Source organism: Anolis carolinensis, chromosome 4, assembly GCF_035594765.1.
Source record: "Anolis carolinensis isolate JA03-04 chromosome 4, rAnoCar3.1.pri, whole genome shotgun sequence".
In the NCBI taxonomy this organism is placed as follows: Eukaryota; Metazoa; Chordata; class Lepidosauria; order Squamata; family Dactyloidae; genus Anolis; species Anolis carolinensis.
Window position 1 is genome coordinate 182778936 of NC_085844.1, and position 463546 is coordinate 183242481.

The following is a 463546-nucleotide window of genomic DNA, read 5'->3' on the forward strand; positions in this document are numbered from 1 at the left end:
CTAAGTGCATGTTTTGGTGGTGATAGTTTAAAATGTTGAAGTGCAACATACTTCTTGGTTAGATTGCTTCCTTGCATATGGAGCTGCCATATAGCTACCTATTTGGGACACAAACTACAGTAGAGTCTCATTTATCCAATATAAACCGGCTGGCAGAATGTTGGATAAGCGAATATGTTGGATAATAAGGAGGGATTAAGGAAAAGCCTATTAAACATCAAATTAGGTTATGATTTTACAAATTAAGCACCAAAACATCATGTTATACAACAAATTTGACAGAAAAAGTAGTCCAATACGCAGTAATGCTATGTAGTAATTACTGTATTTCCGAATTTAGCACCAAAATATCACGATGTTTTGAAAACATTGACTACAAAAATGCATTGGATAATCCAGAACATTGGATAAGTGAGACTCTACTGTATTGAGAAAGTTATATTCTTTCCCCTATGTAAATGCTGCAGTGGCAGCACATACACTTTTAAAAATGTACCTGTTACACATAGCAATCTAATACCACTTTTCAATTTATTCTACAAAATCCCTGGAGTTGCTGTTTAAACTTCCTAAACAACAACATTACTATTGTCTGGGTTGTGAGTTTTCCGGGCTGTATGGCCATGTTCCAGAAGCATTCTCTCCTGATGTTTCACTCACATCTATGGCAGGCATCCTCAGAGATTGTGAGGTATATTGGAAACTCAGCAAGGGAAGTTTATATTACTATTGTCTGCCAGAAGCCTCCAGTGCTGAAGTTTGGAGCAGTGCATGACAATCCTAATGAATTCTAAGTATTTTGGCAAACTACAACTCCCAGAATTATGTTATATGCAGCAGCAAGACTTAAAGTGGTGTCAGCCTATTATAACTATGTCATGTTGGCAAACATACTTTATACAACAATCCATACATTCCAGTGCTACATTCCTTACAAATAGCTCCATCATCCTGCCTCTGCTTCCCAAAGCACTTTGTACGGTATCTATTGGAACAGAGCTTTCCAAACATTTCATGTTGGTAACACCTTTTTAGACATGCATCATTTTGTGACAGTAAATCAGTTTCACTAGCAAACCAGAGGTTAAGCCAGAGTTTTCCAAACCTATAATGTTGGTGACATACTTTTTAGATAGGCATCCTTTTGTGGCACAGCAATTCAGGTTTACTGGCAAACCAGAGGTTAAGCCATCCCCTTTAAAAAGATACAGACATAGACATAAATTGTAATAATTGAATATATGGAGGCACAATATATCGCATGAAAACTTTTCATTAATTTTTTTTTAATCTGATGTATTGCTTTTTGAGAAACTCAGCTGTTTCTCATTACATTTGCATGACACTCCTACACACTGCAGCCAAAAGTTCTGGGTTAAACCAACCCTGCATAAGACATACAGTTTGGAACGCTCAGTATTAAGAGTATCTTTTGATTAAAAATGTCACATTGAAATTTGAGGAATTAGAAATTCCATCTGAGCATATCTCACTATGCAATTTAGTTGCAGTTCCACACATCTTCAATTACTAAAAATGAAAGTATAAAACTAGTAATTTAAAAATCAGAACTTTTCTTAAAAAAACAAACAAAAGAAGACATTGTAGAGCTAATTTAGACCTTTACAGCATCATAGAGGCAAGAGAGTGCTTTTTGATATGTGAATTTTTATTTAAATGTGTACTGTGAACAATGCAGTGATGCAAATGTGTGTCAAGGTTGAGTTGGGTGAGTTGTAAGGAATTAAATCACAACTTAAAATATTCCATCCTTGTTTTAATTGGGTAGTTGGTCCAGATGATTCATGCTATATAGTATTCGATATTGTGGTAACAACAGGCAGTGTTCCCATTCCCTGCCAGTTACCAGCAACCTTTTCCTGTTAGCTTTTTCATTCCTAGTGATGTGGCATTAAATGAAAACAAGTGCAAGCAGTCATTACAAAGGAACAAAATGTGTGTATATAGATATATGCCTTCATTCACCTGCTGACTTATGGCAAAACCATGAATTTCACAAGATTTTCTTAGGAAAGGGGGGAAAAGGTTTGTCATTCCTCCAGCATCTGGTATTCTTTGGTGGTTTCCCGATCCAAATACTAAACAGGGCTTGATTCAGCTTTGCGTTCAATATGAAAAGGACTTTGGTACCTTCAGAGCATTTAGACTAAGTTCCTTGTCGTTGTACAAGATGGCACACCCACAAGTATTATTAGACGACACGGCTGGAATCACTGGGGTGTTGTGTGGTTTCAGGATGTATGGCCATGTTCTACGTAGTAGCATTTTCTCCTGGCATTTCACCTGCATCTGTGGCTGGCATCTAGACTGCTTTCTGCTTTGTTTGTAACAAATAATGTAACCAGCATTAGTGTAGCTGGGTTTATATCGTTTTTGAGAAAAAAAGATATACGTACACTTAACTGCTTTCTTGAGCATGAATAATGCCCCTATTTTATTTGAGCTAGATAAGTTTGGAACAATTTGCGTAGAACAAATATTTCCTTGCATAGGTAAGTACCCATAGGATAACAACATTTGTCATAAAGTTCATTTACATTATATAATCCAATAAGTGGGAACATAAAATGGGAAATCATTTGGTTGTTTGCTGTCTTTAGATATCTTTTTATTACACTTGCTTACGTTTCTGCCCACACATAATTTGCATTATATTATTTCCTTATTATAGAAGGAAGGTGTAAATTCCTTCTATAACAGTTCTCTATGGTTCACTTACAAACAGCCTTTTTAGGTTACAGTAGAACATTGTAGCCTAATTTGAATTAGCAGAACAAAAATCATGATAAATGCCTGTCAAACCTAATAAGAATCCCACAGACAAAGAGACTTGTAGCACAATAACAACTGACAGGAGTTAACACTTTTCTTTGTGATGGCCTACCTGGATTGCAACTCCCAAATAACATATATCCATTGAATCAATTGTTGAATAACGAGTTAACCATTATGTATTTCCTACTAATTCAATGATTTTAATAAGATTCACACCAAATATGGTTTCATAGATTGAAGTCTTCCATCGAAAACTCAAAAATTATACCGCCTTGGTAAGAAGATAAACATAGGAAGTTAGAATCTATTGGGTGCATTTGCTGATGGAACAATCTGTTTCATCAGCAGATTCAGGAGATGTAATTCATCACATGGCACTCACATGTCTCACAAAATGTTCTCTTCCTCCTTGCCTTCTACCAGCCACCCATGCGATAAGAAACTCTGATCTAGAGAGTTGGCCAGTAAATATTGGAGGCAGATGGGGATCCTCCCATCCTAGAATCACTGATCACATCAGCAGATGGATCCTGTCCTAGCTACTGAAAAAGTGAATTCACTACTTTCATTGGTAAGCTCTCTACCTTGTTTTAAAAACTCATCCTGTATGTCATTCAGTGTCATGTTTGCAAAAGGGTGTGTTCATTTCCCACAATACTATTTCTTCACTCCAAGCATTATGGCATTGCTTTGTACCCAGTGCAAACAGACGTTGAAAGGCAAGAATTGTCCCAGCAGGTGAAAAGGGAGATAAGGAATTGAAATGTAACAGCTTAAAAATGACTCAACACCTAACAATGCTTACAACTGATGCCTGGATAAGATGGCTACTAATCTCATTAGCAAGGTCAAGGGCACAGAAACTACAGTTTCTGACTACTGACTGCAATTCTCCACAATGTAAAAAGAGGCCATGATTTATGAATGATTGAATTACTGTAATAAGGACTCAAAAGCTATGCTTTGATGAAGCAGAGTTGTCAGTTAGCAAGATTTGATTCAGTAGTTAAAATAGACATCATAAAATCATAGAGTTGCAAGGGGCCATCTTGGGCCATCCAGTCCAACCCCCTGCCAAGAAGCAGGAAAATCTAATTCAAAGTACCCCCGACAGATGGCCATCCAGCCTCTGCTTAAAAGCCTCCAAAGAAGGAGCCTCCACCATAATCCGGGGCAGAGAGTTCCACTGCCAAACAGCTCTCGCAGTGAAGAAGTTCTTCCTCATGTTCAGATGGAATCTCTTTTCCTGTAGTTTGAAGCCATTGTTCCGTGTCCTAGTCTGCAGGGCAGCAGCAAACAAGCTTGCTCCCTCCTCCCTCTGACTTCCCCTCACATATTTATACATGGCTATCACGTCTCCTCTCAGCCTTCTCTTCTGCAGGCTGAACATGCCCAGCTCTTTAAGCCACTCCTCATAGAGCTTATTCTCCAGACCCTTAATCATTTTAGTAGCCCTCCTCTGGACACTTTCCAGCTTGTCAACATCTCCCTTCAATTGCGGTGCCCAGAATTGAACACCTTATTCCAGGTGTGGTTTGACCAAGGCAGAATAGAGGGGGAGCATGACTTCCCTTGATCTAGACACTATACTCCTATTTATGCAGGCCAAAATCCCATTGGCTTTTTTTGCCGCCACATCACATTGTAGGCTCATGTTTAACTTGCTGTCCACGAGGACTCCAATATCTTCTTCATACATACTGCTGTCGAGCCAGGTGTAAGGCAGGTAATACTATTTAAAAAATCAAAATGCAATATAACTATGGTTCTCAAAATTTGGTACCAGAAGCCCCATCCAGTTTGGCCAATGAATTCTGTGAAATGAAAACCAAAACATCTAGAGGACCAACATTTGAGGACCGTTATACTACACTATACTTGAGAACCATCATACTACACCACCATGGCACAAAATCAATTTGTTGTCATTAACTGTTGTCAAAATGACTTCAACTTACAGTGACCCTATGAATGGGAGACTTGCAAGTCACCCTGTCAACAGGCCTCCGATTACAATTACTAATTCCAACTGATCTATTAAATCAATGGAACTTGTTTTTGTTAACTGCCATCTTCAACCTATGGCAGCCCCAAAATGAGAGACCTCCAAGTCACCGTATCATCAGTAGCCCAGCCTAGGTCTTGTAGACTCAGTAGCATGGCTTTCTTGATTGAGTCTTCCATCTGGAATGCAGTCTTCCTTTCCCCCCCCCCCCCCCGACTATCTTCTAATTTGCCAGGCATCGTTGTCTTTTTAATGAGCTATCTCACTTATACAGTAGGTTCTGGTAAACTTCTCAAGGAAGGGTGTTTGAACCTGTCAAATTGGTCCACTGGGGAGTGAAAGGAATATAATTGAATATAGAAGCTGTGGATAAATATAACACTGTAACATGATTTTTGTTTCTGGGTTATAGATGTCATTTCCTATATGGTTCCATAATAAAAACAAAGTTTGTCAAACTGTAAAAACAAAAGGTTAAAAACGGCAGTTACAAAAACAAAGTTTCTGGAGTATAACTACTTTCAAAGTAAATACCACACAGTTAATTACTTGAGTTACTTACACAAACCAGGAACAAAAAATTGTCAAATTTTGTTACATAGTGTAATTAAAGGATGATTTTTACCACCAAAGTAACAACATCAATAGCACAGCAACAACAACATAAAGGAAAAATCCATGTGGCCTCTTAGAATATGTGGCTGTGCCCCAACCCTGCTAATTTTACTAGTTTTTACAATTATTAGTTTTACCTTTAGCTTTACTAGTCCAGCCTTCAGTTTTTGGTAGAATTGTTTTGATTGTTCCTTCAATGCACTCTAGTCAACATGTGTACAAAGAGCTAGAACATCTACTGATATTTACATTTTGGGGGTGTACCCTATACATTCCTATATCTTAAAGATATACTAGTCTTTGCATGTTGTGGGATTGCTGAAAGCACCAGAGATAAGTCAGTAAAAGTTAACTAACACCAAACCAAAGGGGGGCCAGGGATGCAAATCCTCTAACCTTGCTTATGTTTTGGACTGCAAGTCCCAGCAGCCCCAGGCAGCATACCGATGGTGGGAATTTCCCAGTCTTGTACTTCAACATCTGCAGGACCTTGCGATTCCTATACTTAGGTTAAAATGCTGATGTGTTGAGTGCAACATACCCTTTTACATTAAGTCATGAACATCTTTAAATGTTCCAGCCATTATGTGTATGCCATAGGCAAGGGGACCTTTAGTGGGAACGGTGGAAAGTGTTGTGGCTTCTCATAGTACTCAATTTCCATTTAGCCAGATTGCTCTAATTTTCACTATCAGTTGGCCAAACAACAGTTCTGGCCCTCCTTCCAACCTTTGATTGCCCTGCCTCTGCAACGTCACAACAAAACTCACACCCTTATCTCGGAGCGTTGGACTTAATGGTCCATGAGGCCACTTCCAGCTTTATGAACTGGCCTTGAGCTCTCTGAAAGTTAGGGGAAATATAATAAGAAAATACCATAGAAGTGGGTGGGAAAGTGGATTAATTGATATAACACATAGAAGAGAACATATCAGCTTTCACTAATGTCAACTTTGCAGATAATTGCACATCCTTTGTGAATTATTACTTACTTATGTGAATTATTAGACTTGAGATGGACTTGAGAGTCCAGAGCAGCTTTTCCCAACCTGGCACAGGACTAATGATTAAGACGACTGGGAATAATGGGAGTTTTAATTCAAACACAGCTAGAAGGCACTACATTGGGAAAGGCTGCTTTAGAGCAATATTTATGCAATTTCTTAAAAAGTGAACCAGGACTTTAAAATTAAAATACATTAAAATACATTTTTACAAAGAGGAATGGCTATTGATGGAGAAGTCTCAGGGGAGTGCTTTGCATAGTCTCAGTACTGTCCTACCTCCCATCCTGAGCTTGGACCCACTTCATTTACTTCTACACTGCCCTATCTCAGGATCTGATCTGAGATAATCTGTTTATCCCAGATAATCTGCAAGTGGAGACTCATATAATCCAGTTCAAAGCAGATAACCTGAGAGCTGATCCTGGGATATAAGGACAGTGCAGAAGGGGCTTTAATTAAACGAGTATTTCATTATTAAATAGAACTGAGACAGCGAAGAAAATGCTGTGGAGGACAACTTCCCCCTTCTAACCAAGATAATAAAATATGCAAAACAAGCAACAACATGGAAATGTGCACAATTAATTCTGCATCAAAATTAGCTGGTTATTTATTTATTTATTACAAATGGAGGTAGATACAGAAATGCTGCTTTGTTCTGATGTGATAAATCTGACTACTGAATCCTGCCGGTCAACACACTATTTCTTCTCTACCTTTTTTAACAATTATTTTCTAAACGGCAAGAATCTTATCTTTCCAAGAACAGCATAACATCAAACCCAATTAATCCTGTTCTCTTGAGCTTTTAAAAATAGTTAATTTTGTGTTTATGATCCTGCAACTCTTAGCCATAGCCTTTTTAATTAGTAACTTTTTCCAGGTTACTCATAAACCCAGCACAGTGAAGGGCCCTATTGTGGCTTCTTTATGTGAGTATGAGGGTCTGTTTCCTTGTACTAAATAAAACCCAGCAGGGGGCTGAAGAAAGTTGATGGGGGGATTTTCACGGGGCATTGGTAATTTGTGAATCAAATTTAAGGAATCAGTTCCTTTAATTACTTCACATTCAAGTCCCCTAAGAGCTTGTTAGAACTATATCAGAGCTTAATTAAATGGAATTCAATTATACCATGTAAGGAAAGTTTGCATAACTGTAATTGACTCGTTAACAACAAACACAGCAGCCACATATACATTCTGTGAGTTCACGTGTAATGTATAGAAATGTACAATCTGGTAAATTGTAAATACGTAATTAAATAGCAAATAAAACAACAAAACGAAGGATTATAGTCTTATGTTTTAAGTTATTTTAACTTTTGTAAGATGTGTTATTATAGTGTGATTTTATTGTGTTACTGTTTTTATTGATGTAATACTGTTTTGGGCTTGTCCCAGTGTAAGCCGCCCTGAGTTCTTCAGGAGATGGAGTGGGTATAAATTTATTATTATTATTATTATTATTATTATTATTATTATTTTATTTTATTTTATTTTATTTTTATTATTATGACACAGCAAACAAGATAGATATTCTGGATTTCATATCACAAAATCACAAGTCGAACACTTCCCAAGTGTCTAGGACTGTGTGATGTATTTTCGGATGATGCGTGCAGATCCCAGCAGGGTGGCCTTTTGCAGTTGGCAGATCGTAATTTTGTCAATGTCTATTCTTTCCAAATGCCGGCTGAGATCTTTTGGCACAGCACCCAGTGTGGGGGGGCTTAACAACTCCAATGATGACTGAGGGCTGTGCTGGCGGTAGTGTAACTACCGGCAGGTCCAACCAAGCCAGAGAGGCCTCAGCTGAGGAGCAGAATTAAGAGCACCTAACCCATTAGCATTATGGAGAATCAAATCAAAGTCTATACTGGCTCGGTCGTCGCCCAGGATAAAAAGGACCGCGGTGGATGCTGCTGATTCTGGACATCCATCGACAAGTGAGCTACGGAATCAAAATACAAATGAACAGTCACAGAAGCGGCAAAAATATACAATGCCAGAAAACCGCACAATTATTATTATTATTATTATTATTATTATTATTATTATTATTATTATTATTATGCTTTTGGAAACTGGGAATAATAGTACTGTAGTTTTTGCTTGCTCTCTCGGTCTGTATACACACACGCACACACATATACGTGTGCACACACCTTTCAAGGATATTTAAGACAACCTCATTAATTAAACAGGGTTTTCTCAGGCAAAAGATGGTTTGGCCAGTTTCTTCTTCTGATACATAGCGTATAGCACCTGGCATTCATTTATCATCTTCTATCAAAGTACGAATACTCAAAATCTGAAATTGCTGGAGAAGAAGGGAACCAATTGGTCGGAACAATGCTTTCCTTCTCTGGCCTCCTCCATGATCACTTGACTCACACCCTACATGCTCCTGCTTTGTTCCTCTTGGGAGGCAGGTCCTTGGAAGGAGAACAGAGAAAGTGAGCTTGCTGAGTTCCACTGCTTTCTCCTTTCATTCTTCTCCTTTCGCTTAACTCACCCAAGGCTTCTGCCCATAATGTTTTGCTTGAAAGCTTGGGGCACTCCAGTAAATTCAGTTGGGCAGACTTCAAGTTGGAATTGATAGAAATAAGCTAGTACCCCAAAAAAGAAATTTCATGCTAAAAGCCCTGAGGAACCATGGGGTTGCAAAGGCATTACTGCTATGTGGGGCAAAGAATCCTATTTAGCTCCGCTATAGGTTAAGAGCATAAGGACCTTGCTGGTTTAGACCAATGGATCATTACAATTGATATTCTGGATTCTTCAAAGCTTCAGGAATCTTTCCAGTTCCACACTACCTCTTGAATAGTCATATTTGTAAAAAGACATTGCAAAACGTCCTCTGCTTTCTTGTATGCCAGGAAGATATTGGCCACGGCTTCAAAGTATCATGTTACCAACAAGTTATTTCCTTTTTGCAATTGCAAAAGTTTAGATAAGTTACATTACAACTGAAACTAGATGAGGAGTAATGTTATTCCTTTCAATATTTAATTCTTGTTCCACAGGTTGAGTATCCCTTATCCTAAATGCTTAGAAACTCCAGTTTTCTCGGACTTTGGAATACCGGTATTTGCAGATACATACATAATGAGATATCTTGGAGATGGGATCCAAGTCTAAAAGTAAAATACATTCATTGTGTTGTCAAAGGCTTTCATGGCCAGAATCACTGAGTTGCTGTGAGTTTTTCGGGCTGCATGTCTGTGTTCTAGTAGCATTCTTTCCTGACGTTTCACCTGCATCTGTGGCAAGCATCATGGCCATACAACCCGAAAACCTCACAGCAACCCAAATTGATTCATGCTTCACAGGCAACTCATATATGAAGCTAATTTTGAACACAATATTTTTGATCACTTATGCAAGGGTTTGTGTACAGTGAAGCAACAAAAAGCAAAGGTATCACTATCTTAGCCACCCATATGGGTAGTTTTGGAGTATTTTGGATTTTGGAATTCTGAATAAGGGATACTCAGCCTTAGGTCTGCTCTGTAGTACTTTAGTGAAAACAAAGTAACATGTGGCTTGCTTTGAGTTTTTTGGGCTGCATGGCCATGTTCCAGTAGCATTCTTTCCTGACGTTTTGCCTGCAACTATAGCAGGCATCCTCAGAAGTTTGTTCAGAGGTAACACTTGCTCAAAGTAACACTTGTTCCTGAACAATAAAATCACTTCCTACAAAGTAAGTACCTTATATACTCGAGTATAAGCCGACCCAAATATAAGCCGAGGCACCTAATTTTACCACAAAAACTGGAAAAACATTGACTCCAGTATAAGCCGAGAGTGGTAAATTTCAGAAATAAAAATAGATACCAATAAAATTACACTAATTGAGGCATCAGAAGGTGAAATGTTTTTGAATATTTACATAAAGCTCAAATTTAAGATAAGATTGTCCAACTCTGATCAAATAATTATTCTCATCTTCTTCAATATAAATGTGCTTATGTATCCTTTTAATAATAATAGAGTAAAATAATACATGTAATAATAATAATAATAATAATAATAATAATAATAATAAATACAGGAAAATAATACAAATAATAAATAAAGCAAAATAATAAATGCAATAATAATAATAATATCCGAGTGAAATAATAAATGTATTAATAATAATAAAAATAGAGTGGGTATAAGCTGACCCAAATATAAGCCAACCAGGACCCTCACCCGAGTATAAGCCAAGGGGGGCTTTTTCAGTCTTTAAAAAAGGGCTGAAAAACTAGGCTTATACTCGAGTATATACAGTAATTTCTGTTAGTGAACATTCCATCTCCAGTTGATCACTGTGAACCTTAGGACAGCAATTGCCCCGTCCTGTTGAAGCCTACCAAAACTGGAAAGATACTGCACTTGTGGGAAGCAGGAGCAATTCTTATTGTTGCGGATTAATGATGATAAATGGAAGCTCTTACGTGTGCCTGTGATCCAGAGTCACCCGCAGAACAATAACATGCTACTCAGGTTTGCAGAACAAACTTGCAGGAACTTTATTGATTCCAAGAGATCAAAAAACAGTAGTATTTACAATGGTCCCTCTGATCACTTACAGAAGTCCAGATTCATAAATAGTCCTTTCTCAGTCCACAGATCTGCTTCAGAGAAGAATACAGTTCTGGCTCTTCTCCCCCTTTTCCCAGCAGCAAACAGGCCTCAAATAGCAAGGCCTCTCTGAGTAAACTTCTCTTTTTCCAGCAGTACTCAGCACTGAAAAAACTTGTTCAAACTGATTCTACAGCAGCAGAACAGGAACAGTATCTAATCAATCGCCAGGTCTTTGCAGGCTCAGCCAATCGGCTTCATGCACATGCTAATGACAGAAGTTGAAACATGTGTCTCTCTTTTTTTAAAGAAAGACTTTAAGTTATATGTCTATTTTCCAGATTCCTCTTCCAGATTGTTTAAATCTCACAACCTTCTTCAATTCTCCATGAGCAATTTCTATTTCAGTAGATTATTATACGTACTGTATGTGTAACTTTAAAAACTAGAGGTTGAGTTTGTTCATGTTCTCCTTATCCCCTTTCCCTTGTATTATATCATTCAGGCTGTGGTGTTGCAAACACGGACTTCCTTGTTTACTGTCATTCTTATGAAAGCAGATCTGATGGAAGTGTTTAAATCATACTGTGAAGATTACCAGACTTCTTTCCATTTGCTTTGTTAAATCTAAAGTAATTCAGATGCCTCCCATCAACCCACTCTTCCTCGCCAAGTACTTTACGCATATTTTAATGTCATATGAAAACATCTTTAAAGCCACTCCTGATCCTTAAAATCACCAGGGTGATATACTAATGTTATTAAACCAAGAAATATACCAGGAATGTGTAATGGAAAGAAAAACAAAAGTAGCAAACCCAGTACATCAGTCAGCATCAGACAATTAAAATGTTTGGGCAAATAAAAAGGATTTGACCTGGCACTGAAATTATTATTACAATCATGTTTATTTATACCCCACTTTTTCTCTTCACAAGGAGACTCAAAGCTTCTTACATTAGGCATTTCAATATAATATACAAATCTATAAACATTAAAACAGAATTAAATATCATTGATATTAAAAATATTCAGTTAAAATCAATGAAAACATATCCCAAACTAAAAAAACAGCAGTTTTTATCCAATTGTACCCCCATTAAGAACATATTCCAAAGTTGGGATGTTAAAACCAAATATCTTTCTCCTTTGGTAGCAGAAAAGTTTTGGTCATGAGTATGTTCTAACAATCTTAAGATATGAAAACGTTCCAATGAGGGTGCTCTCTCATGTGCTTCGGTTTCAAGTCACCCATAGCTTTAAAAATTAGGCTTTTAAATTGGTCCCAGAAAAATGATCTGTACAAGGCAGTTGCCAAAAAGTATTTACCAGTTGAGTATTCCTTATCTGAAATGCTTGGGCACCGAAGTGTTTTGAATTTTCTTTAAAAAAATGTTGGAATATATCTAGATTTCTTGGAAATGGGTTCAAGTCTAAATATGAAATTCATTTTTAGTTCACATATAACTTATATACCCAGTGAGTTTGAAGGCACAGAGTAACAACAACCCCACACCATTCTCATCAGCCATGCAGAATATGGCTGTCTCAGACCAATGGCATAATCCACTCAGATCTCCCAAGTACTCCAGTGGATCTCAGCAGATTATGTCGTTGTCTGATATCTTGGATACCAAACAAGATGCTTCTTAAATCATCCCTGCTCCCCACATAACTGGAAGGGGGTTCAAGCAGCTAAAAATCAATGCAAGGCCAGTGAGAGGGCATTGGTCATTGCAGAGAGTGGGGGAGAATATAAACAGCATCAGTAAGACTCACACAGTTATAAGATAGATTTACATCTGTGTATGACACTAACTGGATGCCATCCATTGCCCACTTCTTCTACATACGTCAATTACATATAGCTCCATTCTGAGACTTTTTAAGACAGTGAAAGGCAGAGGACCCTTCCACACAGCCATACAACAAACCCAGAATATCAAGGCAGAAAATCTAATGATTTCTGTTTTGAACTGGGTTATCTGAGTCCACACTGCCATATATTCCAGTGTGGAATTTTATTCAGCTGTGTGAAAGGGGCCTCAGACAGCATGTTTATTGGAGGCCCCTTCTAGTGGCTTCCTTTCCCAGTATGTTTTTATGGAGCTCAGATTAGTAGATTTCTAAAAGAAATTGATGATCTACTCAATTCACACTTATCAAGAATCAGCTACTGTATTAGGATCAGTCAGGGTCTGTTTATCACTTGAGAAACAGCTGACTGCCATTTCCTTTCCTTCTCCTGTGTGATCCTCAGTGCAATAGTCAGAAGTAGGACCCCTGGCACAATTTCTCCTCACGCCTGAAATCACTCATATAAAGAGATGAGGCAAGAACATCAATCAGCTGCTTCTTAAGTTCAAAGAAACAAACAGCATTGCTTACAGTTTGCTGCTGACTGGTAAATGGCGACTGAAGGATCTTTACAATGCCTATGTAGCCCTTAAACTAGTGGCTATGAATTCTGAACAGTCAGAGGTGCATAGCAGAGTCTGGCCGATGATTCTGTGATACGGCAACAATGCAAAAAAAAATGTCATTGTTAAGTCAGCCATTCTATATGTAACCTCTTGCCATCCCCTCTTCTCTTGGAGATGGGAGTGCCCTGTGAATTGTTCACATAACAGTTCCAACTTTGGAAGGAAAAAGGCAGAAGTAAAAGCTTGTGAATAACCAAAACAGCGAGAGTGAAACTTGCAAATACGGAGGGTCAACTGTAGGTTGTTGAGTTTATGTTTTTATGATATATGTTTGATGTATTAGTTCAGTGTAACTGAAATGTATTTTATGTTGTTTATTTTATTTCTGTGTTATTAGGCTCGGTCCCCATGTAAGCCGTCCCAAGTCCCTTTGGGGAGATGGGGTGGGATATAAGAATAAAGTTATGATATACCGTATACATTAAAAAAATTAAGGCAGGTCATACACACACACACACCTATCCAGCTGGCTTTTGTACAAAGAAAGGAGGAGGGTGCCATCTTGGCCATTGCCTTGGGCAGCAAAATGTTTTAGCTGCCCCTGCATGGATTTTATGTTGATCAGTCCTTGTTCACATTAATCCACATTCACATTATCTGCTTTGAGTTGGAATATATGAGTCTACACTTCCATATAATCCAGTTCAAAGCAGATAATCTCAAATTTATATGGCAGTGTGAAGGAGCCTCAGTTTTGATCTGTGAAATGTTGGAGAGTATGTGGAAGGCACCACAAAATGCCAGATAGTCCAACCTCCTGCCAATGCTCAAACTTCTACAGGTCAAGTTCAATATGCTTGGCTTGTCAATGGAAGGGATGGCAGATGCATTAACCATGATTACAGAAGATTACAGATCTCTTTGAAACTAGCAATGGGAAAGCCCATCAAAGAAATGATAGTCCTATCAAACACATTTCTCTGAACCAGGGGAAAGCTAATAGTGGAAATATGATGAGATAATAGTGAGTTCATGAAACTGAAGGTCATGAGCTTAACAAGGGAGATTCTGCTTATGCAATGCAAAGGCTGAAGGGCATGAGAAGGGCCAGTATCCAATACATCCCTGTCATTGGGAAAGAGGAAGTGAGTGCAATCAAAGGTTTCAGCGGTTACTAAAATTAGCAAGTTGGAGTGAGAGCATAGCACTCCACCCTGAACTGTCACATGTATCCAAGGTAAAGTTTATTTTTTTAAAAAGCTGAAAGGAACTGTGGACTTGGTGGGATGCATGGGAATTGTATATGATGAGCACCATCAGCTCCCTAATCTCTCCCAGTTACTTAAAATTAGAAAAATAATTAGTCTGTGTGCCTGCATAATGGTTTGGGATAGAGGAACATTTTAGTGAGTTTATGTGATGGATTAATAGTGTGGACAAGTGTACATTTGAGAACAGAAAAAAAACTTGGCTTTTTAAAGGGCATTGTAGAAGGCAATTGGGAGCCAGTGTGGCATATAATTTGCGGACTATGAGTTTAGAGGCCAGGATTCGAATCCCTATTTGGTCATGAAAATTCATTGGGTGATCTTAGACAAGTCAAACTCAGCCTCAGAGGAAGACAATGGCAACCCCACTCTGAACAAATCTTACCAAGAAAACTCTGGAGATGGTTCCAACCAATAGAAGGCAGTTGTTCTGGACCAACAGGAAGAAGAAAAGGCTCTGGGATTTACAGGATCAGTGACTTGGCAGCAGCATGTGGGGCCTTCTCCTCCTTCTCTTTCTGTGTGCCACATAAGTCTGTTTTCCCCAGTACCTCCCCTCCTTTACCAAGGGAAAACACTTATGTCACACACAGCAATAAAAGCCTGATGACATTAAAATGTGGTAACTTGCTAGTGGAAGGAAAACAAGGATGAGGCTATGCTGCCCACCTTAGATAAGGAGTTCCAAAGTGTGGGAGCAACCAGCAAGAGGGCAATCTCCCTTATTCCCACCAAACAATCATAAGACTTTTTTTCATGTCAGTAGTGACTTGAGAAACTGCAATTTGCTTCTGGTGTGAGAGAATTGGCCAATTGCAAGGACGTTGCCCAGGGGACGCCCAGATTTTTTGATATTTTACTATCCTTGTGGGAGGCTTCTCATGTCCCCGCATGGGGAACTGGAGCAGACAGATGGAATTCATCCGCATTCTCTTGGATTCAAACCAGCAACCTTCAGGTCAGCAACTCAACCTTCAAGTCAGCAGTCCTGCTGGCACAAGGATTTTACCCATTGCGCCACCAGGGGCTCATGAGATGAGGGTGGGACAGAGAAAAGAGCTTTTTCAGATGATCTTTCAGCTCTAATCAGCTCATAAAACTTCTTCACTGCTATGAATTACTGGGAGAATTAAGGTCTAGTCCATTGTTTATGCATATCTCAGCTTGAAAGAGAACAAAATAAATCCAAAGTAAAATCTAAAGAAAATTAATAGACTGGGCAGAAGCAGATCTGTGATGTGATTCAATCACTACAAATAGCAAATGGGACCTGCTTATGAGGTTGAGTGCTGCAAGCTAAATGAAGCATAGAGTTATAGGGTAAGAGAATTTTGCAAAGTTAATTTTTTGGATCACAATGAATCCTTCAGATGATATGGCCAGTGATCATACTAGTTGGGAGATTCTGAGCAATGTGAGTGTCTATCTAGTTTTTATAAGGCACTATATAATAATGTCAGACACACCTTCAGAAAACAGACTTGTGACAACAGATCATTTTTTCTTTCTTTCCTGGAATCTTTAAGGCTACTGACACAGAGGAGTCTCCTTGACCTTCAAAGAGGTTTTGTGTTCCTCATCATAGTGTAAACATCTTGTATACCTTTAACTGGATGGGAGGGGTAAAGTATAGAGCTATCCCGCTCAAATCTCTTGGATAGTCCCCTTGACACTTTTTTAGTACTCCCAGGAAGCCACATCTGACAGCATTATGAAGATGACAACATTCTGTTAAGTGCAGGACCTTTTTTCTTCCACTTTAACAAAGTTTTTTTGTTCTTTCTAATGCAGTTATAGTTGCCATAAAGTAATTTTACCCACAATATTTTAATAATGTTGTGCATGAAACAAAGTGTGTGTGCATTGAACCAACAGAAGACAAAAGTGTAATTATCTCACTATACATTTCAGAATTTGAAGAATTTCAAATGCCAGAATAACAGCTGAAGGATACTCAACTACATATATTATGAACTGAGAGAGAGAGAGAGAGAGAGAGAGAGAGAGAGAGAGAGAGAGAGAGAGAGAGAGAGAGAATGAGCTCCAAACTCCCACTGGAAGGGAAATGATTAACCTATGCTGTTGTGCATCTTGAGAAAGCACAACTCATTGGAAAAGATAGTCATGCAGAGCACACTCCTCTAAACTATCAACTCTTATCATTATGTCTGGAATTGCTCCGAAATAGAATGCCTTCAAATTTAGAATTGCACCACATAAGCAAAATCCATCCTAAAAATTTGGGGGGGAGGGGACAGGAAGATGGGTCCCTGTGCTTAAGCATTTAATGGTAAATCCGGCACTGCCAGCATACCTTGCAAAGCAAGAAAACAAGGATGTAGCAATGAGCTAGAACTTTCAAGTATCATCTAATTTTACCCTAAAGTGTGCTTGAAATCAATGGGACAAGCAAGTCCCAATCAGCAAAGCTAAGTAATTTGACAGGCATGACTAACTTTTTTAGGGTCAGAGAAAGAAACCCCAGCTTATAAATCTATTCACAGTTTGTAGTGATGGCCAGTACAAGGTTAGAAATGGCTTAAGCGTGGAACTGCTTAGAGTTATTAATTAACTGTGCTGAAATAAAACAAGTAGAATGTCAACTGTTTCCTCCAGCACATACTGTAATTTGTCCTTTTGCTGCTTTCCTTTGGCTGCTTGCCCATGCCTATGCAAATGTTACCTTGTTGTTCGTTTTCATAACATAAAACCATAGTATTAAATAACTTCCTTTTAAGATATTAGAGAAAAGGCAGGCTTTGCTTTTTTGTTAGCTAGCTGCTGCTTCCTTTTATTTCGTTTAGATTTCAGGAGTTCTTTTGTCTTCACTAAGCATGAAACATGATGCACCCGTATTGACACTTACCTCTTGCACAAGTGATTAACAACAATGCAAAAGCTTAGGACAACAGTGGTAATTGCAGCCATGTGATTCTGCAAACACACCACCAGGTTCCTTTCCATGGAAACCCACAGTTAATAGGTACCACATCATTGCTCCCACCTGCTAGTCAACATTTCTGTGTTGCTTGTCAGTGCAAACACAGCCAAAAACTCATAAAACCCCTAATGTTTCCATGTGTGTATGTCAGGATTTATAGGAAAAGCTTCTATTTTAAACAATAGCCAAATACATTTGTTTGTTTTTCTTTAAAAATGGGAGTGGGGGGTTACATGGGGCTTCAGAGCAGTATATTTTAGGTATTGCTCTATTCCACTTTAATTGTCATGGCAACATTGAAGTCTGGAGTTTTCTGAGGCCCAAGAACTCTCTTGATGAAAATTCTAAATGCCCCCCTGAACTACAAATCCCAGGATTCTTTATTATGTGGTATAATGTGATAGGGTCCCAACAATTATAAAGAAGGCAGGAATGAAAGAAATTGTGTGATCTAGCCCTGCCTGAGTTAAATGGCTGATGTGGAGGATAGCCTATTATCACAAGGCAGGGAAATCAATCATTTTTTGTTGATGTCTTGTTTACATTTATTATGTATTACTATGTGCGCATACCAACTATTATGCAGTTTTGTGGGAATAATAATTGTCTTGCACTTTGGAGGGCCTCTCTTTCCTTCTCATCTCTGTGTGTCTATCTTCAAGTCACCTGTCATCTTATAGTGACTCCATGATTTCCATAGGATTTTCTTAAATGCAAGTAATGCTCAGAGCTAGTTTTGCCATTTCCTTTATCTAAAATATAGCCTGCAACACCTGTTTTTGTCGGCACTCTCCCACTCAAGTACTGACCAAGGCTGACCCTGCCAGGCTCCCAAAATCAAATGGATTCTGGTGCGCTGAGGGTATTTAGGCATCTCTCATTCACACAAATGAATGCAATCAGAGCTTTTGGCATTCTCTCTAGATAAAGCAGAGATCTAAGTTGTTTAGCAGCAGAGATGGAAGTGCACCAAGTGGTATTTTTATACTGTTCTCTAGGTCCTACTTGCCAGTGACCAGCAGCCAATGGTTCAGGTACTTGCACCAGAACAGGGATGATCATTTTGTGTAATGATGCCATAGCATAGACCATTGCGGGCCTATATGACACTAGGTAAATAAACCAAGAGTAACAACAAAAACAACAATTCCCTCTAGAAAAAGGCTGTTGTAAAGGAGGTGGAAAGAAACCAGTTTTTGGTAAACTGTCATTGAGATGAACTTGATTCTTCTAGGTTAGGCATGGCTAAACTTTGGCCTTCCAGATGTTTTGGACTTTAACTCCCAGAAATCCCAGCCAGTGTACCGGCTGTTAGGAATTGTAGGAGTTGAAGTCCAAAACACCTGGAGGACCAAAGTTTTCCCATGCTTGTTCTAGGCATTCCAACTCTGTAGTCAGCTGGATTAGGTTTCCTAAATGCCACTTTTGCTTGTGATAATCCAGCCTTCTTTTACCTGTGGTTAAAGATGTTGGATGCAAAACCATCAATATTTCTCTTCTAGCTTGTTATTAGCTTAGGCAAACAGCTTTGAATGTAAACAAGGCTCTCTCTTTTTAACAGACTATTTTATTTTCTTAATACGTTGGACCCATAGCTGGACTAAACATTCTCCATCCCTGCACACATCCCTAGCTCTTGAAACACGAATCACAGTTTATATACCTTTGTAGACCCTGTCTTACATCTGACTTGAGTAGGCTGGTAAATGGAGATTTTAGGAGCTGTCACCCAGAAAGGAAACAGCTTGGGAACTAGCATAATAAAGAAAAGACTGGATTCTGAACAGTAAGAAACTGATAGCTCAGACCTCACTGATCATCTCCTCATGCAGGTAGAATTGCCTTAGTGAACCATTTATCCAGCTCCATGTCTTCCTTCATGATCTTCTTGTATGTTCCACTGCCTTCCATTTTTAGAGTGTGTTTCTCTGCAGTAGGATGGTGCCTGTGTACACACTCACCATGCAGAAACCTCATTATGCAAGTTTCTAAGATGTGTGGCGAGACAGCCAGACCGCCTCCATGAAGGATTGAGAATGATGCAACAGAGGTGGTGAAAGTGGCTAGCATATTTTCACTTGTTTGAGGAGGGAGGGGTGGAAATATGTACTTCTTTAAGTGTGACATTCAAGAACGGCAAGTCCCAGAGTACCAACTGGACGTTTCCAATGTGCAGCCAGGGGGATGGCTGAACACAACGATATCCAGAGACATTGAGATCACAGGACAGTGAAGTTGATGTAACTGATAAGATGCTTGAGTGAGTTTGGCCTCTGATCTCCAGAAAACATAACAAACTGACAATGGGTTACAGAAAGTCCACAGAGGGCATTTGTCACCTTTACAGAAGTAACACACATTTTTATCTGTCACTTCTGGTCAGAAATACAAATTGGGCAACCGGAAACATAAAACATTTAACAAAGGGGAGTGAAGTCTCCAAATTTCTGTAGTAGGGAAGAGGAAATGGACATGCTACAAATATATACCTGAACCCCAGATTCATACTCAGGCTCAATTCATCTAGTGGCTTATACGGCCAGCATTACATTAAAATATTTTCTTTAACTACCAGTTTTCAGAAGTCCCCAGAGGGAATACAGATCTAATTCTTAGAAGTCTTTCAAAACCATTTCCCCTAGACATAATTTTAATGGCCAGCATACATTAATATGAATGCCTAAAACACACACTTATCCTATGTTATCCCAAATTCACCCAATTCCTCTTTTTTCTTTTTGGTTTCTTTTTTTCTTTTTAGTTCCTTTCTTTGTAATCATGCTTTAAAATATACAATAAAAATTATTAAAACTTTTCATCAAGTAACACCTGCTACAAAAGCATTCTGCCCAATAGACTTGTTTTTCTTTAAAGGGAAACAAATGTATAGGTCTGTTTGTTCTAGCAAAAAGTACACAGCCAACCCTCTGAAAGTCAATCACATTTAGAGGAAGAACTGGATGCAAATGCAACAAGTAAATAAGTGAGTTCGTGGTTAAACTATTTGTGCAGTCCTTTCATGCATATGCCAAAGGCACATTTGCTTTGGCTTCAAAAGCTGTTTTTGACAAGTGATCGAACTGAATTATATCTTGTATCATCATGTCCAAGGCAGTAGGTGGCTTGTAACATCCATCCATCCATCTTAGGAAGAAGGGATGAGCTATAACAAGAATGTACCTGAACATTGTGGTTCAGCAAACAGATTATACAGACAACAGAAGTTATTTATAGGGTTGGCTCCTACTAGTAAGTGGAGTCACGATTAGTATGCTATGGGTAGCATGCTATGTGTAACCACAAACTGGTATAATTCAGTATGCCCCAAACACTCAAAATTATGTTTCAAAATAATATTGAAAAAATGTCTGTGCAATAGATTCACCAATAGTGTTTACTAGTGGTGTGCTTTTGTATGGAATTGCTATTCATTTTGTGTAGTTTCATTCGTTTTGTCTCATTTTCGTATTTATTCCCACTAACGAATATGGGGCACCTATACAAACAGAATTTTTGTCTGGCTTACGAAAAAACTAAAATTTTTCAGACCATTGACTGGAATGGAAGGGCTTCCAAGCCCCCCTCCCCCCCCCCCCCCCCGCTTGGCATTGGAGGGCATTTTGACCCCTTTTAGCCCACCAACTTTTAAAACGTTTGGGTCTTCCCCAGAGTACTATTGTTATTAATAATACTATTATTATTAACACCCATTGGCACACATCAGCTGTCATGGGGAAGTACCCCTCTCTCAGACTCAGCTTAGGGTCCCAGAGTAACTAACTATCGTTATTAATATGAATATGATTATTAAGACCCATTGGTACACATCCGACAAAATGGGGAGGCGAGGCACTCCTCTCCCAAGCTCAGCTTAGGGTCCTGGAGTAATTATCATTATTAATATGAATATACATCCAGGAGGAGGAGGAAGAAGACAAGTAGCGGGGGGCAGCGTAGCCCCCAAACAAAGTTTGCATGCTGCCCCTACTGCTGTTGCTGGCGATCCTCCTCCTCTTCTTCCTCAGAAGGCTGGCCATCCAGGAGGAGGAGGAGGAGGAGGAGGAGGAGGAGGAGGAGGAGGAGGAGGAGGAGGAGGAGGACAAGGGGCAGGGGCAGCCAGCCCCCAAGCGAGTAATGGGAAAGCAGCCCTCTGTCAGTTCCTGCTTATTGTTACGGGGGCAAAACAAAAGGAAAATGAAAGCAAGCACGATGACTTGCAGCTTTCATTTTCGTGTTGCCTCATGTTTCCTATGAAAATGTTGTCATTTGTTTTGTGTAGATGAACGGTCGAAACGAAATGATAGCACGAAGGAAATGAAGTAAATATTTTTGCGCACATCTCTAGTGTTTATTAGAGCCCTCCCACAACACCAAAGGGAATAGGCAGGCAATATAACACCAAATAACTACTATGGTAAATCAAGCCAAGCACTACCTGGCCAAGTCTCCTGTTTCCAGCTAAAACACCCATCAAAGAAACAGGCCAAAAAGGTGACATCCATTCCCAGTACTCGCCTGGGGCTCAGCACTGATATGAAAAGTATAATTTAGCTTTCTTATCCAAATTCTTTCCATAGCTTAAAGCTATTAAGAGATGCTATGCAGTAATATATTTTGCCTTTCCTACTGCATGCAGTGGAGTAAGATGGCGCAGTGGGTTAAACCACTGAGCTGCTGAACTTGCTGACTGAAAGGTTGGCAGTTCAAATCCGGGGAGCAGAGTGAGCTCCCAGTGTTCGCCACAGCTTCTGCCAACTTAGCAGTTCAAAAACATGCAAATGTGAGTAGTTCAATAGGTACCACTTCTGCGGAAAGGTAATGGCGCTCCATCCAGTCATGCCGGCCACATGACCTAGGAGGTGTCTATGGACAACACTGGCTCTTCAGCTTAGAAATGGAGATGAGCACCAACCCCCAGAGTTGGACACGACTAGACTTAATGTCAGGGGAAAACCTTTACCTTTACTACTGAATGCAGCATACTCATGACAGAAACATCTATATCTATAAAAGAGTGATGGAATCCTGGCGAACAACAAAACAACAAAACTAAAGGCCCCCCAACCTCAAAATTTGACAACACAACCCATCATCCATGCCTCCAGGTTGATACAACAAAAAGAAAAGAAAAATAAAGTCCTAATTAGAGGGAGAGGAATAATTGTTTTTATCCAATTGCTGCCAGTTAGAAGGCTAAGCTCCACCCACTTGGTCTCCTAGCAGCCTACTCAGCCCGGGGACAGGCAGAGTTAGGCCTCACATAGGCCTCTTCCACACTGCCTATAAAATACAGATTATCAGATTTTAACTGGATTGTATGGCAGTGTAGACTCAAGGCCCTTCCTGTGATGAACCATGGGCCTTGTAGTCCTGCTCAGGACATTGTAATCCCTGATGAAGATGAAAACTTGGGTTTTTTACCTTCCCAGTCTGAACTGGATTCCTCTCAGCCAGATCCTTCCCAGGCAGATCTGGAAACCTTGCACCTGCAAGAAAGTTGTGCCCCAGAAGTATGTCAAACAACCCCAGAGCCTACTTCTCCCGTGTTCTTGCGCCGGGAGTTTTGTAAACAACAGAGAAGTTTGGATTCAGCTTCGCGCAGGAGTGCGAGGATAGCAGCTAAGAATGTTGCCAATTAACATTGGTTCTCGTGAGAATCTTTAAGGAGTTTAACATCTGGTCTCAGAGTTTAGCTTTCGTTTCTGATTCCCAGAGAACCGCTTTGGTGAGAAAGTTGGACTCTATATAGGTGTTTTGCCCGCGTAGCAACTTCGCGGAGTCAATTCGTCAGCCTACGGAGCGAGTTGTGTCTGGACAGCGCGCTCCGATTCAAGCCTCGCTCTTGCTCAAGCCTTGCCTTGCTATCCAGCCTTCGCCTTGCTTTCCAGCCTTGTTTACCTGCGGACCTTGCCTTGTTTCCCAGGACCAATCCTTGCCTTGTTTCACGGATTTTACCAAGTTATTCCACGGACCTTGTTCTTGTTCTTAGTTACCTTGTTCCACGTTCAAGCCTTGTTTCAAGTATCAAGTTATTTCCTAGCCACGTTCAAGTTTTATGGACTAAAGGACCTTGTCATCTCCCCTCACTTTGCTTGGCAAAGTGAGTGTTTCGGTTATTGGATTACAACTTTGGACCTTAATATTTCATATTGGACATTAATTCCTTGGACTAATTTTGACCTTTCCTGAAAGGTCTGCTTCTGGACTATCTTTTACATTTGCTTTTATTAACTTTATATATTCCTTCAATAAAGATATTAGATAGATTCTGGCCTCTGTGTATGGTTATTGGTGCCTCTGCCGCCTGGGTCGTGACAGTTTGACTCCGCCACCCATAAGCACCAACTAACCGAGGCCAGGATGTCTACCGGAGCCGCGCCGGCTGGACAGCCGCTCAGCTACACCATCAGCAAGGACGAAGTGGACCGCATCCGTGACAGACTCAACGCGCAGGATGGAGAAATAAAAGGGTTGAGGGAGCGCGGAGTTCGCCTCCCGGCCATGGCGTTGCCTACCAAGTTTTCTGGAGAAGCTGCTAAGGTTCATGTTTTCCGCCGCCAATGTCAAGCTTATCTAGAGGCCCGTGATGCCGAGTTTCCCCAAGAAGACATCAAGGTGGCGTGGGTCTACAGTCTTCTAGACGGACCAGCGGCTAGCTGGGCGACGGCCCTGTTTGATCAAGCCTCCCCCCACCTAAGTTCAGCACAACGCTTCTTGGATCACCTTAAGGAGACCTGGGGAATCGAGGACAATTTGGAGGCAGCCGGTCACAAACTCCGGCGCCTCCTTCAAGGAGACAGACCCATGTCTCAGTACATAGCCGAGTTCCGCGTGCTGGCCCACAACACCGGCTGGAACGATGTAGCCCTCAGAGGACAATTTCGGGAGGGTCTCAACATTGAAATGCTGGAAGAAATCTCCAAGGTGGATCCCCCCCAGACCCTCGAGGCACTCATTGATCAATGTTTACGGGCTGAAGTCATGATTGCCAACAGGAAACAATGGGTTCGAGGCCAGGGCGGTAGAGCCGGGGCAAAACCCCCCGCTCCCGCCAGTGTTCAGCCACGTCCGGTGTGGAGACCCCCGCCGCCAACCCCATACCCCAGAGGAGGCGAGGAGGTGCCGATGCAGTTGGGCAATGTGCGTCCCAGACTAGATGCCGCCGAGAAGGCCCGTCGTCAACGCTTGAACCTCTGCTGGTACTGCGGGAACGGGGGCCACTTCGCCAGAGAGTGCCCAGCCAAAGGGAAGCCTGCCGCCCGTCTTGCGGCGGCGTCCTCCACGGAGTCGAAGGCGTCTGAGCCGACTGGCACACAGCCGGCGGGGGAAGCCAACGACCGGGTGTAGAGAGGCTCGCCAACCCGGTCAAAAAATCCATCCAAGAGCCGCCAACCGGGGTCCTGTTCCTTCTCGTGGTCACATTATGGTCAGCAAAAAGGGGACCCGTCATGATCCACGCCATGATAGACTCTGGAGCTACCAACAATTTCATCGATAGAGAGTATGCCGACTCTCTGGGATTACAATATCATGATTTCAAGAATGCCCGTGTGGTGCAAGCCATAGACGGCCGTCCCCTCAAGACGGGCCCCGTAAGCCAGTGGTCGGAACCCACCAGGATGTGGATAAGGGAACATATGGAAGAGATTTCCTTCTTTGTTACCGAGGTTCCCCATTTCCCTGTGATTTTGGGAATTCCATGGCTGACACTCCACGACCCTAACATCTCCTGGTCCAACAGAGAACTGCAGTTTGCTTCACCGTACTGCCAAAACCATTGCCTCGTAGCCAAGGTATGCCATGCCACAGACTCCGAGCCCATCATCACCTTGCCAAAGAAGTACTCCGAGTATTGGGATGTATTCAATGAGAAAGAAGCCGAAAAATTACCCCCACATAGACCTTATGACTGTGCCATTGACTTGGTGGAGGGGGCCCCGATCCCGCGAGGGCATCTCTACTCCCTGACTGAACCAGAGCAAGAAGCTCTCAGGGAATTCTTAGAGACAAACCTTCGCAAGGGGTTCATCAGACCCTCTCAATCCCCAGCCGCCTCCCCAGTGATGTTTGTGAAGAAGAAGTCAGGGGAATTACGCTTGGTGGTGGACTACAGAGCATTGAACAATATCACCAAGCGGAACAGCTATCCCCTGCCCTTAATCTCGGATCTACTGGACCGACTTCGAGGAGCCAAGGTCTACACCAAGCTGGATCTTCGGGGGGCTTATAATCTAGTTCGCATCAGAGAAGGGGACGAGTGGAAGACCGCCTTCCAGACTAAATTCGGATTATTCGAGTCCCGAGTTATGAATTTCGGTTTATGCGGAGCTCCCGCAACGTTCCAGCATTTTGTCAACGATATTTTTCAGGACTATCTAGACAGATTCTTGATAATCTACCTGGACGATTTTTTGGTGTTCTCCAGATCACAATCAGAACATGAGAACCACGTCAAAATGGTGTTGCAACGACTGCGGGATCATGGACTTTATGCCAAGCTAGAAAAATGCGCTTTTGATCTACAAGAGGTAGATTTCCTTGGCTACCGCATCTCGCCTCTAGGGCTTTCCATGGATCCAGCCAAAGTTTCAGCAGTATTGGAATGGCGGGCGCCAACTAACAAGAAAGAGGTGCAGCGTTTCTTGGGGTTCGCGAACTACTACCGCAAGTTCATTCCAGATTTTGCCCGCTGGTCCGACCCCATCACTAGCTGCATCCGTGGAAAGCAGCCTTTCCGCTGGACTGATCAAGCAGAGAAAGGGTTCCAGCAACTGAAGAAACTATTCACCTCCCAGCCAATTCTACAGCACCCAAATCCTGGAACCCCTTTTGTGGTGCAAGCGGACGCCTCTGATGTGGCAATTGGGGCTGTACTCTTACAACCGGTGGGAGATCACCTCCACCCCTGTGCCTTTTATTCTCGTCAACTAACCACACCAGAGAGGAATTACACCATTTGGGAAAAAGAACTACTGGCCATAAAGGCAGCCTTTGAAACTTGGAGACATTGGCTAGAAGGGGCCAAATTCCCCATTGAAGTCCACACTGATCATCGTAATCTAGAACATCTAAGAACTGCCCGCAAACTAAATCAGAGGCAGCAACGTTGGGCTTTATTCTTTGAACGTTTCAACTTCCAGATCCATTATGTGACCCCAGCTCAAACCAAGCAAGCAGACGCCCTGTCACGTAAACCGGAATACGCTGCAGGACGCAAGGAGACCTTTGAATCCCAACTGCTACAACCTGAGAACTTTGCCACGCTCACAGTGGGGAACACCAAATCCAGTCCCATTGGTTCAACTTCCCCTACTCCAGGACCCATCTGTGCTCAAGAAATCAGGGCTAGTCAGCAAGCAGATGCCTGGGCGCAGGACCAACTTCGCCAAGGTCTGCATTTTCCCTTTTCGCTTAAAGATGGGCTGCTCTGCTATAGAAATCATGTTTATATCCCACCCGGACCGGGCAGGGAAAAAGCGCTTCGTCTGTGTCATGACTGCAAACCAGCAGGACACTTCGGACTATTTAAAACCATGCATTTGATCCTAAGAGATTTTTGGTGGCCCAAGATCCGCAAGGATGTGGAAAAATATGTCAACACCTGCCCAGTATGCCAGCGCTCCAAGATACGAAGGGAGAAGCCCTCAGGGCTTTTGCACCCCCTTCCTACCCCATCTCGCCCATGGGAAATAATTTCCGCGGATTTCATCACTGACCTACCACCTTCCTGTGGATTCACCACGATCTTAGTGGTGGTGGACCTATTCACCAAGTTAGCCCATTTCATTCCCTGCGAAGGCCTCCCCACGGCCAAAGGAACTGCGGATCTATTTCTTCAGCATGTTTTCAGACTACATGGATTGCCCAAGAGTTTAGTCACAGACCGTGGATCTCAATTCACCTCTCGTTTTTGGAAGGCACTACAAAAACTACTGGGCATAGACTCTCGCTTATCTTCAGCTCATCATCCCCAAACAGATGGGCAAACGGAGCGCACCAATGCCACTTTGGAGCAGTATCTTCGCTGTTATGTAAACTACCAACAGGACAATTGGGCTTCTCTGTTACCACTGTCTGAGTTTGCCTACAATAATGGAGTTCAAGCTTCTACAAAAGAAACGCCGTTCTTTGCAAACTACGGTTTCCATCCACGTTTCTTTCCCCCTGTCATTGAAACTTCAGAAGTTCCCGCAGCAGAGGATTGGCTGCAGGAACTCACAGCGGTGCAACAACTTTTGCTCCAGCAACTGGACCAAGCCAAGGAGGACTATAAACGCCACGCTGACAAACACCGCCAGCCGGGCCCCGAAATCAAGGTAGGAGATCGGGTTTTTCTGTCCACTCGCTTTCTGCCCTCCCACCGCCCATGCCGGAAGTTAGATGCCCGCTTCATTGGCCCCTATCCAGTGGTGGCGCAATTAAACCCCGTGACTTTCAAACTCCAACTTCCGCGTTCAATGCGCATTCACCCAGTGTTTCACCGTTCCCTGCTCCTTCCGGCGGATGGTGTGCGTCCTGATACAGACCAACCGGCCCCCCCTCCTGTTTTGATGAATGGGGAGGAGGAGTTCGAGGTTGAGGACATTTTGGATTCTCGCTTTCATCGCCGCCGCCTACAATATCTCATTGACTGGGTGGGTTTTGGGCCTGAGGAACGCTCTTGGGAAGACGCCTCCACAGTCCATGCTCCTGATCTAACCCGTCGCTTCCATCTGACCTATCCCACCAAACCGCGACCTCGCGCCTCGGGGAGAGGACCCCAGTTTGGGAGGGGCCCTGAGGAGGGGGATAGTGTGATGAACCATGGGCCTTGTAGTCCTGCTCAGGACATTGTAATCCCTGATGAAGATGAAAACTTGGGTTTTTTACCTTCCCAGTCTGAACTGGATTCCTCTCAGCCAGATCCTTCCCAGGCAGATCTGGAAACCTTGCACCTGCAAGAAAGTTGTGCCCCAGAAGTATGTCAAACAACCCCAGAGCCTACTTCTCCCGTGTTCTTGCGCCGGGAGTTTTGTAAACAACAGAGAAGTTTGGATTCAGCTTCGCGCAGGAGTGCGAGGATAGCAGCTAAGAATGTTGCCAATTAACATTGGTTCTCGTGAGAATCTTTAAGGAGTTTAACATCTGGTCTCAGAGTTTAGCTTTCGTTTCTGATTCCCAGAGAACCGCTTTGGTGAGAAAGTTGGACTCTATATAGGTGTTTTGCCCGCGTAGCAACTTCGCGGAGTCAATTCGTCAGCCTACGGAGCGAGTTGTGTCTGGACAGCGCGCTCCGATTCAAGCCTCGCTCTTGCTCAAGCCTTGCCTTGCTATCCAGCCTTCGCCTTGCTTTCCAGCCTTGTTTACCTGCGGACCTTGCCTTGTTTCCCAGGACCAATCCTTGCCTTGTTTCACGGATTTTACCAAGTTATTCCACGGACCTTGTTCTTGTTCTTAGTTACCTTGTTCCACGTTCAAGCCTTGTTTCAAGTATCAAGTTATTTCCTAGCCACGTTCAAGTTTTATGGACTAAAGGACCTTGTCATCTCCCCTCACTTTGCTTGGCAAAGTGAGTGTTTCGGTTATTGGATTACAACTTTGGACCTTAATATTTCATATTGGACATTAATTCCTTGGACTAATTTTGACCTTTCCTGAAAGGTCTGCTTCTGGACTATCTTTTACATTTGCTTTTATTAACTTTATATATTCCTTCAATAAAGATATTAGATAGATTCTGGCCTCTGTGTATGGTTATTGGTGCCTCTGCCGCCTGGGTCGTGACACTTCCACACAGCTATATAATCCATTTAGAATCTCATATTATCTCCTTTGAAGTGGATTATCTTGACTCCACACTGCCATATAATCCACTTCAGTGTGCATTTTATCCAGCTGTGTACAAGGGGCCTCATATAATCCAGTTCTAAGCAGATAATATAAGATTATAAATATACAGTAGAGTCTCACTTATCCAACATAAACAGGCCGGCAGAATGTTGGATAAGTGAATATGTTGGATAATAACAAGTGATTCAGGAAAAGCTGATTAAACATCAAATTAGGTAATCATTATACAAATTAAGCACCAAAACATCATGTTATACAACAAATTTGACAGAAAAAGTAGTTCCATGCACAGTAATACTATGTACTAATTACTGTATTTACAAATTTATCACCAAAATATCACAATGAATTTAAAACACTGACTACAAAAACATTGACTACTAAAAGGCAAACTGCGTTGAATAATCCAGAACATTGGATAAGCGAATGTTGGATAAGTGAGATTCTACTGTAATATGAAATAATTACTGTGGTAGAATAATACAGAACAATATAATTTCTAAAACCAGTACAGTAAATAAAGAACAACACTCTCAAACCAGGGAAATTGGGAATTCCACAAAGGAAACAATCAGGACTAGCTAACACCCCCGAAGAAAGGATTCTACCAGAAAGGAAGCCGAGAAAGGAGTGAAACAGTGTGTATTACCAAAGTCATTATTATTACTATTATTATTATTATTATTATTATTATTATTATTATTATTATTATTATGTTGCTGTGCACCATGAAAATGAATACAATCTGGCTCCAAGTATTCACAAACACTAAAATCAGAATATATAAAAATTACTGTGGTATAATAAAACAGAACAATACAATCTCTAAAATCAGAACACTAAATAAAGAACAACAGTATGAAAACAGGGGAATTCCACACAGGAAACAATCAGGCCCAGCTAACACCTCCCAACAAAGTATCCCCATCACCAAAGTCTGGCAAATCCTGTTTTCTGAGGGCCACAGACAGTAGAAACACATAAAATATCGCAAAGAACACCACTCTGAAAACAAGGGAATTCCAGACAGGAAACAATCAGGGCCAGTTAACACCTCCCAACAAAAAATTCACTCAGTGAGGAAACAGCCAGACTTTAAAGCTACAAGGCCATTACATGCTAATCATTTTCCCTAATTGCAGCATTCATACTTGCCTCCAACAGGGAAAAAAACAATCAGAAATATTGTATATTCACAACCTTTACAAAATATCCCCTGATGGCGCAGCGTGTTAAAGTGCTTAGCTGCTGAACTTCTGGACCGAAAGGTCGCAGGTTTGAATTGGAGGAGTGGAGAGAGCCCCCACTGTTAGCCCCAGCTTCTGCCAACCCTAAAGTTCAAAAACATGCAAATGAGAGTACATGAATAGGTACTGCTCCGGCGGGAAGGTAACGGTGCTCCATGTAGTCATGCCACATGACCTTGGAGGAGTCTACAGACAACGCCAGCTCTTCGGCTTAGAAATGGAGATGAGCACCAACCCCCAGAGTCGGACATGACTGGACTTAATGTCAGGGGAAAACCTTTACCCTTTACCTTAACTACCACCAATTCCTCAATACTTTATTTCCCATACCACCATACTTCGCCACAGCAATGTGTGGCCGGGCACAGCTAATTATTTATAATAAAGTAAGAAAAGACCTACAATACTCCTAAACAGTACTTACTGTTGCCAAATGCTGAAAAGAATTCACAAGTAATCCTTCAAAATCACACTAGTACATAGTTTAGACATCCAGATGAAACAATAACATTACTTATTAAACATAAACACAAAGCTTGCTTTTCAAAAGTGCTGGCTCTAATCCACATTTTTTCCATGCATCACAGGTAAAGAATCAGATTTTTAGGGCAGTGGTAAAATCTGTCCCTTTGAAGGGCTATTGAGTCATGGGAAGAATATTTGAAACACCACAATCAATGATGGCTGGCATTTAAGTCAAATGTGGGTGGAGATGGCAATGTGAAAATGGTCTGATTACATCTTGGGAAGTAAATGTAAAAGAAAAGACTAGTTTGGATTCAGTAACCATTCCAAAAGCAATTGTTTATGTCCATACTGCTTGATGTAGTGAGCATTGATCAACAAATACAGTACAATGCCCACATCCATAAGACCTGAAATTTCACCTACCTGTAGATGTCAAAATATGTCCTTATTAGAATTTTTCTAGGTCCTTTGGGAAATTCTATGGTATGCTTCTGCCGAAGTTACCATAGATTCACTCTAGAGGACCTAGCAAATTTCTAGACAGAATATCTCTCTAGGAATTTTCTAGGTCTTCCAGGGTAACTCTATAGTGACTTCCAGGGGAAGTCATTCATTTAATATGGTTTGCTATTATTCATGGTTTCCTGTTTCCATGGTAAGAATGCATCAGGGGCTGATACCACACCCCTCAGTATACAACATTTGTAAAAGTCTCTAATGAAGAAGTTCCTTTTTACAAAGGCTTTTTTTGTCAGTCCAGAACCTCCCTTTCATTCTCATCCTCTGTCTATCTAGAACAGAATTTTCCAAACATTTCATATAGGTGATACTTTTTAGACATGCATAATTTTGCAAAAGTAATTCAGTTTTTTTTTTTTGGAGCCCCAATGGCGAAGTGTGTTAAAGCACTGAGCTGCAGAACTTGCAGACCAAAAGATCCCAGGTTCAAATCCTGGGAGCGGAGTGAGCGGCCGCTGTTAGCTCCAGCTTCTGCCAACCTAGCAGTTCGAAAACATGCCAATGTGAGTAGATCAGTAGGTACCACTCTGGCGGGAAGGTAACAGCGCTCCATGCAGTCATGCCGGCCACATGACCTTGGAGGTGTCTACGGACAACGCCAGCTCTTCGGCTTAGAAATGAAGATGAGCACCAACCCCCAGAGTCAGACATGACTGGACTTAACGTCAGGGGAAAATCTTTACCTTTTTTTAAATTCAGTTTTACTAGCAAACTTGAGATTAAAGAAATACACTTATATAAATTGTAATAACAAAATGTATGGGGGCACAATGTATCTCATGCAAACTTTCCATTCATATTTTAAAAAAATATTATCATCATCATGAGCAATCAGGTATGGCTGGGTATAATTGTCTTCCAGAGATAGAGTCTTGGCAGTGGACCCACAAATGACTGTGAAGACTTATTCTGGATCCACATGGTATTTCATTATAAGGACATCAATTTCCAGATGGAAGGTGATTACAACCAGGGTTTGCTTGACATGCCTTTCTCTTGGCACATTTCTTCCTTTTGCTCTGTATTTATACCTCTTCAAAATCCATAGCCCTATTGATAACAGCTGACCTTCAGTTACAACACTTGAGTGCCAGAGCTTTTCCAGATCTTGGTGTTTATACCACATTTTAGGTTAGATTTTTTTTTGTTTAGATTTGTAAAATAATATACATTCCTAAGATTTTTGTCATTTATGAGTAACAATTTGTAAATATATGGAAGAATTTTTAAAATGCATAAAATAAATAAAATAACTACTTAACATTTTAATGAGACTTATGAATTTAATGGAACACAGCTTTTTTTAGGGGTATTGCTTATTTTGTATAGACTCAGAAGCATGGAGACACATAGGCTTGCAACAGCATGCCTACAGTAAACAATACAATAAAGCTTGACCTTAGAAAGAATGGGATTCTACTTTAGTCAGTCTTACTGTGGCTGACTGTCCTTACCTAAGTCTGGCAAGATAAACAACAACTGATTCCAGAAACTCTTCCTAAGCTGCAGGACTTGCAAAATACACAAGGTAATTGGAGATAGGCCCATTTCATCAATTTCCATCATCATTTGAAAAGCTCAAATATATACATTTCTACAACAAAATGGGAATAAGAAAAGCTGAAGCTGGTTACATAATAAATTATCCTTGCATGCATTTTGGAAGAAGCCTTCAAGGGATCTCTACAGGTTGGAAATGTTTTTGTTTACTTATGCAAGTCTTAATAATAATAATAATAATAATAATAATAATAATAATAATAATAATAATACTTTATTTATACCCTGCCACCATCTCCCCGTGGGGACTCGGGGCGGCTTACATGGGGCAGAGGCCCAAACAACATAGAACAAAACATAGGCAACATAATACAAATCACACTATAAAAAGATAAAACAGTAATACAATATCAATTAAAACAAAAATACAGGATAAAAAATTGCATTTAAAACACATAAATGATAAAATCGTAATAAAAACGGGATAGATTATTAAAAGCCCTCTGGGGCTGATTAATTAATGACTGTATCTCCAAAGGCCTGCCGAAACATCCTGATATAGTCTTACCTGATATAGTTATTACATTCCGTATGTGCATACTGTCAGTTTTAGAATGAAGCTTTGCTGAAACATATTGAACTGCTCTTCTTGTTTGTGGTGTAGAGACTTAGCTATTCTTTCCATGATATTTCTGCCTTTGACATTAATTTTTTTTATTAAAGAAGTCATGTCCAACAATACATTGACTATGTCAAATTGAAGTGTACCTGTACAGATCACAAACCACACAGAGAGTATCAAATGGCCAAGGCATGTTGAGACCTGAGGCACAGCATTGTCTTTTGCTCAGGTGCACAGCAGATCTCTGCAGCATATTTCTCAATAAGATTAGCAAGAGCACTCTTCTTGACAGGAATTTAAAGTATAAATTATTCCTAGCAATACCTTCAAACATACTTCCTGTTTCTTGCAAGTCACAGTCATCAAATGAAACACCAGACCTTTCTCCTACTCTACAAACATATAAAGTAAGTTTCCTGGAAATTTCAGAAGCCGGCACTCAGAGGGGAAAACCTATCTGATTTCCACACATTTTCATAGCAAAAAGTAGCCACTTCAACACAGCCAAGAAGTACGTGGCCTGACCTTGAGCCAAGAAGCACATGGCCTGACCTTTTGGAATTACCTAGTTCTATTTGTTGTGAAAACAGCTTTCTTGAATAAGGAGAGCAACTTTTACAGGAACCAACACAGATTCAACTAGAATAGGCACCTCCCTTGACATGAGAATTTATAACCAGCACAAAAAAGAATTCTGCTTTGGATTTTGATTTTTGAAAATGATGTTGTTGCTCTATTTTGTTATCAGTGGATGTACCTGCACCACACAATTATAGCATGTCGATACCACTGCATGTTGCATTCCATGGAAATCTCGATTTCTAGTTTGTGATCAGCGAGTTAGATTTCTGTATGAGAAAGCTCTCGTATCATCCAAGTGAGTGCAATTGAGAATTCTATGTACATCACGAAATTACAAATCCCAGAATCCCATAGATGGAAGAGTAACTTTTGAAGTGGAATCAAACTAATATGATTTTGCAGTGTTCATATAGTTAACCAAGGTGAAATCCCCACAGCACCCCATTCTCCCACCCGTCACCCTATTTTCATTTCATTGGATAATCTCACCTTCTCTTGGATGTGACTTAATTTTAGTGTTTGCCAGAAGCAATGCAGACTATTTTTGTAGTGACAACACAGTCTGTGTGTGTGTGTGTGTGTGTGTGTGTGTGTATGTGTGTATGTGCGTGTGTACATGCCTGCAAGTCATCTTGTTGCCAGTTCCTTTCTCAGAAATACAGTCTACAGAACCAGGGAGAAGTTAACAGGATGTGTCTTAGTTCACACAGGTCTTCTAACCATCCATGTAAAATATATTGACATGAATAACCAGTCTTACTTCTTATTGACCAGGGATTCTCTCTGAAGCAAAAGTTTATATATTATATATTATAGTATGTATTTGTATGTGGTTTTAATTTGTTTATTTTATCTGTTTGAGGATGTTGGTTATATTTGCATTTTATTTTGTTTACTGTTTGTTCTTCAGGCTTGGCCCCATGTTAGCCACCCTGAGTCCCTGTGGAGAGATGGAGGCGGGATAGAAAAATAAAGTATCATCATCATCATCATCATCATCATCATCATCATCATCATCATCATCATCATCATCATCATTATTATATGGGCCAGGCCAGTGGCAGATGGATGGAAAGTGCTTGTGTGAACTAATTCACAGTGCCAATAAAGAAAGAAAGAAAAGAACAATTTTCCTCTTCTTCATTCACACAGTTGTTTCAGATTTCAACCACCAAAAGGACAAAATAAAAGGTCAGATCAAAGTGCATGATGACTAGGTATTCCATAAAGTGCCTGGCCAAGTGTTCCAAGGTTACCTAAGATGGCGTTAGGGGTAGGATAAGGTGGGACCAGAGGTAAAGTGCAAAAATAGCAGCATAGTTGTCGAGGGGTCTGTAGTGTCTGTTTAATTGAAAGCACGCTGAAAGAACCATGTCTTAAGTTGTTTAATAAAAGCAGGCAGGGTCGGGGCCAGCCTAATCTCCCTGGGGAGGGAGTTCCAGAGCCGAGGGGCCATCACAGAAAAGGCTCTCTCCCCCGTCCCCACCAACCAAACCTGTGATGTTGGAGGGAACGAGAAGAGAGCCTCCCCAGAAGATCAAAGAGATTGTGCGGGCTCATAGGGGGAAAGGGGGACCCAAGGTGTCCATTCCATGGGCCTCTTCTTGTACCATACATGCCACTATATTACAGTGAAACTACCAGAAATTTGACAAAACCAGAGACTATAAAAAAAAAACCCCACCAACAACAAAAACAATAGCACATTCAGACAAAATCACATTATTTGAAGCATCATTATAGTTAGGTAATAGTGACAGCTTTGACCAACAACCATCTGCATTAGAAGGTTGAAAAGATAAAGAAGCATTGAGCTTTAGCCTTGTATGTATATTGAGACAATACATGTAAGCCAGGCTTATGGAAATTGTTTTTGTGGTTATATCTAACTAAGGATATAAGGATACACCACATAGAAAAATTATAGACAGTCATTCTGGTGTTACTCGGTGTGGTTCGTACCCCTAGTGACCCCACTGCAATGGTAAATCCTCCTCTGAACAAATCTTGCCAGGAAAACTATAATGGGGTGATCATTAGTTGGAGTTGACTTGAATTCACACAGCAACAACAAACCTGTTTCTCTGAGGAAAGGGGTGATTTGGCTTTTGTACAGAACGGTGTATACCATGTGAGTTCTCAATTGCAGTCTTAAACATTATATAGCCCAGACAAAGGTTTACTAACTCCATAAGAACTAGGTCATAGTTTGCAAAGATTGCTGTAACTACAGCATTTGTAGAAAGTGTTGCTGTAGGTCAAAAAAGAATGATAATTAAACACATATAGTTGGCCAGTCCACATTTTGCTTGTGTTCATTGTGTCCTCATGCTTTGGTATGGTCAAAACAAGGATGCATAAAAATACAAACTATATTTTATCTGCTGACTCTTAATAAAAAACAGAGTGGAGGAAAAGAATGGCTATGATTGGTCTATTAAAGTCATTGGCACAATATGGACTTCGGAATTTTTCCTGTGGTCAGTATCTCTATCCCTGCATTTGTATGAAAGGCTATTGAGTTTCATTTGAATTTCAAATACCACATCTAAATTAAATGATAAATGAGCTCAGAGTCTTATTATTTTATTTTTTAAACTAATTACAATTTTACTGGGTCATTCCATCAGGGTAACATACAAGTTTCTTTGGGTGCATGTCTAATTCAGACGCATACACAGAATAGTGTTTGTGCTTAAACACCTAAGATAATAATATGTTTCATGATATCAGACTTAAGATTTCCCCAAGATCTCATGTCATGTAACAATTCAGACATAGCAGATACAACAAGAAACAGATGAAATATATACCAATGTATTATGTTGTACCACTGTGTGTGTGGTGGTGGGGGCGGGCAGGGGCTCTCATAATCCTACCTCTTTTTGAGTTTTATATATATAGCATCAGAAGTTCACAAAAGAGATAGGATTCTGAGAGCCCCTGGCCATCCTCTTCTGTACTTAAAATGTCCCAGAGGGACCTCAAATGCAACGCAAGGGGTACAACCTCCCAATTACCACTGGGAGTTAAATGAGAACTCCAACCTAGAACTGTAGAATCATAGCCTTGGAAGACTCCACAAAGGCCACCCAGTCCAATCCTTTGCCATGCACAATCAAAACACCCCTGACAGATATATATTCAGCCTCTGCTAAAAACAATCTCCAGAGAAGGAGACTCCACCACACTCAGAAGTAGCACATTCCACTGTTAAACAAACTCTTATGATCATCTTGCCATCCCTGTGCTGCATACATACAAAACTCTACTCTAACAATCATTAGAAGGGCTGATATCTTTCCCATCAGCATCTTTTCTTTTTCTAAGAAAGAGTTGGCAATGGAAATTGGACTACAGTATACTAAATATTAGCAAAGTGGGCCGTGGTTGGGCAATGGGTTGAACCCTTGTGCTGCTGAAATGCTGACCCGAAGGTTGGCTGAATCCACGAGATGGGGTGAGCTCCTGTCTGTCAACCTAGCAGTTCGGAAACATGTCAATGTGAGTAGATAAATAGGTACTGCTTCTGCGGAAAAAAGCAAGACGCTTCAAGCAATCTTGCCAGCCACATCTCAACTTGAAAATGGAGAAAAGCACCTCTCCGGAGCTAGAGATGAGCACCACGTCCAGAAAGCTGGAAATGAAAGGAGAAACCTTGCCTTTGCTTGTATGTCTCACTGTATTTGACTGTAAAGGCATTGAATGTTTGCCTATGTAAAATGTTGTAATCCACTGAATCCCCTAAGGGAGAAGGGCGGAATATAAATAAAGTGTATTATTATTATGCAGGACCAGAAAACTGGTGAGCACATTTTCATTATATTATTTCTGATGAGGGAAAGACCAACTCAAGATGGCAATGAAAGCTTCAAAAGGAGCTGGGGTAGGGCTGTACTTTGCCCATCCCTGACCTATTTTAAATTATAAATTATACATAGGAAGTACCCTGATCTCCTAAAGATAAGCACTTAGTTGCATTCATAATGTGCTAATTATTTCTCAGCAAAAAGACTTCCATATAGGATCCCACATACAGCTGGCTTTCCCAGAAGCGTTGGGACCAGTTAGCATTACTTGTGAAGATGCCCCAAGAATCCACTTTATTCTCCCAGGGTCCCACTTTTGAATGTTAATGTAATACAGAATAGAGGAGAACCATGATCAAAACCATAATTAATTAGTGCATAATGTGGCTCTCATTATCCAAACACTGAAATCGAAATATGGTTTCTGTAGCATCACTCATGAGGACACATTCAGTCCCCAATGTGAGAAAAATGGATAAAATGTAAATTCCAAGACTAAATTCTATAGATTAAATTCCTAACTGGCCGACTCTCCATCTATTATGGCCCCAATTGGCTTTTTAAAACAACAATCTCACCAACATGGTGATTATTCAAAGTTGCTTTTTGCCTATAGCTGTGTGGTATTTAATAACAAGAAATTTGAAAAATTACATTTTGAACTACAACATTCCAAATCCCCCTGCTCAGCATGCAGCTTCATAAAACCATGCAGTTCTTTCCATTTACTTCTTGAGGGACCATTTTTTAAAACTGTGAACTCTCAGTTAACTGGCACTGATGGGGAATAGCAGATGCCGAATAAAAGTAACTTCTGGTTGCTTTAGAGTTACTATTAAAGAGGCTAAGCTAATACTATACCACGTACTACGCCATACCATAAATTCTGTATTGATCTGATATTAATATTACAGGCAAATTGAGATAAATAAAGACAAACCTTACTCAATTAATTTATTACAAACCTTACTCAATTAATTTACTGCATTATATGTGTATTTTAATTTTAATTTACATTATTATTCCTTCAATGTTTTTGCTGGTTGCTTGGGAGTTCTGGTTGCTTGAGTTCTGGTTAATTGAGTCTACTACAACTTCTTTAGCAGAGGCAATGAATGGTGATTTTAGATATAGTTTCATCCTTTTGGCTAGTTGTTCCCCAATGAGCTACTAAAATTCCCTTGGGCAGAGCAGAGCTTTTACTGAAGGACAAAATAGCTTTCTCTGCTGTGGTGAAAGACATTGATATCCAAAAGATATAATTAAAAGTAGCTTTTATTGTAATAGATAAGATTGTGCAAACAATGATTTGATAGTAAAATTGCAACCTCAAAGAGTAAAAAAAAATAGAAGTCTGGGCCAACATACAATACAATCCATAATAAAAGGGGTTCTGTTCCAATAGAGCCAGCTCAACCAGACACCCGTACAGACTCTGGCGAGTCAAAAGGAGCATTGGAGGGTGGGGAAAGAAATAGGGGAATATGTTACTATACATACTGACTAGCAGAATGGGATTTGCCATGCAGTGACTCTTTACAGCTATGCACCAATCCCAGGAGCAAACAAAAGCTTGTGATCTTTGCTTATCTTCTGTGTTTTTCCAGCATTTGTATTAGGTGGAAAGGTGGTGCTGATTCCCTTCTATACCGCATGGAGACAGGATTATTTTGCCATAGCCTTTCAAAAGCTTTGAGCAGCATTTTGGACTGTTTACCCTCCTAGGGAGGTCTCGTACGTCTCTCTGGATGAAAAGTATCAAAGCCAGCAGGGAAAATCCCTCAATTTTTAAAGTGGCAAGGGTCACTGTTTTTAAAAGCAGAAATGCTGTCAGTTTTTCTGTTTTTCAGTCTTTGAGTCAATCTTCTTGGCTTTGGACATAAGAACCCTTCACATTACAAAACAATTCCTATCAAATCACTTTCCCTTCATTTTTGTACACACTAGAGATTCCAGTTTGGTACAGTTAAATCATGTGACACACTTTGTGCCCAAGAAATGTTCAATTTGTTGTGGACACAGGTTAAGGAAAGGTTGCTATGAATGGCATCCTCTTGCCTCCTGGCAAGATAGCCTCATAGCACTCTAACCCAGTCATTTCTCATCTAAGCGACAGTAGATGTACATTGCCACGGCCATTGCTGCAATCTGGAAAGGAAGGAAAATGGGAGGACAAAATTAGTATCTACAACTACTACAACATTGTGTAGTGTTCTGGGTATTGGACTAGATCTCGGGGAGACAAGGGTTCAAATCTGTGCTCAGACATTTAATACCACTGAATTAACCTGGGCAGTTTTGTATTATCATCAAATTTGCAGATGATACAAAACATGGAGGGGTAGGTAACACACTGGAAGACAGGAAAAGAATTCAAAAGAATATCGTTAAACTAAAAAATTGGCCTGGAATAAAAAGAGAAAATACAACAGAAAAAATGCAAAATTCTGCATTTAGGCAAAAAAAAAATCCCTCACAACAAATGCACAAGTATAAGTGGGTGGGTGGGTGGAAGGGGAGATACTAGGGATACCTTAGCCATGCCTTAAAGCTGAAAAGCTTTTCAATGCTAATCAAGGTGATTAGTTGCAACATTCACTCTTGCCTCCAACATACAAAAGTTCTTTCTCCCACCCTGGACCTTCCACAGATATATAAACCTCCCTTGCCTAGTTTCAAATATACCTGACAACCTCTGAGGATGCCTGCCATAGATGTGGGCGAAATGTCAGGAGAACATGGCCATACAGTCTGGAAAACTCACAGCAACCCACTACCTTAGTGCCTAGGGCCTACAACAATTTACTAAAAAAAATGAACTAAAATGATAGGAATTTGGGGGGGGGGGGGGGGGAACAAAAAAATGAAAACAAGTATATTTTTGACTTCCAATTTTCAATGGGAGTACATGTTTTAAGGTCCACAGTTTTTGGAATTAATCTGTCTATCCCTGATGGTACATTGGGACAAGATGCGGAGTCAAATACAAGAACTCCTAGGGCCTATGAAAAGATTAATGCCATCCCAGGGATACTTGACTCAATAGTATGACATGTGAAAAGGACCTTGGGATTATCATATATTCTTCATGCTCTATCACAAGAGTGGGACCATTCAAGGGCCACATAGATTGTGAACAAAGGAAGGAAAGGAAAAACAGAAGAGACTGAAAGTCAACTTGTGATCTGAAAAAAATGGGGTAAATGTCAACTTATTTGAAAGGCAAACAACCAATCAGGGTGGCTTTTTTCTTGGCCAATTAGGGAATTTGGAGAGGTCAGCTGGAAAACAGCTTGGGAACACAAGTGTTCCTTTGAAGAAAGCTACCACATTAACTTTACCAAGAGTGCAAGAGGAACCTGATATTTAGTAGGAAGTAAGTAAATTAGCTCTTGCTTCATGTTCTCATAAATTTAGAACAGAAGAGGGTCATTCCCACAAAGGTCTCATCATCCTGACTAAGACAGATGGAATCAAGACTCAAAACCAGTGGTTCTCAGCCTGTGGGTCCCCAGGTGTTTTTGTCTACAACTCCCAGAAATCCCAGCCCGTTTACCAGCTGTTAGGATTTTTGGGAGTTGAAGGCCAAAACATCTGGGAACCCACTGGTTGAAAACCACTGCTCTAGACCCTACTAAGTCATAAAAAGTGGCATATAAATCTAAGTCTAAGGTTCAATATTCCTGTAGCATGCAACCAAAAAAATGGCAGGCTTATTGGATTGTTATCTTTTAGTGTTGAAAATATCCTGGTGCATTTCATCCTTGGTCATAGATTGCTGCACATGAATATTTTTGATGGTCATTAGGGCATATCAACAAAAATTGATCAGTTCTAAAGATACAACATACCTCCAGTGCACAGATCCCAGCTGCTACTCCACCCACAACACCAGCATTCTTACGTATTTCAGATAACAACTGGGGGAAACAGCCCTAAAGTGGGTTTTGTTTTTAAAAAGAAAAAAGATATTTCTATTACACTTGTGGTCCACAATCAAATAAGAAATTGGCAATCATATTGTATGAAATTCCTCAAGGAAGGAAAAGCAGTTATCTAGCTGGCCCTAGTCGATTTCTGTTTTTAATATCTATCATCTATCTATCTATCTATCTATCTATCTATCTATCTATCTATCTATCTATCTATCTATCTATCTATCATCTTGACAAAATTCAGGTGAGATGTATGGGAGAAAAGGGAAATATATTATCTGCATAGAGAACTGTAGAGATCTCCATGTATTAGCAATAGAAAAGCTTCTTAAAATAAATTAAAACCTCTAAAACTCTCTCAAGGAGATTGGTAGGTGCAGTCCATAATTAATGTTTCAATGCTCTCTTTGGACAGATTACAGGAAGTAAACTCATTTTTAACAGTCACAATAAAATAAAATAGTTTTGTAGCAATAAATGTGAAGGCACATAAAGACAAATCTTTAACTGGAGGAAAACTCATCACCATGGATCTGAATAAATCTTTAATAAAATAAGGGTGAGATGTTAGGAACATGTTTATTCTCTTTCTGTCAGGAACTCTACATGGGTGTGTTTGGCTTGGACTGGTGGCAATAATTAGAAGGTTTTAAAATCCTTCCACATTACGTACTGAAGCAGACAAAAACATTGTGGCTAAATGAAACCACAGGTAAAGACCTTGTGAATCTGGGGGTCAAACTATATTCTATCTCATATATATTTGACTGGGTTTTTTTTTTGCTAGTTCTGGGAGTCAGGTCCTCTATCCATTAGTTCCTTTTGTTGTGAAGAATACAGCTCATGAAGATCCCATAGTGCAAAGATGCAGCAATGCATTGATAGTTTATTTTAAATATCTATATCCACCCTTTAACAAAATTCTCAGGGTGGATCTTGGCTAGCAAGATTAAAATACATTTTGGGGTATTTTCACCACAGCACGTAAGGGGCATGAGTTCTCTGTAAAATCCTTCTGCACTTAGGAGATTCGATATAGGAAGTTGCTCCTCACTTCCTTCTACCCAGAAGAGGGGAGTCCCTGGAAGTTGTTTTAGACCAGAAGGAAAAGTACAATTTCAACAGAAGCACTATTAACCCTTCTGAAGACAGATCCCTTTGTAAAACACAGGCTGGATACAAGAGTTAGCAAGGCAATACAAGTGATAACCCTGATTTCCCAACCCTTCCCAGTGCCACCCAATAGATAATATGAGAGAGGTTTTGTTTTCTTACCGGCACACTGCTTTTCTCGGCTTCAGCTTCATTACAGGGGTCCTTTTCACAGCAGTATGATGGGTATTCATGTTTCTGGGACATGTAGTAGGAATTATCAAAGTCTGTGTAATTTGATAGACCACAGCACTTCAGCTGGAGAGGAAAAATTGGAATGGTCAAGAAGATGTGTACACATCATGTAGCATTTCATCCTTCTTTGCAAAAGGGGAATTACTGTAGTAATGTCCTACCAGGAAAGCTGTTTTGTGGGAAAGAACAGATACTCCATAAGCTGCAATACAATTCCATCTATTACTCAGCAAATGAGGACCTGCTGTGCATGGGAGAAGTCCCCAAAACTCTGGAGAGCTATTGCTGGTCAGTGCTGAAAATACTGAGCTACGTGGACAAACGGGCTGGCTTAATTTAAGGCTGCATAAGGGATGACTTAGTGTAAGGCATCTAACTATAACTATTACATTAGAATTTAGTATCAAAATAAAAACAACAATTGACATCAAGTTAATGAGTTATAATAGCTTAAGTCTAACTTATATTATCATAGCTCGCTTATCTGGTCATTGCAGAGGATGGAAAATGTTTATTAACTACAAAATGACCAATCTCCATCCACAAACTACTTTTTGTTTGACAGAACACACAGACACAAAATAGCCATTTCTATGTGGAGAGCATAAGATTTTCAGAGATATATCCAACTGTTTTTCCCATAAGGAAATCATCTTCACAGACTTCCTAAGAACCACTAGATATTTCTGCAGATGCCTATTGTAGTGCATCCAGCCAAAGGAAACTAGCTGCCTGTCTCTCCACCGATCCCCACTCTCCAACATCATGGAAATGGCTATGTCGGAGTCGGGGTTTGCATCATCCAAAAGTAGGATTGAGGGGGTAGCGGTGGGAATGTACCTACAGAAAATTGGCTGTATCCCACTCGTATGTCTCCCATTGCAGGATTCAAACCTTTCTAAATAAAGCTTCAGTTCATTACTGAACAGCAACTTTAAAAGTAGCAGAACAGCTTCCTTCAATGATGGGGACCCTTAGAACAAATATGGATAGTGCAGTAATAGGAACTGTACAGATGCTGTTAAACTGAAACTCCCATCATCCTTAAGCAGCCTAATCAAATATGAGGGATGCTGGAAATTGCCGTCCAATAAAATCCAGAGGACATAAGATTCACACTCTTGGCATAGTAGAGCATCACTATGCCATTTCTGTAGAAACCTTTATGTATAAACCAGTGTTGCAAAAACAAAACAAAACTGCTGCTTTATTGTTTTGAATAACCCCAAACTATTCAATAGCCCAACATACAACATACATCTTTCATTGTGGCATTCCATACAGTAGTAATGTCCGCGCTTTTTCCATATTCGTTTTTCAATAGCTGTGTCACTGTTCCTTGCAATATAGTCTCTGCCTGGAAATAAGGAACACAGGAGGGATTATGGAAAAGAATGTATCAGTATCTCTCATTATCAATTAAGAATATTTAAGATTATACACCTGTTTTCATTATTTCAATAACTGTTATATTCTTCTTATATTTGCTCCACTCTTGAAATGCCCTTTCAGTTGAAATCAAGACTCTCAAGAGACTGGTATGAATCTGTCAACTTCACAGTTCTATTTGCACTATAGCATTGTTCAATGAAAATATTAGATTCTCAAGGTCACTTGATTCACCTATGTGCTCCATTTGTTAAAATCAGACCACTCCCACAGCATGTGGAAAGCATGGGAGCAAACAGAGCTGCCTCTGTAACCTTTCCAGTGACATTCAGGAGCAAGGGTTGCATACACACATACTGTACCCTGCTCTCTCATGAGAAACTGCTCTTCCTGTGAGGAACCTACACAGACTGCAATGTGACATTTTTCAGAAAAATCAAGAAGTGAAACAGGCCCACATTTTGCTGACAAAGGACAAAAAAGTGCCATATCTCTCGAAATCTTTTTTGGAAGATGGGGAGTTTGCCACATTCAGAATGTGAGTCTAACATTTCTTAGCAAGGGCTTTACCAGCTCCATCATTTCAATAAATATCATAGATTTATTCTGGAATCTTATGCATCTTTACAGTGAGTTCAAATAAAGTTATACACATACTTTGTCTCTGGCTACAATATTCACAGCCAGGTCCACTTTTGGCACTGGAGCCAGGCTAGGAGAAAAATGCCTGAAAATGTTCATGGTCCAATGTTATCACCAGACCTGGTCACATTTCATCCATGTATGAACATGGTTGTATAGTCCTATCTTGCTGGGCAGTTAGGCAACAGATAGAAGAAAAGCACATAAAGTTGCAAGATGTAGCTCCTTAGCAAAGGATTCGAACTAATCATCATCATCATTATCATCATTATTTCATTTTATCCCGCATTTCTCCCTAATCTGAGATGGAAACATAAATAGGACATAGGGAGAGATCTCAAAAACAGCATGTGGTCTGTAAGCCACCATTTCTCCATTCCTGTTCTCATGGATTAGTAAAAACACCTTTTATTTGGGATACACTGATCTGCCCAAAAGAGCCGGTAATGAAATTCAAACCTCAAAATACATAAAGTGCTAAGGTTTCTGCATCTCTTTCTTAAGTGATGAAAAACAGGTTAGTGTTTTAGTCTTAGCTAAACAATCCTTTCAGTGGGGATTACTGAAACACATAACTATGGTTATTGTATTTTTAAAAAAGTTTCCTTATATCTTTGCTTTATATGTATATATGACTAGACAGTCACATGATTAGTCACCCTGGGTAATTTAATAAAGGCAAAGAAAAATGAACTATACACATATATTTTTAGAAAACATCACTGCTCCTCCGTCACTAATTTCTAGAAAGACAAAGGGCCTGAAGGAAAGTTTTACCCCCTTACTGAACTAGAAGTCCACAACCCATTAAATCAATAACATTACAGAAAGTATTTACTTGGGCTAACAAAGTTCCCAAACGTGACACACAAAGAACATTTAAACATGGCAGTGTAAATTAGTTTTAAATGCAAACCTTTCCTGGCTGCAAATCACAGCTACTTTGAAACTAGACTCTTGGTCTAGTCATTAGTTTTATCTTGTGTAGACCAGACCAGAAGCGCTGAATTAACTAGTCATTTTCATTCAGTTGGGTGTATTCTAAAGGTGGAAGAGTGAGGGCTACAAATGAAAGGTGGCATTAATTACAATTACATAAATTTCACAAGTGAGATGGGGGTGATTACACCATAGAAGAAGAAGCATGCTACATCACATATATCTAAATAATTGAATGTATTTCATGTTACTTACAAGTGATGTGTAGACCAAAGCCACCACTGCAGCAGCAACTTCAACAATGAATATTATCAGGACAATTGAGAAGAACTAAGGGAAAGCAGAGAGAGAGAGAAGACACTTTACTTACTCTACAAAGTATTGATACAAAACTAAGACAAAAATTGGTCAGATACAGTTGGTCAAATATACCCCATAAATGTCCTTTGATGCTGGAGGATAGAGGACTATAAGTCTGTATGAAGTTTTTGCAATTATGGCAAAAAAAGCACATTATAACAGGGATTTCCATAACTGTGCTACTAAGGACTTCCCTTCCTAGACTTTTTCTACAGGACAGATAACATCAAGTCTCCTCTTTCGATCCTTTATTCTATTTCCACAGCATGTTTTGCTTGGACTTTTGATATTTCACTGCAAGGAAAATATTTACATCTCTGTCCATTTGCTTTCTTATACACTGAACTGATCTATTTCAGGCAATTTGAGAGTAATTTACATAAGTATAACTTCCTCATTCCTCAGTGGACTAACACAAACCTAATAGCAATAAGAGGCAGGGAGACATTAAGTATTGCCGTAATGCTACTGAAAACAGGTGATGCTCTGCTCACATGGGCTTCTGAAGAATTCGGAAAACAAGTCATAGGTTTCAGATGCTGCATCATTGGTTTCACACTCTACCACAAAACGGCCAAATATTGCCAACAAGCTTGTATCTCTCCTTGTGTGGAAGTTATGCAAATAAGAAACAGGATTACCATCTTGCAACGCTAGCTGAAGGCTAGCAGCAGTGTGGCACTATTATATGATATGAAAAAATGTATAGTGGTTTGAGTATTGGGGCTAGGACTGGGAAGACCCAGTTTCCAATCCTGGGTTAGCCTTGAAGCTCAATAGCTCACAGCCGCTCAGCCTACCTCAAAGGAGGATGAAAACCTTGAGGAGACAACCCATCTACATCGGATTGAGCTTTTCAAGGGAGATGTAGGATATAAATGTATTAACACACACGCATATACAGTGAGTAATTTGATCCAATTGTCCCTCCTCTATCATCCTTCTCTACCATCCTTCACTAGGAAGACAACTGGGCATGTTTACTTCAGACAAAGAGGCACAAACTGCTTTGGATTTGGATTTTACCGTCATCAGAAGGCACTTGCTCTCTTTCTGAGCTCCACAGCATCCCAAGAAGCCCAACAGAAACAGGACAGCTCCAATGGCTATGAGCAGGTAGCCCACATTCACAAACTGTAAGACGCTGGAGGATAGCGGGCCAAACATGTTGAGGAAGGAACTACTGTCAACACTGACCCAGATTCCAATGCCCAGTAGTACGCCTCCACCAATCTGCAGGGGGAAAGGGGGAGGAAAAAGAACATTATTTCCAACGAATGGTACTAGAAACAAACATGATTACAGGAAGTCCCCAAGTTATGAACAACATACATACAAATTCAACTTCAGAACAAACCTAAATAAGGTAAGTTGGAATAGGTACATTTTTTAAGTTTAACTCCATCCTATATATATTCATTTCTCTATTTATATATAAGCTTTGGATGACACAGAAAATGATTAACACCCCTGTAGTATTTGTTTTGCTGTCTGTGCACCTGTTCAGAAGATTTCACCTCAATTTCTGTCCCTGTGATAAATGGATTTTGAAAAAATGGCTTGTGGAAACAAGAATTGGTGAGAAAGCTTCAGTGGAGACACATTTTCCCCATGATAACTCTTCTAGGGGTGAATTTCCCTTCCAAGAGACAGATTTCTCTCACTTCCTATTGTCTCACTCCCATTCTTAACTAGGAGTCAGATGTTTGCAACTCAAAGACTGCCTGTTTTATTATTTGGCTGAAGGCTTGGCAATCCCACTGTCCCACAGCACTGTGCAAGTTATTTGGGGATTCTGTAGTCCAAAAAGTATCATTTTTAAACATTCCTTTAACTCATATCCATACATCCACGTGACCAACCAGCCTACTAACTCCATATCATGTCAGAAAGATGTCTGAAAGCTTCCCAAGCCTATGTAAACCCTCCAACCCCTTTTAAAGTCAAAGATTTTAACTGTAAACAGGTTTTTTTGAAAAAATGTCAACTGCATAGACCAAGGTGAGATCTTTCAGGTTTTTAAGAATGGCATCAACACTTGTACAAATTACTATTTTCTATCAAACTATTAACAGGCATAGCTTTGAAGCTGGATGACATATAGGATTTTAAAAATAATAAAAACACAGAGGATCCTGAATCTGACTGATTATGATTTTTAAAATTGTGCACATGGGGGTATCTATTTTGTTTCCCCGCAAAGTTTCAGGAGACAAATTTCAATTGGGAAAATCAGTACAGGCAAAGGTGGTGTTGGTTGTTTTACATTTTATGGTCTAAAATAACTGAGGCCTATTACAGGTTGAGCATCCCATATCCAGAAATTTGAAATTGTCCATAAGATTATAGTGACACCTTTGCCTTCTGTTGGCTCAATGTATACAAACCTTATATCATGAACAGACATACTTTAAAATAGTGTATACAATTATCTCCAGGCTATATGTATATATTTTAAGCATGGGAACTTCTATATAACTCTAAGACATGTTTTACTGCATCTAGGAAAATATAGTGTCTTCCATGATAGCAGGACAAACAATCTGCTCCAGGATTTAGTCAATGCTGTAAAGACATTATCCAAAGGAGGTGGACCCTGTTACTCAAAATAGGTTCAGCATCTTGGATAGATTGTCACGTTTGGCCTTGATTCCAAAGTGAATTCCTTGCCCTACTGAGACAGAAGCTCCTTCCATTGCAAGTGTAGAAAAGTCCATAGAAGCCCTGTACCTTTTGGTTTCTAGAGTTCAAAACAGATAAAACAGAAGTGTGGCGAAAGATACAAATGTTCATCCTTTGCCTGATGCTTATTTGCATTTTATAAAGGAGTGCTCGCATAGGTGCTCTGGAGGAGTTCTATAGAAATGCACAACTACAGCATGATTTCCATGTTTCATGCAAATGTGGGGCTGATACATTTTTTAAAAAAGTATCAGTTGCAAGAGATAAAAATACAGAAGCATCTTTAAGTGTGGCTCAGTGGACTGGGGCTTAGCAGGAAATGTAAGCAGTTGTGTGCTTCAAAACTGAGTGGCACACTTGAACTCCTTCAAGTCCTACGGTAATTTTACTGTGCATATCAAAATCTTAGCCATGTTATGTCTCAATTACCTCACTCCATTTGACTTTATCCATATTATCGTGAGGTACAACTATCTTTTGTTCTTTACCAGTAACCTCATTTTCTTCATACATGCATTTTGGTATTAATTTACAGACAACTAGAATGATTACTCAAATTCATGAAATATCTTGGTTCTCTAAAGTTATTTGCGATTTGGTTAAAAAAAGATCACCGCCCACTCATATCTTGAATAGGCTTTTGTAATGAAAACTGGATATCCTCCCTAGCTCAATTTCAGTATTAAGTATCATTGCTAAGAAATCCCAGTTGGAACACATTAGACTCTTTCGCCTCTAAGAAAGAAAATGTGGTTCCACCCAATGGTGAATGATGGCCGAGTTGAAGATCAGAATATAATATATTGGGAAACTGCCACTGAAGTAAACAGTTCTATTTCTGAACAATGGTAGCCCTGTTGAGAATGATATGCAGCTACATTCAAAGATTACATTACCATTCTGGAATAGTTTACTTTAAAAAGTGAGAATATTAATTGCTCAACACAGCCCTGTGCCCAAACCTCACATAAACTAGAGACAAACAACAGAAACAGATCACTTCCTCCATGTTTAACAAGAAAGTATGGAGAGAAAATGTTCAACTAGATAGCATCAAGAAAAACGAAGTAAGACAATCAGATCCTAACTCTATCATTGAATCCTCTTACGAGTAATCTTATATCCAATTATCCATTCACTTGTTGAGGTAAGCGTCACTCAACTCAGTGAGACTTCTGAAAAGATCTTGCACTGTTATTAGTATAAACAGAAACAGCCTTGCATTCTTGGTTGTAGAGGCACATGTTATTCCACATTTCAAAGCAGACTGTTAAACACAGAAAGCAAGTGTGTATTTTTAAAAGCTCTATGGACAAAGGGATTTCAGCAGGTGAAAATTCACATATCTGCAGAGCTACATGTGCTTAGCTGTCAGGACCCAGGCTGCAGAGCACCAATAACCATACACAGAGGCCAGAATCTATCTAATATCTTTATTGAGGAAATATATAAAGTTAATAAAAGCAAGTGTAGAAAATAGTTCAGAAGTAGACCTTTCAGGAAAGGTCAAAATTAGTCCAAGAAAACAATGTCCAATATGAAATATTAAGGTCCAAAGTTGTAATCCAATAACCGAAACACTCACTTTGCCAAGCAAAGTGAGGGGAATTGACAAGGTCCTTTAGTCCATGAAGCTTAATGCAAGGCTAGGAAGCAAACTAGATTCTTGGCAAACAAGGCTTGATTCAAGGCAACAAGAAGCGAGGAGCAATAACTGGGTCCGTGGGAAATCCGTGGCGAGGTCCGGGGAACAAGGCAGGGCTGGAACGAGAACAAGGTCCTGGAAACTGGAGTAGCGTAGTCCACACACAATCTACTCCCGAAGCTGACGAATTGACTCCGCAAGGAACCCTTTGTGGGCAAGCATCTATATAGGATCTTGTTTTCCCGCCAAAGCAGACTTTCTCTGGGGAACAAGAACCGAAACCTAAACTGTCCAGATGCAGGACTCCTTAAACTTTCCCAAGGGAAGTAGACTTAATCTTCTAATTGTCTGGCAGCTATCCGGGCGCTTCGGCGAGTCGCCTCCCGCGCGTGTCTATCTTGATTATAATAAAGGCGGCGCGAAAATGTGGGAGATTTCTCCTCAAGGCTTGTTTGTCTGACTTCTTGTGGGCAAACATCCTGCAGCTGCAAGGGCTCCAAATCTGGCAGAAACGGTGGGAAACCCAAGTTTTCCTCTTCATCTGCCACAACAGTACTAGGAACGGGACTACATGGCCCATAAGTCATCACATTAGCCAAGACTTTCTGTTTAACACTATAATTAGATGCACAGAGAGGACCTGTCTTCCTTTGTCCTAGGCCAACATAATACTTCCCCACCACCACCCTCAAACATATGGATAAAAACTGCAGCCTAAAAAAATGCAATAAAAATGTGAGAGGTAATTGGTAGCCTCCCTTGCCAGCAGAATACTGAAAATGCCCTGGCTGAATTTTGGAAAAGTTATCCAAGATACAGAAATCCTTTCCACAAAAAAGATTCAGAACCTCTGACACTTCTATCAAAATTCACACTGAAATACAGAGCAGATTCAACATTCTACTACCACTAGACATTGTCATGACAGGTGAAAGATTTCCAGTGGGATACAAGGACTCGAAATGGTCCAATTCTCATTTCACTTAAAAGTTTTATTAGAAGCTGCCCGGAGTTTCAGTCCAGTCATGAGATTATTTTTTTAAAAGTGAACAACGGCATTACAAAGAGGGACAAAGTAATTATCCTTGACCACAGGTGCCAGCTTTGTTTGCCCTCAAACAAAAGAGCAAGGCAGGCATCGCCCATACAAATATGCAGGTGCCAAGCCGGAAATAGAAGCACTGTGAATAAGGCAGTCTACCATCAGGAGCCATCTTCATAGCTTTCTTCTTTTCCCTTTCAACAGCAAGGTTCTAGACATTGTAGAACCTAAAATATCAGGTGAAATAAGCAGGCACAATCCTGCTTATTTGCTTTATGAAATTCAGTCTGTCCTGGCCTTTCAGTCCTTTTAGACTATGTATGAGAAGAGAGCCAATGTGGTATAATGGTTTGAGCATTGGACTATGACTCTGGAGATCTCTGTTCAGCCTGGAAACCTCCCGGTGACCTTGGGAGAGTCACTCACTCTCAGACACAGAAAACTCAACTATAAGCTCACTTTTGGGTCACCATAAGTTAGAAACAACTTGAGGCCACCCAACAGCAAGAACAAAAACACAGCAATGACTGACATTATCACTGTCCGGCAAAGGATTCACCAAATTCATTTTAAAGACAGCCCCCACATACTTTTCTAGAGGCTCTTCTTTCCAAGTCTAAATGTATTTGCTGCCCCCTTTGAAAACAACATAGAAATTCAGCATAGCTACAATTTTAGGTAAAAATGCTCCTGCCCCAACCAATAAAATAAAATAGTAACAGGGTCATGACATGCATGATTTTTCAAACCCAAGAGTTTTTAATAGATATTTTTACTCCTCATGAGTTTGTAAAGACTTGTAAACAGAAGAATATCCAGCTAATGCATGCAAATCAAGTTCTTCTCATTACAACCATATTGAAAAGGTGGAACTATGGTTGAGAACTGAGAGGTGACAATCCTGTTGGGTATCTCAGTGTTGGTAGAACCATATTGGGTGTGACGAGATGGATATTGCAATAACCCTGCTGTGTTGTCCGGTTTACAGTACCTAGTCTCTTCTGTATGTTTGGTTGTCAGAGAAATGCAAAGGAGATTGTTCTAAAATTGCCAGCAACATATATGAAATTAAATGAAAAACTAAAGAAAGTGAACAGAGCTGGGAAATAACAGAGCTTCAGCTCATTGTAGAAACACATTGCCTGGGTTCCATATTTACTTCCTGAGAAATCATGTCATGTAGTGCATCTGGGTAGCCACATAACAATGTAGGATCAGGAGAGCCATGCTAGTTCAAATATATACCTATCGAACTAATTAAAGATAGCTGGAGTACACTTCAAGTGTTCATTTTGTGTGAACCTCCACATGTAAGGAATGTGTAACATCTTTCATCCCACCTTCAGTACAAAAACATTCAAAACCTAGATCATTTATAAGTCTGAGATCTTACAATAAAAGACAAGACTTAAATATACAGGTTGAGCATCCCTCAGCCAGACTTTTGAAATACATCAAATTGTAAAACGTCTACATGAAAAGCTGAGATAGTGACATCGGTGCTGAGGTAACTAACCTCTCGAGGTTCGGATCTGCGGGGGTGCTTTGGGGCCTTGCGTCCCTTCTCGCCTCAATCCACGAGAAGAGGGGAGCAACCATTTTGGCATTTGTTCGCTGGGAGCACTCAGCAAACACGACTTGCCGCCATCATGGCTCACCACATATCTCCAGAATATTTAATTATACAAATACAGGTATTCAAAAATCCAAAAGAATCTGAAATCCAAAATGCTTTGATCCCAAACATTTCAAATAAGGGATGATCAAGCTGTATAAAATACAGTTGTGCTTATAGAAAGGTCTGTCCATATGACTGAAAAGCCACATCATAATAGAATTCCCTATCATATGGATACAGCCCTTCAGAGCCTGCCTCCTTTCCATTACATTGCAGAGTCAATTAACCCACCTTGGGTAAATAGTCTTCTTCTGGGATGATCATGTTAATTTTTAATAGCCAGAACTCATTAAAACAGAACTCTGTGATCTCCATGCTTGACGGCATTGACTAGGAAACACAGTTAAATACATTGCAGCCCTCAACTATTGACTCAACCATATTCACTTTTATGTACATGGAGGTTTCAAATCAATCTTCCTCAACTTGGCATCATTTAGGTGTTTGGACCACAATAGCTACCAACTCACAGCCACATAGCCAATAGTCAAGTTGTAACTTATAACAAGAGTGGCTCATTGGGGGGGGGGGGGGGGTAATGCTACAGCTTACTAACAGCTTCTTTGGCATTAGTTCAACTAATCTAAATTTATGGCACATTTAAAGAGCTAAATGTAATCTGTTCAGTTTTCCTCCTTTAAGATATATCTGTGCCAAAGAAATAAATTCAAACTAGACTTCCTTGAGAGAACGATCATAAGTAGAGCATTTTACTGTGCTGCTTGTGAAACCATATTGACAGGCCAGGCATGAAACCAATTACACCACCCACAGAAACCATAAAACCCACTCTGCCTGTCTTGAAAGAGAGAAGGAAGAGGAACACATGTACATTCCAGTGAGAACATTGGCTTGCACCATGATTGTACTTAGGTTACCTACTGCCATTTTGTGGCGTTGGCCAGCATTTGCATGAAGGCACACCTGCCATCAGGGTTAATAATCCCAGGAGAACCTTGTGGCACTCCTTCTATTCATCCCATGGGTGTGGCAGCTCCAATGAGTAATCAGCGGCACAGAGGACATTCTCTAGAAGTCAACCCTAGCATTAACAGACTGCTCCATGTTATTAAGTAAACATTTAATCCATGAGAAGCTGTAATATGTGTAGGTGGGCAGACCTCAGTTTCACTGAACATGCTGCACAAGAAGTTACAGCATATTTCTCCCAGCTGATGCTTTGAGAAGCATTGTTGTTGTTATGTTATATAAATGATGGTGATGATGATAATAACACTTTTCTCTAAAAAGATTCAAAGTGGTGAACAGTGGTAAAAACAATAAAATGTACAATTTAAAAACTAAAACATCACACTTGAATTAAACCTAGTAATTAAAACCAATAAAAGCATCAAAACTAATGTTTCTAAACATGACCATGCATGTGATTCCGGCCATGAAAGCCTTTAACAACACAATCCAGTGATTCCAGCCATGAAAGCCTTTAACAACACAATCCAGTGATTCCAGCCATGAAAGCCTTTAACAACACACTAATTTAAAATACATAGTAGCCCCACATAATACACAAGGGACCCATTCCAAGACCCACTGTATAATATGCCTTTTTTTTTTTTGCTATGTTGTCAAAGGCTTTCATGGCTGGAATCACAGCATTGTTGTGAGTTTTCTGGGCTGTCCATAGGGATCACCAAACGCAATGCCCAAACACGAATCAAGGAACATGAAAGGCACTGCAGACTGACTCAACCAGAGAAGTCAGCCATAGCAGAGCACTTGAGGAACCAACCTGGACACAGCATGTTATTTGAGAACACAGAAATGATGGACCACTCTCAGAACCACCATGTCAGACTACACAGAGAAGCCATTGAAATCCACAAGCATGTGGACAATTTCAACAGAAAGGAAGAAACCATAAAATTGAACAAAATCTGGCTACCAGTATTTTTAAAAACTCTAAAATCAGAGCAGTAAAAAAGGAACAACACTCTGAAAATGGAGGAATTCCAGACATGAATCAATCAGGGGCAGCTAACCCCTCCTAACAAAGGATTTCCCCAGGCAGGAAGAAGCCAGGACATGAAGCTGGCAAGGTCATTAATGCTAATCAAGGTGATTTATTGCAACATTAACACTGGCCTCAAGCAGACAAGAGTTCTTTCTCCCACTCTGCACCTTCCACAGATATATAAACCTTCCTTTCCTAGTTTCCAATATACCTCACAACCTCTGAGAATGCCTGCCATAGATGTGGGTGTAACGTCAGGAGATAATGCTTCTGGAACATGGCCATACACTCCGGAAAACTCACAACAACCCTGCTTTTTTGCAGTTCATGATTTTGAACTCTATTTTTCTAACTGAAATAAATGGTGGTGACTGGCTTGGGCTTTTGGCTGAAGCATACCATAGAATCATGCAGGAGGACCTAGAGATGCCAAGAGAAGTGTTTGCTTAGGCTTCCAGAGTCAACACCCAGCAGAACTTTCAGTGAAAACTGAATAAATTGTGCTGGAGGCCTGGAGAAAATGCTTTTCTAGGCATCACTCAGTACCCTTGCTTGATTCTAGAGAAGTGATTCTATTCTCAACCTGTGAGTCCCCAGATGTTTTGGCCTTCAATTCCCAGAAATCCTAACCATTGGTAACTGGCTGGGATTTCTGGGAGTTGTAGGCCAAAACACCTGGGGACCCACAGGTTGAAAACCACTGTTCTATAGCATTCAGAACTCATTGTGGATAATGTATTCTATGATACTCAAAGCATGTAACAACAACCGTGTTCAATGAGCTCACGTAATAAACTAGATTTCCATGTACTAGTGGCAATGTAGAATCAAGAGGGACCAGCAGGTTATCTAATGCAACATCTGGGCTGTTGTTGTATGTCTTTCGGGCTGTGTGGCCATGTTCCAGAAGCATTCTCTCCTGACATTTCGCCCAGATCCCGGCCATGAAAGCCTTCGACAACACATCTGGGCTGTTGTTTTTAAGCAAATTTGACTATACAGAACTGTGTTGGAAGTGTTAAATCTTTTCCATGCTTATTTCCCCCAACCTTACAAACAACTGTTTACTAGAACACAGAAAACATCTGGGGACCCACAGGTTGAGAACCACTGCTCAGTAGGGATTTACAGAAAAGATTATAAAGAAAGACACATTTGAGTGTAAACACACAGCACGCATTGACATATTGTATCCCCAAGAATAAATAACTGTTCCTGTAAGATCTGTCCTTGAATTAGGACAATCCAAGAAGAAATTATGTTTAGGATTGTAGCCTAAATGACAAAGTTTCATAAAATATGCAAACACACTAAAGCTATGTTACCTCTGAAGATTGGAAGATGCTCTGGATAGTATGTTACATCAGGTATACTTTTACAAGGGCATCAGCCTACTTCATGGTCAATACTAAGGAAATAAGTACTTACCACTATGGCTAGATTAAATAAAACCATCATGACCTTCAAGAAAGTGAAACAACTCATCTTGGTATCTGTAAAGAATTTAAGAAGAATGTTAAATTGCTATTCAAGATATTTTACATAGCTGAGCCCAATTCACATTGTATACTTGAGCACAGAGTTTAGTTTATGAGTGAAGCCTCCATAATTTTACTAGAAACAATCATTGTGAAACTCCATATAGTTTTGCTTCCTAGTATGTATGTTTTGCACTACAGGCAGTTTTTTTGGGCCATCATTGATACCATATGAGCAGAAGCAAATAACAAACTTAAAGAAGTGAGGGATGGTATATGTTGTATAATAGCCCCCAAATCCTCTAAACCAGAGTTTCTCAAACTGTGCTCCTCCAGATGTTTTGGACTTCAGCTCCCACAATTCCTAACAGCCGATAAGATGGCTGGGGTTTCTGGGAGCTGGAGTCCAAAACACCTGGAGGAGCCCAGTTTGAGAAATACTGCTCTAAACAAACTAAAATGCTATTCCTTTTGCAACTAAGTATTCCTTGTAAACAAACAAATCAGTAATGTTCCCCCCTTACCTATACAGCAATATAAACTTGATTTCGACTTCTGTTTGTCTTCATCATCACATTAGGACTTCAATAATTGTCCCTAAGAGTTCTAAAACCTGGAAATAGCCAATGCCATTTACTCAGAGGAATAGTGGAAACTCTGCTGAAAGGAGAAACACCTGCTCGTGAGAGGGGTCTGAAACAGACCTACAACCAGAAAAGTTTGCTCCCCACACACATCTCTTTGAGAGAAGTAGCCAAAAGACACCAGCGCCCATGGGGATTGGTAGCTGCCGGAAAAATGCTGTTTCTGGTTGTTTTGTGAATTACTATTAAAAATATACCAAATACAATACTCTATACTATACAATACCATACCATCAATTATGTATTGACTTGATATTAATATTTAAATATAATTATTAAAAGCAAATAAAACAAACTTGATGTAACACAGTGATACTGTGCTACAAGAACAACTTTGTCAATGCAGTATTTTTTCTTGGAATGTTTTGCCAGTTGCTTGAAAGTTCTGGTCACTTGGGTTCCAGTTAACTGAGAATCTACTGAACTTGGTATTCCAGAATCCTATACCATTCGCATAGAAGTCTGGTTTTTATTACTGTATGTTCTACCTATGTTTGAAATATCTCATCCAACTATGGCAAAAAATAAAAAAAATTCAAGAAAAGGTCTGACTTCTCTATTATAGAGCACTCTCCAGATTTGAATAAAAATCTCAGAGAGGAATAAATGGAAAAACAAATTACCCTTAACCAAACTTTTATGTAAACTAAAAAGGGGACACTACACAACTTGTGTCTTGTCCACTCACAAGTTTAAGTCAAAAGCTTGGTTTCAGCACATCACATGAAGTAGATTATAATGCCTTAAAACTCATACTATAATAAATTTGTCTATCTTGTAACTAATATAGAACTTTAAAAAGAACTTAACAAATATCAAAGCTTTCCTTTAACAGAGGCAGGATCTTTAAAGGAAACAAACACAGAAGACTCACCTGTAAAGGCAACAACCTATGCCAGAAACAAGGTGAATGGTAATCCTTATGACTTTGCAGTGAGCAAGAAGTCGGTCTTTTAAATTGCCCAGTCAGCCTATAAGAAACTTCCCACCCTCAAGCCAATCAAATCTCTTTAAGGGCAAAGGCTATGTTTTTAAAAAGGCAAGAATAACAGAAGCCTTATTAGAGCACCATTCTTTATTCTGTACTGCTCTCTAGTGGCTATGTTTGAATATTCTCTCATGACTTTCCTCTTTTTTTCATAAGCAGTGAGCACACAGAAAACCCATAGTATCCACTGTGGTTTGGTCCCAGGACACTGTGGATACCAAAATTAATAATTGCCCAAGTCCCATTATATACCATTATGTAGTGAAACTGTGTTTGCTTTTTGAATTTTTAAAAATAAAATTCAAACTATGGTTAGTTACAAAATCACAGCATTGGAAGAGACCACAAGGGACATGTAGTCCAACTCGTGGATTATGTGGGGATGCATAATTCATGGTTTATGACTTATGCATCAGTACTGTGAAAACATGAAAGCTCGGGGGTACATAGCTTTGAATCTCTGAAATCTCAAAGTTACACCATTTTATGTGTTGTCGAAGGCTTTCATGGCCGGGATCACAGGGTTGTTGTATGTCTTTCGGGCTGTGTGGCCATGTTCCAGAAGTATTCTCTCCTAATGTTTCGCCCACATCTATGGCACGCATCTTTAGAGTTTGTGAGGTCTATTGGAAACTAGGCAAGTGGGGTTTATATATCTGTGGAATAACATCCAGGGTGGGAGAAGGAACTCTTGTCTGTTGGAGGTCAGTGTGAATGTTCAAATTAATCATCTTGATTAGCATTGAAAAGCTAAAGGTTCTGAGGATGCCTGCCATAGATGTGGGTGAAACGTCAGGAGAGAATACTTCTGGAACATGGCCACACAGCCCGAAAGACATACAACAACCCTGTTATACCGTTTTTACATTATAAAAAGCAAAACAAGATATAAAAGGAGAACAAGTATGAAGATTAGCACGGCACAAATTGGAAGGAGTCACTTCCCTGCAGCTGCAGTAATGTCAATGCAAATCACATTCAAAAATGCATTGGGCAGTAAGACGAGGGACTAGGCAGGTGTGCTTCCATCTCAGGCAAGATACAATGGCAAAAGTCATTTTAGTAGGTGTGTGTGTGATAAAGTCCTTGGAGATGTGCAAATGGCAGCAGAAAACTGCAAAAATGAAACAACTGAATTATTTTGCCCAAACGCCAAGGATTCTTTTCTCTCAGAAGATAAAATACCAATGAATATTCTTTGCATCTTTAATTCAAACTAATGGAAGAAAGCAGATTTTGTGGTCATTCCAAAGTGAATCAAAACCATTTACCTGGGACTGTAAACTGTGCTTTCTTCCTTTCACTTTCCCAGCTTTGCCATGGATGTTTCTCAATGTTAAACAGCGGTCCTGCAGCTTTCTTCGAACCTACAAAAAATCCCATCTCTGTGGAAAACAAGACAGTTGGTCATTCTTGATTCTCTGCAGCGATATTAGGCTACAATGTCATAAGCTTCAACCAGAATCAGGCCCAGAATCGGGGGGGGGGGGGAGGCTGAGGCTGAGTGAGCGAGGATCTACCCTAGCAAACCTTTTGTATCGTTATCCCAATACCCCCATGCATATGTGATATATTGAGCATGGTGATCAGATCATGATATGAATAAACATAACAGTTTAAATAATAAATGTAAGGCCTTCTCTTCTTCACCCTGAGAATTTGGGGGGGGGGGGGGCTGAAGCCCCTCAAGCCCCCCCCCCCCTCCACTACATGCCTGCCCAGAATGGTCATGGATTATAAGCATTCTAAAAAGCCTGGCTGCATATCCCTTTTCTTAAAGTAGATATGAATGGGGGGTTTTTTTGATGTCGGGAGAATAACAGAAGGGAGGATGGAAAGGAAGATGGACAAAAAAGCTATTTGCAGAACTCACGGCCATGAACAGGTTCCGGGTGGATTTTAAATTAGGCTGATTATTAATGCTTTGTATGATCACGTGGATGGGGTATTTAAAAGGTAGCAGAATCAATGTTTCAGTAGTTTCTACTATTTGGATACCAAATCTGCAGGATGCTTCAGACCCAACATATCACCAAGGCAATCCCTAACATCCTTGCAAGCTCCCTGAATAAATATTCTTCCTATATGAATTCCCAGTAACAGGAGACAAATGTCATATGGATAGCTGTGTATTTAACAAAGTCAAGGTCTCCATCTAGTCCTACAACACTTGCCTCTCAGACATAATTGAATCAGATTTTCCCAACCACCCATTGAAGTCAACAGTACAGTTACTTTGTGTCAATATTTTAAGCACAATTTATTCAAAAACGTAGGAGTCCAGAACAAATTGAAGGAATAGATTGACCATGATATGCTGTGTTTAGAACATGCAAATATTGCCATCAAGAGAATCTCTCAGGTAGAAAAGCAACGCACAGCATTTTTGTCAGTCTTTCTCTCAGGCCCTATCTACACTGTCCTATAATTCAGTTTGAAACTGCATTATATGGTCAGTGTAGATAACTGCATTATATGAGCCTACACTGACCATATAATTCAATTTGAAACTGCATTATTTGGTAGTATAGATGAGACCTCAAAAGCCAACATCATGTAACTGAAGGTTTTCCTTGGATAAGCTACCTAATCTCGTCTCATATTGATCCAGATGTTCATACTTATCTGTTGTCTCCTGATGTGTGTGTTTTGCTCTTGATGACTCTCTCTCTCTCTCTCTCTCTCTCTCTCTGAATTTAAATGTATCCCTTGTTTCTGCTAGATTATGCTTTTGCCACATTCATGATTTCCTGTCTCACCACAAGAAATTTCATCTGCGTAGAGAAACCACACACACAGACCTCAGAGTATTAACTCTTTCTTTGAAAAATCTCAGACTTCAAAGCTATCACTTCGTGTTGTACGTGTCCATTTGCATCTTTACATTTTCAAAGCTTTCCTAAAATATAGTCTCAAATATCTGCCCAAACCTCTTCTCTATTTGTTCAGATTTCTAAATACCATAAAATGGAGTTATACAAACCCTTTAACTTCCATAGGCATTCTGGTAACTATGCACCCACTTTTACCTTTAGTTTTCCATCCTAAGTCCAGGGTCCTTCACCTCTTTATAGTACTGGGTTTGGAAAACTTGCCTTTGTCACCTGAAAATATTTAGTCCATAGGTTCTATCTGCCCCTGATGGTGCAGTGGGTTAAACCCTTGTGCCGGCAAGACTGATGACTTGAAGGTTGGGTTGCTGACCTGAAGGTTGCCGATTTGAATCCAACCCAGGGAGAGTGTGGATGAGCTCCCTCTGTCAGCTCCAGTTCCATGTGGGGACATGAGAAAAGCCTCCCACAAGGATGGTAAAAACATCAAAACATCCAGGCATGCTTTGTGCAATGTCCTTGCAGATGGCCAATTCTCTCACACCAGAAGCGACTTGCAGTTTCTCAAGTCACTCCTGACACGAAAAACAAAATCTGCATCATGCATGCTGAAGTTTGAAATACAGGACAGGAGAGATGAATGATCCCTGATACTTCCCAGTTCAATGATAGCTATTTGATTCAATATGATTATTGTCAAGAGCTTCTTTTGGTCTAAGGCCAAATTATATTGTGTTACAAAAATTTGAAAAAAAAAGTGTTTTGAAAGTGTTATTACTGTTTAATTGTGCAGTAGTTACTTTGTTATACTCCAGAAACTTGTTTTTGTGGCTCCCACAAACTATGTTGAATTGGTTGAGACTCTGTGAGATATTCATTCAAAAACTAGAGCAAAATGTGTTGTAGGATATCCCACAAAAGCAAAGTTTTTGCAGTTTAATAAACTTTTCCATTTTTAAGGATAGAACCAATTAGGAAATGACATTTATAACACAGGAACAAAAACATAATGTTACATAGTGTTATTTGAGACATTATTCTTGTTTTTCAACAAGCATTCCATTGGGCACATTTATTTTGGGAAAAGGCAGTAGTGAGGTAGTTCTAGTAAGCTATATTTTCAGTGACAACAAGAAGCCAACTTGAATTGGGTTTGGCCCAGGCAGAGTTAAAAATTCCTGATATGCAAGGTTAACAACCAGGAAGCAACTAATAATACATTTACGTAACAGCTAAATACCAAATGAAAATATTGATTTCACTTATGTATTTCTCCATAAACAGAAGATCGTCTCCACAATAACATCTTTTCCACAGTGATATTTTCCATGACAGGAGCAACTTGAGAAACTGCAAGTCGATTCTGGTGTGGGAGAATTGGCCGTCTGCAATGTTGCTGCCCAGGGGACGCCCAGATGGTTTGATGTTTTACCTCTCATGTGCCCAGATGGGGAGCTGGAACTGACAATGGGAGCTCATCTCCAGATTCAAACCGGTAACCTTCAGGTCAGCAACCCAACCTTCAGGTTAGCAGTCCTGCCTGCACAAGGGTTTAACCCATTGCGCCATTGTGAGCTCCTGTGGTCCACAGTGATTACAACTATACTTTTTCAAATATATAAGCCTTCAATGCTTCTCTAATGCAATCATATTGCTTTTCTATAAGGTACAGTTATTTATAACCCTTCTTTTAATATGAAATACATATTTTACGTGTCCTTTTAATTCTAGGCATAAGCTTTTATAGTGAAGCTGCTGCTTTCTCAAACAAAAGAGTAAAACATTAGGCAGGATACCTACATAATCAACTTTCTCGCCATTCAATTGCAGGTTTTAAAGTTATTAAGATTAGGAACATATGTGGGAATCCCACTACTCACCCGCCCAGCTGACCCAGCTCATCTCTTCCAGTGGTAGGAGATATCTCCTCTGCTGCCCGTGGGCATAGATTACTTTTGTCAAGACTACCTCCTTCCAGCCTTTTAAACCAGTGCCTGACTTTTACTCCAGCTTTTACTTTCTGTTTACTTATATGCTTGTTTAATATCCTTGGAAATTAGCAGTTGCATTCCTGCGCAATGCTTTCTTGATGATAGTACCCTTCAATAAAGATGGCAGAAACTTTCTGTGGTGTGGTGGAGGCTCCTTCTTTGGAGGCTTTTAAGTAGACGCTGAATGGCCATCTGTCGGGAGTGCTTTGAATGCGATTTCCTGCTTCTCGGCAGGGGGTTGGAGTGGATGGCCCATGAGGTCTTTTCCAATTCTATGATTCTATAAATCACCAACCTCCCCACCACTACCACCACTTCTCATCAAATGATCCAGATTTAGTATTTGAAAATCTAGGGGTGCAAATTTCCTACTAAATGATGTAGGCAGTTGTATCTGAAGCACCAAGGATGGAAGAGAATTCTGCAGCTGTTTTCTAATACCTTTGGATGGAAAGGAAGTAATTCTTCAGTGTCACAAATGGAATGTCATATTATCCCTGGCAAGCTTGATACATGATTATTGCTATAACAATATTTTTCAGGAAGAAATGTAGGCAGGATATTCTACCTTTCTCTTTGGGAATGTTAGGAGCTTAGAAGAGTGACTTATAAAAATACAGTGTTCCCTCACTTATCGTTGGGGTTAGGTTCCAGGACCACCCGCAATAAGTGAAAATCTGCAAAGTAGGGACACTATATTTATTTTAATATTGATACATTATTGTAGTAGTTATACACTATTTTAAGTCTTTATCAACCAATCGTGTGTTGATAAATCGCCTCCTTCTCCTCCCATTGTCGCTTGGCTCCTTTTCTCTCCCTTTGGCTTCTCCTTCTTCCCTTCCTTAGGCTGTAAATTGTAATTTTTATGATTTATAATAGTCTTTTAGAGTTTATTGAAAAACCGCAAAACAGCGAATCCGTGAAAAGTGAACCGTGAAGTAGTGAGGAACACTGTATAACAAATTAGATAACTACACTTTTGCAGATCAGGCAGCTACTATGATGGGACCAGGATGGGATGGAGATTCAACTACTCACCTACCAACTCATGCCTTCTGACACAGGCAGCTACCAATGGTCAAAAACAAAGTTTCCAAGGAAACTGCCTCTTTCTTCAGCATTTAAAACCCAAACCTGTATTATAGTTTTGCTTTTTCTTGCCATTTGCTTATACTACAGTTTCATTTTCGTCAGAAATGATAACAGTATTACAGCAGTGAGTGATATCAACACTAGTGATTCTACTGAGCAATGTTTGCTTTCCTATTAGTTCATGCAGTGGCCTCTATCTCTGTGTCCACACATGAGCAAGCGGGTGTGTATCTAAAATTGTCCACACGGGTGGATGAGATAAATGCCTTAAAGAGTAGGCAAAGAATATGAATCCAGTCTGAAATCTTGTGGCTGCCTCCTGCTGAATTCCGGGGCTTGTAGTTTAGTGAGACCCAGGACCTCTCTGCCTAAGCCAGTGGTTCTCAACCCGTGGGTCCCCAGATGTTTTGGCTTTCAACTCCCAGAAATCATAACAGCTGGTAAACTTTCTGGGAGTTGTAGGCCAAAACACCTGGGGACCCACAGGTTGAGAACCACTGGCCTAAGCATTTCAAAGGCCCCTCCCTTAAACTACAAGCTCCAGAATTCTGCAGGAGGCAGCCACAGGACTTCCGAGGGGATGCATACGCTTTGCCTACTCTTTAAGCTCTAGGACCTCTTCACACGGACCTTTTGGGCTATGTGGTTGTGCTGGCAATTGCTGGTGAAAGGGAAGGCATGTGGGACAGCAAACTACACTTTCCTCCCTGTAGTGGAAAATAAAGCACCTTTCGGTGCTTCCCCTCAACTTTGGGAGAAATGTAAGCAGGGCCTGTTGTGTGTCGTGTGATGGCGCATGACAGGCCCCGTCCTTGCCGCTCATAAAAGTGACAAAATGGGGCAAAAATGCCCCATGTGAAGAGGTCCCTAGTGTGATAGTGAGTCCTCGTGCACTATATTCATATACAGTAGAGTCTCACTTATCCAACATAAACGGGTCGGCAGAATGTTGGATAAGCGAATATGTTGGATAATAAGGAGGGATTAAGGAAAAGCCTATTAAACATCAAATTAGGTTATGATTTTACAAATTAAGCACCAAAACATCATGTTATGCAGCAAATTTGATAGAAAAAGTAGTTCAATACGCAGTAATGCTATGTAGTAATTACTGTATTTATGAATTTAGCACCAAAATATCACGTTGTATTGAAAACATTGACTACACAAATGCGTTGGATAATCCAGAACGTTGGATAAGCGAGTGTTGGATAAGTGAGACTCTACTGTACTAAGCAAATGTTTTCTATTTATATTGGTTGTTAAAATATTTACAGCCCATCCTACAATCAAAAATTTCAGGGCAGCTTACAATAAAATCAATTTAAAACAATACACAATAATAAGTTTAAAAGAGGGAAGAAAAGGAAGAACACGTAAGTTGCGAATGTGGACTAGACATAAGGAATAATATAAACTGATTATATTTCCAAATAGACATTTAGCAAGTGTGGCTGGTGAGGACGAGAGAGGGGGCAACCGCCCCTCCTCCATTGCTCAACTAAAACCCTGCTCTGCACTTTATCCACTCCCTGGCCCTATGATACTCTCTGGTGCACAAGTTTTTACCTACCCCTTATAATTGGCCATGTCTACCGAAGTCCTGTTTACTGGTACTTGATTCCTTGATGGAGTATATTGATTTGGATTTGTAATTTTGTGTCTATTTTTAATAGAATTGTTCTGGTTCTGTCTTACAATGTTGTTTTTTATGTTTGCTATGTTTTAAACTTTGTTATATGGTGTCTTTGACAATTGAATGTTTTTTATATTCATGTTGGAAACCGCCCTGAGTCGTCTCGAGGAGATGGAGTGGTATATAAATTAAGTTTTATTACTGTTGTTATTGTTGTTGTTGTTCTTGTTATTGATATCTATAAAATACATGTATTGTAATGTAAAGTTTAGGCACTGACATCTTTTGGCTAATACATGACAATGGTAAATGTTTATTTTTGGGTTTAAGCCTTTTAGCATGAAGGAATCAACCATACTGGTTATTGGTTAAATTTTATGTTTACATAATATCATCTAAAATATGTATGGCTATAAATATCAATAATTTTCTAAAGTAAAATGTAAACATTGCAATATAACCAACTAGAAAAAGGTAACTACAGAACACATAATTAAGTATGCAGATTTTCTTCCCTAAACTAATGTAATGATGTACAGTATAGTCCATACATGCCTGGAGGTCACCAAGTTGCTAAGGGATGTTTGTGAGTTAATATTTTATCAAATGTCCAAAACCAGGGATGGGAATGATACATTCCTTCCATGCTGTTGGATTGCAGCTCCCACTATTCATCAATTGGCTATGTTAATTCGTTTTGTAAATGGTGTGGTTTCAATTTATTAACATGTCACTACCAGACAATGTTGTTGTGAATTATTGATAGTCTGTAAACTGGTTTGCATGATAAAAATCCTCAAAAAGTAACCTTGATGGGAACTTTCTATTCATTTCCAGCAGATGGCACTGACCATCAAACTGGCAGAAACTTTTTAAAAAGTAGGTAATTTCTTCAAAAGATTGAGAACCAATTTTTTTTATTTTACATAAATAAGAAAGAAGGAATAACAACACTTGTGGAATTTGAAATCTGAGTTTTATTGTTTGATTTTTAGTAGAAGTTTAAATTCAGTTAACTAGTAATGAGAGTATTGGTTGACTCATAAATGTATGGCAAAGGAAATGATACTAGTTCAGGCCTTGGTGGTGGTGTTATCAGTTTGTAAAATGTTCATTGTTTTGTGTTATGTACCGTAACAACTGTACGTTGTTATGGTATGGAAATAAAAAATTATATATTTTTAAAAAATAATAATGAGAAGTTTTCTGTAGTTTTTGATTGCTGGTGGTGGCAAGAAACAATTTGTAATATGTTTCAGTATGTGGAGATTTGGTGGGCATAATAGTGATTATCTCACTGTGGGTTAGGCTATTGTTTTATTTGTTGTTTGTATGCTTCTCTCTTTTTTTATTTAACATGTTGTGTTTGTTCTGTAGTTATTACCAAAACACAATAAAATATTTTTAAAGTGGGGGCAGCTATGGCTTTTTCTTTTTTCTTTTAGAGTAATTGCAAGAGCCTGATATTATTCAGGACCATAGTGGAAGGTGGATGTTGCTGTGTGCCTTCAAGCTGTTTCCGATTTATGGCAAACCCTGTCATAGAATATTATTGACAAGATTTGTCCAGAGGAGGGTTGCCCTTGCCTTCCTCCAAGGCTGGGAAGGTATGGCTTGCCCAAGGTCATATAATGGGCTTCCGTGGCCAAGTGGGGATTCGAACCCTGGTCTGTCAAATTCATAACCCAATGCTCATAACTCAGGCTGACTTGGTATAGCAGGACGTAGGGGACTTTATCACTTTACCTTTCACTGTGATCCCAATCGAAATCAAATGATCCCCAGACCTTGAGATTTATTGCCACCAAGTGATGTATCATTTGTTTTGTGATAACAACTGCTGGTTATTCGGCTCTGAGATCAGTACATTCAAAAACTGATTTAAAATCATAGCTGTTGATCTGCTGCTGATAACGACAATAAACACACAATTGAATTAAATGCAATTTGCTTGTCTCAAATATAGATTTGAGCATGATAGAATTTAGGAGAGTAGCAGACAATGTGACTGAAAAGCCAAACAGATTCCAATATAGAATCCTATTCAAAGAGTAATGAACAGAATAGTTATTATTTCTTACTTATTTATTTGTAGGCTCCTTTTCTCCCGGAATAGAATCCAAGGCGGCCTCCAAACAATTAAAATTCACAATATTTTTAAAGTAAATAAAACAATTTGAAAACATTTGAAATGTATATAAACATTTTTTAAAAAGTAAAACAGCACCATAAAAAGATATTCTGCTTACATGTTATAAGCCTGCTTCAATAGCAGTGTTTTCTCCTGCTGGAGAAAGCATGGCAGGAAGGTGACCAGTCTAGCCTTCCATGGAAGAAGTTCCAGAAAATGGGAGCAGCCAGCTCCTACCAATCGAGCTCAAGAGGGCAGTGGCACAGGGAGAAGTCTCTGTTCAGATAACATCAGTGTCATGATAAGTTCTTAAAGAGAGTTATCAGCCTTCAAAGATCCTGGACACAATCCATATAGACTGAAACCAACACTTTGAATTGTGCCTGGAAATGAGTTGGCAGCCAAGTGGGCTGTTGCAACAGAGGAATAGTAACCTGGCCAGCGCAGCTGACATTCTTTATACCAGATGACGTTTCTGAGCATTTGTCACAGGCAGTCCCACATACAGCACACACCAAGGCCAGATCTGACTTAATAAAAATGTTACAGCTCACTAGGGTATTTTACTTTTGGGTGCAATTTTGACAGTTTCTCTGAGATGAAAGAAATGGCAACTCCCAAATTTAATAATTCTTTAAGGAACATTACTCCTCCCTTCAAACCCGTTGATTATATTGAAAAGACAAAGCATTATTTTAAGACTGTGATTGGAAATGTAAGTATATGCAAGAAATCATTATTATTGTGACTAAATATTTCTCAACAATAATAACCTGGAGATTTCCCCTATCATGTCCATCTGATTTTCAGCTGGGGTATGCAAATGAAGAACATTTTCTTTATAAAGAGATGGAATGTACCTGTTGAGTGGGAAACTATTAGCCTTGGCGAGTTTCTTATTCCTTGTTGTAGGCCAGTCATTTGTTAGACAATCACAGTAAACAGAGCCTGGCCATGGGCAACTCAACAATCAGCATTTTTGCAACTGTTTTCCAAGAAGCAGAAATGGACAGAACAGCTGACCATGAGATCTGGTTTTGATATATCAGCCTACACAAATAAATGTATGTCGTATCAATTACGCAGAGACAGGAAAACCCAGAATTTGAAGTTATAAGAAGGCGCAAAGTAACCAGTCTATATCAGGTCCATGGACTAAAGCCTGTATTCCTTTGTGAGGATATTAATCTCAGTTGATCTCCCTGCATTTATTTTAGAGTAAAGAAAATAACACATGGCTGTCACCTGTATCAGTTAGGAAAACTACAGATCTTTTGATTTATCAGTCAATGCTAGCTGATACTGTAGAGACCCAATGATGTTTTGGGGTCAACCCATCATGATGGGTTCCTTTAGGAAAGAAAGGTCTCTTTTATATTAGGAATGGAGGAAAAACTGTACTCAGATGGAAAATAGCCTATTGGTTTTCCGATGGCATATTATTATGTTAGCTTTCCTTTAATGTTTCCCAGGAACAGGCAGCTAGCCATCTGTGGTTTTTGGATCTCTGGCATCAACCAGGTTTCACTGGATTTTGGAAGGATATTTGGATTTTAGATTATCTTTTTCTAGCCTTGGTCTGAGAAAACATCTGCTGAGAAAGAAATCCAACTGCTGAGCTGGACTGTAAAATCAAAACATAAAAAAGCAAACCAGAGGCTGGTAGGACAGCCAACTTGTAAAATAAAAGACCTTTATTGATAGTCACATCTCAGATTTTGGAAAATGTTTGTATTTCCCATTGACTGAATGTGAATTTAATGTCAGCTTAAATGACTATCTAAAAAATAGCCAGTTTTTAACAGAGACTGGTTATTAAGGTTTTTGTGCACCATTTTGATATCATGCAACCAGAATTTTACTTGAGTAGGTCAAAGGATGGAATTATCCTTGGATCAAAACCAAAAGAAGCAATTATTCCATTGATTTTATAGGAAAGGACGTGAAAGATCAACATATAGAAACTATTTAATCACTACAATCCTGAGAGTAGGCTTTTCCTTCTACCATCAGCTAAATTTAGATGGATCAGGCTATTATATTTTTTCCTTTCACACAAAATCACTTTTTCTCTTTCCTCATTTTAAAGAGGAGTTCTTTTCATTTTTGAGTAGTCTCTGAGGGGTGAGGGCACAGAGAACAATGGATTCATCAGAAGAGACTCCAGACAGAAACAGAGACACTGTTTTGAAAACACAGGCACAAAATGAATAGACCTAATGTGTTCCCACTAGTCCTGAATGTCGGCATTTCTGTGGTGAAAATTCAGCCAAAGGAAAATGGATCCAGCACAAATGTTAATTAGAAGAATTCAAAGGAAAGAGGATATTAAAACAGAGCTTAGCCGAAGAGAGAAACAATTACATTTTTCAACAATGAGTGACTGGGAATGGATAAAGGGTAGAACAAAGAGATACATTAAGAGAAGATAAATGGCAGCTAGTTTGCATTTTCTGGCCAAAAAGGAAAAAAATGATTCTACCAGATGAGGATTTTATTGCGCAATCCCCATGCTTTAGCCACATAATTTTATAGGGGTTCCAAATGAGAACTTGGCGGCTTTCCTTTTTTGGACTAGCCATGTTGGTTGAAGGATTCTGGGAATGGTAGCCCAATCAAATAACATTTCCATGTTCTTCAATTTTTGATCCTCCACTCTTTCTGTACCTTTGCTTTACCAGAAAAGAATCTGCTGAGGATAAAAAGACCAAGTAGTTTTACAATATCATTTTGATTGGTAATGTTGAACTTATAAAAGCTACTATAGTGCCCCAGTACATCCATGGTATAGCTAGCTGGACTTCTGGGATTTGAAATATGAAAAGTGGCTGCAGTTTTTCATCTGGAAGCACTCAGAATGTTGAAGAAGCTCAACACATTTGAATCTGCAAGAGGCCAGGATCAAGGTCACATTTGACAAATTTTCCATTAGTTATTAACCTCATTTTGGTGTCTTGACTATTGAGCTTCTTTTGTGTTTATGAAATGTCTGTTCTCTGGACAGCAGTTTGAGGTAAGCAAAAAGTCAGGAACCTTAAACTCAGAACCAAAAGGCAACTGAAGGATACAGATATCAGTGCTCATCTCGACTAACCCTTCCTGATTGACCAAGATGGATAGGTATGTTTACTCCAGTGCCTGAGGATACTCAACCTGGGTTCATATACACCAACAGCCTTGTCCCGATTAATACATTGCCATCCTACTTTTTCAGCAGTTTTTAAAATGTCCCAGATTCTCATATCCCTCCCACTGTCTTCACCTTATTTCAGTTGCTTCTGATGGAGTTCAAAGTGCAAAAATAATTTCCACTCTATTAACCCAGCAAGGTGGGTGTGAAGTCTTGGCCTTCCCAATAAGCTCAGCATCACCCAGCTGGTGTGTTCATCTTCTTGGGTCATTTTTACCATCTAAACTATTTTGCAATGTAGAATCATAGAATACTAGAGTTAGAAGGGAAAGCACAATCAAAGTATCCCTGACAGATAACCATCCATCTTCTGTTTAAAAGCTTCCAAGGAAGGAACTTCCAACACACTCCAAGGAAAAGAGCTCCATTATTGAACTCAAATCAGAGATTCCTGGTGTCATTTAAGGTCAAAAATTGTTCATTGTTTATTATTTTATTGCCAGGAGTGGGGAGAGATGCTTGCGGGATTTTCTTTTATGTGCCAAAATAACATAGATTTTGGAAGCCTACAAATGAAAACACTCCAGAATGGCAAATTACTTTAGGAATGTTTACAATAGAGGACTCATGCTTCCCCCCCCCCCCCCCTTTCAATAATTTTTTTCTCACTGCAGGAGAATGGTGGTGGCACTTCTAAACTGATTTATGGGCATTCCAATCTATAGAACATCTTTCTGGATGCATTTATAGAGAATAAACATGACTTTATTGTTACTTCACTGAGAACTTAGTCCAAAAGTAAAATATTAAATGAAAAATGGCAACTGTGTATGTTTGTGTATGTGTGCATGTGATGTGAGAGAGAGACCAAGTATGAATGAAAGAGATTTATGTCCTGCCAAGTCTAGCTTTGACTGTCAATCTCCTGCTAATGTTGGCAGGTATTGCAGGTACATTGTAACCACCACCTGTCAAAGAATTAAATTTAGTTGAACACTAAAATTCTATGTGGATGTCGATAGTTTTACAGTTTTGTAAGAGGCATTCTCAGACACTGGAAAACAGGGACCACGCAGGAGTAAAATCCTTCATGCTGTTGCTATATGTCCTCATGGCTTGCCAGGTATTGTCAACCTGCTTCCAGTGCTTCTTCTGATTTTGCAATGTTTGAATAGAAATACAAGGAAGCTGCTGCAAAACTCAGGTGGGTTTAACTAGCACATCAATTATCTGCAATATGGCCAATTTCACTGTGATTTATAGTTGTTTTTCTGTACATTCATGCCGCATCAATCCAAACTTAGTGGTTAATAAGCAAAGCAGGACACTGGGTTCCTCAGACTGGAACACAAATCAGGCAGGGAGAATAGCCTACATAAAAACTCTCTTTCTGATTGGCCTAGAATAAAAAAAACACAGAGAACAGTATTAATCTAACACAAATATTGTTAAAGCAAAATAGAATATATGCAGCCCCATTTTCAATAAACATTCTGGGAAAGTGAGACTTGATTTTCAGTAAGGCAAAACACATGAACACTGACAGTACACATACAATCCAATATGAACTGACATTTTGCACATTCATCAAAAACCTAGTCTTATGATGATCTATTCCTGCGGTTCTCAATGTGATGTCCATGGGCAACTTCATTGGCACTGCAAAACTGTCTGTTACCCCTGATACAAAAACAAAATAAATATACAAGTGAACCTCTGCAAAGAGATGCGCTAGCCTCCAACACTAGCTCTTTTCCCTAAAAGTGTTCATAAAAATAAAAATGGTGTGTGGCTTCAGCAAAACCCTTGAATAGTCATCATAGAAGAGGGGTTTTGTGTTTTGGAGCTCAGATTCCAACTTGTGCAGGGGCTTTTAGGGAAATTATGTTTCATCTAGCCTCATCAGTTTGGCTTTGAGGAACTGATGTTTTCTGAAAAGCTACCATGGTAGCCATTCTGAATGTTTCTCAAGTATCAAGAGACCCTGATGTGAAGAATCATGAGCTGGTGGGAATGTTCACACATGTGGTTGTATGCAAAAAAGGTGGAGGAGGAGAGAGGGAGGAGCAGCAGCATTTTCTAGGCAAGGAACATGATTTTCTGTACAAAATGACTGTGTGAATTTTGCATAGAGTAACTTCCAAATTGCAAATAGTTTTTTAAAATGGCACAGCTTCTTTGGAGAAAAAAGTTAGTGAAGTGTTACATCCTTTGATTTCCTTTTTGCTTCCCAGAAAACCCATGGGACTCTGTTCTAAATTTGGATAACCGCTGGTGAAGGTGAATTTTAAACTTTCTCTCCAGGCCATTTCTTCCTAACATTCACCCTAAGGCTAGAAATCAGGGCAAAGGAACTTTCTTATGCCAATAAAATTTGGTGTGAAGCAGATGTTCCAACTATACCCCTCACTCAAGTCCATTCACAAACATAATTTCTTTGCCTTCACTTCCATAGTGTGATGATAGTGCAATTTTTCACTTTCTCTGCCCTAAACCAGGTGTCTGTTCCCTGCTCGAGCTGAATGCAATTTGAGTTCAAATATAGTATTCCCTAATGGAAAAATCCATAAGTGTAATAAATAGTTCTTAATTGGTAAATCTTATGAGTGATAGGTGTTCCAGCTGGATTACTTTCTGCACATTTTAAAGACTAAACTTAACCATCTGCTTATCCTGTAGAATATGAATTGAATTCACAGAGCCATGGATTTTCTACTGAACAGCTTTGTGATGAACCTATGACATCTTTATGAGGAAAAGGGCAGTGACAGAAGCAACACTTTATTACTGGGATATAAAAATCAAACCAGAAATTGCTTGTAGTACAGCTTGATCTGACTCGATATTGCTCTTGTTCAACATTTCTCCAGCACGCACCTCTGGCTTTCTGAAGGGTAGTGTTATTTTAATTAATCTGCAAACCAAATTTTAAGAAGTACATGCAGAATTTGGAAAAAATTATGTGTCAGGATCACAGTCTCCAGGATGCTTTGAATATGTTTGTTTATTTATTTATTTACAGCATTTCTACCCTGCTTTTCTCACCCAAGGGGACTCAAGGTGGCTGAAAACTTCTAGAAGTTGTCTGGAAATTGTAATGCAAAAAAACCCAAAACAACAAACAAAATCAACTACATCCCTAAATTTTTGGTGCATGCCTGCATCAAAGTGACATTCAAAAATCCAACTCTTTCCCACAGTATTTTAGGACAATGATTTAATGTAATCACGAACTAAAATATACATCAACATTAATGCATAGTAAGAATACTAACATGTGATAGGAAAGTGGTTATGATTTCAAGGTAATTTGTCCTTTTGTGTTCTGCTTAGTGAACTCCAGATTTAAAATATGTTAGAAATCAAGAGTTAAAAAGTCATTTGTCTATGTAACAAACAGGAAACTATTAAATATACAGGACTGAAATTTGTGTCTGGGCTTAGAGCCAGCCAACCAAAACAAGAAACAAGAAATTATATCCAGCTGGATTCCTGCAATGTACTAAACTCCAGCATGGCTTTTCCTGAAACAAAAAAAAAAAAAAAAGGGGGGGGGGGGGTAAATGCAATATTAATTTCTCCAAGAGAAAAAAATTCCCATAGAAGAGGGTCAGGAAGCCAATCCAAGTGTCATTGACTTCCCAAAGCAATTATTATATTCCTCCATTGAGTGAGATCCAGCTAAACATCTGGGAGATGGCATCAGGAAAGTGTTGCTCTAATGGATCATGCCACATGAAGATACTAGCTGTTTGTAACCTGGAATGAATAGGAAGACTGTGTATTTAATGTTGCTATTATGTACCTTCAAGTCATTTATATAATGGAACTTTCTGGGGTTGATAGCATGTGATTCACCCAAAGTCACCCATGGTTTCCATGCAAGAGTAGAGAATTGAACTGTGATCTCCAGAGTCACGCTCTAATGCTCAAATCTGAGTCCAAACTGCCAAATAATCCAGTTCAATGTGGATTTTATACAACTATGTGGAAGGAGTCTTAGGGCCCTTCTTCACAACCATATAACCCAGAACATCAAAGCAGAAAACCCAACAATACCTTCTTTGAACTGGGATGTCTGAGTCTTCATTGCCATATATCCCAGTTCAAAGCAGATATGTGGGATTTTATTTAGCTGTGTGGAAGGGGCCTAAGACAAAGAATGCTCAGAGGTGATTTTGCCAATTGCTTCCTTTGAAGTATTGCCTATGGCACCTGTTGCTTTACTAAGTAGGGGGGTGACCATGCTTAGGATAGGATCTCATGCCTTTTGAGTGATAAGGTTCTTCCTTCTTTGCCTTCAGAATTATTTTGTGAAAACAGGACATTTGCAACTTCATCAAAGATTATAAATAATAATTTGCTTGCTGAGTATTTATATTTGGTGGGGTGCAAATATCCAGTATTTACAGAAATTATTTGTACCAGTCATATACATTAAAAAGAAAAGTGTCTGTGTGTGCACATTCAAAAATAGATGGGTGAATCCATGTCAAACAGTTTTGTCTATGTGTAATCCCCATTAATTAATTGGAAGGTCACTGCAACTTATTTATTATCTCTACAACCTGCTGATATGGATTAGCAGTTCCTACCTGGTTTCATAGATTTGTCATTGGTGCTTTATGGCCAAGAGTACTGAAAGCTGCTATAATAAATGATTGCATCCTTTGCTTTGACATCACAGACCTTGCTGGAGTACAATACAGAGAGAAAAACGGGTCTTAAAAAACAACAAATTGCTTTGGCTTAGAAGTGAATTACATTTGTAAACAATAAAAAGTGGAATTTTATTTTCTCCAGAAAAGTTTTAAAGTACTTATACTGAAGACATTCTAAAAATATATATTGTTGTAAGAATAAACTGCTTTTAATAACATAGAAATTGATTGATTGATTTATCCACCAAGAATAAGGAACTAGCTAATCAGTCCAGTCATCTCAGGGGCATGAGTGAAGTCAAATCAGCAAATAATGGAAACAATTTAGCTCTGAATCACATCAGCCTCTGAAAATGGTGCCCTTTTATGGCACCTCGAAATCCATCACACTTGTGAAGCCATTTGCAGCCATATGGAAGGGAATGTCAGCAACACTGAGTTGCGTCACTGCCAGATAAGGTTCATGGCTTATTCCTGTGACTGATTGTCGAGTTTTGGGAGGAGGGGGGAAGAATTTGTCCTGTAATCTCTTCTATAAAGGTATTTCTATACCCATCAGTCACACACCAGACTCAAAACTGCATCAGAGGGTGAAATGCGAAGATGTTACATATAAACAAGCTATAAAGAAGATACTATTTGCTTCATTTTTAGAGCGAGGAACATTTTGATTAATGTTTTCATTAGTGTTACATACAACTGAATTGTGTTTTTTAGGAATGAAAACTGTTGCATTAGGAAGAATCCTAACATACCAAGAACTAAGCTGTGCTTTGTATGCTTGGAGAGACAATAGTTAAATTGACTGAAATTACTCTTGGCCCTGCTCGCTTAGTCTGACTCATGTGTATGTCCCCACTCTATGACCACATTTTAAAGAATTCAGGTCCCATGACAAAAGAGTTTCCAAGGCCCTATTTCTGGACAAAATAGCAGTATCTACTACAAAATGGCCCTTGGCAGGAACTTATATTTATTTATTATTTTATTTGCTCTATTTCTACCCCGCCTTTCTCTATTCCGAAGGGGACCCAAGGCGACTTACATGGAGGCAATTATTCAATGCCTTAAAACATATAATACAGACATTAAAATTAAATTAGATTTTAAAAAGGCATATTCAACATTTAAAAACATTATATTGCATTAAAGTCACGCCATCCATAGTCATAGTCCAAACCTTTCCAACTTCTATGATGTGCAACCAGAGTATTTAACACCACCAACTAAACTTTCAAGACGTGATAAAATGGAGGCCGTTGCAAGTCTATAGCAGTGGTTCTCAACCTGTGGGTCCCCTGGTGTTTTGGCCTTCAACTCCCAGAAATCCTAAGAGCTGGTAAACTGGTTGGGATTTCTGGGAGTTGTAGTCCAAAACACCTGGGGGCCCAAAGGTTGAGAACCACTGCTCTATAGGGACAGGCACACCTGTGTTTAAAGAACCAAGGAGTCTTTTATGATCATCACAGGGAATACTGGAATGGGTTTTCTTTTGCGGTGTGTGCAAATATTTGTCCAAAAAAATTTCTTTTGACTACCAGGAATGTATTTGGGTCAAAAGAGGGTGGATCAGGCCACAAGAACGATATCTGATACTCTGGAATGATATTTCTTGGTCAAACCATGCTTTGAGGTTTTCTTACCCAGGTTGCTTGGGTACTAATTTTTGCTGAACACCAAGCACCACTCTGAAAAGAAGGCCTCCAGATGCATGTTTACGGATGACATCATGACTCTTTTAAAGAGGTTAGAGAACTATTCTCCAATTTTATTAATATGGTAGATTCTGAGAAAACTAAGAGGAAGTCACAAAGACAACACTATCAAAACATTTATGCCTATATAGAAATGTGTCAGTTTGTTCAACATCAACACTCACAATTGGGTACACATAATAAATATTCCTCTCATTGTATTATATGCAAATACATATTCCAAAATCAAGTCTCAAGCATGTCAGATAAGGAATATTCAACCTGTATATTGAATAAATACTGGGATCAGAGGGTTGTGTCGATACTGAGAGCCATGCACATTTGTAAATTTCAGGAGCATAGCAGAGACTGCTAGACTTTTTTTAAATGAAGAACTACTGATTCAGAACAGGAAACAACGAAGTACATTACAAAAATTGCTGTATAAACACATTAAAGCAATCAGTAGATGGCCACTAGTAATGTGATATATTTGTCAAGTAAATTATTAATTTCTACCTGTGAACATAATTTCATGAATATATATTGGAAGTGCTTTTTATCAATATGTCTTATTTGCCTCTCAGGTTTAATGTGTGTATGTGTTTTGTTTAAGTTTAATACAAATATTATGTTTGTATTAAAAATTACAATAAAATTCATTTTGGAAAAAGAGCCATGAATGTCAGGGCATATCACTGCTTTTGCTGCACTTTCCGGTCTATGTGAGAATTATGTTTGTAGCCCAGAGTATTATGACCAAAATGGCAAAAAAAATCTGGAAGCCAAGCCCTATGAGGAGCAGCTTAGGAAGCTACCCTGTTTCCCCTAAAATAAGACATCCCCAGAAAATAAGACCTAGTAGAGGTTTTGCTGAATTGCTAAATATAAGGCCTCCCCCGAAAGTAAGACCTAGCAAAGTTTTTGTTTCGAAGCATGCCCGCCAAACAGAACACCAGAGCATGCAGGATCGGTAAACATAAACCATAAATTGTTATACGTGGAAATAATGGTAGTAACAAGAAATTATTGACAGGATTCACAGTTTGTCTGGTTATGCTGGTTTGTGATGACAACTATTGTACAGTATATAATAAATGTTAATATTTTTGTTCAACAATAAATGTGAATTCTTCTTCATGGAAAAATAAGACATCCCCTGAAAATAAGACTTAGAGCATCTTTGGGAGCAAAATATTAATATAAGACACTGTCTTATTTTCGGGGAAACACGGTATGCTTGTTTGGCTTAGAAAAGAGAAGGTTAAGAGAGGGCATGATAGATAGCTACATTTAAATATTGAAAGAATGTCACATTTAAGATGGAGTCAGTTTGTTTTCTGCTGCTCCAGGGACTGGGACACAATTTTAAACTGCAGAAAAGAAGATTCACCCTAAACATTAGACAAAATTTCTGACAGTAAGGACTGTTCACCAGTGGAAGAGGCTTCCTCATTGGGAGATGGAGTCTTTTTCTCAAGGGGGTTTTAAACAGACACTGGATGGCCATCTGTTGGGAGTGCTTTGATTGTGTGTTCCTGGATATCAGGGGGCTGGATTGGATGGCCTTTGTGGTGTCCTCCAACTCTATGATTTTATGAGTCTGTTAAGGGTTGAGAGCATTCAGCTTTCCAGATGCTGATGACCTTTTGCTCCTATCATGCCACACCATTTGTCAGGCTGGCTAGGGCTGATAGCAACTGGAGTTCAATAGTATCATGGGCCCTAAATTCCTCAACCCTGTATTAATTCCCCACCTATTTTGTTAGAGAAAGCTCTTATTTGTTGAAATTACTTTGAATTAGATTTTGTGATCACTGCTCTGTGCAACCACAACAGAAAAACTGGTGGTGTAAATGGGTTGTCAACACTGCTTACTCACCTGGCTAAATAATTAACAGTCCCATCCCTAACTTTTGTCCCTTAAGGAGAATAGGATTTCTAGAAATAAAATCCACCTCTGCTATTATGAATACCTGCTCTGAGATTGTGATACATGTGGTTGCTATGATACATTGAATGTTCCTCAGAAGTTTAATTATCAAGCCAGACCCCTGGGTAATTTCATCCCATAGTGGTACACTCAGCTGTAGTGGAGAACAGTAATAAATAAGTGGCAACTTTAGCATCTCCTTGCCATTAAGGAAGAGAAAAGGGGCTCTCTACAAATCAGATGAAGTGCTGTAAAGGTCAATTTGCTCAATTATCTCAAAGCGAGGGGAGAAGGGAACAAAACTACAACTAGTCTAGGAGGTTATAAGAGCAACTTCATATCATATTTCCTATTAATATTAAAAGTAACATGCACTCCTCCCCACATCATTGAGTAAATAAATAATCACCAAAATAGAAAAATTAGGTTATTTTTCTGGATGTTATTGGTTCTTGCAGATTTCAGGAAGGCAGCAGTGGCTGAGGGCAGGTAATCCATCCCTGGTTTTGATAGCCTTAAAGGAACTCTCCAAGATGCTGGAGATGTTTTGGGGATATGGTTTTGTACCTTGGAGGAGTCTAGACTCAAACCTAGGATGCATTCACACTGAGCTACCCAGTCAATTTTTAACTATGAATCTTAAAGGCGCATGCCTTGTCTATATTTTAATCTGTGTTCTGTGTATTTTAATACGTGTATTTTATAGAAGGCAATAAAAATGCCCTAAATAAATAATCTGACTCATACTTGATGTCTGTGGACTCTGAAGCCACTCAGCATTGAGGGAGATATATTCTGCATGAGCTCAGAAGACTTCAAAAGGCATGCCACAGCTGTCCTATTGAGCACTGGAACCAATTAAACCCTGTTTCTGTTGAGTCACTTTTCACTGGACAGTTATGTAAGCCATGCCGGGCAAGAGAGAGGGCAGAGGTACACAGGGCATGCCATGGGCGACCGCATACTCCCATATCACTAGGTTTTAATATTCATGTTAGCTTGTGTGTGTGTGTGTGTGTGTGTGTTTTTTTTTTGTCATCTCTGAAGCAAAACCCATCCTACCATCCCTAATGCTCCATAAATATTAGAGAATCACAAACAGGGTGACAAACCAGTTCATGTGCCCATTATAAAACTACATGCTGAAAAATATAAAATGTCATTGCACAAAGCTCTTCTTGCCTACAGCCAGACAGGGTGTCCCCTCCTTCTTTTCCAGGGAAAGGCAATTAGTATTATTCTACAGCTTGTTCTGATTCACATAGTGAAAGTTAAGTTGGCAGAAACACAAGTCCCGGTTGCTTGGAGTTGAATGGCTGCCTTTGTTTTAACCCTCACCCTGTGAATAGCATAGGCTTCTTGGTTAATTTTGCATACTTGGATACAAAAATTTTAGAAAACTTATTGTGTTCTTCTAAGGGTGCTACAAACAAAGAGGAATAGTGTAGGGAAGGAGAGGATAGCAGCAATCTATTGTATAAGATGCAACATAGTTGTGTATTAAATTAAAGTTTTTTAAAAAGAAAAGAAAAGAATAGATGTTCTTGAAACTTTGGTACACATCAAAATATGTAAAAATGGTGGCAACATAAGACACACAGAGAGCAAAAAATTGGAATCATGCTTGGGGGCAACACATGTCCAATGGGTTAGCCTTGTTGGAAAGGAAAAGGGAGCAGTAAAGAAATGTCTACATTTGTGTGGCAAGCCCTGGGCAATGACAGAGCTGAGGCTTGATCCGACTTGTTTTCCTTTTACTATACGAACCAGCACTCCAGCACTGAGGAGGACTGTGGGAACATCCCCTTTGTAGCCAGTGAGTTTCTTTCACGCAATACACTTATAGCGCTTTGATACACTTTAACTGCCTACAAAATCCTGGTATTTGTAGTTTTGTGAAGATTCTTTGAATTAGTTTTCAGAGAACGATCACACTTCGCCAAAGTACATATGATGGTGTGGTCTGAAAGGAGATGCATCTACATGTAGAATTAATGCAGTTAGACTGAACTGTCATGTCTCAACATTATGGAATCATAAGAATTGCAGTTCTACAAGGTTTTTCACCCTTTCTGCTAAAAAGTTCTGGTGCCTCACTGAACTCCCATGATTTCATAGCACTAAGCCGCACTGTGATGTCAAACTGCATCACCGTTTTTAATCTAATGTTTTTAATCTAATGTTTATTGCCAATTTTGTTACATGATTTTGCTGTATTTTGTGTTTTATATTGATTGGAAGTGTTATTAATTGTTTATATAACTCCCAGAAATCCCAGCCAGTTTACTAGTTGTTAGGATTTCTGGGAGTTGAAGGCCAAAACATCTGGGGACCCACGGCTGAGAACCACTGATCTAACATGATCCTGTTAGGTCCTACCCAGCCTTTTAAAAAAATCTTGGCATCCTGATATGCAGGATCATAGCCAGAAAAAAAATGGGTGGTGGTGGGGGGGGGGGGGTTGAAACTTTTTTTTGGCAAATCATGAAGAGTAGTTCCTTAACGCAAAATAATTTAGAAATCAGGCTCCATGGATAAACTTCAGTGGACACCCAAGACAGATACACTTCAGTGGACACTCATGGGGATTTGGTTAATCAGTGAAAATTCATGAGTAAACAAGATTTTTTTTTAAATGAAATTTTGTCTAAATCCTTGTCTACAGTCCTGCTGGTATGGCAAGGCACCAAAGAGTTCTGTACCAGCCTCAAGCCCTCTCCCAACTAGCCCTCTTCTCAAAAAAGATCGGGCAAACTTGGACTACTAGGACTTCCCGAGCCTCTTAAACAAGCTTTTTTTTCTGCTGCTTTGATGGTAGTCAGTGATGGCGTGGTGCTCGCTTTAACGTGCCTTTTGGGTTTGTGAAAACATACCTGCGGCAAGTAGTCGAACTGAATTCCGACCTGTCTGACGATATGAGCCTTCCACATACACACATACACCTTGAAACAGTTCAAGCACAGACACACAGATGGGTGGACTCTAAACCTGAGCTAGAAAAAGTCTAGATGCCATCGTTGTTTCTTTCCACCAAGTCCCCTCCTCCAGGCTGCTGGGCAAAGCGGTTTTGCCAACAGAAAGCAGCCGATGATGCCATCTTTCCATGGGCAGCCCTGAAGCTGGTGTTGCTTTTTAATAAAGACTGTTGTATCCGACGAGATGCCCTTCTTGCCGGCTCTGCTCTCCCTTTATCTGCCCCCCCCCAAAGACTCTGGCTCTTAGGTAGCTGCCCCAGACCTCTTCTGAGTCTGCCAGCCCTCGTCTTCTCCTCCCACCGCCGCTTTTGCCTTGCCAGCCTGCTCCTCTCCCACTGCAGAGAGCGATCGTCCAGGCGGCCAGGAGGAGGAGTGCCTGCTGAGTCTGACATCACCCTCTCAATCCCATACAGCAGTGGAAGGGGAGTGGAGAAAGTGGAGAAAGGAGGCGCGGAGGCGGGGGAGGATGGCACGGGCGCCCAGTGCCCACTGCCTTGGAAAGGGATAGGGAGAGACAGCTGGACCCTGGCAACTTTCAGCCTCGCCCCCTTCTCCTCCCTTCCCAGGCGCCCCCTTGTCTCCCCTTCCCACTGCCTTGGTTGCAAACGGGACCTCCGCTGCGTAAAAAGGGGTTTGTGCTGCGCGCCTTGCCTCCACCCTCTGCCCTGCGCGCTCCCCTTCCCTCGGGGTTGCAGCGGGGATCCAGTCCATGCAGCGTCGCTTTCGAGGAAGTCTGCTGAGGGGAGTCTTTTGGAAACATTTCCCTAGAAGAGAGCAGGACAAAGACATCGTTCCCCCTGACTTTCTCTCTTGATGCAACTTGCTTTGGAATCCAGCGCCTGGGGAGAAGAGAGCGTCTGTGGTGAGTGATGCTGAGCAAGTCCTGAGTGCTGGGGCTAGGAGAGCGCAGGCTGCTGCCTTGACTGGAGCCCTGGATTCAGATGGATTTTATCATTTAATATAAGGAATGCCATTTTACTATGCTACTGTATATAATGGAACATAAGTATCCACGAATTTGGTATCTGCAAGGATCCTAAAACCAAATCCCAGCAGATACCAAAAGTACCACCTTACCACTCCCATTCCAGTTTCAAGTGTAAGCTTTAGTCTCCTGGGATCTTAAGAGCTGGAAGGGACCACAAGGGCCATCTAGTCCAACAGGAGCTGCAGTGTTAGGATTGTGGGAGTTGAAGTCCAGAACATCCGGAGGGCAGAAGTTTGCCCATGCTTGGGTTAAAACCTTGTGCTGGCCGAACTGCTGACATGAAGGTTGGGTTGCTGACCTGAAAGTTGCCGGTTCGAAACAAGACAGGGTGAGCTCCAGTCTGTCAGCTCAAGCTTGCAAGGATATGAGAGAAGCCTCCCAGCTAACACATCCAGCGTCCTCCTGGCAACATCTCTGTAGATGGCCAATTCTTTTACACCAGAAGTGACTTGCAGTTCTCAAGTCACTTCAAATCTAGTCCAACCCCTGGGCATGTAGGAAAAGCACAATCAAAGCACACTGAGATAGATGGCCATCCAGTCTCTGCTTAAAAACCTCCAAAGAAGGGGCCTCCACTCTGAGGCAGTGATTTCCACTGTTGAACAGTTCTTACAGTCAGGAAGTTCTTCCCAACATAGTAAGATGTTCCTGTGTCGTGGCTTGTCCACATGGACTCTTGGGCTGCATATTAATCTCATGGCGATGCTGAATACATGAGTGTATTGTATGGGTCACCTGGCTTTTCTGCTTCAGTATTCCTCTGCCCTTGGGGAATTGTGGGTTGTTCTTTCAAAACCCTTGTGGTCAAGAAAGGCATGAGAAATTATTTGGACCAAGAAAAGTATGAGAGATGACTTGGATCATTATGGGTTTGCCAAATGGCCAGGGACAGAAAGAATTGTTGTGAGGATACCTTCTTTTTATGATTTCAAGACCCTCCATGGGCTGGCACATGGGGTACAACTTTACACACCAGGGAATGGGAAACATCTCAGTTGCTACTATTCTGCACATAAAGGCACAGTTGCAGAGGCAGTTGAGAAGCTGGCAATCATGCCTCCATAGGGAAGTATTAATGCCACTGTCTTACTCTTGCAGCAAAGGAAACTTCTGAGACATCTGCTGCTAATAAACTGGAAGCTGAAACAGAGGGAAGAAGAGAGAGACGACCTGCCCAGCTTCATGATGGATTGTTGCTCAGCAAGTACAGTTGAACTGGTCCTTGCAAAGTTAATAATGACAGGCTGATGGCTTGGGCATATCTCATTGCACAAATATAAATTGTCTTCTGAAGTTGTAACTGGGAGACGTTGAGGAAGGTCCGGTGCAATTTCAGCTCTTTGCTCTACACACTACTCCAGTACTCCCCTTTTTCCATGCCCATGTGAATGTACACAGAGCTAGCAAGCTTGGTATATAATTGAGGAGCCTTGGGATATTCTTGCCATGGCCTCGGCAGATGGGCTGCAGTACCGAGCTCTCTATGAATATAAGAAGCATCGGGAAGAAGACCTGGCTCTCTCTCCGGGGGACTTGCTGACAGTCAACAGAGCTGGGTTTGTGTGTATGGACTACAAAGAAGGTGAAGAGAGGAACCCCAAAGGCTGGCTGAATGGCTTTAATGAACGTACCAAGGAGCAAGGAGATTTCCCAGGGACCTATGTAGAAAACCTGGGCCCCGTGAGGATCATGACCCCCACCCCAAAGCCCCGGCCCCTGCCTCCAACACCTTCCAAACAACTGAGGGGTGAGTCTGTATATTTGTAATATGATTTCTGAGTGAGCCCCCAAATTATAGTAATTGTTGTTCTTTTGCTATGAGTTTTCCAGGCTGTATGGCCATGTTCCAGAAGCATTCTCTCCTGACATTTCACCTGCATCTATGGCAGGCATCCTCAGAGGTTGTGAGATCTGTTGGAACCTAGGCAAGTGGGGTTTATATATCTGTGGAATGTTCAGAGTGAGAGAAAGAATTCTTGTCTGTTTGAGGCAAGTGTGAATGTTGCACTTGATCACCTTGATTAGCATTGAATAGTCATGTAGCTTCAAGGTCTGGCTGCTTACTGCCTGTGGGAATCCTTTGTTGGGAGGTGTTTGCTGGCCCTGCTTGTTTCCTGTCTGGAATTCCTGCTTTCAGAGTGTTGTTCTTTATTTACTCTCCTGATTTTGGAGTTTTGTTTAATACTGGTAGCCAGATTTTGTTCATTGTTATGGCTTACTCCTTTCTGTTGAAATTGTCCACATGCTTGTGAATTTCAATGGCTTCTCTGTGTAGTCTGACATGGTAGTTGTTAGAGTGGTCCAGCATTTCTCACAACCTCTGAGGATGCTTGCTATAGATGCAGGTGAAACATCAGGAGAAAATGTTTCTGGAACATGGCCATACAGCCCAGAAAACTCACAGCAACCCAGTAATTCCAGCCATGAAAGCCTTTGACAACATATTGGTGCTGTGTGACTTCGCTATTTTGAATATAGTTAAGGCAAGCCTTACACAGAATGTTCTTGGTTAAATAATTGTTCAGAGGATATTTGCTTTTGTCTTCTTATGAGGCCAAGAGAGTATGACTTGCCCAAGGTCACTCAAGGCCTTTCCACATAGCCATATAACCAACAATTTCAAGGCAGAAAATCCCACAATATCTGCTTTGAACTGGGTTATCTGAGTCCACACTGCCATATATTCTAGTTCAAAGCAGATAATGTGGGATCCCAGTCAGTTTCCCAGGCCCTGCAGGGGTTCAGACCCTGGCCTCTGGAGTTGTAGTTCAACGCTCAAAGCACTACACTATGCTGGCTCTCAAATCGTAATAGCTTCCCAGAACTGTGGCAGCATTTCCTAACTGTGTCTTTGCACAGCAACCAAACTGGGAGCTATGCTCTCTGATTGGCTGGCCTCAAGCTGAGCACTGACGTTCATAGGACTTTCTCAAGCTCTGCTCTCACTATCTGTGCATCATCACTCCACTGAAAAGGAAAGAAATACATGTGTCCCATTCCCCCCCCCCCGCCCCAACCAAACATTCCCATTAAAATGTAAAATGCAGGTTTTGCTTCTAAAGCAGAGCTCTCTGGAAAACTATGGAGTTGTACAATTTATAGACTGTGTGGTTTGAGACCGACGTGTTCCCCCAGAGCATGCTGTGTGCAAACCACTGGAGAATTAAGGCTGGGGTTGGGAACATAATGGGCCAGATTTCCAGCTAGTTGTTTGTGTGTGTGTGTGTGTGTGTGTGTGTGTGTGTGTGTGCAAGGTAATCATTTACATATGAGCAAGTCGGTCTGGCTAGCCAGACATGTGGCTGTGTGTGCTGATGGCTGGGAACAGAGTGTTTATTCTAGGATGGGGTTCAGTGGGGAGAGGATTATGAAGCCATTTCTGGAGTTTGTTTCTATGAAGAAACAAAAATACTGTTGACATTTGGAAATGTTTCATCTCTTCAGATGACGTGCATAAAGAAAGGCCTGCTGCTGATTAAGAGAAAGCCCAGTAGTGTATCCTCTTCTTTTTCTAAAGTTCAGCAGAGATCCTTAAGGCCACTTGGAAAGGCATAATGAACACACACACACACACACACATGCCTACACTGCTCTCAGTGGGGCAGCGGGTTAAACCATTGAGCTGCTGAGCTTGCTGACCAAAAAGTCGGCAGTTCGAATCTGGAGAGCAGGGTCAGCTTCTGCCAACCTAGCAGTTTGAAACAAAACATACAAATGTGAGTAGATTGATAGGTATCGCTCCAGTGGAAAGGTAACGGTGCTCCATGCAGTCATGCCAGCCACATAACCTTGGAGTTGTCTATGGACAATGCCGGCTCTTCAGCTTAGAAACTGAGAGGAGCACCAACTCCCAGAGTCAGACACGACTAGACTTAATGTCAGAAGAAAACCTTTACCTTTACCTTTCACTGCTTCATAGCAGAGTGCTACTGCAGGCAGTTTTGCCAGAAGGCAGGCACATTTGCCTTTGAGACAACAGGCTCAAATATAGCTCAGTTGTACCCCCATTGCATATATTTGGGGGGGGGGGGTAACAGGGTCTTGTAACACCTTAAAAACTAAGATTGCAACTACACTGTAAGTTCATGGAACCACTTTAACTGTTGTTAAATAAAACACACTCTGCCAAATCATGCTGCTGTGTGAATTAAAGAGCTTCAAGTACATCAAGCAAACTTGGGGGAAAGTCTGAGCCAAACTCTTCAATGTGTTTCAGGAAGCCCTAAATCTAAAGCAGATCATACAATGAAATCAGTCCCGATGCAAAACATATTCTAGAAACCTGCTCATGCTTTAAAGTTTGGAATGAAAAGTAACAGATTTCCAGATCACTTCCCAAAGCAAACCTATCATAAGGTTTTCCTGCCATGATTTTGTTATGTGATTTCAGTTCTGTTAAAACCATGGATTCAAGACCCGGAGTGCCAATCTTCCAGAGAAGACACAGGCAGGTTGAAGACAATATCAGGAGCTTTAGTCTCAGTGACTACAGAGGATGTCAGTGGGGATAGCCATGAAAGAACTGACATGCCACCATAGTGAACCCAGAGCATTTTTTTTTCATTTTGACAGCTATTCAAGAAACCCTCACCAGCTCCTGATTAGCTGAGAAACTGTCCAGCTAGGATCCATATCCTGAGTCACTCAGGACTCAGTCCAACATCATTGCTGGTTGACTTTTCATGGTGGCTGGAAATTTAATATACTGTCATTGCAGTATTTGAAGTGTCAATAGGTTTATTAATCAGCCTGAGAGGGGTTTGATCAGAAAGGAACGTGGTGTAGCAATCACCAATGGGTCCATGATGGGCTTAATGGTTGGGCTCTGGTAGACACAATGGGGTTAGTCCAAAGAACTCAATGGACACTTGAAGGTGATGACCATTTCAATGGGTGTCGTGAGAGTGAGGCTGGCTGGAGGCATGGAAGATGGATCTTCCCACTGATACTCCTGATCATATCTGGGGAAACAAAAAAAAAGAGACCCAAGACTTCTGGTGCAAGTTTCATTATGTGCTCCCCTTATGTCTTCCAGTTTGTTGTAAAGGGATTATGGAGATTTTAAAGGATTGTTTCCTCGGATCCGACAGGGTGTTAGACAACATTCCAAAGTCTATTCATAAAAAGATTACTGCAGAGCAAAGGTGTACACACTTGCTGTATGTCAAATAGATCTGCATCTATAGATGTATATATTTTATATACTTCATAATTTTGGAGGATCTGATTATTCGATGACAATTTATTCTGAGGAGATTTACCAAGAGGAAAGGGGATGGGTGTAAACTAAAGTAGTAGAGTCGTGAATTGCTACAGGTACTTTGTGCATGATCATACCAAAAGATAGCTTCTAAATCAGGCAAAGAGAAACTAAGGTCTGCGGGCCAGACACGACCCTCTGGGTGCTTATGCCTGGCCCTCCTAATTTTCCCTGTCCTCTGGGCATAAGGACACAGCAGCTCACCGTGTCCTTATGCCAAAAAGATGGGGAAGGAAGGCATGTAGTGGCTGGGAGCCCTCCGGAGAACTCTCAGCTACTATATGTCTTCTTTGGGCCCTCCTCTCGGCATAAGGATGGGGTGAGTGGCCCTACCCTTATGTTGGGAGGATGGTCCCAGGAAGGCAGGCAGCAGCTGAGAGGGTTCTGGAGCCCTCTCAACTGTTGTCTGTCTCGCCGTCCTTCTAGCATAAGGACAGGGCAGTTCGCCCCATCCTTATGCTGACAGGATCGCCTGAGGATCAGGGGGGAGGATGGGGGCAGTCGTTGCATGTCTCACATTCCTCCCAGGAGAATGGCTTGAGGATGACCCACCCCAGGCCTACAAGGCAAATAAAATTGTCAATTCCTGTTCAAAATGTTCTAATTAATTGATTATTTTCCTTGTGATACAATTATATAATTACACAGTTTCTTCCAAATAGAAGGCCGTGCTGTAATTGCATAATTGCAACCCACCAAACAGTACAATTCTGCAATTAAAACAAAATTTAAAATACAAAATAAAACCTAATGAATGGAGTAAAAGGAACATTGCTCCTGTCCACCTTAATATCCTCTTTGTTCAGACATCAGTAGGGGAGTAACTTCATCCTGCTTCTGAATAGGAAACTTGTTCCACATGACTGTTTGGATATGGGAACTGCAGCAGAATGAAATGATTGCATCAAACATAGTTGATAGTTGAACAGCTGTGGTAATGGTGCCATTGATGGAGTTTTCCTGTCACTGTGTGTTGATTTAACACCTATGGTGAATGCCAAATGAGCTAATACAGGTTGAACTCCCTTATCCAAAATTCCAAATCCCCAAATCATCCAAATTGTCCACATGGATGCCAGACAGTGACACTTTTGCATTTGATGGTTAAATGTACACAAACTTTGTTTTATGCACAAAATTATTTAAAATATTGTATAAATTACCTTCAAGTAATGTGTATATAATACATCAATGAATTTTGTGTTTTGACATGGATTCCATCTTCAAGATATCTCATTATGTACATATACGCAATTACAAGTATTGCAACAAAAATAAAACAAAAATCCAAAACCCAAAATTGTACTGGTCCCAAGTATTTCAGATAAGGAATACTCAACCTGTATCATCCTTCAATGTATTTTACTTTATGTCCTTGAACCGTGTCATCAGACACAAACTGTTTCCTTTCATAGGTTACAGTGCACTTTTTACAAAGCCCTTCTTGCCTTATTTAAAAATGACCTTGCTGCATATGTACATTGCTTTAAACTGCTATTATGTTAGGAATATATATATATATACTAGCTGTGCCCGGCCACGCGTTGCTGTGGCGAAGTATGGTGGTATGGGAAATAAAGTATTGAGGAATTGGTGATACTTAAGGTAAAGGGTAAAGCTTTTCCCCTGACGTTAAGTCCAGTCATGTCCGACTCTGGGGGTTGGTGCTCATCTCCATTTCTAAGCCGAAGAGCCGGCATTGTCCGTAGACTCCTCCAAGGTCATGTGGCCATAGGCATGACTGCATGGAGCGTCGTTACCTTCCCGCCGGAGCCATACCTATTGATCTACTCTCATTTGCATGTTTTCAAACTTCTGGGTTGGCAGAAGCTGAGGCTTTAGATAATCTGTGGAAGAGGCCTAAGTGAAGCCTAACTCTGCCTGTCCCCTGGGCTGAGTCGATTGCTAGGAGACCAAGTGGGCGGAGCTTAGACTTCTAACTGGCAGCAATTGGAAAAAAACCATTATTCCTCTCCCTCTAATTAGGACTTGATTTTTCTTTTCTTTTTGTTGTATCAACCTAGAGGCGTGGATGATGGGTTGTGTTGTTAAATTTCGAGGTTGGGGGGCCTGTAGTTTTGTTGTTTTGTCCGCTGCCCTGATGCCATCACACACACACACACACACACACACACACACACACACACACACACACACATATATATATATATATATATATATATATATATATATGTTTAATGTTGGTGTTACTGTGGCAGAAGTGGGTGTTTTTCACACCTGGCATGGACATCTAATAGATTCATTGCCCGTTGGATCTCATCCCATGAGAAATGTAAGACTGCCAAAAAGTATTTTGTAGTATTCAGAGAAAGCTGTTTCCTAATCCGAATCTAAGTGGACCCATTTGTTAAAATGCTATCTGGGCAGCACGTTTCTTCCTCACCAATTCCAGTGCCCTGGTGAGTGGAAATCAGCCAATAAAGGACTAGGAATTTGTCTAGATAGAAAATGAAGGTTCCCGAGCTGTCATGTTGGCATGAATTGTGCAAACCGGTCACTTGTAGCAAAAAGTTTTGATGCTGTTTGCAGCATTTGCCAATTGCATCATATCAAAGAGAACACAGTTCCTTAGTTTGCAGTCAGGGAGAGCAGTTCTTTCTCATTAATAAGACATCATTAAGGGAAAGATCTGGCTGCCTATTTGCTTTGAATGTATGTCCCAGGTCAGCTTGTTGGCCAGGAAACAAAGTGGGGGAGTGTCTAAATGTGACATGAATACAAACCTCTATACTGCAGATTCCTTGATTAGCCAACTACAAAGCCTGGCCATAGACAGAGCAGCCAAGCAGGTCCTGCCTCTTGTGATCTTTACTCTCCTGGTGAACAATAGAAGCAACAACAAACAGATGTGTACCAGCTCCCAGGTATCTCTGAGGATCATCCTCTAAGGCAGTGGTTCTCAACCTGTGGGTCCCCAGATGTTTTGGCATTCAACTCCCAAAAATCCTAACAGCTGGTAAGAGCCATCAAGGAGAGACAAGGAAACCCATAAGCAAGTCACACACTCTCAGCTTCACAGAAAGGCAAAGGCAACCCCCTCTGAACAAATCTTGCCAGGAAAAACTTGTAATAGGTTCATCTTGGGGTTACCAGGAGTCAGAAATGATTTGAAGCAAACAACAAAAAACTAAGGAGAGTTCCCTTTTTGTGACTGACTCCTCATTGTGAAATGCCTGCCACAAGCTATTAAACTGGTACAGCGATAAGGGGAGGGAATTACTCTGATTATTGACATGCTGAGGTTGCTACTTCTAACAATTTTAAGGGGAATCCACTTTTGTTTGAAGCTGGCAGAACTTTACTGTTCCTCCCAGTGGACAGGAAAAGTGTATTTGACTTTATTGTAAGAAAGATGCATACAAATTAAGCCCCAATGTCATAAAAATTATTCTCACTTATTTGCCTTGCTTGTGTGCCTTAACAGTATTATGACATACAGAAATGTGATTTTTTTTTTAAAAAAAATTATTTGTTGCATAAAATATATTTGGAATTTTTTTTATAAATCTATTAATCCTGGGCTGCAGTTAAAGCACAGGATGAATCTCTAGGAAGACAGCAAACCCTGAATTTGGCTGGAAATCCCCTAAGAATAAATTGGAGTACATTGTCATATCTGACTCCAGATTTTATTAAGTGGAGCTCACTGGTGCTACAAAAGAGTCAATATTGTTTCAAATGAACTGTATGATAAAAGGCGCCAACTTACTTCCTGCTAAAACATCAAAGTTATTTACAGTTTACAATATTTGCTGCTCGCTGTAATCTACACTAGGAAAGAGTGGTGTCTATGGGATGAGCAATTAATTTGAGATGAATGGCTTTCTAATAGCAGTAAATGTGTGTATATGGCTTAAGCTCCTCCTCTTCCCGAGAAATTAATGGAAACATGGGCTATCATTCTAAATTTAATTTTCCTTTATAGTTCTGTTGAGATGATATGGGTGTTGTCACACTGGAAAGCCCCTTCCCCTTTGGCACTTACTTTGGCATTTCTGTGAAAGGGCTGAAAAACATATATTCTCCAAGCTGCTTTGAGTCTCCTTGTGGAGAGAAAAAGAAGGATGATATTATTATTATTATTATTATTATTATTAATAATAATAATAATAATAATAATAAGAGTGTTCTTGAGGTTGTCACAGCAGAAGAAAACCATGATCTTCCCTTTCTCTTTATGACATCAATTAACTGGTTGATCAGAGGAGTGACTTCATAGTACTTTGCAAAGATGTCACTTTTATTTGCTTGCCCATAAGTATTTTAATTCCACAAATAAATTTTCTTTTCATTCCTCACATTTCTAGCATTGTGGTAACTTGAAATATTGGTTAAAATTTAGAAATTCACAAAGATAAGGGGCAGGCAAAATTACCAAGGGAATGTGAACCCAACCAAAGTAACAGTTCTAGGTGTTAACAATGTTCAGCGCCTCATTTTCTATAATCATAGAAGTTTGGAGCTAAAAGAAAATTTCATTGGAGGGGGCATGTTTTATCAATGCCCTCATATCTACAGCCCTGATTGATGGCATCATAGGAGGCATGCAACTGGGTTTACCAGTGTGGCTGGTACTAGTTGATGACTCCAGCGACAACAGAATGGTAATTCATCCTGCGTTTTAATATAACATTTAAAGGGAGCTGTTCCAGGTGCTGAAATTTATCTCTCAAATGGGTGAAATGAATTAGATAGGCCCTTCTGGACTAAAATACAGAGCAGATTCAGCCACCACTGATTCAGGCAGAATAATACAGGAAAGGGTGATGCTGAAGTAATAGTGGACCATAGAGAAGAGAATGGGAAAAGAACAGCCCCAGAATGTACATAATTGTCTTTATAATAAAGATGTAACCTACTGCTAAAATCTTTGCTTTTAAGGTGAAAATAAGACTGGAAACATTTAGTTCAGCATTACTGCTAGGATTCTTCTGAAGCAAAGAACACAGACTGAAAGTCCTGTCAGTCCTATCCAGCTAAATAATGTTTTGATGAATTTGCTTATCAGCTGAATGAGAACTAGTTGAGCTGTCTCCTCCATCCAACATTGAGGCAGATTTTCCACTTTTTCTTAAAGCAGTGCTTCAAGCTGTAGCTGCCATTAGACCCACTACTAGCAAGACAATATGTAGATAACTGGAAAGCCTGTAGCTATGACTGTGCCATCACAAGCTCCCATCCCATATGTACATGGCCCCAACATGAAGAACCTCAAGAGCTGTTGGAATATATGAACCACTATAGTTCCCTAGAGAGATGTGGTTGTAATTGTAGTTCTACCATATCTTATTCAAGGGCTGAATGCATCTGACCTATTTTCCATGTTGGACCACACAATCGGTTGCATATTCTTGAGAAACAAGGAAGGATGCTATAAATAGATAGATGTTCCTAATAGCCTAAATGGTATTTTAGTTATGAAAGAAGTGGCTCCTTACAAGTGCATCCAAAACTAAAGAATCACACATTGAAGTACTTTCATTACTATTTGTGCCTCCCTAGAATGGACATTGTCTTGCTGTGTTTGGGATTCCTGCTCTTTTAAAAGACTTCAAAGTACAGTAGAGTCTCACTTATCCAACATTCGCTTATCCAATGTTCTGGATTATCCAACGCATTTTTGTAGTCAATGTTTTCAATATATCCTGATTTTTGGGTGCTAAATTCATAAATACAGTAATTACTACATAGCATTACTGCGTATTGAACTACTTTTTCTGTCAAACTTGTTGCATAACATGATGTTTTGGTGCTTAATTTGTAAAATCATAACCTATGTTTAATAATATGTTTAATAAGCTTCTCCTTCATCTCTCCTTATTATCCAACATATTCGCTTATCCAACGTTCTGCCGGCCCGTTTATGTTGGATAAGTGAGACTCTACTGTAGCTATTATAACAGTAGGACAGGTGGTAGTCAGATGAACACATTGGTAGCTGAAAGGATATCTGGACAAATAGGTTTTCCCTTCCATCTGATATTTGCCCTGCTTCTAGGCTTCTACTTCCATGTTTTCCATCATCCCACTACTCTTGCTACTTTATCAACAGATTTTGCACTCCTTAATCCATACAAGTCCTCTGTTCATTGGCTTCTTTGCCCTCTGTTATTTCTCTACAGTATTAGCTGTCCCAGCCATGAACCATATTCTTGTAATTTGCTTTTGTTATTTTTCTTCTAAAATATTAAGAAGCAAATGCAGACAGAATAAAAAATAATTTATAACCAATGTCTAGTTCCTATTCTGTGGTCACATTCCCTCCAGTTTTGTCAATGAAAAGATCAGCAATGTATGAAGTTGAGCAGCCCCACAAAGAAAGTATCTATCAGGGGATTGTGATATGACTCATAGTCAATATTCCCAGAACATCTTTTCACAGTTTTCATACAAGTGAAGTGATAGTGTTTAACCAGACAGAGAGCACTTTTCCATTAAAATACCCTTAGTAATTATAGATTTTAATTATGATATTATAAAATTATAATTATGAGAATATAACAGGCAGAAATACCCTAAAGACACTAGATACCATCTGATTTTGGAAGCTAAGCATGGTCAGTCCTGGTTAGTATCTGGATGGGGACTGTTAACAAATACCTGATGCTGTAGGTGATATTTCAGAGGAAAGAACTTGCCACACCGCCTCTAACATTTCCTTGCTTTTGAAATGGATGGGGTTAGCATAACATAACAGGTGACTTGAAGGCACACATATACAGATTATCTAAGATTATGGGGCAGGAATAACATAGGTTATATAGTGTGATATCCGTGCATCAGGATGTGATTTCGTCAATGTAAAGTACAGATGAGCTGTGCATCAAAAAACAAACAAACCATAAACTAAAACAGCAATTGTTTGGAAAAGCCTTTGTGTACTATTAATGTCCTGCTTGAGGAGAATTTTTAATATGCATTCTCCTGCTTAAATTTTTGTCAAGATCAACCTTGCCATGAGACAGAAGAGAGCAGCTTTCTTCTCAAAGAGCTGTACTTCCAGTACCAGTGCTTAACTTCAAAAGTAAATGCAATTCTAGGTTGCATCAGTAGGAGAATAGTGTCTAGATTGAGGGATGTATGGTACCACTCTATTCTGCTTTGGTCAGACCTTTCCTGGAATACTGTGTCTGGTTATGAGCACCACAAATTCAAGAAGGATATTTACAAACTGGAAGATGTCCAAAGAAAGTGACCAAAATAATCAGAGGTCTGGAGGCCAAGCCCTATGAGAAGTGGCTTAGGGAACTGGATATGCTTAGTCTGGAGAAGAAAAGGTTGAAAGGAGACATGATAGCTATGGTTAAATATTTTAAAAGATGACATACTGAAGATGGAAGACAGGATACAGAGCTCCAGGACACAGAGCAATAAATTGAAGCCTTGGGGAATACGATTCCACCTAAACATTAGGAAAACTTTGTGATGGTAATTGCTATTCAGCTGTGGAGTATGGTGCCTCAGAATGTGGTGGAGTCTTCTTCTTTGGAGGCTTTTAAACAGAAGCTGAAGGCTATTTGTTGAGATTGGTTTGATGGTTTATTCCTGCATGACAGGGTGTTAGACTGGATTTCCCTTGTAAATGCATGATTCTATGAACTGTGATAAAGGAGATCAACTGTTGAATTATAGAGAGGATGGCTTGAGTAAGAGGAACATAACAAGTCCAAGGCATTTTGCTGTCCTAGGCAAAGTGGCAACATAATCCTTCATATCCTAAGCTAAGGTGCATAGACACGTTTTTTGGCACAGGAGGAAGAAATTCCTTCAAGCAACTCTTCAGTAGAAATGTAAACAAATAACAATGCGTTCTCTTTTCACAATGCCCTGAAATCTGCTGACTGAGGGGGCTGACTTACTCTTCTGAATACTAAGGCCATCCCTGGAAGGGAAAATTCAGCTCATTTCACCCATCTATTTCCCCCTTCTTTTTCCTGGCTCTTTTTTTTTTTTTTTGATGATGATGATTTGAACACCCTCCCTCAACCTCACGCCATCCAGATGTTTTGATAATATTCGTGCATTGAAGAAGAATACTTAAATATGTATAGCTACCGATTTGCAAATAATTTGACCCTGAAGGTTTATATAAAACCCATATTTTAACTTGGCACCAAAGTGAATCAATTGATATGAACTAATCACTACCAGTTGGGATCAATACCAATTGGACCTACAAAATCTAGTTCTACCATCAAGGAGCAATGATAAGAAAGGTCCTATGCAAGGCGTGGGCAAACTTGCCTGAAGAAAGGCAAACACAGGAAACCGAGAAACACTCAAGGGGTGGGGATAGGTTTAGGTTTTCATCAACTTCCTTTCTGTGGATGAAAGGCTGAAAATTATTCCTACTGAATAGAGAACATGTGTTCTCCAGTTCCTCTGTAGCCACATAGGCATCTGCTCTGAGAAGCATGCTACATTTAAAATGGACTATTTAATTACTGAATGAAAAGTTTTGGGGCTATGTTTTAATAGACTTGCATTACATTGCAGGGAGGCTTAATAGGGCAGTAATGTACTGCAAAGACCAGGAGGTTTTGCTTCTCCCTGGGAAATTAAGCCAAAAATATATATTCAGCAGACTGAGGGGTTTGTTCCAACTTGGTAGAGCCATCATTGATGACCCCTGCCTTTTCTGTTGGGGTCAGTGAGTTCTTTATAACAAACGTTATTGGAAGAATTGATACTTTTCATTGCATCTGATTGACAGAACTTGAGGGGGAAAATATTTAGACTACAATTTCTATGGCAGTTAGAGTCAGGGTCTTATGTCAAAAGGTCAGTATAAAGACCAGTGAAGCAGCATGAGCAAGCAATTACACAGCTCTCCGTATCCATGGATTCTGCATCCACAGATTCAACTATCCACAGCTTTTAAATATCTTTCTGAATCCAAAACACAGAAACAAATATTATTTTATACTGCCATTGTATATAATGGGATAAAAGCATGGACAGATTTTGGTATCCACAAGGGATGCTGGAACTAAAAGCTCTGCAATCTGTGCAGATATCAAGGATCCACTGTGTATGGAATAAAAGGCAATTGTTTATAGCAGAGGGTTGTTGTGTGTTTTCTGGGCTGTATGGCCATGTTCCAGAAGCATTCTCTCCTGACGTTTCACCCACATCTCTGGTAGGCATCCTCAGAGGTTATTGGGTATATTGTTTATTGTGAGGTATATTGTTTATAGCAGAGTTTCTCAAACTGTGCGCCTCCAAATGTTTTGGACTTCAACTCCCACAATTCCTAACAGTTGGTAAGCTGACTGGGATTTCCGCGAACGGAACTCCAAAACATCTGAAGGACCACAGTTTGAGAAACACTGGTTTATAGCAACAACTTTACATTGAAGTATTGTTCAGGATTTTGTGTTCTTGTGTTTGCATGAGTTTAGCGCAGTTTTAAGAGAAGTAGATTTTAGTTGGCTTACCTTGAGTAGAAAAAAAGAGTTTGGAATGTATTATTAATGGATTAATAGTAAGGAGTATTTACTTTTAAAGTGTTTGGATTGAATAAATAAAAAAGTTATTTGTAGAAAATGAATTAGCTATCACAATATGGCTCGAGAAACATGCTGCCTCCCGGGGGCAAAAATACACCATATCACTCAGAGGCTCAGCAGGCTCCTAAAGCCCCATCACCCTCCCCACCTTATGTTGATTCATGTAGGTACCAATGACACCGCTAGGCATACTTTTCAAAAGATCACAAATGATTTTCGAGCTCTGGGAACAAAGCTAAAACTGTATAATGTACATGTGATCTTTTCATCCCTCCTCCCCATTGTAGGACACGGCTCTACAAGGACCGGAAAAATAGTACAGGTCAATAACTGGCTCAGAAAATGGTGCCAAGAGGAGCATTTTGGCTTCCTTGACCATGGTCTACTCTTCCAGGAGGATGGCCTATTGGCAAGTGATGGGGTGCATCTCACACAAGCAGGAAAACATCTTTTTGCACACAGACTCACAAACCTCATCAGGCGCACTTTAAACTAGATCCACTGAGGGAAGGGAACAACAGCCTGGCAAACACTATATTACCCACGACCACAGGGAACCGCCAAAAGGCTAAACGGAGGGCTGCACAAACACAGCAAGGACCAAGTACGGAGAGCACAATAATCCCAAATAAATAGCTCAAGAGGAGGTCACAGGGGCTTACATGTCTTTACACCAACGCTCAGAGCATGGGAAATAAGCAAGACGAACTCCAACTCTTAGCACAGCACCACACATACGATGTCATAGGCATCACTGAAACCTGGTGGGATGACTCCCATCACTGGAATGTAGCCATTGAGGGCTATAATCTCTTTCACAGAAATAGAACAAAAGAGAGAGGAGGGGGAGTAGCTTTATATGTCAAAAACAGTTACGTTGCAGAAGAAATGCAAGACTGTAATCCGGGAAACCAGCTTGAAAGCATCTGGATAAGAATCAAGGGAACCGGGACTCAAAAAGATCTTGTGTCTACTACAGACCTCCGAGTCAGGATGAAGGACTTGATGAAGCCTTCTGTCAACAGCTGACCAAACAGGCACAAAGAAGAGATATAGTAGTCATGGGCGATTTCAATTATTCCGATATCTGCTGGAAAACAAACTCAGCCAAGAGTACAAAGTCCAACAAATTCCTCACTTGCCTTGCAGACAATTTTATGGTCCAGAAGGTAGAAGAGGCAACAAGAGGATCAGCAATTCTTGATCTAATCTTAACAAATGTGGAAGACCTGATCAATACAGTTGAAGTGGTTGGATCCTTAGGGGCAAGTGACCATGTGCTCCTGGAGTTTGCAATACAAAGGAATGCTGAAACTAAGACAAGTCAAACACGCATTCTCGACTTTAAGAGAGCTGACTTCCAAAAAATGAAGGAATTACTGAGCGGCATTCCATGGACGCCAATATTAAAAAACAAGGGAGTTAAGGATGGATGGGAGTTTTTCAAAAGTGAAATACTCAAGGCGCAAATGCAAACAGTGCCAACAAAGAAGAAAAATAAGACAAGTGCAAAGAAGCCAGAATGGATGTCCAAAGAACTTCTAACTGAGCTAAAGCTCAAAAGTGACATGCACAAGAAGTGGAAAAGGGGAGAAATCTCCAAAGAAGAATTCAAACGTATAGCCAACACCTGTAGGGAAAAGGTTCGCAAGGCTAAAGCCCAAAATGAGCTCAGGCTTGCCAGGGACATAAAAAACAACAAAAAAGGCTTTTTTGCTTACGTTGGTAGAAAAAGGAAGAAAAAGGAGGCGATAGGGCCTCTGCAAGGAGAAGATGGGGTGATGGCGACAGGGGACAGGGAAAAGGCAGAACTGCTCAATGCCTTCTTTGCCTCGGTCTTCTCACAAAAAGAAAGCCATCTTCAACCTCAGCAACATGGAATGGACGAAGGATTGGGGGAAATCCAACCCCAAATAGGGAAACAAGCTGTCCAGGAACACCTGGCCTCTCTAAATGAATTCAAGTCCCCAGGGCCAGATCAGCTACATCCAAGAGTATTGAAGGAATTAGCGGAAGTTATTTCAGAACCATTAGCAATTATCTTCGAGAGTTCTTGGAGAACGGGAGAAGTCCCAGCAGATTGGAGGAGGGCGAATGTGGTCCCTATCTTCAAGAAGGGAAAAAAGAACGACCCAAACAATTACCGTCCGGTCAGCTTCACATCGATACCAGGCAAGATTCTGGAAAAGATCATCAAGGAAGTGGTCTGCGAACACTTAGAAACAAATGCGGTCATTGCTAATAGTCAACACGGATTTACCAAAAACAAGTCATGCCAAACTAATCTGATCTCTTTTTTCGATAGAGTTACGAGTTGGGTCGATACAGGGAATGCTGTGGATGTAGCCTACCTGGATTTCAGTAAGGCCTTCGACAAAGTCCCCCACGACCTTCTGGCAAATAAACTAGTAAAATGTGGGCTAGACAAAACTACGGTTAGGTGGATCTGCAATTGGCTAAGCGAACGAACCCAAAGGGTGCTCACCAATGCGTCATCTTCATCATGGAAAGAAGTGACAAGTGGAGTGCCGCAGGGCTCCGTCCTGGGCCCGGTTCTGTTCAACATCTTTATTAACGACTTAGACGAAGGGTTAGAAGGCACGATCATCAAGTTTGCAGACGACACAAAACTGGGAGGGATAGCTAACACTCCAGAAGACAGGAGCAGAATTCAAAACGATCTTGACAGACTAGAGAGATGGGCCGAAACTAACAAAATGAAGTTCAACTGGGACAAATGCAAGATACTTCATTTCGGCAGAAAAAATGGAAATCAAAGATACAGAATGGGGGACGCCTGGCTTGACAGCAGTGTGTGCGAAAAAGACCTTGGAGTCCTCGTGGACAACAAGTTAAACATGAGCCAACAATGTGATGCAGCAGCTAAAAAAGCCAATGGGATTCTGGCCTGCATCAATAGGGATATAGCGTCTAGATCCAGGGAAGTCATGCTCCCCCTTTATTCTGCCTTGGTCAGACCACACCTGGAATACTGCGTCCAATTCTGGGCACCACAGTTGAAGGGAGATGTTGACAAGCTAGAAAGCGTCCAGAGGAGGGCGACTAAAATGATTAAGGGTCTGGAGAACAAGCCCTATGAGGAGCGGCTTAAAGAGCTTGTCATGTTTAGCCTGCAGAAGAGAAGGCTGAGAGGAGACATGATAGCCATGTACAAATACGTGAAGGGAAGTCATAGGGAGGAGGGAGCAAGCTTGTTTTCTGCTGCCCTGCAGATGAGGACACGGAACAATGGCTTCAAACTACAGGAAAGGAGATTCCACCTGAACATCAGGAAGAACTTCCTCACTGTGAGGGCTGTTCGACAGTGGAACTCTCTCCCCCGGGCTGTGGTGGAGGCTCCTTCCTTGGAGGCTTTTAAGCAGAGGCTGGATGGCCATCTGTCAGGGGTGCTTTGAATGCGATTTCCTGCTTCTTGGCAGGGGGTTGGACTGGATGGTCCATGAGGTCTCTTCCAACTCTACTATTCTATGATTCTATATAATACACTATATACATTAGAGATAGAAAATACGCCTGCAGTTTGTTGTGTTTCATGTAAATGGTATTTTGTACCCCTGCTTCAAAATACTTTTGATCTTATATTAAAAAATGTTGATACTTTCTCTTATACTTCTAGAAGCGCTTAAATAAATATATAGTGGACCTCCTCATTTGTGGGTTTAATTTTTGCGAATTTGATTATTCACTGGTTTGTCCTCTCCAGGAATCTCTAGGTTCTCCAGTGTGACTCTACGTAGTCAATTCCCACCCAGAGTTGATTATAGAGTCATACTGAAGGAACTAGAGATCATTAGAGAGAAAACCTCTCTAGGCATTTGAGGTCCTCTAGCATGATTCTATGATCAACAAACATTGGAGGCATTTTATTTGCATTTTTCTCACTTTTGTGGAGGCCTTACACCTCTAACGTCAGAAAAGTGGAAACCTACTGTATTTCCATAATTGTTGGACACAACTACAACAAACAGTTCAGGCATTTTAAGAATTGTGTCTTTCTGGGCTCCTGCTTCCATTGCTTTTAAACATGTGACTACTTGTGTTTGTGCAACCCATCTGGAGGACTCCTGGTGAGGAAGAACCAATTAATTGAATGAATGTCTTGTTAATCTTCCTTCAAGAGGGCAGGGATAGGCAACTGTGACTCTCCAGATGTTTTTGTACTATAATTCTCATAAATCCACATCCTTAATGCCTAAATTGACTCAGGGTGTTGGGAGCTTTAGGCCAAAAATTTCCTCTATCCTCTGGAGGAAGGTTTTACATCTTTATCTACCTTATAGATTAGAAGTGGAAATCAAGCATCCCTTCATATATTGTTAGATTAAATCTCTCAGCATTCCTTGCCACTGGCTATGTTGGATAGAGGTTCTAGTAATTATAGTCCAGCAGCACCTGAAAGACTACATAATTTCCACCCCAGTTTAGACTTTTTTGGTTGCTGTCACAGTGGTCAAACTATGGCTATTGTATTGTGGCCATATCATGGGATAATACTGATTATTGGAAAAAAGAAAGTAATGCTTGCTAAATTTAAAATGAATAGGAAATGAGGAAGACCACCTTACAGATGAATTGATTCAGTAAAGGCAACAATGACCCTTAGTCTGCAAGACCTGTGCGAACTTGTTGATGACCAAAGCCTTTTAAGGCTTTTCAGTCATGGGATGGTGAATAAGTTGAAGTAGACTTGATGATAATTATTATTGTTGTTTACAACTACTTTGCTTTCTGGTATTTGGAGTTAATAAAAAAATGAAAGAAATTTCAAGTACCAGGAAGGGAATTGCAGTCATAGCAATTCAAGTGTGAGTTACTGTTGTGTCTAACAATAGCTATTTAATGATTCTTCAAAGGCATCCAGGGATATGTGCCACATGACAGAATATATCCCTGCATGGTTTTTTATGATTCTCTTAGCAACATCACTTTCAGTTTTGATTACTGCTAGTCGAACATCTCCTGCCAGTCAAATGTGTAGAATTGGTAGTTAAAATGCATGCTTGGTAGTTATGTGTCCTTTGTGAATCTTAGGAAATCCCAATATGCTTTCTCAGATGTCATTAAGAAATCCATATTGGCATAAAATAATTCTCAGTGGTAAACTGCAATCGTATGACCTCAAATACACTGAATTATATAGCTAGAAGTCAATAGCTTGCTGTTATGATTGAGCCTCATGGCTCTGTTACTGACAGACGTGGGCGTAAGACTCCTCGAGAGTCAGATACTCTCGAGGAGCGAGAGAGAAAAAGACTGCGAGACATATTTGCAGCACCATCTGACGAGGAGTCTTTCGAAGGGTTTACGGAGAGAATGGAGGAGGGGCTGGTTAGCTCAGAGGAGGATGAGATGGATTGGACTCGGGTAAGGGAGGAAGTGGGTGCCACTGGCCATGATGGGACAGAAGATGAATGGGGACCTTCAGGATTAGACCCATGGTTTAGCTGGAGGGATGGGACGGGATCCACAGCTGGAGATGCTGTTGGGCGTAGTCAGAGGTGTTCCAGCTCTGACGAGGAAAGTGATGAGGAAACGCCCGGGTTAAGGAGGACAGCTGACAGTGATGAAGATTTGTAACTGGCATAAAATGGGGCTTGGGAGCAATTGCAAATTGCGTTGGGCAAGGTAATCTGGGCAAACGCTTGGGATCCGTGTGTGTGTGGGACGCTTCCCTGAAGACTTGTGTGCTTTCCTGTGCTGTGACGTAAGTTGATTGGAATCCAGGGTCAGACGGCGGGAGGGATTGTGTGGGCATTTGTTTGTGCAAACCTGTGCTTACTCTTATTAGCTTGACCCTCCGTCGTCTTCTTGACGGACGCCATCTCCTGCTTTGAGAACTCGGACTGAACTGACCACGGCTTGTCTTCCCCCCTTCTTGGACTTGGAAAAACTACAAACGTCTGCTTCTGGCTTTGATCTACGGAACGGAACTGGTCTACTCAACTGCTACAATCCTTGGCTGTTTTACTCGTGTTGGAGATCCTGTCTGCTGTGTGTGTGGGGGAGCGACGCAAGTTACTCTAAGCACAGTGTTGGCAGCAGAGAGGAATCTGCTGCCAATTAGTTGCATTCTTTGTATCTTTTGTTCCTTGGCTTTCGTTTCGTTTATACCCAGGCTGACGCAAGCAGTTTGTTTTTACCCGGATTAAACTCCGGTTTAATCCGGTTTATCTTTTGAACATTTACTTTTGCCCCTTTTTGCTCCTAAAGGCAAAAACTGCCTGGCCCTTGTGTTTTACGGGCATTTTTTGAGTTCTGTAATCTAATAAACTCTGTTACTTTGAATCTTGTGGCGTTCTGTCCTTGACAGATTGCCCAACGCCCATAAAAAGTTTATTGCAGCAATAAACCCGTCAGGAAGACGATGGATGAGTTACGGGCCAAAGTAGACCAATTGCAAACGGCTTTTACCGTTAGCCAAACAGCTCAGGCTGTGAAAGGACATGTTTTGACTCCTGAACGCTTTGACGGAACCAGGTGCAAGTTGCCAACCTTTTTGGCACAAGTGGAGCTTTATTTTTCTCAGCTCAGTGCTCATGCTTTTCCTACAGACACTAGCAAGGTGGCCTTTATTTTGAGTTTGTTGACCGGTCCCGCAGGACAATGGGCCACTAATTTAATTTTGGGAAATGACCCAGTCAAGGACAATTTGAATAATTTCAAAAAGTTGTTAACTGATACTTTTGGGGATCCTCTCCGCACGGAGAACGCTGGGTGGGCTCTGTATCGGTTGAAACAGGGAAAGGGGACTGTTTTGGATTACTTAAATAAGTTTAACCTGTATCGCCACCAGCTGGATTGGGGGGAAAATGCATTCATGCTTTTATTTACTGCCGGGTTAAGTGATATGCTCCAGGATGAATTAGCACGCTTGGAGCCGGCTGAAAGCTGGGACGCCTTAGTAGCTAAGGTGCTGCGTTTAGACGCAAGGTTCGAGGCTCGTAAACACTCAAAAGCAATGTGTGCGCCACCCATGCATGTAACCAGGGCACCTGTGGTGATGGGGGAAGAGCCCATGGAGCTTGGGGCCTTTAAAAAGCTGTCTACAGAGGAAAAGGGCCGTAGGAGGCAGCTGGGCTTGTGTTTGTACTGTGGGAATGCTGGGCATTTTGCCAAAAATTGTAATGTGAAACCTTCCCAGCTTTCGGGAAAAGGCCAGCCCTAGTGCGACGTGAGTCCAACGCACTAGGGCTCCTCAAGCAGTCAACTGAGGGGAGGAAGCATGTTTTCGTACCCATTACATTATCTGTTGGGGGAAGGGAACTTGTTTCTACTTTGGCACTGCTGGACTCAGGAGCTACGGTCTCCTATGTAGATATTGAGTTTGCTAAGAAGCATGGCATTCCTAGAGTGCGCAAGGCATGCGACGTGTGGGTGGAAGGAGCAGATGGGAGACTGCTGGAGACTGGGGTGGTTAACCATGAAACCTCAGCAGTAACGTGGGAGGTGCAGGGAGTAACGGGAACGTTTGTGTGGGATATTACGAGCTTGCCTAGATATGATGTGATCCTGGGGATGGATTGGCTAGCTGTAGTAAACCCACAAGTAGATTGGGCAACACGTAAAGTGATCTTAAAGAGGCAGGATTGTTGCACTCTAAATGTTACTCATTCTGATATGGAGGGAGTGCCTGCTGAGTATGGGGAGTTCTCGGATGTATTTTGTAAAAGAGAAGCGGACAAATTACCACCGCACAGGCCATATGATTGCGCCATCAAGTTGGCAGAAGGTGCGAAACTGCCAGCAGGGAGGCTGTATGCCTTGACTGTACCGGAAAGGCAAGCTTTGCGGGAGTTTCTAGATGAAAATTTAGCCAAGGGGTTTATTCGCCCATCTAGTTCTCCAACTGCGGCACCAGTATTCTTTGTAGCCAAAAAGACTGGGGAACTTAGGCTGGTCTGTGACTATCGGATCCTAAACAAATACACCATTCGGGATAGGTACCCGCTCCCTTTAATCTCGGAACTGTTATCAAGGGTGCAAGGGGCTAAGGTCTTTACCAAGCTTGACCTGCGGGGGGCCTATAACTTAATCCGTATACGGGAAGGGGATGAATGGAAGACGGCATTTAACACGTGTTTCGGATGCCACGAGTTCCGAGTCATGCCTTTTGGGCTTTGTAATGCTCCTGCGGTATTCCAGAGGTTCATGAACGATGTGTTCAGGGACCTAATTGATCAATTTTTAGTGATTTATTTGGATGATATCTTGATTTTTTCTAAGGACGAGAAAGAACATCGTCAACATGTCAAGCAGGTTCTGCACCGACTGCGGGCTAATGGGCTTTTCGCCAAGGCTTCCAAGTGCGTCTTTCATGTGCCTGAAGTGGAGTTCCTAGGTCATGTAGTGTCAGGTAGGGAACTTAAAATGGACCCACATAAGGTTGACGCCGTCAACTCATGGCAGGAGCTGAAGACTAAGAAGGATGTACAAAGGTTCTTGGGTTTCGCTAATTACTACCGGGAGTTTATTCCGAATTTTGCAAAGCTCACGGTACCTTTGACGCAGCTTCTGCGCAAGAAACAGCCATTTGTGTGGGGGCGGGAAGCTCACGAGGCGTTTCTACAACTAAAGTCTAGTTTTCAATCGGACAACATACTAACCCATCCTGATGTTGACAGACCGTTCGTGGTAGAAGCGGACGCTTCTAGCTACGCGTTGGGGGCTGTATTGTCTCAGAAGGATTCCTCAGGGACCTTGCGTCCCTGTGGATTTTACTCGCGGCAACTAACACCCTTCGAGCAGAACTATACCATATGGGAGAAGGAGTTGTTGGCGATTAAGGTGGCGTTTGAGGTGTGGCGGCACTGGCTTGAAGGGGCACGGCACCAGATCGTGGTCAGATCTGATCACAAGAACTTAGAGCACTTGCAAACAGCAAAGAAGTTAAACCAGCGTCAAATCCGCTGGGCTTTGTTTTTCTCCAGGTTTAACTTCAAGGTGCAGTTCGTGGAGGGGAAGGCAAACTTGCGGGCCGATGCTTTATCCCGCAAGCCGGAATTTAAGACCAATGAGCAGGTAGTATGTCAGACCATCTTGCCTACTGCCTCTCTGTGTGTTGTAGATAATGAGCTTGGGTTACATGACCAGATCCTTGAGGCTCAGAAGGATGATGTGTGGACTCAGGAGCAACTGATGCTGCTCTCTGCAGGTAACCGTACCATACTGCCGCATCTCCAGGATCAAGACGGGGTATTGGTGCGTAGGGGGCAGGTTTACGTACCAGTGGGGGCCCTCAGGTTGGAGGTGATTAGAGCCCACCATGACGAACCCATGGCTGGGCACTTTGGCAGGTTCAAGACCGTACAGCTTATCACCAGGAGCTACTGGTGGCCAAAGATGCGGCAAGACATTCTGCGCTTTTGTGACAGCTGCGCCGTTTGTCAGCAGAGTAAGACGCCTGTTGGGCGCCCTAGAGGGTTGTTATCGTCTTTACCTGTTCCGGAGAGGCCATGGCAAATCATTTCCATGGATTTTATTTCAGATTTGCCTAAGTCTGGGGGTTACACTTGTATTTGGGTGGTGGTGGATTTATTTAGTAAACTGGCTCATTTTATTCCTTGTTCAACCATTCCGGCGGCCCCTACGTTGGCCTTACTATTTACAAAGCACATCTATCGTTTGCACGGAGCACCCGAGGTGATTATTTCAGATAGGGCTCCGCAATTTGTGTCACGCTTTTGGAAACACTTCCATGAGTGTTTGGGGACTAAGTTAAACGTGTCTTCAGCTTTCCATCCGCAAACGGATGGACAGTCGGAACGGGTTAATGGGCTCTTAGAGCAGTATCTGCGTTGTTTTTGTTTAGATCAACCCACGGCTTGGGTAAAGTGGTTACCGGTGGCGGAATTTGCTTACAACAATGCGGTGCACACGTCTAGTCAGCATACGCCATTTGAGCTAACTTATGGTTTTCACCCACGGGGAGGTGTGGCGCCGTCGACCAATGTGGTCTCTTCGGACCCTGTGTACCGCTCTTCGGAAATGGCTGCATTGCATGATGTTGCCCGTCGCTTACTGTTGGAAGCTAAGGCAACGCAGAAGACTCAGGCTGACCGCCACAGGCAGGCAGGGGAGGAGTTGGAAGAAGGGGATTTGGTGTGGTTATCTTCCAAACATATTAAACAGGCTGGGGGAAAGTTTGCGCCTCGGTATTTGGGTCCCTTTCCTATCGTTAAAAAGATTTCTTCTGTTGCGTTTCGTTTGCGTTTACCGTCTAGTTTAAAGATCCATCCAGTCTTTCATCGTTCGCTGTTGAAACTTGATACCTCTAGTCGTCGTGGTGCTATAGCGGAGGGTATCACTGCCACTTCTCCGCCATCGGGGGAGGAGGCCTTTGTGAGAGGGGATAGTGTTATGATTGAGCCTCATGGCTCTGTTACTGACAGACGTGGGCGTAAGACTCCTCGAGAGTCAGATACTCTCGAGGAGCGAGAGAGAAAAAGACTGCGAGACATATTTGCAGCACCATCTGACGAGGAGTCTTTCGAAGGGTTTACGGAGAGAATGGAGGAGGGGCTGGTTAGCTCAGAGGAGGATGAGATGGATTGGACTCGGGTAAGGGAGGAAGTGGGTGCCACTGGCCATGATGGGACAGAAGATGAATGGGGACCTTCAGGATTAGACCCATGGTTTAGCTGGAGGGATGGGACGGGATCCACAGCTGGAGATGCTGTTGGGCGTAGTCAGAGGTGTTCCAGCTCTGACGAGGAAAGTGATGAGGAAACGCCCGGGTTAAGGAGGACAGCTGACAGTGATGAAGATTTGTAACTGGCATAAAATGGGGCTTGGGAGCAATTGCAAATTGCGTTGGGCAAGGTAATCTGGGCAAACGCTTGGGATCCGTGTGTGTGTGGGACGCTTCCCTGAAGACTTGTGTGCTTTCCTGTGCTGTGACGTAAGTTGATTGGAATCCAGGGTCAGACGGCGGGAGGGATTGTGTGGGCATTTGTTTGTGCAAACCTGTGCTTACTCTTATTAGCTTGACCCTCCGTCGTCTTCTTGACGGACGCCATCTCCTGCTTTGAGAACTCGGACTGAACTGACCACGGCTTGTCTTCCCCCCTTCTTGGACTTGGAAAAACTACAAACGTCTGCTTCTGGCTTTGATCTACGGAACGGAACTGGTCTACTCAACTGCTACAATCCTTGGCTGTTTTACTCGTGTTGGAGATCCTGTCTGCTGTGTGTGTGGGGGAGCGACGCAAGTTACTCTAAGCACAGTGTTGGCAGCAGAGAGGAATCTGCTGCCAATTAGTTGCATTCTTTGTATCTTTTGTTCCTTGGCTTTCGTTTCGTTTATACCCAGGCTGACGCAAGCAGTTTGTTTTTACCCGGATTAAACTCCGGTTTAATCCGGTTTATCTTTTGAACATTTACTTTTGCCCCTTTTTGCTCCTAAAGGCAAAAACTGCCTGGCCCTTGTGTTTTACGGGCATTTTTTGAGTTCTGTAATCTAATAAACTCTGTTACTTTGAATCTTGTGGCGTTCTGTCCTTGACACTTGCTGAGCTCTCATTTTCTCTCAAGTTACACAAGAATACTCCAGTGGCTCTATGGCATCAGAACTAATTGATAATATAACTTTTTAACACCAGTTGTATTCAGTGTCTAAATTCACTAGTAGTAAATGCAGGGTAGATGCCTGGATAATTTCTCAGACCTTTCTACCCATTTTTATAATAGTAGTAAAAATGTGTGTGGTTGTCTAAATATCCCAGAGACAATAGATCCTATCTGATCTAGGAAGCTGAGCCGGACTAGGGCTGGACAATACTTGAAAGCATAGCATAGGCTATATTCAGAGGAAGCTGATGGTACTTCTGAATACTTATTTATGAAAACTCTAGTTATATGGTTACCATAGACAATTTGAAGGAACATAAATTAATAAGCAATATAAAACCACTCTTTGGAAAAAATTGATTCTTCTAAATATCCTAAAGGCATTATGTTATGTCTGATCTTGGAAGTTAAGTAGAGCCAGCCCCAGTTAGTACTTGGATGGAAAACTGCCAAAGAATACTAGGTGCTGTAGGGGAGATTTCATAAAAAATGAACTGGCATTAGGAGCTCAGCAGCTTCCCCAGAATTTGCTGAAATTCACGTTCTGCCTTAGCATGCAATCACCAGAGACAACAAAGAGTCTTGTGACATACTAAACATGGATACATTTTATTTGGCATAATCTTTTGCAAATTCCAGACCACTATTGTATACAGTGGAATCAAGACCATGGAAGGTTATGCCAAATAAAACGTGTCCGTGTATTTAAGGTAGCAGAAGAACTCTTTGTTTATGTTGCTGCACATCACACAATCTGTCCTCTCCTTCACCTCTCAATCTACAGGAAGCTTTTGTTCCAGTAAAAACTTCAAATTCACGTGGTGCCAATGACAAGCAGTGAGCCTTTGTGGTAGGAATGCTCCTTAGAACAGAATTGGTGCTTCATCTTTGTTATTGAAAAATGTTGGGAGAGAAGGACATGCTTGAAAATTCTTGTCTTTGATGGCGTTGTCACTTTATATCAAATACCATGTGGCATCTGGAAGCATTAGAAGTCAAAGGGCTTCAGGTGGTCTCCCTTCTTTCCCATGTATATATTTTCCATGGCTGCACATCCCTTTATCTTTTTATTCCCCACCAGAATGTAGTCGTCATATAAAAGCAGATCCCTTCAAGCCTTCAAATGCATTGAAATGTTCCACAGAGATATTCCCAATGTTGTTTTCTCTATCCATGCAGTACCAGTGATTCTCAAATAATGGGTCAGAATGTATTTAAGTGTCAACAACTAGAAAAAGGTGGTTAAATGATACATTGCATTATTTGTGGAAACTGTGCCTTTTTTGTGTCTATGCAAAAGTATACCCAGCAATACAAATTCCTGGCATCTCAGATATGGATCAGAGAAAAAACAAGCAGAAAAGGATAGTCAGTAAAGGACTTAAATCCAACCCAATGTATGTTTACTCTCATATCCCACTGTATTCCCTTTAGCTTATTTACAAATGAGAATGCTGAAGAGTTATATTGCTGTCTGACCTTCGTACTATTTTTGGCTCTATTTTATTATTCAAATATTTATTATTATTACATTTGGGAGAGCAGGTCCTCCCTAGACAGGAAATAAAACACAAGTTTAAAAAACCACAGTAAGGTAATCAAACCTTAACAGTAATACATTATTAAATATATATACTACAGTCAAACAAGAGCAGTCTAAGTGTGGCCCACAAACTGTATGCAGCCCCTAGATCCACATATGCCCCTGCCAGTACTCAACCCCATCTTTGATTTAAAACATTTAAATAATGTTTGAGTATTGTATTGTATTTTTAACCAGAAATTTTCAAGGAGAGCTCTCCAAAACAATCAAACTCAGCTTCACAGCATTCCCAATACCTCTATTTTCATTGGGTGAATGAAATGGTGACAGAAAGTATTGCAACATAACTTTCTCACTGCTTTGGGAAAGACATCAATGGACACAAAGGTATATGGCAGCACCGTCATAAATAGCGTGACCAATGGTGAAGAAAGCAGAAGTGGAAAATCGGTGCCAGCCCTAGTGCAGGTTGCCCATCCTCTACATCAGGCATGGGCAAACTTTGGCCCTCCAAGTGTTTTGGACTTCAACTCCCTACCAGCTGTTAGGAATTGTGGGAGTTGAAGTCCAAAATACCTGGAGGGCCGAAGTTTGCCCATGCCTGCTCTACATTAAAACAATGCAACAAATGTAGAAAGAAAATGCCATGTTAACCAGACAGCAACATGGCACTGTAAACACATTGATCAAAAACAATTTGAACCAAGTGACTTTTTGATACATTTAGACATGTTATGTTTGATTCACGCATCCCATATGAGGAAGTTCTATAATGCAGAATCCACAAATATTATGAACCTGTCCATATCCCCAGTCCTGGTCTTAATGATTTTAAGGCAGGCCAGTGAGTAGAGCATTTGCTAGTTTTGTATAGGCAAGTTCATCTAGGTGGAGATAGTCCTCAAAGCATTGAGTACTTTAAAGTCTGAAGCCCAGCATGTAGATCTGGAAATGTCCCAGTAAGCAGTGCTGCTACTATGGTATTAGTGTAATATGTGTGTTCTTGTTCTCTGGCCCCAATGAAGATGAAAGCAAAATTCTGTATCCTGATAAAGTTTCATCTTTTCTCCAAAGCATCCCCCATAGAGAGCACAGCATAGCAGCCTAATTAGTAGCCTAAAAGGTGTCTGATTGCTAAGCATGGAAGCTCTATCTGACAAAGAGATGTTGTAGAACCTTAGAGACTAACTGAGCGAGTGAATTTCATGGTACAAACTTCATTACTAATGAGGTTAGTAGTGTAACTGAAAACTCCATGCATCTAAGAGAGTAAACTAAAGGTGCATATACACTATAGAATTAATGCAGTTTGACATTGTAACAGAGGCATCAACACCCGGTAGCAGAGAAGAGTAATAACTCTGACTCCTATGGTCTACTTTATTCCTAGGAGTCCATCCACACTACACTGTAAAACAGCGGTTCTCAACCTGTGGGTCCCCAGATGTTTTGGGCCCACAACTCCCAGAAATTCCAGCCAGTTTACCAGCTGTTAGGATATCTGGGAGTTGAAGGCCAAAATATCTGGGGACCCACAGGTTGAGAACCACTGCTGTAGAATGAATGCTATTTGATACCACTTTAATGGCCGTGGCTCAATGCTGTGGAATCCTGGGAGTCAGAATTTTGTAAGATCTTTAACTTGCTCTCTCAAACTACAAATCTCAGGATTCCATAGCATTGAGCCATGACAGTTATAGTGATATCAAACTACATTAATTCTAGATGAAACCTTAGTTTCCCTTACTCCTGCGCTTGAGAAAGAAGACTTATTCCACAAAAATGCACGTTATAATCTTTGTTGTCTCATTCTCTAACTTGTGATTACATCCTTTTACACATTGATACTTCACACTAACGTCTTTGATTTCTATCCGGCAAAGTTGGTCATTTGTAGTACTAAGTGTTCAGAAATTGGCACTCTCTCTAGGTGAAATACAGCAAAAAATTGAAATCCCATGTTCTGTAAAGAAGAGCAGCAGAAAGGGTGTTTTCATTGCTCTAAATGGTTTTGGTTTCAGTCACTGTGCCTGGGCCTCCTGCAATAGACTGGCAGGCAAAATCTCCCTTCAGCTGCTGCCTCTTCCTTACTCTGGAGGCAAAGTGCTCTTGGCAGCTTCCCTGCTTATCCAGCTGTTCCTGGAAAAGGTGTGAAGAGAAGCATCTCTGTCCATTTAGCCCACAGTAGGAGGGAGGGGGAAACAGTCAATGAAACTAAAGAATACAAACAAACTTGACCTAGGTTTGACAGGCAGTTTCATGAGAGGGAGTTGTTTCCAACAACATAATAAATGGACATCTCCAAATCTAAGCTAGCACTTGCCTAAGGCACATGGAAAACTATTGCTAAGTATGCTTTGGCCACATAATGAGAGGACAGGAAAGTTTGGAGAAGATAATGATTCTGGGGAAAATGGAAGGGAAAAGGAAGAGGGGCTGACCAAGGGCAAGATGGATGGATGGTATCCTTGAAGTGACTGGCTTTGATCTTGAAGGAGCTGGGGGTGGTGATGGCCGACAGGAAGCTCTGACATGGGCTGGTCCATGTGGTCACAAAGAGTCAGAAGCGACTGAACAAACAAACAAACAACAACAAAGTGGATGATGACAATGAGAGATTGAAATTGGCTCAAATTTCTTGCATGTTACAACTACCTACTGGCTGAGATTTGGCCACAGCTTTGTTTCAAAATCAGAAGAGGAAGTTGCTCAATGTTCCAGAGATCAGGAGGATGGAGCATTTTTTTCTCCGACTTGTTTAGGCACATATTAATCTGATGGAAGTCTGAGTCTGCATTTACTTTCTCTTACTGGTGAATTAGGAACCATGTGGCTTTCCATGTGTTGATGGACCAAGGTTCCTATTAAGCCTAGCTATATTGCCAGAGGTGAGGCCTCGCTGAAATTCCAGTCCACTCATATCCTAATGTCTGTAGGATAAGATGTTCCCCAGTCTTGACTCAAGAAGATAAAACACTCTTTAAACACCAATAAAACTATACATTGAAATGACATAATAAGTAAATGATGACGATACCTTACTAATTCCCACATTTTGGAGTCCCATCAGTAACCTGAGTAGACTGTAACATCAGTAGACTGTGATATTAATGATAATAATGCAAAAGCAAGATTTAAGGAGCAGTGCATCCTGATACTCAGTATGTGAAATTTCTGTGCCATGAAAATTGAAGTAAATTGTGGAGTAGAAATTCAATATTAAACTTTTAAAAGTATTCTAATGTGCTTCTCCCCATGAGAGGACAAATACATTATAAGGCTCTAAAACGTGCAGTTACGGTGTTGGACTACAACTCTGGAGACCAAGGTTCAGTTCCCCACTTAGCCATGAAAACCCACTAGGTGACTTGGGCAAATTACAGACTCTTAGCTCCAGAAAGCCTCATGATAGGTTCAGCTTATAGCCAACATGATTAGAATACCTTATATGAGAATACCATATATGTTTATTAATCTAAGCATGACAGTAAAACTGCATAGTTCTAGACTAATCTAAAATTCGCTGAATGCAAGATTTTATAACTAACTTTTAAAAGCACAGCAATTTGACTCAAATTCTGCTTTCTCCCAATTTCATTTTGCAAAAGTAAGCTATAGTACACTTAAAAAAAGAAAAATGTAGAACTGTTCTGGGACTGATTGGAATCACATGTTTATTGAGCTGTACATTAATAATGAAAATTATGCCTCAAAAGAGGTGATGATATCTGTGCAAGATAACAGTCACTGGTGCTAGGCAACGGTAGCTTTTCCTTGCTTCAACTGAATTATGTTGAACATTTGCAGAACCAGTTTTTCCCCCTGAAAAGTCTCCTCTAGACATAAAAAGTGTGTTGGCATTGAGGAGCAGATGCTTGACTCTTATGTTATTATACCTCTTTTCATTCCTTGTTCACACTATACTTATAATTCAACTATGTGGTTGATCTCTTTCTCTCATCCTCTTTGACTGGCATGTCTCTACAATTTGTTTCTACATGTAACTCATAATTTTCAAACATTTCACATTTGGTTTAGGACTCTTAATATATAACAAAATTAATTTAATTTTTTTCCAGAGATACCGATGCCGGGCTGACTAGCACCAAGTATCTCTGGCAAGTGAGGGACTGTACTGCTTCTGGGTCAGAGTTGTGAAACAACTGGAATGAGGAAAATGGGACTTAAACTTATATCTTTGTCTCTTTGTTCTTGACAGGGTCTCCTGGGCAGAAGGAGCTTGTTGATCAGATAAATATCCCAGAACAAGCACCACTGGTTGTAATGAGGCTTGTGGACGCTTTAGAGAAAGAAGGTAATAAGCAACTTTCTGCTGATATCATGCCTCCCACTTTCCTGTCCCATCCTTTGGCATTCTAAGCATCAGACAAGTATATATTCTGACTGAATATCTGTCCAGAACACAGAGTGCATATCTGATACGTAACAGAAAGGGACACCTTCACTAAAGTGAGATGTGGATGAAATAAAAGCACCAGTTTGTAGGACTCCCCTCCCTGTTTCTTTGGACCCTTCCACACAGCCATATAACTCGGAATTTCAAGACAGAAAATCCTACAATATCTGCTTTGAACTCAGAGTCCACACTGCCATATATTCCAGTTCAAAGCAGAAAATGTGTGATTTTATTCAGCTGTGTGGAAGAGGCCTTTAACATGAGAGCCATAAAGCAGACTGACAAAAGGCAGTACTTTTTCTCTCTAAGTCATAATCATTTCTACAACATGTATTGATCACCATGAACTTAGACACCTTTAATGGAAGAATTGAAAGAAATATAGGGAAGTTAAAGATATCAGCAACTGCCAAGAATGGTGTTATGTATTGCCTGCAGGATCAAAGGCAATAAGAGTCTGTATACTAGTTGTTGGGGAATGCTACCATAAGGGTGCTAGTGTGCTCCTATTCTGCATTGGTCTTCCCATCAGCAGCTAGTTATAAAGTGAGCACAAATCATCCTTTGGGCTTTGCTCAAGGATCATTATGTACAAGGACATAGTAAAATGGCATTCCTTATATTAAATGATGAATAGCTCAAGTGTTGGAGCAAGCTTGAGAAACCATGAAATTATTAAAGGTAACAGCAGGGTATCACCATAATGAAAACAAAATAAGGTTTCCTTTCTTTATGGATGAAGAACACATGAACATGGAGGGACAAGTGTACTACATAGATATTTTTAGTCTACTTTATCAATGCTCTTTCTCTGTTCTTAGAATTAAAGGGTCAACTCTTCCATGAAACAGAGATAAAGTCATAGTGAAGACCTCATGTAAAATTGTGGAGTGGAAGTTGGTGGGTTGTGCTCTCTCCAGAGGCCTGCTATGATTTTAAGAAGGCCTTATAGCCCTGCGATGGGGATCACTCTCTTTACAGTGCTATATTCCCACAGCAGCAAATGCCGTGATCTCTGAAATAGCCACTGCCCACTCCCTCCCTCTGTAGAGCAAGGATGAGCAACTTTGGGAGGCTAAAGAGTTATACTAGTGAAGCAAGAAAACTTCAGAGAGCTGCACTTTCCATTGCATCTCTCTTGCAAACAAATCAACATTTTGCCATTTTGGGACGATCCCTGGTCATGTCAGAAATGCTGTCCACAACCACTAGAGAAAATTTGGCCGATGGAATTGTGGGTCACAGCCTGCCTATCTATCCCTGCCTTAAAGTGACACATCCAATGAGTAGGCTCTCCAGGGAAATCATCCATCTTCTCCAAGGGAGGGGACTTCTCAGAGTGAGAGGTCTGGTGGACAAGCTTTCTGGAGAGCCATGCTGATTGCAAAAAAAAAAAAAAAGGCAGGTGGCATCGCTCTCATCTCAAGAAAGCTGCTCTGAGCTCCAAATGCCTCACTGAATGGGTTCTTCCTCAAAACAAAGAAGTGCAGGAGAGTTGTATGCGGAATAGCTTGCTGTTGGTGGACGCGATCTCATATTCACTGCTCCTGAAACAACAAAATGTCTTGAGTGAGCCCCAATGCCTAGAAAAGTATGAGCCAAAGGACTAAACAGTGTGCTGTTTTTGTGAAGGTTGCTGAAGTTAACAGTGAGTTGTCATTGACATTTCTTTTTATCATGGCCACACATACATGAAGCAGCCCACTCTTCAGGAAATCTCTAGCAGTAGTCACTCACCGCCTTTCAGATTGTTTGATGATTTAATGACATTTTGGATTTTTAAGATTATCATAAACCATTAAAAGTGCTGTTTCACATTTACAAGTGTAACATTTTGATGCCCCAGTTTGAAAACATCACTATCCATAAATATTGATGTAGTAAGTTAACAGGCAGCCACATTTTATTTGAATGAAGAGTTGTGGCAACTACAAAACATTTTTACTTGTGCAAGCATTAGGGCTTTTGAGGAGAATCACACTGCCGCTTTCTCTTTCTCTTCATTAGAGTCTCCCTCTGATCTTTTTCCATGTATCAAGCCTTTGTCTCCACCCTGTGGTGGGTACCATTCACATTATCTTTTTAATCAAATTCTTTATTGTAGAAATACGAGATTAAGAAAAATGAACCACCCTAGGCACATAATGGGTTATATACATATAATTATATTCATCATGGATTCCAATAACATTTTACAATTGTTTTCTCTGGGCATACATTCCTTCTATAGCTCATATTTTACTTTTCCATTTTCAATTACAGTATTAGCCTTTTTAATGTTTCTGCTCTTCCAAACACTGGACTGCCAATTACACTATGTAACACAATTTTTATTCCTGGGTTATACATTGGTTTTGTCATAAAAACATAGAAGAAAAATATTAAATCGCAAAAAAAATATGTTTTTGCGGAATATCCTGCTGCACATTTTGCTATAGTTTTTCAATGAATATCTCATAAAAGGTAAAGGTAAAGGTTTCCCCTGACATTAAGTCCAGTCGTGACCAACTCTGGGGTTTGGTGCTCATCTCCATTTCTAAGCCGAAGAGCTGGCGTTGTCCATAGACATCTCCAGGTCATGTGACCTGCTGGCCACATGACTGCATGGAGCGCAGTTACCTTCCCGCCAGAACGGTACCTATTGATCTACTCACATTAGCATGTTTTCGAACTGCTAGGTTGGCAGGAGCTGGGGTTAACAGCAGGTGCTCATTCTGCTCCCGGGATTTAAACCTGGGACCTTTCGGTCCGCAAGTTCAGCAGCTCAGCACTTTAACACACTTCGCCACGGGGGCTCCGAATATCTCATAGTCACAATCAATTCAACATAGTTTGTGGCAACCACAAAAACAAAGTTTCTGGTGTATAACAACTACTTTCCAAGCAAGTACCACACAATTAAATGGGAAATAACACTTTCAGACCAGGAACAGAACATCTTTCAAAATTTGTGTAATAGTGTTATTTTTGTAACTATAGTTGTAGTTCTTCAGATAATCTCCTCCATAAAGGAAAATAATTAGCAATGACAATTGAGTTGTGGAACAAAATGTTCTGGCATAGTGTTACTCCTTTGGGGAGTTCTAGGCACCTGCACCATTTCTTAGGATATTCCACTCCATCCTCACTTTCCTTCCTACAGCAAAGCTCAACAATCATTCGATGCCTGCTGAATACATTCAGTAATCAATCATTGGACTTATGGGGAGTCTTTTCCCCTTTGTGTGTGTGTGTGTGTGTGTGTGTGTGTGTGTGTGTGTGTGTAGTATAATCTGCATTTTTTTCATTTCTGCTGGAGGGTTCCCCCCTAAACCCAACTGATAGGGTGGTCCCATTGTGTGTGTACAGACCATTCACACACAGAGAGTGGGCTCACTGTATCTACAGGGGTTCAAATCTGGGATCCCCCACAGAAATTTAAAAAGCAGATGATAATGGCCAATATTGTTAAATAGGAGCAGCAATAATATGCACTCTTCGGCGCATCTGTGTTCATGTCCACATCATTTAGTAATATGGAGCATGACAATCTTTGGTCAGTTGAAATCTCTGTTCTGGAGCCAATAATTCTGGAGGACCCACTGTGGAGGAAGGGGAAGAGAAAGTATGGGGTGGGGAATGACTGTTTTTCAAACATCCACAAACCTAAGAAGTCGTCAGGTTACACCCTCTCATACATTAAGGATACTTTGGCTGCAGAATAATCAGCACTTTGACAGTGAGTGAACTATTATTACTATGCAGATATAAAAGTCTTTTTCTCTGTTTTGTTACATGTCCCCGAATCCCATATAGAGGGTTTTATTTTTATCCTGTTGTTTGTGTGAGAAAGAGAGTTTATGTGAAAAATGTCATGCTCCCTTTATAAATGCATTTCCTAATTTGTGCCTTAATGCACATTATCAAAAATGTTGGTGAAAGATAACCACAGAGTCATACCAGAGGACCTAGAGCAGTGGTTCTCAACCTGGGGTCCCCAGAAGTTTTTGGCCTTCAACTCCCAGAAATCCCAACAGCTGGTAAACTGGCTGGGATTTCTGGGAGTTGTAGGCCAAAAACATCTGAGGACCCACAGGTTGAGAACCACTGACCTAGAGATTCCTGAAGCGATGTTCTCTGAGGTTAAACAAAAGCACTTCTTTATTTAGGGCTTTTTTGTGATGACCATGTTTCCCTAAGCCCTACAAAAGCAGAAGACCTCTTGTATTACTTATATAATATTTATTGTTCATTCAAAAACATTTGACTCCTTATTCATGTTGCATTTGCAGGCTTAGATAGTGAAGCTCTTTACCAAGCCCCTTCAGGATCTTTCTGGGATCCTCAACTAAAACAGTCTCTTCTGACAGGTAAGACAGGACTACAGTATGTTATATAATGTCTTTGTGCTGTTGGAAACAACCAGGAAAGTCATATTTGCAATGGCTTGTTGAATGACTAGAATAATCTCGTAATTGTGTGAGTGCCGGATAGTAAATCATTTTAACCTAGATTTCTAACCTCCAAGGACTGGAGCTGGAAAAGATTTTCAATGAGTGGGGCACCTGGATTGTGAAGATGGGTCAAAGTTATGTTTACTTTAAAGAAGAACCAACAAACTTCATCCCACCAGGTGTTGATGGAGTACAACTCTCAGCATTCCTTGTCATTGCCTATGTTGGCTTGGGCTGGTGGGAGCTAACAACAACCTCTGAAGATCTCTACACATTGCCTAGTCTTGCTTTGAAACACAGTGAACTGTCTGGACCGATGGGCTTTGCTAGCCAAACAAGAGTTTGCTAGGGCTTTTGCAGAGTTCATGTGAGTTGGAAAGCAGCATTTTGAAGTTGGTTGCATTGTTTTAAGAATGTGGCTTTGTTATACCACATGGCCACCTAAAAAGAAGGTAACTCATTGGACATAACAGCAATACAGGTTGAATATTCCTAATCCAAAATGCTTGGGACCAGAAATATTTTGGATTTTGGATCTTTTGGGATTTTGGAATACCAAACATTATTAATATGTACATATATATACAAAGTGAAGTATCTTGGAAGTCGGACTCAAGTCTGAAAACTAAATTTATTTGTCATATACACTATATACATGTAACTTGACAATAATTTTGTACACAATATTTTAAATAATCTTGTGCATTAAGCAAAGTATGTGTGCACCAAACCATCAGAAAGCAAAAGTGTCATAAAATAATAATAATAATAATAATAATAATAATAATAATAATAATAATAATAAACACAATTATTTATATCCTGCCACCATCTCCCCGAAGGGACTCCGGGAGGCTTACATGACACTCCAGGGTGCACATATGACATACATTGGGTAAAAACAGTACAAAAGTATAAAACAAGTCACATAAAATTATAACAATAACCCCTGTCAACACATATAGCATTATCTCAGTGACCCATGTGGAAAATCTCGGATTTTGATATATTTTGAATTTCAATACCGTGTAAAGGATACTCAGTGCAATACTATCCCTCTATCCGCAGGGGATATGGTCATGGATGCATTTTTTTCATGTCAGGAGCGACTTGAGAAACTGAAGAAAATGGATGCATGAAACCATAGATCATATGAAACTCAATTGAAATATGGGACTTCTGGCCAAATAATATCATAGCTATGCTGGAGGACCTAGTAAATGCCTAAGCAGGACATATTTTGTTGGCTGTAGATAAACAAAACTGCATTTAACTAGTGCTGCAGATACAGGAGTTGTACTGTACTTCATTTTAATGTTTTATTATGATTTCAGCAGCTTCCAAATTTTTGGGAATCTCTTTGGATCTCATTCTTGGAGAAAGACAGCACATAAATAATAAAAAACTGTGTCTTTCATGCCCCATAATGGATAAAAAGCAGAGTTCACATATCCTGCAGCACTTTTTGCTCTTTGCAACATCATGATCTTCTTCCATCAAGTATTTATTCCTTATAGTCTTTTTAAATAAAGCTTGCAAAACAAAATCCTTCAAACTATCACCCTCCTGCGCTTTGCATTTTCTGCTAAATTTTTCAACAAAAGAGAGAACTTGGACAGGTTCTTTTTTCAAAGATGACAGCTCCTGATATTCCCAGGGATTCTGAGAGTTTTAACATTCGAAAATATTGAGTCTATGGAGTGGGGTGAGGGTGGAAAGGTGGTGATGTAATGTACTCACAGAAGCTGCCCTGCATATTGTGGACCACCAGATGGCACTGTGGCACCAGGCAGCGTGGCAGCCAGGTCTGTCCCTGTTTGAGGGTGTCAGTAACAATGGGATGCTTCAGAGCAGCCTGCTCCGGCCACTGCACCCCCCTCTTACCTGGGCTGGTTCATCTGTGCTCTATTGCCTTTGAGCAAATGCTGTTTTGCAGCGATGGGGAGGATGCAATGTCAGACTCTCAAGCAGCCAGACTCTCTGACAGCACCAACCCAGAGGCTGTCACGCCAGGACGGGTTGCTATGGAGAGGAATCTGACGGGATATCTATATAAAGAAACATGAGCTCATCCATTCTCAGCAGAACGAAGAAACCGAGTCCCAAGATACCTCATTGTCTGCAGTGAGGCACGCAGCAGCAGCGAAAACGTTCTCACATTCAAGAGGAGACAAAGTGTCTTATCTCATCTGCAAACCAAACCAAACCACACAGGACTTTCCACACTAGACTGGTACTCTTGGAAGCCTCTGTCTCAAGGTGTATTTACACTGTAGAATTAATGCAGTTTGACACCACTTTAACTGCCTTGGCTCAATGCTATGAAATCAGAGTTGTGGTTTTACAAAAGTCTTTGGTGCCTCACCAAACTACAATCCCCATGATTCCATAGCATTGAGCCATAGCAGTTAAAGTGATGACAAACTGCATTAATTCTACAATGTAGATACACCCTGATATGTGGCTTTGGTTATAGGCCTGCCACTAAGATTTTAGAAGGCACTCAAATGTACCTCCCACTCCCCAAACTAAGGGGGCACTCTGTACTTCTTAGGGACCACTGCTCAACATTGGCATAACAATGAAACAATTGTTACATAAAGACATCCACTTAAATTTGAACATTCATTTGAAGGACTGGCATTCTGACTCATTGTTTTTCTTAAACAAGTCTAAAGGTTTCCCCTGATGTTAAGTCCAATCATGACCGACTCTGGGGGTTGGTGCTCATCTACATTTCTAAGCCGAAGAGCCAGCAGTGTCCATAGACATCTCCAGGTCATGTGGCTGGCATGACTGCATGGAGCACCGTTACCCTCCCACTGGAGCGGTATCTATTGATCTACTCACATTTGCATGTTTTCGAATTGCTAGGTTGGCAGGAGCTGGGGCTAACAGTGGGCGCTCATTCCGCTCCTGGGATTTGAACCTGGGACCTTTTGGTCCGCAAGTTCAGCAGCTCAGTGCTTTAACACACTGTGCCACCAAGGGCCCCCCTTAAACAAGTCTAGCCTGCGCAATATAGTGGTTTGAGTATTGAACTAGAACTCTGTAGACCAAGATACAAATCTCCACTTCTCCATGGATAACCCATTGGGTAATCTTGGGCAAGTCATGAAACCAAAGAATAATCTCCTCTGAACAAGTCTTGCCTAGAAAACCCTGTGATAATTTCGCTTTAGGGTCTCCATAAACAGTTTGAAGACACACAGTAACAACAGTTAACAACTGTTTAACAACTGTTTAACAACAGTTAAACTATTTTTGATCTTTTTTCATCCGGCTTTTTGTCCCAACAATTTTGGAGGTACAGGCACAATCCAAAACTCCACAAAGAGTAATAATGAAAAAGAGTGATAATAAAAATACTGATCTCGAACAAACTAAATGCACAGCATGTAGGCTATTCCTTACTGCTTTGCTCCTCCTTTCTAAATGGATGATGAAAAAGAGTATACACCTCATTTATAATAAGCCAGCATAATTCAGAAATTCTAGTTTATTATTGCATGTGAATACAATGTGTCTGGGGTAGCTTATGGGGCACATGCCTCAGTCACATCTCATTTGAATGACATGCTCTGTGTGGAACTAACATTTTAAAAAGGCTCAGAAACTGTAGCTGGTATAAAGCACAATAGCTATTTTGGGGCTGAAGTTGTATACCCTCCAAATGTTGCAGTTTTGCAAGGACAATCCCGATTTGTCCTACTTTTTCAGCTGTTTTTAAATTTTCCCATTTTTCTCTCCTCAGTCCACTTTCTGTCCTTTGTCCTCACCTTGCTTTGGTTGCTAAAAACGGATTGCCAAGTCCAAAAGTACTTCACACGTGACTCCTCAATAGGGAAATGGGAAATGAGCATAGAGTATTGTCCTTCCCAGTAGGCCCAGACAAAAGCAAACTGTGGCAACCTTTCATACCTTGTGTGTTATTCCTCATTAATAACTTTTGTCATTTTGAGCATATTCTGATGTTGCTTGGCCACACCATATTTTGGTTTTCATTTGTGAAATGTAGATGTATGGAGTTGGCTAGACCTGGTTTATATTCATCTTCCTTGTTCATAAGAAAGAGGGTGTAGACTTGTTTTCTGCTGCCTTTAAAACTAGAACTAGGAGCAATGGGTTCAGATGACAGGAAAGGAAATTCCACCTGAACATTAGGAAGAACTTCTTGACCATGTAAGCTGTTCAACAGTGAAACTGTCTGCCTCAGAGTGTGGTGGAAGATGCTTCTTTGGAAAAGTTTAAATAGAGGCTGGATGACCATCTGTCAGGGATGCTTTGATTGTGCTTTTCCTACATGGCAAGGGGTTGGACTAGATGGCCCATGTGGTCTCTTCCAACTCTATTATTCTATGATTCTATTCATATGAAAATCATTTGGGCATCTATATGATTGGTTGACACTTGTCAATACTACCCTCAAGGGAAAATGAAGAAATGTGTTCAAATCACTTAGGATATACTCCCAACACAATGTTTAGAAGCAGCTGGGATAGTTTGTGGGATAATTCCTGCCACTAGATGCTTATAGAAATGTTTTGTTCAAAAATGCCGTGCATGCAACCTGCTTGGCAAGATTATGTGAGCTCTAGTGGTAGTATCATGGACAGTTTGTGGTCTTCAGATAGTGAAAGTTATTTTCATAAATGCTTTCAAAATAATGTAGCCACAAGAATCTGTTAAATTGCAAAGATCTCATGATGAAATTGAGCCCCGGTTTGCTTTTTAATGAAGCTGAATCTGGTTCATTTCAGTTTTGCACAATTTGTGTAGCTGATTTCCACTTTGATATGCAAGGCAACTGAAATAATTAAAGTAGACATGGATGAATCCAATGAATTTTGACCTTGTTAAGTAAGAAAATGAAATGGATTCAGAGAAGGTGAATTGTGTGTGAGCACTCACTCTGAGAGGCAACATGAATTTTCCATGGTCAAATTGGATTCAAAATTATAGGCATCCTTTTTATGGCATCAAAATTTCACTTCTGATCAACCTGTAGGCTTTGCACGGGCAAAACAGCGCCCCCGAATGACTGACACATACTTATTCTCTTTCACACACACACACACTTCTTTTGCAGTAAGAGGACAGCAACATCTTGTGTATAGTTTCACATTTAGCACTTTGAACTATGTGCACAAATTCTTTATTCCAAATAGTTACAAAATAGAATTGTTTGACACGTATTGCTGCAAAATTTACAACAGGTACTGGAGATAGGCCCTATCTACACTGACTATTTAATACAGTTTCAAACTGGTATTGGAGAAAGTAGATTCCCTGTACATAGGATTACATAGGAAATCCTGGAACCAGTAGATATTCCAGTCCTTTGTTCCATCCCCCCCCCCCCCCCGGCTCTCTCTCTTGGATATGCAATCCATTAAAAATGTTTCAAAAGTCATTACAAAATGGGATGGGCTCTGGCACTTCATTTCTAAAGTATCATTAGTGAAAAATTTGTTACTATAATGAGAATAACGAAATTTTGTTACTATTTTGTTATAGTAATTGTGCATAATTACTATAATTGGGTAAATTTCAGGGGTTCCTTTCTCCCTCAGTTTAACAGCTATTGATACTTACTACAATGCTAGAACACAGTTGCCACTGTTAGCGCAGCAAATTTCAGAACGTTTCGCTCATCCATGGATATTTACTACTGTAAGCAAAGTGCCATTTGAGATGTCTGCTATTTGAATTAAATATGTGTTGGTTCTTTGTTGCATCATTCCAAATGACCACTGTTTTGAAAAGTGGAGAAGGTGTAGCTGAACACTGAGAGACAATGGTTTTAAGATGAAAATGAGATAAGTTGTTTTCTCTCAGCTTCATTGTCAGTTTTCTTCCTTCTCAGCCATGTCCCCACAAGATGACTCATCTAGAATTCATGAACCAGCAAAGTGTTTTTGAGCTATAAATCGGCATGAAAATTATGTGTACTGTAAATTCTATAATAATTTGGAGCCCTCAGCCCTACTAGAAAAATTGTGGCATTTGAGAAACCTTGATAATTTTAGTTATTTTAATTGGATAATGATCCTCTGTAACTAGCATTTTGGGAGACGTTCAAGGCACATAGTTGGGCCCTGGTGTGAGCCAAAGTGCCTGGGATATATTTCTGAGCCCTTGCATGAATGAGACTGCCTTATTGTCTCTCTGGAATATGGATTATAATAATTACTCAAGTTTTCTCTGTCTTTAGCAAGGCATTGGTTTGATTCCCTAGGTCCAATCTTACAATGGAACTAGAAAAGATGTTTACACTTGTGGCTGATAATGATATGCGTGTAATTGCAGAACAATTTCACATCCGAGGCACAAAATAAAGATGTCACACACTCTGATAAACAGTATGTGTGTTGCATCTCTTCAGCAATAGCTAGGTGTGAGCCTGGCATTCACAGTTGAGAGGTGGAAGGTGATAACAATAGAAGGAAGTAGCCACTGAATCCTGCATTGCTTAGCAAGAATTTCTGAAATAAAAATGCATGGATAGTTGTAAGTCTCTGGATCTCCAATCAGAATCCTGTTTTACCAAAAGGCATGGTCTAACCAATGTATATATGATTCCTGTTTGTGACAATGTATAAATTTTAATGCTGTGGAGCCTCCAATGGCGTAATGGGTTAAAGCCTTGTAACCTGAAGGTTGGGTTGCTGACCTGAAGGCTGCCAGGTTCGAATCCCACCCGGGGAGAGCGCGGATGAGCTCCCTCTATCAGCTCCAGTTCCATGCGGGGACATGAGAGAAGCCTCCCACAAGGATGGTAAAAACATCAAAAACATCTGGGCATCCCCTGGGCAACGTCCTTGCAGACGGTCAATTCTCTCAGACCAGAAGTGACTCAGGTTACTCCTGACACGAAAAAAAATGCTGTGAAAAAAGGAATCCCATACCTCTTTGTACAATCGCTCACCTTCAATGTACAATAGTCAGGGGAGAGGGGTCACAGGCTGATCCCCTACCTGGATTTCTAATTGATTGCAGTGATCCAAGAAGATCAACTATGATCAACCCAGCCAAATACTTTACAAATTGCTAAACGAGAAAGGCCATGTGTGGGCCTATCACTAGTGCTAGAGAAGAGAAGGAAATGGTGGATTCTTTCATTGTCCAAAACTCACATTAACTTAGCTATGCAGTGCAAAAGGGTAATAGGACACTGGTTTCAAAAAGAAAAGAAAGGGAAGATCTTTTTGTAACTTCTTCCAGTTTCAGGAAGGAAAATAGTTGTGTAAAATTATGGGCCACATTCTCTGATAGAGAAAAAAAATCTTCAAATGTTTCTATAGGATGGAGTTGTATTAGTAACAACATGGCTTCTGTGGTTTGCCTAACATTTTCTCTCCCCTCCTGTGCTTCTTCTTTTAGTAGACTGACAGCAATTTTGCACACAGACACCCACAATGCCTTAAGCAACCAAGTATAATCCTGGGTATATAAAAGTATAAAATATAAAGTATAAAATCACCTCCTGGATGATTGTAATGTGACAGTTGGATGAGACTTCGACCTATGTCCAGGGACCATGGAAAAAGATGGGGTATAGCTCACATTTGCTTTCTTCTTTCTAGAACTGGTGTAAAATGTATTGAACTAGGAAGAAGGAAAACATGAAAAAATAGTTTACAGCATCAAGTGATCATGAAAAAGTTTATTTGTACCAACATTCAATTGCCACTGTTACTGGTCCTGTCAAGCATGGACAAAACTTTGGAAGCTGGTGGCTCTGATATCCAGAAGGCCATGGATCTGCTCTAGATTTTAGTCTGGGTTTAGAGGAGCTCTCCAAGGTGCTAAACCTATTTTGGTGATAGAGTTTGGCATCTTGGGCAGGTCCTTTCAAACCAAAGCCCAGAAGTGATTCATTGCTAAATTTCCATCAGAGCCACCAGCCTCCACTGAGTTGAAGTCCATAATCTATCAGTAATTTATATTAGCCTTTGTGAAATTTGGGGACTCTTGACTGCTATTAACCTTATGATTGGTTTAAGGACTTTAAAGCATTCAGAAGATGTAAGTGTAGGATGTGAAGTACATGAAGGGTATTCTGTTTTCTTTCTACTGAACGTTTTCTCTTCTTTATCATATGTGCCTTTCCAGTATTCCTTTCCACCAGCAGAGCCTAATACAGCACCCCTAATGATCCCCATTGTTCAACAAACAAAATAATATTTTGTGATCTGAATCAAAACTAGCATGTGTTTATGCTAGTTTCAGGATATCCCTCTCTAGTGCATAGTTTGGGAGCTTGTGTGTGACATTACCCTAGCAGATGGCATCTGACCTTGCATTCAAGGGGTGAATGGCTCGGCATCCTATGACATGGTTCCAGAGGTATTTGAGCCCTTGCAGTGATGTAGAGGAACTAGCAGAATATCAGATGGAACTTACAGGAGGAAATGAAAGTTTTAATGAGTGAGTAACGGCTTCCAGAAGCTGGCAAGCAGAGATGAAGTGTAAAATTAGATTGGATGCTGGAGGATGAAAGCCCTGTTCATCTCTGCCTCTTGGGGGCACAACAAGGACAGACTTCATCAACGTGTTGTCTATAAATACTGTCTCTCTTCCCCACTTGGAGATAAGCAGACCAATTTTCCAGACATAAGCAATTTAATAAGAAGCTCTCAGGTTCCATTTGGATGCAGAAGTAAGCTCACAGCCTCGTATATAATACGATAGTAACTTCTTTGAGTGCAATTCAAGTAAGAACAGCAATGGGGTCCAGGGACTATGGTCAAGTCAGTTTTCTGTGGTGCTTGAGCTGATTTTGTTAAATAAGCACAAGCAGAGACATGATGGGAAATTATGTGTTGTCTTTTTCTTTGTCAGAAATGGGGCCACAATGCAGAAGAATGAGTTGAACTAGCCTTTTGCACTTGTACTGTTTCCTCAGTATCATCCACTCTCATTCCAAGATATTATTTACTCTGTAGATAGTAAAATGTATGGACATGCGGGTACAATGTTGGCTTCCATGTCAGTGGGGTATCACAAAAATATGTTCAGATCCTTGAATACATGTTATGTATGTGCATTATATTCAATTACAGGTTTTTCAAAATCCTGCCCCCCGCGCCGCCCCACCCCCCCAAAAAAAATCCAGAACAACTTGGATAAGGGAAACTCAGCACATATTTGGAACTTGCATTAACTGGGCTGGAACAACACAAATGTTGCCAGGTTATTTTGAAAGCTACCCAAGAAGTGCAGGGGGGAAAAAAGCTAACAGCAACATTTGACAGAAAAAGTAGTTCATTACACATTAATACAGTAATTACTACATAGCATTAATGTGCAATGAACTACTTTTTCTGTCAAATTTGTTGTATAACATGATGTTTTGGTGCTTAATTTGTAAAATCATAACCTATTTTGATGTTTAATAGGCTTTTCCTTAAACCCTCCCTATTATCCCACATATTTGCTTATCCAACGTTCTGCCAGCCCGTTTATGTTGGATAAGTACATACTCTACTGTACATACATAATGAGATATCTTAAAGCTAAAACCCAGTCTAAATATAAAATTCATATAAGTTTCATATACAGATTGCATACAGAGCCTGAAGGTAATTTTATACACAATCAAAAGAAAGCAAAAGGGTGACAACTTCAACCTCCCATGTGAACAAAGTTGGATTTCATATTTCAAAATTTCAGATAAGGAATACAGCTTATATTATGAAAGGCCTATTTCTGTCTAAAACTCTAGGGGATCATTGCCCTCAGGTTTAAACTTTCTGTTGTGTCTCATGTACAGGTGAGCATTATTTCTTTTTAAAAAATTCATGATTAACTGTGCCAGGGCTCAGCCAGTTCCCACTGTACTCAGTGGGTTGAATTAAACCTCCCTTAGCCAGTTTTTCTGTAACCAGTTTTTCTGCACACATACACACACCCCAATTGGGTACAAAGAGGGAACTGCCGTAGCCATAAATGTATCCCATGGGGTTGCTATCATAGCCATACTCTCCATTTCATTTCATAGGTGAAAACTAGAAAACATGTCTAGAGCAGCATCAGAGTGTGGTCAAGATGGCAGAAGTTATCCATGAGTAGGAACATTCGCTTGGAGAACCTGCAGCAGGACTAATCCGTTGAGAAACACACACACACATATACAAAGATGTGCATGTGCTACACACACATTTTTTGTATCCCCAAAATATACACACCTTTTAACAGCTAATAGTTCTTATGGCAATTATTTGAAGGTTAGGTAAATTGAAGAATAGATATTATAAGAATGAGTTAATCTGAATTAGAAATTCATTCTAAATTATGATTTGATGTTAGGTGTTTGAATGGTCTTTTCTGCAAAGCTATGCATTGCTTGTGTTATCAAAGCACAAAGTTGCAAACATCACAAAGTTTTTCTTATAATTTTATGAGAATTCTCTGTTAAGGGTGTATACATTTTGGAGTGGTGTGACAAATATCTGGAATGATACATTGTTAAGTATCTATACATTTTTTGGGATGGCCTATATATAGCTAAGGTATGTACAGCTTTTCGGCAATTTGTTGTTTAGTAACTGCTTTATTTAATTAATTGTAGAAGGTTGAGATGAGGCATCTATATTATTTACAAACCTATCTGTACTTCCAGAATGGTAAGGGGAATGGTTTAAAAGAAAGATAATGAAATTTATCTTTGCCTTTGACATGTCATATTGGATGCATGGGGAGAGAACCTTTTTTGGGACACATTCTTGTTATTATTGTGTTATTTGTAGCTTGTGAGTAGCAAGCATTGTAAATTAATAATGTATCACTCATGAAAGCAAATGAATAAGTAACATACTGTGGTTTTTGAATAACATTCAGAGCTCTGATCAGAGGCTGCTGCATCTTTCCAAACTGTCTTTCTTCCTTTTCAACTATGGTACTTTCCTATGGGAAGTCAGCAAAACATCTTCTGTTAGTGACTACCTTATCCCACAACACATCTTTCAAAAGATACTACATATAGGATCCTTTCTGAGATGCATTGTGGGATGAGATCATTCCTCATGGAGCTATAAGATTGTTCTTGCAGCTATTGGGAAACAAAAACAATCTAAAGCAGAGATTGAGAGGATACAAAGCTTTTGAAGGTTTGCAGTCTCTGACCCTCAAAGAGTGCTTCTAATCCATCCAGCTTCTCTCTCACACACACACACACCCGTTTCCCTGTGCTGCCTCTTTCCCTAAAAATGTTTACAGGAAAGGACCTGAGAACATTCTGTGATGCTCTCCTACAAACCATGTTCATTTCTGCCTCTTGGGGGCATGACAAGGATGGACTTCATCAGTAGGCTCGCGCGCGCGTGCACGTGTGTGTGTGTGTGTGTGCACATATGGTGCTTCCCCCACTTGGAGAAAAGTAAACATAAGCAATTTAATGAGATGCTCTCAAGTTCCATTTGGATGTAAAAGCTATGCCACAGTCTATAATCTTGTGCTAACCTCAGTGAATGCAATTCAAGTAAGACTTTTCGAGTCTATTATACATTTCTTTTCCCTTGGGGTAAGGTAAGAAGATGTGGGAAAACTGCATTTCAAAAAGCCTTATGTATCTAACTAGTACTGTAGTATGACAGTGAAAGCTAGCAGTATTGATCAACTGTCTCTTGGGCATTATCTTTGAAACAGCCAGGAGTGTTTTGCAGATGTGTGTGTTTATGCATGTCTGTTCAAATATAATTACAGAAGGCCCTTCACTTTTGTGGGGTTTAGGGAAACAGGACCCCTAAATCCCAATTTTTTTAACCTGAGAGAACACCTCTCTAGGAATCCCTTGATCTTCCAAGGAGAAGGTTAGCACAGAATTGTACTGAAGGAAATGTTCTCTCTGAGATTTCTGTGTCTTCCAGGCAACTCTACAGTTGCTTTCTGGTGGAAGTTGACCATAACATACCCTGAAGGGCCTAGAAATTCCTAAAGAGAGCATATTAATCAAAACCATGAATAATAAAATCTTCACAAATTAAACCTGCATATTTATTTATTTCGTGTCAAAAGAATTGCATAATAAATAGGTTTAAAAATGATAAAATAAAGGAATCACAAACAGCTAAATAATTTTGGACCAAAAGCAGGCAACAGCAATCGCATTGTCCATAGCTTTAAACAACTCCTCCTCCGTGCATGAGGCAAGGCATTGTGGGCAAGCATATATATGAGGAGTTGTTTGTTCAGCTCCACAGTCACACAAGGTGGAAGATTTCTCCAGGTAGTGCCATCTTACCAGGTTGTCTTTTGATCTGCCCACTCCACTTCTCAGTCTGTTTAGGGACTTCCAAGTTGCCCATTCTTGGTTTGCCCCTGGAGGCAGACCCTCATGGGTTTAAAAGCAACCCAAAAGCATTGCATTACTTTTAAACCTGCATATGGTGAAGGACAACAGTATATGCGGGCACAGATTTTACTATGTGTTGTTGTAGTTTAGCCAGATGCTGACTGTGAGTGGATGGTTTTGAGGACTGATGGGAAATGAGGGGATTTTAGAACAGGATTCTGCTGTGGAAAGAGACCAGAGAGGGAAGCAGCTTCTGAACCAGACGATAAGGAGATCCTTTGCCCTAATCATTCCTTAGCAACACAAGATAAGGAACTGCAAGAGAGTGAAGCTTCTCATGAGAGGGAAGTTTCCCCTGGGAACACACCTGTTATTGATAGTAGGAGTCTGAAGCTCAATTCTAGTGGGGGAAGGAGCGAAGCTCCTGAGGTCAAACCAAATTCATGAAAAGACCTTTTAGCCTCAATGCAGATGCTAATGACGTGATTTCATGTCTTGTGGTCCTTAAATAAAAAGGGTGTTTTCATTAAAGGCAGATCAGGCAATGTCACTGAACAAGTGAGGATCTCAAGTCTTGTTTCTAGTTCATGTCTAGTTCAAGATTTGAAGAGTTTGGATGCATAGCATAAGAAGTTTTTATAGTCTGGCTTTTGGATTCATGTTCATGTTTTGGTCCTTGTTTCTCTGGATATACTTTCATGTTAGATTTTGAGATATCTGTACCTTGTTCCCTGAAACAGCTTTGAACTGTTTTGATTATTACCTTTGGATTGTTTTTCTATTGCCAGTTTGGTCTGGCTTATTGCTTGAATGACTATTTTTCCTCATTATCTCTTGGATTTTGTCTTTCCTATTTTCTACAGTGATTTTTCCCTTTTATATGTGTTTTTATCAATAAACTGTTTTACTATTACTTTTGGTTTCCTGGTTGGTCTTGAGGACAAGGTGAACTCCTGCTGAGGTGTTACATATGTTGCCTGGAGGAGCATGTGTGACATCACTAGTATGAGTGAGAAAGGCAAAATTCTGGGCATTTTTGTGTTTTTTTTAATTCTAATCGAATTTTACAATCAGATTATTTAATGTCTTCTTTACTTCAGTGTTACTATGCAGTAACTTCAGAATTTTTTTTAAGGATAATCCAAACAGTGTTTTAGTATTCATTAAAAAGATCTGGAGGAACTGACACAAAGGCAAAATGACACCCATTAGAAGAAAGCATATTACTAGGTATATTTTAAATATGTCATTAGGTACTTATTCACGTGAACACAGTTTCAGTAGTCATTTAGCAACTTTTTATTTTAAAAATGGGGAAAGGGGGAAATTTTAGGATACATTAAAATATCATTTTTTTCAGAAATATGGTAGAGTCTCACTTATCCAACATAAACGGGCCGACAGAATGTTGGATAAGTGAATATGTTGGATAATAGGGAGGGTTTAAGGAAAAGCCTATTAAACATCAAATTAGGTTATGATTTTACAAATTAAGCACCAAAACATCATGTTATACAACAAATTTGACAGAAAAAGTAGTTCAATATGCAGTAATGCTATGTAGTAATTACTGTATTTACGAATTTAGCACCAAAATATATGATGTATTGAAAACACTGACTACAAAAATGCGTTGGATAATCCAGAACGTTGGATAAGTGAGACTCTACTGTATTGATAAAAATTGCATTGATGGGAAAATATGCTCAAAATATAATGATTACTTCATCTCTTGAATATGTCATTGCAGACTTGCATATGTAAAAATTGACATGGATAAATAACTATGTTATCTATCTGCTAACGCTGTTGTCATTTTACAACACGGCAAAGACAATTGGAAGCCTTCCCAACCTGGTGGCTTCCATATGTATTTGGATGTTCCATCTTCCCCAAACATGCTAGCTGTGAATTATAGAAGTTGTAGTCAAACACATATGGAGGATACCAGGCTGAGGAAATCTTGCAAACCAATCTTGTTTGGTTGCTCGGTGTTGGGATAAGTGAAACCAGCACAAAGTGACTCATCCAAATTTTGAAGGATTATGAACCAAAGAGATGCCAAAGGATTCCGACAATAGATCTTGCTGGATTTATTTATGACTCTGATGCTGAGTCATCCTAGCAATGAAACTGAGAGGTAATTAAGTTTGTTCATATTTGCTGAGGAAAAGAAATTGCTGAAGGACCTAAATCTTAGCACACCGGGTGATTTTTGTTTTATTTAATTTATTATATTGTTATTGAGAAGTACTCATACAGTTAAGAAACCATTTTCAATATAGTAAATGCTTAGCATTATTTAAACATTTTTCTTATTCCTATTTCCTTCTGTTTCTGGTGCTTAATTTCTACTACTATGGCATCCAGCAGCTAAATGAATCTATCTTTGTGACACTTTTCTCCACCCTGAAATATGTTCCCTGGAAAGATAAAATCTTGCTGCAATTGGTTTTCATTTAAATGCTCTTTGGTCTATGATTTCTCATTGTCTTTGCTGTAAGTGAGCTGCTCAGTCAAGTGCAGAAGGCGATTACAAGGTGCAGCATCACCAGAGATGTTGGTTGAAAAAGTCCTGAAAAGTCATTTGACCTGTCACAAACTTTCCACTTCGCACTCATTGGCAGCAGTGACATTTTTTGGGGGAGGGATGTGTGTTGTGTGAACCGCAGCAGGTAACATCAACCCTTGGGACACTGCTACTTTGGAAATGAGAAGGGCAGTTTGCCCTTCCCTGAGCCCCTGGGGCATGAAACTCAATGGCAGCCCCATCTCAAAACCCTCCCCAGCTATTCACATAGATTTTGACCCATGCTATCACTAGAAGTTGTTATGTTAGGGTCTGCCCTCACTTACTATGGGCAATCTTGGCCATCTGTACTTGGATTGCAGGTTTGTCAAGGTAAAAACTGGGGCAGGCTTCTTCTGATCATTGGGAAAGGGGAATCTCATGGCCCTTCCAGACCAGCCCTATATAGAATCATAGAATCATAGAATAGTAGAGTTGGAAGAGACCTCATGGGCCATCCAGTCCAACCCCCTGCTAAGAAACAGGAATATCCCAGCATCTGATCCCAGGTTTTCTGCTCCAGACCTAATTATATGGGTTGTCATTGTCAGATGATCTGGGATAAACAAAACACCTGGGATCCTGGCAACTACCCCTGGCATCTACTGTTTGTTGTGCTATCCTCTTGCAAAGTAGTAGTGGCAACGACATAGGACCTTATCAGACACCATCTTTTCTGCATCTTCTCTCCATTTTCAAACACTGGCAAAACGGAGTCCCATGGAGGCCATCTTATAATGCACATCCACGTCTGGTGGCTGCCAATGGGAATCTGTGTTGTCAGCATATGAAAATGAAGAGGAGTCCATTTTCAGAAGTCAGGTGCTACCTGATGCTGGTCAATTGGAGAAAATGTGGAGAAAGTAGGGAAACGAAAGGAAACAATGTGGGATAGGAGGACATGTCAGAAGATGAGGAAAGGTGGTAGGGAGCGCAAGAGAATGGTTCCCTCCACTGTCCCCCACTTTCCCCCTGCCCATCTGATGATATCCTTATACACAGGGCAGGTGGCACTGATTCTGTAAAGCAAAGTGTGTCGTAAAGGGATGGTAGAAAGGCAAGGAATTTTGGTTGTGGTCTTCAGAGGAGGAAAAGCATGACAATTTTTCTTCTTTGTACCGGTCTATCCAAAGTGGCCATTGCACTTTGCCAATTCATAGCCCAAGCAGATAGATTCAAACTAAAGCTCCCTTCCTCCCCGGTGGCTGGCACCTGCCCTAGTGTTATGGCACTGCCATTCTGCCCACTGTGCACCTGATAGAATCCATGCTTTGTAGTATGTGAGGATTTTCCACCCTTGATGTTTAACGTGATCCTCAAGTCTTGAAAGTTTCTATACTGTATTTCTGAGACCCACATTCTGCCCTGATCAAAAGGCTGGTGTCAGTATAGAAATCCCCCTTTGACTTCCCAGAGATCAAACTCAATTTCCTCCAGCCCCCAAAGTTAAGAAAATAAGCCAGGGAACTTTGATCTAGGAGCCCTCCATGTGCATTTCCTTTCCTTATCTTGACTGTTTGAGAGAGAAAAAATTAATACTCTTCCAACCAGCCCCTCCTGTCTGCCACCTACTGCAGCACTGATCTCAGACCCATACATGACTTGTGTAAAGCCACTGAGCTTTTTTCTAATTTCTCTCCCCCCACCACTCCATTTCATTTGCATGGAAGATGCTGGTTGGCTGATGGTGATGTCACCAGGCTGGAGAGTCAATAAGCAATTAACGCTATGGATTTTGCAGTAAAAGCAGTTGAACCGTACACTGCTACTTAAGCCGTTTTCTATTACAGTAATTTACTTTTCAGCTCCCTTTCAACCGAAAGACCCATTTATCAGGCATCTGATGCTGCTTCTCAATCCCAGTAGAGAGGACTCTTGTGAGAATCAGGGAGGGGGAGACCCAGACAGAGACTGCAACGTGGGAAGCCCCCACCTTACCCCAAGACATAACAATTCTAAATTCCAACACAGGAGGATCTCTCAGCTAATGGAAGTGAAGTCTGATGATAAAATACAATAGTTTCTGTCCATCACCACTCCGTGCTTCTGAAGGAAAGGTGATCAGTTCAGCAGCTTTGAGGCAAATGAAATCCAGAAGTTTCCCAAAGGAGAGGAGATCCCATTTTCTGGTCTCTAGGACAGTATAGAGCATTTGGCCCTTCAGAAAACATGTGGCCCATCAGATCCTATTACAATGAATTCTTAGGAATGACTGGACCTGCTGCCTATATAAAAAACCTGGGATGTGAATGCAATAAAGCCAGATCTAGAGGTGAGATCCAGGGTCAAGGAGGTTACACAAAATGGATAGGAGCATTTGAGGATAGTTGGATGGACATCAGCAGAATTAGCTGTGGGCAGACTGACCTCTAGGGTTCTTGAGTAGATCTGGGATGCCCTTCCAGAAATGAAATGAAGAAACTTCTCTTTTATCTTGATTTCAATTTCTGGATCTTGTAGTGCTGGCTTATTAGTGTGTTGCTTCATAAGGCATGCTTAACGTGGCTTGGCTTTATCTTTATATTGTTCCTTGTAGCATCTAAAAATTATGTTTGCTGTGGAGAGCTGTATTATAGAAATTCGAATTACAGGCACTGATTTGTAGAGCTCTTTAAAGCCACCCTGTATCATCCTTTCTCTTTACTTGCAATATACCACAGTAAAGCATGGCAAAGTCCATTCCTTAAAGAGGACTCTTTTGAAAGAGGAACACTGTGCACACATATATAGAAGGTTAACCTTACATAAGTAAATATGTATCAATGCTCATCCTCATGCCTTCACATGCATATAGTAAGTAGTAACTCTATGTGTATGTGTGTGTATAAGCATATGTACTTGAAACAGTGCATTATTATTATTATTATTATTATTATTATTTTAATTGCCTCTGATCTCTAATGGGCATTGATGCACTCATTTGCACAGGCCTGGATGTGCATCAATATGCATGTGCTCATTTACACATCAGTCCCTGTATACAAGCATGCATATATCTTGGGCATGGATACTCTAAGAATAGGCATCCGTCTTATTCACTGGGCTCTCTTAACTCCTTCCCCTCCTCCTGCATTCTCCACCAACATGTTCCTTCTTCGTCTGGCCAATCAGAGTGCTAGGCAACAGATGATATTTTGGGATGAGGGCTTAGATCTACCTAAGCAGCCTCTCAGGGCTCTGCCTGCACAGAGAATTCAACAACTTATCTGAATGCCAAGCTAAGATTAAACAAAATATAAAAAAAAACCTGCCTGCACAATCTCCTTTTATTTCTGCTAAAGGCATGTCACATTCGATTTGATCAGAATAAATTTCCAAACACTGGTGGATATAGATCTGAGAGAAGAGCTCAGGTTTTTGTTTTTTTTTTACTTTGGAGCCTGTTGATTTCACTGGGATAAATAAAAGGATTTTTGTTGTTGTTTTTCTTTGTTTGAGGTTTACCCTCCCCCCTTCAGTGCATTGATATTTTGTTGAATCTCAAAGTGCTCTGCAGATTCCACTTATTTTCACTCCATTTCCCAGCAGTGCTAATTAGCCCCCACTACGGAGACTCTTCTACAAGTTGCTTGCCATTTTCTTCAGTCGATGGACAAGCTGTATTACAAACTGAGGGCAGTTCCCAGAGCTCTGATGACTCTCTTCAGTCTTATCGTGAAAGCTGGCTTATCATCCTATAAGGAATGCTCAGGTTGGCATCAGTTCTGTGCTCCTTTTGAATATAGGGAGGCTGGGAAGGTGAGAATTAGTAGGAGTTGCTGCTTCCTTGCTAGATGAGGCAGTTTTAAATGTAGATGTTAAAAAAGTAATCTGTGATCCTGAACGCTGTCCTCCTTCAAGTTCAGCACCTTGGACAGCTCCATGAAAGTCTGAGAAGTCAGCCATAGTGGAGCACTTGAACCAACCTGGAAACAGCATATTATTTGAGAACACAGAAATGCTGGGCCACTCTAACAACCACCATGTCAGACTACACAGAAAAGCCACTGAAATCCACAAGCATGTGGACAATTTCAACAGAAAGGAGGAAACCACAAAAATGAACAAAATCTGACTGCCAGTATTTTTTAATAAAAACTCTAAAATCAGGACAGTAAATAAAGAACAAACTCAGATAATGGGAATTCCAGACAGGAAATAATCAGGGCCAGCGAACACCTCCCAACAAAGGATTTCCTCCAGGCAAGAAGCAGCCAGGCTTTGAAGTTGCAAGACTATTCAATGCTAATCAAGCTGGCCAATTGCAACATTCACACTTGCCTCAAACAGACAAGAGTTATTTCTCCCACCCTGGACATTCCACAGATATATAAACCCCACTTGCCAAGTTTCCAACAGATCTCACAACTTCTAAGGATTACTGCCATAGATGTGGGTGAAATGTCAGGAGGGACTGCTTCTGGAACATGGCCATACAGCTCAGAAAACTCACAGAAACCCAGCTCTATGAAAGTCTATAGTAAAGCCCAAACCAAAAGTGCATCTAGACAATAGAATTCATGCAGTTTGACACCACTTTAACTGTCATGGCTCAGGGCTATGGAATTATGAAAGTTGTAGTTTTAGAAAGTCTTTAGCCCTCTCTGCCAAATAATACTGGTGTTTGACAAAACTAAAGCTCCTATAATTCCATAGTCTTGAGCCATGTCAATTAAAGTGGTGCCAAACTGCATTAACTCTAAGGTGTAGATCCACACCAACCTACTAAATCCACTGTTTACCCCTGTTGAGAATCTTTAATGGGAGAAATAGTGTATTTTCCAGTCACTAGTACCATCCAGTGAATTTAGTTGGCTGGGTTACAGGGCTGGATTCCCTGTCAGGTGCTCTGATCTAGGACAGTGCATCCCAATCACTTCTCCCACAGGGATTGTAACATTCAAGTGGAAGGAGAAAAATGCCTCAAGGAACAAGTGGTATTTAGCATGAACACTACTGGTTTTGTCCCACACCTGCTAGGAATTATTGGAATCCCAGGGGCACCGGCTGTAGTTTCCAGCTAGAAAGAGAAGCAAAGAATGCAAAAGAGGACAATATTTCATGATCTGCCTGTTCATAGGTAACTTCAAAAAGAGGAGAGGAAGCTGGAAGGGTAAATGGTGGTTACTGTATGTATATTGGAACCAAAACCCTTCATGGACACCAAAGTCCATGGGTGCTCTTGTATAAGATGACAAAATCAGTGTTTGGTTTTTGGATTTAAAATCTTTTCAAGCAATGCCTAGTTGAGCTTGTGGATATAGAATCTGTGGATATGGAGAGCTGGTTGTATATATACATGCATCACTAAATATTTCTGTGAAAAATTTTGTGCCATTTGAAAGTGGGCAGAATGCGGAAAACACCAAGCAACCCACAGCCAGAACAGCCAGTGGTCATATTACCTGGGATATGTAATCTTAAAAAGGAAATTGTAATCTTAAAAAGGAAATTGAACCCATATTACCTGGGATATGTAATCTTAAAAAGGAAATTGTCTAACTCCAGAAGAGGGCTATACTCTGTGCTATAATTAACAAATTGCTATAAAAATTTTTTTAAAAAATTCTGAAAAAGCCAAATATGTGAGCCTTTGTTGTTTATTTTTTGGGTGATTAAGACAGCTACCATTTGGAAACATAGATGTGCTCTCTTCATGAATAATTCATTTTTTTCTGAAATATGGGGATGCATTGAATCATCTTCTTGCACTTCTGAAATATTGCTCCTGCATAATTTCTATGAAGGTTGCAGGATTTCCCGTATTTGTCAGATATGGGAAATCCTGCAGAAACAGTACACTTAACTGAAATTTTGGCTAATGTTTAACTTGAAATCCTGTATAGACAGGAAAATCCCATGCATTTTGTTGTATGTGTTGAAGAACAAAAGTCTATACAAACCTTTCCCCAGGTCCTGAAGCCATTTAAATGGCAATTCAATCTGACTTCATTGGAATGAGTGTGCCCCTCAATACACCTTGAGATATCAGCCCAAGTGAAAGAAAGGAATGCAGGAAAAACAGACCGGGTCCTTTTCACACTATACACTTATAGTGTTATGATTCCACAGTAACTCCCATGCTTCCATACTCTGGAATTCTGGGATTTGCCATTCAGGAGGAAAACTACAAAGCCCAGGATGCCATAGGATGCAGCCATGGCAGTTAAGAGCTGTGGCTGGATAGTGCTAATTGTATAAACTGAAAGGATCCCAAGAAGTTGCAAGTATTGCATTCAGATCAACTGTACCCTGAAGCTTTTGCCCCACTTTACCTCTTGGTAGATCTGGCCTCACTGGACAAGAGCTGCAGGAGAGAAATGTCAACATTTCAGATATTCACTTGGATAAAGTATTTAAAAGCTGCCTTTGTGGGTGTGAACAATCCCACAAGCAGCGAAGTGCCATGTGAGGCAGGCTGCTAAATGCACTTGCTTGTCTTCAGTGTTGTTGGAGAGGGAGAGTGAAATTATAATTGGTACTGTTACAGTGATATGTGGACCAGAGATGAATTAATGGTTGGAGCAGATCCAGCATCTAATTTCATTGCTCTTATCTCCTGAAGAGAGAGAGATAAAGGGAGAGAAAGAGAGTAGGTACATCTGCACACTCCTACACACATGTGCTGGACCCATGTGACATGACAAAGCACAAATGCAATGTGATCCCCCCCCCCCCCCCGTTTTTGCGGAGGAGGGGAACAGGGACCAAGAAATCAGCTTGGAAATTTAAATATATCTTTTGAACAAAAAGGTTGCAGAGCGCATGTCGTTCTCCTTCAAAACATCATGTCGTTCTCCTTCAAAAACATCTTTAAGAGAATGCATAGCTGAATCTTATTCTTAGATCTGCAAAGCTTGCAGGAAGAATATTTAAACTTTAAAATGGCTTGTCCCTTGTGTATGTAAACAGATAGAGGATTGCAGAGAGATAATGACAGGGTTCAAAACAGCACTTCAGATAGATCCTTCTACTGAAGCATTGCTACTATACAGGCCAGCTCTACTGTAATGCAAAGTAATTCAACTGGATCTAGTAGTAGATACTGAAGAACAGCTGAACCTCCTGGTCGTTTTCCTCTCTTGGAAGTAAAGAACCCAATATATTCCATATATTCCTGAAAGGAGAAAGTGACAAATACTGAGTCATTGATAGACATGCTTTTATCTGATGGAGTTCTGAAATTAGTATTCTCTGCCAGACAATTGTCATGTTATAGTTAATTGAAATTAGATAGAGCTTTCTAATGGGGAATTGTAACTATAGACCCCAGAATTCCACTTTTTGGAGGCATAGCAGTTAATCAACAATTTAAATGATATTGAACTGTATTAAGTCTGTAGTGTAGACATGACAGCTGATGTGGTATAGTGCTTGAGGTGTTAGACTAGGACTCCAGAGAACAGTTTTGAATCCATGCTCAGCCATGTCAACCTACTGGGTAGCCATGGGCAGATCACTATCTGTGAGCCTCACAGGAAGGTAAAGCAAACCCACTCTGAACAAATCTTGCCAACAAGATCCCATGGTGTTTAGGGTTGCTGTACACACAAGAAGTAAATACACACTCTTAAGTGTCATGAAAGGTCAGGAAATTGTTTGATGAGGAACAGGAGGAGATGGGCCAGGGAGCAGGCTAGTGAGTGAGAGAAAATAACTTGGTTACTATCTTCAATCTCACAATAATGGGGCTATCTCAGCCATGGGAAAACTTCGGCCCTCCGGGTATTTTGTACTCCTACTGGCTGTTAAATCGTGGGAGTTGAAGTACAAAACATCTGAAGAGCCAAAGTTTGCCCATGTCTGGGCTAGCTGGTTGATTCAATGCTTTGGATGCATGCATAGCCATGATTTTAAAAAAGGGCTTTGCTTCCTTTTCCTAGTTGTAGGGATGATCAGGGAAAGAAAAAGGAAATCACCTTTATATAATTATTTCCCCTATAAGATGTTGCATTATATGATCTTTGCAGCAAGACTGCTATATGCCCAAAAATGGAATAGTAACGACCTCCCAACAAGAGAAGAATGTATTTCAAATACTTTTGTAATGGTAGCTTTGGTCACATTTTCTATTCTGATCAAGGTGAAATCTTTGGATAATTATTTGAAAGATTGCAGACCATTTTTGTCATTCATAAAGAAGAAAGAAGGTATAACAACACTTTCGAGATTTGAGGACTAAGTTTGATTATTTGCTTTTCTCAACAGAAGTTCAAACTTTAGTTTAGTAGTAGTTAAAAATTTCCTGGGCAGTGTTATATAGATGCCTATGGTTGATGGGGTATGCAGTCCATTTTTAATTTGTTTATTGCGGGTGGAGGGGGAGAGATAGAATAGTGACTGCCAGGTATGGGGTTTGGGTATTGGTTATCTTTTTTCTTTTCTTTTTGCTTGTTTATTATTATAGTGTATGTGTCATTAAAACAATAATATTTCCTTAGCTTCCCCCTTTGCCCCACCAGATTATTAGTTTTGCACATATATCTGAATGATTCAGTGGCTTATCCCTGGATGTCAACAAAGAGAATTAATTACAAAACGAAGTCTCAAATCCCATTTAATCCTGTCTGAGATCCATAGTTAGCTTGAATAACAATTCGATTTGTTTTACCCACTGAAAATACTACAAAAGCCCAGGGTCTTATTAGTGCCTTATTGAACTCGACATTGATTTTTTTTTTTTATGAGAAGTAGCCAGTCAGGACAGTTATTGGTCCAGCCGATGGATCTGCTATCTCTTTGTGCATACATTGACCTGCATCCTGCAGTATTTAGCAATCTGCCCAGAAACAGGCTTGAACGTGTAAGAAATAGGTCATGGCTCTTTAAGGATTAAGAAAGGTTCTGGCAGGCCATTGTCTTTTGAGCCGTAAGGGGATATTCCTATTGGTTTTTCTAATAGCCACTGTGGCCAGGCAGAAAAAGGCTGAGATAGAACCATGGTGATAGGTTATAAAGGGTGTGCTGAACGGATTGCCCAGTGATACAATGGATGTGTGCTTAGGCTAGCCTTGATGTTTCATGTGGAACTCACCAATGAGACGGAGCCTGTATATATTATACCTAACACAAAGTGTCTCCTAATAGGCTACGGCATTGTGCGGTGGTGCTTTTGTATTTTATAGTGATTTCTCACAAAAACATCCTTTCTCTTTACTGATGATATTTGGATTATTAACGCATGCATTCTTTTTCACTCTTTGGGTAGCTTTGGACATCTCTTTCCAAACCTTGTTGTCATTGTTGGAACTCTATCACAGCTTTTGTATGTTGCTTTAAAATCCTTCCTGACTTGATCTATCATGCTAGCCTGAACAAAGTTCCATAAAAGTTTCTCTTTAACCTTTGCATTATGTCATTGCTATAAGTGTTTTAGTGCTGATCTTTAGTTACTGTTTAGGCAACCATCCTCAACAAAAGCCATCTTCTCTGGAGGTTGGAGCAGTCACCTTGCACCATCCCAGATGGCACTGCTATACTAGCCTGTCTGGTGGGACACACAGTTATCTTTGAGCTATGCTATTTTTGTAAAGCCATTTTCAATGTTCTTGCATTCACAATTCTTTCACCCACAAGGACATGAAAAACAGACTCCAGCTTAAAGGTTTTGCATTTGTTCAGACCCCAGTCCCGTTTCTGAGCTGCTAGATTGCTTGGGTTTATCTTTGTGAGATCAAACTGAGTAGAATTATTAATTGAGATATTGGACTGCCTGTTTTAAATGATGTGGAACTTAGCCAATTTTTTTCATCATATTTCTTCCATTCATGTTCAGTGTGTTTTTATTAGAACATACATCTTATTAGAATATGCATCTTGGGGAGATAGCAAAGTGTCATTTTTTTCAATCTCTTCCCTTCTCCCAAAGGAGTATATGAGTATGACTAAAATATATGTATTTGAAAAATAGGCAGAAAGAAGATTACACTCATAGGAAAAAATTATGAGGGGAGAAGCATACATTTCCATTCGTGTGTGTGTGTGTGTGTGTGTGTGTGTGTGTATGTGTGTGTGTGTGTGTGTGTGTGTGTGTGTGTGTGTATATATATATATATATATATATATATATATATATATATATATATATATATAAATATAAATCTTGCAACCTAAAATAGAATTTAGTAGACACTGGTGACCTCTCCTTCAATGGAAGGGTGAATCTCCTCTATGGTTTCATCTAAACTTCAGTATCGTGGATAGATTCTTAGAATCATAGAATCATAGAATCATAGAATAGTAGAGTTGGAAGAGACCTCATGGGCCATCCAGTCCAACCCCCTGCCAAGAAGCAGGAAATCGCATTCAAAGCACCCCCGACAGATGGCCATCCAGCCTCTGTTTAAAAGCCTCCAAGGAAGGAGCCTCCACCACAGCCCGGGGGAGAGAGTTCCACTGTTGAACAGCCCTCACAGTGAGGAAGTTCTTCCTGATGTTCAGGTGGAATCTCCTTTCCTGTAGTTTGAAGCCATTGTTCCGTGTCCTAGTCTGCAGGGCAGCAGAAAACAAGCTTGCTCCCTCCTCCCTATGACTTCCCTTCACGTATTTGTACATGGCTATCATGTCTCCTCTCAGCCTTCTCTTCTGCAGGCTAAACATGACAAGCTCTTTAAGCCGCTCCTCATAGGGCTTGTTCTCCAGACCCTTAATCATTTTAGTCGCCCTCCTCTGGACGCTTTCCAGCTTGTCAACATCTCCCTTCAACTGTGGTGCCCGGAATTGGACGCAGTATTCCAGGTGTGGTCTGACCAAGGCAGAATAGAGGGGGAGCATGACTTCCCTGGATCTAGACACTATACCCCTATTGATGCAGGCCAGAATCCCGTTGGCTTTTTTAGCTGCTGCATCACATTGTTGGCTCATGTTTAACTTGTTGTCCATCTTTGAAATTCAGACCAAGAGTACATCTACACTGTACAATTAAAGCAGTTACTTTATCTGCCATGGCTCAATTCTAGAGCTGTAGTTTTACAAGTTATTTAGTCTTGTCTGCCAAAGAGTGCAGGAGCCTCACGAAACTACAACCCCCAAGATTCCATCGCTTTGAGCCATCGTTGTGATTGTTAGCACTTTTTGAAATGGGAGCTACCAAAAATCACTGGAAAAAATGTGGAGAGATTATGAGAATCACAATAAAAGTGAAATTGACAGATTTTCACATATTTAACCTTCAATCTTTGTTGTTGCATGGAGCCTATAATCATGATGCTGGTAGAATTCATAACTTCAGCCCACAAGTTATAAAGGTGATGCATTGACATCTCATAAAGCAACTAGATCAGGTATGGGCAAACTTTCGCCCTCCAGGTATTTTGGATGTTAGTTCCCACAATTCCTAACAGCCGGTAGTCCAAAATACCTGGAGGACCCAAGTTTGCCCATGCCTGATCTAGATCCTTGGATGGAAACTTTATATACAAGCATGCAAAGCTTTAATGCCCAATAGCCTGAAAAAGGGCTTTAGTGTTATAGATAAAACCATAGACCTTCATTCTTTTGAACATTTTCTCTTCTTCTTTTTTTGTGGTTTATCATAGGCCACAATCAAATCTGTTTTTAGGGGTTTGTAACTTTAATCACCTTTGCTACTGACACCGTTAACCAATTTCCCAGCCACAGTGCCAGTAATATTGAACAGATGTCCCATGACTGTGCGCAGGAGCATCTTGGATAGTGATTATGACACCTTGTCACACTTATCCACCTATGATGGCTAGGGGTTCCAATTTCAGTGGGGCAGTGAATCCATTCTGGGATTTCGTCTGCATTTCTGGGATTTAGTCTGCCTTTGCAAGTTGCACATTGTGCATTGTGGCTGTGGATTCTACCATTTTCCTTACAGCCTGTTCAAAAACATGCAAATGTGAGTAAATCAATAGGCACCGCTCCGGCAGGAAAGTAACGGCGCTCCATGCAGTCATGCCGGCCACATGACCTTGGAGGTGTCTACGGATAATGCCGGCTCTTCGGCTTAGAAATGGTGATAAGCACCAACCCCCAGAGTTGGACTTAATGTCAGGGGAAAACCTTTACCCTTCATCTTATGGTGCATTGCACATCCACACACATCCTTATCCTTATCCTCATCCTCCCATTTAGTGCATTGTTTGAACTGTTCAGCTGTGTCTCTTAGTTTTTGGTTTTTTTTAATCAATACATTAAAGATTGAACATTTATCTGTTCTTCATGTACTTTTTCAAAAAATTCTAATTCCTCAAAGTATCTACTCCAATCTTTCAAAAATGTTTCTTTTTGAATCTTTTCCTCAAATACAGAATTTGTCTCCAACAAAAGTATATATATTCCTGCTACCATTATCCCAATGAATGACATAAACTTTTATTCCAACAGTGAACCTTACTTCATCTATCAACTACAACTGTAGACATGAGGCTAATACCTCCCATAGAGGAGTGTGGGAAGTCATCATAATTGCTCTAAAGAGGAGTATGGCTCATCAGTGCAAGTACTATCAGAACAAAGAGAGTTATAAAACAGAGAAGGAGATTTAGCCTTTATAGCAGAATGTGTTTCCTCTGGCAGCTTGTACAACTGATGAAAACAGTTGTTGCAGAATTTACAATTTTAGAATAAGGGGAAAATATTTTACTGTTTTCTGCACAGATGCCTTCTTTGTCCACTTTATGTATTTCTGATTTTACATTCATGGAGGTAGAGGCAGAATCTCAAAAGAAATTATACCTTAGACTTGGATGCAAGAAACAAGATTATGAAGGAATTAGGAGAATATTTTTAAAGATAAAAACATTCAGTGTAAGAGGTTAGTTTTTGACATGAAGTCAGAGCAAAATTACATCATTGACTCAGACTACCCAAAATGCACAAAGCAGGGATGGATATGTATGCAGCTGCTAAGAATTTGTATCATGTATATGTTTTTGGTCTACATAATGGAAATTGAGTATGAACCCTGGAAAGTTTTCGTAGTAGTAGTAGTAGTAGTAGTTGTTGTTGTTGTTGTTGTTGTTACTTACATACTCTTAAACTTTGCCTGCAGGAGTTAGTTCACTGTGTATCCTGTGTCTAGTAGCCAGCATTTTATTTATACCTGCCATGTAAATAAAGCCCAAGTCTATCATGGAAATGCGCTCATCTGTTATATTTGGTGGTGGTGAGAGAAAGGTAAATAAACGGGAGTGCTTTGAACTCATCTCCCAGACACAATGGGGCCAAGAAACACCACTTATGACTCACGCTTTCTCCATCAACAGGGAGATGTTGACAAGCTGGAAAGCGTCCAGAGGAGGGCGACTAAAATGATTAAGGGTCTGGAGAACAAGCCCTATGAGGAGCGGCTTAAAGAGCTGGGCATGTTTAACCTGGAGAAGAGAAGGCTGAGAGGAGACATGATAGCCATGTACAAATACGTGAAGGGAAGTCATAGGGAGGAGGGAGCAAGCTTGTTTTCTGCTGCCCTGCAGACTAGGACACGGAACGGAACAATGGCTTCAAACTACAGGAAAAGAGATTCCACCTGAACCTCAGGAATAACTTCCTCACTGTGAGAGCTGTTCGACAGTGGAACTCTCTCCCCCGGACTGTGGTGGAGGCTCCTTCTTTGGAGGCTTTTAAGCAAAGGCTGGATGGCCATCTGTCGGGGTGCTTTGAATGCGATTTCCTGCTTCTTAGCGGGGGGTTGGACTGGATGGCCCATGAGGTCTCTTCCAACTCTATGATTCTATGATTCTATCTTCTTCCCAGCAGCAGTCTTTCAGCCAGGCTTACTACGTTCTCAGGGACAGAGGTGACATTTGGAAGCATTTGCCTTCTCCCAGTTCAAGTAGGATGACATTAGTATGATTGAGCCCCAGTGTTACCAAAGATGTTACATAGTACAGATGATCTGTGTCAAGATGCCATTCATGAAAAGTTAGGAATTTTTCAATTATATCAATAGGCCTTCCTCTTAATTTCCTGTTTTTATTAAACTTCATGAGTCGAATCAGGCCCTTCGTTTCAGATTGCTTGGTCAAAAGGTTGTATAATATTTCACTTCTAAACAAAGACCAAAACACCTCCAGATCTTCTAATCCCACTCTTGTCACTGAGACCTCTTCTACACTGCCATTAAAAATCCAGTTTATCTGCTTTGAACTGGTTTATCTAGCAGTGTAGACTCTGATAATCCAATTCAAAGCATTTGATGTGGATTATCTGCTTTGATAATCTGGATTATATGGCAGTGTAGAAGGGGACTAAATTGTTATTTGTGTCTTCAAGTCATTTGGAATTTATGGAGGGTCTAAGGTGAACCTATCATGGGGTTTTCTTGACAAGATTTGTTCAGAAGTGTGTTGTCTTTCTCTTCCTCTGAGGCTGAGAGAGTGCGACCTTTCTGAGGTAACCCAGCGACTTTCCAAGTTTGAGTGAGGATTTGAACCTTCATCTTCAGTGTCATCGTCCAACTTTCTAACCACTACACCATGCTGGCCTGAGTTAGCAACAGAATTTTCAAAGCTAATTCTCTGTTCTTACATTTCATAATCCAATAGCCTGATTTCAACTCTTCTGGTCAACTGGGTCCTCAATGGTGTTTTCTAAACATTGCTATCAGGATTAATCTGTCCCAGAGCAGTGCTCCCAATTCCGACAACTCAATAGTCTTTGTGCAAAACTGTCCTCAGCTACTAGATCAAGTCCTGACACATCCTTCTGTATTTTGCTGCTAAGACAAACTTGAGCTGCAAAGCTGGCAAGTTGTCCAAAGCAGATTTTGCACAAGGTCACCTGTTGTCACACAATGAAGCAAAAGGGTTTGGTCAAGGCATAGGAAACTGAAAAGTAGGAAATGCAATGGCAGTTTAAACATGGCAATCCAAAAGAGAGAGAGAGAAGAAATTATGTTTTTTTAACAGTAAAAGTCTGGTTCATTTACTCGTTGACCTGGAAATGCTACAAGTGCAGGGCTGATGGTTTAAGGATTTTTTTCTCATTACACATATAATTCCGAACCTGTTTGAGGGATTTTAGATCCACTATCCCACTGATATGGATGCCAGAAATTGTTACTGTTCAAGACTTTAAGTCCTCTTTTGACACTACACAGAATATAATCGCTATGTCCTACACAGCATTCAAATCTCCAGTTAAAACCTATGTGAGGAGAGAGGGGTGTGCTAATCTTTCCCCTCCATTGCCATTTCTATCACTTGGTACATATGGAGAATGGTAGACAGAATCCCCACCTTTCTGCATTTCTTAGGACCCACCCCTTCTGCAATCCCCCCCCCCTCTGCTTTTCTCCTTCTTTGTCACTCTCTCTGCCCTCTTAGGCCCTTTCCACACAGCTGTATAAAATCCACACTGAACTGGATTATATGGCAGTGTGGACTCAGATAATCCAGTTCAAAGCAGATATTGTGGATTATCTGGGTTATATGGGTGTGTGGAATGCCCCTTAGTTCTTTTGACTGCCTTTTCCCTACTTTCTCTCCCTTTCTACCTGTCTCACAGTCAGAACTTAGAAATAATATATTAAAAGTTAACATAGTTTCTTGTGGGAGCCAGGTTGCTTAGTGGAGTACTTACTCTGCTGAAAACTCAGGATTACTTGACAGGTGGATACTATGCCATAGTCAAGGTGTTACCTTTGGTTTACAAGGACTTACATAGAGTACATCTACATGGTCAAATTAATGTAGTTTGACCACTACTTTAATTGCAATGACTCAATGCCTTGGAACTATGAAAGCGGAAGTTTTACAAGGTCTTTCGCCTTTCCTGCCAAAAAGTGCTGGTGCTTCACCAAACCTCAACTCCCAGGATCCCATAACATTCAACCATGGCAGTTCAAGTGGTGTCATAGCTAAGATCAGTTTGTCCTAAGTTTTGACTGTTCTGTTCTCTACACTCCAGGGCTAAAGGTTCTTCTAATTGTAACTGCCACTTAATAAACCGTATCCTCTTAGGATGCAAACAGAGACCTTCTCTGTGGTGTCAAATGCCATGTAGAAAATTTCTTGTGTGAGATTAGTCTTGCAGTGTTGGATACTATCATGAATGTTTGATGTTGTTGTTTTATCTTTAGCAATTAGGTTTATTCCATCTGTTTTTATTTGTGAACTATCTTGAGATTTTTTTAAAAAAAGAAAGTCCTATAAATGATTAAAATGACATATTTTAACAATAAAATTAAAACATTAAGCATTTTGCACAAAACATAAGGCTCTATGTCACTTTGGAGAACTAAACGTACATCTACATAATGCAGCTTGAAACTAGTTTGAAAAAAACTAGTTTTTCTGCGCATGTGATTAGATTGACAGATCTGGAATTGCTTTGAGGCCAGGAAGGTGGTTCCATGAATCATTGAACCTGGCTTCATACTGCTCTTTGGGGTCCCACCCCCACCCCATTTCTGGGAAAGATATGCATCAGCACGCAAAGGCATAGGAGGTTAAAAGAAAGTGACAGGAGTGGGGGTAATAAATTCTGTGGAGCTGGTTTCACACTGAGCTCTGGGATATAGTGTGACCTGCAGTGAAGCACACATTAGCAGCATATATGTCGCAGCCACCACAGTTTTGAATTGACTTGAAGCTAAATTAAATGGTCAGTGTTGATGGGTCCTTAGTTTGGGAGTGTGTTTGTGCGTGTGTAAATTTTATTCGTGCCATTTTTATATTTCTGAAATGATTTTTAGTTTACCAAACTAATTAAAAAGCAACACATTAATATTGCATTACTTTTTCGTGTCAAGAGTGACTTGAGAAACTGCAAGTCACTTCTGGTGTGAGAAGGATGTTGCCCAGGGGACACCCAGATGTTTTACCATCCTGTGGAAGGCTTCTCTCATGTCCCTGCATGGGAAACTGGAGCTGACAGATGGGAGCTCACCCTGCTCCCTGGATTCGAACCACCAACCTTTCAGTCAGCAGTCCTGCTGGCACAAGGGTTTAACCTGTTGCGCCATCAGGGGCTCCACTGTATTACTGACAAATAGTAAGCAACATTGTGTTTTCGAGCTGTCCTGGTATGGCAGGGTTAATCCTCAGCCATTCCACTGATTTTCTTATTCTGTGGCTGTGAATTAAAGTGGAAAGGACAAAGGTGTGAACAGTTGCCTTTAGTTCTCTATCAGTCCCGATGTTTCCATTTATACCACCTCTTTTGTAGGCATAATCCTAATTTTCTAAATTTCTGTTTTCAGACCACAACTCTTAGGCTGTGGATTATGTGAGTTGGAAAGCAAGTGTTTGGAAGCACATAACTCTGTCCTGAGCAACAAGCATAGGATTCTGATTTATGTCTAACTGAACAGACATAGTTCAAAGGTGGGCTATGTGGGATAAGAGGTAAAGAACCTAAACAGATCTGGGGGATGGGGGGTGGGTAGAGGATTGCAGACAGAATCTGTCTTTAAGCAGATTTGTCTCTGAGCAATGGGAAGGAAATTATGAGTATATTTAATAATGGGAGCGTAGCTGGGAAACAAAAATCCAAATGTGGGCGTCTGTCACATCACAGTGCTGTCTTTGGAGATTCCCCCCCCCCCCCCCACTCTGCAGCTGTTTCTGCTCCTCTGCCACTTTCTGTAACTAAACATCCTCCCAGGTTACTGAAAGTAACGTAGAAGGTTCACAAGCCACCCCTATTTTGCTTGAGTCACAACACCATCCTTGCCTTGGCCTCTGTTTTATTTCATATTGCTGGGGAGGGTTTAATACCATTTCCTGTCTGGCTTGAGTCAGCTGAATTCCATGGCTCACTGCCCCCATTCATCCCATGAAGCAAAGGAAATAGCATTGGAGATGCCTGTTTTCCTGTTCCATTTGCCAGACTTTATTCAGCACAAGCTCCGAGTCCCGATGTGGGCCCTTTGGAAAGACCAGGCAGAAATGGCAATGAATATGTGATGTGTGGGAAACCTGAGTTATCAGGTAGAACCCCCAAAGAGGGATCTATCTGGCTCTTCTGGCTTTATTCAATGAGGTCCCGTGTTCATATAAAATAGTGGGCACATATGGAACACCTAATAAGCCAAAATTCATTCAATTCTGGTTTAATATAGGCAGTTTAACATTGTGCACAACTTGTGAATCTATGATCTTGATTGAGAGAAAGCTTTCTTCTGTAGATTTAGGGATTTAAAGAGGTTTGTATAGGTTCAAATAGTCTGGTCCCAAGCCATATAGGACTTTATAGGTCTAGAGCAACACTTTAAATTGGACCTGGAAACAAATTAGTAACCAGTTTAGCTATTTTAGCAGGGGAGTTATATAGTCCCTATAACTGGCCCCAGTCAGCATTCAGGACCCGCTGCAATATGGGGAAATCTGGGATTGCTGGGCTGGAACTAATAGAACTGGACAGAACTGATATGTCAACAAATTTTAACTTTTGGATTTTTTGCTTGGCATTGAGGTATAGTAATATTTCTGTATGTATCTTGTTATGTGGGGAGGTACATGGCATTTTAAAAAAATGGCAGTCAGGGTGTATTGATTAACTTTTGGATTCGAACGTGCCCTTTCACACTACACAATTATAGTGCTATGATTCCACTTTAACTGCCATTGCTACATCCTATGGAATCCTGGGGCTTGTAGTCTGATATAAAACTAGAACGCTGGTTGAAAATCCTAACCTCTCCCTAAATTGCAAATTCAGGATTCTGCAGGATTGAAACAGATAATCTGAAGTGGAATGATAGTGCTATAATTGTGTAATGTGAAAGAACTCAGAGTTCATGTTTCTCTGTTAAGTATCCCCATGAATCATTTAATTCTCTAAACTTTCTTATAGATTTGCAGAAGGTGGTAAGGCAGTCCCCAAGTTACAAACAAGATAGGTTCTATAGATTTGTTCACATATACACACACAAACACACACTTTGAATAGCACAGGGAAGGGTTAACACCCCTGTGGCATTTGTTTTGTTGTTTGTGCCCTTGTTCAGAAGATCTCACCTCACCTTGTGTCTCTGAGATAATTGGATTTTGAAAAAAGTTGGTTTGTTCTGGAAACAAGGATTGGTGAGAAAGCTTCAGCTGACACACCTTTTCTCCATAACTCTTTCAGGAGTGAATTTCCCTTCCGAGGAGATTTCTCGCACTTCCTGTTGTCTCACTTTTGTTCTTAACTATGAGCCATTTTTCAGTCGAATGTTTGAAACTCGGGGACTACAGTGTTCCCTCACTTATCGCTGGGGTTACGTTCCAGGACCACCCGCGAAAAGTGAAAATCCGAAAAGTTCTATGAACTTAAGCACACGCATGCCTTGTGAGGCGAAAACAAAGCTGCTTCAGCCTCCTTTTCTCTCCCTTTGGCTTCTCCTTCCTTCCTTCCTTCCTTCCTTAGGCTTCTCCTTAGGAAGGAAGTAGAAAGAGGGATTTATAATATTATTTTATGATTTACTGTTTACTATTATTTTAGTGTTTATTTAAAAATAAACGCGAAACAGCAAAGGCGCGGAAAGCGAACCACGAAGTAGTGAGGGAACTATAATATGGTTTGCGTTTAGATATGACAGGGGTCATGTGTTTTATAGCTGTAGCTAGTTTTTAACTTGTTGTATATTTTCTATTGTATTGGAAACACCCCTGTGGAGTATCTTGCATTTGTCCCTGTTGAACTTCATTTTGTTCATTTCGGCCCATCTCTCTAATCTGTTAAGATCATTTTGAAGTCTGTTCCTGTCTTCTGGAGTATGAGCTATCCCTCCCAATTTGGTGTCTTCTGCAAACTTGATGATCATGCCTTCTAACCCTTCATCTAAATCATTACTAAAGATGTTGAACAGAACCAGGCCCAGGACAGAACCCTGCAAAATCCTCAAAACCCCAAACCAAGAAGGTCATGGTTATGTTGGTTGGGGAGTCTAGAAGTTATATTCTAGTATGTAAATTTACCAAGCTCTGGTCTTAATACACTATCTCACCAGGGACCTAATTCACCAACTGTAGACAGCCCAGCTATCTTCTATTCCCTGTCTGCCCAATGAAAAGAAGAATGCATATCTACCATATAAGGATATTGTACAAACTTCTGAGCATGATTTCAACATCAAATAGCCACTATAAAGCACTATAACAGCATTAGGTATTTTATTTATTTATTTATTTATTTATTTATTTACATCACTTTTACCCCGCCTTTCTCTCCGAGGAGACTCAAAGCAGCTTACAGTAAACAGGCAAAAATTCAATGCCTAAAAACAATGTAAAAACAACAATTCATATAAAACAATCTACAAAACAACAGTTCATATAAAACAAGTACCATTACAAAATAAAATCACATTATATAAAATTTTAAGAATGTCCAAGATTAAAATCCATTCATCCAGAATCCTAAAGTCTTCGTACAGGTCATGTAAAGTCCATGTTCTTATTCATTAAAAGCTTGTGTGCACAGCCATGTCTTTAAGGCTTTCCTGAAGCCTAGGAGAATTGGTATCTGCCGTATGTTGCTGGGGAGGGTGTTCCACAGCCGAGGAGCCACCACCGAGAAGGCCCTGTCCCTCGTTCCCACCAGCCTTACCTGCGAGGCTGGTGGGACCGAGAGCAGGGCCTCCCCCGATGATCTAAGAGTTCTAGAAGGCTCATAGGGGGAAATACGTTCGGACAGGTAAGATGGGCCAGAACCATTTAGGGCTTTGTAGGTCAAAACCAGCACTTTGAATTGGGCTCGGTAGCATATCGGCAGCCAGTGGAGCTGGCTCAGCATGGGAGTAGTACGCTCCCTGTAAGCCGCTCCTGTTATTAGTCTGGTTGCCGCCCGTTGTACTAGTTGGAGCTTCCGAGCCGTCTTCAAAGGCAGGCCCATGTAGAGCGCGTTGCAGTAGTCCAAACGAGCTGTAACCAGAGCGTGGACCACCGTGGCCAAGTCAGACCTCCCAAGGAACGGGCGCAGCTGGCGCACAAGGCGGAGTTGTGCAAAGGCTCCCCTGGCCACCGCCGAGACATGGGGCTCCAGGCTCAGCGATGAGTCCAGGAGAACCCCCAGACTGCGAACCTGTGTCTTCAAGGGGAGTGCGACTCCATCCAACACAGGCTGTAACCCTATTCCCTGTTCAGCCCTGCGACTGACCAGGAGGACCTCTGTCTTGTCTGGATTAAGTTTCAATTTGTTCGCCCTCATCCAGTCCGACACAGCGGCCAGACACCGGTTCAGGACCTGAACAGCCTCCTTAGTGACAGGTGGGAAGGAGTGACAGAGCTGGACATCATCTGCGTACAGATGACACCTCACCCCGAAACTCCGGATGATCTCTCCCAGCGGCTTCATGTATATGTTAAACAACATGAGGGACAGTATTGACCCCTACGGGACCCCACAAGTCAATGGTTGTGGGGCCGAGCAGGTGTCCCCCAATGACACCATCTGGGAACGACCCTCCAGGAAGGACCGGAGCCACTGAAGAACAGTGCCCCCGAGACCCGTCCCGGCAAGGCGCCCCAGAAGGATACCATGATCGACGGTATCGAAGGCCGCTGAGAGGTCCAGCAGAACCAGCAGGGACACACTCCCCCTGTCCAGTTCCCGGCGTAGATCATCGACTAAAGCGACCAAGGCTGTCTCAGTACCATGCCCCGGCCTGAAGCCAGACTGCGCCGGATCCAGAAAATCAGTATTCTACCAAGAATGCCTGGAGTTGTGCAGCCACCACACGTTCCATGACCTTGCCCAAGAAGGGGAGATTGGAAATAGGCCGATAGTTCTCCAATTGAGTGGGGTCCAGTGATGGCTTCTTCAACAGCAGTTTGATCACAGCCAATTTAAGGCTCGCTGGAAATATGCCTTCCCGAAGAGAGGCATTCACCACCACCTTCACCCACTCGGCCAATCCCCCTCTGGCTTCTCTGACCAGCCAGGATGGGCAGGGATCTAGGATGCATGTGGTCGCCCTCACCTCTCCAAGCACCTTGTCCACGTCCTCGGGCTGAACCAATTGAAACAAATCCATCAAAATAGGACAAGCAGGTGCACTTGTTACATCCTCGGAGACTGCCGTTAATATGGTGTCAAATCCAGAGCGGATCAAAGCGACTTTGTCCGCAAAGAACTGAGCAAATGCTTCACAGCGGGCTGCTGAGTTGTCAGGGATCCCGTCTTGAGGGAAGGGAATTATTATTATGGATGAACTTCCACTAAGTGGAAGACCAGCATGGATTGCACTAGGCACATAGGCATTTTGGAGATTAAGAATGCTTCATCAGTGCATCTGATTCCTCAAAGAAGAGTCCTGTGGTTATTTCCCAAATATAAGCTGGGGTGTCAGGAGATATCATTATCCATATTCAAACTTCAGGGTAAGTATGGCCCTTTTTGAATAACTTGGGGAAAGGGTCTTTGACATATGTTTACATATATACAAGTTAAATGTTTCAGAATAGCTTGAGAGTGAGATTCAACTTTTAAAAACCCAACTCATGGCAACCCTAATATGAGGGCAGGCAATGCCAGTGAAGGGCCTTGGGTTTTTTCTGGGAAGCCACACATGTTAAAGGCTATGTAACAAAGCCATCTGTTCCAAGCCTTCCCCTTTGAAGGCCCAAAATGTTTTACTAGAAGAAAAGCTGGGGCAGTTTGATTTGATTTTCAGTCATCATAGGTCATAGCCAAAGAGCTGGAGTCAGCTTTAAACAAAGCTGCCCTTAAATCCCAAACAAGGCGGCCAAGCCAACTCTCTGGAATCTGTTGCATGGAGAGTGTAATCAAATCAAATTCATCTGTGCTTAGGGCTTATCTCCTCCCACTACCCTTGGCTATTTTGAGCTGCTCAGGAAAGAGTGCTGCCCTTTTCATCTCTTTGTATGTGTGCGTGGGATTTTTGCCGCTCTTTTGACTCACTTCTTCCAAACTCCGTGGTGTGAAGGATTGCGTTTCTCCTGAGACAGGACAACTAATAACATAAGGTTCTTCTAGAACAGAGGATGTGTTAAGTGTTCGTTGTTCTTATTCAGCCAACCTCTGGATACCTCCAGATCAAATTTTTTTTTTGGGGGGGGGGGGGGGGAGGGGGAGGTTCTGATCCCTACTCTACTGGAAATGTGCACAAGATTTCTAACATTTTGGTTTAGAGCTGTAGAGCAAAAGCAGTCATACAAAATGTGATTGTTTGGACAGATGCTAATGCAGTGTCATCACCAAAGCTGCTACACATATCTTAACTGAAACTACAGCTTGAAATTAACAATAATTTTAATTCATACTTTTAAAAAATTAATTCTCAAGAAAAAGGGCATATGACAGTGCAACCAGTATGGTGGCGGAGTTGCCTGATATCAGAAGCTGGCCCCAATCTCCATTATTTAGGGGTCATCACCAGGCAGGAGATGAGGATGTGAATGCTCCAGTTTTGGTGAACAGGATGCAGGGAAAGAGGAAAGGCATGTGTACAAATCTGTAGCTCAAATAGCATGTGCCTACAATATGTGAGTTTCCATTTATGTATTGCTGAATCTTGAAAAGACTCTTGGTGTCTATGGATTTACTTAGCTTCCTTCATCCCTCTAAGTCATTGTGATGCCAGGTTCTGCTCTGCTCTGCATCCAAGTTCTGGCTAGAGACAAACAGGCTAGAGTATGAGCCTTATCCCATTTCCCTGAGAAGGAACATCATTTCACCCTTTTAGCTAGAGACTTCATCCCACTGAACATGTCAAGTGTTTGGAAGAATAGGTTTACCATACAGCTCAGGCATACTCCATTTTGAAAACAGATGATTTTCCTGCTTCCGTCACATACTATCAAACTATCCATTTTATTCAGAAGTTCTTCGTTTATTTGCCATCAGATTGTAGAGAGTTATTCCCACCCACTGTCCCTCCCTCATTTTCTTTGTGAAGAGAAACACCTCCTCTCCTGGACTATGATTTGTTAATGTGGGATTTGTGTATAGATAGTGTTTAAATGAAATTTGTGTCTTGCCAGTATTGCATACTGATTGCATCATCCAGAGTGTACTATAGTCTGGAAAGAGTTAATTGCTGGGAAGCTGTGATGTCCTTGATGTGCTGGAACTGAGGAATGTCCAGACACAAGTGTGTGTGCAGTGCTGATTGCATCAGATCTGATCTGTTCTGTTCTGAGTTGAGTCGAGTGCTGTCTGCTGAGAAGTCAAGTCCTGTGCCCATTGTCTTCAAGTCTGTTTGTCTTTATTACTGCTTTCAGTAAAACTTTTATATAGTTTTACCATCGGCTCTGGTGACTCTTCATTCAGCGTTCCACTGACTCCATCCAACTGCTGCTGCGCTGCAGAGTAAATTACTCTGACATGATTTTTGTTCCTGGGTCATAAATGTCATTTCCTAATAGGTTCTATCATAAACACATGTAAAAAGTTTATTAAACTTGCAGGAAGGACATCCTGCTATAGCACATTTTACTCTAGTTTCTCAATTATTGAATATCTTGTAGAGTCTCTACAAATTTAACATAGTTTGTGGGCTCAAAAAATGAAGTTTCTGGAGCACAACAACTACTTTCAAAATAAGGACTACACAATTAAACAGGAAAAAACACTTGCAAACTAAGAACATATTATTATTATTATTATTATTATTATTATTATTATTATTATTATTATTATTATTATTAGTATTCAGAGACAGGATGGCCATCTGTCTGGGGTGTTTTGATTGTGCTTTTGCTACATGGCAGAAAGGAGGGGGTTGGACTAGTTGGCCCTTGGAGTCAACCAGAGGAGGAGGAGGAAGGAAGGAGGTGCCCAGAGCCTCTCCCTTTTGCTGCCATTCCAGCTATCCTCTTTTCCCTCTCCCCCCTTTCCTGTATTGGAAGAAGGAAGGAAGAAGGGAAAGAAGGAGAGGAGGTAAAACATGGCACATACAACACAGAGAAGGAAGGAAAGAAAGCCCCCAGAAAGTGCATGTAACAGAAAGGAATACAACATATTGCCGATCTTCCCTCCTTTTTTAGTTAAAGTAGTGGTGGAGCTTTTTTTCTTAAAGGGGCATTTCAGCTCCTCCCACAAATTGCATAGCTGTATCATTTTAAAGCTGAGAACAACAAATACCATCACATGACAGAATTTGCTATTTTGCCCATCTCTATATGGATAATTTGCAAAAAAAGTCACTTGCCAACCAGCTTAGAAAGCATCTGAAAAGATAACCCTTTGCAACCCTTTTTAAACACCAAGATATCTCTACCCTACGCTTGAAGTCTATGTCATGTGATCAACACAGTCGGTTGCCATTTCTTAAGTGGATGGCTCAGTAGTATTTATTTAATATGATGAAGTGGCTGGTTTTAATTTTCAACCATGAAAATATGGTCTATCTGTGTGATGCATGCATTTGAATTACATGTTTTGTGCAGTGGTTAGAACTTTACTTTCAATGGCATTATCAGTGTCTGTCCCTAGGTCTCAGGTTTGGGTTCAAAAACTTCAGGGCCTGGGTCAGTCCTGAACTAGCAATCCTATGGTTAAATGCTATCAATTGACTTAACTACTGGTTCATACTGTGCCAGCTGCTGCCACTGTGATCTCTTGTTGAGGACGTAGAGGGGGATTAAAGAATGAGGTGTATGCAAGGAGAGTGTGTGTTTTGTACTAGAGACTGAAAACATTCATATTTTAACAAAACAATTAAAATTAATTGTTTTGTTACTTTTAAGTAGCCATAACAAATATTATATGGGTCTTGGGTCTGTAATGCAATTTAATAATTTATAAGTTTCCAAGCTATGTGTGAAATAGTTCTAGCAGATCCATTCTGCATACAATACAAACTGAATCATTTGTTTTCTGTATCACATTCCAAAGATAATCTTGATCCTCATTTAACACACTGCCACTGTGGAAACTGTGGGCCTCTATCCATGTGTAGAGTTAATGTGATCTCAGTATCGATTGAATGATTCCAAGCATCATTATGTACTCAAGTGATTGTGAGATTACACCAGTTATACGTCTAGCCACTAGTCACTTGACCCATATACGCTGCTGCACAATTTGGACTTTGACAGTTTTCTAACATTAACTATAATGAGACAGACAGAGAGAGAAGAGAATGGAATTGAGTGTCTACCTTCCATGTGTCAACCATGCATCAAAGACTATAAAATCTAGACATCTGAAAGTTGTCATGAATACTAAGAGAACCCTGAGAATATGTATGTCAGATTATTTTGTTTCTGAAACATAATAATTTTAATAAAGTTATGTCTGTCCAAAACCTGCAGTCAGAGCCAGTATGGTTTTGAGGTTTGGTCCAACAGGAATCTTGTGCTATAAGGTCTGGAGCTATTGTTGCTGATTTGGTCTGACTGGTGTTGATGTCTGACTAATGGATGTTGAGCATGTTGGCAAATCAACTTCTAGATCTTTCACTTAATATTATGATCAATGGAGAATGTCAGAGATGGGAATCTCTGTAAATGTTGAGTTTCTGTCTCAACCTCGTACTGAAAGGGGTATCAACATAGCTGGATAACTATACTATTTCCCCCCAAGAAACATTGATTCATAACATCCATGGGGGCAAAATCCAAAGACAAATAAACTTGTTTTCCTTAAAAAGTAATTAATCTAGGAAATGATATTATCTAATATGCCTCCTGGTAGTTTTTGACTTTGTAGGATCAAGTAAATCTGACTATACTGGTTTGACAGTGAGCATTTCAAACATCAAAGAGCGTCTGTTGATGATTTAAATAGGAAGAAAAACTGCACACACCAAGACATCTTTATTCTGCTCTATTAACTGCTTTTCTAATCCAGCATAGTTTGAATCTTTCTCTTTCAAACATTTGTACAGATCTTTCATAATAAGACTCAGAAAATCAGAGACAGAAACGTTAAACTGGAATATGCAATGACCACTCATGCAAGTTTTGTTTTCCTAAACCCATATAAGCGCTATTGTATACAGTACTGTTTTGAGTTTGACCTGCTTGTTCAAGGTTTGAATGATCTCTGAAGGTGTCCCAGTGTGGGTTTGGGTGAGACAACAACAAAAGTACTAGTTTGCTGATTGAGAAGAGATTTTCTCCTTTAGCAAAGGAGAAGGCAAAGTATCCATTGCATTTTGTTGGCCTTGTGTGGCCCAGTGGCCATTTTCAGACTGGAAATGGAGCGGGGCCTTTTCACTTCTGCCCTTTAAAACAGCAGTAAAAACAGTGGCACTCAGCCATCTCCCTCATGGCAGAATGCTCATTTTTGGATGGAGACCAGAGAAACAAAACTCTTGCAAGCCAGATAGTAGGACAGCTGGGAGGTTTTGGTTATTTAGGATAATCAGAACAGAGGATATTTTGTTTCATGTTTGTAAAATTTTATTGCAGCCTAAAACAGCTCTTTTGGGGCGGAGGAAACCACCAGTGGCAACCAAAAGTTCTCCCTCTGTCATTTTGGGAAGGGATGGTGCCTCTTTAATGAAAACCTATAGTTATATACTGCCTTCCAAAACATCATTAACTTATTATAGATAGCTATAATCTCAATCTGATATCTGCAGGAGACCTGTGGACAGCCAAGGCCAGTAATTGAATGTAGGGAAGAGGAGGCCTCCAAGGTCAATGTTTCTACTCCAGTTGGAAAACTGTGCAGGAACTCTGCTAGCGGGAACCACCTCTGAGTCCACAAAATCTTTGCGGGTGGCTGATGGGTCATTTGATTAATGTGGCACTCAAATGTTGTTGTTGTTGTATTTCAGTATCTATTGGGTGATTTTTAAAAACCCTCCTCCAGCTCAGTTCGGATATAATGGCCAGTGATGATTTGTTAGTTCATGAAAATGACCAGTGGTAGACAGAAGATTATGACAGACTAAACAAAGACTGCATTTAGAGTTGTACTTTCAAGACAGAATTGTGAAAAGTAGAAGTGGAAACATATACGGTATGTCCTCATATGTGAGAATAATACATCCCCAGACTTACCACCTCATCACATGAGGTGAATTTGGCATCCTAGCATACTACCAGGATGTTTCCTCCTCAGAGCCCCCTGCCACCCATCACACAACATACATCAACTTCCAGCATGGCTATGTGGAAGAAGCATCATGACATGGCAGGACACTTCCCTTGGAACACAGAAGACTTCCAGTGTTCCATAGACAACCATGAGGCCAGCGCAGGCTGAAGCTGCATGGCAATGCTCCCCCATGTGGGATGGGAAAGTGCCAGCCATGGGTGAGGTGGGGTGTCGGCCACTGGAATTACCCCGCTGCCCCGTTGATTTGCCACAGAGGGTGGCAAATCGCTCCATGGGACCTCATCCATATGATGAGATCCTTAGTGTGGATACATGATACTACAGATAATAGTGAACCCTAATGAAATGAAAGACTTCTGAGCCCAGAATATAATACAGTTGTCCTGGAGGGTCAAATGCCTAGAGAGGAGATATCTTGTCATATGTAGGCAAATGAAACTGTGAGTACCAGTCCTATGGATTTGGATGTCTTACTGTAGTCTCTGATGTTTATGTGCACAGCAAGGCCAGCCACAGCAAGGCTGTGTGCACCTCATGGCTGCTTTACACTCCCACGCTAAGCCAATGCTTGCTAATGTGATAGAAGCCATCTCCAGAAAGGCTGCCTCTATTGTGAGGCAGAGTGAGCAGTGACTTTGAAAGGTGGCTACCAGGAAGTAGAAGCAGAATGGAGGACACTTGGTTTATCATGTAACCACTAGTTAGACTGCTACCTTCAAGTATTATTGAGGATGCTATTTCAATGCCAGTAGTGGAAAAAGATATAACTTCCAATCTAGTTAGCACTTCTACATGCCAATTTACTGTTGCCTCAAGCGACAATGTGTCTTGAGTTCCTCCTGATTACCAGTGTTAATATAAGTTACAATTGATGTAACTGGATTCTATACATCGGACAGAAAAGGGACCCATCCTGTATTTCACTTGACATGGCAAAAGGTCTCAGGCCAGTTGTGTTTCCTACACAGATATTACTTTCAAGTAGAAAAATTGTAGATAAGCACTCACTTGACTATTTCAGAATGAGTTTACAATTGGGCAATGTACTTGATCATGATTTGAAACAATGACACACACTTGTTACATTTCACAATCTACATATCAATTTTATCCCTGCTTCTATGTGGATGTGCATTCCACACAGTAAATACATGATATTTGAAACACTTCTCAATAATGGATTCATAGTTTGTGGTTCAGTGAACTACAAGCAGAGCTTGGAGAAATTACTTTTTCAGACTAAACATCCCAGAGTTCTCAGGCAACATGGCTACCATTGAACAATTCTGGGATGGACCCTTCAAAAAGGTAACATTTCCAAACTCTGTTCACAAGTGTGAATAAACACAAAATTCTTGGTTTGGGGGTTGGTTTTGGGGGGGGGGGGTTTGTTTTTATTTTTTGCTATTTTACGCTTCCTAATAGCTGTGTAAAGCACATGAATTGCTACTTGAAAATGTGAGATTGCTTGCTTTAGAATGAAATGGAAATAATATTTAAAAAACCAAGTCTTTGCCTTTGAAATACTTCCCCCAAAGCCTTGTTATGAAGAAATATGCAAATGATCCAATTAGTTGAGGGAGGGGGTTCCCCAGGGCTAATAGCCTGAGGCTTGGACCAATTATGAGCAGCTTTACCTAGTTCAGAAGCAGATTGCTGCTGTTTCACCCCATCTAGTCAATTCTCATTAAAGGCAGGACCCAGTGGTGAACTCTCTGCTAGATGAACCACCATTGTGCCATTTCCCCCACCATCGCGGTGGTTCCTGCCTGAAGATTAGGTTGCTATGCAGGGTTGTGGAGTGGGAGGACAGTGGAGGCAGGCTGAGCAATGTAGCATCTCCAGAAGTACTCTTCCCTTAAACTAGAAAGAAAATTCATTAGTCAGCATACATCCTGAATTGTCCACCCACATCGTGCTTGAGATGGACTGGTCAATGTCTTATTACCTTGGCATTTCTCAGGCTAATGGAGAATTCTCTCTTGATCCTGCTGCTTCTGAAGAGTCCAACAGACAAAAAACTCTCCTCTTTGACTGTCTGCTTTTATTCAACTACAAGGACCTGGTGTCACAGCTGGGATGAGAAGCCCCCTCAGAAATAAGTAGGCTGTAGGTTTGAAAGGTTAATAATCCAAGAGGTCAGATTTCATTGCAGCAGGAGTTACATCTATGTCAGAGACCTTGCCTCCAATCACTCCTTCCCCTGTATTAATGGAAGATTATTCTGAAAAGAGATTCATTCAAATTAATTAGGAACATAAGAAATTGTCTTTTATTGGCTTCAGCTATTTGTCCACCTAACCTCCAGTATTGTCTACTCTGACAGTGCATTTTCTATTACCTGCTAGAGATTCTAGGGCTTGAACCTAGGACTCCAGCATACAAAGCTCATATTCTGCCATTGTTTTATGGTACCAAAACCAATTCCTGCTTCTGAATGCAAATATCAGATTTTTCTCCTTTGAAATATACAGCTGTCTGTAAGAACAGATGTCTCAAGAAGAGAAGACTTCCATCATAATTCCAGCAAGTGTTGACGTGTGGTAAAGTGATGGCAGGCAGTATTCTACTGGAAGATATGAAGAGGAGCATTTTGCCCTGAGTTCCCAGTGGGATGAAGTGTACCTAATGACCTAATGTCCTTCAAAGAAACAAGAGCAAAGAGCAAACCTCAAAAGCCCTCTGCCCAGAAAGATGACCTCAGTAGTGATTCTTTTATTTTGACTTCTGAGCCTAGATGTCATAGAATCAGATGAAAGTATGATTCATCATGCTGTCTCTCTAAGTCTGGTTCCAGCAATACTGAAGCCAGGGCCCCGTCAGGTCACCCAATCTGAAAGTCACACCACTGCAGAGACCAGCAGAACAAAATACCTTCTGTACCAAAATGACTTCATGGGTCATCCGTGCTGGCACACTATGAATGCTACCCTTTGTCTTTTGCTTGCTACAAACCAGTGGTTACTGGCAAACACAACCTTAAGGTCAAGGATTGAATAAAGATCTCCAGGGAGCGAAGACAACCCAGGCGGTCCATCTGCTCATCTGGTCTGGGTCAGCTTGGGTCCAATGGCCTGCAATCTAAGTGAATCCATTCCAAACTGCAGAAAGTTCAAGACCACACACAATAGGCCCATAAAATTGGTGGGCAGGAAAAAAATCTGGTTCTAGTCCTCTGCTTCTCAAAGTCAGCTTTTAAGGTGGTTCTTAGTAGCCGTTGTGGAGAGTGGCATTGTGAGCTGCTCATATTCGGCTTCTGTGTGTGTGAAAAAAATGGATTGCCTGGTGCGATCAGAAAGAGGTAGAAAACAATAACAACCACAAAGCAATATTTTCATTTAATAATCTCTTTTTTTTTCTAGCAGGAGGAATGAGCTGATTATTTTCTACTCTGTTCACCCTAAGGAATTCCCCATTATGTGACTGGATAACAAAAGCCGTGCCCAAACTAACTAGTTCCTTGAGAGAGTTCAGGAGGTGTCCTGTGGGCCAATGTTTTTAGATGGGGTAAAATAGATCAGACATTCCAGTCTACACTATTACGCTTAACAGGTGGATCCTGTTGGTCTTTATTTCGTGCATCCAGCAGTAGTCTTTGGAAGGAGAGGAGGAGAAATAAAATGAAGAAAATAGTATTGCTGATATTCTCTGATGGGATATCGAAAGATTATTTCGCTTTCAGTAGTCGTATCACTTGTAACTTGATGATCAGTGATCCAGAGCTGTTTCAGGCAATCTATGGTAATTATTTCAAGTCTAAATTCAGATGAGAAAATGGGAAATTATGTACAAAATGACTACCCAGAGGAGGAAGATAAATAATTGCCACCCATTATTTCCGCATCAGGAGACCTGGTCAAAATTACTGTGCAGAGCAAAGAAAGGCAACATTTCTTCCTCCTCCCACTCTTGTCCAGGGACAAAGAAAAATAGAGATCCCATAATTAAACCTCCTCCCCAGCTACAAGTGGGATGTACAAGAAAGGGGATTAACAGAAAAATAACATGAGTTGTTTTCTCATTATTATCATTTTTTGGCTAAAGTAAAAAGAAGAGAAGCACTCTAAATCAAATATTGAAATCTGAAAAGGGTTCTTTAGATCAACAAGGACTTCCCTGTTCTGAATGCAGAAAACAAGAATCTTTACAGAGTTTCCAGAGCAAAAACATCCAATATAAGGGACGCTGTGAAGTTGTAGAATCAGTATTCTGAAACAGGCAACAGTAGATGTGATCTCTTAGCAGCTAGATCTCCTAAGGATGGGACTTGTATCTCCTACAAGAGGAGATGCTTTATGGTTTGAAGTACATCTGTTCAAATGTTTGCATCAACAGTTAAAGAAGTGATATATGTCTGCCATGTTTTCGACTGTATGCAGATATGCAGATGCCAGGGAGCCAGATACAAAGTAAACTACAACATATGGCCTCAGATTATGGAAGGTCTTTCAATGTTTTCAAACTGTGTATATTAAAAAATTCAAATTTTATATAAAGCTGATTCTTTAAAGACTCAACATATCTTAATCCTAATGCACATTTAGGAACCAGCATTTGGAAGCACCACAGCTATTCCAGTTTGAGATTCCACTTTTCCAGCTGCTTTTAAAAGCTTCTCTCTCCTCCTTGCACTTTCCCTGTTTGTCTTCAGTTGTTGTAAAGTGAGTTCAATGTGAAAAAATAGTTTGCACTCAGTTAGCTGGAAGAAGAGAGGAAGTGCTGCCCTCTCCCATAGACTCAAGCAAAAACAAATTGCTGCAGCTTCTCCTAGTTTGTATGCTCATCCTCTTTAATTAACGTAACCATCTTGACCACACTCTGATGTTGTTAGGCTGCACATGCCTTAGCTTTCAGCTTTGAAATATTGGAGGGTATGCATTATTAGAACCCCATTTGTTGCAGAATGAAGACTGAAAGGTCTAAGAGCAGTGGTGGGGGAAACATGACCTTCCAGGTGTTGTTGGTTTGCCAATCCCATAATCCTTATTCAGTATAGCCAATGGTAAATTCTGTCCAGCATAATTGGAGCAAAAGTTTTCCTTCCCCCTTCTGAAAGGTAGCAAGTCCAAAATGGGCAGAACACCTAATTTCAAGACCTTGATATACAATCCACTCCTATTCTTTCATCTGACAGGTGTAGTATCCCTTTTCTAGACAAACCAGAGTGCAGTGCTGATATTATTTGGTAACCTTATGAAGATCAAAAGCTGCCAGCAAATTAAAACAAAAGAAGCCACATATTCCTCAGTCACTTAGTTTGACCACTGTAAACAGATCAAATCCCAATAGAATAATGAGGTGTTGGCAAGGATTTAACAATAAATTGTAATGCAGGAAACATAGCACACACAGGTGAAAGTTGGTTATAGGAACGGTTTGGTCCTTCTTTCTTTTTTTGATACAACTCAGTTTTATCTTCTAAAAATAACTTTTAAAAAGACTCCTTTTTTAAAAAATCATTTTAATAATAGTTTTTGGCTTTCCAGGGCTGAAACTTTATATGTTCTCCTTGCCCTTTCTACTTCCTTTCTCTATTCCTGTATGTTGTTTTCCAGAGATGGAAGAGAGGAAAGGTCTCTAACTATGATTCCCACCATTCATTTCTTTGGCTGCCATGGATTAGAAAGCAGACTGCCTATTTCCTTCAGGTGGTTTGGTTGTAGTTTAACAAGCTGGAATGCCTGGCTGAAAAGTACAGGGAAGTACTGAGGTCAGAGGAAAGCTGAGGATGGCAACTCACTTTGACCTTAGTGTAAATTGTGTCTCTTTAGTGTGGGACTAATTTGCTTGTGTCCCTTAAGGACTGCCAAAGTAAAATGTAGGCAATAGGATCTGTGTTCCATGTTGAAATTTGTTCATCAAAAGTGGGGAGAAGATCCAGCAGGTTGCTTATTTTCAAATGCTTGTGCAGGTCCACCTTCCACCCGCTTCTTCAGCTCAGTGCTTGGCAGTGTACATAGCTTGCAAAACAAGAAAGAAGGTGGGGCGGAGGAGGAAAAGTACACTGCATTTCCCAAAAGGAAACCTCTAGCCCAGCAGCTGGAGACACTATCTCATAGTCAAAGGTGACCACAAGAGTGACCACAAACCTCATTGCAATGCCTTTGGGAAAATAGCAACCCTTGGCAGGCTTTATGCGCTTGATGGCCCGTGAGAAAACTGGTAGTAGAGACATGTTGGTAATACTGCCCTGGCCAAGTATGGCACAGATTAAATGATACGGTTTTTGATTTGAGTTGATTTCCCAGAACTACGCACAAAATGTCTGAGAGTAGATATTGAAAAACAAAACAAGAAGCTTAGTGTATGCAATCACTTGGCAGAAGGACCAGAACACTAGTACAACCTCCAGCCCATTAAAAAATCTCTCTGAATGTGGGGTAAAACAGTGTCTTTTTACACTTTTTTGCATGTCTCCCTTTTCATGTCTATCTGAAATTATTGTAGCACTGTAGTGGAAATGCCACTTTGGCCATGAACATCATAAAATTGATCTCTGCATGTCTACTTAGAAATAAACTAGAGTAACCCCTGGTGATGGCGCAGTGTGTTAAAGCGTTGAGCTGCTGAACTTGCATACTGAAAGGTCCCAGGTTCAAATCCCAGGAGTGGAATGAGCGCCCGCTGTTAGCCCCAGCTCCTGCCAACCTAGCAGTTCGAAAACATGCAAATGTGAGTAGATCAATAGGTACTGCTCCGGCAGGAATGTAACGGTGCTCCATGCAGTCATGCCGGCCACATGACCTTGGAGGTGTTTATGGACAACGTCGGCTCTTCGGCTTAGAAATGGAGATGAGCACCAACCCCCAGAGTCGGTCATGACTGGACTTAACGTCAGGGGAAAACCTTTACCTTAACCACAACTAAGTCCTATGCATGTCTACTCAGAATTGAAATATATCTCCAAGGTCTGTTAATCTTACTTAGAAGCAATCTACATTTGCAAAGAGCAAGTATCATCAAAGTGGAGTACAGGCAGTTCCCAAGTTACAAACATCTGATTTATAAATGAGCCATAGTTAATAATGGGGGCGAGACAACAGAAAGTGAGAGAAATCTATCCCTAGGAAAAGAAATTAACTCCTGGAAAAGTTAGCATGTTGAAAAGGGCTCTTCACCGAAGCTTTCTCACCAATCCTTTCTCAACATCGAATAATCACAGGGACAGAAAGTGTGATGAAATCTTTTGAACAGGGACACAGACAGCAAAACAAACTTCACGCACGCATATATATGAATGTGTGTGTGTGTGTGTGTGTGTGTGCATGCATGCATGCTGTGGAGTTTGTTTTGCTGTCTGTGCTGTCTGTTCAGTAGATAGATAGATAGATAGATAGATAGATAGATAGATAGATAGATAGATAGACAGACAGACAGACAGACAGACAGACAGACAGACAGACAGACAGATCAGAAGTTACACTGAAAAAATGTTCTTGTTTCGGCCTTCAAACAAATTTAACTTATGAACAAGCCTACAGAACCTATCTTGTTTGTAACTTGGGGACTGCATGTATTTGGGATGAAGAAATTGTTATAAGAAAAGGAAATACAATTTTGTCATTTATCTTTCTGTGGCTCATCCTATTTCATTTCTTATTATATTTGTAGATCACTTTAGTTTGTACACATTTTGGTAAAAATGCTGCAAGAGCCTTATTCAGGTCCGTACACAGTACCACCAAATGGGGTCCATTGGGCTTCTTTTTTTTCTCCTCTTCAAGCCTCAGGAATCTTACAACAGTGCCTCAACAATTCCTCTTCCATTTTCCTCCTCTTCAAAAAGAACTTAAATCTTAACAGAGGTGCCTGAGCTCTTTCCGATATTCTGACACTTTAATGCCTCAGGACTGTTAGCAGCAGTGCCTCCGAGAGCTGTCTCTGAGTTTCTAGCCTTTTAAAACTATTAAGGCTCTTTATTTTGCTCTGAGGAAGTCCCCTCCCCACCAGGACACATTTGGAATGTCAATTTTGTTTCTTAAAACTGGGCACTGCAAATGGGACAACAACAAAAACGCTGTCAAATTTTGAGGTGCCTGCCATAGTTTCCTGAAGTTATGATTGCCCTCCTTTTTCTTTTTCTTTTTTTAGTTCTAGTGAACCTCACCCCATCCCCATCCCAAATTGGAAGTTTTACTTGAAACAGAGCAGTGTGACTTGGTTGTCAACCAAGAAACCACGCTCTGTCAGTTTTTAAGATGTCATATGATGTTCCAGTGAACTATTAAAGAAACAGGCTGGGTTGGATGAAAACTTTATTCCTGTTGAAGGAGAAAACTGATGGAGTTCCACTGAAATCAATAGGGCTTATGTTTTGAGTAGATGCTATGTTTGAACTTGTAGCTGTGATGGTCCTACTATTTGGGCAGGCAGGCACTGCCACTTAACTGCAAAAATCCTTATCAGCTAGCTAACAGAAGGGTAGAAGTATTCTTGCTTTTGCAACCCTAAGGTGAACCTATAATGGGGATTTCTTGGCAAGATTCATTCAGAGAAAATCTGCAGTTGCCTTCCATTGAGGTTTAGAAAATGTGACTTGCTCATTTTCTGTGACCGAGTGGAGATTTGAACCCTGGTCTTCTAGCATTCCAACCCAGCACTCAAACCACATCACAGCTCTTGCAAACTACAAGTGGTTGTTATTGTGTCTAGTAACCTTCTGATTTTGCTTCTGGTGTTGACCAGCCTCATAAATGTCATAAAGAAAATAAACTAAAAGTGGTTGGAAGTCCACTTCTAATTTTGGTTTTATTATACTTTGTGGGAAGGGGGGCGGGTTAAAAAGCCTTTAGAACAGTGGTTCTCAACCTGTGGATCCCCAAGTGTTTTGGCCTACAACTCCCAGAAATCCCAGCCATTTAACCAGCTGTTAAGATTTCTGGGAGTTGAAGGTCAAAACATCTGAGAACCCACAAGTTGAGAACTACAGCTTTGAAGGGTCATCTGGAAGCTCCCAGGAGTGGAAACTATTGGTTTCTACGGGGTGTAGGAGACTGAAGAGGGATTAGGGAACTACAGGAGTACACCCCAAAAATGGCCTTAGGGGCCACATGTATGTATCCCATGTACTACACATTGTCCACCCATACTTTGAACTGTAGTTTACTTAGGCTGTATGTAAATCTGGAACTTCACCCTTTAAATAATGCTATGGGAAGTAGCCTGCTCTTGCCATTCTAGTCCAACATGAGCTCTTTTTTTTTTTTGTATCTAAAAACCTATCATGATGTTTTACCTCTTTAGTTAAGGTTTCATGACTGTGTGGAGATTTCAACCTAGATTTACCAAGCTATAAGCCTTACTTTTAACTATTGAACCAAAGTGGCTCCACTTTGGATTCCACAATTGGTTGTGATAGACTTTGGTTTTAGAAGTGTATTCTATTGAACAAGTGTGGCTACAACCAAAAAATGGTGGGCAATTAATGTGAATATTTGGAATATCATTTCAAAAAGGGAGACGGTTCTGAAATTCATTTTGTAGTCTCTAGTGAGCAAAATTCAGTGGGAACTTTGGTTTTGCCCCTTTACTACAAAGCCACATCATTCTTTGAGGGCAGTTGTTCATCTGAATCTACTCATGGTGTATTCAGACTTCCAAGGAGAAATACTGAGAGGCTACAGTAGACTGGTCTCCCTACCCCCTCCATTGCTGTTTGAAGTTGCAGGAAGGATAGTATGAAATCCAGGCATACACAGCTTCCAAGCAAGAAACAGCCATTATAATTGATTCCTGAAAACCATTTCTGCATAGTAAATGTACTCAATGTGTTTCCCATTTGAAATATACAATTCACATGTCTCACTCATGGTAGTACTTCTGTCACAGCAATATCCTGTTTTCTGAGCATCCAAAGTACAACACATGGCACCAGAGGAAATGTAATACTTTCCATGTTGACATGTTCATTGCTATGGTGCTTGGCTGGAAAAAAATATTGTACTATGGTAGGGTCATGAGCACAGCTTGGGAGTTCCTTTTCTTTCTTTCTTTTTGAATTACAACTAGGATTGCCACATCTCAGGACCGAACTCTTTCCTCCAGTTCTTAGGATGGGAACTAGGGGGGGGGGGGGGGAGTGGGAGAAATCTCAAGCTAAGAGCACTGTTTTGAAAGCTAGGTAGCCCTCCTTTCCCCGCCTCATGTGCATATTCCTTGCTTTTAGATTCAGTATACTTAGCATACTTCTTGAAACCATGGTTGATGTTTAATGTATCATGGTTAATAGCATCACCAGGAGCTTCTTCTTGTGACATTGTCCTTACAAAATCATGAGGCTCCACTTCCTGTGACATCACAAGAAGTTAATCCTAAATTTCAGTTTAAGCATCCATTGATGATATAATGAGTGATAACCAGATGAGTTGCTCATGAAGGAGATTGCCTTATTAAAAGTCTTCTTATTTATAAATACAAGCAATGCTTCACTGGCATTTTATTCAAACATTGGTACATATACAGCTATCCTTCCAGCGTTTTGGGGTGCCCCAAATAACCTAAAAGAACTAAATCCTGTCTGATCTTAGAAGCTATGCAAGCTCAGCTTGGTTAGTACTTGGAAGAGAGACCTCCAATAAATACCAGGTTGTGTAAGCTGTTTTTCAGAGGAAGGAACTGGCAAAACCACCTCTCATCCTTGCCTAAGAAAACCCTATGAAATGCATTGGTCACCATAAGCCGACAGGCGACGTGAAGGCATAGACACACAGTTCTCATATTAAAAATTTAAAAGTTTTCTGGTTTCCAGTAGAGTGAGCACAGCAGAGCATTTAAATATGTGTGAGCACAGAGGACTTCAATCCATAGGCACAGGAATCTGGTTGAATAGAAAAATAGGTTTATTTTTAGGCATCAGTATCAGATGACATGCAAACAAGAATAAAAGAGGGACACTTTTTAAAAATCTAGTGGAAAAGCAAACTTTATTCCCAGACTGGTGAAAAGAAACAAAGCTTGTGTTTCTGAAATTACAAAATGCTAGATGTTGAAAACCCCATTTCCTAGAGCTTTATTTCACATTCTAAGAATTGATGGAAGAAAATCACCTGTAAAATTCTTGGATGCATTAAAAACAGGGAGCCTGGCTGGCCAAACTATGGTATTTGGGATATTGGTCACATTTCTCATACTCCCCCCCCCCCCCCCCCGGACTGTGTGCCATTGAGCTTGAAAGTCCCTAAACTTCTGTCATGTGCTCCCTTTGAGTGGAAATCCCTCTTTTGGGGCAATTGCTTGGACACATAAACTGTTCCATGGAACTGGCGGCCTTGAGGCTGCCTTTTGCGTCACACACCTCTTTTCCAAGGGGTGACATGTAGGACACAGGGAATATAATTAGGTATCCCCTTGGTTTGTGGTCGCTTACCATTTCTAATTGTCAGTTCTTATTTTTAGGCAAATTATAGGCTCTTTTCTAAGGAAAAAGAGACAATCTTATGTTGATGTAATCCTTTTTAAAATATATGACCCCAAAACTACCCATCATAAATATTTTGTTATCTTCAAAATGAGTCAATTTTCTTTTGTATGTGAGGGTCATGAAGCATTTTTAGTATCATGTGATATCTTTAATTGGAGTGGGGTGGGGGTCTTAGTTCTACCTGAAAAAAAAGTTTATAATTAACCTTTGGAAACTTATTATCAGTGACTACATGTTGAAAAGTCCAACTGGCTGGATTTCTTTCTTTCTTTCTCTCCCCCCCCCCTCTCTCTCTTTCTTTCTTTCTTTCTTTCTTTCTTTCTTTCTTTCTTTCTTTCTTTTCCTTCTTTGGCAGCAAGTCGGGAGACTAACGAAAATCAGTAATAGGTTTGGCTATTTGTCTTTTGTTCCATGTGGTTCTCCATTCTATATTGACCCAGGTATAGGGTTAGGGTTAGGGTTAGGGTGAGAGTTGGAGTGGATTTCCAAATGTAATATCTCCTTTCTTCTTTACTTACAAATGTGTGTTTATATGCTTATCCTAATTCTGAAACCTAGGCATTGAAATCAATAGGATACTAAATGTGCCATAGCAGTAGGCACCTCTTATTTTGTTTCTAAAAAGGGTTAATGAATTGTCGCTAATAAGCCTGTGGTATGATCTATACCTGGAGTATAATCTGTTCCTAATCTCCCTAAAAGAAGAAATTGAGGCCGGATCTGAGAGCTTTCTTTCTTTCTAAGCCTCTAGGCATTTCCATATGCTGGTTTCTGTGTAGGGTCCAAAATTCTTCAAATACAGTATTTCAGAGAGAAGGAACGGGTGAATGAATTCCTGTTTTAGTACAGAAGAAAGAATACATTTGTGTGTGATTTAGTGAAATCTGTTTTCTGACGTAACAATCTGAAATCTTATTTCAAAACTAGGTTCCTTCAATACATGCAATGATTTTGTTACTGGAAATGAATTTAGTTTCTTCCCGGGCTCACTGATGACTTTGTGAGATAACTACCTCTTCTTCTTGTTGTTCTTTTTCTATTCAGACATGGCATCAGTTGAATTGGACTCATTTGATGGGCAGACGTTAGCTGCAATGCTTTGGTGCTACCTGAAGGAACTCCCTTGCCCTGTGATCCATCCAGCAATATATAGTGAATTGCTCTTCATAGTTCAAGGTAAATGTCCATTCTGTGTTTCTTACCATATTTTAGAGGAGTTCTATTGCAGACTATTCAAGAGTTCAGTTATGTAATCATTTTAAGGAAATCTTGCGAAGAAAAACCTGATCACATGACTTGCAACATCTGACTCAATCCTATTATTTTCTTTTTTAAAAAGATCTGCAGTCTGGTACTAGTGATATGATTGTGTGTGTTTGAATGAATATGTGTCTGAGGCTGAGCCCATTGTGTTTTTGCGCATTGAAATTGATGCAGCTTTCCATCCATTGCTGCAATAACATTCTGTAAATGCTCTTGGGGAAAGATGCTTCCATGGTGAATATTCCAGTTTTGGAAAATTTTAGGCTGTCTCTGAATTTAAGGCAACTTGGGTCTGAGAAGATCCAAGGATGGCAACAGACATTCCAGAGGAAGTACACATTGTTAACAGTCCCAGAGTTAGGCACAGAAGGAATATACTATGATCCCTTTCCTGGCTAAAAATGGCTTTTCTAATACTCAGGAAATCCAGTCAGGAAGAATAACACACTGGCAAGAATTCTTCACAGTTGTTGCCCAGGATTTGCATATCCTGATGTCTTTTCAGGAAATCATTCTGCACAGAAATGCCTGAGGAATCTTTGCACGATGAAAAGAGCTTTTTTGCACAAAAACACTGATTTTTTTTAAATGCCACCAAATAGCAATATTCTGCACACAAGAAGAACCTTCAACCTCACACACACAAATCTAGCACACTCCTCCCATGAGGTTGTATTTTTGTCCTTTGTACAGAAAAAACAATAATCATTTTTTTAAACCAACCCAAATGTGACCATCCAGGGAAAGCAAACGGGGGCAACAAGCCCACAGTTCTCATGCAAATGTAAAAAAAAAAGTGCATTTGTGTGCTTAATTATTTTCTGAAACATTTTAGGATGTGCAAATATCAGAGGAGACTAATGCAGAAATATTTATTTTCTCAGCAGCAAGAAGACATTTATTTGGAAATTATTTACTCTGACATGTGAAGATGAAATAGTCTAATATGAACACCTGAATGTGGAATTCCTATAGGAAATGTAAGACAGGTGGAAACTCTGGTCCAGAAGATGAAGATCTTCTGCAGAGCTTGGTAAACATGACTGAGGAGTTCTGAAAGTTGTAGTCTTTTGAAAAATGTAATTGTAGATCATCAGAAGTCCTCAGACTCCAGTCACAGTCATCAATCCGCTTATGGAAATCAGTGGTAGAGACAGGCATACAGAGTGTCTTAAGGTCCAGCTTGTATGTGGCATGAAGTCATGTGCATAGTTCATTCAACTTTTAATAAAACAGTAGCAACAATAACAAAAAAACCCTGCTAAACAAACATGAAAGGTTGCAAGTTTTAAATGTAGAGGGTCTACTTTTCCTCTAGGCTTTACTTTCCTAGTTGAAATTGCCTGCTCCCTCTATTTTTTTAACCAGAATGACAAGAAATCAGCATTTGGTTGCCTTTCCTTGGCTACCAAGCCAGAATGGCAGCATTCAGTGCTCTAGATGCTGCTGCCAACAAGTTACTTTAAAATGTGCCAAATGTTCCTGTTTTGCAAGATTTCCTTTCAGGTGCATATTAGATGACTTTTTACATGTGTTCTAAGAACAAAGGAGATGGCCTTGGCAAGCTATTATTCAGTTTGACCCCCCACTTTCCTGCATTGACTCAGTTACAATGTATTGCATCATTCATGCCCTTTAAAAAACATTAAATGGCAAAATTAAAATAGCAAGGTGGAGGTTACATATGCCTCTAGTTCTACATTGTCAATTCAAGATTAATGAAATGCCTGTGCTCCCAAGAAGAAAAGCAGGAATACCAAATGGGTTGCACAAGGTTTGTTTCTAGTTTGTATGTGTGTGTGTGTGTGTGTGTGTGTGTGTCAGGAGCAACTTAAGAAACTGCACATCGTTTCTGGAGTGAGAGAATTGGCCGTCTGCAAGGATGTTGCCCAGGGGATGCCCGGATGTTTTGATGTTTTACCATCCTTGTGGGAGCTGATAGAGGGAGCTCATCCACACTCTCCCTGGGTTGGATTCGATCGGCAAACTTCAGGTCATCAATCCAAACTTCAAGTCAGCAGTTCTGCCAGCACAAGAGTTTAATCCACTGCGCCACTGTGGGCTTCTACTTAGAGCTATGCCTTTTTTGTCATGGGATGGATAGCATGTCACTGGACTCACTTATACCTGTTGCAAGTGGTTTACTAAAGTGGTTGGACATATCCAAGATAATGGTAGCTAGGTCTGGTGGAAATTCTGGGGCCAAAACATAAGACCTGGAGATATCTTGTGATGGACCCTAGTGATGTTACAAGGAGCAGATCCTGTTGATGTCATGAAGCATGAAAAAATAAGCATCAACCACAGAGTACACCAATAAAATTAAAACAAATACCAAGTATAAGTAATGAGCAAAATACAGAGAGATAGAGAGAGTGTGTTCAAGGCAGTGCTCTTATGCTAAGAGTCCTCTGCTGTGCCGTAAAAATAGGAGAAGAGAAGTTTGGGCCTGAAATCTGGGAACTCTAGTAGCAGCAGCCAATGCTCGACCCAATATTAGTCAGTTCTTGTGCCAAAGACAGCTGGGGAGGGTTATGGCCTTGGAAGAAATTACAGTAGGAGACTGGAAACTGTTAAGAGCACTGTCCAAATTCCAGTTCACATTCCTCCTATTCTTAGCAGACAGGGCACATCAGGAGACATGGAGCTGCCTCAAGCACTGAAAAGGATATAAGCTTAGATCGTGCATATTACTCCAGGCCAGAAGCCCAAGTGACTGCCAAGTCCCTGCGATACTGGCCTAGAAAGAAAGTGTTATTGTAATATTTTGGCTGAGCTGCTTGGTAGGTTTCTATTGTAAACGAGTCCTTTTTTGGCTTTATATGGGCATAGAAAAATCTCTGGAGCCGTTTTTTAAAAAGTTTTTAGCCCAGCATATTGGAAGCCCCTCTCGGTTCCTGTGGATCATCTCTCTCTCCCACTCCCTGGCTCTCCCCTTTTGGCCATATGCATAAATATATTTCCATGCTTAGATTTAGATTTTACTGGAATTGCTTGTTGGAACCAACTGGCCAAATTCTTGAAAGTTATAAAAGTTAAAAGAAACAAAACTTGGAAGGGAAGACTTTGATTTCTCAGTTATCAAGTAGAGAATCTCCGCTACTTGATTTCAAAGCCCTTGTAAAACACATGCACTTTTTATTTTAAAGAGGACTATAGGCATAGAATCTCTTGAACATCCCTGCCTTCATCTGTCTTGCCTTAACTCAAACCCAATATAATTAATAACATTCCTGCATAGCATTTTAAAAAACCTAGATAATTTGCCATATAGTTTGCATATATATAAAACCATCTTCTAGTTATGCATATATATTGTCTATCAAACTAGTAGAAGAGCTACTAGCTCACACTGCTGTAATGGAAAAAGCACGCGCCCACCAAACAGATGGCTGATGCCGTTACTTTTGCCAATGCCAGTTGCCTGTGGGAAAGGATGGGGAAGCCTGGATCTTTTCCTTCATCCCTTCTAAACTGGTGACTATCACTTTCAGAAATGATAGTGCCAAGCACTAGCTCAGTTCTCTGTAGTTGGGTCTGATCCAGCAACAGAAACCATTTGTGAGTTACTAAGCACTGGATCTACGATTGTCAACACCATGCTGGCTAGCACCCACCTGAATTCATAGAACAAGAAGCTGGGTTTTGTACACAGACTATACAAGCGTTCCCTGCTCATTCGCCAGCACAGGGACCAAGGTAAGATAAAGGTTTTCCCCTGACATTAAGTCTAGTCATGTCCGACTCTGGGGGTTGGTGCTCATCTCCATTTCTAAGCTGAAGAGCCAGCATTGTCCGTAGGCACCTCCAAGAACATGTGGCCAGCATGACTGCATGGAGTGCTGTTACCTTCCCGCTGGACTGGTACCTATTGATCTACTCACATTTGCATGTTTTCAAATTGCTAGGTTGGCAGAAGCTAAGGCTAACAGCAGGCGCTCATTCCGCTACCCGGATTCGAACCGCCAACCTTTTGGTCTGCAAGTTCAGCAGTTATAATAATAATAATAATAATAATAAATTTATTCTTATATCCCGCCCCATCTCCCCGAGGGGACTCGGGGCGGCTCACAACAATAATAAAAACAGTGACAAATTACACATTGTAAAATCAAACATGAAAAGCAGTCATACAATCAATACATACATCACATGTTAAAAACAAGGAGATAAAACAGTTCTAGGCCGAAATAGAGGGCTTCTGTAGCTTCGTGGCAGAAGTATTCAGCAAGGTATAAATAATCATGGCAGAACACTCTCTAATTAAATTAAATGGGCAGACAAATCAACCCCCAAAAATTAGTCGTCGAAGGCCCTCTGGAAAAGCCAGGTTTTAAGGCTTTTTCGAAAGGCAAGGAGGGTGGGGGCCTGTCTAATCTCCCTCGGGAGTGAGTTCCAGAGACGGGGGGCCACAGCGGAGAAGGCCCTCTCTCTCATCCCCACCAGCCGCAACTGCGAAGGTGGTGGGAGCGAGAGGAGGGCCTCCCCCGAAGAGCGAAGAGATCGTGCAGGTTCATAGTTCAGCGGTTTAACCCGCTGTGCCACAAGGGGTCTCACAGGGACCAAAGCACAGTTAAAAGCCAGAAATAATTGAAAAGCATGTTTTTGTTTTATTTCAGTTTTTTTCAAATTGGTTGAATTTTCATTTGGTTTTATAGTAAGATTCTTGTATCAGTGGAACCTGTACCTGCAGTTTCATTTATTCACATTCCAAAAATATGTCCTCTCTAGGCACTTTCTAGGTCCTCTAGCATAGCTCTATGGTATTCTTGAGCCAGAAGTTCTTCATTTCAATGGGGTTTGGTATTGTCTACACAAAGTCTGGGGACATAATTTCCCTCCCAGATACAGGGGTTGTACTGTATTTTAAAGCGGTTTTTTAAAAAATAATAATAATAAAAGATCAGGCCACATATCAGTTCAAAATGGTTGAAAAAGGGACTGGCAGGATGGGCTGGAGTGAAAAGTTCTCCCTCACCAAATCTCATTGTGGGGAGAATGTAATTCACAGAGAAAAACTGGTTTGAGGGCTTCAAAGCCATCAGAAAATGTGTTTTAGGTATAAAAGATGTCAGAGGATTATCCACATGAGCCATCTGTCTTAAGTGATCTGGTAGCCCCAGTCACAGATGGAGATTTCGGTCACCCCTCTGCGAAGATTGCCTAGATATAAGCTGAAGAACTCCAGATAAAATGCCCTTCCGTGGACACTACAAATCAACTTTAATGAAGCGTGAATATTGGAAACCTGCTTAAATTAAGGCAAGTTCCGTACTTCTCACCTATATCAGCTTAAATCTGATAGGAAGGTTTAATAGTGAGCTTGTTATCTGGAGAAGATTGCCTCCCCTCCTTTCCCTTTGATGTTGGAACTTCTCTAGTTTGAGTTGTTGGAGGGGGAGCAAAAGACAACTAGAACCAAATTAAAAACAGTTTATCAGTATTTGGACCATTCTTTTAGACAAAACCCAAGGCTAAGATAATCTGAACTGTAAAGGATGGTCATTATCAGCCAGCATTTCAAGGGAGATAAATGAGTTGCAATAAGTGAATGGTTTATGGCATTTGCTGCTAGAAAGACCATCTGCACAAGACCAAGCTATTTTCAACAGCAACTAAAGTAAAGGTAAATGTTTTCCCCTGATGTTAAGTCTAATCATGTCCGACTCTGAGGGCTGGTGCTCATCTTTATTTCTAAGCTGAAGAGCCGGTGTTGTTTGTAGACACCTCCAAGGTCATGTGGCTGGTATGACTGCATGGAGTGCCGTTACCTTCCCACCGAAGCAGTACCTATTGATCTATGACTCACATTTGCATGTTTTCAAACTGCTGTATTGGCAGAAGCTGGAGCTAACAGTGGGAGCTCACCCCGCTCTCCAGATTTGAACCACCGACCTTTCAGTCAGCAAGTTCAGCAGCTCAGCAGTTTAATCTGTTGTGCCACCAGGGGCTCTTTCAACAGCAATTACAGGCTGTAATTAATGCCTTCCAGTCCCAAGATGATACAGCTAGAGGTCTTGAAAATGCTTCTTCTTCTTCTTTATTCGTTCAGTCATTTCTGACACTTTGTGATCTCATGGACCAGTCCATGCCAGAGCTCCCTGTCAGCCATCGCTGCACCCAGTTCCTTCAAGGTCAAGCCAGTCTCTTCAAGGATACCATCCATCCATCTCGCCCTTGGTCGACCTCTCTTCCTTTTTCCAACCTTTTTTGGTTATCTTCATTCCCCAATTCTTTGTTCTAACATTGGTTAGGCCCATCCTGATTTTTTTTTTAGAGACTGTGATTGGCTAACTGGAGCCATTTGGATTGGATGGACCTATTTTAAGGCTAGAGAGGCACAAAATTATATCTTCAGACTAGGGGTTATTAGGACCAACTTATTTACTGCTTCTTCTGCTAGAAGAGGTACATCCTCAGTATATTCTGTGTCTGTTCCTGGTTGCTAACCATTTCTATCCCCTTGAGGAGGAACAAAAATGAGACACATATTTCCTGAGAGAAGGGCAGTGGTAATCTCATCACTTCATTGACCAATGATATAACTGTCTCTCATCATTACAGTTTGTTTCATACCACAGACAGCCATTGTTTTCCTACTGCATTCCCAGAGTTTCTCAAAGTCAAAATCCTTTCGCTTGGTTCAGCCAAAACACATCCCTTTGAAACCTGAATTGTGTTCTCCAAATGTTTTAGTGTATAAAAAAAGTAAAGATTTCCCCTGATGTTAAGTCCAGTCATGTCTGACTCTGGGGGTTGGTGCTCATCTCCATTTCTAAGCCGAAGAACCGGCGTTGTCTGTAGACACCTCCAAGGTCATGTGGCCGGCATGACTACATGGAGAGCCGTTACCTTCCCGCCGGAGTGGTACCAATTGAACTACTCACATTGCCATGTTTTCGAACTGCTAGGTTGGCAGGAGCTGGAGCTAACAGCAGCTGCTCACGCCGCTCCCTGGGTTTGAACCTGTGACCTTTCGGTCTCCAGCTCAGTGCTTTAACGCACTTCGTCACTGGGGCTCCCGTTTTAGTGTATGCCTTTGCTAAAATTTGGATACCACCTCTCCCCCTCCTCCACTAAAACCATAAACTTTATTGTAACTAGGATAGTAATATTCTACTTCCTCAAATTCAGGTATCTAATTTGCATATTATTCTAAATAGGTTCCTGAAAGGCATGGATAGACTTATTTCTTGCAGAGCAATTTGACAGAACAGTAGCTCTGCATTTTCCCTGTATCTCAGCTTCTGTGTGGCTGACGCACTTGCTTTCAAAATGAAAAAAGGAAAGAACATTTAGAACATGGACCACTTGACAGTCCCAAAAAGTCCAGGTCAGAACACCTAGAATCCAGATAAAACCCAATGAAGCAAAAAGTATGGCAATTTTAACTGTAGGAGCAAGCGATATGAAAAATATTTATCCCCTGATCGAAGTGCAGCATGATCCCTTAATCTACAAAGGGTACATTTCTGGACATAACATGATTGGTGAAAATCAAAGATAAAAGCAAATCCTATTAAATAAAAGATGTTTGGTGGAAGGATACTATAGAGTCATTCTGGAAGACCTATGAAATGCCTCAACAAGACATCCCTGTAGGCATCGCTACGTCCTCCAGTATGACTTAATGGTCAGTTTCTAGCAGAAGCATATCACAGAGCTTTGCTGAAGACCTAGGAAACATCTAGAGGGACATATTTTGTCAAACGTGGGTAAATGAAACTTCAGATACCAGTCCCATTAATATAGGGGTCGTACCATATAGAGCACACACACACCCTTAAATTATGGGAGATCATCTGACCAAAAACTCGTTGTATAAAAAATAGTTCCAGCTTCAATAGCCTTCATGATACCTGTGTGAGCAAGATGTGATTTTGAATGGAAAACAAACACTTGTTATAACAGAAAGAACCTGTTTCTCCCTTAGTAGTTCAACTTGGTTTGGGTTCTTGCAGGTTGATGTTTCTTATGATGTGCATTGGGGAACAAGGTAAAGATTTTTTTTTTTATAGCTGTGTGTAAGCCAGCTACTTGGAATTGTTATCAAAGACTGTCTCAAGTGAAGAGAAAGTATTCATTAAGGAAGCTGCATGTCTGATAAAGAGCAATAAAGTCTGCTGGGTACAATTACCTAAGAAAAATTGCAGAAAGGAGTGAGAAGAAACAAAGCCAGGCCTGAGAATGTCAGCTTGTAGTCAAGGGTGCAATGGATCAGACAAAACGAAGAAGGTACACTCCTGGGAACCATCACTATTTGTCGCTACTTCTAAATGTCCCCGATAGGCACATAGTTGTCTGGGCAATCATAATGGTATTTCTGCACTTTCAACAGTGAGGAACTTTGGCGCCCATCTGTGATTCAGCATTGAAAGAAACTACATCCTTTCCCCCAACACACAGACCTACTGGTACACCACACAATTCCTGTGATTCTTCTTCTTATTGCTTTCATAGCATTCAGAGTGTGTACTTCATTCAAAAATCTGCTGTGTAGACATTTCCTTTCTATGCATCATATGGTATTTTCCAGAGCATAAAATGTTAGTTTTTGGACAGCAATTTCCAGAATGACTTGGGGATTCTGGTAGTATCATATAAAAAGTACCTTTACAACCTCATGTTTTGATTTTGTGACAAGCTATCATGTTAGTTCAAGTTGGACTACTGGTTTATCTCTTCTTTCATTGATTTTCTGACCTACACATTAGAAGCATCCTTTTAGAGATGAGTTTATATTAGTAAGTTAATGCTTGAGGGCAAATGTGGTGTAACATTATCTGTAAAATATCCCTATAATCATTCACCATGTGGAAATATTCTGTGACGTTTTTGTAATGTGGTAGCTCCTTAAAAAACTAAAACTGGCAGTGGTTCAAGTTAGCATATGGACATCTCCATGACTGAACCCATTGGAATGTAACAAAGCCAATGTAGCAAAGGATTAATGGAGTGTTTGCCATATTACCTAGAGACCAGCAGTTGCCACCTGCTGCACTTGGGCAATGGCTGGTACCTGAGGTAGCCCTTCATTAAAAATAAAATCTGACCCCACAATGGACAACTGGGGTATTGCTACATGAATTTTTCACAATGTCCCTGACACAGTATCCCTGTTATAGGCAGCTAGACCGATTATAGCACTGTTCTTAGTTTTGCTGCTTCAACCTGTCCACTAGCAGGTTAAGATGCACAAGCACACACAGACATATCTTATAACAACACAGAGACCATGGGTTGCCAATCTACAAGGGGACTGACAATAAAATAAGAGAGAATTTAGGGAGTTACCTTTGCTCAGCTGCCTCTCAGTGCTAAAATAGGATGCTGAGGATGGTATTATTGAGATTTTTACCTGGGAATGAAGCTTCAATGCCTTTTACTATTTTAAGATTTAATTATTATAATACATAAAGGGTTTATTTTTTCTAATATTTATATTTTAATGCATTGATATTGTTTTAATTTGCATTGTGTCGTATTTATTGTTAGCTGCCATGAGTCCATATATCAGGAGATAGATAGAATAAGAATAAATTATTATTATTTCTCACATTTATATCCTGCCCTTCTCACCAGAAGGGACTCAGGGCGGCTTACAGAAATAAAGTAAATAAATAAAATAGCAAATAAAGTCAAACCCAATTTTTAAGATAGCTTTTTTGCCAATGACATATTTCAAAATATGCATATCAGCTGACTAAGTTCAAAGCATAACCCATTTTGCTTCTAAACTATGACTGTGTTCGAATCCCCACTTGGCAATGAAACACAGTGGGTGTCCTTCAGCAAGTCACACTTATTGTGCCTCACATTAAGGCAATGGCAAACCTCTTCTGAACAAAATATTGCCAAAAAAATCCTATAATAATGCCACCTTAGGGTCACAGTAGGTTGGGAACAACTTGAAGGCACACCACAATTTCCATGTTAACCTTACCTCCTGAACATTATGAAATTTCCCTTGAGTGATGGAAATGTTTTGCTCAAAAATTACTTGAAAGAGCTTAGTATCATGCCATGTCTATAGTGAAGCTTTCATGGAGGGAAGAGAAAAGTACTGAGTGATCTCAGGCAGGCAAGCCTCAAGCCGCTCTCCTCCCATTGTGGCTCAGCCGATTTGGGTAACTCAAGAATGGCAGGCAAGGCAGGGATTCCCCTTATGCTGGAGGGAGTGGCATCATAGGATCTGGTTTCACCCTTTGGCCCAGTGCTGAGCTCAACCTCTGTGGTCTGGAAAATTAACATTCTAGACGTTCCATTAAAACCTCTTTCCCAGGATGGATGCTGGTTATGGCATGTTCTCTCATGACTATTTCTAAAGAGGCAGATCCTTGGGACCAACTACACATGCAGAAGTTCTATGCAATTTAAGGTGGAAATGCCTCAGTCAGCAAAAAAAGAGGAGATGGGGAAGGATTTGAACACTTAAAGAGGGAGATGTTAAAAGGGCTGAACAAACACACAAACACTTGTCACTCAATTTCTCAGGGTCCCTTTCTCCAAGTCTTCATTCACGTGAGGTAATGCCATGTATAAGGCGAAAACCACATCAGGAGGGAAGCTGTGGTGGAGTAAGCCACAAGCAGGGAGTGGTTCCTATGCCCCTCATTCATACACACCACTCTGCGTAATTAGGGGAATATTGAGTTTAAATCTACACAGAAAATCCCATTGGCAATTCCAGTTTGGCTTTCACTTTATTAAATAAAATTCTATAGTATGCCTTCCCAAAGAATTGCTAGAGGCACCCTCATAACTATCCTTTTTGGGTCCTTGTTTCTATAGGTTTCTCTGTCTCAGAGCAAGAAAGTGTCCATGGTATTACCTAGGGCATCATTTGAAAAGACATGACACATTAGAAAAAATTGTAATCCTTTGGGAAGAAACTAGGAAAATAGAAAGACCCCACTACAAGTGGATAGTGTATATCAAGAAAGTCAAAGCCCTTTGTCCATCCATTGGGGGGCGGGGGGAGCCTTCAGCTCTACCCGGGCGCCTGGTGAGGTCAGAACACTGAGGTTGTGGTGAAGAGCCTTTTTTCTCTCTCTCTCTAAATGCCTTTATTGTATTTCTCCCCTATTCTTTTTCTTTCTTTCTTTTTATCTTATTGTTTTCCCTATATTCGGTTTCTTTCCTATCAGTTATAATTGTTCCCCCATTTTTAATGTAACTCTAAAATTATAAATAAAAATAGGGGGGGAAAGAAAGTCACAGCCCTGGGTGAAATTTGCCTTTCTTTGAATTATACGAGCTGATGGATATTTTTTTAAAATATTACTTTGCATTAAGAAAATGTGCTCATAGAAATACGTCCATCTTTTCCTAATATACTTTAGTATTAGTGACTACTACATTGAATTATTTATATTAGAAAAGTTCTTTGCAGAACTGTGATGACTCATGGGCCTTGTAGTCCTGTTCCTAGTACTATTGTGGCAGACGAAGAGGAAAACATGGGGTTTTCGCCGGTTCAGCAAGAGCCGGAGTCCCTTCACCTGCAGGATGTTGATGTTTGCCCTCAAGAATTCAGCCAAACAGGCCTTGGGCAGCACTCCCCTCCATTTCCCAGGAAGGAATCTTATTCTAGAGACAGAGGAGTTAGGGAAGCTAATCGGAGAAGTCTGAGAATCGCTGCCAAACAACTGGCTGATTAGGTCTGCTTCCCTTGGGAAATTCTAAGGAGTACTGCATCTGGACAGAGTGGGTTTCGCTTCTCGTTCTCTAGGGAAAGAGTTTGTTGGCGGGAAAACGAGACCCAATATAGGTGTTTGGCGCGAGGGATTCTTTGCGGAGTCAATTGATCACCTTTAGGAGAGAGATCGTGTGTGGACTTCGTAACCCCAGTTCCTTGCTTCCCGGATCAAGCTTCAAGCCTTGCCCTGCCTTGCGGTTTTACCACGGACCCTGCTTCATGCTTCATGTTCTGCCTTGTCTCCAGTCACGGACCTAGTCAAGAATCAAGTTTATTTCCAGCCTTGTTGTCAAGCTTCATTGGACTCTAAGACTCTGTTATTTCCCCACACTGTTGCTTGGCAAAGTGTGTGTTTCGGTCAAGTGGATTAAAACTTTGAACTCTAATATCATTTATTGGACAATACATTTTTGGACTATATTTGACCTCATTTGAAAGGTCTGCTTCTGAACTATATTCTTCACTTGTTTTTATTGATTTTATATATTTCTTTAATAAAGATATTAGATAGAGACTGGCCTCTGTGTAAGGTTATTGGTGCCCAGCAGCCAGGGACCTGACAAGAACAGAGCATATGTACGACCCATGTTCCAATAGGACCAGTACCTACCTATATCTAAAAATATGTCCTCTCTAATAATTTTCTGAGTCCTCCAGGCAATTATGTGGCATGATTCCACCAGAAGTTACCCTAGAGTTGCCCAGGAGGACTTGCAAATTCCTAAAGGGGTTAGCATGAATTTCCATGTAATCCTGAAGCAAATTTTAAATTGAATTTACAGTTGGAAATGTTCTCAACATGTAAGAAAAAAAATAAGAAACACATACACATTTTCCCACCTCCAGTATTATCTTTCTTGTGATTCCATAGCTCCCTTTCTGTTTCCTCTCTTCTTTAATATAGTGGTGCTTATGCTATCTGATCAAGGGAACAATTGTTTCACTATATATCAGAGGCCAATGTCATTGATTCTTTTATTTTTCTTGGAAACTCTCCACAAATCAGTAGCCAGTGTGTTGCAAACTCTGGTCCAGGGGCAACCAGTTTGACTAGCACTACATTAATAGATAGTATTCTTTGGATTTTTATGTACTTACAAGATAGAGTTTAGAAAAAATATTTTTCCAGTTATGACTATGAGCTTGGTTCCAAACCATATTGGCAAAAGAAGTCTGGAAGTTGTCCAGAAAGTAACTTTTTCAAGCTCTGCATAAGTATCTCACACCTGCTTCCGTTATCCACTGACCTCCTTTGTTCACATGGCTGGTGGTAATCTTCCCCTTCATTAGAAACATATCTGCTCTATCCCAACCTTTCCCATACTTAACTTTATCACTCAGTATTTTCCCCCCAGAAATCCCATTCTGAATTTCCTTTTGAAGGGTGTGCAGCACGGCCTATCTTGTCCTGTGCACTCCTGTGGAAATCAAAGGGTGTTTTTGTACAAGAAGGGAAAAAAATCTTAATTAGAAAGCAATTAGTTGGGCTTGCTCATTAAATTACTTCAAAGCAGAGCCATCTCTCCCCCCCCTTTCTGCTTTCCCTACACCTCTCAGTCAGAGCGTTCCTAAAATCCCATGGTCGCTGTATGATCTCTGTTGATTTTGGAATGCAAGGAGAATGTCAATGCCTGTAGCAAAGAGTCCAAAAGGGCGTTTCTAACAGAAGCATTTAAAAGTTGTCCTTTGAGGGAATGCAAGTTGCACTGGTATTTTTCTATTTAAAAAATCTCCTATAGAGGTCCTCAGTACTGAAGACAACACACCTGGCCACTGTGACAATGTCTCCCAACTTCACTAGTTTAATGTGCTATATGTGGAGTTGTCCTTGAAAAGAATTTGTAAATTTAATTGGCCCCAAATTCAGTTTTCACCTGGACTTTACCACACAAGAGGATAAGAAGAGCTCAGCTGGATCCTAGCAAAGACCTATTTAGTCTAGCATGCTGCTATCACAGTAGTCAACCCCAACAAGAAACCCATCAGCAGGGCATGAAGGGAATTATTAGACTAGAACTTGGGAGACCAGTTTCAAACCCCTTCTCAGCCATAGAAATCAACTACATGACCCTGAAAGTCATACTCTCTCAACCTCAGAGTAAGACAGTGGAAAATTTACCATTTAACAAACTCTGTAATAGGACAGCTTAGGATCTCCATAGGTCAGAAATGACCCAAAGGCACAACGTAATAAACCCCTACTGTATTGAGAAGCACAATGCCTTTGATATTAGAAGAACAGCCATCATGACTAGTAGCCACTGGTAGTAGTAGCCAAATAGCACCAATTCTGTAATATTTTCACTGGTTTTGAGTCAAATTCAGAATGATTATTTGAGCTTTCAAGATCCTGAACAACTTCACTGTAATCAGGAACAAAGGAACTCATCTTATAAGATCAGACCAATGGTCCATCTAGCCTAAAGAAATCTGAATGAAGGATAATCCTCTCTGTATGTGTTTCAGCAGGTTGAGTGTTCTTGTCTTCTCCATCTTCTTTAGAATTGTCTTTCTGGATTTTTTTTTTACTCTAATGGATTTTAGACAGAAGATAATAGACAAAATAACACACGTTTTTCTACAAGGTGCATTAAAGCCATTTATTTTCCGTTGTTATTTGCCTTCAAGCTGACTATTGTAGGATATTCTTGCCAACATTTATTCAGGGGAGGATTGCTGTTTTCTTTCTCTGCAATATAGCCAAAAGCTTCTTGAATTCCCTGGTGGTTTTTCTTCCAAGCACTAACCAGACCTGACTCTGCTCAGCTTCCAAGAAAAGACAAGATACACCTCTGTGTGTCCAAAAATGCTCTACTTCTCCTTTTATTTGCCTCTCTTTCATCACCATCCATCACTTTCAAAAGTAGTGCATTTACAGTAAATATTTCTGTAAATTTCAACAACGGGATCTTTCTTGTCTGGTCATAGATTCCTTTGAAAAACAAGTACAGCATTGCAAGAATGCTCCCTCTCCAGAACAAGGAAAATTTGGCACCAGTAAGATCTGTGGTGGATTCTCTGGCATTTAGTCCACACAGTGCTTTCCCCTCATAGCTAATATTGAGAGAGAGACCTCCAAGTGGAGATAGCAGAGATAGCAAAAGGCAGGAATGTATTCCACCCCGAGAAACCCTAAAAGAAATATTGTCCCCCTCTGCATCTCTGCCATGACACCCCTTCTGGTCTTTTTGAATGCCTGGGAGAGGAAATGGTGGTGATGTCTTTCTGAGGCACCATTGGTGCTTTCCCCTCTCTGTGGAATGACTCTCAATTTATCCACAGATCATATAAAAATTCATAATTTTGGCCCCAAAACCTGCCCTCGACTTATACATGAGGTCAACTTGTACATGTATATATGGTAGTTAAACAGAGTGGCTGCTGAATTATACTTCAGCACTAGTGATGAACTGCCACAGCAGAGGACAAAAGATTAGTTTTAGGTATGCAGAGCACATACAACTCTGTCCTACATCAAAAGAAAATGGCTATGGTATTCCAAATAGTGGGCTCAGAATTGTTCCCCCCACACAGTTGTTGTACTTCTTACATTACTTTTTAAAAGCAGTGATGTTGGTCACATCATAATCCAAAATTAACATGATATAAATTACTAGCACCATTATTTAGTGCATAATATTCCAGATTCAGATTACTCTGCCCTTCTGTGAAGTTGATGGCTCTTTATTTATTCAATTTATATCACACTTTTCTCACACAAATGAGACATAAGGTTGTCTCCAATTGCAATATAAAAGAAGTAAATGCATGTAGCACATCTAAAAAAAATAAAAAATTAAAAACAACCAGCAAAAGTATTGTTTGCATCACAATGTCAATTTAAATTGTTCCTCATGAATCTTTTGTAGAGATTAGATGGGGAAGGACTATAACTCACTGACAAAAAACATGTTTAAGGTTTGCGCACAGGAGATCGCACGTGGTATCTCCAGCTAAAAAGGGTCATATAGCAGGGGTGGGGAATAATTTTGCCAGAAACCCAGTAGTGTCACTGCCAGTTAAAGCTGACTATACTGGGATTTGATGACTACATCATCTAACTTGATATTAAGTGGTTTCCTATCGGAAGAATGCTATTATTCAAAGGAGAAATTCTCCAGTCACACATCCTAAAGATGTTAAGAGCAAATGACTGCCTCATCAGATGTGCAAAAATACACACTTATTCTTCCAAAGAGACAAGTCTTTAGTCCCTATGGATAGAACAAACATGAATAAAATTTACAAAACATACACTTATAAAGTGTTAGATGGAGCCAGTAAAGGGCAAGTTTGGGGAAGAATCCACTTTTAGCTTTTCATCCAGTTCTGAAATATAATATATATTTCCTGTAAACCCTTTGACCACTATCTTTGTTGTTAACTGCTATCAAACTGACTTTGATTTATGGAGTCCCAGCTATGTCTACACCAGGCAAAATACTCCAGAGTAGTATGTGCCAGAGCTGCCCCAGATACACAATGGGGAGTCCACATATACTGATGTGGAAAAGACTTGAAGCCTTTCTACAGTCCACACAGCTGGCAGGGTTGACAAACATTGACAGTGACACCATGTCCTCTTGGTGGCTGCTGCTACTGTCTCACCAGCCAAAAGCAACTCCCTGGCAGAGACTTTATGGTGGCATCACTTCTCATGTTATCACTAGAAGCAATGTCTCTGCTGGGGAGCTGCTTCTAGTCAGCAAAACAGCAATGGGTCTTTTTGACATGTGGTGGATCGCCCTTATATCCAACCCAATCCAGCTGCCTACACATCAAAAACACCAGAGGTCACTCCAGAGTTTCCTGGAAGCTTCTTCTTGTGTTAGATGTATGACTGGAGGCAGCCTTTCTTTTTCCAGCCATGCATTGTATGGACTGTTCACAGCAGGTTCAAGGTGAGTGCATTTTACGTGGCCTGTGAATGAGGGACCTGCATGTTTGATCCATGAATCTCAGCTCTCCTTCCACCTCTCACAGTTCTCCTAACCCCCCTTTTTGAAGCAAAGCAAAAAAAATTAAAAGCAAAGACATGTAAACATCCACTTTGTTGAAAGTGTGCCAGAAGAAAATGCTCACGACAGGGAAAGGAGACCAAACATTTAGGAAGTTGGGTGACATTTGCATGTGGTTTTATTTTTTAAAAATATATGTTATGTTGTAATTAGTGGGCGGGGGAGGTTGGAAGGAGATTTAGACCTTCCTTAGCTATTGTATGTATGTTTTTAATATTTCTCACGCCCTTTGTATACTGGCTCCAGAGAGTGTTATGTTTCAAGCTCCTTCCTAGTAGCCTCCCACCTGAGGTTCCATGTAAACTGGGCATGTCCCAGCAAAAGACATCTTCAAAATGGCAAGACTCTCAACATATTTTGAACATGAAGGTTGCTATAGCATCTTAAAGGTACAATGATGAAATATGTATTGTTGCTAGGGATTTTTCTTTTCCTTGGCCCCTTTAAATCAAAGGAGCTCCTTGAATCCTTTGCTAGAGGAAAGGTCAGGCACGCAGAGTGTTGCTAATGCTCTAATGAAGGGTGGGGTGGGGCTGAGGGTGCCAGTCAGACATCAAAGAAAGACTTTGCCAGTCCTGGAGAGAAAAGGAAGGGGAGGTGGAAGTGGGTGAGTGGTGCAGAGAGCAATGCAGAACAGCAGCTACACAGCTAGGCCAAGGGCTTTGCTTTCTCCACTACTAAGTGGATTTGCCCAGATCCTATTTGCTGGAGAAATGTGGCCGCGTAGATTTCAGCTCCCCCCTCCCAACCCATAGTGTTTAGAAGAGCTGTCTATGAGTGCTGCTGGGATTTATTTATTCTATTGAAGCAGCTTTTCTGAGATTAATTACTACCCAGCATGGTATCGTGGAGATCACAAACTGGGGTGTGTGTGTGTCTGTTTTCATGTACAGAATAGCAGAGGTGGCAGGGCCATTTACCTTCCATTACTATATGTTCTTGCGCCCAATAACTGGAGATTGACCATCCTTTATCCTGCTTCAGTGCAATTAAAGAATTAATAAATAACAAAGAAAAAGAGCAGAAAAAGAAATAGGGGAGGAGAAGAATTAATATCACTCACATTCTCACCTACCTGAATCTTTGCTTTAAAAAATCAAAATAAAACATTTTCCATTTTGTTCCACAATGTCTCAGTACTGTTGGCTAATAAGTCAGAGCACATTTCAGAAAGTGGTTGTTATTGCTGTTATCATCATCATAATCATCTCTGTTTGCATCCTGCCTTTCTCCCTATAGAGACTCAAAACATCGAACAACCACACAATCTAATAAAAATACAACTATTAAACAACAATTAAAACAAATACAACAATTAAAGAACAATTAAATATTAATGTGTGAATTTAAAGTTGAAATACAATTAAAATACAATGAATGCATCTAAAATTACATTTAAAACTCACAATTCCCCCAAAATCCCACCCACAACCTCCCCAGAAGCATACCCCTCACCCTCCCCCAAATGCCTGATGGCAAAGAAATGTCTTAACTTGCCTGGGAAAGGCAAGCAGGGACGGGGCCATCCTGGTCTCTCTTGAGAGGGAGTTCCACAATCTGGGAGCAGCCTCCGAAAATGCCCTCTCCTTCGTTCCTACCAAGTGCATTTGAGCTGCTGGTGGGACAGAGAGAAGGCTCTCCACAGATGATCGTAGATTTGTAACAGATTCAAAAAGAGATATGTGGTCCTTCAAACAACCTGGACCTAAGCTGGGCCCCATCGTCTCATTTTGGCTCCTTCCAGAGCCCTGAAGGGCCATTCCAGGATGTGCTATCAGCCATTTTGGATGCCCACAATGTTATCCTGTAACTCCTGAGTTTGATTAGCACAAAGCTGAGAATGCATTTCTGCCTTGTTTGTTGATACACACATGCCCCTATGCTGATGTATATGATGTTTGTTGACTCCTGAATCAAACCCTCATTTCTTCCCGCTCCCATGGATTAAACCTGTGCTAAAAGACATCATGCTTTAGAACAGTGTATCCCAAACTGCTCCTCCAGATGTTTCAGCTATTTGGAATTGTGGAAGCTGAAGTCCAAAACATCTGGAGGAGCAGAGTTTGAGAAGCACTGCTTTGGTCCAATACTATCCCTTTAATTTGTCTGTGAGGTTTTCATTTTTTTTTTTTATGTGGCCTTAGGCCCCGTTTAGTCTAGTATTGATCATAAACTAGGTAGTGGGCAGGAGTTTGTATTGATGTTTTTGATATTTAGTCATGGAAACTGCCATTTTCTATCCTTTCTAGCTTGAGACCAAGTGCACTTATGCACTACTACACAGTATGCCTCATATTGCAGGGCGTGGAGTAAAGGATACATGTTCCCCAGCAAAGATAAATGGAGGGGGCGGCAAGTTTAAAAGTGATGCTGCTTTGGAGCAGTCTGGGGGGGCTGAGGTCTGGCTAGTTTGTAGAGATCCTTTGTGGTCATTGCTGCTTCTAATATTGTTGTTGTTGTTGCTGCTTAAATTGAGTTGTGGATTATATTTGATGGTGCATTAGAATTGCATACCAAAACCCATCTGCACTGTTGAGCAGGAGATCCCAGCTGGAGACAGAGGAGGGAGAAGCAACCTTGGCCATGAAAAGACAGATACGAAACTGATGGAAGCCAAAAAGGCTAGTAGGAAGTCCAGTCAGATGGTTGCAGCTTCCCGCTGGCCTTTTTACAGCCACCACTGCTTCGCATTACACTGTTCTAATTAGTCAGACCCCAGACTTTCCAATGTAATATTTTGTGAGATGCTAGAGGTCTCTGCTGTAACTACTTCTCACATCTAATGTTTGACGGGAAGGTGAGAGCCAAGGGCTCTCAGTAGGTTCCTCAATACTATTCGGCCACTAGAAGAAAATGCAGCCCTCCTCCTCACCCATCCTTTCACATCAAAGTGAAAGGAGGGTTGAAGAGAGAAAATTTACCTAGAAGTAAATCCCACTAAATCCAGTGATGTTACTTATACTTACTAGTAGACACAGATAGGATAATTTTTCATAAAGCAGAGGTAACACACAAGTAGTTTGTTAATGATCAAATCCACAAGGGGACTACTGTATCTGTTTGAAAATGGATGATGAATTAAGTGAATTTTTTTTTGTTCAGTTCAAAATATTTTCAGTAGATCAGTCTGAATAAATCTTTGAGCAAACTTTGTATCTCTGGTTAAAATGCACTCTTGGCTTTGCAGCCAGTTCCAGGAAATGCAGCACCAAATGTGGTGAAATATTTATACATTTTATCCCCTACAATGAGATAAAGTGAAGCAGTTGCCTCAAATTGCAAACACTGGGAGTTAGGGAGCAGCGTCATGGTGTTTTTTTTTTTCTGTTTCCAAAGTTACTCTGTTGACTTTAGGGACAATAGAAAGTGTTGCCTTATCACCAGTACTACCATGTTTCCCCAAAAATAAGACAGTGTCTTATATTAATTTTTGCTCCCAAAGATCTCCTAGGTCTTATTTTCAGGTGATGTCTTATTATTCCATGGAAAAGAATTTACATTTATTGTTGAACAAAAAAATGAAAATTCATTATATACTTTATATACATTATATACTTGTTTGTCCCCACAAACAAGCATAACCGGACAAACTTTGAATCCTATCAAGAATTTCTCATTACTACCATTATTTCCATGTGCAACAATCTATGGTATGTACATTTACCAATCCTGCATACTCTGCTATTCTGTTTGGTGGGCATGCTTCCAAACAAAAACCTTGCAGAGGAGGCCTTATATTTAGCAATTCAGCAAAACCTCTATTAGGGCTTATTTTCAGAGGATGTCTTATTTTCGGGAAACAGGGTAGAGAGAGATTCAATTTCTGATTTTTATTTTTATTTTTTGTAGGCAGAATGGGGGAAAGCACCATATTGCCCTTGCAGCAAAATACGTTATAACAACTTCATAGATGTTTTGTGCTCTTGATTCTTCAATTTGGCTCTTTGGATCTGTGGATTCCTTTTTTCCTCTGGGCATCAAATTCCCTTCACATATTATAGCAGATATTTTACCAAAGATTGTTGACAATCTTCAAGCAAAAAAATCAATAAAACTCTGAGTAGCCAAAGCTATGTACTGTAGCTATCAGCCTATGCTGAGCAATATTATGGTGCCACAATGTATATGGGCAACCAAAGTTAGAGCAAGCCTCTCCATTGTGTTAAGATTCTCAGTTCAATCCCACCAGGACTAGCAAAACTGGTTAGGGAGCAGGGCATACAAAAAAGCTCTGTTTTAAGATTCTGGAGAACTGCAAGTCTGAGCTAGAAAAACTAGGTTGCAGTGATTAACATTAGGGAATAAAACTGGAGTATAAGGCAGCATTCTTTATACAGTATAATCATTCGGCAGCTTCCAAGACTGCAGGATGAAAAAAAAATAGGCAGAAATTTAAATCCATGGGATCAGACTTTCTTTTTCCCCTTCTAGAGATTTAGAAAAATCTGATTTCTTATATAGATTTAGAATATATGTTATTTAAGCATGTAGAGTTAAGGAAGTTGTGCTCTTATCTGGACTACTTTAAAATATACATGTTTCAAGCATGTAGAATTAAGGGAGGTTCAACTCCATTAGACAGACATAGATTTATTATTTGGAATTTGGATCACTAAAGCATACATGATGAACAAAAAGAAGTTATTTCTAAAAAGCTCTATAAACCATTGAGGTCAGAAATGTAATTGCTGATGCTGCATGTTCAAACAATTCATTGCATGGACCCAAATTACAGGGGAAACCTAGAGTTGGGAAAAAAGAAAGAAAAGTTAAACCAAGTCTGGAAAAATGATACAAGAGTCCCAACACATTATTTTAATAGAGAGAAATGCTGAGGCTATCCTCATCACAGATACTCATACATTCTTTGACATGAAGTACTCAATATATTATTGTCCTATTCAGCCATTGGGGCCCCTGGTGGCACAGTGTGTAAAAGTGCTGAGCTGCTGAACTTGCGGACCGAACGGTCCCAGGTTCAAATCCCGGGAGCGGAATGAGCTCCCGCTGTTAGCCCCAGCTCCTGCCAACCTAGCAGTTCGAAAACATGCAAATGTGAGTAGATCAATAGGCGGGAAGGTAACGGCATGCAGTCATGCCGGCCACATCACCTTGGAGATGTCTATGGACAATGCCGGCTCTTCGACTTAGAAATGGAGATGAACACCAACCCCCAGAGTCAGACATGACTGGACTTAACATCAGGGGAAAACCTTTACCTTTTACCTATTCAGCCATTATATAAACAGTAATCATCCCAGCACCTGAGCCCTGCTCCCATCATCTTCTCTCTCTTACATCCATTTGTGTGGATGAATGTATACAGAGAATGTTTCTTTGTCCATACATGTGTGTAAATACATGTGTGGGGCCGGGCTGTGGCGCAGCTGTTGAGCAGCTGCCTTAAATCACTCTGACCATGAGGTCATGAGTTCGAGGCCAGCCCGTGGCGGGGTGAGCACCCGTCAATTAAAAATAAAAAATAGCCCCTGCTCGTTGCTGACCTAGCAACCCGAAAGATAGTTGCATCTATCAAGTAGGAGATAAGGTACCACTTATAAAGTGGGGAGGCAAGATTAACTAATTTACGACCTGGAATGAGGAAGTGCCGTCAGTGTGGATGATGAAGCAGCTGCTCCCCCCTGTGGCCAGAATCGAACATCCCCTCAGAAGAAGGTTAACTTGCCTCTGCGTGTGTCTCTCAGTCTCTGTTTGATGTGTTTATGGGCATTGAATGTTTGCCCTATGTGTGTTATAATGTGATCCGCCCTGAGTCCCCTTCGGGGTGAGAAGGGCGGAATATAAATACTGTAAATAAATAAATAAATAAATGGAGACATTCTCATGTGCCACAACAACAGACTAAGGTTCCAGTCTGTATGTGCATCTAACGCCACTACCAGAGTCAATGTTCACCATGAGCACATGAACCAAGAAGGAGCTATGTGACACACATGGTAGCAAGGTGAAACTATTTGGTACAGTCCTTCTCTCTGGTTATGTGTTGATGCTAAGTTCTGTTCATCGTACTTGAACAAGACTTAAGAAGCAGGGCTTGCAAATAGGCAATCTGAGTAGGGTAAGGCATAAAAGACATCATATACCCAAGTTTGGAGCAAGATACCCATATTTACTTGAATCTTATTTGCCATTGAATCTAATGTGCACCTCAGTTTGCAAAACCCTGAAACCAAAAAAGTATTTGCTGCCAAATGTAAAGCACAGCAGCAAAAACTGCACTCTGTAATTTAGCCAAAGAAGGGTGTAGATTACAGTTGCTGCCTACATAGAATTCCTTCTTTAAAATAATGGTGTTGAAATGAGGCTTCCAGCCACGAAAAAGAAAAACTTGGAATTTATCTATGCTATAGAATGAATCCACTTTAATTGCCTTGGTTCAATGCTATAGAATCATGGGGGCTGTAGTTTTACAAGGTTTTGAGCCTTATTTGTCAAAAAAAATGCTGATGCCTTACCAAACTACAAATCACAGAATTGAAAAGAACTGAGCCCTAGCAATTAAATTAGAGATGATAGGGGCTCCAGGTGCTCTTGAAGCAGCTTCCCCTTTTGCTTTGGCTCAGCACTTAAGCATTAGATTCGAGTAAATAGGGCATATCTGTTGAATATCAAACTGATCCAACTTAAATTAATATCAGGGCCGGTCGGAGATAAATTTAAATATTAAGCGGGGGCGCTGAAAAGCGCCCCCCGCCGGCCCCGCCTCCTGCGCCCTGGCCCCGCCTCCCAACCAGCGTGCCCTGGCCCCGCCTCCCGCGCTGCGTGGGAGGCGGGGCCAGGGCACGCTGGGTGGAAGGCGGGGCCAGGGTTGGCCCCGCCTCCCATGCTATTCGCCCTGGCCCCGCCTCCCACGCAGCGTGGGAGGCGCGGCCAGGGTTGGAAAGAGGGAGGCTTCGCCGCCCGGGGAGGGAAGGGGGGATCGCCTCCTCCCCTCCCCGGGCGGCGAAGGAACCAGGCTTCGCCGCCCGGGGAGGGAAGGAGCGATCTCCTCCTCCCCTCCGCGGGCGGCGAAGGAACCAGGCTTCGCCGCCCGGGGAGGGAAGGAGCGATCTCCTCCTCCCCTCCGCGGGCGGCGAAGGAACCAGGCTTCGCCGCCCGGGGAGGGAAGGAGCGATCTCCTCCTCCCCTCCCCGGGCGGCGAAGGAACCAGGCTTCGCCGCCCGGGGAGGGAAGGGGGGATCGCCTCCTCCCCTCCCCGGGCGGCGAAGGAACCAGGCTTCGCCGCCCGGGGAGGGAAGGAGCGATCTCCTCCTCCCCTCCCCGGGCGGCGAAGGAACCAGGCTTCGCCGCCCGGGGAGGGAAGGAGCGATCTCCTCCTCCCCTCCGCGGGCGGCGAAGGAACCAGGCTTCGCCGCCCGGGGAGGGAAGGAGCGATCTCCTCCTCCCCTCCGCGGGCGGCGAAGGAACCAGGCTTCGCCGCCCGGGGAGGGAAGGAGCGATCTCCTCCTCCCCTCCGCGGGCGGCGAAGGAACCAGGCTTCGCCGCCCGGGGAGGGAAGGAGCGATCTCCTCCTCCCCTCCCCGGGCGGCGAAGGAACCAGGCTTCGCCGCCCGGGGAGGGAAGGGGGGATCTCCTCCTCCCCTCCCCGGGCGGCGAAGGAACCAGGCTTCGCCACCCGGGGAGGGAAGGAGCGATCTCCTCCTCCCCTCCGCGGGCGGCGAAGGAACCAGGCTTCGCCGCCCGGGGAGGGAAGGAGCGATCTCCTCCTCCCCTCCGCGGGCGGCGAAGGAACCAGGCTTCGCCGCCCGGGGAGGGAAGGAGCGATCTCCTCCTCCCCTCCGCGGGCGGCGAAGGAACCAGGCTTCGCCGCCCGGGGAGGGAAGGAGCGATCTCCTCCTCCCCTCCCCGGGCGGCGAAGGAACCAGGCTTCGCCGCCCGGGGAGGGAAGAGGGCGAAAGAGGGAGCCACAAGGCCAGGGCGCACTGGTCGGGCGGCGGGGCACCGTCAGAGCGGTGCCCCGCCTCCCTCCCAGCCTGACGGCGCCCCCCGGGACCTGCGCCCGAGGCGGCGGCGTCACTGGCCTTTATGGTGGGGCCGGCCCTGATTAATATCCACAGGAAAAACCATCTAGGTCTCTTTAACACTACACAATTGTAACTATTTGGTATCACTTTAATTATCATAGCCCTGCTCTATGGCATCCTGGGATTTGTAGTTACTCTCCAGAGACCTTTAGTGCCTCACAAAACTACAAATCCCAGCTTTCTATAGAAGGTAGCTATTGAGATTAAAATTAAATCAAAGTATCCTAATCAGGTAATGTAAAAAAAAAAACCTTGGTACCTTGCAGCAAAAATGGAGTATTTTCGGCTCGTGAAAAATTAGCAAATGTTCTATATCATCATCTTTTAGGTTCTAAAGTTTAATGAAGGAAACCTTGGCTCATGAAAGCCAAAGCATTTTGCTCTTTTCCAGCTCCAGCTCTCCTCCTCCTCCTGAATGCAACCAAGCTGCTGTTGCCAGGGCTAAAGAGTAAACTCCTTCTACTTTAGGACCTGTTCTGGTTGAGTGCCAATTTTGTACCTCTTTCTGGGTTTGGGGCCAACTGTAATTGAATATTGCAAATTCAATCACACTTTAAATCTCAATAATAAAGATACAAAATTGGACACCTGTACACTTTCCAAAAAGTTTCATTTATCCAATAAGATGCCAGTGCAGGACTTGATTGAAGGGCTGCTGCTCAGTATTTCTGCAACATTTGGTACAGCCATAAAGCCCTGAATAAAAATAAATATAAAAGCAAATGAAATATAGAAATTTCACTACAAAGAATATTCACTTTTGTTCCTTCCTTAAATAAGCAATTGAACATATTGCTACCTTATTCTAGATGAAAAGAACCTATTCCTTAGCCCTAGCAATGCAATTCCTGTTCCAGCTTCCCTCTTCTTATGAACTCCGCCAGCAAGTACAATTGCTTTCTTAGGGTTTTCCCATCCAATAAGATTTGAATCTGTAATTTTCAGTGACCATGGACTGTTGCACCCAGTTTTAGTAAACTGTGGCAACATGAACACAGAAAAGCTGGAATATATGTGTTCACAGTTTTGCTATTTAATAACCTGAGGTTTGATCATCTGTATTTTTTTATTCATGTCAGGTCTCAGAACCAAACCCCTGTGAATATGGCAGATCTACTATAGCAGAGTTTCTCAAACTGTGCTCCTCCAGATGTTTTGGACTTCAGCTCCCACAATTCCTAACAGCTAGTAAACTGACTAGGATTTCTGGGAGATGAAATTCAAAATACCTGGAGGAGCACAGTTTGAGAAACACTGCACAATAGTCATAAGTGTTACAAGAGCATACCATTGTAAAGAATATTATTACTGTGTTTATTTTTCTTGTCCATTTATTTATTCATTTTATTATTAGTCTGGTTATACTACTGTGGCCTCTTGGTATCTGCTGGGGTTTGGTTCCAGGGCTTCCTCTGGATTCTATTACCACGACAACAAAGTAAAATGATTCCACTTACATAAAATGGCAAGGTTTACTTTTTGCATCTTTAAAAATATATTATCAAGTTGTGGATGTTTGAATCTGTGGATATACTGTAATTATATCCAAATTACTGACTGTAGTTTGAATTTGGGAAGTTCATGGTAACAGTGGAAAAAAACCAATGTCAATGCTGTGATACTGAGTTTCCATCTAATACCACACAAAGCTGGTGGCAATCTCATTTCCTTCAGTGGTGCTACCAGGCAGTGTCAAACTTTGTTTCTCTTTATGTAGAAGTAGTTGTGTAAAGTTTCTAGTGTTATCTTTATATAAATGTTTGTTAGTTTTTCCTCAAGATGGCCTTCTTGAAAAAAATGCCAGTTCTTTTAGATGAACATTAAAAACTTTATGTAGAGATCCAGAAAGCTCACTAATGATGACTTCTTGAGTAAATAATGAGCAACCCTCCAACTGTCCTGATTTGTCAGAAGACAGTCCCACATAATCCTCTGCTTTATCAATTTTCCAGCAGATTTTAAAATGTCCCAGTTACTCTCTGCTCTTATGTCCTCAACTTACTTGAATTCTGCAAACTCAGGTCCCATCTATGCTTCCATATAAGGTGGTTTGAAAGTGCCTTATATGGTCAATGTAGACTTCTATAATGCAGATAACTGCATTGAACTATGAGTCTACACTGACCATATAATGAAGTTTCAAACTGCATTATATGGCAGTGTAGATAGGGCCTGAGTTCAAGGTGCAAAACTAGCAAGGGGGAAATGAAGGGTGAAATTTTGCTCTTCATTGTAGATTCAGCAAAAAAATAAAACTGCTGCATCCTTTCCCAGCTTTTCTGATGTTACTTTGCCACATATTTTCCAGTTTTAATTCAAGCATGAAATATGGGAGGGCAGAAACTAAAGGGCAAGGACACATAGTACAATACATCTGTTTCTCTCCACTAGAGGGAAGCATTACACACATCTTTTCATGGGGACTTGGAAGTATAGCTAACCTATACCTTGGCATACCATCACATGTACACTAGGTGTGATTTGTGCTATAAAAAGAGACTGGTGTTACTAGTGAAGACAATGCAACTTGAACTGTGGAAGGCACTGAGCAGCTTGCATTACAGCATTATACCCGGAAAGATCTAAGCTTTGGGGGGAGGGAACAGCATGACATTTGGTCCTTCCTTATCCCGATGCGGTTCAAAGCCTTTACTTCATCACCACACTGCAAATACCCTTCATGCTCCCTCATGGGCATTTAGGGAGCTGTAATGACCCAGATTTTTCTGGGGCTGGAGCCAATGCACTCCTCGGCTCCCAGCCACATTTATCTTTGATTTGATTCCCGCTTTGTCTGCCTGCTCTTAATTGCAGCTCTGTCTCCTGGAGTTGGGCTGCCTCCCACCCTCTCCCAGCAGTCTTGTTTGATGGGCCCTTGGGTCAGGAGTCCTTCCCCATTGCCTCATTAACAATGCATGGGCCGGCCCATTCCGCATCCCCACAGCCTCGTTAACGAGCCACAGCACCACACCATCAACTCCTGCTGGCTAATTATTATCATCAGCCTCTCATGTTGCAGATGTGGTAGAGCCAGTCGTGGTGGTGGCAGAGTAAACTTTTCCAAGATAAGGGTTTTCTTTTCTTTTTTCCAGAACAGGTGCCAGGAGTAACCCAAGGAGAGTAGCATTTCAGACTACATTCAGAAGACTGAAAGCAATCTGGCTCGTTTGTGAAAAGGCCCTTCAGAAGTACAACAAAGGATTTTCTTAATTAACCTCAAAGAAATTCTGTTCTCAGGGGCCAGCCACTTTAACAGCAGGATGATAAACTTCTGGCTGAAATGCTAAATAGGAAGCAATTTCCCAGTCCTCACTAAACTTGTGTAATAGTTTGCCAATAAGTCATCTTCAATAAGGAGACCGTATGGTATAATGGCTTGGGTGTTGGACTAGGGGTCCTTCTATACAGCCATATAACCCAGAATATCAAGGCAGATAATCCACAATATCTGCTATGAACTGGGATATCTGAATCCACACTGCCATATAATCCAGTTCAAAGCAGATAATGTGGGATTTTATATAGCTGTGTGGAAGGGGCCTCAGACTCTGATGAGCAATGTTCAACTCCATGCCCAGTCATGGAAACCCATTTAGTCACCTTGAGTAAGTCACACTCTCTCAACCTCAGAGGAGGGTATTGGCAAACCCCCTCAGAACAAACCTTGCTCAGAAAACCCCATGAGAACTCTATATGTTGGAATGGCTTGAAGGCACACAAAACACACACACCTAAAACTTCACTATATGTCAGCACTATGCATGAGAGACCTCCAAGGCTATCAATTGTTCTGCTCAGCCTTTGCAAACACAAGGCTGTGTGTGGCTCCCTCAATTTAATCAATACCACTGTAATGCAATCTCCCTCTTTTTCTACTGCCTTCCATTTTTCTCAGGATTGTCATGTTCTTATGTTGCCTCTTCATGTGCTTTGATAAATGTTTTGCTCATACTGCTTTTAAGCAAAAGTACATATCTTACCAAAGTTGTAAAGTAAAAAGAACCCAAATTTTATTATCACAACTCTTTGGATTTTGTATTTAATATCATCCTCATCTTGCGTGAGCAGAAGAGTTGCTGCAAAAATCTGAAGTCCTTATTGCTAGCTGTTCTGGTCTTTTAATATAGAGCAAATGACCACAAGTGAAAGGGTCATGTTGTGCAACAAAATGGTTTTCCGGGACCTGGACCTGGACCTCAGCCCACAGAACAGATTGGCCTCCAAGGACACAGATGGTGGCCATCTCAGCTTTAGCGCCATATATAGCCATCAACTAAATTTTGTGCACATCAAAAATAGATGCATTTGGAGTTACCACAAGATCAAGCAGAATATCCTACATTGAAACCAGAAAGCAATAGCTACAAAAAAAGAACTATTTGTGTCCACCAGGAAAATCAATTCATTGGGAAAAGTTATATTTTTCCACTGTAAAAGCCTGCATTGGTGTGACTATAAACCAAATCGCCAAAGTTTCTACTGGAAACCTGCTTGTCTGTTTATCTATGTATCTTCCACCCGTTCCTTAAATGCTGGTATCCTGAACTTCGCAAGGATTATTTAGAAATTCCCAGGGAAGACCTAAGGAGAGCCATCTGTTCCACTCTGGGGATAAACTTGGATGCTTCCCCATACTGTTGTCTCCAGACTTTGTCGCGTCTGTGGTCCCAAGAGAAGAGGCTTCCTTCTGCTACTTTGTTTAATAGCTTTGGCTGTTCCCATGATTGTAACAAGATGAGTTGTAATGGGTGAGGCAATTGCTCCTTGAGCAAGACAGAAGTCATGAAAAGGATGAATAGGAGATCCATGACACAAACTGAATCAATGTTTGTCATATGTTTAAGTTAGAAATGTGGGGAGATAAACCAGGCTGAGTAGTGTCTAAATTGTGGTACTCCATCTGAGCTTGGCTAAGTCTTAGACCAATAAAATAAACACTAAGATCATCAGGTACCTGGCAGTTTTGCATTTTACCATTTGTAGAGATAATCCCAAATATGCAGTCATAGCTATAACGATTTATGCGAGGTCTTTTAAAACCAGACAATTCTAAAAGGCAAGTTTAAAAAAAATCAAAGCATTCATTTCCGGGTTTTGAATGGTGGACTTTGTGTGCATCTACACTGCAGAATTAATGCAGTTTGATACCACTGTAACCACCATGGTTCAATGCTGTGAAATCATGGAAGTTTTAGTCTCACACAATGTTTAGCCTTCTTTACCAAAGGGTGTTGATTCTCAGTAATCTCCAAATCCCATTATTCCATAGCATTGAGCCATGGCAGTTAAAGTAGTGTTGAACTACAGTGTAGGTGCATCCTGAGTCTGTCATTTGTTTTTATGACCGCAAATGATTAGTTATATAATTTACTAGTTTTGCAGCAAGGGATAAGGAGGAGAGTCAATGTACCATACTGGTTTGAGCATTGGACTAGCACACTGGGAAGCCTGAGTTAAAATCCCCATGTGGCCACGGAAATCCACTAGGAGACCTTGAGCAAGTCACACACCCTCAGGTTCAGAGGATAGCAGAGGCAAATCCCCTTTGAACAAATCTTGCCAAGAAAATTTTATAACAATATCATCATTAATTGGAATCAACTTGGAGGAACATAAAACAGCAAAAATAACTTTTGTGTTTATATTACTAATTCATGTCTTAATTAAATGGTGTTAATTATCATGTAAGAAAATAGAAATCAAAGTTAGTACGTGTTAGAGAATTTCAGGATTTCTCTTGGTTTCATGATGCATGTTTCCATGATGTACATGATAGAATGACACTGATGTGTTGTTCCATCATGTGTATCAGCGGAAACTGCATATTAGTGGGCATCTGTATCCAGAATGTTCTACAAATGAACTGAAAGGAGAACATTCAAGCAGGAGATTATATGGTAACCTCTATTCTAAGAAGTATTAAGAATGGAAATAATATTTGACAATTTTCAAAAAATGGTTGAAAAACATGTTTATTGTGGATTGAAAAAATCTGATGAGAAGAATCCTGGTCTGATGCAGATCTTTGCAGTTCAGGCATAAATCGTACAAATGTGCACATGGTTGTTTTGTGCACACAAAAGCATTTTCTGTTTGAAAAAATATATTAAATGTTGTTTTCTATGCAAACATTGTAATTGGGGATTTAATCTTTGTAAAATTTGTACATTATTGATTTATATAGGAAACAGCAATTTCTGTGCAATAATCATTATTTCTGCATTAAAATATTATTTTCCATGCAAAAAATGCTTTTTTTCTGCACAAAACAACCATGAACAAATTTTGCACAGAAGAGGTCCTGGATCACAAATAGCTTTTTAAAATTGTGGTTTTCAGACTTTAGTGCAGCAAGAAGAAAATTGATGAAATTGCTCACTACCTTTGAGAAGAAAATGAACAATTATTTCCCTAGTTAAGTATGCATTTTTGACTCATAATACATTTCTAAAACTAGATCAGTGGTATCAACCCCTGAAATAAGATGACAAGATGGTTTCTGCATTGTTGGAGGCTACTTGAAAAGGACGGCTGGCAGCCAAAAGCAATGTAGAGTAAAGGAACTAGGGATTGAGGACTCCCATGTTGCATATTGAGATGTGTTATTACAAGTAGACACACTGAGGTCGCCTTCAACTCTTATCCATACTTAAACGTTCTTCTCTCCCACAGAAACACAGACTCTGGAAGAGTGTGGTCAACAAGTAAAGATGGTGCTGGAATCTTCCTGCCTGCCTCAGTGGCACAGACTTCTTTTGCAACATCTGACTAGGCATTTCTGTAAAGTGTGCCAGAACAACACCAAGAATCACCTTACACCTAGGTTACTTGGAGAAGCCTTTTGTGGAGTGCTTTTTAAACCATCCTTATCAAGGTAACACTTCTGGGCCATGTGCCAGACTTTACTATTTGACAGAAATATGGAGGTGAGAGGGTTTGTCTTTATTGTTTTTTCTTCACCTTCCTTTTTTTCTTGAATGAATTGGGCTGCCTAGAACTCAATTTTTTTAAAAAAAAAACTGACCTTATAATAATAAAATCATGATTTTGTTCTGTGTGTGGAGAGAAAAGGAAAGAATGAAAATCATTTCAAATTGTATCTTCTTCGGAAAAATGTCATTTTAGATGGTGAAGCTAAGTCCTTTATCATTTGCCCTGATTCAAAACTTGTTGTGCTTTGGATGAAGGCATTGAATAAGCCATTGTATACTGTCCCATTTGTAATTTAAATATTAACAAAATAATGTAATGTCTCCTGACCTAGCCCCAAATCATAGTTTAGGGCAGTAGTTCCCAACCTTTGGGCCTCCAGGTGTTTTGACCTTCAGCTCCCACAGTTCCTAACAGCTGGTAAGCTGGCTGGGATTTCGGGGAGTTGAAGTCCAAAACACTTTGAGGCCCAAAGATTGGGAACCACTGGTTTAGGGCTACCAGCTAAAGCAGTGGTTCTCCCCCTGTGGGTCCCCAATGTTTTGGCCTACAACTCCCAGAAATCCCAGCCAGTTTACCAGCTGTTAAGATTTCTGGGAGTTGAAGACCAAAACATCTGGGGACCCACAGGTTGAGAACCACTGAGCTAAACCATGGACAGTTTCCCCTTAGCCTTGCATGTTCCAACCCTTTATTCAATGCTGGCTTAGATATGAGAATATCAGAAACCTCTGCTTCTCTTTTAGATACAATGTAGGTCAGTTTCTTATCCAATCCACCAAACTGTGATAAACTTTAACAATGGTTTCTTGAAACAAGCCAGTTTCATTAACCTACATTCAAAGCTCACTTATTTCAAATAAGTCATAGTGAAGTGGAACCACAGTGACACATGACTGATAAAAATGATAAATGAAATGTTCCAACTTCCTTGTACATACTTCAGAAGAGGCAGAAAGGTTATTGCAGAAGCTGCAGGACACTAGGTTGTTCCTATCATGATAACCCATCTTTCTTTGGTTACATGCGGTCACAACTCATTATATTATCTTATGCAAGAATTGTTACCTGAACTGTCTTATTTTCCTGATCCGTTCCTTTTGTATTATGTGACTTAGATGGCAAAGACATTATTATAAAATGTAAAGTAGTTTGTGTAGTTAATGCATCTAGCTAAAATCAACATAAACAAAAATAACCAGAATAGCATGAAGACAAACAAGCATAGGACTGTGGTCACCACTATTAACTTTTGAATTATTTAAGTATTAAACCATGATTAACAATAGATTTAGGAGAATTTCTGGTGATTGTGGTGCTCCTATTGTCATCTATGAAGCAATTGCAATTGCAATATGCTGGCATCCCTGGAAATATCAAAATATGCAGAAATTGGGTGGCTGGCTATGTCATATCTTATCCATGAGTTCATTTAATTCTTGTAACTACCCTTGACATACAGATAGCCTAGATAAGCTTGCCTTAAGTACTGTGTCATTCTTTTTCTAGCATGGAGATGAATCTTGAGCACCATGTGAAGATTATTGAAGCTCTCATTGTAGCTGGTGGAGTGTCTGAGGCCCAGGCAGCACCAGGTAGGAAATTATGGAAAACATGGCAATCTAAAAGACAATGGAATGAGGAAATATGTCTGACTGTATGTTGGCTTTGTGGTCAATAATAAGCAAGGTGAGGACTGGACTTTGTCATGTGGCTGACTGCAACCTATGTTTAATTTACTGTTCTCCTAAGGTAAGTATGTGTGGTGTATCAGTTGAATTTTCAAGTAGTATTAACAAAGAAAGTCTGTGGTGTGGCTACCTCTTGGAGTGAGGAGTTTTCTCCAGCTGCTTGGACCATGTTCAGCTGGATTTCATTGGGTTGCTTTCATGATGATTTGCATTCATAGGATATACTAATTTTAGACAATAATATATACATGAATGTAGCGCAGAATCAGCTTCTATTACACTTAACATGGAATCTAGAAGTTCATAAACTAGAGTTCTGTATCCATTTTGTAAGTAAAGTTACTGTGGTTGTGCAAACAGGGCTTCCAAAATATTTCCTAAGCTTGTTTCATTCACATTTTCATTGCTATTTGTTGGCCGTTCTGATCAGCTGTTACACAAGAGTAATTCTTTGTTCTATCACATTCTCCTTGTTCACTGTGTGATCTTAGCCTATTGGGGATCACATCGCTTCAGTTATGATATAACATATAGTTATAGCTGCCGATGTGACAATATCATGAAGCCAGTTCAGAGTGGTATTTGGGATTTGTTGCCTTGTTCAGAATTAGCCCCAGGGTAGATTAAGTTGTTGGGCATCATGATACCATCACTTTGGTTCCATTGACTTCATTTTTTTTTTCAAAACAAGTAGTCAATGAGGCAATCTTATTTGACTAGGTGATTATGCCAGAAAACCAATTCAGTGTGAATGCAGTCAGACTCAGCACTGTCCACATTCTTAATGTATAAGTAGGGTGGAGGGCTCTAAAAACCTCCAGTTTTGTTTCCAGCTTCCCCAAATATATTGAAAGGAAGGAAAACTGTTCCAAGAAAGCACATATGCACACAGTTTTAGCTTAGTTATAATAAAATGCACTCAAAATCTTTTCAAAACTAAGAACAGATATGCCTCTAAATGCATGAAGTCAAAGAAAATGGGTCTGAGGTCAACTACTGTATTATAAAATATGTCTAACAAGTAGAAGTTAAACAGAATAGATTTATAAAGGGTTTTAAAAAAATATATTGTTTGTTTTTGCAATGCAGTTTCTAGTGTGTTCAACTATCTGGGTCAAGACACTAGAACCAAATAATGAAAAGTCCCAAAAAGCTTTGGGCAGACAATTGTGGTGCAATAACATCCCATTATTTCTATTCACCATGGTTAGTAGTAAGGAACCGTTTTCCAAAAAATGTTGCAGGGAACTGTGGAGTCCCAGGAGTGAAAATCATATGGCCATCCCAAGGGGACTTCAGGTTCCAGCAACCCTGGCCAGCATTAGCCAATGTGGAAGGAGCCTGGACACTGCAGGCCAACAAGATGTGGATCGGCATATGATTCCCATCTCAAATCAACACTATGCAACTGTAGACAAGGCCAAGAGTGTGCTACAGCATGGCAGCTCACAATTACATGATTACAGGAAGGATTGAAAAGACTGTGGGGAAGGATGAGTTGAACTGGAGAACATAGCCAGTTAAACAAGCTTAGTGATTGCACTATTATTTATTTATTTCATGTATATACCACTTTTTTCAATAGCTGGGGGACTCAAAGCGGTTCACAGCAAAGTAAATGGCAAAATTCAATGCCTCACAAAATATAAAATACAACACATAGCTATAAAATAGCATATAACAATAGATTAAAACCAGTAAACTACAAAATACCAAACATAGACAACCTAAAACATAGAACCTTGGACATTGCACCAATCCTGAAGTTATCATGGCTGACTTCATCTCACTCTCCAAATGCTGGCTTAAAAACCACGTTTTAAGTATTTTCCTAAATGTCAGGAGGGAGGGGGCTGATCTGATTTCGCTAGTTATGAGCTAACTATTCAGTCTTCTGTATTGGATCTAGGGCTTCAGAAACCCATAAAGGGCTCTTTTAAACGTCTCTGCATGAATTGAAGTTTGTGTCCCAGGGTGAAGAAAAGTACAAACATTCCCGTGTGTGTGGTTTCCTTAACTGTTTCAATGTGCAGATTGCAAAGCCACAATTGCAACTCGGCCATCAACATAATGATTGGCAGCAACACAATACTGACTGCCCCTATTGTATCCTTATCTGCTGTTGCCATAGTCCCAGGAAGGGAAGGTCTCCTTTCTTTCACACTGGACTGGACAGGACTGAATACTTGCTTTGCAATTGTCAGATTTGCTGAAGTCTCTTGAGGCAGACATGGTCTGTGGTTTTGCAATGATGCTTCGTCCTCTCCAGCTTGCGATCATCATAGAAGGAGAGTCCACCACCCCACTGTCAGTCCTATGCTTGTTTTTCGGCTTTGGTGCTCTCCTTTTTTCCAACACTCCAGGAGGTGATCAGCCTGCCTCAGGCAAGGATGGGGGAGATCCACGTTTGTTTCACCTTCTTGTCTTTGTCCGTGGTTGTTAGCTTGATCGGCAGCACTGCTGGCAGCTGGGGATGGTTTAATTGCTCTTCGGGGAATCACTGAGGTGATGTTACAGGAACGCCTTTGGTGAGGGTTGACTTTGGGAAGAGTCCAACACACCAACAGAGAATGGGAAAGGAAGTTTTGTCGCCGTATTTTCCAGTTCAATGTTTGCTCACATGAGGTTTATTGGCAGGAGGAATGGCTCCTGATCCTGTTTGCATTTATCATTTGATCGGCAAGGTTATGAAGAGGTGGTTCTTGAGGCAGAAGATGGGGCTGAGGACTTTCCCTCATGAGCTCACTATACCTTAAACTGTCCTTGTTGTTTTAAATCTTGTTCTAAAAAAGAGGTTTATCAGTAGATGTGTAGCCTTCAGATAACACCAAGTAAAGTTCCTTCGCCTGCAAATTTCTGATGAGTATTTTTCTCCGGTCAAATAAATTCAAACAGGTGAATTTAGCAAGATGGAACTAAATTGCTTGGAAATAATTAAACAATACAGTAAGACAGAATTTCTTTCTGTGTGTATAGCAGACATTAATTATGAACAATATGTGGTTATCTCTATTTGCAAAAGCAGTAAAATAAGTAGCAGGTAATATTCTGTTACCAGTGGTGGCATTTGGTTGAGTATGTGATATATATGAGTGATTTATTCTTGTTCATTCTGTTTGTGTGCATATTATGAACTTATAATGGAGGCAGGGAAGAATGTAACCACTGTTTTAATAGTTAGTGTTACAGTAGATGGCACTGTGGATGAGCCCTCAGATCAACCATAGCTGTAAACTTTGCTTCTGGAAACCTTATAAATGATTTCACAGAAGGCCAAAAGTGTGGAACTAGGCTGCTTCCTGAGATGGCACCTTTCAAAGGGCATGGTCAAGCTGAAAGTAGAACATAAGTTGGCTCACACCGCTACTGGCATGGCTGTTCCCTTGTAAACTAAAGAGTATTTGATGTCATTGACTTATTTCAAATATTTATATGTGTCTCTTCCAGGAAAAACAGGCCTCAAAGTTATTCCCCATAATCCTCTGCAACATCACAGATTCTGGGACATTCTCAGTTTGTGCTTGGATCGGCTTAATTTGTTCAATCCTACTTGGCCAAAGGCAGCTAAAATTTCTGAGCCAGCTCTGACTAATTCCAACTGTCTAGCAAAAAGTCTACAATTTATCTTGTTGACTCAGCATTGAACCATGAGAAGTTCCTAGTGCTAAGATTACTTAAATCAGAGGTTTGGGTCCATTTTTAACTAGTTTAAGAAGTTGCCTTCATGAGGTTAAGTTAGAACTTATTAATGTGTTGTGTGAATTTACTTGGACAGTTTTATTCTTGGTTCAGTCCCCACTTATTTAAGACATCCCTGTAGTTTTGTGGTGCCTGGAACACTGAAAGGTTCTCCTATAGCCCTGTACAGTTTGCTTAGAGTTCAGGGCTTAGTTGTTAGGGAAAAGAGCTTTGGACATTGGCTCTGTATTGCTACAGATATAGGATGTGCCTATATTAACCCCAAGTGCTGCTAGACTGCACTCTCAGCACTCTTGCCCAGCTTAACCAAAACTGGGAGTTGCAATCCAATATATTGAAGATTGCATGAATAACACCTCCCACCCTAAATGTAGAAATGGCCACAGATATGTATTTTCTAAATGGCTATTTCATAATATGTGAAATTCAGGTCTGCTTCCCTCCCCGCCCCCTTTTTTTAAAGCCTCCTCATCTTGGACTCTATACTCCCCCCCCCCCCCCACACACACACACACAAGCTGGCTTCTTCTTCACTTACTGTTTTCTCATGTTCCTATTTCTCAATTCATTGCATATCCCATGCTGTTTTCCCCAGCTACTTTGCTTTTGGGTACTTTGTCTCTTGGACACTCTGTTTGCTGGGGTTCCTTCACATTTTGGTCTGCATAAGAATTTACTCAGAAAGATGTACAGTCTCTCCCTTCCCTCACAAAAACTGCACTGAAAACATTCTGATATCCTTGTTCCCTAAGTGTTTATGATCATTCCAAGCAGGCCCGTAGCCAGGATTTTGATTTGGGGGAGGGGGCTGAGATTTTGGTTCAGGGGCGGGGGACTGAGTCTGAGTGAGCGAGGATCTACCCTAGCAAACCTTTTGTATGGTTATCCCAATACCCCCATGCAGGCCTGTAGCGAGGGGGGGGGGTTAGGGGTTCACCACCCCCCCCCCCCCCGAAATTTTTCAGGTTATTAAAAAAACTGGTTTACTCATGAATTTTAACTGGTTAACCAAATCCCCATGCTAAATCTATAAGACGCAAAACATTAAGAGTCCCTCCAGGCACTATCTCAAGCAGATATTGACATGTTTGTGGGGGGTGCTAGGGATTCAACCCCCCCCCCCGAAATTTTCAAAAACCACCCCTGAATTTTTTTTCTGGCTACGGCCCTGCCCCCATGCATATGGGATATATTGAGCATGGTGATCAGATCATGATATGAATAAACATAACAGTTTAAATAATAAATGTAAGGCCTTCTCGCGGACCACCCTGAGAATTTGGGGGGCTAATCCCCTCAAGCCGCCCCCCCCTCCCCGCTACATGCCTGATTCCAAGTTATTCCAGAAGCTTGTTGTAAAAAGGCTGCACTGTTATAAAGATGGACCCATTTCTAAAAATACTGTCTTGTAGATGATTTGTTTCTCTCTTTTTAGGAATCAAAATGTAATGTAATATTGTTCTATTTTTGTTATTCGAAATAGAATTAATTATAAATGTTTCTCATTGGAACTCTTCATTTATTTGTTATGTCTATGTTTTAGGTAGTCAATTAAGCTGTTGTAGCAGTAGGATTATATGTATTCTGTATTCATCTCTGATCAACACTCTGGTTGTAGCCTTTTGGATCCACTGAAATTTCTGACCATATTCCAAAAGAATACAACCAAGATGTTTGCTAGTTTGCCTCGCTGAACTACAAATCCTACAACTCCTCAACTGAATGGCAATTCAGTTGATATCAAATTGATATAATTGTGTACTGTGGGAACATCTTTGGTGTATGCTGTTTCCTAAAACATTTGCCTTCCTCCATTTCTCTTCATGGCTTTAAAAAAAACCTATTTTCATTTCACAGTAACCACATCATATACATTAATATATATAAGCCACTGTACCTCTGGAATGAATCTGTCCTCAGGGTCATCCCATTAGTCTGAATGAGGCAGCTGCCTCAGGCATGAGGAGTTAAGGAGCAAGGAGTGGCGATTTGAGGACAGAGCTGCATGTGCATGTGTGGGTGCCATAGGGCCTGACCTGTGCCCCCTTAACTTGCCTGCTGCCCCCCGAGGTAGTGGAGGAGGCTGTCCTGTCAGCAGTGTTCAAATAAGATTCAAATGGCAGTTGGCTTCTGTCCATAGTTGGTAGGAGAGCATCTTGTCTGCCCCAGGCAGCAAAATATCCATTGCTGCTTCTAGACCTCCCTTTCCCCTTCTATTATACGACGAAAGAATATTCTTGGCCAGTATTTCGTGGCAGGGCAAGAAGAGCACGAAACACAGAGTGCCATTTGCTAATTGTCTTCCAAGAGATTTCTCTCTTCCCCCTGTGTTAGTCATCTTTTTGGCATGTAATGAGCACACGTGTTTCTTCTGCTAAATCTTCATATATCAACTCCTGCCACCCTCCAACTTACATTTATTGCTCTTCTCAGAGCTCTCCCCCCTTCACTTATGCAATGTCAGTATGCATTTTTTCTCTTTAATTCAGCCGTGTGTTAGGAAATCATAGTTTCTCTCCACTTTGCTTTTCCCATGTACTCTGTATATTAGGGTAAAAGTTTTCCCCTGACATTAAGTCTAGTTGTGTCTGACTCTGGGGGTTGATACTCATCTCCATTTCTAAGCTGAAGAGTCAGCGTCATTCGTAGATGTGGTCCATAACTGCATGGAACGCCGTTACCTTCCCACCAAAGCGGTACCTGTTGATCTACTCACATTTGCACGCTTTCAAACTGTTAAGTTGACAGAAGCTGGGGCTAACAGCAGGAGCTCACCCCGCTCCCCAGATTCGAACTGCCGGCCTTTTGAACAGCAGGTTCAGTAGCTCAGTAGTTTAACCCATTGCGCCACCGGGATCTCCCACTCTGTATATTACGGAATTCAAAATGGTTGAGAGGCAGCACAAGATTTTAAACAAACTTCCTGCGAATAATATATCTGCAGGAAAATATGCTCAGTTTGGAAACGAAGTATGTGTATGTTTCAGGGATCTATTTAGAGTACGATGTAGATATTGCCAAAATAAACACACACAAAAGAGAAACAAAAAAAAATGGGACAAATGTTTCTTTCCTACTGAAAGTTAGATGTAGAAAAATTTGTTGGGAACACAATTGAAATAAAATGGCATTGCTTGTGAGTAAGAGCTTTTCTCTGAGGGCTTTAAAGAGGAAGCCAGTCAGTCACTTTGTTTGAATGCACCGCTAAATGAGGCTGAACTGTTGGCCTATTGGTCTACCCAGCTCAGTGTAGTCTATGAAGACTAGTGGTGGCCTCCAAAGTTTCAGAGGAGAGTCTGTCCTAGCTGTATCTTGAGAAGCCAGGGATTGAACCTAGCATGTTTTCCAAGTCTGTGGCCAAATGTATACCTTCAACACCTCTGTGGACTGGACAGGTCATAAAATGGCTCAAAAGTATATGTGGGGGCGGGAGTTCAAACAAGAGTTTATCATATATCTACTACTGGTTTTGATTTGGGAGTTGGGAAAGGGAGCCTAGGGTATCTCCCACTTTTTCTGTGCAAAAACCTAAACTTCTGGGGGCATCTAACAGTATCGGGTATTTGGCACAAATACCCGATACGCTCAAATTTGAATACTGGTGGGGTTGGGGAGGGATTGATGTTGTCATTTGGGAGTTATAGTTGCTGGGATTTATAGTTCACTTATAATCAAAGAGCATTCTGAACTCCACCTACAATGCAATTGAACCAAACTTGGCACACAGAACTCCCATGACTAACAGAAAACACTGGAGGGATTTGGTGAGTTTTGGAGTTGTAGTTCACCTACATCCAGCCTTCTTTGCCAAAGGGGTTCCTAAGACCATCAGAAATATGTGTTTACTGTTAGTCTTTGGCAACCCCTTTGACACCCCCTCACAACCCCCTCCCCAGGGGTCCTGACCCCCAAGTTAAGAAATGCTGTGTTGGAGCATGGGACTCATTTGGGGAAGGTAGAAAAACAGCCTGGGGGATCTGTGCAACCTCTAGCCCACATCAATGCTAAACTACATACTGTCTCCTCTATCATGGGGAAGGTGTTTAAATTGTTACACATAGACCATGTCAATATGAAAACTTGATCCAATCCTAATTTTGTTCCCAAATCTCAGATTAGATCTCACTATAATAAGCATTCTTGCAAATATACTTATATAATAAAATATTCCTTTGTCCCAGGTTTCTGGTATCAGTTCTGACATTTAATACATGAGCCATCTAGATTCACCATTGAGTTAATTGTTTCTAAGTCTGCTGCTGACTAATTATGTGGCCTTTCCTTGCTCCTTTAACCTTCTGTACATCACAATTATTTTTTCTAATTTCTATCATATGAGGCTTCACCCCATATTTTTAAAGTTCTTTCAAAACCATGTACAGACATAAGAAGTGCTATATAAAGCTTGTGGTGTTAATATTAGTAGGAGAAGTGGAGGCCTTGGCCACTTCGCCATATCCTGTCCTATTCCCCACATGCATCCTCATCCCACATTAAGCCATGCCTTGTAATTATACCCATGTAAAGCAGTTAAAAATACTTTGCAATAACACAGAGACCTCTGCGCAAATACTATATAAACAGGACTCAAGAGCTGATACAAGGAGAAATGAGAACATGATCTTGCTTTGACACAAGAATAAACTGGCCGCCTTCTGAACACAGATTTGTTCATCCTCTTTTAGAGAGCAGGGGAAAGAGCATTGTTCTGGGTTACTTAATGTCTCCTGCATTTGACCACATGCAATAAATAAGTCATTGGCAGTGCATTCCAACCTTTCGCTGTTACTGCCTTGAGCGGGTCACCGTTTTCCAACCTCAGAGCTCTATTGATGAAATGGTAGTTATAATGAGCAATGTCACAAGACTTTAGGAGGATTGCAAAAGAAGGGAGAGATCACAGCTGATATTTTCCGTTACAAACCATCCCATGCTTTGAGATATGCTGGGGAGATCCTTCTGTCTGTTCCATGCAGGTATATCTTCTCAGTTGTTGCCCGCAGATTCTGGGGCTACCTTTCCAGAGTAGTTAGACTGGCACCCTCCCTACTTTGTCTTCACAGACAAGAAAAGATTTTCTGCTTCGCTAAGTGATAGGACAATTGCTTTTCATGGCAGAGGGTGAACTATGTTCAGATCCCAGGATCACCAGTTAAGAGCTTCAGGTGGCAAGTGTGACAGGAAAGAAATGCTCTCTGTGTACCTTGTGGGGCTGATGTCAGCTAGAATATACAACATTGAACTATAAGTGAAGCAACAGTCTGACCTGGAGCTTGGAACAATTACTTTTACTGCAATTTTCAAGATTCCCACAGTCAAAAAGTACCTTTATTTGAGCTCTAGTAAAACATAGCTTGGTATAACATAGGCTGTCAACATATCTTCTTATGGAATTGTTATAAATTGTTACCTACTTGGGTCTTGAAAAGGGAATTTTGCAGTGAGAAGGAGGCAACACTATCCTTATGTCTAGATGGTAATTTCTAGCCAGATCTTCAACACACCACCACTTCGTATGGGACTTCACCTTTGTATTGTGTCGTCCTGCTCTGCACTTCCTGTTGGGTCACAGGGCCCATTATATATGGTGGCTGCATTTTCACAAAGGTCAGGTATCAAAGGGGTCATCAAATGCTACCTAAAATGTGAAGGGGGATCTCTAGGGCTCCTTGGCAGGTGTTACCAGATGCTATAAGACCCCTGTTGCTTACTGCTATGATGGGACAGGAATTAGTCTTGCAGCCTCAGTCTCCACTGCCCCCCCCCCCCCCCAACACCCTTGTTGGATGTTGCTTGTTTTGGATGTGATTACGTCATTTGTTGTAGTAGTATTAAAGTGGTGGGCTTGCCCATAACTTGATGTCTGACCCCTTTGTCTTAAAGTAACTTCTAAAGAGTTCTCTACTATTCACTGTTTTCACATCATTCTTAATCCAGTCATACCGTCTACTTACCATCCTGAATGATTTCTGTAAATCCGGTGTGAATGAATTGTGATTGCCTTGCTGTTCTGTGCCTTCAAGTCATTTATGATTTATAGTGGCCCTATCATTGGGATTTTGTGGGGCTAAGAGTGTGTGATTCACCCAATGTCATTCCATAGGTTTCCATGGCTGAGCAGCAAATCAAACCTTGGTCTACAAAGTAAAAGTCTAATGCTCAAACCACAACACCATCCTGGCTCTCCTTACTGCAGGAATATTTCACAACTGAACTCATCCTTGTAGTGTCACCACACAATTCCCATGCACCAGCTTTTTCCCAATAGGTTAATTTCTGGCTAAGGAAAACCTCCTGAGACTGTCGCTTCACTACTAGTTGAACTTTGCACAAGAAATGTTCAGTCCATACAGATACCACACACATGTGAATTTGATACATGAACAGAATCAGAGTCATGTGCCACCTTCAGATTAAGTTGATTGCTCAGGCCTGAACCACTTGCAACACAGGGCAAAGGAAGAGCGGAATCTGTGTGTGGAAGAATGGAATAGAAATACCAGCTTATGTAAATGTGGGTGACATCATCCTTTCTCCTGGTGCTATTTAGAGCTACTTTAATTTACTCCCCTTTGCTTTATTATCTTTCCACAAGCTCTTTATCCCCAGCATTTAGCATCTCAATCGGCAAGCGGGAGCCAGCTGCATGATATGGCAGAACGCTTTTTCTCCTGATCCAACAATGCTTGGCTGATAGAATAAAGCACAGAGGAAGATGAAGGAAAGGAGAAGGAAACGTGTACATGTAGCAAGCAGAGAGAGATGGAGCATATTCTGTGGGATCCTGGGGTGCAGTGGAGCTTTGCACCTTGTCATGGCTTTCAGGGCTAAGCACAGTTGCTGTTCTGGATTAACACAAAGTCAGGATTCCCAGAAGTGTTTTTAAGGGGGGAGTTCAACATCAGCAAGCAGGCCATTATTAATTTGCCTACTTGCAGAAGTGAAGGCAAATTACTTTCCCTCTGCATTATCATTGATACTACAGTCCTTATACATAGAGATGTATACAATATGTACTAAGAAGTACTCTCTATATATTCAGTATTATTGACTCCCAAGTAAGTTTGCATACGATAAAGGTCAGGCAACCTTTACTATTTTCAGGAAGGCTGAATGATAATGTTTCTTGGTGTTTGATCATGTAGTATACCTCTGATTGATCGTTTCTAGAGAGACTCGACTCCTTAGGAGTCTTGGCAGTCCAGTTTTGCCAAATATTGTCACAGGGAACTTGGTCCCATCAATATAGTCTTGGGGGCTAGAGTCCCCCTGTCACCACCACCCATTCCAGAGACCAAGCATGAGTACAGAATTTAGATCTACAGTACAACACCTGTACCTGTGGTTTCAGCTACCAGTATGAAACAAAATTATCCAGTATAGCAATTTTCTAAGTAGTTCGGTATGACTTTATGGTAGCTTCTAGCAGAAGCCAAAGATCTGAAAATGTGGCCCTTCCAATGTGCCTTTCACTAATCAGTTTAACATTTTGACTTGGTCTTGTAAGCCCTATTTAATATCTAGCCTTGGCATTTTATCACCAGTCCCATCCCTGGGGTATACTGCACAAGCCTTGGCCTGCCTTTTAGCTTTGACCATATCTACTGGGCTCTGCTGCTGGTATCAGTTGCTGTTGAGTTTATGTTTTTAATGATGGTTTACATGTTTTTATGTGGTTATGCTTTGCAATGTACACATATTTTATGGTGTTGTATTTTAATTTTGTTCCACTGGGCTTGGTCCCCATGTAAGCCGCCCCAAGTTCCTTCGGGGAGATGGGGCGGGATATAGGAATAAAGGTATTATTATTGACACAACGACATAGTATGACACAGCGAACAAGATAGATATGCTGGATTTTGTGTCACAAAATCACAAGTCGAACACTTCCCAAGCGTTTAGGGCTGTGTGATGTATTTTTGGATGATGCGCGCAGATCCCAGTAGGGTGGCCTTTTGCAGTTGACAGATCGTAATTTTGTCAATGTCTATTGTTTCCAAATGCCGGCTGAGATCTTTTGGCACGGCACCCAGTGTGCCGATTACTACTGGGACCACCTGTACTGGTTTCTGCCAATATCTTTGAAGTTCGATCTTTAGGTCCTGATAGTGGCTGAGTATTATTATTATTATTAATATTAATATTAATATTTATTGTATGACACAGCAAACAAGATAGATATGCTGGATTTTGTATTATTATTATTATTATTATTATTATTATTATTATTATTATCAATTGTAATAGAGTTTGTTATTGCCCCCATTTTCCTGAATGTTAGGAAGGTATCTGCCACAAGTATGAGCACCCTGCTGTAGTCCAGTATACAGGGACTGGCTCTATCATTACAGAGTATGCAAATCTCTCTGGTAGTAGATGCTGTGGCAGAGCAATGAGTTGTCAAAGGAAAGAATTGGGTGAGTTATCCAGCCTGCCCCGCACTTTCTAAGTGACCCTTATATCACAAGATTTACTTTCCAATGGCAGTGTTAAAATACACTTCAGTTTTTGCTCAGATTATTTTATGATTTGGTGGTGGGAGACATCTTGTTTGACCTCAGGCCCATCTTAGTTCCCCATACAACAAATACAGCATAGATAAGACAAAACTTTTTTTGCACATTCCAGAAAAAACCTTTCTGCCCATTGCACAATCCAAAATGTGTTTCTTAGACACCAGTCTCTGAAATGGTTTTATAGACAGTAGACATGTTAGACTGCTGGAGCTGAAACAATGAAGCATCTTGTGCAATGTGTCATCTTTAACAGATTTAGTATAGTATAAATTCTCATAGCCCATTTCTTTAGATGAATGGAAAATAGGGGAAATGTGGCCTAAGAGTCATATATGGCCTCTGTTTTTACAGGCTCCAAATTCCTCCAGACAACTCCCAGTTTCACTTTTTCAGATGATCGTTTTATAGTTCAGTGCTGCACTAAACCATCCAAAAGAGGCAAAAAATTCAATATTAACACTGGCTCTTCATAAAACGAATGATGACCATTCACTAATATCAAGCACATCTATAGGTGAGTAATTATTATCCACCAAAGATATTTTCTCAGTTCTGATTACTTTTCTTTTTACTTGTTCCTACATAAAATAACTCACTCCTTTGATTTTGTACCACCTCAAGATTTTCCTCTGAATCTTTATTCAAGATTCAGCTTTATTCATTCTCTAGTTACCTCATCAGATGGCCGCCAAGGTCGTTCCACTTCATAGGGAGGCATGGGTAATCCAGTGCCCGGCTCCAGCTGAGGGTAGCTCCAGATGGGGGAAGTGTAGTGCGCTTCCCCCATACATTACAATGACAACACAGGACCCCTACTGTGTAGCCCTGCCAGCTGGCCCTGTCCTCCTTCACCCACGGAGCCAGCATGGTGTCATGTGATGGAAGCCGACTGGCTCTGTGGGTGACTGCCTAAATCGGCACATGCCACCAAATTTAGCTCCGTGTGATGACATGGTAGGTCTTTATTGGGAGGAAATGTGACAGATACTAGTGTATCCCACAACCAGGTTGATGGGTATTCACAAGCAGAATGTGAGCCATAACCAGTCCCACGCTGCCACCACCAGCACCACATACAAACTCAGGGTGTAGTGGAGAAATAAAACAGACCTTTTAGGACCTCAACACACTAGACCAGTGGTTCTCAACCTGTGGGTCCCCAGGTGTTTTGGCCTACAACTCCCAGAAATCCCAGCCAGTTTATCAGCTGTTAGGCTTTCTGGGAGTTGAAGGCCAAAACTTCTGGAGCCTGTACTTTAAAGGGATCCACAGGTTGAGAAGCACTGCACTAGAGCATGGATCCATTTTAAATCCAGTTTCTGCTTCCTGCAGAATTCTGGAGCCTGTAGTTTAGGGAGTGGGCTTTAAACTGCTCAGCCAAAGGGATCCTGGGTCCACTAAAATACAAACCCCAGATTTCTGCAGGAGGCAGAAACCAGATTTAAAGTGGATCCATGCTCTGCTATGATGAGACTGTTTGTCTTGTTTGTAAAAAAATATATGACATAAGTTTATGTGCATATGCTAAAAACTACATAACATCTTGGGGAGAGGCTTTGTAACATGTGGTCTTCAAAGCAGCGGCAAGAGGGAGAACTACAAACTATAAAATGGAGAACAAACTCAGAGTAACTTAGACAACAAGAGAGGGTTTGGCTAAGACCATAAATAGAAAATAAGATGAGTACACACTACAGTCTTCAAGAAATAGGCAAACTAGCATATTGAACCTAGATGTGCTGAATTTTTTCTGCTAACATTTTCCCTCGGCATTGCTCCTCCACGCTATCTCCATGTCTTTGTGACAAAGAAATCAAGAATGAATATTACAAAGGAAAAGGCTTGGGTAAGAAACTGGCTTGAAAAAGGAAAGCCTAGTTAAAATGGTAAGAAGATCTGCAGTGAGAAAGAAACATAGAAATCCTAGCTTAGAATGATGGAGTTTCCTTTGTATTTGTTCTAATTCTATAATGATGTAGTTTATTCAGAAAACTAGGTGATGAGAGTTCCAGTTCTGCTTTCTCAAACACCTCAATTGCCATCATATTCTATTTTACCACCATTTCAGCCAGGAATATGCACAAAGTATTTTTAAAGGTATGAAGATAAAAATTTGAAATGTTTGAACGCTTACTCCCTTTAGAGTGAAACAAGGAATTCCCTGTGCAGGTAGAAATGTTCTCTTATTCTTTCCATTGAAATTGGCATTAAAGGGCAGGCACATCATCTTAGGAAAAGACAGCTGTGCTAAAAATGACAAACCTGGAGCCACCCCCACTTCTCACAAGATTCTTGCAAGATGCCAGCTAGCTGAATTGTGCCCACACAATTCATACGCTCATGTGCACACATCCCACTTCCCAGAAGAGACCCTGTGATGTAATGGCCACCAGCTTCCCGTCAGCTTCAAAACATACAACAGCTGCTGTTTCACATTAATTTGAATTCAGCAAAACCAGGGAAGAAAGGAGGCTGTGGGATGGGAGGGGAACCGTGACAGATGTGGGCTACTGCTCTCCAAAGAGGCAGCTTTCGGTCAGTATGGGTTTCACAACCTTCCTTGCAGCAGGAAACCCCCATGGTTTTTCCCACCAGGAGTGGTCTCCTTTGCCCTCTTCCTGGAAAAAAAAAATGAAGCTTTCTTTGATGCGAATAAAGGCTCCGTCTAATCCATATTTATTTTGTGGGTACATCTCCACACACTCCGACATTTCACAGATGAAAAACGGAATACATGTGTCCAAGCAACCTCAGAGTGTGGTCAAGATGGCAACAGTTATTAATGAAGAGGGTCACACAAGTTATGAGAGGCTGTAGCAGTTTGTTTTTGCCTGAGTCTTTTGGGAAGAACAAGACTCTACCCCTTCCTCTCCTCCTGTTGAGTGCAAACTATTGTTGTTGTTGTTGTTATTATTATTATTATTATTATTATTATTATTATTATTATTATTATTAATTTCTTTCCCACTTTTCTCCCATGGGTTGGATTCAAAGTGGCATACAAAATTTAAATGCCAATACAAATACATTGGCACACAGAATACATAATCAACTAAGCCATCATATACAAATATAAAAATAACCCAATTTAAACAGTTAAAACTTACAACAGATACCCTTTAAAAATATCCATAATCTACTACCACTAAGGTTATTTATAAAATTAAAAATTATACATCTCCTAAGACATCTCTTTTCAAGGTCAGATCGCAGTTGCCAGGGCCAACAAAGCATTCAATGGGGAAGTTTTACCAGCGGTTATCTGGCAGTGCCTGTTATCATTCGTCTGGGAAGGCCTAGCTCCAAAGAAATGTTTTAATTTGTGAAGGAAAGGCCATTAAGGAGGGGCCAATCTTACCTCTCTAGGAAGGGAGTTCCAGAGCCATGGGGCCACCACCGAAAAGGTCCTCCCTCCCTCTCTCTCTCTTTTCCACCTAAACGTGAGGGGACCAAGAAAAGGGCCTCTCCTGATGATCTCAAGGTTTGAGTGGGTTGTTAGGAGGAGATGCGGTCCCTCAAGTAGGATGGGCCCGAAGTGTTTAGGGCTTTGTAGGCTAAAGCCAGCACCTTGAATTGTGCCTGGAAGCCAATGTAACTGCTTCAGGAGCGGAGTAGTTATTTCTCTAAATCCCGCTCCCGTAAGCAGTCTAGCAGATGATCTTTGGACCAGTTGAAGTTTCTGAACGCTCTTCTGGGACAGCCCCACATAGAGCGTGTTACAGTAATCTAATCTGGATGTGACTAAGGCATCTACTACCATGGCCAGGTTGGGTTTTTCAAGGTATGGGCACAGCTGGTGCACAAGCTATAACTCCTGGCCACTGCCAACACCAGGGCCTCCAGGGTCAGCGCATTTTTTATTTTAAACTCAGTTTGTAGATACCGAGGTAAGCTGAGGTGAATGAGAGGAAAGGGACTGGGACATTTTAAAGGCTGAAAAAGTGGAGTGACAATGAATTAATTATCAATGGTTTTGTCAAATTGGGACATTTAGAGAACATACTCACAATAATTAATGGATAACGAGGTCATGTGTAGTCTTGAGAAAACCTTTACATATAACTGCTTAAAGCTTTCTTTGTTCATACCAACTACTGGAACGTATCTGTAGTTTACTTATTAATGAACTGTCTTCTACTCAGGCTTTCACATAAATGTATGGGTGGCAGAATTAGGAAACCCATTGTAAATACACAGTTTCGAAAGGAATAGCCATGTTAGTCGGTAATAGCAAGAGAAATAAAATGCTCATATATTGTTTTAGAAAATCACCATACACTACAAGGATGAAGCAGATAGTTCCACAGGGTAAATGATATGTGGACCTTCGCTCTCTTTAACCAGAACACATCTTCTCAAACATCCATTAATTTCTCATATAACAGACACAGAGCAGTGTGTCATCAAGGCAATTCTGACTTATTCAATTCAATAGGTACAGCTTTCTCCACCTTAAGGAATTATAATTTCTTGCCATGTGAGTGTTAAATACAAGAACGTTTCAGAAAAAAAGAGGTTGGTAGCTCTAAATCAGCACTATAAGCATGGCTGGAATACACAATTCAAGAGAAAAGCAAGTAGGGATCTTTTTTCTTTTGTAGACCATATGCAGAATAGCATCCCAATAAAACGTATATGAAAAGAGTACATACTGTGCCATATTGCTTTTCCAGATAGCTGGAGGCTCCAAGAATTACATCAAAACCCAAATATAGATGTACATTACAGTGTACATCTGTGAAATGTTACATTAAATTTTACTTTCACACAACTTCCAAGTGGGAAAAAAGTATTTTCTTTGTGAGTGAAACCCTGGGTTGTATTTTTACCACATCACAGTTAAAATTGGTACAGCTGGTGAAGCCAGATAAAATATTGTTATAGGATAGTTTCAGGCCACAGGCCTTGATCTGATGCTCTTTATTTTAGGCAATAATGAAGGAGATTATAGGAATTCATCAGACATGGTAACCAAAATATATTTTAAAGCAGAGATATGCAGGTTCCCCCTGCTGCTCCACTTTACAAATGGCCATCTCATAAGGTCCTATGTCTCCTCTCTCCAAAACCCATTTTGAAGCAGTCCTTGCAACATGGTCATTTCTGCATTATTGGAGAGAGGGAAATAATCTGTGGGGATGCATCTGGATATTTTCTGTAGCTGGGACATGATGCAACAGGATTCTATGAATCTTCAGGAGAGCCTTGTAGATGATGTCTTTGGGGTGTCTCCAGCTTGATGAATCTGTGCTGATTCCCCAGCTTGCCAAAACCATGAAAATGGCTTTGTTGCAAGGCCTGCATTGCTTGAAAAGTGGCTTTGGGGGGATTTTCGTGGTTGTGGGGTTGATAATGAATGCCACCATAATTCACCAGCAGGGTTCTAGTCTGTCACTTTTCTGCATCTTTTAAAGGCAGCAGTTAGCTTTAGACCCCAGAGTCCATCCTAAAAGTATCTCAGTAGCCTTGAGGAAGTGTTCACTTTGCTTGTATCAACAGGCATTCCAAGGGCATTTCAATTCAAATGCCCATCAGAGATTCTGGGGCAGAATCATTTGCTGTTGCATATGAAGCAGACAGAAAATGAAGCAAACAATAGAAAACATACTTCATGTCATAGTGCAAGATAGTAGCCAAGTTTCTCTGTCATACACGCACACATCATCTGGGTAAAGCAGCTACTTTGGCTCCCAGTGCAAACTATGAGGTAGAGCCAAAATCTGGAAAAATCTGCCCAGAACCGAATAGGTTAACTCAAAGATGGTGGCTTTTTCAAGCACTGATAATTTCCTGGGGAAGAAATACCTGTTTAGTCTGCTTTAGAGAGGAAAAACCTGGAGGCATAGGAGCTTTACAAAGTATGCCTTTCTAATATTTTCTCTATTTACAAATATATATGCAAAGCAAAAGTGTAGGCCGGGAAGACAGGATGCCCCAGAGAGCAAAACTGGGCAAACCATCAAAGCCTCACGGCCTGTTCCAGCAAAAAGCTCTTCCTCCTTCGAACTCCCTCTCTGAATTCCTTCCCTCCCTGTCCAAGCTCCAACAATGCTGTTATTCACTCACTTACTCACCCACCCACCCTACCCCCATATGTCTAGTCCTTCCATTGACTTGGAGGGGCGTCATTTCCCAGAAGTTTCAGTGGAGATTTAATTCAAAAATATATCTCCCCCTACCCATCATCTTAACAATTGCTCCTGTTTATGAAACTTTGTCACCCAAGATTATTAACAACCAGCATTCTTCCTAAGAACCATGGTCAGCTATCAAGAAAACTTTTCAGGTCAGGGCTGAGTGAAGGCAATATCTTACAGGTCAGCCATAGGTAAAGGTAAAGGTTTCCCCTGACGTTAAGTCCAGTCATGTCTGACTCTGGGGGTTAGTGCTCATCTCCATTTCTAAGCCGAAGAGCCGGCATTGTCCGTAGACACCTCCAAGGTAATGTGGCCGGCATGACTGCATGGAGCGCCATTACCTTCCTGCCAGAGCGGTACCTATTGATCTACTCACACTGGCATGTTTTAGAACTGCTAGGATGGCAGAAGCTGGAGCTAACAGCGGCTGCTCACGCCGCTCCCGGGGTTTGAACCTGGGACCTTTCGGTCTGCAAGTTCAGCAGTTCAGTGCTTTAACACACTTTGCCACCGGGGCTCCTTTAGGTCAGCCATAGCATGCAGAAAAATAGAAATCCAACCCTCAAGCTATTGCACCATACTAGCTCACTATTTGGCACTGTAGTCCCTGTAAATATTGACTTTCTTCTGCCATTACACAGTTGGTTGTCTTGTATGGATTCTGCATCGGCACAAAAAGTTCTGATCTAAATGGCTGACAAGCAGGCAATAGATCAAAATCTGTTGGTACATTTGCGATTGTGAGGAAAGGAGAAAGAAAGTGGGAGGATTTAAAACCAGCTGAAAGAATAGGATGACAAATTAATTTAAAAAGTCCCTGCCCAACTGGGATGGCTGGTGGGTATGGTATGAGCTAAAATATCTTCCTTGAAATATGGCTTCAGCCTTCCCTTCATGGTGATACTTTGAAAAAACATTTGGACAAATTCAAAAAGAACTTAACCAGTTTAGAAGTGACTAGATAGCAGGCAGCCCTATTCCTAGTTTTCTGGTTTTATAATCCTGAAAGGGTTTGAAGGATTTGCAAAAGGGTAGCGGGACTCTTGCACTGGAAGAGCTATGTTGCAATGGACAGAGGAGGTGTTTCTTCTCATGGACTCTTCCCATTCAAGAAGATAGCTAGATTAAAGATTGCTCTTTCAAAAACACAGCAAAGCTATGGAACCGCAGATGTGGGGTGTAATGACATTAAGCAGCTTTGATGCTTTCTTCCCTCCGCAGCTGCCGCTCTCTTTATCGGCCTGTCCAACTGCCCTCTGTTGACGTCCTGGGGCAGTGGCCAAAACCTTGGCCTGAGATCATAGGCGCGCACGCACACATACCTCACCCGATGCCCTGCCTCTGATCTCAGGAAGTGCTCAGTAGGCTTTGGGAAAGAGATGGAAATATAAACAGGCTGTTACTCCCAAAGCAATGGAGTTGCTAATGCTGAAACGTTTACCTTGTAATACTCCAGAGACATAACTGAAGAGAGAGAGAGAGAGAGAGCTCATGAATGCCCTAACCACTTGGAAAACCTTTCTACAGTTCCAAAAAACACTTTGAATCAGATCTGAGAGATTTTCATGTCCAACGCGTGCTCATGCCTTAATTTGCTCCATCAAGTCACAGTTGGTGTTATTTCCATGCTTTGCTCTGGATTGCAGTGAGCAAGAACATTGCATAGCAGCACGTGGTGACGCAGCATTTATCTTGGCAGCGGAGACATGGGTCGTAGAAGGAAGAAGGGTACATTGTCTGGAACTGTGTGGGGTATGATTAACACTCCCTTAGTGAAAGATGGGGGCCACTTCTACAATGAAGCCTCTTATCTTAATCTTCTTCTGTTTATAACATGCCCTGCCTGCCCCGTGGGTCAGAAATGCCAGTTACATATTCTGAAAACGCATAAACCTAAATAAAATATTAAGTAAGATATTTTGGGCTCTCCCAGTTAAATCTAAAAAAGTGCAAGTTTTTGTGATATAGCTCCATGTTTTGATAGTAGTTGTGGTCTCTGTGTTCACTCATTCCATTCTTTCCTAAGGCTGCTTGAAGCTATTTGTTTGAAAGCAGAATTTATTTTATTGCTAAGGACATGGTTTGCTGAGGTGACACTATGTTGCGATGGGCAAATTTTCTCAATTAAAAAAAATTAAGAATTACAGTGCTGCAAGTACAAAATTGCCATTTCACTAATGCACTGTAGCACTATAATACAGAGTAGCTTTAAAAGGTACAAAGGAAACAATAGAAGAGGAGAGATTTTTTTCTTCTAGTACAGTAGAGTTTCACTTATCCAACATAAATGGGCCGGCAGAATGTTGGATAATTGAAAATGTTGGATAATAAGGAGGGATTAAGGAAAAACCTATTAAACATCAAATTACGATATGATTTTACAAATTAAGCACCAAGACATCATGTTTTAGAACAAACTGACAGAAAAAACAGTTTAACACATGGTAACGGTATGTAGTAATTACTGTATTTACGAATTTAGCACCAAAACATCACAATGTATTGAAAACATTGACTACAAAAACACTGACTACTAAAAGGCAGACTACGTTGGATTCTACAGAACGCTGGATAAGCGAAGGTTGGATAAATTGTTTGTTTTTATTTCTAACCCATATATGACGTAACACAGTCCAAACATAAACGTAGAATGTCAACAGAACATGCAAAAAGTTTGGGTTGGAGTGTGAAGGCAGATTCTTCTGACATCTAAACACTAACCCACATTTAGAGTAGCATGCCATGGCATGTCAAAAGCCCAGCCGATGCCTGAGGTAATCGTTGTAGAAATTCAACCTGTCATTGGCAAAGTTCCAGCAAGAGAGGACATACATCTAGCAGTTTTAAATAGCTACTGCAGACCCAGTGATTGTGATCAATGGTGAGGCTGTAACATCCTTCATCTGTAGTAGGTGACTTCATCACTAGACACTGAGCATGTGCTTGAGGATGAAGTCATACACTCATATTTTATTTTTGGACCACACTATAAGTGATGCTTGCTTGTGTGCAGTTTTCTTTTGATGTTTTCTTTTCTTTTCATGACAAACACAGCTTCTACAGCCCAATTTGCAGGAGAAAATTCTGTGCCGCAGGGAGATCGTTCTTAATTGTTTCCCTCCTGGAGGTTTTTTTCTGCTAAAAATGAGGGAGGGTGCTTTTTCTGGCAGTCATAGGAGAAAAGGTCAGAGTACACACATCTTTTCCTCTCTGGGGGAGGAGAAAAACTAGTGCAGGGAAGTAATCTTAACATAAAAAGCATTGGAAAGAGGAAGGGTTTAGAAATGGCTCCGTGTGGATGATCTTCTACAAATTACATAGCTGCTGTTTGTGAAAAGGAAACATAGGAGGAAACTGCATGTGTGTATTCACATGTGGTTTTGTCAGGAAGAAAAGGATTTTTTCTAAGTAATTTTAAGAGGAATTGTATTTTTGCAGTAAAGGCAGAAGAAATACAAAGAATATATTTACCTGCAGGAAACAGTGGACCATTGTGCTCCAGGCGAGCACTGCTTCCCTTAAGTAAACTCATATAATCATTGATTTGCCTGGCTACATATTTAACCTTTGTTTTCAGTCCTACTTCATGCTTTGGGCAGGCTTTCAACATAGATAAATAGAGCCTGACATATGTATAGCATTTTGTTTTTGTGCAAGGTTGTTCATTTGTTCAGAACACCGAAAAGTAGCTGCTTGCTTACTTACTCTAAGAAATAGTCAATCAACTGTTTGCATAGCAGGTGAGGGAGGAAGCAAAGAGGTGGCTTTGTGATGGCTACAAGGGCCAACCAAACAGCACTTTGCACAGTTGGTTTCTGTTCTAAAGCAAACAAGGTCTTGTTTATCCATTTACTTTGCCAAAAAAGTGATATATCTAACAAAAATGGGGGACTGCAGATCTCACCAGGCTTACCATATAGCATATTGCAAACTTATTCTTTTCTTTCTTATATCATGATATAGTTAAACTTTTGATATCTTAGAACTATGACCCCCCTCGATCTGTGGGTCTCCATGTGTTTTGGCCTACAACTCCTAGAAATTCCAGCCAATTTACCAGATGTTAGGATTTCTGGGAGTTGAAAGCCAAAACATCTGGGGACCCACAGCTTGAGAACCACTGATCTAGAGACTGTCCTCCTATTGATGCAGCCTAGAATCACATTGGAATGTTTAGCCGCTGCATTGCATTACTGAGTCATGTTCAGCTTGTAGACTACTAAGACTCCTAGATCCCTTTCACATGTACTGTTGTCAAGCCAGCTGCCACTCATCCCATATCTGTGCATTTCATTTTTTTCTGCCTAAACGTAGTACCTTGCATTTCTCCATGTTAAATTTCATTTTGTCAGTTTTGGCCCAGCTCTCTAATCCGGTAAGATTATTTTGAATTTTGAGCTATTTGCTCCAGCACATGTGAAATATTACATTTCCTTTTTTGAAATCTGGATGTTGTTCCTGAAATGGCTAGTGGCAATCGATCAGTTAAGTGACAACCTTCAGACTCCAATAGAACTTTGATTGTGTAATTATGAAATATTTCAGGACAACAACATTTCTTTAACAAAAATTGTGACCCTCAAATCTGTGATCCCATGGCCAACAACTGAGATAGCCAGCATAGGCCATTCGGCAGTCTCTTCTGAAATAATCTTACTGTGATCACTACAATTAGCAAAAACTTATTGAAAGCAGGTGAGCCTTTGCCATTTTCCATATGTTTGAAAATCCCAATCCACCTAGTTTAATTAAGTTATCCTAACCACCTCCCCAATTGGCTGGTCAGCCAATCCATTGGCAAACTGTTCCTGACAAATACTTCCACTGAGTGACAGCTGTTCAAATTTCATATATAGTAGGGCTAAACAAATTTAGGCAAGGGATGAATAGGAAAGTGAGCAATATAGAATTACTTTATACTGTTTTTTCTTATACCCTTGGTATCAGAGTTCCCTTGGAGCTTGCATTCCACTTTTTGAGAAAGACTCATTGCCTTCTCAGAGGAAGATATGGAAAGGAGTAGTGATGTGGTATCACAAAGGCATGACACAAATCACAGGCTTTCTCATGAGTTCATAGGCAAGGAATAGAAAGTGGACAATTGTATGAGATCCCTGCTCTGTGTCTCCTCCATGTTTAAAGAGCACATAGAATCATAGAGTTGGAAGAGACCTTGTGGGCCATCCAGTCCAACCCCCTGCCAAGAAGCAGGAAATCACATTCAACTGAAATGTTAAGAAACCTTTGATACTTGTAAGTAAGCCTACTTCATATATATATATTAATAAAGAAAAGTAATCCTGCTGTATCACTTTGCTATATCCCTTGTGTGTGGTGATGGTGGATTGGAATTTGTTGTTGCTCACCTTCTTGTTGTAAATATTATTTCCTCTGCTTGTGAGAAACACAACAGCCTCTCATATTCCCCAGTATTTTTTGTCTTAACTCACCTTTTTAAACCACCTCAAAAGATCTGTGTTTTCAAGTAGCATGGGGCTCATTTTAGATAGCATGGAGCTCATTTATGTGTCTTCCCAACCAAATGAGTTTTATCCATCTGCAGAATCTTTATAACCAAGCATGAAGTTTTACATTATACACAGTATTACTAGTTATTCAGATTTGTAGATTAATATAACATCTCAAAGCATTGTCCATGGAAGTCCCTGAAAGCTTCCTCTGAAGAAGACTTCGCTATTCAGACTGTCTATAATACTAACAAAAAGCAAGTTAGCAAGAAAAAGGTTGTATGGATAAACTTGTTGAAATATAATCAAGAAAATCAAGCATAAATTCAGGCTTAAGAAACAAGGCAAATCTAGCTGTTTATAATGCTGACAAGCATGAATGTTGTAAAGAAAAAACACCTGGGGTGGAAACATCAAGCAGTGAGACTCTGTGCTTCTCTTTTTCCACTCAAAACTGAAACCAGGACCTCACCTTGTATTGTGCAAGCAAACAGGTTGGCAAAAAGGCCAAGAAGAAGACAGGCAGTGAAAGCTAAACATTTCAACTGACACTGCCTTTGTTTTTCACCTTCCTTTTATCTTGGCCAGGGATCTTTTATTTATAACTGGGCGTTAGCTGTGGATTTCTTTCTAACTAATGAGCTCTTCAGCATTGGTTGGATGTAGGCAGGGGCAGTCACATTTGAGATGTCCTTCACAGTTCAGGAAAGAGAGATTTCTCTTTGTAAAGGGGGAGAATGCAGCTATAAAAGGTCTTATTGCCTTGGTCAATGGACTGTGGAAAGGAAGGAAGTTCCTTTTCAACACTTGTTAAGATGAAGGGAAGAGTTTCATACATACCTTGCAAGGAAACAGCTAGAAATCGGTGCTATACTTACTGTTTATTAAAGTCAAATAAATTAGAGGTGCAATCTTAAAAGCATAGCTGCAAAGCTGGTGTCTTGGCCTAACATTAACCCTAGAGGTACATGAAAGGTTAGTGTTTTTAAGCCCCTAATGCAACTGATCAGATGTATTTAGGATTATTTTTTTGCCAGTGGCATTATCTTCAGAATTAAACCACAAATTCAGCTTTTTGGCCTGTTTCCAATAATAGCAATGCTATATTTGTAAACAACAGGTTTTGAGGGTCCAAAAGCAACAGATTAGGAAAACATCAAAAAAAATTTTTTACATATAATAGATTTCGAACATTCGATTCTGGTTCATATAAAATGATGTCCTGTCACGTGAGGAGTGTCACTTAAGTTTCAATGTGTTTGAGTTCCCAGCATGTATGGAATTGAGGAATTGTGTTTGAGGGATAAGTTATAAATATGGGTCCACTCTTTATCAAGATTGAATTGATCATTTTAATAATCTATTGTAGAAGTTTTTTAATCTGCATTTATTCTATATGTTGTTTGGTAATTTTTAGGATTTTTAAAAATAGTTATTAGAAATGCATTTGTTGGTTTGCACCAACTAATTTCAGACAAATAAAACAACATACCTGAGGTTTGGTAGGACTCAGTCTTGGATCCTAACTGAGTAGTTAAAATTTTGGACTCAGTCCTTTAACAACTTTGGTTACATTCTGAATACATCTTTTCATTGCTAGTCATTTATTTGTTTGTTTGTTTATTGTTCTAAAATGCACACTTACAAATTGATTTTGACCATATTTGTAGGATCCATCTACACTAACCATTTAATACAATTTGAAGCTGGAGCAGCTAGGCAACAAACTCTCACAAAAGTGCACAAAAAAGCCTTCATGTGTGTCAGTGATCTGTGGTTTGTGTAATCACCATCCAGACCTCACGCTGGGTTTGAGATTTCCTATGTAATCATCTGTAAAACAAAACCATTTTCTTCAATACTGGTTTGAAACTACGTTAAATGGTCAATGTAGATGGGAGCCATACTCTGATAAGACACTCCTTTGAATTATAGGATGGAAGTTCTCTACCAAAGAATTCCAAGACCCTCCCAAATTACACATCTCAGGATTCAGTAGGATGGAGCAAATTGGAGCTAATGTGGTATAAAAGTGCTATAATTGGCCAATGTAGATACATATCATGCTTCAGAAATGGGAGGGTTGATTTTCATAAATCAGGTGGGAAATCATAGGTGGAAAACCCATGGTATTTGCTAATAATGGTATTTGTGTAACTATTCCATCTTTTGCTTGTTAACTAATGTCTTGTGATAAGAGAAAGGAAGTAAGAATGGGGGAAATCCAAAAAGGGAACAAAGGGAAGAAACCCCCACTAAATTCTGTGGATGAGGCAAAGTAAAACTTGGCAAAAGCAATTGGCGTTTTAGGAGTGGTTTACCTGGAAGATTTCAAAATTATTATTGTTGCTTCTGCACATGGCTTTTTAGGAGATTAATCCCCAACCCTGGCACACTGTTAAGCCATGTTCTCAGCTACTCTTTCTGTTGAACTGGGCACCACCCAAACTGGAGCTGCTCGACTGACCTGCTGCCACTCAGATTAGAATTTTATCCTGCCCCATTCCTGTTCCCAGCATCCTGCCAAAGCCATGCAGTTGGCAGGCTTGTGAGCAGGACTGGAGATCTGGTGGCTTACTGCAATGCCAGGTTTCACTTCTCTGCCTCCATCAAAAATTCTGCAGGCCTGGGATGGGACTTAGAGGAAGTCCTTGGGAGAAAACAAACCACAGGAAAATGAGAGAACATTGTCTTTCTTTGGAAAGACTGAGTTACAGATAGAAACAGAGTTGTCAGATGTTCACCTGGAGATAAGGTGTTTATATGCATGCACAGCAAGGCCCACTGGGTAGTTAGTTGTGCTTTTTAAGTCCTCTGGATGAGATACAAACGCTGGACTTCCTATCTGTTTCTTCAGTTCTCCTGTTGTTGATACCCCTCCTTTGCTTCATTGAAAGTTCTGTAGAATTCATTTCAGTGCCAAAAAATACATATAAAAATAGAGGCATAAGCTCTGAGAGCGTGGTGGCCTAGAGAGCAAAAGTGAGAATTAAGAAGCCATCCACACTGCAGAATTGTAGCAGTTTGATAGCACTTTAACTGCTATCTTCTTCTTCAATCACACAGTCGTTTCTGACTCTTTGTGACCTCATGGACCAGTCCACGCCAGAGCTCCCTGTCGGCCGTCGCCGCTCCCAGCTCCTTCAAGGTCAAGCCAGTCACTTCAAGGATACCATCCATCCATCTTGTCCTGGGTCGGCCTCTCTTCCCTTTTCCTTCCTTTTTCCCCAGCATCATGGTCTTTTCCAAGCTTTCCTGTCTTCTGGTGATGTGGCCAAAATGCTTCATCTTTGCCTCTAATATCCTTCCCTCCAGTGAGCAGCCGGGCATTATTTCCTGGAGGATGGACTGGTTGGATCTTCTTGCGGTCCAAGGCACTCTCAGGATTTTCCTCCAGCACCCAGTTCAAATTCGTCTATCTTCCTTTGCTCAGCCTTCCTTATGGTCCAGCTCTATAACTGCTATAGCTCTGTCCTATAGAATCCTGTGATGTAAAGCTTGTTGTAGAAGCAGAGCTCTGTGACTAGAGACACTCTGGTGCCAGAGCAAAGAGGGTGTCAGGACCCAGGCTACAGAGCACCAATAACCATGCGCGGAGGCCAGATTCTATCTAATATCTTTATTAAAGGAATATATAAAGTCAATAAAAACAAGTGAAGAATATAGTTCAGAAGTAGACCTTTCAGGAAAGGTCAAATATAGTCCAAGAAAACAATGTCCAATATGTGATATTAGAGTCCAAAGTTATAATCCAATAACCGAAACACACACTTTGCAAAAGCAAAGTGTGGGGAAATGACAAGGTCCTTTAGTCCAATGGAGCTTGACAACAAGGCTGGAAGCAAACTAGGTTCTTGGCAAACAAGGCTTGATACGAGGCAACAAGAGGCAAGAAGCAAGAACGAGGTCCGTGGCAAGATCCGGGGACAAGGCAGGCTTGGAACTAGAACAAGGTCCGTGGCAAGGTCCTGGAAGCAGGGAACTGGAGTAGCGTAGTCCACACACGATCTCATTCCCGAAGCTGACGAATTGACTCCGCAAGGATTTCCTTGCGGGTAAACACCTATATAGGATCTTGTTTTCCCGCCAAGGAACATTTTCCCTGGGGAACAAGAAACGAAACCCATACTGTGTCCAGATGCATGACTCCTTAAGATTTCCCAAGGGAAACAGGCTTAATCAGCTAATTGTCTGGCAGCGATTCTGGCGCTTCGGCGATTTGCCTCCCTAGCGCCTCTATCTCGATTATAATTATCCCGGCGAGAGAACGGGGGAGATTTCTGCTCAAGGCTTGTTTGGCTGACTTCTTGTGGGCAAGCATCTTGCAGGTGCAAGGGCTCCAATTCTGGCTGAAACGGTGGGAAACCCAAGTTTTCCTCTTCGTCTGCCACAATAATACTAGGAAGGGGACTACATGGCCCATGAGACATCACAGAGGGAGACAACAAAGACAGTCTCCATCTTGTCTCCTTACTCCAGCTGAAGGCCCCTCCCACCAGTAACATGCTTTGCTAATTTTATATGTGTGTGTGTGTGTGTGTGTGCTCAAAGAGCAAGATGTTTAGTCTTCTCTACCAAGGAGTGTGAGTGCTTCAGCAAATTACAATCCTTGGATTCGGTACCATTGAGCCGTGGTAGTTAAAGTGTGTCAAACTGCATTAGTTCTGCAGTACAGATACATCTTAAAATGATCAATCATGATTAATGATGGTCAAAACCATCTAGCGAAGAATATATTGAGCTGAGCAGTTTTTATTTATTCATTCATTCATTCATTCATTCAAATAGACATACATTTATAAGTGTTTGCTGCATACAATGCAATATTTCCCAGCTATTAGTGTTCCATAATCATTTCTCAGATAATATATTTTCGTTAAGGGGTCACAATCTTCTATTTAATAATACATATAAAGGTATCATAGGTTCCAAAGTAATATCAATTTCTTCCTTGTCTACAGTTTTATAGGTTAATGGCATCACTATTGGCGTGTCACTATTAGGATATCAGAAATGCCCATACAACCCCATCTACCTATTCACAAAGTATATTCTGGGGATCTAAGATGATGCACTCCATAGCAGGAAATATACTAATGCTAAAGGTTTTATGTCAGAATTCACACATGTATTTATTCATTTATGTGATGATTCATGGGCCATGTAGTCCCGTTCCTAGTGCTGTTGTGACAGATGAAGAGGAAAACTTGGGTTTTCCACCATTTCAGCCAGAAAAGGAACTATCCCAGCCAGAAATGGAGCCTTTGCACCTGCAGGAGGTTTGTCTTCCAGAAATCTGCCAAACAAGCCCTGAGTCGAAATCTCCCCCTTTTTCTCGCCGTAATTATTATCTCCAGCAAAAAGGAGTACAACAGGCTAATCGCAGGAGCTTGAGATTTGCAGCAAAGCATTCAGATGATTAAGCCTGCTTCCATGAGAAATTTTAGGGAGTCATACATCTGGACACAGAGATTGACTTTCGTTTCTGATTCCCCAGAGAAGTGTTCTCTGGTGGGAAAACGAGGCCTATTTAGGTTCCTTGCTCCCGAAGGAATCTTGCGGAGTCAATTCGTCAACTACCGGAGCAGCGTGTGTGGACAGCTACTCCTGCTCTCAAGCCTTTGTTCCTGTTCCAAGCCTTCGTTCCCAGCCTTGTTTTCTCCCCGGATCTTGCCTTGTTTCCCGGACCTCGCCAAGTAATTACCACGGATCTTGTTCTAGCTCCTCGTCTCCTTGTTGCCTTGAATCAAGCTTTGTGTTCCAAGAATCAAGTTATTTCTTAGCCTTGCTCAAGTTCATGGACTAAAGGACCTTGTCATCTCCCCTCACTTGCTTGGCAAGTGAGTGTTTCGGTTATTGGATTACAACTTTGGACCTTAATATTTCATATTGGACATTGCTTCTTTGGACTAATTTTGACCTTTCCTGAAAGGTCTGCTTCTGGACTATTTCCTATACTTGTTTTTATTAACTTTATATATTTCCTTAATAAAGATATTAGATAGATTCTGGCCTCTGTGTATGGTTATTGGTGCTCTGCAGCTTGGGTCGTGACAATTTACTATATTTTGATCCCACTCTTCTCACCCCGAAGGGGACTCAGAGGAACTTACAGTTTGGCCACTTCAGTGCCACATTGCAAATACACAGTGCATAAATACAATGCAATACAAATCAAAGCACATTTAACATAAAATACAAGACAAAAATCACACAAAGCATAATAAGGTCCAGAAATAAGATATAAATAAATATTAAGCATTAAAAATATTTAAAACCAATTACAATTATTGTGGAGACTCATCATTTAAATGGTATATTTTGCCAACAAATGCCCTCCAACATTTCACAGATTAAAAACTGTGACATATGTGGCCAAACAATATAGAGTGTAACAATGATAGTTATTAGTGAGGAAAACACCCAAATTAGGAATGACTTTTGCACTTTGCTTTTGCTTTTGAACCTACTGAGAAAAGCAATATTCTGCCCCTTCCCCCTCCCCCCACCTGAGTTAATTGAGTGCAAACTCCTTTTGCACCTTGAGATGGGGCATTTTAAAAGCAGCTGAAAAAGTATGGTGACAAAGGATTAATTAGGACTGTCCTTGCTAAATTGGGACAGTTGGAGAGTGTGCACACGGGGACTGTGCTGATCACTGCTCAGCTAGCAAGGTCACCATGGATGATGTAGTGCCTGCTCCTTCTCCTTGTCTCACTTCATTTATCCTGTTCTCATCCTTGTTTAGTAGATCTGAGTATTAGGGATGTCTCATCTCCTTCATAATTAAGCAGCATTCATTATTACCTCTATATGTATAACTTTTGTGGAAGATAAAGGAGGAAAGGGGGACAATCTCCAGCAAAAATTTATGTCCATCTCTCTTTACTGCCTTGCTCACTTGAAGCATCCGAATGATCTTATGATAATTGCAGTTGCCTTGTTGCCTTAACTCACCCTACTCAGCGAAGCTCAATTAGGGGCTTCCGTGTCATAGATGCTAGGATTACAAGCCCTCTAAGCAGCGTTAATACCCCTGAGTTTGCAAACATGGCTTATTTGCATGGGAAACCTTTTGAGCTGAGGGGCAGCAGCTGTTACGTTTGCCCAAGAAGAAACCAGTGTATCGTTTCTAAAGAGCTGGGCACCATAGTATTCACAAAAACAGCAGTCACTCTGAGTTAGACCTCTTCATCTTGCAGAATTCCTCCATAAAGGCTAGCCTCCTGCCCCTCTTCCTTCCACATTGCCAGGCAAAAGCATTATTTTCCCTATGTTAAAATGAAAGATGTGCACTAGGGATGGAAAGAGTATTTGTAATTATTCATCGCCTGCTTGAAAAATGGGTTTCCCGACAGTCTGGAGACCCCGCTGGGAAAAGGAATAGACCAAGTAGTCAAATGTCCCAAAGTGTTGCAGAGGAATTATTCTGTAGATAAGAAAAAATTAGTTTTTTGTGTACCCATCCCCTCAAACAAAATACCTTCATTTTCTGGGGGGTTTTTTGCACAGAAAGTGAGCTTCCTTTTTTAAAAAAAATATACCATTTTGTACAAAGAAAAGTTGGAGGTGTCCTACAAAAGAAAAAAGGAAATGCTTTTCCATAGAATAATTTCTATGAAACTCTTTGAGACATTTGAATACAGGAGGAGCACTGTGAAAGAATATTCATTTTCTCTTGATGTTGGTAGAAACTATTGTAGTTATTCATGCCCACCTGCAAAGGTGAAATAGTTGAAGATTTACATTCCTAATATACACTCACATGTGGGAATGAGCATACAAACCAATGAACAAAAGAAATGACATTCAGCCAAATAATCACTGAACAACTGAGGATGTCACATATGCAAATATAGTGCACATATAACACCCCATCAGTGTTCCCAAGACAATATACAGAATCTGCAATGTACGTGGATTGCAAAAGATCAACTTATTCATGTGTATCCTATTGCTAATTGTTTGGATAAAGTTACTCAGCTGCTTCGTTGTAGACATTGAATGTTGTTATAATTGCTTCTTCCTCTTTTTCCTAGAGATCCAAAGTGCTATATAAATCATATGTAGAAAAGAAATTCACTAAACTCTCCCAATTGTAGTAATTTGAGGGAAATTCCAAAAGATTATCATACGTAGAATAATATAAGGAAGAATCCTCTACTCTAGTTTGTACCTTCACCAGTTTAATTTTCCAACTAGTGTTTACAGAAAAAGCCATATGAAAAGAGACAGATGGGTGATGATCTATGGGTAAGTTCATAAGATGGGACTGTAAATATGTTTGGGTAGGAAGGTACTCCTGCACAGCAAAAATTACTGGTTCATAGTGGCAAAGTTAATGCAAAAAAGCTCCTAAAACCATAAAAATAAGCAGAGTTTGCAAGTACACTTTTAAAAAGCAACTAGTTCCCATTATAATTCCAAGGCCTTTGAACTATGAGTTGCTATTAGAGATGTGGATTTTTAAATGTTATTTTTACTTTCTCATTGCCCCAAAGTAAAAAATATACTTTTTATTTACTTTAAATATAATTGTTTGCCATCAGCTGCTCATTGTAATATGAAACCCACATCTTTTTAATCCACTCTCCTTATTGTCATCACCTTCAACACCCACAACAGAGCAGGAGACAGCACTTCAGTCATGTGAAATATTTCCTTTGCTCCTCAGTTTGGCACACCTTTGTGTTCATCAAATATCTTTTAAAAAACCAGTTACATTGCAAAAGAACTGAAGTTGTCCACTATTAAACCAAAATCATAATATAATCTTGCTATACCTCAATAACTGGAAATATGTATTAATTGTAGGTTATTAGTGGTCAATAGGTGGCTGTAACAAGTTATATCCAAAAGCTGTAAATGCGTACATGGAAACATGTATAAACAAGGCTTGGCAATCCTCGTATTTGTGAAAACAACCAGCAAGACAGCAAGACTAAGGCCCCTTCCAAATAGCTGAATAAAATCCCACATTTTCTGCTTTGAACTGGAATATATGGCAGTGTGGACTAAAAAGAGAGTTCCAGTAGAGACTAAGATAATACAGTTCAAAGTAGATATTGTGGGATTTTATGCCTTGATATTCTGGGCTATATGGCTGTGTGGAAGGGCCCTAAGAAATACTAGGAAAACTACATTTGTAAAAAAAAATTGGAGTTTATTTATTCATATTTTAATAATTCATTACTAATAATTGAATTGTTTATTGAAACTTGTAACAGTTTTGCCAAATATAAGTAAACATTAGATTGTGGTATCCCATACGTTGCCCTGAAAAAGCTGCAGGGATGTTTTATATTAGAATGCTACATATGACAGCATTCAGTTCTGTCCTTTCCTTGACATGTTCTTTTACTTCCCAAATTGCAAGCCTTGCAGTAACCTAAAACTTCATTTGAACATTTAAAACTACTATTTAGACTTACAGAGAAAGGGGGAGAGCAAAGTTACTTCGGAATGCAAATACTGCAAATATGCGCTACAGATGTGAATTATTTTTCAGTGCCCCACTCTATGCAATGCTAGAAATGTTGGGACTAAAGGAAAATTGCATTAGGAGAGCAGAATTCTTCTTTGTGAAGAGCAATGCCTTCATATCCTCCATCCCCTACCCCCATGATAGCTACACCCCTGGACTGTGTACATTCATTTCTCCCTAACCTTGTTGTGTAAAACTAAACTGTGACAGGACACCTTTACTTCTCGTTGTTTCATTTCACAGAGTCAGTGGGTGGCAATGCAACCAGAGTTTCTGTTCTAGCAGTGCCCCTGCTGTGACTGATAGCCAAGCCTACCTTTGCCTGGGAAAATGCTGCAAGGGAGCCTCTGAAGGATAAATTATTGGTTGTTAATAGTGATTACCACACATATAGCACTTTCATCTCCAGAGCACTTTATGAGCATTCATGAGTACAAGAGAACTGGGTGTCACTGCCCAGGGTGTGGAATACCCTCTGGGGAAAAGGGTAAGATTAGTATCAAGCAGCATGTATGAGTGGCTCTTTGTTTCCCTCTTGGAGTATATCTTACGCAGAAATAATTTGCGCTAACCCCATTGGCTAGACAGCCAGTTATTTTCCCCAAGGGCACAACAGAAAAGGGAGGTTGGAGAAAGGTAGAAATTCCAGTGTTGGGTGTGGGGTATTTTTAGTTGGTTTGTTGTCAGTGGAATAGGAGGTTCCCTCCATGTTTCCAGTGATTTTCTGGTTGAAATGGTAACAAAACTTGTAAAGGTTGTGAAGAGATGTAAAGGTATATGACAGAGATGTGGAAAATTGTGCATGACATGGGGAAAGTGGATAGAGAAATCCATCACCCCCATTCCCGTAATACTAGAACCTGATTGGGGTCATCAAAAGCTGAACAAGCAGAACCAACAATAGTGTAAATTCCCAGGATGTATAAATCCAGGATCCAAGACATCCCAGGATCCAAGAATAGTGTTTATATTGTTGTCTTCAATGTAAAAAAAATCCCAACACCCTCTCTGATTTTAGCCTGGTAAGAGTGTGTACATATACAGTAGTGTAGAATTTATTTATTTATTTATTTATTTATTTCCAACATTTATATCCCGCCCTTCTCACCCGAAGGGACTCAGGGCGGCGTACAAAATTGGCAACAATTCGATGCCTATACATAATTAAAACAGCAATAAAAATCCAATAAAACAATTAAAACAATATAAAAAATATAAAAACATATGATTAAAATCCATTCCTCCAAAAACCTCGTGCTGTAGAATTAATGCAGTCTTACTCCATTTTAGTTGCCATGGCTCAGTGCTATGGAGTCGTGGTTTGGTGAGGCTGCCTCTTTGACAGAGAAAACCAAAAACTTTGTGAAACAACTACCCCTATGACTTCATCGCAGAAACCTATGGCAGATAAAGTGATATCAGACTGCATTAATTCTACACTGTAGATATACCCTGGGAACAGGAAAGCAGCAAAATCACAGACCAGTAGTATTTCATGTGCAGCAAAATAGTTCCATGTTTTATGTCAAATAATTTAAGCACTGCAGAGCACGCAATAATATCTATAGAAGAAATCATTCTTGTTGTTCTCACTCATTCTTGGTAACACACATTCTTGTTAAGACTCATTGTTCTTGCTCTCATCTCCATAGACCCAGGCAACTAAGGAATAGAGCATCTACAGCAAGTCTATGTAAAACTCACCTCAAGCCATGTGAGAGGGGGTGACTTGTGAGGGTTCTAGGTAACCATGAGATGTCTTATCTGTGGGAGCAATGACTCTAGTGAGGGACCCTTCTCACACAAGACACATATAGGCCTGGCTCACATCTGTCTGCTAGTCTTCAGCTCGCCTAGCAAAAATGAAAGCGCTCTTTGAAACACCTGGCATAAAGGTTTTTCAAGATGTAACAGTACAGGGATTTTTTGAGATAGTCAATGATTTATACCAGTGGTGTTACTAGAATTTGTTTCACCCAGTGTGGTAACTCATGGTGTCATCCCCATAGGCCTCCTCCCATACTAGACTGCATCCCAACATTGTAGCTAAAATGCCAAAAAGAGTTGGGCTCTGGAAGCAAAGTCAAAAACTCCACGGGTATAGGCTAGTATGCAAAGGAATGACACAGGTATGTGGATAGATCAAAAAGCAGCGCCAGACTCATGCTAGCACAAAGCAGCTAAAGCCAGTGAAGCCAACCCAGACACAGGCAAAAAGCAGTGCTAGACTTGTGCTAGCACACAGCAGTTGACACCAGTGAGCCCAGAACCCAGAGTCCAGAAACAGTCCAAGGTTCAAACCATCAAAATATATACAGGGAGCAAGCACATCACATAAGATCAGAAATGTAAATCTTCATTAAAAAATTTCCGTAGGCAGAAGCAAATAATTTTTACCTCGTTTCTCTTTGCAGAAAGAAAAACACTGCAAACTGTGCAATGTTCAGCATAAATTCTGTACAACTAAAATGCACATGTGTCAGCTCACCACAGCCGCTCCTGAATGAACACACGAGACTCTTTGTGGTATCACCAGGAACTTTTACTGTAGGAAACATGAACATCAGAAAAGCCAAGAATGGGAGGCTCCGGCCAACCCTCCTTTATATACCCTCCCCCTCATTTGAACAGTCTCTTCCCGCTCAGTAAAACCCCGCGCAAATTCCCCGCCAAGTCCATCAGCCGTTTCTCCTCCGAGTCCTGGGACGCAGGTGTCTTATCAATGTCAGTGACCCTGAAACTCAGAGCCACATCCAGGCTCTAGTAGCAGGGTTCTGACATGGCGTCCTCCTCCCCTTCGTCCTGGAAGGAAAAGATTAAACACAACTATTGTTCTCCGCTGTCCAGAGTCCCTTTATACTTTTTTAACAGGCTGCAATGGAATACCGGGTGTACCTTTCCTAGGTCCTTTGGTAGCCTCAGCTCATAGGTCACTTCGTTTATTCTTTTTGCTACCCTGAATGGCCCTATATAGCGTGGAGCCAATTTCTTGGATGGGAACCCCAATTTCAGGTTTTTAGTGCTCAGCCAAACCAGATCTCCTTCGCCCAATTTGTCCCCCTCTCGGCGCCTACGATCCGCAAAGAGCTTGTACTTCTTTTGTGTTTCCCGCAATGCCTCTACCACGGTTTGCCACCCTTGCTTGATTTTGGCCGGCCATTCCTCGTCGGTCTGGCCCTCCCCTTCCTTCCACTCGGGTAGCCTGGGGAAAGGTGCCACCTCCTGTCCGTATACTATTTCGAATGGGGCACGACCTGTGGCCGAATGTACGGCCCCGTTAAAAGCCATCTCAGCAAACGGAAGAAGGTCCGCCCAATCATCCTGTCTATAATTGGTGTACATCCTTAAGAATTGGCACAGTGTCTGTTGGGTACGTTCGACCCCCCCGTTGGTCGCGGGATGAAAGGCCGAGCTCAGGTTCCTTTCTGCTCCTAACAGCTGTAAGAATTTTCCCCAAAATTTTGCAGTAAATTGGACTCCCCGGTCACTAATTATCTTGTCGGGACACCCATGTAGGCGATATACATGCTTTACATACAAATCAGCAAGTTTTTCAGCTGAAGGAAGTTTTGGCAGAGCCACAAAGTGTGCCTGTTTTGAGAATAGGTCCAATATTGTCCAAATGTATCTGTGGCCTCTGCTGGGGGGTAGTTCGCCTACAAAATCCATGGCTACGCATTCCCATGGCCTCATGGGCTCCACCACCTTCTGCAATAGCCCCTGGGGCTTCCCCGGTGGTGTTTTTCCCTCTGCGCATAATTCACACTGCGTGACGTACCCCCTGGCGTCTTTCCTCATTCCGGGCCACCAGCATTGTTTGGCCAACAGTTTAATAGTCCTGGTGGGGCCTAGATGACCCGCACCCTTGTTATCATGGTACTTCCTTAACATTTCTCGTCTTAAACATTCAGGAATATACAATTTCTTATTTACAAACACCAAATCCCCACACAATTCTCCCTTTTCTTTGTTTGTTTGTAACCATTTGTCCATTCCATACGCTCGCTTCAACTCTTCCTCCCATATTTCTCCTCCCCCCGTGGAAATGGCAGTACGTTTGTTTTCTTTGGCCGCTTGTGCTCGAGTTAGTACTGCCAGGCCCCATTGCTTATCAAGAAAAATACTCCCTTCAGATTCCTGAATTCCTCCCCCGTGCTGAGGCATCCGAGAGAGAGCGTCAGCGAGTATATTATGTTTCCCCTGGAAGAATCTGAGTCTGAAATCAAAACGGCTGAAATATTGGGCCCATCTAATTTGCTTCGCTGATAGTTTACGAGGGGATCTTAGATACTGTAAATTTCTATGGTCAGTCCACACCTCAAACGGTGTTCCACTTCCTTCCAGGAAGTGTCTCCAGCACTCTAGTGCTTTTAGAATCGCTAAGGCTTCTCTCTCCCAAATCGGCCAGTTTTTTTCTGTATCGCTAAACTTTTTTGACAGATAGCCACATGGCTTCAGGTTCCCCCCCTCGTCTTTCTGTAGCAGAACTGCCCCATATGCCCGGTCTGACGCATCGCAATGTAATACAAAGGCTTTAGACATATCAGGGTGCTGTAGGACAGGCTCCTCAGTAAAACGCTTTTTAAGGGCTTCGAAAGCTTCCTGGCATTCTATTGTCCAGGTCAGTTTGGCCCCTGGGGCCTTCACTTTGGCTGTTTCTCCCCTACCTTTAGTCTTTAACAAATCCGTTAATGGCAAAGTGAGGCGCGCAAAGTCCTTGATAAATGTTCTATAGAAGTTTGCGAACCCTAGGAAGGATTGCAGCTGCTTCCGTGTTTTGGGGGCTTCCCACCCCCTCACGTCTTCTACCTTCGCAGGGTCCATCGCCACTCCCTGGGAGGAAATCCTATACCCCAGAAAGTCTATCTGGTCTTTATTGAACTCGCACTTGGCAAGCTTCGCATACAGTTTTGCTTCTCTCAACTTTTGCAGGACTTCCCTGACTAGTTCTATGTGTTGCTCCTTAGTCCGAGATACTAACAATATGTCATCTAAAAAAACAAATACTCCCTTGTACAGCAATGGATGCAACACTTCGTTGATTAATTGCATGAACGCGGCGCCTCCGCCGCACAAACCGAAAGGGAGCACACGATAATTGAATAATCCGAATGCACAGGAGAAGGCCGTCTTCCACCTGTCCTCTGGTTTAATCTGCAATTTATGGTACGCTTCAATTAAGTCCAATTTAGTGAATATCTGTCCCTCCGATAACTGGGCGATCAAGTCCTTCACTAAAGGTAGGGGGTATTTATTTCCAGAACTGATTGCATTCAGGCCCCTGTAGTCAATGCAGAGCCTCAGCGTTTGGTCCTTTTTGCGCCTGAACAACACAGGCGCCCCTAGAGGGGAATTTGAAGGCTCTATGAAACCCCTCGCTAGGTTTTTATCAATGTATTTTCTCAGTTCCTCCTTTTCCTTAGCCGACATTGGGTATATTTTTGCCTTAGGAAGCTCTGCTCCTGGGACTAGCTCTATCTTCACTTCAACTCTCCGCTTCGGTGGGAAACTGTCTGCTTCCTTCTCATCAAATACGTCCACAAAATCCCGATACTCTGGGGGTAATTTATCTGCCAGTTCTGCTATCCTGATAGAGTCTTCCTCCCCCCTTTTCCCCGGCTCCCTTTCCACTTCCTGGCTCCCTCCTTCCAACTTCATCCTGAAGATCATGCTCTTATCCTCCCAGTTGATTTGCGGGTTGGCCTGCCCCAGCCATGGCATGCCTAGTATAACATTATAGCTGGCTATTTGTGATATCACAAATGACACCTTTCCTTCCCAACTCCCTATCTTACACTTTACATCTTCGGCACTGTACTTAGCTAATGATCCCGATGCTGTGGATCCGTCCAACTGCGAAAAAGCTATTGGGGATTCTAGGTTCGTTCTTTCGCATCCCAATCCCTCGGCTAATTCAGGGGAGATGATGTTCCTGGAACATCCACAATCCACAAATGCTTTGCAGGTTGCTTGTTTGCTGCCACTTTCCAGCTGAATGGGGACCACTATCATGGCTTTGTCCTGACTTACCAACCCCCCCGAGTGGTGCCTCATCGGTGGTTCTTCCTCGGCGCGTTTCCCTGCCACGGCTCTTGGTTTGGGCGGGCCTCCGCCTTCCCCTTTTCTCTGCCAGCACTCGGCAGCCCTGTGGCCCAAACGGCCGCACACGAAGCAGCCCCTCCTGCTGGTGCTCACGTTCCCTGTCGGCTCCGTTCTCCTCCCGGCTGGGGTTGATCCCTCCTTCCGGCTCCCCTCTTTCATCTGCGGCCGCTGCTGTAGCCCTCCTCGGTGCCTCCTCGCCTGGGCCAGCGATGTCTCGATGCGCCCCGCCAGCTGAATCCATCCGCGCAGTGTGTCAGGCTCATCACGATGCACCGCCCAGGAGAGGATCTCCCGCCTGAGCCCCTCTTTGAAGAGTTCTATCTTTGTCACTGCAGACCATTCCGGCACCTTTTCAGCGAGGCATTGGAACTCCTCCGCATACTCAGATACCGACCTCTGCCCCTGGGAGACGGTCTTCAACTCCTCCCTCGCCCGGATCTGCTCCAGTGGATCTCGGAAACGGGTCTCCAGGGCCCCCATAAAGCGTCGGAGTGACCCCAGACATGGGTCGCGCCGCGCGTGTAGTTGAACGTACCAGCTGGCCGCTCCCCTCTTCAACACTGCACCAATGGCCCGTACCCGGCTGGATTCCGTTCTAAAAGTGTGGGCATTGTCCTCCATATAGCCCCTCACCGTGGTCAGGAAAAAATCCAGTTCAGAGGACTCTCCCCCAAACTCGATCCTTAGTTCCTCTCGTCTCGGTAGGGGTCCCTGTGGTGGCAATCCCCAATCCTCCGCCCGTCGCAAGCCCCCTCGCGGGCCAGTGGGCCCCGCTGCTGCTTCCCTTTGTCCTGTGCCACGCCCGGCATTCGCCAGGGGCACCAGGGTCTCAGTTGGGAGCGTAGCCGGGATTCTCGGAGGCTTTTCCCCTTCGTCGTCACTCTCCTCCACCCGCGTCAGGCTCGTTTGGATCTTGGGCCGGGCACCGGGCTCCTTTCGCATTTCCCTTCCCTTCGGTGCTGGGAGGTCTGCAAAGCCCTGGCTGCTTCCCATGCTCACGTCCCACATTGAGCTAGCCCGGAGTTCCCTTCCTCGCTCCGGCTCCGCCAAAACCGCCAGGCGCTCCATCGCCCTCGACATCACTGCCAGGGTGGTCTCCATCGCCGACATCCTCTCCTCCAGAAACACCATCTTTTGCGGGCCTGGGGAAGGTGAACCTTCCTCTCCTCCGGTGCTATCTCCCCGCACCACTCCGCGCCTCTGGGTTACCCCATTTGGCTGGGCATAAGCGGTGGATGACGCCAGGGCCGCCAGCTGGTGGAACTCAGCGTCCGTCTCGGGAGTGGCCCTTTCCGACCTTCCTCCTCCGGCGCCCAAGAGCTCTTCATCCTCCACTTGCATGTTACACCTCACCGCTACAGCGGGATGGTGTCCGTATTCTTGGCTTAGTGTCAGCTCACCACAGCCGCTCCTGAATGAACACACGAGACTCTTTGTGGTATCACCAGGAACTTTTACTGTAGGAAACATGAACATCAGAAAAGCCAAGAATGGGAGGCTCCGGCCAACCCTCCTTTATATACCCTCCCCCTCATTTGAACAGTCTCTTCCCGCTCAGTAAAACCCCGCGCAAATTCCCCGCCAAGTCCATCAGCCGTTTCTCCTCCGAGTCCTGGGACGCAGGTGTCTTATCAATGTCAGTGACCCTGAAACTCAGAGCCACATCCAGGCTCTAGTAGCAGGGTTCTGACACACATGGGTTTTTTTTCACAGAAAACGTAATTTTCTAAAAAGAAAATACGTTTCTTTTACAAAAAATAGCATTTTCTACATATAAAACATTATTTTTGTGTTGTGCACAAACATCATTTGCAGTGCACAAATACAGAAAACTGCAGAATTTAATTTTCTGTCTGAACAAAAGACACACACTCAGTCAACTAAGATCAGGTATTTGCAGCTCACTCAGGACTCAGTGGGAGATATTGGCAATTGGTAGTTTCCACGTGAATGAGGTGGTGAAACCACTCTGGGTTTTATTCCAAAGGAATTGTATCTGTTTTAGGAATACAGTTCAGCACCATGGCCAGCTCATTTAAAGTTCAGATTAAAATTTGGGAATTACTTTATCACCCCACTAACATGGAAGCCACCCACTGAGACATTTCATCGTATGGTCTGCATATGGGGAAGACTCTCCTTTCAATGAGATACTTATGCCAAAGAAGAACCATACTCCCAAGAGATCCGCCTTTGCAGATACACACACACATACAGAGTCCCATTCATAGTTTCACTTTTTGACATTACTTGATCCCAATTCAGAATTCAAGCACTGGACTTCTCGGGAAGGGAGCCTATCACTCTTCCCTTAAGGGTCAATGAGCTTCACAATAGTCGGCTTCCCAGTGCCATCTAATAATGGTACCACATTGCCTTTGAGCTTCCCACATCAGAGTCAGACCGATGTGTGAATGTTAATTGGAACAGGACCTGGAACTGGGAACACAGGTTTTACTTTCTCAGCAGTGCACATGCTTATATTCATAATGCAACTGATCCAACTCTCTTTTGAGCATCTTATGTTTAAATGTCATTGATTGTTATAATAGACTGTGCTGGAATCAGTTGATCTCTATTGCAATCCTTAATCATTTTCCTTCATGGTATTGTTATTTGGCCTGTGTGGTGTGGTGTGTGAGTTTGGCATGTTACAATTTGTTTACACAATACATGGATGCACCCACGCTCTCTAATTAATACTTTTTATGAGCTTTGTGAGAATCTTGCTTCTTTTTTTAAAAAAAACAAACCCCAACAGATGTGTTCATTCAGTCAGCTTTGTGTCTCTGATAAGCACCGTTAATTTATTGGGTAGAGCAAATTTTTAAACTCTCTGTTCTTTCAAAAGAGCGTGGCATGTACAAATTCTGAAATATATAAAATGCACCATGCGGTGCACAGCCTGCCGTTTCCCACTCTGCAAGCTATGAAGCATAACATATTGTAGATAATTATATATTTTTCCTAAGAATGTGTAGAGTTAAGGAATATGGTTTACACCAAAGGGAGAAGAGCATCTCCCTCCAATTATCCCAAACTGGCAGAGACAGTCCTGATTAATCCTCAGTCATCCTACATTTTTGGTTGCTTTAAAAATGTCCCAGTTTTTCCCCCTCCTACTCTCACTTTCCTCTTTTGTAATTAGCATATTTCAGTTGGTGCAAAATGCAAAAATAGATTTGCACACAACTCCTTCCCTTTCCAGTTGGCTCAGGCAAAAGCAAACTGCTTCCGTGTTCTCTAGCTTGTGGGTTTTCCCTCATTAATAGCTTTTACCATCTTGACCACAATCTGATACTCTTTGATCACATGCATCCCAATTTTCATCTCTGAAATATTGGGATATGAAACCATTTTAAGCATTTCTTTTAAAGAGAAATGAACCTCTAACGCATTTTGGCCCTGGAATTTGCCTGACTCTGCCAGGTGCTATTCCCATGCCTCTGTATTTCGGGCATGGGCCTTGTTGGGCAGAGATATTATAATTGTGTCTCTGTTTTCATTTAGGACAAGTTGGAAGATATGGCAAAGGCTAACCGCTTATAGTCTGTAGGATCATGTGGTTTTGAAATAAGAGACAACTATCTAAAATAAACCCTTTATTAAAAATAAATAAACAAACGGTCATCTGAATGCCTTCGCACATGGTTGTCTCGTGTTCTTTTCTTGTATGTATCCATTTCTGTAGAGTGCAACATGTGCAGTTTTGAACATGCAGATGTACTTATTTTCTGAACAGCCACGCAATGTGTGCTCAGATCAAGGATTTTTTTTCCTATCCAGGAGTCTTTGATGACTCTTCCAGCCTAGTCCAAGTTGCCTAAAGTAGCTTTAACCACAGGGATTTCCTGTTTTATGACATTCTTCCCACTAAACCAAGAGAAGTGTATTGCAACACTTGCAGCCTTATTTTAGACCCGTCTCTTCATCACTTTCTTGGCACACAGCAGAGATGGTATTTTGGGTCATTGTGTGCCAGCTGTGGTCATTGAAACTCCAACATGATGAAAATCCAGCCCAGTTGCTCTATGCATTATCAATTCAATATATGTTCAGATTGTTTTAGGGTTCTACAACCAATTGTTTTCATGCCAAAAGACAACTCTGTCTTTCTTTAAGGACATGAGGACATTGCTTTCTCTATACTTTCCTTGGTATAATTTTCAATGGTTGAATTATGTCATATAAAAGGATTTGTCCTGAGATTGTCACAAGGATCTGTTCAAGAGTATACTGGCATTGTCCTTCAATGTTACAGTTTTCTTCAGTGCCCTGGATTAGAATGTTGTCTTTATATTTTCCATATTTGAATATTATATTTTTAATAGGTGTAGTCATCCATGCAAACGTGAAATCGGGGTATTATTTTATTTATTAGGTTCTCCTTTAGTACCCTCGTGCCCCTGTGCCATTCTTTCTCCATCACCAAAAAAACCTCTAGGCTGTCTTAACTGAGGTCATGGCTACATCTAGGTCATAGAATTCATGCAATTTGACATCATTTTAATTGCTGTGGCTCAATGCTGTTGAATCATAGGAGGTGTAGTTTTACAAGGATCCTTCTCTGCCAAAGATCCAAAGATTGGTAGTGCCTTGCCAAACTACAAATAACAGGATTCCATATGATTGAGTCATGACAGTTAAAGTAGCATCAAACTGCATGAATTCTAGTCTAGATGTTCTCTAAGTCTCCCACCTAAGGTGCCAAGCCAACCAGGCAGCACCGACCTTGAAGACAGCATAGTAAAGGTAAAGGTTTCCCCTTGACATTGAGTCTAGTTGTGTCCAATTCTAAGCCGAAGAGCTGGCATTGTCCATAGAAGCTTCCAAGATCATGTGGCTGGCACAACTGCATGGAGTGCCGTTACCTTCCAGCCGGAGTGGTACCTATTGATCTACTCACATTTGCATGTTTTTGAACTGCTAGGTTGGCAGAAGCTGGGCTAACAGGGGGAGCTCATCCCACTCCCTGGATTCAAACTACCAACCTTTTGGGCAGCAAGTTCAGCAGCTCAGCAGTTTAATCTGCTGCACTACCGGGGCTCCATTCACAGCATAGGATTGTAGAAATGGGCAAATCCGTAATGTCTTCCAACCTATTCCTTTCTATTTAGCCTCTCAAAATAATAGTAGATAAAGATTATCAACACTACTGTATGCTAAAGCAGAGAGCAAGAAATGCACAAGTCCATACAGTATGTTTCTGGCAAAAGAATATTGTTCACCTATAACCAGTGCTCTATTCTATTGAGCAGACTGTACATTATTTTAGCAGGTGAGGATGTGTGAAGGTTGCTAGGAGAATTAAATACAGTATATGATACAAATTAAATGAATTGCTCAGGGTCATATGTTAGACAATTCCTACAGCTTAATGCATTGTAGAACCTTCCCCTAATTTAACCAGAAGACATCAATTAAACTTCCATATAAATTTCTCATATAGAAAAACAATATTAGAGAATACCCAAAAGGATGATCTAATTCAACTTTGGACTAATGAAAATCCCCTACATTTAAACCATCTCTATCACATTGTCTTCCAGAACCACTGTATCCTTTCAGAACTAAGCAGATATCTACAGTGTTCCTATACAACATCTGGTGGCATATTAAAGGCTCGAACATTTGTTATGGCATAAATCTTCATAAATTCATTAGCTTTTATATCACCATAAGACTGTGTTATTGTTGCTGTATCAAAATAACATAGCTACTTCTTTTAAAATTTGTATAAAATGGAAGATATGTAGTTTCATATATGTTTTTTAAAAAGAGCGAACTACAGCTCATGAAAGTATGTGTGTCTGTATGTGTGCGCACAGAACTGAGCTGATTAAAAGTGGCTACGGCTCACAAATCTAATGGGGATTTGTGAAAATACACTCAATATACAGCCCTATACACATACTTTATGATCATATATAATCATCGCCAAAGGAGATTGTTTCCTAGTGTTCTTGGGTGATTAATTTTGTATCCCACCCATTCTTTTGTAGAGCCAATCTAAAGATACTTCAACCTGAACTTATTATTTCCTGTTCTTCCTTCATTGTTCCTGATGAGTTGAGCTCTTCTTGTTCCAACCAGGCATGTACAACACTTCCCCCAAGAGGGGAACAAACCTTGGCAGGGCTCATGTAATACAACTCTTGACTCTGAATGTCTACTATTCAACATTTCCCTGTGTAAATAGTATTCCTTCCTACCCAGATGCTTAGAATGTTATGCTTGTTGTTTGCACCATATGCAAGCCATTCGGGTAACTAGATTTTAATATATACATGGTATTCATAGTACTTTTTCAAGTATCCAAGTGCAGTCTGCATTTGTCAGTGAACTTAAATGCCCAGACATGTCCATAAGTGAGTGGCCTCACTTTTTATGTTGGCTATCCAGAAGAAGTGTTGTTTTCTTCTCTGGATGCTGTGATTACCAACTCAAAACAAGACAGAAGAATTTGCAAGTTCATCTCCATAAAATTATCAACCATTGTTGAAGATCTACCTTGCCTTTTTATGGTGACACCTCATGCATTGCAAATCCCCATAACATACATTGAGCTACTGTACGAATATGGGTATTCAATTGGCCATTTGTACCGGGGGAGGCAGGGGAGAGGGATAAGGAAATTTGACCTAATTTATTTACTTGGAGGTAAAAACTCTGACAACTCTACCATGCAAATGTAATACTGATGTTCCAAATGGTATGGCATGCCTTGCCATGACAGAGGAAAATTAGCTCTCTTAACAACAGGGGCAGCTAACATCTCTGAACAAAAGATTCCCCCAGGCAGGAAGAAGCCAGGACATGAATCTGGCAAGGACACTAATGCTAATCAAGGTGATTAATTAAAACATTCACATTGGCCTCCAACAGACAAGAGTTCCTTCTCCCACCCTGGACCTTCCACAGATATATAAACCCCCCTTGCCAATATACCTCACAACCTCTGAGGACGCCTGCCTTAGATGTGGGTGAAACGTCAGGAGAGAATGCTTTGAAATATGGCCATACAGCCCAGAAAACACACAGCAACCCTCTCTTACACTGTTTTCCTATTATTTGTCAGAGTGAGTAGTCTCCTTTGTCCTAGAATCTTAATGTTTCCTTTTCATGCATCTAGTGAGAAGATGTGTAAAAGATATGTTGAGGGATTTCCTGACTCACCATAATGAAGAACCTTTCATTCCAGGAAGATTTTGTACTAAATCTATTTGCCAGATATCAAGAGATGAGAAGTATGCAGAACATCAGCCAAATCCTTTTAAACACAGCAGTCACATTGAAGAGAGTAGACAGAAAAAGGTTGGGAGAAAAACTTGTCTTTTCCATAATGTTTGTTGTGAAGGTCAGCTATTCCTTCGGCTTACAAACAGAGGAGATCATTGAACAGATGTATTCCTCTTTTCTCAATGAAGAAAAAACAGTGACTGGAGTGACGGCCAGTAAAGCTCGGGCCCAGGCTGTGGCACAGGCGGGAGAGCAAGCCAACTGCAATTAACTGCAATGAATCACTCTGACCAGGAGGTCATGAGTTCGAGGCCCCTCGGAGCCTATGTTTGTTTGTCTTTGTTCTATGTTAAAAAGGCATTGAATGTTTGCCTATATGTGTAATGTGATCCGCCCTGAGTCCCCTTCGGGGTGAGAAGGGCGGAATATAAATGCTGTAAATAAATAAATAAATATAAGGGAGTTGTGTGCTCTCTGTAGCAAACACCAGTTAACAACCTGGCTGCAGCTCTTTGGGACAACTGACATTTCTGAGCATGTTGAAAGGTAGAGCTCATCTGTATTAATCCAAACTGAATTTACCAAAGTGTGTACCACCATGGGCAGGAGCAATGCCTGCAGGAACATGCACAGTTTGTACACTAGCTTTAACTATGTGAAAACACTCCTGGCCAGTGCTGAAATCTGAATCTCCAGGCTCAGAGCTGAATCCATGAGTATTCCTGTTTTGCAAAACTGCATTTTGAGGGGTACTGAAACCCATTCTGGCACAGGCTGAATCTCTGTCTTTCAATTACCCAGGAGCACTTGTATCTTGTCTTGATTAAGTTTCAGTTTGCTTTGCCCTTATCCAATCCATTAGAGCTGCTAGGCACCAGTTTAGCACAGGAACAGCTTCCATGAAGTTTGGTGGAAAGGAGTAGTTGAGCTGGGTGTCATCAGCATATTGGTGACACCTGACCTCAAAACTCCAGACAACCTCTTCTAGCAGTTTCATGTAGATGCTAAATGTCATGTGGGCAAGACTAAACTCACCAGTCAGTGACAAATGAGCCGAGCAGGAAACCTACAGTACCACCCTCTGAAAGCACCCCTCCAGGAAAGAACAGAGACATTGTAGAATAGTACTTCCAAGCCCCATCCCAGAGATACCATGACTGATGGTCCTGAAAGCTGCTGAGAAATCCAAGAGAACTGACAGTGATAAACATCCCTTGTCCAGTTCCACATAGTCATCCATCAAGGTGACCACAGCAGTCTCGTACCCAGTCCTAAAAACAGACTGAAATGGCTCTAGATAACCCATTTCATCCAGGAGCCCCACGTCAATGCATTTTCTAACAGTAACTGTGGTGACTCTATGCCAGGGGTCCCCAAACTAAGGCCCGGGGGCCACATGCGGCCCATTGAAGCCATTTATCCGGCCCCCGATGCAGTGTCAATGGCTCCCTCCTCTTCCATTGAGGAAGGCGCATGCGGCGCAAGGAAGCAGGGAAAGGCATGTGTCTTTCCCACCTCCTCCCTCGCCTGGTGCGCGCCTTCCAAAGCTTTGCTTGTTTAGAATGGTATTTTAATTATTATTTAATTAATAATTAATTATTAAGGGGTGCTTTGCTTGTGCTTTCGGTGCACAAGGGCAGAAGGGGGCTGGACTAAGTGGCCCAAGGGGTCTCTTCCAACCCTCTTTATTAATTATCATTATTATTATTATTATTATTATCATTATTAACATTGAGGCTGGGTGGCCATCTGTCAGGGGTGCTTTGCTTGTCCTTTTGGTGCACAAAGGCAGGAGGGAGTTGGACTAAATGGCCCAAGGAGTCTCTTCCACCACTATTATTATTATTATTATTACTATTATTATTATTAACATTGAGGCTGGGTGGCCATCTGTCAGGGGTGCTTTGCTTGTGATTTTGGTGCACAAAGGCAGAAGGGGTTGGGACTAAATGGCCCAAGGGGTCTCCTTCCAACCCTCTTTATTATTTTTATTATGATCATGATTATTGTTAACATTGAGGTTGTATTTGTTCCCGTTTGTTTTGTTTTTTACTTCAAAATAAGAGATGTGCAGTGTGCATAGGAATTTGTTTATAGTCTTTTTTTCAACTATAGTCCGGCCCTCCAACGGTCTGAGGGACCGTGAAATGGCCCACAGTTTAAAAAGTTTGGGGGGCCCTGCTCTATGCCATAAAAATGGATCTGCAGCAAAATATAGAGATGAAGAATGACAGAGAAGTAGGTGGCATCTCATGAAGGTAGGTGCGGCATGCCATAACTTAGGTTCACACAGCTACTGACAGGCATTTCAGAGGATACTGAGGTGCATGTGTGAGGGGTTTACCATTTTCCAACTGTAACATATGATTCAGAAGTGAGCACCTGAGAAGAACAGATCTGGCAAATAAATATACATTATCTGTTTCTGAAAGCGGTGTTATAAAGGATAGAGGAAAATGCTGTCATTTGCTGCTCTCAGCACAGGCTAGGATATGCATATGCAATCCCAAGTTGTTCCCCTCCTCTGCTATGTTGATGTAGTCTTTATGTCATGCCAGATGTCTGTGTGTTCTCATGGAATGCACACAGTCTAATAAAAAGTTCCATGTCTAAAATATGTTCTAAAAATATTATGGCACTGCCAGATGTAACCCACCTTAGATTGGGTTGGGATACCATTGGGAGAAAGGACTCATTATTCTCCCACAGACATTTAAATCATTCTTGAAACCAAGTAGTTTTAGATTATCATAGGAGTAAAAGATGAGCTCACACCTCTGGTGCACATTTCAATCCATAATTTACAGAGCATAATGTATAGTTATAAATCTTCCTCTGATTTATTCTGCCAGCAAGTAGAGTAGCTTAAGTCTGCCTGCTCTGATTCAAAAATTTACTTTCCTGAAAATTTTAGGAGGAGGGTTGGATGCCCAACATTGCAAGCCTATTTGTGTCTAAGAAATTGTTCCAGTACACGTAGGATGAAAAAGGCTACATTACTTTTTAGTTCCCTTTAAAGTAATGGATTTTGTGGGTGCCATTGAACCATAACCGTGAAGAAGACAAATTCTTTGTTAGGATTGTCAGGAAAGAAATAATAAGAGAGATGATATCATAATGCCTCAGTACCAATCTATTGTGTAAATAGATTTGGAATATTTAGCAGCTAAAGATAATGTAGAAAAGGATGTCCAAAATTATCAAAAGATTAGATTTTAGTGTTTGGGGCATTTTATCTTAACAAAGGTTGGACACATGATAAAGAAATCTGTAAAACCTTTATGGGTGTAGAGTAAATGGATAGGGAAGCTGTTTTTAATCTCTATGTAAAATGCTAGAATCTGAAAAATCTGAACTAAGATATTTCCTACATGAGTAAGAGCAACTTTTTGTACTGTCTTTTTTTGGACTTCCTATGAGCATTAATTAGGAACTGCAGGAACATATGTTGATGAACTAACTAGGCTTTGGTTTAGTCATCCAGACTTTTCTTACATTCTTACATCCTTTTCATGCAGGTAGTCAAAATCCTATTCAGTTTGTATGAATGTCTTAAAATTGCCAGATTATTTTTCATGCCTTATGAATGGGAGAAAACAATATACGTGTGTGCGCACAATAGGATATTATTTACATATATGAATTCTTGATTCTGGAATGTGAAATATGTGTGTACACACACACATACTCAGACTTGGGGAGGAGCAATTGAATTATCCACCAAAAGGAAACTATCAACATGAGATGCCTTAATTGGGCTTGTGTCTCTTGGCAGAAGCACAGAGGAGCTCCAGCCTGCAGAAAACTGCTTAGAGAGAATTTTCTCTATTTGCACCACTAGTAGATTTTGTCATTTCTTCTTGGTTATGTGTGTATGTCTCACTTTGTGAAATCAAGAATTCAGATGTGTGAATAATATCCCATCACAATTGCCAAATCCGAACATTATCATTCACTTCTCACTCCTCAAAGCTCTCTTAAAAGCTACGTACACACATATGTGCTGGTCTTTTTAAAACCCAGCTACCCATGACTGTTTCTCATAGTTTCCAATAAGCTGAACTGCTGTTATCTAGAATATTGGAACTTGTTTGCTGTAAGTGGGTCTGCTGGTTTCCTGAGTTTGTTTTCTGGAGGCAATTTGGCATTGTTCCTCTGCTAGCTGATTTGTAAAGAGGGAAGGAACAGTTGAAAGTTCCTTGCGGCTGTAGAGCAGATATGAAAGAAAAAGCCTAGGACTGAAATGGTTTTCAAAGGGGGGAGGGAACTCACCTTGCTCTGAGTACCCTAATGAGAAGTATTTTCACTCCCCAATGAGAATTCCAGTGTACCGTTGGGTAAAGAAATGCCTCACATCCACAGGAGTATTTGTGGGTGCAGAAGCAAAGTTATTTCCCAATATCCAAACATGCAGAACCAGGTAATACACATTAACTTGAGACAAAAGATTTGTTCTGATTCTGTCAGCCTCATCCTTACAATACAGTCGACCCTCCATGTTTGTCAGGATTAGAGGTGGAGAATTCCCATAAAAGAAGAAAAATGAAAACAAATCTTTTAGTTCCCAAACCTTAACTCTTAGTGCTGTTGACTGTATTAAACACAAACAAAAAGAGATACAGGGAACAGTACAGTAGAGTCTCACTTATCCAACACTCGCTTATCCAACGTTCTGGATTATCCAACGCATTTTTGTAGTCAATGTTTTCAATACATTGTGATATTTTGGTTCTAAATTCGTAAATACAGTAATTACTAGGTAGCATTACTGCCTATTGAACTACTTTTTCTGTCAAATTCGTTGTTAAACATGATGTTTTGGTGCTTAATTTGTAAAACCATAACCTAATTTGATGTGTAATAAGCTTTTTCTTAATCCCTCTTTATTATCCAACATATTCGCTTATCCAACGTTCTGCCGGCCCGTTTATGTTGGATAAGTGAGACTCTACTGTAAATATGTTTTATGTATTTGTGACTTGCTAATTTTTTTCTTTGCATTTTCTAGTCTATACAAATTGTCTGCAATTTCCTGCAGTAGACCGTTTTTTTTAAAATAATCCGTTTAATTATTGATGCCAAACTCATGAATAATCAAATCCATGAAATTTATCCCCATGTAAGTCAAGGCTCAAATGTTCTGATATTTTTGTCTGATTAAAAAAAAATCTAAGCATAGCATGGAGATGCAACTTAGATATATTGTTTATAATCCTTTAAGTGTCCTCAAATATTGACCCTAGACATCTAATTCTGTATGACTTCTTTTTTTTTTTTTAAAGTGACTCTGAGGGAATAAAATGTCCTTTCTTCCTGGACAAGGGTTACAATCATAATCAGTGGAATTGCGTTAATTACCAGGGGACTACTTATGTCAAGTAAATGGCTAGATTTGCCTTACAGTACATTAGAGCTTGGATTAAAGGCACCGACTAGTTATTTGACTAGAACACCTGTGGTTTAATACCTAGGGTTCACAACTACCATGCACAAAATAGCATTCATATTACATTATTTTTATTGTGCCTATTTCTGTTTGACTCGAGGCATTATGGGGCTGGAGTTATTTTCATCACAGTAATGATGACATGTATTTAATCCAAAAGGTTGTCAGACAGGATGGATGAGTCCTTCTTTAACCAAGAGCATTTCTTTATTGCTGTTCTCATGCAGAATCAGGACTGTTCTGAGAAGCAACACCAAATTCCATTAGCTGGCATATTTGCCAGCTGGATCTAGGTACTCTCTACACATCATCCAACAGTGCACTGGGTTGGAAAAATAACAGTTTCATAAAGTGTTTTAGTTAAATGTTCCATAGACCCCTTATGGGGACTTCAGATAGTTAGTGAACGGACTGTGTTGGAATTGGTTTTGATAACCTCCACCCCCTTGAAACTTTGTGGAATGCCACAGAGTTGGAATGTGCTGACACAAATCTGGCATGGTACATGACAGATATGCGGCAGGCTGCACTGTTGCGCTTGCTGTATCTTGTGCACTGATGATATGTCTAGAAATAACAGCAATTTATGTTCACAGCACAAGCCACCAGACCAGACCAGCTTTCCCTGGGCAATAATTTAGCACTAATCTGAACACAGTTTCCTTTCTGCTACTATGGAAAGAAGTAATGTGGAAATGGGTGGTATCTACAGATACTGCTCTGGGAAAAATTGAAATGAAAGAGAAGTAGACAAGGATGAGGTAGCATCCACCTTTGCCCTAAAATGAAAAACAATTTTGACCAATATAAACTTACAAGTATTTCAATGAGAAGTGTGGAGCTGCTTTTGACTGAAGCAATAGTCAAGTTAATTAGAACTGTTGTTGTGTGCCTTCAAGTCGTTTCAGACTTAGAGTGACCCTAAATTTTAGGGAGGGGGCTGTGGAAATGACATTGGAGGGCTGCTTCTAACCTGTGGACCTTTGTTTGGGGACTCTTGCTCTAAATGCTCAGCTGAAGTTTTAAGCTACCTCAGTGCTATAAACTACAGGAAAATTTCATAAGGACGGAATCAAACTGGTTGACTCCCACATTAGGCAAAAGGTGTGATGTGATTTCAATAAACAAACCAACTTAGGGGGATGCAGAGAGTTTGTTGGGATTTATGATTAATCTGGAGGATGCTTACGTGAGTGAAAAATCCCAGTCATTGTTTCAGTGGCTTTAAATAGCAAATGTATGGATCACATCCTAGAGGAGCCAGAACAAGCCACAGAACAGTTCTTCTGGGATGATCACAGGCTTTCTTTTCATTGAGCATACGAGATGTTTATTTAACCTTCTGGAGGTCTTTACATGGGCTTTAGCTCAGTAGCTGTGCACGTGCTTTGCATGTAGAAAGTCCCAGGTTCTTTAATTAAAGTAGTGAGGTAATAGCAAGTGATAGGAATGACCCTTCAAATGTCTGAAATCTTGGAGGGCCTCGGCTAGACAAAGAATGCTTTAATAGGCTAGATAAACCAGTGGTCTGACCTAGGATAAACATAATCATATGGTTCACATACTGTGAACCCACCCGGCTTAAATAGCTCCATGTGATTCTGAGACCAATGATCTGCACTTTGCCATTTTTGGATTGCGATTCCCACCACTGTCAAGTAACTTCATGTTTGAAGTTTTTCTTTAGCAGTCTAGGGAGTTAACCATAACTGGGCCAGGGAGGACACCGGTCTGGGAAGAGGGGTACATTTAGATTGTAAAATTAATGCAGTTTAACATGACTTCGGTGCTATGGAATCATGGATTTGTTGTTTGTAATGTACCAATACTTTTTGAGTGATGACAGCTAAAGTGGTCTCAAACTGCATACATTCTACTATGTAAATGCACCCTATGCCAATTTTCTATACCATCCACATTATGAACCAAGGTGACACAGACAAACATTTTATCATCATCATCATCATCATGTTTATTTATATCCCACTTTTTCTCTCCACAAGGAGATTTTATCTTAGGCCATCCATTTGTAAAAATGGAGATAACAAGAATGACACCATCTCATAGGGACATTGCTAGGACAAATCATATACAAATCATATGGCATTTTATATACTGAAAAGCCAACTTGGAAAGACATTTTACAAAACCTCCCATCACTTTCACAAATATATCTTCTGAGAATCTAAGAGAAGGCTTTCTTGATAGCTTCTTTAAGGCTTTGGAACATGCCCTTCCATTTGCAAGTGAAATCTTTTCTATTCCAATCAACCAGCTTTTAGAAAATGACTGCAGAGAATACAACATAAATGGTATGTTGTTTTACCTTTTACCTTTTTAATTGGTTTGTTTTAAATGACTTTAATATGATATGTAGTTTATTTGCATTTTAACATTACATTTTTATATGTTGTAACCTATGCCTTTAACCTTTGCTATGATTTGTGCAAGCCTTTTTGACTCCTAGTTTCAGGGAAAAGGCAGCATATAAAATATAGAGGAGATGGTCCTAACCCTGTTTTAGGTACTTGCAACTTGAATCCTACCAACCCCATGAAATGTAAGTCAGATGGAATGAGACCCATTTCTTTGCTGTGCCAGGGCCAATGAATCATGAGTATTGATGCTTATGACTTCACAATCACAAATAATGGCTAATGGTCTGGGTTATTACAGAAAGAAAGAAAAGGGAGGGAGGGAGGAAGCATCTACACTGCTCTATAATCAAGTTTCTGAATCCAGATGATCTACTTTGAAATGGATTAAATGGCAGTGTAGACTCATATAATCCAGTTCAAAGCAGATAATCTGGATTCAGAAACTGGATTATAGGGCAGTGTAGATGGGGTCTATGTTGACCACAAAATAAAATCCAAGGAAAATCCAAAGTATAGGTTTTGATGACATCTTTATTAAACCATGCAAAAATCCCAAAATACACCAAACCAACTTTCAAAGCCTCCTGGATTAATCATTAGGCAAAGAGTTACAGGTCTGCATCTTGTTTGATGTGTTTCATTAAAGCAGTCTTGAGGGAGAAGCCATGAAGTTAGAAAAGTTAGGCCGCACACGTCTATGAGGTGAGCAGGAACAAAGGCAATGAAAGAAGTACAGTGAAAATGGCCTCCATTGACAGCAACAAAACACCTCCTTTTGAGGACTGGGTCTTTCCCTGGCCTGTATGAGATCCCAGGCCACTCTGCAGGCAGTCTCTTAGGAAACTGACAGGTCTGAGGATGAATTTGAGCCCTGTAACAAGCCAGACAAATCAACAGGAACCCAATTAAGATTGCTTCACCTGAGGTTGGGGGAACAACCCTCAGAAAATAAAGTCCCACATCAATCCATTCCCCCTAGGCAAAAATTCTCCTGGTCGGTGGCTAAGTTTAGTATCTGCAAATCCACGTTGCTATTTTTACAATCAGAGTTTTTCAAAAGTGACTTCCTAAACAGTTCCTGACATTGAATCAGGGCTGATAAGAGAGAAACAAAAACTGTGACTTATTTCCCTTGGAGAGTATTCCTCCCAATTAAGCCATGCAGGAAGGGGCAGGGAATTCTTCTCAACACCATTTTGATTCTCCTGGGGGGTGAAAACCTCCCACCACCATCTTGGAAAGGGACAGCTAAATGACTCAGGGATGTTTCACATGCATGTGGGTGCATGGGTCCAAATGTGTCAGGCACACAAAGTTGGCTGAAAAGCAAAGCATAATGTAAAGGACCTCGCCATGGCCTCTTGTTCTTTCTCACTGGGCTGTGCTCCACAAGGAAATCAGAACTATTTGTGGATGATAAAAGAACATGGGGCTGCCAGGAACTGTTTTAAGCAGAATGGGCTGCTTGTAAATCCTTACCCCCTCCCCTTTACTGCAAGCAAATGGGAAAAGCAACTGAGAGGCCAACCAGTATGTATAGGCAGCTGTACACCAAGGGAAGGGAGCTCTCACGTTGTGAGATGTTTCCATATTTGTCTTTAGAAACTGAATATTCTAAATGGGAAGTGATCTTAATGCAACTGTCCTTCTGAAGCGCCCAGCCTTGCATTAAAGGGATTTGAACACATGAGATCTGTGCAAATATCCAGCCAGTGTATGGTCTCCAGAAGGCTACACTAACCACTATCCACCCTGTACAGTAAGATCCCCCTGTCTGCAGATAGAACTTCAAAGCCATTAAATTGGCTCACTTCCAGTCCTAGTGAACCACAGAGTTGCATTGGAGGGCCAAGAGGTTCCTAGGAAAAACCATGGTAACTTCTGGGGGAAGTATACCATAGAGTCATATGGAGGACCTAGCAAATTCCTAGAAAGACTGTTTTTAGGTACAGATAAGTGAAACCATGGATATGGGTTCTACAGTCACTTGCTTGTGCAGGGGCTAATTCCATTCTGCATAATTATACCACAAACCAGACCATCAAATGAAATGAAATAGGCCACAACTTTATTTGATTACATCAAATAAAATTAAACCACTGAGCTGCTGAACTTGCTGACCAAAAGGTTGTTGGTTCAAATCCAGGGAGCAAAGTGAGCTCCCGCTATTAGCCCCAGCTTCTGCCAACCTAGCAGTTCAAAAACATGCAATTCAATAGGTACATGTAGATCAATAGGTACCGCTCATGGGAAGATAACAGCTCTCCATGCTGTCATGCCGCCCACATGACCTTGGAGTTGTCTACAGACAATGTCAGCTCTTTGGCTTAGAAATGGAGATGCACACCAACCCACAGAGTTGGACACAACTAGACTTAATGTCAGGGAAAAACATTTACCTTTATAAATATTATTGGCACCTAAATGGATCTGGTCCAGGGATCAACCAACCTGAATGGCAATTGATGACCCTGTCAATCCGACCCAATGCCAGATCCAACAGAAGACTAATCGGAACTATCTTTGCTAGATCAGGGTATGGAATTATTTTGTATGCTTTGGAAAGTCAAATGTGTTTCTGTAGCAAATAGGCTTGACCTGGGTCCTATATTTTTCTTTCTGATGGCTCAAAATAACATATAACCCATAGTTCAGCTCAGACAATTACCAGCAATTTCTGATATACAGTATCACAAAGATAGAACAAGGATCTCTAGTTTAGACATGTTGTTATGTGCCTTAAAGTTGTTACTTATGGTGACCCTAAGATGACCTTATCAAGGACGTTTCTTAATATAATTAATTCAGGAAGTGTGTTGGCTCTGCTTCCCTCTTAAACTGAGAGAGCATGATGGCCTAAAGCCATCCAGTGGGTTTCCATTGCCAAGCAGGGATTTGAAGCCTGGTGTCAAGAGTCATAATGCCCACTGCCTATATATGCTATTCTTCCATTCCTGAGAAAGATCTCATAGTACAGCTATGTGAATCCCTTGCAGACAATGCACAACAAGTAGGCGATCAAAGTAAGACTCATTGCAATGAGCACATCATATGTGAAGACTTCTGCAAGGAATGTCCAGTGCGGGCATGCTGAAGAAAACTATGGGTTCAACTAACCCAACAAAGCCATTCTCCTGGGATGCTCTCTCTCTCCTTTTAAGAGCAAGGAGGCGATTACTTTTTATACAATCTCTTCTTAACAAAGTCCCGCTAATCCCTCCACTAATCCTTAATGCTCCCTGGAGAACTCAGCAAAATAGGGGAAGCATATTTGCTGTTGCAGAAGAACCCAAGAACTTCCTGGAAGCACAGTAGTATCTCGAAGATACACAGCCATGCTTTAATAAAGGGCTAGATAGTTTTCCCTCCTGCTAATTAAATGGCTCTGGATCATTACAATCCAGCCTGTAATTTAGCTGTTTAGGAAGGCACATGTTGGCACATCAAAGCGGCAAGACCATATTCTTGTAGGGTATTTTGCTGAGCCTTCTTTATTGGGCTGAAACTAAGATGAGAGTTTCAAATCTGGGGCAGATCAAGGTTTGAAAGAGCAGGGGCAAAATGATAGCATTGCTAAAATGACAGAATTCTCTTTCTTCGTGAAATTTCCTGCCAATCCCCAATTTTTTTTATAGCATTGCGGCAACTTACAACTTCTGTTGGGCAATTACAAATAAAGTTAAGCATTCAATTACAAGATGCAGGGGAAGTTATCAGAGGGAAATGAAGACAATAAATACAAGAGGAAAGTTTCATTGGATGGGGAGTCTTATTTGGAGGGGCCATCTCCTCATTTTTCTCTCCCTCCATTGCTCAATCCCTGGAATGCTATTGCTGTTGAGTTAGTCAGGGAAGCCTGCAGGGACTTTTTGGCATGCTTATTTCTATCTGTATGCATGGGTTCTTCTGAGTAAGCATCACACAAACAAAAGGCCAACTTCTATGTCAGCTTCTTCAAGATAACAAAATATAGTCACTACATGCAAAACTGTACCAAATAAGAATGGAAAAGTCAAGAATCTAAAAGATTTGGTGAATGCTGGGAAAAGATCTGTGAAATGGTGAATCAGAGGACACCAGGATTTAACACATAACATTTTTATATATTATGCTGTTAGGTAGTAAGAGTGTGCAATTATTTAATTTCTGAAATAAAAAATACAGGCAATTTATTGTAAAACAATTATAGAGGCCACAGTGGCGCAATGGGTTAAAACCTTGTGTTGCTGAACTGCTGACCTGATGGTTGGCAGTTCGAATCCATGGGATGGGGTGAGCTCCCGCTGTCAGCCCTGCTTCTGCCAACCTAGCAATTTGAAAACATGCAAATGTGAATACATAAATAGGTACTGTTTTGGCAGGAAAAGGCAAAAGACGCTCCAAGCAATCATGTCGGCCACACAACCAAGAGGTGACAACGCAGCCTCCTTGGCTTGGAAATGGAGAAGAGCACCTCCCCAAAAAGCCAGAAATGAGCACCACCTCCAGAAGCCTGAAATGAAAAGAAAAGCCTTTGTCTATGTGTGTCTCATTGTATTGTAACAAGACACTGAATGTTTGTCTGTGTCTGTTTATACTGTAATCCGCTCTGAGTCCCTTTGGGGAGAAGGGCGAAATATAAATAAAGTGTATTATTATTATTATTATTATTATCATCATCATCATCTGATTGTTAATGTTTTTTAAAGCATCCTCTCTTTAGTTATAGACAGCAGAAATTGGGTTGGCGATATCCCCCCTAAACATACATCCTAATTCTGTTCTTTTGTTCACTTTTCTGAAGAACCGCAGCTATCTGACAGAACACTATTAGCACTCTGGTTTGAACAATGTGAAAATTTCACAACCTTTCACTAGATTTCAACTTATATTTTATCTACTTTAAGGGCTTACAGTATGGAGGCACAAAGGTGGGTCTGTCTCTGAGATAGTTACTTAAAATGACTGCCCCTTAAAACTACAAGTTACTTCTGGTAAAGGTTTAGCTTCATGGCTGAGACAGGGAAAACCTGTCCCTCTGTTAATCTCAATCTACTACCTACTGCATTTTAATCTTATCTACACAGTGATTTTTTGTTCATAAGCAAAAAAATATTAGCAATTAAGATAAACTTTGCATGAGATAAGCTGCAAGAGCAAAGCAGAGCTCCTTACAAAACCAGCTTCTGTGGCAGGGCAGCCCACAATGAAATGATAGTCCATCCCTGTGTATACCTACATGGGGCTTTCTCCCAGCTAAGTAACCATAGGGGCATGCCCCAGACTTGAATTGCTTAAAGAGGCCAAAATTGTGTTAAAACCTTTGTTCTTATAGAACATGGAAATATCTAAGAAAGACTAAACACCAGAAAAGTTTGAAAACAGCAAGAATTGCAAAGTATATGCGTTAAAAATAGATTCCACAGCGAGACACTTAGATTCAGATGCCCGGAAATAAAATTTACCTTAAGGTAATTCTTAGCAGAATTTTATTCTCATTGTTTTGTCCCTAAACTCTAAATATAAGGCATATTTCTTAGCCTTGGGGCTCTGGGATTCACTGCCAAGAGTGGTAGCATTGGATCTCTATCTGTCTTTTTCATTCAGGCGGACCTTTGGCAATTGACCTTGCTTGCTATTCAAATAACTGGGTAGGTGCTGTCTTTTTTTATTAGTCTGTTTTTAAATTGTGCCTTTTAATTTTACATTTTAACTACATGTGTAAACTTATATGTGTGTTTAACTGTGTATGTTCTTAATCATAAACTGCCCTGAGTCTCATTTGTAACAAAAAGCAGGATATAAATCGGGTCATTAACAAAGGGTGTTTTTGGAGCATTCAAATACATTTAATGCAGTGTATGAATATTGCTGCTCTTACAGTGGTCCTAGTGCAAGGATTATGGGCTTTTGGATAAGGAGGTGGCACCAGAAACCTCTCTCTTGGATTTTCAGATTTAATGGACAAACAAAGGTCTGCCATCTCAAAGTGCAGTGCTCCAAGTGATAAGTTTATTTTCAAACACTGGTTCTCCATTAGCACTTTGTGTGTGTATGGGTAATATGATATGTCCCATGATGCATCTTGGTTTAAAGATCCTAGGAAACTTTGGTTGGGATACCTAGGATAACTCATGCTCTAATCCACTCTAAATAATTAACTATAACGATAAGGGTTGCTAGTCCAAGGCTACTCCAGGCCCTGAGATTTCTGTGCCAAACTCTGAAACCCAGGGATGTAGCTCCTAGTGATGTCCCTAAGTATTATGCATTAAATTCATAATTGCTCAAAGCTTGTCATTCAAATACACATAAACATATGCACACAGAGAACATGTTACCCCGTTTGGAAATTAAAACAGAAATCTTGATGATCAATGTGAAATGAAGGAATTGTTCCTTCTCACCGACTTAGGGCAATGAAGCTTGTGCTATATTTAATCTAGCCTACCCTATATAATGGAGCCCCCACTGGTGCAGCTCGTTAAACTGCTGAGCTGCTGAACTTGCTGACCAAAAGGTTGGTGGTTCAAATCCGGGGAGTGTGGTGAGCTCCCAGTGTTAGTCCCAGCTTCTGCCAACCTAGCAGTTTGAAAACGTGCAAATGTGAGTAGATCGATAGGTACTACTCCGGTGGGAAGATAACAGCACTCCATGCAGTCATGCCAACCACATGCCAGTGTTGACAATGCCAGCTCTACGGCTTAGATGAGCATCAACCCCCGAAATCGGATATGACTAGACTTAATGCCAGGGGAAAACGTTTACCTTTACCTACCCTATATACTCATGTAAAAACCTAGACATTTTAATCAAAAAATCTACCCCAAAAAACTGAGTTGACTTATCCATGGGGTAGAGTGAGTACTGAACCTTATCTCTGATTTTTTAAAAAGAAGAAAGAACCATTCTCTTCTCGGAGAAGAGTCACAGAAAGCAAGAGATTATCCCTTCCCAGGAGAACCTAAAAATTAATTCTACAGTGTAGATGCACCCATCGACCCCCCCCCCCCCCCACCACACACACACACAGAGTCTTTGCATGGTGCAGAAACAAATCAATTGATGTTGTACATTATAGCAAGCTGCCACTCTACTAAGTGGGCTGGACATTTGCACAAAGCCCGTTGGTCTTGCCCAGAGATAAATCAACAAAAAAAAACCTGGAGACTTAGGGCCAGGCCCTGTGATCTGGCATCCCTAATGACTACAGATTGACATGACCTTTGCTGAGTCTATGATTGCACAAGAAAAAGTTATTCAGGCGAGAGCAATGCCTTCCAGCAGATTCTCCACCCCACCTGCAAACACATAAGCTATGGGAGCAATCAGTAAAATAAAAAACTGACACGAGCAACAGGCTCTTCAGGATCAGAGCATGTGATGGGCAGGCGGTGGATGTAAGGAGCATTTAACCCTTTCCTCCCGACAGCCAATTGGACCTCTAGAAAATTCACAGATTTCCCCTTTGCTAGGTACTCTCTCTGCTCCCAACATAGCCAAGCCTTACTTGGAACGTTTTCTACGTGACCAGCTCAGCTGATTAGGGTTGTGGCTTCTCCCCCTCCCCCCGCCCCTTGCTTTTCTTTCTTCCTTTCTCTGTCTACAGCTAGGCAAGAGAAGTCTGGCTGGCTTGTTGCAAGTTGGGTAAATGCAAGTTTGAAAAAGGAGCTTAATCCCTGGGAGAGAGGTGGATCACATGCTGGCATGATGCCTAATGCCTGTGGGGGAGTCAAAGCAGGACACTAAGAGCAAGGCCAGCGCTGCAAATGCCAGGCTCTCCAAGTCATCATTTAAAGTTGAATGAACAGATGCAAAGGAGGGATGGGCTTTTGTGCCTTTAATGCTTTTGTGCAAGGAATGACTTTTCCCTTACCCACCCCAGTAGCTGTAGCTACTAGTCTGGCATGAGTGAGAAAAGCTATACGGTCAGCTCTCTACATTCGCTGGGGTTAAGGTCACAAGACTCCTAGGAAATAAAAAAAAAGTTGAAACAAAGAAATTATTAATTTTTAAATCTGAAAAAGGCCCGTTCTAGAAATATCTAGATCATCCAGTACAACTTTATGGTCAACATCTGCTGGCCATATGGTCAACATCTGCTGCTTGCCTGGGTCCTCCAGCATTCTCCAAAGCAGTGGCTCCTGACCTTTGGGCCTCCAGGTGTTTTGGACTTCAACTCCCAGAAATCCCAGCCAGCTTACCAGCTGTTAGGAACTGTGAGACCTGAAGTCTAAAACACCTGGAGGCCCAAAGGTTGGGAACCACTGCTCCAAAGTGACATGGGAAAGATGACTACAGGGTCACCTTGGAGTCTACTTTGAGATAAAGCAGGCTATAAATAATAATAATAATAATAATAATAATAATAATAATAATAATAATAATAATAATGTCACACTGGAGTGCCTATAGATTCCTAGAGATAATATTTTACTCAAATCCGTGAATAGCAAAATCCTGAAAAGTCAAAACCACAAATGTGGTGGGCCTACTATATAGCTGAAATCTTTTCCTTTCTGTACACCTATTAAAATAAATTTACTCTCCTTACTTTTTCTTCCTCTTGTTCTTGATATAGCATAGGATAACCTATGGACTGTGACCTAAGCACAACACACAGGAAGTCCTTTTGGCTTCCCATTATCCTTAGTGCTAATCAGCATAATGAGAGATAAGGGATTTTATGTCCTCTCACCAATGATAGTGTCAGGCTTTTTAAAAGTGTGTATTAATATAGAACCTCATTGAAATATGCCTTGAAGGTGCATATTTGGGAGTAGCTTATGAGAATAGGTAGGGGTCCTTTGGGACATCTCAAACTTTCCAGAATATACTGTGTATATGTTTTGTTTGGTTTGTTTATTACATATACATAGACTCCAAAATACTTTTTGCCTTCCAAACTATTGTTTTGTGCCTTCATTTGTTTCCAATGTATGGTGACCCTGGTAAACTCATCATCAGATTTCCTGACAAGATTTGTCCAGAGGTTTGCTATTATTATCTGCTGCGGCTGCCATTTGCCCAAGGCCACGCTGTGGGTTTCCATGGCCAAGTGAGAATTTGAACATTGGTCTTCTGGAGTCCTGCTCCAGCAATCAACCCACTGCAACACACCAGCCTTTGGGTTGGACAAAAGGACAAAAAATGATTCTGTTACCAATGAGAATGTATACCCCCAAAATCTTCATCTGTGGATTGTTTTGGAAGACATAGAGGATACGTTCGCATGACATGATAAGCCACAAAACCACAATAATGCTGCCAGTGCAAATGAATACTGTGCTAGTGGCGCATGATGCTCAGCCTCAGTCTTGCCTTCTTGCAAAGAGAGCTTTGGTTTATTGAATTATCTGGCAGATGACAGTTTCACTCCTGATTTGTTTCCCAACAGATCAGATAAGAACCCAGGATTTATTGCTAGTTCTCTCCTTCTCTAGTCTCTTGGGAGGAACCATACCAACAAAAGGAAATTTCCCATGGCCAGATGACAATCAACCAGGATGGGCAAGTTCATAGAGGCTGCGTTCTAGTTTACGGCCAATGGGACTGATACAGGTAGCGCTACTCAAACTCAATTCTTTTTTTTAAAAAGGAGAAAAGCCCCATAAACAAAATTATTATTGTTGTGTTTATTATGTTTATGGAAAACAAAACACCCCTGAAGCAGCAATTGTTTCTAAAAGTCGTTGGAGGCATGAAAAACTCAAGGACTCCAAGAACAAGCATAAGCATATGCAATACATGTGTTGCATTTTGCCTATGCCAGCAATAAAGCAACAGGAGAGCAAATTCCCCCCCACCTGCTGCAAGAAGGATAATTAAGCAACATGCACCAGCATGTTCCTTGTACATGACAAGCCAGGCCTCCTATGGTTCTCTGACCTGTTCTGTTCCACGGATACACAGAAAGTCGCCTTTAGTTGTATATCTTTCCAGCCTTGATCTTTTATGTGTCACCTCTCAGCCTGCCAGGACCCCCTGGGCAGGGCTTAATGGACAAAATTTGTTGTTGTGTTCCTTTGAGTAATTTCTGATTTATGGCAATCCTAAATTTGCCATTACAGGGATTTCTTGGCAAGATTTGCTCAGAGAGGGATTGCCCTTTCCTTGCTCTGAGGCTGAGACTTGCTCCAAGTCACTCTGTGAGTTTCCACTCTGAGCAGAGATTTGAATCATGATTTCCCAAGGAGAGGTCTCCCAGTCTCTCACTGGGATTTAATGCAGTGTATGTACTGCAGTGTAGATCGGGGCTTAGCCCAGTACTCAAACCACTACACCACACTGGCTCTAGTTGATAAAATACATGTGTAAACTGTTTTGGAAACACAATTTTCCAAACACTGACCACAAATGGTTCTGTAAAATGATTTAAAATCAGAGCAATTTCATGTCAAAGAGCACTGTCTCAGCTGCTTACTGGGAAACTCAAAAGGGGTCAGGCCAGCCTGAAGTCCCTTCCATACATGCCCATAACCCGCAGGTAAACCCAAATAAAACCATAGTAAACTGGGATTTGACACCTTGAAAGATCCGGACCTTAATGGAAGGTCCGGATTGCCGCACCAAGCCAACCATTTAATGCAGTTCAAAGCTAGCTTCAAATTGCAGTGGCTAGTCAACAAACTCCCACAAAAGCATGTGAAAGAAAGCCCTTAATGAGCATTAGTGCTCTGTGGTTCATGTAATCACCCTCTGGACCTTAAACCGGGTGAGCTATCTTCTTAAGAATTTCTTTACTTTTAATTTGTTGTCAAAGGCTTTCATGGCCGGGATCACAGGTATCTCACAACCTCACATACCTCACAACCTCTGAGGATGCCTGCCATAGATGTGGGCGAAACGTCAGGAGAGAATACTTCTGGAACATGGCCATACAGCCCGGAAAACATACAACAACTCTTTATTTTTAGCTGGCTTTCATTTCATCCACATGGCATGTGTCAAGGACAGAGAGATAACTTCGAAATTTGAGCTTTCCAAGACAGTTGTTTGCCAATGACATACCAAGACAAAAAACACCCTATTATCATCATGCACATCAGCACGTGTACCCTGGGCAGTTCATGAAACAAGTAAAAGAATATTAAAATATAAGATATATTTTTTTAAAAAACTCTAAAATAAAGCATGAAAAATATCTTCTCTCTGTTGAAGGAAAAGGCTATCCATTGGCAGCTCAGTTTACAAGATCACAGCACTCCATGCAGTCATGCCAGCCACATGGCCTTGGGGCTTTCTATGGACAACGCTGGCTCTTCAGCTTAGAAATGGAGATGAGCACCAACCCCCAGAGTTGGACACGACTAGACTTCATGTCAGGGGAAAACCTTTACCTTTACTTTACCAGATCAAAGAGAGAGCCTACATGATGACAGCTCAGACTGTGTTTGCTTCAAACACTAGGTGTTTACATGGGTGAATAAAAAGGTCTTCTTCACCTGGCTCCAAAAAGGCCATAAAGATAATGCCAGGAAAGCCAGCCTTACAAGAAATAAGATTCTCTTTCTACCAACCACCAACCTCACTTCACTTTGAAGGACACACAGTATAGGATCACCGAAGATAATATTCAACACCATTATTTGAAATTATCCCATTGCAATATTTCTTCTTAATACTTCATGATAATAAACAGAGTTTCCATGGTCAGAGTTATCTCAGATCATGAGGTTTTTTGGAGCGACACCTGAAAATTTGGGATAATGTGATGTCACAGGGAGTAGACTCTATTGATGTAATAAGGGGAAACTGCCGGGATACAATTTAGTATGACACATTAAGGAACAACCACAATTGCAGAGAGTCTGCCATTCCAATGAGAAGCAAATGGGGAAAATCTATAAATGTTCAAGGCAGTGCTCTCACCTTGAGATTCTCCCTTTCCCTCTGGGGACCAAGGAAAAAGGTCCAAGATTTGAGAACCCATAAACAAGGGGCAAATGAAGTGCAGGCTGCTGGGGGTAGGGGCATGGGATTTCGGGGGGGGGGTGCATTTTTTTAAGCATTTTAATTTAATTTTACTGTATTTTATTTGTATTTTAACTTTTACACTCATTACACAATTTTGAAATATTTAAAATTAGCAATATTTGTCATGTTTTTAAATTCTGTTGTATTGCCTCATGTTAGCCACCTTGAGTCCCTATGGGAAGAAAGTTGGGCTAAAGAAGAAGATGATAATATCATGAGCTGCCAAGTCTTGAAATAATGGTATAAAAGCATTATTTTTGCAGATGTCCTTTGTCGTGCAACATCATTTTTGCAAGGCCATTCTCATTATGTGACTATTAAAGAGAAAACATTACTTTCTAACAATTCATCTGCCTTAGGAAAATGCATTTGCATGACTGGGTCAGCACAAAAGCCCTTCCTAAAATACTTTGACATCATCTAAAATGGGCACAGGTGTATCTATCTATTACTCCTCAATGTTGTTTTTAGCAGTCTGTTTGCCTTGACCATCAAGAAAGTGTCATTTCGGATTAGCTGACAATGATCTCTCCGAACATGCCAGTCTGAATTTGTTTCTAGAAGGTCTGAGCTTTTACAGGAAGTAATAAAGTCACAGCTTTTATTTTTTTAAAAAAATCCTCTGTGAAAAGGTACATCCTAAACCCATATCAGATGTACATTAAGAGCAGAGTCAAGATAGATTGTTGATGAATAATCCCGTCAGGGGCTGCCTAGAAATGGAAATAACCGCGTTGGGTGACTGATCAGCTTGCAGTGCAGCGATGGGGTGATGTCATCATAATGCACTCAGGCAAAGGATAATCTATTCTGCAATTGGCTGAGATGAATTTTTGCTCTGAGATCCTCCTAGCCTGTTGCTGCTTCATTAACCTGCCCAGATTCCTGCTGTCAAATAGTATTGAGTTGATTCAGGAGGGAAAAAAAGGAGGAGGAGGGGGAGTAAGGGACCAGCAGCCGGCTCTTTTAGGACTTGAGACTTTTTCTATTATATTAAGAGAAAGTTAACCCTTAAGCAGGATAGAAAGCTCTGCTTTGCCTAATGCTGGGGCAGTAGCTCTTATTTCCCTGTCTGGAGAATGTAGGGGGCAGCTGCTTATTCTGTGTCTTCATATATTAAAATTCAGAATATTTGGATCATCAGCCGGGTGGCTATGAGTTGCCGTTCAGGTTCTAATGGAAATACAGAAAAAATACAGTTATTTATGTGACCTTAGAAATAAGGACCATACCCTTTTTTTTGTAATTAGAATGGATAGATGCAGAAGAGGGAAGCGGGTGTATGAGATTCCTAGTTCCAAACATTTATGGAAGGGGTAGGAGTCTTCTTTTGTGTCTAGCCACCTGGCCATGGAAACCCATCGGGTGACTTTGCACAAGTCAAACTGTCTCTGTCTCAGGGGGAGGCAAAAAAAGATCTCTCTCTGAGCAAATATTGTAAGAAAACCCTGTGCTAGGTTTGCCCAAGGGTCCCCATGAGTCAGAAATAACCCAAAGGGATAGAAAAACAGCCTTTTAATACAGTATACTGTAATTGATCACTTGTACAGGACTATTTATTTCACTGGATCTGTAAAGCTTGGTAATGGTTCAGCATAATAGTCCACATGGTAGAATGGCCAGAACATATTATCAACTCCCTTTTCAAGGACACTGTTCCACCACCCATCCACCCCCACAAGCTCTATTTAACATAACGTACTGTTGGAGACTGGAGTTTCTGATCAAACTCACCAATAGTTTTACTGGGTGCTGTCCTGAATGCTAGTAGCACCAAAGACTCATTCCTTTGAAACATACTGCATTTGTGGGTTTGGGAAAGTACCGTGGTTTCTGACCATGATGACTTTTTCATGCCTGAAAGGCATGACTGCATATTTCAATTGCTGAATGGTGAGAATGCATGCCTGAAGGAATTAACTTCTAATTTAAATAACAGGAATTGTTGCTTTATTTTTTTAAGTTAGCTGTTCTGTATATTCTCAGAAAATATGTGGTACAGTTTCATACATGATGAAATCAGAGTAGAAATTTCAATGTACCAGGTAAGCATGTACAGTATTATGAGTTTTTGGATCCAGTAACAATTGTGATAAAAACATCAAAAACATCTGGGCGTCCCCAGTTAGGGCAATGTCCTAGTAGACGGCCAATCTCCTGGGGCAATCCCCTGGGCGTCCCCTGGGCAATGTCCTAGTAGACGGCCAATTCTCTCACACCAGAAGTGACTTGCAGTTTCTCAAGTCGCTCCTGACACAGAAAAAAAATCCTCAGAGGTTGTGAGGTATATACATCACAATCTCTAAGGATGCCTGCCATATATGTGGGCGAAACATCAGGAAAGAATGCTTCTGGAACATGGCCATACAACCCTGAAAACACACAACAACCCAGTAGAAGGAAGTGTTTGTCTTCATGCACGTTCTCTCCAGTTGTAATCACTGCTATTTATACAAATGGGGGCTGCAAACAACTTCTCCCATTCCGCTAGGCAGGACTATAAGGTTGGTTTTAATCATTCAGTGCGAGGGAAGGAATGGGAAGTCACAGCCCTTTCCTATTTCCTAATACTCAGAAATGCATATTTGGAAGGTTTTCCCTGGTGAATAACGTGCCTTCTGGCACAATGTATTCATCTGCTTGGTTTGCTTATTTTCCTTGCTATATCCCCAGTGCTTACAGTTTTACAAAGATTGCCCTGCACCTCTGACTCCACTATAGTAATTATTCTGAGCTGAGTTTATTATACCCTCCAACTCAGCTAGATGCACATACACACGCATATGTATCTTTTAAGGCCATCGTTAACTATAATTAGTAGGCTCTGTCATTCATCTACTGCGGTTCACAGTGTGCCTGTAGCCATAGGAATGCATTATCAAACCTGGATAAAGTAAGTTTATTTCAAAACATTCTGGGAAGATATGTTTATTAGATTCTTCACCCCCCATCTCCATGGTCAAACTCCTCACTTCTTTTGCATTTCTTTCTTGAAGGTGTAGCATTGCTTGAAGCTTAGCAAGTCTATGCATAGAATAAGGGGATACAATGTAAGCTTTGCATTGAACACGCTGAAGTGAGTAAGCAGGGTGACCTCATTGTGATGCTCTGTGAGAATATGTACCCATAGATAGCTTCTTGGGTGGGGAGAAGATTTGTGGCTTTGGGCTCGGAAGTAAAGCACTGGAAAGGTTATCCATTAAGAAGTGGTTGCTCTTCATTTATGAGAATTATGCAGGGAACCTAATGAGATCAAAGCAAAGCCTGTTTGCAGGAAGCTTTGGCCTTAGGGAGATTGGAAGGTGTGATGGCCAGCTTAGTGCAAATGTCTACTGATAAGGAGTTATGAATTTCTATCTAGCCTTGCCCTCTGATTACTGAAAGCTGTCTGATCACACTCCAACATATTTCAACCCACACAGGTGCTTTAATATGTGATCCAAAGACAACCTCTGCTTGGATGTCGGAGTACACAATTGTTAGGCTTTTAACTGCTTAAACTGGATGAATTGATTAATGTCTGTTAAACCTTTTGTAGTACATATAATTTCAGCTTAATTTGGCACAAAAGGGGAAAGAAAAATATAAATTAAATAAACTTGACAACATAAAAATCCATCTTGTAAAATCTGCCAAACCTAACCTTTATCATGTATATATTGCCAGCAATCTCTCCTCTCCATTCCTTCAACTATGTGAACTTGTGGCCTTTGTCAATCCTGCATATTCAGGACCACCTGGTGAGCATGTCTTATCCACCTCCACAATCGCAAAGCTGCAGCAGTTAAAATGAACCCAGAGTGACATATTCCCAAGGATCAGAAGAGCTCTTGTCAAAAAATAGGTCCTCCCACACACACCTTCCCTGCCCACCCAAGGCATTTGTCATTGAATCTGTGGCTTTTCAGATGACACGTCCTCCTTGCTGGAGAACTTAACTGAGTTGAAAATGAATTCCGTTTTGGCAGGGCAGGCAAATGATCAGTGGGCAAATGACACCTCTCCAGTCATTTGTCTGATTAGTCAGCCTGTTAATATCCCTTAGAAACACCTCTCAGATGAACTTGCCTATAATGCGATTCAAGGCGCAGAAGGTAAAAATTAGTCCTCGGCTCAGCAGTGGCTAGCTGGAAAGTGGCCAGTTTAGGTCAGCATATTTTAAAGAATGCAAGCAAACTGGAAAAGGATTCAGTAGGGAACAACTAAAATGATACAGAGTTAGCAATAAACATGAAGGGGGGGGGGGGCTGAAGTTAAAGCCACTAGGTATGTTTAGACATCAGAATGGGTCTTAAACCTTGAAAGATACAAAGTAAAGTGGGAAGGGATTGTTTTCATCCCCGTACACTTTACTAGCTTAGATCGTGTAGGTGCAGAAAAAATTGTCATGTTTCACTGAGCCAAAAAGTCATGTGAAAGTCATAGTTTATGTGATGTTTCTCGCCAGTCTTCTGCAACATGGTTTTTAATGGCCTGTCCTCAGCTTTTCTCCTTCACAGCTTGCTCCCTTCTTTCTTTCTCATTCTTTCTCTGCATCATCCCCAAAAATGAGTCAAAGAGGAAAAGAAAACAGCAGTGGGGTTGTCAACAGGATCCACCCCATACCTGAAATCCAAGCATGTCCACTTGCTTCTCTGTGGGGCTAAACTGGGGGTGGGGTGTATTTGCAGAAGGCCCATCCCTGAACTGTTGTTCATCCAACAAGGAAACTATGACCCCATCTACACTGACCATTTAATGCAGTTTCAAACCAGAATTGAAGTAAGTGGTTTTGCAGTGCAGATGGTTACATAGGAAATCCTGGAACCAGTTTGAGGCCTGGATGATGAGTACAGATGTGCATTAAGGGCTTTCTTTCACACACTTTTGTGTGAGTTTGTTGTTTATGTCTAGCCACTGCAGTTTAAAGCTAGGAAGCCTCAAACTTCATTGAATGGTCAGTGTAAATGGGTCCTAAGTCAGGGAAGTCTGAAGAATTAGTATTACAAACTAAGAAAGGACAAGGTTCTCTGGCCCATACTTTCCTCCCCTTCTATACACACACATTTTCTCTTGTAAGGTGTTTTTTTAAAGGCAGTTTCTGTGTTAAACGTCCTGTCGAAGTATGGTAAGAAAGTCTTCGGAAGGAATTTTGGGGTGATGAGGAAAGTGCAAGCAGGGGTGCATTTCATAATCCTTTTGCTATCCTTCTGTACTTTAAATCATGACTTCAACCTACCTGGCTTTTTAAAATCAAGGTTTTCCCCAGTCTAAATTTTCTAAAGGAACTTTCACTGCTGCAATGAATCTGTATAGTGAAATGCTGCTTTTAATTTAGTCAGCAATAATAGTAATAATCTCCTGCTTTTGCAGCTGAGCAAAACCTTTGTTTGCAAATTTCTCCCATTGTCTCTGCTTTTTAACAATTCCAGGAATTGGCCGAGACATTTGATGAAACACCTATTTGCCCCCAAATTTTTCTGTTCACGTCCAAAACATCCAAAGGGAAAACATATTTCCATTTCTCTTTAAAAGAAAACATATTTCCATTTCTCCTTAAAATAAAACCATTCCTCGTCGTATTAATGTCAAGATCTGAAAGAGAAAAACAGTAATGCCAGCTCTGCTTTTTCATGCATTCCCAGCTGGCAGAGAATTGGACCAGCCCAGCCTTGTCCAGCTGTGTCCTGTTCCCACTTTGTTCCTATTGCAAGAATTTAAAAGCATTCAACAGCAGAGGAGATTTGGGAATTGAGAATACACTGCATTCCTGTAACACAGTTGACTCTGCTGAAGGGAATCTTTATCTATATATATAAAAGAGTGATGGCATCAGGGCAGCGGACAAAACAACAAAACTACAGGCCCTACAACCTCGAAAATTGACAACACAACCCATCATCCACGCCTCTAGGTTGATACAACAAAAAGAAAAGAAAAATAAAGTCCTAATTAGAGGGAGAGGAATAATTGTTTTTATCCAATTGCTGCCAGTTGGAAGGCTAAGCTCCGCCCACTTGGTCTCCTAGCAACCCACTCACCCAGAGGACAGGCAGAGTTAGGCCTCACTTAGGCCTCTTCCACACTGCCTATAAAATACAGATTATCTGATCTGCGTTACATGGCAGTGTAGACTCAAGGCCCTTCCACACAGCTATATAACCCATTTATAATCTTATATTATCTGCTTTAACTGGATTATCTGGACTCCACACCTTTACCCTTTACCTTAACTACCATCAATTCCTCAATACTTTATTTCCCAGACCACCATACTTCGCCACAGCAACGCGTGGCCGGGCACAGCTAGTAATCTTATAAATCACTTAGTAGTTTCAAGTCTTGGAACCAGGATTTTATATATATAATGGGCCTAATTCACATATTTCATTCCTGGCATCCCCCAGTATGTTGAGGTAATAATCCCACCACAGCCATGAATGGTTTCATACCCTCCAACATTTCACAGCCTCAAACTGTGACATGTATGGCCAAGCAACCTCAGAGTGAGGTCAAGATGACCAAAGTTATTACAGAAGGTAGAAAGACAAGGTAGGAGAAGCTGCTGCCGTTTGTTTTTGCATGAGTCTACTGAGAAGGACAAGACCCGGTCCTCCTCCTCTCCACGCTCTTCCCCCTTCTGAATTAATTGCATGGCAAATACCTTTGCAGTCAGTTTACAGCAATTTGAGCCAAGGATGAAGGGGGAAAGTTGGAGGAGGAGAGAAACAAAAACATTTTAAAGTAGCAAGTGGGATGCCAGAGGATTGGGATTGTCCTTCCCAAACTAGGACAATAGAAGGGTGTGAGATCACACTTACTCCAGGTAGGAGGTGAAGACAGGCAAGATAGGCACCTTGATATGATAATGTCAGTGGTCAGGAGCTTCCACTTGAATATCACATACCTTGGAGTACCCGGACAAATTGTCACTCTACAACATTGTAGGAAATCAAAATGGAGACTCATAGACCCAGCTATCTAAAATGGTGGGACAAAGCTTAGTATTGAGTGCTACTGAGTAACCCCGGAGCACTAGAGATTCAGCAATGCAACTAGGATACAGGCAGTTTCCGAGTTACAAACATCTGACTTACAAATAACAAGTTAAGAATGGGTGGGAGACAACAGGAAGTAAGGGAAATCTACCCCTCGGAAGGGAAATTTGTTCCTGGAAGAGTTATCATGGGGAAAAGGTGTCTCCACTGAAGCTTTATCACCAATCCTTGTTTCCACAACAAGTCAAATTCTTCTAAATTCAATTATCACAGGAACAGAAAGTGAGGTGAAATCTTCTGAACACGAGCACAGGCAACAAAACAAATGTCACGAGGGTGTTCAGCCTTCCCTGTGCTATCCAAATCATATATTTGTATGGCTGGAGTTACACTTTAAAAATGTACCTGTTCCAACTTACACACAAGTTCAACTTAAGAACAGATCTAGAGAACCTATCTTGGGTTGCTGTGAGTTTTCCAGGCTGTATGGCCATGTTCCAGAAACATTCTCTCCTGATGTTTCACCTACATCTATAGCAGGAGAGAATGCTTCTGGAACATGGCCAAACAGCCCGGAAAACTCACAGCAACCAGTGATTCCAGCCATGAAAGCTTTCGACAACGCATAGAACCTATCTTCTTTGTAATTTGGGGACTGCCTGCCTAGACCTGTGTCTGGCTTGCCCCAAATCACCTAGTTTTCCCCTATGGTGAGATATATTGTATTTCTATTTATACTCTATTGATTTGTTTAAACATGGCCCCCTATATAATGTGTGCAAATTCTATGAAGAGATGCTCAGGTTACATACATTTGAGTTATGCATAGGGAAATGTTCCTCAAACTTCTAAAAGAAACCTTATGATCCTATTGGGCTCAAGATCTAAGAAACTAAGCACGAAGAAAATGCTGCTTTCGGGCATTCTCATGTCATTGTTTTACGGTTTCCTCTCCCACCAGGTTTTTAAAATTATTGTTATTCTAAAGACTGTCTGTATTTCTGTAAAAAAAAGTGCTTTTCTTAATTTCCAAATTTGCTAATACCTCTCCCTTTTAAGGGGATGATGCCATACAGAATGGAATGGAAAGGATATTAGTCTTCCATGCAGTAATGTTCTTGAGTTGTTATGGCCCAGTGTTAGCAATAATTAGACATACGCTAACATCTTGTCCACAGAGTTGATATTGTAAGTACAATGATTAGGGAACACAAAACATGACCTGATTCGAAGATTAGACGCTACTCATTCACAGTCGGTTCTGATCATAGGTTGAAACTTGAAACCTGATACACCAGCTGAGCTGGAACTTCCTCTGAAACCTAGCTGCTGAATGACTGCGTGTGGAATGCTTTTGAGCATGTGCAGAGTGCTGCTCACATTTATATAATGTATTGGTTACATTAACATGTTGCCTTCCGTCCAGTTCGCTTAAAATGGTGTTCTTTTGCAACAACCCTCTGAAGTAGGTCAGGCTGAAACAGGCCACCTAGTGAGTTTCATGATTCAGTGGAACTAGAATATAAATTTCCCAATGTTGCTTGATTTATTGTGTGAGTATGAGGTAAGTAGCTTTTGGGAACAGGGAAAGAATGGAATGATCAAGTGGATGCTGATTAGTGAGTCGTTTGAGGAGATTTGCTTGGAATAGTTGGTGAATGGGAGTTTGAGTGAAAGTTAGCCTAGAATTTGAGAAGAATTCAGTAAGAATAAGTGTTTGAGCCCCCAGCGGTGCAGCAGGTTAAACCACTGAACTGCTGAACATGCAGACCGAAAGGTCGGCAGTTCGAAACCAGGGAGTGGGGTGAGCTCCCGCTGTTAGCCCCAGCTTCTGCAGGTCAAAAACATGAAAATGTGAGTAGATCAATAGCTACCAGTCCAGCAGGAAAATAATGGTGCTCCATGCAGTCATGCTGGCCACATGACCTAGGAGGTGTCTACGGACAACGACACCTCTTCAGCTTAGAAATGGAGATGAGCACCAACCCCCAGAGTTGGACACGACTAGACTTAATGTCAGGGGAAAACCTTTACCTTTTACCTAAGTGTTTGAGAGGGGTCCAATTAAACTAAAGTTGGAATGAAAGAAAGGAGCTTGAGTTGGGAAATAAGCAAGATGAACTCCAACTTTTAGCACAGCACCACACATACAATGTCATAGGCATCACTGAAACCTGGTGGGATGACTCCCATCACTGGAATGTAGCCATTGAGGGCTATAACCACTTTCACAGAAATAGAACAAAGGGGAGAGGAGGGGGAGTAGCTTTATATGTCAAAAACAGTTACGTTGCAGTAGAAATGCAAGACTGTAATCCGGGAAACCAGCTTGAAAGCATCTGGATAAGAATCAAGGGAACCGGGACTCAAAAAGATCTCGTCGTGGGTGTCTACTACAGACCTCCGAGTCAGGATGAAGGACTTGATGAAGCCTTCTGTCAACAGCTGACCAAATAGGCACAAAGAAGAAATATAGTAGTCAAGGGCGATTTCAACTATCTGCTGGAAAACAAACTCGGCCAAGAGTACAAAGTCCAACAAATTCCTCACTTGCCTTGCAGATAATTTTATGGTCCAGAAGGTAGAAGAGGCAACAAGGAGATCGTCTACTCTTGATCTAATCCTAACAAATGTGGAAGACCTGATCAATACAGTTGAAGTGGCCGGATCCTTAGGGGCAAGTGGCCATGTGCTCCTGCAGTTTGCCATACAAAGGAAGGCTGAAACTAAGACAAGTCAAACATGCATTCTGGACTTTAAGAGAGCTGACTTCCAAAAAATGAAGGAAATACTGAGCGGCATTCCATGGACGCCAATATTAAAAGACAAAGGAGTTAAGGATGGATGGGAGTTTTTAAAAAGTGAAATACTCAAGGCACAAATGCAAACAGTGCCAACAAAGAAAAAAAAAAGTGCGAAGAAGCCAGAATGGATGTCCAAAGAACTTCTAACCAGGCTAAGACTTAAAAGAGACATGCACAAGAAGTGGAAAAGGGGAGAAATCACCAAAGAAGAATTCAAACGTATAGCCAACTCCTTTAGGGAAAAGGTGCGCAAGACTAAAGCGCAAAATGAGCTCAGGCTTGCCAGGGACATAAAAAACAACAAAAAAGGCTTTTTTGCTTACGTTGGTAGAAAAAGGAAGAACAAGGAGGCGATAGGGCCTCTACTGATGTACAGTAGAGTCTCACTTATCCAACGTAAACGGGCCGGCAGAACGTTGGATAAGCGAATATGTTGGATAATAAGGAAAGATTAAGAAAAAGCCTATTAAACATCAAATTAGGTTATGATTTTACAAATTAAGCACCAAAACATCATGTTATACAACAAATTTGACAGAAAAGGTAGTTCAATACGCAGTAATGCTATGTAGTAATTACTGTATTTACGAATTTAGCACCAAAATATCACCATGTATTGAAAACATTGACTACAAAAATGCATTGCATAATCCAGAACGTTGGATAAGCGAGTGTTGGATAAGTGAGACTCTACTGTACAAATACGTGAAGGGAAGTTATAGGGAGGAGGGAGCAAGCTTGTTTTCTGCTGCCCTGCAGACTAGGACATGGAACAATGGCTTCAAACTACAGGAAAGGAAATTCCATCTGAACAGGAAGAACTTCCTCACTGTGAGGGCTGTTCGGCAGTGGAACTCTCTGCCCCGGAGTGTGGTGGAGGCTCCTTCTTTGGAGGCTTTTAAGCAGAGTCTGGATGGCCATCTGTCGGGGGGTGCTTTGAACGCGATTTCCTGCTTCTTGCCAGGGGGTTGGACTGGATGGCCTATGAGGTCTCTTCCAACTCTAATATTCTGTAATTCTATGAATGTTTGGTATGGATCTGATTTAACTTGAGAGAGCAGAGTATGGTGTTTTAAATATAATATATAAATAATCTGCTGTTTTATGTTTAATTTTGTAAACATAATTTTATCTTTAGTGGAAACATTATCATTTTGATAGCTTGGTTTCAACCTAGGTGTCCGTGGTGGTTGTATCGAAAGGTGGTGTCCTGTTGGAGACAGTATTAGTATATAGCCCCATAGGAACCTTGACAGCATTTGGACCAGTGACTGCCAAAATCTAGTATTCCAGATGTTTTCAACCAACTCCTAGAATCCTCAGCTGCCTTGGCCTATGATCAGGGATTCTGGAAGCTGAAGTCCAAACCACCTGGAAGACCAGAGTTTGGGAAACACTGATTTAGACTGACCTAACAGTTGGTGCCATACAAGAGGGACAGAAATGAGGGAACACCCTCATACTGAGTGTGAACATGACAGAAGTCTTCAAAATTGGCAGGTTAAGTATAACCCAAACATACACATTTGGTCTCACAGTTGATGGCACTAGTAGGATTCACTGAATGGAAAACTCCGCTCTTGCTGCAGACAGTGTTGAAATCAGGGTGGAACACTCACCATAAAGGGTCAAAACTCCACATTTGGTGCTCAGCTGTGAGACAGCTCTCCCTTTGTGGTAGGCACTATTAGGACATAAGTGAAAGCCCCACAATGTATATAGGCAGCATTGGGGTGTAAGGTGAAGACCCTAATCACCAAACCACATTGGCTCTAACCACTAAACCACACTGACTCAATACCTTTTCCCAGAGTCACCACAGTTAGTTCCCACACTTGTGGAATGATGACCCAGGGAGGAAACCATAGCAGTGTGATAAGTGTATGGTAAACTGCTGCCCAGAGTAATCAGTTGCTGAACTGAGCCATCAGTTATTTCTACCTGCTCACTAATCAGTCTCCCTGGGACTAATATGCAAGATAATTAACCTCCCCCATTCAACGGCTGCTTGTTTTTCACTGTTGTGTGTTTGTTAATCTGTGCTACTTGTAATATAGTCTTTCTTTTTTCTCTTCAAAAATGGGTTGTTGCTGACTACCAGCAGCCCAGTTCTGAAAGGAAGCAACCAGTAACAAATAACACTCTACTGTATTGCTCACAGTACAGTACAACCCCCATATCCACGGGACCAGTACCTGTGGTTTTAGCTACCTGCATCCAACAAAATATATCCTCTTCAGGAATTTTCTAGATCTTCGAGGTGATACTGGTGCTATGCTTCAACCAAAAGTTACCATAGAATCAGCCTGGAGGATTTAGAAAATTCCTAGAGAGCTCTTTGTAGCACGGGGGTTCTTAAATGGAAAATTTCTTAGGGCCCTCCCACACAGCCCTATAACCCAAAATATCAAGGCAGAATAACCCACAACAACAACAATAATAATAATAATAATAATAATAATAATAATAATAATAACTTTATTTGTACCCCGCCACCATCTCCCCAACGGGGACTCGGGGCGGCTTACATGGGGCCATGCCCAAAACAATACAATATAAACAGCATATAAAAGAACAGCACATCACAATACAATAAGCAATACAATAAATAATAATATCCATTGCAAAATAAAACAAGGAGACAATAAAAAACAAGGGCCGACCACATGAACATTAAGTTAAAACTTGGGGTGAGAGAGATATAAAAATAAAAATCACAGCGAACAGGGTCATAAGGAAGTGGGGTATTCTGGAAGATAGATATTAGAGGGAGCAACGGAATAGAAATATAAAATGGTTACTCTCCAAAAGCACAGCGAAAGAGCCATGTTTTCAAGTCTTTCTTGAAGGCTGCTAGTGTGGGGGCTTGCCTAATCTCAGCTGGCAGAGAATTCCATAATCGGGGGGCCACAGCAATATCTGCTTTGAACTGGAATATCAAAGTCCACACTGCCATATATCCCAGTTCAAATCAGAGAATGTGGGATTTTATTCAGCTGTGTGGAAGGAGTCTTACTCCTCTATTTTAATTTTTTTAATCCTCAGTTTCATGCTGTCCAAAATATTAAGAAATTTTAATGAAATCTCATATTTTCGCCAGACATATTAAATAAATACTGTACTGCTCACCCATCCCAAAAGGCCCTGTTGAACTGGCTTGCCATACATACACAAGTTAAATAGGAAGAATCCATCAAAAAGAAAAAGATGGCAACAATTTGGTGGCATGTACAACATAAATTCTAGGGAAATCTAATCCAGAGTAGGTTTCAATGTAGCAATTTTCAAGACTGTAAACTAGAGGAGGATTAGTGATACCCTACTGGTAACACTAAACTGATACCAAGCTCCTGTGTCCCCTGTTCCTTTCATCTACTATTTGCATAAATTATCCATGTTCCCTTTTTTGCCTCCCCCCCAAATCCGCAGTTGTGGTCTACTATAGTAAATGTTAGGATGCCATTGCTCTCTCCTCTGTACATATACAGTAATCCATGGTGCTGTGTTGTATTATATAGATTTTTATCAATGATTCATGTTTGAGTTGACCTGCACAGCTTTCTCTTATCTTTGACTCTCAGAGGGGATGTATATGCCAAGACAGCATTCATTTCATATGAGGAAAAAATGTATGCTATGCTTGGCAGAATTTGCCTAGATATGCATCTGAAACTCGGCTTCTGCTGTCATTAAATAATGATTGTCTGCTCCCTCTAATTTCCTGCTCTCGTGAAAATGTAAGTTCCATAAAGAAATGAAAAATAATCTACACATTGACATTATCTGTCAGATTTATTTATGTTCATGTATATTTCTAATCAGAGCGTTATGGATTTGCAGTATCATCATTGCTTCAAGGTGGCCCAATGGTCCCACCATGCTAGGGATAAATTCAGCATAACCTAATTTAAATCATAGAGTCATGGAGTTGGAAGAAATCACAAGGACCATCCAGTCCAAGCCAATACCACACAGGATGGAAGATATAATCAAAGCACTCAAAACAGGTGACCATCTAGCCTCTGTTTAAAAATTTCCAAAGGTTTTTGAAGAGGTAATTTAGTCAAAAAAAGGTGAGCATTAGAATTGATTAAATACAGCATTTGAAAACATAGACCCTAAAAGTTATGCAAAGAAAATATGTGTTGTGTAATATAATAGGAGTAACTAATGTGTCTTTCTTTCTTTGTGATGCTAATTTTTTAACATTTTCTTTCAATCAATTGTATCAGATGAAGAGAGAGGAGAGTATTTGTTACCCTTAGAAACACATGCCCCTAGTTGAAGAGTTTTTGGAACAACATATTTATAGAAATTGGTAACATTATAGGATTAAACACCACCCCGGATGCTAGGTTAGCATTATTAATGGACACCACAAAGTTGAATTTAGAAATGGAAAAGAAAGAATTGGTGATTATTTTACTCACAGTGGCGAGACTTATAATTGCAAGGAACTGGAAGATAGTAACCAATCTCACACTGGAAGCATGGTATGGGGAGGTATGGAACATAGCCTTAAATGATAAATTATCATAGAATCATAGAATCATAGAATCATAGAATAGTAGAGTTGGAAGAGACCACATGGGCCATCTAGTCCAACCCCCTGCTAAGAAGCAGGAAATCGCATTCAAAGCACCCCCGACAGATGGCCATCCAGCCTCTGCTTAAAAGCCTCCAAGGAAGGAGCCTCCACCACAGCCCCGGGGAGAGAGTTCCACTGTCGAACAGCTCTCACAGTGAGGAAGTTCTTCCTGATGTTCAGGTGGAATCTCCTTTCCTGTATTTTGAAGCCATTGTTCCGTGTCCTAGTCTGCAGGGCAGCAGAAAACAAGCTTGCTCCCTCTTCCCTATGACTTCCCTTCACATATTTGTACATGGCTATCATGTCTCCTCTCAGCCTTCTCTTCTGCAGGCTAAACATGCCCAGCTCTTTAAGCCGCTCCTCATAGGGCTTGTTCTCCAGACCCTTAATCATTTTAGTCGCCCTCCTCTGGACGCTTTCCAGCTTGTCAACATCTCCCTTCAACTGTGGTGCCCAAAATTGGACACAGTATTCCAGGTGTGGTCTGACCAAGGCAGAATAGAGGGGGAGCATAACTTCCCTGGATCTAGACGCTATTCCCCTATTGATGCAGGCCAGAATCCCATTGGCTTTTTTAGCAGCCGCATCACATTGTTGGCTCATGTTTAACTTGTTGTCCACGAGGACTCCAAGGTCTTTTTCGCACACACTGCTGTCAAGCCAGGCGTCCCCCATTCTGTATCTTTGATTTCCATTTTTTCTGCCGAAGTGAAGTATCTTGCATTTGTCCCTGTTGAACTTCATTTTGTTAGTTTTGGCCCATCTCTCTAGTCTGTCAAGATCGTTTTGAATTCTGCTCCTGTCTTCTGGAGTGTTAGCTATCCCTCCCAGTTTTGTGTCGTCTGCAAACTTGATGATCGTGCCTTCTAACCCTTCGTCTAAGTCGTTAATAAAGATGTTGAACAGAACCGGGCCCAGGACAGAGCCCTGCGGCACTCCACTTGTCACTTCTTTCCATGATGAAGATGACACATTGGTGAGCACCCTTTGGGTTCGTTCGCTTAGCCAATTACAGATCCACCTAACCGTAGTTTTGTCTAGCCCACATTTTACTAGTTTGTTTGCCAGAAGGTCGTGGGGGACTTTGTCGAAGGCCTTACTGAAATCCAGGTACACTACATCCACAGCATTCCCTGTATCAACCCAACTCGTAACTCTATCGAAAAAAGAGATCAGATTAGTCTGGCATGACTTGTTTTTGGTAAATCCGTGTTGACTATTAGCAATGACCGCATTTGTTTCTAAGTGGTCGCAGACCACTTCCTTAATGATCTTTTCCAGAATTTTGCCTGGTATTGATGTGAGGCTGACCGGACGGTAATTGTTTGGGTCGTTCTTTTTTCCCTTCTTGAAGATAGGGACCACATTCGCCCTCCTCCAATCTGCTGGGACTTCTCCTGTTCTCCAAGAACTCTCGAAGATAATTGATAATAATATCAGTGGAAATGAAGGTGTTCGGGGGGAAACTAATAGATCTGATTTTGATTTATACTGGTCAGTTTTTATTCAATATGTTCTAGAAAGTGAAGAGGGAAAACAATACAAACTTGTTCATCAGGAATTTTGGATATGACATTTGTTTAATGGTTGACTTATAAATCTTATGGCAAAGGAAATAATACTTGTTCAGACCTTGGTTGTGGGGCAATGTGTTTGTAAAATATTCATTGTTTTGTGTTCTATTTCACTATAAGTTGTCAATGTATGTAAATAAAAAATAATTAATTAAAAAAATAAACACATGCCCTATATTGCTAGTGTTTAGGTTGTTGCTGCTTATAAAATGACAGCATCCCCTTAAAGTCAGCAGGTTTGGGAATTTGCAAAAGTACAAAACAGAGCATTAGAGATTCAGCAGTGCAGCTAGGGCCCCTTCTACACAGCTGCATAAAATCCAGATTGTCTGCTTTGAAATTGATTATATGGCAGTGTAAACTCAGACAATCCAGTTCAAAATTGATAATGTAGATTATCTACCTTGATATTCTGGATTATATGACAGTGTAGAAGGGCCCTTAGATACAAAGTATCGATGCTGGGATAGAGAAATACAGGCAGTTCCCATGTTACGAACACCCAACTTACAAAACAACTCATAGTTAGAAACAGAGATGAGACTACAGGAAATGAGAGAAATCTACCCCTAGAAAAGGAGGTGTTTCCACTGAAGTTTTATCACCAATTCTTGTTTCTACACCAAGCCAAATTTTTAAAAATCCAATTGTCACAGGGATAAAGTGAGGTGAAATCATCTGAACAGTGGCACAGACACCGAAACAAAGAGCACAGAGTTGTTAACCCTTCTCTATGCTATTTCGAACCCTGGTTTCTCTGAGTCCTAGGGTCCATCTAAGCTATAGAATTAATGCAATTTGATTCCACTTTATTCGCTACAGCTCAATGTTATGGGACCCTGGGAGTTGTAGTTTGGTGAGATACCAACACTCTCTAGCAAAAAAAGCTGAAGATTTGTAAAGGTATAACTCCCAGGATTCCACAGCATTGAGCATAGTAGATAAAGTGGTGTTGAAATGCATTGATTCTACAGTGTAGATGCACCCCAAGTCCAACACTCAAACCACTAAATTGCACTGACTTTTTGCTATGGCCAGTTTGCCACCTTAATCTTCTTAAATCATGGAACAAGCCTCAGCCTTTCACTGTAGACCACTGTCTGTTTTTCACATTTATCAATTGGAAACCCATTTTAAACCATGGATTAAGATATAGTGATGCCACAGCCCTTGGACACAAAAAAGTCCACATCATAAAGAACTCTGGGCCATTTCCTGCTTAATAGTGATGGGAAATATTTCATTATACTTTCAGCATTTGGTAGAACTAGAAGGAAAGAATTAGGCTTTGAAGCAGCAACTTTGTTGAACAGTTTGGATGAGCTGCTTCAGACTTATCAGCATTATCAAATGGGATAATGCAGGTGAAAACAGGTGAAGTTTGTGTTCTACTCCAGACTTTGGCTAAGGAAGAGGCTGTTCTCTTTAAAACTAATATCCACACTCCTATCTGAGTTCTCTAACGAACCAAACACGAAAGGCTTCTCTCCTCCTCTTCTCCAGTGAATTGTCTCCCTGTACTTTGTGGTCCAAATGTAATGCCCCATCAAATATTCTTCCCAAAGAACAAAACTCTGCTGGAAGAAATCTATTTGGCTCCATCAAAGGTAAGCCGGGTGCCCTCCAAGGCCCACCTTGACTTTATTTAGTTTGAACTGCTCCAGGGCATGTTGCTGAAACCTTTTGTGTGCCCCCAGTATGAATAGCTCCTCAGTATACTTTTAATTAAAATGACGTAGTTGCAGAAGGCCAGCTAAAATACACCATCTTGTTTGAAAAGGCTTGTCCTTGGAGAGGCAAAACCGATACATTCATCAGCTGGTGCAGACATTGATTTCTTCAGATTGAGAAAATGGACATCAAACAAGTCAGGTACTGGAAAAATATCCTTTGCCATTCTGTATAGATTTGCCTGCTAGAAAATGAAGGACGAAAAGCCTCAGAAAACTATTTGAGAAGTGAACCATTTGGATTACATCATCCAGCATAGGTTTTGAGAGATTTGGGCTACGATCTTATATTTAGTTACCCAAGCAGTAAAGGCAGTTCTACACAGACACTATAATGCAGTTTGAAACCAGGTCAAGAGCAGGTTGTCCACAAAACATGCACCCCAATGTGTGCTGTAGTGCACATCAAGCCAAAAACAGCATGTTAAATTTTTAGATAATGTATTGCAGCAGATCATAGTATATCCCACACATGGCTTGAAACCGAAACAGGAAAATACGGAGCACTTCTCAGGACACCTCTTACACGGACGTACTTTTTAAAATGCTGGAACACAGCTGGAGGTGGCCAGAAAGTTAAAAAAAATCTCCCCCAGGAGAGGAAACATTATTCCCATGGAAACTATTGTTTTCCAACCCTTTCTCGCCATATCCTGTGCCCTTCCGTGGTCCAGCAGTGATCCGAAATGGCTATGGATATGCGCATCAGTGCATCTCAGCAGAATAGTGAAGAAAACATCCTGCATTTTCCAGTGGCTGTCTAGCTGCAGATACTGCAATTCCTGGGTTTGGTTCCAAACCACAATCAGCAGAAACTGTGGCCATTGTCCCAGTCTCGAACTGATACCTGGGATGTTTGTGTAGGCACTGCACAGCGAAACTGGTTTATTTAATCCACTTCCAAACTGGATTATAGTGTCTGCGTAGAACTGCCCTAAGTGTGCTTTCCATGGCACTCACTTCTTGAGTTGGAATGGATACAGTTGTGATGTTAACTTGGAAGAAGAGAAAGTGGGCAGCCATTTTTATTCCCCTGGGGAACATACTCTCCTGGGGACCACATTCCCTCATCTTTCTAGGAACCTCAGGACAGTCATGAGCCAAGTCTGTACTAGTGTACTGGCTATCACATCTTCAAAGCATACGATTTTATTATCATTTTAAAGTAACACATTATTTTACTGTATGGATGAGAATAACAAAGCCCTTTAGATGTTATTGGACTACAACTCCCGTCAACCCTAAGCAACGCAGCCAATAGCAGGGAATGGCAGGAGCTCCTATTCAACAATATCTGAAAGGTCACGTGATTCCTAACCAACTTAATCTGACCACTGCTTGCTTGGTATTGCATTCAATAACAGAGAATAAAGTCAACACGGATATTTCTCAAAATAAATATATTTCATACAAACGATAGCTGAATCCCTTCTTGTCCAATAATTCTTGAGTCAGACCCTACCAAGTGTGGCTGAAGAGAGCTAGAGTCCAGCATTGTCTAAAGATGCAGAGTTTCCTCTCCCTATGGATTTCTTCACACTGTGAAGTTGGAGCTGAAACATGAGTGGGCAGGAGCAATAAGAATGATCAGTTACATAAACTATTCTAGAAACTAACCATCTAAAAGTGGAAATGTTGAATAGATAGCCCTTGAATCCAGGTGCCATTTCTGTGATGGGACCACAACTTTAGTCTTCACCAGCATCCCCATCCCAGCATGGGGAGAAACTGAGCACCCATTTCTTGTCTTTGTACATCTTCCTTCCACCCATGAACAGCAGCCCATGAACTGATCCACCCAACTAAATGTCAACAGAGGAAGGTCCACCACTGAAAGAAGGGATCCTGTTCTTCTTGGTGAATTTGAGACACCCCCCCCCCCCGACACACACACACACACACACACACACACACACACTTCTCTGTGCCTTCCTGGCAAGCAGCACAGCACTGAGTTGAGAAATGTCAAGATACCTGCTGACTTGGAATCCATAGATTCTGATTTGGCTGAAAGCCATTTTTTGTATTGTTACACTTTGGCTACAATCCTATAAGTAAACAGCAGTAAGTCAATAGGATTTGCTTCTGAGTAGATATGGATTGCATTATTACTTTTCTTGAAATATGAATATGCCAGTCATCCAACCTGCAACCAGTATACAAAGTCTAAGAGCACCACTTTAAAATAACCTGTCACAGCAAACAACTATTACAAAACCAGCGATATTTTCTGAAATAACATCCTACAACACCTCAAGACACCATGAGAGATGGGAGTCTTGTTGTCAAAAGGTAGGCTATCCAAAACCCTGAGGTTTTAGAAGATGAAATGTTTACTCCCTGCCTTTTCAATAACTAAGATGTCACTGGTTATTGGGCCTGTAAATTTTAGTAGGCTAGTAATAAAATCTGATTTTAGTGTTGAAATGGAGCCATATTTAGACATCTGCCCTACTTTAATTTACTTATTCCAACATCCCCTCTTGTTTTCATGATTTACCTCCTTGATTGATTGATCATAACAGTAGTTAACATGTTTAGATAAATACCTCATAACTCAGGCCATGTCTGAAGTACAATTAATCAGGCCTCCACTTTGGTTGAAGCAGGAGCAATGGGAATACAACAAGTGGCTCGTGTTTAAACAGGAACAGCATGTGTGTGGCAGCCATGAGTTGATTATGTTCCTGAGCACTCCCCAGTGTGCCAATCTTCAGTCTTCTAAAATGTAATGTTAGCATTTCTACTCATGAAAGTGTTGTTGTCACACAGTGCAGTTTTCATAAAATGTGCACTGGAGCACATCAGATTTGGAAATATGAACAGGTAGAGTAAATCACATGTTCCAGCCAATAGAGGGCATTAGCACCTAGATAGCCCACCTGGAATGGACTGGTATTACTCAATACTCTGATATGTCTGGCATGGGAGTATGGAGTTATGGAAGAAGCTGTAGATATAGTGTCAGGAGCTGCTGGGATCTGGGGAAATCCAGTGCTTTTTGTGTGACGTTGAATTGAAGATGAAGAACTCTCAGTGAAGCATGGCAGGGAGTTGAACTGGATGACCCATGTGTAAGTAAGTAAAACTTTATTTATATTCCACCCCATCTCCCCATGAGGACTCAGGACAGCTCACAACATAAAAAGACAAACAGTCAATGCTATAAAAATTATCAATAAATTAAGCAGTACAAATAAACCGTGTGGTCTCTTCCAACTCTATGATTTCTGATTCTATCTTCAGGACACTCATGGACCAAGCATGGTGGACACATGCATACACACATAATGGACCCAAACATCAGGCTATGGGTAGACTCCTCCTATCTAGGCTAGTCATTGGATATTTCTGGATAGCCAGGAGTGGAAATAGGCTGTCTGTTGCAGTTAGCTTTTGTTTGAACACTGCCCAACTGAGGTTTTACATTCTTGGTTGTTCTTTGGTCCGCTGGGTTAATGGCTTGTTCCTTTATCAACTTCCTAGTTCTTCTTTGGTCATGAGATCTAGTATTTTTTGGATTACCACTAGGACTATTCTATGCAGGGGAGTCTGAAAGTTGTAGCCCCAAATAGTAACTTCTCCAAGCCCTATTTCTGGCTCACCCTTTTTGTTCTGATGTCTGGGTTGTACCTCAGTCCTTCCCACGGATTTATTTTTTGCTTTTGACATACTCTTTGGTCCTCGCTGATGACTTGGCTCACAGTTCATGGCTCACCTTGATTGGTGTCCGCAGCTGAGTTCTAGCATGGGAAGATTGGTGGCTAAACACTAAGCCCATGGAAGCGGAGACATTCATTAGAGCTGCTGCCTTTTTTAATAATACAAAAGAGAGGGCAGTATTGGGGCAGCAAACAAGCTCTTGCATCCTGGGCAACACATTGGAGCATTTGCTTTATGAGACATATTAATGCTAAAGGCAACAATAATGAATGTGCTGCACTGGAATTGATTACATGGAAGAGTAAGTGCTGTGTGCTTAGCTCATCTCAGCACTGGATTGCAGCCTAAAGAGGCCACATCTATTTAGCTGGCTGCTTAATAGTGTATGCAAATGGGTGATGCAGAGATAGAGTGGGTGGTGTGGCAAGAGTAGGGAAGAGAGGGAAAGAAAATCATTTTCATCACATCCAACCGTTTCTTTCCTCTGTTTTTATCTTTCAGTGGGTCTGCTGCAAGTATCATGTTACAAAAGCATAGGACAGAGGAAAGCAGGAGTGAATTAGCCAGTGATCAAGGGGAGTGAGTAGTAGTAGAAATACAGCCTAACACATCAGTGCTAGTGGCACAGGACAGCTAGACTGCACTGTGGGTGTATTGTAGCTACTGATAGTAGCTTTTCTTATGAGCCATAGGTGTGTGATGTCATTGTAAGCATGGGGTGCTGTTGGCTAGTCAAGAGTTGTACATCAACACTGCTGACCTAGCCAAGTTATGCTTCCAGTACTTACTTTTGGCGCTTTTGGTCAAAATATATGCTACCAGCTGCACTGCCTCAGAGGTCATCCTGTTTAAAGCCGTGTTGTGCAAACCACTTCAGTGCCTGGGGCTGGTTGCCAATTCTTTACACACATATACTGCTGATTGCAACATGACACAAATTGAGAATGATCATTGTACATACACATTCCCTCTCTCCCTACGCTGCTCAGTATATAAAATAAGCACAGAAGTTAAAGAGAGCTTAAGCTTGTATTGACCAGAAGGATGGAATCATAAAACCAGTGAAAAGTGCAACTGTGCTGAAATTCCAGGATCTCATTGATCAAGTTGCAGGTCTACAATGTTAGAAATGTCATGGAAAACTTATCTGATTATTCCAAACAGAAAAGGAAATTTGTAGTGATGGCATACATCTGTCAGATAGCTTTGTGAAGGAAAGGATTTTAGTTTAGTTCAGTTTAGTTATATGCCGCTTTACTCCCAAAGGAACCCAAGGCAGTTTCCAAAATCAATAAATTAAAAACAATTACAATACAAGTTAAAAACAATTAAAATCCCTTTATTATACTGGTTTAAATCAATTTAAAACATACAAAAGTTAAAAATATAAGTAAAATGTTCCCAATAAAATGCTCCCCAGGCTTGCTTAAATAAAAATGTCTTTCTCTGTCAGTGAAAGGAAACCAAATTTTCCTTTAGAAGTTGAATAGAGTATAAAAGCACGCATTGAGAAGGCTCACCAAGCTAGCCCACGATGTGTTTGGACTAAAAGAAATCCTTCTCGTGAAGATCTTAAGGCTCTGGCAGGTTCATATCAGGAGATATGGTCTTTCAGATAGTCTGCTAGCCATATAGGGCTTATAGGTCACGACCCCCACTTTGAAACATACTGGTAGCCAGTGAAGTTGTTTTAACACGGGAGTTACATGCTGTAGGCATTATCAAGAACTAGAAGAAAAAAGGGATTTGCATAAAAGGTATACTTAGTAGATGAACATTTAAAGGAATGTAAAGGAATAACTCAATTTAAATATAAACACAATACAGTTGGGAGGAGGAATGTAATCAGATGTCCCTATTTGATCTGCTGTCCATATGCTAACTACTGGAAAGGCCTTTGGCCTCCTTTAATACTTTTTTTCTTTAAACACTTGTCCTCTGACCATCCACATTTTACTCACTGTTTTGTGTCAGGTTAAGACTCATAGCCACTCCACCGAGCTGCCTCTACCATCCCACATAATTACTGAATGACCAGTATCTTATTGCAAGCCTTATTTTGAACACGGGTGTCCCTTAATTTAATATATTTCAGTTCTATAGTCTGCAAACACCACCTTCAGGATTATTTAATTTTTCAGTCCCCAGTGTATTCACATCCTACTTCTTGCCTAGTTCGTGTAGATGGCAAGGCTGCCCCACAGGCTATGCTTCACTTTTGTGTCTTACACAGAGCCTAGCACAACGCTGATTGAGATGGTAGGAGTACACTAGCTTCACAGATTTTGATCTTCTAGTCAATCACGAAATGTCTTAGTAGATACTGTGAACTTGCCAAACACACACAGACATCTGTTCTTGTGATTTTCTTGTAAATCATGTGACCCCAACACCAGTCACCAGCTTTGCAAATACAGTACATTGTCAAGCTGGATGCTAGTATTATAAGGAGGTTGCTGTCCACACACTGACTTATATTGTCCCCTTTTTCCCCTCATGCTTTTTCCATTCAGTTGACTCATGCATTAGAAAACAGTAAGCTCTTAGGGATTCAAAAGTGGACTATTGCTATCTTTTTTGCAATCATGCCTGGAGGCTAGAACAACACAATCACTGATAAATTGATGGAAATTTTGCTTGTATCTCATAGATGTGTTCCCTATCCCCCATCATGTTTGTAATGGGTATGAAGTTATTTATGCTTCACTGTCATCTACCCCTAGGAAGTGACATTTCCCAGCCCTGAAGACATTGTCAGTTTCCCAATACCAGGTGCTGTAGATTGTATTTCAAAAAAGAAACTGGAAAAACCACCTCTGAGTCTTCCTTACCTAAGAAAACCTTATGTAATTCATTGGAATCACTGTAAATCAAGAGGAAACTTGGAGGCACAAATACACACATATTAAACTCTACAGGACTTCCAGCGATTACAACAATAATCTGTCAGGACCTTCAGTTCTTTCACATACAAGACTGGATGGATCAAATAGCCTCATATAGCCAAAATCACTGGGTTGCTGTGAGGTTTCCGGGCTCTATGGCTATGTCCCAGAAATATTCTCTCCTAATGTTTCATCCACATCTATGGCAGGCATCCTCAGAGGTTATGAGGCATATTGGAAAATAGGCAAGGAAGGTATATACCGTGTTTCCCCGAAAATAAGACAGTGTCTTATATTATTTTTTGCTCCCAAAGATATGCTAGGTCTTATTTTCAGGGGATGTCTTATTTTTCCATGAAGAAGAATTCACATTTATTGTTGAACAAAAAATGAACATTTATTATATACTGTACAATAGTTGTCATCACAAACCAGCATAACCAGACAAACTGTGAATCCTATCAAGAATTTCTTCTTACTACCATTATTTGTACATGTACCAATCCTGCATGCTCTAGTGTTCTGTTTGACAGGCGCTTGGCCTGCTTCCATACAAAAACTTTGCTAGGTCTTACTTTCAGGGGACACTTGTCTTTTGGAGGCAAGTGTGACTGTTGTAATTAATCACCTTGATTAGCATTTAATGGCCTTACAGCTTCAAGGCCTAGCTGATTCCTGTCTGGGGGAAGCCTCAGTTGGGAGGTGTTAGCTGGCCCTGATTGTTTCATGTCTGTAATTTCCCTGTTTTCAGAGTGGTGTTCTTTATCTACTGTCCTGATTTTAGTTTTTTTTTAAACTGGTAGCCAGATTTTGTTCATTTTCATGTATGTTGGAATCCGCCCTGGGTCCCTTTGGGGAGATAGGGTGGAATAGAAATAAAGTTTGTTGTTGTTGTTGTTGTTGTTGTTGTTGTTGTTGTTATATTTGATTATTATTTGATACACAACAAAATTAGTACACAGCAAACAAGATCACTATGCTGGCTGTTGCATTGGATGACACATTGGACACTTCCCAAGTGTCAAGAACTGTGTGATGTGTCGCCGAATAATGGATACAGATCCGGGTAGGGTGGCCTTTTGCAGCTGACAGATGGTAATTTTGTCAGTGCCGATTGTGTTTAAGTGCTGGGCACGGTCTTTAGGCACTGCACCCAGTGTGCCAGTCATTGCTGGGGCCACATTTTCTGGCTTGTGCCAGAGTCTCTGCAGTTCGATCTTCAAATCGAACTGCAGAGACTCATCGGAAGGTGGTCCTGGTCAGGGTTGGTTTGACGCGCCTTCCTCTTGGCACATTTTCTCTTAAGCCTCTTCAAATTCCACAGCACTGCTGCTAACAGCTGACCTCCAATTAGAGCGCTCAAGGACCAGGGCTTCCCAGTTCTCAGTGTCTATGCCACAGTTTTTAAGGTTGGCTTTGAGCCCATCTTTAAATCTCTTTTCCTGTCCACCGACATTATATTTCCCATTCTTGAGTTGGAAGTATAGTACAGTAGAGTCTCACTTATCCAACATCCGCTTATCCAACGTTCTGGATTATCCAATGCATTTTTGTAGTCAATGTTTTCAATACATCGTGATATTTTGGTGCTAAATTCGTAAATACAGTAATTACTACGTAGCATTACTGCATATTGAACTACTTTTTCTGTCAAATTTGTTGTATAACATGATGTTTTGGTGCTTAATTTGTAAAATCATAACCTAATTTGGTGTTTAATAGGCTTCTCCTTAATCTCGCCTTATTATCCAACGTATTTGCTTATCCAACGTTCTGCCAGCCCGTTTATGTTGGATACGTGAGACACTACTGTAACTGCTTTGGGAGATGGTGATCAGACATTTGGACAATGTGGCCAGTCCAGCGGAGTTGATGGCATATTAGCATTGCTTCAATGCTGGTGGTCGTTGCTTCTTCCAGCACACTGACAATGTCAGCTTCTGAAGTGTCTAGGACTATGTGATGTATCGGCGAATAATGAGGGCTGATCCAAGTGGGGTGGCTTTTTGCAGCTGACAGATGGTAATTTTGTCAGCGCCGGTTGTGTTTACATACAGGCCAAGGTCTTTAGGCACTGCACCCAGTGTGCCGATCACCACTGGGACCACCTTGACTGGCTTGTGCCAGAGTCTTTGTAGTTCAATCTTTTAATCCTTGTATTGTGTCAGTGTTTCCAGTTGGTTCTCTTCAATCCTTCTGTTGACTGGGATTGCAAATTATATATATATATATATATATATATATATATATATATATATATATATAGTGCATAATTAGGACCGAGTTAACAACAAAACCACTGGGCCATATCACACCAAATTTGGCCACAATACACCAACACATCCTTCACTCCCCCCCCCCCAAAAAAACGGATTGGCCTATATCTATTTTTACTTTCCCCCCCCCCCTCCCTTTTCGGCTGGAATGGTATGGCCCCACTCTTTTCCCTTCACTCTGTGCAACAGCTTTGTGTCATAGCAATCCCCTCAGCCACAATGGCACCCAGGGGAAAAGAAGGATTCACTTTGGCCTCTTCCAACTGCCTATTAAATTCAGATTATCTGATTTGAACTGGATTATACTGTAGACTCACGGCGCTTCCACACAGCTATATAACCCAGAATGCTAAGGCACATAATCCACAGTATCTGCTTTGAACTGGATTATCTTGAGTCCACACTTCCATATAATCCAGTTCAGTGTGGATTTTATACAGCTGCAGTTCTATCAGCCAAAAAAATGATTCCTCTAGAATGCAGGTACCCAGCCTTTCAAACAGCAAGCCTATTCCATTGTATTCCAGGTCACCAAACAAGGATTCCCATAATAAGAAAACAGCCAGACTTTGAAGCTGCAAGGCTATTCACTGCTATTCCACCTAGCCAACAAAGGATTCCCATAAACCACAGCCACGCATAGCCGGGCACAGCTAGTTATTATTACAGTAGAGTCTCGCTTATCTAGCGTAAATGGGCCAGCAGAACGTTGGATAAGCGAATATGTTGGATAATAAGGAGAGACTAAGGAAAAACCTATTAAACATCAAATTAGGTTATGATTTTACAAATTAAGCACCAAAACATCATGTTATACAACAAATTTGACAGAAAAAGTAGTTCAATACACAGTAATGCTATGTAGTAATTACAGTAGAGTCTCACTTATCCAACACTCGCTTATCCAACATTCTGGATTATCCAACGCATTTTTGTAGTCAATGTTTTCAATATATCGTGATATTTTGGTGCTAAATTCATAAATACAGTAATTACTACATAGCATTACTGCGTATTGAACTACTTTTTCTGCCAAATTTGTTGTCTAACACGTTTTGGTGCTTCATTTGTAAAATCATAACCTAATTTGATGTTTAATAGGCTTTTCCTTAATCTCTCCTTATTATCCAACATATTCGCTTATCCAACATTCTGCCGGCCCGTTTATGTTGGATAAGTGAGACTCTACTGTACTGTATTTACGAATTTAGCACCGAAATATCACGATGTATTGAAAACACTGACTACAAAAATGTGTTGGATAATCCAGAACGTTGGATAAGCAAGTGTTAGATAAGTGAGACTCTACTGTATTAAGGTGTTTGTTGGGGAGGGATGTGGAATGTAGAAATTAGATTGAGCTGATGGTTAGATAGAAACCCAAGCTCCCCATCTTTTCTCCTTGCCAGAAGGAGATCTTGGAAACAAACTCACCCAGCTTAGATTGCAGTAGGGGGGAAATGAGGCAAAAAAAGAGTGGGTGAGGGGGGAAAGGAGAGAGAAGAGGGAAGGCGGTGTTTAGTTAAGGACAAATTGTTCTCCTGGCATTTTCTTCTTCTTCTTCTTCTTCTTCCCCTCCTTCTCCCTCTCCCCTTGAATTTCAATCAGTCTCATCGGAGGGGAGCGGGGTACTTTGGGTCAGGCTGCAACAATAAAGATGAATGCCTGCAAAGATGGATCTGTGCCGCACGCCCTTCGCTGGCCGGCCTGCCAAAGAGGGAAGCAGCCAGGAGCACCGACGCCTCGTTAAGGGAGTTTTGCACAAGGCCAGGAGGGGAGGTCGCATTGCAGTCGAGGATGACATCACTGCCTTGGCAGCAAAGCGGCGGGGAAAGCGCCAGCGCCGGCAAACGCCGCCAAGGAGATGGGCAGCAGAAGCGGCAGCGGCAGCGGCAGCGGCAGCTCGATTCCCCGCGGTGGATCGGCGCTAATGGAGCGAGCGCCTCGCTGAAACCGACTCCTCCGATAAGAATGAAGAGCGCAATTCCCATCAATAAAGAGAAGACAGCCTTCTTGGAAAGGAGTCAAGAGAAAGCGTCATCCTCTCTCCCTCACTCTACCCGCGGGGAAGAAGATCGGGGCATTCTCAAGGTTGAAAATAAAAACGAGGAGGAGGAGGAGGAGGCTTGATGAGAATGAAAGGTGTCCCCCCCACCACCACCTTCCCCAACACTTGCTTCATTCCCTTCTTCCTTGGAGAATAAACTCCCAAGTTTGCGCAAGGATCCTCGCAGGATGTGGATTCTTCCCATACAGAGCCTGGCATCAAGAGGAATGCCAGGTTGCTGTGCGTTTTCCGGGCTGTATTCCCATGTTCCAGAAGCATTCTCTTCTGAGGTTTCACCCACATCTATGGCAGGCATCCTCAGAGGTTGTGAGTTCTATTGGAAATTAAGCAAGGGAGGTTTATATATCTGCGGAAGGTCCAGGGTGGGAGAAAGAACTCCTGTCTGTTGAGGAATGTGTAGATGTTGCAATTAATCACCTTGATTATTTACTATTTATTTATTTAAACATTTATATTCCACCCTTCTCACCCCAAAGGGGACTCAGGGCAGAGCAAAACATATATACAGCAAGCATTACATGCCGGGACATAAAATAATTATAAATATACACAAACATTAAAACATTAAAAACATTAAACATTAAAATCAGTTATATCTACTTTAAAATCAGCTGTTTAAACCAACCCAGGATACCATGCTGGCCTTGCAGCTTCAAGGCCTGGCTGATTACTGCCTGGGGGAATCCTTTGGTGGGAGGTGTTAGCTGGCCCTGATTGTTTTGTGTCTGGCACTGCAGACTAACTCCTCTGGTTGAGCCATAGCAGAGTAGACAAAGATCCACCCAGAGGATAAGTGTTTTTATCATGCATCAAGCAAACCACTGACCACAGAGGGAAGCTGATGAAGAAACACAACCTACAAACTATCTACAGACCCACCAAGAAAATCCAACAAATGCTGTATTCAGCAAAGGACAAGAGGGATCCTCTCACCTCTGCAGGAGTCTACCATATATCATGCAGCTGTGGACAAGACTACAGAGGGACCACTGCACACAGCATTGCCCAAACACGAATCAAGGAACATGAAAGGCACTGCAGACTAACTCAAGCAGAAAAGTCAGCCATAGCAGAGCACTTGATGAGCCAACCTGGACACGGCATATTATTTGAGAACACAGAAACACTCCAACAACTATAATGTCAGACTACATAGAGAAGCTATTGCCATCCACAAGCATATGGACAATTTCAACAGAAAGGAGGAAACCATGAAAATGAACAAAATCTGGCTACCAGTATTTAAAAAACTCTAAAATCAAGACTGTAAATAAAGAACAGCACTCAGAAAACAGAGGAATTACAGACATGAATCAATCAGGGCCAGCTAACACCTCCCAACAAAGGATTTCCCCAGGCAGGAAGCAGCCAGATTTTGAAGCTGAAAGGCTATTCAATGCTAATCAAGGTGATTAATTACAACATTCACACTTGCCTCCAACAGACAATAGTTCTTTCTCCCACGCTGAACCTTCCACAGATATATAAACCTCATTTGCTTAGTTTCCAATATACCTCACAACCTCTGAGGATGCCTGCCATAGATGTGGGTGAAACGTCAGGGAAAACTCACAGCAACTCAGTGATTCTGGCCATGAAAGCCTTTGACAAGACAGAGATGACAGGGTTTGTGTGTGTGTTTTTTTTCTTCCCTTCTCCCTGCTGTGACTCACCAGACCAGAAAAGGGCTGAAACACACTTCCCCGCTGGGTTCCTGCTGGCTTGGGATCACATGCGGGCGCCCTTGAGGCTCGGCCACAGAGCAACATAGGTTTGGTAGGCAGGAAGGCCAAGGTTCAGCTCCTGGGCTATGCAGGAAGAAAGACTCTGTGTGCATCTACGCTGTACAATTGATGCAGTTGGACCTGACTTTAACTCCTTTGGTTCAGTACTGTGGAATCCTGGGAGACGGTCTTTCGCCTTCACTGGCAAAGAATGCTGGTGCTTTGCCAAACTACAATAATAATAATAACTTTATTCTTATACTCCGCCACCATCTCCCCGAAGGGACTCGGGGCGGCTTACATATGGGGCGAAATGCCCACAAAACACTAGAAACAATACAAGCAATCCATTACATCAAAACAAAATTAAAATAAGAACATGATAAAATATAACAATCTAGATTTTTTTTACCATGTCAGAAGCGACTTGAGAACATACTGCAAGTCGCTTCTGGTGCGAGAGAATTGGCCATCTACAGGGACATTGTCCAGGGGACACCCAGATGTGATAGCTGCAAGACTTCCCTCATGCCCCTGCAAGCTAGAGCTGACAGAAGGGAGCTCACCCCATCTTGCAGATTCGAACCGGCAACCTTCAAGTCAGCAACCCAACCTTAAGGTCAGCAGTTCAGCCAGCACAAGGGTTTAACCCATTGCACCACCATGGCTCAACAATCTTAATAAAACATAATTAGATAAAACAGCAGAATATAAAACAGCAGCAAAAGCTCAATCAAAGCAATACTCAACAAACCAATTGCCAGTAGTACAATGGGAATGACCAGGCTATAAAAAGGACCAGGCATGGGATAGTGCAAATAGCATGTCACAGGGCTGGGTATTGGATGAAGTGCAGAGTGTCAGATAATATTAGGGAACCTCAACAGTGAGTATTTATAAGTAGGGTCTACGCATTCTCAAATGCAAGCTGGCACATCCAAGCTTTTAACTCCTTGCAAAAGGAGGACAATAAGGGTCTTGCCAAATATCCCTTGAATTGATAGCATTGGCCCATGGCAGTTAAAGTGCTGTGGAACTGTATTCATTCTACAGCAGGCATGGGTAGACTGTGAGGAATTGTGGGAGTTGAAGTCCAAAATACCTGGTGGGGCCAAAGTTTGCCCAGGCCTGTGCTACAGTGTAGATCCACTCTCTGGGACTGTTTTGTGGGGAAATGATGCCAGGTGCAAGATTCTACTTCCTGCTTTAGACTTGCCATGATTTTAAAAATCAAGAGCCGTTTTGGAATTGTGTCATTTTGTTTTTTTGGATAGCATCCATTTCAAAATCTGTTTGCAACCGAATGTATACTAAAAGTCATTTGGGCCTGTAGACGGTCCCTTTGTCGCCCTAATTCTCTCCACAGTGGGAACCTATGATCCTGCGGTGCTTCAGGCAGGAAGGAAAGTGGTTTTGCTGCTGCTCCATGCCCTGATCCTGGCTTTTCGACCTCGCACACCCCCTCACATGCTTTGGCTTTAAAGCAGCATGTGTGCTTCCCATGGACTTTATTTTTAAAATAAAAAACGTGGATTGTTTTGCTGGTGGCACAGGACATACTATCTCGGTTTGGCAGGGACATTCCTGACATCCCACTTTTTTTCCAGCTACAATAAAAATGTCCCAAAATCTCTCTCCTCCCCGTTCTTCTTTCTGTTCTGTAAGACTGAAGCTAATGTTTTGATATATGTCCTACATACTTCCCATAAAGTTAATTTGGAACAAGGCAGCAAATGATGACACAAAAGGTACATTCACACTATTTTAAAGCCCTTTTATTAAGTGGATGGTGAGCCACATTCTGAAGATAATAGCCTGAAGGTACATAATAATAAGAAGAAAAATAAAATAATAAAACTTTATTTGTATTCCACCCTATCTCCCTGAGGGGACTCAGGGTGGATTCCAACATAAAATGGCAAACATTTAATGCCTCCATAAACAAACTAATGCTGACATAAAAATCCCAGAGAAACCCCACATATAAAAATAACATCAATTTAAAGTCTAACATCAGTAAATAATATAATAATATAGTTTGCAACCTATGCTACTTGAAGTCTTAGGAGGTTAGGTGGGATAAAAATGTAAATCAGATTAATTACTCCCAGTTCCTCAATAGGATATTGTAAACAGGATGCTCCTTGTTATTTTCAGTTGAATACTATAAATGCAGGAGACCCCAGTGGCACAGCGGGTTAAACCACTGAGCTGCTGGATTTGCTGACTGAAAGGTTGGCGGTTTGGATTCGAGGAGCACAGTGAGCTCCCGCTGTTAGCCCCAGCTTCTGCCAACCGAGCTGTTTCAAAACATGCAAATGTGAGTAGATCGATAGGTAACACTCTGGTGGGAAGATAACGGTGCTCCATGCAGTCATGCCAGCCACATGACCTTGGTGGTGTCTACGGACAATGCCAGGTCATCGGCCTAGAAATGGAGATGAACACCAACCCCCAGAATCGGACACCTTTACCTTATTACAAATGTATGGTTTTAGGAAAGCAAATGATCAATTCATCAATTGGCATATAGACAGACCGACTGGGATATTTCCATTATACTTTTCTGTGAAAAAGTATCAATCTCAGTGCAGCTTACAAATAACTGTGTCAAAACAAAAGAGCCCTTTTGCTAAAAAAGAACAACCATAGTTAGGGTTACATAAGAAGAACAAGCCACAGTTAGGATAACATAAATCTGGGCATTCAGAGTCCTTTCTTTTATGAGCTCTCCATGAGCAGCGGAGGCGAAATTATCCAGGCGGGCGTTCCAAGACCTCATTTCATTAATCAGAAGAGCATGAGAAGAACCTCACATGGTCTTTAAGCTAAACATCAGTTAAGCGCACTGAATGCAGCTAATATGTAACTCAGCTGATCCTCTGCTGTCACACACCTCATTGTATTCCTCCTCCTGAAACAATGAACGGAAACTCAGCTCAATGCAAATGATCTCGGCCAAACAATGTGTCTCCGGATCAGCTGCCAGCACCAGTGGGTTTGACCGGCTATTGCTGCCATTCAGTCTGAGATCTCCATCTCTGGGTTGTTCCGAGTTCAGTTTTAGCTTTGGGAACAGAGAAGGGTTTAAAAGACCTTTCCATTGTGTAGGTGGGTAACTGAACAGGCAGATTGTTATGGATTTTCCTCTCGTTCTGAGAGTGCCAGGACTTCTTTGTTTGAAAAATCAAGTGCTCGATATATTCCCTGTATTGCAAAAAATGTACTAGAAACACTGGAAGATCTTCACGTATAACAATTTTGCATTTGTGGGTTATTTCATAATGTGATTGTGTGGAATATGGAAGCATGATACCCCAAATATTCAGAAACCAAGGACCACCAAAGCTCCTATATAGTTGAGCCCCCTTGAGGAACTACTAACCAAAAGTGTCTTTGCATTCACTTAATAAGATTTTATATGTTTCACTTTTCCATGAAAATCCATATATTAATTTTAGCTTGTAAATAATTTGATATTGTATTATTTTGTCATTTTGTTCATTTCAGCCACATTGTTTTACTTGGTGATATTATTATTCAGTGTATTTTTGTTTTTACTGTTTGTACAAACATACATGCAAGTACACAAAATTTCATAATGACCTTTCTGTCAATCTTGAGGGACCCCCCACCTTAAAAACCCAAGGTCCTGATGCTGATATTTATAACTATAGATAGCTGTAGATGTAGCTATTTATTACATTACCTCCAAGAAGCTTAGGGTTTGTACACATAGCCCCAGGTAGTTTTCCATCCAGAGCTTTCCAAATTACTTGTGCACTGCTGCTTTGTGCCTTCAAGTGGTTTCCAATTTATGACAACCCTAAGGCTTTATGTGTGGGGTTTAGGCAAGATTTGTTCAGAGGGCATTTGCCATTGCCTTCCTTTCAGGCTTTGTGTGATTTACCTAGGTTCACCCAGTGGATTTCCAAGGCTAAGTGGGGATTCAGACCCTGGTCTCCAGAGGTTATGATGGCTGAGGGATTGTAATAAAATAGAGCCAAATTCTGTTCCCATCAAGATAGTAACCACGATTCTTCCCTTTCTTAGAAATTGAAATTTATCTTTGAGTATTTGTACACAAGACTGCACTCTTGTCTGTATTCTAAACCAGAAGGGGTTTTTGTTGTATGTGCATTCAGTTGTAAGCAACTATTTTTGTTTTTGTTGTATGTGCATTCAGTTGTAAGCAACTATTTTTCTTCGTGTACTCTGTGAATGCACACTAATGGAGAGGCTGCGCCTGCGCAGGTTCCAACGGAAACTCTTCCCAAGCTGAAGTTTAAATTTTGGCGGTAGCCACGCCCCTCCGTCCCCGGAGGGCATATAAGGCAGCCCTCGGCGGTTGCTCCCCAGTTCCTTTTTTTCCGCCGCAAGGTTCACTTCGGACTCTCATGTCTACGACTCGCTTCAAGCGCTGCACTCAGTGTGCCGCTAAAATTCCCGATTCCGACGGCCACGCCAAGTGCCTCTACTGCCTCGGGGAGTCACATGTCGTCGGTACCTGCCGTTTCTGCCTGGCCCTGACGGCTCAGGCTAGGAAGAATAGAGCCGCGAGGCTTAGAGCAGCGCTCTACGAAAAATCGCTTGCTCCTGAACCCGTTCCGTCGACTTCGGGCACGAAGCCGTCGGTCGACCCAAGATCGATGTCGGCTCCAACGGCTAAAGCTCCCTCGGTCTCGTCCAGGGCGTCCAGAGCCTCCAGATCGGCAAAAGCCGCCAAACCGCCGTGCACACTCACCACGGCCACGATGTCGACACGTTCCGGTCGAGTCGGCCCTTCCTCGACATCGAGCTCGGTGGCCTCCGTTTCCTCGGCCCGATCCCATCTCGGGGCCCCTCCATCGACCTCTGCGATGAAGATCGCCTTTAAGAGGGCGCATGAGGAAGCTCGTCGGACACAATCCGACTCAGCTATGGTCCCGCCTACACCGGGAAAATCCATGAGGGTTTCGTCAAAGCAACCGCTCACAAAGAAGAGGGCTACCCAGCGTTCCTCCTCCTCTGCCTCCTCCAAGATGGACGTCCCCTCTTCGGCGACTTCGTCCAGAAAGTCCTCTCCAATCCCTCCCGCTCAGCGGCCTCGTCAACCTTCTCCTCAGCAACTTTCTGATGGCGAACTGCAGGACTCACCCCACCACTCTACCCAGACAGTGGTCAGGGTGCCATCTCCTCGACCTGCTGCCTCTCATCGCCCGTCTCGACAACAGCTTTTTCCCCCGACCTCGACACCGGAGCGGGGTAGACAAACCGCCCGCCTGGCTCGAGCGGCCCAGGCCTCGGCCTCTAAGGAACCTCGGCCACAGATGGCTCCTGCTCTTGAGGCTTTGCCACCACCAGAGACTGTGTTGTCGTCTCCCCCTCAGTCCCCTCAAGGGGCTGAGGACGATGAGATTGATATCGATCGCCCTGATTCCGCTCTCTCGGCCTCGGTGGTATCTCTAGGCCTTGATCTCTCTCCTCCTCATGATGCCTATGAGGTGGACCCTCCTTCGCCTACCGACAACATTCGGGCTTTCTCCGAACAGATGGTTAGAATGGCTGATGCCCTGGGTCTAGAAATCAAACAAACCTCTAAGGCAGTGTCTGACCCGGTTTTCAAACGGGTCCAAGCCCAGGCCCCCCCGGCCACGCTTTTGCCGTTTCTGCCTTACCTCCTGGATGTCATCCAATCATCATGGAAGACTCCTTCCTTGATTCCTCCTACCTCGAAGAGGATTGAATCCTGGTATCGTACAGATGACGACACCTTAGAATGGCTTAAACACCATCCCGACCCAAATTCCATGGTTGTTAAAGCTTCTCAAACTTCCGGTCGTGAATCCACTACCCCTGCAGATAGAGAGGGCAAGAGATTTGACGCGGTCGGCCGGAAGCTCTACTCCGGGGCCCTTCTACTTTGTAGAATGGCGAACTATGGGGCCTGTATGGGGGCCTACCAGCAGATCCTTTGGGAAAAAGCTCAGCCTTTCTTCTCGAAGTTGTCCGACGAAGACCGGTCGGTTATGTCCACCCTCCAGCAAGAGGCCGACTCGCTAGCACATCACCAAATCCAGATGGCTAAGCATACGGGCGACACGGCCGGCAAGATGATCGCCCACGCCATTGCCATTCGTCGCCACGCCTGGCTGAGGTCGTCCGGTTTGTCTTCCTCCTCGAGGCAGGTCATCGAGGACCTCCCCTTCGACGCCATGGGCCTCTTTAATTCTGGCACCGACGACAAGCTCAAAACCAATCATGACTTTAAAGTTCTGGCCACTAAATGCGGCGATCAACCCCAAGCTCACCGCACCAAGTGGTGTCCTCAACGCTTTCGTCGCTTCCCGCCTCCCTCTTACCGCCATCAATCCTTCAGGCGTCCCTCGGTATCGAACAACCACAACCGCCAACAGCCCCGTCGGGCTGCTCAACCACAAAGACAACGCGGCCGGGCCACCCCCACCGCTGGTCAACCTCTCCGGCGTTCCTGACGCCATCTCTCTTTCCAAAGACTCTTTCTACGGTACCGATGCAGCTCTCATTCCTCCGCATCCTTCTCCTCCACCGAATCAACCTCATGGTCTCTTTCTAGACCGCCTGGCTCCCTTCTTTCACCGGTGGAAATCTATTACTTCAGATGCCTGGGTTCTCAAAATTGTCCAAGAAGGCTATGCCTTAGAGTTCGAGGAACTCCCGCCCACGGGTCAGGTCCTTCTCTCCAACCCTTCTCAAGAAATTCTCGCAGAGGTCGACGCCCTCCTCGCCAAAGGGGCTATTCGGCCTTCTCCATCGGTACAGGACCCTCAAAGCTTCTTCTCCAGATACTTTACGGTCCCGAAGAGGGGTGGGGGCCTCCGCCCAATTCTGGACTTACGCATGCTCAATGCCTTCATACATCCAACCAAGTTCAGGATGGTCTCCATCGCCTCCATCCTCCCGATGCTTCAGCGCGGAGACTACTTCGTGTCTATAGACCTTCGAGACGCTTATTTCCACGTGGCGATTCGAGAAAACCACAGGCGCTTCCTCTCTTTCAAAGTTCTCGACCAGACCTACCAGTTCACCGTTTTACCCTTTGGCCTCGTCACGGCCCCAAGGGTCTTTACCAAAGTCGTCGCCGTCGTGGCTGCCCACCTCCGGCTCCAGGGGATCACAGTCTTCCCTTATCTAGACGACTGGCTTCTGGTCGAATCCGACCCTGCCCTTCTTCGACGTCACGTCGACTACACCCTCTCTCTTCTAGAATCTCTCGGTCTCCAGCTAAACCCCGAAAAATCTCACCTCACTCCATCGAGCAAAATCCGCTTCATCGGTGCCCTGTTCGACTCAATCTCTCGGACTGTCTCTCTCCCGCTCGACAGGTTCCTAGCCCTCCGCCAACAGATCATCTTTTGCGATACCCACCGGAGGGTTCGGGCTCGATCCATCCAGGTACTGCTCGGTCACATGGCCTCCACAGTTCTCACGACCCCGTTTGCCAGACTCCATCTCCGGACTCTGCAGAGATGGTTTATAGACGTTTTCAAGCCATTTCGCCACCTCAACTCGAGGTTTCTCTCCGTTCCGCCCCACGTTCGTCGGTCGCTTCTCTGGTGGAAGTCCCTCTCCAACGTTTGCAAGGGCCTTCCGTTCCACCCGATCCCCCCCTCGACCACCATAACCACAGACTCATCCAATTTCGGCTGGGGAGCCCACATGAGCGGTCTCACCGTTCAAGGCCTCTGGTCTCCTTCCGAGAAGGCCAATCACATAAACTTTCTAGAACTCCTTGCCATCTTCAAGGCTCTGAAAGCCTTCTCCCGCCTGATCTCCCAAAAATCTATCCTCATCCAATCAGACAACACAGTAGCAGTCTTCTACATCAACAAACAGGGCGGCACGGGTTCGAGGAAGCTAATGCTTCTCTCCTCTCAGCTGTGGCACTGGTGCATAGCCCGCAACATCCAAGTCACGGCAATCCACCTTCCCGGGATCCAGAACAACCTAGCAGACGCCCTCAGCAGGATGACGACCTCCTCCCACGAGTGGATGCTCGATCCCGAGACTCTTCTTTCTCTCTTTCACAAATGGGGCTTTCCCACTCTGGACCTCTTTGCTTCTCCCCAAAACGCACAGTTGCCTCGGTACGGGGCGAGACTTCCCCCGTCCTCCTTTCCAGGCTGCCTGGGAGACGCCTTCCTTCTCGACTGGTCTGCGGAACCGATCTACCTCTTTCCGCCTTTTCCTCTCATACCAAAGGTCCTACAGAAACTCCGGTCGATACCGACGTCGGCGATCCTGATAGCTCCAGCCTGGCCTCGCCAACCTTGGTTCCCGGCCCTTCTTCGTCTCTCCAGAGCGACCTCCTTCACTCTGCCTCTTCTACCACACCTATTGTCCAGAGAGAACGGCCAGATCCTACACCCGGATCTCCCCTCTCTACATCTCACTGCTTGGAGAATTCTCACCTGACCTCCCTTCCGCACAACCTGCAGGAGGTCCTCCGCGCAGCTCACAAGCCAGCTACAACCAAATCTTACACTTATAAGGTTTCTCGCTTCCGCTCCTTTCTTCGCTCCCGAGGGATTACTGCCTTTCCAACCTCGGTACCGATAGTGCTTGACTTTCTTATGTCTCTGGCAGACCAAAAACTCTCTCTTGCTTCTATGAAATCCTACTTGGCCGCCCTATCCTGGTGTTTTCAACAACATGGTAAACCCTCGTTGTTCTCTGATCACCTCGTCAAAACCTTCTTGAAGGGATACAATAACATCTGCCCACCGTCTCAGCCTCCGACTCCGGGGTGGAACCTCGAGCTCGTGCTTTCCCAGCTCACTGCCTCCCCTTTCGAACCTTTGGCTTCGACCGACCTACGTCTCCTTTCTTGGAAAGTTGCCTTCCTGGTGGCCATAACTTCGGCGCGCAGACCCTCAGAGCTGGCGGCCCTTCGGGTTGATGAACCCTACCTCCGTTTTCATCATGACCGCGCCGTTCTCCGTCCGGACATCACCTTCCTTCCCAAGGTGGTCTCAGCTTTTCACCTTAACCAGGACATTGTCCTTCCTGCCTTCTTTCCAGACCCCTCGTCTCCTCTTGAGCGGAGACTGCACCTTCTTGATGTGCGTAGGGCACTCCTTTTCTATCGGGACCGTACTAAAGACATTCGAAAGACCCCAAAACTTTTTGTGGCCCATGCCCCAGATAAACTGGGCAATCCTATTTCTTCACAAAGACTGTCTCATTGGATTGCTCAAGCTATTGAACTGGCCTACGAACTAGCCAAACGACCGCCTCCCCCGTCGGTTCGCCCGCGTTCGACGAGAGGCCTCTCCACGTCGACTGCCTTCCTAAGGGGCATTCCCCTGGACTCTATTTGCAGGGCAGCTATCTGGTCCAACCCCCTTACGTTTGTGTCTCACTACAGGGTAGACCAGAAAACCTTAAAGGACTCAGCCTTTGCTAGAGCAGTTTTGTCATCCTGTTTGTCCTGAAGGGCTTCTTCATATGTTCCTTCTCTAAGGATGTTTTTCATGCGACTCTTTTGTCGTTTTTCCTGTTCAGTACATGTTTGCACTGTTCTCTCTGAAATATTGTGCCTTATTTGATACTGCCTTCCTCCTTTGAGGAATGATTTGCCTGGCTTACACATGTTTTCTTACATTGTTATATCATGCCTTACCGGACTGTTCTCGGTATTATGCGTGTGTTCATGCAATACTTCAATGGGTCCTTCGGACCATGTTATTGACGTTTAATAAACATATGTTTGGACATTATCTCGTTGTCAGGGTTTGCTTAGCCCGCCTCCGAGACCTAAGCTTGCTAGTCTCCATTAGTGTGCATTCACAGAGTACACGAAGAAAAAGGACAGGTTGCTTACCTGTAACCATGTTTCTTCGAGTGTACTCTGTGAATTCACACAAGCCCGCCCTTCCTTCCCCTCTGGCAAACCCTCTTCCTTCCTCGTTGCCTTAGCGGCGTAGGAACTGGGGAGCAACCGCCGAGGGCTGCCTTATATGCCCTCCGGGGACGGAGGGGCGTGGCTACCGCCAAAATTTAAACTTCAGCTTGGGAAGAGTTTCCGTTGGAACCTGCGCAGGCGCAGCCTCTCCATTAGTGTGAATTCACAGAGTACACTCGAAGAAACATGGTTACAGGTAAGCAACCTGTCCTTTTGTATCTCTAGTCCGATTTATTTATCCTATGGTATGATATGCTAAAATGAAAATAAACCGGGTTTCCAGATAGGGCCAAAGTATTGATGATTGCAGCCAAAGTAAGCTTTTCTTGTAGAATTTTCAGGAATCTTCTCATATTCTTGCTTTGACATTTTAGGAGTCGAGCAGAAACAGAAGAAATGTTCTTTTAAAAATAAGAAATTATGTAACACAGAAGAAACACAAATGGAGCTGCTTTAGAGGGAACTATAGGTATTGGGATTCTCTAAACAACATGGATAGTAGCCTTTTTACCTAGTGGATTGTGGAAACTAGTCCCATAAGGCAGCTTTCCCAGCATAATTTCTATGGGTATGTTGATTGTTCCTTCTACAAATGCTTTTCAGCTATTATCATCTGCAGTTCAGATGTTTGGTGGTCAGACCAGGGCAACCGATAAAAAGCAAGACCTACTAAGTCCAGATTTGGTCCAGGAAGATTTTTTGTTTTTTGTTTTCCTGGGTGGGCCACATAAGGATAAATTCAGTCAGCTCATCCATGGACCTCCTATGGTGATTTAATGCCCAAAATCACATCACACAATCTTTCTGATGGAATTGGCACTGTCATTTGGATAGATTTGGTTGACCACTGATGGATCCATTTCTGCCTGTTTTATATTACTATAATAGGGAGGGGATGTCTGGCTGTGTCTAAGAGGTTGTAAATTCATTCTTGAGTGAGTGAGTGAGTGAGTGAGTGAGTGAGTGAGTGAGTGAGTGGTTCCGGTCTCTTGGAGGAGGCAGGAAAATACTGCTTCTTGGGGGAAAAGAAACTTAGCGTGGTCCCAGAAGAAGTGAAGAACTAAGATGATTGTAAGCCCACTTCCCCCATTACCTGGACAAGTGTTTCACTGGAGGTTGCTACCCAACTTTGCTCACTCAGATGAAACTGATTTTGTAGCTCACTTTCAGCTTTAGGACTGCTTTTCTCTATTTTGATAATTTCTGCTGATGCTGTGGAGATGAGGTAAGCCTGGTGTTTCAAATGGACCCCATAGCAGCTTTCCATATCATCAACCATGGTAGCCTTCTGAATAGATTATTTGGGATGGGAGCTGCAGGTACTATGTTACAGTGGCTTTGTTTCATTTATTTATTTCCTACTTGATATAATAAAAACCCTAAGTGGTTTACATTAAAATACATCTCTAATGCAATATAAAAGGTATGAAAGAATGTTAAAATCATAATAAATAATTAAAACCACAGAAGAATTGAGCAATTTTCAACAACTGGCATGTTTTCAGTAGGTGTTCAGACTGTAATACAGTAGGAATAAGCAACTTTTATAAGCCCAGGGCTGTTATTCTGCCACCCAGACTCTCCAGGAGCTGCATGGGCAGCCAAAAACACATCAAAGTGAAAACAGAAACAAAAATCAAAGTGTCCAGATGCCTAGTTCTGGTTTTGGAAGAAAGTGAAGGATATTTATTACGTTAAAAGTCACAGCAGCCTTTTAAAATGTTGAATGACTGCATCTGAAGGCAAAAAAGGGGTGGTCTAGGGTGAATATGGCAGCATGAAATGCCCCAAAACCAGTCCAGTGTGGTCTGCACTGTGCCCAACCCAGGATATAATATTTTCCTCTCAGACCATATGGGGAATCTACTAAGGAGATCCACTTTTAAATTTGACATGCCAACATTCTATTAAAGTTTAATAAGACTTTTTGAGAAGATCTCTCAGGGTCAACTGGGAATGTATAATGAAGTGCCATATCCCAAGGATCCAGGTCCGACAGTGTGTAACAACAAAAGCTTGAATCTAGTTCTGTAGCTAACAAGTAGCTAGTGGATGGACTTGCTGGTTCTAGAAGGAAATACCAGAATGTTCAAGTTCAACAGGGCACTATTTTGTCCTGATGATAATCAGATGTACATACAACTATTGGTAGAGGCTATTCAAAAATGTAGGTTGAGATGCCAACAACAGCCTGATGGATCCCAGTTCCTCCCCTGTTTCATCTAATCTAGATGAGATAGAAGATTTATTTATTCATTTTTTCTGTCTTTTCTCTAATATAGGAACTCAAGGATGTTCTGACTCATGGCAAGGACATAGTAATAGCCTCAATATAAAGTGAGGCAATATAGAGAAGATAGAAGTGATGTTATCAGCTGGTGTCTTTGGCCAGTAGCAGTATATCTGGGAGTAGATGACTCCTGCTAAAGAATGACATCTGAAGTTTGGGAATGCCCCCCAATCCATCATTGTCACTGGAGGCTCAGGTGCTTTCAGTGGCTCAAAGCACCTTTTATCAACTAAAGCTGGAATACCATATGCAACCCTCTCTGGATAGATACAGCCTTGCTACAGTTATCCATGTTCTGGTAACCTACCATTGGAATTGCTGCCATCTGTTATATGTGGGCCTGCCTTTGGAAAATCTTCAGCGGATCCAAAACAGGATAGCAAGGTTACTAGCTGGTCATTGTGACCATATCACCCCAGTACCTTTTCATCTGCTCTTGTTTCCCTGCTGATTTATAAGCTTAATTCCATGGGCTGCTTTTAACCTCTAAGGCCTAAAATAATTAGAAGCCAAGACTTCTGAAGGATCTTATTTTGCTGTACTATTTATCCATATAGAGTCAATACTTTTTTCAGAGATCCTTTTCAGAATGATCCTATCTAGCAAGATACAAAAAATAACTGCTAGAGAAGGGATCTGGTGGTGTTGCTTCAGCTGTGGAAGGCCATCCCTAGAAGCAAACACAGCAAATCAATTTGGAGATCTTTTTATTCTCCCAGATATTTTAATACATATTTCTGTTTAATTGCTTTATTGGTTTTAACTATGTAGGTGTAATATTTCTGTTGATTTTTAATGTTTATATGTGGAAGATTTTAATTCACACATTGTTATGGTTTTTAATGTTAGCCACTTTGAGTTTCCTTTGGCAGAGAAAACGCAGGGTATAAATACTAATACTACTACTAAGAATAATTAGGTCAACTGTTTTAGTGTCTTACTTGCTAGTCATGGCTTTACTCTGCTTCCCCATTAGAATTCTGTTTGAATTCTGATATTCTGATACTAATATTGTTGCTGAGAATGAAATATGCTGGCCTTTTTGCTCTCACACAAGGATCAAAAATATGGTTGGCCACTTTTTTTGGAGGAAAATACCGTTTCTTGTCAATGTAAATAATATTTGTAATTTTTTGACCTTGACAAGAAAGGGTGTTTTCCTCAAAAGAAAAAGGGCAACTACCTTTTTAATCCTTGTGTGAGAGCAAAAAGACCAGCATACTTCACTCTCAGCAACAATATTGGTATATTTATATATACAGTAAGACCCACGTAACTACAGAATCCATAGCCATCATTTTTCTTACTAATGCCTGGGATAAAATGGTCTCTCTAGGAATTTGCTAGGTCCTCCAATGCAACTTTGGTATGCTGGAAATAGAAGTGAGATTATTTAGTGATGTCCAGTTATACCCACAGTTTCACATAACTGCTGTCTGGCCTGGAACATATCCCCATAGATAGAAGGGTCTTAAAGTATATAGCAAAAATATTGCATTTTGGGGAAGAACATGTAGTTTTGCAGGAAAATATGTCCGCACATACATACAAAGTGTCTTGAAATGTAAAACATGATGATTTACCTCACTACCCAGAAACATTAGTAATTGGGCATTATACAATGATCACTGTCATACCTCAAAGTTGTGTTTTCTCAAGATGGAGATCATCGTGGTACAAACTGGAGCAGAAAGGACAAGATAAGAATGGAATTGTGCTAACACCCTGTCAAGCTTCCTTCTGACTAGTGAACCTTATATAGACATTGGTCATGCATTTGTAAAGATCCTTCTGGAGTTATGGAGGCTACAGAATTACTTAAAGTGAGCTAAACCTACAATTCTTTTGGTCATATCCTTCCATGCCAGACTGCATACATTATATGCACATGGATACACAGAATGTGCCCAGTTTCCTTGTATGACCTTCTCTGATCTAAAAAAAAAAATCCACTAATGGAATCACTTTTTAAAAATATGAAACATGTATAAAATACAAACATTACATAAGATCCGGTTTTCTTTCTAGCTGTTTTGGAATATATATCCCAAACAATACGCAATAAAATATATGGAGCCAGAAGCATACGTGCATGACCAATCCCCGTGTAACCATGACATTTTACATCATTTCTCTCCTATTTAAATGATGGCAGGTTATATACCATGTGACTTATACAGACTGGATGTACCAAATGGATGCATTCAGCCCACTCTCCTAAAAATGCCATGACACATGCTCCCTGACTCAGGTCAGATCAGCTCAGGATGAGATCAGCTGCTCACCTTTCGTATGCATGTGATTTCCATTGGACTATATTAGTCGTTCTGCAATTGGAAATACCATGTGTTGCCATGGTATCCCTTGCAAAAAAAAAGGAACAGGATTAGAAAGACATCCTTGTGACAACCAAGAAGTAATCCTTCATTGCCAGAAAAAGCTTCTTTCCTGCCCTTCAAAGCGCACCATGAGACTATCAGCTGGCACAACCATTGCTCTTGGCGAGGTTTTAGGTCAGAGTGGGAGGTTTTTATGGCCAGCAGGGATTCTTAGTGTCTTGCATCATTATTTAGTCCTCCTAAAAAAACAGTTGTGGAAAAAGTGTAAACAGAGAAGGAAGTTAGCTTTCAAAGATCTAATACTGTGATATAAGGGTTGGTTATTTATATAACTCTCATAGTTGCTCTGCTCTGCAAGAAACGCCAAATGCATCTTTGCTCAAGACTGTTGTATTCTTGAACATGCCTCATTGAAAAACCATTCAATGATGTTTGGCAGTAGTGATGTGTTCTAAAAATGGGTGACAAGTATTGGGTTACACATTTTTAAAATATTTCTTTTATTCTACTCTGAGCAAAGAGACTTTTTACCATATATCAACAGGCTGTATTTTCAAGCACAAAAGGTATTAAGCAGTGGCGTAGTTTGATGTTGTATTCTAGTTAATATTATGTCCTACCTTGCTGAGTGTAGAGTTTCATTTTTTTTTACTCATACAAGCAGCTTCTAATTTATTCAGGGATCCAACTCAATTACTTTCCAAATGATATGTGCAGTAATATTCTTCAATGTTTTTTTGTTGTCAGAATGACTACACAAGGACTTAGGCCTCCCAAGCAATTCATCCAAATTCTTTTTTAAAGTCAAGAAATACCACAAATCAGGGAGGCAGCCAAAGGAGAAAATATAATAAGTGACTTCTACTACCTTTACCCTGAGTAAATGTCCTCTCAGATAGTAAGAGATGAAAATTTGAGATATAATGAATGATTATCCCTTTGAAGGGTTTGTCATGGAGTTGGCCAGAGAGGAGACCAACCTGATTTAATCTGGGCAGTGCATAGCATCCAGTGTATGACGTAAGTGTTGTTAATCTTCACAGAAAGACTAATTGAGGAACTATCAAATTCAACATATATGTGAGTAGAAAGGTGCCAAGACAGCCCCACAATGGCTGTATTTCATTTCAGAAGGGAAAACCTATTTAAAACAACAGTCCAGTAAAAAGAACTGAAAGTAGCAAAAATGTTGAGCATGTTTGGAGGCAATTTGAAACCCACAGCAGTAAATGGATAAAGAATATAAAATGTAGTGAAATATATAAGAACATAAATAATATTAGCTGTAGTGGATCAGACCAAATGCCTCTCTCTAGTCTAGCATTCTGAGCATATAGTAGCCAACAGATGCCTATGCGAAATCCACAAACAGGACATAAGGGCCACAGCTGTTTCCCACTCAAGTTCCTCAGAAATTGGTACATAGAGGCAAATGGCCAGGGAAGAGGTCACAGAAGATAAAGAGGTGAATCAGTCTTCACTGGGAGGCTAGTTGAGGAAATTCCCTTCTTTCACAGTCAATCCAATTACTCAAAAGAGGCCATTTGAGAATCCATAGCTCAGTATTGACTCTTAGGAGGGTTTTTTGGTTGTTGTTGACTTCAATCAGCAGCATCTCCTTTATAAATGCTATTAAGAAAAAAAATGACAGTTGTAATCAGTATTTTAAAACATGGTGAAAAGCTGCATGCAATCAGTCAAATCAAAGCATTCTTCTAACTTTCTAGAGACATTTTGTTATAAAGGGGAGTTGTAGTCCAAAAACTAATGGAGGGTCACAAGTTTCCCACCCATAGTTTACTGTTCTAAATTGGTAACTGTCCTATAATTTTGGGGGTACAAAAAGTACCAAGTTTATAAGTCATGCAAGTGCTGTCGATGGAAAAGTCAACACGTACATAGACAGGACATAAATGCAAAGTCATTTCCTGATTCAGACTTGCATATTTCATGACAAAGAAACTCAAGCATTCAAATATATGCAAGTACCTGTCACGATTGCGGTACACAACATGTAAATTTTCCCATTTAATTGGAAAAGTGAAGTGTCAGTCAGTATCAGCCACTAGCAAGGGTTCTCATCGCAACATAGCAGCGCAGACTTTATGCACTGCCACAGAAAAAATGTGGAGCGATTGTGGGGATGGGATATATGGACATTTTTCCCTTTCCCCTTGTGTGATATTCATTCCTAAATAGGTTTTGCATATGGCTATTTCTATCAAATGCTGCTAGACTGTTATAAAAACAGTTTTGTAGTAGTGTGTATATGTGTGAAGAGATTGTGTCCTTCCCACCAAGGCACCTGAAGGAGGAAAAAGTGCATTAGCAAGAGGCATTGAGGCAGAGTCTAAAATGGCCCATCTCTTAACTTGAACCCCCTGTGTTGTTTAGGAACAAAGCCAACATGACTCACTTCACCATTGTTAAGACAGCAAGTATTTTTTATGTTGGCAGGAGAGAAATACAGGGCACAGCTGCAATTTACTGTAAATCTGTGAGGCTTGTTTGAAGTACTGTAGGCGGAAAACTAGCCATATCCCACCGAAACAATTGGGCCTTGCTTCCTTTGTCTGCGTGTGCTCTCTGTGAAATCTCCCTGAAGCCTGCCTTTTCTTGTTCTTTGTAATTCAAGAACTGTTAGCCCTACACTGATTTGCAAACTTATCCCTAATTCCAGCAATATATGTTGACAGGCTGCAATTCTGTGATATGAGTGACTGTAATTAACAGTGTAATAAATATTTGCTCTCAGCTGCTGGCTTGGCTGCCTGAAAGATTTTGGAAACCATAGGACAACAATAGTAACTTTTTCGGCTTCTGAAATGAGGGGAATCTTTCTTGAGGTAGCCCATGCCAGCACTGGGTCCTTTTAAGCCATTTATGCCATTATTACATGATAGCAGCTATACAAATCTAATAGCAACCTATGTTTCATGGATATCATGGCTTTTCAACTCCAAAGAGTACCTTCTCCCAATAGAAAAGTAGACCCTAGATGCAATGGACTGCTATTAACCTAGAAAGGAAAGTGTATTACTAAGTGTTCTTTTAGGTTTCAAAGCTAATTTGGCTACTTTAGGATCCCATATTTCGGCAGAAAGGTTCCCAGACGTTTGCTCCAAAGCCTCAACAGCATATTGCCCAGAAGTGACTTCCATCATCATGTGCTTGTGTATTTGCTTTTTGGACCTCTTTACATGGGACGTTTTAGCCCCATTTTGCAGTTTTTAATTGCAGCTTGGGCGGGGCCTGCCGTATGCCATCACATGACACAATGCAAGCCCCACGCACATTCCTCCCAAAGTGGAGGGGAAGCACCAAAAGGTACTGCCTCCACCACTACAGGGAGGAAAGTGTGTTTTGGATAGCTCTGCATTTTCCTCCCCTTTTCCCCGTATGATGGGGAAAGGGCGGTGGGGCAATGCATGTTGCCCTTTCTCTTATCTGATGGGAACAGGGTGTCCCCACTGTATGATGGGGGAAGGAGGGAGGGCCGCAGGGTGCCACCAGCTGCCCCATACACCTTCCCTTTTGCCAATGACTGCTAGTGAAATGGCACGGCCCGAAAGGGCCATGTGAAGAGGTCCATAGTGAATCAGATGAAATCTAAGGTAGCCACACAAAGCTCAGAACCATTAAGAGGAATTGGTTTCAGCACCCTGAACAGCACATTTAAAGTTCAGACTAAAACCTGAAACTGACTTGCTACGTCACTGGCATTACTCTCATTGTGAAGTGTCAAAGGTATCCTCTTATACTTATTTATTTGCAACATTTCTACCCCACCCTTCTCACCCGAGGGGACTCAGGGCGGCTTACAACAACCAGCAAAATTCAATGCCAAACAGATCAATAAAAACAGCAACACATTTAAAACCATTAACAGTAATCCATAAAATACATTAGTCAAGCTTAAAATATATAGTAACTTAATACCATTCTTGCAAGGAACCATTGCACATAAAACTAAGTTCAGACCACGTCAATAAAGTACTTATTCATTAAATGCTTGCGCACAAAGCCATGTCTTAACATTCTTCCTGAAGCCCAGAAGAGTTGGGGCCTGCCGGATGTTACTGGGGAGGGCATTCCACAGCCGAGGAGCCACCACCGAGAAGGCCCTGTCCCTCGTTCCCACCAGCCGCGCCTGCGAGGCTGGTGGGACCGAGAGCAGGGCCTCTCCAGACGATCTTAGTGTTCTTGATGGTTCATAGGAGGAGATACATTCGGACAGCCGTAGAAACCTACTGAGTGACCTTGGACAAGTCACACACTCTCAGCCTTGGAGGAAAGGGAAGGCAAGCTCTCTCTGAACAAATCTTATCAAGAAGCCCCTATGATAGGTTAGCATCAGTGTCACCATAAAGCAAAAAAATGACGGGAAGGCATACAACAATCCTTCTCCCTACCTACATATATTTTCATATAGTAAAAGTCTATCCACCCCAGAAAAGGCACCTCATTTTCACTTATTCTTTTTATTTATTACAGCCTTAAGCATAATATCTTCTTGTGTTCTGAATGTTCCCCCAATTTTCATTTATAGCCTTGAAGGAAACTCAAGTGTGTGCAGGGTATTGGCAACCAGCGCAATTATTTTTTTTTGCTAAACTACTAAGGCTAGGCCACCAATAGATACAACCTGGTGTTTTTAATCAGTTCTTTTGAGTGCATGCAGGTTACTATTATCTATTTTAGATATAAGTGATAACCAAGGACAGCAGTTTTCCATATTTCTTCAGACCTGCTGTGGCTTCTTCAGTTTTCTCTTGCCTTGCTGTGCTCTTCCAAATATTATGTTTATTTGGCTTCATAACATGTATGTTCCACTAGCTGTTTAAAGCAGTGCAAAACCAAAAATTGGTAATAACATCCCTGTAATGATCCCAGGTCTCATGTGATTGGTAAAAAATTGCAGAATTCATGGCAATCCATCCTTATTATATATAATCTTAAAATCATCTTAATCTTACAATAACTAGATGCTTTAGAACCTTCTCTGTGACTTCCTCTATCTCATCTCTGCAGCGAAGTTGAACTCTTCCATCCACTTGAGCCATAATAATGTAAGATAATTCAAAGACTGCTCTGATGAAAAATGTGCACCTTATATTTGAAATAATAAAAGTTGCAGGCGAATATAACAATGAACCAGGAATTATGATTCACATGATGTTCAGCATGCACACAAATTTTAATTCTCCCATGTTATTATTAAACCACTTCTCAATTTGTTTGTAACTATTTTGCTATTTAGCATAATGAGCTGTGCAGACAACTGGAATTTGGGAGAGAGAGAAGTCACAGCCTAAAAAGTGTCAAATATGTGCCTACACACGCTTTCCATAAATGTTGCACATTAGTTTTCATATCATCATTTGTTAATTTGAAGCAATATTTTGCACTGAGTTGGTTTTATTAAAATTTGTGAGGTATACCCATGCTTTGAACAAGGTAGACTCTAGAGTGCAAATCCAGTAAGGATGGGCCAGTCAAGTGGAAGCATTCAGAAATTGCCCTGTGGTAACTTTGCAAAAGGAGACCCTCCATTTGATTTTTCTTTGGCTTTACCTCTGGCTTTTATTTCACAAACTCATTCTTTGCTCTGGAGGAGCCACTGGGAACTGCTGATCATGACCAGCACATTTTTGCTGTGTGCCTCTTTCTGCTACTTCAGTAGAAGCCAAGTCATGGATTTGTTTTGAAGACTCAGCAATGTTCAAAAGCTGCTCCTTTGGCATGGCAGGGCAAGTTCATTTTTCCTACCAGCCAGCCTGTGAAACACATTCACAATGAGAATAGTACCTACATAAATAGCTGCACAAACCAGTCTCTTTTAACAATTCTCCTCTCTACAGCTGTCTGCATTTGATGTATTGGACCTGGCAAGCTTCCTTTCTCTTTGCATGTGCCACAGATAAAAGGAGAACGTTGTCTGAAGATTTTTAGTGACGCCAGATCTGCTAGAGCGCAGGACTTGTGAAGCTTTCTTTCCCCCATCCCTTGTTCTTCAGAATCACAGACAAAGGTCCTAAGTTTAATAAGGGTTTACATGGAATGAAGGTAAGGAGATGTGAGAAACAGAATAAATACCTACCTAGCTGCTGTTATCCACTTTTCATTAATGTTGGTCCTAATAATATTTCAAGTGTAGGAGTTAATTCATTTTTATGAGCTGGTCTTTTGCTCCCATGATCTTTCCGTATTTCTCGCCTGTGCTGCAAGATACAAAGGTAATATGGCAGTTTTGGAAGTAATTTCTTTAAGCTATTAATCAGGAAAGGCTAAAAAAAATCAGAAAAAAAATGTATGCATGACTATCAGGAAAGTTAGAAGAGAGAAAAGTAATTGCTCTATAGTGTGGTTGTTAATAGAGATATTTGTGTAGGGGAATCATTGATGCTGCCTCAATATCACTGAACGAAAGCAGAATATAAATGTAAGCAACAACTATGAAACTTTATGATGCAAGTCCTCTATATGAGAGCAAAATTACAATACAAAGCAGAAGTAGAATAAGATTGCCATGTTCACAATATTCTAATGTAATAGTCAACGGATTAAAAAAGAACTGATGCCAGTTCAGTGTATTGTTTTGAGTACTGGGCTGGAATTTAAGAAACCAGGGTTTGAATCTCCACTCAGCCAAGTCACAGTCATAGTCTCAGATGAAGGCAGTGGCAAACCTCCTATAAGTATTTCTTGTAAGGGAAACTCTAGGATACAGTTGCCATAAGTTGACTTGAAGGCACACAATAACAACAAGGATTGGTACATGAATGAGAGCATTCGTGAGGTGTAACTGATTTCTCCACTTGCCATAAGTATATTACTAGTCTTTGTGTGGATCCCCCTTTAATAAAACTTCCATCTACTTTCAAACTTCACAGATAAAAAATAACAGGAGTGCCTGCTGTAGGAAATACAAAATATAATGGTCAGCATGGTGGTTTTGTCCATTTTGGGGAGGAAACCTGTGGAAATCTGTAGTTGGTGTATCATATAACATTTTGTCATGAAATAGCAATAAAAACAAAGTTTGAAGAGCCTCTACAGTTACATTTGTGGCAGTGAAAAGAACTGTGACATAAACTTGAGACATACTGTATTTTTTAAAAACTCAGAGTTGATTAAGCTGACACTACAAAAATAGCAAAAGTAAAACGGCTGGTTGGACTACAAGTCTAGACAGCTACACAAAATGACACCCACTTAACTCCATCCTCCAGCGTATTTGATTTTAAACTGCTGAAGCTAAAATATGCAAAATATTATAGTTTCTACTTATCTCCTGCATGTTACTTAAATTTCAAAAGCTAAGATGAAGCTACAGTTCTCTAAGGCACTTAAGAGATTAAATTTATCACTTAAATTATTAAATGTATGAAAGATAAGGTACAAAAACAAACCGTCTTTAAAAAAAACTGCAAGAAAGGTTAAAATGACAAAAAGAATGCTTTAAAAAGGTAAAAAATACTTTTAAAAGTCAAAAATAGAAAACTATGCTTAAAAGATTAAAAATGCTGAAAACTATTAAAGCTTTGAATTGTTGGATTGAACTCAGTAGATCTGGGTTGAGTTTAGTTCGAAGCCTAAGACTGAGTCCAAAAAGCTTTCCAACTGTCAAAATAATATTTTAGAAAGTCTTTTCTGAATTCTACCTTCAGCCAAAAGTTAAAATATACAGTATAAGCTTAACTGAATCCAAGTCCATAATCACCAAATCTTTCGTTCCAGTGATGATTCAGGGGAGAAGAAGGAAAGCAAGTAAGTAAGTATCAAAGAAAACCCTTTCTGTTCCACTGCATGGCTTTTTCACGTGTGGGGTCTATTATGATAGTTCACTTAAGCCATATACCACTCAGAGGTGGTGATTCCATTCTTCCCAGTTATCTCATTTTATTATAGGAACATCTGGCTCTTGTACTTTGCCATTTGAAATGGTTTTTGATAGTCTTTTTCACAGTCCTTTGCAGTTTTGCCCATCTGGGTACTTTATCTGGTTGGCACATCTCACAAGGATGGTTAAAACATCAAAACAACTGGGCATCCCCTGGGCAATGTCCTTGCAGACAGTCAATTCTCTCACACCAGAAATGACTTGCAGTTTCTCAAGTCACTCCTGACACACAAAAAATCTGGTTGGAACACCCAATCCCAGTGCATTTTCATTGAACACAGTCTTTCCCCGCCCCCATTGTTCTCAACACAACATTCACATCATTTCATATAATTGCCATGGTTTCGCCAGCCAACGAACATCAGATAAGAACATTCTCAATCCTCTTATCTCTGTAGGTGCTAACCAAACAGCTACCAAGCAAGGCCTTTTGCTCAGTTAGACAGCAATCTTACTTGCACTTACCAAGGATAAGTTCACATTAAACTCAGCATAAACATAAATTGATTTGCAGAGTTATATGCATGAGACTTGATTCCTGATTCAGTTGATTCCTGAGCTGCCAAGGTCTTAACATCTGTTGTTTTCTTCATAGCTTCATGGCAAGCAAGACCAAACCATATCAATCAATGAACCAGGGAGATCCTAGTTACATCAACTCCTCAAGAAGTCTATAGTTTAGCTTTGATTCAGAGGCAGAAACCAAGTGGCCACCCAGAATTTGGAAAGACAGGCACCAAAATACAGGCCCAATCAGCTACCAAACATAACTGGGCACCTACCTACAGCTGTCTACAGTGTGTGTGTGTGTGGGGGGGGTTAAGCTTGCCTATCCTGAGAAATTCTCTACTTATGGGGAGCATCTTGCTCATCTCAAGTATCACTTTACTTATGAGTGTAGATGACAGACTGAAAATTGGCAACAGCTATTGTATCTTTAAAGGTGTAGCCTGTCACACAGCCAGGTAGCAAGCAACATCTACAGAAATTCCCCTTTCTACACAAACATGAAAGGCATAGAAGCCCTCTTGTTTTCACTTGGCATCCATACTTATGAATAATGACCTGCCAGTATGGCTAAACCTGCTGTTGACTTCAGCTTATGAATGAGATACCTCCAAGTCTCCCTATCAACCACCCTACTCAGCTCTTGCAGATTCGGGGATGTGTCTTCCTCAATTGATTCTATCCCTGTGTAATACAGTCTTCTTTTTTTCCTACTGCGTTCTACTTTACCTCTCTAAAACCAGATCTTTGATTAAAAGTAGTACTTAGTTCCCCTTTTCTGAAAAGTAACTAAAATTGATTCATCTGCTGAGTTGTTTGTTGTTTTTTAAAACAACAACACTTGAATGCTAACTTGCTGACCTGTGGTACATAGCCCTTTCTTCCTGGCTACTCACAATAATCTCAGCACCTACAATCAGATAATAAAAACATAATCTAGCATTTGATCCATGTGATATCCCTTATCTACCACCCCTATAACTGTAAAGGATCTAAAGGGTTACAGTTGTGCTACAAAAGGAGTGAAAATATTCCTATTAAAGTTAAAGTTGTAAATATATTCACATGTTTCATATCAGGAGAAAAAATTAATTCCAAGCAACTAGTTACTATATTTGCAAATAGCTAGTTAGCTTCGAAGCTCTGTTCCAGACTTTGCTTCTGATGCTGATCCATACTAACTGCACCTGAGCACTTCCCAAGGCAAGACAAGCTGCACTTCCGGATGTAATCAGGAGCTTCTCCCTGTGAAATAAGAACTGTAGTTCAATCCTGTAGTTGAGGTAGCAATTCATTTTCACATCACTCTCTCTTTTGTGGTACCTCTGAAGTCTGCCTTTCCATAGCTGATGTAGGAGACAGATTAGTGGTTCTCAACCTGTGGGTCCCCAGATGCTTTGGCCTTCAGTTCCCAGAAATCCTAACAGCTGGTAAACTGGGCTGGGATTTCTGGGAGTTGTAGGCCAAAGCACCTGGGGACCCACAGGTTGAGAATCACTGGGGTAGGTGAAAGGATTGGGGAAGAGCACCATGGATGCTGGTTGCAAAGGAGGAATCTCAGATAAATAACTTAAATACCCTATGAATGGACAAATATGAATATATACAGTATTACATACTGGAAACTGAGTGATACTTTCTAGTTTCTATCTGAGGGACCGGAAAGTATTCTTCAATTTTTTTCAGCATTTCCTACCATTGCAGTTAATTATTTGATTTATTCTGATTGCAAAACAAGTTACTGCTCTGACATGATGTTGCAATTTTGAGTTGAAATGGTAGGAAGTAGAAATTGAGTAATTTCACAATAGTGTGCTTTGGCCATGCACATAACTTTGCGAGTCTTGAAACCACTGCAGAATGTTCATCTTGAATAAATCCTGTCTAGTATGGCTTTCTTTGAATTAAATGTAGATAAATAAGTAGAGTATCTGCTTTAGGACAGAATGACTAAGAGAGAAGCTTGCAAGCACTTTCACAAGAATGACATATTATGCAGTGAGAAGGCCCTATAACTGGTTCAAAAAGAATAAGAATGAATAACTGGACAAATTAATATGATAAAGGAGGTACCTCTGCTCACACATTTTATGAAATTAAAACTGGGTAAATATATGGACCAAAGATGATTTCAGAGATGCTTAGATTAAAAAGCAACAATATTGTCTAAACAAATCAAACTAAAAAAATCCAGAGTCACTGGAGTTAACATGTTGGAGAGAAATGGAAGCCAGATAGAAAGGACATGGAAATGCCATTAAGATTTAAAGATAGCAGATCAATAATACTGTGGATAGCAGCAGGGAGACAGGCTTGAAACCCTATTTCATCTTCAGGGAGAAAGGTTAAAAATAAGTTACAGCCATTGCTTTCTGGCATTAATGGTGCATTGCATTATATGCTGACAAACAAAAATGGGAAATTACTTTCTAAAATGACATCTATATGTTTTATATGAGTCAAGTAGGTTATATGTGTATTATCCTTCACTATGAAGTCTGCAATTACAATTTCTACAATATTTTTAATTCCATTTAATGTTTCTTCTTCGTATGCTTTGAAACTATATAAAGCAAAATCCTCTACATTTTGTATTTTTAATTCTCTCCTGCCCCTGTGCTTTTTTCTTTCTGTGAAGAGAGAACTTGGAAGTTCAATGTTTATTTTCATCTCTAAAAATGAAAGCATAAAGCTGCCACAGCAGGAAACACCAGGATTCTAATTGCTAGATATGGCACTGAGTATTTTTAGGGAGAGAATCAAAAAGGCAATTCAAGGTTTTTCATCCCTCCAACAAACACATAAGAAATCAGGTCTGGTCTCCTCCAAGGAACGGGTCCAGTTAATCATGAGCTTAAACCAGTACTGGGTTTTCTTGCTACTGAGCTTCCTTTCCCAGGTTCAAACTTGTGGTGTGGCTGGTGGAAGGCAACCTCATATTGCTACTGGGAGTCAATTAAAAAAAGGTAGATCTCAGTGCATTCTGAAAGCTGCTACCCTGTGACAATGGGAACACTCAGGACTTATTTCCCAAGGCATGATTTCTCTCATGTCCATGAAATCTTCCTGCTGACATTTGCTCCCCAAAGTATGTTTGGGCAAAGAGGCCTTCCTTGAAACTGATTTGTTACATCCAGTTCATTTTTGCACCCAACTCAAATCATGCCCAGATTAGTTTGTTCTGTATCTATTTCAAATTAAGCTTGTCAACTGTATGATGCAAGATTTAAGTGCTGTTGGAAAATAAGTGATAGTACAATAATCTGCCTAGTCTGGCCTCACTCTCCTATCCACAGGATTTGTTTTCAAGCAGCATGGCCATATATCCTACTTTTTAAGGAGTCCTCTGTCTCAAAGTGCTTTTTCTGGGAGCAAACAGCCAAAAGAGGGGCCATGGGCAGATATTGATACAGCAGATTCTGGCCACTCACTGTAGGGTTGTGGAACTGGGGAACAGGAGTGCATGGTTCAGCTTCATCAGGGGAAAAATGGCCAAGCTCATATTTTGCATGCCTAGCCATCCCCAAAAAATGGATGTAAGGGAGTGGGAGTTCTAGGGGCCAAAACCCATACTATGAGCAATACAGGACAGTTCCCTAATCAATCAGCCACAATAGGAGCAACCAAATCTTGAAAGGCTCTTCTGGTCCTACACATCATTGTCTTGTCCTCCACATTCCTCTATAGATGCCAATGGCTGCAGAAGGAGACCTACTGTTATGGAATAGAGCACATGCTTTGCTTGGAGAAGGTTCATGCATTTGTTCCTTGGCATCTTCATTTAGGATTGAGAAAAACCTCCTGCCTGGAAACTATGGGCCCTTTCACACTATACAACTATAGCTCTATGGATTTATTTTAAGCTCATGGCTGCATTCTGCGGAATCATACACTGGAGCTCTCTGGTTGAGAATTCTAAATGTATGTTCAAGTAACCTCTCAATTTATGACAACCCCATGCATTTTATAGGGTTTGCTCAAGCAATAAAGACTTAGAGAAGGTTTTGCCTGTTTATTCCAGCATACAGAACCTGGTAATAATTAGCATTTTCCCATCCAAATATACTAACTAGAGCAGACATTGCTTGATTTCCAAGATCACATAAAATCTGGTGCCTTTGGGTATTCAGGCCATTCTTGAAAATATCTCTCCCTAAACTGCAAATCCCAGGATCCTATAGGATGTTGACATAGCAGTTAATGTTGAACCATCACACTATAACTATGTAGTGACGATAAGCTGCTACCAGTCAGTATCACTATTGGGCTACGTCAACCAGTGGTTTAAACTCAGTAAAAGATATCTTCCTGTACTGCCCCTTTTGGCTCTGAGAGTCTCACCTTTAGGTAAACGGAATCCTGGCACTGCTGGAGTATAGTTGAGGCATCTTTGGTCCTCCAAATGTGCAAGAAATAAAATTCTCATACACTTTCAATTGCCCTTGTATCTGGGGCTTCTATGAGCAGAAGTTCAAATCATCTGGAGGCCATCACCATACTAGGTGTGGGAAAATCCTACTCTACAATTTGCACCACACCAAGCATGATAGCATCTCAGGACAGGTTTCCATATAACACATTCCCAACACATTGTAGCCCTAAATAATTATAGTCATTTCAAACATGGACAATATCCCTGGTGACTTTTCACGAATCCATGATCTTAAGAGATAAAATCATAAGAAGCATTATATGGTTTGAGAAATTGTTTAAGAGTCCATTTGTATAATTAAAGGTTGTACTCCAAAGCTGTGTGCTGTGTGGGGGTAGCATTCTGTCCCATGTGTGCATTGACACAGTTGCTTCACAAAGCTTACCTTCTTTTTACTGCAGCTTCTGCATAGAATGAATCAGACCCCAGCAATTTCAGATAGAAGAGTCTGAAAAGGGTTGGCAGTTCATCCACAATTATCACAATAATTCATCTTTTGAGGGTCAGGTTATATTTTTGTTCTCCAATGCTAATTTTTGCAATGCTGAAGAGTGTTTAACAATATAGTTTTTAAAAAGAGTGATGAAAGAGAAGAATTGAAGCCTGCCTGAGAACTGACATCTGCTAGAGGGACCATCCTATGTCCCTCACCAATGTTTGAACTTCTTTGCTGTGGCACCCTTGTTTTGGAATACCCTCCCCTTGGAGGCCTGATTGGCACCCACGTTGATGTTATTCCACCACAAAGTTAAAGGGTGGCATTTTATAAAAGTCTGTGGAGCTTCTTTGTAACTAGTTTTAAATTGTTTTATCCTGCCTGAACTAGTTTTAAACTACCTTGGTTTTTACTTGTCAGATTCTTTAACGTGCTTTCTACCTGTTTACATTATTTTGATTGTTATGTATTATTTTAGATTTTTTAAAATGTTTTAATTGTATGTCCCTTGATATCAGTGTCATGTAGTGGTTTGCGGTTTGGACTATGACTCTGGATCCAGGGTTCAGATCTTCACTCAGCCATGGAAATCCACTGGGTTACCATGGACAAATCATACTTTTTCAGCCTCAGGGGAAGGCAAAACCCCTCTGAACAAAATTGCTAAGAATACTCTGTGATGGATTTATATTAGGGTCTATCTATCTGTTTCCACTGAACAGCTATGAAACCACACACTTGGTCTGTGCCACCACTTGAAAGCATATAAAAAAACTAGCAATTTCAGTTACCAGAGGTAGCCCACATGAAATTCAAATATTCTGATCTTTTAAGTCACCTTTTTGCTCATCCAAAAGCAAAGTGAAAACTTCCAGCTTTGTCACCCTAGTTGCCCCCTGACATTGCAGTCACATATATCATTAGAAAATATTTGCATGTGAATTGTGACTATTTATACATGGAATCCACATATCCCGTTTTGCTTTTTAAAAATAACACCACCACCCTTGGATCTGATAAAGGCATTTTATACACTGAATGGACTTTCAGATCTTGCTGACTGCCCCTCAGATTCTGCTTAAACTAACCTGTTGCTAGTCATGACAGGAAAGCAGCAGTGTCTCTCTTCTTTACAAAGGAAGGTCAAAGAAGCAGAGCAACTTCTCCAAGGTCTCCCAGGAAGCTCATTATAAGACCTAGTCAAGATCTGCTCACCTGGCTTTGGGGGCATTTGCTTCAGGGAAGTAAACCCCGCCTGTCCCTTTCCTCTGCTTGATCCCTGTATGGAACAAAGAGGATAACTTTGATCTGAGCTGCTCCAAAGGAATTAACTCTGGTGCTAGCACTGACATTAACACACTCATTAGCTGGATTAAGTCGAGAGTTGCCAAACATTAATCCAGTTAATGAATGTATATTTTTCCCTGCCACACATATTTTATTGGCACTTTTGAGAAGCTGTTGTGAAGGCTTTGACCTGGTGATTAGAGCCCTGACTCTGCAAACCAAGGGAATGCCAAAATCCAAGCCCTAACTTTTAAAGCTATTTGAACAGTTTATTTATTGCATTAGTATGTTCCTTCTGTCATAGAGGTAGGTGAGGCATCCAGGTGACAATCCATTTATATTGGCATGATTTGTAACTTTTTTAAAAACAAAGATGAAACTATCAAAATACATATTCAGGCTGTTGCTTTTGGGTGAAATCTTTTAAACTTTTTGAGCCAGAGTGGACAACGGTCCTTCCTCCTAGTTTAGCAGTAGCAGTTGGTGGATCCCGTATCAGTGGGATGGTGAACCCATTCTGTAATTTAGTCTGAATTTAAAAGGTGCTGCCTAAGATGTTGAAACTAGTGAGCATAAAATTCAGAACCTTGGACAGTCTCTTTAAAGTACTGCATGAATTCAGCATTGCAGTTCCAACCATTCATCACCATGTGCCTTGCTGGGGCTAATGGGAGTTATGCGTAATCTGGAAGGCCATGATTCCTCACCTCTGTTGTAGAGCTTAATCATTTATCCAGCCTAACACTGACTCTTCCTTCTTTGACTGTCAATACTGTAGAATAATGTGCTGGTAGATAGCCTGTAAACATAGTATAGCAACTACGTATTGAAGGCTGTGGGATGGAGGTATTTTTCCAAATATAATTTGTTCAGGAGCTAGTGTAGAGGTTGGCTGCTTACCATCTGTTACCAAAGGCTGACAAAATAGAGGTGGGGGGGGGTCTTTAGGTATTTGTGCACTCATAAGAAATTCTTATAGGTTCTCTTTGCACCCTTCAAATTGTACCTATAACAGCGGACTTGCCCCTTTCCTTCCTTCCTTCCTTCCTTCCTTCCTTCCTTCCTTCCTTCCTTCCTTCCTTCCTTCCTTCCTTCCTTCCTTCCTTCCTTCCACCCTCACTATTCTGACATAAACACAATGAAGTTTCCATACATATGCACAGTCTATTCCCAGAACTTTATACTAAGACAGTTTTCATTTATACTTAAAAGCTCAATTTCTCTAGTTGCACCTATGTATTAAACATTAAAAGTGGTGAGCTCTGGAACATGATGGTAAAGTTCCTGATTTCTAGGTCTGTGAAATGAACAAAGTGAAGGAAACTAGCAAGCTGTCTAAATGAAGGCACAAAAACACTGGTGCAAATTATTTTGCACACATGCGGGAAAGAAGAAAATGTCATTCAAACAGCAGTCAATCACAGGAAAAGCTTCTAGCAGTTTAATGTGATGCATAACTTTGCACAAGAATATCAGATGAAGAACAAATATTGAGCATTCATGGGACACAGTACAGAATACAGCCTTGCTTGTGGGATTATCAACAGTAAAATGTAGAAGTTGCTGCTACAAAAAAAATCTCAAAATGAGATAAAATGATTAGCAGAGTGTTTTGCCTTCCTCATCTTTCTACAGAGTTACGATCTGAACTCAGCCCTTCTAGGTCCAAATATTTGAAGAATATCCCCTTGCTTACCAGTAATTCTAAAATGGTAGCATGGTATCGAGACAGCCTTGGTCCCCTTAGTCGATGATCTCTGCCGGGAACTGGACAGGGGAAGTGTGTCCCTGCTGGTTCTACTGGACCTCTCAGCGGCCTTCGATACCATTGACCATGGTATCCTTCTGGCCTTGCCGGAATGGGGTTCGGAGGTACTGTTTTGCAGTGGCTTTGGTCTTTCCTGGAGGGTCGTTCCCAGATGGTGTCACTGGGGGGCGCCTGCTCAGCCCCACAACCATTGTCTTGTGAGGTCCCGCAGGGTTTAATACTGTCCCCCAAGCTATTTAACATATACATGAAGCCACTGGTAGAGATAATCCGGAGTTTTGGGGTGCGGTGTCATCTGTACACAGATGGTGTTCAGTGTCACTCCTTCCCACCTGTCACTAAGGAGGCTGTCCAGGTCCTGAACCGGTGTCTGGCCGCTGTGTCGGACTGGATGAGAGCCAACAAATTGAAATTGAATCCAGACAAGACAGAGGTCCTTCTGGTCAGTCGTAAGAACGAACAGGGTATACGCTTACAGACTGTGTTGGACGGGGTCAAACTCCCCCTGAAGACACAGGTTCGCAGTCTGAGTGTTCTCCTTGACTCACGCTGAGCCTGGAAGCCCAGGTCTCAGTGGTGGCCAGGGGAGCATTCGCACAACTAAGACTTGTGTGCCAGCTGCGCCCGTAGCTTGGGAAGTCTGACTTGGCCACAGTGGTCCACACTCTGGTTACATCCCGCCTGGATTACTGCAATGCGCTCTACGTGGGGCTGCCTTTGAAGACGGGCCGGAAGCTCCAACTAGTACAACGGGCAGCAACCAGATTAATAACTGGGGGTGCCTTACAGGAAGCGTACTACTCCCCTGTTAAGCCAGCTCCACTGACTGCCGATATGTTACCAAGCCCAATTCAAAGTGCTGGTTTTGGCCTACAAAGCCCTAAACGGTTCTGGTCCAACTTACCTGTCCGAAAGTATCCCCCCTACGAGCCTACAAGAACTTTAAGATCATCTGGGGAGGCCCTGCTCTTGATCCCAATCTCGCAAGTGCAGCTGGTGGGGACGAGGGACAGGGCCTTTATTAACTGTGTTAATGTTTATTTTATTGTACTATGGTGTATTGGCATAAATTGCCAGTCTGTAAGCCGCCCTGAGTCCCCTCGGGTGAGAAGGGCGGGGTAGAAATGAGAGAAATAAAAAAATAAATAAATAGTATGGAAGGTTGTCTAATTCTTCTCCCATGTACTCATCCTATATAAACTAGCAAATGTATATACCAGCAGGATTCACCGTTTGCCCCAGTGCCGGGATTCAAGTTGGGATCCAATACAATTAAAATTAAGTCTCAGTGTGGGACGGCCAGGGGCAATCTGTTATCATGTAGTTTTGTCTAGAAGTAGTGTTTCAATTGGATTATTTAATGCTTTTTATACCTTTGTATAATATAGTGTTTTAGTTATTTAGTTTTCTTTTCTTGTAATTAGAATCCATTGGTTTGTATTAATCTCTAGAGCTGAGTAAAACAAACTTCTACTTGACATCTCTTCAACTCTAAAATAGCCATCATGGTGTCTCTCAGTCTACCTTTCTCCAAGCGAAACATCCAGCTTTCTCTATAAGGCTTTGTCTACAGACCTCTGATCATCTTGGTCACCCTCCTCTGGACATATTCCAGCTTGTCAATGTCCTTCTTGAATTGTGGTGTTCATAACTAGACACAGTATTCCTGATGAGGTCTGACCAAAGAAGAATAGAGAGCTGCTACTACTTAACTTGATCTGGACACTATATCAATGAACTGAAATACAATTATAATACAATAAAAGTTGAATATCTGTTTATAAAGCCAAGTTACAAGTCACATAAATTCCTCATTTTAAATTATGGTTTGATCAGCCCAATTAATTACCGTCATTAATGCATTTGGTTTTATTTCCATATTTTCTGTCATCTGGTCAAAATGAAAAATGACAAAAAAAATCACATTGAGAACTGGACTTAATCTGCCATCCTGAATTTCTATGTAACATTCAGGAAGAATCTGCCAGGGATCCTGAAGGTTGCTTATCCAGTCTAAGTAATGGATCTGAAGGTAGTGCAAGACTCAGCTTTTGCTGTCTCTTGCAGCTTGTTGGTGGACTCTTGAAAACCATCAATTCATTCTCATGCTACTAATGCAATAGTTATTTTATTTTTTAAAAAATGTTTCTTCCTTTTTTATTTGTTTCCATATCCAGTTAAAATGACTCTCCCAGGAGATGTGCTCCAGCCTGTTTCGTAGCCCTTGTCTTTCCACACCCAAATTAATGTAAAGCTTGTTTTCCCCCTATGCTATGAAACAATCCCATCACTGTTGCTCATGGTGGCTGTCCCTCCCCTCCCTTGCCTTTCCTGGCATTTAGACCAGTTTGCCTGCATCCCTTTACTTCCTCATTTCAACAAACCACAAATGGAAACATAGCACTTCCTGGCTGACATTGTTTGATTTTATGTAACACTGCAGAGATGTGGAGTCACACCTTGTAAAAATAATGAAGCTGATTCTCTGTCCAAGACAGGCTGAGCTCTCTTAAGGCCAGATTTTGCCACCCATTTTTCAGGGCAACTGCTGGCTGTTACTCCAGTGTCAAAAGTATTAACCAATGCTACACTCTAGAAACAAAAGTGATAGAAGAACTAGTACATATGCATTTACGTAGGCCAAATAATTCCTAGATGGAACAATGACATTTTAAAGGATGGAATCCATTTCTCTGTAGGTATAAAGAAGTGTCATGTTTGGCAGTGTCTACCATTACATTACCAAATATGATACATGCATGTCATGTGGCTAATGAATGCATGCAGTCTAAAACCAATCCTCAGATTATCTCATTTTCAATAGATTCAGAACCAATTGGGAATATATAGAAGAATGTCTGATTATGTTATGTCAGGAATAAGCCCCAGATCAACAATGGTCTTGCTTGAAAAACACACCTCAATTCCAGTTTTCAGCCTTCATATAGCATAATAGATTGAGGGTTGCATTGGGATCCTGGAGACCATGGTTCAGATCCCTGCTCAGTTATGAAAACCCACTAGGTGATCTTTAGCAATTCACACTCAATCTAAGATGAGGTCAACAGCAAACCTCTTCCTGCCAAGAAAATGCTAAAATAGGGTGTCCAGAATATCCAACAGCCTTCTAAAATTGTACAATAGCTTTGTAAATTGTAAATAGCTCCCAGTCCAAGACACATGTGGCAATAACAATGTCTTGCTTTGGACTGGGAACAAATTTGGCACAACAAATTATGCAGTTTTGTGATACATGTAGTCTTAATGAGCACTGATCAGTAGCATCCAACTTTAAATCCAATATCCAAAATTATTCTATCTCCTGTACACAGCTATGTATGCATGACTGGGAGCTCCACACATCTCCAAATCTGTCAATAGTCATTACAACATATATACAAACGTAGAACTGCATGAATATAGCCATCTTTTTTGTTTTAATATCACTTTAGTATTTGTGAGCTCTATTTTATGCGTGGATTGTTTTCTTTCATTTTCCAGTCTTCTGGGCTGCTTTTATAAAATAGTCTCATTAATTTAACTATTCGAAGTCTTTTAGTAAGCAATTGCCTGTCTGTTACAAATGTTACAAAGCCAACATTTTAGTTTTTTTAAATTTTTGTTTGACTAGAGGTATGAGTAATAAAGGTTTTTTCTACAGGAGCTGGCAGCTTTTGTAGCGATATTACAGTTGCAAGGAAGGGGGAGAAGGAAAGTGATGTGTTAACCCAGTTGCTATGATTAGCATAGGAACAATTCAGGTTTTCGTTTTATGGCAGTTTCTTGGCCTAGAGATTATTATTATTAAACCTTCAACTGGTATGTTGGCCCATTAATCAGCATTCCAGTATTTACCTTGCTCCCTCCCCACACACCCACCCCCTGCAACAATAAACAGCTTATGGTTTCTTAGTGCAGTGTAAAGCCAAAGCTAACTTTTTTGTGATTTTATAATCCTCTAAAACTATAGACCTAAAGGCACGAAACAGCTCTTCTTTTGAAATGCCAGGAGTTGCTAGGGGTAGAGTTCCTCCCTTAGTCAGGTAAACACATCTGCACTGCTAACAGTGTGCCACTTACCTTAGATAGGTAAACAGATTGGAGAAAACATCCACTGATGGCACATGCCTGAAAGGCTCATCTGTGATAGTTAACATGGAGATGTCTAAAGGTTAGGAGATGGGAGGTTGCCACTTGTCTGAACTTTCCAAATGTAACTGGGACTTTAAAAATTAATCTAGAACTTGAGCCTGCATCTCCTAGATTTATATGCAAAGAATGTGATCAAAGAAATCCTTGGTCACTGCATCTCACTGTGACTCTGATTATGTTTTCCACGACTAAAACAGGTTCTGTGGATAAGCACTTTAGCCTTGATTTTGACTTTGTAAGAGTGAAAGATTTATCAATAATATCATGTTCCCACATAAACTCTGGTCTTCTGAAATTATTTGAGAGGAGAAGAGAAAGGAGGCACCAACATCCAATTTATAAAGGATTCAGAGATATTATCACTTGATAATAATATCCAACCAGAAGAGGACAATAATTAGAAACAATACATTTTTAGCAACAGTGATGTGAAAACCTGTTATACTTAGCAGAATGAATCATATTTTTATAATACCTGCATTTCACAATAATATGTCCTACCTACCCCCTTTACCTCCTGAAAAAAGCAAAACTAGAGTATTCCGTGGGGTATTTTTTTTCTTTTGTTTTTTGTTTCAATAAGTCATTTTGGGGGCAAAAAGTGTCTTTTTTCATTTGAATGACAACTAAACATAAACCTGCAATATTGCTTGTTTAAAGTACAGTACAGTACAGTACCTATATTGGCAGGGAATGTGTTCCCAGATTTTGCATGGATATATGAAACTGTAGATAATAGTGATCCCTTTTATTCTAATGAGGTGAACTACAGAGGCACTGAGAAGAGGATATAATATTATCAGAGGTCCTAACTGCATAAGTGAAACCGTGGATAAGTGACATTGTGTAGATCGGGTCCACAGATATGAGAATTTAAATTTTAAAATGAAAGATACTGGATCTTAAGCCTGGCTGTGAAACAGTCTAGCAAACTGATATTCTTCCCATTCCCCATATGACTGGAGATGTATGTAGCGTATCACGGATTTTAAAAATGCCATTCTGTTTTTGCTCAGAGTCATTCCTGTATTGTGCTATATGTTCCAGATATAAGCTTCAACAAACACCACCAATTACTAAGTTTTAGCTGTGTTCTCTCTCCTTTCTCATTTCCCACCAGGGGCTTTCCAGTTAGGATGGAGTCAGGTTTCTGTGTTTTCTCTTCTAAATAAAAGAAATAAAACTTCATACAGCAGCTGCAATTTTCACCTGATGTTAAGAGGTTGCTCTTGTCCTGTCTGTATCCCTTAGGAAAGGGAAACCAGGGAAAAAACAGCATCTTGCAAGCAAAAATAGCCATGTTTCCATCTGAGAAAATGTACAAGGAGAGCGAATGTATGTAGCCAAGCAACCGTGCATTATGGTAAAATGGGTCATTTCGAAGGCACAAATTGCCTGCGCACTATCGGGAGGAAAATGATACCCCCAACAAAGATTTGTTTGTGGTGTCTGCCTCTGAGTGTTTAGTTCAACTTATTAAGAAATAATGTGGCCTTTTTAAATTTTTCATGCCTTCCAGGCCTCTCCTTCCTTTCCTCCGCTTCACACGCATCCTCCCCACCCCACAGGCCTTGGGTTGTAGTCACCTGCCTTTCTCGCTGACGAAGATGATGACAAGATTACAGATCTGTCAAGGGGATCCGAAGAGTACTCCCCTGTTCCCACACCTCTGGGGGGAATGGAGCTGCCTCAACAGCATTCCTGACCCAGGCAGAAAAGACTTCAGTCTGACAACCTCCCTTAGGATCCTAGAAAATCTTCTTCATGTGCACTGAATATGGTTTTTTTTTTGTGGAGACCATAGTTACATAATGAATACTGCCCAGAGCCACATTCTGCCTTGACCAAAATGAGTGCGGTCCATCCCACAAATAATTTCAAAATCATGATATCCCAATGCAGCAGTATACATAAGCATATATATCATCCTATTTGAATTATGAGGTGGGAGTTTTCAAATTCTGGGCTCTGAAACTGGGTTATGTGTAAATGAAGTGCAAAGAGAAACAGCCCACCCTCAAATGAGGCTCACAAGAAGGACTTTCTTTCTGTGGTCAATGTAATTAAAGCAATATATTATAAAACTATTGTTCCCTGCAGGGCCATAGCCAATTTCGGGGGGGGGGAGGGCAGTTGAACCCCTTAGCATCCCCCCTCCCCCCGCTACAAACCTGTCAATATCTGCTTGAGATAGTGCCTGGAGGGACTCTTAATGTTTTGCGTCTGATAGACTTAGCATGGGGATTTGGTAACCAGTTAAAATTCATGAGTAAACCAGGTTTTTTATAACCTGAAAAATGGGGGGGGGGGGTTTGAACCCCTAACCCCCCCCCCTCGCTACAGGCCTGGTTCCCTGTATGTATTATAAGGTGTCTTTGGGGGGGGGGGGTCTTAAAAGATGTTAAAAGTTTAAAATTAACTTTATGGAAGAAGGAGATTTCTAGAACAGCAATATTTTGAAATAGATATCCTAAAGGGATTCAAACAAAATATGGGAGCATACCCTGGTGAAGGAAGGGGGGAGTTGGGAACAACTGTCTTACAGAGACAAAGGATGTTTAAGTATAGAAATAGACGACAACAGTGAAGTGAGCCTTTTCTGCTCTTTGTGCCAAAATTTTATGCTGCCATCATACTCATTTTCACTTCTGCAGCCGTTTCTGTCTATCCTGGTCATTTTGCTGGGCAGAAATGAGAAAAATAGCTGAGCAAAGACCTCTTCCCTGTTAAATGAGTTAATCAGAGACACATGCTGAGAGTCAGGGACTTTGCAAGTACAATCAGGGATGAGAGTCAACCTAATTGGCTACAATTGGGAACATGAGACGAGGTGTGGATGGAGCAAACTGTGGGCATGGAAATGCAAGAGCTGTACTTGGTAACTTCTGGGCCTGTGAGCCCTCTCTTCCAAGGACTACAACTTTGACCCTGTATTTTAAAGACAGAAAATCTGTTACTGTGAAAATCCATCCTGTTCCAGAATAGGTACCATTTTTTAAAAATCTCATGATAAAGTCCCAAAAACAAGTGGTCGCTTTCATAAACTTGCTGACTCAGACGATGGGTTTGTTTGGGTTTGTTTTTGTTTTTTTTTCATTTGCACACATTTACCCATTCCACATACAAAATCTGACTGAACTAGTAAATGAACCTTCTTTGGATGCTGGTGACATGTTACCTTCCACCACTGCACCCAAGTAGCTAGACTAAGTAGTGCAGGGTACACTTTTCCCGTTCTAATTCAAATGGATGGGGTCTAATTTGGACCAAATTGTGTTCTTCCTATCCAATTTGACAGTTCCACAGGACCTTATAGGTTACACAAAGCATTCACCTTAAAAAAATTTAAAGACCCTAGAGAAGGAAAACTAACATGGGAGGAATATAAGTAATCAAGCGCTCATTCCACTTTCCCTCCCTTCTACTATATTAACTGAACCCACTTTAAAGCATTATGCTGCATTCCTACACTCACTCACCTGGGAATACATCCCCTTCAACGCACATGCTTGTTTTTGAGTAGACAGACATGTGTAAGTCTGCAGAATTAGCATCTGTTTTGACTAAGAATAGCTTTCACTTTGTTTAGCTTCTGATGTTATTATACTATACTACCGAGTACTGTACCTTCATTCTGTAAATGCAGTTCTATCTGTGCTGGATGGCTAAAAGAACATGGTAACATTTCATATGAAGCTCAGATCTGAGTGAATAAGTTGTAATACAATCTATATTTCAATCTGCAAGTGGAAATGAAGGATGTAAACTAGGATCGCTCAATCTTTCTCTTGAAAAGTTGTGACAAATGTGAGGAACTATTACCCAAGTAATAATTCCTTGCCAGTGTCAGCACTATTGGAGAGGTACACCTGGAAATGCAGATCTTAAATGGGCCCCCTTCTGAGCTTTTGTGCCTTTCCTTAATAGTTCAGACTTGAAGGCATAAGTTATTACCTCCAAAATTCTCTCTACTTCTGTTCACCATATCCTCCAAAATAATTTCTAATGCCTTCCTCTGCAAACCAATTTTAGTGCCTCCATTGCAAAAAATATATAATCATTGAAATAACTATACTGCTTTGAATTTTTTCCACTGAGGATGTTTTATAGACAGGTTTACTTTTCTCATTCAGGGTCTGCTAGCCATATTTGTACACAGGAAGGAAACTTATCTGAGATCAGTTCAGTTGGTCAGATCCTGAGGGAGTTTTGCTTTCCCTTCTGATGTGTAAAATGGTTTGCTTACTTGTGTCAGAGTTAGAGTTTTGTTACATATATACATACACATATACATACATACACACACATGCACACACATATACATACATATACATACATACATACATACATTTTTATTGCAGCATGAGAGTGAATGTGAGGCAGCTTGTGTCAGAGTTTTTCAGACAGCAGGAAGTTCAATAGGCAGTGGGTGGAATGGGGAGAGGAAAAGGTTGTAGGGCCTCACTCTATGTATGGAAAGATTGCATGTTAGGAAGCTGCAAATTATGTACACACACATAAGTAGGCACACAAAGCTCAAAAGATTTTTGTGTAGAGTGCTTAATTAAAGGGATTAATTGTAATTCCATCTCTTTTTTTAAAGTAGTCACAATACTGGATGAATTGAACATAATGCATTACGTATGGACTCAATAAGCAAGATGGAAGGTGTATTCACAGATGTGGTAATGAATGGGGAGTGCTTTTTCAGTTTGCCATCTATACCCAAAATACCTACCCACCTCCCAAACCTGATTGCATACCAGGACATGATTTCCTTTAAAGTGCTTGATCTAGAAATTATTCCTGATCTGGGTTTGGAATAAGAGCCTTCCTGCTCTTCACCAGTATTGTGTAAATATATATCTTTAGAGCAGAGACTGGAAAGTTCCTTTCAATAAGAATGGTTATAAGCATTTACTAAAGCCATTCATAACTAGACAATAGTAGAATGATGCTTTGGATCCCAGAGCATCACTCTTCCACTGCTCAGTTATGGATGCCTTCAGTAGGTTATCATAGTTATTCTTCTTAAATGTAGCTTTCAAAGCTTTGCTCCAGGGGAGAGTTAATTCACCTCATGCACACAAACTCTATCTAGGGGCCTGCTTGAGCCTAAATCAGGTCGCTACTTAGCAAGTTTTTACGCATTGCCAAGAAGAAACCCAGCAGATTGGATCAAATTGCTTTCCTATGTTCAGCATATTCTGCTGGAAGTTCTCCTGGCTTTTTCCAAAACACATGAAAACACTCAGGTCTTTAATATTTAATCCTGCCTCAAAGTACAAATTGTCAGATGCAAGAAAATGAAAAAGAGTTGATAGCACCAGACAACAAGAACCTTTGTTACATTAGGGAACAGGCAGAGTTGTGTGGGTTTCAAGTCTATTAGGATCATCATCATATTGTTACCTTTATTATAAAAGGCCAAAGATCAACAGCAAGGCACTATTTGGGATAAGATTGTTTATTAGAAGTATTTCTTTATTGCTCTTAGTCCACCAGGGTTCCTGAGGTGCTGAATGACAAATAAAATCAGATAAGATGATGTTTGGACTGTGTATAATAACCTCAAAATATTCTCTGTTAAAGCAAGATAGTTAAACATTACATAAAGTTAGCTGGGATGCATGCATATGGACTGGCATCTTGCATATTGCCAAAGATTGGCAATATTTAAATTACAAGAAAGCCCCCGAATCATACTTTTCTACCTTTAATTGTAATTAGTATGTACAGGATGGGCCAAAAGTCACAAAGGTATTTGATGTTTTAATGACTTGGGGGGGGGGGATTGAAATGTAATGTAATGTAATTTTATTTCCTATATATACTGCATATGATACTATGGTATTGTAAATAAAAAGGAGTTATTAAATACTGAAACCCTTTTGTGACTTTTGGCCCACACTATATATAAAACTTTCTTATCTGTTCTCTCAATTGAAGATTTTTAGCATGAGAGCACACATGCCCTTTCTATATAATGAGTTATATTCATAATTTCAAAGGATCCTTTATCTTATCTTTTGGGATTCTTTGAAGGCAGGGAAAATTTTGACCTTCCAAATGTTTGATCTATAATTCTATAATTTAATTTACAATACTATAATCACTTGGCCATGCTAGCTAGGGCTTCTGAGAGTTGAGGTCCAAGACATCCGGAATGCCAAACGTTTCCAACTCCTACAACAAATAATGAATTAAATCTCGACTTTCTAACATGGGAATAAATCCTATTGGGCACAGTGGGATTTACTTTGAGTAGATATGTATGCAGTACACTAAATTGTAACCAATGCAGCTGTTGTTAGTAGTATAGGCAACATAGCCATTACTGCTTTAAGAAGGAAGACAATAATTATGAGTACAGCAAAGGTAACCTGGTCTAAATGCAATGGAGATGTTCGGGGCTAGCACAGGGAAAACACTGCAACCGGATTTCAACAGCAGGTCTCCAATGACTCACTATCAAGAACAATATTTGGGATCATTCTGCCTTCTGATTGGGAAATATTACTGCTTCTATATCTAATTATATTTTTAAATGAAAAGAAGATTTTAGTAGCAAAATCTAGTCTACTTCTTGTTATTGTTAATTGCTTTCAAGTTGGCTTCGACTTATGGCAACCTAATCCATGAGAGACTTCCAGGAATACTGATCAGGTTTTGAAAACTCAGGTTGTGGCTTCCTTGACTGCATCAACCTACTGTACTTATTGATAACAATAATGATATGAAACCTAACTAAAAAAAAGGGCATCAGAACAAAATGTCTGAGCAAAAGATTCATTAAAGTATGGAAAATTCAATGGAAGAAACTGAAGTTTATCTTCTTGGTTAAAACATATATATAGCTGTCATTCCACCAAAATAGCATTCATGGTGGTTGCAACTGTAATTAAACACCTAATCCTAAATTCAAAATAACTCCCCATACACACAACTAATATAATACAACAAACCCTTTTCACAATCTGTGCAATTTAATGGTGGATTTCCCCCCTGAGGGAAGTCAGGTTGGCATCAAAGCTTCTGGACTTTGATTTTAAAATAGCTTTAATCTGTTTTTCAATCATGGTTTAATACCTTTTATTGTGCAATATTTTGGATGCCCTGGTAAGTTGTTAATACACCATTTTAATAAACAAACAATTCTGGACCGACTTTAGGAATGAGTTATGCAACTAGGTTGCCGATGATTTGACAAGCCTGAAATAGATGCCGTGTACCAAGTAAAAGTACGGTAGTATATGTGCATGCCGAAATGAAAGGGTTGGAGAAAAAATGCCCAAGCTACATTTTCATTCCAGATTAATCAGAAAAAATGCACATTGACTTTCTTCCCTTCCCTGTAACCTGTATCCAAATCAGAATAAGGCAAAATAAATCCATATTTTTACCTGCATTTATCCATTGTAACTCTGTGATGAGACTCTGATATTTTAAAATTTATTTGAATGTCCATGAGGGGTGAATATAATGAGCTATTCCAGCACAATAAAGCATATGATACAGAGGCATTAAGAATGCAACATGACAGTTTTACCCATACATGCCCTATAGTCAATGTTCATGTTTTAAAGAAGGTATCTGATCAATGTTCTCCTGAACATCTTCAGGGAGTCACTGTTTCTGTCAGATGATGATGAATAGAAACATACTGAAGTAGTTTCTAAGAGTTTTTATTTAAAGTATAAAAAAGAAGGAAGCCCATCTGCCTATCACGGATTAATCAGAGAGTGAATAGGGATATAAAATTAATTTATCTAGAGCAAATTACTTGAATGAAAGCTCTGTGCTTTTACGCAGCTCCCTCTCCCTGAAGGAGTCTGGTTACTGTAGCAGCAGATTTCTTTCAATTACTTGCTATAGAGATTATTCAAGCAGCAGCAGTAAACTTCAAATTCTCTATTGCCATACTTCTGTAAAGTGACAGTGGGCTTCTAATTATCTGACACAGTTTTTATCAATTTGCAGCATTTGCCGAAACCTCACGTCAACCCAGTTAGCAATGAGGCTGGTTGACTAGCATGGATTTTGTATTATCTGCATGTCTATTTCAAACAAAAGCTCTGGTGAGCAAAATTATCTGGTTTTGGAGCAATAAACTACCCTTGTTTTAAGAAGCAAATCTGTCTCTCTCAGAGCTGTTTCTGATGCTACATTTTACAACGTCTCTTAATTAAGCTCCGTCTCAAGATGTGTGCAGACATCATAGAGGAAGGGTTATATCATGAATGTTTATTTTTTGCAGTAAAGAAGAACATTCACCAAAAGTGGAAGTTGGAGCAGAGAATATGTGCTTTAAAAAAAAGAAAAGGAAAAAGAAGAAGGATATTTTGTATGTCCATATAATGCAATAGTATAGAACCATCCCTATACGAGGTTTGGATGAATCTTTTGAATTTGTATCTGAAGACTGATAATCCAAACATCAATAAGATGCCTACTCCCCTCCGTTTGCAGCATCAGATTCCATCACTAGCCCAGTAAATGTCTGCCTACAACCCATGCCATTTTTTAAAAAATTCCAGAAAACTCATTTTCTTTGCTTAAATAATTTCTTCTTGTCTCCCTGAGACTGAGCTTTGTTTCGGTTCATCTAATGTAGAGGAAAAGAGCTGTGTCAAACTTTCAGTTGAAATATCATAGCAGTTCTACTGTACTATCTTTTCTGATTGCTGCCTGACTTCTATACGCAGCTTTTCAACAATTTGAAAGAGAAGTGTAAAAAACATCTCTACTAATCCCCTAAATGTTTTTTATATGCCAGCAAGACTAAGGAAATTTAGACATGTAACTGAAATATGTTTGTTGTTTCTGTTTACGTAAGAGTTTGTGGTTGGTAATCAAGTCCAGGTTTATGTGATCCTACTTAGGAGGCCTGACTTTCTAGTGTTTTTTGGAGTGAGGTGGAAGGGCGCACCTGACCCTCTTAAAGTCTATGTGAGCTGTATTGTACCATTTGTAGTGTTGCACTTTTTTTTTTACACTACTGGTAATCTAGTGGTGAGGGTTTCTTTTCTCCATAGAGACACATAGAAACATTCACAATGATAAAAGGACATATATTTTGTAATTAGTGGCTATTGCCACATTGTACTGATCATTTTATTTAATTTGAGTTGTGCTCTTGTTAATTTTATATGTGTAGTGTTATATAAATTGATGTTATTGATTTTTAAATGTTGATGTACTGTATTTTATGTGTTGTATGGAACCATTGTGTGCTATTTTGTAAGCCGTCCCGAGTACCTATGGGAGATGGTGGTGGGGTATAAATAAAGTTTTATTATTATAGTATTATTATACTAATTTTTCTTTTGGGTGGGTTGTAACAAGGATTGTAGAAGCAATAACATGCTGCATCAAGCTGCAAATTGTCCCAGGAATGCTTCCCTGGAAACATTTTCTACTTTAACAAAATCTCAAGTTCTACTTTAACAAAATTCAATCAGATTCACCTCTGAGTAGATTAAGGTATCAGATCCCATCTGATCTTGGAAGCTAAGGAGGGTCAGCCTTGAAAGTGAGACCACTAATAAATACCAGTGCTGTAGGCTATATTTCAGAGGGAGGATCTGGCAAAGCTATCTCTGAGAAACCCCTATGAAATTAATGAGGTTGCTGTAAACCAACAGGAGTCTTGGAAGGAGCATAAAACATATAACCATGATTACGTTAACCATTCTCGAACTAGCCCACAGTTCACATAATCTAATAAACCTCCACAGCAGGCATTTAGAATTCCTTTTCTCTTAAGAATTGTTTATTGAATGGGTTGCTGTGAGTTTTCCGGGTTGTATGACCATGTTCCAGAAGCATGCTCTCCTGACATTTTGCCCACATCTATGACAGGGTGAAACGTCAGGAGAGAATGCTTCTGGAACATGAGCATACAGCCCAAAAAACTCACAGCAACCCAGTGATTCCAGCCACGAAAGCCTTTGACAACACATTTTTTGAATGATGTCGTCATTTTTATTCCCTCATTATACAAATTGAGTATTGCTTATCCAGAAATCTGAAATACGCCAAAATCATTAACATTGAGTGGCTAAAACAATGACACCTTTGCTTTCTGATCGGTCAGTGCACACACACACTTTGCTTCGTGCACAGAATTATTAAAAAGGCGGTATACCAAAGCTGTACATGAAACATCATGAATTTCATATTTGGGCTTGAATCCCATCTCTAAAATATCTCATTATGTGTATACACTACACATTAAGTGTTGTGAAATCCAGGGAGGAAAAAATCCAAAACATGGAACACTTTTGTTTTAGATAAGGGACACTCAACCAGCTTTTCACAATCTCTTGATCTTTTAGCTTTGACATTCTTTCCAAATGGCTTAAAGCAGGCATGGACAAAATTGGTGTTTTGTACTTCAACTCCCACAATTCCTAACAGCCTCAGGCCCCTTCCTTTTCCCCCTCAGCCGCTTAAGCTGAGGGGGAAAGAAATTATGATAAAAAGTGAATAACTCCTCCCCAGGACTAGCGTTTACCTATCCTTCAATGTTATAGCTTATTTGGGACGCTGTGGGAACTGGATTTTCAGTACATGTTGAGCATCTATTATTTGGAAGTCTGAAATATATATATATTTTAAAAAACCTGAAACTGTCCATCTGAGTAGCCGAGATGGTGAAACCTTTCCTTTCTGACGGTTTAATGTGCACAACATGGCTTGATGCACACAATTATTGTAAAATATTGTACAAAAGTGCTGTCAGGTTATAAGGTGCATATGAAACATAAACGAATGTCATGTTTAAATAAATGAAAGTAATATTTTAAAATATTGTATAAAAGTATCTTCAAGGCTATAAACAGGGCATCAAGAATGCCATGCCTTAAGAAGCTATGTTTAAGAATACTATATAAAATACTATATAGAAGTGCCTTTGACATAAGGTGCATATGAAACATAAATGAGTATCGTGTTTAAAATAAATTAATGCTATGCTTGAAAATATTGCAGTAAAATACCCTCAGGCTATGTGTATATGAAATATATAAATGCCATGTCGCCATGTCAGACTACACAGAGAAGCCACTGAAATCCACAGGCATGTGGCCAATTTCAACAGAAAGGAGGAAACCATGAAAATGAACAAAATCTGGCTACCAGTATTTTTAAAAAACTCTAAAATCAGGACAATAAATAAAGAACAACACTCAGAAGATGGGAATTCCAGACAGGAAACAATCAGGGCCAGCTAACATCTCCCAACAAAGAATTCCCCCAGGCAGGAAGCAGACAGGCTTTTAAGCTGCAAGGCCATTAAATGCTAATCAAGCTGGCCAATTGCAACATTCACAGGGCTGAAGAGGGAAAGGAAGGGGCCTGAGGCTGTTAGGAATTGTGGAAGTTGAAGTCCAAAACACCTGGAGGGCCTAAGCTTGCCCATGCCTAGTCTACACTGTAGAATTAATAGTCTGATGCCTTTTTAACCCACTCAGTGCCTTGGGATCCTGTGAGTTGTAGTTTTACAAAGTTTTATAGCTTCTCTGCCTCAGCAAACTACTACTCCCAGGATTACATAGCATGGAGCTATTGCCAGTTAAAGTACAGTAAACTGCATTCATGGGCTGCCTGTAATATCCACATTATGTGATGCAGGTAGCTCTTGACATCTCTATCTGGGATCCCGCAGGTCCCCAGATTTCATGGCTGGCGTTTCGCACTGTCTCCCTTGTGTGACGTTTTAGTCATGTTGAAACACCATTGAGGAAGAACCGATGGGGAAGAAAACAGACGTGGATACCTCAAGCTCTTTCGCCTCCCCCTTCCCCTCGTTCTCTGCCCCCCATTTTCCTTCGTCCCGCTTAGTAACTGAGGCTTCCAACCAATCCGCACCCGCCCGACCGGCTTTCCCGCTTTCCGATTGGCCCAGCCGGCCGCGGACCTCTCAGCCAATCCTGAAGCCCGATGCTTCTTCCCAGACAAAAGACAAGCAAAGCGGCTCTCACAAACTGGGCTAACTAATCAGCGCTCGCGCGCTCTCTCTCTCTCTCCCCCCCCCCCCCCCCGTCCCTCGAGCCGAACTGGCGTCCATACTGGCCGCGAGCCAAAAAGGTGGAAGGAAGAGGTAACAACCTCTTTCCCCCCAGAAGAAGGAGAGCAAAGGCGGAAGCGTAGGTTAGCATGAATGTAAGGAGGAAAAACTCTGGAAAGTCTTCCCTCACAGCCCTCAAAAGTTCAGGAGCACATCCCAAAACAGTTGCTTCAGTCAGGAATGGTTCCCAACCGTTGGGCCTCCAGGTGTTTTGGACTTCAACTCCCAGAAATCCCAGCCACCTTACCAGCTGTTAGGAAGTGTGGGAGCTGAAGTCCAAAACACCTGGAGGCCCAAAGGTTGGGGACCACTGCTCCCCTCGGGGAGATGGGGCAGGATATAAGAATAAATTTATTATTATTATTATTATTATTATTATTTAGTGAGTCCTATCCCCATGTGCTTTTCAATGACTCCTAAACCACAGAAAGCAATGCATCTTATTTGACAAAAATGATGGCTAATTAAGATTTCACTTAGTGGTATCCAGGTGTTGCAAGGTACATTTATATTTATTTTTATTTACTTTGTTTTATACCTCGCCCTCACTCCCTCATTGAGGGACTCGGAGAGGCTAACATTTGGCAGCAATTCGATGCCCTACAAATCTAAGACAATACAAAAACTCAAATATAAATCACAGATACAAAAAAATTAACACATCATACAAAACTACAGTACATAAAACAATAATTATGTTTAGAAAGAATCTGCACTTTTATCATTTTCCTCCTTTCCATTATGGATATACATACAGTTGAGTCTCACTTATCCAACATAAACGGGCTGGCAGAACGTTGGATAAGCAAAAATGTTGGATAATGAGGGATTAAGGAAAAGCCTTAAACGTCAAATTACGTTATGATTTTACAAATTAATCACCAAAACATGTTTTACAACAAGTCTGCCACTTGTTTGGGAGTGTGGCTTCACATGTGTTGTTATTGGGGTATTGGCCCTTGCTGCCTAGAGAAACAGCTGTGGATCCAGGTGGGAGGCAGACTGCATTGGATAATACAGAACAATGGATAAGCTAAGGTTGGATAAGCGAGACTACTGTATATGCAAATAGATATTCCAAAATCTCCTAAAATTACATACATATACATACATGAGATACTGGTGCCCCTGGTGACGCAGGGGGTTAAACCACTGCGCTGCTGAACTTGCTGACCAAAAGGTCGGCAATTTGAATCTGGGGAGCAGTGTGAGCTCACGTTGTTAGCCCCAGCTTCTGTCAACTTAGCAGTTTGAAAACATGCAAATGTGAGTAGATCAATAGGTACCACTCCGGCGGGAAGGTAATGGCGCTCCATGCAGTCATGCTGTCCACATGACCATGGAGGTGTCTATGCACAACGCAGGCTCTTTGGCTAAGAAATGGAAATGAGCACCAACCCCCAGAGTTGGGCACAACTAGATTTAATGTCAGGGGAAAACCTTTACCTTTACTACATTAGATACCAAGTGTAAACATACCATTTATTTATTTACTATATTTCTACCTCACTCTTCTCACCCTGGAAGGGGACTCAGAGTGGCTTACAGTTTGGCTACTTCAGTGCCACCTTACAAATACACAGTGTATAAATATATTTCATATATACATAGCCTGAGGGTACTTTAATGCAATATTTTCAAGCATAGCATTCGTTTATTTTAAACACAATACTTATTGAGTTACTGTGAGTTTGCTTGGGCTGTGTGGCCATGTTCCAGAAGCATTCTCTCATGACGTTTCGCCCACAACTATGGGAGGCATCCTCAGAGATTGTGAGGTCCGTTGGAAGCTAGGCAATCTGCGGAAGGTCCAGGGTGGTAGAAAGAACTCTTATCTGCTTGAAGCTATTGTGAATATTGCAGTTGGACAGCTTGATTAACAATTAATGGCCTTGCAGCTTCAAAACCTGTCTGCTTCCTGCCTGGGGGAATCCTTTGTTGGGAGGTGTTAGCTGGCCCTGACTGTTTCTTGTCTGGAATTCCCCTGTTTCCTGAAAGTTGTTCTTTATTTACTGTCATGATTTTAGAATTGTGTAATACTGGTAGCCTGATTTTGTTCATTTTCATGGTTTCCTCCTTTCTGGTGAAATTGTTCACATGCTTGTGGATTGATGCACAAAAAATGGCTTCTTTGTGTAGTCTGACATGTTGACATGGGATTTATATATTTCATATACACATAGCCTGAGGGTATTTTACTGCAATATTTTCAAACATAGCATTCATTTATTTTAAACACGATACTCATTTATGTTTCATATGCACCTTATGCACATAGATCAAAGGCACTTCTATATAATATTTTATATAGTATTCTTAAACATGACTTTTCTTAAGGCATGGTATTTGTTGATACCATGTTATAGCCTTGAAGTTACTTTTATACAATATTTTAAAATATTACTTTCATTTATTTTAAACATGGCATTCGTTTATGTTTCATATACACCTTATAGCCTGAAGGTACTTTTGTACACTATTTTACAATAATTTTGTGCATCAAACCACATTTGTGCACATTGAACCGTTCGAAAGGAATGATTTCACTATCCCACCCACTCAGATGCATAATTGTAGGTTTTTTAGTATTTCAAGCTTCCAGATAATAGATGCTCAACATGAACTGAAAATCCAGCTCCCACAGCGTCCCAAATAGGCTATAAAATTGAAGAATAGGGAAAAATCTAGTCCTGGGAAGGAGTTATCATATTCACTTATTTCTTCATTATCAACTCTGCAAAACGAAGCCAGGCTCCCTCCAAGAGGCCATGGGAAGGTCTAAGCACAAACTCCACACTGATTGAACTATGTTAATCTTCCATTTGTCATTAGAAAGCAGAGATGCTCTAATAATACAGTAATAATATTACACAGAAACAACAGAAGATAATAATAAACTTTATTTATATACCCGTCACCATCTCCCCGAAGGGACTCGGGATGACTAAGATAAGCCTAAGATTTTGGGTGAATCCAGATATAGGGCATCTATTGCTAGGACTCCACGCACAACGTGCAGCTATTCTCTTAAGAGACTTTTTTATTTCCAGGTGGAAAATAAAGTCATGGAGAAACATGCGAAAGGAAATTGATGACATCTATACCCCGCTTTAAATGCCTTGGATGAGGCAGTGACATTGCACGCGAAAAACCTCATTTGGAGAAGCTGTGAATACATGAACAATCACATGAACATCTAGCAGAAATAGACAGGTGTGGATTTATTAGATGTGACCAGGCATGGACAGGTCTTTTTGTATATATTCTGTATACCTGCATTGCTTGAGCATTAGCCAAAAATATCACTGTGGATGACCGCGCATAAGAGTAATGAATGCTCCTTAAAAATATGGTAGTGGTGGCATTCCGGTTCCAAATGTAAATTCATAATACAATATATGGAAGCTTATAGCTTCTACAAGACTTCCCTGAATATTATTTGGTAGATATTTGTATCTTCTGCAGAATAATCTATCTATGTGAGCAATCCTTTAAGATAAATATGCTAGATTTTGAATTATTTTGGATGTGGCTGCAAGGAGACTCTGCAGCCGGCTACTTTAACATCAGTGATGGACTAAAAGGGACCAATCAGCTTGTTTTTTCCAGATTTCACTTATAAAGCCAGGTCCTATCCTAATAGGTGGCATCACACACATACATACAAATATATGAGAAGATGGTATTTTATTTACACTTTAGGAAGTCTGCTTTAAACCCTAAAGTGCCTTGCCGACAGACTATACAAACTATCTTTGATAATACACAGCACACTGAAACACAAACACTGTCTCATATAATCTGCAATGTCCACAGCCATATAGTTGCCAGAATCCTTTAGCCATATATTAAAAGGTAAATAGATTTTATTCCTGTGTCAACATGGTTCTGATGGAGCTTCACTGACACAGACTTCGAATCAATCATCCAAGCTCAACCATACACCACATTATATGCACAGAAAATAACAACTGTTTCCCACAAGTTACTATTGCTGTAATCTCCATGTTGGCCTGAATCCTATTCATAGTCCCAACTAGAGCAGACCCATCGAATCAATGGGTTGCGTGGTGAGTCAATGCTTATATAAATCCTTCTCCTTAAGTGGGTTTACCGTAGTTGAGTCTAACAATAGGATTCAGGCCATTGACTTTAACAGGATAACTCTGGGGTAAATTACTATAATTGAGTGTAACCAAAGTATCCCTAAAACCATAATTAGTTGTGGGCAGACCATGATCTTGTCATGTGGGGGCCACAGTTTGCCACAGTGCCACCACCCTTGTCATTCCCATATTATGCAGGTAAGGCATAAGATCCAGCTTATCCTAAAGAAGTCTTATTGTTTATTTCCCTCCTTTCCAAACATCAGTCCAACTCACACTCATTCGGTGGGATTTACTGTGCATCTCCACAGATAAATGGCACTAAAGAACAGGAACAAATGTAGTTTTTATCCTTTATTGGATAGTTTTGACTCTGGTACCCTGCTGACATTTCACATCCAGTAACCTCATTACTGCTATCCACAAACTACCCGAAGTAAATGGCTGGGCTCTTTAAATTTGGAATAATCCTGCAAAGAGTAACTGGAGTTGATGGTCTGCTAACGATGGCTTGGATCATGATTATGCATACTGTACTGGAGAGATGTATTTTAAAAAGCCTTCATTATTACACATACTGTATTTGATTGATGCACAATACTCCTCGTACACATTCGGAAAAGAGTATTCAATGTGTTTATTTCCCTCCTTTCCAAACATCAGTCCAACTCGCACTCATGCAGTGGAATATTTTAAAAAACCTTCATTATTTCACATATAGTATTTGATCGATGCACAATGCCCCCCTCGTGCACATTTGGAAAAGAGTATTTATTCAGATCCCAGAGCAATACATCTTCCTTCCTTCCGCACAGCATCCTTCACAAACATCCACAGTCCCAGCACATGCATAACCCCCCCACAAGCAAAGCAAAACAAGTCTTAGGGAAGCAAGTGGTTAAAAAAAGAGCTGGCCACTTACTTTCCTAGGCGACAAGCAAGTACATACTTTCTTTTGGGGCATCATCTTCTGTGAGGTGCAAAGGGGACAGGGGGAAACCTGGACATCAGCTGGAGAGATCCCCCCTCTTCTTGCAACCTGTCCCTACCGCATGACTTTATGTATGAAAAGTGGCCCGAGAGGTAAAGTTAAGCATCAGCTTATCCCATTCCCAGCGATGGAGCCCCCGATGGCGCAATGGGTTAAACCCTCGTGCGGGCAGGACTGCTGACCGAAAGGTCGGAGGCTCGAATCCAGGGAACTCCAGCTTCTCATGCGGGGACATGAGACAAACCTCCCACAGGATGGCAAAACATCTCCCCTGGGTAACGTCCTTGCAGACGGCCAATTCGACTTGCAGTTTCTCAACACGGAAAAAAAAATCCCACTCCCAGCGTTTCAGTTTAGGAGAAAATCCTTCCCAGGGGTGAAAGGGTTAACCCAAAGGGGGCGGAGCTTCTCAAGCAAGCTGGGCCTTCCCCGCCTCCCAAGTGGGCGGAGCCTCTTCCCCGGCAAGGAGGCGGTTGGTGACGGTTGGGGCCCTCAGAGCCTCTTTAAAATGAAGGTGAGCGGGGCTGGGAGCCGCCGAGTAGGAGCGGAAGGGAGCAGGAAGGCAGGCACGGAGCCGCTGGGCCGGCGGAGGAGGAGGAGGAGGAGCTGCGCTTCCCCCTGAGTCGCCTGAAAGCCAGACCTTGCCTCCCCAGCCCCCTCTTCGGGCAAAAAAAGGACTATTATCATTATATTCTTCTTGTTCAGAGGAGGAAAGCAACTCCTCTCCACAGGCTTCACTTTTTCTCAGAGCTGCCTTTCAAAACTTTCTGGGAACAAAGCAGGACACAGAAATCTCCACTTTGCAAAAGAATACCTCTTTTCTTATTATTATTCTCTTACCCCGTCTCCTTTGCTTCATTTCGACTGAAAGAAAAGGGATCCCTTTCCTCCAAGAAGAAAGGAAGGGATTCGATCAAAGGAAAAAAAGCCTTTTCTTTGGCTTCCTGACTGAAAGGGGAGTGGTTTTTTCCCCGAAGAGGAAACCCATCGAAAGAAAAAGTTTCTTCCCCTACACACACCTCCTTCTTATTTTTTAATTATTAGTCTTTTTTTGGTACGCTCTCAGCTTTACTTTGTGGTGTGTCGTATTCGTTGTGTGTTTTTCTTTAAGAAGAAGAAGAAGAAGCAAGCTGACAAAAGAGGGACCCCAGAGATCGCCCATCATCTCCTCTTTGCCACCATGTACAATACGGTGTGGGATATGGATCGCGATGACACGGATTGGAGGGAGGTGATGATGCCATATTCCACCGAATTGATCTTCTATATCGAAATGGACCCTCCAGGTAAGGCAGAGACAACACAGGACCTTCACTGTGTTCTTAGATCGTACTGGTTTTGGAGCTCCAAGCATCTGTGGCAGGCATTGATTGTTGAATGAATCACTGGGTTGCTGTGAGTTTTCCGGGCTGTATGGCTATGTTCCAAAAGCATTCTCTCATGACGTTTTGCCCACAACTATGGCAAGCATCCTCAGAGGTTGTGTAGTCTGTTGGAAACTAGGCAAGTGAGGTTTATATATTTGTGAAGAGTCCAGGTTGGGAGAAATGACTCTTGTCTGTTTGAGGCAAGTGTGAATGTTGCAATTGGCCACCTTGATTAGCATTGAATGGCCTTGCAGATTGAAAGCCCAGCTGCTTTCTGCCTGAGAGAATCCAGACTTTGCATCTGCAAAGCCATTAAACGCTGATCAAGTTGATCAATTGCAACATTCACACTTAAGAATAATAAGAATCTTTATTTCTACCCCCCTACCATCTCCCAAAAGGGACTTGGGGCGCCTTACAAAGAGTTTGTAATGTAATAATACATATGGTGCAACAAAGATAAATACACCAATATCTTGCCTCCAACACACAAGAGTTCTTTGTCCCACCCTGGACATTATTCCACAGATATATAAACCCCACTTGCCTAGTTTCCAACAGACCTCACACCTCTGAGGATGCCTACCAGAGATGTGGGTGAAACCTCAGAAGAGAATGCTTCTGGAACATGACCATACAGCCCAGAAAACTCACAGCAACCCATTGATTGTTTCTTTTCCAGTGGAACAGGCTCATTTTAGTTGCCAAAGAAACAGAAAACTGTACTTTAAAGCAAGCGTGTAAACTTTTAGGTTCTCTTCCCCCCCCCCCCCCCAGTTTTTCAATCCGTTGAGCACATCAAACGCTTCAATTTTTCAGATTGCAGCTCTAGAAGCAGGCACCCATCAGTTCTGAAGACCTTTTGTTTCTTTTCCTTCTATTGTTAAAAGTTTATTGTGTATATACATTCCTAATATCATATACAATCATCAGTGTTTTTTTGTTTTTGTTTTTTAAAAAAACTAATTTTGTACTTTATCAAAATCTTTCAGTTGTTTAACTTTGGGTCCTGCACTGGGTTTGTGGAACAAAACTCTTGTATCCCAATCCTTTGCTGCTTTACTTGGAAGTAAGCATCACTGACTTGCGTTGGGTTTACAACTAAGTGAGTAGTGCAAAGGATTGCAAACCAAGGATCCCAGAAACTTATACGTCTAATCTAAAGAATGATATCAATATTACTTCTAGTGGTTGAGAGGGATTGTCCCCACTCTGGTCTGGCATAATACTTCTTTTGTGTGTCAGGAGGACTGAGATGTCCACCGAGCCAGAGATCAGTTGAATCATTGGTGGAAGCTGGATCCATTCAGAATTATGGTTGTGAGAGTGTGAAATTGCCTCAAGCTTGTGAGCCTTCTTGATGACGTCATTTTAGTATGAAACTGTGTGTGTGAAATTTCATTTGAAAATTGTGTTAATTATCTTGAGTTTTTCTCCCAGAATATAAAGAAATCATTACAGCTAGTATTTCAGAGTTCTGCAGCCTTGCAGAGATGTGATCCTTTATAACCTAATGCTTTTAAGTTGTTTCAGTTGAATCAAAATGATAAAAATAAGCTTGAAGATTATCCTGCCCATCTAGATGCAATACCATGAATTCTTAGACATTAACTACACAAGGTTTCTCCTGCATTTCCTGCAAAAAGCTTTTCAATAACTTGCTAAGAAAATTAATGCATATTGAAGTCAGAATTTTAAGACATCCTGCCAAGGTTTCTTAAGCTGCAGCTTCAGCATTTTCCTAAATTTTAGTCCTATGTCTTTTTATGAATGCGTCTTTTAACATCGTTTTCTGCATACTTGAAAACTATCATTGTACTGCCTGTTAGGCTAGAAACCAATATCTAAAGACAATTGAAATCTATAGGATTATAAAGCCCCTCTAACTTTCTAAAGTAGGTATGACCAGTTTTTCATAGTCTCCTTTTTTTTTTACCATCTTGAACATTACAGATAATTTGTGGCAGTAACCCAACTTCTCAAACTTTAGACTGATAGATTTTGAGTAGTGGTGTTATCATATTTTATGTTGCAACTAGTTCTTGGTGTCTCCTATATGCCATGACCATCAGTGAATTTTTTAAGTGTTACAGGTAATTTGTGGTAAAATATGATAATCAACTATTCCAAATTTAAACTCTACGATCTTGTATAATTATTGAGATTTTTGCTTCCTTGTTGATTCAGCTCTTCAACTTCTTTTAAATGTTCACTTCTTGAAGAGTAGCTCATTTTAATAAGTTGATATATAGCTCAATATAAACTTCAAATATTGTATTGGAATACTGTTAACGTAAGCCGCGTTGAGTCTCTTTTGTGAAGAAAAAAAGTGGGGCATAAATAAACATAATATAATAATACAACAAATATATCTTAGCAGTCTAACAAAGCAAATGAAAGATTTGCTCTTGAATTTCCAGTCTTAATGGGAAGTAGGTTGAAATATGATCAGGGTTATGCTTCATGCATCCAAGAAAAATGACAAAATTCTGTGGTTGAAATGAATTATTCAAATACAACAGCCCTGCATGGTTCTGCTTTACGTAGGTGTGCATTCCAAAATTATAAATTTTCAAGGGTTGATAATGTTTTGTTAACTATTGGGCTAGTGCCCAATTAAGGATGACATAAATAGGCCTATTAGTTAGAAGTAGAATTATATGAATTATAAGCTCTGTTACGAGCTGGTAGCAGCAGTAGTAGTAAGAAGAAAGAAACGCACACACTCAATAATGTTTATGTGTTGCTGCTCATTTGGGGTTTATTTCTCTAAAACCATGAGGGCTGGAAACTTAGCCCATTGTAAAAAAAAAAACGGACCAAGCTTGACATTCTTTGCTGATTTCATTCTTGCATAGTGATCCTCAGGTTCCTCAAAAGAACCCACGGTTATTAATGCTTAGATACTGGTTCTTTAAATTTACCTGGATCTGTTAGAGAATGTAATGACAGCTGTTTTTATTTGTGTATATTTTTAAAATAAAACAATACTAATATAAAACATTTATTATTTATTGTGTCAGAAACAAATTGAGGGTACATTTATAATTTATTTTAAAAGACAAAGTTAAAAACTTGGCATTGTACTAAATGTCCTTTGACCAGAAGCTGGCCACTTGGAGTGCCTCTGGTGTCGCTGCGAGAAGGTCCTCCATTGTGCATGTGGCAGGGCTCAGGCTGCATTGTAGTAGATGGTCTGTGGTTTGCTCTTCTCCACACTTGCATGTCGCATGCGACCTGCAGCATATAAAAACATAATACTAATATAATATTGGTATAAGCATTTCTATTGTGAATACTTGTTTTCAGGTATTTGTTGCTTTTATTTTTAAAGAATTGTAGAATGTTTGGTTTTATTTCCAAGACTGTAACATCTGTTATGAAGCAGTCTTTAAACATGGTTGCCTTTTGAACATCACTAGGTCTATGGAGTATTTATAAGTTTCCAAAATTTTCCATCATTTGTTTCATTCTGTACTTCTCTCAGAAAAGTGTGTGTAATACCAGAGCATTTTGTCCAAGACATTGCAGACAATTTAAACCAGTCAGAAACACTATATTCTGTATTTGAAAGCCTTTAGTGAAAGTGGACAGTTTAAATAGCCTAAAGGTACAATGTCCTGTCTGATCTTGAAAATAAGCAGGATCAGGTCTGGGTAATATTTGAATGAGAGACCACTAATGAATAGGTTATATTTTGGAGGAGGAAACTAGTAAAATCTGAGTATTCTTTGCCTAAGAAACCCCCATGAAATTCATAAGTCGACATATAACTTAGAAGGTGAACATGGCCAGAGAAGATGGCTTCCCAAATGTTCCCTGTTTTTGAATACACTTTCCTGGGTAAATTAGTATTGGCAGGCTCATTAAAGGTGAAGTAAGACCTGGAAATCCTTACTTCTGATTCATTTATCTGGCCAGATATAAATGGCAAGATGAAGAGGAAAGACACATTCAAATGTGATAATTGTACACATTGCTAAGAATTGGTGTTTATATTAAAATCAAGTTGGCACATTAAAATTTTAAATAGTAAAATTAAGAAAATCTAGTTATTTTACATGAGTAAGCTTGATTTTATTTCCAGCAAAATTTAAAAATGCCCTTTATTACATAACCGTTTTGTCCATGGATGCAGCACTCAGTTGATACAGGCCTTGTTGCAGTTGTTTTGATGTTTTCATTGTAAGTGTGTCCCGTTTTACATTCTATTAAGTAAATGGGTTCCTGGTTACACACCAAACTAATATATACTCACAAGTACAATAATATGCACTAGTAAATGGTCACTAAACAGATATAAAGTATTAACTTATATTGAATGAAGTACAATCAGTACAGAATTTACAATATGATAATGTTCCATACTTCAAAATGAATATATGAGTGAACAATGTTTGCTCTATACATAAGTTTTCACTCGTCAAATCAATCAGTTGAAACTGAAGAGCATGTAGAACACACACACTAAGAAGACTAAGTCGAAACCGGTCGTGTGTGTGTGTCATATATTCATTTTGATGTATGGAACATTAACATCACATTGTAAATTCTGTACTGATTTTACTTCATTTAATATAAGTTTTTACTTTATATCTGTTTATTGACCGCTTTACATTCTGGCATATCTTGATTACCTGTGTATCCCAATGGGTTAATCTAATACACCTGGTTTTGATACAGTTGACCTATTCACAGTGGGCTGCTGAAATAAATGGTTTGCGGTTGACCACTGGAGTGCTGCAAACTCTAGTGTTCTGAGGCAATGTGTAAGGTCCTAGCATTTAGTTATTAAAATACCGGTATGTTAGAACATGATTGCTTTAAAAGAGAGAAGAAATCCAGTTCTTCCCTATTGAAGTGTATAGTTCTTAAAATAGTGATGGGAAATCTTGACTCTGAAGAAATGGAAAAGTTCAGTGTGATTAAAAGATATACCTCTGTGCAATATTATTTCAGTTACTAAAATATATAGAATAGAATTTTTATCCCAGTAGGGCTCAGACAATTACTGAATGTTGTCTGAGTACCTTCCTAATGAGGTCTTGTACCCTAAGAGTAAACCAAATGTCCATCTTGTCCACAAGGAGGTCAACCAGATGTTTATGGAAAGCCCACAAGCATAACAGGAGTGCACTAGTATTCTCCTGATCATGTTCCCTAGTAACTGGTTTCAGAGATACATTGTCTCTAAATCTGGAGGTAATATAGAGCCATCTTGATTGATAGTACTTTGTTTATTCATGTTCATGAACTGCCGTCCATTCACAAGGGATCTCAGATCAGTGTACATAACACTATATAGTCAAATACAATATCTAGCTGTCAAATTGCAAATTAAGAGGTCTGTGCTCTATGCTACTATATCAATAGGAAATTGCCTTATACAGAGTCAGAGCATGGGTTGTCAACTCCAGGTTTCAAGATGAGATCTTTCCTTGATAAACCTTGAAGTGTAGGGATTGAACCTGGGACCTTCTATATATAGAGCCATAATCTGAGACTCACCTTCAGTCTTTTCTAACACATATATACCCTTTATGTGTGAGATGGGAGCTACCAAAATTATCACAAACATCTGATCTTATTTTGGTTACATTTAATAAGGGATTATTGGCATAATGTGTTGGCGATATTATTGTGGTTTGTGGCTCTGCACATTAGTTGATTGCATCATCGCCAGTGGCGGTCAAGCCCCACTGCGGAGTATCAAAAAATGTGTAGTTAGGAAACTAATCAAAATATATGAGAAGCTACATATCGGAATGTATAAATAGCACTGTCAGCTTTGTATTTTTAATCCGAACTTTGCAACATTTGGAAGCTGTAATCAACAATAACATTGAAAACTCTTCATTGAACAAACACAATTTGCAGCAGTTCTCTCCAAGACAGTGGTGTTCTAACATTCCAATTCAAAACATTACGTAACGGGCTGCGTTGGCTTAGTTATATAGCCTTTGTAGTGAATTTAAATTTGAGCTTTAGCATAAGCTTTTAAGTAGCTGTTTTGTAGTAATAATTTTTTGATGTAAACTATCTGTAAAGATGAAGCAAAAACTAATTCTATTTATTTTAAAAAATAGTGGTAGCATAAGCCTTGGGTTTGCTTACAAACTTCTTTTTTATGTTTGCATTTTTGCAATTATTACCTGAAATAGATTTTTGTTTTTATCAAATTGAGAATATGGCTTAATTTACAGAAACAACTGTAATGATAAAAAGCTTGTTAAGTGGATGGGCACCATCTTTATTTATACAGTAGAGTCTCACTTATCCAACATAAATGGGCCGGCAGAACATTGGATAAGCGAATATGTTGGATAATAACATATCTACTGTGTGTAGATTTTGTGCTTTCTGTATACCTGTTTAAGAAAAAGTTCTACTTAAATCATCCTTAAGTGTGTTGTGCTAGGATAGAAACAAAATAGGAATCAAAAGTAATAGCTGCCTGGTATGTGTCTCATGTGGGAGAAATTGGGGAGTTCTGAATATGAGAACTGCTAAGTGATAGTGCAGTTCCCTTTGTAGTGTTCCCTTCAGAATTCAGACTGGATTCTTAGTAGTCAAACCATATTGGATTGATTGACACAGCCCTGCTGCTTTTCCAGCGTTTGCCACCATAGTACCTAACTTTGGCCCTTTCAACACCGACCATTTAATACAGTTCGAAAGGTAACTTCTGACTGCAGTAACCGGACAACAAACATCCAGAAAAGCATGTGAAAGAAAGCCGTTAATGCACGTCAGTGCTCTGTGGTTTATCATTATCCAGGCTCAAATTTGTTCTATGATTTCCTATGTAGTCATCTGCACAGCGAAACCACTTTCTTCAATGCCAGTTTGAACCTAAGTGGTTAGTGTAGATGTGCCCTCTGTTCTCATTCTTTATGTAACCTCAGTGTATCTTTGAGAAAGATATCTCCAGGAATACACAAAAAGAGGTTCTATGCAGCAGGCTTTAGGCACAATGGTCTTTGCCCTTTTGGCATCTGGTCTCAGAAGCAATGTAAATAGTAACAAGGTATCTAGCTAATATGATTTCCTTAGATGTCAGAATACAATCCTCAGCAAGTTTTTTGTTTATGGCCATAACCCTCAAAGTTGACAAACATGACACAGATAGCCTTCATGCCCTAATTTGTCTTATCTGGTAGACCTAAAGGCACCAAAAAGGGAAGGCTGCTTTCTTTGTTAAGACTTTTTTGGTGGAGGGGAATCAACTCTATGTCATCAGAGGCTAGAAGACTGATATGAGGATGAGGGAATAGGTAGCTCATAGTAAAAGATTAGTAAATTATCTCAGATGTGCTCTAGATAGTCCCTTCATTCAGAGGAGCCTGACCATTGTATTGGGATAAAGAAAGAATTTCATGTCAGATTGGCTGTGACTCCGGAATGTATATTTGTGTGATTACAGGTTTTGTATTTTTCTAGGTTTGAATTTGTTTGAATTGTTCTACTTACCGTATTTCCCTTTAAATAAAGAAATGCTTTTATTACAGCTCATTTTATTAGGTTCTTGCTATCTGCTTTTTTTTTCAAACTATAGTATAAGGATTATCAATTATTTATGCTTTTAGGTCTGTATGTGTTTGTACCCACACTGTACATAAAGGGTGTGATTATATAAGAGTTGTAGTTTTGGGTCCAGAATGTGTGTGAGATAGTTTCATCATCTTGCCTGGTGCATCTACTTTGGGGGCATCCCTAACTTCTTCCTGACAACATTGCATATGCATAGGTAAATATTTGGGGCAGCAAGCATTTTTTTTCTGTATGGTTGCTGATGTCTTCCAATGGATAAAGAATCTGTGATGTTCCAAATATTGTTGGATACTAGCTTACATCGCTCAGAATTGGGAGGCGAGCTATTGTTGAGCCACATGGAAAAGTTTATGCATTCCTTATGATTCTCAGATGCCATATAGAACAGTCCTATATACCACATGCTGCCTATAGAGTGTCAGTGAATCATTTAAAGTGATTTTTCTTTTACTAGTAGCTGTCATGTTGTAGATCATCTTTTTTTCTCTAATGTGCTAGGCTAGGTACCATATTTTTGCTATGCTATTTATTTGCATTGTTTCCTGGTAATTTACTGTGGACAGGCAACTGATATCTTGTAGACCACCAGCAGTCTACAGACCATCATTTTGACTAGCACTGCTTTAGAGGATTGATCTGAAATCAGGTGAAGTTTTCCTTATCGTTATGGATGATCCTGACATTGACATTGATCTACTTAGGTACTGAAAAAACATATTTTAAAATCTGAGCTGTGGAATCTCTAAACAAAATATTTGAATAAATATGGAAATGCATAACGAATGTATTCCTTAAAATTAACTAAATATTGAAGAATACAACTACAGAATGCTGAAGGAAATACAAACAAAAGCTGATGCAGATTTTTGAAGGCACGTTCTGATCAGCCCCATATCTTGTCATTTTTGTGTGTAGGCATTTGAGAAGGGATTGTAGATACTAACTGCATATTTCACTGCAGCCCTTCTGTTGCAGTTGAAATTAAAGGAAAGTAAGGAGGCTAGTAAAACTTATTTTTCCTTATGATCAGACATCACAACCCACTTCTTCTAATGTTCCTGTGCTTGTATTCAAATTGCCTATCTACCTAGCCATGAATTTTCTTAGGGGTTTCTTTGCCAAAGAATAACCAGAGGAATAGCCAATTTTTTTTCCTCTGGAACATAGGTTACAGCGCCTAGTTTTTGTTGGCGGTCTCCCATCCAAGTACCAATTGGGATTGGTATCTTGCTTAGATTCCAGGGTCAGACAGGATCTGGTGCCTTTAGGGTATATAAGAAGGGCTTTGGTCTCATATATACCTCTGTCGTTAGTTAAACATTAATATATTGCAAGCACTTTGTACTTTATGTTCCATAGTGTTCAACTGAGAATCCTATTGTAGCTGTGGGGGATCTATGGAATGAATAAATTGAGCATTGAAGTTAGTCTATTCCAGACAATGCAGTGAAATAATTTCTGCAAAATGCTTTTCTGTTTTTATACACGCATGCATGGGTGCACATACAGTTGTATCATTTATTGCTTAGAACTTCTGAGGGTTAAACTTGTTAAATGGGCTTGCACTTTCCAGAAAAGAGAGACAAGGACCCAAGAAGTCCATACTAAGGTGGTTTCCCATGTCGCTGGCTCATTCCGTTGTGAAAGATCTTCCTTGATATTCTGGTATTTTTGAGAGATTTCTCTGTATACGTAAAAAATATATTAATGCAAAACATTCACATTGTCTTGAACTGACCAGATCATTTTTCTGGGATTTCACCTAATGAGGACTAATGTGGGCTGATATATGTCATGTGTTAGAAGAAAAGCTTTAATATGAGAGTAAAAGAAATTCTGGAGATAAAATAGTTCTGAATAACGCAGAATTGTTTGGGAAGTACAGTATAAATAAAAATGGTATTAGTTTATATAATTTTTTCTCTAGTTGAAAAACATAAATTTACAAAGCTGAAAAATCTTTTACTGTGCATATAAATTGTGCTTAGACATAAACTATGTTAACTGGAAATTTCTGGTATCAAGTAGCTAATCACCGTCACCATTAGAAAGCAGAAGTCCTTCAAGTATGATGTGCACACTAGTGTTTCTCTGTCACCTGCTTGAGCAATATTCTGCTAGAAAAAATATTATAGGTATGATTTTGTACTAGCCTTGCACTGAAGAACTCAGGATCTGTACACGAATGCCAATGTGAAAGCACACCATTCGTTAAAATGTTGGGTACAAGAGGATAGAGACTATATTTTCCAGTGGCATATTACTGTAAAGTATCCATTTGCCTGGCTAGTAACTGTTGCCTTTACTCCGTTAACCCTTTAAATCAAGAAAATGAAGTCATAATAGTACTGTGCCACTCAGCACATTGAGAAAAAGTGCTGCAGTGCTGTTGTTCTCTGCCTATGCCAGTTGGGAGGGGGCAGCAAAGCGGACAGAAGACACAGTATGCACAGCACTCTTTGCAGTCTATTAATATCTAGCACTCTTTGCAGTCTGTGACACTCTACTTCTGGTGGCCAGGTACTGCAGAAAGAAAGGAGTCTGGCTGGAAAAAGTGCGACAATACTACTGGAGGTACTTTGCTCAGCCATTCAAGACTGGGAGATGAAACTCCGATAGTGCTGCTATACTATCTCTTCAGGAATTGGGCTTTGTGTATGTGTTTTCAGAAAATCAAACAAGTAAAGGAAATAATATATGCAGAAAGAATGTGGTAGGTTTGTTCGTGATCTTGAGAAATGGTTGAAACAGGAGATTCTGGGTAACTGTAAGTTAATAGAATTGTTGAAAATTGTTCTTTTGGGAAGACACCTTTCAGTGCACCCAAATCTGGTACCACATTTATTGAGAGCTAATATGATGTAGTGTAGTGAATGCTGGCGTAGGACACTGAGAAACCAACATTTGCATTTCCACACAGCCATGGAAACCTATTGGGTGACCTTGCTGAAGTCTCACACTCTCAAATTAAGAGGAAGGCAAGAGCAAACTCCCTCTGAACAACTCTCACAAAGAACTCCCATGTCGACATAAATCAGAAATGACTTAAGAGTGCCACACTTAATATGGAATGCATATTTCTAAAATGACTGGTACGTAGGTTTCAGTATGGTAAACACCAAAGTTCAGCATGCACATTTGAATAGTTGGTGTAGGCTACTTTCCTTAAACACACTACATCTGTTTCAGACTCATCCATTGTTTTCAAATAAAATGCCTGTTCAATACATTTTTGGTATTGACTAGATTTCATGTTTGCAAAATGTGAGAAGTGTATAAAGATGGTCTTGCCAACAGGAACTGGATCAGTCATTTCCACCGCATAGTGAGCTTTCTCACTCCACTCTTGCCTTATTTAGGGTACCCAGCACTGGTACTACTTTATCAACTGTTTTGCTACCATGCTATGGACAAGGTTATTGTTCAGATACTCACTCACTATAGTAGTTGTTAGCTTAATTGTTTTACTGTTTATTTTAGTTATATTTATTTGAGATTATGTACACCCTCAGGATAGAACACCAGGATAATTTAGTTACTTTTTAAAAGCAAGTTCGTTTTAAAAACATTTTAAACCATGTGCTTGGGTAGGGATTGGCCTTGTTATTGCCAAAAGGTAATCAATCATTACTCTGTACATTTGTCATCTATCACAAATGAGAACTGTTTGCTCCTGGGTTTGGTTCTGTTGGGAAGTTCATAGGTAATGGGAGACTGTGAAATCAACAGTAGGGTTGCCACTTACACTACATATATCTCTGCAACCTACAAGCCAAACTACACAATCTATTTCATCACATTAGAGTTTGGATCCACTTTAAATCCACTTTAGGGAGGGGCCTTTAAATAGCTCAGCCAAACAGGTTCTGGGCCTCACCAAACTACAAACCCCAGAATTCTGCAGGAGGCAGAAACCAGATTTAAAGTGGATAAATGCTCAAGTATGATGAGGCCAAATATGTAGATTTGCTGTTCTATCTCTTAATGTACGATTTTTAAATTGAGTGCTGTTGTGGAAGGATCTCAGTTTGAATACAGCATTGATGTTCAGAGATAATGTGGTGAATTATTCTGCATTCTACCTAACTAAATAGTCCACCATGCACTGAAGGGGGCAGTTAATAAATATTTCTAACATGCCAAGAAGTTTGCTTTTTAAAAGCTTGTGGAATCTACTTTAAGCTAAAGATATAGATCTATATCTAGCATCCAAATTACTTCTTTCCTTGGAGACAAACAGACAGCAGAGACTAATTAGTATTATTCTAGGTACTCTGGCATCTCTTCTGTCTCATTCTCCAAGGATTTTCTACTTTACACAAAAACAAATTACAACATTGTTCAGTGGAGATGGAGGGTAGATTTTAATTGATACCTAAAGTATATTCTCATGTCATGGATGTTCTAAAAAAATGTTTAGCCTAATGGGTCTTGAGGTCATTTTCTACCACAGAGTATACAACAGGAACTAATGTAATATCAGCATTTTTCATTTTGCTTGCTACTGTTCTTATCAGATTTGTTTCCTGAGGGTACTTCCTGCAGAAGAATAGAGCAGTGGTCTTGACCTGTAAGGATTGAGCTGAATCATCTCCCTCGAATACACTTTTCAGTTACAAAGAGCAATGGAAAGAAGAAAATGGTTTTGTTTCAGAAGAGTAGGAGGATAAAACCTAGCTATGTTCTCAACTATCTTATCCCTCCCTCTTGGAAAATGAGATCTGATAATGGCTAGATTCTGTCCATAATTACAACCACCTGATTTATTTGTGTTTTAGATTAATACTAATACACCTTCTTTTATTCTTCCATCATGTGTCTATTAAATCTCTGGCTTCTAGAGGTTTAAACCTCAGACATTTACTGACAAAGTTCAGAAATCACTTGCTGAATTATACCTAACAGCATAAAGAATAGAGGGTCCTGGTATTCTGACACTTTTCTTTATTGAGGGAAGAAGCCATGACGATGAATGGCAGCTTAATCTAACAATTTGAAATACTGACAAGTCCACTTTGATCTCAAAACTATGCATACTTACCTAAAAGTGAGCTTTATTGAAAATAGAACTTATTTCTGAACATACAGTAATAGGATTTTTTTTTGCAAGTGTTTCCCCTCACAAAAAAAAATATATCGGCCATAATCTTGCAGGCAAGACTTGTTTATCTGTGTCCCACTGATGTGACTGCTTCTTTTTAGAAAGAAAGGGAATACATACTACCAACTCCCAAATCAAAGCTGCTGACCTGAAATGAATTGGAGATGCTAACATTTAAACTTCTGAATGTGGATAATAATGCACATAAAATAAGAAAAGCTGATGAATTTAACAATGAGTCTTGAGGTGTGTCAAAGACAAATTTGTTATACGATGCTTTTCTGGTCTTCAGTCAGTTTCATTAGATGCACAAAAGCCTATGCAACACTCTATTTATTCGTCTTTGGCATTCCATCAGAAGCTAGTAATAGACTAAAATGGTTATTCCTATAGAAAATATTAAATCAGATAATTTCAAGTGGGGCAAATATGAATAGAATAATTTGAACAACTTTGGTTCTGTTCCTATGAATAAATACGGTTGTTGGAGGACATTTTCAAAAGCATTGCAATGCTTTTAAAATTGTGTTCTTTACTTAATTAGAACTAATATCACATATTAATGACATCTTTCTGTTTGTTCTCTGGTAAATTAATCCATACAACTTGATGGTCACATTGCAGTGCTTAACTTTTATTTCTCACATGAAACTGGAATGTCTGTGAAAACATAATCAGGTGTGTATGAGTTTTTGGTTTTGCTGAGGATCTTTAGAGATTAAATTTTCTTGAAAAATAGTGGAGAAGCATATACTAAAAATGTATTTCAGCATACTTTTCATAGTTAATATGTATTCAGAATCTTGCTTTCGGATTCAGAGTAAAAAATAAATTACTTTAGAAACCTTTACAGTTACTATGGTGAAATTAAAATAGTCTCTTTTGTAATGACAAATTAAATCAGTATTTACAAATACTTACCTTGACTTAAGTTTATTTCAACCTTTCACTATCCCTTTTCATTCCGTATAAGCCTTTCAGCATAGAAAGACCTCTTTTTAAAAGTCAGAACTAAAATGATTACTAAAGAAAATTGTAACACTTGAAAATTATTAAAGGGGGCAGACTTTGGGTATAATTAGTACCACTTTTGGGGGCCCTATGATATTCATCTCTTGGCCTTTCTGTTAGTCCTTCCCTATGACAGCCTGGTGCTTTTTAAGACAATTGTCTGTTATATAACTCGATAGCAGTTGAGGTGCCATGTGTGCAGTTGCTTGTGACCACTTTTGTTTACTTGATAGCTGCTGAATCCTCTCTGTGTGTATAATAGGTTATGATCAGAACTTCATTTGTTTCATGTAAAAGTTATACATAGCCTGTAATTGTATACAATAGTTAAAAAATTTTGTGTAGGAAACAAAGTTTGTGTACATTGAACCATGAGAAAGCAAAGGTCTCAGGCACCCATGTGGGCAATTTTGGATTTTGAAATATTTCAGATGTCCAGATAAGAGATGCTCAATTTGTTGGGGAATGCTGTAATAACTTTAAAGGATCTCTGTCTTTGAAATGCAAATATTAAACTAAGTAATACCTGATTAATAATCGAACTGTTCTGGCTATTTCCTATATCACACTCAAAACTATTGGCAGATACACTGGCTGTACAGGTCATAAATATAACATTGTACATCTGAAAGAACAGACATAACATTGATAACTAATACAGGCATATAAGCTATAACACTGCTGTTGTCTACTTAGTTGGGGGAAAAAAATCCATGAAACTCAAAAATAAGCACTACTATATATGTATGTATGACAATGCTAGAGGTCAGTATTAAAAAAAATCTACACTTGACACCTTATGGCTTGCTAAACTTAAGTATGAAATAACATGTGGTTCGTAAAATTCTATCAGAGCTTTACCAGGCTGCATAAAGTATAGTTCTGCCTTAAATATCTGTTTTATATCTTACCAATAGAAGATGTTGAAACTCCAGAACTTGCCCAAAAGATAGCTTTCACTATCTTGTTGAGAATAAGAAATAAATTTGTTTCTTAATATTGTCTTGTTAGTTTTTAAGGTATAAAGCTGCATGTCTGAACATTTTCTGACAAAGCCTATTCAACTCAGAAGATTTCATGTCTGACTATACATATATAGGACTAAAATGCAAATGATTTTACAAGAAGAGGTCTGGAATTTGCAAAGCCAAATGCATGCATGCAGAAAAGGGAAATGATTTTCAAAAGCTGAGTGGCTGTACTAAAACTACCTGCTAGAAACTCCACAGATACAGTCTATGTACTGACGTCACCAACATATGATCTCAGCTACTGAGCTGCCATTGGCTGAAGTGCTGTTTCCTTTCAGAGTTCAGTTTCCCAAATCCCAATCAGAGTCAGCTGAACTCTCAATGCAGCAGGTTGGTTGGATATTCTGGATTAGGAGTGGGAGTAGAGTTACTAATAAACAGGCTTTCAAGAAATCATTCCAGTGCGAGAGATGGTGTTTGCCTTTGACATTGTCAGAAATTGTCTACCTTAGCACTGCATGCCAGCTAGCTATTAAAATCTGGATCCAATCATGCTTATGCGCAGATACAGAAGAGGAAACGTCCAATTGAATCACACATTTCTTAATCTTGGATGGAAAGGACTTAGCATGGCTTTGGGGTTTTTCTGTTACAAACTACATGTGCTGCAGTGAAGAAATAACATTTGAGATTTCAGGCTTTTTTAGGATTGATTTTGGCACCAGTACAATTCCAGTTAATAAAAGGGTGGGTAGCTTTTCTGGTAATGAGTTTCTTTTTGGAAATAGCTCATGCCCTGATTTTAAAGTTAACTCTGCAGGGGCAAGCTAAGAACCATATTTTGTTAAAGCTGGCATTATGAGGATTCTGTAAAGAGCATAGAAGCTATTCTCTCATGGTCAGAAAAGCATTGAAGGGTAGAAGTTGCCTATCCATTTATCGCATAATTTGTCTGAAATTAATATTTTAGTCCTTGTTTTGCATAAAATTGGAGGAAATCCACATTTTGCACAGTACCCTGTCATATAAAAAATCAGCAATTATTGCTTTCTTTGTCCTCTTGCCACAGTAATAAGTTGGGCCATATTATATTTAGTGGCTATAAAATTACATTTGGAAGGTTATTTTCTAGTGCCTGTGCCAGCAATTATCATTTCTATATTTTTGTTGCTGCTTCATCAGTCCAGTTTTAATATCATCACTTGTATAATTCTGTAACTTTCTGCTGTGCTGACGTAGTTAGTACTCCAATGTTGGTAGTATCTGCATTATCACTGTAAATAAGAGACCAAAGAGACTTGTTAGTTCAGCAAATTAAATATCTCAGCTGTAGTGCTTTATAGGATGAAGAATCTAAATTATTTTAGCATCTGCACTTTGCTTCAGACAGATGCTAATTGACCATAGAACCTGTCAGCTTACATTAGTTGTACAAATCATATCAAAGGGTACATGTGCCTTGTAAACTTAAGAACCTAGTGCTCAGTCTTGAGGCCTTTTCATGTGACTATTCTATCTTTCCATTAATAGTATTATAGACTTTAAGGGAGTTCTTTCAGTATAATAAAGAATGAGGGTTGCTGTTTTTGTTTGTTTGTGTTGTTGTTGCTTTTATGTAACATTTTTTCAAGCAGGATATTTTCCTTAAATTAGGATTTTCTGTCCTAAAGTGATGCCTTTCCCCTTGTGATCTCCCCATATCTTTTTAGTAGAAACCATTAGAGATATATATTAAAACAGTGGTTCTCAACCTTGTTTTTGGCCTACAACTCCCGAAATCCCAGCTAGTTTACCAGCTCTTAAGATTTCTGGGAGTTGAAGGTCAAAAACATCTGGGGACCCCAGGTTGAGAACCAGTGTATTAAAAGAAACCTAGTTTTTCAGTGAGTTATCCAATAGTTCTCAAATTTTAGTCTCCTTCCTTTTCTCAACTTGAAACTCGGTATTAGGTGAGATATCACCAGTAAAGATAAACATCCACTAGAATTCTCTATTTTTGTTTTGTCTATGGCAGTTAAGCAGAGCTTTTTAGAAAGGGATTTTAAGCAGGGTGGAAAGTACCTTCAGCTTCAAGTCTTCTGCTTGAACCAGCCACCTCTCCATGCTTAAAGGAAAGTCACTAGAAAATTCGTCTTCTGCCTGTATTTTCAGTTAGGGACAAAAAGGTCTTGCACTTCAAAGCAAGACAGGCAATTTAACTCAAAGTCTGGGCAATGCAAACTTAACCGAAATATATTAGGTATCTTCATGATTTGTTCTGGCATTCAATTTGTTATGGTGAACAATATAAAAGTATGAATAGGAAGTTGGATTCGAAACCATGCATTTCCATTACACTGGTAGGGATGGGACATTTAGACGGGTGTGCACATACCAAACATTTTCCCCCCACACAAAACTTTGACCCCTGTATTATAGGTCTAAATTTTTATGGACTCTAAAATCAGAATTTCTGCAGCTTGAAATATCTTTGTCAAAAATAGGAACACAATAAACCAAAGACACCTGGATCTTAAGAAGTGCTAGCTTAACCTTCTGGTAGATGGAAGATTCCACAGTATCAAAATTATCTGTGTTGTTTAATGTAATGTATAGAGGTGTTGTAACAGATTGTAAGGAGCTTTGGGTGTCATCTGTAAACTGTTGATATTGCTTTGGGATCCTTTTTTAAAAAATTGTTCTGAAACAGTGTTAGAAGTTACAATCAAATGGATGTAGATTAGCAAGCAGAAACTGAACCCACATAAGATGAAGTGGTATTTACTGGGAGGCCTGATGTTTTAGGAGTATGCAATGTACTTGATATTGATAGTATACTTCTACTTGTATGAAAACAGATACAAAACCTAAATGCTGACCTGAATTTGCACTGTTCTTTTAAAAGCATGTGGCAAGAATATTTCCCTCAGTCACGTTACGTAGACGAACTGTATCTCATTGGAAAGATCCTAAGGTTTGCAGCAGTTATCCAAGCCTTCACAACCTCAAGGGTTAACTACTACAGTGTTCTCTGTATGGTGCTGCTAAAGACTAATGTACATCACCATAGCTTGCTTGTTTGTGGTGATATCAAATGTATTAAACAAATTCCTCCTTAATTTGCAAGGCTGCCAGTGGTGTTCTGGGCCTAATTAATGTGCTGTTTCATATTTATACATATATAAATGTACATTCCAGTCTTCAAACACTAAGCATTTCCAAATCAGTTCATTAAAAATTTAAGCTAGACATAGCAACAGTACAACATAACATCAGAACAAGAAAGCCAAAATAATGAATATTAAAATCCAAGTAAAACCAGAACAAAGTAGGAATTCCTAGGCTTCATTCCCTTTATGGTGTGAGAAGAGAGAGCCTAGTATTGTAGGAGCCTGCTTGTGATTTTAGATCTTCACTGAGAGTCCTTATCCAGTTGCTTTCTGACTACGGATAATGAATTGTTACTAGAAGAAGAAGAAGAAGAAGAAGAATATCTGACTATCCACAGGTTTGAAGAATTTCTGTCCCAAGTTTCAGGAATCTGTAGCTGTAGATTTTCTGAGCTGTAGATTTCTTAGCAAAGCCCACTTATTCCTGGGCCTTTTATTAATATGGCTGTTTTAGGCCTTTAATTATCTTGTATACTTGAGATGTGTGCAGGGGTGGTTCACCCGTTAGGCAAACTGCGCGGTTGCAGAAGGCGCCATCCTCTGGAGGAGGAGAGGAAGAAGGAAGAAGAAGAAGCAGCAGCAGCAGCAGCAGCAGCCAAGCCGCGGCTGAACCAAAAGCAAAGGTTGCTGAGGAGAAAAAGCGGGAAAAAAGTCCAGATTAAGAAGGCCAGGGCCAGTGGGGAGAGAGCACTGAGGCTGGAGGCAGCCCAGGTTGCAGCTGCGGCGGAGATAAAGCAGTGGAAGGAGAGGAAGGCCTGGGCCTTCCTCTCCGCCCGCAGCGCCCTTCGCCCAGGCGTGGCCTCCTTCTCCTTCTGCTGCTTTGTTCCCGCTGCGGCCGCGTCCTGGGCTGCCTACGGCCTCAGCGCTTCTCTCCCCGCCGGCCCTGGCCACTGAGGCGGACCATGGGTGCCTCTTCCCAATCCAGACCTTCTTCCCGCTTCTCCTCCTCCTCCTCTTTGGCAACCTTCGCTTTTGGTTCAGCGGCGGCTTGGCTGCTGCTGCTGCTCCTTCTTCTTCCTCCTTCCTCTCCTCCTCCCTCAAGGCAGCGCCCGCCTGCTCCCCTTCAGCAAACCATCCCTCCATCTGAGGATGGCCGGAAGTAAACATAGTGTGTTTCCTACCACACTTTTTCCCCGCCCCGTCCCACGTGCCTACGTGCAACCCGGAAACGGCCACCTCCCCCAGGAATCATGGGAAATGCAGTCCATGGAGGGTGGGCCATAGCCGCTTAAAGGCGCAGGGTCCCAAGAAAATGGAGAAAGAATTTGAAGGAGTGGAAATGAAATAGGGGCCTGGGCCCGTCTGTGACTCTGTACACAACTGTGGAAACTGGAAGCCAGTGGGGGGAAATGAGAATCAGAAGAGGAACTGAAAGGTGTCTGTTACAGGTAAATATGACTGTTTGGGTTGCTGCAAGTTTCCGGCTGTATAGCCATGTTCCAGAAGCTTTCTCTCCTGAGGTTTTGCCCACATCTGTGGCAGGCATCCTTAGAGGTTGTGAGGTCTCTTGGAAACTAGGCAAGGGAGATTTATATATCTGTGGAAGGTCCAAGGTGGGAGAAAGAACTCTTGTCTGTAGAAGGCAGGTGAAGATATTGTAATTCATCACCTTGATTACCATTTGATGGCCCTGTGGCCTCAATGCCTGGCTTCTTCCTGTATGTAAGAGAGAATCCTTTGTTGGGATGTGTTAGCTGGCCCTGATTGTTTCCTGTCTGGATTTCCTCTGTTTTCTGAGTGTTGTTCTTTATTTACTGGTTTGTTTTTTTTAATACCAGGGGCCAGATTCCCTTTCGGTGGCCTTTTAATTCCTATGGATTCCTAAGGACCCTCAGTGCTCTTCCACACAGCCATATAACCCAGAATATCAAAGCAGAATAACCCACAATATCTGCCTTGATCTGGGTTATCTGAGTCCACACTGCCCTATATCCCAGTTCAATGTTTGATGCTAAATTCGCAAATATAGTAATTCCTACATAACATTACCATGTATTAAACTGCTTTCTCTGTTGATTTGTTGTAAAACATGACATTTTGGTGCTTAATTTGTAAAATCATAATGTAATTTGATGTTTAATAGGCTTTTCCTTAATCCCTCCTTATTATCCAACATTTTTGCTTATCCAACGCTTTTATTTTTCAGTTATGGGTTTGCGGGGGGTGCCAAAATTCTGTCCGCTTACACTTGAAAATTACCTAGGGCCAGCCCTGGATGTGTGTGCATATGACTGAAATTGCTATGTGTCTTGTTAAGCAAAGCAGAGAGCTTGAGATGCAGAATTGTAAAGCCCAAGGGGTATCATCATGTGATATTTCAAAGAATCTGTGCATCCTGCCCCTCATAGAGAAGGATATGTTGGTCTTCACAATTTTACTTGCAGCAATATGTAACCCTGACACTCTGAAAATGCCCAGCAACATTCCAATTTTCTCCTCAGATTTTTTTCACAGATCTAGAAAGGAACCCCCACTTGCGGAAAGGACTGGCCCTTAACCTTTTTTGATCTTCAGAGCAAGACGGGAGCATTGAAAGAAACTTGCATTACTTTTGAATGTCCCGAAGCCAAATTAATATGGGAGACTTCTCAGTTTCTTTTTCTGGATTCTTTGCATGGACATAATGATAGACTGCTGGGCCAGACCTATATAGGACTGGACTTTGACTTATATATGTCAAGTTATTCTGTGTATGGCAAACACAGAATTGCAGTGGGCAGATATACTTAATTCTGATGGAATTATATCGTTTATAACTGATGATATTGTTGTCTTTTGAAGTTCACTTCTGCAGTAATACGGTTTATTACTAAGTTGCCAGAACAAAAACTAGAAAAGTCTCTTTCACTTTTAATGCTTCTGTGGAAAGTGAAATTCCAGCAAGTGTATCTCATGCCATTAGGTAAAGGCCACATCTGATGGAATTCACTCTTATACATAGTCATTACCAATCTAGACACCCTCTCTAGTTTTACTCTAGCAGGCCTAGATGTTACACGTTTATTGTGAAAGTAATATGAAATACTTCAGAGCTTTTCTAACCACTACTTTAAAACTGTTGAGTACTGCAGAATTTTGTATAGTGAATGACTTGATGATCTATATCAAATCTTGTTAACCTCTGATTTAGTGAAGTCTTGATCTTCACTACAATTAGACTTCTGGAATAGTCTACCTTGCTATGTGACTGCATACCACTTACAACCGACAAACTTAGTGCATGTTCTAAAGTGGTTTTGCATCTAAGAAATCATTTTTTCTTTTAATTTTAAAACAATCCTAGTTTTCATATACATTGCATCATAAAGCACTCTTAACAGTATGCTTGTTTATTTCCATGACACCAGATTTTGCTCAGTTACAGTTTAGATCATTGATTTGATAATTACAGTTATTAAAGCTAGGAGTGTGATTTGGACACATCATTTTCCCCCTCCCACTCAAAACTTTTTTAATCATTATGTAACATTGGTGTTAATCCTATTAACACTAACCTGTTTTCTTTCAACCAGAATGTGCAAGTGCATGTTAGCCTGTGGTTATAAGGTCAATCCTGTTTGATGTTAATGGTGATAAGAATCATAAGCATAGCAGCACTATAACTGAAGAAATTACATGAATGAGCATTCGTGCTACAGCACATTCCTACTTTTATGCAGGATAGCATGAACATAACGTCTACAGTGGGCCACAGAAAGGTGCTGCTTAAGTAGCATTCTTGAAACAGAAACATAACTCAACACTAGCACACTCATTCTGCATACAAGCTGAGGATCACTTCTTGTAGTACAGATTATTAGCATAGCAATATAATATATGAACCCTATATTAGTTAAAATATTAGTTAAAATTCACATTACTTCCAAACTGCAACTATGCAGTGTTTTAAAGCTGAACATTTTGACAGAATGCCTGAAATGCCTATCTTGCTTTGCATGTATTCACAGCCCGACTAACAACCCAGTAGGTTCGGTTTCCTCTGCCTCAATTTGTTCTAGAAAAAAATAATTCAGTCCGGCCCGAATTCATAGCCAATGTCTCTTATGGGAGATTAAAAATGCTATTTGGAGAAGTATTCATTTGTGGAACTGTTTGTGTTGAAGCTTTACTACCAGTAACCATCCCTATGCCAGGGATTGAGCAGAAGAGTCTAAATGTGCCATGGAGGCAGCCATTCAGATAAGTTCTTTGGGTTTTTTTTAGTTTTGTTGTTCACTTTGGCACCAGTTTTGGCAGCAAAGTGTGCCATAGTCAGCACACTGAAGGTGAAAAAAATTAATGCCATGGCCTTTCTAAAAGAAAAAAGTGGTTTTTGATGGGGGCACTGAAGTGACAATGCAACTAGTGGAAAGGCTTCCCCCCACTATGTTTCTTTGCCTAGCTGTTGGTGAACTTAGGATTACAGTCCCTTCATTGGACCACTATGTAGAATCTAAAAGTTTGTGGTTACTGAGGTAGATGCAATTGGGAATCCATTATAATGTTCTTCCTGTACACTTTTGCCACAATAGCAAATAAATTAGGGATTTTTAGAGTAAAAATACGGATACAGTAGAGTCTCACTTATCCAACATAAACGGGCCGGCAGAATGTTGGATAAGCAAATATGTTGGATAATAAGGAAGGATTAAGGAAACGCCTATTAAACATCAAATTAGGTTATGATTTTACAAATTAAGCACCAAGACCTCACGTTATACAACAAATTCGACAGAAAAAGTAGTTCAATACGCAGTAATACTATGTAGTAATTACTGTATTTACAAATTTAGCACCAAAATATCACGATGTATTGAAAACATTGACTACAAAATGCGTTGGATAATCCAGAACGTTGGATAAGCGAGTGTTGGATAAGTGAGACTCTACTGTATTACATTAGTATGTTATTGTAGGTACACTCAAATAGATAAAAATGTGGATTTAGACCTACTTTAAATATTTGAAAGTCCATTATTAGTGTAATCACTCTAAAAAGCAACCCAAAAGGTCACAACAGTCTGCAGGCTTTCAAAGTCTCTACATCTGAATAAGATGCCATAAGCAGGGGTGGGGGGCAGGTTGACTGGACGTTGGAAGTATTCATGTCTGAGTGCTCAGGCTTCAGGTAGAATACATGATAATAACGGCAAGTACTCGGTTAAGCCTTAGGTATGGTCACAGTTTTATGTTTCTCTTCAATCTTCCCATGCAACTTTTGAAAGCCAAAAAGAAAAGTTTAATTCTCTATTTTTCTAAATACCATGTAAAATCCATGTGTATACTTAGAATCATGGCATTTAATCAGTAACTGAAATCTTACTGCTCCAGTATGTACAGAGATCAAGAGATGCAGATGGCTCTCGGTCCCGCCTGCCTCACAGGCACAGCTGGTGGGGATGAGGGACAGGGCCTTCTCGGTGGTGGCTCCCCGGCTGTGGAACACCCTCCCCAGAGAAATACGGCAAGCCCCAACCCTTTTGAGTTTTAGAAAAGCCCTGAAAACATGGCTATGTGCCCAGGCTTTTGAAGATTAAACGATAATGATGACCCGGACTGATTTACGGCTACAGCACGAGGATTTTGGAGGAATAGATTTTAATAATATGTTTTTATATTTTTTATATTGTTTTAATTGTTTTATTGGATTTTTATTGCTGTTTTAATTATGTATAGGCATCGAATTGTTGCCAATTTTGTACGCCGCCCTGAGTCCCTTCGGGTGAGAAGGGCGGGATATAAATGTTGGAAATAAATAAATAAATAAATAAGTTATGTGCTGTTGGAGGACTAGCAATGCAGTATGCATTGTTGGAGTTGGTACAGAAAGATTAAAAGAAAACACAAACATGCCCTACTCTTTGGAAACAGAACCTTAGGCTAACTTTCAGTAAAATGAATTGGAACATTGCTTGTCCTAGGATCAAAGGGTGGAACTTGGATCATCTGCCATCTTCCCTTTTATATTAGAAGCTGTCAGCCTCTTTTGATTGGATGAGATAGAAATAAGGTACTGTTGCTGGGGTGGGGGGTGGGCGGGGAGAGGACAAATTAGGATTTTTTCTCCAAATAGTTCAATTTATTTCAAAACTGTTGCTAGGCAACTTGGTGTAGTGCTTTCCATCAGTCCCCTTTAGTCACTTCGTTGGGTTCAAAGATTGTGGTGTGGTTGAAGGCAGTATTGTGATTGGCAGGCTTGGCCTTCAGATGTCTCATGGGTGCTGTTTTCCCAGAACTGAAAACTGATATTTGGGGAAATAGGGCAGAGTTTTAGATTTTAAAAATGGGTTTATTCAGCAAGGGTCGCTTGCTTATGAAAACAGTGAACTTTTATGCTTAAAGTGTTCAAAAGAAGCATTTGAAATTGAATTGTGTGTATGATGTTTACAGCTTTGGTGTGGTAGGCATATTAGGTGAAAAATATAGGAAGCAGTTGATTTATTCAAGTTAAATATTTCATTTAGACTAGAGATCAGGAAATTTTACTTTCACTGCTGTCTGCATGTAAGGTGATAAGATTTTTTTTTTTGTTGCTCCCTGCCTCCAATCCATTTCCATGCACAGGTTGCTTCATATTTCATGTTGAGTGATCAGCTGCTGTACTTGATATGTGTTAATTTGGGTGATTTTGTTCTCAAGAGAGATCTTGAGCTGCATTGTTCTGCTAACAAGAACAGTAAAGGAAAAGTAAGAACTTACTTGCTGTTCTCTTCAACTTTACATTCTTTGTCACCTGTTATTCTGATTCAAACGTTTCCTCACTTTGCATAGTTGCTGTGAGCCCAGATAACTGACAGATCTTTGTGCTGATTACATGTTTCACAAAATAACTACCTTCAGTGATGAGGGTGAGGGTCGATTCATGGAAATGTTTTATGTGCTCAGTCTCTGAATTCAGTGAATTCATTCACCTCAACCCACTCTGGGCTACAACTTGGTTGCTGAAACAATGCTTGAGAAGCGCTGGTTTTCCCATATTTTGCTTCCAATTTAGTCTCTAGTAGCTATTAGCCTTTGGTTAAGGGGAGGAGGTGGATATGAAAATTATGCTGTCCATCCTTGGCCAATACAAGATATACCCAGCTATAGCATTTTTGAAGTCCATCTTCTTAATACTTTGCACCATCTTGAAGTTTTCCAAATATTCAGTTGAAAGCACTGGCTTTCATGCCATTAGCATCCAATATATCATTAAATCATACAAACGCACGCACGGTCATGAGTTTTCTTGATTGTGTGTGCTAACACTGCTTGTAGCAATCTTCGTTATTAGAACGACATGGCAAGTTATCAGCAACACAGTGTATACCAGGGGTCCTCAAAGTTTTAAAGCAGAGGGCCAGTTCACAATCCTTCAGACGGTTGAGGGGCCGAATTATCATTTGGGGGGAAAAAAATCCTATGCACACTGCACATATCTTATTAGTAGTGCAAAACAACAACAATAACAATGAAAGAACAATACAATATTTAAAAATGAAAATAATTTTAACCAACATAAACCTATCAGGATTTCAAGAGGAAGTATGGGCCTGCTTAGGCCAATGAGATAGTCAGGTTAATTAGGATTGTTGTTGTTGTGTGTCTTCAAGTCATTTCAGACTTTGGGTGAGCTTAAATCCAAAATTATTTATTTATTCATTTACTACATTTATTTACTACATTTATATCCCACCCTTTTCACCCAGAAGGGAACTCAGAGCAGCTGTATGTACATACAATATATTATATTATTAGCATAGCACAATATTAGCATTATATATTACTATATTGAACTATATCACTATACTGTAATATTATATGTAATATATAACATATAATTAATATTATATGATATTATTATTAGTATTATATTGTATAAAATAATATTATTATCAATATAATATGTATATACAATATATTATTAAAACGGATATAAAAATATTATATTATAAATGAGGGCGGGGGCCAAGTAAATGACCTTGGAGGGCCGCATCCGGCCCCCGGGCCTTAGTTTGGGGACCCCTGGTGTATACCATCTAGCTACAAACTCATATCCATTCATATGCACTTTTATGAACTAGCTGACTTATGCACCTGCTTGTACTGATGGCTTATAGCAGCAGTAAGAGCAACTGTTTGCTGTAACCAGTCGACTCCTTTCCAGCTCTCTCAATGGCAACATTATTACCATTCACTCACATAGGAATTCACATTCAGGGAGTTGAATTCCTTCTCTGAAGGAGCCTGGCACTGCTTGAAAGTGTTGAAGAGATAGTAACAGAGCTTTTTGGCTCATGGTAGAAACAGTTGGGAGTTTAAAACTGCTAAAGCTACCTGAAAGCTCCTATATACACAAGACAAAGATTGTATCTGAACCAGGTGCCTGTCTAAACCAGTCTGAAATCCCAGTTAAATTTAAGAGATTTATGTGCTCAGAAATACATGCAGGATAGTGGAACTATTTTTATAGCAAGTATATAAATTAATGTCCCACTGAAATAGTTTTTATGAGTAATCAAAAATCAGCTGGAGAAATAAAATATACTTTAAGCCTAAAGATGTCTTTCTTCAGTTTTGACAGATACTATATTTTGCGTTATCTTAAGTTAATACCAAATATTTAAAGTTGCTGTATAAAGTCAGAAAATTAAATCTGTCCAAATTTCTTTTTCAGCTCTTCCTCCAAAACCTTCCAAACCAATAACTCCAATAAATACAAATGGACTAAAAGAGAATTGCATCTTATCACTGCAGGATGCGGAATGGTACTGGGGAGACATCTCAAGGTAAAAAAATTATGTGCTAAATTGGCTGAATTCTTGGCTTTCCTTCATATATATGTATTTCAAATGTGTGCTCATTTGGGCAGCATTGTGAAGATATTGAGTTTGAAGTTAAAGAACATGTTCAAGCATATGTGTGTTAAACAATAACCACATTTATGGGAGTCCTCACAGTGAGACTAGGATTGAGAAATATCTCATCTTTTAAAGACATGAGTTTTTCCTGTATTTATTTTTTAAAAAAACACAAATTGAATTAAAGTTATACCTAGCTGGTCAAATAACCCAGGGTAAAGTGAAATCTGAATTGGATAGTATTTTCAGGTACGGAATCCTGCCTTTCTATCAGTTGTCTTTCTGGAGATTCGAATGAAGGGCTCAACGTAAATCGAACTCCCTAAATAAATTAAATAAGTCTGATGTTCTTTTTTCATGAAAAGGTAGAATATCAGAGACAAAAAAAAACATGAGGTCAGGCATTGTAAATTTGATATAAAAGGTTATGTACAGAACAACTCTGTGGAGGTATCAAGGATAGGCTATGTGCCAGAGCTGCTACCACATCCTGTGCCCTGCCAGCCAGAAAGGCCAATGGAGAGGGGACATATGACCTCTCCACACCCGTTTCGCATATGGATATTTCTATGTGTTTGTTTCTCTTTGGTTAGCAATAGCAGGTAGAAGAATAACTATACCAGCTCTGAGACTGGCATAGGATTGTGAGGGAATTAAGGGTTTTTGGACTCTGTGAATCATAGACCAAAACAATATAATCCTCCCCATTGCCCCATCATTGTACATCTATTCCTGTGCTGTTCTTTACAACCATATTAGGTGTACAGGTGCCGACAATTATATTATATTTATGACTGTACTAATTATAAGTATTTTCACTCTATCAACAAGGCAACAATCTCACTTTGTTTGTATCTCATGGGGAAAGGCTTTTCTGCACATAAACTGCCAGACATTGCTCCATGAATATTCTCTATATTCAAAGAAGTGTTTCTACATTTTGTCCTTGCACACATATAGAAGAGTCAGACAGAAATCCTTAATTTCATAATTGCTTTCCTGTCTCTAAACATAAAAGGTAAAGGTAAAGATTTCCCCTGACGTTAAGTCCAGTCGTATCCGACTCTGGGGGTTGGTGCTCATCTCCATTTCTAAGCCGAAGAGCCAGCGTTGTCCGTAGACACCTCCAAGGTTATGTGGCCGGCATGACTGCATGGACCGCCGTTACCTTCCCGCCAGATCTTTTGATTGGCATGTTTTCGAACTGCTAGGTTGGCAGAAGCTGGAGCTAACAGCGGGCGCTCACTCCGCTCCCTGGGTTTCAGCCTGGGACCTTTCTGTCTGCAAGTTCAGCAGCTCAGCGCTTTAACACACTGAGCCACCAGAGGCTCTAAACATAAAAAGCTTTTAATCCAGAGGATGTAAATTGTGCTCCATGTAGCGATAGTCTAGTTAGTTATAAAATGGCACATGTTAAATGTCTGTAAGAACCAATTCTTGTATGAGAAATACATGGAATTACACAAAACTGGAAACATGGTATAAATGATTTGAACTGGTCTTCTTTCTTGATTTTTTTTTAAAACTGTAGGAAATTAGGCTGATTTGAAGCAGCCCCATAGTTTCTGCTGATCATAGTTAATGTCAGTACTCAGACACTAGCATCAGACATTAGAAACAGGTTTTTAAGTGAAGCTGCTTGGGATTTACAGTATTTAAAATGCAAAACTTACCTAAGGCAACCCTAAAAGTTTGTTCTATTTATTATTCAAACACATCTAGAAAGTTACAGCTTAAAGACAACATACATGATCATTTAAGAAGTAAAACAGTGCAGAACTCTGGGTACACTTTTGCAATTAATAGTGTTCCTAAGAGCAAGGTAAATTAACTTTAGTAATGTATTTTTATCTACCTTTCATTCTTCCAGGGAAGAAGTGAATGACAAACTACGAGACATGCCAGATGGAACTTTCCTGGTTCGAGATGCATCAACAAAGAAACAAGGAGACTATACGCTGACACTAAGGTAAATAATTAGGAAATTGTAATTGGCACCAAATGATAACCTGGTGTAGGTATTATAACTCTTTGAATGTGAATGGTAGCTGTATCTTTCATTGTCCTGGAACTTTTGTTTTTACTTATCTGCTCAGTCTTAAAGGTATTGCAGGATAGAAAAAAAACAGTTGTACTGCAAAAAGGATTTCCATACATGCATATATAACATGTTATTATATGTTTGAAATTAGTAAACCTTCAGGCCTATAGTGCTAGATGCCAGAACAGAGTGAGCAGAAGTCCTGTGGATCCTAGACCTGGCAAAGCTCCTTGTTTTCCCCACAATAACCGTTCTTGTCACTATAAGCTTCCCTATAATCCCCTGCCACCCCTCACCCTCGGCTCTTTCCCTCCTTTTCTTACTTCCTCAGTTTTTGCTAAAACATTTTTGAAATGGGGATTTTTGGTGGTGAAATAAAGGTAGGAAAGTAAATTCCTATCTTTAATTTTGGTTTGGCACACAATTTAGAATCTTTTTTGCACAATTTTAGCAGATATTTTACTTGACAGTAAAGAAATACCAGTCAGGAAAAGGAAGATGAAGAATATGAGTCTTTTCTCCAGTTTGGATCCTTTTTAATTCATCCCATGTATCCAGCAGAAGCCAGTAAATGAGTCACCCTACCTTTCCTTAAAAATCCCACCAAACTAAACCATAGACTATAGTTTGGGAGGGGGAAAGTAAAGTAAGGTTTTCTGTTTTCTAACTCAAAGGGGGTGAAAGGCATTGTTCTGAATCATTGCCTTCCCTCTTGTACCTAGCTCCATGTTGGGGAAGGTGAGGAATATCATAAATTTTGACACACACACACACACACACATACACACACACACCCCGCCACACACACAAGCAAGAACTTGACTTCTTGTTGAGATCCTGTTCATGACCTTCTGGGGTCAGGCATGGTTAGTTTTGGACCTGCTGTAATGAACTACAAGAGAAGTGCTTTCTTTTCTCAACAAGAATTAACATCAACTATATTCAATTAAATGTGAATTGATCCTGTTGGCTTTCTGTTGTGAAGACCACAGGAGTATGAAATTCTTGTGTTAGGATAAAATATGGTCTTAACAGCCAATTAATATGTTTAGTTCTGATCTATGTTTTGAACCATGAATTTGAAAGTTGTAGAAAATCCTGTTTCAATGTTTAGTTTGTTTGTTCTGGAAGTACTGTTTCTGAAAATAAAGTATGGTGCAAAGCCTTAAAACCTGGAAAGAGAAAACATTTAAATATCTTCTGTATCCTACAGATTTTGAGGGAATAAACCCAGAAGTGCTATGCTTTTGGCAACAAAAACATGCCATCTAATGAGGCATATCAGATGCCAACTAGAGCTTTGGCATGAGGTTCTGTAGTATACCTGTGAGTAATGCCAAAGTAACAGGATCATATGAACAGACTAAAAGGTCCAATGATGCTTTATAAAATTCCTCAATATTAGCAAAAGGTCATGCAGTTCCATGCACCTTTGAGGAAATTCTAGTTAATCTTCTTTTAAAAAAACAGTGAAGCTTATGAATGCAGCATGTAGAATGTATTCTAATTATAATATTCAGTTGTATACGAGAGTGAAAATGTGTGCAAGGGTTGGGTTGGCTTTGTAGATTAGGATAGTTACAGCATCAAATATAACAGATTGTGATATAACTTTTTAAAATTTTCTCTTTTGTAGGAAAGGTGGAAACAATAAATTAATAAAAATTTACCATCGGGATGGAAAATACGGTTTTTCTGATCCACTGACATTTAATTCTGTTGTGGAGCTAATTAACCACTATCACCATGAGTCTCTTGCCCAATATAATCCTAAACTTGATGTGAAACTGATGTACCCTATATCCAGATACCAGCAGGTAAAGTTCCACAGAATATTGTCATTAAATGCAATTGTTTACAGTGGTTTCGTAAACTATTTTAATAGAGACAAGAGTGCATTAATATCAAAGATTTTCCAGCTAAAACAGACATAACATCCCTAATTTAGATATGTTCTTTTAAATTTAACTTTGTTATGGTCATTCACTGGCCATATATCTTAACACTAAAATCAGCAAGTAGATGTTTCAGTATTAAAAATAATATAAAATTACTGTACAAATTATCATAATAGTAGACACGTGTAGCATCAAGTGTGTTCAGGAATTGAGTAGAATCCAGCTTGGGTTTCATCTTCTACATCTTGTTGAGGCATATAGTTATGTTTCAAGTTTTAAAATCTCTATATACACTAGATAGATATATGACTTGGCATTGATCATTACCTTACTACTTCTTGCTTCCCACAAATTCTAGATCTTGCCATATTAATTGTTCTTTATTTCAGTATCTTTAGAGCTCTCTTAGTATGTATATTTCACAGAGAAAATTAAGAGTATTGAAAGGCTGTCATGCTCTTTCTAAAATAAATCTTGCCGATTAAGCAATTGATGTCAAGAGGTTAATGCTGTGTAACAAGCTTAAAATACTGGTGCACACAAAGGTCCAAGAACTAACTTAATGTCCAATATTCATACATATTTCTCAAGTACAGTAGAGTCTCACTTATCCAAGCCTCGCTTATCCAAGCTTCTGGATTATCCAAGCCATTTTTGTAGTCAATGTTTTCAATATATCGTGATATTTTGGTGCTAAATTTGTAAATACAGTAATTACAACATAACATTACTGCATATTGAACTACTTTTTCTGTCAAATTTGTTGTATAACATGATGTTTTGGTGCTTAATTTGTAAAATCATAACCTAATTTGATGTTTAATAGGCTTTTCCTTAATCCCTCCTTATTATCCAAGATATTCGCTTATCCAAGCTTCTGCCGGCCCGTTTAGCTTGGATAAGTGAGACTCTACTGTAATTGGTATAATGCTGGAGGAAATGTGTTGGTGCAAATATGGCCCCAGTGGAAGCACATAAATGTGCAGATAGGTATTTCTGATCTAAAACAAAGGCTTTCTAATTTCTGCAGTCAAATCGGTGCTTGAAGCTCTCATATAGAACAGTTTTCTTCTTTGACATCTGCAGGATCAGTTGGTAAAAGAAGATAATATTGATGCTGTAGGCAAAAAGCTTCAGGAATACCACACTCAATATCAAGAGAAAAGCAAAGAGTATGACAGATTATATGAAGAATACACCAGAACATCACAGGTATGTTGCTAGTTGACTCATAAATGTCTCAGGCCCAAACTAATTAGACAGCATTCCCCAGCCCATAATTGGAGATGCAAGCAAGCATCCATCTATCATACTAGGAAAACAAAGTCAAGAGCAGATGGAGCAAAAATTATATGTGAAAGAGTTTGTATAATTAGAGCAGCTAGAAGAAAGATTTATGAATACTTTTTCTGCTCACTGTTCCGACCCTATATCAAAGGTCGGGTTTTGGGATGTGTTGCTGTACAGACCAAGGTCTGGCTGAAGAGAATTGTTAATGTCATTGTGTGTATAGTCTTGCATGTCGGTCCAGCAAGAAACCTGTTTTGTAATGTCTCGGAAGAAAGCATCAGGACTCCCCTGAATGGTAGCCCAGTAAAGAATTGAGTAGAAAATAATCCTTTTGTTCCTTTGACTTGGAGAAACTTGTTTTGGCTAGGTGTTACTGTATAACAATTCCTTGATGCAATTTAGTGTTAAATCTGGACAGAACCAGGCCATGTATGCTGTTTGAAATACAAAGACAAACATCAGTATGAAGATAACCAGAAATGTTACTACAAAATAGTACCCCCCTTCTATCTTGTATTGCTGCATGGATCTAATTTTGCACAAAATCTCACCTTTTATGAGGTGAAAAGGGAAGTTGAAATGCCAAATAATATTCTTTGTCAGTTTAATTTAATTTTCTCAATATTGGAATCATAACACTTTTCATTATTGAATCATATTTTATGTATTAAGAACTCCAAATGAATAATCTTCTTTGTTTTATATAAATAACAATAAATATATAGAAGGCAGAAGACAATACTGTCAATGGTTAATGATGATCTTTGAAACTGTTTTTTCTGTATAGGAAATTCAAATGAAGAGAACAGCAATAGAAGCGTTTAATGAAACAATTAAAATATTTGAAGAACAATGTCACACCCAAGAGCAATATAGCAAGGAATACATTGAACGATTCCGAAGAGAAGGGAATGAAAAAGAAATTGAAAGGTAGGTCTGCCAAATCACTGTGTCTGCTGACAGTCCCTGGCCCAGTGTGACATTGCATGTCTCTTCTCCATGATTAGAATTGTTAGTTAAGTTTGCTGAAGTCTGAATTAAACAGAATGTTAAAGTATGTATTTAATCTAGTTTGACAAATAATATGCATCTCCCCGAGTCCCTTTGGGGAGATGGTGGCAGGGTATAAATAAAGTTTTATTATTATTATTATTATTATTATTATTATTATTATTATTATTATTATTGTTGTTGTTGTTGTTATTTTTATTAGCCTTGTCATTGTATGCTTTTAAGTCATTTCTAACTTATGGTTGGTAAATCTATTGCAAGGTTTTACGGTGAGATTTGCTTAGAGGAGGTTTCATTCTGATTTCTTCTGAGGCTGGGTTTCTATGGCCGAGCCTAGTCCAACACTGAAACCACTACACCACTCTGGTTCTCTTCATTATTTATGCTATAGTCCACTTTTTCCCATGCTTCAATTTGGCATTATTTTATTGCCAATTTGACTGTACCTGCCTACAATTTAGAATCTCTGGAATCTGTTATGTTAGTTAACTGTACTTATACCTAACTACATAGATGAACCTTGAACTGGTTCAGCAAGAAGCATGCTCTTTAAATTTTCAAATGAATACAACTTTTAAATATCTTAAAAATGTGGACTGCGAACTAGCTGTTTATTGTAGCTACTGTGTAAAAGACAAAAGGAACTCATGAGGTATTTTTTAAAATCTTGGTAAGTAATACCACCAACAAAAACAAACAAGTCTACATTAATATTAAACCAGCAGGACCCATACAAAAAAAACAGAAAAAACAGTTTGATGAAGCGAGAACTAAAAATTTAAAAGATAATAATAAAGTGCAAGATGTTAATAATGTGGGCTTCTATTAATAAAATTGAGGAGTGATCCACAAGTAGATTGCCTAGTATTTGCCATGACTAGTCACCTTATACCTCTAAAGATGAAAGCACAGAAAGCCTGGGAAATATTCAGCTTTTTCATTCTTTCCTCTCCAATTTGCTGAAATATAGATAACTCCAGCAAGACTTGTTATAGATAGGCAGGAAAGTTTCAGTTTCTTCCCATTTAAATATTATCAGGTGGAATAAAGTGGCAGTCTCTGCATTAGTCCTAAGGTTGTACTTTATGGATTCTCCTTTGCCAAATCTGATATTTACTTTTCCAAAGTCATAATTCTTTTTTCTGGTTTGATGCTTTAAATTTGAATTGAGAATACAATGCCTTTTAGTGGACTCTGTCCTGCACAGTGGCTATCACAATAGTTATGTGCTATGTAGCCATAGATGAGCTGCATGTATATTTTAAGATAAGAGCTTGTAATTTTATTTAGGTGCATAGTACTTGTGACTTTTAAAACATCATACATTGCTTTACAGGATTATGATGAATTATGAAAAATTAAAATCACGCCTGGGGGAGATTCATGATAGTAAGCTACGTTTAGAACAGGATTTGAAGAAGCAAGCCCTGGACAATCGGGAAATTGACAAGAAAATGAACAGTATCAAACCTGATCTTATTCAGCTGCGCAAAATCAGAGATCAGTACCTTGTGTAAGTAAGCATCCTTTATGTATAGACTGTAAGGCACAACCTATAGGAGACACCTTTTTTGCAATTAGGAAGTGTCTGAATGGTTAAAAAATAAACAAATATGGAGGACCTGATTCTGTCGACAGGGAGGTCAGAGGTTTGGATCCCTGTATTCCCTACCAGAATTCACTTGCTAATTGTACTAATGCCATCTTGTCTAATTTGACCATGAAGTGTATTGATGGAAAGAAAACTAAACTTCTTGACATGGCAGAATTTTAACATCTGGCCAGCCTATTCAGCACAAATTATTGCACAGCTTCTTACTAACTCTTTATTTACAGTGTGCTCAGTATTGTCCATTTCTAGTTCCAAGTAAATATTTTATTTCACTTTGAAAGAAATGAAGGGCAAACTGTACAAAATCCACAGTGTTGAACAAACTACAGTGTCAGAACAGAGAACTAAGCAATGTCTTCATCTGATTAGATTACTTTCTGGCCTTAGTGTTCCCTACGTCCCTTATATGCAGCTCAGGCATCATTGATCGAATGGGATATTGTCACATTTAGGTGAGGTATAAAGAGAAAATGGAATGTAGCCATGTGTAGAGACCGTGGTAGAGCCATAGTTCCTTTTCTGAAGCTAGCAAGCAGTGTATAACAATGCACAACTGGGTATTTGTTATGTTAGATGTATTTCTTCAAAATGTTGTAAAAACAGGATTATAGTTCAAGGTTTTTTGGGGGGATCTTTGATTGTCTTCTTGTAAATTATCATTTTAGACTGTATTAATAATGTGCCTTGTATCTCATTATCAGTTGGCTCAATCATAAAGGAGTGAGGCAGAAACGAATAAATGACTGGCTGGGAATCAAAAATGAAAACATTGATGAGTAAGTGTTTTGTTGCAGTAGTCTGAATTGTGTATCACTTTGAAGTATTACCAAACTGTATAAAATGTACAACAAGAGTATAATATCTGTATTATATTAATGTAGCTGCTATATGGATGTGTACTCTTTCCTTAAGCTAATGATCATTGGTTTCAAAGAGACCAACCAGCTATGACATAACTTAAATTAACATGTTTTTTATGGTTATGTAGACTACCAAAGGAGTCATTCAGAAATAATAATAATAATAATAGGCACCTATTACTTTTTTAAAATTGCCATTAGTGATAGATAAATAGTGACAGCTGGGCACTCATGGGAACTGGGTGCACTTGAAGGATTTGGTGGTATAGTATTATTATTATTATTATTAATGTATGTGCTGTTCTTAATACATGAATGAGTCTAAGATAATGGAAGTATTTTCTTGTGTACACTTACCTTGTGTTCCTAATTCTTATAATTGTTTAAGGTACTGACAGGGTTAGGGAGTCACATTGACTCCCCAAGAGGTGTTAGAGGGCTGCATCCCTCACAAAAAAATTTAATCTCTATATGCCCTTGATGGGGTGTTGCGGGGGCATTTTTCATTACCCCAGACTGTTGTACATCCTGGAGATGCCTTTTTTCAGTCCTCCCCTGTGCCTAAAATGACCCAGGAACCTCAAAAACTTTGCAAAATTTCCCATACTTGCAAAAAGTATTTTGGGCCAAAGATTGGCTTGGAGAGCCAACAAATAGTCCTGGAGGGTGGATGCAAGCCACACTTTTGCCACTCTTGCTCTCGGGCTTCGTCTTCTAATGGATGTTAGGAGTGATAGTGTTTCTTCTGAATTCATTCAGAAAATTTAAATTTTAATGCTGAGAGATATTCTGAAATTCAATTTGTTGTCTCTTCTAGTACATACTTTACGAACGAAGAGGATGAAAATCTGCCACATTATGATGAAAAGACCTGGTTTGTAGGTGATCTCAATCGTATTCAAGCAGAAGATTTGCTTTGTGGAAAACCTGATGGGGCATTTTTAATTCGGGAAAGTAGCAAGAAAGGCTGTTATGCTTGTTCTGTGGTGTAAGTAGTGATTCTTAGCTTACTATTTTATCAGGCACAGGGAAATTTGTCTTTAAGATGAGTAGACCAGTAAGGCTTTCCTCCACTGTAGTCCCATAGTCCAGAAATGTGCCTATATATTTAAATTATGCAACAAGTGGCGCTTCTTGTGTCAGAACAAAAATATAGTGGTGCATCCTTTCTGCAAAAAATTGAATAAAAATTAAATAGGGTTTGAAATTATTTCTTAAAATTTAGAGCTGATTATTTAGTAACTGGTTTTATTCATCTGTAAAAAATTCTAAAAGTTTGTACTATGCCTTTCTTCAGAGTGGCCAATCAGTAGAGATTGTGAAAACATCATAAGTCAAAATAACAACAGAACAAAGAACAGAAGATAATATAAAAAACTTTCAGAAGAGTTAAAACTCTACTAATAGCCAAAGGCTTTCTAAAATAAACTTAACTGTATGATGGAAGGCCACTAATGAGACAGCAAGCTATTTTAAATCTAGAAATCATTACTTGTGCACGACTGATTACAGTGCTTTTTTATTCATTGTGACGATTCAGTATCTCCTTGACTATAATCCTTTTAAGTTGACTCCCTTTATTTTCCCTTTACAGAGCTGACGGCGAAGTTAAACACTGTGTGATTTACAGCACTCCTAGAGGTTATGGGTTTGCGGAGCCCTACAACCTATATAGCACCCTTAAAGAATTAGTCCTCCATTACCAGCATACCTCCCTTGTCCAACACAACGATTCCCTCAATGTCCGGCTGGCGTATCCTGTCTACGCACAGATGTCCTCCCTCTGTAGATAAATTCCAGGAGGGTGAAATATAGGTGAAGTGTTGGTTATCTTGGATTTCTTTTCTACCATTTTTACTAGAACCCAGAGGGCATTCTTTCTCCTTAGACTGCTTGTTTTGCACAAGAAGTGATTTGATGAATGTGAATTGGAGACCTAGCAGCAACAAGATAACAGCTTTGGGGTAGGTGCCCTGGTGCTACCTGAAGATCGGAGGTGTTTTTATATAAGGAAACACTGTCTCTTGTTCTCCCTTTAAGGAACAAGGAAACTCTCAAAATGCATACAAAACAACTAGAAGCAAAACTGTGGAGAGAAGTATTTTTGCCAGGTGCCATCAGCGGAACTTCTACTTGGATTTTGTTTTTCTGAGGTCTTGGTAATTGTCGTTCAGTCTTATTACGCGCCAGGAAATGGGGAAAGTTCTGTGCAGCGGAAACCTTTCCTTGATAATTTTAGCAGCCTTGCTGCAAGTCAGACAAACTTTTTAAAAAATGAGGGCTCATCTTGATGTAGCATGGTATTTGATGAGAGGAGACCAAAGGAATTATGGGGAGAGTTTCAGGTTCATATTTAAAAGGAATATCCTCAAAGAAATGTTGCTTTATATTTTACCAACAATAACAGTTTGGTTTCAACAGCACTACAGGTCTTCAAATAAGAGAAACCAAACTGAACCCACCAAAACTTCTCTCATTGCTGGATTGAGCACTTACCAGAAATAAATTGCATTTGCAATCGCACACTTGCCAAAACTTGAAGATAAAAAATGTAAAAGCTAAAACTTTCTTGTGTAGTTTTCAAAACTTTCAAACTCTGACCTGTTGTAACTGCACCACTTTCCCCATGTTACTTTGAAACTATGTTTTCTTTCTTCCCAGGATTTTGTTTTTAAAATCATATTAAGCTTTGGAATGTAAACCAGAATGAAGCTGGCTCTTGACATGCTTATGCTAAACAATTAATATTCTGTTTGAAAACATTTTGTTTTGTTCTTTTTTAAAAAAAAAACCTAAAAGTGCAATGGATTACTTCTCAGCGGCTTGCTAAACCAAAAAACAAACAAAAGCCCTACAACAGCAGAAACTAAGTGCAGTCCACTTTATTGAAAGTGACTTCAAAACGATACTTGTAACATATTTGGATTGCATGCTAAATTGTTTATTCCATTGCACTGATTGTCTACTTACCCTTAGAATTCATTGTTGGTTTACAATGAGGCAGAATATTTGGGCATTTGAGTTCTGTGAGACTAGTCGAGATATAAAGTGGTAGAATTTATCAGTACGTAAACAGCTTTGCGTGGTCTACATTTGCCATGTCAGATTCATCTGGACTATATGTAACACCAGTGAAATTATAGCAGAGTGAGAACTGGATCAATTAGACTGTGAGAGGTAGAGCTGGTACAATGCTATTTTGACTTTATTGTCACTACCCTTGTTGAATCTTTATGGTCATTATTAAAGATGATATTTGAGTTAGAACATTTCCTTACACAAAATGGGGGGAAATTAAGCAAATTTAGCATGAAGTCTTTCCTTTTTCTTTTTTTCTGGTGTAATATTTGAAGTGCATGCCAGGGAGTTGGGACATGGATCATTTCTGGCTCCACCGTACCTTCAGTGCCACCTTGAACCCTGAGACTGTTAGACTAATGTTTACACAAAGCAGAATGCACTATAGAGGAGCATAGAAGTATTAAGCAGAATATGGAATTGCTGATCAGGAAAATGATGAATCTTGAGCACTAATCAGCAGATGGAGGGGCCAAACTAGTTTTCCGGATATGTCCATAAAGCACTTCTGTTTTGCACTAATCTACCACCACTTAAGCTGATCAGCTTGCAGCAGCAGCATCTTCTGAATTGGAATGGTGGTTATGACATGACCCTGAAATCTCTTTTAGGAAAAGATACTAAATGATGGCATGTGCTGCCACTTTCTGCAGCCCCCCTCTCCCCATACCTAGATGCCCCACTCTCCTCCCTCCCCCCAATCCACAAGCAATATATTTGTTCTTTCAATGTTGCTCTGGCATTTACAGCAGGAAGACCTTCCAGAGACCGGACCAACTTGCACATTTTAATTTGATATCTGCATATTACCTAGTTTTTATTTCACGCAGTTTAGCCTAAAACATAATGTCCTTTTCTCCAGGAACAACTTAACATCTAGCCAATGAAATACTCATTGGCAGCATAAAGCATCATGACACAATTGCCAGGGCTTTAGATAACTTCAGTCTTTTTTGCCCATATAAACTCATTGACCAGAAATCTCTTATGCTGGTGTAGCCAGGACATGTGCCAAATGAACTCTTTTTTTCTGATGTTATGTAAGGATGTATCCAGTACCTCCTCACACGACAGTTTTGTCAGACTAGGCAATTGTTGTCAAAGAGTGCCAAGGCACAGCTTGGCCCTCCAGCTCCCTCCTGCCACCATCAGCTGGATTCCTTTGCCCACCTCCTCCTGCACTGGCCTCCCTTTGCCTTTGACATCTGGGATCATTGGTGTAAGCACACAATGTGAACTTTATGCTTTGCCAGCTTCAAATAAGATCTTGTCCTCTCATTTCCGTTTTTGTTTTAAATATTAATACATTCATAAATAAATGCTTTCTTTAAACTTTTCATTTACATTTCCCAGTTAACTTTGTGTATGCTTCCTTTCAAAAGCTTCCTTCCTGTACGTTCTTTTAAATGAGCTTATTCTGACATACTTAGATTAGGACAGCATACAAATTAAATTTATATACAGCTTCCTTTTAGTTCGCTTCCCTTTCCACTTGGTTTAGGTAAATAAGAAACAGCTGTTGGTGTCATCCATCTGGTGTTCACATGCTTCTGCTTGCCTCTTGTGTTACACTTTTTGGACATACTTACTAAGTGAAAAATCATTTTGAAGGCAATTGAAATACTGGCAAGTTTTTTACTACCATTCTCGTTCAGCTTTCTTCCACTTTTCACTTTTAGCTGACCTCAAGTGACTGCATCTTAATCTTCATGGTTCAAATCACCTTTATTATAATTTGTCTTGCTAGTATCAATAACTGTCTTTGAAGCTAAAACAAATGCACAAGAGAAAACTGCAGAAGTTAAATGGATAAATGTAGGGCTAAAGTTCAGGAAAGCTCACTATGTTCTCAAAGCAAACTGAGTAAGCCTTACTTTGGTGGCACATGATTGTGTTTTATTTTTAATACAAGAGCTGTGGAACATATTTATCTATATGACCCATCTAGGTAAATCTCCCCACCAATGTTACTTGATAAGGGGTTGTGTGAGGTAAAAGAGTGTCTTCTAATAGTCTGTTTATCTGAAATGCATTTTCAAGGACTGCAAATGATTTAGTATTTTGCTTTCTCCAAGTGGAACACTGCTTCTCTTTTTGCAGTTGTTTTCCTTGTTGTGATGCACAATAGATCCGCTAAGAATGAAAAGTGATTGAACTGCCAGTCCTTTTGCTGACTAGTTTCTTTGCCAGTCACACTCCATAAGAACAAACACACACACACACACTTGATGAAATGTTCCTGGAAGAATAGATGCGGGAAGCATACAGTATTGTTTTCTCTATTCCCATTTTGCACAAAGCAGTACCTTAACCAATTTATTTATTGGAATAGGAATAAATCCAGCATCCACTGGTTTCTTTCTAGCCTGCAAATCAAAAATTCCATATTAGGTATACATAAGTTCCTGGTTATGTATGTGAGACCTCATTGCTCAACCCCCCCCCCCCCCAACACACACACACACATACACACACACATTATTGGTTCCTTGCACTGCATCAGAAACCACATGTTAAACCCCCTGAGTCTCAGAGGTAACCTGTCAAACAGTTGGAGCTGCTACGAGCAGGATGCGTATGTTTTTAAAACTCTTCCACGGACAGAGCACTAGTTGTGCAAACCTTAGGGTTCTGGCTTCAAACGAAAAGTGCTCCAAATACATAGTTTGTTTACCCCACAGCCCACCTTCCAAATACATTTGCAGCCCTATCTTTCCACAAATTGGCATGCACAATCCCTCCAAACCCAGCACTTTTCACTTAAGAACTGTTGGTGTTTCAGTAAGTTTAAGAATAAATGAAAACCACGCCAAATTATTTTATATGTAACAGTCCAACACCAAGCTGTGGAAGCTCAGGAACTGGGATAGGAGCAATTTTTTGCCTGTCTCAGCACAGGCAGACAATAGTCTGTAGAAGCAAAGGTTTAGACTTACTAAGTCTTACACATCTTTTTCTAAAAACAATTGAAATGTGGTCACATCTTGTGCTATATTTAAGGGCTTGGATGGTTTGGGTCTAATTATGCTGTTGTTTGCTTGCTGTGGAAAGCCTTGACAACATTTACACTGAGTTAATGCTGTTATGTTCACGTAGCAATTTTCCTGTTTTAAGATCACATTTGCTAATGTAGAAAATCCTCTTTTTTGGTACTTGAACAATATGTGAGTGTGTGCATGTGGGTGTATGTGTATGTGTGGTGGTAGCATTTTTGATTCATACTAAGACAGGGAATACAAATCTAAAGTGGTAGTGAATATTCTGTGGTGCGCACAAGCAAACACAGAAAAATGAGGTAAAAAGTGCAGAACTGGGCAAGCATTTCAGTGTATTCAAAGTTTTATTTCATGTTCTTTGTTTTTGTTTTTATTTGTTCACAATTTTACTTTATTTGTTAACATGAATCCTTCAAGATCTGCTTTGTGGTTTGAGAATTTTTAAAATATTCCTGAAGTAAAGATTTACTTTCAATGTTGACTTGTCCTTTAAAATATTTGCAGCTGGAAGCAGTCAGACCTTTGGCTTGAGTATCTTGAAACCTCCATTTGCTGATGGTGCAACAAGATTTAACCATATTTTCAGATACAGTACTGTTTCTTTTCTAAAACCCACCTCATACCCTCCCTATTCCAAAAATGAACTGTTTTAAAATATCACCATGTGATATGTTGACAGGTAAAGTTACATTTTTAAGCGTTGTTTCTTCTTTTGTCATTCTCACTCTCTTTACTCATTCTCCCTGGACTCTTCTTTACTTGCCTAGGACTGTCAGGGAATTTTCCTCACTTTCCAGCCTCAAAAGTGAGGAACCATGGATTCAGTTCTCTAGGCACACACCTTGTCGCTGCATATTATGTAAACCCTAAATCTCAAACAACCCCCCCTCTTTATCACAAAACAACATTTTGGGCCCAAATTGTACAAGAATGGGGAATTCCAGTGGAGTTTTTAAAAAAGAATAGGAAAAATGGTTTGGGAAGTAATTAAAATCCAAAGGATACAGAACTGCTGAAAGATCAGAGTAAGTTCTTCTCTAGGTATTGTTTTCAGTTTAAAGCAATAAAAAGTTTTCAGTTAGATTTAGGAATCAGCTTTGTGGGAGGAAATGCTATTTTTTCCTTGCATTATACTCCTGACCTAAGTCAGACATACCTCCAGCACATGCTATTTACCTGGTAGAGGAGAACAGGTGCACAGTTGTGTGTTGTCTCTTGCTTCCTACTGCAGTAAAGTTCAGTGGTATGATTAAGAATGGGATGTAACCTAGGGTAAATGTTCAAGCAACTCCTCTCCAACCACCATTTCTCTTGTGTAAATTTAGGGACCATGCAAATGCGTTGAACTAAAACACTACAGGGAAGATCTGATCATGCAGAATCCATTTTATCTAATTTGGTCCAGAGAGAAAAACTTTCCTTTTCAGAATATGTTTGGACTTGACTATAAGAAATAGTGATCTGATGTTTTGCTGGCTGAAAACTACTCCAGGGCGGGAATTCTTGGGAATCTCACAAATCTATTTTGTTCCAAAGAATACACGAGGATTGAAATCAGTCTGTGACTTTTCTAGAAGATAAAAAGTTTTAAGCACTGGCATATTGGGCTGGCTCTGTAGATTTTAATGCAGATTTTTCCATGATTCACAACATGCTTTGGTCCTTTCTCATCCCAAATGCAGACGTCCTATTGACTTAGAACTTAGCTTGAAGAACTCTATTCAGAGGCATCTTTTGTGTTTGGTAGAACTTAGCGACTCATAAATACAATAATCATCACATGTAGCGATAACACTTTTTCTTTGAAGTCCATTCTGTTATTTCATACTGCTTCATATCTTGCCTATATCCATGAGAAAATTGCACTTTCTCCAGTCCACATCTCGGGCCACCTTTTCTTTTCCCAGGCACAGTGCTGACATTTGCTGCAGTTATACACAAATTACTTTTTCAAGATATTTTTCAGGAGTCAACATGCTCCTCTCCCTCTTCGTCATGAGTCTGTTGGTTGCACCCTTAAAGATGCCAGCCAGCTGTTCAAGTAAATCTTTTAAAGTGCAGAGTGTTTTGGTCTTTGAGTGACTGATTGCAAAGACGTTTGACTCAGTCTGTTGATAACTTTATAAGTTTTGCCAGTTTACAGCACCATGGGATTGTACTGGTCTGCAACTAATCGCTTCCCCCTGCCCCTTTTCTCGCTGTGTGTGTGTATATGTACTGTATGTATATAGATATATGGAAACTAAATTCACATACACATGTCCTTATATGCATTAGCCATACGTGGCTCTAGCCCTCTGAAAGTCCCATTTCACTATTTGCACTTACTTTACTCACCCCATGATGGAAAGCTGGGATTGTTCTTTGGTTGCCCCCCTCCCAACATGGAGTCTATCACTAATATTCTTGATGTACTTTTTATTTCTTTTTTTAGTGTTTTACTTATTTGATCCAAATAAAACATGAAAGTTTATTCAAAGCAAAGTTATTATGTTTTATAGAAGCTCCATTTCTTTTGAGATACAGTAACTGTTGCACATTTTCAAATTGGTGGAAGCCCTATCTAGAATGAATGTGCAAAGGAGAGCCGTAGCATTAATCACTGTGTAAGGCGAGTATAATGTTTGTATCTCTGTAAGAATGAGTGGGTAAACGTCATCTTGTATTGAGACATGCCAGGACTGTGCACTCCTTTGTACATCCCGCACATGAACATTGCATTCTTGAAATCCATTTTGGTTTTCCTTTTAAGGGATGCTATTTGTCAAAGATTTGCTTCTCATGAAGCAATGGGGATTGTTTTTGTTTTTGTTCTTTTTAATATGAATTCCAGCATGTAACTTTGGTAGTCTTGTTGGTATGTAAAACCTGTTCTTCTGTCATTTTATGGTATAGTCAACTTCATGTAGTTTAACTTTTAAAGAGAAACTGCTTCATGAAGAAAACAGTTGTATGTTAGTCATATTGTAGTTTCTAGATGAGTAATGCAACATTGTACTTGTCACCAAATGTGCTATGATCTTACTGTATGTTTCTATTTTTTAAATAGATGGTTGAGCTTTGGAATCCCAGACACTAAGCATTCTGGCCTACTTTGCTTTAGAATAAAAATGCAATAAAAGATTGCAATAAAGCACATTTAAATGTAATGTTTTAGAAGGATGTACTGACCGCTGTTTCTAATAAATTCAGAAATACAGCCTAGCTGGTATGAAGTCTGTTTGGAAGCTTTGATGCTTACTTTCCCCTTATTTTTGATGCTTATTTTCAGTTCAGTTAAACTTTGGTAACTTTGGGCGTCCACATATACCATCTCCAACACCCATGTTAGAAATCTGGTTGCCAGGGTGGCTTTGTCTATTAGCTAAAGCACCAAATCCCAATTCAGTGCTGACTTCAAAGATATAAGTACTTTTGGGGTATATAGTCAAATGCATTTTGAATCTATATTCTTTGGGTATATAGTCATTATTTACATATATTAAATTATTTAGGCCACAATAGCAAACATAATCAAAGAGGAGCCCCGGTGGCGAAGTGCGTTAAAGTGCTGAGCTGCTGAACTTGCAGACCGAAAGGTCCCAGGTTCAAATCCCAGGAGCGGCTTGAGCGCTTGCTGTTAGCTCCAGCTCCTGCCAACCTAGCAGTTCGAAAACATGCAAATGTGAGTAGATCAATAGGTACCCGCTCCGGCGGGAAGGTAACGGCGCTCCATGCAATCATGCCGGCCACATGACCTTGGAGGTGCCTACGGACAACGGCGGCTCTTTGGCTTAGAAATGGAGATGAGCACCAACCCCCAGAGTCAGTACCTTTTTTTCTTAAGTCAGTAAAGTATGACAAAAATAATAAAACAGTAATATAGGGGGGATTCAATTATTCTGACTGCTATAACAGTTCCTCTTCCTTTACCCCCGGCTATCTTTAAACCTTTGTGGCTTCCAGTCTTTATCAAGATCCCTTAAACTGTGGCTTACTCAACAGCCACTCTGTCTTTAGTTAAGGGGGTTACTTTGTGAGAGGATGAGAAGGGAGATATTTCATAGTTCCACTTAGCAATATTTCTTCCAACCAAGGATCTTGGCCAATAAAAACCGAAAACATGTCTATTGAAAAAAAATATATAAGGATACTTTTGGCCTAAAGTATGTTTGTTCCTTAATACAAAGCCCCGCCATCAAAATGAAAGAGAGGTATACATTTGGTGGGGGAAATGGCTATCATGGGAAAAGTTAACTAAACAGTGCTGGTTGCATCCAAACTGCCTCCCAGTTTATCCATGGCATCTGGCCTCCTGGATTGAACATGCTGTTATTGAATGCCAGGTCAATAAACAGGAAAATAATAGCCATCTAGGACGATTTTGCTTGTTTCTCCCAACTGGATAAAGCTAGGCCAGCATGCTTGGCTGTGGAGTGGGTGAGAATCACTCTTTCAAGTTTGCCCATCATAGTTCCCTCTGCACCACCAACCAAGATGGAAAGGGGACAAAGAAATAGGGTTCAGATTGTCTGCTCAGTTCAAGTGTCCATATTGGAAACTGAATGCCCAGCATAGAATAAGGCATCTGTTGGTGAACTGCCCACGCCACTTCTTAACGGCTTCCCATTCTGACCTAATTAGAATGGTCTCAGGCATGGTGTTGGTATCCATTTGGTTTATTGTACTGGTGGACTTCAACATTCATACTGATCTGGCCCTATGGCTCATGATTTTTCATGTCTGTCATGATAACCATCCGACTGTCCCAAATGGTTATCTGGTCCTACTCACACTGCAAGACATACTGTAGACTTCTGTGCAGAGGAAGGCAGAAGAATTGTGATTGGAGAATAGAGGAACTTTCTGAAATTCTTTTGTCATGGTCCCAAAACTACCTGGTGGGACTTGGACTTACTCAGTGCCTGAGTAAGATCATCTTCCCCAAGAGACTGATGGATCTAGATGGTTTCCTGATGGTTGGTGAGTTTCCTGTCCTGTCACCAGGTGATTCTGTTGAAGCCCTTCCCTCTGGCTTGGGAAATGAGCTAGTCAGGGCAGCAGACACAAGCACTTCTCAGTGTCCACTTCCACAAAGTGGAACCAAACCCAAACCCCTAGTTTTATATTGCCAGTGATCTATAAAATTAGATGGTAATGAATAAAGTAACACTGCCAGAAAACCCAGACCGACTCTTAACATAGGCTAAATCCTATTCTATGATAATGTGGGCAAAGAAAGGGAGGAGAATAAAAAAAAATCTTAATACCATGGAATCTGCAAAAGAGCTGTTTTGACTAGCCAGGAGCTTTTCACAGCCTTGACCAATAATAATAATAATATTAATAATAATAATAACTTTATTTTTATACCCCGCCCCATCTCCCCGAAGGGACTCGGGGCGGCTTACATGGGGCCTGGCCCGATAAAACAATCAAATATCAAAACACAGCAATAAAACAGTTATCCAATAAAAACATCAATTACAGTAAAAACAATTGTTAAAATCAACATAAAACATACAATATTAACACTGGAGACTAATTCATAGAACCCAGGCAAAGTGCAACATGGGCCGAAATGGGGAAGGTAATTTCACAGTTGAAATGGACAAAGTGCAATATAACATTGGCAACACCTCGAGAATGGGGCTATTATAAATTGGGCAGATAGATGAGTATGACACCAAATTAAGTATCAAAGGCCTTTTGAAAGAGCCACGTTTTTAAGCTCCTACGGAAGGAGAGGAGGGTAGGGGCCTGCCTGATCTCTCTAGGGAGCGAGTTCCAAAGCCGGGGGGCCACGATTGAGAAGGCCCTCTCTCTCGTCCCCACCAACCGCGATAAGAGATACCATAGTAGAGCTAGCCCCAGTGGATTTAATATCAACTCCTGCTTTTCCACTGCTGATGGATACTTCACATTTGCCTAACGTGAGGATATAGCTGTGGACAGGAACTTTGAAGAGGTGAGTGCCACTACATATAAGCTAAACCCTTGCTTTTCCTAACTTTTCAGAAAGACTAAGAGTGGGCTGGATAAGTGAGAGAAGTTCCCCACCTCTTTTACAGCCACACTGGGTTCTATTATCCCTAAAAGAGATTGGTATAAGACCCTTGTTTTTAAACCCTCCCTAAATACCACTATACTAGATAATTATTGGCTGGTGTTCAATTATTCATTTTTGGACAAGATACTGCAATGTATGATGGCCTCCTAGTTCCAGAGAGGGATTATTGGATGAGGATTGTGGGATATCTATATCCCACAATCATTTCTAATACCATAAAAAGGTATTATTATTATTATTATTATTATTATTATTATTATTATTATTATTATTATTATTATTATTATTATTATTAATACCTTGAAGGTATCCAGGTCAGTTTTATTGCAATGAGACTTGGAGATACTCTGTTGAAAATGTGGGAGACCAGCTTCCTAATATCGCCACCCAGAACTCCCTTCTTAAGGAAACTCAAATGCCCCTTCCCCTTGCTGCCCTATTTAAAAGCAAAGTTTCTTATTCCAACATATTTTCAAAAATTGCTTGGTTTAAAAGAAAAGAGTTTAGTGGAGTACTGTACCATCTTAACTGTTTTTCATTATTTTTATATATGTTTATGTGGTTTTAACATTATTGATAGTTCAATCATACTTTAATTATAATATGATCATCCATATTGTATCTGCCATAATTTGTAAGCTGCTTTAAGTTTTGATTCTGGGGAAAAGATGGAATATAAATAAAAAGGATAATGCATGGGGTTCAGTAGAGTTGGCAAAATCCCATTTCCTTCTTTTGAATTATAACCACCTTTAACATGATTTTTAACAACCAATGAGTTCATAAAACTAAGCAGTACAGTTCGCAATGCTGTCATCGGCAAGAATCCTGCTGGGAAGTTATGAATGCACAACCCATACTTGTGACTGCTTCATATTCACAATCCCTATGCAACTCCCAAGTTTAGGAGATATGAAAGCACCCCCCCCCCCCCCCCAATCGCCATTTACTAGGAAGCATCTGCTGTGATCGCATGGGGGTGAGTTGTTCCCCTGTTGGTTAGGAAAAGTCTAGCTGATGGTGCAGCATGAAGGATAACTGTGACGGGGGTCTTGCTGATGGGAACATCAGTCAGATGCTTCCTGATCAACGGGAACAGATTTCCTTCAACTGCATTAGCTGCTTCCCTGTAAATAGGGATTAAGGGATTGGAGAAGGATTCACTGTGTGACACTGTAACTATGGTGTTTATGCACATGTAAATCCCCAAGTGGATCCTGGCCATTTTTTCTAATAAATTTCTTACAACAAGGAGCCAGAGAAAAACCAAGTCTCCTTGACCCCTGCAAAAATATGCATTTGAATGGTGCAGCCTTCAGAGATATACAGAATATTGGTCACAACATTGTTATTGAACCTAAGACTTCAGGTCTGTGATGCAACTTCATTGCCAAGATCTCTTGTGTGGAACTATATTCTGTTATAGGAAATGAAGTTTTATATTATAGCATTTTCTGTGCTGCATGGGAGGGTGGTTATCTAAGAATGGAGGAACTTTCTGTAGTCCTGTTATTATGCACAGAAAACTACCAATAGCTTTCCTCCTTTCCCATCCACAGATGGGAATAACCACAGGTTGGATCAAAGCCCTCAGAATACTTTCCAGTGATTCCCAAACTCTAGTCCTTCTGGAGTTTTGGCCTTCAACTCCCAAAAGTCTCAGCTGCCTTTGCTAATGATCAGGGATTTTAGGAACTAAAAGTCCAGAACACCCGGAAGGGCAGGGTTTGGGAAACACTGTATCTAGTCAACCCCTTGCTTTTCCAAGCTTTGTCCTCAACCTATGCACAGACTTTGAACAAGGAAAAGGAAGCAACATGTCTCACTGCCAACATCTTGAAGAGCAGTTCCACAGTTGCAAAGTGTATATCTTAAGAGGGATTTCCTGTGCCAAAGGTGCACATCCACCTCCGCAGTCATAGCAGGCTAAGCGACTTTGCTCCTTGCCATGTTAAGGTTGCACCCATCAGCCTGCTGTTCTTCAGGTTTATTCATCAAACCAGCTCCTGTCGTCAGGAGGAATAATCTTTAAAGGGGGATCTCTAAAGGAAGAAAGTGGCTCAGATGACGAAGTGAATCTGGCACAGCACAGTGGTGGCATTGTGTTTCATGAAGGCAAGATGATCTTTGACCAAGATCAGTAAGGCATGTTAGTAATGAAAAATTAATTCCAGTTTTAGACCATTTTAATTCTGTCCCTTCTTTTAAAGAAACACTGTATATCCAAGCCTCCTGACTGGATAAAAAAGAGGTTAAATTCTTTCTATTTAACAAGTGGTAGCTTTTGTTTGCTTCACTTACAGAAAATTATGTCGGCCCTTGAAACTTCTCAGTGAGGAATCTAATCAATATTGATGCTTTTACTATACACAGCTCTACTTAAATGTAATTAACGATTAGAAGATGATTAATTAGGTAACATCTATAGTTGATTGGCAGTCATAATGACAAATACTATTATTTCTTCTAATACTGTAGAACAAAACATTTTTGTGACATTATATAAGAAAAACTGAAATATATTGGCAAATATTCTGTACTGATAAAACTCTCAAACCCAAGAGCATATCTTCATAAAATGGAAGCCCTCAAGTGGCTCCTGATTAAAGTTTGTTAAAGTCCACCATCACCAAACTGAGAAATAATCAACAGGATGTAATATCTATCTACACTGAACAATATCTGTTTATAATGACCATATTAAAGATCAGAATTAAGCAAACTCCTGGAGTTCAGGGGTCATTTTTCAGCTCCAAGACCCTGCCACATCACACACAGCCCCATGAAATCAGTTGCAACCAGAAGTCTTTAAAAGTAGTCTTCAAGTTGGAGGGATGTGGCAAACAAGGTATGCCCTAAGCAGTCCCTCCTAAAGCCTTCCAGAAGTGCTGATTCTCATTCTGGGCTATTTTTCCTTCAACAAGAAGTATCCAAGTTCCATCTGAGATAGGCCCTAGGGGACTTGCATGGCTCTTGAGCCATGTGATATTCATTCCTGCTTTAGACTGACGTCATCAAACCCAACATAAGCATTTTGGCCCCATTAATTTCAGTAGGTGAGAGTACAGTGGGCTCTTGTGATCTGCTGGAGTTTGGTTCCAGGGCACTCCATGGATACTCAAGACCAGTTACATACAATGGTGGAATAAAATTATATCCCTTACATATAATGGCAAAATCAAAAGTTGCATTTGTATTTTTAAAAATATTTTCAAGTTTTAGAGGACTGAATCCATGGATGCCAAATCCATGAATACAGAAGGCCAACTATATATGTTTACATTTCCCATAGAAATCCATGGGAGTCTGTATGTGATATTAGATTGATTTAACCCACTGTCTTATTTGGAGCTCAGACCAGAAACCATGTGACCTTTTTGTTCCTGGTCCATGTACTTTTGTCAATTCTATGCAGCCTATTACATGATTACCATGTTTCCCCAAAAATAAGACAGTGTCTTATATTATTTTTTGCTCCCAAAAATGTTCTAGGTCTTATTTTCAGGGGATGACTTATTTTTCCATGAAGAAGAATTCACATGTATTGTTGAACAAAAAAATGAACATTATTATATACTGTACAGTAGTTGTCATCACAAACCAGCATAACCAGACAAACTGTGAATCCTATCAAGAATTTCTTGTTACTACCAATATTTCCATGTACAACTATCTATGGTACATACATTTGCCGATCCTGCATGCTCTGGTGTTCTGTTCAGCGGGCATGCTTCCAAATAAAAACTTTGCTAGGTCTTACTTTTGGGGGAGGCCTTATATTTAGTAATTCATCAAAACTTCTACTAGGTCTTATTTTCTGGGGATGTCTTATTTTCGGGGAAACAGGGTAGAGACATGAAGACCACAGCCACAAACTTCTAGACAATTCTGGGAGACTATGAGTAAGTGCTCCTTCCTTCTCATCCAGGATCACCAGTAATCTAGGTATGTTACTCACACCTCATTTTGTCCTGATGTACAAATGTAGAATTCAGCAGTAGGAAGGGACCTACACAGCTACAGAACTTTGTAGACTTTTCTTTTCTTTTTTCTTTTCCTTTCTGGTGTTTTTCTCCAGCCTTCTCACTCTTAAAAGGAGGAGAAAGATCACAACTGCATGGCTAAAGTGTCTCGACTAAATCCTTATGCTGACTTTAGCAAAATCCTATTATTTATTCATTCTGATATTATTTCCCTTGAGACTGAAAACAAAACAGCAACATCCAGCCCTTCACCACTTGACCATCACTCCTCCTCTGTTGACCTTCTCAAGATTAGAAAAGGCATCACACAGCAAAGATGACACAAGGAGAAGTGAAATTGTCTCCTGTTTTATCCTAAATTCACCTTTAAGTTTTTTCACGCTCTTCATCTTGGCAGTCTCTGGATTGACTTCTTTGCCTGTGAAGCAATGCCCAATGTTTGTAGCAAAATGATGGCTGAGATAGCTTATATTTCAGGTGACCATCTAATCTGACCATCCTTTTCAAGTGACACTTTATTGGATTTCTTTAAAATCTGCCCAAAAGAAGAAACACTAAAGCAAATATCCAGCTGCCAATGATGTAGCTCCTGGCATTAAACTTGCTGGAAGAATATCTACAAAATTTGAACTGTGTGCAATACATAAATGAGCTGCTTGAATATTCTAACCCAGGGTCCCCTTTATGAATACCTGACAGATTTGCTTCATCATCATAACCCCTGGCCTTCCTGTGCCTGAATACACAGAAACCTCATCCTGAACTTTGATCTGGTCTGAGCCGCAAACACCTTCCCAGCCCCATTCCCCTTGTTGTTTTAGGCCAGCTTTCCCTGTTTCTGTTTCTGTTGCCACACACGCGCTCCCCACAGCCAGGGAATGCTGAGCAGCTAAAAGTTTATTTCTGGGTCACCTGTAACAGCAGGGGATAGAGAATCGGGCTTTATAGAAGCGTGTGGTGGAGAGGAACCTAGCCAAACAGAGCTAGGGGAGTATTTTGTTCCATATGAATGCACACAATGCTGCCGTATACCAGGTCAAATAATTTGTCCTTCTTGCACAGTATTCCCTCCTTTGATTGACAGCCAGTCTCACCACCGTCCCAGGCAGAGGTCTTTCCCAGTTTGCTATCATTTTAACTGAAGATGCTGGGGATCAATGCTGAAGTCTTCTCCATGCAAAGCATGTACACCTCATGGAGCTCTGGTCTCTCTTATTCCAAGTCCTGAAATTGGCCTTAAAGGTCCCACTCCAAATTCTAGGCAGTGAAACTATGTAATTTGCGGCACAGATGTGACACAACATTACAGCACTCCTCTTGAAAAAACCAAAGCCAGCTGGCAAATTGGCTTTGACAAATTTTCAAAGCCAGTATTGGGGGACCTTTAAGACTATTTACTGATCTTTATGGTAATTGTTCATATACCACAGTCTAGCTAACACATATGCAATAGCTAATGAAAAAAACAATGATTAAACACAAAGAATATCAGACACAAAAATCATTCAGAGGAGGATATTTTTGGGTGGCATGACACCGCTGACAAAATCTTTTCTGTTGCTGAACTTGTTAATAAACCACTTGAAGGTTGATCAGGGAATAAGGATTTAGTGAATGGTGGATGGGCTATGCCCTTCTTGAAAAATATTTTATTATACTTCTACCCCACTCTATCTCACCCTAAAGGGGACTCAGAGCAACTTCTAGTCTTGGCAAATATTCAATTCTGCATTAAAATATAAAAGCATACAATACACGACACATCAAACTTTAAAATCAAATAAAACATATAAATACAATTAAAAACTGGTATAAACATAGCACCTAATTCCACTGTCGCTTCCGTGGACATATATTGCACTGTGACTATGCTACTATTCCCTGAACGCCTGGTTCCACAGCCAGGTTTTGACTTTCCTCCTGAAAACCATGAGGGATGAGGCCAATCTAATATCTCTGGAGAGGGAGTTCCAAAGTCAAGGGGCAACCATTGAGAAGGCCCAGTCCCTTGTCCCCACCAGTTGCACCTGTGAAGGGCGTGGGACCGAGAGCAGGGCCTCCCCAGCAGATCATATCACCCGAGCTGTTTCATAGAGGCAGATACGTTCGGACAAGTAAGCTGGGCCAGAACTGTTTAGGGCTTTATAGGCTAAAGCCAGCACTTTGAATTGTGCTCAGTAGCAGACTGGTGTAGTCCTAGATTCAACCCTCCCAGATCTTAATGCCCTGGTTTTAGCAGTAGCCAGGAGTGCATTTGCACAATTAAAACTATTGTGCCAGGTCTGCCCTTTATTGGAAATGTTTGATCTGACCATGGTGACAAAGACCTTAACTATATCCTATTTTAATTACTGTAATACCGCATACTTTTTATGTGGGTCTGTCTTTACAATATGTTCAGAAACTTCCATGGGTCCAATGTGCTGAAGCCAGACAGTTGATCACAACTGGTTACAGGTCACATTTAACGCCACTCTTATAACACCTTAACTGGCTATCTGTCAGTTTCTGACACAAATCAATGTCTTGGTTTTTACCTATAAAGTCCTATACAGATCAGGTCCAGACTCTCTGAAAGATCCTATTTTCTTATTTGAGCCTCCCTTGAATTTGGAGGTCTTTGGGGGAAGGATTTCTCTCAGTCCCACTAACATCACAGGTATATCTGGTGAGGACTCAAGAAAGGACATTATAGAGGGTTGCCCCTAGATTATCAAACCCATACCTTTAAAAGTCTGGGTTGCCTTTCCTTGCTTTCCTTTTGCTATCGGGCTTTTGCCCATTTGCTTGTTGCTGCAGAAGGGATTTTAAAAAAATAAAGAATGCTGGACTCTTTATATTTTATCTGTCGAGTTTTATTTTTAAAAAATATGTTTACTGTTATGGCTGGTTATAAATATACTCTTTTTTAACCTGTGTTGTAAGATAGGTGTGAAAGCTGGGCCATGAACCAAAGAAACACACACATTACATGAGAATTATATTTTACTATGTGTGATATTCATGGAATCTTTATGTGGTCATGTCTTGTTTTATTTCTTGACTATTGGATTTCTTTCAGGAAAGCACCACCCTCAAGACACACAAAGCTTGACTCAAAGTTAAGAACTTTTAAGCAATGTTGGTTTCATAGAAATTGCACATACTTTTGCTATACCAGGGCATTTAAAAGGAGATAATATTCATAAAGAATGGAGGAGCATGTTAAGACATGCATTAGAGTGTGCGATCTGCTAGGTCAGGCATGGGCAAACTTGGGCCATCGAGATGTTTTGGACTTCAACTCCCACAATTCCTAACAGCCTCAGGCCCCTTCCTTAAGCAGCTGAGGGGGAAAAGGAAGGGGCCTGAGGCTGTTAGGAATTGTGGGAGTTGAAGTCCAAAACATCTCGAGGGCCCGTTTGCCCATGCCTGTGCTAGATAAAAGACTGATCACAAAACAGATCACAGATTGCCTCTTGCCCACATTTCCAGTGATGGTGTTACTTAAACCATGGCATTTATACCAGTTTGATATCAATTTAACTGCCATGGGTGCAAACTATGGGATCCCATGATTTGTAGTTTGGTGAGGTACTGTACTTATAATTCTCTGTTGTACTCCCTGAATCACAACCTTAAAGCTCTCTAGCAAAAAGCTTGGATCCATGACCACATAGGCAATCCTATGAAAGAGAGACCTCCATGTCACTCTGCTGTCAACAGCTGTGCTCAAATCCTGCTAATTCAAGATTATGGCTTCTTTGACCAAGGTCCCAACTACACTATCATTTAATGCAGTTTGACGCTCACACCAAACTGCACTGGCTAGATAACAAAGGTCTATGAAAGCACACAAAAGAAAGCCATTAATGCACATCAGTGCTCTGGATTGTGTCATCGCCGTCCGGGCCTCAAAGTTTTTTCAAGGAATCATCTGCACAGTGAAACCATTTTGAAACTAACTTAAGTGGTCAGTGCAGATGTGCCCTGAGACTATCCACTTATAATGTTCCTCTTTTCCTACTACCTCTCACTTTGTTGTTGTTTATTCATTCAGTCGCTTCCAACTCTTCATGACCTCATGGACCAGCCCAACCTCATGGACCAGTCCACGCCAGAGCTCCCTGTCGGCCGTCACCACCGCCAACTCCTTCAAGGTCAAGCCAGTCACTTCAAGGATAACATCCATCCATCTTGCCCTTGGTCAGACCCTCTTCCTTTTTCCTTCCATTCTCCGCAGCATCATTCTCTTCTCTAAGATTTCCTGTCTTCTCATTATGTGGCCAAAGTACTGCATCTTTGCCTCTAATATCCCACTGGGGGAGAAGAGCAGTATATTAAATAAATAAATATTTCCTGAAGTATGGACTGGTTGGATTTTCCTGCGGTCCAGGGCACTCTCAGAATTTTCCTCCGATGCCACAGTTCAAGAGTCTATCTTTCTTCACTCAGCCTTCCTTATGGACCAGCTCTCACATCCATAGGTTACTATGAGGAATATCATTGCTTTAACTATGTTGCCATAGTTAAGCTTCGTTGCCAATGTGATGTCTCTACTCTTCACTATTTCATCGAGATTGGTCATTGTTCTCCTCCCAAGAAGTAAGGTGTCAGTACAACCTCTCACTTTACCAATCATTGTCTCCATTTCTACTACGACATGTTGTCTCGCGATATGTCCAAAGTGCAATAGCCTCATTTGGGTCATTTTGACTTATAGGCAGAATTAAGACATGTTCTAGAATCCATTTAGTTCTCATTTTGGCACTCCATGGCATCTGCAGAGCTTGCCTCCGGTGCTACATTTCAAATTACTTGATTTGCTTCCTTTGCACTTAGCAATCCCATATGCCTCAATCTCAGACAACAGCTGTAGGAAGTGACAGCCTCCAACCTAGACAGATGCTTGTGAGTTTGGAATAACATGTTATATCCCTCCTCCCCACACACCCAGCTGCTTCTGTCTCATGGATCCACACAGGTCTTCTTGCATCTTTCTAACACGGCAAGCAGAGGTGGACAGATGCATCAGAAGTCAATATATGTCCCACTTTCCAGTGTTAATTATTAGATCAATTCCATTCCATTTCTGGCTTAATGTTTGATCTTAAATCTGCATGAAATTCTTATTTTAAACCATCCATGCAGTAGTCTGAGAGCTGCTTTTTATCTTTTTAAAAATGAGATGTTCCACATGACTTGAAACACTAGCTCCTGCCATGTGCATTCAAAATGGGACTGCAAGTACCTCTGGGAATGATGCCATGTGACAATATCCCTCCTAAGAATATGAGGGGGAGGGTGCTGAGATGCCGGATTTTCTAACGACACAGAGAGATTATAGCTTGTTTTAAAAGCTTGCTTTCTTCTTCTTTTTAAGGCAGCCTTCAAAAAACCTCCTAAAATTTGTTCCAAGGGCAGATTCCAGAGAACTACATTCCAATTCACACATTATAATCCAGGATATGAAGATCAGGCAAATTCGCTTTGGAATCCAGATGGAAGAAATTCCTCCAGCATTCCTAACTGCAAGATAAACGATATACACAGAATGAGAGGAAATAGACTTCCTGCTGAAAAAGTGAAAGGAAAACTATTTTCAGCTTTTGGCATTAGGTAAAGAGCAGAATGCTACAAAACCAGCATGAGTTTGGCAAAAGGGTCCTTTCCACTTCTATCTCAGAGAAAAAGGAGTCCTCCACCCTGTCTGCTAGCAAGAATCCCTTATATTGAAGGCACTCCTGCCATTCCTTTATTAGAATCTGGGCAGCAGCCGCTGCAGACAGTGAATTAACATTTCCTAAACATGATGGGCAGACACAATAGAGCTTTGGTTAGCTCTAATCAATATATGCAAATGAAGGCCCCTCCTGGCATCTCCATTCCGTCAGTGGGCACAGATGAAAGTGCAAGTAATTAAGAGCTTGCTCCAGTGATACTGAGTCGAAATCAGCTTAATGAGAAATTGTCAAACTTGAAGTCTGTTGGGTAAACAGTACATGGGAAAGAGTGGCCCAGCATACACAAAATGAGCCTTTCTGCCTTGACATCTTCCTTGTGGGAGCTTCTGTGGAAGATAAGCCAGGAACTTCTTCTAAGGTCACCATTTATGGCTGGCTGGCTGGCTAGCACCAACCCACATGCCTCCCCTCTCCCCCTCAGAAACTGGGCCAGACAGATCAGCTGCAGCTCTATAACTGGTCAAAACTGTCCTTGGTGTCTGGGTAGCACAGCGTTTCTCAACCTGGGGGTCGGGACCCTGGGGGAGTCACGAGGGGGTGTCAGAGGGATCGCCAACGACCATCAGAAAAAAACATATTAGAAACACCTTTGGCAGAGAAAGCTGAAGATCTCTCTGCCTGTCCTTCTCTTCCTTTTTGGAAACACACGGCGAATCCTCCCACCAAAAGCCCTCCTCCTGGCTGGCCATAAAATCATAGTTATGAAGTAGTAACGAAAATAATGTTATGGTTGGGGGTAACCACAACATGAGGAACTGTATTAAGGGGTCACAGCATCAGGTATAAGTAAATGCATAGACATGATGGTGTGGCAGCTCAACATCCAGTCCAAATCCACTGCCATTGGTCTGTATCAAAATAAAAGCAAACTTAACAGGGTGCATTGTCCATGCTTTATGGGACAATTTTGCCTCTATAGAAAACCGATTTCTGCCAAGTCAGATCATCCAACTCAGTAATGTCTTCATTGAATGGCAGTCGCTTTCTAAGGGCAAGGTTCTAAAAAACAGAGCTTTCCAAACCGCATGTCACGACATGTTAGTGTCCATTGCAGTATGTATTTTAAAATATATAAATGAAAGATTTCCACGAGGTATACTGTTTCCCCATACATTTTGTTATTACAATTGAGTGTTTGTATCTCTTATAAGGAGCTAGTTGACTCATGTTCCGCTTGCAGTCAACTAAGACTCCTATCTCTCTTTTGCATGCACTGTTGTCGAGCTACATGCCACCCATCTTATGTCTGTGCTTCTACCCCGCCCCCAATGTAGTAACGTACATTTCCGCGTTGAAATTCTTTGTGTTGGTTTTGGCCCAGGTCTTCAATCTGTTAAAGCCATTTTGAATTCTGATCCTGTCCTAATTTGGTGTCACCTGCAAATTTGAGAAGTATGCCCTCTCTTCCTTCCATCATTCAAGTCACTAGTAAAAATCCTGTGCCACCCCACTATCCATTTGTCTTCAGGATGAAGAGTCATTGGTGAGCATCCTATGGGTTTCATCAGTCTATGTCTCTGAATTAAATCCCCTAGTTGTTTATTTAAAGTTTTCCCTTCCAACTGTTGGGCTCTTGTAATTAATAGTCAGCCAGGTCTCTGCAACATTCCAGCTATGACCTCCAGCACTTGATAAATTCTTGCCCTCAAAAATACTGTCCTCCTCCCCCACATAACTGTTTAAAGCCCTCCTAAACAGGTTTGTGAAACTCTTAGCAATCTCTCCTAAGATTTAGTTACTGGCAATGAGCTTTAAAAGCTAAAAAATGCTATTTAGGGGCCTCATCCTCTTGTTTTTAGCCCAACCCACCACAGGCATGTACCTCGAGAGTACATCTCTAAAATTGAATTCAGATCCTTGTGCTGACTTTCCTCACTTTCCTAGCAGACCTTATTTTTTTAAACAGGGATGGTACCCCATCCAAGTGAGCTGAGTTTCTCTTTACTGGATGAAGTGTCCTACTGATAAATAGCATTTAAATATTGCCTGGGTGACTTTTCTTTTGTGTGTTTGCATAGAACTCAAATGATCTGTATGGACAAACATCTTTCCATGGAAAGAAGTCTTAAGCTAATTCTCTTTGTACTCCTGTACTGATTTCCCAACGTCAAACACCAGTTGCTACTTTTGATAAGCCATTTACTGAACTTACCTGATATACTAATTCTTTTGCTAGGAATCACCACAAAAATATCTTATTATGCTCTGAATAAATGGGATGGGAATACTTTTTGGATGGGAATGACATAAGCCCTTGAAAAGGTCTCCTTAAGGCAAAACATTTCCCAGAAGAACTAGTCTATACCAACCTTGAGTTGAAGTTACACGCATGGCTTATTTGCCAGCATTACCACAAGCATTGGGTTGTGCTTTCATGTCCCTTCTTATGCTTTATACCAACCAACTGAACATTTAAGAATTCCACCCAACAATAATTTCATCCTCTTTCATCATCCAAAGTCATTAATCCCCACATAATGTCAGAGTTATGCCTAACTACACTAAAGGCACCAGATCTCATCTGCTCAGAAGCTAAGAAGGACTAGCCATGGTTGCTACTGAAATGGGGGACTGCCAACAAATATCAGGTGATGTTTTTTCACCATTTTGGGAGACAATAAACACTGCAGCACAGCTTCCTCCCATATTCAAATATCTAAAATTCTGGTCGATAAACTATTATGTGTAGAAAATACATGCCATTTTGTGCAAAAAATTGTTATCTATGCATAAATCAGGTTTCTGTGCAAACCTTCATTTTTCTGTGCAGAATAATTCTGGTTTGGCACCTCGGGACATTTGAAATCTGAAAGAAATGTTCTACTGATTCTCACTTCCTGATTGGATTTTATAACTGCTGAGAACCTCATTTTTCAAACTGGGAACAAATAATAAGAAATAAGAAATATTATTTGTAACTAATCAGAACAGCCAGTGGCAAAGGAAGATGGTTGATGAACTCAATCGTCAGAAGGCCACGTTTCCACACTTATTGTTTAAGTCACTAACAGTGGGATCCTATATGCTTGCTTATTGAGAAGTTAGTTCTACTTAATTCAAATCACATTCTCTAATAAGAATGTTTTGCATCACAGGCCCTTGGTGTTGGAACAATAACATCAAAACATTTTGAAGTGGGATTTATTAGGCAATCTATTTAATAGTTTTCCTTCTATGAACACATACACTTAGAGATTAATTTTAAGAGTGTACAGCAAAATCAGAAAAACAAAACTTCCACATTGAGACACATTAGGTCTTCCTAGCAACTAAATATGTTCACAATCACCACTGTGAAAGGACTCACAAAATCCCAAAATGTCTTAACACACACTTGATATATATTTCCCTATCTCCAGTTTGTAAAGCACATAAAAAGGCATACTGATGAGAGGTCAAATATTTGATTTTGAAATCACTCTTTGCTATAGCAGCGGCACAACCCATAATAAAAGGCATTTCTTGGCATCACTTGGGAACATGCCAACAGAGAGGGAAGAAGCTCTCATTTGAAAGAAGCATCCTATTCGATTGGGCCAATTTGTTTGGAGAAATGAAAGAAAATCTAAACTGACCTCTTAAATTTCATTAATCTCGTCTTCCTCCCAGCTAGAATGAGCCAAACACAGACCTAAAAAGGGGAAAAGAGGCCTGATCTGGACTAGATGGCACATCAAAGGCAAGCAGCACACATTGGCTGGGGAAGATTAGATTATAACATAATTAAGAGCAATGGTCTGTGCCCGCCTTTGCGAGGGATACGACCTCGTTTATTAGGCAGATGTTTCTTTTTTCGCTCCTGACCTGATATGAACTCCAAAGAATCCCGCTTCTGAATAGTAAATGAGGAAAGCCATGATGTTTCCAGGAGGTGAAATGCTAACAAAACAAAGTAGATAAAGAAACAATTCAGTTGTAATGTAAGATCCCTTCTAGGCAGCTGAATAAAATCCCACATTATCTGCTTTAAACTGGAATACATGACAGTGTGGACTCAGATAACCCAGTTCAAAGCAGATATTGTGGGATTTTCTGGGTTATAGAGCTGTGTGGAAGGGCCCTAAGTATTTACAGATTTGTGGGATAGAAAATATCATCAAGCTAGGCACTTGGCAGATGAAGGGGGAACTGGAAACATCCAATGAATCAGATGTAAAAACAAGACTGAATCTCGGGTTTTTTTTTACGGTTTTCTTCTTTAAATCAGCCAATAATTGGAGTAATCTGCACTGTAAACCTACACATCCTGAGAGCCTGTCTCTCTCATTTACAGCTGATTTCTTTCCACCTGACAGAACCGCCAAACTATGAGGGGCACTCACATACATGTATGTACATATTTTGCAAAAATTACAGTCAAATGGCATAGTCCAGAATTCACTAAATGTGCATCTACAGTGTAGAATTAATGCAGTTTGACATCACTTTGACTGCTATGGTTCAATGCTGTGGAATCATGGTATTTCTAATTTGGTGAGATGACAGCACTGTGGCACAGAAGGCAAAAGACCATGTAAGACTACAACTCCCATGACGTTTCCACCCTCCCTCACGAATATAATCTCTGATACAAGGGGAAACACCAGTTAGCTGCCTCCCAATGAGGGTTGTGTGGATTGGGCTGGGATACATTTTAGCTATGTAACTAAGGTGTTTATGTAGCTAATTGAGTGGTACAGAATCATGACTTTAAATCGTATTTTCATATAAGTAAGAATAGACTGATTGCACCCATTGTTTCATTGACATCGTGGGTTTGCTCTGATGAGGACTAAAGCTATTGTTTCATGTTCAGTTCTCTTATTTGGGGAAGACAGATTACTGGCTTGTTGTATCACCTATGGTTCATCACTGTTTTTGCTAGAACAGCTCAAGCAGGGCTGTGGGGGGGGGGGGGTTAAAAATTCAACATTCCCCCGAAATGTGTCAGGTTAAAAAAAAACCCTGGTTTACTCATCAATTGGTTAACCCGTTTTTTTAACCTGACACATTTGGGAGGGTTGGACCCTTAACACAACCCCCTGGCTACAGCCCTACATCTAGAGAGCGCTGTGAACCGAAACACCGATGGATCTGGAACCAACTTGGCACACATACCTGATATGCCAAAATTTGATTACTGGAGGGGTTTGGGGGGAACTGACCTTCCTTTCTGGGAGTTGTAGTTCACCCACAACCAGGGAAACTGTGATCTCCACGGATGATGGACCTGGACCAAGCTTGGCACACAGAACCCCCATGACTGACAGAACCTACTGGAGGGGTTTGAGGGGACTGACTCACCACAGAGAGAGTTGTAGTTTGCCCTATAGCCAGAGAGCACACTGAACCCCACCGATGATGCATCTACAGAAGGCATGGGCAAATTTGGGCCCTCTGGGTGTTTTGGACTTCAACTCCCACAATTCCTAACAGCCTACCAGCTGTTAGGAATTGTGGGAGTTGAAGTCCAAAACACCTGGAGGGCCCAAGTTTGCCCATGATGGAGTTTTTGGGGGTTAACCTTGTTACAGATTGATGATGATAAATGGAAGCTCTTATGTGTGCCCGCTATCCAGAGTCATTTGCAGAACAATAACATGCCACTCAGGTTGGCAGAACAAAAATACACGAACTTCACAGGAATTGCTCACTTATGGGCAAACTTGGTCCCGTCAGGTGTTTTGGACTTCAACTCCCACAATTCCTAAGATCCTCAGGCCCCTTCCTTTCCCCCTCAGCAATTTAAACTGCATTAATCTGACACTGTAGATGCAACTTGTTCCAAAACAGAAGACTATTCCAAGCTGCAGGTAGAGAAACACCTTAGGATTTCTCTTCTGCATGGCAATCTTTCCCGAGAGTTTATAAATATAAACTCTTGGGAAATATAAATATAAACTCTTGGGAAAGATTGCCATGCAGAAGAGAAATCCTAAGGTGCTTTCTGGGAGTTGTAAATACAGGAGAGTCTCACTTATCCAAGACTCGCTTATCCAACGTTCTGTATTATCCAATGCATTTTTGTAGTCAATGTTTTCAATACATCGTGATATTTTGGTGCTAAATTCGTAAATACAGTAATTACTACATAGCATTACTGCGTATTGAACTACTTTTTCTTTCAAATTTATTGTATAACATGTTTTGGTGCTTAATTTGTAAAATCATAACCTAATTTGATGTTTAATAGGCTTTTCCTTAATCTCTCCTTATTATCCATCATATTCGCTTATCCAATAGTTCTGCCGGCCCAGTAAAGAGAAACTCAGCTCACTTGGATGGGGTACCAACCCTGTTTTAAAAAATAAGGTCTGCTAGGAGAGTGAGGAAAGCCAGCACAAGGATCTGAATTCTACTGTAAATATAAATTTATAAATATAAATATATAGAGTTCCCCCTCCCAGCAAGAAGCAAGAATTCAGCCTCTGAATGGGGTAAAAGGGGGAGGAAAGAAAGGCCTGTGGGCTCCCTCCTCCCTCTCTCTCTCGCCAACTGGGAGGAAGGGAAGGAGAAAGAGCTGACACAGCACAAAATAAGGGCCTTCCTCTTCCTCCTTTTTTTCAAAGTAACGATCAAGGGGAGAGGAGAGGAAGCCGAGCCTGTTGCAAACTGCTTAGCAACCCGGCAATCCCGGCACGCGTCGCCTCCAGCGCTTGGCAACCCGCCGCGACCAACCCGCTTCTCCTGCCCGTCTCCAGCCCCGCCTGCACCCTCGCCCTCCTCCGCCTCCTCTGCCTGGAAAGCGGCGTCTCTTTGCGCGGCAGGGCTGGACCGGTTTCCGTGTGAACAAGGAGGCTCCCTCCGCTCCGGATTGGCCGAAGCAGAAGGCCGGCGGTGATAGGCGAAGGCGGGAGCCCGTCGCGAGCGAGAGGCGGGGAGGCGGCCGCGCAGGAAGCCATGGCAACAGCCTGGGCCACGCAGGACTCCTCGGAGGAGGTGGGCCGCCCGTCAGGACCGCCTTGGGACGCGGACAGCGGGGCACGCAGAGGCCCATCGCTCCTTCCCCCTTGAGACGCAGAGGGGGCATCCACACTGTAGAACCAATGCACGTTTCCATGCTAGCAAATCATAGTACAGGAAGCCCCCAAGTTAGTTCTGAAGTTGAATTTGTCCCTGTGACGTGAAAATTTTGGCTTGTGGAAACAAGGATTGGGGATAAAGCTTCCGTGGAGACCCCTTTCCCCCCCCCCCCAAGATTACTCTTCCTGGACTGAATTTCCCTCCCAAAAGACAGATTTGTCTCTCCTCCCGTTGTCTCGCCCCCTTGCTTAACTAAGAGTAGTTTGCAAGTCTGTAACTCAGCCACTGCCTGCAGTTTGTAGTCGCATTGGGTTATTGTAAGGAGCCCCGGTGGCGAAGTGTGTTAAAGCACTGAGCTGCTGAACTTGCAGACCGAAAGGCCTCAGGTTCAAACCCCCGGAGCGGCGGGAGCGGCCACTGTTAGCTCCAGCTTCTGCCAACCTAAAGGCAAAGGTAAAGGTTTTCCCTTGACGTTAAGTCCAGTCATGTCTGACTGGGGGTTGGTGCTCATCTCCATTTCTAAGCCGAAGAGCCGGTGTTGTCCGTAGACACCTCCAAGGTCATGTGGCCGGCATGACTGCACGGAGCACCATTACCTTCCTGCCGGAGCAGTACCTATTGATCTACTCACATTGGCATGTTTTCGAACTGCTAGGTTGGCAGAAGCTGGAGCTAACAGCGGGCACTCACTCTGCTCCCGGGATTTGAACCTGCGACCTTTGGGTCTGCAAGTGCAGCAGCTCAGTGCTTTAACACATTTCGCTACTGGGGCTCCACTGCCAACCTAGCAGTTCGAAAACATGCCAATATGAATAGATCAATAGGTACCCCTCCGGCGGGAAGGTAACGGCGCTCCATGCAGTCATGCCGGCCACATGACCTTGGAGGTGTCTACGGACAACGTCGGCTCTTTGGCTTAGAAATGGAGATGAGCACCAACCCCCAGAGTCAGTCACGACTAGACTTAACGTCAGCGGAAACCTTTACCTTTACCTTTGGGTTATTGTATGTTTTCCGGGCTGTATGGCCATGTTCTAGAAGTATTCTCTCCTGATGTTTCGCCTACATCTATGGCAGGCATCCTCAGAGGTTGTGAGGTATGGAGAAACTAAGCAAGGAAAGTTTATATATATCTGTGGAAAGTCCAGGGTGAAAGAAGAATTCTTTGTCGGTTGGAGGCCAGTGTGAATGTTGTAGTTAATCACCTTGATTAGTTTCTCCATATCTCACATCCTCTGAGGATGCCTGCCATAGATGTGGGCAAGACGTCAGGAGAGAATACTTCTAGAACATGGCCATACAGCCCGGAAAACATACAACAACCCTGTGATCCCAGCCATGAAAGCCTTCGACAACACATGTCGCATTCTTTGGTAGAGGAGGCAAAAGACCTTGTGATACTATGACTTCAATACAGGAGACTCTCAGTTAAGTGGAACTCTCAAGCAACTGGCTAAAAATAATCAAAGAAATAATGAGGTGTTTTTATTGGTCTTTTATGTTATAGCTTTATACGATTGAATGTTTTATATTATTTATTTGTATTGCTCAATTTATTGTATTGTATGGCATTGAATAATTGAAAAGGAGCCCCAGTGGTGTAGTGGGTTAAACCGCTGAGCTGCTGAGCTTGCTGACTGAAAGGTAGGTGGTTCAAATACGAGAGCAGGGTGAGCTCCCGCTGTTATCCCCAGCTTCTGCCAACTTAAGGTAAAAGTTTCCCCTGACATTAAGCCCAGTCGTGTCCGACTCTGGGGGTTGGTGCTCATCTTAATTTCTAAGCCGAAAAGGCGGCGTTGTCCATAGACACCTCCGAGGTCATGTGGCCGGCATGACTGCATGGAACGCCGTTACCTTCCCGCCAGAGCGGTACCTATTGATCTACTCACATTGGCATGTTTTCAAACTGCTAGGTTGGCAGAAGCTGGAGCTAACAGCGGGCGCTCACTCCGCTCCCAGGGTTTGAACCTGGGACCTTTCGGTCTGCAAGTTCAGCAGCTCAGTACTTTAACACACTGAGCCACCAGAGGCTCCCTAAGTTCAAAAACTTGCAAATGTGAGATCAATAGGTACTGCTCCAATGGGAAGGTAATGGTGTTTCATGCAGTCATGCCAGCCACATGACCTTGGAGTGTCTACGGTCAACACCGGCTCTTCGGCTTAGAAATGGAGATGAGCACCAACCCCCAAAGTCGGACACGACTGGACTTAATGCCAGGGAAAAACTTTTACCATTACCTGCCTAGTTGAGGGGTATGATACTGGATACCCCTCAACTAGGATGATACTGGATGAAAAACTCCCTCCTGGCACACAGAAGACTGGGTGACCTGAAAGGTGTTGAACAGACTGTGCATTGGCGAAACGACATGCAGATCTGATCTTAGGAAATGGGGCTACAAAGTGTAATTCATGACAAGCGAGTGTGGAAAAGAGCAAACCACAGATAATTTCCCACAATGCAATCTGAGCCCCACCACATGTACAATGGAGGTCCTCCTTATAGTGACACCAGAGGCACTCCAAGTGGCCAGCTTCTGGTAAAAGGAAATTTAGCATAATACCAACTTTGTTTGTGGGTTCTTTTATACATCATTGCTGTATTCTTAATTTGCTTCTGACATGATAAATAAATAAATAGCAAGTTGACCATACAACCTCAGTAGAAGATTGAAAGTGCCTAGGGAGAAATTGTTTTAGGTCTTGTGCAGAGCAACTCAGAACAATCAAAATTGTGAATGCAAAACTCACAAAAGTGGAGTGTTGACTGTTTTTCCAATTTGCTTATAATAAAAAATGATCATAATATAAGAAGAGGAGCATATGACTATGTGAGAAGGAGTAGAGACCACTGTCTTCCCTTCTGCATCATAAAAGAGGAGCTGCTTTGCACACAGATGAAATGCAGCAGGCTGCATCACCAACCTGCTAAAGCCAGAGACATTAGTCTTTAAAATGTAATTGGCTTCATAAATCCTTAATTCAAACAAAGTAATCCGTTGTCATTAACATTAATTGGTGGAATTTTCATTTGTTGTGTTCATTTTGAAATGAATTCTTACTTTTTGAAGAAACCATAAGCAGTCTGCATGCTAGAGCTCCCATTATATGCAAACCTCTCCCGATCTTTCAATAAGAAGTCCAGTTCAATGGAAAACTTTCCAGAGCTGCAAACAGTTGATCCCATTGGATTCTTGGCTTGATCCAAGATAAGGGCAGAGCAAAAGTGAAATAATAATAAAAAATCACTATTCCTTTTGTCAAAATATTAATGAGACTAAACCAGGCATAGGCAAACTTTGGCCCTCCGGTAGGCTGTTAGGAATTGTGGGAGTTGAAGTCCAAAATACCTGGCGAGCCCAAGTTTGCCCGTGCCTGGGCTAAACCTTGATGTTAACTTTAAAAATGGGGAATAATGTAGAAATTAAGAATAAATTCATGAGGCTTTTCCATCACACTGCAAAGCACATGATCTTGTTTGCTGATCCTGCATCAAAAGGTACTCATTTTGTACAGAATGACTTCAGTGGCTCCATACCATCTACCAATGACAAATAATTTCTAATGTCACACATCGGAGTTTGGGAGAAGATGGAGAGTGTAAGAAGGAGAACCAGAGTGTGATACTCATAATTCACAAATAAAGGTAGCGTTATGTACCGAGGGACACACAAACTTCTTATAACAACAGATAAAAACTAAATGAGATGGGAGCTACAAGTGGTAGTTAAAATAAAGTCATAGCTAGAATTGTTCTATCCTGAAAAACTGTTTGGGTTTGTTGAAATCTGGATTCATGGAATGTGCAAATCCTGCTTCCATTAACAATCAATGGTTTCTTGTTGTGTACTTTCAAATCATATCTGATTCATGGCAACCTTAAAGCAAACCTATGGTAGGGTTTTCTTCGCATAATTTGTTGAGAAGGGGTTTGCTCTGGCCTTCCTCTGAAGCTGAGAGAGTGCGACTTCCCTCAGTCCATTTACTTACTGATTTACTTAGCGTCTTTATACCTCACTATTATTCTCTCCCTCCACAGTCAGGGTAGTGGCAGCTGGCATTGAGAGGAGTTCTTTCATCTGATGGGCCTATACCAGGCATGGGCAAACTTTGGCCCTCCAGGTCTTTGTACTCAAACTCCCACAATTCCTAACAGCCTACTGGCTATTAGGAATTGTGGGAGTTGAAGTCCAAAACACCTAGTGGGCTGAAGCACACCTATATATAAAATATACTCTGCTGTCTTTCCATTGTATCTCACTTCTTAAAAGTGAAATCCGGATGATCAGAGAAGGGAGCTGTAAAATCTCTTAAGGTGCCAGGTAAACTTTTGAACACAAAACACAAATTCAAGTCAGGTATCATGCACAGTACCTGATGCCATTGCCCCAAACTTTGAAATTAGCCACCACACCCCACAGTGGTGCTTCACTTCTATGGGGCTCCGTGAGCAATCAGATGGCACTCATTGGCAAGTGCCCCCTCCCAGTTATTGTGTTTTCCTCCTGTCAGTACCCACTCCATGTCTAAGCAGAAATAAATAGTACAAAATGAGCCACTGGATCTATTGATAGCAAAGGTCCTCTTAAATTATGCCTTCTCAGCTCTCACTTAACATATATATTAAGTAGGTAAAGGTAAAGATTTTCCCCTGACATTAAGTCTAGTCGTGTCCATCTCGGGGTTGGTTCTCATCAAAGAGCCACTGTTGTGCGTAGACACCTCTTAGGTCATGTGGCCAGCATGACTTCATGGAGCACCATTACCATCTCACCAGGGCAGTACCTATTGATCTACTCACATTTGCATGTTTTCAAACTGCTAGGTTGGCAGAAGCTGGGGCTGACAGAGAGAGCTCACCCCACTCCCCGGATTTGAACTGCCGACCTTTCGGTCAGCAAGTTCAGCAGCTCAGCAGTTTAATCCGCTGTGCCACTGGGGGCTCCGTATATTAAAAAATTGCCTTATGTTACATATATTAAGTAATGTAAGACAATTTCTTGCCAAAGTATGTTATGCTTTCACTACCATGCAGTAGTGTTAGCAGATCAAGCAAATTCATAGCGAAGATACCTTCCAGTGGAATTTATTCATTTCAGTAGGGTTCGGCACTTCTTCCTAGGTGGAAAAATATGCATATCGATACTTAGGACTAATAGCATGTACGTACACGTCTTCCATCTGAACCTGACACTGGGTGGCCCAGTTCTGTATTTTTACATCTTTTACATAAAAAGCATCAACGCAATGCACAGGATCTTGTATTTAATAGAGATGAAAATAATTTATTCTTGGAAACTGGAAGTATATAAATATATCCATTCACTGATTCATTCATTTCCCTTTTTAGAGGTGATCGTTTCTAACCTTGCACGAAGCTGAAGAAGATACTCTCAATTTCCCCTACTTTATTTGGACGCACAACAGGAGAGGAATTAGGTTACCTGTATGAGCGCAACGTGGTGTCAAATCTGCAGCTTTCTTGTAGACTGGCTTATAAACCTCTATAGAGGGAACATGAAATAAGACTGAAATAAGTCTTGACCCAAATAATGTCTCCATTTTGTTGGCCCTTGGCATTTATAAATATGGCTTTCCAGGAGCTCAAACCAGGCATTAAAATACCATCAGCAATCTCCAAAGGGATAACTCCCCCTCAGTACTAAACAGAAGATCTGAAATATTTCGGTGTCACCCAGGAAGGGGAAAAAAACTTTGGCTGTCCCATACTTTCCAGCTTTCCCTTGCCCTCAAATACCTAGGAATTTGGTACAATTTTAGCTGGGTCGTTTGTACCAGTTCCAGGGACTGACTAATGAGGTAGCATTACAGGAAATGTGTCAGTCACTAATTGGCTAATAATGTTCTGGGCTTTGACAGCTGAGTTATGAAAGCACTGCAGGGGAAATGGGAACGGGGAGGGAGGGCTATGTTTGGAAATTTCCATGCTGTCGCTCTCTAAAATGACTCCCGCTTCTGATGTCCTCCCACAGAAAGAGCAAAGGCCTGGTGTGTTTTCCACTCGACTTCTTGGAATCTCTAAGGCCTTGGCATTTCATAGAGTCCAAGCAGCTTGAAACATATGCAGCCTTGCAGGGCTTCGTGCGTTATAGGGCAGACATAGAAAGTCAAACCTGAAGTCAGGCTTAAAGGACACCAAAAAAAAAAAAATCCTTCAATGGGCCGGTGTGAGTTCCAACAATAAAATTTGGAACACTTTTCTTCTTAAAATCAAAGGAGTACAATAGTTCAAAATCAGCAATTTGACAGAGAAGATGTACATCTAGACAACTTCGCAGATAGGGTATTTGAAGTAAAACATAATCTTGACGCACTCATTCTGTATCCCTTTTTTAATGTTATCCATAGATATTATTGCACTTATTTAATGACATGTAATATCAACAATAATGTGGCACAATGGCTTAAAACCTTGTGTCAGTAGGGCTGCTGACCGAAAGGTTGGCTGTTCAAATCCGGGAAGTGTGGTGAGCTCCCGTCTGTCAGCTCCAGCTTCCCATGTGGGAACATGAGAGAAGCCTCCCACAGGATAGTAAGACATCCGGGCGTCCCCTTGCAGACGGCCAATTCTCTCACACGAGAAGTGACTTGCAGTTTCTCAGGTTGCTCCTAACACAGAAAAAAACTCCCAATAATGTATTTGTCATTTTGATCAATAACAGTATTGCACTTTCATGCAGTTTGAAGTTTGTTGTATTTTGCTGCATGGCCAATACAAATGCCTTTGTATATTTTCCTAGGTTTGAAGATATCAAATGTTATCACAACCAATGAAAGTTTAACAAGAGGGAGCAAATAGACTGAAATTAACGCATTAGGGAGTTAACCATCAATAAAGATAAAACTCCTTCATTTGGATACAACTCTTTCATTGTAAAGTTATAATGTTTTCCCCCAGAGGTAATAATACTAGAGGGGCTTCTTAAGAAATCCAGTGTTATTAAATAATCACTCAGGAAATAGAACCAACAAATTCTACTAATTCAAGCTATTGCCAAATTCCATGGAATAAGTAAAACTCCTTTGGCCTGTGATAAGGTCTGGGCACCACACAGACCAGGTTTGTCCTTTTATTAATCACAAGGAGGCCATCAAACCCTGGCTGTTTCCCATCAAAAATCATTAAGGATAGCACAAAAATTTTGCTCCCATTGGTCCTATAGAATTTATCCATAGTTTCAATGCCTGTCTATGTTATGAATGTATTGAACTTGTATTTCAAGGGGCATGTCAATCTTTGTTTTAAAAAGGAAACTTGACCTAAAGATGGAACATGTGCGGGCCAGCTTCTCCTGGACTCCGTTCATCATTTGTAATATGATCATAAAGTAATAAATTACTAAACAGCAGGCCAATGTCACAAACATCTTGTGAGCGTGAGTATTCTGATCACACACATACCTTATGAAAAAAGCCTGTAATAATAATGCCTTTGATTCTATAACAAATGGGGGTAGGAGTGCAGATCTTTTACTTCCGTGACACCTGCTATGAAAACTGTGTTTAGTTCATTTCACATGGAAACCACACTGACAGTCAGAGAAAGGAACTAAAGGATGAAGAATGAGCAGATCCATTGCGTGTGGTGTGCCAGCAACACCGTAGCCAGCGCTCTGCTGATGGTATTACATAAGACTAAGATGCCACTTCAGAAGTTCCATTATTCATCAATAAATAATTGGCGAGAAACACACTTAAGGCCACATGAAAACCTTCTCATGCCATCAACTTTTCCACAGGCAACTTCCAAGGAAATAAAAGAGTTTCTAGGTGACATACTGCTCTGACATCTCCTTTTAGGACTCATAAACTTCAAAAGCACAAATGTCAGAAGCTATGAGCCACCATGGAATAATGGATTGAGTGTTGGACGATGAATCTGGATACCAGGGTTTGAATTTCCACTCTGCCATGGAAACCCACTGAGTCACAGTGTCAGCCCCAGAAAAGCCCATGATAGGCTTGCCTTAGGATCTTCCTCAATTGGAAATGACACGCAACACCAACAAAGTCATGATTATAGCTGCACAAGGAGATTTGTGTATGGATTCAGAAGTGATAGTCCTTTGTGGTTCACATGCGGGAGAGCCTATAGCCATTGCATCCTCCTAAGAAATGAGTCAAATGGGAAACCATGGCAGAAGTAATTTCCTAGGACAACAAAGATGTCCTACGATATTACTTCCATTCTGAGCCCTAACAGACAGTCAAAGAAAAGTTGCTATTTCACAGGCTTTCCCCCCACACCCTATGTGGAATAGAATCCTTGCCATACAGCAACACACAATCAAAGCATTCCCTAGAAATGATAGTCCAGTGGTTCTCAACCTTCCTAATGCCGCGACCCCTTAATACAGTTCCACATGTTGTGGTGACCCCCCAACCATCAAATTATTTTTGTTGCTGCTTCATAACTGTAATTTTGCTACTGTTATGAATCGTAGTGTAAATATCTGATGTGCAGGATGTATTTTCATTCACTGGACCAAATTTGGCACAAATACCCAATATGCCCAAATTTGAATACTGGTGGGGTTGAGGGAATTGATTTTGTCATTTGGGAGTTGTAGTTTCTGGGATTTATAGTTAATCTACAATCAAAGAGCATTCTGAACTCCACCAACGATGGAATTGAACTAAACTTGGCACACAGAACTCCCATGACCAACAGAATATACTGGAAGGGTTTGGTGGGCACTGATCTTGGCTTTTGGAGTTGTAGTTCACCTACATCTAGGGAGCACTGTGGAGTCAAATAATAATGGATCTGGACCAAACTTGGCACAAATACTCAATATGCCCAAATGTGAACACTGGTGGAGTTTAGGAAAAATAGACCTTGACATTGGGAAGTTGTAGCTGCTAGGATTTACAGTTTATCTAGAAGTGGGCCAAACTTCCCACACAGAACCCCCATGACCAACACAAAATACTGGAGGGAGGAATTGGGAGGAATTGACAGTGATTTAGGGGAGATGTAGCTCACCTATATCTGGAGAGCACTGTGAACCCAAACAACAATGGATCTAGACCAAATTTAGCACAAATACCTGATACGCCAAAATTTGAATGCTGGTGTGGTTGTGGGTGGTTGATTTTATCATTTGGGAGTTGTAGTTGTTGAGATTTATAGTTAAACTACAATCAAAGAGCACTCTGAACCCAGCCCACAATGGATCTGCACCAAGCTTGTGTTTTCTGATGGTCTTTGGCGACCCTTCTAACACCCCCTCGCGACCCCCCAGGGGTCCTGACTCCCAGGTTAAGAAACACTATGATAGTCCTTTGCAGCCTTCCTCAAAGAAAGATGTGAAAACAAATCATATAAGGATATATTATCACCCATTCTGGGCTTTCTCCTTAATATTTTGGCCATGGTTATTTTATGATAAGACCAGTATCCACTAATTACAGTGATGCAAAAGTATTTAAACATATATGTTTATGTAAATACTTTTGCATCACTGTAATTAGTGGATACTGGTCTTTCTAGTTCCAAGGAACCCATTTTCTTTGCTAGTATTTATCATAAGGACAAATCATACTAGCCATTAGGATTTTCCCCCAATGCCAAGGGATAGCTCAATTTAGTTTTTTTGTGGATAGTAACAGCCAGTTGAAGAAAATAAGCAGTCTAAGGATTTACCAAATTGCATGCTGATTTAATTCAGAGCCCAGCTTGACAGGCATTTGCTATTCCCACCACGAATAGCTCCTAGTATAAAGCTTTGAAAAATCTTTAACCAAATTTAATATAGAAGGCCTTATTTGATGGCTTATAACAGATAAATGCAAATTGTCATTCTCCATATGTTACACAGCAAGGTCCATCTGTCTTCACTGGCATACCCAAATCTGGGGGACGATGGGGATGTCAATCTGACAAACATTCGGAGGGTCACAAGTTGCTGACCTCAGAATTATGAAGTCTAGCAATATTTAACTGTGGGATGCTGTTCTCCAGTGCAACACATATTTGAGAGCAAGTCCTACTGAACTTCACAGTGAGCATGCATGGCTTTGCATGATTAATTTCCATCCCCTGAAGATGGAAACTGGAGAAGAACTTCATCAAATCTTAAATGCTCGGAAGGGCTCTTAGAGTTGAACCTGGGACACTTCTAATTTCCAGTTCCTACTTGTGCTGTCAAAACAGCTCCGTCAATGATGTTAGAAGTAAAGCAAAGCAGACAAGGAACTGAGAAACAATTTTAAGAAATCAAAGACAAAGGAAGAAGAATGTGACTTGTAGGAGACAGCGGCCCATGCACGGGCAAACTTTGGCCCTCCGGGTATTTTACCAGCTGTCAGGAATTGTGGGAGTCAAAGTCCAAAACCCCTGGAGGGCCAAAGTTTGCCCATACTTGAGATAGCCCCATACATACTCATTTCTGTAATCCTTTCATAGTTTCACCATATTCTTAATGGTTGGGATTCAGGAATGTGTAACCTAGAATTATACATTTGTGACTGATTCAAGCTCCCCACATATTCACTAGTTTAGGAAGTACTGTGTGTGTGTGTGTGTGTATGTGTGTGTGTATATGTATGTATATATATATATATATATATATATATACATACATACACAATAACACAATAACATACAATATATATATATATATATATATATATATATATATATATATATATATATATATATATATATCTCCCAGTCCTCATTACTGAGCAGCAGCCACTGTGAGCAAAGGGGATTTATTGGTCAAGAAGCAGCTGAATAAAGCTTCCATCCATTGTGAGCAATTTCTGGTGTGACGGGTAATTGCTCATGGGAGAGAGTGGAAATATCAATCAGCTGCCTTCCAGTCAACAGGGAAACAGACTGTTGTTGTTTGCACCAACTGCTGCCCAGTAAGTAAGGATGGAGGAGGGTCTGGGCTAGAAGAAACTACATAGCTACACAACAAAAGTCTTTAAGGTGTAGATCACTGGTTCTCAACTTGTGGGTTCACAGATTTTTTGGCCTTCAACTCCCAGAAATCCTAACAGCTGGTAACCTGGCTGGGATTTCTGAGAGTTGTAGACCAAAACACCTGGGGACCCACAGGTTGAGAACCACTGGTGTAGATGATACAAAATCATGGCCCATATTTATCATCTATTGAAAACCATCTTAATTATACTATTTGTGCACTAGAAATAAACTCCAGCTGCTCTCACAGCCTGTGGGCTAGATCATGTTAGAAGACTTGATAAATCCCAATTGGAGACAGGTGGTTTCATGCCAGCTGCCAGTGCCAGAGCTGAAGATAGTCTAGCTCAGAGCGCAGTAAAGTTACTTTTGGGGGAGTGCAGACTCCAAGAATCCCCTGATATCATCAGCACTGGCTGGAATTTTACCAAGGGATAATGGAGGTTATTTCTTGGAACGCATCAGAATATTTGACCCAAACACACATAATTGTACTTTTTTTCCTGTCAGGAGCGACTTGAGAAACTGCAAGTTACTTCTGATGTGAGAGAATGGCCATCTGCAAGGATGTTGTCCAGGGGACACCCGGATGTTTTGATGTTTTACTATCCTTGTGGGAGGCTTTTCTCATGTCCCCGCATGGGGAGCTGGAGCTGACAGAGGGAGCTCATCCGCACTCTCCCTGGATTCGAACCTGCAGCCTTCAGGTCAGCAATGCAACCTTCAGGTCAGAAGTCCTGCCGGCACAAGGGTTTAACACATTGTGCCACTGGGGGCTCCTACTACCATTGTGCTGAATTAACCGTTTGTAACTCTTAACATCCTACAGAAAATCTAAAAGATGGCAATGGCAACATGAACAAAAAAAGATCAAAGGTTCCTTTGAAATGGAGCATGGTTTGGTTTGCTTATGGTCAAATAAAAACAAGAGCAACATATGTAGGGTTCAGCACTTATGCATCCCATTCACAGACAGACGCCTTCCCTGCTTCCAAAATAGCAAAGCCAGAGAGCAACCCGTGGCCCAGGAGATGGGACAGCCACTTTTCCTGAGCACAAGATTTAGCCACAGCTGACACACTTTCCCCGAGTTGTCTAGCAGGATTCGTTTAGCTGAGAGCCGGAGCTATTTTGGGGAAGCTGTAACAGCATCCAGGGAGACTGCCTGTCACCTTTTTATCCATCGCCAGAAAGAAAACTGGCTTTTATTTATTAAAGACAATGATAACAAAAAATCCCATCACTTTCTGTGATATGAAACTTGAATGTGAAGAAAAGAGAGGCAAACTCCTTTGTACTAACAGCATGGTCATTACTTTTGGAGAGCTGCAGCTCAGTCCAGACAGTCCTCATGGCCATTCCCCACTCTAAGACTCAAAAATGGAGGAAGCTGCACACACAAACACACAAAGGGAGAGAGAGAGTCACAATGCATTATTATTGGGGAAACTAAATCCCCAACTACAGTGAGGATCGCAAGCAAACTGGGGGAAGCTGTGAGAGACATGGGAAATTGGCATTGGGCCTGGGATTGAAAAAGAGTGGTACTTTGCAGGGCTGGATGTACTACCTGTACTGTCACTTAAGGCCCTTTCACACGTACAGCTATAGCTGTTCGTGTGAAAGGATGCCCTGACAAAAATCAGATGTCCTGACAAATTTGTGAATATCCTGTGGCTCCTCCATGATGGCAACTGTCTTGGACATCAGTGGCTCCCAAAATGGCCCATTTAAGGTGTAGTCAGGTTCAAACAGGGATGAGTTATTGCCCCAATCTTATTTTCCATCTTCATTGCTATGATACTTCATCTTGTTGATGGGAAGCTTCCCATCAGAGTGGAAATCGTCTGTCACACAGATGGCAAAGTATTTAACCTCAGCAGACTGAAAGCCAAAACCAAGGTCACAACAACATCTGTTATAAAACTCCAATATGCCGATGATAACGTTGTCTGTGCATACTCAGAAGATCTACAAGCCACTCTAAACACCTTTGAAGAAGCATACAAGAAACTCGGCCTCTCATTGAACATCGAGAAAACCAAAGTGCTCTTCCAGCAGGCACCAGCCAATCCCTCTTCAATGCCTGAAATACATCTTAATGTATAACATTAGAAAATGTTGATCATTTCCGCTACCTTGACAACAACCTCTCCACAAAAGTCAACATTGACATTGAAATAAAACACCATCTGAGCTCTGCGAGTGCAGCATTTTTCCAAATGAAGCAGAGAGTGTTGGAGGATCGAGACATCTGTAGGGACACCAAAGTGCTTGTTTATAAAGCTATTGTCCTCCCAACCCTGTTATATGCCTGCAAAATGTGGACTGTCTATAGACGTCACGCTCAACTCCTGGAACAATTCCATCAGCATTGCCTCTAAAAAATCCTGTAAATCTCTTGGGAAGACAGGCGGACAAATGTCAGCATGCTGGAAGAAGCAAAGATCACTAGCATTGAAGCGATGCTCCTACGCCATCAACTCCGCTGGACTGGCCACGTTGTCCGAATGCCCGATCACCATCTCCCAAAGCAGTTACTATGCTCCCAACTCAAGAATGGGAAACGAAATGTTGGTGAACAGGAAAAAAGATTTAAAGATGGGCTTAAAGCTAACCTCAAAAACTGTGGATAGACATCGAGAATTGGGAATCCCTGGCCCTGAGCCCTCTAGCTGGAGTTCAGCTGTGTGACCAGCAGTGCAGTGGAATTTGAAGAGGCATGAATGGAGAGCTTAAGGGAGAAACGTGCCAAGAGGAAGGCGCATAAAGCCAACCCTGACTGGGACCGCCTTCCACCTGGAGACTGATGTCCTCACTGTGGAAGAACATGCGGGTCAAAGAATAGGACTCTACAGTCACCTACGTACCCACTACCAAGACACTACACTTGGAAGGACATCATATTTGGACAACGAGGGATTGTCTAAATAAGTACAGCTATAGCACTATATTTCCACTTTAACTGTCATGTTTCTATTCTACAGACTCCTGGGCTTTGCAGCTGAGAGAAGGGCAATTAGAATTCACATCCTGAGAACTCTTGAGATGTCACAAATTACAGGGCCCAGGACTCCATAAGATGCAGTCATGGCAGTTAAAGTGCTACGGCTGTGTGGTGCAAAGGGGCCCTTAAGAGTAGAGACTGACACATTTTCTGGTATATCACTGGTTATGGTGCACAGCTGCTCAGTCAGAACCTTTGGCAGCTAATCTTTTCACCAACTAGTTAATTAGTTAATGTTATATCCTACTGCTCGCTCAACACAGGATCCAAGACAGCATACAATGTTTTAAAAGCACAATAAAATTAAAAAGATGTTAGTACAATTAAAATACATATCTATTGGGGCAAAACACATATAAAACAGCATTAAAAGGCATACATATAATAAAATAAAGTCACCACACGCTCTATTAAAAGCTTTATCTGCCACAATACATTAAAAACCAAAAACATACTGACATGAAAAGATCTTTACTTGCTAGGGCAGTTAACAAGACCTCCGGGGGAATTGAGTTTCGTAACTTGGGAGCAGCCTCTGAGAGGCTGTCTTTTGTGCCCTCATCAAAGGCACCCGGGATGATGGTGAGGCCCAAAGAAAGCCTTCTCCTGAAGATCAACGGGGATTGGCAGATTGTGGAAGCATTCAGAATAGAATGCTTCCCTGCCCATTGGCCTCAACATCCCATGCATCATAGATGGATCTATACTGTCATATAATCCAGAATATATAAAGTCTCTTCTACACTGCTGTATAATCCAGTTTCTGATCACAGATTATCTAATTTGAACTGGACTATACGTCAGTGTAGACTCATATAATTCAGTTCAAAGCAAGTAATCTGGAATCAGATACTGGATTATATGGCAGTGTAGATCCACCAAGAGTGTAGATCCACCTAGAGATCCACCTATACTGCCATATAATCCAGTTCAAATCAGATAATCTGGATTTCTTATGGCAGTGTAGATGAGGCCTAAAAGTGCACCCATAATGTAGAATAAATGCAGTTTGATATCTCTTGAACTGCCATAGTTCAATGCTATGGAATCCTGGAAGCTGTAGTTTGGTAAAACACCAACACTATTTAGCAGCAATAGACCTTGTCAAACTACAACTGCCATGATTCCATAGCATTAAGCCATGGCAGTTAAAGTGGCATTAAACTACATTAATTCTACAGTGTAGATGTACCATTAGGCCCCCTCTACACTGCCATGGAATCCTGATTATCAAATCAGATAATCCACATTATGAGTCTACACTGCCATATAATCCAGTTCAAACAGATAATCTGGATTTTATATGGCAGTGTAGAAGGGCCCCAAAGTAATCTGAATAACAGCTTTTAAACTAATTTTCAGAGGGAGGAATACATCTCTAGCTGGAAGAGTTGCACAAGAACCAAGTCTAAAGGCTCTAAAGCAAAAGTAAGGCACTGAGGTATGCTTGAAGATAAACTATGAGGTAGCTAGTGAGGTTTGTGCAGGAAGAATTGATGAATGTGTTCAAAAATGTGCCAGGGAAACATAACTATGTCCTGGAATGAAAAGGTGCCAGTGCATTCAGAGAGGGGTTGCAGTCTACTGTTGATGGAGAAAATACTGGTATAGTAGGAACTTAACCAGACTTAATATCAAAACAGACCAAAACACAATGAACAAAGGAGATGTCTGCTTCCCCGCTTTTTTGATTTTGAAGACCAATGAGGGAGGACCAATTCTGGTATAACACAAAACCTTTTCTGGCAGAAAAGGAGAGGAAAAATGAATGCTGCGTGATCCTGAATATTTCCTGTTATCCATCATCCATGCCCTATCTTCTTAGGAAGACAAATCCTCCTTGGCTCTGCTAAGATGCTGCAAACATCACAGCAGCCAGAAGGCCGGGTCGTACAGCCAAGAGTCCTTTGCCAATCGGGAGGAGTGTGGGTGGGCCGCAGAGGTGTCAGATCCAGTCATTCACAGATTCTGGCCTGCCTGTGTGTGCAGCTTGTACTGAGGCATGTAGCTATGGATGAGAGCAATGACAAACACGATGTGTTTTCAGGACAGTCCTCACCTTCTAAAGTCTAAACTAAGATGCTGGTTCCTTACTCTGTTCAATGTTTTCGAACTGCTAAGTTGGCAGAAGCTGGGGCTAACAGTGGGAGCTTACCCCGCTCCCCAGATTCAAACTGCCGGCCCTTCGGTTTCAGCAGCTAAGTGGTTTAACCCACTGTGCCACTGGCTTCTTTTAAAAGTAGCAATCCAAAATCTGTTTATGATGCCTCAATTTCTCAAAAAGTTTCTCACATTAAATATCAAACTGGATGCACACTTTCATCTCTATCTATGTCTATTTTTTTTGGAATTTTTAATTCTACATGATCCAACCAGTTTTTCTAATAAAATATCACCAGCACTTAATCCTAAAATCTGATTTCTTCTTTGCATTTGGGGAGGGTACCAATGGGATGTTATCTCCCTTTGTGCTGTTGTTTACATTCCCAGCCAATGCTCTTTCTTCCTTGCTTGCAGTTTGGAGAACACATTGGCACAAAAACTTCTAAACAACTCCAGAGGTTTTCGTTCTTCCTCCTCCTCCTTGCCCTTTAGCTGATATGTTTTCTGGATTTTAGAATCTAGACTACTCACTGATTTGCTCAAAACTGGTTGCAGTAATGCCATGACAGCATTTAAAAAAAAAGTTTTCATAGAAATTGAGTAGAGTGTCCACCAGATATGGATAAACTCCACACGCACACCACAGAAATCCTTTTCCCTTAAAAAGTGCCAATTACTTCTCTTAACTTGGTCAATGAGCCAAAGGAAGCTGCTGCCTTTCCAGCTTGGCCTAAGCCCATCAACTGATCTTTGGTTCGCAGCCACTCTTTCTTCTCTGCCGAACAGAAGGCGAATTGTTGGTGCCCTTTCCCCAGTGCTCTTGGCAGGTACTCAGTAACTGGGAAGGCTTTGCACCTGTATACATAAAGCTGCCCGACACGCAATGGGCGCGGACATGGAGCCTCCTCAGGGTGGGCCAGTAAAAGCTCCGCACAGCCTCCAGTTCACGTCCTGAATAGGGTTGACTCTCACTCAAGCAAGCAGGAAATGAGACCTGCAGTAACGCCAGCAGCGAGGGATTGGCAGAAAAGGATGTGGAAGGAGGAGAAAGAAAAGGGAGGAAGGCGAAGAGGAACTGCAGTACTATGGGACGTCTGTGCCGCAAATAACCGAGGCGAGGAATGAGATACCAAAAAGCTCCTCCAGGCGGATGTTGGCTTTGGAGTGGAAGCAATGTCAGGCCACAGCTGCTGAGCAAAGGCAAGGAGAGAAGAAAAGCACACACACATCTCCCCATGTCACTGGGGACATCTGGAATTAATTGGCAGCACCGCCTCCTGCCAAAACCCCATTTGCCGTTTAGTTAAAACACAGGCCTTTGCCCCAGGCGAAATGGCAATATAAGCAGTTTGTGTTCCAGTTGGCCGTGGAGCAGCGCCCAGTTCCCAGTCTTCCCTGCCAAGGCAGCCCTGCAAAACCGACATGGTTCAGGTGTAAGCCTCTATATCAAGCCTGTGTCAGAGGCATTTGGGGGATGCTGGAAGGCAAAGGGGCTCGCTGTGTTCGGAGTGACAAGACCCACTCAAGTCAAGGCACCTCCAGGCCCAGGCTAACTGTAGCAATGCACACTCCTCTCCCCACAGAACTGCGTTCAGCTCAGAATATTTACCTTGTATGGTTGCAATCTATATTTTCCTGTCAATACTGTGGGCCAGACAGAGGTGCTCAGGGGAGGAAGGGAAACAGCTCTCCAGTAGCTTGATCTTTGTTTCTTAGACAGTGGGGAGGCTATTGAAGCCAATGTATCCAATATGTGGTATTTCTTGATCATTTGGATTTCTAATTATGTCAAGTAATTATAATATATTTGAGTTTTTGTAATAATTTCTAAGGTAAAAAACTACTGTGTCAAGACAAGGGATTCCCTTTAAGGCAATGGTTCCCAACCTTTGGTTGTCCAGGTGTTTGAATTTCAGCTATCAAAAGCCTAACTGTCAAGAATTCTGGGAAGTGAAGTCTTGAACATCTGGAGGGGTATTCTGATTCAATAGCTTGGCTGCAAGTGTGAGGTTGTGGGAGTGTCCTGTAGCTATCTCCATTTAACCAGTACTTACACCAGATATATGTAGTCAGACAGTGTTCAACTCAACTGAGGAGATGTAGATAAGATTCCAGTTGCTTTAATCCAGGTAAACCTTGTAAAATGTCATACAACAGTAGGTGAAAAATAATAAATTCCCAGGAGCTGAGCAGGCATGTTTTCTTTTCAGAACAACAAGTATAGCACTGAGAGAGAAGAGAGGAGCTATTACATCACATCTAGAGGTACAAAAAGTCAAGACAGCCAAACTACAAAGGCAAACACAGTATTGCAGATGCATGTCGGTGAATATACCAAGTCCTGGGACATGACAAGGAAAAAAGGTTGTGAGCCATTTTTTAGTTTAAGGTGTGGTTGCAAGAATAGGGTGTCATACACCACAGTACATCACAAATGAAAAGCAGGACACATATGGCTGAACAAAATCAGAATGTGGTCAAGAAGGTAAATGTCATGAGCAAGGAAGAGCCCATACACAAAGTTAGGAGAGCCTGCCGCTCTTAGCTTTTGCTTGGATTTAAAGGACAAGATTTTGCACCTTTCTTTATGCCAGTGGTTCTCAACTTGTGGGTCTCCAGATGTTTAGGCCTTCAACTCCCAGAAATTCTAACAGCTGGTAAACTGGCTGGGATTTCTGGGAGTTGTAGGCCAAAACACCTGGGGACCCCATGTTGAGAACTATTGTTTGATGCCCAGGTGCAAAAGACATTGGTACTTTGATCTCAGCAACCGAAACAAGCTGAGGACAAAGGGGAAAAGGAAGAGACGGAAACTTGGATATTTCAAAATCAGATGAAAAAGTGGGACAATATAGAATTAATTGGGAATGTCCCTGCCAAACTGGAACAGTTTAAACATATAACAGTCCCTTCCAACTTAATAATTTTGGAGTCCTAAAGGCACCAGATCCTGTCCGATTGTGGAAGCTAAGTACTAGGGTCCGCCTTGCTTCAGACTCGGATGTGTGACCACATACCAGGCACTGTAGGCTATATTTCAGAGGAGGAAACTGAAAGACTGCACCCTAATATTGTATGACTGCAAGTTTGGCAAACCTGCTGGAGAGGAAAGACCAGTATATCTTAGAGCATTTTTCAGGTGAAATCTCCCCTGAATTGGAAATAACAGTTGATTTAATTATTTTACACTTTGTAGAAATGTGTTGTGGTTTGCAGGCAGGAAGCCTGGACCTGAAGTGTGTTTTTCAGGCAGGAGAGCTGTCCCCTGGGGCTTACTCATCAGGAGACAGGCGGGACTGAGGCATCTATTGTGGGCTTGGTGGGAACAAGTCCACAGTAGTTGCAAACTGGAATGTGAATGCAACCCCACCTCCTCTCTCTTCCCAAATCTGGAATTCATCCCCTGGCTGTAGAAAGGCTCTGAGCCCTTGCCATATGACAACTTATTTACAAAAATAAATAGTGCTGAGCTAGGTAGCAGTCTCTGATCAATTTAATCATTGTTTACCTGATCAAAAGCTTACCTGATAAGCAGATTCAAATGGTCCTAGAGTTTATTGAAAGTAGTGTCTATTGAAAGGAGTGAAGTCCTAGCTGCCTGATGGCATTGTTTGCATTTTGTTCATGAGATAGAAGTAAAATATACAAAATACAATGATAATCATAACAACAACAACAACAACGGCAGCAGGGAATGGGGAAGTACTTTGATTAATAAAGTAAAGGTAAAGGTTTTCCCTTGACATTAAGTCTAGTCATGTCTGATTCTGGAGGTTGGTGCTCATGTCCATTTCTAAGCCAAAGAGCCAGCGTGGTCCATAGATGCCTCCAAGGTCATGTGGCCAGCATGACTGCATGGAGCATCGTTATTTGATTAATATTTTGCTGTAACCGTATCAAATTTGTACTTCCCAGAACTGCAATGGGTTTTTGCATTTTCTTGTAATTTTGTGATGCAGTTCTTTGATTTGTTGTTCACATTATCAGGCAAAAACATTGAAAATAATAATATATAAGGAAGAACTATTTGCTAGAAATTATTATATTATGTCAAATGACTATATATTTTTCAAAATCCAAATAAAATCTCTATATTAAGATAATTTTCATGTGGCTATGCTTTTTAAAGGTGAACTGTAAAGAAACTTAGAGAATTATTCAATTTTATTGTTTAATTTATTTTATTCTCTCCTGTTAATTTATTTCATTTTATCATATTTTTATTGTTACGTGCATGTGTTTTCATGTCATAACTTCTGAATGTCATAGGGATACACTTTAAAGTTTTAGGGATGCTACCACACTCTGTAGCTATATGGTCTGTAAAATAATAATAACTTTATTCTTATACCCCGCCCCATCTCCCCGATGGGACTCGGGGCGGCTTACATGGGGCCATGCCCGGACGCAACAGCACAAAATCAAAGCAAGAACAATAAACAAATCAACCAACAATAAAACATCAACATGGATAAAACAATTATAAAAGGTCAATATAGAAAATGATGTTAAAATCATGAGTAGATCAAAAGTAATGCCTTTCAACTTTTCGCTAAGATAAATCAGTGTTCATAATACAATCAGTGTTAATGCTTTCACATTGCACAGTGTTCCGTCCCCCAGAGGTTTGGTTTGCATTTTTTATAGTTGTAGGTATAGCATCTGTTTGCATTTGCTCCAGGGTTGCTGCAGATTCTGCAGCAGTCTGATAGTTTAGCCTGTTTGCAAGTCTTTGCTGCTTGCAGCCTGCAAATGTATCATTTTGTTCTGGAGACCGCCCCTTTTCCTGGGGAAGGAAGGCTCCATTTTGAGAAGCCTATTCTGCCTTCTAGACTGAAGGAGAAAGAGCATAGATGTGCTTGTGTGGCCAAGCCAGGCCAACTCTGAAAAGGCCATCGTAAGTACTAACAATTGACCTACCTTTAAAACCAGTGCCAAGCATAGATAGGAGAAAGACCAGTTCTTTCTAATAGCTTTGGCACTGGGGCAGAGAACATCTTCGGATTTCTTTGCCACTGGAGGAAGCCCTACCAACTTCGCCTCAAAAACTAGCTTTGAGCTAAGATAGTTATAGATCTTTTGATAGCAGCTCAGAGCTAGGGTGAAGAGGATCTTAGGACCTCTTTGCCTTTGGTGGAAGTTAACCTAGCAACTGAAAGGGAGAAAGCAAGCAAGGAACATCTACAAGGTTTATAAGTTGACTGTTTTTATTTGCAACCTGAATTATGTGTGCCAAGTCTGCCAAGGACTTTGTAAAATAAAATTTTGTTGGATTGTTCTGCTTGAAGTGCCTTTGGTTACTGGGATATCCAGAGCTTCTAAGTAAGGCCCCCGCAGTTCATCTGGGCAAAGGAAGAAGCACATCCTAAAGTGTTAAAAAGGTGCCTGGATGTGAAGGCATAGTACTTACGTTCGCTGCGGATTTCTCCGCCTGAGTTAAGCCTGCACGGCCATAGAGACTTTGATTTTGTTGGTCTGTTGCAGTGAAGCTTGCTGCCAGGCTAAAAGACAAGTGAGAGAGTGGGGCTCCATTCCTTCAGCCTCTGCAGTATCCTGCTCTTCAGCTCGCGTGTGCGCACGTAGCCCCGCGGCTGCTTCTGCAATTGCACGGCTGTGCAAGACCTAGCAATCTACCCTGAGCTCCTTCGGCGGCAGGCATCGAGCCGCAGAGCTCCAGCAGCAGTCTTTGGGTTCACACGGAAGTGGTGAGTCCAGAAGCACCAGGCCGGGACCCGGATAAGCCTGGCAACTCCGAAAGAAAGTTCTGGCTGAGTCTTCCCAGTGGCTAGGATCTCGGCCGGGACAGTCGCCCAGCAGCGGTGACCTGCCTCATCGACCTGCGGTGGTGTCCTGCCTCATCGACCTGCGGTGGTGACCTGTCTCATCGACCTGCGGTGGTGACCTCCCTTCACAGCGGGGAGGAGGCATCTCTTCTCTCCTCCTTTCCAAAGCCAGCCTCGGTGCTCCTTCGGCAGCAGGCCTCGAGCCGCGGAGCACGAGGTGCTTGAAAATTTGGTGAAGTCTCCATTTTAGCAGTTTATGTCACTCGGGCAAGGGAGGCATCAAGTGGCAAGTTGCTGTCAGTTGGCGTTTTGCAGCTTACTCGCCAAAGTTTGGCGCCAAAGGTCACAGTCTTTGCAAAGTATAGTTACTGAGTGATATATATTGCTATGGTTAAGTGCTGTGCATTGTATTATATATTGCATTTGCTTTTATTGTAAATTTGCTTGCTGGTATATTGTATTTGCTTTTGTTGTAAATGTACTTGCTATTAAGAATACATAATGTCTATGCAATTTCAAGATGATGCAGATGGTATACCTCCTTCTGAGGCTGAAAGTAGGAATGAAAGGCCCCAAAGGATAAAGCACCCTTCAGCCAAAATGCTAGCCCATCTAATAGACAAAAAGGAGCTCCTCCATGTGAGGTTAGGTTCGGCATGGGAGCGCATCACAACATTGATGGGCAGAATAGAGAGCTTGGGTATTACAAGGGTGCCATCCATATTACAGACAGACCTCGAAGAGACCTTCGGTCTTTGGAGGGGTTTGGTGTCTAAGATAGTCCAGGTCCTTGAGCGCATTAACGCCAAGGATTCAGAGTTAGAAATAGTGAGTGTCTTAGCCGACACTAATGAGAAGAAAATAAGGTGAGGGCAATTCTAGATGCCTTGGAATTTAGTTCTCCACCTGTTAATCTAAGGTCTGAGCTAAAAAGAAATCAGTCTTCCTTATGCAGCCATGAGACCAACCTTCTAAAATCGCCTGCTGCGGCGCTTAGTCTTAAGTCCAACCGCTCTAGCCAGGTATCTAAGTTGAGGGAGCAGGCTTCATCTAAACACAGCCACTCTAACAAGTCTTCAGCTGCTGGGAGTGGCATCTCTTCCCTAGCTGCCTTGCACATTAAGGAGGCTGCACGTCTGGAGCTACAGAGCAAGGTTGCGGAGGCGGAAGCTGATGCAAAAGCAGCTGACCACACTTTCCACCTTAAAGAGGAGGAACAGCGACTCCAAACAGAACAGGCCCGAAGGCAATGTGAAATAGAAATGCTTAGAATAAGGATGGATGCTACTGCCAAAAAGGTAAAGGCTGAGACTTTGGCCAATGTCCTAAGTGGGCAACTCACAGAAGAAAATGTAAGTCAGTTGCCAAAGCAGGACCCTTCTTCCAAGGTGCTTGTGCATCTTAATAGCTTAAACAGCCAGCTTTCTGACGAGGAACATGAAGACTTCTCTCTGCGGTCAGAACAGGGCCCTAAAGTTGCCTTCGGGTTGCCTAAAGTTCAGAGCGTCATAGCGGGGAGCTCATCTTTGCTCAGGTTGCCTGTGCCTCCTACTAAGATCCCTGGACAGCCAGCCAAACCATCAAAGCCTAGTACCAATTGGGCCCTACAAGCAAGTCCAAAGGGAACCATCGGTCCATCTACAGACGACGTCATCCCTCCAAAAGGTCAAAGGTCGACGCCAGGAGCACGGTGGGATTTCTCCACACAGCAGCCAACTCCACACTTGTTCCCGTCAACACCAGAATCCCAACTTGTCTCGATCCTTAGAAGTCCCAAAAGAGACCTCAAGGACAAGGGAGTTGAAAAGTTTTCAGACAAGCCTGAGGAATTCCTTCTCTGGAAGGTCACCTTCAAGAGGGCAATTAGAGACTTAAAGTTGTTGCCTGAAGAAGAGCTGACCCTGCTAGGCGCCTGGTTGGGTCCAGCATCATCTTCTCAAGTTAAGAGAATATATTCAGCCCACGTAGCTGACCCCGACAAAGCCTTGGAAAAGGCTTGGGACAGATTACATCAGCGGTATGGAGCTAGCACGGAGATTGAAGCATCTCTAATGGACAAGCTGCAAAGGTTCCCAACCTTAAAGCTCAAGGACTGCAAGCTCTTGTGGGACCTCAGTGATCTTCTTGCAGAGTTAGAGTCGGCCAAGGAGAATCCAGAGTTGCCTGGACTGCAGTGCCTCGATCAGCATCTGTCCCAGCGGCAGATTCTGGACAAACTTCCCTTTGCCCTGCAGGAAGACTGGGGGAAACAGGTTTTTAACTACAAGGAGGCCCATTCTCAGGCGTACCCACCGTTTTCCCATCTGGTCCAGTTCATCACCAGAGCGGCCAGGGAAAGGAATGATCCACAGACGGGCCTGCCCACCTTATATCAAGGGATCCATCCAGGGAAGGCACCTGAAGTGGACAAGAAACCACCTAGAGAGGCCAATAGACCTGTCAGCGTAAAGGCAGTCGAAACTCAACACAAGACTGACGAACCCAGGTCAGAAGTAAAAGAGTTGCTTTGCCCTATTCACCAAAAGCCTCACAGCTTGGCCAACTGCAGGGAGTTTAGTACGAAGACATACAAAGAAAGACAACAGCTAGTTCAAAAGCAGGGAATCTGCTTTAGATGCTGTGGAACAACTCCTCACTTTGCATCCAACTGCAAAGAAAACGTCAAGTGTGAGAAATGCAACAGTGTCAAGCATTGCACCGCAATGCACAACTCCAATGTCGTCTCCCACATCAAAGGGGACACTTCACCAAAGGAAAGGACAGCAAGTGAAAATGCCGACAAGCCGGCTGCACCACAGATGCAGGTGGAAGTTTCAGCAGTCGCCTGTACAGAGCTGTGTTCTGTCTCGCACCAGTACAGAGTTTGTCATCCTATCTGCCTAGCGGATGTATATCCAGCCAAGAGCCCTTGGCTTAGAAAGAGACTCTATGTGGCCCTGGATTCACAGAGCGATGCCTCCCTGGCTACTCCAGAGTTCTTCCGCATGTTTGACCTTAAAGCCAAGATGGTCGACTACACTATGACTACGTGTGCAGGAAAAAAGAAGTTGCATGGTCGCATAGCATCTGGCTTTGTTGTCTCCTCTTGCGACCAGAAGAGACAGTTCAAGTTGCCAGACCTGATTGAGTGTTCCTCCATCCCTCGGAACAAAAAGCAAATTGTAACTAAAGAAGTTGTGGAGGCTCATCCACATTTGCAACGATTGAAGAATGCCATACCAGCCTTTCAGCCAGATGTGGACATTGCCCTTTTGCTTGGCTTGGACTGCCCGAGCTTGTTCTGTGTGAACAACCAAGTTAAAGGACCTCCAGGTGCACCTATCGCACATCAACTGCCATTAGGCTGGACAGTCATAGGCCCGGTGTGCATAAACAAGATGCACCCACCATCGTCGTTGGACTCCAATCAAGCACAGGTGCTTAAAGGTGGACATCCTACACTTGTGCGCAGTTGCCTCACATCTCAGTCTACTGCCAAGGAATAACTCCAGAGTATTCCTCCACCTTCAAAGTCTCTGAGAGAGATGAAGCCACAGCGCTCTCGAAAGATGAGCAAAGGTTCTTGGACAGTATGAATGCTCAAGTCTCACGAAGTACAGAGGGAAATTGGGTAGCCCCTGTGCCCTTTAAGTCAGATAAGCCCACTTCGCCAAACAATAGACATGTGGCAGGGAAAAAACTCTGGTCCCTAAAGAAAAGGATCCATCATCAGGGTAGAACTCTAACTGAGGCAGCCCTTAGAAATGAAGGTCTGTGGGTAGTTAATGCCAAAAGGTTGGTCAACAGTGTTATTTTAAAATGTGTTAAATGCAGGCGCCTTAGGCGAAACTGTCAAAGCCAGGTAATGGCAGAACTACCTCAAGATAGGACTTTGACAGACCCACCCTTTTCCCATGTGCGAACCGATGTGTTTGGTCCTTGGGAAACTGTTACCAGAAAAACCAGGGGTGGTGTTGTAAATAATAAAAGATGGGCGGTTTTGTTTACTTGTTTGTCAATACGAGCTGTCCATATAGAGGTTGTAGAGGGAATTGACACTTCATCATTCCTAAATGCCTTGAAAAGGTTCATAGCCCTCAGAGGGCCAATTAAGTCAATTCGGTCGGACTGTGGCACCAATTTTGCATGTGCAGACCTTAGCCAACCACTTCTGGAAGAGGTGTAAGGCCGAATACTTAAGCTAGCTTCAAACCAGAAGACTCTGGCAAACCCCAAAGGACAATGTCAAGGTGGGCGACCTTGTGTTGTTAAAGGACAAAGACTTGCCCCGCCATTCCTGGGCTATGGGCATTATACTAAAGACCTTTCCTTACCCTGACGGTAAGGTTAGAAAAGTTCAGGTAAAGACTCATAATAAGGACAAAATGTCTGTCCTAGACAGACCAATCAGCGATCTCGTATTGCTTGTTGAAAGTGTATAAGTTTTGTACTGTTTTATTGTTGTGTATACAAAGGTGTTTGTATGTTTTTTGAGTGGTAAATTTCCATATCCTGGAAAATTTAAGCGGGGAGTGTTCCATCCCCCAGAGGTTTGGTTTGCATTTTTTATAGTTGTAGGTATAGCATTTGTTTGCATTTGCTCCAGGGTTGCTGCAGATTCTGCAGCAGTCTGATAGTTTAGCCTGTTTGCAAGTCTTTGCTGCTTGCAGCCTGCAAATGTATCATTTTGTTCTGGAGACCGCCCCTTTTCCTGGGGAAGGAAGGCTCCATTTTGAGAAGCCTATTCTGCCTTCTAGACCAGGGGTCCCCAAACTTTTAAAGCAGAGGGCCAGTGCACAATCCTTCAGACTGTGGAGGGGCCGAACTATCATTCGGAAAAAGAACAAAAACCGAACAAATTCCTATATACACTGCACATGTCTTATTTGTAGTGCAAAACAACAACAACAATGAAAGAACAATACAATATTTAAAAATGAAAACAATTGTAACCAGCATAAACCTATCAGGATTTCAATGGGAAGTGTGGCCCTGCTACTGGCCAATGAGATAGTCAAGTTAATTAGGATTGTTGTTGTTGTTGTGTGCCTTCAAGTCATTTCAGACTTTGGGCGAGCCTAAGTCTACAATTATTTATTTATTCATTGACTACATTTATTAATTACATTAATATCCTGCCCTTCTCACCCTGAAGGGGACTCAAAGCAGCTGTATGTACATACAATATATTATATTATTAGCATAGCACAATATTAGCATTATATATTACTATATTGAACTATACCACTATACTGTAATATTTTATGTAATATATAACATATAATTAATATTATTATATGGTATTATTAATATTATATTGTATAACATTATAACATTATAATGTTATTATCAATATTATATGTATATACCATATATTATATTATTAAAAATGATATTAACATATTATATTATAAAACTGAGGGTGAGGCCAGGTAAATGACTTTGGAGGGCTGCATCCGGCCCCCAGGCCTTAGTTTGGGGACCCCTGCACTATACTGTAATATTATATGTAATATATAATATATAATTAATATTATTATCTGGTATTAGTATTAGTATTATATTGTATAACATTAAAATATTATTATCAATATTATATGTAAATTCAATATATTATTAAAAATGATCTAAAAATATTATATTATAAAACTGAGGGTGGGGGCCAGGTAAATGACCTTGGAGGGCCGCATCCGGCCCCCGGGCCTTAGTTTGGGGACCCCTGTTCTAGACTGAAGGAGAAAGAGCATAGATGTGCTTGTGTGGCCAAGCCAGGCCAACTCTGAAAAGGCCATCGTAAGTACTAACAATTGACCTACCTTTAAAACCAGTGCCAAGCATAGATAGGAGAAAGACCAGTTCTTTCTAATAGCTTTGGCACTGGGGCAGAGAACATCTTCGGATTTCTTTGCCACTGGAGGAAGCCCTACCAACTTCGCCTCAAAAACTAGCTTTGAGCTAAGATAGTTATAGATCTTTTGATAGCAGCTCAGAGCTAGGGTGAAGAGGATCTTAGGACCTCTTTGCCTTTGGTGGAAGTTAACCTAGCAACTGAAAGGGAGAAAGCAAGCAAGGAACATCTACAAGGTTTATAAGTTGACTGTTTTTATTTGCAACCTGAATTATGTGTGCCAAGTCTGCCAAGGACTTTGTAAAATAAAATTTTGTTGGATTGTTCTGCTTGAAGTGCCTTTGGTTACTGGGATTTCCAGAGCTTCTAAGTAAGGCCCCCGCAGTTCATCTGGGCAAAGGAAGAAGCACATCCTAAAGTGTTAAAAAGGTGCCTGGATGTGACGGCATACACAGCATTGTTCTCAATGGGGAAAAGGTAGTACAGGCATTCTTCTGAAGAATTGCATAGTGTTACGACTTGTTTATCTATACAGATTGTTTCAGATCTAACCTCATGAAACTCTAAATCAGTGGTTCTCAACCTGTGGGCCGCGGTGCATTGCTGGGCAGCAAGAATGAAAATCCGGTCTCTGAACCCCCTTCCTCTTTATTTATTTATTTTATTTCTGCTCCTTTCCACAGAGCTGATCATTGTATTGGATAGACCACATCAGCTCTAGATTATTAAATATGGTTTTATGTGTATGGGCAGATGACGATTACTGGATGGCATATGTTCTGTAACAGAAACTAGAGCTGATGTGATCGATCCAATGTAATTTTCTGAATCAGCACCCCAAATAACCAAACCAAATCTAAAGTTGACAAAAAACTGATCTGTAACCCTTTTGGTACTAATGTTGGAGAGTGTTCCCTGGTCAAGGTGGTCCGTGGTCAAAAAAGGGTTGGGAACCACTGTTCTAAATGCATAAGAGTGCAAGGAAGACTTATTTGCTCTTTTGGAAGTGATCAGGCCAGGGCCTACTCTAGATCAACCAAACAGGGTGATGTTTAAAATGTCTTTTTCTATACATTTACTCTCCCGAACAGAGAGCCTCAGGCCGGCAGAGAAAATATAGGAGCAAAACAATGAGAGTGAGGAGAGCACAGCTTGATGGGTTTATTTGATTACACCAATAAATATGATATTTATAGCAAACATGAAATAGAGAAATGGAGAAGATATATGATACATACAACAGTTATGAACAAAGGAGAGTTTAAAATACATAAAGAGTTAAATAGAATATCATATTTGAATGTACAAAATGAAAAATAACTTGCAATATAGTCAAAGGTGACAGTTCATATATGGCAAGACAATAAATGACAATACATAACAATGTACAAATATGCAACATAAAGACCAAGACATAATACAAGTAAACAAATTCCAACTGTAAAATCAAGTAATTATTGTTGGAGTGAAGAACAACCAATAATAACAAAAATTTATTCAAAAGTCCAGCAAACAATTACTAAGCCCTGGCAGGCTATAAATCATGCACAACCAGGGGTCATTCTTGGGACTTATACAACTGTTTCAGGTCTTATTTGGTGGGAATTTCAGCTGAAAGTCCCCAGATTACTTATAAACAAAAGCAAAACGCACAAGATACTATCCAAAAAATTCTGTGTAAATAACCAAAACTTATAATAAGGAACAGCTTACTGCAAAAGTACTTCCCAAATCATGAAATAAATTGGCCTTTTTGCCTCTTTAGAGAATCCAGAGCAGTGGTTTTCAACCTTCCTACAGTTCCTCATGTTGTGGTGACCCCCAACCATAACATTATTTTTGTTATTTCATAACTGTACTTTTGCTACTTTTATTAATCGTAATGTAAATATCTGATATGCAGGATGTATTTTCCTTCACTGGACCAAATATGGCACAAATACCTGATATGCCAAATTTGAATACTGGTGGGGTTGGGGGGGATTGATTTTGTCATTTGGGAGTTGTAGTTGCTGGGGTTTATAGTTCACCTACAATCAAAGAGCGCTCTGGGCCTAGCCCACAATGGATCTGCACCAAATTAGGCACACTGCCTACATGATCAACACTGAATACTGGTGGGTTTGGGGGGGGGGTCTGATTTTGAATTCTGGGAGTTGTAGCTCACCAACATTCAGAGAGCACCCTCAGGGCCGGCCCTGGGTAATTTTCATGTGTAGGCGAACAGAAGTTTGATAAAACCCCCCCAGCCGGCCCCGCCCCTCCTCCTCCTCCTCCTCCTCCTCCTCCTCCTCCTCCTCCTCCTCCTCCTATGGAGCCCGGTGTGGACAATGGCAAGGTAGGGACGCCACTGGCGCAAGGAGGAGGAGGAGGGGGCAGGGCCAGCTGGAAGTGGGCAGGGGCTGCCGGCCCTGCCCCCTCCTCCTTGCGCCGGCGGTGTCCCTACCTTGCCATTGTCCGCACCGGTGAAGGTCTCTCTTGTTGCCCCTTGGGGTGCACCTCCCTCCTCGCCTGCCTGCCTCCGGCAGCGAGTCTGGGAGGAGGAGGCGGGGGTGCGCGCGCATGCATGCATGCACGCATGTGCATGGGAGGGTGTGCCTCCTCTCAGCGGGGAGGGGAAAAAGAAAAAAAAGACAAGAAGCTGCTCAACTTGGAGGCACCTCAAGAGGCGCCTCAACTGCACTCCCCAGAGTATGCCGCGGCTTTTGGTGGGAGGATTCACCATCTGTATCCAAAAAGAAAGAGAAGGACAGGCTGAGAGATCTGCAGACTTCTCTGCCAAAGGGGTTGTTAAGACTTAACTTTATGCTTGCAGAGTCTCTGCGCCTTCCAGTAGCTTACATCTGCTCAGTACTTTCTGTCTGCTTCCATAGTAGACTCTTGAGCACATGCCCGGCCATTGTCAGTTTTTTACTACTGTCTTTCCCCCAGTCTAGATGATATTACAGACTCACCACAGAACGTAGTATCTTGTCCAAGTAGTAGTAGGTTTAATTACATATAGACGTCACGACATCGAAAAGGAAAGGAAAGGGGGAGGGAAAATACACTGAACATGGTTCCTTATATACAATACATACACATAGTAATCATTGATTGGTTACCAACTAATTAACCCAACCCAAACTCAGGATTGCATCATTGACAATCACCTGGAGTAGGCCCAAACACATTCCCCAAATGATTCCCAATAGAAGCCCATTAGCAGTGCATGACTCAGTACATTGTAAAACCTAACACCCCTCCTCATGCACTGACTAAACCCAACATTTCTGAAAACTTTAGAAACTTTTCTTTACCTAAAGCTTTTGTCAACACATCTGCAAAATTTTCCTCACTTCTTACATAGTTCAAACACATCTCACCATTGCTAACTAATTCTCTTACATACGCATGTCTAACACCAACATATCTAGACCTAGCTTTCAGACTCTCCATTTTTGCCAAATCTATACACGTTTGTGAATCTACAAAAACTTGAACTTTATCTTCCAAACTAATACCAGCATCTTCAACTAATTTCTTGATCCACATCATTTCCTTACATGCTTCTGTCAAACTGGCAAACTCAGCTTCAGAAGTTGACAAACAAACAACCGCTTGTTTTCTAGACTTCCAACTCAAAAGATAATCTCCTAACTTAATCACAAAACCACTCACAGATTTGTGATTTTCTACATCAGCAAAGCTGCTGTCACTATAGACCGACAAAACACTCTTATCAAAAGGTTTCACCTCAAAAACCTTATTGATTGATCCTTTCAAATACCTCAACACCCTCTTCAAACCATTCCAATCTGTGCAACTTGGACTTTGAACTCTTCTACTCAAAACTGACACAGCATAAGAAATATCAGGCCTAGTCAATCCAGCAATGTACTGGAGACTCCCTACGATAGACCTATATAACTCAGGAAACTTAAACTTCTCACCAGCAACTTCTTTTAAAAACTCCACTGCCATTGGTGTGGCTGCACACTTAGCATCAGACAAACCAGTCTTCTCCAACAACTTGCTTATTTTATCACACTGACTTAGCAAAATTCTGTGCTTAGTTCTGACTACACTTAAGCCCAAATATTTGCTGACATTTCCTAAATCTTTGATACGCAACTTTTTACTCAGACTTCTATGAACTTCGTCAACAACATCGTGATTCTGTGCTAACACAAGTACATCATCAACAAACACAACTAACAACACCTGTTCATTACCAGAACCACGTATATAGAAACACGCATCTTGAGAGCTTCTTGTAAAACCCAAACCACACAACAAACCGTGCAAATGATGGCTCCAATTTCTCGCTGATTGCTTTAATCCATATAATGCCCTGTTCAATCTGTATGTACCAGTAGGAGAATCATCCTCAAAACCAGGAATTCTTGACATAAACACTGTCTCATCCAAGTTTGCATTTAGATATGCAGTTTCAACATCGAAATGTCTTACCACTAACTGCTTGGCACAGGCCACAGACAAAACCAACCTGAGTGTCTCACACTTGACCGTAGGAGCAAACACTTCATCATAATCTTCAAATAACTTTTGTTGAAAACCCTTTGCAACAAGTCTAGCCTTGTAAACAAAACTACCATCTTCCACTACCTTTCTACGAAAAACCCACCTACAGCCAATTACATTGCTGTCTTTTGGTGGCTCCACCACTGACATCACATTAAGTCTCTTTAACGAATTAAACTCCTTCTTCATTGCCATTTTCCACAACTCTTGCTCACTTGGAGACCTTTCCAAAACTTCAGCATAACTTAGCGGTTTAGTCCACTGTCCTGATACCTGACCAACCTGAAATCTTTTCGGCGGTACTCCCTTATTCTTTCTTTCACTTCGCCTAACCACTGGTACAATTTTCTCTGTTTTTACAACCTTCCTTTTATTTAAAGACTCGTCTTCTTCACTGGAAGAACTTTCACCCTTTTCATATCTTTTCCTCTTACTAATCTGTTCAGAAACATCACTGCCACCTTCCAATGAATCTTCTGCATCTATCAACTCTCTTTTCACATTCTCCATGTTTGAGGTTAACTGATGCCCCATGGGCAAAAACACTTCTTCATTCGCATGAATCCTATCCCATCCTGAGTGCACATCAAATTTCACACTCCTTGAAACAACCACTCTTTTGTCAGGACCCAAAAAACGGTACCCTTTAGTAAAAGCTTCATACCCTAAAAACCTCATTTTTCTCCAAATTTGGCTCCTCTTAGCACACTGCTGCACTGGCACAAGCACATGTGCAAAACTACCAAACAGACGAAGAAATTTTAAATCTGGCTTCTTCCCAAAAAACAGACTGTATGGGGTATCATTAATACTGGAAGACCACACACGATTCAGAACATAACTAGCTGTATTAATGGCCTCCGCCCAAAAACCACTACTCATCTGAGCATCTTCAAGCATCCGCTTCATCATCCCCTCCAAGAGTCCTAACCACCTCTCTGCAACTCCATTTTCTGCTGAACTGTGCGGATTACTCCTTTGATGAATCATACCACGTTCCTTGAACAACTTAATCCATTTTTTCATTAACAAACTCAGTTCCCCTGTCAGTTTGCACCTTCATCACACGCTTACCTGGGAACTGCCGTTCAACCAGATTAAGCCACTGTTTAAACTTTTCAAAAACTTCATGTTTTCCTTTTAACACATAAACAAAATTGAACCGAGAAAAATCATCCACTATTATCAGGAAAAATCTAGCCCCTCCCAAGCTCAAAGGCATTGGGCCTGCAACATCACAATGAACTAACTGAAGAATGTCACTAGTCCTTCTTAAACTTTTTCTAGTCACAGAATATCTCTTCAATTTTGTTCTATTACAAATGTTACAATCAAGAAAATTATCACAGTTAGACAGCTTTAACCCACATGAAAGCACAGTGTTCTTTAGAGCTTTGTAACCCACATGTCCCATCGTCCTATGGAATGCATGTATACAATTCATATGCAGAGGAACATTTTTTAAACAATTTAAATCATTGTCAAAATTCCCATTAGTAAAAAATAAACCATTCTTTTCAACCAACTTTGTAGCAATTCCATTATCCTTGCACACAATTTGATTACTTTCATTTTTGAAAATCACATCAAAACCTTGTTTAAGTAACAGAGAAACACTTAACACATTGTGTTCTATCTCCTTTACAAACAAAACACCAGAAATTATTGTCTTTAAACTGTTCACAAACACATTGCCTTGCATTTGAACATTTAAAATTTTTCCATCAGCTAAACATACATAATTAATACTGGGTGAATGAGCATCTAACAAAACATTTTCTTTATTCACAATGTGAAAACAGCTCCCAGAATCCACAATGAAAATGAGACCATTCTGATTACTGTTCATCCTATCAATTAACATTAGTCTTTGCCTTGAAAAACCTTGACACGAAGCATCCTTATCCTCTACAGCTGGTTTGACAAAAGTTTTTCTTCTCCCCTTATCTTTTGCCGGACAGTTTTTGGCAAAATGCCCTGGATGCTTGCAAAAATAACAAGTTTTAATTGCAGCACAAGTGTTTGTACACTGTTGAGAAGAACTAGGTCCAGAAAAGTCTTTCCTTTTCATCTCTTGGCAGCTTTGAAATTCCAAAAGTTTATTTACAATCAGATTAGGTGTAAGTTGATCATCTGGCAGGACACTTAACGAACCCACAAGCATATCATAGCCTTTGTTTAAAGCAGAAAGTAACACCATAGCTTTATGCTCTTCAGAAAACTCTAGTTTTCTAGCAGATAAGTCATTAAATAAACACATCATGTTATCAATAAACAGTTTCACATCCTCCCCAACATTTAGCTTCATGCTGTAAAGCCTTCTACACAAGGTAACTTTTGCTCCAGCTGACGGTCTTTGTAGCAGCTCCTTTAAACCATTCCAGGTTTCCTCTGCAGTTTTAAAGTTTCTCACATGGCAAAGCATTCGATCACTCAAACTGAGAATAATAGTAGCTCTTGCTTTTTCATCCAACTCGACTTCTTCCTTGGTTGGATCTGGTCGGTTCTGAACAGATTTCCATAATCCTTCTCTAATCAGTAGGCACTGCATCCGTTCAGCCCACAACAGGTAATTCTCCGAAGTCAGCTTTTGAAAAGAAAACAGAGCAGCTCCAGCCCCTCCTTGGCTTGGAAACGCCATCGTCAGATAAAGTTAGTAACAAAAAAATAATAACCCTATCTAGACAAGATAATATATTTGCTTGTCTGAGCAGAATGTAATACCACTAGAAAAGAAAAAAAAACAAATAGAAAAACTGACAAAACACAGACAATCTAGCCCAAAGAGATATTCCACCTGGACTTGCAGCAGAGACCATAATGGCAGAGACAGCTTTCTGGTTCTTCTGGGCCCATAACCTGTTAAGACTTAACTTTATGCTTGCAGAGTCTCTGCGCCTTCCAGTAGCTTACGTCTGCTCAGTACTTTCTGTCTGCTTCCATAGTAGACTCTTGAGCACATGCCCGGCCATTGTCAGTTTTTTACTACTGTCTTTCCCCCAGTCTAGATGATATTACAGACTCACCACAGAACGTAGTATCTTGTCCAAGTAGTAGTAGGTTTAATTACATATAGACGTCACGACATCGAAAAGGAAAGGAAAGGGGGAGGGAAAATACACTGAACATGGTTCCTTATATACAATACATACACATAGTAATCATTGATTGGTTACCAACTAATTAACCCAACCCAAACTCAGGATTGCATCATTGACAATCACCTGGAGTAGGCCCAAACACATTCCCCAAATGATTCCCAATAGAAGCCCATTAGCAGTGCATGACTCAGTACATTGTAAAACCTAACAGGGGTTCCTAAGACCATCAGAAATATGTGTTTTCTGATGGTCTTTGGTGACCCTTCTGACCCCCCCCCCCTCGTGACCCCCCCCAGAGGTCCCGACCCCCAGGCTGATCCAGAGTAATTGCCTTTGTTTCTGCCATAAATTGGAATATGTCTGCTGAATTCGGCATAATACAGCACAACCCCTTCATCCACATATTCAGTACCTACAGTTTCACTTGCTCACACTCCAACCCACCACCCCCCCCCCCCCACCAAAATGTTGATGGACTTCTTGGTTCTTCAGTACTATTCTATGGTATGCTTCCAAACTAAGTATAATCAAAACATAGGGTTTGTTATTATCCAGGTATCCATGTATGTGTGTCTTGGAACTGATCTCCCATGGATACAAGGGTCATACTCTCTCTCTCATTCTCTCTCTCTCTCTCTCTCTCTCTATATATATATATATATACACCAAATATTCCTACAGCCTAGGCAAGCAGTTTATAAAATAAACTATTGTTTTAAAAGAAGTCAGCTCCAAACAGAAGGACTCCCTCAACCGTGGGTTAATAGAAGAAGAGAGCTAGGATCTGGAAACATTTTCCTATGTTGCTGTAGTAAGTGACTTGGGGGCCAGGCCACCTGTACCTAAATCCCACACACGTGCTCCAACCCACCACCCCCCCCCCCACCAAAATGTTGATGGACTTCTTGGTTCTTCAGTACTATTCTATGGTATGCTTCCAAACTAAGTATAATCAAAACATAGGGTTTGTTATTATCCAGGTATCCATGTATGTGTGTCTTGGAACTGATCTCCCATGGATACAAGGGTCATACTCTCTCTCTCATTCTCTCTCTCTCTCTCTCTCTATATATATATATATATATATATATATATATATACACCAAATATTCCTACAGCCTAGGCAAGCAGTTTATAAAATAAACTATTGTTTTAAAAGAAGTCAGCTCCAAATAGAAGGACTCCCTCAACCGTGGGTTAATAGAAGAAGAGAGCTAGGATCTGGAAACATTTTCCTATGTTGCTGTAGTAAGTGACTTGGGGGCCAGGCCACCTGTACCTAAATCCCACACACGTGCTCACCTCTTAGTTGCAAATCTGGCACTCCTTTCACATACCTGAGACCGCAGAGCAGGGTCTCTAAGGGAGACATCCTCATTTCAAGGACAACATGATATCTAGCATTTCTAGAAATGAACCAAGACCTTTCTGCAGCTGTCAGAGGCCATGAAACAGTTGATCCAACTGCAGTGGTTTTCAAAGTCTTGGGGTATTGTAGGGGAAATAATCTTCTCAAAACATTTTCCTTTTGCCTTCTGTTCTCTGAACCCGCCTTGGTGAAAGAACAGTGTAAACACAGCTTGCTTTTTTTAGCCTTTTCCTCGGGAGTTGTTTCACTAGATTCAACAGGTCTAGTATTTCAGGCCACATTGGCAGTAAATGGATTGTGGACTCCAGCCATTGTTTTGTGGTAAGGGTACAGGTATCAAGAGAGCAAAAATTTGCTTGACCAAAGGTGCGGACGGGTTTTATACATGCCCCAGTATGTTTCCTCATGGAACAACTTATCCTTCTGCTGAGCAGCCCTTCGGAAATAGGAAAATAGCTCCTTAGCAGTCCGGTTCCAAGTAAATGTACCTGAAAACTGAGAGCAGGATATGCATGTGTTTGTATCTGGATTCTGGCAGGGCCAGGGAGCTGACACAGAGCTGTGGAAAAAGAAACACAAACCCAGCCCAACATAGATTGAAATCTTATACCTATTCGCATTGCCAAATTAAAGCAATCCCAATGGATTTGCGCACAGTTTCCTGAGCAGTCTAATGGCATTTGCTTCACTTTGACAAAAACAGCCCATTCTGCTATTCCAGGGAAAAGCCTGAACCACAATTGCAAAGAGGTCTGGAAGATTCAAACATAGCATAGACAAGTACTCAGACTGATACAGTCAACTGTTAACTTTGATGTGCATTAAGGACGTGAGCCTCAGCTGCCTCAGTTTAGTTAACTGAATATAGTTGGCATTTGTTTCAATCTTGCGATTTGATTTTACCACTGGGAATGAGATTTTTTCTCTCAAATTATTTGTCCAAGGGCAACCACAGGAATTTTTCCAGCGGACAGCAAAACTATACAGTTGTGGGTTAACATAACTTGTGCAAATAACACAAGCTGCTATAACACATCTGTGCATTTTCCTTGTGTGAGTGAGTTCATATTCTCAATCTTCAAAGAGACTTAACAGATGTACAAACAGTGGGATGAAAATATCAGAAGTTGGAATTATTGAAGAAGACAAGAGCATCAAGAACTGCAATAAGGCCTATATGCAAGCAGGAACATTTTTTAAAACCTTTTACAAAGCAGGAGATACAATTGAATGAATATAGGACTGAAAAATGTATTCAGTATTTTCTAGCATCACCACAGTTATTATAACAATAGTATTAAGCTTTAATTTGTTTACTATCATCTAGTTCATTATTGACTGTAGTTCTCCAGGGAACAGACCTGGAATCTGGAATGTGTTTTTTCACCTGTAGCTGATAGCCTGATTTCTCCCAGATTTCCTTCATCCCATATAATGACTCCCCATCCCCTAAGGCAGTGGTTCTCAACCTGTGGATCCCCAGATGTTTTGGCCTTCAACTCCCAGATATCCTAAAAGCCGGTAAACTGGCTGGGATTTCTGAGAATTGTAGGCCAAAACACCTGGGGACCAATAGGCTGAGAACCCCTGACCTAAGAAATGTCTACCACAATATATCACAGTATACCTCTCAAGAAATATCTACCTTACAGCACCATCCATGCATTTTCCCACAACATAACACAACAGCCAAGAAACTGAACAACAACAATATACTATAGTTACCCTACAGTGCATCAGATGTTTGCCTATCTGCATTCATTTCAATATATAAATTTAGGATACTGGGTGAAGGGGGTCCTTCTATCCCCATGGTCTGAAATCCATATGCAAGCAGTCCCCAAGTTGCAGACATCCAACTTATAAAGACTCATAGTTAAGAACAGGGCCCAGACAATAGGAAGTAAGATAAATATATCAATTGGAAGGGAAATTCTCTCCCGGAAGAGTTATCGTGGGGAAAAGGTGTCTCCAATGAATCCTCATCACCAATCCTTGTTTCCACAACAAACCAAATTTTCAAAATCCAATTATCACAGTGACTGAAAGTGAAGCAAAATCTTCTGAACAAGCGCACAGACAGCAAATCAAACACCACAAGGGTGTTAACCCTTCCCTATGCTATCCAAAGCTAATATATACATATATTTGGCTGGAGTTACACATAAAATGTACCTGTGAGGTGAAATCTTCTGAACAGGGGCATAGGCAGCAAAACAAGGGTGTTAACCTTTCCCTATGCTATCCAAAGCTAATCGATATCTTTGGCTGGAGTTACACTTAAAAATATACCTGTTCCAACTTAAAAACAAATTCAACTTAAGAAGAAACCTACAGAACTCATCTTGTTTGTAACTTGGGGACTGCCTGTATTTCATTTAAAGTGTTGGCATATCGGACAAATCACATGTAAAATCACAGGCGTTCTCTCTTAATAACTGTGATGGAATAAAGGTTCTAAATGGCTACTAATTGGGTTTCCCACCCCCTAAGCCCCCTTGTAGGCACCCTTTCCCTTGCAAGAGGTAATGGGAAAAGTACCTAAGAAGTCCTTCTACTTTTCCATACTAATCTAGGTCTCTGAAGAATAAACAGCAAAGACAAGACCTTGGACTGATAAACATACTGACTCAGGGGGAAAAGCATTGCTAAGGCTGGATTTGGTGTAGATGCCAATTCTCTCCAGGTTGGCACTGTGCAGGGAGATTGGGAGGGAAAAGCCAAACCCATAGTAGAAATCTCTACCGCCATCTTATAAGATATGTGCACGTTGCTGGGATGCCATTTCTCTTTTATAATTATTTATTTTATCTAAGATATTTCTGCCTCACCTTTCTCTTG

At 40.8% G+C, this 463546-nt stretch overlaps 3 protein-coding genes and 2 long non-coding RNA genes across 7 annotated transcripts; 1 reads left to right on the forward strand and 4 right to left on the reverse strand.

The window, feature by feature from the left end:
• Positions 1-39457: 39457 nt before the first annotated feature.
• tspan1 (tetraspanin 1) lies at positions 39458-63748 on the reverse strand. Of its 2 annotated transcripts, XM_062978348.1 has the most exons (9): positions 63653-63748; positions 60213-60326; positions 57260-57324; positions 47839-48045; positions 46708-46782; positions 44741-44839; positions 43411-43545; positions 42052-42135; positions 39458-40348 (listed from the first exon to the last, which is right to left on the reverse strand). In XM_062978348.1, exons 1-9 carry the CDS (start codon positions 63672-63674, stop codon positions 40295-40297), a joined length of 855 nt encoding a protein of 284 aa, XP_062834418.1. In that variant the 5' UTR covers positions 63675-63748; the 3' UTR covers positions 39458-40294. The 2 variants fall into 2 exon arrangements, with proteins under 2 accessions (XP_062834418.1, XP_003220266.2); XM_003220218.4 differs by lacking the exons at positions 60213-60326; positions 63653-63748 and adding an exon at positions 58828-58975.
• A 19689-nt stretch (positions 63749-83437) lies between these two features.
• Positions 83438-404484, forward strand: pik3r3 (phosphoinositide-3-kinase regulatory subunit 3). 2 transcript variants are annotated; one of them, XM_003220270.4, is made up of 16 exons: positions 83438-83880; positions 85105-85753; positions 116145-116240; positions 120614-120691; positions 176009-176140; positions 207661-207862; positions 209428-209513; positions 386311-386422; positions 388365-388463; positions 390172-390352; positions 391520-391645; positions 392511-392653; positions 394071-394247; positions 395048-395122; positions 396024-396194; positions 396801-404484. In XM_003220270.4, the coding sequence occupies exons 2-16, from the start codon at positions 85453-85455 to the stop codon at positions 396997-396999; spliced, it is 2178 nt and encodes a 725-aa protein (XP_003220318.2). In that variant the 5' UTR covers positions 83438-83880; positions 85105-85452; the 3' UTR covers positions 397000-404484. The 2 variants fall into 2 exon arrangements, with proteins under 2 accessions (XP_003220318.2, XP_008107750.1); XM_008109543.3 differs by lacking the exons at positions 83438-83880; positions 85105-85753; positions 116145-116240; ... (2 more) ...; positions 207661-207862; positions 209428-209513 and adding an exon at positions 358985-359811.
• LOC134298381 (uncharacterized) lies at positions 115583-122796 on the reverse strand. Its single transcript, XR_010005428.1, has 2 exons — positions 122660-122796; positions 115583-117889 (listed from the first exon to the last, which is right to left on the reverse strand). It is a non-coding gene; the product is annotated as an uncharacterized LOC134298381 (long non-coding RNA).
• Positions 162288-166053, reverse strand: LOC134298382 (uncharacterized). The gene is made up of 2 exons (XR_010005429.1): positions 165494-166053; positions 162288-165402 (listed from the first exon to the last, which is right to left on the reverse strand). It is a non-coding gene; the product is annotated as an uncharacterized LOC134298382 (long non-coding RNA).
• On the reverse strand, positions 245434-250713 carry LOC134298380 (uncharacterized). The gene is made up of 2 exons (XM_062978347.1): positions 248944-250713; positions 245434-245715 (listed from the first exon to the last, which is right to left on the reverse strand). Exons 1-2 carry the CDS (start codon positions 250489-250491, stop codon positions 245674-245676), a joined length of 1590 nt encoding a protein of 529 aa, XP_062834417.1. The 5' UTR covers positions 250492-250713; the 3' UTR covers positions 245434-245673.
• Positions 404485-463546: the final 59062 nt, after the last annotated feature.

Bases quoted from the DNA above. Each gene is read 5' to 3' on its own strand.
- tspan1 (XM_062978348.1), bottom strand. From the start codon at position 63,674: ATGAGCTGGGTCAGCTGGGCGG. The intron at 43,546-44,740 runs GTATGTTGTATG...TTTCCTCTCCAG, and splicing joins GGAATGCCACAATGAAAGAT to CTGAAGTGCTGTGGTCTATC. The intron at 42,136-43,410 runs GTAAGAAAACAA...AACCCACTTTAG, and splicing joins CCGAGAAAAGCAGTGTGCCG to GGCTGTTTCCCCCAGTTGTT.
- pik3r3 (XM_003220270.4), top strand. From the start codon at position 85,453: ATGGCCTCGGCAGATGGGCTGCAGTACCGAGCTCTCTATGAATATAAG. The intron at 386,423-388,364 runs GTAAAAAAATTA...TCATTCTTCCAG, and splicing joins TACTGGGGAGACATCTCAAG to GGAAGAAGTGAATGACAAAC. The intron at 390,353-391,519 runs GTAAAGTTCCAC...TGACATCTGCAG, and splicing joins CTATATCCAGATACCAGCAG to GATCAGTTGGTAAAAGAAGA.
- LOC134298380 (XM_062978347.1), bottom strand. From the start codon at position 250,491: ATGTTCATGTTTCCTACAGTAAAAGTTCCTGGTGATACCACAAAGAGT. The intron at 245,716-248,943 runs GTAAGTCAGGAC...TTTTCCTTCCAG, and splicing joins GGCACCACTCGGGGGGGTTG to GACGAAGGGGAGGAGGACGC.